The sequence below is a fragment of the Rhinatrema bivittatum genome, chromosome 6 (assembly GCF_901001135.1).
Source record: "Rhinatrema bivittatum chromosome 6, aRhiBiv1.1, whole genome shotgun sequence".
Taxonomy (NCBI): domain Eukaryota; kingdom Metazoa; phylum Chordata; class Amphibia; order Gymnophiona; family Rhinatrematidae; genus Rhinatrema; species Rhinatrema bivittatum.
Window position 1 is genome coordinate 207375536 of NC_042620.1, and position 576716 is coordinate 207952251.

Consider the following 576716-nt stretch of genomic DNA (forward strand, 5'->3'; position numbering starts at 1 on the left):
CTCTTCTGATACATGAAGATCAATCAGGATTTGTCCCTGGCTGCTTGGCTTCAGACAATGTGCGGAGTACTTGAACTAACTTGGCGAGCGAAACAGGAGGGTACCCCCTTGGTCCTTTTAGCGGTAGATGCTGAAAAGGCCTTTGATAGGGTACATTGGCCCTATCTCTTCAAGGTCCTTGGTAAACTCAATATGGGAAATAATTATATTAGATGGGTTCAACGCCTATATGAGAATCCTAGGGGGTGTCTAAAGATTAATGGGGAATATACTTCACCATTCCCTGTGAAGCGAGGCTCCCTTCAGGGATGTCTTCTATCACGTCTCCTCTTTGCATTATCCCTTGAACCCTTTGCGTCATCAATAAGATCTAATCTCCTGATCAGAGGGTTGCAGGTGGGGCCCTTCATTTATAAACTTTCCATGTTCTCAGATGACCTCCTCTTCACGGTGACTGACCTGGGTCCCTCACTTCAGACCTTGTTGCAGGAGATTTGGGCTTTTAGCAAAGTCTCTGGCTTCAAAGTAAATGAGGAAAAGTCAGAACTCTTAAATATCTCTATGCTACCTGAATACTTTGAGGCGATAAGACCTACCCTACCATTTCGTGCTGCCAAAGACTGGGTAAAATATCTGGGGAAAGATTGGACTACGATCCCCTCTTTCTTGCTATCCAAAAAGACCTTGACCGTTGGGACCGTGGGGACTTTTCTTGGTTTGGTAGGATAGCTATAGTTAAAATGAATATTCTATCCTGCCTCTGCTATTTTTTTCAGACCTTATCAGTGCAAGTCCCCAAAGCCCTCTTATCGTTGTGGCAACGAAAGCTATTTAGGTTCATCTGGAAGCGCAGGCCCCCCAGGGTAGCTCGCTTAACTCTGTATCAAGATAAGACTAAAGGGGTCTTCAGGTGCCAAATTTAGCATGCTACTTTGGTGCCTCGCAGCTTAGCGTGCTTATTCATTGGCATTCCTGGGGTGTCTCAAAACCTTGGGTCAGAATAATCTCCTCAGGCACTGGGGGCCCACACCTACATATTAGAGCCTGGCAAAGTGGGAAGCTGAACAATGCAGGTTTATCCCCTTACTCTCGACTGGTCTTAAATTTGTGGGGTAAATGGCGCTCCTAGCTAACTGGCGATAAAAGTGCCTTCTACGTAACATTTATTTATTTATTTATTTATTTATTTATTGGTTTTTATATACCGCCGCTTATCAAGATATCACGTCGGTGTACAGAGAACATATTAACATACGCCTAAGCGTTATACATAGAACAAGGTAGTAAAAGTTAACTATAGGCCTAAGCATTATACATCAAACAAATTAATAATGGTAAAACTATTATAAAACAACTCAATGTGGAGGAGGCAAACAAGGGTAAATTTAGTTAAATATGCATAGTAAAGTGTAACTAATAGAAAAACAACTTAGGATATTACTTAAGAATAGCTTAAATATTAACATTGTTGGAAATAACTTAGTAAGACGGGGAAGGTTGGGGGAGTGGGAAGGTAGGAGAAAGGGTAAAAAGTTGGGAGAGAGAAGCTGTAACAGACGTTACATGTTAGGGGAGGGAAAGTATCATTGGGGTGGGTGGCAAGGATATAATGGGAAAGTGGATACCTATGTGAACCTCTAGGGCTATAAGGAGATGAAAAGAGAGGGTGAGAGGTAGGATTAAGAGTGAAAGGAATGGCAAATGGAATCTTTGGGGGAGAGGATTAGAATCATGTGTAAGCTTGAGTGAATAACCATGTCTTGAGTTTTTGTTTAAATAACTTGGTGGACAGTTTTAGACACAACTCAGAGGGCATGGAGTTCCATAACATGGGGCCAGCAAGGGACAGGGCGTGGGCTTTAGTGGAGGAGTAAATAAATGTTTTTGGGGAGGGGGTTTGTAGGGTGGCTAAGTATTGATTTCTAGTTGGTCTGTTAGATATATGGAATTGTAATGTGTTAGAGAACCAGTTCATTTCAGGATTGTGGAGAGCTTTGTGGATGAGTGATAAAGCCTTGTATTGTATGCGAGAGTGAATAGGGAGCCAGTGTAACCCCTTAAGGATAGGGGTGATGTGCTCTTTTGAGGTAGTATTGGTGAGGATACGAGCAGCAGTATTTTGCAAAATTTGTAGAGGGTATAGGGAGCTTTTGGGTAGGCCCAATAGCAGAGCGTTACAATAGTCTATTTTTGAAAAGACCATGGCTTGTAACACAGTACGGAAATCAGAAAAGTGCAATAATGGTTTGAGTTTTTTAAGTGTGTAGATCTTGAAAAAACTTTCTTTGAGAGTTGCATTAATAAATTTTTTCAGTGACATTTGGTCATCAAGTAGGACTCCTAGGTCCCGGACTTGGGAGGAGAATTGTGTGCTTGGCGGAATAGATGGTGTTGTGGGCATAGTATGTAATGGTGTAGGAGGTGATATAACCATGAGTTCCGTTTTTGTGGTGTTAAGGGCAAGTTGGATGCAGCTTAAGAGGTTGTTAATAGAAGTGAGAGTAGCTTGCCAGATTTCCAGAGCTTTGGGTATAGATTCGGTAATAGGAATAAGGATTTGTACATCGTCGGCGTACAAATAGTGAGGTAGCTTAAGGCTAGAGAGGAGCTGGCAGAGGGGTAGTAGGTAGATATTAAATAAAGTGGATGTGAGTGAAGAGCCTTGAGGGACTCCTTGTGAGAGGGGAATTTCCTGAGATTCGTAGTTGCCAATTTTGACTTTACATCCTTTTTATTTGATAGTTCCTTCCCTCCATGTGTGGACCCAGGGATGATACGACGCTGGCATGAGAGAGATTTATACAAGTGGGAGAAATTATGGGATGGTCAGAAATTGATCCCTTTCACTGACTTACAACACCTATATCATTTATCTAGCAAGGATTTATTCGCATATATATAACCAGATCCTCCATTTCTTTTCCACAGCATAAATAGGAACGGAACTAAAGCGGGGTAAATCCCTTTTTAAAAACTATTGATCCCATGCAGATAAGATTACTAAACCCATCTCCAAAATTATGGCTCTCATTAAGGGGGCACCATGGGGGAAAATGTCCTTCCAAATAGCTTGGGAACAAGACATTGGAGAGCAAATTGAGGACAGTGATTGGGAACATTCTTTCACCATTACCAGCAGAATTTCTGCTTCCTCAGCGATAAAAGAATACAGTTTTAAAATACTGTATAGATGGTACTTTACTCCCATGCACTTGAGCAGGATGCAAGGGGGCAGTACCAACCTTTGCTGGAAAGGGTGTGGGACCATAGGAACCTACTTTCATCAGTGGTGGGAATGTCCGAGCATTGTGCACTTATGGGAAGCAGTTCTTGACTTTATTTACTTAATTATTCATCTTAGGGTCCCTAGGGATCCTAGAATCTGCTTACTTAATATGTTCCCTGATCAGGGTCCATCCTTCCCTCAACATTGGGCTCAACAAGTAATTTCCTCTGCCAGATGCGAAAAAGCTTTATGGTGGCGTAGACCGGAAGTCCCCTCCATTAGCGCTGTACAGTCTAGATTAGACAGGGTGTATTATATGAACAGATTCACAGCCCTTTGTAATGATAAATTAGCTTCTCATGAAAAGATTTGGATGCCCTACTCACACTGGAAATCGGGATAACATTATATTTTTTGGCAGTAGCCCTACTCATTTGACGAGAGTATTCTCAGTTCTGAGCCAATGGCCACTACTTTATCCTCAGCATCCTTCTTGCTTTTTTTTATTTGGTATATTCCTTTTTGTGTTTTATTTGGGGCATTCTTCTAGCATTCCAACAGTTTTGCCATTCTCCAACCCTTATGCGCTTTCTAGGATTAAGTGGGAATTTGCCCTGGTTATGTTGTTTTATGCTCAAGATCTTTATATACTCCCTATAATCTCCTTTATTGTAATCATAGTTTTACGATGCACTTTGCAGAATAACCAAGGGGGGTAAGGGGAGGAATAAAGTGATTAAAACTCACGCAGAATTTGATACTTTGACTTTTGTTATCATTATTTATTTATTTAACATCTTTTCTATACTGTCGTTAAGTTATATACCATCACAACGGTTTACATACAGGCACATAAATTAAAGTTGGTAAATGTGTCGGGTAGTACATTCTAACAAGTGCCACGAGGCTAGATGCTGTTACTTTACTTTGCTACAGTTGGGCAATTATCGTAGCCTGAAATTTTGTATTTTTTCTGTGCTGAACAATAAAACTTAAATTATAAAAAAAAAAATATTGGGTTTGAAGGTCACCAGCTTCCAGTTGTGACAGAAATTCGTGGCTTGGGTATTCTTTTAGACTCAACTTAGTTTTAAACCTCAAATAGGTCAGTTGGCAATGGTGTTTTATAAATTAAAACTCCTTCGTCCATTAAAATATTATCTACCTACCAAAATGTTTTGGACAGTACTTCAGTCCCTCGTTTAGGGACATTTAGGCTAATGTTGTACATTATGGATAGGTTTGCCGCAAAAATTACTTAAAGTATTGCAGCTAATACAAAATGCTGCTGCTAGAGTACTGTTGGGAATTGTCTTGACATGAACACATTACTCCAGCTTTAAAATAATTTCACTGGTTGCCTGTGAAGAGAAGATCTAAGTTTTGGTTGCTAGTGATTATCCACAAAATGCTGAATTCAAATGAGGGGTGTTCGTTGAAAAGAAGTTTGAGTGGTATAAGCCAGGAAGATGTCTTCAAGTTGACTTAGGGAATGGCCTCTGCTATTACTGGCATCAGTAGCATGGGATCGTCTTAGTGTTTGGGTACTTGCTAGGTTCTTGTGGCCTGGTTTGGCCTCTGTTGGAAACAGGATGCTGGGTTTGATGGACCCTTGGTCTGACCCAGCATGGCAATTTCTTATGTTCATTCATCAGGAGAGAATTTATTAAAAGTTCTGAACTCACAATGCCAAGTCCAGCGTTTTCTCTTTTGCCGCACTGACTATATGGAATTTGTTGCCGGAGTAGTTGAGAAAAGAAAACAATAGCAAGGAATTCAGGCATCAAATTAAGGCAGAAGTGTTTTGTGACTAGTTTTAATCAACCATGCGCTGCTGAGCAACTGTTGGCTTTCCCCTTTGTTCTAGTTTAAAAGCTGCTCTATCTCCTTTTTAAAGGTTAGCACCAGGAACCTGGTTTCATCCTGGTTAAGATGGAGCCCATCCTTTCGGAAAAGATTCCCCCTTCCTCAAAAAGTTCCCCAGTTCCTTACAAAACTGAATCCTCATTGCCCATTTATTTCATCCATGCATTGAGACTCCAGAGCTCTGCCTGCCTCTGGGGACCTGCGCGTGGAACAGGGAACATTTCAGAGAATGCTACCCTGGAGGTTATGGATTTCAGCTTTCTACCTAAGAGCCTAAATTTGGCTTCCAGAACCTCCCTCCCACATGTTCCTATGTCGTCGGTGCCCACATATATCATGACAGCTGACGCCTTCCCTCTATACTATTCTGGATAGAGGGAATCTAGAGACAACTGTTCATGTTCTAATCTTTAGCAGACAATTACTGTAATGTATTATATCAGGGTAATACTTATACCTTCCAAAAGCAGCTTCAAATAATGCAGAATACATTGCTTAATTGTTGTTGCATAGAAGGACATTCTATCATGTAATCCCTTTATTGTGTGAGCTACATTGGCTTCCCATTGCTTTTTTTTCAAGTTCAAGATACTGACTTTTGTTTATTGTTGCTTTTATAGAGATGTTCCTAAATACTGATAGATCTCCTGTACGGCCTCTGTATTCCTTGCAGATGGACTTAGTTTCTCTTCCTGCTCCATTTAGGTTAGAATTTACTTAATACATATAATTTAGTTACTAAGCAGGGGTGTAGTGTCCATAATGCACAGGCCCCACAAACTTTAAGACACCATCACCTCTTCACCAATCCTTGCCATCTGGTTTCCTCTGTGCTGCCCCCATTTTTCTCTTTCCCCATCCGGCACCTGTATGCACTTCAGCTGAAATACAGGAGTCTGCTATTAGAACGCTGTGGCCCTGTGCATTTCTAACAGCAGATGTTTGAACCATGCAGGGCTCCGTAGATACAGAGCCCCATAGTTCAGAGGATGTTTCACCATGGGCTACATGAAGGAGGAGGCATCCATATTTAAACTGCAGCTGAGCAACTTGGAGGAGCTGTTTGGGACAGAGGGAGAGAAGGGACAGTGTAGGGGAAGAATGGGATTTTGGGACTCAGGGAAAGCAGGTACTGGGGTGGAGAGCAGGGGAAGAAGAGGAGCATGGGGAGAGCAGGGACTTGTGTGTTGGGGGCAGGGTTAAGATCTGGAACTCTGACAGAGTGGGAGAGAATGGTGCAGAGCCTGGGTTGGGGTGCAGGGGGGCGGGGACTTGGCAATTGGGTAGTTACTAGTGGGAGGTGTTAGATTGGTTGGGGGGAGTATGAGTGAGGGGGTAAGAGAAAAGGACTGAAGAGTGCAGAAGGATTGAAAGGTGGTGTGAATGACCTAGAGGTCTGGGGAGAGGGTGAAAGGCAGTCGAAAAGGATTGGGGGGCTGTAGAGGGATGTGAGGAAATGGATGGTCTGTAAAAGATGGTGGGAATGGGGCTGGGGACATGGTGAAAGCGGAGTAATAGAAAGCCATTAGGAGGTAAGAGACAGAAGAATGGACTGAAGGCCAGGGAAGGAATGCTAGGGAAGGAGCAGGGGCTGATGAGGGAATGAGAGCACAGATTAGGACACAGTGAATTCAGAGGGTGGTGGAAATGGAGGACTAAGGAATAGGTGAAAGACAAAGGGGAATAGGATGCAGGAAAAGAAAGACTGGGAATGGGAGAGCTAGAGGGGTGTTGGGGAAGGAGATAGAAAACTGGTAGATAGGTGAGAAACGAAAAGAGGGAGATGGAGACCCGGAGGATTAGAGAAGGGAGAAGAGGGGTAAAATTTAATTATGAATGGATAGAAAGGAAAGAAGAGAGAAAGAGAAAAATAAGAAAGGGGAGGATTTTGCTTGAGAAAGATGTAGGGAAGGAAGGGAAGAAGACAGGAGAGAAGAAAAGGAAAATGGAATGGAAAAGGCAGCGAGGGAAGACCCGGACCAACAATCACAAAAATAAAATGCCCAAACAAAGGCAGAAAATATTTTTAGAGTGGAATATGTCAGGTTTAGGAATGTGCATTTCATCTTTGCATTTTGCTCATTTTAGGGGGAAATACATGTTTCTTTTTCTCTGGTGTTGCACTGCATGTAGAGCTGGGCTTCTTGGGGTTTCCATTTGTTTTTGTTTGCATTTTTCAATTTTTAATTTGTGGGCCCTTATTTTGTATTAGGTTAAAGGTCAGTTTGTATTCTGTATGTGTGATTGAAGGATTCTGATGGAATGTAGTGTCTGGCTTTTCTATTTTTCCAGTAGATGGTATACTGGTGTTCTAGGGCTGATAGTAATATTTGCAGTGCTGCTTCTTCCCAGGAACAGTTGCTGCTGTTTGAATTCTGGGAGTCTGTTATGGTTTTGACATATTTTCTACATAATTTCTGAATGTCTTTTTTGAACGGTTTTGTGTTACTTCAAAAGGTTCTGATAGTGAAAAGTGTTTGTGTGGCTGTTAGTGAAGTGACAATAGAATTTGAATTTTTTTTTTTTGTATGGTGAGTTGGTACAGGTCTCTCTCTTGGAGAATGTATCCCTTTTGGGTACCTTCATAGGGGCAGCAGGGGTGGAATCTCATCCTATCCCATCCCTTGCCTCAGGCAACAGATTACCTTAAGTCGTTCCTGAATGCCAGCATCAGTTATTGATAAAGCTCTGCTCCTGCTCTGGGGTGCCAACACTGTGAACTACCTCCTGCAGCCTGACATCATCATCAAAGGCCAGCTCAGTATTGCATATGTTAGCATGTCAAAAGAGACATTTTGAGCCTGGCCTTTATTGATGATGTCAGGCTGGGGAGGCAGCTCAGAGAGTTGGTCAAATGGCAGCAGCAAATTTTCTGATTCACCATCAACTTCAGCAGTCATCCTAAGCCCCTGGTTTCAAGGATTGTCTTTTGTGGAAAGCCTGTAGAGCTCAGAAGGGAGAACAATTATGTGTAATGTGCTCAGCAGTTGAAATGTAAGGGGGATATAAATTGCTGATCTTTACTTACTCACTGTTAGGAAATTAACCTCTACTGGTGCTATACAAGATCCACTGCTGTGTTCCATTATGAACTGGGAAGAAAGAAGCATGTGCCTAAAAAGGTTGAGCAGCCTGGTATCAGATTGCTTCCTTTGCTACTGTTTTAACAAATGCAGGCACATGAAGTTGGCATGTGTTTTTCTGCCTGCACTATCTATTAGGGATGTGCATTAGTTTTGAATGAATGCACAATCATTAACGAATAAAACCCCCACCCTCCTGATCCCCCCCCCAAGACTTGCCAAAAGCCTCTGGTGGTCCAGCGGGGGTCCTGGAGCGATCTCCTGCACTCGGGCCGTCGGCTGCCGGTATTCAAAATGGCGCTGATAGCCTTTGCCCTTACTATGTCATTGGGGCTACCGGTGCCATTGGTCGGCCCCTGTCACATGGTAGGAGCACAAGATGGCGTCGGCCGTCCATTGCTCCTACCATGTGACAGGGGCCGACCAATGGCACCAGTAGCCCCTGTGACATAGTAAGGGCAAAGGCTATCGGCGCCATTTTGAATATCAGCAGCCGAAGGCCCGCATGCAGATCGCTCCAGGACCCCCGCTGGACCACCAGGGACTTTTGGCAAGTCTTGGGGGGTCAGGAGGGTGGAGGGTTGTAGCTAATTAAATTTAAAGGGTTGGGATGGGGCTTTTTCAACTTTAATGGGAAACGAATACCATATGTAACTAATGGGCGAATCAGGTTCCCCCGAAAACGGATGCAACGGATTTGGTTCCCGATGAATACTGAATCGGTCGAATCCGTCCCTTCTGCACATCCCTATCTATCCCAGAACAAAGAAATCCAGTCTGTATGGGTTAATCTCCTCAAAACTGGTGATACAATACAGAAGACAGATCTTACTCCAATTCTGCAGGACATCATTGACTCTGTTCAACCAATGGGAGATCTCTTACTATTCCAGCACCAATAAGAATTTTACTTCCTGCTTTTTTTTCTTCTGCTGTCACATGGTGCTTTTTCTCAGGAGTTAAAAGTTTGGCGCTAGAAAACAAAATGTGCTGAGCTGTTTTGCAGCAAGAGAGATACAAAGTGAGTGAAGCCATTTGCAGAGATAGAGAAACCATTGAGACTAGAAGCAAGCTGAGAGAAAGCAAAATTTGATTCCCTAAAACAACTCCCCACCATGAGTGAACCTGAATACAAACACACATTTCTCCATTACAGACACTGGGAATCTGTGCATACGACTTCATGTTACCTCCTTCCTAGGTTCCTATTCCTGCAGAATTCTGAGGGGTGGAGGTGGTGTGACAAAAAATGATTCTGGTGGATGATTCTGATCAAATAACAAATCTAGATTTTGCACTGCCTCAGAAATGACAATAAAGATGCAATTTTCTACAGAAAATCAGCGTGACAAGCAATTCCTTTCTAATAGATAAAACTTATTTGTTCATTTTTCAGGGCATACAAATAAAAAAAACTGCCAACAGGTACAGTAACTTTCAAACTGGCACACATTGGCATGTGTGCGCCGGTCTGTGCCTAGGGACGCAGCAATTTTATTACTTGCGTGCACACAGGCATGCATGTTATAAAATAGCCCGGAAGCGTGCCTATGTGCACCCAGTTTTAAGTGGGAGTGTGCCCAGCCATATAAATTCCACTTCTACCGCGTAAATCAGAATTTTAAAAGGAGAGTACACCCATGCCATTGCCAGTTTCACCAGTTTGTCCAGTTAAGAGCTAGGTCTTCCAAACCCCCCTAATTTAATAGCCTACATTCCCCCCAGTTAGACCAGACCCTTAAAACCCTGCAGATATGGCTTTTTTTTTTCCAACTTATACCTCCTCCTCCATATCAGATTTAAACTTACATAGCACTAAACCTGGGTGCGCAACCAGGCGCTTAAGTATTTGCATGCACATCTTGGCCACGCCTTGAAACACCCATGCTCTGTCCAGACTCAGACTATGCCCCTTTTTCAAAATAAGTGAGATGTGTACACTGTGGAAGATACATATGCAACTCGGTGGCTTTTAAAATTTGCTCGGAACATGTCAACCTGATATATATGTGCACATCTCCCAATTTTGATGTGCACCATGCTTTTAAAATTCATCTTTAAATGCATAGTGATCTGCATTTCTGAAAGCTTCAATTAGTGAGTCTCCATGTTCTTGTATTTTGTGTGTTTCCAGAATTTTCCACATATGGATGTTCTGTATAACCTAAATCAGGGATGGCCAACTCTGGTCCTTGAGAGCCACAACAGGCCAGGTTCTCAGGATATCCACAATGAATGTGATGAACTAGATCTGCATACACTGCCATTATTATATGGAAATAATCTTATGCATTTTCATTGTGGATATCCTGAAAACCTGGCCTGTTTGTGGCTCTTAAGGACTGGAGTTGGCCATCCCTGACATATATGATGATCTTCCCATGAGCTCTAAAACTGGTTTAGAAGTAAAAGAGGAAGTTCAGTAAGAAATTTTTGGAGTGGCATAGCATAGTGGATAGAGCAACAGGCTTGAAACCAGCAAAGCCTGGGGTTCATATCCTGCTTACTACTCCTTCTGTCCTTGGCCTTCAGCCTTTGTTGCTTCAGGTACAAACTTAAGGTATATTTACTATGCTGCATTTAACATGTGAAAAACAGTGTTTATCACACAAAATAAGTTTTATTTTCTGTGGCACTTTCCTCTATTTCTACCTTTCTGGCATTACATCACTGACCTCTAAGAAACATAGTGTGAGTGTTTGTGTGTGTGAATTTGTTTGGTGAACACGGGCTGGTATGAATATATTTTTTTCAGAGGGTGTGCATGAGTAGTATAAGTTTCAGAGGGGTTATGAAAGAAAAAGACAAGAAACACTTGTTTTGGAAAGATTGCTTCATTGTATTCTTTTTTTTTATTAGTTGTATGAAGTCCAGTTGTTTTCCTGAACTATGTTATTGTACATTTGTAAGTCTCCTCAATAAAAGTATTTAAAAAAAATATCATACGATATATACAGGGCCAGTAACTTTAAAATGAGTGCGTCTGCATCCATCTACGTGTGATGATGCAGCCAACACTTTTTCCAAACCCTCCATCTCCCCCCGCTTTGAAGCCTTTCCACCCCCCTAGACTCGTATCCACCCGGCCACACCTGGTAGTCTAAGTGGTTCCCTAGTAGCGTAGTGGCTTCCTGGTAGTCTAAGTGGTTCCCTAGTAGCGTAGTGGCTTCCTGGTAGTCTAAGTGGTTCCCTAGTAGCATAGTGGCTTCCTGGTAGTCTAAGTGGTTCCCTAGTAGCGTAGTGGCTTCCTGGTAGTCTAAGTGGTTCCCTAGTAGCGTAGTGGCTTCCTGGTAGTCTAAGTGGTTCCCTAGTAGCGTAGTGGCTTCCTGGTAGTCTAAGTGGTTCCCTAGTAGCGTAGTGGCTTCCTGGTAGTCTAAGTGGTTCCCTAGTAGCGTAGTGGCTTCCTGGTAGTCTAAGTGGTTCCCTAGTAGCGTAGTGGCTTCCTGGTAGTCTAAGTGGTTCCCTAGTAGCGTAGTGGCTTCCTGGTAGTCTAAGTGGTTCCCTAGTAGCGTAGTGGCTTCCTGGTAGTCTAGTGGGGCACAGAGTGCCCCTTAGGCATCAAGCTGGCCTCCATTTCCCAAACTGGTGCTGGCTCGCTTTTGCCACTATCACATGATGGGGAAATAACTACAGTATCTGAATGTAAATTGCCTTGCACCACTATTGAAAAGAAATGAGTTAAATAAAATAGACAACTTTATCCAGCTAAATGCCTTAGAATATTGACCCCCGTGGTGTTTTATTTATTTAACAAATTTACAGCCCATACTCTCCAAAGTTCTGGTGGAGTACAGTTAAATATACATAGTCATACAATACAACTTAATATAAATGACATAAGAGTGCAAACAATTTTCTGGAGTGGCAAAAACTATCAAAAGGCTTCTTCTCACATTCTAACTTTATGGTCCTACTCTAAATCTCCCCAAATTGCTCTTAAGTTCATACTTTGCTTTCAGCCTCCATTTTAACAAACAGCAACAGTTTTATAAAAGATTTGTGAAAATGCAACACACTTCACTGAGGGTAAGAACTAATGCAATCTTCAGCAGGTCTTTGTGTCTGTGTCCATAACAGCATAAAAGTGCACGTTGTACCATACATCATTTCCCTATGAAAATATAAACCCTCCTGAATTAATCAAATGGTCATACATAGAGAGGGCAATTTTTCAATGGGATTTCAGTGGGTAAAGGAAGGTTTATCCTTTGAAAATTGATGCTCCCTCACCCCAATGGGGAAAACAGAGTGTACTAGGGGATAGGCTGTCAGAAGTACACATGGAAATTTCATTTTCAAATCCCTGTGCTTTGTTTTCTCAGTGGGCAGTTAGCATCTGCAAACTCTAAAGGGCCACCAATTTTCAAAGGGAATTTTTAGGGAGGGGGGAGAGTTTCCCTTTGAAAATTGGGTTGCATGCCCATGGGTATAAATTACCTGCAGGACTGCAAGCTCTGCAGGGAGGCTGTGAAAACTGCTCATCTTCCATGTACAGAAAAATGGCGATGCCTGAGGTGGGGTTAGGGCAGTTTAGAAAAAGTGTTGAAAGTTTATTGTCAAACCTCTGCACCTGCTTTCCCACATATCTCACACTTGCAAAATACATGGGGTAAAGATTCCCCGCAGGACTGGCCTGTGAGGAGGCTGAATATTGGCCTCCCCTAAACCAAAGTTAGCAGGGTACTCATTCAGCTCACACGCTTCCATTTTCTGCAGCTCTAAGCCTTCACCAATCTAAAGGAGGTAACTTTTCACCACACTTGAAATCATAGTTGGTATTAAGTGCATTTTTATTCTGTTGTGGACTATAAACTTCACTCAGTTCTGAAATGACAGGGTGAAAATGGAACTCCATAACAAATTTTCAAACACTGGACAATATTAAAACATTTTAGCACATTTTGGTATTTTGACATCAAACTGATTTAATATGACAATTTTCAGGCTGCAGGTTCTAATGGTAATCTAACTCTATATATATCTTAAATATTGAATGGTGCCAGGTAACCCCTCTCATAGTGATAAGAAGTCTTATGAGTAGCCTTTGACTGTGAGAACCAAAAGGTTAAGTGAAAAACGATATCTCATGGGGACATTAATATATTATTGAATGGATTAAATTAAAATAAAGGGGGAAAAACAACTGCATTCAAAAGTATTTTAGTTAATTAGCTTTCTTTTTACCACCGCTTTCATATTTGATCTGTGTTTATGTATAAGACTCTTCCAGAAATAATGAGCCTATACTGAAGGTAGTGATGGCAACTGATTTATGCTTCATGTCAATTTTAAAAATAAATATTCATTCTGGTGACTTTTATAAAGCTCAGAGTAAACTGAAGCTGATAATCTTGCTGAGATTATAATGTTTGATAGGGCAATAATAAATTAGATTTATATTAACTGTATTTTGCTTCCCTTATTTACTCAGGCATATTGTTTACACTGGTAAGAATAGAAACAGTTCTGGAGCAGCACTTTGTCGCCTATTATTACTACTCTTCATGTTTTGGAAGATACATTGATGCTAAAGACCATTTTCTGGATCTTCTCTTCATTCCTTAAAATGTTGGCTTTCATAGTGCATATCTTGTCCTGTTGCTCTTTGATCTGCTGTTCCAGCCCTGCCAGCTCCTGTTTCAAGGGTTCTACAGCGCTCTCTGTGATGCTATGGAGACAAATCAGAGCCAATTCAAAAAAAATGCACAGCAATGTTTAGAAGTAATCCAGTTTAGCTTTCAGTTTTTATGTTCTTTCTTTGATATTTATATAATCATTCAATCATGTATTTGAGACAGAGACACACAGAAAGTTACATATCAAAATGGAAGGAAAGGAAGTGCTGTTTTGGAAATGTGATATAATTATATCCCTTGGTTTCCCATTATTTTGTAGCTGTGATAAGGGCTGCAAAACAGGCTCTTGATTCAGAATTGGCCATTTTCAGCAAAATCATGGAAAAGCAAGACTGGGTACATTAAGAAGGTAAATAAAATGTCATCATATGACCTCATGATAAATTTTTATTACATACATTTCTTAAATTTATAAAATATTATACAAAAATTATACAAAACTTTAAAAAGTCATGAACTAGATATGCAATGCCTATCTCAAATAACAAAAGTTACATCCAGAACAAAAGAGTCACAAGGTGCACAATATTCACTGTAACCATTTAAAAAATGGTTACAGCAGATCTCCTCCTCCACCATGGTGACTCAAACGAGAGAGCTTGGAGTGATTCTAGACAACCGTCTGAACTTAAAGAAATTTGTCAATAACACAACCAAGGACTGTTTCCACAAATTACAAATTCTAAAAAAACTTAAACCACTCCTCCACTTCCACGACTTTAGGACGGTCCTCCAGGCTACCCTATTTTCTAAGATAGACTACTGTAATGCCCTCCTGCTGGGACTCCCTGCTTCTACCACCAAACTCCTTCAGATGCTTTAGAATGCTGCCTCCAGAATCCTGACAAACTCCAACTGAGGAGATCACATCACGCCCATTCTCAGGAATCTCCACTGGCTCCCTATAAGCTTCAGAATCCTGCATAAGTCCCTCACCATTATTCACAAGACCATACACAATCAGCACTCACTCGACCTACATATCCCGTTACGTCTACACACTTCCAAAAGACCTATAAGAGAGGCCTATATAGGAACCCGCCACGCCCCCACTTCCAAATCCACCCTTCATATATCCACCAGGGAACGCGCCTTCTCCACAGCGGGGCCATCCATCTGGAATACCATGCCTCCAGACCTCAGACAGCAACCCTGCCTGTTGACCTTTAGAAAAAAACTCAAGACCTGGCTGTTCCATCAAGCCTTTTCATAACCTGATACGCTCTTCCCCCCCCCCCCCCCCCCAAGCCCCTGGGACTGGAAAGTCATAACCCTATCCATTTTGATAATCCTCCTCCAGAACTGCCACGGCTCTGCTCCGTGGTCACCCTTGATTTCTTGTATAGAAGTTCTATTCTATTTATTTATATATTTATTTTTGTATTATTGTACAGAGTGCGCTATATGTGATCCTTGGCACATACAGTACTTTACTTGTTAAGCTTATAATGGTTTAAACTTCTGCTGTCTGCTCTCTCAGTTTCCCAAGTTACCATAACACCTTGTTTTTTGTAACTTTTTCTTATCTTTACCGCTAATGTTATAATACCCCGGTTCCTTGTGAACCGATATGATATTTTCATGAATGTCGGTATATAAAAGAGTTAAATTAAATAAATAAATCAACAATTCACAGACCGTATCATTCATCCATTAGTCATACCCACACATTCACAACAGTCATTCATAAAATCCTCCTTGTTTTCCCCTCCCTGTTGATTGTAATTTCTGCCTTTAGTTACAATGTGAACCGGTATGATGTTTGCATACTAATACCGGTATATAAAAGTTTTCAAATAAATAAATAAATAAATAAAATAAACCGAATAAAATATCCCTACAAATCAACCATCCCAATTGTTCCATAAATAACCCTACTACCAAATGGTTCTAAATATTTTCTTTGTATTGATTTTCAGATTCGTTGACATAAGGATTCTTCTGAAATAGCTCGGACACGTGAAACAAGGAATCACTGCTTGATGCCCAAGGATAAATAGCTTGAATGGGTGAAATAAGGAATCGTTGCTTGAAAATCATTGGATTTTGAATGAAGCTGGAATAAGGAATAGTTATAAACTGTGAAATGTTTTGTGTGATAGTATTCCCTGAAGAAGCTCACACGGGTGTTGGGAAAGATGGGAAGGTTGGGAAATTGTTAGGAAAGTTGGGATATTAGGGAAAGTTGGGAAATTCTGTGGTAAAGTTTGGGCTAAAGTGAGTGGCATTTGGGTGGTTGATTTGTAGGGATATTTTATTCAGTTTATTTTATGAATGATGGTTGTGAATGTGTAAGTATGTATGATTGATGGATGAATGATACAGTGTGTGAATTGTTGATTTAGATATTCTTAGATAATTTTTGTAATGTTTACAGTGAATATTGTGCACCTTGTGACTATATTGTTCTGGATATAACTTTTATTATTTGAGATATGCATTGTATGTTCATGACTTTTTAAAGTTTTGCATAATTTTTTTATACATTTAAGAAATTTATGTAATAAAAATTTGTGATGAGGTCATATGATGACATTTTATTTACCTCTGTGGTTGGGATATACTTTCCATATTTTCACCTGATTAGGTTACACTAAGAAGGAATAAAACTACCAGCTCACACTGTAATCTTTAACAATACTTATATTACTCATTCAATTTTTATGTCATATAAATAAGTATTGTTAAAGATTACAGTGTGAGCTAGTAGTTGTTTTATTGCCAAAGAAATAAAGTGATTCATGTTTAAATATTAGAAAACTGAAAATAGTTGTTGATGTTGCCCTGTAAAGGGTGTTTCATTGGATATATTTATAGACGGTCTAATTTGCGGTGAGGGATTTAGGTTTGTGAGTTACACTAAGCATGAGAGGTGGGTGACTGACTGGGTACGTGCACATTGACTGCTCTCATTGTCTCTTAATCTGCCATCTCCAGTCTATCCCCCAACCCTGTGTAGCAGCCCCCAACCCCCTATCTTTAATTCCTTTCACTACATCCTACCACTCAGCAGCACTCAGTCCTCTCTCTCTGGCTCCCTTACCCCTCAGCCCAGCAATATGCAAGTCCCTTCTCTCTGATTCCCTCCACCCTATTCCCCCCACTCAGCAGCACCCAACCCCTTCTCTCTAGTTCTTTTAACCCTGCCCAGAAACACCTAGTCCCTTTCATTCTCTCTTCCCCCAGTAGCATTCAGCATCCTCTTTCACGTTCCCTCCCCACTTTCTCCTGCTCAGCAGTAACCAGCAATCTTCCTCCTACTCCTTGTCCACTTTGTCTGGAACACTCTCCTCTGTTCAGCAGCTCCCTCTCTTTCTTGCCTACACTACCCTTCCCAGGTCCTCCATTATTTCACTCTAAATAAATAAACAGACATACACATTTACATTATGCTACTCATGAGTAATGGAAACTCCTCCGGTGCATTATTTTCTCAAGTTAGACTTGGAAATACCTCTCTTCCAATGCAAATCTGGTCTAAATCTATCCAACATTTTCTATTCAATTTATACACATACACATTTTACACATTCAATTTATACACATACACATTTTACACATTCAATTTATACACATACACATTTTCTATTCAATTTATACACATACACAATCTTTTATTTATGGCAACAGAGCGAGATGGAACCCAACTTTCATTAATATGGATTTTTACATTTGGTGATAGGAGGCTGTGACTTGCTCACCCTGATCTAGAATTTTAACAAACTACGGGGGCCATTATCAAAGTGATATATAGCGTTTTTGCATGCAAAAACCACCTTTAATGCATGCGAAAATGCCATTAACGTGTGCGAAAGCACCATAACATTTGGTGCGATGCAAATGAGAAAAAGGGGAGGATATTGGAGTGGGAATTTTGGCCAAGTGGGCTGGGCTCACAGTTTTGCAAAGCCGTATTGCATGGTTTTAAGCTCCTGTAGAGCCAGCCTAGCTATCAGGGCCCTCCTACCACTAAGAGAGAGAGAGAGAGAGAGAGACAGAGAGAACCTAGCCATAATGCCCTCACACTAGATAAGTATTTATATCTCTATGGGAGGCCCACCTAGTCACTCGAGGTGAGGTTTAGGTATTAGTGTAGGGGTTAGGGGCCACTTTGACATTCAAATTGAGACGTACAAACAGAACAGTGCTCTCTTGTGAAGATTTGATGACCTTCGGAGTGAGGAAACTCACCCAAAGATGAGATTTGTGCAATGTTCTCTCAACCTAGCTTGATGGACTCTTTCCAGGAATGCCTCCAATTATCCAGCTAAATTTTATCCAGCTAAGTACTTACAGGGTCATTCATCAAAATGCATTCTGGCATTAACGCATGCAATATTTATCATAAAGCGCAAATGCAAATTTTTCAAACTTATTCAAAGGGGTGGGATCAATTAAAATGAAGGGCATTATCACACCGTGTGATAGCGTAACACATGCTTTTAACGCCGGAAATAACTACACCTTTTTTCCTGGCATTAAGCTGTGCAATATGCCCAAAACAGCCAAAATGGAATTTGCGATAAATATTGTACATTGCGTTTTGAGAGGGAGGAGGGAAGGAGGGGGGTAGAGAGAGAGCGCACCTCTGGGGTGGCACACATAATAGTCAACTATTTATACTGCTATGGAAGGGCCAGCTAGTAACTTGAGGTGAGGTTTTGGTGGTGGTATAGGGTGTTGGGGCTTGTTTACATGCAGAGTGAGACGTACGAACAGCACAGTAGACCTCAGTGAAGATTTGACATCATTTGGAGTGAGGAAAGTCGCACAAAGATGAGATTCCTACAATGTTCTCTCGCCCTAGCTTGATAGACTCTCTACCAGAGTACTACCAAGCTAGGGCGAGAGAATATTGACGTAATCTCATCTTAGTCTGACCTTCCTTCACTTTATACCTATAGACCCATATGAAAAAGTGTTTCAAAATATGAAGGTATGGAGTTTGAAGTTTAGACAGCTGATTTTGGCTTCTGTCCCTTGGATTGTGCTGACTATATGGCCCAGGTATGTGGTTTACCTTCTTCTTCCTTTATTCTAAAATTTTATATTAGGCTATTTAATTTAAACAATACAAGAAAAGAAAATTCTTGAAAAGAAAAACACAGAGAATAGTTGTAAGGTGGTAAACCCAATCAAATTTTACATGAAAAGAAAAAAAAGAAAAAAAATCAACCAGCTGCATGTTCCCTCTGAGGCCGCTCCGATTTCGGAGCGGCCTCGGAGGGAACTTTTCTTCGCCCTCCCCCCCACCTTCCCCTCCCCCTCCCTTCCCCTACCTAACCCCCCCCTTAACTTTGCGCGCGTCACCGGCAGCCCCGCTCCGTCCTCCGGTCCCAGGGGCTGGTCCGGAGGCCTCGACCACGCCCCTGGGCCGGCGCCACACCCCCAGGCCCACCCCCGAAATGCTGCATCGTTTCGGGAATGCCCCCGGACACGCCCCCTCCCGCCCCTTTTCGAAAGCCCCGGGACTTACGTGCGTCCCGGGGCTTTACGTGCGCCGGCGCGCGGGCCTTTTAAAATCCGCCCCTGAGGTTTCAGTTCCATCTCCGAGAAACCCAGTAATTCCACTCAAAGTTCCATTTCTAGCAGCCAGAGTCTGGGTAAGAATGATGGAGTTGAATCAGTGGGTGATGACATCATCATAGACAAAGGCAGAAGTGTGCAATCCCCATAGCTGAGTGAAACCTTGCCTGGGGGCGAGACCAAGTCACCATGGACAGCCACACGGCTTCAAACCTGGTTGTTTCTTTGATCACAAAACTGTTCATTGGGCTGAAGAGTTGAGGTTTCAAGCTTGGAGGTTTATTCCATGGATTTTCCCTTATAATTGCCCATGAAGCAAAGAAGAAAAAAGCACAGAATTAAAGTCCAAATAAAAAAAATACTACAGGATCCTTAGAGATGTGACTTACACCTCCCTTTAGGTCAACATCTTGATCCCTTATCACTTATCTTTTGCTTTAGCACACTGATGCCATCAGAGTTACTTTGCATAATTGATAAGAGATAATCAATGTCAAGCACAAAGAACTAAAACAGCAAATGCACTTTATAATTAGAAGCAGGGCAGGCCTGAAATGCTTTATTATATGCTCATTTTCACTTTATTCATTCTTATGTACAATCTCCATTCCAATTCTGAATAGAAAATAATTGTATTTGTTGTCATGACAAAATAACCATTCATCTTTGCCTTGTTTCCAGCATTAAAATGAACATAATATGTGCAATGCTGGATCAGACCAAAAGTCTATCAAGTCCAGTATTTGTCTCAGCCAGTACCTGGCAGAATCCTAGAGAAGATCCATTCCTTGTAGCTCATTCCCATGGATAAACAGCAGCTTTCCTAAATCCATCTGTGTTAGATTCTCCAGTCTAGCCAGTAGGTAGGAGTTGGGGGCTGAGGTAGGGGAATCCAGACTTTCTGGATTAAGGACTGGAGGCTGGGTCTGGAACCAGAACTTAGAGCATATAATGGAGCCCGCATCAGAATGTGTAGTTGGAGATACCTGTTCCGGAGACAGTTTTTCCAAGGGTGATGATTCAGATGAACTGAACCAAATTATGGTGAACCTGGAAGATGTAGTAGGCCAGATTGACAAACTGAAGAGTAGTAAATCACCTGGAACAAATGGTATACACCCAGGGTTGTAAAAGAACTCAAAAATGAAATTTCAGACCTATTAGTAAAAATTTGTAACCTATTATTAAAATCGTCCATTGTACCTGAAGACTGGAGGGTGGACAATGTAACACTGGTATTTAACAAGGGCTTCAAGAGAGATCTGGGAAACTATAGACTGCTGAGTCTGAGTTCAGTGTTGGGAAAAAATCATGGAAATTGTTAAAGAATAAAATCACAGAACATTTAGATAGACATGGTTTAATGAAACACAGCATGGATTTACTCAAGGGACGTCTTGCCTCACAAATCTCCTACATTTTTATGAAGGGGTGAATAAAGGTAAACAATGAAGTGCCTCAGGGATCTGTACTAGGATCGGTGCTTTTTAATATATTTATAAATGATCTGGAAAAGGGCACGATGAGTGAAGTGCTTAGATTTGCGAATGTCACATAATTATGCAGAGTAGTTAAACCTCACGTGGATTGTGATAAATTGCAGGAGGTCCTTGTGATACTGGAAGATTGGGCTTCCAAATGGCAGATGAAATTTAATGTGGACAAGTGCAAGGTGGTGCATATAAGGAAAAATAAACCTTGCTGTGGTTACACGATGTTAGGTTCCATATCAGAAATTACTACCCAGGAAAGAGATCTAGGCGTCATAGTGGATAATAGATTGAAATCATTGGCTCAGTGTGCTGTGGCAGTCAAAAAAGTGAACAGAATGTTAGGAATAATTAGGAAGGGAATGATGAATAAAATGGTGAATGTCATAATGCCTCTGTATCGCTCCATGGTGAAACTGCACTTTGAATACTGTGTGTAGTTCTGGACACCACGTCTCAAAAAATATATAGTTGCACTAGAGAAAGTACAGATAAAGGTGACCAAAATGATAAAGGGGATGGAATGGCTGCCCTATGAGGAAAGGCTAAACAGGTTAGAGCTGTTCAGCTTGGAAAAGAGATGGCTGAGGGGGGAATTGATAGAGATCTACAAAATCATGAAAGGACTTGAATGGGTAAGCGTGAATCGGTTATTTACTCTTTCGGATAATACAAGGACTAAGGGACACTCCATGAAGTCAGCAAGTAGCTCATTCAAAACAAATCGGAGACATTCTTTTTACTCCGCAAAATTAAGTTCTGGAATTCATTGCCAGAGGATGTGGTTACACAGTTAGTATAACTGGGTTTAACAAAGGTTTGGATAAGTTCCTAAAGCCGAAGTCCATAAACTGCTATTAATCAATAAAGATTAGTAGATTGGGATCTATTAATTTAATGTTTGGGTACTTGCCAGGTACTTGTGACTTGGTTGGCCACTTTTGGACACAGGATACTGAGCTTGATGGACCCTTGGTCTGACCCAGTATGGCATATCTTATGTTCTCTTATACTACTTATGTACAAGCTTGGAACAGAAGCTCACTGAAGGTTACTACACTCCTTTCTTCTCGTACCCTTGTCACATTGTTTTCATTAGATTAACAATTCCTCTCACACAAGAGCATAAATGAAATGAATGACCATCATAAATGATTGTGTAATTCAGCTTTTAAACTGTTCAAAAGTAACAAATAATATTTGTCCATTTTTACAACAGCCATTAATTCAAGATGCTTGACACGGATTTTGTAATAAAGTTTTATAGTCACTCAATACGATCGTGTTTTGCCAAGGGACTACGTTGGGAGGCACCAACAAAGATATTTCACATCTATGAAGATGAGGTTCTAATTAGAAGAGAGGCAAATACAGAAACAGCTAGAAATGCTTAAAATGATAGAAATTACATACTATTTCTTAAAACCTTTTAAAGGATTCTTGGCAACTGTTTCATATCTATAGAAGAGAATAGTGCTTGGGTCAATCAAGGAGATCAACCCATAATATCAGAATCTAAAAAGTGCTCTTTAAGGTACATACCAACAGGATTGTTCAGGTAACAAATGCAACAGCATTCTCATACAGCAGCATTTCACTGACTATACTGGGACATAATGAAAAATTACTACTTACCTGATAATTTCCTTTTCTTTAGTGAAGACAGATTAATCCACACCAGTGGGTTATGCACCTCTACCAGCAGATGGAGATGAAGCAAAGCTGACATCATGGTATATATATATATACACATCAGCCAACCAGTATTCTCTGCAAAAGCCAACTTTGTACAGACTAATAATATTTGATTCTATCAACAGACAACTATCAAACAGTCAGATAACAGGAACACTGAGCTCTGACAAAGATTGTAACATCACTAATCTAGGGGCTGAAAACTGGCACCAGTCATCCCCAGAAACTCAGCCACTCAGGAAAATTGGACCACAGACCAGCAGCCAAAGTTGGGAAGATGGATCAACCTGTTTTCGCTAAAGAAAAGGAAATTATCAAGTAAGTAGTAATTTCTTAGCATTCAGACAGTTTAATACACACCAGTGGGATGTACTAAAGCTACTCCCAAATAGGGTGGGAGGCTGCCCTTGGTCCAATCCACACCGCAAGCTCAAAGGCTACGTCCTGCTGGGTCTGCACATCCAGGCAGCAATACCTGGAAAAGTATATAATGGAGGATCACATCACAGCTCGGCAAAATTCGAAGGGAGACAGCAATCAAAGGTCCGCCCATGACACTGTTCTAGCCCTAATGGAATGAGCCCTAACTCGTCTAGGTAACGGCTGCTCAGTATTCACATCTGCAACTGTGATAACGTCCTTAATCCAGCGGACTATAGTAGCCCACAACACCAACTCACCCTGTTTGCTGTCACCGTGGAGAACAAACAGGCGGTCAGTGTCCTTGAGAAGTTTAAAAACCTCGACTACCTCATCAGATGCCTCTTGACATCCAAAGTTCGTAACAGAGAATATTCATTCATCTTTTTCTCTCTCTCTCTCCCTGTCCAACATTGGGAGAGAACTGAACAATCCAAGCAAAAGTCCAAGACCACTTTTGGCAAAAAAGACAGAACAGACCAAAGCTGGACTGCCACTGGAGACACTGACAGGAATAGTCCCTGGCCGAAGAGCTGGCAGCACAAAACTCCACGCGCAGAACAAATTGCCATGATAACACTGTCCTCAAATTCTGAAATCTCAAGGAGAGGCAACATAGTAGCTGAAAAGTGAAACTTGCCCAAGCGTTCTAGAACTAGATTGAGGTTCCATAAGAGCACCGGCAACCGTAAGAGAGAACAAAGATGCTTCACGTCCTTCAAAAACTGGACCACATCCGAATGGGCTGACAAGGGTCTACCATTCACCTGACTCTAGAACCGGGCAAGATCTGCCACCTGCACCTTCAAGGAATTAAGGGCCAAGCCCATAAGGGTCCCATCCTCTAAGAATTGCAAAATGAGCGGAATCTTTATCGAATGAGGAGACACACCTTGTTCCTCATACCAAGCCTCAAACACACTCCAAACTCTAATGTAAGCTAAAGAAGTGGAAAACGTCCATGCTTGAAACAAGATGGAAAACACAGTAGTGGAAAAGCCTCGCTTCAGCAACTGAGCCCTTTCAAGTCCATACTGAAAGACAAAATCAAGCCAGATCTTTGTGAAGAACAGGTCCCTGAAGTAGCAGGTCCCTGTGGATTGTAAACTGGAAGGAGAGTTCATGAGGAACCTCCACAATTGTGTATACCACAGCTTCCTGGGCCAACCTGGAGCCACCAGAAGCACCAATCCTGTGTGTTTTTTGATCTTTTGAATCACTCTGCCCAACATGGGCCATGGGGAAAAGGCATACAGAAGCTTGGTTTCCGGCCACTCCTGCCTTCACATTGTGCAATATTGCCAGAAGTCTAAAAACAGTAGACCTCAGAGGGCCACTATGAGCTGGCATGCCTCGTCTGACATCTCCCAGTCTCTTGATCGAGACTCTGCCTGCTGAGAAAATCAACTCTTACGTTGCCTTTTCCCGGCATGTGGAAGGCAGAGATCTCCTGAAGATATACCTTCGCCCAGTCCCTGTGCTATGTCCTGTGATACTTGCTGGTCTTTAGCACTTCTTTGCAATTGACATAAATCACTGTCGTTGTACAGTCTGACCTTACTCAGTCCACTTGACCCTGCAAGCAGTTGACAAACTGCAAGCATGCCAGCCGATCAGCATGCGCTTCCAGACAATTGATGCCCCAGAGAGTCCTCTGCACTTCAGAGCAAACAGAATGTTAGGGATTATTAGGAAGGGAATGGTGAATAAAACAGAGAATGTCAGAATGCCTTTGTATTGCTTCATGGTGAGACTGCACCTTGAATACTGTGTGCAATTCTGTCCCTGTATCTCAAAAAAGAAGTAGTTGCACTGGAGAAGGTACAGAGAAAGGCGATCAAAATGATAAAGGGGATGGAATGGCTCCCTTATGAGGAAAGGCTAAAGAGGTTAGGGCTGTTCAGCATGAAGGGACAGCTGAGGGAGGATATAATAGAGGTCTATAAAATCATCAGAGGACTAGAACAGGTAAATGTGAATCAGTTATTTACTCTTTCAGATAATAGAAGGACTATAGAGCACTCCATGAAGTTATCAAGTAGCACATTTAAACAAATCAGCGAAAATTATTTTTCACTCAATGCACAATTAAGCTCTGGAATTCATTGCTAGAGGATGTGTTGGGGCAGTTAGTGTAGGTGGGTTTACAAAAGGTTTGGATAAGTTCCTAGAGGAGAAATCAAACTGTTATTAATCAAGTTGACTTAGTAAATAGCCACTGCTATTAATGGCATTAATAGCATGGGATATATTTAATGTTTGGGTATATACCAAGGTACTTGTAAACTGGATTGGCCACTATTGGAAACAGTATGGCAACTCCTTATGTCTTATGAAGAGATGCAGAATTAATTTTCTTTTGTGAATTAATAAAAGTTAATAAATATCCAGCCAGAGCTAGGCCTGCGTCTATTCTTTGGCCATTCTGACTGCACATAGTGCCACATATGGTGTCAGTTCAGGGATCTCTGAACCAAGCTTACACAGCCAGAAACCTATGCCAAACAAAAGAACCTTTTTTCTTCTTTTTCCTGTTTCATGGGGCCCAGAGACAGCGGCTGCCTGGGAGAGGGATTTAAAAAGGCTAAGAATTATAGCTCTTGGGTATTATTACTTATGTTTTCTTGTTTTGTGATCTCACTGTTGCTGAGCAAAGATGATTCTTTGTATTCTGATAAAAATGCAATAAATATAAAGTTATAAAAAAAAAAAGAATAGCAGCTCTACTCGCAAAGAGGGAATTAACAATAAGTCAGTGCCGAACAGGTAGGGTTTAGTTTTCAAGTAAAAAAAGAAAAGAAAGGGCAAGACTTCTTGTGCAGATGCTTGTGAGCAGCACAGAAACTTTCATAGATCCACTAGGCAACCTGGACCAATAAGCCAACATGGAGTGGGTGATAGAAACAAGTCCTGGCAGAAGGCCAGCAGCAGCTCCAGAAAGTCATTCAAAATCTATATGAACAGTTCACCAGCTACAAGCTGCCACACTTAGGTGAATCCACCACCTCCTGTCCTGTTTAAAATGAATACTAAATATACACAAGAAGAGGACCTATTCAGCAATTAAATTCATTTATTCATATATTTCATTAACCTGTCTAAATTGTCTAAATTGTTCAGAGTAGTTAAATCACAAGCGGATTGTGATAAATTGCAGGAAGACCTTGTGAGACTGGAAAATTGGGCATCCAAATGATAGATGAAATTTAATGTGGATAAGTACAAGGGGATGCATATAGGGAAAAATAACCCTTGCTGTAGTTACACAATGTTGGGTTCCATATTATGTGCTACAACTCAAGAAAGAGATCTAGGTGTCATAGTGGATAACACATTGAAATCGTCGGTGCAGTGAGCTGTGGCAGTCAAAAAAGCAAACAGAATGTTGGGAATTATTAGGAAAGGAATGGTTAATAAAATGTCATAATGCCTCTATATCGCTCCATGGTGAGACCGCACCTTGAATACTGTGTACAATTCTGGTCGCCGCATCTCAAAAAAGATATAATTGCGATGGAGAAGGTACAGAGAAGGGCTACCAAAATGATAAGGGGAATGGAACAGCTCCCCTATGAGGAAAGACTAAAGAGGTTAGGACTTTTCAGCTTGGAGAAGAGACGGCTGAGGGGGGATATGATAGAGATGTTTAAAATCATGAGAGGTCTAGAATGGGTAGATGTGAATCGGTTATTTACTCTTTCGGATAGTAGAAAGACTAGGGGGGCACTCCATGAAGTTAGCATGGGGCACATTTAAAACTAATCGGAGAAAGTTCTTTTTTACTCAACGCACAATTAAACTCTGGAATTTGTTACCAGAGGATGTGGTCAGTGCAGTTAGTATAGCTGTGTTTAAAAAAGGATTGGATAAGTTCTTGGAGGAGAAGTCCATTACCTGCTATTAAGTTCACTTAGAGAATAGCCACTGCCATTAGCAATGGTAGCATGGAATAGACTTAGTTTTTGGGTACTTGCCAGGTTCTTATGGCCTGGATTGGGCACTGTTGGAAACAGGATGCTGGGCTTGATGGACCCTTGGTCTGACCCAGTATGGCATTTTCTTATGTTCTTATGTAACATTAAAATCTATCTAACACACTCATCCATCACACATACACTCACATATAAAATCAATTTTCATCAATAAACATGAAATACACAATGTATATAATGATGTAATTATACGGTGCAAATTCTCATTACAGTTTTTTCAATATTTAATAATTTATATAAAGTGCTAATAATCTATAATGTGCAGGTATTGTAAAACAACCTGATGTAAGTCCAGAAAGTCCAACAAAGATCTTCGTTTCGCCAAATTTATCTCAAAGGCTTCATCAGGGATGGACTTAAACATCGAAAAATAAACAAACACCTATTCCCCAATGCTATTCTCTTAATTCTTTTCACAAGGTGTCTTTATTAGTATCATCAATTCTTGAAGAGCCTTCAGACAAAAATGCTTATAGGATCATTCACGATTGTTCATATTATATCCCAACCGGGACTTCATCATCTTCAAAGATCTTCAGAGCTCTCCAGCAATTTTCTCACACGACCAGTCCGAATTATTCATATCACAACCAACAAAAAATTCACCATCTTAAACAGAATTCTTCAGGGGAACAATTATACATTCAATTTATAATGTCTCATAACATCTTATTTCCCGGAAAGGATTCGTCCTCCTTTTTTTGAAACGCTGCTGGCCAGCTCTGCAGACTGCAGCACTAAGAACATGGAGATCATGGCTCTCCCTCTCAAGATGGACACAGCGTCGATGTCAGCAGTAGCTCGCAACCCCAGCCGGAGGTGAGAAGGCTATAAAATTTCGGCGGTTCAGGAGCGCAGTCACTCGTGGCAAAATCGCTACACCGTCGCCATTTTGTGAGAAATGCTGCCAGCCAGCTCTGCTGACCACGGCACCAACAACGCAGTGATCTCGGCTCTCCCTCTCAAAAAGAACCCAGCCTCGGTCTCAGCGGCAGCTCGCCACCCCGGCAGGAGGTAAGGCGGCGAAAATTTGCAGCTGAAAGCGTTACGTCTTTTCTGTGTTCGGGAGAAGGGCCGCAGAGCTCTACCCATGCTCTTCTGGCTCCCTGCTCGTCATCGCCGGAAGTCATGATGTTTTAATAATTTGTATAACTGTCGCTGGGAAATGGACTGATACTATCTAGCCCACCCAAGAGCTTTGAAATGATGACTTTTAGTTGTCACTAACCTGAGCTGGCTTTAAAACAATAGCCTTGAAGTAAATCCATTGATTCATTTAGTCACCTAGAAGCCAAACTGTACTTTTCATTAGACCTTTTCTCAATCTTGGGGCACCTCTTTCACCTGTCAGTGTTGTTGATCTCATTAAATAACTGCTGTAGGCGATCTACATTATATTTGAGACATCTCTTACCTCACTAGATACCAGTCCTCAAGGACTACCAACAGACTAGGATTTCAGGATATCCCTAATAAATATGCATGAGACTGATTTGCATACAATGAGGCAGATGCATGCAAATCTCTCTCATGCATGTTCATTAGGGCTATCCTGAAAATCCAAGCTGTTGTCGTCCCTTGAGGGCTGAGAGTGAATATCACTGTCTTAGTTTATGTAGCTTGCTGCCTTCCAGCAGTCATCTGTCCTTACCTTTGCTCCAAGAGTAGAGCTTCCTCATGCTGGCGGTTTTCACGACGCCAAGTCTGCAGCTCATTTTGCATAGCATCCATATCTTCCTGAATGTAGTTCATGATCTTCCCCAGGGGGAGAGCACTGCGGCACAGCGTCTGGACTGAGGTGCGCAACTTCTCAATATCCTTTGACACCAGATCTTTTTCCTTTTTCCTTGTTGCATCTGACAACTGTGGTTTTCCCTAGTTTCCAATGAAAAGAAAATTAAGAAAATTTGTGACACAGTGAACAGTACACCTTTATGTAACCTCATTTCCACACTATTGTATGGTAGTCTTAGCGTAATGCTCTGGATTTGGCAGGTTATAGTTGGATATTTCTGTGATAATGCTCTAGATTTGGTATACTACTCTCTGATATTACTGAGGTATTCTAATGGTAATACTCTGGATTTGAAATATTGCAGTTTGGAATTACTGTATTAATGTTATAAACTACTGGATAGTTTACCAAAATATTAACAGTGCCCAATCTATAGTAATTATTGTAAGAATATAACTGACACACCAAAAGAAAACTGCACTTTTACATCCTTCTCCATAGATAAACAGACACACTCCTCCCCTCTCCTTTCTACTATTCAATTCAGGAAATCATGCCCATCCGATATACTTAGTGATCAGCTTTCCAAGGATCTCTTGAATCTAGACCTTTCCAATCCTGACTCAGCTCTATCCTCCTGGCATAAGGTCACGGAATCAGTTGCTAATAAATGGTGCCCAATAGTCTCCAAAATATTCAATCCTACAAAGAAAGGAAATCAACCTTGGTTCACCCCTAAATTAAAACAGATGAAACAGGAGCTACGTCACAAGGAGAATTTATGGCGTAAAACCCCTAATTCAGCTACTCTGTCATCGTACAAAGGCTTTCTACATCATTACAGGACTTCTATTCTACTAACAAAAAGGGAATTCTATGCCAACAAAATACATCATCTCCAGTATGATGCACAGGCTCTGTTCTCATACGTTTCTCAAATCACGAAATCAATCCCTCCACCTATTCCAGATGAACAAGCTCTATCCAAGGCTAATGAACTTGCCTCATTTTTTCAACAGAAGATCCTGAATACACTCGCCCTTCTTCCTCCAAATACTAAACCTCTCACTTCAGACGAAAATCCTCACTCATTCTTGAGAGCCAAGCTCGACAGCTTCGATTCAACATTCACCAAAGAAATTGAATCTCTACTAAAAAGACAGAAACCATCTAGCCATCCCGCAGATAATATCCCATCGAGACTCTTGCTTCTCATTCCAAACACGATCTCAGGTCCTTTGACAAGTATTATAAATTGCTTTCTAACTCAAGGGAGTTATCCAGACAGTTTTAAAAACCGCAGCAATCAAACCCCTCCTTAAGAAACATAATCTAGACCCCAATGAACCAGCCAACTTCAGACCCATCTCCAATCTCCAATCTCCTTCCTAGCCAAACTAACGGAGAAGCTGGTAAACACCCGACTATCTGAGTACATTGAAGATCGTCATTTAGGAGGAATAGGTTTGTTTGCCCACTGGAACTTGCAACTTGACTCTTGCCACAGAAGGAAAGAGTTAGGTGGAATTCCTAAGGAATGTAGTGCAATCTAGATAGAATGCAAGTGCACTATTACTGTGCAAGAAGTGGAAAAAAACCCTCTCTCTCTGGTGAGAGACGTGTTGGGAAAAATGGGCAGAGTATATTCTGAGTAAGGTGAGATGCAACGTCTACCTTAAGAAAAACCACTCGGTCACGGAGGAATGCAGGGTCGGATAAGTATGTAACAATGTATGTAACTCACTGACCCTGTTGGCAGAAATTACATTTATGAGGGAAAAAATTTCCCACGTCAAACTGTGAAATGAGAGCAATGGAAAGGCTCGAACGGAGAACGTATGAGACTTATAAGGATAAGATATAGGTTCCGTTCCGTGATTAGTGAAAATAGAAGCGGCTTGATCAGTGGATAATCCATGGTAAGCTGACTCAGAAGGGGTTTACCGTTAATCAGGTATCCCCACTCCCAAACGATACACCAATTGGAACAGAGGTGTACCTATGTGGAGGATGTCTGGGGAGCAGAATCCGAGGGAGCAAGAGAAAAGAGTGGTGTAGAAAAAAGAAAAAGGGTAATACCCTTTTGTATGTGTCATGTGGTAAATCATGCCATTTTAAATGGTGGGATTTATGTGTGGAAGGTTTTGTGACACTACCAGTACCTGAGAACATCAGTAAGTCTACGATATGTGACTGACTGGTGAGAAGGCGAATTGGTTACTGGTGTGATAGATAGAGAAGCATGGGAAGCATACTGGTCTCGGCCAGGACATGGGTCTGAGGAACAGTGAACCCCGTCCGGTTCAGCATTAGAAGAGTGCTGGCTATGAAAGGCAGCGGAAGAGACACATTTAAGAGGCCCTTGATGGAAGAAAGGCGTCTATGGGAACGCATTGGAAACATGTGTAGGGACTAGAATCTGTGCACCGTATGGTTCGATTCGGACGCAGAGGGCAAGTTCGGTTGACCTCAGCGCTAGAAGATTTTTCTCGCCACACATGTAGTCTGAGACCATTCGAGAGGATGGAACCTACATGGAGAAGGTCTGTTAGTGCGTTTGATAAATCTCTTAGATAAGTGGCCCGAAGTTGCATAGAGTGAGCAAGGGCCAAGGGTAGAGCTGCGAGCTTCCTTGCAGAGCAGCTAAGATGTTGTGCGTGCTTGTGTGTTGGAAAGCACATTGTCCCTATGCTGTCTGTCTGTATGCACAAAGATTTGTTGCAGAGGCAGTATTGGAAGGCATAAGGGTATAACTCATGGCTACAAGCTCCAGGAAGTTTATGTGAAACTGCGCCTGGAGCAGAATAGACGCATATTGGGTTGAGAAGATTTTAGGTCAAACTTACAACCCTGAGGAAATGCGAGCATGAGCGGGATCAGACTAGGTTTTGGTTCTAGATCTGCGATACAGATGAGGGACGAAAGCGGTTGAACAGCTTAGACCCACTGATAATGGAATTTCACTGAATCTAACCCATAGCAGTTTTGGATCTATGAGGAAAGTGCATAGTGAAAAAACCCCATAGCCCGAGAATGAAGAATTGAGGGGCTGAGGTTATGGAAAAATGCGCGCAGGGACATGTAAGAATTTATTAGAATGTCTGCACGTCTGCTGGACAGGAAGGTCATTGTGACTGTGGTGTCCAGAAGTGTTGTATAAGGGATTTATGGCAGTGACAGTAATCCCAGTTAGTAAATGTATAGTGAGTCATGAAGAAGTTAGAGCTCGTTGCGTGGACTGACTGTGGTTATGCAGCTGTCCATGCAAGGAAAAGCATGAATGATGTTGCATTCTGCAGAGAAGCAGCATTCAACAATAGTGATTCAATGAATACCCCAGTTGCCGAAGCTGGTGCAACCGGCAGAGCTTGGGATTGTAATATTGTTGACTCACCATGAAGCACATAGAAAGATTAGAGGTAATGTACTTACTGCGATATGGAAGCATGGTAACGAGAGATACCATTTTACCTGTGCCTTCTGAAGAAAGCTGGTATTTCTGAGGTCCAGGATGGGCGGAGAGTAACTACTTTCTGATAAAAGAAAGAATAGTATAATTAAAACTCCCCAACTTCCCCCTTCCCCCCTCTGTGCTTTGTAGCATCTGGGGGAGTGTACCGGAAAACTTGGTACAAGGTGGGGTGGTTGCTCTGATATCCGGTCAGTTGGGATACCAGGAGGTGTCCAACTGGAGGGGCTTATGTAATGTGGATATCATGTAACCTCCCACGGGAGTGTGAGCAGTAAAGTCTTACCTGCATTTCTGTGTGCTGTACAAGGAGACATCGAGACCTGTCGTCAGGCTTCGAGGTGGACTTGCACTTGAGGCAGCATTTGCTGGATCTCGTGTTTAGCAGATCAGCGAATGCACCTGGAACTTTGGTTCTGAAGCAGGAACCAGAAGCCAGAGCATTAATCAGTACAGAGCCTCGTTGCTGAAGAAGGGAGGATGCCCTGATGCAATCCCAAAGAAATGATAGAGAGGCTCTCTTGGTATTGTGGCTGACATAGCGATATTTGAAACTAATACGGTTCTTGGAAGGTACATGACCTAGAACTTTTCCAACCATGTGGCCTGAATTAGAGAACACATCTCAATAGGAATGCTGCAGAAGTGGGTACATACCATCCAACGTGGATCGCCGAAGGACGAGCCGGTGAAGATTGCTGGCTCCGTGGATTCCAGGAGTCATCGAGGGAAGTAGACGCCCGTCTCAACTCTGATGCCTGGTATGGTGGCGCAGGTATAGAGGAGACAGGCTGAGCGTGGCTGGCGCAACCATGGTAGTATTTTGTGGAGGGCCACAATCCCCCATCGATGTCAGTGGGGCACGCCTCGGGAACAGGGGAGTTGATTAACGAGCTCATGAACCCAGCCCTCATTGCAGCGGCTCGATGTCTCGTGACGCCAGTGCAGAATTCTTCAGAACTCGTTCCAGTGTTTCTGGAGCACCAAGGACTGCTAAAACTGTGCGGAAAATTGCCGATGGCAGTGGTGATGTTGCTCGGCCCGACCATTGTCCAGCATCGAGAAGGATAGCACTGATGTGCTGGATGGCGTCGGTGACGTACGGTCACTGTGTCGGTGACAATGCATGCTACAGTGCTCGGCCTGGTCTTTCCCCAGCGCCGAGATGGATGCCCTCGCCATCTTGGATGGCGACTGATGACGGACTGTCAGCATGCCTACACTGCTCCTGGCACTATGTAGTGTCGTAGGCTAATACGGGGCTTTAATAAGAACCCAAAGCATGGAGCACTGTGTTTAGGCGAGGGTATTACGTGGCGGTGCTATGTCGGTATTGACAGTGTTGATGGCGGCCAAAGCGGCCTCAAGAGTATCGTCAAAAATATATAGGAAAAAATGTTGATGACTCAGCCAGAGCAATGATGACAGTGACGGAGCATCACGACGTGGCATCAAATAATCGAAAAACCATCATTGGTATTAGAAAAATGATACCGTCATCGACGGAGTCTATGACCGCATCGACAGGAACGTTGAAGACATAGATGGAAACGACGTGGGCGTCGAGGGCATCGATGTATGGAGGCAGGCGCCAACGGCATCGGTGGCATGGCCACGGGCATCGATGGTATCGATTAGATCAACTCAGGCACCAATGGCATCCATGCCATAGACATGGGCATCAATGGCACTGACATGGGCACCGATAGAATCGATGTTGGCATGGACTCCATCGATGGAATTGACATTGGCATTGATGGAATCCACTTTGGCATCGATGCCACCCATGGAATTGGCATTGGTATCAATGCCCATTGATGGAATTGACCTGCATGGATGCCTATAGATGGAATCGACCTGGGCATTGATGGAAACGACCTGGGCATCAATGCCCATTGATGGAAACGACCTGGGCATTGATGGGAAACGACCTGGGCATCGATGCCCATCGATGGAAACGACCTGGGCATTGATGGAAACGACCTGGGCATCGATGCCCATCAATGGAAACGACCTGGGCATCGATGGCTTCGATGGAAACAACCTGGGCATCGATGCCCATCGATGGAATTGACTTGGCATCGATGGCCATCGATGCCCATTGATGGAATAGATCTGGCATCGATGCCCATCGATGGAAAGGACCTGGGCATTGATGGAAAGGACCTGGGCATCGATGGCATCCATAAAATAAAGGATGGCATCGATGGAAATGACTGGCATCGAGGGAAGTGCCCCAGGCGATGGTGGCATCAACCTGGGCATGTATGGCACAGACGAGACAAGGTGTACGTTGATGGCATCCATCTGGGCAATGATGGCACCGATGAAACCAAAGGAAAAATCAGTGCCATGGATGAAAAACATGGATTGCACTGATAGAAATGATGCAAGGATGATGGCATCAAAGTACCGCAGGGGGAGGGGTACCAATGGCATCTAAGAATCCAGGACGGTCTGAATGGGGTTCCGACGATAGCGAAGGGGGCATTGACTGCGCGAGGGTACCGAGGAATCGAAGAACCTGAATCAACAAGGGCCCTGGAGGCAACTGAAACCATGGAAGTCCCTGTCCCACTAGTGCTAATAACCAGGCAGAGTGTCACAGAGGGACACTCGCAGGCTACATGTGGCTAACTGAAAAGTTAGGGAAAGGGAAGGCCACAGTCGGTTGGCAGGCCAGGGAGGTGACAGGAACCCACCGAAAAAACAGAGCATAGTACTCACCGAGCGTCGAATAAACATACACGAAGGGAGACCTGTGCAGGGTAAAGTGTTTGTGAAGTAAAAGTTTAAGTATTTCTGTGAGGAAAAAGTGTTAGAATTTCTCACAGAGCTCCTAACCGCTATGCTTACTGCAGAGCGGAAAAAAGAAGGCTGAGGAAGTCAACTGTGGCTCACAGGGATAATTGCAGGCTGAGCATGCTCAGTGCACTCAGTGTGCCAGAGTCAGTCAAAGCTTTGTAGAAACTTTGACAGAAAAGTTTTCCGTACAGGGCTCCATCCTGTGATGTCACCCATATGTGAGGACTACCATCCTGCTTGTCCTGTGAGAACACTTGATTCTATATGGGAGGCAATAGACAATCTTGGGACTTTAATATCTTTGCAGCTTAATCCAGTTGTGGATAGAATTAATGCTATTGAAACTTCTGTTAATCTTCTGGCAAAATCTAATGATTCCCTTCAAAAAGGAATTGAAGAAGTTAAACAGGAGGTGCATGTTTTGAGGCCCTCTCAGGACTTACTCATGAAAGAAAATCGGTTTTTGCATAATTAACTTGAAAATCTAGAGAAAGATATATGAAGGAACAATCTCCGCTTCATAAATTTTCCAAAGGTTCTACATATATCTGCAAAGGATATGTTTAAGAAATATCTTATGTAAATTTTGAAGGTTCCTGAGACGGCGATACCACCATCATCTAAATCATACTATTTATCTCCCTTCAAAAAGCAAGAGCACCATGCAAGCCTTTAAGTTATGGATACCATAATTCCGAATATGGATGTATCTCAATTGCTAGAAACATCAGATAGTACCCTTGCAGAAGCCGCTACGATGGTGGCCACATTTGCCTTTGAACTTGATGTGACTGGGTTTTGAGATTATTCTTTAGGCACCGTTCCAATCTTTTTCCTCATTTTAAAATTAGGGTATATCCTGATGTTTCTAGACAAACACAAAAGAGGTGCAACAGTTTCTACTGATGTGATCCAGAGTTATTCAGATTGGAGCTTTTCTGTCTTGAAGTTTCCCCTGTAAATGTCTGTTAAAATATATGGGTCATTCCTATGTCTTTTTCACGCCTCCACAATTAGCCTCTTTTCTTATTGATAAACTGGTCTTGCAGTCTGGGGAAATTGAGCAAGCTCAACCTGTTCCTCCATGAAGGATGAGTACCCCTTAAAAATATATAATTTGCTGTAACAGTACTGCTTTTTCCTTTTCTTTATTCTCCCTTTTGGGTTTTTTCCCCCTTGTAATTGTGACAATAGATCCGTTTGTGGACTTGTGGAATTGAAGAAAGATTGTATTTCTTTTTTTGTTTCTTTTTTTCCTATTTATTCTTTTTCTTCTTTCCTTTTCTGCTCAAGATTGTTTCTTTAAAATGTATTGGAAATTTGCATAAATAAATAATTTAAAAAAAATTGTGTCAAGGTACACACATATAGTACGCTTGCCCAAACTAGATGTCCAGGTACACACATGCTCAAAGGAATGCTCAAGTTAGGTACCCAAGGTGTGCATCCAGAAACAAGGATGCCCAATTTTGGACGCACAGTTGGCAACAAATGCGCATTAGGGATGCACAGGTATGCGCCGATGGCATAAGGTGAAAAACGTGCAAAATCACCCTTGTGGCCTACCACACGCCAAAAAGGGAGAAACCTGGGAGGGGGCCTAGTCAAAAGGCTGCTCAACCCGCTGTGCCTGAAATACATCCATATCTCACAGAATTCCCCAGAGACGCGAGCGGGAAGGCCGAACGCTGAGGAAACAGACCCAGTAGGAAAACTCTTCTCTTTTTTCTCCTGCATTTTATTTTTTTTTATAAAGTAAAAACTTTTACCTGAGCTCAGCCCTCCCTGGCTGAGAGCAGGAATGAGTTCTGGCTACAGGGGGGAAGGGCGAAAGCCTTCACTGGCGAGTTTCTCTTGGCCTGCAACCTCTAATTGAATTTTAAGTCCACACCACCCAAAGCTACCGAACTGAAGGCACTCTACTGATGGAGGGACAGAACGGTATCACCTCAGGAGGCAAGCAGTGCTATACAGACATCTAAACTTTGTGATGTCTCCTTTTGTACTTCTTCCTTCTTTTCTTAATTTAGATTGTTTTAGGAGCTGATATAATTGGACAATAACAGCATAAAATTTGATGTCAATACTTTTAGGAAGTATTCTCAGTACTAAATTTCATTACAGAGAGCCTCTTTAACAATATACTATGCATCCACGTGGGGTCTCCTCAGTCTTTTATCATAGAGTTCAAAAGAATAATAAAATAAAATTATGAAAAAATCCACATGTTGGAAACCCAACTCAGTGGGGTGGTGGGTGGGTTTTGTAGGGATTGACATCCTGCTGTCCTCACAGAGCAACTGTTACAGGTTAGCAATTCTGTTTTCTCCGAGGACAAGCAGGATGGCAGTCTTTACACATTTATTTATTTTATATACCGATATTTGATCTGAGATATCACATTGGTTTACATTCAGGTACTGTAGGTATTTCTCTATCCCCAGAGGGCTTACAATCTAAGTTTTGTACCTGAGGCAATGGAGGGTAAAGTGACTTACCAAAGGTCACAAAGGGCAACAGCGGGACTCGAACCCTGGTCTCCTGGTTCGTAGCCCACTGCTCTAACCACTAGGCTATTCCTCCACATGGTGAACCACTAACTACAAGTTTCCCTCCAACATAAAAAGGGATCAACAAAACACAAACAAGTACCAATGGGCACAATAATAACCCGTTTTGTTGTGAATAGGTAGGGGGCAGCCTGAACAAAAACAATGAGCCCTGGGCAGGAAAAGAATTGGGTTCTACACCCCAAAGAAGTTCCAAAGGACAGATTGGCCAAACCTGCTATTACAACAGCCATCCCTATCAAAACAATAATGCAATGTGAATGTGCAGAGAGAACTCCATGTTAGAGCTTTTCAGATCTCCTCCATGGGAACTGCTCGCAAGTGGACCACTGTCGTTGCCATGGCTCAAAGAATGAGCCTTGACATGGCCCCCAAGATGCAGTCTCGCCTGGGTATAACAGAAGGAAATGCAGTCTACCAACCAATTAGAAAGTGTCTGCTTGGCAACGGCAATCCCCAATTTATTCCTATCAAAAGAAACAAAAAGTTGGGTGGACTGTCTATGGCCTTCTGTTTGTTCCAGATAGAAGGCAAAGTTTCTTTTGCAGTCCAAACTGTGCAGGACTTGTTCTCCTGGGTGTGAATGGGGTCTGGAAAAAATGTTAGGAGGATGATGGACTTGTTAAGATGGAAGTCAGACACCACTTTATTCAGGACCTTAAGGTGCATACGTAAGACCATGCTGTCTTATTAAGTGTAAGGTGGATAAGTTACTAAGGCCTGGAGCTCACTGACCCTGATGCTGAAGTGACCGTCATCACAAATATGACCTACCAGGTCAGGTACTTCAGATAACAGGAGTGCAACGGCTCAAAGGGCACTTTCATCAGCTGAGTAACACCACGTTGAAGTCCAAGACACAGCGGGAGGCCTTAGGAAAGGCTTCAACTGAAACATGTTTTGCATGAAATGTACAACTACAGGATGGGCGTGCCATCTACACCACAGTGATATGCGCCATTCGCTCTCAGATGACCTCTAATAGAGTTGGTTTTCAAACCAGCTTCTGAAAGGTATAGAAGGTAGTCAAGCAGTTTTAGTGGGGAGCAGGAGAAAGGATCTAGGGCCTTCTGCTCACACCACACAGAAAACATTCTTTACTTCTGTCCATAGGAATTTCTAGTAGAAGGCCTTCTGGAATCCGCTAGAACCAGAGACACATCCTCTGAGAAACTGAGTGGTTGCAGTATCAACCTCTCAACATCCAGGCTGTGAGCAACAGGGCTGGAGGTTGGGATGGCACAATCGACCTTGATCCTGGGTGATGAGATCTGGGGAAGTCCCCAGCCTGATTGATTTCCTGATGGACATATCTCAGAGAAGTAGAAACCAGATCTGTCTCGCCAATGTGGGGCTATGAGGATCATAGTCCCTATTTCCTCGCAAAGTTTCAAGAGAGTCTTCACTACCAATGGAGCTGGAAGATCGGCATACAGGAAACCCTTGACCCAATGGCAGGAGAAGGCATCTGAGGCTGATTTGTCGTTTGTCCTGTACAGGGAGCAGAACTGAGGAACCTTCCTTTTCCAAGGCGCTGTAAAGAGATCCACATTTGGGCTTCACCAGAGGCAGAAGATCCAATTTGCAACTCCTTGGTCCAGAGACCATTCATAGGGTCTGAAGATGTAACTCAATCTGTACACTATTACATTCTCTGTTCCAGCCAGATACAGGGCCCTGAGCACCATCCCATGGGAGAGGGCCCAAGACCAGAACTGGACCGCTTTCTGACACAGGAGGAGATCCCATAACCCTCTGCTTGTTGACATACCATATTGCCACTTGGTTGTTGGCATGTATCAGAATAATTTTGTTGGACAGCTCATCTCTGAAAGCACAAAGTGCATACCTGATCGCCTGGAGTTCCAGGAAATTGATTTGGCAGAGATGTTCGTGAGCAGACCATAGACCCTGGGTGCTGAGTCCATCTACTGAGCTTCCCAGCCCAAGCTGGACACATCTGTGGTTAGGACAATTTGGGTGGGAGGACTTTGGAAGAACACCTCCTTCTCCAGATTTGAAATTTCCGGTCACCAGGTCAAAGAGTCCTGGTGGGACAGTGTGGCTTGGATGTGATCCTGGAGGTCCTGAGCGGCTTGTTGCCACTGCGCCCTCAAGGTCTATAGGGCCTTTCACATGTGCAAACATGCCAAGGGAGTGATATAAACTGTAGCGGCCTTATAGCCAACAATCTGAACATGTGCCATGTTGATGTCTGCTGGCTCTGTTGAATCCTCGCCCGCGATGATCATCAGATAGATGGCCCACTGCTGGGGTAGGAAGGCCTCGCCTAGGCTGTTACTAGCAGGACTCCAATGAAGTCCAATTGTGGTGATGGGCTGAGATGGCACTTGGGATAGTTGTCAAACTCTAGTGTCTCCAGTACCCGGATAGTCAAGTGCATGGACTTGTCAGTCCCCGCCCACAAAGTGCTCTTGATCAGCCAATTGTCCAGATATGGGAAAACATGAACTCCCAGTTTGTGAAGGTGTGCCATCACCATGGCTAGGCATTTTGTGAAGACATGTGGGGCTGACACGAGTCCAAATGGCAGTATGCGATACTATTAGTGCTGCGTTCGCACCATGAATCTGCTTCCGGTGGCCTGAGATCTCAGTGTGAGTGTAGGCATCTTTTAGATTCAGGGAACATAGCCCATCCCCTTTTGGCAAGAAGGGGATCAGGGTGCCCAAGGAAACCATCTTGAACTTTTCTCTTTTAAAGAATTTGTTCAAGGCCCTTAGATCTAGGATAGGACAGAGACCTCGTGTTTTCTTTGGTATCAGGAAGTATTGAGAGTAAAATCCCCATCCTCTTTGCCCTGGTGGAATGGGCTTGGCTGCCCTGGCCATTAAGAGAGAGGTGACCTCTGCTATTAGTGCCTCCTGATGTGCTGCCGAGACCCAGAATGGGTTCAAGGGGCAATTTGGCAGGGTACCCAATATGTTTAATTTGTACCCTTCATGAACAATGCGACAGAACCCACTGACTTACACTTGACTAAGTTGCTGGTGGGGGGTTTCAGGGCCCTCTGATGCCTGAGATGGCTACGAGGAGCCTGGTGTTGCCGACAGGAGCAAGGCAGAGGAGAGTAGTACTTCTTCGGACAGAAGGACTTCCTGGCCCCAAACCTTGACGGCTTCCTAGCTTAGGAGGACAGGTCCTGAGTGCCAGTGAAGAGCTACTAGAGTGTTGCATGGTGGTCACGGATCTGGAACATAGTGTCCTTCACTTTATCCCCAAACAGGTTCTCTCCTGTACATGGCCCATCAGTAAATCACTTCTATACCTCCAGTCTGAGATCCGAGGCCCGCAGCCTTGCAAGCCTGCGGGTGCCGATTCCCGCTACAGAGAACCACGATGCTATTTCAAAAACATCACAGGTTTACCAGGCCTCATGTTTTCCGCACTCCAGACCCTTATGAACTAGTGGACTGGAGGGTGTCTTGCTGCTGCTAAGGCAGTTGCTTGTCAACATCCTGCACCTGCTTCCGGATGTAGCTCATGTATAGCTGGTAGGCAGCTATACAGGCAATAAGCATAGCAGCCTGGAATACATTCCTCCTAAGAGCATCCAGCTCTCTGATCCTTTTCCGGGGAGCTAAAGAATGGGTCCGAGAGTGCTTGGTCTTCTTGAGAGTGGATTCGACGACCACAGATTGGTGGGGCAGCTTGTCAAATCCCAAAGTGTTTTGGACTAGATAAATCACATCCACCTTTCTGTTAATGGGAGGAAATCTTAGGAGATATTCCCACATCCTCATCAGTAACCCCACAATGATCTCATGCACTGGGATTGCCACAATCTCCTTGGGAGGCTCCATGTACTGGAGGATCTCTAGCATTTTGTACCTGGTATGCTCTTCAGTCATCAACTGAAAAGGGATGACCTCCACCATCACCTGAACAAAACCTGCGAAGGATAGGTCCTCCAGCAGAGACTTCCTTTGATCTTCGAGAGGAGATGGTTCTGAGGGGAGACAATCTGAAGTGTCATCGGAAGCCATGGAAGGGTCTTAGGTACTCTCATCTCCGCCGTCATTAACTGGTGACAGGGCCCTAGCTGCTCAGCCCCTGGCCAGCAGTGTAAGCATCGGTTTGACTAACCGGTGCTGCCTCTGGTATGGGGAGGGGGCACTTCCTCCACTGAGGAACCAGAGACGACAACTAGATTGGCTGGTGGTGGGAACGGTGCCTCTCAGGGTGTCAGTGCTGCCCCAGGAACTGACACCGGGTACAAGATCGTTAACACGTCGATAAGCGTGTGCAGGGATTCAAGCAGCAGTTCAAGGAGTGACTATGCTAGTGTCGGTGCTGTCAGTGCTCTGATGCCAAGGCTGCTCAGCCCCTAGCCAGCAGTGTAAGCATAGGTTTGACTAGCCATTTTGGCCTGGGTCCCGGTGCTGCCTCCGGTATGGGGAGGGGGCGCTTCCTCCACTGAGGAACCAGAGATGACAACTGGATTGGCTGGTGGTGGGACCGGTGCCTCGCAGGGTGTTAGTGCTGCCCCAGGAACTGGCACCGGGCACAAGATCGTTAACACGTCAATAAGCGTGTGCAGGGATTCAAACAGCAGATCAAGGAGTGACTATGCTGGTGTCGGTGCTGTCAGTGCTCTGATGCCAAGGCTGTGCATCGCCTTCTCCACGGCCAGCTGCACACACCTCTCCAATTCCTCCTTGAAAATTGCTGATGTCAGGATACGCTGGGACCTAGGTGGGGTAATCAGATGCTCTTCGGAACTGAGAGGAGGATTGATGGCAGGCATCGGGACCGGTAAAGACTGTGGCATGCCCCTGGCATCAATGGAGAACTGGCTCTCCTCACCACAAGGTCGCTTCGGGGGCATTACAACAGAAGCTGATGCATTGATAGGAACCAATGCCAATGCTTCTTTGGTATCCCTCAATGGTGGGATTGTTCCTTCCCCGCCAGTATCGATGGCTTGGTGTCCATTGGTGCAGCTCCAAAGTCCCTCGATGCCAATGCCTCTGATGCCGATGGATGTGTTCTACAGCCTGAAGAGGTACTTGATCTTGTCGAGCTGGATCTTACATCCCTTCGAGGTCATTCTGGCACACTTGTTGCAACCCTGATGTTGCGCAATGCCCCATGGCAGAGGGCACCATCTATCATGGGGGACATCACTTAAAACCAAAAGTGGACAAGCCTTTGCGAAACAAAAGGCATGCAAAATTGAAATCAATGGTGGTGGCCATTGATGGCCGGTGGGCACTAAGTATACCACTTCCCTAGGGGATTGACAATGAAAATAAACGTATCCTAAAATGCCGAAAAACCTATCTAGAACGCAAACGGGAGAATTGAGGGGTGGGGGGGACACTCCATATTGACTGCGTGAGGAAACTCGAGAGCGAGAAGCACAAAACAGCACTTGAAAAAGCACTCTGTATTGATCCATGGTGAGGCCACACCTTGAGTATCGTGTGTAATTCTGGTCAATGCAACTCATTAAAAAAAAAATAGCAAACTTACTATGTAGAAGAGTGCCACATTTTAGACTCCTACCAATTTGGTTTCAGGAAATCCTTATGGTTTCCTTTCTTGACACCTTAAGAAGAGCTGCTGCACATATCTTGTGTATTGAACACTCTGGACCATGACATTCTATTGTTTCATTTGAAGAAATGTGAAATTGCTGGCAATGTTCTAATCTGGTTTACACTTTTAAATTGAAACTGTCGACTTATGACGGATTCTTCTATCAAATTATTTCAAAATACCATCATATTACACCGAAGATAGATAAAATAAAAATATCCTAGGCTAGAGCTATCTTCGGTGTAATATGATGGTATTTTGAAATAATCTAATCTGGTTTACAACATATTTATCCGAGCCACATTTCGCAAGTTAGAATTGGGAATAAAAGTTCTGTAAGGATTGTGAACCCTTGTTGCTGTGAGGAGGTTGTGGTTTTTGATGGGGGTTTTTTTTTTTACCTCACAACTAAGAATTCTCTCAGGAGAGGAGAGCTCCGCATGCGATTAGTCGCGTGGAAAAAAACGGACTGAGGAGCCTCAAGCAGACGCAGGAAGATACAAGAGGGAGCACCTCACTGAAAGACTTTGGAGATTTTAGAGAGCTCTGCCACCTAGTGGCACGGAGGACATATCCAGACAACATGGCTAATTCAGCTGCTTATCTACGTGAAAATTGCAAGATGGTAGATGTAGTGTATTTGGATTCTCAGAAGGCATTTAACAATGTCTCTCAAGAGATACTCCTGAGAAAAGTAAAAAGTCATGGCCTAGGCCTGGTTAAAAGATAAGAAACAAAGAGTAGGGCTTAATGGTCAGTTTTCTCAAAAGAGGAAGGTAAACAGTGGAATGTCTCAGGGATCTATACTAGTACCATTGCTTTTTAAAATATTTATACATGATCTGGAAAAAGGGACGAGTGAGATCATCGAATTTGCAGATGACAAAGTTATTCTAAATTAAAAAATCACAAGCAGATTGTGAGGGATTGCAGGCAGATTTTTTGAGACTGGGCATCCAAATGGCAGTTGAAATTTAGTATGGACAAGTGCAAATTGATGCACTAAGGGATGTTGGGTTCTATATTGGGAGTAACCATCCAGGAAATGGATCTAGGTATCATGATGGACAATACTTTGAAACAGCAAACAATGCTATGAATTATTAGGAAAGGAATAGAGAGTAAAACGGAAAATGTTATAAAACCTCTGAATCCCTTCATGGTAAGACTGCACAAAGAGTACTATGTACATTTCTGGTTGCTGCATCTCAAAAAAGACATAGCTGAACTGGAAAAGTTACAGAGAATAGTGACCAAAATGATAAAGGGGATGGATCAGTTCAACTATGAGGAAAGGCAGGAGAAGTTAGGTCTGTTCAACTTAGAGAAGAGACCACTGAGGAGGGATCTACTGAACAGGTCTTCAGTGGACTTGCCAGCACAACTCTGAAAGACCTGTTTAATAGATCCCTAGAAACGGGAATGGTGCCGCGTGACTGTCCCGCTTCACAAGAATTGTAGCAGACAGGAGGCTGGAAACAACAGGCTGGTTAGCCTCACCTCAGTGGTGGGAAAATTAAAACAAATTAGAGTAAATATTTTTTCACTCAACACACAATTAAGCTCTGGAATTCACTGCTGTAGGACATGGTTAAAGCAGTTAGAGTAGTTGAGTTTAAGAATGGTTTGGACAATTTCTTACAGAAATGTCTATAAACTCTTATTTATCAGGTAGACTTGGGGAAAGCCACTACTTATCTCTGGGTGTTATCATCATGGGATCTATCTACTATTGGGGATCCTACCAGGTACTTGTGACCTGGATTAGCCATTGTTGGAAACAGGATACTGGGCATGATGGATCCTCAATTTGACCCAGTATGGTAATTCTTATGTTCTTATTGTCCCAACTCCTTTCACTCCTCACTGGCCCAACCCCAGTACACTCTGCCCATGCCAGCCAATCCTCAGTACTCTCTGGCCCCACCATTACCCGTCTGACCTCAGCACACTCTGCTCCCCTCCTCAGCCTGAACCCAGCACCCTCTGCCAATCCAGATTGAGCCCAGCACACTCTGCCACCCTCCCCAGATCAATCCCAGCACACTCTGCTCATCCTCCCCAGCTCAATGCCAGTACATTCTGCCCTCCAGCCTGACCTTTGCACACTCTGCCCCAGCAACCTGAACCCTGTCATCTCTATCCATCTCCCTAGCTTAATTCCCATTAGCAAATATAAAATACACAAAGGAAAAGAAAACACCCTTGCCCTACCCACTTAAACAAAGATGCCTCAGGACTCCTTCCTCCCCTCAGCCTCCTCCCACCCCAGCCTGTACTCCACCATGATAGGGATCTTTCAGGGGGTAACAGCGATCCCCAGTAGCCCCTGTCTAGTTGCTCCAACACTGCCAAATGGACATGTGTCAATCGAAGGTCGGTGCCATTATGTTATGGTAAAGTGTAAGTCTGTTTTGAAAATTAGCAGGACTGTGCATATCTTTCTGCGGTATAGATGTACACATTTATGCCTGCTAGAGAGCGGGTGTAAATATCCATGCAAAGATTTATATGTATACATTCGATATTCAGGAACGACTCTTTGAGGTACATGTAAAAATACAAGAAAAATTGCTTCTGCATGCACTTTTACGCATACAACTGCCCAGGGTAATTTTCAAAAAGCCTATTAACACATGCTTTACATGTTAAACCTTTTGTAAATTCACCCCATAAGGTTCTATTTTGCCATACTGAATGAAATTGGATATTATAAAGAAATTGCTATTAAGCAATCAGTCCTCCCACCACTGAATACATATCCATTAACAGATGTACAATCCATTACCTTCTCAGCAGCCTTGGTTGATTGCTCCTGTGTCTCATATTCCTTCTTGGTTTCTAAAATCCTCTTCACAAGCCCACCTGTTGAGAGGAAAATAGTTAAATAAGATATAGGACTCAAACCATGATGTCATATGGGCTGATTTTAATATTGAATATGGTCTGGTATATAGAAATGGTGGCTAGTAAAAGATCAATCTAAAGCTTAGTTCATATCTGTAAAGGGGCAAAACCAAAAAAGTAATATTTTATTTAGGCGAGCTTACTCCAGATTTATAAAGGAGGCAACTCCACAAAGGTAATATTTTACTTAGTTGATAAGTTAATTTTACAAGCTTTATGCATCCTCAATTAAATTTAAAAAGCTGCAACAGTGGTGTGCTGCTCAATATATCTAATGTACTCATCACAAGTAGCATTCACAGCCTCTGGGAGGGGGTGGGGATAGAGTCATAATCATGCAATATCAGCTCCTGGTGTCTAGATTTAGGGCTCATGAATGTAGGGTTCACGAAGGAGCCCTAGTGCATGATCATGAGCTGATTACTGTTTTTGAAAAGACTAGACCAAAATAAGTTGAGAGGGTATAAAATATAGGAGAAAAAATATCCCTGGATAGTTGCAAATAAATTCTCATTGTGCCAGTTTCCAACATTGAATCTGTTTGAGCTGGAAGCTGAAAGCGGCAGGAGGAAATTACCAGATCCACAAAAAAGTAGTAATATTCATCTTGTATCAACTCAACAATGTGGAGGAAATTTTCAAACTTGTCCACAATGGACTAAATCCACAGGTACTTTTAACCTCACCAATTTTCAAAGGAAAGGTGTGCACATACTTTTACTTTGAAACTTGCTGCAGATACAAAGTACTCACTGGCATTTACATCTGCTTTTTCTATGAATACATTTTCATGAAAAGTAATCGACTTATCTAGATTTAGTAATTAGTTGATGCTTTTTGACTGGTAGTTCAAAGTGAATTATATTCAGGTATAGGAAGTATATATGCAGGCTATTTCACTCCCCTGACCTGCATATGTGCCCAGGAATAATACATGGAGGAAAATATTCAGTTGATTAACATGAATAGAACAATTTGTATCCATGTAAATGGCTTTAAAAATTGACCTTCAGAAAGCAAAATCATTAAAAAAATTATTTGTGTTGCCCCTTTTAATTTCTGAACCTTTGGAAGTAGCCAAGTTAGCAGGAGATCATATGAAAACACAATAATTATTTATAACAGAAACCTCTTTTACATTTTTTGGAGGCATCAAACCTGGAGTTTCACCAAAAGAATTTTTGTAGAGAAGAACTCCACCTCATGTCATCATATGCTAATCCTTTTCAATTTTAACAAAATGTGATAGAGCTTTTTTTTTAAGTGTCAACAAAATGTTCAAAATATTTTAAGACAGATGCCCCCAATGTCAGTCATAGTGATACTTAATTTCTCTCAGAGACTGTCAGGGCCAGTGCTAGCTTTTTTGCTGCCCTGTGCAAAATATTACTTGCATACAGCCATTCCACCCCCCCCCCCCCCATCCTTTACAGACACACACAATTAAATCTGGTTTGCATTTCTGCCAACTGAGAATCCTTTTGAATGTCTGTCAAGATCAGTCCCCAAATCAGTTCCTCTGAGTCTCCCAGCAAAAGGAGGTTTTTGTTATATTTGATAGTATTTCAGGATTTGTGTGTGCATTAGATGTCAGTCCTTTCATATACTGTTTCACTGTGGTCTGTAATTAGCATTTATGAGTTACTTCTTACTACATCAGTTTACTTTCCATTTCCTGATTCTTTGGGATGCTGAATCTTGTAGCTCTATTCCTACTTTTGGAGAATAATATTCTTAGTTCTGATTTGCTTATGTTTCCTAGTTTCATTTTGTTTCTTATTTGTTTATTTATTTAAAAATGCTTCTAGTCTGTTTATCCATATGACTTGTTTTCTTGCTGTTTGGTTTAAAATTTATTGATTACTTTCCAGCAGTTTTGATATTTCTTTTAAAAGTTCTTGGGAAGTTTCCTCAGAGACACAGTTTTTACATTAAACTCGTTATTATCATTAATGGTCAAATATGGCATGTGCCACGCTGTACAAAAAAGAACACTTATTGCCTTCCCAACATGGCCATGTTTCAAATGCTAAGTCCTTCCTCAGGGGATGAGCAAGTACATTGAGAAGTCAGCTCTTATTTCATATCTTTATTCTGTGCGTGTGATGATAAGAAGAAGTTAAACGTGACGTGTTTAATGATAATGGGTTTAATGTAAAAACTTTTCATTATTCATTTATAACATTCACAAAACATTTTTGAGATTAGAGCACTTTAATTTCATACATAATTCACAGAAGGAGGTTGGCGGTTCACGATTATACAAATAACCTTCAATACATTACCATGGGGTAGTGGAGATGTATGAAACTAAAAACCTCTTCCCCCAAAATTAACTCGTTTAAAGATAATGTGTATCACAGGGGTTGGCAATTAATTTTCCCATGGGGCCGCATGAGAAATTGGGATGGTTTTAGAGGGCCGGATTAATATAATTAACTCAGTTCTCAATAGCCCTACTTATGAAAAGACAGCAGTTTACCACCAATGTATGTCCTCTGAGAAAACACAACAAATAAGACCGATACAAACGCTTACATGCTAGCAAAATATCTCATCTCGGTAACAGACACAGAACCGACCTAACATACTCCCAGGATCTGTAGTAATGCACATAAACTAATCCGCACACAGTTACACCTGTATTATGGAATACACTCAAACAGGAGCAACCCTATCTATGAAAAGGCAACACTACAAATATTACATCAGACCCTAAACACCAATACACCTCTTATTAGGAAAACAGAACTAACAAGCAGCTATAGATCCCCAAACAGAAATAATTGTAAAACTATACTAATAAGCAGAATAAATGTTTCTAAACAGCTATGAACAGAATAACATCCAACAATTAAAAACTCATAAAAACTATTAAACATTCTCCAAACACCAATAAAATATTTCAAAAAAGCAGACATCACACAATTAAAATGGCAGTCAAGAAAAATAAACTTAAAGCCACCTTTACTTACCCCCTCCAGCAGCTCTCCTACTCCCCTTCCCTGCAGGCCATGGCACACACCAGAAGCAGCAGTAGAAGCTAAGCTCTATACTTATGGTCCTCTTCCTTAGTGCCCATGTCTCTCACACACACACCATACCGGTCATGCCCCCATGACCAGTTTCTGTCTCTCACACACCAATCATCTCCCAAACAGTCTTTGGCACACACACACCAGTCACCTTCCTGAACAGTTTCTCTCATGCCATACACACACACACACACACACACACACACACACAGGCTTCCCACTCCCGTGTTCTACTTGCATATATGGTCTTCTCACTCTCATAATCACTTTCTCTGTCTCTCTCTCTCACACACACACACACTCACTCACCAGTCTCTCACTCCCATGCTTGTTCTCTCCACATGCACAGGCTTCTCATTCCCAAAATCACTTTCTTTCTCTCTCTCACACACACACACACCAGTCTCTCACTCCCATGTTCTCTTTCAGATATACCGGCTTCTCCCTCCCATGATGTGTCTCACACACACCCGGGTTTCTCACTCCCATGCTCACTCTCTTCACATGCACAGGCTTCTCATTCCCATAATCACTTTTTCTCTCTCTCTCTCACACACACACACACACCAGTCACCTGATCTCACTCATGCATACACACACACACAGGCTTCCCACTCCCAAGTTCTCTTTCAGATATACAGGCTTCTCCCTCCCATGCTGTGTCTCACACACACCCAGGTTTCTCACTCTCATGCTCACTCTCTTCACATGCACAGGCTTCTCATTCCCATAATCACTTTCTCTCTGTTACACACACACCAGTCTCTCTCATTTCCATGCTCACTCTCCACGTGCACAGGCTTCTCATTCCCTGAATCACATTCTCTCACATTCACACACACCAGTCTTTTTCTCTCACACACACAGTCACCTTACCAAGCAGTCTCTCTCTCTCATGCATGCACACTCACCCAGGTTTCTCACTCCCACAACTCCAGGCTTCTTATGCTCATGCTTTCCCACATACCCAGACTTCTCACTTCCATGCTTTTTCTCTCACACACACACACACATCAGTCACCTCCCTGACTAATGCCTCACACTCTCACATACACATCAGTCATCTCCCTGAGCAATCACTTTCATTGTCTCTCACATACACACACACATCAGCTCTCTGACCACTCAATCACAAACAGGCTGGCTGGCTGCTTCTCACTCTCTCTTACTCACTTCCTCTTCCCCCTACATATGTCACGGAGTTTTTTGCCGGTCTGCGGCGCGCGCTCCCGGTCTCTCCCGCTGCCGTTGCCGCTGGGCTGTCAGCACGTTCAAGCCCAGTGGGAACGGCAGCGGTGTTGGAAGAAGCTGTGGCACCCGCGGCTGGCCTTTTCTTCTTCCCGCGCCTGCCCCCCTCCCGTGACCCGAAACAGGAAGTGATACACGGAGCGGTGCGCGGGAAGGAGAAAGAGCCGTGCCGCGTCGGCTGCAGCATCGGCCCCCGAGCAATTGAACCAGCCGGCAATCGAGAAAGGAGTCAGCAGCATGAGCCCCCGCAGGCCAAGAAAGAAGAATCCCTTCGGCCGCGGGAGACTCATGCTGCTGACTCTTCTCGATTGCCGGCTGGTTCAATTGCTCGGGGGCCGATGCTGCAGCAGACGCGGCACGGCTCTTTCTCCTTCCCGCGCACCGCTCCGTGTATCACTTCCTGTTTTAGGTCACGGGAGGGGGGGGCAGGCGCGGGAAGAAGAAAAGGCCAGCTGCGGGTGCCACAGCTTCTTCCAACACCGCTGCCGTTTCCACTGGGCTTGAACATGCTGACAGCCCAGCGGCAATGGCAGCGGGAAAGACCGGGAGCGCGCGCCGCGGACCGGCAAAAAACTCCGTGACATATGTAGGAAAGAAACTCGAGCGAAGGCACGCTGCCCGATTGGCCGGTGCTGGGCAAGGCTTGCCCAGCACTGGCCAATCGGACAGCGTGCCTTCGCTCGAGTCACTCCCTCCTCCCCCCCCCCCCCCCCGGACGCTGTAAAAAAAAAAAACCAGTTCATTCTCCGCTCCCTCGCTCCCCGATTGGCCGGCCAATCGGGGAGCGAGGGAGCGGAGAATGAACTGCTGCCTTCCCTCTGCAAGGGAAGGCAGCAGTGCCTCATTCCCCGTCTGCTCTCAGCAGTGGGCGGGCCAGATTCAGACCGTAGGCGGGCCGGATTCAGCCCGCGGGCCGCCCCTTGCCCAGGTCTGGTGTATCATGTTAAGTAGGATGAGTTGATTTTTCAAACACTTTCAAATAAGCAAGGTGAAGATTGTTTAAGTCTACTGGATGAGCAGATAGATTAGGTGATCTGTTATTTGTTCACTGCATAAGGGTATCATCTATTTCTGGTTTAGTTGGCTTGCTATTTCTGTCTGTGGAAGAAAAAAGGATTCTAAGTGAGAAATTCAGATCATATGTCATTAGATGTTTAAACTAGAGGACGGAGGTGACAGAAGGAAGCCAATGAAACTGGAATGTTGCCTCTGACAAATAAAAAGACAAGAAATGTGAGGAGAAATTAACAAAATAAAACATCTCTACAGTCCACTCTTGAGCAAAAGAACAGAAAAGGTGCCCAGGAAGATCAGTACACTGAGGGAGAAAAGCTGGAAAGTTATGAGCAGCAATGCTCATAATTTGGGCAATAAGGTTCCAGTGAGCCCCATGAATGGGATAAGGCCATATCCTGATGAAGAAGGATAAAGATGACAAAAAAGGGGAAGGAGTTGTTTTTTTATGTCAATAACAATATCCAAATAACTGAAATGCGAGGGACATGAAGAAAGGAAGAAGCGCTTGGACTGTCTTAAAAAACAGACTATGGTACTTCCATTTACTTTTGTGTGGTCTACAAGCCTTCAACTGTGACAGAAGAACTGGATAAAGATTTGGCTGAAGACATCCAAAAGGTGATAAGGAAGGGAGAGATGTTGCTCACTGGAAACTTTAATCTACTGGATACAGATCAGAGTATCCCTGCTGCAGAATCTGTTGAGAGATTGTGGATGTCCTTCAAGGGACTTTGCTCAAACAAATGGTGATGGAACCTATTAGAGGAGGTGGGAGGGGGGCAGCAATACTGGACCTAGTACTCATAAAAGGAAATAATATCTTTAATGTCCAAGTAGATGCCCATTTGAGCACAACTGTATAGTTTGAGCAAAACTGTATAGTTTGATATAGCAGACAAGACAGAAAAAAGAAACACGAAGATCAAAGTTCTGGATTTCAAAAATACAGATTGTGGTAAAATGAGGGCATACTTTGAGGAGGTGCAAGAAGGCTGTGTTTTGAATGATTTGAAGGGCAAAGAGAGTGTTTTGTGGTAGACCAGTGAAGAGTGAATTACAATAATCCATGGAGGAAAAAATGAATAATTGAAGAATGGTAGAGGACTACAGAGGTCACAGTGAGCGATCCAGGCTTTGAACTCCACAGCCCCAGCTTCCAGAGGCCCAGCACCCCTTGCAGCAGAAGAGGACCGGAAGGTTCATCTGCGTATCCTACCCAGCATCTCCCAGGAGAGAACTTCAGAGGTCCAGCGAGTGATCCAAGCTTTGAACTCCACAACCCCAGCTTCCAGAAGCTCCATACCCCTTCCAGCAGAAGAGGAAGGGAAGCGCACGTCTCAAATTTCCTTACTATATCTTATCTGTTTAAATTTATTTTTATATATTTTGATTTTACATGATAATTGGATTTGGTAGGAGTAATTTGCTACAGATTTTATTCAAAACAAGAGTCAATAAGGTAGGTAACTAAGAAAATACAGGTAGATTAATTGTAGGGTTTGAGGGTCATTGCCAGACACATATAATAAATCCATAGTCTAAAAGTACTTTAGGTTAGCTTTAAATTCCTGCTCCCTTAGAAATTTTAAATTGATAACAAATCAACAAAATTATGATGCAGAAAGTAGACCAGCAGCGAGAGGGAGGCTTTCCAGGATTTTGCACTGAGTGCCACATGTATGAATTCTCCCAGCTGGCGAGAGGTTGTATGTGTGCATTAAGTGAAAAGAGCTCCAAGAATGAGTCTGATCTCTGGAGGCTAGAGTGGCAGACCTGGAGGAGATAAGGGAGACAGAGAGGTATATAGAGGAGACCTTTAGGGACATAGTAGAGAAGTCCCACCTCCAATCTGGTAGTGCCTGTGCTGCCTTGGAGGAGAAAGGTCTCCTGGAGGAAGAGTATCAGCTTCATGAGGCAGGAAGCAATCCTGAAATTAGGACCTGCCCTCAAGGTGATGTAGTATCCTCTCGTACCAAGGTCTCCAGGTGTATGTGACCAGGAGGGAAGGGTTAGAACAGCAGTTAAAGCTGGTGATTCAATTATTAGGAAGGTTGATAGCTGGGTGTCTGGTGGACATGAGGATAGCTTGGCAACTTTCCTGCCTGGTGTGAAGGTGGCAGAACTCATGCATTACATAGAATTTTAGATAGTGCTGGGGAGGAGCCTGCTGTCTTGGTATATGGGGATAACAATGACATAGGAAAGCGCAGGAGGGAGGTTCTGGAACCCAAATTTAGGGTTTTAGGAAGAAATCTGAAATCAAGAGCATATAGGATTGCATTCTCAGAAATGCTCCTGTTCCAAGTGCAGGACACCAGAGGCAGGCAGAGCTCCAGTCTCAATGCATGAATGAAATGTTGGTACAGGTTTAGGTTTATTAAGCACTGTGCTTCAGTTTGGGGATGATGTCACGCTGCCCGGATATTTAAAGCCTACGATGTTTGCTAGCCTTTGAGTTAGCAAGGGGGTAATCTTACGGATGGGATTCGCTCTCCGTACCCAGCTACTCTGCCTCCAATCTCCATTGGACTCTTAACACTAACAGGGTACTCGCTCCTCAAGGGCCCATGTTCCCTGACTCACTGCCTGCTCCTACCTTCTCTTCTGCCTGGAAGGATTCACTATCTTCAACACCAGTGAGTACTACCATCTTCACCTCAGAGCTGTTCCCTGGAACCAGGTACTTGCTCCTCGAGGCCTGCCTCCGTTCCAGCCCTAGTGCCATCTCCTATGTGGAACTGCTGTGTGAGTACATTACCTTCAAGCCTCTCAGCTCTCAGGGATCAGGTACTCGCTCCTCAAGGGCCTGCTCTCCCTAACCTGGGGTTCTCCATACTGGGGCTTTGTGCATATTCCACTGTACTCATTATTCTCAGTTCTTTCCACTACAGCACTGCTACCGGAGGAGTCGCTGTTCCAGCGCCTGAAGGATACTAGCCCAGCTGGGCTACTTCAACTGCTCACTACTGCCATCTCTGGTGGCTTCATCACATTGTCTAATAAAAGATCAATATCTGTGTTTGTGTGTCCTAAGCTGAGCCTGACCTGTGGCCCCTCCCAGGACTTCCCCCCATGGGCGTGGTCAGCTGCCACAGTGTCCAAGGGTCCACCCAAACCTCACTACCGTATTTCCACGCATATAACCCGCGGGTAATGTGCGTTTTTACCTACCCCGCATGCCCCCCGCGGGGTATAAACGTGGGCGGGTTATCCAGAAAAAATTTTACAACCAATAAAGTTTCCCGACTCTGAATAGGCTGCAGCTGAGAGGAGTCCGTCCTATCCCTGCGCCCGGCCGCTTCCTGATTGGTCGCGTGTTAAATCTAGGCCGCAGGCGGGTGGGCGCTTGTTCCAGGCGGCGGCGGCGGGGGCGGGTGGACGCGCGTTAGTTCGAGACGGCCGGCGGGTGGTCGCGTGTTAAATCTAGGCCGGGTCGCACAGGCGCGCATTCATTCACTGCCGGTGGGGGCAGCCCCCACCGGCAGTGAATGAATGCGCGCCGAAAGCAGCTTGTTCCAGGCGGCGGTGGCGGGTGGGCGCGCGTTAGTTCGAGGCGGGTGGTCGCGTGTTAAATCTAGGCCGGGTCGCTCAAGGCAATCTAGGCCGGGTCGCTCAAGGCAGTCACATGCCGTGACGTCACGGCATGTGACTGCCTTGAGCATCGAATCGCAGGGGTCGCATTCATTCACTGCCGGTGGGGGCTGGGGCAGCCCCCACCGGCAGTGAATGAATTCATTCATCCAGGCGGAGGAGCCGGCTGCTTTCAGCTGCCGCTGCCGGCTGCTTTCGGCGCTCAAGGCAGTAGCGGCGAAAGCAGCCGGCTCCTCCGCCTGGATGAATGAATGCGACCCCTGCGATTCGATGCTCAAGGCAGTCACATGCCGTGACGTCACGGCATGTGACTGCCTTGAGCGACCCGGCCTAGATTGCCTTGAGCGACCCGGCCTAGATTTAACACGCGACCACCCGCCTCGAACTAACGCGCGTCCACCCGCCACCGCCGCCTGGAACAAGCTGCTTTCGGCGCGCATTCATTCACTGCCGGTGGGGGCTGCCCCCACCGGCAGTGAATGAATGCGCGCCTGTGCGACCCGGCCTAGATTTAACACGCGACCACCCGCCGGCCGTCTCGAACTAACGCGCGTCCACCCGCCCCCGCCGCCGCCGCCTGGAACAAGCGCCCACCCGCCCGCGGCCTAGATTTAACACGCGACCACCCGGCTCCCGCCGCCCGCCTGGACCCACGCGGCCCTCCGACAGGTATTTAAAAATTTATTTTTTTTTTGAATTGCGGGTTATATGAGGAGGCGGGGTATATTAAAACTTTTTTTCATAAATCTTGAAAACCTGCGGGTTATGTGTGTGGGCGGGTTATATACGTGGGCGGGTTATTGTCGTGGAAATACGGTAATTATAACAGATTGCTAACTCCATGGATCCGGCACAGCTCAATGCCTTGCATGCCGTCCCTGGCCTGGCCCTGCGCATTGCTAAACAACAAGACGCTTTGGAGAAACTCACTTCAGCATTTCATCAGCTACAAGCACAGAAGACGCAAGGCGCTACTTCCAGTAATGAATGTCAGTTACCTGAAGTAACTATAAAAACTATGGTACCTCTGGCTGCTCCAGTTCGTTTCTCTGGAGAGATTCAAAGAACTAGAGGTTTCCTAAACCAATGCTGCATGCATTTCGCATTGCAGCCTGCACACTTCCCCACAGCCTACGCCAAGACTACTTATGTTCTATCTTACCTTGATGGAAGGGCCTTGTCTTGGGCTTCAACGCTGTGGGAACTTAAGGATCCAATCCTGCAGGATATCGATGGATTTCTAGAATTATTTAAATCCGTTTTTGATGATCCTGCTCGAGTGACTGTTGCTGGTTCTGACCTGGTGGACCTGAAGCAAGGCAATTGACCGCTGGCTGATTTTGCAATAGAGTTCAAGACTTTTGCTACAGAATTATGCTGGGAACCTAGATGCCTGAAAACTCTCTTCTTCATAGAGGTCTTATTACTGCTTGAAGGACGAACTTGCCGCTCGTGAGACACCTGACTCGCTGGATGAACTAGTGGCTTTGGCTACTAGAATTGACCACGGCTTCGTGATAAGGTGAAAGAACTCAAGCCTACCAAAGGACCGGTTCGGAAGGTGACTCGTGCTAAACTTGCACTTCGGATGGTTCCAGCAGTACCTGTTGCAAGTGGAGAAGAACCGATGCAACTTGATCGCAGTCATTTGACTTCAAAAGAGAGAAGACTTCGGAAGAGGCATGGCTTATGTATGTACTGTGGACAAGCTGGTCACGATGTCCCAACATGCCCTATTCGTCCGGGAAACATACGGGCCTAAGTCCTGCAGGAGGACTGTTCTTAGGCCTTACCTCGCCTTCTCCTCCGCTCTCTTTACCAGTCTCCCTGACTTGCGGACCGTCTACAATCCAAACTCTTGCCCTTGTGGATTCGGGGGCAGGAGGCAACTTTATATTTCGATGCCTAGTGGAACATTTGAGAATTCCCCTCATTACTTTAGAAGCTCCACTACTCTTGTCATTCATCCCCAGTAGCCCCTGTCTAGTTGCTCCAACACTGCCAAATGGACATGTGTCAATCGAAGGTCGGTGCCATTATGTTATGGTAAAGTGTAAGTCTGTTTTGAAAATTAGCAGGACTGTGCATATCTTTCTGCGGTATAGATGTACACATTTATGCCTGCTAGAGAGCGGGTGTAAATATCCATGCAAAGATTTATATGTATACATTCGATATTCAGGAATGACTCTTTGAGGTACATGTAAAAATACAAGAAAAATTGCTTCTGCATGCACTTTTATGCCCAGTGATGTGACCTGTTGCACCAAACCAGTGACTCCTCGCACCGGAGCCCTCCATACGGAGACAATCCCCTTCTTTGTGTTAGAGAAGGCCATGCACCCTATCGTTCTGGGGTTACCCTGGTTGCAGTTGCATCAGCCTCAATTCGACAGGTCCTCCTTGGAACTCTCCCGCTGGGGCCCAGGTTGTCATGGCAGTTGCCTCAAGGAAGCTTTTCCTGTTCCCTGCACGCCTACAACTCCAGTGATGGCAGTACTGCCGCCACAATACGCATCATTCAGTGATGTGTTTTCCAAAGAAGCTGCTGACATCCTCCCTCCACACAGATCTTATGACTGTGCCATTCGGCTGAAACCAAACGCTGAACCTCCGAAAGGATGTGTCTATCCATTCTCTGCAATAGAGAATAAGGCTATGTCCGAGTACATCGAGGAGAATTTACAGAAAGGTTTCATTAGACCTTCAAAGTCACCAGCCGGTGCAGGATTCTTCTTTGTGGGGAAGAAGGACGGAGCCTTAAGTCCTTGTATCGACTATCGAGGTCTGAACGAGATTATGATTAAAGACCATTACCCCCTGCCTTTAATCTCAGAGCTGTTTGACCAGCTTCAGGAGGCCAAGATATTTTCGAAACTTGACCTGAAGGGGGCCCACAACTTAGTCCGGATTCGCAGTGGTGATGAGTGGAAAACGGCTTTCAACACTTGAGACGGTCATTTTGAGTACTTAGTAATGCCCTTCGGCCTGTGCAACGCACCCGCTGTGTTCCAGAACATGATGAATGACATTCTGTGGGATTTGTTGTAAAAGAATGTCGTAGTGTACCTAGATGACATGCTGATATTTTCTCAGACTCTGTCTACTCATCTAGAAGACGTCAAGCAAGTGCTACTAAGACTCCGAGAACACCGACTCTACGCCAAGCTATCCAAGTGCGAATTCCATAAAGACTCCATGCCTTTTCTTGGTTACATTGTGTCTAAAGATGGCTTTCAGATGGATCCCCAAAAATTAGAAAGTATCAAGAATTGGTCCCAACCTACCAGCCTGAAGGCCCTGAGATGATTTTTGGGGTTCACCAATCACTATGGAAGTTTTATAAAGAACTATTCTTCTTTAATGGTACCCTTGACTGCTATGACCCGGAAAGGGGCCAATGCTTCTAAATGGTCTGCGGAGGCCATTTCCGCGTTCGAAGATTTAAAGACTGCCTTTTCCACGGAACCATGTCTACGTCATCCGGACCCCAACAAGCCATTCATCGTAGAGGTCGATGCCTCTGACGTCGGTGTGGGGGCTGTTCTGAGCCAGACTGGAGATTCCAAGTCCTTACGTCCCTGCTCTTTCTTCTCACGACGTTTCTCTCCGGCAGAGAAGAATTATGGGATCGGTGACAAAGAGCTCCTGGCTATTAAGTTGGCATTCGAGGAATGGCGCCTTGGCTCTAAGGCGCTCAACATCAAATTACCGTGTTTACGGACCATAAGAATCTAGAGTATCTCCGCCATCCGCAACGTCTTAACCATAGACAAGCTAGATGGTCCTTATTTTTCAACCGCTTTGACTTCGTGCTCAAATATCACTCCGGAGACAACAATACCAGAGCTGATGCCCTATCACGCTCCTTTCTCTCGGAGGATATTCCGGAAGAGCCGCAGCACATAATCGACACGAAGAAAGTCGTCTTAGCGTGTACTCATTCTGTGCCCGCTGGTAAGACCATCGTTCCAAAGCATCTCAAAAAGAAAGTGCTCTATTGGGCGCAAGATTCCAAGCTGGCTGGCCATCCTGGTCAATGCCGTACTCTGCTTAAGCTACAGAAGTATTATTGGTGGCCAACTATTAAGGAAGATACACTCTCCTATGTGGCATCTTGGGCCAACTGCGCCAAGCACAAACCTACTTCTGGCCAACCGTGGGGATTGCTGCAACCATTTCCAGCTCCGGAACAGCCCTGGATGCATATTGCTACTGATTTTGTAGTTGATCTACCCCTTTCTGGAGGTATGAATACCATCTGGGTCACAGTCAACCGCTTCAGCAAGATGGCCCACTTCGTGGCACTGCCTGGCTTACCCTCAGCCTCGGAACTTGCAAAGCTCTTCATAGTCCATATCTTTCGCCTCCACGGCTTACCGAAGCACATAGTCTCGGATCGAGGATCACAGTTCACGGCAAGGTTCTGGAAGACCCTGTGCAAACTCTTCGACATCTCTCTAGATTATACATCTGCCTATCATCCTCAATCTAATGGCCAAACAGAACGGATGAATAGGACCCTGAAACAGTTCATTCGGGCCTATGTGAGTTGCCGTCAGAATAACTGGGCCGAACTGTTACCATAGGCTGAATTCGCCATTAATTCTCATCCAGCAACATCAACTGGATCAACACCATTTGAAGTGGTATATGGACGTTCACCATCACTGCCACTTCCACTGAAGCTCTCAGTGACATTCCCAGCAGCTCAATCCATTGCTGAAGAAATCCATCAATTATGGACTCAGACGAAAGCAATGCTACTCAAAGCGAGTGATCAAGCCAAAAGGTTTTATGACACTCATCATTCCAAAGCACCTGTCTTTCAATCTGGTGACAAAGTCCGGCTATCCACTAAGCACCTTAGACTGAAGTTACCCTCCTCTCGATTTGCTCCTTGCTACATTGGACCATTTCCAATCCTCCGACATCTTGGCAATGTTACCTACAGTCTGAAGTTACCACCTGGATTGAACATCCATAACACTTTTCATGTTTCACTTCTGAAACCACTCATAATCAGTGAATTCTCTTCCAAATCTCAGGAACCATCTCCTATCAATGCAGAAGATGACCTAGAATATAAGGTCGAAGCCATTCTTGATGTCCGCAAACGAGGCAAAACCTGGGAATACCTTCTACCTTGGGAAGGTTTTGGCCCCGAAGAAAATTCTTGGGAGCCTCTGGCTAATATCCTTGACAAAGAGATGCTCCATCAGGTTCATCTCTTGCATCCTTGGAAACCAAAACCTGGTACCCGCAAAGGAGATCGCCCTTTATAGGGGGGTACTGTTGCAAGCGTCCCTTCCCGACGGCTTCACTCCGCCTACCTTTCTTTCTTTGCACCTTCTGTTGCTGTGGATGGACGCCTGTCTGCCGCGGCGTCTGCCTGCCGTCCTCTCCGGCGTCCCCGGACCAGCTTGGACGCTGCCTACCACCATGCTCCACTGGTACCTTAGGGCACGTGCCGTGCTGCCCTCACTCTTATTTCCTACTTGGCGCGAACCACAGGGGCATCCCCCTGTGATGACATCATGCTGCCCGGATATTTACAGCCTACGATGTTTGCTAGCCTTTGAGTTAGCAAGGGGGTAATCTTAGGGATGGGATTCGCTCTCCGTACCCAGCTACTCTGCCTCCAATCTCCATTGGACTCTTAACGCTAACAGGGTACCCCGCTCCTCGGAGGCCTCACTTGCTTTTCAGGTCGCTATCAGGAAACCGGTACTCGCTCCTTGAGGGCCCATGTTCCCTGACTCACTGCCTGCTCCTACCTTCTCTTCTGCCTGGAAGGATTCGCTATCTTCAACACCAGTGAGTACTACCATCTTCACCTCAGAGCTGTTCCCGGGAACCAGGTACTCGCTCCTCGAGGACCTGCCTCTGTTCCAGCCCTAGTGCCATCTCCTACGTGGAACCGCTGTGCGAGTACATTACCTTCAAGCCTCTCAGCTCTCAGGGATCAGGTACTCGCTCCTCGAGGGCCTGCTCTCCCTATCATGGGGTTCTCCATACTGGGGCTTTGTGCATATTCCACTGTACTCATTATTCTCAGTTCTTTCCACTATAGCACTGCTACCGGAGGAGTCACTGTTCCAGCGCCTGAGGGATACTAGTCCAGCTCGGCTACTTCAACTGCTCACTATTTCCACCTCTGGTGGCTTCATCACATTGTCTAATAAAAGATCAATCTCTGTGTTTGTGTGTCCTAAGCTGAGCCTGACCTATGGCCCCTCTCGGGACTTCCCCCCATGGGCGTGGTCAGCTGCCACATTGTCCAAGGGTCCACCTAAACTGCACTAATTATAACAGTCATCTGTGTAGATTTTGTACATGAGGCCCAGAGTTGAGAGAAGATGACAGAGGGGAGCTAGATAGATGTTAGAGTGCAGCACAGACAGCAGAATGTTGTGGAACACCAGTGGTTATAGGGTATCAAGAAGGTGAGGAGGAGGTTATTTAGACTTGTTGATATCAGTCGGAAAGGTGGGAAGAGAACCATGAAAACACTGAGCTGGTTATACCGGCATCTGAAAGATGAGTTAGGAGAATGCTATGATTTATGGTGTCAAAAGCCTAACTGATGTCTAGTAGAATTAGCATGTAACATGTACTTGTGTCAAATCTTCTTAGAATAGTAACAGCCTTGAATAGGAGTAATATTTCTGTGTTATGATACTGGCGAAAGTCAAATTGATATTGATCAATATCAAGAAAGTCTGTTAATTGGTTTAAGACATATGCTTCGATCACTTTTGTGAGAAAAGGGAGAGAAGAAATAGGATGAAAATTAGCTGGATCATTGAAGTCAGAAACACTGTGCCTGAGTAAGGGACAGACAATTGCTTTTTTGAGGCATGGGTTAATGTAGCCTGAAGAGAAGGGAAAGGTTAACAATTATAGTTGCAGGATCCAGAATTATGTGTCTGGAGGTCTTTAGCAGAGCAGCTGTACAAGTATTTAATGGGGAAGATGAAGAGTTTAATTTGTTTATGTTGAACTTCCATTGTGGAAATTGGTTTAAACTCAGAAAAACAGGTGATTTTGTTGCTATTTGATGGTGGTGTATATGTTGTAAATGTACAACAGATGTTAGCAATCTTGTCTGTGAGGAATAAAGTGAAGGTTTCACATGACTTAAATGAAGAATCTGCAAATTATGGGGTAGTATTGTGCGAGGGGGACTTAGTTAAAGTATGTACAAATTGAAAGAGTTTGAGGGCTTTGCATGGCTTCTTTAATGCAGTTAGAAAAATAGGTATTTTTAGCTAAATTGGTGGCAGTTCTATAATGATCGAGAGGATTACAATACATTATTTTGATTTGGGGAAGTTGGGTTTTGCCTCCATTTTATTTATGCTCTTCAAAAGATTTGTTTTTTTAATTGTGAGAGATTACATATACCATCTGGCTCTTGTTATGCGCTTACAAGTGTAAAGTTCCAATGGGAGCTAGTTGATCTGTAACAGATTGAATTGAGTCGTGCCAGCTGAGGACCATGTTGTCCAGTGAATCATCTGAAAATTAGGACATTAATATATTTAATTGTTCTTTGAAACTGATTGGGGTTGATGTGGGGGCCTTTGAAGATAGTTGGATGTGTGTGAGGGAAAATATAGTGGCAGTTATTAAGTAATGATCAGACCAGGCTACCCTTTCAATGCATAAATTTGGATCTGATAGTATAAAAGAAGAGAGATTTAGAAAGACTAAGTCTAGGGTATTTCCCTAGATGCAAATGATTTGATGCCACCTCCAAGTTGCAAGTAGGTCAAGGAATGTTATGCATGTAGGAGATTGATGGTTGACATTTACATGTAAACTGAAGTTGCCTAATTGAGAGTTTTCAAGGGGTCATTGGGGGCATTATTTATTTATTTATATATATACACACACCGATATTCGTGGGAACATTAGTTAGACATTTGAGAAATGGGAGCTATTATGTTGTAACAAACCAGGGGGACAGTATGTGAAACCTATATTTAAATGTTTGGAAGACATAATTAGTATTTCAAAGGAGGGAGGGGTCGATGTAGGAACATGACTGAGTTTAATTTCTTGCTTGAAAAAAATGAGAAGACCTTCTCGTGTTCTTGGTTGCTGACATGGGTGAGAGAAATATGTATATCCATCGGGACAACACTGGTTAAGCAGAGGAACATCACTGGATGTGCATCAGCTTTCTGTGATGCAGAAACAGTCAATATTAGAACTGGAAAGTAAGTCAAATATAATGGGAGCTTTTTTGATATGGATTGAGCATTGATCAGCATAACAGTAAGAGCTATGGAGATAGGAATCAGTTTCTGGTTAAGTAAAGGAATATTGTTAAGTGCTGACTTCAAGGGTGGAAGCAGTCATCTACTAGGTAGGCCTCCATAACAACCACGGCCCATGATAACTGGGATGTCCATCATTTAGGTGATCATGGTGTAGTAGGTAGAACAGATGAGGAGAGGAAGTGAGGTAAGCTTGGTTAAACTCCGTGGTACTCAGGCATGCATAAAGGGATGCACAAAGGAGTTGGCTCCTTTGTTGCATTCCTTCATGCGCGTGATGATGGCGCGCCATTTCAAGTGCATGGCACCTCTGGCATCCTGTGTGAGTTGTTAAAGACAGCTGCTCCCCCAGATGACGTCATGAGAGGTGGGGATGGGGGGAGCGAGACTCAACGGCAGAGAGGGAACAATGCCAAAATCCGGGGAAAGTGAGTCAGGCAGTAAAGCAGCAACTCTGGTGGCCCAGAAAGGATGACAGGGCAATCCAAGATAGGCAGGTATTCAAGCAGTTTCCTCCGGTGTCTTGTGTCAGTTGAGAAAGACAGTGGTGCCCCTGGATGATGTAATGAGGGGAAAAGGACTCCAGTAGCACAGCATGAACAATGCTAGGAACCAGGGAAAGTGAGTCATGCAATAAAACAGCAACTCTGGTGGCCCAGAAGGGGCCACCGAGATGGGGGTGTCGAGAAAGATTTTATCTTCTGCATATAACAGTGGGTGTTATAATTGGGAAAGAAAAGCATCCTGTTGTCCCTCTACAGTTGAGACATCAGAAGAATAAAGACTACTATAATAATTTTGAAATTGCTGCAAAATTTCAGTATCTTGTTTATCAGTGGAAGCTGAATTTACTTTGATAGCATAGATCCATAACTTATTTTTCCACACAGCAAGTACTTGACTAAAAGCCTACCTGACTACTTAGTTTCTGAATAGTATCTGGTTTTTTTCATAGAAATGCTTTTCCCAGCCCTATGGCTCAGCAATGCATTAAACAGATATTTAAACTTATTGAGCTGTAAAAGGGTTCTGAGGAACCACTTTGGTTATGTTTAGATTCCAGCATAGTAATCTCCCTCTCCACCTGTGCAATCTCTGCATTATGTTACTTATTACAATGTGAAGAATGACCTATAATGGCTCCCCGCAGAATAGACTTAAATGAGTCCCAAATCACAAATTTAGACAAATAGTCTGATTCATTAAATTCAAAATATTCACGAATTTGACCAACAAGCTGACCTGAAAAGGTCTGATTCTCTAATAACACTGAACTGAATCTCCATCCAGGAGATTGTTGTGGAGATGGCAACAGAAAGAGGGAGATAGATATAGCTCCATGATCCAAAATCAAAATGGGAAAAATCTTGGCTTTACAAATCTGAGGCATTAATGATTTAGATGTTAATAAATAGTCAATCCAAGAATAGTAATGGTGAGATAATGAGAAGGAAGTAGTCTTTCCCAGTGGGATGCAAAATACACCAAGCATCTACCGATCCAAGTTCCACCTGGATATCTGTTAGTGTTTTTGTCTAAGCTGGCTTGTATTTGGACTGCCTATCTAAAGTCAAGTCTAATGATTGATTAACCCCCCCACCCCCACCCCCACTAGGATAAGAGAAACATCTCCACGGTCTAGCAGCATACTAGCTACCGACCAAAATAATTCAGGAGAATCTGTGTTAGGGGCATAACTGTTACAAAATAGAAGCCGATGGCTACCAACTGCGGTCTCTGTCAGGAGCCATTGGCCCTCCAAATCTGAGATAAAATTTGAGAACCCAGAGATTTCTTAAAAAGGATGACAAACCTATTTTTCTTCTTACAAGCAGATTTGCCCACCCAGTCCTTTTTCAATTTTAATGTTTCTTTGCTATTCAAGTGAGTTTCTTGGAGCATAACTACATCCACCCCTAGGTGTTTAACATATCCCAGAACTTTCTTATGTTTAATGGGGGGATTAAAACTATTAATACTAAGTCCCTTTAGGGAATTCCCTGATTTCCCTGTTCCCCACTGGAAAGATCCGAAAAAGTATTGTAAAAAAAGTCGAGTTATAAAAACACCAAACTCAGGTATCATGGGGATAGCTCCATGAAGATGAAAGACTTCAGAGGCTCCCAAGATTCTGCATTGAGGCACCTGCATTCTCTTGTAATGAAAACACAAAACAAAAAGCTTCACAGGTCAAGAAAAAATGCAGTACAAAGAAAGACCTGTAGTATAGCCACAGCATATAATCATGTGGGCTCCAGAGAAAGCACATCGGATGACAGCGCCCAAACCATCTCCTTTGACAATATTTATTGCATAACCTTCCTAATTAAAAAAGAAAAAAAAATTATATGGTCCCAGACAGCAACTCTGTGTCCAATGCCAATAGACTAAGTAGATTACATATATTCACATAAAAGAAAAGAAAACAAAAATCAGTCTCATCAATCTGAAACTGCTCCTAAAGAACTTGATCATAAAAGTCAAAATCCTTCAGTTCTCTGGAAAAAAGCTGAAGAAACTCAGGCGTTAAAATAGAGATCTATCTGACACAGTCTTTTAAAGAAGGCAATAATTGCACTAATTATATGAAGTAAAGCAATCAGGTCAATGCCACTGAGTCAGAAATATATCTTGAGCCACTTAGCTCAAGTCATGGCTCTTTGTCAGCCACTAAGAAGGCTGCCAATACCTTGGAATCATCATAGAATTTTGTATGGTTGTTAAAAGTGATCCTCATTTGGGCTGGATATAAGAAGCCGTATTTTGCTCCCAAGTCCCTCAGCTGCGGAAGTGCCAAAAATTGCTTTCACTGTTAGGCTGTAGCCTTGACCAGATCCAGGACAAAAAAAATAACTTTTTTCATTCATACTAAAGTGATGCTTTGACTCTGGCTACATTTAGAATCACCAACGTTTGAGGATATCGCAACATTTTTGCCACCACAGGTCATTAAAACTTGGCATTCAGAACAGATCGAGAAGGTACCATGTGAGCCCTTTCGATTTTGAAAGGTCTATCGAACTTCAGCTGCAAAACATTTGATATCATAGCCTCCAGAAACTGTATCAAATTACTGCCCTCTGATCCTTCAGCAATGCCCAGTATCCAGATATTACTCCTGTGGTTACGACTGGCTAAATCCTCTACAGCGTTTTAAAAGGAAGCAATGGCCCTAGAATGATGATGCACTTGCTCAGGTAGTCCTTCTAGTGCTGCAAGTTTCAACTCACAGCTTTCAAAGTGTTAACTGATCAATCAACTGCTCTACATCTGCTTTTATAACTCAAGTAGTACTGAAGTGGGCTTCTATAAGTTTACGTATACTTTGCAATTCAGCTAGTACCAAATTAGTCAAGGAAGGCCTTTCTTTGGTAGGCCTGGTCTTCTCAGGTGTTGAGGATCTGTTTGATCGTTTAGCCCTGGAAGCAACAGCAAAACTTTACTCAATCTTGGATCCTTTGCTGGATGACATCATTGGAGATTGATGCTATAGAAAGACCCACTTCAAAAATTCCAAAGGAAGGATTTAGGAGCTGATTACGAGAAAATTATGCTGCCATTCTGTGTGAGCTCACCAGCACCCTCTATCAAGTAATTCTTCAGTAGAGGTATGATCAAAACTCAATTCAGCCATAGATCAAACCATTTTAAATAGTCTTACGACTTAAGGGTGTATTATAGAGAAGATGCTGAAGTAGGAGAAAATTAAAAAGCACCAATATATTTAAGAATGATCTGGAAAAGGGAATGATGAGTGAGGTGATCAAATTTGCAGATGACACAAAATTATTAATGTTGTTAGTTCACAAGCCGATTGTGAAGAGGATCTTGTGAGACTGGGTAATTGGGCTTCTAAATGGCAGATTAAATTTAATGTGGACAAGGTGCAAAATGATGCATACAGGGAAGAGTAATGCAAACTACAGGTTCATAAAGATGGCTTCTATATTAGGCATCTCCACCCAGGAAAAGGATGTTTGGAGTCACTGTGGATAATATTTTGAAATCCTTGGCTCAGTGTGTGACAGCGGTCAGAAAAGCAAATAAAATATTAAGTATTATTAGGAAAGGAATAGAAAATAAAATTCAGGATATCATAATGCTGCTGCATTGATCCAATATGCGACTGCACCTAGAGTACTGTGTACAGTTCTGGTCTCCACATCTCAAAAATGTTTATGGAACTAGAAAAGATGCAGAGAAGAATCACAAAAATGATATACAGCAATCGTTTTAGTCACTTTAAGGAAAGGCTAAACAGGTTAGGGTTCTTTATCTTGGAGAAGACATGATAGAGACGAGCTATGATAGAGGTCTATAAAATCTTGAGTAAGATGGAATGGATAAATAGGGAACAATTATTTACTCTTTCAAAAAGTACTAAGAATAGGGGGACACTCTATGAAGCTAATAAGTAACACCTGTAAAACAAATCAGAGAAAGTATTTTTTCACCCAGTGCATAATTAACTATGGAATCTATTGCTGGAGGATGTGGTGAAAGCAGTTAGTGTAGCTGAGTTTAAAATGGAGTTAGAAAAGTTTCTGATGGAAAAGTCCATAAACCATTATTTGGCATGTTGATTTGGGGAAGCCACTGCTTATCCCTGGTTATAAGCAAGAGAATCGGATCCTGCTGGGTACTTGTGACCTGGAATGGCCAATGTTGAAGGTAGGATGATAAGCTTGATGGACCTTTGGTCTAACCCAGAATGACATTTCTTTTTTTTTTTTTTTTTATTTATAAGTTTTCACAAGAATATCTTGAAAAACAATGCATAACAATGCATAACCAAGAAAATCACAAAAGTTAGGAAATAAAAAAAATTAAATCCTAAATATTAATTGTTACATGCTTCTTAAGTCCATAAATATGGGGGACCAATAACAATCCTCCATGGTATAACAAATTCAGGGGCAGTTTTAAAAAAGCCTTCACGTACTTTTGTAGGCGCATCAGGCGCAAACAAAAGTACGCTGGATTTTAGTAGATACGCGCGTAGCCGCACGTATCTGCTAAAATCCTGGATCGGCGCACGCAAGGCTGCCGATTTCGGCAGCCTTGCCGGAGGGAGAAGTAAATCCCCGCGTGCCAGCGGGCCGCTAGCACGCCAAGACGCGACCCGGGGGCGGTTCCGGAGGGCGCAGCCACGCCCCCGGACCGCCCCAGGCCGAAACCACGCCCCCGGGCCCGCTCCCGAAACGCCGCGTCCCGCCCCGAAAACGCCGTGCCGATCGGCCCCGCCCCCGACACGCCCCCCCTCGAAAAAACCCCAGGACTTACGCGAGTCCCGGGGCTCTGCGCGCGCCAGCAGGCCTATGTAAAATAGGTGCACCGGCGCGCAAGGCCCTGCTCGCGTAAATCCAGGCGGATTTACGCGAGCAGGGCTCTTAAAATCCGCCCCACAATTCTTACTACCAGGAAAAGACTAGTTCATGGGGAAGCTCATAACTTATAAGAGGACTAGTTGCTAATGTATGTGCTCAGCATGTTAAAACAGGTGAGGAACAAGGCTGCATTCCTAGTTTATTAGATAGAAAAGTTGACAATTGAAAGGGCTGATAGAAAATATATGAAGCTCCTGACATTTTAACCACACATTTGCATGGGAATTTGAGCAAGAAAAAAAGCTCCCAGTTCCAGGACCCTAGGTTTCATTAAAAGAAATTGACACCTTCTCGTCTGCGTAGACCTGGCCAAATCAGGAAACATTTGAACTCTATTTTTTTAGAAAGGGCTCCATATGATATTTTAAATATTTCTTAATAACCCATTCTTTGTCCGACTCAAGTAGAAAAGAAACAATTAATATGGCTGGTGTAACCACATTTTCTTCAGAAGTTTCTAATATTGTTGTAATATCCAGTTTGGATGTTTCTATTGGAGAGAGAACTTGCATCTCATCCTTATCAGGATGAACTTTTCTTGAAAGGTGGGATGTAATATACACTTGAAATTAAGGGAAGAGTCTGTTCAGAAACCTTAAGTATTTCTATTAAATACCTTTTCCACATGTGTTTAGGAAGAACATACAGTAATTTAGGAAAATTAATACACCGAAGAATTCTTCCCCTTATTTGGTTTTCCATATTTTCTAATTTAAATTGAAGAACCCAGTTTTCCTTTTTCAATGCTTATTGTAAAGCTAAAGAGCTTTCAGATCTTATTTTAAATTATTCCAAAAGTTTCTTGTTCTCCCTAGACTCTTTCTCCACATTATTCAATCGATAGTCCAAATTTTTAACACTCTCAAAGAGAGGATTTATTTGAGCAATAATATTTGTATTCAAAGTTTGAATTGCTTCCCAAATAACCTCCAGGCTGAACGTAACTGGTCTTACCAGCTCCACAGGGTGAAATTTTGGAATCTCAGTCCGACCTCCTCGAACCTGTTGCAAGGCAGCACTACCAGCAACTTCCCCTGCTTCCTCGAAGATCCTCTGCGACGCTGAGGCGTCCTCCTGCAATCCCCCAGGCTCATGACTCAATCGGTCGCCGCCCACATCCTTAGTTAGCTCCCGGTCTTGTTGCTAGGACTGGGTTAGCAGGGGCAGTCCATTCCTCTGGGGACAGAGATGCCAATAGCTCAGGGAGGTCAGGCTCGGCTTCCCTCTGACTCTCCTCCAGCAAGCTGACTCCCAGAGCTAAAGCTCCCCTTTGGACGTGAGCGTCCATCGGGCCGGGCCAGTTGGAGGGGCTGAAGGGAAAGCAGATGAGCCAACTCACTCTCTTGCCCTCCGTTTTCGGGCAGAATGCGGCATCCAGAAGGAAAAAAACCACCGAAGGTAAAAGAGATGCTCACTGCCAGAACACTAGTGCGCCATCTTGGACCCCCAAGTATGACATTTCTTATGCTTCATAGGGTACAATAGAGAAATTCCTTAATAAGACATTAGAAGAGTGGGAGGAGGTAGGTGAAGTGGAAGAATAGTAGGTTAAACTAAAATGAGCAATAGCATGGACGACATAAAAACATAAGAACACAAGAAGTGCCATGCTAGGTCAGTCCAAAGTCCATTGAGCCTAGAATCCTGTCTCCAACAGTAGTCAGTCCAGGTACCGAGTACCCAGCAGATCCCCAAAAGCTGATCTATTTCTTCTTTCTCACTCCCAGGGATAAGTGCTGACTTTCCAAAGTCTTCCTGGCTAACAACTATTTATGGACTTTTACTTTAGGAATCTGTCCAATCCTTTTTTGAACCCCACTGTGTTAGTTGCCTTGACTGCATATTTCTGGCATCAGATTCCATAGCTTTATAGTATGCTGAGTGAAAAAATACTTCCTACCATTTGCTTTAAATCTGATGGTTGCTAATTTCATGGAGTGTCCCCTAATCCTAGTGTTATTTGAAAGGGTAAATAACTGTTTTCTATTCCACCTATGATTTTATAAATCCCAATCATGTTCCCTCTCAGTTGTTTCTCTTCCAAGCTAAAGAGCCCTAATTTGTTTAATCTTTCACCATAAGGGAGCTTTTTCAACCCCTTTATATTTTTATTGCCTTTGAATCAGGAGAGTAAACCAGTATTGTTTTCAAAAGAAGTGGCTGAAAAAGTAAGGAAAAAAGATAACATTTGAAAACTATAAAGAATCACAAAAAGAAGAACATAAGAACTTGCCATGCTGGGTCAGACCAAGGGTCCATCAAGCCCAGCATCCTGTTTCCAACAGATGCCAAACCAGGCCACAAGAACCTGGCAATTACCCAAACACTAAGAAGATCCCATGCTACTGATGCAATTAATAGCAGTGGCTATTCCCTAAGTCATCTTGATTAATAGCAGTTAATGGACTTCTCCTCCAAGAACTTATCCAAACCTTTTTTGAACCCAGCTACACTAATTGCACTAACTACATCCCCTGACAACAAATTCCAGAGCTTTATTGTGCGTTGAGTGAAAAAGAATTTTCTACAATTAGTCTTAAATGTACTACTTGCTACCTTCATGGAATGCCCCCTAGTCCTTCTATTATTCGAAAGTGTAAATAACCGAGTCACATCTACTCGTTCAAGACCTCTCATGATCTTAAAGACCTCTATCATATCCCCCCTCAGCCGTCTCTTCTCCAAGCTGAACAGCCCTAACCTCTTCAGCCTTTCCTCATAGGGGAGCTGTTCCATCCCCTTTATCATTTTGGTTGCCCTTCTCTGTACCTTCTCCATCGCAACTATATCTTTTTTGAGATGCAGCGACCAGAATTGTACCAGAAAAGAACACAGGAAAAAATATTTGATAAAACTGAAAAATGTGGGATGAGGAAGAAAAGATAGAAAAAGAAGTAAAACAAGGCAACAAGACTTTCTTCAGGAATGGAAGGAAGGCCAGAGATGGTATGGTAAGATGGGCAGGAGAAGAGGAACAATGTGTTAGAGGGATGAAGAAAAAGCAGACATACTAAATAAATATTTTTGTTTAGTTTTCACTGAAGAAGGACTACTGACAGTTGCAAAGGGTAATTAATGGAGTAGTATAGATATAATACCATTTGCACAAGCGAGTGTTTGTGCAATTTGCAAAAATGAAAGAGGAAAAAGGCATAGGGCTGAATGGAATGTACCCTATGATACTAAGACAGTAACTTTAAAACATGCATATTGGCGCACGAGTGAATATACGCTGGACTTTTAAATCATGCACACATTTACACACATATGATTTAATATATGCCTACTGCGTGTAAATGGGCTCCTAATTTTAAGCATATCTTCCTTACGACTTTGTCAACTTCAACAAGCACAGGGAAGCGGATTTTAAAACATGCTCGCATGAAAGACATTCCCAGTTTTACCCATTAGTCCACCAGTTTGCCCAGTCTGTCTCAAGGTCATCCAGACCCCTCTGGTTTGTCTGCACTCCCCCAAATTGTCCCAGATTCCTTACCCAGTTGATTTAGGCCTAAACAGAGGTTTATAAAGACTTACACTTCATCAGGAACAGAAGTAAACATATGAGGCTAACAGCCTGCCATGCGCTGCGGCAGCTGGTTTTAAAATATGGTGTTACATGCTTTACTATTGGCCCTTTCCTTGAATACCTATGTCCTGCCCCTTTTCTACCCTTTTTTTTTTGGCTTGAGCACACGCATATACATGCATAATTTGCAGCTTTTAAAATACACATTGCTCACTCGTGGCTCAGATTTTTTTTTAACAAGAGCAATGCTTTCAAAATTCACCCCAAAGGGAGGTATTGTGTGGTTAGCTGAAGGCCTTTGTCAATAGGTCTTTGGAAATGGCTGTGGCTCCACGGGACTGGAGAATGGCAGATGTGCTTCCTCTTCATAAAACTTGGAACAGAGGAGAGGTTTGAAATTACAGTTTGCTTAGCCTTACCTCAGTAGTGAGAAAATTGATGGAGACCAGTGAAGGACAGGATAGTGGACTATATACAATCTAGTAGATTGCAGGATCCAAGGCAGCATGGTTTTGCCAGAGGCACATCATGTCAAACTAATCTCAATGATTTCTTCAATTGGGTGACTAAAGAATTCAATCAAGGACACAACCTGGATGTGGTTTACTTGGATTTCAGCAAGGCTTTTCATAATGTACTATATTTGAGGCTCATTAATAAACAGAACAGCCTGGGGGTGGGTCCCAAGGTGGTGCACTGGATTAGAAATTGGTCGTGATTTGGATAACAGAGGGTAGTGATAAATGGAACTCGATCTGAAGAAAAAAAGATGATTAGTGGAGAACTTCAGGAATTGGTCCTGTGGCTAGTTCTGTTCAATATCTTTGTGAGCAATACTGCAAAGGAGTTAGAGCAAAAGGTTTGCCTTTTTGTGGAGGACACATATCTAACCCTGGGGACAGATGGAAAAGATGCTGGGCATTGTGGATAGGGGGCAAAGGGAAGGAGATGCAGGACTTTGTAATGGGTGAGAGAAGAATGAATGGTAGATGGTGAGTAGGGCGAGAGAGGGGAAACCTGTCCCAGAGCTGCTGCTGAAAGGCAGGTTTGTAAGTGTGTGTGTGTGTGCGCGTGTGTGGTAGTGGTGGTGGTGTTGGTGGGGGGCTTACAAAATTGAAGTTTGCCTAAGGTGTCTTAATACCTTTGCCCTGACCTCTGGAACATTGGGTCTAGGCTATCATAAGTGGAATGTCCAAGAAACCTTTTTGTCAATATGTGATAGAATTATGAGAGCTAGTATGACTCACTGTAGCTAGTTCCATGTTCCATTGACATGCTAGCCATTAAAGTACTTAAGGATGACATTTGTATGGAGCCATGCTTATAGGATCTGAGTTATGATTTTCCAAACATCATAAATTATAACATGGTACATGGCCAGACAGGAAATATTAAGGACCTGATTCACTAACTTTTTCCTCCTAGACAAAGAATGGAAAAAAATCGCTAGTAAATTAAACACAAGTCTAGTGGAAGACAGAGACCTGTGAATGACCATTCTATGGTGCTTCAGACTTTCATTCTGAGCTTCATCCATCCTCATTCATGTGTTTCTGTGTATTGCAGAGTTTGTTCCAGATTAGGGCCAAAACATGGAGGGGATCATAAAGTGGAAAATATAAAATAATCGCCACTCCTTTCTTCCTTCCACAATACTCCCTCCCCAACATTATGACTTCATTGTTGTCCTAGTTAACCAGATGTATAACACACCCCCTTCTGAAATAAAAAATACACACTTACCATGCTTCTCATTTCCATCCAATTCTATTGAAGGCTCCTGCAATAAAATATATACAAGCTTTAAATCATTCACAATTCACAGCATTCCTAAAGAGCTCAGTCATTTATATTTCAGAAGGAGATTACCCAAAGTCACAAAACATATACTGCATTAAATGCTAAAGGAATCAGATTTTTCAAAAAAACTCAGCCCTCATGTTTGTATCTGTGGATCTCAGAAGGACTTCTTTTCCAGTCATACCTAGGGAACAGGGAGATAAATGAGAGGACAAGTTTCTAAAAAATGCGAGTTCCCGTTCAAATTCCCATAAGTGAATATTTCCTCCAGAGAAACAAGAGGGTGTAATGTGCACAGTGATGAAAGCATCACTTTAAGAAACATTGCTAGGACTGATAAAATGGGAGTTTTAAGGGGTCTGGCATTTGTTCAGAATGACTTCATTAGCAAAATATATATATACTGGAGATAGAAAGAGACAGCAGTAGCTCAAAAGAAGCTGAGTCAACAAGATGACTAATCTCAATATCTCTGTCCCTTCTATTTGCATATCTCCATTGCCACTCTACAGTTTCAGTCATTCTAGTGTCGCATATTGTGAACCTAAAAATTTCACAGTTTCATTAAAAAAACCAAAAAAACCCATGGTTTCCCCTACAAGAAATAAGAGTGATAGAAGCTCAGCAAGTAAATGGATTGTTTTGAAAACTGATAAAGAAGTGTACTGCCTTTTCCCTCATCTTTTGGTTTCTATAGAATGATAGAGCTTTGCATTTCTTTTTGTTTGTTGTGGTAGTTCATGCACTTATATATTTTATGCACCTAGGGGGTAATTTCAAAGATTTACACAAGGTTTGTGCACATAAATTTGGCATATACTCTTGTAAGTAGCCTTTGTTTGTGGTAGGTGACATTTCAGAAAGGCGGGAATACGTGCATACTTGCAATGATCCAGTGCATACCTATGTGCTGTAAAAACAGGGCGGTTTGAGGGCAGGAATAAGCCAGTCAGCCTCCTCACTCTGTATTTCACAGTTTTTGAGTGCTTTACTTAGAACAAATCAATGTATGACTTTTCCTGCTAATAGCACCAATAACAAACCATGACAAAATTTTAACACATTGCTCATTTTCCATCAGTTTTGGATACAATTGACTACACACACAATTACCAATCAGGCCACCTGCTGGGAGCAAGACCAGATTCAGAAACTGCAAAGGCTTTCATTCAATCAATACGCAGATGGTCGGCAATGCCACAGATCTTATAACTAGTCATAGCTAGGTTTTATGGCTCCTGCTACGGTGCCTATATTTTGTCACAGTCAGGCATTCATGACCACTTTGAGCATGGCCAGATTAGTGAGGAATGGTTTCTAGTTATGTATGCAGCTCAGAAACCCACTAGTCTCTCTCTGTTCATTCGGTTTCAAACAGGTTTTGTAGCTCTGCACAAGGAGATCTACTGCTTCACCAAGACACAAAAACAGTACATTCCACCTTCACCTCTCTAAAACTCTTCTTCTCTGCTTTCTTCCCATTGGTGATAGAGGTTATCCCTTTAAAATTTGGCTTATGAACCCCCTGAGAATGCAGTAGAACGATGCTACAATGAGGCCCAGAGGCAAACCTGGGCTATCACAAAGAGGAATTTTGATGTACTAAAAAGCTGCTTTAGGTACATGAACAAATTAAAGAATTGTCTGCTATATAACCCTACTATGGCATGTCAACTTTTCTTAGCTTACTTCTAAGATTCACAGCCTGCGGCTAAGACTTGCGAGCCATGGCACTTAACCCCAATGCCAGTCAGTCTCAGGGTGGGTGGAATCCACTGGAGTCAGTCTCCCATGCTACCTTGTCTCTACCTCTCAGCCCAGATATGGTCCGGCCTCAGTGTGGCAGGAATGCCCCTGGATCCAGCATCCCAAGTTGCCATGCCCCGGCCTTCCCATAGGCGCGCACATTATATGCCAGCATGGATTTATCCAAGGGAATTCTTGCCTCACAAATCTACACTTTTTTGAAGGGATTAATAAATATGTGGATAAATGTAAACCGGTTGATGTAGTGTATTTGGATTTTTAGAAGGTGTTTGACAAAATCCCTTATGAGAGGCTTCTAAGAAAACTAAAAAGTCATGGGATGGGAGGCGATGTCCTTTGTGGATTGCAAACTGGTTGAAAACAGGAAACAGAGAGCAGGATTAAATGGTCAGGTAAACAGTGGAATGCTTCAGGGATCTGTACTTGGAATGGTGCTTTTCAATATATTTGTAAATGATCTTGAAAGGGATATGACGAGTAAGGTGAACAAATTTGCAGATGACACAAAATTATTCAGAGTAGTTACATCAAAGGCAGATTGTGATAAATTGTAGGAGGACCTTGAGAGATTGAAAGTCTGGGCATACAAATGGCAGAGGAAATTTCATTGATGGGGTCTGCGAAACAAATGGGATACTTTCCACGAATGATACATTTCCTAAACGTTTCATTCTTTTAGCTCTCAAAGACTTCTATGGCTCATTAAAGTTAATGAAGCCAAAGGATTCTATGGGAGGTCATGTGGAAGCCTCCTTAGTAACCAGCCCTTGTTTCTGACTCCTGTGTGATCTTATAGCCTTGTCAGGATGTGTTGGCAAGGAGACCAGAATGTCAGTATATTAGAGTGAAGCATTTTTCCAATTTATCCTAATGCTACTTTGTAGATCAAGTGATGTTGATCTTGGGTACTCAGCATGTGCAAGGAGAGGATACAGGACAATGCATTTCTTCTTGGACACTGCCTGGAAAAGTTGGTGCTTCTGGTTGAGCTCTAACACTAGAAACATTTAGAGGTAGATATTCAAAAGACTTTTAGTTGGATAACTGAAAAGTTATCCATGTAAATGGTTATTGTGGCAATTTCAGCCAGTTATCCAGGTAAATTACAGCCGGATGAGTTTTATCCGGCAATAATTTACCAGGCTATAAAAAGGGCTTTCTGGGGACATTTTGGGGAGGGATTCTGTTATCCGACTAACTTAGTTGAATATCCAGCTAAGTTAGCCAAATAACTTTAGACCTGCTCAGAAACAGGCCTAAATTTATCTGGCCTGTGGCTGGACAACTCACTACTTAGAGAGGAATATCTAGTAAGAAAAGGGAAGTGATAACCCCTTGTACAGGTCCTTGGTGGAGCCTCAACTGGAATACTGTGTTCAGTTCTGGAGACTGTATCTCAAAGGAGTCAGAGACAGGATGGAGGCAGTCCAGAGAAGGGTGACCAAAATAGTGGGTGGTCTCCATCGAATGACTTATGAGGAGAGGTTGAAGAACCTGAATATGTATACCCTGGAGGAGAGGAGGAGCAGGGGTGATATGATACAGACCTTCAGATACTTGAATGGTTTTAATGATCCATGGTTGTCAACAAACCTTTTCCATTGGAAACAATTTAGTAGAACTAGGGTTCACGATTTGAAACTCCAGGGAGCAAGACTTAGAACCAATGTCAGGAAATATTTCTTCACTGAGAGGGTGGTGGATGCCTCTGGAAGGAAGTGGTGAAGACTAAAACTGTGAAGGATTTCAAAGGGGCATGGGATAAACACTGTAGATCCCTATAGGCTAGAGGATGAGAATAAATAAAAAGCTTAACTGGAATGGAGTGGCAGTTATTTATTTATTTAAAGACTTTTATATACCGGTATTAGTGGGGGACATCATACCGGTTTCCATTCGAACATTTAAGCTTGGAAAATACATATTAACAGGGAGTTGACAACTGGGAGGGGGATAACAAGATGCAGTATGGAAATATAGATTAAAAAACAACACAACTAGAAAACCTTAACATAAGGCACGTAATAATCACATTGTGAGGGGCTTTAGGGCTGAAAGGAGGGGAAAACTATTCTGGATATGCTCTTTTAGATCTATTCTGGATAAGTTCGTGTAAATAACCAGGTTTTTAGATACTTTTTAAATTTAATTGTGGCATGGTTCAAGACGCAGGTTGGGCGGCAGGGAGTTCCAGAGGGCAGGTCCTGCAATTGAGAAGGCACGGCCGCATGTGGCAGAAAGATGGGCTATTTTCAGTGAGGGTACAAGTAGGGTGCCTTTGTTTTGCAGTTCTGGTGGGTCGGGTGGAGTGGGGAGCGTTAAAAGGAATGTCTAACCATTTGGAATTGTGGGCATGAATAGATCTGTGTACTATGGTCCATGTCTTGTAGTGAATGCGGGAGGGGATGGGGAGCCAATGAAGGTCTCTAAGGATAGGGGTGATACGTTCACGTTACGGGTGTTTTGCTGTGGTGTTTTTGTAGCATTTGTAGAGGTGTTATTGTAGAGTAGGGGAGCCCTAGGAAGAGTGCATTACAGTAGTCCAGTTTGGGAAGTATGGTGGCTTGGATCACTGTACGAAAGTCTTGGTTTGTATAGTGGTGGTCTGAGCTTTTGAGTACATTAAGTTTGAAAAGCCTGTTTTGAGAATGGAGTTTACGTAGGTTTTCATGTTTAGTTGATGATCAAGGAGAACTCCTAGGTCCCTTACAGGTGGTTGTGCTGTGGGAGGGTTGAGTTTCGGATCAATAGTTAGGGGGTTGGGGGGGGGGGGGCCTGGGAGGAGATAACCAGGAGTTCAGTTTTATTTGTACTGAGAGCACGATGGAGGTTGGTGAGCAGGGAGTTGATGGCCGCGAGGCAGCTTTCCCAGTGCTTTAAGGCGTCAGAGATGGAGTTGTGGATGGGGATGATGATCTGGACATCATCAGCATAGAGATAGAATTTTAGTTTAAGATCGGTGAGAAGTTGGCAGAGTGGGGTGATGTAGACATTAAAGAGGGTGGATGAAAGTGATGAACCTTGTGGGACTCCTTGATGCAAGGCATGGGGGGTGGATGTGGTGTTGCCAATTTTAACGGAGAACTTCCTGTTTGATAGGAAGGATTTGAACCAGGCGAGTGCTAGACCTGTGATGCCAATGTTTTCTAAACGGGTCAGGAGGTGTGGTGGCTGATGGTGTCAAAGGCTGCTGAGATATCGAGAAGGGCGAGGAGGTAGCTGAGTTACTACCCTTAACAGAAACATGGGGGTAACCTGCATGGAACAGCAGTTACTACCTTGGGAAGCTTGCTGGGCAGACTAGATGGACCATTTTGGTCTTTTTCTGCCGTCATTACTATACTTACCAGATTATACGTATAAGTAGCGCATCATAGCAAAAAAAACCCCAAAAACCTCAGTCACAGGCCTCCTGGCCTGATGCCCACCCCCCTACCATCATATCTCTAACCTCCCTCTCCCCCGCTGACTCAAAAAAATATGCTCCAATATAAAGAACAAGCTAAAGTTAAAAACAGTGCCGCTGGTCCGGGCCTCCACCCCAATCACTCCCTGCTAAAAAATCACTACTTCACCCTTCTTGCTTCTTCCAAACAGCCATACACTCCCTTCCCATGCAGACACCCTCCAATCCTCTCATTACTTTGAACATCTATCCCCTCCTGCTGCCAGGATTGCTCTATGCGATCCCAGTCGCTTCCAGCATTACTTAGGTAATAATGTAAGAATTATACTGTGCAATCACATGATTTGCACACTTGGTAGCACTGGGCTTGGCTAGGTCCCAAATACCACCATAGGGGCCTGACAAGCACATACTCCACCTTCCATACTTCAAACACCAGAGGGGCCTGACTGCTCTGTGCATATCCTTCTGCCTACTAGCCCCAAAATACAACCAGAGGGGCCTAACATCACATATTCCTTTTTGCCTACCATGCCTGATTATTATGCACACACACCTTTTGCCTGCTAGGTCCCAATCACCACCACAGGGCCTGATTGCTCTGCACACACACTTTTTATCTGCCATGTCCCATACACCACCCCAGAGTCCTGACCACTCTGCGCACATGCCTTGTGTCTGTTAAGTCCATAACACCACTACAGGGGTCTGAAAATACACACTCCTTTTGTCTACCATGCCCCAAACACTACCACAGGGGCCTGACTACTCCTGGGGGGATTCTGCGCAAAAAATTTAAAAATTCTGCGCACACATTTTCTAAATCTGCACATTTATTTTTCAAAATAACACAATATTTTTTGCAAATTCTTCTGCATTTCAGTGCAATCCAGACCCTGGCAACTTGACACTGCTGGCAGATGAGCCAAGCTGGCAGGGGACTGCTGTAGTTGTTGCTAACCTCTCCACCTGAGAATCCATACCAGGGCCTCTTCACTGCATGGGCTCTGATGCAACTGCACCTCCACCTCCGTGGCGTGGAAGTGGCTTCTCTAATGGTTGCATCATGCACTGCCATATGGGAGACTTGGGATGAATCCCCAACATGCTCATTGTCTCTCTTACATGATATCAGACATATGGTTTCTCTCACATGCCATCTGTCACACACATGTTCTGTCTCCCCCTCACATACACGTTCTCTCACACACACATTACACCTCCCCCTCCCCCACACACACAAGCCCAGACACGACTCCCAGAGTAAGACACCTACCCACTGGCTAATAACAAACCACAAGGGCTCAAACAGTCTCAGTGCAAGGCCCTTTTCTTTAGCCCATCTTTCCATTCCTCTTCACTCCCCCTTCTTTTCTCTCTTTCTCTTGCCCCACCTTGCACTCTGTTCTCCTCCCTTCGCCCTTTCCCCTCCCCCCCTTCTTTCTCTCTTATCTCTTTCCCCCTTCTCCTCCCCTCTGTTCCCCTCTCTTCTTCTCTCTCTCTGCCTTCTTCTTCCTCCCTCTTGTCCATCCTCCACCTCTTCTCCTTGCCCCTTTCTTTCTACCATATCCCCTCCCCCCTGTGTCCCTCTTCTCTCTCTCCCTCTTCTCCTTCGTTTCCCTCTTCTCCGTCCCCTCTTTCTCTTCTTCCATTCCCCCCTCCCCTTTCTCTCTATTTGCAATTGTTTTTAGTTTTAAGCACGGTACAGTTTGCTAACCTCAAGCCGCCGTGCCGTGCTACAATGCCCCCTCTCTCTCTCCGTGCGCCACCTGACTTCGCTGTCCCGGATTGGCCGCTGTCCGTGCGCTGCATTCTTCTGGGATTTTTTTCCTTTTCTGGGGCAGGAGGAAATCGCGAGGCAACGGTGCGAGGAAGGGCAGCAGGGAGGAAATCTGTGCGGCAGGGAGGAAATCTGCGGGGAACTGCGACGAGGGAAGAAATCTGCGAGGTGAGGGAGGAAAGCTGAACAAATTCTGCATTCTGCAGTAGCGCAGAATTCCCCCAGGAGTAGGTCTGACTACTTTGCATACACTCCTTTTGCCTGCTAGGCCCCAAATACCATTACAAGGGCCTGACAATACACACTCATTCTTCCTGCTATGCCCCAAACACCACAACAGGGGCCTGACTGATATGCACATACTCCTTATGCCTGATAGGCCCCAGATACTACCAGAGAGGCCTGACTACTCTGCGCACACTTCTTTTGCCTGCTAGGCCCCAAATACCAACACAGGAGCCTGACCTATCTGTGCATACTCCTCCTGTCTGCTAGACCCCTATACCACACAGGGGCCTGACCTCTCTGCACACACTCCTTTGGCCTGTCATGCTCCAAAAACCTCCCCAGGAGCCTAACAACACACACTCCTTTGCCTGCCATGCATCGAACACCACCACTGTGGCCTGATTTTTATGCACACATTCCTTCTGCATGCTCGGCCTCAAATACCACAAACAGTGTCCTGATAACTCTGCACACACTTCTTCCGTCTGTTAGCCCCAAAATATCACCACAGAAGTCTAAGAGCACACACTCTTTTTGCCTGCATGCACCAAACATCACCATAGAAGTATGACTACTATGCACACATTCTTTCCACCTGCTAGGCCTCAAATACCACCACAGGATCTTTGCTGCTACAATTCCACCTTCCTGTCCATGGTTATTATGATTGAGCATGAGAATTTAGAAGTTTCAGTGTTTCTTTGTTTTCTTGGTCCTACTGGGGTGTTTGTTTTTTTCCCGGAAAAAAAAAAGTTATTTTGGAAATACAAGTTTATCCTTTTTCTCCACCTGTTATATTGTTCTTCATTTTAATCCAAGGCTAGTTCTGACAACCCTGTTTGTTGGTTAGACTAGGGTGTTCTGTCTCCAAATGTTGAGATTACTTACCTGATAATCTCCTTTTCCTTAGTGTAGACAGATGGACTCAGAACAAATGGGTATAGTGTGCTCGTGCTAGCAGTTGGAGACGGATCTGACGTCAGCACGGGTACATATAACCCCCACAGGAAGTGAAGCAACTCAGTAATCTTTCCTTGCAAAAGCTGTTATGGATATATGTGTACTGACCGATCGATGAATTAGTGAAACAGGATTCCCCTGACCGATTGATAGTAGCTGGAGACCGCCAGCGTTCCCAACCGGAAGGCGTCGACACCTGGTAGAGTGGACGCTCTTATGTAGGAAAATGACATGGCTTACCTTGAATCGGTGAATACCCCCGTATACCGGCAGCCGGGCGGGATGCTGAGTCCATCTGTCTACACTAAGGAAAAGGAGATTATCAGGTAAGTAATCTCAACATTTCCTAGCGTGTAGCCAGATGAACTCAGAACAAGTGGGATGTACAAAAGCTACTCCGAACTGGGTTGGAGGCTGCCTGAGAACCGCTGTAGGACTGCCCTCGCAAATGCTGTGTCCTCCCTGGCCTGGACATCCAGACGGTAAAATCTGGAAAAGGTATGGAGGGGAGGACATGTCGCCGCCTTACATATCTCCGCGGGCGACAGCATCCTAGATTCTGCCCAAGAGGCCGCCTGCGCTCTGGTAGAATGAGCCTTGACCTGCAGAGGCGGTGACTTCCTGGCCTCTACGTAGGCCGCTCTGATAACTTCTTTGATCCAGTGGGCGATGGTGGGCCATGAGGCTGCTGCTCCTTGTTTCTTCCCGCTGTGAAGGACGAACAGATTGTCCGTCTTTCGTACTGCTTCTGTCATTTCAGGTATCTGGGCAGTAATCTGCCGATGTCGAGATGGCGTAGCAAACGCCCTTCTCTGATTTCTTCAAACCCGCCTTGGTAGGCAAGGATATGGTTTGGTTGAGGGGTGAAATTGTGAGACTACTTTAGTAGAAAGGAGGGAACCGTGCGAAGATGGAATAAGCCTCAGGAGTGATTCTGAAAAAGGGATCACGGCAGGGGACAGCGCTTGTAGCTCTGAGATGCGGCGTGCTGAACACACTGCCAGCAGAACACCATCTTCAAAGTAGCGAACGGAGAGACAGGCCCCGAAGGGGTCTGAAGGTGGATCCCGCGAGGAAATCCAAAACAAGGTTGAGGTTCCACAGGGGCACTGGCCCACTTCAGTGGCGGACGAATGTGCTTGACTCCTTTCAGGAAGCGAGAAAACATCTGGGTGCGTGGCAATGGTCTTGCCATCCCTCCTGGGGACCGTAGCAAGACAGCGCAGCCACCTGAACCTTGATGGAGCTTAGGGAGAGACCCTTCTGAAGCCCATCCTGCAGGAAATCCAGAACAATAGGGATAGTAGTCGCATGTGGATTGGTGCCGTGAGTGTCGCACCAGGCTTCAAATACTCTCCAGATCCTTATGTAGGTGAGGGATGTGGAAAACTTGCACGCTTGGAGGAGTGTATCTATCACCGGCTCCGAGTAACCTCTTTTCTTCAGTCTAGCCCTCTCAATGGCCAGACCGTAAGAGAGAATTGAGCTGGATCCTCGTGGAGGATGGGACCTTGACGCAGCAGGTCCCTGAGCGGAGGCAGGGGAAGAGGCTCTCCTGTCAGTAGTCTTCTCATGTCCGTGTACCAGGGTCTTCTTGGCCAGTCTGGTGCCACTAGAAGAACTAGGCCCCTGTGCCTCTGAATCTTGTGTATAAGGGCGCCCAGCAGGGGCCACGGAGGAAAGGCGTATAGCAGGGCCCCTGGAGGCCATGGCTGAACCAGGGCGTCGATCCCGTGAGAGAACGGATCTCGCTTGCGGCTGAAGTATCTGGGTACTTGAGCATTGGACCTGTCCGCTAGTAGGTCCATGTCCGGAGTCCCCCCACTGATCCACGATCATCTGGAAGGCTGTGGGGGACAGCTGCCAATTCTCCCGGATTTAGGCTTTCCCGGCTGAGGAAGTCTGCCGTGGTGTTGTCCCTTCCGGCAATGTGGACGGCGGAGATGTCCTGGAGATTCGCCTCTGCCCCAAGCCATCAGCGGGGCTATCTCTAGGGATACCTGTTGGCTTCTGGTTCCGCCCTGTCGGGTGATGTATGCCACCGTGGTGGCGTTGTCGGATATCACTCTGACTGCTCTGTTTCCGCAGTCTGGGAGCAAATTGCAGGCAGGCTAACCGGACTGCCCGTGCCTCTAGGCGGCTGATGTTCCGCTCCACCGCCCCTGGGCGGTGAGCTCTTTGCAGTGTGCTCCCCATCCGCTCAGGCTGGCATCTGTGGTGAGCAGAGTCCATGTGGGGGAGGACATCTTCGACCCCTTGCTCATGTGGTCAGACTGCAACCACCACCGTAGCTGGGTCCACACTCTGGCTGGTAGAGGTAGATGCACGGAGTATAATTCCGGAAGCGTGGGCTCCATCGAGAGACAAGGGAGCGTTGTAGTGGTCTCATATGGGCCCGCGCCCAGGGTACCACTTCCAAGGTGGATGCCATGAGACCGAGAACCTGCAGATAATCCCAAGCTATGGGCCGGCTGGCTCCCATCAAGGACCGTAGACAAGTCTGGAGTTTTAATCTTCTCTTGGTGGGTGAGACTGTCTTTGTCTGCCTGGGTGTCGAACTGGACTCCCCAGGTATTCCAGGGATTGGGAAGGCTGTAGGCAACTCTTTGCTCAGGTTGACTACCCATCCCAGGCTTTCCAGAAGGGCGATCACTCTGTTGGTTGCCCGATGGCTCTCCTCTCGGGATTTCGCCCTGATCAAGCCAATCGTCTAGGTAGGGATGGACAAGGATTCCTTCCGTCTGAGCGCCGCTGCTACCACTACGATCCACCTTGGTGAAGGTCCGCGGCGCCGTGGCTAATCCGAAGGGCAAAGCCCGGAATTGGAAGTGTCCATCCCAGAACCTTGAAGCAGAGGTAACGCTGATGATCCTGATGGATCGGGATATGCAGGTAGGCTTCTGACAAGTCTAAGGCCGTGAGGAACTCCCGTGGCTGTACTGCGGTCTTGACTGAGCGCAGAGTTTCCATGCGAAACCTCGGGACCCTTAAGTATTGATTGACTGACTTAAGGTCCAATACGAGCCGGAAAGTGCCCTCTTTCTTGAGTTACCATGAAATAAATGGAATAGTGCCCAGAATCCATTTCCCATGCAGGTACTTGGATTATGGCTTTCAAGGACAGGAGCCTCGCCAGGGTCACTTCTAATGCCGCCTTCTTGTGGCTTGGACACGGAGACTCCACAAACCTGTCCGGAGGGGTGTGGATGGAAGTCCAGATAATAGCCCTCTCGGATGATGACGAGGACCCACTGGTCCGACGTAATCTCGACCCATCTGGGGTAGAAGAGGGGTTAAACCTGCCCCCTATGGCTCCGTCCCCCCGGATGGATCGGCTGATTCTCATTGTGAGGCACGGCCGGGACCTGAACCCGGGCCGGCTCCCTCTTGCGCTGTTTGGTCCGAAAGGACTGGTTACTGGCCTGAGGAGGTGGTGCCTGGTAGCGACTCCTATAGGAGTGAAGCGTTGGGAGCTTCTACCTCTGGAGGGCCTCGGAAAGGTGCGCTGGTTCCTCTTGGACTTGTCTTCCAGCAGTCGAGGTACTGGGAGAGGCGCCCCGTGTACTGGCCAGTTTTCTCTAGAGTCGCTGCCGAACAGGAGAGAACCCTTGAACGGCATTCTAGTGAGACGTGTCTTAGAAGGAGCATCGGCTGACCAATTCCGAATCCAGAGCTGCCTCCTGGCTGCTACTGAGGATGAGACCCCATTAGCTGTCGTACGGACTAGGTCGGATGCAGCATCCGTAAGGAACGAGAGGCTGACTCCATGTCCGCTGCCGGAGCATTGTTCCGGATCTGTGACAAACAGGAACGCGTCACCACTGTGCAGCAGGTTGCGATTCACAGAGACAGAAGCTGCCACCTCAAAGGTTTGTTTCAGGATGGCGTCCAGGTGTCGGTCATGAGCCTCCTTGAGGGCCGCCCCCCCCTCCACTGGAATGGTAGTGCGCTTGACCACAGCGCTAATCAAGGCGTCCACCTTAGGGCACGCCAGCATATCCTTGATTGTCGGTCCAGGGGGTTACATGCCGGACAGGGCCCGACCCCCTTTGAACAAGGCCTCCGGCGGCATTCCACTCCAAATCTATCAGCTGTTGCGGCTGCTTGCAGGAAGGGGAAATGGCGGGCTGTGGGACGAAGACCTTCCAGCAGGGGGTTCTGCCGTAGAATGCCTCAATGGTGCTGGAGCCTGGAATAGCCAACTCCGTCAGGGCACTGATGGACCCAGGTCGGAGAGATCTTCCTTGGGAAAAGAACCGCCTCATAGTTCGATATGGCTCTATCCCGAGGGGAAGTTCCCCCTCCTCGGGGGGTTCGGACTCGTCCTCCGAGACATCAGGGTCCACATGAGCCGGACTGCCCGGATGCTGGTGCTCACGATAAGTGCGAGAAGGTCCCGAGGGGCCGGAGTCAGCCGGAGCAGCAGCAGGTCCAGGACGGGAAGCCGACTGCATCTGTACAAAGGCGTGGATCCCCTTAAATAAGTCCACCCAGGAAATGAAGCGGTCCTCCAGCCGTCGGGGGTACCAGGTCCCCCGGGATTCCTGGCTGTTCAAGACGGCCCGCTAGATCCGGGGTGGCCCCTGGGGAACATGTCGGTAAACCTCGGTTGAGACTGGTCCTGGCCTGAGGCTCCCACGGCCTCCTCACATTGGGCACAAAGGGGAGTCTGGCTCCTCGCTCTTGCGTAGCTCTAAGCTGGCAAGCTGAGCACAGGCCCAGAGCTTTCACGCCGGAATCAGGAGGTGCCGCCTCTAGAGACGCCGGGGCATTTAAGTGTTCCATGGCGCCGGCGCTTATGCTGCTCAGCAATATGCGCTCAAGAATAATATGCGCCCAAGAACGATATGCGCTCAATAATATGCGCTCAGCAATATATGCTAAATAATAAACAATATGTGCTCAATATTATGCGTTCAGCAATAGACGCTAAATAATAAACAATATGCGCTCAATATTATGCGTTCAGCAATAGACGCTAAATAATAAACATATGCGCTTAATATTATGCGTTCAGCAATAGACGCTAAATAATAGACAACATGAGCTCAATATTATGCGTTCAGCCATATACGCTAAATAATAAACAGTATGCGCTCAATAATGTGCGTTCAGCAATATGCGCTAAATAATAAACAGCATGCGCTCAATAATATGCGCTCAGCAATATGCGTTCATCAATATGCAATATGCGCTGAATAACATACGCTTAGCAATATATATGCTGCGTTGTGCGCCTTTCGTGTGCGCCTATCTATGGGCGCTCAATACCTGAACCAGGCAGACAAAATGGCGACCTCCACGGCGTGCCGCATGCAGGCAACGCCGCCGATCCTCGTACCTCGGAGACCCAAAAGTAAGAGATGTATGCCTACCTGATCCTCGGCGCTTCCTCCCGGCTGTAACCCGGGCAGTCTCCGGCTGCGGGGGGAGAGGGAAAAATACCTTCAACCGCCACGCTCGAGGAATTGCACCTGCTGCCTCTAAGCCACCGAACTCGTCTCGCTCGGGGCTAAGTCCACGCCGGGACTGAGGCGCCTCTCAGACAGGCCCGAGCCCTTCTCACTCGGGGGCTAGATCCCTGCTGCGATTCGGCCACCGGACCGAGGCCTAAACCTCCGAGGGGACCACGGAAATCACCTCGGGAAACTCGACTGGGGGAGGGACCCGAGGGTATCACCACAGGAGTGCGGGGCTCGTCGTCTGAGAAATTTGAAAGTAGAAGTAAAAAAGTAGGAAAGTAGAAAGTAGCATTGGAAAACACGCTCAGCGAGCGTGCAGGCTCTCCAAACTGTTTTGGAGATGGAAATTACTGAGTTGCTTCACTTCTGTGGGAGTATATGTACCCGTGCTGACGTCAGATCCGTCTCCAACTGCTAGCACGAGCACACTATACCCACTTGTTCTGAGTCCATCTAGCTACACGCTAGGAAAACAAAATTGGAAAAAAAATACCAAAAATGTAAGTTTCTCCTCCCTTTCTTCCTGTTGTATGGTTCTTCGTTTTGTTTCTACCCCTACGCTGTGCTAGCCTGATTCTTCACTCTATTCGTTCCTTGTGCTGAGGTGTTTTGTCCACAAAAAGCCTTGGTCAGAAAAAAGAAATAGAGGTAGAACAGAAAACATGCAGATTAGAGACCATTCCATGTTCGGAATATGACAAAAGCTCCAGAAGGAAGAGGGAACTAGAAGCAACACATGAAAATCAAGAAAGGGAAGAGACTGTTGTTCTGGTATAGGATTGTTGGGTTTGTGGCATATTGTGGACTCTTGGTCGAAGTGGCGATGACTCCTCCCACGGGGAGGGGCCCCGTGGGGAACCACAACGATTGGCTAGACTCAGTAAGCAGACGCTGAGGAGAGAAAAGATAGGACCCCCGAGGAGTGGGTGTCCTTAGGTTAGGTAATTGAACCCCGAAGGGCAGATAGAAGCGAGAGGCCCCAGAGGAGCAGGTACCCAGAGCTTCTGTAGGAGCGAGATACCCTGGAGGGTAGTGAGGAATCCAAGCAAGCAGCTTAGAAGCGGACAGAGTAGCAAAACCATCCTTGCTAACTCGTTGTATTGGAGCGGAAGCAGAGGTTTAAATACCCGGAGGTACTGACATCATGTGGTGGGGACGCCCCCGATGTTCCCGCCATGACGTATTCATAAGCGTAGGTGGCGTGCACGTGCCTAGGAGGCCTCAGAGATGCCGAGGGTTTTGGCAATCAGCACCGGAGGCAGCCATCCTTCCCAGGGAGGAGGAAAAGGTAGAAGAGAGGTGAGGCAGAGCAGTCGCAGCCGGCTGCGACCGACAGACGCAACAGTAGCCCCCTTCAAAGCGCCCCCTCCAGGACTCTTCCTGGTGGTCTGGGGTTTTCGAGGGTGTGCGAGATGAAATTTTCCTCTGGCCCATAGCCCTCCCAGGAGATGAGGTAATCCCACGTCTTGCTTCTCTTATGGACATCCAAGATGTCAGCTAAACGGCATATTCATGTTGTCCTCCTTGTCCAGATTAGTGGGTTCTGAGGTCTTCTTGGAGAACTCCGAGAGCATCAAGGGTTTTAACAGAGAGACATGAAACGTGTTGTGTATTCTCATAGATGGAGGTAGTTTCAAACTGTACGTCAGATTTCCCAAGCGCCGAAGGATTGCAAAAGGTCCTACATAGCGAGGTGCAAAGCGTGGCAGAAGGTAGTTAAGACAGAGGAACTTGTACTCTCAGCCAGACTTTGTCTCCAAGCTGAAACTGAGGGTGTCTCTCAATGGTAAGCATTGTCGATCTTTTTTGCTTTCTGTCCTGCTTTGAGGAGCAGATCCTTCATTTGCTTCCAAAGCTGAGATAACTCTGCTGCAGTAGCCTGTGCAGCAGGAGACGCCACTGATAAGGGAATTGGCAGAGGAGGAAGCGGTTGTCGTCCATAGACGAGTTGGAAGGGAGAAGACCCCGTAGATGTAGCAGGATGCGAATTGATAGTAAATTCTGCCCAAGGCAGCAGTTCTGCCCAATCACTCTGTCTTGAGTTAATGTAGGACAGTAGAAACTGTTTAAGCATTCTGTTCATTCTTTCAGTCTGACCATTAGACTGAGGGTGGTAAGCAGAGGTAAAGTCCAAGGAGATGTCAAATTTTTGACATAAGGCTCTCCAGAATTTGGCAGTGAATTGTACTCGGACAGAATATGCTTAGGCATTCCTTGAAGGTGGAAGATATGTTTGATGAAGAGTCTCGCTAAACTCCACAGCAGAAGGTAATCCAGGTAAAGCTACAAAATGTGCCATCTTGGAGAAGCGATCAACGGTGACCCAAATTGTATTGTTCCCATTGGAGAGGGGTAAGTCTACCACAAAATCAGTTGCTATATGTGTCCAGGGTTCATCCGGCGCTGGCAAGGGTTGTAGCAGACCCCCAAGGACGTCCGGCTGGCGGCTTTTGCTTGGAGCAGACAGTGCAGGAACCCACATAAGCTTGTACATCGTTTTTCATTGTTGGCCACCAATAATACCGCTGTAACATAGCCAAAGTGCGACTCTGTTCAGGATGGCCGGCCAGGCAGGAATCGTGTGCCCACTTCACAACAGTTTCTTCCTTTGATTTCTAGCCACAACCGTCTTCCCAGCAGGTACAACATAAGTGGCTGCAAGGACCACTCTTCCGGGGTCAATGATTATGATGGGGTTCTTCAGGCACATCCTGAGGGGAGAGAGAAGAGGTGATATTTCAACTTAAGCTCTCTGTAAGAGAGAGCTTTGGGGGACATTCTGCCACAAGTAGCACAATTTGCCATATTTTGGTCCTGGCCAGTCAACATAAACAAAAGTTGTTGTAGGTTGGAACTTGATCTTAAAAATCAGCTCTTTTACATAATTTGAAGGCGGGTCTTACTCAGTCTTGAACTTTCGTAGAAATTTTCTGAATACAAAGGGAAAATGAAAACAATTTTTTTTTAAAAAAAGGAGAACTTGCAGGAAAAAATGAAAAAACAATGAATACTGAAGAAAATAAAAGGGACATATGCAGCAAACTTGACAAAAAAATACACTGAGGGTTTTAAGGTGGAGATGCACAGCATTAGAGAGGTGCTATTTACCCGGATGCATCCCTGACAGCCATAGCCAGCCTGGATGCCTCCACCCCTGCTGGCCTACAGCCAGGTTCAGGCCACCCCTTCTGCTAGACTCAGTTGATCATCTTACCACCTCTACCTGCTGGTCCCCAATTGGCTTCAATTCACCTTTCCTTGGCTGGCCCATAGCCAGGCTTCAGTCCACATTCCCCTGCTGGAACTCAGCAGTTCAACACTGCTCTTGACTCTGCTGACCCAGCTGCCATGTGCCTGCACCTCTCCCAGCTGTGGACCCTCAGACCACTTCTGCACCTCTTACTCTCCAAGCCATGCTAGTTCCCAAGCCCTGCCAGTTCTCAGGAGCCCAGTTCACCTTCTGGCTCATTGTTTCCAGCCCATGCTCCTTCTACTGGCAGAGCTGATCATATCCTCCAAGGGTATTGTCCACTGCATCAGAAATCCTCTTCAGCAGAAGAACATGGTTTGGCCAGCTAAAGGAGGTACTGCCACCCCTGAAAAGAAGGGTAGTCTGCACAAATAAGGAGTGATGTGTACAACAACTCTATGTAATTTGCATCTGGCACTATGTAAATAAATACACACTCACAGAAAAAATGTCTCTGGTATTATTATATTCTTTTGGGAGACTGCCTCATTGTATCTACATTTCTGCTTTTTCAGTCCCTCCACTTCGGGGTCTGTGGGCTGTATCTTTACACCCTTACAAGGAGAAAAGCCATGGGTTTTCCACAAGACTGGGATGTCTGGTTTATTCCAGTTGTGACATCAAGAAGGATTCACAAGGTGCCATTGGGGGAAAAAGGCCAGGGCTGTGGTGATTTTGAGGTGGACTGGCAAGACATGACCTCTCTGCATGAAAGGGCACAGATCTTCCTGTAAGTGCTGGCACAGATAGAAAAAAGTTTCCTTCATGAATGTGAATTTGTACATAACTTGCTCCTCAGACAGATTAAAAAAGTGTGCTCATGGCCTACATATCCTCTCCAAGGGGGGCCTTCTCCTCCTCGTCTGTTGTCTCTCCTTCTTTAAATGCTGCTCCTGCAGTATCCACATATTTATGGCACTAATTGCTGTGCTTCTCACCACCATGTTATACCAGACCAACTTCCAGTCACACCAGATAGACATTCTCCTTTGTAGAATGACACACATTGAAAGGCAACCAAACAAAACAAAACAGTAGATATACTGAGAGACTAACTGAATAAACAGAGAAGAAGGCTATGTCAAAGAAACTACAAATAAATGACCAAAACACTTACCATACAAGCACTGCATACACTCTCCAAGAACTCCCATTAATTTGCAATCTCCACCAATCACCACATCTCGAAAAACATGTAACTGATTTTTGCACATTAAATATCTGGTATAAAAACATCCATGCATACTTAATGTACACACGTACTTTGTTTATAAAATCTGGAAGTGTGCACATACTTGCAAACTGTGCCCTGGCAAGTCAAAAATACGGCCATTTAGTTTGCACTTTCTGTTGAGTGTGAACATGTATATACTTTTTCACAAGATTTCTAAAATAGCATATCTATGCAGATATGCTAATTTTACTTGCATAACTACATGTAATGCTCTGAAAATTACCTCCTAAATGAAGTCGATTATAGAAATGCACAGTTTCAATATTGTTTTGACTTTTACACTTGCACATATCTCGTGCTAGTTAAGTTTAAGAAGTGACATGCTCCTTTGAAGTGCATCATTTCTGAAAAGGGGGAATTGCAGGGACATCTCTCAGACCTAGATCTTGGAACTGTTTTCTCTTTGCACCCACCAACATGGAGTCAAAGCAAAAGATTCTGGAATACTTGACAATGTCCCTAACAAAGATTTACTAATCTGTCTACACTGTATAACTGTCAGGCACAGCATCTGCTAATCTCATCTTTAAGTCTTCTATAAACAACCCAGTCTATTACTTATCTATAAGATTTTCCTACCAGCCATGTGTTAAATGTCTATCTGACCAGAATTGGAACTAGCTTATTTGATGACAAAGCTATGATTTGAGCCAATCACATTGTTAATTTTATAGGCCATTAATTTGCATTAATGAAGCTGAATAATACAAAAGTGCGGTCTTTAAAAGAGGAGATCAAAGGACCAAATCCTCTTGCTGTGATTGACCACCCTGCTGGACAGAAGAAAACTGCTTTCTTCCTACTACACAAAGTACTACTGATCATTTCTGTATTCCTGATCCATGCCCTGCTCGATGACTTTGGTCTCCTATAAGCCTTGAAGCAAATAATCAAGAATTAAGTCACCTGCTTTTCTGATGCTCTCAGAGAAGACACTCCTAACTGCTTTATACAAAAGTCTGAAAGATAATTTTAATCTATCACAGGGATTAGTGAACCTGTAATATCTGAACTGTGCAAGACTAATTAAGTAATTTTATATGCATATTTAGCTGGTATGAACACATGAATATATATGTTCTGTTCAAGTAATTGCTATATTAATCTATGTTTAATGTACAAAATCCCTAATTAAAAATTCTAATTTTAGATAAACAATGTATCATTGCTCTAATATAAGAATTCTGATTGATAATAGTTTGAGTCATCAATACATTCATACGCTGTATTTACTCTACAATCCTGTGAACATGGGTGTTAGCAGAACCAGGTCCTTCCTGGATGGGGCACTTTGGTTTCTTATTACCATCAGATATGAACTAGTTGTAAACCATCCCAGCCCTGACTCAGTTCAGAGAATCAGAATGACATCAGGCTGTTCTCCCATTTCAATGTAGATGTTTTGTCCTTCTGAGCCCTTATTTTTGAAGGGCTCCTCTCTGTTGAGTATACCTGTCTAGTGACCTCTGATGGTGTTTCCACTGTAACTCATAAACAGGAGAATTTTCAAAACAGCATGGCTCATTCCACAGATATTTGAAAATGCAGCAAGCATTCAATGCAACCTGACATACCTGCCCATGTGCTCCCTTCCTAGGGCACAGAAATCATTAGGTACTTAGTTAGATGGACATAAACTGGAAACTGTCAGTAAAGTAACCTGGATATAATATGAAATGACCTGAAGTTTGCCAATTAAAGTAATAAACTACAGGGGAAGCGAGCCAGATGCTTAGGTGTGTAAGGAGAGTTATTGCCAGGGAAAAAAAGAAGTAATATTGCCTTTATATTTGTCACTAGTGAGATCCCTCCTTAAGTACTGTGCTCAGTTCTGGAGACAATACCTTTGCGAAGACTTTGATAGGATAGAAACAATTCAGAGAAGGGCTATCAAAATAGTACAAGGTCTATAATATAAACCCTACTCAGAGAGGCTTAAGGAATTCAAAATGTACTCTTAGAGGCTACAAAGAACAGGAAGGAAAGGGAGATGATGATGTCACTGTCAGACAGATGTGATATGTTAGCTGAGCCCAGTACTGATAATTAGGGGAAGATAAACAAAATTTCCTAAAATAGGAAAGATTTTACTGGAAATTATCCATTCTTTATTAATCTGCAGGGGCAGATTGGCCTATTGAGGCTTTGGGCATGCTCCGGTGGGCTGGTTCAGCAAATTATGTGGTTAGTGTTGGTAACAGCAGCCCCCATGCCTGTGAGGCTGCTGTTACTAACACTGTGCCCCCAGTCGCGTTTCCCTCACAAGAGTTCCCATCAGGTTGCTGCTACTGGTCCTGCATTTTATGGAGGTGGGGAAGAGAGAGTATGTCCAGTGTATGTGACTAAGCATGTGTGACACTGTGTGAGAAAATGTGGGTGGGACTGAGCGTTTGTGTGTCAGCATGTGAAAAGTGTGTGTGTGAGATTGAGCTTATTTGTGTGTCAGTGAGCATGTAAAAAGTGTGTGAGACTGGGCATTTGTGTCCGTGAGTGTCTGACAAAGTGTTTAAGACTGAGCATTTGTGTCAGTGAGTGTCTGAGAAAGCGTGTTTGAGACTGAGAGTTTGTATGTCTGAGTGTCTGAAAAAGTGTGCGAGACTGAGCAATTTGTGTATGTCAGCATGTAAGAAAGCATCAATAACTGAGCCTGTGTGACAGTGCTGTGAGAATGAGTCAATGAGTGATTGTGACTGAGTGTGCCTGAACATGTGTATGTCAGTGAATTTGTATGTGTTAAATGTGTGTATATGAAAGCAAGAGGAGAAAGTCTGTGCACATTCCTCACTCCTGATCATCTCTGGGCTTTTGGAATCAAAAGAAAATGTTCTGAGACATTTTATTTATTGAAGAATAGGGGATTTGTTATCTTTATTACTCATAATTGTTAGGGATTGTGTCTGCTGTTTTGAAATATTTATTTGTGTTTGGGAAATGTTTTAAATATTTTATATGAAATTTTAATTATCAAATATTCTATTTCTCAACTGTTTGAAATATGTGTAGTGGGTCCTCCATTCTCTGTGCTTTAGCTTTAACTAGGAGTGCTAGAGTTCCGGGTGGAGTCCAGATGGGGAGGAAGAATAATCAATAGGTCTTAGAAGCGTAACTGCACTGTAAGTGCATAAATGGACTTTTGAAAATTGCTACGTTAGTATGTTACATTTACATGTTTAACTCCTTCGAAAATTACCTTCTAAGTGAGCATATGAACAACAGCACAACAGCAGAATATATGTCTTTATCTGAGCCACTGGTTGTCAGTGTGGTTGACTCATCACTTGACAACTTGTCAAGTGATGGGTCTATATCAAAATCCATATGAGATGAGGGAGATCCAAGATGGCCTCCTGAACGGTCGCGCTTTCAGACGCTCCCGGATTTTTCCTGTTTTCACTTTAAAGTAAAAGCTTTTCCTACTAAGATGCCACATAAGAGGAAAGGTAAAGTGCGGGTTTACCCACCTGAACCCGCACTGCCAAGCGGACAGCGTGTCATCTTGCAGTATGCGACGACCACCTTACCTCAAACAGGAGCACTGAGCCCCGCTGGCGGGATCGGAGCGGGGAGTAACGTCCCCGCCTGGGGATGTATCATTGACTCCGCCGGAGCCACGGAACCAGCCGAGAGCTATCCCTCCAAGCCCCGACGTGCAGTCTGAGTCGCCTGCGGATGACGTCGCCGGATCGTCTCAGACGGGTGGGAGCATTGCCGAGGTAATGGAGCAAGGACCTCTCTTTCCCCCTCCCGCGACGTTAAGGGAGTCGATACAAGCTGGAGGGCTTGCTGAGGACTCCCCTCGAAGTACATCAGGAGAAGAAGGAGAAAGGGGAGCGGTAGGAGGCCAGAGAAGTTCCCTACAGGTAATAAGACCGGCTGTGATAACTATTGAGTCCCTATGGGATCTAATAGTCGGCATGAACAGAGTGAATAAATGAATTCACTCGTGAAACGGATGAGAACTCACAAAAAATTTCTGCTTTGGAAAATCAAGTTAAGTTAAAAATGAAGAGCAAACTAAAGACATAATACAAGTTCAAAATGATCTAAAACATTTACAGAACTAAATGTGGTGGTCAAGGAAAGAACAAGCAGTTTCTATGCGGAGACTGGAGACTATGGAGAACTATTTAAGGCACCTTAATATAAGAGTCTTAATTTCCCAAAGGTAGTAGGAGAGCTACCACTAATTACATTTAAACGATACTTGAAGGAAATTTTAAAGATTCCGGAAGAACAGATACCATCAGTTAAAAAAATTCTGTTTTTGAAACAAAGGCAAAGTCCAATCCAGATATCTCCAATCGGGGATATGGGAAATTTTGAGAATTTGTCTGAATATTTAGAGAGTACTGGCTTAGAAGTATTAGAAAGAGCGGTCTTGTTTGTCTCATTATACTCTGAATATGACAAAACTTTGATAATGAAACATTACTTCAAAGAAATAAATGTTCCCTATTTAGGAGCTCTCATACGTATATTCCCTGACTTATCCAGAGTAACCCAGTTACGCAGGAAAGATTTCCTGAAAATGCGCCCAGAAGTTCGTACTCTGGGAGCAGAATTTCTTTTAAGATATCCAGCAAGATGTGTAATTAAAATACTCTGGGAATGTATATGTATTTTTATAATCCTGATCATTTGAGGGAATTCTTAGATGCCAAAAGGCTCGTGCCGTAAGTTATCCGTGCATTAAAAGATAGGTAGGTGCAGGAGTGCAGTGCTTTGTTAATTTTTCCTAAATTTTCTCCCGTGTATTGTTTCTATCTCCCTCCCAATATTTCTTTGGAAAAAGCGGAAAGAAAATATATATATATATTTCTTGTTTAATGATGTAAGGAGAAAATATATTTCCTATATGTAATCTTATGCAGAATTACCATGCAAAGTTTATAGTTTATAAGGTTGTTAAAATTCAATAAACATATAATAAAAAAATAAAAATAAAAAAAAATCCATATGAGATAAGACTGAAGGACTTTAATATGTATATCATGGAGGGAGAGGACAGACAGGAGAGATATGATTCAGACCTTTAAATTCCTGAAAGGCATTAATGATACACAAGAATAAAACCTTATCCAATGGAACGAAATCTGTAGAACTAAGGTTTTGATATGAAAGTTTGAGGGGATAGGAACAGTGTTAGGAAATATTTCTCCAAGGGTGGGGATGTATGGATGCCTTCCCAGAAGAGGTGATGAAGTTCAAAAGGGTGTGGGATAAACACAGAGGATTCACAGTAGCTAAACGATACAAATGAAAAAAAGAGGTAACCTGCATGAAGAAGCAGTTATTTCCCAGTTATTTCCCTAAAAGAAAGGTGGTGGAAGGTTTTCTAGAAGAAATCAGGATGTCTTCCAGTTGAGGAGAGAGGTTCAGGTTTTGAAATAATGTCCTTTCAATCTTCACGCTGTGAGGTTTAGGGAGGAGTGGAGTGGGTGCAGAAGAGTACCCTTGTCCTAAGTTAGGAGGCGAGGGCTGTTTCCTAGTGGAATTGGAGTCTCCACTGAGAGGCGGAGGAGGTATGCATACCATGGTTGTCTTGGCCACGCTGGAGCTATGAGGATGAGATCTGGCGAATCCCTCATGCATTTCTGCACTGTGCGTGAGATAAAAGGTATTGGTGGAAAGGCGTATAATAGGCCCTCCGACCAGTTTATGAGAAACGCGTCCTGTGTTAGTCGATGAAGAGATGGGAACAGAGAGCAGAATGCTTGAAGTTTGCGGTTCTGCTCTGTGGCGAAAAGATCGATACGAGGCCAGCCCCAGGTTCGGAAGAGTTGTAGGGCTACCATCTGTTGTAGTTCCCATTCGTGGGGATGAAAAAATTCTGCTTAGCTTGTCTGCCCTGTTGTTGTCTATACCTGGGAGGTAAGTGGCCTGAAGTATCATGGAATTGCTGGTTGCCCATTCTAGGATGGGTACTGCTTCCTTGCATAGAGTCCAAGAACCGGACCCTTCTTCTTTGTTTATATAGAACATTTTTCCCCTGAGATTGAGCTGAAAAGCTCTGAGAGCGTTCCGAATTGCTCTGAGTTCCAAGAGGTTTATTTGTTGCATACTCTCTCAAGTGGACCAGAGGCCTTGAGTTTGAAGGTGAGACAGGTGGGCTCCCCATCCCTTCGTGAAGGCATGCGTGGTGAGTATGACTTGATGCATCGGTGGACATAGTGGAGCACCTACTGTAAGGGGTGTTTCCGATAGCCACTAGTCTATATTTCGCTTCATACTGTTTGTAATGGAGACAGGAGCAGAGAGGCAGTCAGAGAACCATTTCCATTGAGCTTTCAGTCCCCACTGAAGGCGCCTCATGTGTAGTCGTGTGTGTGGGCCCACACAGATAGTTGCAGCTATGTGCCCAAGAAGTTTCAACACCTGATGAACAGGGGCTGTGGTTAAACGCTTTAGTGTTTGAGCTAGATTTCTGAGTGTTGTAGCTCTTGGTTCGGGAAGGAATGCTCTGTCCTTTAACGTGTCAATGTGGGCTCCAATGAACTGCAACGCTTGCGTGGGGTGGAGATTCGATTTTTGTAATTGATTAGTAGACCCAATGTGTCCAAACATTGAATGGTTGTGAGTAGATTTGTCTGGAGAATAGAGGGGCTGGGTGCTACTAGAAGCCAATCGTCTAGATAGAGAAAAACCTGAATACTCTGGTGACGTAGGTGAGCCACCGCTACCACTAGACACTTCGTGAATACTCTGGGAGCTGAGGAGAGGCCAAATGGAAGTACCCTGTATTGAAAGTGGCGATTCATTGCTGTGAAGCAAAGTTACTGCCATGAAGCTTTGTATATTGGTATGTGTGAATAAGCATCCTTTAGATCTATGGAACACATCCAATCTTTGGGTTGTATGAAGGGTAGTATGGTTTTTAGTGATGTCATCTTGAACTTCTCCGTCGTAAGGTGTTTGTTGAATTCCCGGATATCCAAGATAGGACGGAACCCCCCTGATTTCTTTGGAATGAGGAAATATTGGGAATAATATCCTGTGTGATGATGAGACACAGGTAGCTCGATTATGCACTATTGTTTTAGGAGGTTGCTGATTTCCAGGTGCATTTGTTAGGCATGGATGTGCTGTTCCCTGTTGGGTACTAAATGTGGAACAACAGGAAGGGTGTTGAAATTTAAGGAATAACTCTCCTGTATGATTTTCAAAACTCAGAGGTCGGTTGTGATGTTCTGCCATGCAGGCAAGAATTGTAGGAGCCTGCCCCCAACTGTTGCTGGTAGCGGTGGTGTGTGATGTTCTAAAAACTTTGTGAAGGTTTAGGTGGATTCTGCTCCTGCGGAGGTCTAGTCTTGGTGTTCTCTGATGTTGTCTAGAAGCTGGAGCTTGTGATGTTTGGGGGCGAGATGATGAGTAATAAGACGGTCTAGAGAGAGGATAAGGCTGGAAAGGGCGGCATTGAAATTGTGGTTTCCTGTAACCAGAATAGTAGCTCCTACCGTAGGAAAAGGGTGATGAAGTTGTGAGAGACTGGACCGCCAGTTTCTGCTCTTTTAACTGAGCAACAGTGTCCTTGAAATGATCCCCAAACAAGTTATCAGGATGGCAAGGAAGATTAGCCAATTTCTCATGCACATCCTCTCGTATTGTGCAGGCTCAGAGCCATGCCATTTGCCCTACTGCAATGGTGTTTGCCGTTGACTTGGCTGAGGTCTCAAACCTTCGTAGATCATGTGAATCAAATGTTGCAATCCCTTTTCTATATGATGAAATTCATCAGGGAGAGGCTGGTCAGGTGAACTGTCTTGGATCTTGGGTTTTAGGTCCTGTAGATATTGAAACAAATATTGCGTGATCGCAAATTGATGTTGTTGATCTTTGCATTCATCATGCCTGACTGATAGGCATGTTTTGCAAAGTCATCAAGATATTTGGCATCGCGACCCGGTGGGGTGTTAGAATGCAGCCTGGACTTGCGTGCTTTCTGCATTGCAGACTCTACAACTACGGATGCGTGAGGTAGTTGAACGTGCGTATAAAATGGAGATTGTCGCATCCTATATTTAAGTTCCGACTTCCTAGACGGTGGGGGTCCAGCCAGTGGAGTCTCCCATGCTCTTTTCATCAAGGTGTCCAGTACTTCATGAGAAGGAAGAACCACCGGTTCTGCCGGAGTGTTGAAAACTTTCAGTAGACCCAGAACATCCGCTCTAGGATCAGGCAGTTTTCTCATCTCAATATTAAGAGTTTGACCCACTCTTTCTAAGAACTTTGAATAGATCAAGTCCTCAAGAGTGATACTGGTTCCGGTTGGTCCTCCGGAGGGTCGGACGGATAACCAGTGGAAGAGCCAGGAGACGAGGATATTGGAGAGGCCACTTGTGAAGAAAGAGCTGGTGATGTTGGAACAGGACCTGGAACGGGACTGCGAGCAGGGGACAGTGGTGCTTCAGGAACAGGTTCTGGTGCAGGCTGGTCTTGATCAGCAACTGAAGATACAAATTTTGCTAGAATCAGAGATATCTGCGACATCGCCTGTGATGCTAAAGCCCCCTGAGATGGTGCAGGCGGTGTAACAGTTGATGGTTGAGGATGGCGGTGCCTCGCAGACTTATCACTGGTGAAAGATTCCCTGCGTGGTTTTTGATCAATGGTTCCTCTTGCTCAGACGAAGATGATGTAGGAGAAGGGGAAGAAAGAGGATCCTCATCCACAATGATGAGGGGAGAAGGTTCCCTGCGTTTCTTATGTCAGGATATGTGCTTTTTTTTCTATTTTTGAGTCTTCTGAGTCGGTGATTGATGAAATGAGTCGGAAGTGCGTCGATGTGTCGGTGTGGAATGGGAATGCCTCGATCCAGAAGCATGGGCTTTCTTATGGGCACTGGCTACGCCAGGTGCGCCGGTGGTGCTTCGAGGCGCTGGTGCTGGTTGACTCGCTGACGAAGGTCTACTCAGCGGGTTTTCTCGAGCTCGTGGTGCGTCTCCTGCTCCATGCTTCAATGATGACTTTTTTGTTGATGCAATCGACGCCAAAGCACCTTCTGAATCCGCTCGTGGCTGGCTCAACTCCATCGATGCACGAGGGGGCTCCGGACAAGATCTTGTGGGCTCCTCCGAGGGGGCATAGGAGTCCGACGCAGCCCTCCTCAGGTCTTCAATTTTTGCGGCTCTTTGACGTTGTGCCCTGGGGGACATCCATCCGCAGGCAGCACACATCGATTGCTCATGCTGGGGCCCCAGACATAAGTAACAAGATTCATGTCTGTCTGTGACAGACATGATCTTTCCACAACTGCAGAATTTAAATCCTGGACGAGGCATTTCATTGATAATTCGATGAAATACTTCAAGAAGTTAGTCCTAACTACTTTACTAGGCTTGTTTTTGGCTTTTTTTCAGTAATTACATTTTCCTGTGAGGAAATCAGTCGAGGAGACTGAGAGCTCCGCGGCTGTTAGGCTTGCGGAAAAAAACAGACTGAGGAGACTCTACACAGGGGAGGGGGAGGTGCCAAGCAGGCACAAACTACAGCAAGACTTAAGTCTTTACTTTGACAGCTCTGCCACCTACAGGACGGGAGGGCCATCCCAGACAGCATGGCTAATTTATCCTGCTTATCTACGTGAAAATAAAGCAAACAAAATTTTGCTGGGCAAACTGGATGGACCATTTGGGTCTTTTTCTGCTGTCATTTATTGTGTTAACCAGACTTGTGAGTGGCATGGGACCAACCAGCTGAATGGATGGAAGGGGGACTGGAGTTCAGTTTGCTCATTCCTGGTCTAGGTTGTGCTCTACTTCTTATTTACTTAGGGAAATATGTGGAATTTACGTTAGAGATATTTTGGCTCCAGGTCACATGATGGACCTTTCAAGGGTTGGCTTGCCATGATTTTGGAAGCTGTTGAACATGTGCTGAACAGAAAGTACACAAGGGTGTCAGTTATATAATCTGTGGGGCCTATTTTGAAAAAAATCCCCTGGGTGGATATTTTCCTACAGTCCGCCTCTGTTAATCTGATCAGATATAATCAAGAGGATATTTTTTCATACACTCTCCTCTCCCTTCCCAAAAAAGGGGTTCAGATCTCTGTTGGGATTTTGTTGTAGCTCTTCAGATTTTGCTGAAGATTCAGATACTGAATACTGAATACACTGGAAGTTACCAAAATATAAATTGCATGGGACAAATGGCAGATATTTCATTAAACTTCTGGAGCTGGCATGGCATGCAGTTTTACATAGTGCTTTATCAAAGAAGGGACAATTGAAAAAGGCTAAAAACTCAATTCCAGTGGGTTCCTCAAATGGCATGCTATCACCATTCACTAACCATTTCCATTTCCGGCATTTCAGGTATCTGAGGTGCTGCCTCCATCACCACAAACTGGTCATCATCATCATCTGTGCCATCATCCTTCCTTTTGTCTATGATCACATTACCGCTGCTAACCCTGAAAAGAAGATACATATACAATACTTACAGCAAGTTAATAAATATATGGCAGGAAGTCAGAGTGCATTCAGAGCCCTTACCTTCATTATTTAAGTGTTAAAACAGTGGTATGCTCAAGCCCTTTGGAGGAAGGTAGAACATTTTTGTGTTGCAAACACATGATATTATAGACTGCCCCTTAAAGGAAACCTCTATTCCACATCATTGAGAGAACAGGAGGAGAAATGAAATCTAAAAAGGTATGTAGCATAGCAGCACCTCAAAGCCCTCAAGAGAAGCATTTCCATCATCTTGCTCTGCCACTCCCATGTATTATTTTTTTTTAAGAAGCAGGTTCTTCACCCCCCCCCATTCTTCAAACTGAATTCAGGTCATTTCTCTATTCAAACACATTATTGAAACACATGTACTTTTAAAATCAGGTTCAAGGTAGTTGTTTTACCTTCCCCTTCCCAGAGTAGGCTTCTCTCTTCAGTAATGATGGGAAAGAGATTCGGGATAGCATATTTGAACCATTGACTTTCCACAAGCTTTTTTCTCTGAGTTACTAATAAGAAGGGTAATTATGCTTTCCTAAACAGTGTTCTACAATTTTTCCAAATTATAGGGTATGCAAACTATACTGCCAAACTCCAATGGAGTTCTAGGTCATTAAGGACTGCCAAATATGATTTGGTGAGTTCCCAAAGTGCATCTTGCCCTTTTAGGCTTTTCACAATAAACAGGAATGGTAGCTGAATTCCACTGATTACATTGGGCAGACAATTACTCTTTATTTAATACTATCTTGTAAATTATTGCTTAAATACCCTGGCAAACCTATTGGGGTACATAAGCAATAGTGGGTATACTGGTGCAAACTCCAAGGGTCCTTTTACCTGTGGGATTTGCAACAATAATGAAAGTACAACTATGCTGGTATTTACTATATGCTTTGATTATTGCCTAAGGAAAACATTATGCACAGAGATTTGCACCCGATTTGCATATTGTTCCATTTTCTACTTTCCCCTGGGAATGCCTTCACAGCATGTGGGTAAACGTATATGCACATACTTTTTTTTACCTGCATATAGGATGAGCAATAATCAAAGAGACCATTTTTGCGGGTAAATCACTATTTCACCCATGGAAATGCCTTTGATTATTCCCCTCATTATGACTGGAATAAGTTATCTATTTGAGCATATTCATATAGTCATGGAATAAAGAGTATTATAACTTGCAAAGAAGCCTTTTTCTTTTTTTCCCAAACCTATACAGCGCCTTGAAGTCAGCACTGCATTTGAGGAAACAAAGGTACCTGATTGTCAGGGGCAATCTTCAATGTCTGTAATAAGACAGGGCTTTCATTTCTTTACCTTTCTGGAGGCACCTCAGCAGTCCCCTGATGTTTCACGCGGGGTGGAGCTGGCCTGGCACTGCTGGGCCTTGGTATTCTCCTAATGCATCAAAAAAGAAACAAAAGGCTAATTCATTGATGAAAACAGCAGCAGGGGGAAATTAATTAAAACAAAAGTCAGAGCTTAAAAAAAAAAGAGAAAAATTACTTCAAAGTGCTCTTACTATACCTGCCATTTTTTCCCGTCCTGGTTAATTATTAACAGAACTCTAAATAATCTGTCATCTAAATAATATCTCAAGCTTAGTGTCTCCAAATAGGTCTGTTTAACATATACCATGGAAGGAAAAAGTCAACTGTTAAACAATGATACAAAGAGTATGAACTCAATCTCTCAAATTTACAGCTTATACTCTTCATAATGGGCCAGATTTTAAATCTTACGCGCGGGGGGTACATTTGTGCATGCTACTCGGCGCGCACAAATGTACACCCGATTTTATAACATGCGTGGCTACCGCGCACATGTTATAAAATCCAGGGTCGGCGCACGCAAGGGGTGCACACTTGTGCACCTTGCGCGCGCCGAGCCCGAGGGAAGCCCCGATGGCTTTCCCCGTTCCCTCCAAGGCCGCTCCGAAATCGGAGCGGCCTTGGAGGGAACTTTTCTTTCGGTCCCCCCCTCCACCTTCCCCTCCCTTAAGAACTTAAGAACAGAAGAAATTGCCATGATGGGTCAGACCAAGGGTCCATCAAGCCCAGGATCCTGTTTCCAACAGAGGCCAAAACCAGGTCACAAGAACCTGGCAATTACCCAAACACTAAGAAGATCCCATGCTACTGATGCAATTAATAGCAGTGGCTATTCCCTAAGAAAAATTGATTAATATCCATTAATGGACTTCTCCTCCAAGAACTTATCTAAACCTTTTTTGAACCCAGCTACACTAACTGCACTAACCACATCTTCTGGCAACAAATTCCAAAGCTTTATTGTGCGTTGAGTGAAAAAGAATTTTCTCCGATTAGTCTTAAATGTGCTACTTGCTAACTTCATGGAATGCCCCCTAGTCCTTCTATTATTCGAAAGTGAAAATAAACCGAGTCAACATCTACTCGTTCAAGACCTCTCATGATTTTAAAGACCTCTATCATATCCCCCCTCAGCCGTCTCTTCTCCAAGCTGAACAGCCCTAACCTCTTCAGCCTTTCCTCATAGGGAAGCTGTTCCATCCCCTTTATCATTTTGGTTGCCCTTCTTTGTATCTTCTCCATCACAACTATATCTTTTTTGAGATGCGGCGACCAGAATTGTACACAATATTCAAGGTGTGGTCTCACCATGGAGCGATATAGAGGCATTATGACATTTTCCGTTCTATTAACCATTCCCCTTCTTAATAATTCCTAACATTCTATTTGCTTTTTTGACTGCTGCAGCACACTGAGCCGACAATTTTAAAGTATTATCCACTATGATGCCTAGATCTTTTTCCTGGGTGGTAGCTCCTAATATGGAACCTAACATCGTGTAACTAAAGCAATGGTTATTTTTCCCTATATGCAAAACCTTGCACTTGTCCACATTAAATTTCATCTGCCATTTGGATGCCCAATCTTCAAGTCTTGCAAGGTCCTCCTGTAATGTATCACAGTTTGCTTGTGATTTAACTACTCTTCCCCTCCCCCTTCCCCTACCCTATCCCTATCTAACCCACCACCCAGCCCCTACCTAAATCCCCCTCCCTACCTTATTTTATTTTTTACGCCTGCCTCTTGCAGGTGTATCTTGCCGGCACGCGAACCTCCGGCACAGCCATGCCAGAGGACTTGGGACCGCCCCCGGATCAGCGCCACGCCCCCAGCCCTGCCCTGCCCCTTTTTCAAAGCCCCGTGACATACGCGCGTCCTGGGGCTTGCGCGTGCCGCCGAACCTATGAAAAATAGGCTCGGCCCGTGCATGGGTAGATTTTCGGGGATTATGCGCGTATATTACGTGCGTAACCCTTTGAAAATCTACCCCAATACTTGTATTCCACCAAAGAAAGCTTCTTTCTGGAGCTTGTAAAGTTTAATACATACAGGCAACGTATTAAAGTTCAACTTGAAAGTTATTTCTAATCAAACTGATGGCACTTCAGACAATTATTACACCTAAAAAGAAATTGTTCCACTAAGATCTCCTAGGATTGTTGAGACAGCATGATGGATAAGTTTTCAGATTTTAATGCCTTTACTTATTTAGTTGTATTTATATGATGTCTTTCTGCATAAAATCAAGGCACCTTACATAATAACTATAAATAACAATAACTCAATAAACAATAATTCATAAATCCGCAATAATCATTCATTTTGTATCCTACCATGATGCTTTTTTCTCTTGTTACTGTCATCAGAGGATTAAAGAATGACAAGGTTGCCCTCCATTTGCCTCTTACTTGTGTTAGTAATGGATCCATTAGCATTAAATATTAGAAATAATACCTTTATAACAGAAGAGGTGCAAAGCACAAAATTGTTCATTTTGCAGATGATATATTTTATACTATAATTTACTTATTTGATTTGTTCCATCCCATTTCTGATAACAATGAAAGGAGGAAAAGGTCTCATGACCCTAATTAAAAAAAACTCTGCACATACCTTGTTAACTCTAATTCAGTCTCTGGATGTATTATACAGACTCAGTACTCATCTAATAAATTTTTCATCCAGACCAAAATCTTGCATGGACTCTCATAAAAAGGACCACTCAATATAATCGAACTCCAAAGATCTAGATTCTTTAATTCTTCAATTAAGATTATGAAAAAGATCTCAAATTTGCCTTACATCCCAGTGACTGGGAAAGTTGCACAGTTAACTTTACCCAGTTACTCAGCAGCACGAGTACTGCCAGGTACTAGTGTCCTGGAATGGCCACTGTTGGAAACAGGATACTGGGCTTGACGGACCATTGGTCTGACCCAGTATGGCACATTTTATGTTCTTATGTTCTAAGTCAATTCACCCTCAATTGCCTCAGATAAAACTTAAATTATAAACTCTCTGGGGAAGTGAAATATCTAATCTGCCTGAATTGTAACCTGAACTTGGGTTTTGAAAAGAGAGTAATTAAATCCAAAAGACAAAGTGGCCAATATTTAAAAGCTTTGGCTGGTTAACTTGTTACCTAGACAAAACTTGAGATTTGAAAATTTCCCCCTAATCCATGGCTAAATTTTATGCAGGTATTCATTACCTGTGCAAAATTTAACCAGATAAAAAGAGGCAGTAATGGAGGCATACTGGGATCATGGTTAAATTTTAGCCAGTGAGCACTGATATTCAACACTACCCAACTTGATATAGATATGTCTAGTCAGAAAAATAACTGTCCTGTATCTGGTTATTTTCATTGGCAGTTTATCCAGATACATGCTGCTGAGTATCTGAGTAAAGTTAACTGGGTAACTTTCCCAGTCACTGGCCTGCTAAATACATACCTCAGAAGGCAAATGATGTAAGGCAAATTTGCGATCTTTTTCATAATCTTAATTGAATAACTAAAGAATCTAGATCTTTAGAGTTCGATTATATTGAGTGGTGCTTTTTATGAGAGTCTATGCAAGATTTTGGTCTGCATGAAAAATGTATTAGATGAGTGCTGAGTCTAACACATCCAGAGACTGAATTAGAGTTAACAAGGTGTGTGTAGAGTTTTTTGAATTAGGTTCATGAGACCTTTTTCTCTATCTACTGTTATCAGAAGTGGGACAGAACAAATTAAGGGGCAGATTTTCAAAGGGATACGCGTGTAACCCCCGAAAAGCTGCCCCTTCCACCCCCTGTGCACGCCAGCCCTGGGACACGCGTAAGTCCCGGGGCGGTGTGTCGTGGCCGGCGCGTCATCGGGGGGGCGGGGGCTTGGAAGCGGTCTCCGGACCAGCCCCCAAATTGGAACATGGCGCGCCGGCGCGCACAGGTGTAACTTTTGAAATAAAGGTAGGGGGGGGGGGGGAATTAGGGCTGGGGGACGGGTTAGTTAGGGGAAGGAAAGGGAAGGTGGGGGGCGCCGGAAAGAAAGTTCCCTCCGAGGCCGCTCCAATTTCGGAGTGGCCTCGGAGGGAACGGAGGCAGGCTGGGCAGCTCAGTGCGCGCAGGCTGCCGATTTTGCGCAGCTTTGCGCGCTCCGACCCCGGATTTTAAAAGATACGCGTGGCTACGCACGTATCTTTTAAAATTCGGCGTACTTTTTGAAAATTTGCCCCTAAATCAGTAAATTATAGAATAAAGTATATCATCTGAAAATAAACAATTTTGTGCTTTTTACCTCTTCCCTTATCAAAGAATTATTTCTAATATTTAATGCTAATGGATCCATTACTAACACAAATAGGAGGCAAATGGAGGGCATCCTTGTCATCTTTTCAACCTCTGATGACAGTGACAGGAGAAAAGGGTATCATGGCAGGATACAAAATTAATGATTATTGGGGATTTATGAATTATTGTCTTATTGTTATTTATATTTATTGTGTAAGTTGCCTTGATTTTATGCAGAAAGTCACCATATAAATACAGCTAAATAAGTAAATGCATTAAAATCTCAAATCTTATCCATCATGCTGTCTCAACAATCCCAGGAGTTCTTATTGGAACAATTAGTGATATATTTCATGAAGCTTATCCCAGGGATCAGTAGTGGATTTGCTCAAGTCTACCTTAATAAAGATGTAATGTTTTGGCCGGTCGCGGGATGTCCCCTGACTGGCCACACACATCCCCAGCTTCGTGACCCGCACACTGTGCCAACGTGGCCGAAACGCTGCCCTGCTGTACCTGCCCTGGGATCTCCTCTTAAAGGTCCCACAGCAGGAAACCCTTCAGCTAGTGCTCACTGATGAAATCACGTGGCTGGTTGTTTTAAACCTCAGCCGTGTTATGAATTGGTGACTCAGCAACACGTCCTCCTGCTCCTGTAGTGCATGATTACTATTTGTTGTCTGATTCTTACCTTGCATGTTTTCCCTGCCGTGCCTTTGCTGTCTCTTTGTCTAGTCTCTTTGTACCTTGCCTATCTTGCTTTATTTGTTCCTGCTGTGTCTTAGTTCCTTTGTCTTTGTCTGCCTGACTCTTGGTTTTGACCCAGGCCTTGGACCCTGGACAAGGTTTCTGGATTTCTGCCTGCTCTGACCTCTGCCTGGACCTCGACACTGCCTGATCTCTGTGTGCCCCAATCTCTGTTTGGACCTCATTGCTTGATCACTGCCTGCCCTGACCTCGGCCTTACAGGTCTGTCATCTAAGCCCTGTTGGACCCTGGAACCTAAGAGCTCAGCCTGCAGGGAATGAGGCTGGAATAGGTGAACATCCATATCCAGTCTTTTAAAAAGCAATTCCACCTACTGTTGGCATGGGCCTAGTGGGTTTGTCTGTTAGGCTGCATCAAAACCACACCACAGCCCAAGAGCTCAGGTCAGTGACAAATGGTTTATGGACTTTACTTCCAAGAACTTGTCTAAACCTTTTTTGAACCCAGTTACACTAACAGCTTTCACCACATTCTCTGGCATCAAATTCCAGAGTTTATTACACATTGAATAAAAAAATATTTTCTCCAGTTTGTCTTAAATCTATCACCTAGTAACATCATTGAATGTCCCCTGGTCTTTGTATTTTTTGAAAGAGTAAACAACCAATTTGCGTTTACCAGTTCCACTCCACTCATTATTTTATAGACCTCTATATATCTTCCCTCAGCCACCTCTTCTCCAAACTGAATAGTTCTAACCTCTTTAGCCTTTCCTATAGGGGAATCGTTCCATCCCCTTTATTCTTTTGGTCACCCTCTCTGTACCTTTTCTAATTCTGTTATTCTTTTTTGAGACTTGGTGACCAGAACTGCACACAATACTCAAGGTGCAATCGCACCACGGAGTGATACAGAAGCATATTAATTATCTGTTTTATTCTCCATTCCTTTCCTAATCATTCCTAGCATTCTATTTGCTTTCTTGGCTGCTGCCACACACTGAGCATATGATTTCACCATATTATTCATGATTACGCCTTGATCCATTTCCTGGGTGATGACTCTCACTGTGGAACCTTGCATTGTGCAGCTATAATTTGAGCTACTCTTCCCTAAGTGCATCACTTTGCAGTTGTCCACATTAAATCTCATCTGCCATTTGGATGCCTAGCCTCCCAGTCTTGGAAGATCCTCTTGCAATTTCTCACAATCTTCTTGTTATTTAAACTTTGAATAATTTTGGATCATCAGCAAATTTGATCATCTCATTTGTTAAGAACATAAGAACATGAGAACATAAGAAATTGCCATGCTGGGTCAGACCAAGGGTCCATCAAGCCCAGCATCCTGTTTCCAACAGAGGCCAAACCAGGCCACAAGAACCCGGCAATCACCCAAACACTAAGAAGATCCCATGCTACTGATGCAATTAATAGCAGTGGCTATTCCCTAAGTAAACTTGATTAATAGCCGTTAATGGACTTCTCCTCCAAGAACTTATCCAAACCTTTTTTGAACCCAGCTACACTAATTGCACTAACCACATCCATCTCTAGGTTATTTATGAATAGGTTAAAAAAGCAGTGATACTAGTACAGATCCCTGCGGCACTCCACTATTCACCTTTCTGCATTGAGAACATTTACCATTTAGCCCTATTCTCTGAGGTCAATATTCAGTAAACCGGGCAGCAGCGACGTTATCCGGGTAAATTTACTTGGATAACTTATGCCAAATATTCAGCAGGAGGTAACCTTCACTGAAAATCCAAGGCTAAAGTTACCTGGGTAACTTAACCCTTAGCTGGCTTACTGAATATTGTTCTTTGGGTTGGTTTTTTTTTTAAATAAAGTCTCCAGCGAACAGCCCTTCTCTCTCTTGATGCCCCCCACTCCCTCTTGATGCCCCAAATTAAAATGAAAATACCCTGCTAGCAGCCCTGATCCCTCCCCTCCAATTCTATTTTTAAACTGATCCTCCATCCCATTCTCCCCAACCCTCAAAAGCCTACTTAAGCCAGGGGGAGAAGGAGAGGTTCTGTCCTTCTCCCGCTGGCTTTGGTATTAAATGCCGGTATGGCAGAAAGCTGTAACTGCATTTAATATGTATTTATTCACTTCACAGGCTTTTGGATCACTGAGAGGAAAAAAATCACCTTGCTGATGGCTGAAGAGAATCAGTAAGAACTTCTTTGGGAAATTTTAGAACTTTTGGGGAGAATTAACTATTGGGGTATATTCTTTATTGTGTTTTTGTGTCTGTATTAAATAGCTAGTCAGAAGCAGGCAAAAGCCAGGAGTTTGTGTGTTTGTATTAAATAGCTAGTCAGAAGCAGGCAAAAGCCAGGAGTTTGAGTGTTTGTATTAATAGCTAGTCAGAAGCAGGCAAAAGCCAGGAGTTTGAGTGTTGTATTAAATAGCTAGTCAGAAGCAGGCAAAAGCCAGGAGTTTGAGTGTTTGTATTAAATTGCTAGTCAGATGCAGACAAAAACCAGGAGTTTGTGTGTTTATATTTCCTTCCCTCCCACCCCTCGCCCACTCTCCCCTATTTCATCCTTTGATTTATAGGCAGGAGACACTTTCAATTATAAAAAAATTAATCAACCTTTAACTTAAACTCAGGATTGCTTGGGCTTTATCAAGAGTTAATCATCTAATTTTAGGTCATCTACCAGATAAATGGTGGAATGCACTAATACATTTAAAGGACTCTAACTGTATGCTTTCCAACTCCCCAAAGCAACTTAAACTTAACTAGAACTGAACAAAATTAAGATGAAGGTAGCAGTCCAGCAGCAAGAGGAGGTCTTACAGTATTTTCAGTCTTTTGCATTAAGTGTCACATGTATGATTGTTTACCCACCAATGAGAGGTTGTATGTGTGCACCCAGTGCAAGAGCTCCTATCTCTCAGAGAATGAGTCCAATCTTTAGAGGCTAGAGTGGCAGACCTGAAGAAGTGGAGGCACAGAAAAAGGTATATAGATGAGACCTTCAGGGACACAGTAGCCTCGTCCCAACTCTAGTCTGACTGCTCTGGTGCTGCCTTGGAAGAGGAAAGTCTCCTGGTCGGACAGCAATCAACCTGGTGCAGCAGGAAACTGATCTTGTGGCAAGGACCTGCTCTCTTGGTGATGCATTGTCCTCTCGCACCGAGGATGTACTTCCAGGGCTACTGCCCAGGAGGGAAGGGTTAGGTCGGCCGACATAGTTGGTGATTTGATTATTAGGAATGTAGATAACTGGGTGGCCGGTGGGCATGAAGATTGCCTGGTAGCATGCCTACCTGGTGCGAAGGTGGTGGACCTCATACAATCAGCTAGACAGGATTTTTAGACAGTGCTGGTGAGGAGCTGGCTGTTGTGGTACATGTGGGCAACAAAGACATAGGGAAATGTGTGGGGGGGGGGGGGGGGGGGGGGGGGGGTGTCCTAGAAGCCAAATTTAGACTAAGTAGAAAAGCTGAAATCCAGAACTTCGAGGGTAGCATTCTCTGAAACGCTCTCTGTTCCATGCACAGAACCCAGAGACAGGCAGAGCTCCCGAGTCTCAATGCGAAGATGAGACAATGGTGCAAGGAAGAGGAATTCAGTTTTGTAAGGAACTGGGGAACCTTTTGGGTAAGGGGGAGTCTTTTCCGAAGGGATGGGCTCCATCGTAACAAGGTTGGAACCAAGGTGCTGGTGCTAACCTTTAAAAATGAGATAGAGCAGCTTTTAAACTAGAACAAAGGGGAATCCAAGAGTCGCTTAGCAGCAACATGGCTCGTAGAGCGGTATCTTCAAAGGATACTTATGAGCATAGATTAGAGTTAGGGCATTCTAACAGAGGTTCCAATAAGAAAAGTAGTACATGTGCCTATAAGTAAAGAATCACCTGAGCTAAAAGATTTCAAATTATACCTGTTAACTGAAAATCAGAATGTTAATACAAACAAAAAACGCACTTTGAAATGTTTGTATGCTAATGTCACAAGTCTAAAAGTAAGATGGAAGAGTTAGATTATATAGCAGTGAATGATGGCATATACTTAATTGGCATCACAGAGACATGGTGGGAAGGAGGATAATATAATGGGATAGTGCTTTACCAGGGTACAAATTATATCGCAATGATAGAGAGAAGCAACTTGGTGGCGGAGATGGCGCTTTATGTCCGGGATGGCATACAGTCGAACAGGATAAGATCCTGCAAGAGGACTAAGGGGCGGATTTTAAACCCCCTGCTCGCGTAAATCCGGCCGGATTTACGCGAGCAGGGCCCTCCCGCGCCGGTGCGCCTATTTTGCATAGGCCGCCAGCTCGCCGCAGAGCCCCGGGACTCGCGTAAGTCACGGGGTTTCTGAAAAGGGGCATGTCGGGGGGCGGTCGCCGAGTGACGCCGCGTTTGGGGGGCGGGCGCACGGGGCCATGGCGCCGGCCCGGGGGCGTTCCGGGGCGTGGCTGCGCCCTCCGGAACAGCCAACCTGGTCTCTCTCACCCCCACCCCGGGAACTCGCGGCAGCAGCAGCCTCCTCCCAACGCTAACCTCTTCATTTTCAGCCTCGCGAGGAGGCGGAGTCCCCATCGGCCGCGGTTGAAGCTCTTCATTTTCCTCCGAGCCCGCGCTGCAGTCTTCTTTTCTTCGGGCCGATGCCGAGCGCACTAGCGTGGCCTCTTCTTGCCGCGCACGCACCCGATACTCTCCACTTCCTCTTCCGGGCCGCGGGGGGGGCGGGAAGAAGAGAGCACGCCGGTGCCGGTGCCGCTGACTCCAGCTGTCCTGCCGCGTTCCGCCCGGGCTGACAGCATTTTAAGCCCGGGCGGAGGAGGAATCGGGGAGCACGCTGGGTCAGCGGGAAGTGTGGCGACTGTCTGCGAGCCAGATGCAGCCCCTCAAAAGAGCCATATCTGGCTCGCGAGCCATGGGTTCCCGACCCCTGCTCTAGGGCAAGGGTAGCTAATGGTGGTCCTCAAGAGCCACAAACTGGCCAAGTTTTCAGGATATCCTCAATGAATATGCATGAGATAGATATGCATACAGTGGAGGCAGGACAGCAAATCTATTACATGCATATTTATTGTGAATATTCTGAAAGTCTAGTCTGTTTGTGGCTCTAGAGAATAGGAGTTGTTCACCCTTGCTCTAAAGTATGCATATTTATATGCTTAAGTCTGCCCTCATATGTTTTAGAAGACCATTTATATTGTAAGGTCTATTCCCATATGCTTTAGAAGACCACTGACCATTTAATAGCCACCCTCTGAACCGATTTTTGAAGGTGAGGTTTCCAGTACTGTACAACACTATTCCAAATGAGGTCTCATCAGGGACCTATACAGGGATATAATCACCTCCCTTTTTCTGCTGATTATTCTTCTCCTGAAGCAGCCAAGCATTTTTCTGGTTTTTCCTGTCACCCTATCCACCTGTTTGGCCACCCCCAGATCCCTCTCTTCTTTCATGCTGAAAAGAATTTCACCCCTATACTATACCTCTTCCTTGGGGTTTTGCAGCCTATATCCATAACTTTGCATTTCTTAGCATTAAATCTCGGCTGTCAGACCTTAGACCATTCCCTCTACATGTTTTCCACACCTTCCTTACTATCTAACCTGTCTCAGATTTTGGTATCATCAGTAAAAAGACAATCCTTCCACAATGTTGCTCATGAAAATATTGAAAAGAATGAGTCCAAGGACTTATCCCTAAAATGGTATCTGGTTCTTCTTTACTTTTAAAAAATATAAGAGGTATGAAAACCACTTAACTCTGACCCATTCAGAATTATTTTAAATTGTTCTGAATTATTCTTTAGATTTAAAAATGATTACTGCACAGCTCTTCTTAAATAAACTGCAGTAATACATTTTAAACTTTTTTTTTCTCTATTCTAAGGAAGAGTATTTTTTTAAACACCTGCAATTGTTGAATCTGGAAAACTAGCCAGTGCTATGCTATCTCTGATTAATGTCCTAAAATTGGCAGAGTTCCCAGAAATTTTTTTCTTTCAACCTGCATAAAATAAATAATTCATTATATTCTTCTAAACTTAAGAATAAATACATTTACTTTATTTTAGTATTGTATGTAAATATTAGAAGCCTGCAAATTAGGAGATTGCACCCATCCTATATTATGTCATTGTTGACGACCTTATAAGTCAGCTAATTTGAATATAGTGCCCCCATTGTTATCCCATTACCCCCCCACCCCGTCTCTCCTTCCCCTTGCCTTAGCTTTGTTTTCATCCCTTATTCACGCAGCATAGTATTTTTTCCCTCCTCCACCCCTCTTTTTTAGACCCCACCTCTATTGATATCAAAATTGTTGTTTTTAATGCTCTTCAAATGTAAAATTTCATTGTTATTTATTGTCTCCTCTGAATGTATATTTTGCAATATTATAGTTATAGTGCTTATCGGATGCTTCCCTTCTCTGTACCTTCTCCTTCAGGTACTGTTCCTATATTTTTTCCTCTTGTCTTTCTTTCCCTTCCTTTGCTCGTTTTTCTCTCATCTCAGCTTCTCCCCTCCCCACCCTGGTTTTTTGTATTTTCCTCCTTTCAGTTATATTGTAAACTGGCATGATGTGCCTCACGAATGCCGGTATAAAAAAGCTAATAAATAAATAAATTAATGTCTTAGTATATAGAATTAAATGTCTTCTTGTCAGTTAAAGACTGATGAGCTATGATCAAGGCACACAGATGTCTTGCTGTAGATTTGAGGGAAGATTAAAGAATTTCTCCTTTATAGTTACATGTTCTTGTATATTTAGCTTGACTAATACTTGTAGCGATCAGAGGTTCTAGGTTAGTATTCTAATTTATAAGCCATAATCTGTAACCTAGACTGAGGGTATAAATAGAGTGTCCAGTCACTCAGGGCTGTTATGCTGATTTCAGTGTAACATGCCGGAGGCCTGGCTCTTCTAACTTGTATATTGGTAAGCGATTATTTGATTGATATCTCTCTTTTCGTACAATGACTTGATCTGCTTTAGATTAATTGATCTGGCTTAAATGACTTGATCTGACAATTTGATGTGATTTGATCAACTAAATCTATCAACTGAAATTAATTGTATACTTTTCTCATGTAAAATAAAAATTATATATTTTTTTGAGAACATCTCTCTCTATGAGTATTAAAGTAGCTCTGATTTCATAAATAATTAACTAAGCTCATCATCCTTAGTGGCACTGATGTGTTCATTTCTGTGACATGGTATTTTTAATCTTAGGAGATTAACATTTAATGGACAGTCCATTAATGCAGTCTTTCCCCTTAAGAATGTCTATCACAACTAGTAAAGTACCTCTCCTCAGAGTGAACTCCATTTACCACTACCCTTTGTCACCTTCCACTCAACCAGTTTCTAACCCAGTCAAGTCACTTTAGGAACCATACCAAGAGCTCAATTTATTTATGTCACCTATGTGGAACTGTGTCAAAGGCCCTTACTAAAATGCAAGTATACAATATCTAGTGCTCTCCCCTGATCAACTCTTTGGTCACAAATCAAAGAAACTGATAAGATTCGACTGACAAGATTTACCTCTAGTAAAACCATGCTGCCTCGGATGCTGCAATCCACTGGATTCCAGAAACTGCACTATCCTCTGTTTTAGCAGCAATTCCATTAATTTGCTCAACGCAGAGTTCAGATTAAACAGTCTGTAGTTCCTAGCCTCTTACTTCCACTTTTGTGGAAGTGGAAGCACATCCATCCACCTCTGGTCTTCTGGAACTACTCAAGACTCTAAAGAAGCATTGAAAAAGGTCTGCCATTAGAGTTGCCAGAGGTTTCTCGAAGTTCCTTTAATACCCTCTGATGTATCCCAATCCAGCCCTCATTGTGTTATCTAATTTGAGATCCATATTCAGAGGCATTTAGCCAGGTAACTCAAGAAATTATCTGGCTAAATGAATACTAGGGTACTTAGGAGGTGTTACATTAGCTGGATAAGTAAAGCAAAATTATTACCTTGTAATAGGTGTTATCCTAGGACAGCAGGATGTAGTCCTCACATATGGGTGACATCATCAGATGGAGCCCTGATACGGAAAACTTCTGTCAAAAGTTTCTAGAAACTTTTGACTGGCACACTGAGCCTACTGAGCATGCCCAGCATGCCATGATATTCTCAGCCACAGGAGTCTCCCTTTAGTCTCGTTTGTAGCAGTAAGCGTGAGCTAAAAAAATAAAATAATAAAACGTATCCGACCCAACTTCGCGGGGTGGCGGGTCCCATATGTGAGGACTACATCCTGCTGTCCTGGGATAACACCTATTACAAGGTAAGCAATTTTGCTTTATCCCAGGACAAGCAGGATGATAGTCCTCACATATGGGTGATTAGCAAGCTACAAGCTGAGTCATTTTTGCATTATACCAACAGCATACAACTTGTGCAACAAGCACAACTGGTGTACTGCTGGAAAAAATGAGGCAGCCTAAAATCACAGCAGGATGGATGTAGGAGTTGGTATTATACTGGAAATAAGTTCTTTAAGATGGATTGTCCAAAGGCTGAATCTTGTCGTCCTTCTTTGTCCAAACAATAATGAGCTGCAAAGGTGTGAAGGTAACTCCATGTTGCAGCTTTATATATGTCAAGAATGAGCATTGAACGATAGTGTGCTACTGATGTACACATAGCCCTTACTGAGTGAGCTTTTACTCGCCCCTGGAGAGGAACATTTGCTTTTTCATAACAGAATTGGATACAGTCTGCTAGCCAGTAGGAGAGAGTCTGTTTTCCTACCGCAACTCCTGGTTTATTTTTGTCAAAAGAAACAAAGAGTTGGGTGGACTTCCTATGGACTGCCGTGCGGTTCTGGTAAAGCTAGCGCACGTTTACAGTCTAAGGTGTGTAAGACTCTCTCTCCCTGGTGAGAGTGAGGTCTTGGAAAGAAAGTAGGTAAGACTATTGATTGATTGATGTGAAAATCCGTTACTACTTTTGGTAGGAATTTGGGGTGAGTGTGAAGGACTACTCTGTCATGTAGGAACCTTGTGTAGGGTGAGTATGTGATGAGAGCTTGCAACTCACTGACCCTCCTAGCCGATGTAATGGCTACTAAGAAAAATACTTTCCATGTAAGAAATTTTTCATCTCGTAAGTGTAGAGGCTCGAACGGTGACCGCATGAGTCTCATCAGTACTAAATTCAGGTCCCATTCAGTGACCGGTGGTCGAATGGGAGGCTTAAGGTGAAGTAAGCCTCTCATAAACCTACTTACTAGGGGTTGCGCTGTTATTGACGCATCCCCTATTCCCTTGTGGTATACCGCTATGGCACTTAGGTATACCCTTACAGAGGATGTCTGGAGACCAGAATCCGAAAGGTGGCATAGGTAATCTAGTAAAGAAGGAGTGGGGCAAGAGAAAGGGTCAAACCCTTTTTGTGTGCACCACTTGGTAAATCTAGTCCACTTAAAGTGGTAAGCTTTATGTGTGGAAGGCTTTCGTGAAGCTACGAGAACTTTAGAGACTTGTGTTGAAAGATTAAGTGGTTGCAGAATTAAGCTTTCAACATCCAAGCTGTCAGGGCAAGAGTTGTCAAGTTGGGATGACGCAACTTGCCCTGATTCTGAGTTACGAGAGTGGGCGCTGTGCCCAGGCGAATCGGCTCTCTGATCGAGAGGTCGAGGAGTATGGGAAACCATACTTGTCGAGGCCAGTACGGGGCTATGAGGATCTAATTCTCAGTGGAGCACAGGACTTGGTGAGAAAGGTAACGGTGGTGGGGCCGCTTGGCAATAGTGATCATAATATGATCAAATTTGATTTAATGACTGGAAGAGGAACAGTGTGCAAATCCAAGGCTCTCGTGCTAAACTTTCATAAGGGAAACTTTGATAAAATGAGAAAAATTGTTAGAAAAAAAACTGAAAGGAGCAGCTACAAAAGTAAAAAATGTCCAAGAGGCATGGTCATTGTTAAAAAATACCATTGTAGAAGCACAGTCTAGATGTATTCCACACATTAAGAAAGGTGGAAAGAAGGCAAAACGATTACCGGCACGGTTAAAAGGGGAGGTGAAAGAAGCTATTTTAGCCAAAAGATCTTCATTCAAAAATTGGAAGAAGGATCCAACAGAAGAAAATAGAATAACGCATAAACATAGGCAAGTTAAATGTAAGACATTGATAAGACAGGCTAAGAGAGAATTTGAAAAGAAGTTGGCTGTAGAGGCAAAAGCTCACAGTAAAAACTTTAAATATATCCGAAGCAGAAAGCCTGTGAGGGAGTAAGTTGGACCGTTAGATGATCAAGGGGTTAAAGGGGCACTTACAAAAGATAAGGCCATCGCGGAAAGATTAAATGATTTCTTTGCTTCGGTGTTTACTGAAGAGGATGTTGGGGAGGTACCCGTAATGGAGAAGGTTTTCATGGGTAATGATTCAGATGGACTGAATCAAATCACGGTGAACCTAGAAGATGTGGTAGGCCTGATTGACAAACTGAAGAGTAGTAAATCACCTGGACCGGATGGTATACACCCCAGAGTTCTGAAGGAATTAAAAATGAAATTTCAGACCTATTAGTAAAAATTTGTAACTTATCATTAAATCATCCATTGTACCTGAAGACTGGAGGATAGCAAATGTAACCCCAATATTTAAAAAGGGCTCTAGGGGCGATCCGGGAAACTACAGACCGGTTAGCCTGACTTCAGTGCCAGGAAAAATAGTGGTAAGTGTTCTAAACATCAAATCACAGAACATATAGAAAGACATGGTTTAATGGAACAAAGTCAGCATGGCTTTACCCAGGAACAAGTCTTGCCTCACAAATCTGCTTCACTTTTTTGAAGGAGTTAATAAACATGTTGGATAAGGTGAACGCGTAGATGTAGTATACTTGGATTTTCAGAAGGCGTTTGACAAAGTTCTTCATGAAAGGCTTCTAGGAAAAGTAAAAGTCATGGGATAGGTGGCGATGTCCTTTCGTGGATTGCAAACTGGCTAAAAGACAGGAAACAGAGAGTAGGATTAAATGGGCAATTTTCTCAGTGAAGGGACGTGGACAGTGAGTGCCTCAGGGATCTGTATTGGGACCCTTACTTTTCAATATATTTATAAATGATCTGGAAAGAAATACGACAAGTGAGATAATCAAATTTGCAGATGACACAAAATTGTCAGAGTAGTTAAATCACAAGCAGATTGTGATATATTGCAGGAAGACCTTGTGAGACTGGAAATTGGGCATCCAAATGGCAGATGAAATTAATGTGGATAAGTGCAAGGTGATACATATAGGGAAAAATAACCCATGCTATAATTACACAATGTTGGGTTCCATATTAGGTGCTACAACCCAAGAAAGAGATCTAGGCGTCATAGTGGATAACACATTGAAATTTGAAATTTTTTACTCAACGCACAATTAAACTCTGGAATTTGTTGCCAGAGGATGTGGTTAGTGCAGATACTATAGCTGTGTTTAAAAAAGGATTGGATAAGTTCTTGGAGGAGAAATCCATTACCTGCTATTAAGTGTACTTACAGAATAGCCACTGCCATTAGTAATGGTAACATGGAATAGACTTAGTTTTTGGGTACTTGCCAGGTTCTTATGGCGTGGATTGGCCACTGTTGGAAACAGGATGCTGGGCTTGATGGACCCTTGGTCTGACCCAGTATGGCATTTTCTTATGTTCTTATCATTGTTCCTCTGTCCTGTTGTAGCTTCACGAGAGTTTTGGCTATATGCGGAATTGGAGGATACGCATATAGAAGACCTGTGGTTCCAGGGGCGAGCAAAGGCATCCCTGGGGAATGCTTGTCTATGGCCGTGGAGGGAGCAGAACCTTTCCACTTTGTGGTTCAGTTTGGATGCATAGAGGTTTATGGTTGGGTGACCCCAGCGTTGAAAGATTTTGCTCGCTACACGTGGATCCAGAAACCATTCGTGGGGGTGGAAATGTCGACTGAGATCGTCCACTAGGACATTTTGTATGCCTGCCAGATAAGTTGCTCGGAGATGCATGGAGTGCTCTAGAGCCCAAGCCCAAATCTGCACCGCTTCCTGGCAGAGCAGATAAGAGCCTGTGCCTCCCTGTTTGTTTATGTACCACATTGCTACTGTGTTGTCCGTCTGTATCAGCACAGTCTTGTTTGAGAGGCAGTCTTTGAAGGCATAAAGGGCATATCACATCGCTCGAAGTTCTAAGAAGTTTATTTGACACTTCATTTCGAGCGTAGTCCATGTCCCTTGTGTTTGAAGGTTGTTGACGTGAGCTCCCCATCCCAAGCTGGAGGCATCTGTGGTCAAGATGACTTGTGAAGTTGACTGTTGGAATGGGAGACCAGCTTTCAAGGCTGTTTGATTTGTCCATCAGTGGAGCGATAGGCGTAATTGGTGGGTGATTTGAACTGTGTACGACAGTGGTTGGAAAGCTTGTAGCCATTGAGATTTTAAAGTCCATTGAGTTCTTCTCATGGCTAACTTCGCCATAGGGGTAACATGTACTGTCGAGGCCATGTGTCCTAGTAGCACTAGAAGTTGATGGGCAGATGCGAACTGGTATTGGGTTATAGAGTTCGCCAAACGTGCTAGATTGTTGGCATGGTTGTTTGGAAGAAAAGCTTTTGCCACTGTGGTGTCGAGGTCTGCTCCGATGAATGTGAGGAGCTGAGACGGCTTGATGTGGGATTTTTGATAGTTGATTAGAAATACTAGGGAGTGTAATAGTATTATCGTGTTTTTCAAGGCAGACAGAGCTCCCTGCCTGGATGGGCTTCTGATTAGCCAATCGTCTAGATATTGAAAAACATGAATGCTGTTTTTTCTCAGATGTGCAGCAGCCACTGCTAGACATTTTGTGAATACTCGAGGAGCAGAGGCTAATCCGAATGGTAGGACTCAATACTGGTAATGATTTCTTCCCACAACGAATCGTAGATACTAGCAATGTTGTGTGGAAATTGGTATGTGTGCATAAGCGTCTTGAAGATCTAGAGAACAGAGCCAATCTCCCCTTTGAAGCATCGGGAAATGTTTCTTTTTGAAGAAATTTGTTGAGATTGCGGAGGTCTAAGATAGGGCGAAGGCCACCTGTTTTCTTTGGGATTAGGAAATAGCGGGAATAGAACCCCTTGCCTTATTGAGACTGGGGAACTGGTTCGATAGCCCTGGCAGTCAACAAAGTAGAGTTCTATTTGAAGTTGAGATGTGATGACCTTGCTTGTCCAAAGTGGAATGGGTGGAGAAAGCGGGGGTATTGTTTGGAATTTAGACGGTATCCCCAATTTAGTATGGCTAACACCCATTGGTCTTTTGTGATGAGACTCCATTGGTGTTTGAATTGATGGAGTCGACCTCCTACTGGTAAGTGGGGTATAGGATTGATGGAAAGGCTTCTGTTCTCTTGATTGATTTCAAAAATCCGCTGCTGGTCCAGTTTGTGGTGGTGGCTGGGGTTTTGGCTGTTTTGGTTGGCGTGCACGTCCCCTTTGTGGTGGACGGTATGAACGCGCTGAAGAAGCAGGTGGGTAATATCTTCTAGGCCTATAGAAGGGTCTCCTGGTTTCCGTTCTGGTCGATTTTCTTATTGAGGATGGCTGATCCGATGGTAGTCTAGAGAGTTGGCGGAGTGTCTCATGGTGATCTTTCAACTGAGAGAAGGTAGCCTGAATTTTTTCTCCGAAGAGATTCTCTCCAGTACAAGGAAGATCTGCCAGTCTCTCTTGGTCTTCTTGTCTGAGGTCCGAGGCCTTAAGCCAAGCTCACCTCCTTGCATTAATTCCCGATGCTGATAGGCAGGCAGATGTCTCAAATGAGTCATAAGCTATGTTCCTCGTGTTTCAAATGAGTCATAAGCTTTGTACCTCGTGTTTGCCAGATTCAAGCCCTTTTGCAATTAGTGTATTTAAAGCCAGTTGTTGTTGCTGAGGGAGATCATCAGCAATATCTTGAACTTGCTTCCACAAGTTTCTTTGGTACTGTGTCAAATAAAGCTGGCACGCTGCAATACGAGATACCAGCATGGACCCCTGAAAAACCTTTCTCCCTAAGGTACCTAAGAACTTCTGTTCTTTTCCTGGTGGGTAGAAGAGTGTGGCTTCTGTTTCCTGGCATTTTTTCTGGGCCGATTTGACGACCACAGAGTGATGAGGCAATTGGGCTTTTGGAAACCTGGGGTATGTTGCACCAGGTATGTGGCATCTGTTCTTCTATTTACAGCTTGTACCGAGCAAGGATGCTCCCATAACCTATGATGGAGGTCCAACAGAACTTCATGGATAGGTATTGCCATTACCTCCTTTGGTGCATCAATGAATTGTAGGACTTCTAGAGCCTTGTGTCTTGTGTCCTCCTCCGTCAGTAATTCGAAAGGAATTGTGTCTGCCATTTCCTTAATGAAGTTTGTGAATGACAAGTCTTCAGGAGGGGACTTCCTCCTCTCTTCTGGTGGAGAAGGTTCAGAGTGTAGTTCTTCTGAATCAGTATCAGTATCCACGTCCTAGCAAGGAGTATACCGAGGATGGTAAGGTGATTCAGGATCAACTGGTTGTTGTTGTAGATTATGTTTTGTTTTAGAAGCAGATTTAGAAGGAATCTGCTTTGGCAGTATAGGAGGTAATAAAGGCATTGATGGGTCTCGATGGCATCAATGGTAACTGATGCTGGGTATCACTCGATGGACCGGGACGCATTGGCATCAAGGGATCCTTTACTGGCATCGATGGCTTTGCCGGTATTCGATGATGATGAAGGCCCGATGGCCCCGGGACAGAATCCGAGTCCCTGTCATCATCCTCCAATGAACCCGGAATCAGAATGGAAGGAATCATCGGTGGATGTGTAGGCATGGATGGAGTCGATGGTTGCACTAGAGGCGCCGGTGTCATCAGTGCCAGTGGAAGAAAAATACCAATCAAGGCGTCGATTTTGTTCAGCAAAGGCTGAAAAATTGACAGATCTGATGTTGATGCCGGATTCAGTGTCGGTACCGATGGTGATATGGAAGGAGGCTGAAAAGCCTCGACGATGGCCTGCTGGACCATGGAAGTCACCTCTTCCCTGGAAACTGGGACTGGGTCCACTGTCACAGGAGAAGGTAAGACTGGCGCTACTGGCACTTCCACGACTGAGCGTGGTGGCACAGTCTCTAACACCGATCCCGGTGGAGAGCGCCTCGGTTCCTCGGGTACAGAAAGGCGTGTTGGTTCCAGTATCCGGACTCGCTTGGGCATCGTACAGGATAACATAAATCCCTCACACTCATACACAAAGCCATTCATAACCAAAATATGCAATGGTTCCCCAAACATTTCATATTCCATAAGCCTAGCCGACCAATTAGAACTCAACGCCAGGCGAAACTCCTTACACCTTCACCCAAACTAACAAAGCATGTCTCCACTAGGGAGCGCTCATTTATCATAGCTGGAACTACCCTTTGGAATCAAATGCCCGTCAAACTACGCCAGGAACCCTGCCACAAGAAATTCAAGCAAAACCTCAAAACCTGGCTGTTCAAAGAAGCATACCCTTGACTGATTTTGCTCTTCCAAATTTACGGACAACATCCCTCTCGACCCACCCCTGGCTCATAACTTCTCACTAACCTGTTCTCCTGCATCCTTCATGCCCATTCAAACTTCCTATCTCTAACCTCCCTCCTTTTGCACCTCCGCTACAGGCAATACCCAGGTTAGACCTTAAATAATGATTTTTGTTATGATTATCTAATGTTTCGTTATGCTTAATACGGTTACCTCTTTTAAACACAGTTACCAGGTATTTTCAAACTTCTCTGTATATTTAACACATATTTCAAACTTTGTTATTGTACGTTTTTTGTTTCATTGTAAAGCATACTGCTGCATTATGTTCCACTGTAAACCGAGGTGATGTTCCTTACGTGCCGCGGTATATAAAAACCTTTAAATAAATAAATAAATAAATAAATAAATAAATAAATCGGCTCGATGTCCTTTGATGCCGGTGCCGTTCCAGCCGATGGATCAGTGGTGGAATGGTGTCGATGGCGTCTTTTTTCTCGATGTTCCTTAGATGCCGAGGAAGACGCTACGGAGGACACTGATGGGGTCTGTGACGGACGGTCACCGGTCCTCTTTTCTCCTCGATGTTTTGCAACAGAGGGCGATATTCTTCTTGGAGACAACGTTGACGATGACAATGGGGTGATTTTCTTAAACAACTCCTCCATCTTGTCCAATTGGGGATGCCTGCCCTTTGGTGTCAACTTGGCACAAGTTGAACAAGCCCGGACATCGTGGCCTGATCCCAGGCACAAAACACAAACATTGTGCGGGTCGGTAATCGACATAGTTCGGTTACAATCTGGACATTTTTTGAATCCGGAGGCCATGTTAGAAAGTTAGGCCGAGTGACGGTCAAAGACCAGCGGATACCGAGTGAGGGTGACCGGAATCGACCGAAAATTACTCAAAAAATTTACTCACCGATACTATGTTGAAGGGAGACCCGATGACAATTTTTTTGTGACTGAAAATATTTTCTTTCCCTTGAGGAAAAAGTGAGGGAAAATTCCCAGAGCTCCTAATACACTATGGGGTAGATTTTCAAACCGCGCGATTTGGCGTACTTTTGCTGGCGCATCAGGCGCCAGCAAAAGTACGCGGGATTTTAGTAGATACGCGCGTAGCCGCGCGTATCCGCTAAAATCCTGGATCGGCGCGCGCAAGGCTATCAATTCCGTAAAGCCGGCACGCGCCGAGCCGCGCAGCCTACCCCCGTTCCCTCCGAGGCCGCTCCGAAATCGGAGCGGCCTCGGAGGGAACTTTCTTTTGCCCTCCCCTCACCTTCCCCTCCCTTCCCCTACCTAACCCACCCGCCCGGCCCTGTCTAAACCCCCCCCTTACCTTTGTCAGGGGATTTACGCCTCCCGGAGGGAGACGTAAATCCCCGCGCGCCAGCGGGCCGCTAGCGCGCCGGGACGCAACCTGGGGGCGGGTACGGAGGGCGCGGCCACACCCCCGGACCGCCCGGGCCGTAGCCACGCCCCCGGGCCCGCCCCCGGGCCCGCTCCCGACACGCCCCGAAAACGCCGCGCGGTTCGGGCCCGCCCCCGACACGCCCCCCTCAGAAAACCCCGGGACTTGCGCGAGTCCCGGGGCTCTGCGCGCGCCGGTAGGCCTATGTAAAATAGGCTCACCGGCGCGCAGGGCCCTGCTCGCCTAAATCCGCCCGGATTTGGGCGGATTTAGGCGAGCAGGGCTCTTAAAATCCGCCCCTATGCTTACAGCAAGGCGGAAAAATAGAGACTGAAGGGAGACCCCTGTGGCTGAGAATATCATGGCATGCTGGGCATGCTCAGTAGGCTCAGTGTGCCAGCCAAAAATTTCTAGAAACTTTTGACAGAAGTTTTCCGTATCAGGGCTCCATCTGAAGATGTCACCCATATGTGAGGACTATCATCCTGCTTGTCCTGGGATAATCCTGGTATTTCCCATATTCAGAGTTAGCTGGATAACTTATCTGGCTAAGTCTGATTGCACCAGTTTCCCTAAAGTTAGCTGGCTAATTTTAAGATATCTGGCTATATTCAATAGTGTGGCTAAACTATATACTTCCAAAGCTAGCTGGACAAATTTATACGGTTAACTTTGTTATCCAGACAGTGATTGAATATGGACCTCTCTAAGCTTAGTTAGCTCCTCAAGAACTTGCTTTTCTGAAAATTGATTGAGGTTTACCTCACTTCCAATCTTATTTGCATTCATATTATGTAGCCATGTTCCTGGCCCTTCCACAGTGAACACCATGCAAAAATAACCGTAAAGCAATTTTGCATTTTTCTCATCAGGCTTTACATATTCCTCCCCTTTATCTCTGAGTCTCAAAATGTCACTTTTCCACTTCCTTCTTTCACTAGCATATCTGTATTGCTATCTTTTTTTCTGTTTGAATCTTGGCATTCCTGACTACATTCCCAGTTTCTCTTAGCTATAGCAGATATTGTCACTTGTTTTTCCTCTTACTGCAATCCTTTATAGTTTATGAACATTAACCTTTTTTTCTTTCTTTTTTAGCTACTTTTTAGAAATCCATAGCAGCCTCTTTTTCCTATTTCCTTTATTTACTTTCTTAACAAAAACGTTAGTTACCCTTATATCATCTCCTTCTACTTTTGCACACTGCTCTTCTACTTCCCCTAGATTTTCCCATCCAGCTAATGACTTCTAGAGATACTATCCTATTTTAACAAAGTTAGTTTTCCTGAAGTCAAAGATGGAAAATCAAGCAGAGGTGAAAGTGAAACTAGACCATGAGATGACAGCTGGACCTGGATTACTACAGCTAGTAGACCCTATAACACAAATCTGATTTCCCTCAAGCTGAAGAACCAGTATACAGCCCTGGAAGTGGAGGAAGAGACACCATCCCGGGATAAGGAGGAATCTAAATATTCATACCCCAAAGCTGTCGGCTCAACAACTACTGCACCTAGGAGGCAGAGGGTTGTAGTGGAGGGTGACTTATTTTTGAGGAGCATGGAGTTATCCATCTACCAATCAGACATGTTGGCCCAGGAAATGTGTTGTCTGCTGGGTATCAAAATTCAAAGCATTACAGAGAGATTGTTAAAAATCCTATCTGATGCTGCTCATTCATGTTGGCACGAATGATATTGCTACATTTCATAAAGAACATATCAAAGTGACTTCATGACTCTGGGAGAGAGAATAAAGCAGATAGGTGTACAGGTGGCATCCTCCTCCATCTTTCCAGTCAAGGATAAAGGCCCAGGCTTTGGTCTGATTCTGGGCACATAGTGTTAGATTGTAAAGAATGGAGGGCGTGGTGCGGGCATTCTATACAAAATTGTATATTTATTTATTTATTTATTTTATTTATTGTTTTTGTTATACCGAGTTTCATGATAGGCATCACATCAACCCGGTTTACAAATAACAAGGAGTGTAAAGCATAACGTAACGTAAAAAACAATATTTTCAATAAGAACCTTGAACTTTAAATACAGTGAATCAGAAAAAGGGAGAGGGAAAGTTACAAAAAACAAGGAAAATAAACTTGGGATGGAAGGGGAGAAATTGAACAGCACAATATTTACATTTCAGCCTATTGATACATTAAAATAGCAAGTGAAAAAATAAGACTATGAAACGGTACATAGGTAATCAAATGAATAAATATGACAGTTGTGAATGGTAATAGTATGATAAATATTCAGCAGGAATTAGTGAGAGAGGGTTTGAGGTTGGTTGATTCGTGTTTACATTCCATTATTGCATACGAGTTAGTGCTAGTGAGAGGAGGTTTTATTCAAGGCTTGGAAATGCTTTTTTGAAAAGCCAAGTTTTTAGTCTTTTCCTAAATGTTAAAGAGCATAGGGATTCTTAACATAGTGCATAGTGATCGGGAAAGGATAGAGCAGTGGCATACCTAAAATATTTGGCACCCAGTGCATATACTCCCTTTGGCGGCCCCCGCCCCCAGCGATCTCTGGTTCACTCCCTCCTTGTCTTCTCTGGATCCCCTCCATTCATGGCTTCTCTCACTTCAAAACTAGTAAAGCCATACTAATAATGTTTTCAACAAACTGATGAATACAATAACATCCAATAATTAACAGCTCATACAAAATTTTACAAATAGCAATAAAATATTTAAAAAGGCAGACACAGACACCCAATAATTAAACTAATAAGGATGGAAATATTCCTCACTCTCCATTCCTGGGAACTTTTGATTCCAGTCATGCTGAGCTTGTCGTGGATTAGTGGGGCAGCACAAACTTTCTTCACACACACACACACACACATACACACACAAACCCAGGCAGGCTCCCATTCATACATAAAACCCAGGCAAGGCTCCCGCTCACACATATTACATATACATGAGAAGACAAAAGCCAAAACTAAGGGAAATGATGACCGCGATTGAGAGCCCTGCCCTCCCACCCGACATCACCAACAGTGCCGGAGCGCTAAAGGGAGCGACACATCTCAAAAAAGGAGAAAAAACCCACCCACCACAAAGCGCCCTGCAACACCTCAAAGAAAGAAAAAGAAATAAGAAGGCAGGAGTCAAAACTAAGGGAAGAGATGACTGCGAACGGGAGGCCTGTGATTGAGAGCCCCGCCCTCCCATCCGACGTCACCACCAACAGCGCCGGAGCGCTTTAGGGAGCAACACCACCAGGCGTCACGCGCAGAAGAGGCGCGACAAAGGGGCACCCTTTGTGCACCCCTTCGTGCAAAGCGCAGTGCCAGCAATAATCAAACTCTTGAAAACTCCTGAACGACCAACTAAATGGCAAACCATCAACCCCCCAAAGACTGCAAGATCAACAGAAATGACCCAAACGTAGACAACAACTGGAACGACAGAGGAACGAAAACAAAAACAAAACACAAGTATCAACACTCAACCATTACGCACAACAATAAATCTCTCAGCAGCTACTTAACACTTTCTTTCCTACTCTTTAATGCACAATCCATAATTAAGAAAATACCAATCGTCAATGACCTTCTCCAAGATGAAAAACCAGATTTCATAGCAAACACAGAAACATGGGCAAAAAACACAGAACAGTACTAATCAACCAAAACAATAACTCTACTTACAGAACATTTTCAATACCCAGACCTAAAAAGAAAGGCGGAAGCCTTATACTAAACATCAAAAAAAAACCTACCGATGAAATTACTCCCAACAAGCAATTGCTCCCCACTGGAAATTGCACTATTTGATTCTCCACATCTACAAATTTGTCTGGTTTACTGCCTCCCTAACACTCTCGATCGGAACTGCTCACCACTTATTGAATTCTTCCTGACCAGAATATCAATCAACAAACCCATAATTATTTTAGGTGACTTCAACTTACACAGACACTGCCCCCTACTCTCCCACTTGCACCTCAATCATCGACACGCTCTCATCACTGGGACTCGGTCAAATCATCAATGGCCCAACACACAAAGCAGGTCACACACTAGACCTAGTCTTCATCAACACTAACATATGGTCTAACCACCAAACTAAGATAACAAATATACCATGGTCAGACCACTCTATCATCTACGCAAACTTATATTCAAATTGTAAACTTACAACAAGAAAAAGCACAACTAAATCCTTCTCATAATGTCCACCTTTTTGCATCAAAACTCTTCAAGCAAATCTACAAACCGAACTAACAAACATAGACCAATCAAACACAGAAAACGCAACATCATCCTGGATTACCATAACTAGAACTGTAGCAGACAAGATAAACCCCATGATAAAGAAAACAATAAAAGAACCAAAAAATCAGAACCTTCGATACAACAACAACATCAGAGCAGCCAAACGGAAACTCAGAAAAAAAGAGAAATCATGGAGAAACAACAAAACAACCACACTACTCAACACATACAGAGCACAACTAGTAGAATACAAAAAACTCATCCATAAAACAAAAAAAGACTTTTACACTAACAAAATAAACAAATACCAACATAACCCTAAGATGCACTTCAACATATTTATTTATTTATTTAGAAACTTTTATATACCGGTATTTGTGGGGACATCATACCGGTTCACATAGTAACTGAAAGATTGGAAAATACATTGCAACAGGGGAATGTAACTGGGCGGGCCTAACAAAATCATCTTATGATGATCAGTCACAATCAACACCAAAGATCTTTAGAAACGACTTCGCAGATTTCTTTAATGAAAAAATCAAAATCCTCATAAAGAACAACCTAAAAAATGACTCAAGACCAGAAAATACAGAACATTCAAACAAAAAGCTGGCCCAACTTTGAGACAGCATCTTCTCTGGAAATCCAAATGATCATTGAAAAAATGAACCCAGCCAAACACCCTATTGACGCCATACCCATTACAATGATAAAAAATTTTGAACCATCAATAACTAAGACGATAACTGACTTCGTAAACCTTTCCCTCACGGAAGGAAGCTACCCAGAATGCCTAAAATCTGCAATCATCAAACCCATCATGAAAAAGAATAATCTTGATCCAGAAAACCCACTGAACTACCGACCCATATCAAACCTACCATTCATTGCCAAAATCATTGAGAAAGTTGTCCACACACGGCTCAGTGACCACCTGGAAGAAAACAACATCCTGCTACCCATGCAATTTGGCTTCAGAAAGCAAATGAACACGGAGACTCTACTACTAGCAATGAACGACTTTGTACTCAAAGGTTTCGAAAACGGCCACAGCTACCTTCTAGTCCTACTCGACCTATCAGCAGCCTTTGATACAGTAAACCACTCTATCATGATTGACCGTCTATCTGAAATTGGGGCAAAGGAAACAACCCTACAATGGTTCTCTTCATACCTATCACAAAGAACCTACCAAGTGCTGCTCAAAAATACCCTCTCAAAGAAAATTAATCTAAACACTGGAGGTCCCCAAGGATCCGATCTTTCAGCGACACTCTTCAACATCTATCTGCTTCCAATATACCACTTCCTATCAAATCTTAATTTGACCCACTTCATGTATGCTGATGATATTCAAATATTAATCCCAATACAAAAATCACTAGAAGAAACATACAAATTAACAACCACTTACCTAAGCAGAATAAAGGAAATACTAACCAACTTAAAACTTATCCTTAACTTCAACAAGACTGAAATAATCATATTAGACAGAAAGAACAACTCTCTTCAACTTCCACCACTCAACCTAATGAACCAAAATACGATTATATCTCCAGTCAATCATGCCCGCAATCTTGAAATAATAATTGACAAGGAACTTTCTTTCAAAAACCACATCACAACAAAAATCAAAGACGGATATCATAAACTACTAACACTTCGTCAATTAAAAACTTTCCTTTCCACCAACGACTTCAGATCAGTCCTTCAATTACTCATTTTCTCTAACCTGGACTACTGTAACTCACTCCTTTTCAACTTACCTCTAAACACTATCCATCCACTCCAAATCCTACAAAACGCAGCCGCAAGAATCCTCACTGGATCTAAACAACATAGAAACATAGAAATGACGGCAGAAGAAGACCAAATGGCCCATCCAGTCTGCCCAGCAAGCTTCACACATTTTTTTTCTCTCATACTTATCTGTTTCTCTTAGCTCTTGGTTCTATTTCCCTTCCACCCCCACCACATGACCACATCACTCCAACACTTATCTCACTACACTGGCTACCAATAAAATTCAGGATTGAATACAAAATACTATCCATACTACATAAAATCATATATGAAAAACAAGAAAACTGGCTAAGTTCCTCCATAAAACTACATACCCCAAACAGAAACCTCAGATCAGCAAATAAAGGACTTCTAAAGAAACCACCTACTCGTTCCAAACAACTCACCTCAACTCAAAAAAGAGCAATCTCTCTAGGAAGCCTGAAAATCCCTCCCAACTGAACTCAGAACTCAAGAAAACCTAAAAACTTTCAAAAAAGATCTAAAAACATGGATGTTCACCAAAGCATACTAACTCACCCAATGAACAAAACAATGCCAACCCCCTCCGGTCTAACCATAAGAAAATTGAAACTCAACACAAGTATATATTATAACAAAGAATTGAAACGTGAAAAAACTGAACAGCAAATAACTTGTATATGATGTCTCTATGTTAACAATCATTCGAACCTTTTTGAAAACCTTGTTAACCTCCTTAACCTTGTAAACCATCATATCGTTGTAACCGTTATGATGGCGAAACCGAATGACGGTCTATAAAACTCGATAAACAAATAAATATACAACCCAAGCAGGCTCCCATTCACACACACTAAAGTTAAGTGTAAAACATTGATATGACAGGCGAAGAGAGAATTTGAAATTAAGGTGGCCATAGGGGCAAAAACTCATAATAAAAACTTTTTAAAATATATCCGAAGCAAGAAAACAGTGAGGGAGTCGGTTGGACCATTAGATGACCAAGGGGTTAAAGGGGCTCTTAGGAAAGATAAGGCCATTGCAGAAATACTAGATGAATTCTTTGCTTCCGTGTTTACTAATGAGGATGTTGGGGAGATACCAGTTCCGGAGATGGTTTTCAGGGATGATGAGTCAGACGAACTGAACGAAATCCCTGTGAACCTGGAAGATGTGGTAGGCCAGATTGACAAACTAAAGAGTAACAAATCACCTGGACCGGATGGTATGCATCCTAGGGTACTGAAGGAACTCAAAAATGAAATTTCTGATCTATTAGTTACAATTTGTAACCTTTCATTAAAATCATCCATTGTACCTGAAGACTGGAGGGTGGCCAATGTAACCCCAATATTAAAAAAAGGCTCCAGGGGCGATCCGGGTAACTATAGACCAGTGAGCCTAACTTCAGTGCCGGGAAAAATAGCGGAAACTATTCTCAAGATCAAAATCGTAGAGTATATAGAAAGACATGGTTTAATGGAACCATTATGTTCTTAGTCAACATGGATTTACCCAAGGGAAGTCTTGCCTAAGAAATCTGCTTCATTTTTTTGAAGGGGTTAATAAACATATGGATAAAGGTGAACTGGTAGATGTAGTGTATTTGGATTTTCAGAAGGCGTTTGACAAAGTCCCTCATGAGAGGCTTCTACAAAAACTAAAAAGTCATGGGATAGGAGGAGATGTCCTTTCGTGGATTACAAACTGGTTAAGGAAACAGAGAGTAGGATTAAATGGTCAATTTTCTCAGTGGAAAAGGGTAAACAGTGGAATGTCTCAGGGATCTGTACTTGGACCGGTGTTTTTCAATATATATATATATATATATATATATATATATATATATATATATATATATATATATATAAATGATTTGAAAAGGAATATGACAAGTGAGGTTATTAAATTTGCGGTTGATACAAAATTATTCAGAGTATTTAAATCACAAGAGGACCTTGCAAGACTGGAAGACTGAGCATCCAAATAGCAGATGAAATTTAATGTGGACAAGTGCAAGGTGTTACATATAGGGAAAAATAACCCTTGCTGTAGTTACACGATGTTAGGTTCCATATTAGGAGCTACCACCCAGGAAAAAGATCTAGACATCAAAGTGGATAATACTTTAAAATTGTCGGCTCAGTGTGCTGCAGCAGTCAAAAAAGTAAACAGAATGTTAGGAATTATTAGGAAGGGAATGGTTAATAAAACGAAAAATGTAATAATGCCTCTATATCACTCCATCGTGAGACTGCACCTTGAATACTGTGTACAATTCTGGTCGCCACATCTCAAAAAAGATATAGTTGCGATGGAGAAGGTACAGAGAAGGGCAACCAAAATGATAAACGGGATGGAACAGCTCCCCTATGAGGAAATACTGAAGCGGTTAGGGATGTTCAGCTTGGAGAAGAGACGGCTAAGGGGGGATATGATAGAGGTCTTTAAGATCATGAAAGGTCTTGAACGAGTAGATGTGACTCAGTTATTTACACTTTCAAATAATAGAAGGACTAGGGGGCATTTCATGAAATTAGCAAGTAGCACATTTAAGACTAATCATAGAAAATTCTTTTTCACTCAACGCACAATAAAGCTCTGGAATTTGTTGCCAGAGGATGTGGTTAGTGCAGTTAGTGTAGCTGAGTTCACAAAAGGTTTGGATAAGTTATTGGAGGAGAAGTCCATTAACGGCTATTAATCAAGTTTACTTTGGGAATAGCCACTGCTATTAATTGCATCAGTAGCATGGGATCTTCTTAGTGTTTGGGTAATTGCCAGGTTCTTGTGACCTGGTTTGGCCTCTGTTGGAAACAGGATGCTGGGCTTGATGGACCCCTTGGTCTGACCCAGCATGGCAATTTCTTATGTTCTTATGTTCTTAGGGGGAGAGAGGTGGGATGTTGGTGGGCAGTAACTGCCAGCATTCAAAACAGCAACAGCCCTACTTAGGAAAAGGCAATACTGCAAATATTACATTGGGCCCTAAAATACCAATACATTCCTATTAGGAAAACAGAATAAACCAGTCTGCTATAGATACCTATTCAGAAACTACATGCTAGCACAATACCTCACTTTGGTCACACAAGCAGAACACACTCCCACCCCCTTCACCAAACACAGAATAAAGAGACCCCAAAGCACAAATAGAAACATGCAGACAAAAATTGAACTAGAAACCGCTACAAGCTAGACTATATTCAGTGCAACAATAGAAAAAAAGCTGAAGCATCATTTCTCATAAAACAGCAAACAAAATCAAGAAATATAAAACAATCATAATAGTAAAGCCATACTAATAAAAACAATAAATATTTTAAAACAGGTGACAAATAGAACATCCAATAATGAAAAATCATATAACATTTTTTAAAAATTTCCTGAACACCAATAAAATATTTCAAAACAGCAGACACATCAAATAATACCTAAGACAGTACTAAGAGGATATGACTCAGGATCAGCCTACCTCTTAGTTTTATTGGATCTATCAGAAGCATTCGACACAATAGATCATAACATCATGATAACTAGATTAAAATAACTTGGCATAAAAAGTATTGTCTTACAATGGCTTACATCATATTTAACTGATCACTCCTTCAAAGTTATAATTGAAAGTTGTACATCAGAAGCATTACAATTAGAAACAGGATTACCTCAAGGGTCAGCACCATCTTCCATGCTATTTAACATTTACATGAGGCCATTATGTCATTTCCTATCAGGCCTAAGTATTAAATACTTCATCTATGCAGATGACATTCAATTCTTGGTAACGATAAATACATCAATAGAAGTTGCATTAAAAACCTTAGAAATCTATTTCTCAAGCATGAAACAATTGATCCAACAAATGAAACTAGTTTTAAACTCGGAAAAAACTGAAATAATCCTTTTAAATAGGAAAACAACACAAGTATCACCATCATCTACAGTACAGCTAAACAATCAAAAATAGAATTATCAGAATTTGGATGAGATTTAGGTATTACTATTGATAGTTCTCTGTCAATGAAAAAACACATTAATCAAAAAATAAAGAATGGCTACCATAAGTTAAATATACTAAAACGACTAAAACCACTTTTACACAAAACGACTTCAGAACAATTCTACAGACACTGATTTTTAGTGAATTTGATTACTGCAATTCACTTTTACTTGGCGTACCATATTCAACAATACAACCACTTCAAATCTTGCAGAATGCCTCAGCCAGAGTTCTTACAGGTCGTAAGAAAACAGAACATATCACATCAACTCTACAAACCCTGCATTGGCTTACAGTCAAATTTCGTGCACAATATAAAACATTAACAATTATACATAATTCTAATTACAATAATAATGTAGAGAATGGCTAAATGCATCGCTGCATCTATACACCCCAAGCAGAAACTTAAGATCAGCAAATACAGGTCTTTTACCGGTCCCCTCTATACAAGGTGCACGGTTGAGCAAAGTTAGAAATAGAGCTATTTCAGTGGCCATTCCTAAGCTCTGGAACACCATGTCAATGAAACTCAGATTAGAATCAGACACCAAGGGGCAGATTTTCAAGGATTTATGCGCATGGGGGGGTTACGCGTGCTGGGCCTATTTTCAAAAGGCCCGGCGGCGTGCGTAAAGCCCCGGGACACGCATATGTCCCGGGGCTTTTCGGAATGGGCAGGCAGGGGGCGGGACGGGGTGGGACAATTGGTCCGTGGGCATGGCTGGGCGGTACGGGAGCAGTCCGGGAGGCGTGGCTGAGGACTCTGGCACAGGAGGATCGCGCGCCGGCAGTTGGCCGCAGGCGTAACTTCCAAAACAAAGGTACGGGGGATTTCTTTAGGGCTGGGGGTAGGACAGGGAGGGGAAGGTGGGGGGGGGGGGGGGAGGGAACGGGGAAAGCCAGCGGGGCTCCCCGAGTGCTCGGCGCACGCATGTTATAAAATCGGGCGTACATTTATGCGTGTCGGGTTGCGTGCACAAATGTATGCCCGCGTGTATGTTTTAAAATCTGACCCCAAGTATTTTAAAAAAGACCTAAAATCATGGTTATTTGGAATTGCATTTCAGCTCCCACACACAGGATAATAGTCAAAGATCGATGGGAACGCAGTTTATGAACTCTTGGTTAATTTATTGTTTTTTTTGAGGTAGACATATTTTGGTTTTAATCTATGATTTAATTATCTGTTATGTATTTTGTTTTTTAACTTTATTGTAAATCGCCAAGTTTGTATCTCAGATTGACAGTATATAAATAAATATATTATTATTATTATTATTATTATTATTATTAATAATTAAAACTAATAAGGATTAAAAAAATCACCCAGTCTCCATACCTGAGAACTTTTTATTTCCAGATGCCCTGAGATTGTTATAGATTAGTGAGAAAGAGGGAGTGGGAATTGGGGGCAAGGAGGAGGTGTGTTATTGCACACAGACTTTCTCTGTCACTCACAAATATATTCTCTCTCTCCCACACACACATACATACATTCACTGGCTCACTGTCACACTCATATGCTGCCACACAAAGAGGGGCAAATCTTTAAACTTAAGCAAGGGTGCAGATTTGTTCACGCAACCTGGCGCGAACAAATCTACGCCTAATTTTATAACATGCGCGCTGCTGCGCGCATGTTATAAAATCCAGGGTCAGCATGTGCAGGGGGGTGCACAATTGTGCAACCTGCGCGCGCCGAGCCAAGCAGCCTGCCTCAGTTCCCTCCGAGGCCGCTCCGAAATCGGAGCGGCCTTAGAGGGAACTTTTTTTTTTGTCCCCCCCACCTTTCCCTTCCTTCCCCTATCTAACCCACCCCTCAGCCCTAACTAAATCCCCCCCTACCTTATTTCGTGGAGTTAATCCTGCCTCTGGCAAGGAGGGGGTGTGTTATTGCATACAGGCATAACTTGCGCGCACTGCTAGCTCCTTGCCCCGGCACAGGCCACTGTGCCGGAGCACTCGGCCCCGCCCCGGACCGCTGTCACACCTCTGGCCCAGCCCACGGACCGTCGCCACACCTCTGGCCCAGCCCACGGACCGTCGCCACGCCCCCAGCCATGCCCCCGGCCAGCCCCTTATTCAAAGCTCCGGGACTTGCGCGCGCCGCTGAGCCTATGCAAGATAGGCTTGGCACATGCAGGGGGAGGCAGGGGGAGGTTTTCGGGGGTTGCCCCACTGGTTCTCTCTGTCGCACACACACACGTACTCTCTCTCAGTCACACACACACTCACATGCGCTCAATCACACACTCACAGACATATGCTCTCACACACACCACACATATGCTCTCAGTCACACATATACATGCTCTCTCCATACATGCTTTCAGTTATATACACACACACAAGCTCTCTCCACATATATTTTCAATGGCACAGACACACGTTCTTTCACTCACTCACTCCATCCCCCCTCCCTCCCTGTCTCCCCAGGAAAATGCTAGGAAAGCAAGGAAACAAACAAACCTTAAGTAATATGGAGCAACTTGCTCTCTAAAGAGAACCATACCAGTGTCAGAAAATCCAGAGTTGCATTACTGCTATTTACTTTTATGTTTTTCTTTACTAGGGTTATTAATATTAACTACAATAATGCATGACTGAAAACTGCACTATCTTTAGGTGGGCAATTGTCTTCGTATCTGGTCTGATGTGGTAACTGAGCATTAGACAAGAGACAGGTACAGACCTTTGTGTGATGTGAGATGCAAGCTCATCCGATAGATCGCCAGCCTCAGAACCCAAGGGTTTTTCAATTTCTCCCTCTATTCAGATTAGAAAAAAAGAAAGAAGCAGTGTTTCAGATACTCCATCATAAGCCAGACGAAAAATGAGGTTCTGAATTGCAATGTAATATGTGACAATTTTAATCTCTGGTAATTAATTTTGTATTTATACACTGCCTTTCATGACTCATCAGCCAAACTGAGGCAATTTTCAATCCATGTATTTTGGGGGCAATTGTCAAAAAGATGTTCTGCAAGTAAATAGGTATTTATCCAAGGAGAAGGCCCCTTTGAAATTTGAGCCCTCTGTGGGGAAAATGACATGCACTGTTAACAGCACGGGATGGGGGACAGGTTAGGGAGGGACAGAAAAAATAACAGCAGCTTCAACCTGCATACTGTGCACCTGCAAAATAGGGTAAATATATCCCATGACACTGGGCCACTGCAGGCCCGGGACTTTGAAAATTGCCCTTGTACTGTGGGGAGACTGAAAATTGCCCTTGGGAGAAAGTCTGTAGATACTTTATTCAAAATTATGTATTTGTTCATTCTTATATTCCACCACTTCTACATTGTATACAACTTTGAAAGCATTAGTATGTCCATACTTTCATTTTGAAACTAGCTTTTTCTTAAGGAAAATAATGTGTAGAGTTGAAAAAGCAAAATTGCTTACTTGTAATAGAAGTTCTCCATAGACTGCAAGACAAATCAGCTACACAAGTAACTGATGTGAACTGACAGTGCTGAGATGGAAAATCTCTCTCAAAGCTCAGAAAAACTGAAAAGGTTTTCCTGAGCATGTGTAGGTGTTGTGCTGCTGCATAAAGTCTCCTCAGTATTTATAACAAGTTAATTTTCATCTCCAAGAGGAAGTGGGTGGAATTGTGTGGCTGATTTGTCCTGCTGTCTATGGAGAACACCTGTTAAAGGTTAGTACCTTTACCTTCTCCATGGACAAGCAGGACAACAATCAGTCACACGAGTGGGGATTCCCAAGCTGAGGGTTGCATGAAAATTTTTGTTGTGCTCTTACATCAGTAGTAAAAAAATATGTAACCCACAGGATTGAAGAGTTTGGTGGGAAAACTGAAGGAATTACACAAACCTTTAAGTACTGCTTGACCAAAACTGCTGTCTTGATGTGACACATTTTCTAGGCAATAAACAGCACTGAAAGTATGGATAGAAGTCCAGGTGGCAACCTTGGAAATATTTTTTCAGGGAAGCAGAGCAAAGATAGGCTAAAGGGGCTGCAGTGCTTTGATTTTGAAGTTGCTGTCTTGAATGAGTATAGCAATATGAGATACAATCAAAAATCCAAGTCTAAAGAGTTCTTTATGGAACTTAAAACCCGCGTTTGACAGGGCTGAAGAGGAACTGCTATGAGGACTTCCTATAGGACTTTGTTCTTTCCAAACAGAACAGTAAAGTTCTTCTGCAATCCATTCACTTTATTTGTGTGTGGTCACAGAATAAGTACTGGCAACACTATGGATTGATTTAAGTGAAATTGAGAGACCCATTTTGGTTAAAATTTAAGATGAATTTTCAAAACTATTCTGTTTTACAAAAACTGGGTGTATACAGAATATACACAAGTCCTTGCAACTCATTTACTTTTCAAGCAGAAGTCACACTTATCAAAAACAAATGTTTCAAAGAAAGGATTTTTACATCTTCTTTGCTAAAGGCTCAAAAGGATTTCATGAGCTGAACTAGAACTATGTTTAGATTCCAAGGAGGAGGAACTTTAATTTGAGGTTTTAGATACATTAGGCATTCTACCGGTATAATCATGCAACTGGAGTACAGTAATGGTTATAGCAGTTGGCTGAAAACTAGGGAAGCAAGGGTTCAAATCCTGTCAATGCACTTTGTCACCTTGGACAAGTCATTTCACCCTTTATTGCCTCAGGTACACACTTAGAGCCCTATTTACTGGGACAGTAACTTTAAAACAAGTGCGTGGACACCCATATACCGTATTTTTCGCTCCATAAGACGCACTTTTTTTCCCCCAAAGGTGGGGGGAAAATGTATGTGCGTCTTATGGAGCGAATATAAAAAAGAAACCAAACAAAAATCTAACAAACACCCCCCCCCCCCGACTCCCCCAAGACCTGCCGACTTAATTTCCTACAACCCCCCCCAAGACCTGACAAATTAATTTCCTGCAACCCCCCACCCTCCTGACCCCCCCAAGACCTGCCAAACGTCCCTGGTGGTCCAGCGGGGGTCCGGGAATGATCTCCTGGGCGTGGGCCGTCGGCTGCCAGTAAACAAAATGGCGCCGACGGCCCTATGCCCTCACTATGTCACTGAGACCGACCGCTGCTATTGGTCGGTCTCAGTGACATAGTGAGGGCATAGGGCCGTCGGCGCCATTTTGTTTACTGGCAGCCAACGGCCCTATGCCCTCACTATGTCACTGAGACCGATCGCTGCTATTGGTCGGTCTCAGTGACATAGTGAGGGCATAGGGCCGTCGGCTGCCAGCAAACAAAATGGCGCCGACGGCCCTATGCCCTCACTATGTCACTGAGACCGACCGCTGCTATTGGTCGGTCTCAGTGACATAGTGAGGGCATAGGGCCGTCGGCGCCATTTTGTTTACTGGCAGCCGACGGCTCACGCCCAGGAGATCGTTCCCGGACCGCTCCTGGACCCCCGCTGGACCACCAGGGACGTTTGGCAGGTCTTGGGGGGGTCAGGAGGGTGGGGGGTTGCAGGAAATTAATTCGGCAGGTCTTGGGGGGGGCCAGGAGGGTGGGGGGTTGCAGGAAATTAATTCGGCAGGTCTTGGGGGGGTCAGGGGGGTGGAGGTTGTTAATTTAAAGGGTTGGGATAGGGGGGGGGGGTTTGGGGGTTCCCACAGAAAGAAAAATTTTCTGATCTGGGGAGTGGACCGAAATGGCCCTCCCTAGACCCGAAAACAAAATGGGGAGAAAAAAAAAAACTATGCACTCCCCTAATTTGCTCCATAAGACGCCCAGACGCAGAGCCGGTTTAGCACAATTTTTTTTTTTTTTAAATTTTCCCCCTCTGAATCCTAGGTGCGTCTTATGGTCAGGTGCGTCTTATGGAGCGAAAAATACGGTATATCCGCCTGTGAGTGCACATCAGCAGGAATTTTAAATCGTCTGCGCAAGTGTGTGAGTATGATTTAAAAAACACCTATAGGTGAATTTTAAAAGGCCTACGTGTGCCAAAGCCAGGAGGTACATGAGTATCTCGGGCCAGCGCGAGCTGCATGGATTTTAAGCTCGCGAGTAAGCACATATCTTCTGGTATGCGCACAAATCAAAAAGTTTAAAAAAGGGGCAGGGTTTGGGCTGGGCGGAGCATGGGAGTTCCGGGAAGTTACCTTGAAATATGCGCACAAGTATTTACGGGCACAAGCATGCACCAAGGTCCCCTACCGCAGAGTTTGCCAACTGGTGTGCTGTGGCTAAAGTGCTGGTGTGCCGCAGCTGCAGTCTCATTTCCTGTTTCCCTACTGGCCTGCAGAATGTCCTCCTGCCAGCAGGGGGCATTGGAGAGTAGTGCTTATCGGCAGCCGCTCCTGCTTCCCATCTGCTGGCTCTCTTGTGCATCAGAAACTGCGCGGGGCTCTGTCGGCTTGTGAGACTTGCTGGCCCATGCAGTTCAGATTGCAGAGGAAGGCTGGAAAAGGAGGAAAAAGCAGCACTTGGTAAGACTTTTGCTGATCAGGGATTGGGGGTGGAGTGGGGAAAGAGATAGATGATTGTGTCATAGGGTGTGGAGGGAGAGGGAAGGGATGGTGATGATAGATGGGGAACAGGGAAGTTGATGATACAGGAGATGGGAGAGAAGGGTGACAGGAGAGGGAAGATGATGATTCAAGGGGATGGGGAGGAAAAGTAGAAGGAGAAGGAAGGTGACAATGATGCCAGGGAGTGAGGCTGAGGGAAGGTGATGCTAGGGTGTGGGGGAAACGAAAGGTTGATGATGATGATGCCAGGAAGTGAGGGAGAGGGCAAGTGATACCAGGGTTTAAGGGAAAGGGAACAGAAGGTGATTGGCATGGGGCATGGAGGGAGAGGGCAGAGAAAGTGATGATGCCAGGGTGAGGAAAAGGGGAAGGTGAAGATGATGCCAGGGGGTGAGGAAAAGGGGAAGGTGAAGATGATGCCAAGGGGTGAGGGAGAGGAATGGAGGCAGAGGGAAGGAGATGATGGCTGGGAGTGATGAGAAGAGGTTGAGGGAAAGTGCTGATGATCAGGGGTAAAGGGAGGGAAGGTGATGATGATTTGAAGGGGTGGGGAAAGGTGCTGATATCGCATGGGGGTGGGGGGAAAGGGATGGAGGGAGAGGGAAGATGATAATGATGATGCTGGAGGTGAGAAGGAAGGAAAGAGAAGATGATGTCAAAGGATGGGGGAAGGGGGTAGAAGGAAAGGGAAGGTAGTGATGATGATGTCAGGGGTGAGGAAATGGAGAGAGGCAATAATGCAAAGGGGGCAGGAGAGTGGTGGAAGGAAAGGAAAGGTGATGATGATGCAAGGGTGGGGAAAGAGGTGGTAGGAGAGGGAAATGATGATGGTGGTGGTGGGAGAGGGAAGGTGATGATACCAGGGAGTGATGTAGAGGGGCTGTAGGAAATGGAAGGTGGTGATGATGATGCTGCTGCTAGGGATGAGGTGGAGAGAGAAGTTAATGTTGATGCCAGGGAGTGAAGGAGAGGGAAGTGATGACAATAAGAGGGAGGGGAAGAGATGGTGGGAGAGGGAAGGTGATGATGATGATGCCAGGGGAGTGGGGGGCAGGGAAGGAAAGAAAATGATATTGCCAGTGGACAGGCATAATTATGATGCTGGGGGAAAAGGGAAGGGAGAAAGTGATGATGCCAAGGGGTAGGGGGGAGGTGGAAGATAAGAGAAGAAAAAGTAATGATGGGGAAATGGGTGATGTGCCACAACGAAGTGACCCCTGTGCCAGTTGTACCATGAAGTAAAAAAGATGAGAATCACTACCCTACTGCATAACTTTACTTCTGGATGGAAAATCAGTGGAGTTTTCAGTGTCGGGGGTATACAGATAAAAGGAAGGCTAAATAACAGGGGGGGGGGAGGGGGGGTTAGGAAGTCTGATCCGTTAACTGGGCAAACTGGGAAAAAGGGCTATTGTGTCGGTGTTGTTTTTAAAATCCCCCCCCCCCCCCAACTTAGGCAGTATTTGGGTGTACATGCGCGTATCCATATAAAAATGTGCACACAAGTATGCTTGTACAGCCGATTTTATAACGTGCCTATATAAGCGAGTATGTTATAAAATGGCCGAATTCATTGACGTGAGCTTGCATATGCACGTACATTACGCCTGCATGGCTGTTTGAAAGTTAGTGTCTTAGCATGCATTTATGTACTCCTAATTTTAAGTGGTTCTATGAGAAAACGTTATTCATGTATCTTCTTTAGGATTTTATTGGCTTTAACACGTGCAGCTAAGCTGATTTTAAAACATGCTCGTGTGAAGAAAATAACCAGTTTGTCCAATTAGTCTATCAGTTTGTCCAGTCTATCGATTGGTCATTAAGACCCTCCTGGTTCTTCAGCCTGCATTTCTCCCAGTTTACCCAGACCCCTCACCAATTGTTTTAGGCCTAAATCAAGTTTTCTTCAGACTTATACCTCATCAAGAGAAAAAGTACCGTATTTTTCACTCCATAAGACGCACTTTTTTCCCCCCAAAAGTGGGGGGAAAATGTATGTGCGTCTTATGAAGTAAAAAAAGAGAAAAATCGCTAAGAAACAAAGCAGATTGAGAGAGCTCAGGGAGAATGGGATCCGCCCCCTATGACATCACCACGTTCAGCGTGAGAGCCGGTAAACGATGCCAGTCCACCAGGCGTCGTGCGCCGGGCGTCGCTCGCCGAAGGGGCGTGACAAAGGGGCTTTCCCCTTTGTGCTCCCCTTCGTGCTAACCTTTGTGATTCCTGTAAAATAATTTTATTTATGTTTTCTTTGTTAATTAACCTTTATTAATGTTGTTTAGCTTTTTCCTTTGTTAACAATTGTTTTTTCGTTATAGATGTTCAATGTATTAGACTAAGGAATCATATTTCCTGCTTATTCTGTTTCATTGTAAACCGGTTTGATTTGCATTTTATGCAAGAAATTCGGTATATAAAAATTAAAAATAAATAAATAAATAAATAATAACAAATCACGCAGGATTTTTATCAGGTTGCATACTTTCTCTCTGTCCTGGGGGCAATCAATTGCACACACAACCCTATAAGGGCACCAAGGGGAGATGAGGTTACCTACCTCAACTGCAAGGGCCTCCACTCCTTCAATATGCAGGTGGTCTGCGATGCAAAGAGCCTCATCCTGGATGCTGTACCCAAGTTTCCTGGATCCACTCCCAATGCCTACATCCTCTCACAGTCAGGAATTCATGACTACTTTCAGGAAGGACGCATCACAGGGGGCTGGTTACTAAGTAGGAAACAATCTATTGATAACCCCATATCACAACCAGACTCCTCAGTGGGTGTCCCACGTCTCTTGGTGTCCAGTCTGCCCTGGTGTAGAGCTCCAAACCAGCATAATCCCCTAATGTCCAGTCCAACCTCAAAGCCTATCTAACTGTTCTTCTGCGCTTTCTCCCATACAGGAGAAAGAGTCTATCCCCTCAAAACCTGGCTCAGAATCCCTGTGGCCACCTCACAGAATGCAGCGGAGGTACGATACAACAGGACTCAATGGATGACCAGATCAGCCATTGAGAGAACCTTCGACCTACTCAAAACACGCTTCCCACTGTCTGGACAGATCTGGGGTATGCCTCCTCTTCAAGCTACCTAAGATCTGTCAGATCCTCCTAGCCTCTGTATGCTACATAACTTGGCCAAAACCAGTCGCATGCCTCTTCCAGAGGGACAGTCTGAGAATACATATAAGAACATATATATGAAGAGGAAGATGAGGAGGAGGAGGAACAAAAGCTCAGTCAGGAGGAATTGCAGATTATAAATTGCCACAGTCAAAGACAGGCTATAGAGGAAAGGAACACGCTGATACAAAGATATTTTTGTTGGTGATGACAGTGCTTTTATTTACAGTGGTTAAGCTTAGAGCATAAATAAATAAATCTAATGCCTTTTTCAGCCTCTTTTAGTTGTTGCTGGGTTTTGCAGGAGCTTGGAGCTGGGCTTCTCTTGACCCCCCTCCTTCTCCTCAGTGCAGGTCCTCAGAGGGTGCTGGACCAGGCTCCTGAGGAAGCTGGCTGCAGGAGGGACTGCTAGGTCTGGACAGCGTAGCTGGTGGTGGCTATGGCTGGCAAGGGGCCAATCTTAGAAGCAGCTCCCTCTGCTGATGAAGCTCCTCTCAGTTGCCATGCATTTCCTGCTGTAGAGCTTCTGCCTCCTCCTGCATAGCCACCTAGAAGCTGTGGAACTCTGGCCACTGGGCCCCCATCTCCTGCACGAGATGAGTATTCAGGGAGATCAGGAGGCACTCACCTGGCCTGGCCTCCATCTCTGCCTGGTCCCCACTTTCCTCTTCTGTAAATGCTTTCATATCAGCTTGCTGTTCTTCCTCCTCCAGTTCCTCCTCCATCTCCCCATGTGACTCATCCACCTGTTCCCCCATGTAGTGCCATCCTGATCCACCTTCTCCTCAGATGAAGAAGTGTCAGGAAGCTAGCGTATGCAGCACCAAGGCTGTTGTAGCCTGCTTGGCCCTGGCTGTTCCTCCTGGCAGCCCACTGCACAGTGGCATAGCTAGAATTGATTTTTTGGGTGGGCACAAGGTTAACATGGGTGGGCTGTAGGCATGCAGGTCTACTAGTTGTTTTTTACTGATAAATAATGCCATATACTGCACCCTAGAATGGCTTTCTAAGTAATTTGCAACAGCCATTATGCATCATGTATGAAACTTTAAAATAATTTCTAACACTTACCAGCATTAAAAATTCCTTATTAATCAGAATTTATTTTATATTTATTGCAGTTTATAAATGCACAAGTATAGAAAACAACAGATCCAATCATGTAATAAAACAAAAATTAATGTATTCTTTCATGAACCATCTTTGCAGAAAACCAGAAATCTTCATAAATACAATAAAATATAATTAATCATCAGAACAGGTGCAGCACAGAGCTAGGGCAATTCACATTACAACTAACATGAAAAAAAATTCAAATTCTGCTGTCACCTCAGCAAAAAATAACCCTCCACTGCTATTTTGTGAAGTAACACAAACTCTTGCAAAGAAAGAGGCATCTAGAATCTTGCCATACAGTCACAGCACTGACTCTCAGGATTCAAATAATAGCAACCTTATGAAAAAGCAGCAATGCAAATACTACACCAGGCCCTAGAACATTAATACATCACCTACGGGAATAACAGAACAAGCTGGACTACTACTACAGAGAAACTATACACTAGCAGAAATACTGCATTTCTGTCACACACAGGCAAAACTGAGACCGACCCTTACCTAATATAGAAATAAGAGACTATAAATTAGAAACAGAAACATGCAGATAAAACCAAAATAGAAAGCCTGAGAAACTAAAATTTCTGAACAGTGGAATACTTAAGAAAGAGCAAAATACAAAAATATAAGAAATACACATTCCCAAAGATGACATATTTAAATTGCTCGTAATAATAAGGCTAAAGTACCACAGATTATCAACAAAACAAATCACAGTGAATTATGTTATTTTGTATCATTAAGTAGACCTCAGAAATAGGTGTAGATGTGAATGCTATTCAGCATAAGATTTACATTAGTAGTATAATCATGGGTCAGAAATGAATTTTATATGCTTAGTGAGTCCAAAGTGAAAAGAATTCAAAGTTGATGTAGCATGACATTTCTCATTGTATTCATTGTTGCAGAATTTCTTAATGCATCATAGTAATGACAACATTCAATTTCTTAAGATAATGTAGGAATGTGAGGAAACGCATTACTTCCATGTTGGTGAAAATGCCACAAAAATCATCTCACATACATTCGGCTCCTTGATGAAGGCAGACGCCGAAACACGGTCCGTGTCGGGCTAGTACACCTCGAGCCTTGTAACATCTTTAACTCTCAGGCGTTTCTTTACATGCAAAAAAAGCTAAGTAGCTACATTATCTTAAGAAATTGAATGCTGTCAATACTATGATGAGTTAAGAAATTCTGCAACAATGAATACAATGGGAAATGTCATGCTACATCAACTTTGAATTCTTTTCACTTTGGACTCACTAAGCATATAAAATTCTTTTCTGACCCATGATTATACTACTGGTGTAAAACGTTATGCAGAATAGCATTCACATCTACGCCTAAGTATGAGGTCTACTTAATGATACAAACATAATTCACGGTGATTTGTTGTACTTTAGCCTTCTTAATATTATGATTTTATACATGGCTACTACCTGTCCATAAATTTTGAGAGAACGGTTGTGTTGCTTATATTTAAATTGCTAACATCTCAAAATAATTTTTTTTTTTTTTTACCTTTATTGTCTGATCTTTGTATTTTTCTGATCAGTTGGTCTCTTTTTCCCATTTTTTCCCTTGTCGCTCATTTCCTAATTCCTTTTCAGTGCCTTTTTTCTATTACTGTCTTCTTCCCTTCCACACACACACACATACACGCTTTCTCTCACAGACTCCCCCTCATACACTCATGCTCTCACTCTCATATGCTCTCCCCCCCCACAAGCTCACATTCTCTGCAGACACACATACAAGCTCTCACTTTCTCACCCCTCCCCAGGCTTATATTCTTATGCACACACAGACGCACATCCAGGCACCCATTCTCACCCACACACATAAACCCAGACTCCCATTCTCACCCACAAACCCATGCTCCCAGTCTCACCCACTCACCCATGCTCCCAGTCTCACCCACTCATGCCCCCAGTCTCACCCATTCATGCCCCCATTTAAGGTCCCATTCTCACCCACACATACACACATTCAAGCACCCATTCTTACCCACATATTCAAGCTTCCATTCTCACCCACCCACACAAACCCAGACTCCCATTCTCACCCACACACAAACCCAAGCTCCCATTCTCACCCATATATACACACATTCAAGCTCCCAGTCTCACCCACAAACCCAGGCTCCCATTCTCACCCATACATACACACATTCAAACTCCCATTCACTCACATATTCAAGCTTTCATTCTCACAAACACACACACCCAGACTCCCATTCTCATCCACACATACACATTCAAGCACGTGCACAGCTTCCACTTCCTCCCCCCAAAGCAGGAAGATCAGCTGGCTTCTCCTGCTGCCACCGGCCTCCTGCTATCTTCGGGGTCGGGCCGTACGGCCCGCCGATCTTCCTGCTTGGGGGGGGAGGAAGCGGAAGTTGTGCACTGCGCTTTCGCTCCCCCCCTCCAAACAGGAAGTTCTGCGGGCCGTATGGCCCGAAGATAGCAGGAGGCCGGGGGCAGCAGGAGAGGCCAGCTGATCTTCCTGCTTTGGGGGGAGGAAGCGGAAGCTGTGCGCGCACTTCCGCTTCCCCCCCCAAACAGGAAGATTGGTTGGCCATATGGCCGCAGCAGCGCTTCCTCATGTTTGCAGTGATGGCACGCGAGGCGTGGGTTCTCTTGTTCGCTGTCGCGGGGATGGGATCCCGCGACAGCCTTGCAGTTCAGGTGCCAGTTGGGTGGGCCTGGGTCTAAGTTGGGTGGGCAGATGTCCACCCGTGGCTACGCCACTGCAACAGGGAAAATAATACCAGTTTTGGTTGCACATCATAGATGTGTATGTATCTTTGGCGTTTCCATGTGCACAAGCAGTTCAGAACCGTAAGGCCTCTTTTAGCACCTCAAATACTAGAGTGAAAATATCTTACATCTTTCTATTTCAAACTACTGAGGGTAACAACTATCTCCATACACTCTTTTCAAGCATGGCTTCTTGCCTCTAGATGTGGAGCCGTGCAAGTTCATCTCTCATATTAAAGTCATAGGGTCCAATTACCCAGGCCGGGAGTAGAGAGGAAAATGGATATCACTAGGTCATGTGGCCATACAGATATATAAGAAACAGAGGGCCAAATATTTTAGCATGCTAGATACAGCATACATATCCACTGATCTTATAGTGTAGTGGCAGTGACTGCAGACCTGGGGCTCTGTAGCCAAGTTGTAAATCATCCTCTTTTATGTGGGTATTTGTGCTGTCTCTCCTGATTCAAGAAGGACCTGCTCTAGGCACACAGCTTATACACCATGTACAAAGCTATCTCTTGATAAACAGTAAGACAACGTATCTTACAGATAGTGCTTACCCTGCTGCTACTGTTGCTGGGAGGTGTCCAGCTCCACCACCCACTACTGTGGACTCCGTTATGGTGGACAACACCAGCTGCTCTGTCACTGTGAAGGAAACTTGGCTGTCCATCCCCTCTGCGCGCAACCTGGCTTGCTTCTTCTTCACAGCACGCTGTAGGTCATGCCACTTTTGGCACAATTCCCCCACACTTCAGCTGTTTTTGAAAACTGCATTGAGCTTAAAACACATTTTTTTTACCAGATTTGCTCTTTATGATAAGAGCCCACTCTTTTGGATGCGTCCCCATAGAGAATGCTATAATTTCTCATGACTTCCTTTACCAGTATATCTACTTCCCTTGGAAGAAAGTTGGGATTGCACATGTGTGCAACATGCTCCTGAGAAATGGTGGCAAGAAAAAACTAGTCCCTGTCCCAGCTTTTATCTCCACTCAAAGACACATAGTTTGCCTATTCTTCCATGCACACAACACTCATGTGTGCTAATTATTACACGCACCTGAGCGTAATCAGCATGTAAAGGTCACGTGCATAACTAATTAAAATACAACACAAAATAACGAGTGTATACAGCTACATCGAAATGTATAAAGACTGTTAATATGTATCACCAGTAGTATACATGTTTATTGTTAAAAGAGGTTCACTGAAGACATGTTTTATGTGATTATGAGTTTTTATATGTAGAGTGGGAGATATTTAGTATGTATGGATAAATGGTGTGAGTGGTTGGAATGAGATTTTACTGAGGGTGGTATGCGGTGAATTATGTAGATTATAAGCTTTTGTAAAGTTTTGTAAGCAATTTATGTTGTAATTAAAATTGTAATTGGAATATGTAAAAGCTTTCTCTTTGCATTTTTGTATATTCAAATATGAGACTGCATAATTTTATCCTTCATTGAATTTATGATACTCTATGTCGAGGTGGATTGATGTCCTTCCAATATCAATGCATCGCCAATGTCCAGTTCAGCTCCCAGGTCCCTTGGTGTTGATGTCCATGTCTTCAGTGCAAATGGGCTGGATTAATGGTGCCTGAAGTGCTTCTCCATGAGCTCTAACCCAGAGCAGCACCCCTTAGGGGTCAAAGTCATGCACTGACAATGTAAATGCGATGTACGCAGAAACAAGACACATCTATCATCGATATCCATGAAAGACGTGACTCTGTCACATAAAGTTTACTAGTGGCATCTTTTGAAGCCACTAGTAGATTTATACATGGCCAGATGAAAAATTAACTAAGTAAAATCACGACAGATATGTGGATAGTGTATGAGATATTAGTACAGTTAATACCAACTGTCGATACCACTTTTTGTCAGTGAGGTGCTAAAATGTGCAGCGGCAGTGCGATACAGTCTTTTAAAGAAATAAGCAGGAAACTGCACCATCCTCAAAGCACCACCTCTTTCTCTTTTGCCTGTGAGGCAGCTGACCCACAAAGAGGTCTAGGTGGGAAAAGAGTTGGGTTCTACAAAGAGAAAACCATAGAAGACTGAGATACAAAATCCTGATGTGTAACAGAAGCGCCTAAGGCAGAGGAGTGATGCGAGTGCCAGCAAGAAACATACTCCGCAACACAAAAAGCATTACAAACAGGTTTTGGATCAGTAAACCCTGACAACGACAGTTGATCTAGAAACTCCTGGATACAGGAAAAAGTCTAGAGATGTAAACACGAAGACCGCACAGTTTTCTTCAGTGTTCCAAGACATCCGAAAAACCAACTAGGGCCTGAGAACTCCCCAGAAATAAACCGTGGTTTACTGACATCCGAAGGACAGAATGTCTCTGCAGAAATGTGCCCATGTTGGGCTAATAGGCATAATGGACAGAAAACCTAAGCAACACTTGGAAGAATAATCAGCAAGAACGACAGGGTTTCTGACAGACTCTATGTGCCAAAGCACCAAACATAGCTGACTAGCAGGACAACATCAAGAGTTTCAGGAGATGAAAGGAAATCCCTGAATAGGATCATTAGCCCAAACCTCCGAGTAGGGAAATACATTAGGCCTGAAGCTCAGGGGCAGGGCTATCCATCCTATCTACAGGATAGTTCAGATGAGCAGGAAGACCCTTTGAGCTGAAGGCAGAGCTTGGTGAAAATATAGGGAAAAAGGTAAAGGAAATAAAACAGCTGCAGCTCTAGAAAAAATCACTTACAAAAACTGAGAGAGCAAAGCTAAATACTGTGACACATACAGCTCCTGCGACCACAGGGTTCTGCGGAAAAACAAGAGACTGAGGGACTCTGCCTAGGGGGGCAGGGTGATGACTGCAGCTGCATATGCTCTATGTTTAAAAGTTCTATCTAGATTCTTTGAGATCAAAGTTCCGTGCCGGGCTCCATCCGATGATGTTACTCATATGTGCGGATTACCATCCTGCTTGTCCTCGGTGAATCTCTTTTCTTTAAGATGCTGTAAATATATTCAAGGTAGAAGCCTCTGGGAGGCTGTGTATTTAGGAGGATGAACAGCAATTTGTGGGCAGGCGCTGAGCTCAATAATTGAGAACAGAGGCTGTGTGCTCCTAAGAATTTTTTCAGGCCCTTCCTAATAACTTTAAGTCTCTGAAAATATGACAAACGGTGGCTGTATTGCCATCTTTTATGATAACAGATATTTGGTAAAACTTTTACTCTTCTGCTATTCGCCCCCTAGAAGTCAATATTGATGATTAATATTGATCCTACAGTGATGAGTGTTGTTTCGTATCTAAATCTGAACTCCTCAGCTGCAGTAATAAGATATTCTTTTCTTACCTATCTGTGGTCTTGAAGTTGACTTTTCCATTTTCTCTTCTGAAACATTTGTGTCTGCTTTTCTATGAGATTCCTTTCCACCTGGAAAAATAGTTTACAATAAAGTAAGTAGCAAGCATATATTTCAATAAATTTTGGAATCAATGCAATTTTTAAAAATAGGACTACAAGTTCATTCTGCAGCTCATTAGCAACATAATCCCTCAAGATCAGTTTTTTGGAGGTGCAGGTTTATGCGAAACTTAGTTTTGTACTCTGTTCTCACATTGCCAAGCAATAGGGATGTACAGTCCCAAAATTCTCATTTCAGTTCATTTTTTGTTTTCAGAGGGTTTATGTGTTCATTTTTTTTATTCACAATTTTTTTTTCATTTGTTTGCCAAACTGAAAAATAAACATTAAACCCCCCCCCCCCCCCCCAAACAAATAAAAAAAATGAACAGATAAAAAATAAATGAACTAGGTCTCCCATGGCTTTCAACCACCTTCCTGCCCTTCCACATTAAACTGGGGCCCGGACCCCCATATACTCCCTTCCAGGGTCTTTGAAAAAGACAAAAGGGCAGGAATGAAGCCTATTCACTCCTTCCTTGTGTCCAAAACTTTAAATATGACACTGTACAACTAGAGGAAGGCGCCAAAATGATGTTTCTTTGGTGCCATTCCCTAGTGCAGCCAGCACCATTTTGTTGTACAACAATACATTTATAAGGCTGTATAACAAATTGACGCTAGCCACACTGGTGGAAAGGCATTGAATTTATGTCACTTTGATGCCATCCTCCAGGGAGACAGTGCTGTTTTTAAATTTAAAGATCAGTGGCAGAAGTGAGTGTACTTTGCTGCTACCATTTAGGATTTTTCAAGGACACAGGCAAGGGGTAAATGGAGGCTGCCTGCCCCTGGTACATTTGAATGCAGAAGTGGGAGGACCCTGGGGTCTCAGGGCCCCAGGATGGAACGTGAAGAGGCCTTGGGAGGCCAAATCGAGCAAGCCCAGGCTCCGGGTTTAAATTATACAAGGCAGGATGGTGGTGAGGGTCAAGGGAGGCCCATTTAAAAGCAAATGTGAAACTTTTTAGGAGGTTTTTTTTTGTTTTTTTTTATAGAAGGCCATGACTGGCTCACTCCATTTGGAATGAACCAAAAATGGCCTCATCCATTATATTTTTTGCATTAAACAAATGCATAGCCTTACCAATAAATCACATTTTAATGCATAAAGCAGCAAAATCTTTGTTGGCCTTAGAAGAGTATCTTTTATTTATTTATTTTATTTATTTAAAAGAATTTATATATCGCAAATTAAACAGGATCTGTCTGACTAAGCGGTTTACAAAATAAAACATACATAATAAAAATACAGAAATTAAAACAAATATAATATATCAAATAGACAAATACATCCAAAATGTTAAAAAACTGTTAAAAAACTACTTCTAAAAAAATCAAAATTCATGACAACAGGTTCAGTAAACTGTAAGGGTTGTTAGGTGATGTTGTATGCAGCAGCAAAGAGATATTAATTAATTAATTAATTAATTATTATTTTTTTATATACCGACATTCATCTCAATTGAGATATCACACCGGTTTACATTCAGGTACTGTAGGAATTTCTCTATCCCCAGAGGGCTTACAATCTAAGTTTTTTAAGATATGTTTTTAAAGCCTTTTTAAATTCTTTTGCATTTGCCAATAAACTGATTTCTTCTGGGATGGTATTCCAGAGGGTTAGTCCTGCGACAGAAAAAGCATGTTTTCTTGTAAATTCTAAATGTGCAAGTTTTATAGATGGTATTTCCAGCATGCATTTATCCATTAATCTTAATTGTCTTGTTGGTTTGTAAATTCTGAGAAGTGAGCAGAGCTATAATGAATTTGTATTGTATAGGAGATTGTGTATAATGCTAAGAATTTTGTATGTAATGCGGTAAGATATAGGAAGCCAGTGTAAATGTTGTAGGACCGGAGTGATATGCTCTCTGAGTGGTATATTGTACAGTAAATGAGTAGTAGAGTTTTGGACTAATTGTAGTGGGTGTGTAGTAGATTTTGGCAGACCAAGATATAAAGCGTTACAGTAGTCCAAACTTGTTAAGATGAGAGATTGTGTCACTGAACAAAAGTCAGAAGGTAGAAAAAGTGGTTTTAATTTTCTTAATATGTGAAGCTTATAAAATGATTTCTTTACTACAGCTGATATGTTGTTTGTCATAGATAATCTAGCATCAATGATAGTGCCCAAGATTTTTGCTTTATGTTTTATTTCAGTTTCTTGTCCATCAAGTGTAAAGGTAGTTGGTGGTTGAAACTTTGAATCTGGCACTACTGATAAGAATAACAGTTCAGTTTTTTGACATCAGAAGTGTGAAGATAAGACTTCTAAGACTAAAAGGTGACAAGTAATATAATTCTTAGCATATTATAAAGCACCAAAGAACATTTAGCTAATCGATAACCTAACTAAAATGCTCTCTTACTTATTTTCCTCAAATAGTGTTGGTAGACAGACCAAAAAAAATGGACAATTCTACTGCATGCAGCTGGGTGAAACATCCCTTTATGGTCAAAATTAAAAGGTTTACAGATGTTAGGTAATATATTAACTGGTGGTTATAAACAGTTCTCTTATATTAAAAAATGCTATTGCAGACAAGTATGAGTAGACAGAAACTTCTATTCCCTAATCATTTTCTGCGGTCTTCTTCTTGAAACTTAACACTTATATACGAAGCAGTATCTAACAAAATACACGCTACATTATATAACAAATTGTTTCTTGGTTCTATTCATGTACTGTACAGTACAAAAATATGTATATTAAGCCATTTTCCACTGCATATACATATGTGATGCAACTCTAGTGCTCTTAGAGAAATGGGTAGGCCACATGTCAAAGATATTTAAGTGGGTAGAAAGTGTTTTACACACATAAATTGGCTGTCTGAAAACCATCCTACTTCAGTGAGGCTAAAAGTACATGTTGTAGCCGCATTTAGAGGAGGAAATCCTATGCACATATTTAGATGAGGGGAGGAAAAGAACATGCTTAGATTCCATGTTCAAATCAATCCATGAGTGATTTTAAATGAAAAAGAAAGGCTACACAAAAAGCCGGTACAAATGTCTTTTGAGTTTTCAATACAAAAGTACACATGTGGGTAAAACATACCCATGGACTTTGACTCAATGTGAACAGTTTGAAAACTGACCCCCAGAAGGATCTTAGGCACAAAGTGATGGAGATATTTTATTGTTTTACTTTATCTGGATCTACAGTCACAGGGAGAGACATTTTCAAAACCAATTTCTGCAGGTTAAATGCTTATTACACAGGTAAATTTACTTTTTTTTTAACATTGCCCACCATAAATATGGGTAAACTTATATGCGTTGTTTACATTCTTTGGAGGTTGAGGTTTCAGCTGTAACAGAGTACCTGCTGGTACTCCTCGATATATCGGCTAGTTTGATAATAATAAGATACTAGATAATCATAAGATTCATCTATCCAGGCTGAAATTCCTCAGTTACTCTGGCACAGTATAATATTGGTTAACCTCATTTTTAATTGGTAGATTTCAGCAAATCAAACTGGGAAACACTTGCTCCAGCTGGTACACAATGAATAGCAAAGTACCACAGGGATCAGCCCGCTCAGCAATACTCTTCAACATTTACCTTGCTCCATATTGCAAACTTCTCACTTGTGTCGGTTGTAAAACTATTATGTTTACGCTGATGATATACAATTCCTGGTTCAAAAGCTGACTTTCTGGTCCGACACCTTTAAACTGGTGTCTCTCTGTCTAAAATCTGTAAACCACATTGGCTATTTCATAATAAGCTACAACTGAATGTTGGAAAAGGAGAAATTACTACTTACCTAATAATTTCCTTTCCTCTAAAGCCAATCCCCACAAATGGGTTTTGCACCTCTACCAACAGATGGAGAAAGAGTAAAAGCTGACATCACGGATATAAAGCCCTGCCCCATCTTCAGCCCACCAGTATTCTATGGAAAAGCCAAACTGTGGCAAACTGATTATACTTGAAAATGATTAATAACAATCAACCAATCTTGCTTCCAACCAATAGGGAACACTAAGCTCGGACAAAAGAATTAACCTTCACTAAACTGAGGGGCTAGTTAAGCCACTTAACAGTCTTCAAACGAATAGCAGTAACAACACTCTTCAAGGTCCATATCTAAAGGATGAACCAAAGGCAAAAATCGGTAGCTTGAGGGTGGGTCGGGGATTGGTCTGCCTTCCTTAGAGGAAAGGAAATTATCAGTAAGTAGTAATTTCTCCTTTCTCTGCACTCAGGCAGGCCAATACCCATAAATTGAATGTACCAAAGCTACACCTGAACAGGGAGGGAGGCTACCCGTGGTCCAGTCAACACCTCCCATGCGAACACAGCGCCTTCCTGAGCCTGAACATCCAAGTGGAAATGCTTGGAAAAAGTGCGTTATGACCACCAAGTTGCCATTTGCAAATCTCGACAGGAGACAATAATTAAATTTCAGTCCACAATACCACCTGAGCCCTCATGGAATGCGGTCTAATCTGCTATGGCAAAGGTATCTCGGCATCCACATAGGTGGACATGATGACTTCCTTAACCCAATGGATTATAGTTGCCCGTGTCACCAGCTGACCCTGTTTACCTCCAACGTACAGCACAAACAAACGATCAGACTTCCGGATTGATTTAGTAAAGTCCAAGTATCACAGCAAATGATTCTTGTCATCCAAGGTATGCAAGAGTCGATACTCACTCGCATTTCTGTACCTGTCCAATGTGGGCAGGAAAATGGATTAATTTAAATGAAACTCCAAGACCACTTTTGGCAAAAAAGAAAACACAGTCTGAAGCTGTACTGCTCTCACAGTCATATGCAGACAAAGCTCCTGGCAAGAAAGAGCCTGCAGCTTGGAAACCCAACGTGCAGAACAGATTGCCACTAGAAAAAACTGTCTTCAAGGTAAGTAGCCGCAAGAAAAGACCACATAGCGGCCGAAAAGTCAGACCTGCCAAGAAATTCAGGACCTGATTAAGGTCCCACAGAGCAGGGGCCGTTCTGTAATGAGGTAGGGTGAGGCGGCAGCTTCAAGTGGCAGAATTTTTGAGGAGGAAAAAAATGCCTCTCAGAAAGCCGCTGTGGCATTCGCCTCACCTTGCCTGCCTCTGCCTCAGCTCAAGCTGGCAGTGACCAAAGAAGGGAGAGAGGTTTGGGGCTCAGGACAGCGGTGGCCAAAGAACGGAGAGGCTCAGCTCAGGATCGCCACTGGAGGAACGGAGAAAGGCCTGGGGCCGGCAGTGGCCAAAGGACTGGAGGAAGACCTCATGTACGAGAGAGGCAGCTTGTTTGTGTGTGTGTGTGTGTGTGTGTGTGTGTGTGTGTGTGTGCGCATGTTGTTTTTGTGAGAGGCAGCTTGTGTGTTTGAGAAGCAGCTTGTGGGTATTTGCGCGTGTATATGCTTTTGTGTATGCACGCATGTGTGTGATTGTATGCGTGTGAGTTTGAGAGGTAGTTTGCTTGTGTGTGTGTGTGTGTGAGCTGGGTAAGAGACAGCGTGTGTGTGTGAGTGAGACACAGCTTGTGTGTATGTGTGCGTGTGTGAGGCAGCTTGCTTGTATGTGTGAGTGGCAGCTTGTGTGTGTGTGCGTAAGAGAGATTGCGAGCCTGGGGGAGGGTGCTTGGGGGGGGGGGAGAATGTGTGTGAGGGTGCTTTCATTTGGGTGCCAGAGAGCGGGAGCCTATGGGGGAGTAGGGGGGTGGTGGTGTGCCAGGAGGGGCATGGGGGCGGGCGGGAAGTGTGGGAGAACACCATCTCATCCCTCACCTCAGGCAGATTGCTTTGAGCCGCCCCTGCCACAGAGGCACCAGCAGTTGCAAGGGAGGATGAAGATGTTTAACTTCTTTCAAAAACCGACACACATCGGGATGGGAAGACAGAGGCTCACTATTGACTCACCCCTATAACAAGCAAGGGCTACCACTTGCACCTTCAAGATGTTAAGGGCCAAACCTTTACGCAATCCTTCCTGTACAAATTCCAATATTAATGGAATATCCACTTTGAGGCTAAGAAGCTCACTCTCAAAGGCCTCAAGGACTCTCTAAACTCTCACATAGGCTAGAGATGTAGAAAATTTCCTGGTCCTAAGCAAAGTGGAAATCACTGCAGCAGATTAATCACGTACAACAACCTCAAGGGCCAAACTGTAAGACACAATCGACCCGGGAACTGCCCACCAGAAGTCTCTGCAGATCGGCATACCACGGCTTCCAGGGCCAATCTGGAGCAACAAAAAGCACGGTGTCAGTCTGACTTGCTATCTTCTGAATGATCCTGTCTATCAGAGGCCAGGGTGGGAAAGCATACAGCAGGCTGCTGCATGGCCACGCCTGTATGGGATCATCGATGCCCAGCACTTTCAGATCCAGCCTGCAACTGAAAAACCGCTGAACATTCGCGTTATCGGAAGTCGCCAGCAAGTCTAGGAACATGTGGTACCAGCGCTTCATTATGAGCTGAAAGACTTCGTCCACTAACTCCCAATCTACTGGGTCCAAGCTCTTCCTGCTGAGAAAGTCGGTCCTTACATTGTTCTTTCCAGAAATGTGGGAGGTAGATATGTTTAGCAGATGTTGCTCCACCCATACCATGAGTAAATCCATCTCCTTCGACACCTGTTTACTTCTGGTGCTGTCCTGATGATTGATATAGGCCATCTTGTCATATTGTCTGACATTATCCGGACCGACCGAGCCTCTAGAGCAGTGGTCCCCAAACCTGTCCTGGAGGGCCACCAGCCAGTCGGGTTTTTGGGATATCCTCAATGAATATGCATGAGAGAAAATTTGCATGTTATGGAGGCAGTGCACGCAAATTTTCTCTCATGCATATTCATTGAGGATATCCCAAAAACCCGACTGGCTGGTGGCCCTCCAGGACAGGTTTGGGGACCACTGCTCTAGAGGAGGCTCGGCAAAATGCAAACACGCCAACCATACCACTTGTGCTTTACACCGGTTGATGCTCCACTGCCATTCCTCGGTATTCCAGCAACCTTGCACCATAAACTCCTGACAATGAGCCCCCCAATCCAGGAGGCTTGCGTCTGTCATGTGCACTAAGCCATCCGGCATCTCCAAGGAAACACCCTTCCAGAGATGATCCGCCTGAAACCACCACTGCACTTGGACGCTCACCTCCAAATGGTAAGCGAAGCCTCACCACATAGTCCTGTGACTGCGGACTCCAGCAGGAAAGCAATGTGTGTTGAAGAGGTTGATATGTGCCCTTGCCCAGGGGACATCTTCCAACGTGGCCACCATCAAACCCAGGACCTGAAGATAAGACCACATTGCCAGGTGAATAGTTCTTCTCAGGGTTTGAACTTGAACAATTAACTTCTGAATTCGACTCTCCAGCAGAAAAACTCTGCCTTGTTTCATATAGAAACGAACACAGAGATACTCCTACGTCTGAGATGGCTGTAAGTTGCTCTTGGCCAAATTCACCACCCAGCCTAGATCTTGCAGCAAGGAGATTACCTTGCGAGATGCCAGTCAACTTTCTTCCACGCTCTTGGCTCGAATCAACTAGTTGTCCAGATATGGGTAAACTAGAGATGCCATCCTCGCACCGGATCAGTGTCTAGCCCGGACGGAGCTGCTCAACCCAATTTCACAGACGCCGGAGGGACGATCTGTGCGGCAACCCGAGCCTCAGAGACCAGAGACTTAGAAAACGTTTTCTACCTTACCTGGTCTTGGCGTTTCCTGGTTTCGTGCTGGGCGGTCTCCGGCTGCAGGGGGAGAGGGAACTACCTTCACTGCCGCGCTCGGTATTGCACCTGCTGCCTCTAAGCCACCCAAGGGGCTAAGTCCACGCCAGGAGCCGGCTACCGGACCGAGGCTTACCTCTGAGGGATCTCGGAAATCACCTCAGGAATTCTCGACTGGGGGAGGGACCCTTAAGTATCACCGCAGGAGAGCGGGGCTCGTCTTGTAGGTAAGATTTCTTTCTTCTTTGGTTTGTAATTTTTTCCTTACACTGTGCAAGTGTGTGTAGAGTCCCTATCTGCTTAGGAGATGGAGAAATACTGAAGAGCTAAGCTTCCTGTCTCCCATCTGCTACAGGAGTACACTATACCCATTGGTCCTGAGTCCATCTGCTACACGCTAGGAAATCCCAGTTTTTCCAAATAATCCATTGCTTTGCCCAAGTCATCCAGATCCCTATGGTTCCTCATCCTACACACCGCCCCAGTTGACCCGGCCTCTTCACCCTGTCATATAAACCCTAAAACATGAGATCTACAGACTTACTCCTCATCAGGAGTAGCAGTAAAGTTACTCTGCTAACAAGCCATGTCACACTGCGGCCTCTGGTTTTAAAATTTGGAGTTACGTGTGAACAGTTGGCCCCACCACCTTAATTTTTGCTCGCATACATGCATATATGCATGTAAACTGCAGCTTTTAAAATCCACGTTGCTCCACACCCGGCCCACATATTTGCGTATATGGGCATTTTTCGTGAGCAATGCTTTTAAAATTGACCCTCAGTGTACATAATAAAGGCCTTATTTTGAATTTAAAGAAAAAAGTAATGCTATCTTGTCTAGAGTGTTTTGGGGAGGTGGGGGGCACAAAATTAATAGTGGGGGAGAGACCGCCAAATTACTAGCTTGCCCTGGGCACCAATATGTCTCAGGATTTGAAACTCGAGGGAGGAAGACTTAGAACCAATGTCAGGAAGTTACTTCTTCACGGAGAGGGTGGTAGATGCCTGGAATGCCCTTCCAGAGGAATTGGTGACGACTAAAACTGTGAAGGATTTCAAAGGGGCATGGGATAAACACTGTGGATCCATAAAGGCTAGTGGATGGGAATGAAGAGAAGAGCCATGGGGGTGGATTGCTGGAATGGTAGCTACTACCTGGTGATACCTACCCTTACTCAATAAGCCTTCACATGGTTAATGCAACTCCAACATTACTCTCTGCTTCAACAGCAAGGGGAAATGTGGAAAAGAGGATTTGCATTCAAACAACAACCAACAAGGACTGAATTACACAGTCTGGGTAAACAAATAAGTGTGGGGTTAGCTTGCTTATTGCGGCGGTTACTACCCTAAATCAATTAATCCTGATACTTCACTTTGAATGTGTATACAGCGTTGCTCTCTGCTTCAACAGCAGGGGGAAAAGAGGATTTACATTCAGACCACATCCAACAAGGCATTCATCTGTGCAGTCTGGGTAAACAAGCATCGGGGTAACTTGCGGTTACTACCCTTAACCATTAAGCCTTATGATTATCCTTTGATGCAACTCCAACATTACTCTCTGCATCAATGGCAGGGGGTGGCTGGAAATTTGAATCGAACACTTACCAACAAGGGCCCTGAACCTGGTGGAAGGTGAAACAGATAAGTATGGGAAAATAAGTGTGGGAGCTTGCTGGGCAGACTGGATGGGCCGTTTGTTCTTTTTTTGCCATCATTTCTTTTTCTATGGTAATTTTCAAACAGCCAGCTTAATGTACATTGCACAAGAAGACTTTACCGAGTAACTTCAAAATGAAGTTCAAGTATATACACATATATTCATTACATAAAGTTATACATCTTCAGATGGCATAACTTATGTATGTACACTTACATGCATACTTTTTAAAATAAAACATTATGGAGTGAATTTTTAAAGACTTACGCACATAAAAATTAGCAAATACATGTGTAAACAGCATCTACTCACGTACATGCAATTTTATAAACATATGTGCATATTTTTATTTATTTACAAGTTTTGTATACCGTCATTCCAAATGAAGAACACAACAGTTCTCAAAATAAAATATACATAATATACAAATAAAATCACTACATTAAGCAAAACATTCTAAAATAACCTTATCAAAATAAAATAACATTAAGGAGATCAAATAAGCATTCTTTACAGAACTCTTTTGATGATGTCATGTATGTTCTTCAATAGCTTTCTCATTTAAGATCATAAGCATTTTTAAACAGCCAAGTTTTAAGTTCACATTTTTGCTTTCACGCACACATATATGCGCATGAAAAGAGGGCAGTCTAGTGGTGTTCTGAAGCAGGCCAATATTTATGTGCATAAGTTGCTATTTTAAAAAAGCATGTAAATTTGCCAATTTGTGTAAACTTATTTCTGCTAATTATCTTGCATAAGTGTTATTGGGCCCAATATTCAAAGCGCGTATAGCACTATTTAGCCGGATAAGTGGGACTTATGTAGCTAGGAAGCAGCTGCTGAATATGCACCTATGTTCAGCAGCTGCCGCTTAGCCATATAAGTCCTTTGTATGGATAAAATTTACACGTACAAAAATTAGGCATGAACTGGGCAGATCGGGTGCAGAGGGAGTTAGCCGTATAAATTTATATCTAAGTTTAGATACTCCATAGAGCAGGTCTAAACTTAGCTGGGTAGACTTATCCTGCGAAGGTCCTTCTCCAGGTTTAGATAAGTTCCTAGAGGAAAAATCCATAAACTGCTATTAATCAATAAGAAATAGTAGCTTGAGATCTATTTAATGTTTGGGTACTTGCCAGATACTTGTGACTTGGATTGGCCACTGTTGGTTACAGGATGCTGAACTTGATGAACCCTTGTTCTGACAAAGTATGGCACATTTTATGTTCTTATGTAGTGCGCACATATACGCGTATATTCAGCAGCTTTGTCGTGCTGCTGAATATACATTGTAACTTAGCTGAATTAGTTCTAACTGGCTATATTACTTACATGGCCATTTGAATATCTACCCCATAGTGTATTTTGTGTATTATTGGTCAGGCATGAACTGGGGGAGCTCAGGCTGAAGAACTAGGAAGGTCTCGAACTGGAGAAGGACTGAGCAAACTGGTGGAGCAATTGGTAAAATTTCACTTACATGCAGATGTTTTAATATATAATTACATGGCAAATACTGAATTATGTAATTTCCACATTATTTTCACATGCAAAATATGTACTAGTATATTTTTAAAATAGGTAGGAAAAGTACGTGTGTTAATGCACTGAAATACTTGTTTTCAATGCATTGCATGTTTTGCACATAGCATACATACTGCCCCGTATGTTACAGGATAAAGATATGTGTAATTTGTGATGTGTACAGATTATAAAATAATATGTTACAACTACCAGGTCCATATACGTGCGTATATGCTGCTGCATACAGTTGTTTGATAGTCAACCTCTATGTGCATAAGTGCTGACTCCACCTCTACTCCAGCCCCCAGAACACCTCTCCTCAATACATGTAGTCAAGATACACATGTATTTTTCCAAGCATTGAGCCTGGGTCAATTTTTAAATTGCCATAATATGGATTAGCATAGGAAATCTAACCCTTTTTTATGGATCGGAATGGTTTCCAAGCACACACAAACGTGTTTCTGTGGGGCTGCCTTCACTAACACTCTTCCCCTCTTGCTTGTCCCCAAGATGTGGGTTTTTTCATTGGGGGTAAAGACAGACCTTCTTGGACCAGGTGGTGATGTGAATTTCCCTTTATGTATTGTATTACAGTCATTCTCTTTCTCTTGATCGCTGTGATTTTGTGCTGAAGGGACAGACAGAACACAGATTGGATGTTCAAATAAAGCTTTACTGATTTTTCAACTTAAATAAATGTCCAATCAATGGGTACTGTCCTTTGTACCATCTGTGCTTTCACTGGGGAAGTTACACTTGGAGATTTGCACATTCTTCCTCTGAGTAGCTGCCCATTACCTCAAACCCTGGGGATGTCACTTATCACTCCTGTGATGAGTGGATAAGTTGCCCCAAACAGGAAGGGAACTCTCATGTATGAAGGGATCACCAAATCATAGAAAAATCCTACTTTAGGTCCAAATGTCCAGATCTTTCTTCTCCCCAACCTGCGTTCTGAGGATGGCGATGCAATTGTGGGTCTCCAAGATATTTTCCTTCTTGCCTAATTTCTGATGAATGTGACCTCTCTGGGGGAGAAATCTGAATATGAAAAGAAACTGGCTTTCATAGCTCCAATTCCCAGTGATGAGAGGTGGATACAAACCTCCTCACAACCAAAAAGGAGGAAATAAAAAACACTAAAAAGTCCAAAAATCTCCTCTGAAATGAATGCTGTAACTTCTGCCTCTCCACAGGAGGTGATGAGACTCACAGGTCTTCAGCCCCTGCCCTCTGGATTTGGTGCTTGTCCCTCAACAAAGGGTCCAGGGTTTCAACCCAGTCAAAAAAACTTCTGAATCATCAAAAGTTCAATAAATTCTCTCTTCCAAAGTGAGGCAGATTGTCTAAGGCAGGGAGTACACTGATAAGAAATCTCCTCTGAAAGAGGTTAGTGGGCCTAACTCAGCTAAGGAGAAAACAAAAGACCACACTGAGAAGCCACTACCCCCCCCCCCCCACACACACACACACACAAAGTAGACTAAAGAGTTATCACTCACAGCCAACCTCAAGGGGAGGTGATGCACAGGAATGGTATTCCCTGCTAAGCTATAACCTATAAGGGCAGGGAGCTAGGGCTATTTAGTGGGCAACCAAGTAGTCCCCACAAAAGCATAACAGAGAGAGAGAAAGAGAAGGAGAGAAAAAATGAACATGCAGCTTCTAGTGGCCTCTAAATAGAGAGCAGCCATGCAGCAGACACTCAAGTGTTAAATACAGACATGGAAAGTAACTGTCAAACATTCAAAACAAAGAATCATCTTCTTTGCTTTTTATTTAATCAGAGGTCCCAAACTTATCATGCTTTATGTATTTTTTGTTTTGAAAATACTGTTACAACTTCTTGACGATTACTTATCTTAGCAAGAGTTCATGTTTTAATAGCCACTGTGTTCTTGGCATGTCTCTCCAGCCCTGGTCCTGCTGTCTCCATTCTATGCTCTACTGTTCTGGTCCTACTGCCTCCATGCTGCACTCTCTAGTCCTGGTCCTGCTGCCTCAATGTTGCCTTTTTCGGTCCTAGTCCTGCTGCCTCCAAGATGTGCTCTCTGGTTCTGGTCCTGCTGCATGCTACTTGAACACCATTTTCATAGCCCTTAGGCTGTCCCATTTGAGTCACTCTTTCAACATGACTATCTGTGCCTTCTATTGCTATTTCATTGTTGTGCTGGCATCAGCTCTAACATTAGAGTTGTACTGTAGCTATTGGGTTGTCATTTCCACTTTCTAGATTCTTTACAGTGAACATGATTTTGCAAAAGGATAACATCATAATACTATATATATAACATGTTGCCATTTGTAACAATGTATGTACATGTCTCCGCTAAATGTGCTGGTCATTTCAGTTACAATGTCATATGGTAGTTGATATCTTGTCCTTGTGGAATGTGATTACCAAAGATATTGAATTGCTTTGATTCTGGTGGCTACATGGACCATTTTGGTCTTTTTCTGCAGTCATTACTATGTTACTATTTTCTTCACTAGGAGGGTGGTGGATGCCTGGAATGCCCTTCCGGAAGAAGTGGTGAAGACTAAAACTGTGAAGGATTTCAAAGGGGCATGTGATAAACACTGTGGATCCCTAAAGGCTAGAGGATGGGAATAAATACAAAAGCTTGGGGGTAACCTGCATAGAGTGGCAGTTAATACCCTTAACAGAAATGTGGGGGTAACCTGCATGGAGCGGCAGTTATTACCTTGGGAAGCTTGCTGGGCAGATTAGATGGACCATTATGGTCTTTTTCTGCCGTCATTAATATGTTACAAATGTTTTTTTATAAAGTGGTTACATACTTTGAAACATCACTTTCTGATTGTGTCTTTTCATTGTGTATTTTTTGTCTTAAAGGTTCTCTGGGTTAAAGGTTTGAGACCCACATGACCTTGCATGCTAGAGTGCTATTTGCCATTCCAACTAGGCACATTTCTCACAAGCAAGAACTGAATGCTCACTGTATGCTCCCATGGAAGACACAAAAGCAAAACAGGAAACTCCTTACCGTGGAGCTTCAAAAGTAGCTCATGTTGCCTTCTCCATAGAGCATACTCTCTCTTCCATTGTGAAGATATATCACCTCTAACCAAACAATGGATCTTCTCTCTGGATCTACCACCAAATGCTGTCATCACATATGTCTTTAGTCAGAAGCCTACTTGAAAGGTATATAAAATACTAGGTCTTGTTCATCTCTAGGGAGCAGAAATGTGAAGCTGCAGGTTCCAGGCCCAGAGAGTAGATAATATAGATGTAATTCTTGTGTAGTGTTAGATGAAGTGACACTAATCAACCCACAAGAGATTACTTGGGGCCTCTTGTGTCCTCATTCCACTTAAAAGGCACTAAATAAAAAAATCTTTTTTAGGTATAAAAGATGTCATTACCTGCAGCGTGCTAGATCACTGTGTTATCACAGAAAGTGGCCTCTATGTAAAGCTCATAGAGGCTGCTGTGTGACAACTGAGAAGGAGTCATGGAAATGTGGAGGACAGAGATTCACCACTGCCCAAGAGCAAACAGTGATAAGGCCTGCTGTTGCCTGAGACCAGACAGACTTGAACAGATTGGCTCCTACCCTGCACTACCTTGGGTTGTTGATCCGTACATACCTATTAGCTAAGACTGATCTCTGTGTGAAATGCATATTCATTACGCTGGGTAGTGGACAAGTGGTACGGCTACAGTTAGCAGCAGAAAATGCCCCTATAATCAGCAGGATAAAACTGCCATCTAATCTATGTACCCAAAACTTATGCGGCTACATAAAATAGATTATCTGTAGGCCTAACCTACCAGTGTGTAAATATGGCAGAGTAATACTCAAAAGTGATCTGGCCTTGTGTGGCAGGCTCACTGTCTAGTTAGCATATCTTCCACAGATAAGTAGGCCTCAGTCTAAAAAAACAAAACATCAAATAAGGGTACTGGCAGACCTCCTGCCATCACCCCCCGCCCCCAGGTATCATTAACCCACTGGCCCTCACCCGTCCCCTAACCCATTTATCTTATGAACATGAAATACCTGCATGACAGCGCCATTTGCCCTCCCCCTTCTCTCCATTCCTGCATTCCCAAAATAAGTTGACATCATCTAAATGCCCCCCCAAAACATAGAAACATAATAGTCATTTAGAGTGCTCTCTTTACAGTTGGCCATCTAAATGGCAATTGATGATGAACCTCAGGATATATCATGTTGTCATATAGAGAAAGGGGTGTATAGTCCACCCACATAGCATGTACACAGCTGATTCTGATGCAAACAAGACTCACAAGCTTTCAATGTGTTCCAAAGCACCACCATCCCACACACAATAGTAGCAGGGACGTGTGTTCAGTTCAGCTACATTGCAACACATTGAAAGCTGTATTGACAGGTGTGCGATTCCCACACTGTATGTTTGCATTGGACAGAAGAAGCTAGGGCTATTTGGCTTCGAAGACAGATACTGGGAGCTAGGTGTGGTTTACTTTGGCAGCACAGCTGTAAGGCCACTAATAAGCTCCCTGGCCACTACATTTTCCAGGCAGCTGGCACTTTGCCTCATAAGTATTGTAAGAATGTGATCAGTGTAACAGACTTCAGAGCTGTGAAAATGAAACTTAAAGTGGACTGATTTCCTGGAAACTGCAGCAAGTACAGCTGTCCCTAGTAATGAGGCACGTACACACATGCAAGATTTATTAATTGGACATGGAATAAGGGGCGGGTACACGCAGACACCTGTTGATTGGCTGAAGGTAACCCTTTATAACGCTTTGCACTAGCAGTGTAGGGCTGAGTAGGTTTGGGCTTGCATCCTTTGCTTGTAATGCCTGCTGCTCCTAAAGAAAAGACGCATTTCTTTATAATAAACTTCTCACTGTTTTGACTTTTAAGGCTGGTCTTTATTGGTCTTCATAGCCAGGGGTTTAAACAGTATGGAGGTCTCTGCCTGTGTGCCACAGTGGGAAAACTACATTGTGGGAGTTATCAAGATGTGCTAATTTACTGCCAACTATAGGCAGATATCAGCTCATCCAGTAAAGTGACATTGAATATTTGAGCTCTTACGCTGCCAATGTTCTCATCCACCCTTTCGGCTGAATAAATAAATAGTGTAAGGGCAAGATGGAATGTTAGATAAAAATGCATGGTGGAGAGATAAAATGGCTGCCTACTGAGAGCACGGAAAACGCTCGGCTCTTACCTCGTCTTTTTTTTTTCCTGTTGAAATTTTGCCTATTGTTGTTGGAGAATGCCTCATACGAAACGTAAGGCAAAGCTGAAAAGCTTGCCTGTCAATTTAACATTAGAACCTTCTCAAAGAAGTATTGCCGAGTGTTTCGGCTTTCCTCCTGCTACACCCACTGAGAGGACCGCTGACGGGTTGGGACAGGAGCAGATCTCTCCAGTCCAGGTCGATGAAATATCATTAAGTCCAGGGGCACCGGAGACGCCATCGCCACCTGGAACTGGTCTGGAGAGACCGGGGGATTTATCGGAGGAATTCCCGGGAGCTGTTTTCGAGCCAGAAGATCAGCGGGAGACGATGGAAGAGTCGGACCTCCATGCAGAGAAGGGAGTTGACCAGCGGGGCAAAATGGCGGATCCCAAGCAAAGATCGGCTGTGAACGCTGTGAAAATCCCCTTCGAAACCAGCACACCAACTGCTGAGGAAGCAGGCTCGAAAATTCAGCATGACCGGGGAGTAAAGCCTAAGGTCAGTAAAAACATAATTATTAAACCTGCGACAATTACTTTGGACACTATATGGAACGTGATAGTGAAATTGGATGCTTCTATAACCTCACTAACAGAAGCTGTGGTGGAGACAAATAAATCCTTGAAAGGCAATACTGAAAAAGTGATAGAACAAGAAAAGAAAATAATAAGTATGGAAGAGAGACTGATTAAAGCTGAGAAAATCCAACAGTATCAGATTCAAACAGAAGGAGAGACATTGAAAAAAATTGAAAATCTAGAGAATATTGTACGTGCAAACAACTTAAGAGTACTTAACTTTCCTGTATTGGATCAATTATCACCAGTAGAATTATTTAAAAAATATATGATCCATACTCTCAAAATACCATCAACATGTCTTCCTGTTGTTGTTAAGGCATACTATCTTCGGGGAAAAAAGATTTTAGGAGCAATCAAGAAAAGATAGAAGAACAAAACCCTACAGATTTGGCTCCGATGAATATCTCTGAAATATTGCAAAGCTCTACGGAGTTAGAAGTAAAAAAAAGAGAAACCCTCTTGATAACTTTTGCATTTACTTCTGAAAGAGATACAGTAATGCAATTCTTTTTTCGATCGAGATTATCTACATTCTATGGACAAAAAGTATGGGTATACCCGGACCTTGCAAGGAACACGCAAATGCGGAGAAGGAAATTTATTGCTCTTAGACAGGATTTGTTATTGTCTCTCCCCTATGTTTCCTATAATTTATGGGGATAGGTTAATTTCTGTTTTTGTAGTGAAAGTTTACCGCTTGTAAAGTATTATTACTTTTTTCTGTAATCCCATATTTCTTAAAGCAAGAAAATTCTTGTTAATTTGTTTAAATATGCAATAAAAATAAAATTAAAAAAAAAAAAGATAAAAATGCATGAGGCCATTATCTCCTTACCTATACATTAGCATATCTGTTGCATCCATCCTAAAGAGTGTAAGTACAAAATTGCTGGTAGCTAAAGTCAGAGTGTGCTAATTGGGTGCACATACAGTGCATGCTCTGATGTTTGCATTGGTGTGGTAAGGAAAAAGTAAGTCTTACATGACCCCCAGGCACAGATATCAACAGAAGCTTACATAACACATTAGATACACAGAATCATACAGATATACACATTTGGTAGGACATTGTTTACAGATTTCCTCCTGCACTTTGGTTACTACCAAGGCCCCAAATAGCTGCTCCTGATCTATTCATCATCAACCATCAATAATGTCAGTGCCAAGACTTGTCCCTACCTGCTAATGAGGTAGTCAGTCATTACTAATCAAAGAAGTTTGTCACCAGGCAGCCAGACAGACATCTATTGGAAGCATATATGCTCACCTCCAGGCCTCAGGTGACAAAAATAGCAAGTCTTTCCACAAAACATTACTGAAAGTGCAGAAGACAGCATGCCTACCACATGATACCTCAAGGAGCAGTTAGGCTATACATTTTGCGCAGAATCAGGCTTCAGAAAGAGGCTTGTTGTTGGCTCATGCTTTCATACTATAAACAGAGCTGATGATTCAGAGTCTATCAGCACACCTGCCTTGGTCTCAGGATCCACAGTGTCTAGAATGCACTACCACCACAGGAAACACATCCTATAGGACAGCAACTCTGCTATGTTGGCCACAAGTCATGGCAGTCATGTGAGAAAGCAAGGTCTCAAATCTGAAAAGACCTGGAATGTCATGCCTCTGCTTGGAAGATGACTAATCTGTTAGCATGTCTCTCCTGGAGTCCTCAGCCTATGTGCTTTAAGGCTGGTCACACCTAGGATAAGGATTAAATGGATACTAGCTATCAGTACAAACAAACTACTCTGCAGATTTTGTATGCACCTACATAAAAAGCAGGACAATATAACTTGCACTCAGCTGGACAGCCAAAGGTCATTACTGTGTCCTGACATATCAAGACTTCCCAATGGCTCCCTATGATATGTCAGGGTAGGTTAATAGCTTCTAACCCAGCTTTGGCTCAGGTTCTATGAAGTGAACCTTTTCTGTCACTTGTAACTGTTGTTATTGTCATCACAAAATAAACTACGATCTAGACCAGTGGTTCTCAACTTTTTTTCTTTCAGGACACACCTGACAGATTGTCATATGCGTGACAAACTGAACACATGATAGTCACAGGGCTAAATGTAAATAGGAATCACCCTGAGCCCCCGACAATGGGTATAGAAGAGAACTAGGATATTCCCCGTTCAATTTACCATACAAAAAATATATTTCTGGTGTCATCTCAGTAACAGAAACATAAACACTCTTTCCTATCACGCACAATAGTCCTTCTTATGAAAAAATAGTAGTTTACCACCAATATATATCCTATTGGGAAAACACAACAAATAATATTGATACAAATGCCTACATGCTAGTAAAATACCTCACCTTGGTCACACACATAGAATAGTCCTTCACCAAGTACAGAAAGACCACAAATTAAAAATATGAAAACAGAAACTGGAATGAAAACCTAAAAAAGGCCGTTCTGTATTCAGTGCAAAACTAAAGAAATGGAAACAGAAATATAGTACCTAACAGACTCCCAAAATCTGCAATAATGTACAAAACTAATGCGCAAAAAGTTACATCTGCATTATGGACCTCATGCAAACAGTAACAATCCTACCTATGTAAAGGCAACACTACAAATATTTAACCAGGCCCTAAAAACCAATACACCTCCTATTAGCTAAGCTGCTATAAATCCCTACACAGAGACTTCAAGCTTGCAGAATACCCTTAGCTGGGTCATACACACAGAACTCAGACAGACACTCACCAAATACAGAATAAAGTGACCATCAATTAATATTTTTGTTTTTCCATTGTTGCACTGCATAAACTCAGTCTGGCTTCTTGCTTTTTCCAGTTCAGTTTTTGTCTCCACATTTCTTTTTATACATTTCTTAAGTAATATAAAATAATAATTCTAAAACTAGAATAATAAATATAATGTTTCAAAACAACTGATAGAATAACATCCAATCATTAAAAACTTACAAAATTATTAAAATTTTTCTAAATACCAATAAAATATTTCAAACAGCAGATACATCACATAATACCCAATAATTAAAACACCAGTCAATCAAGAAAGATAAACTTAAAAAGCCACCTTTACTTACCCTCTCCAGCAACTCTCCTACTTCTTCCCCTTGTAGGCCAATAGCACAAACCAGAAGCAGCAAGGGCTGCTGAAGCTCTGTCCTCACGCTCTTCTTCCTTAGCGCCCATGACTAGTCTGTCACACACACACACACACACAGACTTTCTGTCTCTCACACACCAGTCACCTCCCTTTTCCAATCTCTCTCTCTCTCACACACACACACCATTCACCTCCTTGACCAATCTCTCTTTCTTGCACACACAGACACCAGTCACCACCGTGACCACTCTCTGTCTCACACACACCAGTCATCTCCCTGACCAGTCTCTTGCTCACACATTTTCTCTCTCTTACTTACATGCACAGTCTCAAATACATTTTCTCACACACTTATACACATGCTGACTCACTCACTCACCCCCACCCCCAGCACACATGGCAGCTACAGCACAAGGCAGCCGGAGTGCTGTTATTAAAGCAGAGTCGTGAAAGGCTGGGAAATGTAGTAGGAGTCACTTCCCCTTAGCCACAGTGGTAAGGAGGCATAACTCAGCTGTTTGCCTGTGCTGCAATCATTGAGGCGCAGAGCAGGTAGCTGAGAATGCAGCCACCGGGATTTCCTGCCGTGCTGCTGTTTGGGAAATACGTCGATTAGTTGCCCCAGGCATTGGGCAGGATCCAACTAGGGGTATTAGTGCTGAAATAGCAGGGGGAGCACACTGAGAATAAAAATTGAGATATATTGAAGATTCTCTGAGAAGGGAAGGAGCTTGGTCAGCTCCCAATTACACTGGGGTCACGGCTCCCTGTGGCTTTCTGTAAACAGCCTGTAATACTACTCCCTTTCCTTGCTTAACATCCCTCATCTCAAATATCCAGGTCTACTTAGAAATTTGTCCTTTCACTAAGTGGACAGTTATAGGCTGATAATTAGTAAAGCAATGGTCTGCCAAATTCATCCTGCAGAGCAAGAGCATCCATAATTGAGATTACCTGTAACAGTGATTAGATCACTGAAATGTGTGAAGTGCCTTTAATGTACACCTTCCATGCAATCAGCAAGAGCCAAGCACTGATTTCATCTGAGAAGCAGTTTTCCACTTCATTCATCAGCAACCTGAGGCAGCTAATCGACAGATTTCCCAAAAAGAAGCGCAGCAGGAAATCTCTGCAGCCACATTCTCAGCTCACTGAGAAGGCAAACAGCTAAGTGCTACCTTCTTACCGCTGCGGGGCCAGGGAGGAGCCTTGGGACACAATTTCAGCAGTGGCAGCGACAGCATGCATGGCCCTTTCTTCTTCCCACGTGCCCAGTAAACATCACTTCCTCTTCCTGTCCACAGGGGCAGGAAGAAGAAAAGGCCATGCTTGCTGTTGCCGGCTTCCACAAACACTGTTGCCATTCCCCTCGGGGTTTGAATGTGTTGATAGCATGGGCAGGAATGGCAGCAGCGTTCACTGAAGAATTCTATGCATCTCGCTGGGGTGAGGAGAGGGAGGGAAGAGCAATGGGAGACCAGGATGTGCGCGACACACCTGCTGGTACTTGGCGACACACCGGTTGAGAACCACTGATCTAGACATTGCTCAAGCAATACCTCATTACCACATGTTCTTCCAGCATTCCCAGCAAATTGGTACGGAAATTAAAGATGCGCTCCCTGTACTGCCTCCGTGGCTTCCTGCATGGTAAGCTCAGTCATAGGCCAGCATAGTCCACCGGCAGGACTTGCAAGTCAGGCTCCAGTGCGGGTAATTCCCTAGGAGGTGTCTGAACCTCCCTTGCCTGTTGTTGTTGAGCAGCCTGAAGCAACCAGAATCCCATTACTGGTACACTTCCCCCTAACATTGCAACTTTATGAAGAAAGGGCAGGTTAAGAAAAGGTATTTTTATTGGCACACCAGGGCTGTGTAGGTGTGTCTCTCCAAGACCTCTTTTTATCATGCGTGATATTATCTGCGATAAAAACTTTTTTTTCCAGACTACAGCAAATCAATAGGTGTTGTTAATTCTGATGTAACACCATTGTTATTATGCGTTATTTTTTCTCAAAATGCGGTAGGAGTGCCTAATTTGCATAATTTTCTAGCTTTGCATACTCATTATCATATTTACATACTAACACGCTGTGTGAAAAGCATCACAAGTCTATCGCGCATTAGACCCCATTTATTGTGCGATGAGGCCCTAAAGTTGCTTGATGAATGAACTTATAAGATAGAAAAATACTGCGATAATCATAAAGTTGCGGTAAAGGACTCTGCCACTACATGACTCCCGAGATATTTTCCCCCCGTTAAAATACAATGGGGAAAAATACCTCAGTAGTAAATGTCCTCAAAGAATGCGTGATGGCGGATCCTATCGTTTAAAGGGGCTGCTCTGCCTCATGCACCCTCTTACCAAAACTCATTTAAAAACCCCGGGAGTTTGCATAGAGGTCGCAGTTCAAATTTTTCTTTTAAGTTTTAAGTTAGCACTAATCCCGAACCTTTTGTCACTGATATTTAAAAGTGTGTGGTGTTGGGAGATATATAACATGAAGTATTTGAAATACCTTACGTTATCCTTCATTTACAGTGTGGTAAACGGTCTAATGTAACTTAGTGAATGAGCCCCTACATTTGTAGCTGAAGGAATGGAGGATGAGGTGACTAGCCCAAGGTCACAAGGAGTGTCATTGGGATTTGAACTCTGGCTTCCCTGGTTCGTAGCCTGCTACTCCAACTACTAGGCTACTCCTCCACTATGTCCACCATTTCCTCCAATTTAGATAGCTAGGTGGCTGGTGAATATGGGGATCACTTGGTAATTTCTCTGCCTGGTATGAAGGTGGCGGATCTCAAGCGTCACCTAGAGAGGATTAAAAGTTGAGCTGGCGCACGCGCCCGGCAGCTGGAAAATGGCAGCATTCTTGCGATGTTGTGTGTCGTGCACGGGAACATCCCGTGAACCGCCAACTGTAGTAGTACCTTTTCTCCAAAGCCCCCTTCCCTGTATTCTGGGCTTAGGTATTCTGGGGACCTCCTATAGAAGTCTCCTAAGCATTCTCCTCAGGCCCAAAGTTTTTCCAGGTGATTAAATACTGAATTTGATTCTGGATTTTCCAGGAACCCAAGATTTCTTTGACTTCAATCTGGGTACCCACGTCCATTGAAACTACAGTGGGCTAGAGGGGCGGTCTGGCTGGCAACGAGAGGATTGCAGGTTTTAGCAGAGATACATGGAAAACATCATGGATCTGCAGAGACAAAGATAACTTTATTTTGTAGACCACTGGACCCAGTTGCCACTCGATGAGGAATGGGTCCATGAATCTTGGCACAAATTTCTGTGAGGACATGTTTAAGCATAGGTTCTTAGTGCTGAGCCATACCAAGTCCCCTGGTTGAAGTTGGGATGCTGGGTGACGTTTCTTGACTGTCTGCTTCTTGAAACACTCCGCTGCTTGCTCCAGGAGGTGGTGCATCTTCTGCCAGAGATCCTGGAGTTCATGCCCCATTAAGTTGCCTGCAGGACAAGTGATGGAAACAAACAGGCTTAGGTGTACAAGGATGATGCCTGAATATTATATAAAAGGCAATGACCCAGTGGAGCTGCTCATGTGATTATTGTGACAGAACTTGGCCCATGAGAATAGAGATGCCCAGTTATTCTGCCACTGGTTCACATATGCTCATAGAAAGACATTTAAATTCTGATTTATACACTCGGTTTGCCAGTTCTTCTGAGAGTGGTAAACTGAAGTGAAATCCAAGGTAATTCCAAACTTCTCTCAAGATTTTCCAGAAGTGGGCCGTGAACTGTACTCCCTGGTCCGAAAGGATGTGAAGGGTGAGTCCATGCAAACGGAAGATGTGTTGGAAAAAGAGTTTGACCAGTTCAAGTGCTGAAGGAAGGACCAGGAGGGGTGTGAAAGTGCCATCTTTGAAAATCAATCCACCACCTTTCATATGGTGGTGTTGAGAGGGGAATATCAGTGACAAAATCAGTGGCCAAGTGGATCCAGGGTTCCTTGGGGCCTGTCAGCGGCAGTAACAATCCCCAAGGTTCAGTTCAGACACTCTAATTCATGGCACATGTGGGGCAGGACTCCATGTATCACTTCACGTCAGTCTTCATCTGGGGCCACCAGTAGTAAGAGTGAGAGAGCATCAGCTTGTCAGTTTTTCTCTGCAGGGCGATAATGCAGCTCAAAGTCACACCAACTGAAGAACAACCACCAGCAGGCTTGCCAGGGATTCAGTCTCTTTGTTTGCCCCAGATGTTCCAGGTTTTTGTGATCCATGCAGAAAGTTACTGGGTGTCTGGCCCTTTCCAACAAGTGTCACCATTCCTCTAATGCTAGCTTAACCGCTAGTATCTCACGATCTCTGATGGCATAATTTTTCTCTGCAGGAGAAATTTTTTTTTTGAGAAATAGGAACAGTTCATGAGTGTACCATTGTGTTTGTGCTGCAGGAGGATAGTGCCTATTCCAAGGGTAGAAGTGTTACGCCTGTCAGTTGCAGACGGCTGTGACCTCTCATGCTCACCTCTTTTTTCCCCGCTCCATCAAGTCTGGGAAGAATGGCGGTCTCTGCCAATCCCCACGGACCTCTCCAGTGTTCTCAGCACAGCGTGGGTGCTGCCGACCATCTTGGACCCAGAATTACCTAGGCGCACGCGCAAGGGCCTCCTTTGAAGACGTCATGCAGGAACCTCGGGGGCGTCCCCTCCCGATGACGTCAACCTGCTTCAGTTTTTAACCCGACCGGCTCTTGCCTTCTTTGAGTTAGCAAGGAGTTCCGTCTTGCTGAATTCTCCACACTCAAGGACTTTCTGTTCCTGACTTGTCTTGGCATTTGGACGCTCTGAGTACCCACTCCTCGGGGACTCCCCTGCGTCCTTGGCTAACCGCTCCTCGGAAGGCCTTCCTGTCTGACTGCTTCTAAACCTGCTTCTCAGGTCTCTCTCTCCAGGAATCATCTACTGTGAGTCCCTCTTCTGTCTTCTATGACTCGAACTGTATTGCGGATTCCACGCGGTGTACCCTGACCATCGGGCCACTACCGTCTTCTTCAGTAGAAGCCATTCAGCTTTCCTACTCTACAGAATATCTACAGTACAACTACAGGAGCCATCTCCAGTTTCCAGCATCTCTACTAGCTCTTCAACTTCTACTGTACATATTTCCTCGGCATACCTCACTCCACAGGACACTACCGGATCTGTATTACTGAAGTTGCCTGCACTCATCAGAGGAGATCCCCAGCGTACCCCGCTCCGCAGGCCACTACCGGATCTTCTCAGCTGTGGTTCTCTCTGGGTAATTTCCTTTACTCAGAACTGTAGTATTTCATCTATTATTCTGTGGACATTACTTTTCCTTCCTCACAATAAAGTCTCTACTTCTAGATGTGTCCCACACCACTGAGACTGCACCTGCCTCCAGTAAGAAAGGCTTGGAGGGGTCCAGATGGTGCAGACAGGGGTCATGAATGAAGTCCTCTTTAAGGCATTTAAACACCTGAATATCATTGGTGGTCCAGTTCTTGGTATCTGAGCCCTTTCTGGTAAGATCTGAAGTGGGGCAGCTAAAGTAGAATAATCATGAATGAATTGCCTGTATAATTCATGAATCCCAGGAAATGATGCAGCGCCTTGAGACCCAAGGGTTAGGGCCATTCCAGGATGGCCTTCAACTTTTCTGGGTAAATGCGTAGGCCTTGGCAGAGATGATAAACCCCAAGAATGGGGGTTCCTCTTATTCAAAGGTACACTTCTCTCGCTTCACGTAGAGATGATGCTCGCGGAGTCTCTGGAGGACTTGTTTCACATGATTTTTATGTTCCTTTAAGCACTTAGAAAAGACTAGAATATCATCCAGATATACAACCACATGGGAGTAGGGAGGTCCCGAAAGATCTTATTGACCATAAACTGAAATTCTGTGGGGGGGCACTGCATAGCCTAAAGAGTATCACTACGTATTCGTAGTATCCGTCTCAGATATTAAAGGCGGTCTTCCATTCATCATCCTGTCAGATCCTAATCAGGTTGCATGCTCCCCGTATGTCCAGATGGGTGACTGTCTGCGCCTCTAGAAGGCAGTCGAAGAGCTCGGAGATCAAGGGAAAGTTTCTTCTTGGTAATAGCACTGAGACCACGATAGTCAATGCACTGATGTAGCAACATGTCCCTTTTTCCCATGAAAAAGAATCCAGCCCCAGCTGGTGACGAAGAGGGACAGATAAAGCCTCTGTCCACATTTTCTTTAATATATTTAGACATAGCCTCTGTCTCCGGGCGAAGAGCAGATATACCCTACCATGGGAGATGCCTTGCCAAGGACTAAGTGAAAGACATAGTCGTTGGAGCAATGAGGTGGCTGGATCTCCACCTGTGGTTTACTAAACGTATCTGCATATTCTGTGTACTGTGGTGGCAGACGCTATAGCTCTGGAGTAAGTGTCTGGGCAAGGACACTTGGAATTTTCTCCAATTTGTTTTAAATGTGCTACTTGCTAAATTCATGGAGTGTCCTCTAGTCCTTCTATTATATGGAGGCACAAATAACCAATTCACATGTACCCTTTTCTAGATCTCTCATGTTTTTATAGACCTCTATCATATCCCTCCTTAGCCATCCCTTCTCCAACCTCTTTAGCCTTTCCACATAGGGGAGCTGTTTCATCCCCTTTATCATTTTGGTCGCCCTTCTGTGTACCTTTTCCAGTGCAACTGTATCTTTTTTGAGATGTGGCAACCATTCCGGAGCTTAATTGTACGTTGCATGAAAAATAATTTGTCTCTAATTTGTTTTGAATGTACTACATTCTAACTTCTTGGAGTGCCCCTTAGTCCTTGTAGGTTTTGTTTTTTTTTTTATAACTTTTATTTTTTGAACGGGCACCAGCAACTATATTTTACAGAAATCAAATACCGTATTTTTCGCTCCATAAGATGCACTTTTTTTCCCCCAAAAGTGGGGGGAAAATGTATGTGCGTCTTATGAAGCGAATATAAAAAAAAAAACAAACAAAAATCTAACCCCCCCCCCCCCCCCCGACTCCCCCAAGACCTGCCGACTTAGTTTACCGCAACCCCCCACCCTGCCAAACCTCCTGACCCCCCCAAGACCTGCCAAACGTCCCTGGCAGCGGTCGGTCCCAGTGACATAGTGAGGGCAAAGGGCCGTCGGCGCCATTTTGATTACTGGCAGCCGACGGCCCACGCTCAGGAGATCGTTCCCGGACCGCTCCTGGACCCCCGCTGGACCACCAGGGACGTTTGGCAGGTCTTGGGGGGGGGTCAGGAGGGTGGGGGGTTGCGGTAAATTAAGTCGGCAGGTCTTGGGGGGGGTCAGGAGGGTGGGGGGTTGCGGTAAATTAAGTCGGCAGGTCTTGGGGGGGTCAGGAGGGTGGGGGGTAGTGGTAAATTAAGTCGGTAGGTCTTGGGGGGGTCAGGAGGGTGGGGGGTTGTGGTAAATTAAGTCGGCAGGTCAGGAGGGTGGGGGGGTTGTTAATTTAAAGGGTTGGGATGGGGTTTTTTTTGGTGGGGGGGAGGGGTTCCCAGAGAAAGAAAAGTTTTCTGATCTGGGGAGTGGACCGAAATGGCCCTCCCCAGACCCGAAAACAAAATGGGGAGGAAAAAAAAAAGCTATGCACTCCCCTAATTTGCTCCATAAGACGCCCAGACGCAGAGCCGGTTTAGCACAATTTTTTTTTTTTAATTTTACCCCTCTGAATCCTAGGTGCGTCTTATGGTCAGGTGCGTCTTATGGAGCGAAAAATACGGTATATAATAGAGTACAATCTTTGTGTCTCATCCACAGTTTTTGAAAGAGTAAATAACCGATTTACATTTATTTACCCATTTTATTCCACTCATGCTTTTATAAACCTCTATCATATCTCCCTTCAGCTATCTCTTCTCCAAGCTGAATAAACCCAATCTCTTTAGCCTTTCCTCATGGGGGAACCATTCCATTCCCTTGTATCATTTTGGTTATCTGTCTCTGTCCTTTTCCAATGCAACTATATCTTTTTTGAGATGTAGTCACCAGAACTGCAAACAGTACTCTAAGTGCAACTTTATCATGGAGCAATACAGAGGCATTATGACATTCATTGTTTTATTCTCCATTCCTTTCCTAAATATTCTTGTTTTCTTTTTTGACTGCCGCCACACACTAAACCGAGGATTTCAAAGTATTGTCCACTATGATGCCCAAGTCCTTTTCCTAGTTGGTAGTTCCTAATATGGAACCTAACATCATGTAACTACAGTGTCGGTTACTTTTCTGTATGTGCATAACTTTGCACTTGTCCACATTAAATTTCATCTACCATTTAATGCCCAATTTTCTAGTCCCACAAGATCATCCTGCAATTTTTCACATTAAGTTTGTGATTTAAAAACGTGGACTAGTTTTGTATTGTCTGCAAATTTGATTACTTCACTTGTTCCCTTTTTCAGATCATTTATAAAGCACCAGCCCCAGTACAGATCTCCGAGCCATTCCAAAGTTTACCCTTCTCCACCGAAAAAACTGACCATTTAGTCCTACTATTTGATTCCTATCTTTTAACCAGTTTGCAATCCTCAACGGGCATTGCCCCCTAACCCATTACTTTTTAATTTTCTCAGGAGTCTCATGGGACACCTTTGTCAAATGCTCTCTGAAAATCCAGAGTCACTAAATCAACTGGTCATTTTATCCATACTTTTATTCATGCCTTCAATACACTGTAGTAGATTGGTGAGGCAAGACTTCCTTTGGTTAAATCCATGTTGACTTTGTGCCATAAAACTATGTCTATTTTATATGTTCAGTAATTTTGTTGTTTAAAATAGTTTCAATCATTTTTCCCAGCACTTGTCATCAGGCTCAACGGTCTGTAGTTTCCTGGATAATTCCTGGAACAATTTTTAAAAACTATTGTTACATTGGCAACCTTCCAATCTTCAGTACCGTAGCTGATTTTAATGGTAATTTACCGATTACTAATAGTAGTTCTGCAATTTCATTTTTCAGTTCTTTCAGCACTCTGGGATGTATACCATCTAGTCCAAGCAATTTACTACTCTTTGATTTGTCAATTTGCCCTAGGGCATCTTCCAAAAGATGGTCTTGTCCTCCTTTAGCACCCCTTTTACCCATCGATCATTTAATGGTCCAACTGACTCCCTCGCAAGTTTTTTATTTAGAATATACCTGACGAAGTTAATATTATAAGTTTTTGCTTTTACAGCAAGTTTCTTTTCCAATTTTGTCGTTGCCTTCCTTATCAATGTTTTCTATCTAACTTGCCAGTGCTTATGCTGTTTCATTTTTCCTTCATTTAGATCCTTTTTCCAATTTTTGCAAGATGTTCTTTTGGCTAGAGTAGCCTAACCATAATTGCAGTCATTTAGCTTTCCTGCCACCATGTCGGGGGATGCTGTGTGTGAAGGAATGTGGCAGGGAAGTGCAGGGGCACAGGAGCTGGAGAGAGAGTTGGATCAAAAGGGAATAGAAGGGTGCAAGACATCTAGGGGATTCAAAAGAGATCTGGAGGAGTGGATGTATGTCAAGGAAAGCCGGAGGTGATCATCGGGGTGAGGTGTTTAAAAGAGAGCCAGAGGTGGTATTGCGGTGGATAGAGGTAGAGATAGAGGATGTAGATGAGAGAGACAGAGATCGTAAAAGAGGGGAGTGGGACAGAGAACCCGAGGTGATTATGTGGTGTTAGAAGGGTGAGAGATAGAAGTGATAACTGGGAGGGAGGAAAGGTATAAGAGAGAGAAAGAAAGAAAATGACAGTGAAGAGTGATAGGGATGGGTTTGTGAAAGCCAGAAAGGGTGATGGGAGAAAGTGTGTGAGAAAGCTAGAGAAGGATATTGAAGGAATGCATGAATAGGAGTGTGGAAGAGTAGCCTAATGGTTAGAGCAGCGGACTACAAACCAGTAGCCCAGGGTTCAAGTCCCACTGTTGCTCCTTGTGACCTTGGGCAAGTTGCTTTACCCTCCATTGCCTCAGGTACAAACTTAGATTATGAGCCTTCTGGGGATAGGGAAATACCCACAGTACCTGAATGTAATCCACTTTGAAGTGCTGCAAAAAGCGGAATATAAAATCTAAATGTAAACAATAAAATAGGCGTGAAAGTCAATCAGAGGTGATTTGGAGACCATACAAGGGGATTATTACAGTTGAGTCATTCAGACATTAAGCAGGGTATGGAACAACATGACAGGAATTGAGTGAAATGAAATTGTTGAGAGAGGATGGTGGAGGGGAATGATGAGAGGTGGCTATTCAAGGAGAAGGGAGCCAAAGGGCAGGATATTGATGGGGAATGACTCAGTGAGAGGGAGATGGAGGACTGAGAAAGCAAGTGTTGGAAGAGGAAGAACCGTGAACAAGTGTCCGGGATTCACCCAGCAGAAATCTAGTAATCTCATATTCTCTTCCATTAATAGAAGAGCAGGGCTTCTCACATGTGTGAGCTGCCTCTACCAACTTCAGATGACAAAATGAGGAGCTCACAGGTTAAAAACTGCTTCTCTTATCTTATTGCAGCACTTTGAGGCCCCCCTGCTAGCCATGGAGGGCGCCATTCCTGATTCCTGCATAGGACTCAACTGGCACTCAAGCTGCCTCTGCCTCCTGGTGAGAGGAAGATAAGGGTGAGGATCTTGCAAAATTTGGTTTGGTATATCAGAAGAATTCAGCAAACTCTAAAGTGTGCTATGGAATAAAAAAGGTTGAGAAGCACTGTTTTAGGGAAGTGAAATGAAGAAAAAAAAAACATTGTTGTTATCAGGCAGTAACTTCTTTCAGGCATTACTGTTGAAGGCTGCAGTCATATCCACAAACTAAACAAAGTAATTATTGAAAAGTGATGTTTTAACATATAACGTTATGGAATTAATCTTTTTTAATTTGCTTACCTAGAGTCTGTGCAGATGTTCGCTTCTTAGATTGCATATCTAAAGTGCTAGCTGATTTTCCTTCTGTAACACTATCAGTAGCTGCAATACTTTTAGTTTCCTTTCTTCCTGATGTAAAACAATTTACAATCATGTAAGTGTTACATATAAATTGGAATGGTTAATAAGAATCAACCATGGTTGTGCTAATTAAAGAGAAGGTACTTACTAGCTGCCTTTGGCCTCAACTGCTGTACTGAACCTTGGATATACAAACAAAGGTTAGAAATGAACAGTGTTGACTAGGGGTGGAGCATTACTTCCCATGTATTTATGGAAAGACTTGTCCATATGAAAAAGTAGCCTAAGTGGTACATTGGGCAGGCAGGTCTGAGAAACCAGAGAAAACAATTAGGCCTTTAACACTTAATTATTGTACTATTATAACAGATCAAGCTTGTGCTAAATGGTGACATCCTGATTTATTTTTATTTTCACACTTTCAGACAAACTATGATATGATCAGCATGCATGTGTGCAAGATAGCCATATCCCCAAAAAGGAGCATACACAAACACTGGAGGAAGAAGTACTTTTTAAAATTATTATACCACCACCATTCATCCATCTTTCGCTTGCCTTTATACAGTTTCCTTTTCAAAGCCTTCATACAGTTTAGATGCTGGAAAAGTGCCACCAAGCAAGCCACTTCAGAATTTGACTCTTGTTTAAGTAACAATCTCCAAAGAACAAGACATTTATCAGAAATTAATGTCCTCTTTGGAGAATCTGATGATTCAAACCAAGGTAAAAGGACTTAACTTACACATAAAAACATAAGAACATAAGAAAATGCCATACTGGGTCAGACCAAGGGTCCATCAAGCCCAGCATCCTGTTTCCAACAGTGGCCAATCCAGGCCATAAGAACCTGGCAAGTACCCAAAAACTAAGTCTATTCCATGTAACCATTGCTAATGGCAGTGGCTATTCTCTAAGTGAACTTAATAGCAGGTAATAGACTTCTCCATTACCTGCTCACACAAGGTCACATTAGCACAAGGTGTTAATTCCCAGTAAGGGGGAATTTTAAATTACCTGCGGGACTGCAAGCACATTTTCAAAGGGAAATTCCATGGATCTAATATATGTGAAGACCTTCCTTTCCCTAATCCCCTCCATACCATCTCTGCCCAGTTTTGGATATGGATAAAAGTTCCCATGCTGAGAGCAATTTTCAATGAGGCATTTCCCATAGGTAAACAGATGTTTAACCATAGATAAAGCTTTGAAAATTGTCCTCTAAATGCCCTGTGCAGAAGGGACTACTGTAATTGTGAAATAAAAAGCATTTTAGAGGTTTTAAAGCAAAGACATTCCAGGCCCATTAGTTGGTACAACTTAAAACCTTAACAGCACAATTTTCAAAGGCAGTTACCTAGTTAAATAATTTAACTAGGTAACTGCCAACAGAGAAATGTTGGCCATACAATGTATGGCCAACAGAGAAATCACTGTGGGCACAGATTTAGCCAGACAAAATCACTGTGGGCACAGATTTAGCCAGACAAAAAGGGGCAGAATCATGGACAGATTTCAAATTTAGCGATTAGTATGATTTTAAGGACTAACTGGCTAAATTTGGCTAGAAAACTCTTACGTGATACAATAGGCCAAAATCTGTTCGCTCACCACTTTACCCAGCCCTCTTTCTGCAATCCTCCTCCCACACTTGCTAAATAAATAAGATCCACGATCCCCTTCCCCACTCAACATTGAAAGAAAAGGGTACTCCTCCCCCCACCGGCTCCTATCCTCTTCCCCACCTGATACCTAAAGAAAAGGGCTTCCCCCACAGGTCACAATCCTCCTCCCTACCCAATACTTAAAGAAAAGTGCCCACCTTTCACCACCACTCATGTATAAAATATTGAGCCCATTCCACCACCAGACCTGATCCTCACTCCTTCCATTTGAAATATGTTTACCTTCTCCCTCCTGAGCCCCACCCCCAAAAATGACCCCAATCCAAGCAACTTTCTTTTATATTCTAATAGCTTGGCATCAAGTGTTGCTCTGATAAAAGTGTTTCTTAGCATTCATGCATGGGAGCTCCCATTAAGATTTGGTTTCTATTTAGTATAGCAGCAGCGAGCTACTTTCAAAGACAGGTGGGCAGGACTGAGAGTCTGGGAAGCGACTGTCTTCAGACACCACCTGTTAAAGGTAAGCAACTTTGCTTTCTCTGAAGTCAAGCAGTTCAGCCAGTCATACATATGGGACTCCTTATCTGAGAGATGACTTCAAAGAAAAAGAAACAGGATACAAGACAATATTTGCCAATAGGCATACAATTTGCTGTTTGGGGTGGAGATCCTCCTTTGCATTTTGTCCCTTTAAAAAATAAAGAACCTGAAACCATAAAAATAGGTGCTTGGTGGATGAAGCTTGGTTCTATTTCTCCAAATTTCCATAGGTAACAGGCAGTCCAAATATAGCATTCCAAGGGGAGGCTGTGTCCAAATAATAATGAGATTGGAATAAAGAAACTGATCTTCATGTTGCAGTCTTGTAAATTTCAATAGAGATAGACTTTAGATACGCCATTGGTGTCCCCAAAGTCCTTACATTATGGACCATAGTATGCCCTTTCAAGGTCAGACCTACCTGGGTATAAAATGCAATCTCTATCCAATTGGAGATGGTATATTTGACATTTTTTTCAGTTTATTGAGGTCAGAAGAAATAGAAAGCTGCATGCAATTTCTAGGGCTTTAATCTATTCCAGATAGACAGCAAACATTCTTCAAGTCCAGAGAGATGACCATTTCATCTTAATGGGCATGTGGCTTAGGGAAAAATTTAGCAGAACAATTGACAGGAACTTGAGACGTACGTGGAACATAACCCTATTTTGATAACTATAGTATAAAGTAGCTTGGAATTAACCAATTCTGTAGGCTGGAGTGGCTGTACCAAAAATGTGACTTTTCAAGTTAGGTACTTGAGCTAAATAAAGTCAATATGCAGCTGCTATCCAGCTGCTCAAGTTAGCCAGATACGTTTATCTGGCTAACTTTAGGACAGCAAATAGCAGCCCTAGATTTATCCCACTCTTGGATAAAAGTAAATAGCATTTATCCAGCTAAGACCTAGATTTTTCATTCCACCAACCCCACCCAAACCCAGCCCTAACCCCTCCCCTTGCCCTGGTTTTAATTTTAACGTCGCGATGCGGTCGTTATCAAGTGCGTTAGGGCAGTATCGCATGTTTTAAGGCCCTAACGCATGCAATAATGGCCCATCACGTTTTGAAAAATGACCCTGTCAGTTAACTGGACAAGTGTCCCTACACCAGAATACCCCATTCCTGCCCTTCACTTAGCTGGCTAATGTTTCAGCCAGATAGAAAGTTAGCTAGCTAAGAGATAGCCACTGACTGTGCCCAGATATTCAAACCATTTAGCTAGCTAAGCCCAAACTTAGTCAAATAAGTGGCACAAATACTGGGTCTGTAAGCTTAAAGGAGGCTTTCATCTGCTGGGTTAAAACCTGTGCCCATGACACAAACAGAGACTTCATTTGAAGTAAGCTTCCTAAAAATCTGCCAGCTAGAGGCTATATAGCAGGGGTGGCCAACTCCAGTCCTCAAGAGCCACAAACTGGCCTGGTTTTCAGGATATCCATAATGAATATGCATGAGATAGATTTGCATACAATGGTGGCACTGCATGCAGATCTATCTCATGCATAATGTGAATATCCTGAAAACCTGGCCTCGTTGTGGATCTCGAGAACCGGATTTGACAATCTCTGCTATATAGAAATGTGGTTTCCTTCTACATTAGGTGAATCCTAATTAAGTTGATTTTGAGATCAGACAGAGATGAACAAGGTAATCAAGCAATTTTTGTGTGGGGCAGAAGGAGGCATCAAGGATCTGTAAGAACAATGCTCAAAGAAACCTTTTTAACAGATTCTGGAATACTTGACCATCGTTATGCTGCATAAAGTGAGGCATGGCATCAGCTAGTCTGATCTACGTCTTCTACAACTAACCCACTATTAGAGACCTCATCCTAATCAATAAAATGTCTTTCCCAGCCAAGTGTTACGAATCCATCTGACCACAAGTTGAATTTTCCTAAAAGAAGAAAGGGTGAGAATGCAAATTTGTTGCCCATCTATTTGCATGGATAAACTGAGGAATGCAAACATGGGTCTTTAAAAGGTTTAGAAAAACGACAATGAACACCTTTAGATCCTAATTATAGCTCCTCAGCTTCATTCTGCTGGTCAGCCCTGCATCTCTCCAAGACCTTGCATTGATTATATTAAAGATTCCTGGATTCTTGTTATTTGCAGCTAAGACTGACCACATTCTTGCATTTCTAAGATTTAAGATTAGGCCATTTAATCTCATTGATGCTGAGAAAAGGATTTCTAATCTTTGCAAAGTGCAAATTTAAATTATTTTGAATTGCTAAAGCCGTAATCATTTTTATAAAGCGCAAGAACATATAGTGAGACCATCACTAAATATATAATGTTCAATAGAAATTCTAATAACCATTGTGCTTAACTTTTATAGACATAATGAAAGCCATTAAACCTGGACAAATGAGGAGTTTTATTCTGATAAACTTGGGTATATTCTGAAGCTTGAACAGCTCAGAAAATATGTTGAAACTTATCTACCAATCTTATCCTCATATCAGAAAGCAAACTCCCTCAATTTGAAGCCATAAGACCAAGTGGATGCCTTTCTAAGAACATAAGATATGGCAAACTGAGACACATCAAAGGTCCTTCGAGCCCAGCATCCTTATTCTGAAAGTAGCCAATGCAGATCACAAATGCCTTGCAGTATCGCAAAGGGTAGATCCATTCCTTGTTGCTTACTCTTATGGATAAGAGGTGGCTTTCCCAAATTCACCTAGGTAACAATTGTTTATTTATTTATTAGATTTATACCTTGCTATTCTGTTTGCCAATCATAATGGTTTACAAATATAAACAATTAAAAATCATCTAACATTATTATTGCGAGTAAAATAATAAATAAAAAAAACAGCATAAAGTAAGAAATACAGGATAATACGGTTATATAATAATACAATTATGTAGGAATCTGTCCAAACCTCTTTGAAACTTAACTATGCTAGATGCCTTGACCACATCCTCCAGCCAAAAATTCAGCAGCTTGATTATATATTAAGTGAAAAAATACTTTCCTCATTTTATTTTAAAACTGCTGCAAGTTTCATGGAGTGTCTCCTAGTCTTAGTACTGTTTGACAGGGTAAATAACCATCTCCTATTTACTTGTTCCACCCATTCAGGATTTTACAAAATGTTATCATATACCCTCTTAGTAGTCTCTTCTTAAAGTCAAACAGCTTAATCTGTTTAGCCTTTCTTCATACAGGAGTTATTTCAGCCCTTTTGCAATTTTTGTTGCTGATCTTTGTACCAGACGGGCAACCAGAACTACACAGAATACTTAAGGTATGGTTGCATCATGAATTGATGCAGAGATACTATAATATTGTCTGTTTTATTCTTCCTTCCTTTCTGAATAATTGCTAAAATTATAACATAGAAACATAGAAATGACGGCAGAAGAAGACCAAATGGCCCATCCAGTCTGCCCAACAAGCTTTCATACTTATTTTTCTCATACTTATCTGTTACTCTGCTGAGGTCAGGGCCCTTATTGGTAACTTTTTGGTTTTAATTTCCTTCCACCCCCGCCAATTGATGTAGAGAGCAGTGCTGGAGCTGCATCAATGTGAAGTATCAAGCCTAAATATTTAGGGGTAGTAACCGCTGCAGTAAGCAAGCTACTCCCACACTTATTTGTTTGCCCAGCCTGTGCAATTTAGCCCTTGTTGGTTGATTGAATATGAATCTTCTTTTCTTCATTTCCCCCTGCCATTGAAGCAGATCTGCTTGGATATGCATTGAAAGTGAAGTATCAGGCTAATTTGGTTTGGGATAGTAACTGCCGTAACAAGCAAGCTACTCCCACGCTTATTTGTGAATGCAGATCCTTTTTCCCACATTTCCTCTTGCCATTGAAGCATAGAGCATTGTTGGAGTCGCATTAACCATGTGTATGTTTATTGAATAAGGGTAGTAGCCGTCATTCACGTAAGCCACCCCCATGCTTCTTGTCTTCATTTCATTCACATCCTCTAGACTTTATGGATCCAGTGTTTATCCCACGCCCTTTTGAAATCCTTCACAGTTTTGGTCCTCACCACAGTTTTGGTCCTCACCACAGGCATCCACCATACTCTCCATGAAGAAATACTTTCTGACACTGGTTCTGAGTCTTCCTCCCTGGAGTTTTAAATCATGACCCCTGGTTCTGCTGATTTTTTTACAACGGAAAATGTTTGTTGTTGACTTTGGATCATTAAAACCTTTCAAGTATCCGAAAGACTGTATCATATCACCCCTGTTCCTCCTTTCCTCCAGAGTATACATATTTAGATTCTTCAATCTGTCCTCACAAGTCATTCGATGAAGACCCTCCACCTTTTTGGTTGCCCTTCTCTGGACCGCCTCCATCCTGTCTCTGTCCCTTCTGAGATACGGTCTCCAGAACTGAATACAGTACTCCAAGTGAGGCCTCCCCAAGGACCTGTACAAGGGGATAATCATTTCCCTTTTCTTACTCGTTATTCCTCTCTCTATGCAGCCTAGCATTCTTCTGGCTTTAGCTATCACCTTGTCGCATTGTTTCGCCGACTTCAGATCGTTAGACACTATCACCCCAAGGTCTCTCTCCTGCTCAGTGCACATCAGCCCTTCTCCCCCCATTGAATACAATTCTTTCGGATTTCCACACCCCATATGCATGACTCTGCACTTCATGCCATTGAATCTCAGCTTCCATATCTTCGACCAGTCTTCCAGCTTCCTTATATCCCGTCTCATTCTCTCCACTCCTTCCGGCGTGTCCACTCTGTTGCAGATCTTAGTATCATCCGCAAATAGACAAACCTTACCTTCTATCCCATCTGCGATGTCGCTCACGAAGATATTGAACAGGACCAGTCCCAACACCAACCCTTGCAGCACTCCGCTCATCACCGCTCTCTCTTCTGAGTAAGTTCCATTTACCATCACACAATGTGTTCTGTCCTTCAACCAGTTTGCTATCCATGCCACCACCTCGGCACTCACTCCCAAGCTTCTCGTTTTATTCACAAGCCTCCTGTGCGGGACCATATCAAAAGCTTTGCTAAAATCCAAGTAGATGACATCAAGTGCTCTTCCTCGATCCAATACCTTAGTCACCCAATCAAAAGGTCTATCAGATTCGTCTGACAGGACCTTCCCTTGATGAAACCATGCTGCCTCTGGTCCAGCAATTCTGCTGCTTGTAAATAGATCACTATTCTTTCCTTCAACAGCGACTCTAATACTTTTCCCACCACCGAGGTGAGGCTAACCGGCCTGTAGTTACCAGCCTCCTCTCTGCTTCCACTCTTGTGAAGAGGGACTACCGTCGCTCTTCTCCAATCACTCGGCACCACTCCCGTTTCCAGGGATCTATTGAACAGGTCATGCAGCGGAGCCGCCAATACATCTGAGTTACCTCAGTACCCTGGGATGAACTTCATCAGGCCCCATGGCTTTGTCCACTTTCAGTTTTCCCTACTCTTCCCATACATTCTCTTCTGTAAATGGAGTTTCATCCATTCCACTTCCCCTCTAGTTTCTTGTTAACTAGCGATGGTCCTTCTCCAGGGTCTTCTTTAGTGAACACCAAACTGAAGTATTCGTTTAATATTTCTGCCATTTCTTTATCTGACTCCACCCATTGATTCTTTTCACCTTTCAATTTCACTATACCACTTTGGACTTTTCTCCTTTCACTGATGTATCTGAAAAAAGTTTTGTCACCTCGCTTTACCTCTTTGGCAATCCTTTCTTCCGCTTGACTTTTCGCTTTGATTACTTTCTTCGTCTTCCTCAGTTTTATCAAATATTCTTCCTTGTGATCCTCCCTTTGGGATCTTTTATATTTCTTAAATGCTGTTCTTTTATCTTTTATTTTATCAGTCACCTCCTTTGTGAACCAGATAGGTTTCATTCTTTTCTTGCTTTTTTTTTTTTTTACTTTTCTTACATGTATATTAGTCACTTCAGTTACTGCTCCTTTTAGTTTGGACCACTGTTCCACATCTCTCGATTTGTCCCATTTTTCTAGTTCTTCCTCCAGGTACTTCCCCATTTCAACAAAGTCCGTGTTTTTGAAACACAAAACCCTGGTCTCCAAACTGAACAGCTCTAACTTCTTTAGCCTTTCCTCAAAGGGCAGCCATTCCATGCCCCTTATTATTTTGGTCGCCTGTCTCTGCACTTTCTCCAGTGCAGCTATATCCTTTTTGAAATGCGGTTACCAGAACTGCACACAGTATTCAAGGTGCGGTCTCACCATGGAACGATACAGAGGGATTATGACATTCTCCATTTTATTTTGAATTTCCTTCTTAATTCCATTCTGTTTACTTTTTTGATTACCACAGCACACTGGCCAATGATTTCAATATATTATCCACTATGATGCCTAGATCTCTTTCCTGGGTAGTAACTCCTAAGATAGAACCTAACATTATGTAACTATAGCAAGGGTTATTTTTCCCTATATGCATCATTTTGCACATGTCCATGTTAAATTTCATCTGCCATTTGGAAGTCCAATCTTCCAATCTCACAAGGTCCTCCAGCAATCCATCACAATCCGCTTGAGAATTAACTACTCTGCATAATTTTGTGTCATCCGCAAATTTGATCATCTCACTCATTATACCCCTTTCCAGATCATTTATAAATATATCAGAAACACTGGTCCAAGTTCAGATCCCTGAGGCACTCCACTATTTACCTTTTTCCACTGTGAAAAACTATTTAATCCTACTCTCTGTTTCCTGTCTTTTAACCAACTTGCAATCCACAAAGGACAGTGCCTCCTTTAGCTTTCTTAGAAGCCTCTCATGCGGGACTTTGTCAAACGCCTTCCGAAAATCCAAATACATCATATCTACTGGTTCACCTTTGTCCACGTTTATTCACCCCTTCAAAAAAAAGTAGATTTGTGAGGCAAGTCTTCCATTGGGTAAATCAATGCTAGCTGTGTCCCATCAAACCATGTCTATCTAAATGTTTTGTGATTTTATTCTTCATAACAGTTTTCACAGTACTGTTATGACACTGCTTGCAGGCCTAGCCACAAGCAGCATCTCACCTCCACAGCCAGGCCGCTGCCGTCTCCATGCGGCCTGGAGGCCACCACCGATGCTGTTCCTTCCCGGCACGGTTTGGAAGCCACTGCTGATGCTGCCACTCTCACGGCAAGCAGAGCCACCGTCGCTGGACCTTCACGCGGCAGGGAGCCACCGCTGACTTGCTCTTCCTCTGTGGCATGGAGCCGCCGACATCAGGCCCTCGCTTCGCAGCCTAGTGCCACCCCTGCTTGATCTTCGTGGCGTGGACGCCGCCACCACTGTCCCAGGTCCTGCCCTTCCTCCAGGCGCGCGGCCGCACTTCTCACCGGTATTAAAAGGGCCCATGGCGGGAAAAGCTCCGCAGCCCCACCTGATGACGTTTCCAGGGTGTCTTCTCTTCAGCCCTATAAAAAGGGCTCCTCGTCAGTCCCTCGTCACCTTCGCAAGGGACCAGTAAACTCCTGGATTCTCCATTCCAGCTCAATGATCCAGGAGGCATCTGAGGTCCACCGCTTCTTCAAGGTCCTTCGTTCTTTGTGGGAGCTCCTTTGTCTTCGTCCGTGGTTCCTGGTCCTTCATCTCCATCTTCATCCGTGGTTCCTGGTCTCTCGTCAGATCCCTTGTCTTCATCCAGACATCCGGTGTCCAGATGTCCCGGTGTCCTGATCTGACATCCTCATCTCCAGCTCTTTGTCCAGCTTCCAGGTTCCTCTTCTCATCCTTCCTGGCGTGCCTCTGTTGTGGTCCGTGACCAACCCATGGGTGGCTGTGTAGGGTGCTTCGTGGCACATGGCCTACCTTCACGCCTGCAGCACAAGACTCCTGAAGGCTCCTGTTTAATGCAGTAGCCCACTGATGAATCCGAGTTCCAAGTCTTGAATCCTGTTCCCGGTCTTCGGAGCACCTTGTGCCTGCTTCTGTCTATGACCTAGTCTCAAGCCAGAGCCTTCTCCGCTTCAGCGTGGTCCGCGACCAGCCATGGGCAGCTGTGTAGTGCATGCCTCAACGCAGGCTTCTCCTGAATCTTTGACATGTCTCCGGATCCAAGCTTTCACTTCCTTGCTGGAGTCTGCTTCACTCTCGGCATGGTCCGCGACCAGTACTATTACCTGTATCCTGAGTCCTTGCCTAAGCCTCTAAGAATCCTGAATCCTCGTCCACATCTCTGAGAATCCTGAATCCTTGTCTTCGTCTCTGAGTATCCTGAGTCCTCATCCAAGACTCCCAAGTACCCATGTCTTGGTTCCAGTACCATCGCCTGTCCTCGACCTCTGTCCATCCTGTCGCGCCTGCCGTTCCCAGATGGTGGGTCCGAAAGGGCTATCGAGTGGCCGGAGGGCTACCCCAGAGATCAGCATTGCGTTGTTGGGTCTCTTCTGGTGCGTTCGGGTTCGGCAGAGGTCAGGACCCCTGGTCTTCAGCCTGTCCACCCACGCTTGGACATGACTTGCCTGCCTCAGCACTTCTTCGGAGCTCCTCTGGGGTCGTGCCATGGCCTAAGAGCACACCAATCTCCCTGGAATTGGAACCGCTTTCCTAGCGCTTCCCAACAAATACTTCTAATACAGTTCCCAGCATTATGAGCTTATAGTTAGGATTATTTTTCCCTTTCGGTAACACTTTGCACTTGTTCACATTAAATTTAATCTGCCATATAATGCCCAGCCTCCAGTCTCACAAAGTCCTTCAGCAGTTCCTCACAATCTGTTGTTTTATCAATTTTGAATAATTGCAAGGCCAGTTTTCGGAGTGGGCAACCTGTATGGCAGCACAGAGCGCAATGCACTTGGAGGCACTGTTGCCCCCTCCCCTCCTGATACTTTCTCTATGATGTTTGCAAGCAGGAGACTCAATAACATTGTGCAGGAGGAAGGAAGCTTTTCTCTGCAGTAGTACGTGAAGGCTCAGCATGCAGAGAAGAGGAGGAAGAGAAGCAAGAAAAAGAGGGGGATGCTGTTGGGCAGAAAAGAGGAGACAGAGAGAAGATGATGCTAGGTGGGAAAACAGGGGGATGCTAGGTACCATGGGCAGGGGGGAAAAGAAGGGAAGAAGGAATACTGGTGTTGAGCAGAAAGTGAGGTAAGTATGTGTATGTGGTGGGGAGGGAGATGGCTATACTGTGCTGCAGCCACTGTTACTGCTGCCAAAGGGTGAGAATGCAAATTTCAGTTTTTGCATATGGTACCAGCCTATAGCCAGTCCTGATTTTGTATCATCTGCAAATTTGATCACTTTATTCGTTGCTCCTTTTTCAAGATCATTTATGGGTAAACTGTACAGTGGAAATTATTTAAAAAAACAACAATATAAGCATAGACCAAGTTTATGAATTCTGAACCTGAATTATTTACTCTATTTTTGCCACCGGAAAGGTTAAGTTTCCAAGGTATTTCTGTGAGTAAAACAGTGCTTTACCCATAAAAATATTTTATTATAAAACTGCCCATGCAATATGCTGGAAAACCTATATGCACATGTCCTGCACATAAGTTTACTTACACTGAATGGAGGTGGTGTTGTAAATAGAGTTGAAGAGGTATTTGAACTTACACACATACTTTTGGATTTTCAAAAGTATGTATGTAAATCTCCTTGAACTGTTTTTGCATAGAAGGTAGTTTTGGTGGGGTAATTTTCAAAGTGAACATACACATATGTTTGCTTACAAATTTGGTATACCTTTTCAAAGGGGTTACATGTGGAAAATTAGCATATACATGCACAACTAGCCTGTAATCATGTACATGCTATTTTATAAACATCAAAAGTATCTGTGTATTTTTTGTTTCACATGCACATTCAATGGTACAAAAAAGGGGAAGTCTAAGGGCATTCCAGCGTGGGGTCAAGAGGTATGTGTGGAAGTTGCTATTTTATAAGCGATATTCGCATATAATTTATCTAACTTATTTGCATAATTTTACACTCTCTAAATAGCACAACTGATCTCGGACTTATCCGTTTTCTGCAATTTTTAGGTGGGCGATCTGAGTGAATTGGTAAGGTTTCAGAATGAACTGCTAGAGGGTCTTATTGAACTGGAGACGGACTTGGGGAACTGGCTGAGGTTTCAGCTAACTGGTGATTTCAAAAACATGAGCAAGAAAGTATTTATATGCAAATACATTATAAAACACCTGGTTTTATGTGTATGTTATTTTTTTTTTATGCACCTAAAATATACGCACACGTTTATAAAATTGTTAAGAAAAGTAAAAGCTTTCATTGCAATGGAAATATATGAGCATTCTGAAACATACGCGTGTACTTTTGGAGCATAAAAGTGTTTGGTATTTTATAAGTTGCACAGCTCCTGCTACACAATTTATAAAATATTAAGAAAAATCTCCACACAACCATTTAAATGCACCCATGCAGTAATACAAATAGATTTGAAAGTTATCTTCTATGCGCATACATCCAACATTATTATGCGGACTATATAAAATTACCTGGCTCTGTGTCATGTCAGGCTGTGACCTGAGTCATGTTTAGCACAGCCTCAGTGAATTACAATTAAAGTGACAGTCTCAATTTGAAAATGGGGAAATTTATCACAAATTCTAGTAATTGCACCACCCAAATAATAGTCTAAACTGATTTGTCTGTTCCCACAGCTGAGATCTGATCTTGATTAGTCAATCATCCAGTTGGAAGGGAGGGATCAAAGGAAAACACACAGTTTGTGACAACAGCAAGGCATCTGAAGATCCATATTCAGCAAGCTAGCAAGAGGATAAGTTACACTGCCAAAATTAGCTGGAAAACTTGTCACAGATATTTAGCGAGAAAAGTCTCCTACTGAATATAATCATCTAAAGTTATTCAGATAACTTTACCTAGATAACTTTGACCATTCTACTGAATACATGCAGCTAAAGGTATCTGTGTAACTTTAAACTTACACACCCAGGTGAGTGCTAAGAACCGGTTGTACAGTCCCAATAAGCTTAAAAACGATTGTAAGTCCAAAGGTAATATTTATTCAAAACGGCAACTCCACTGTATATACAAGATCATGCTTTTAGCAAAAGGGTCCCCCGACACGGACCCGTATTTCGCCAGGGGCTGCATCGGGGGGGACGCACAAGGAGATTCAAAACAATCTGTAAATAAGATAAAGAATACAGGACTGTCACTAAATGATGCTGTCAGTGCCATATATACAAACAAACAGAGTGTTCACTTACCAAGTTGAAGAGTATACACACGTAACAGGGAGCGCATTTAATTGTCATTCAACATGGAGTTTTAAACACGTAAAAGGCGCCAAAACCTTCACAGACCAATCAGCTGAGCCACACAACCCACCAATCGGAGCAACGTATTGCCTTCCAATGAGCTGTCAGAGAAAATGCACCCATTCAATCTCTTTATTGAGACCTACGGGGGTGACAGTGTTTAGTCGGTAAATCCAACGCTGTTCACATCGAATTTTCTCTGACAGCTCATTGGAAGGCAATACGTTGCTCCGATTGGTGGGTTGTGTGGCTCAGCTGATTGGTCTGTGAAGGTTTTGGCGCCTTTTACGTGTTTAAAACTCCATGTTGAATGACAATTAAATGCGCTCCCTGTTACGTGTGTATACTCTTCAACTTGGTAAGTGAACACTCTGTTTGTTTGTATATATGGCACTGACAGCATCATTTAGTGACAGTCCTGTATTCTTTATCTTATTTACAGATTGTTTTGAATCTCCTTGTGCGTCCCCCCCGATGCAGCCCCTGGCGAAATACGGGTCCGTGTCGGGGGACCCTTTTGCTAAAAGCATGATCTTGTATATACAGTGGAGTTGCCGTTTTGAATAAATATTACCTTTGGACTTACAATCGTTTTTAAGCTTATTGGGACTGTACAACCGGTTCTTAGCACTCACCTGGGTGTGGAATTATATTTAGAGTGCTTTGTTGTGCTTGGTGGTTTATTAACTTTAAACTTAACCAGTTATTAAGCTGAATAAGCTAAAAAAGAAAAAAAAACACTTTGGAGGCCAGTAAGCCTTGATCCTCCATCCTCCCTTGCATCAGATCCCTCATACCCAGTCAATTGCAATCAGCCACCAAAATAATTAAAAGAAGTCATGGGCCTTATTTTTTTAAATTTGTAGATCGCCTATCAAAATTCCTAAATAGTTTCCATAAAAATATTCATAAAATCTTTAAAACATAAGACAAATGTCAAAACATTAAAAACAATAACATAAAACACTGGAACATAAACATGTCAGAACATTAAAAAGAGTGACATGGAACATTAATACATAAAACGCATTATCCTTTATAATTGCCTTTTTAGCACAGCATATTAAAATAATCTATTAAAATCCTATAAAACTAGCAAAAATTCATATACAACCGCATCCGCCTAACCACCATCCTTACAAATCAAAGGCCTGCTGAAGTAGGCAAGTCTTCGCCGTCTTTCTGAACTTTAGCAATGAGCTCTCCTCTTTTAAGTCTTATGACAATGTGCTCCATAATATAAAACCTTGCACCTAAAAAAGGTGCTCACAAGAATCATCCAAGTGGATTACTCTGAATGATGAAACATCAAGTAAATTCTTTGAAGCTGATCTTAAGTTCCATGTGGGTTGGTACAATTTAAGGGCAGCATTAAAAGTAGGGGGAGAAAATCCATTAAAATCTTTAAAAACGAGCATAAGAATTTTAATTTCATCTGCTTTGACAGCTCAGGGACCACCCCCCCCCCCCCAACCACCACCACTCAGATAATACTCGAACAGCAACATTAGTAGTATATGTTACTAGAATTGCTTTCAGATCAACACATGATGCTTCCAGGAGTACTGTTAGATACTGCATCACCTCCTGATGTATCATTAGGGTTTGGGGGAATTCCTCGTGGGTTGGAAGGGTGCAGGTAGGAGTTGCCAGTCTAGCAGGAGAGTGGAGTGGTGGGTAGGAGTCAGGTTTTGAATATCACTGAAGGGGGAGGGGTGACTTGGGTTTGTAAGATCTGTAATTTCTTTAAATTATTTTTTTTGATGGGGTGTACTGCCCTCAGCCCTTGATACTTTTAGCTTGAGCACATAGACAGTCAGTTAAATCGTATTCCCAACTTCAAATACCAGAGAAAACTCAGTCCTTGAATACCAAATATAATTTATTAGAATGATGAACAGTTCAACACTCATGGAATAAGAGGGCATCAACAGTAGCTACACAGATAGAAGAATCTGTCACAGCTGTGATAAGTTCTCTTTAGAAGCTCAGTAGTCTGAAGAAAACATCTAGAGCTGAGATAAAGCTGTAGAATGTAAATGATGAAAAGCAATGCTTCTGCAGAGCTTGAGATAAGTTTCAGGAGCAGGTGCTAGCCTGCAGAGAGCCCAGTTCCAACTGAATGAAATTACAGGAGAAAAACTGTCCCTGGAATTCCTAGTGACAAGGGACCAATAGGAAGAGGAGAAAGGCATAAAGAGAGAGACAAGTCAAACAGGAAAGATCCAATAAAGAGCTCAGAATCATTCAAAAGATTAACCATGAAGGAGAGCTCTACAACATGCACAGAACCCAAACTGTGCAATATCAATGAGATCACCCAGGATGATAGCATAACAAGGATATATATATATATATATATTTAAATATACTGCGAAGGTAGAACACTCCCCATTTGGACTCATAGCTATCACTATTTCAAGCAATCAGAAAACTATCAAAAACATGTAATGGAGCACTGTCTTGGTAACTTGTCTGATGAACGTCTTCATTGTTCATTGCTTTACTGTTTTGATTTCTTTAGCATAAGCCTCTCTGTACATAATGTAGTGAGGGGCGGACAGGGGCTACTTATCTGGGTAACTTATTGGATGACAGCCAATTTTCATCCTTATCTGGTTTAGTTAACCAGATACAATTAGGACAGCTATTTGGCAATCCTCTAGTTAGCCAGACAAATTTATGGACTCCTATTACTAAATAGCATCTCGTATTGGAATGTTAACACAGCGGTATTAAATGGTTGTCTGCAGGAATAACCCCTAATGATGCAAGATATGTATTTTATGCTGAATTATTAATTACACTGATGCAGGAATATTGTATGCTCTGAATATGAGAGAAATGGCTGAAAAAAATCCTATCATAGTAAGAATGCTGAACATTGGGGGTTGATACTTATTCGGATAACTTAATCAGGGACATTCAGCGGCATGGCCATGCCAATCAATACACTTCAATAACTTTAAAGTTAGCCAGACAAGTATATGTGGCTAACTTTAGACCTGCTCAATAACAGGGCTAACTTAGACCTAGAATCATCAAATTGCTATAAATATGGAACAGTAGCATCTGTGATAAAAAAAAGGGGGCATGGTTAGGAATATCATATTTACCACATCGCATACCAAAGTTGCGCTACTCGCAATATGTTATCACATTGCGTGTCATTATACATGTTGCGTGTTAATATATTTGTTTATATATATACAGGTTTCCTGCAGCTGCCTCTTTGAGGGTGTGTCAGGAGTGGGCCAGAGGAGGTGAGTTGTTGGATAGTGGTTAGAGTAGGAGTTTAGCTAACAATTTCTGAGTGCAGAGCCTTGTCTTCTGTTGTCATCTGTTTCCTTTTACCTTTGTTTCTTGTATTTATTTGTGTGTGAAAGTTTTTTGCTATTCTGTCAAGTTTGTCTGTCTGTGTACTGAAGGGGAAGAGATGGTGGTGGAGTTGGTGAGAAACTAGAGAGGATGGAGCGTGAGAGTCATGGGGAAGAGAGGTTAGATGTGGGGAGGAGGGAGGAGGTGGGCAGGAGTGATGGGAGGAGGAGGAGGAGATGGGACAGGGACAGGAGTAGACATAGGGAGGAAGGAAGAGATAGGAGTCAGGAGGGGAAAGAGGATAGGAAGACGAATGTGGCGGGAGGGAAACAGCAGGCTAGGGATAGACAGAGAGGGCAAGGAGGAGGGAAGATTGCAGGACAGATGCAGAAGGGGGGAGGAAGGGAGGGGAGCAGGGAGTGGGAGCGAGAGTGAGGTTAGTGACATGTCTCCGAAATTGGCAATCCAATCATCCGGCAGCCAGGCAGCAGGGCGGCCTCATCTAAGGGCCTTAAATTTTAGTGTCGAGGACAAGATGCTGATCACCGGGGTCCTCGAGAACTACTGTCTGCTCTTTGGGAAATATGCCACAAAGTCAACCAGGGCAGCAAAAGGACAGATATGGTACACCATTGCCAAGGCCATATCCTGGCACGGTGGAATAAGGAGGACTGGAGAGCAAGTGGCACATCACTATCATGATTATAAAGGCCCAGCTCAAGACCAAGGTGGCAAGCAGGAACAAGTATCACCGACAGATGGGAGAAGGAGCTCCTTGCCCCAGCGTCCTGACCGCCATGGAGCAGTGCCCGATTGAAAGGCTGGGACTGGACATATTTGAGGGGATGAAAGAGGCCCTGGACACCAAGTGAGTTGGAGTCAGAAAGTTCATCTCACCTGCAAATGGCTATTCTGTTCCAGATGTAAACATATTTTGGCATAATATGCTCACATTAATAGACTGATGGACTGATGCAAAGTGCACATCTTAAGTCAAACATTACATGAACAATTGTACACTTCTTAGCATTTATACTTAGGTCTTCTTTGTTTCTACAGCTCTCACCCAGGAAACTGCTGGTCCCAGTGGTGAAGCCCCCATGACCAGCAGCGCAGCCCCAGGGACTAGTAGTGTAGCAGCAGCTTGTACTACAACCCTCCAATTGGATGCGCAGAAACAGTGAAGTGAGGAAGAGAAGGAGAAGCAGCTCCAGAAACAGCCACCAGAAGAGCACCAGCTGCATGCATCCCTTGGCTCATCCTTGCAACTGGACATGAACCTTACTTTCTCCAGCCTGATGCCATGGGACCAAGCTTCCCAGCCCCACCTTGCTCCAGCATGCCCATTCCCCAGCCAGATATTACAGACTCCCAGTCTGATCAGGCCACCAGCCTGGACAAACAAGTGAATCAGAGAAAGCATTTTTTCATTCAGTGTACAATCAAGCTATGGAATCTGTTGCCAGAGGATGTTGTCAAGGCAACAAACACAGCAGGGTTTAAAAGATGTTTCGAAACATTTCTGGAGGAAAAAAATCCATAAAACGTTATTAGCCAGATAGACTAAAAAAAGCAATAGTGATTCAACAAATTTGCTTATCGCAAACAGTGTTCTCCATAGACAGCAGGATGAAATAGCCACAACGTGTGGGTGACATCATACAATGGCACCAAATGGACCCTTCTCTCCAATCTCATATAGCTTTCGTTCTATTGAGCATGTGTGGGAATTCCCACATGGGTATTGCCCTGTGAAGTCCCTCAGTCGATTATAGAGCTAAGTCTAAGTAAGTAGTTGACTCTCCATGGAGTGAGTAGGTATTTAGCATGGCTAATTCACCCTCCTATCTATGGAAAACACCATTTGCTGAGTCCCAAGCTGACAGCTGCAGTAGAGCATTTACTGAATAAGCAACACAAACCCCTTTGTGAAGAATGGACTACTGGTAAACTGGTTGTGCAAAACTGCTTATCCAAATACTGTCACTTTTTGATAAATTGTCTAGAAAATATTGAGACATGAAGGTGTACACGGACAACCAAGTTGCAGCTTTGCAGATATCTTCAATAAGTACAACTGTCAGATGAGTCACTAACTGGCCGATGTAATACTGTGTGCTCAGGCTAATGCACATGTTAACTCATGGTTGGACAGGCATCCATAACTCCTGATGCAATAAGAGGATTAGAGTGTCCAAAACGCGCATCCATACCAGCATGTAGCTAATAGCGCTCATCACATGTAAATGCCATGTTTATGAGGCTACAGAAAATACTGCTTTTCTGTGGTTCTTCCAACTTAATATCATCACAATATTAAGTCAGAGGAACCACAGAAAGCAGAAACATGGGAAAAATAAAAATCTTGATGGCGGTCAAGTTCGGAAAACAGACATTCAATTTCCGAGCATCCATTTTCCTAACCTGTGGCTGTGCACGAGTTAGGAAAATGGACACTCGTAAAATTGAGTGTTCATTTTCCTAACCCATGCACAGTCACTTCTCCTGGGCGCCTTAGAGATGCACAATTTCCCCTAATGCCTCCTTTTTAACACAGCAGCTCATTGCCATACTGCACTGTGCACCCACGAGAGATGAATGGGTATACGTTATGACAGCGGGCACTCAATCATCAGCGCCCATTTTTCACGTGCACATATTGCATCGGCCTGTAAATCTGCCACGGCTCTCACTTGATGAGCCTTGATACAATCTGTGATCTGAAAACTTGCTAGGACATAACAGGGGACAATACAGTCTGCCAGCCAACTGGACAATGCTCATTTAGCTGCCTTTATGCCATCAGTTCAGATCGTAAATATCTGTGAAGCCTGACGATGCAGCTGAGTTCTTTTCCTGTTGTAAGAAAAAACTCTTTTGCAGTCTAACGAATGAAGAACATTTTCATCTTCATGTTATGTGGTTTCAGAAAGAAAGTAGGTAAGACAATGGCTTAATATGAAAAGCCGATACCACCTTTGGTAAAAAACTTTGGGTGCATGCGGAGCACCACTCTATTGTAAAAAGACAGCATTACAAGGGGGGCAATGAACCTGTGATGTAATTTGATTAAGAATAATACCTTCCACATGAACAACCAAAGGTTCAAAAAGAAGCTTCTTTAGCTGTGCCTAAACCACATTCAGGTCCCATGGGACAGAAAGTTTGACAACTAGAGGTTTAGTTTGTTATAAGCCTTTCATGAATGTGGATACCAATGGATAAGTTGAGATTGGTCTACTTTCAATTTAGAAGTGGTAGGTTTTTGTAGCACTGAGATGAACTCTCACTGATGAAGTATTGAGACCTGAAGAAGATTGAAAGTAAATATTTAAGTAGGTCTTTTGGTCTGCATGTGAATGGGTCCAAGGAAGTCTGTAGCCACCAAGATAAGAACCTTTTCCATTTTATTCTGTAAACTCTTCTAAAGATGTTTTTTGGACAAACACTGCCTATATTCTCAACCTCTTTAGGCAAGGCAAAGTGTGTGATCAATGAAGCGCTTAATATCCATATCAGGGTCAGGAAGGCAAAGTTCAGATGATATAGACGACATTCCTTTTGAGTTAGCAATGATGAATCTGCCACAAGATGAATCAGAAGGTACTGGACAGCTATACAAGATATGCAAACCAAACTTATCTGGGTCACCCTGGACCAATAAGAATCAGTTAAGCCTGATCATTGAGAACTTTTTGCATTGCCTTGCCGATCAAAGGACTAGTTGGTAGAGTACATGAAGTCTGCACTCCAGTTGAGCAGAAAAGCATCCTGAGGATCTGAGTTCACTGGTAGAATAGAACAAAATCTTACCACCTTTCTGTTTTCCTCTAACATGAAGAGGTCGATTGCTATAAGACCCGATAGACTGAACAGCCTGTTGGCAGGTGATTGTTTTAGGAACCACGCCTGTGGGTGAAAGATTCTGCTGAGGCATTCTGCTAATATGCTGGAAATTCCTAGAAAATAGGTTGCTTGCAGAATAACTTGATGTCGGCATGTACATTCTCATATTTTTGGGGGCCATGACCCCAGACATCTTATTTGTTCATGTACCTGGCTGTCAATTTGAATGAGAACACTTTTCCCTTGGAGGAGATGTGTGAAAGTTATCAAAGCAAATCTGATTGCTCGAAGCTCCAGAAGATTAATCTGAAATTGTCTTTCTATTAACAATCAAGCCCTTTGAGTTTGATAGGAATTGTATGGGATCCCCATCCATTCATGGAAGTGTCCATCGCCAAAGCTAATTGATGAAGAAGCAGCCGGAGTGGCTAAAGAAGCCACAGTGTAAGATGAAGAACTGTAGCCACCAGCAAAGCTACTGTTTCATGCCTTGCAAGACATTCACTGAGTTTATCAAGGGCTGAATTAGTTGGTCTCATTGAGAGTGGGTCAATGAAACTATATGAACTGCTGCTGCCATGTGATCCATGACGACTAGAATGTCTCTGGCTGATATATGATCTGCATTCAGCAGTCAAAGTACAAGTGTTCTGAGTGTGTTCAACCAATATGATGGAAGGTTCTTTCTTGTAGGGAATCTATCCATGCTCCTATGAATTTAATTCTCTGGGTGGAAACTAAAATTGTTTTTTTGAAGTCCACAGGAAACCTAATGACTATAGAAGTTGAATAGATGTCTGTAAGTCGCTGACACTAGCCAGTTGTTTAGGTACAGAAAGATCTTGATGTCCTGATAACAAAAGGTGTGACACTACTAATACTTGGTACAAGTAATGAGATCACATAGCATAGATAAAGCCAGTGGGAGGGATGAATGAGCAAAGGCATTCTTCAAATCCAAGGCATATAGCCATTCTCCCTTCTGGATAAAGGGAAGAATTGTATGACGGGAATACATTTTTAATTTCTCTTTCAGAGCAGATTCTTGTTCAATTTTCTTAAACCCAGGATGGGTATCAATCTCCCAGTTTTCTTGTGGATAAGGAAGTATCGGGAGTAGAACTCCTGGTCATGCTGCTGGAATGGAACAGGTTCTACCTCTCATTGACTAAGAATAGACTCCATTTCCAGGCGGCGTTGTGCTGAATGAGATGAATCAATATTGAAGGCTAAGCAATGTGGAAGCATGGAAAGTTGGGAAAAGCATAAGCAGAATCAAGACTCCACAATTTTGGGTATCCAGCAGTCTTTGGTAAATAACTTGCACCAATTCCTCCAGGTAGGGTTGAATCCTACCCACTATCAGGGAGGTGTTATTGTTTGTAAGGTTTTGGGTGGACCCTTGGACACTGTGGCTGCTGACCACGCCCATGGGGGGAAAGTCCCATGAGGGGCCACAGGTCAGGCTCAGCTTAGGACACACAACATAGATAGATCTTTTATTAACAGTATTGAGGAGCCACCAGAGGTGGCAGTAGTGAGCAGAGATGAAGCCCAGCTGGGCTTGTAGTCCCTCAGGGCTCTGGAACAGTGATCCCACAATGGCTGTGCTTTAGTGAAGAGAAACTGAGATAGTGAGTACAATGAAGTATATGCAGGGTTCTGGAATAAAGCCTCATTGGTTGGGTACTCACACAGCGGTTTCTCTCGGTAGGAATCACAGGAGCTGGAGTAGAGGCAGACCCTCGAGGAGCGAGTATCTGGTTCCAGGGAACAGCTCTGAGAGAAGTAGATAGTAACTCACTGATGGTGTTGGCAGTGGTATCTTCTAGGCAAAAGTGAAGTCCAGGCAGCGAGTCTGGGAACATGGGCCCTCGAGGAGCGAGTACCGGTTTCAGACAGCGACCTGAAAGAGAAGAGAGAGGCCCTTGAGGAGCGGGTACCCCAAATAGAGTAAGTCCAATAATGGAGAGGCAGAGTAGCTAAGTACGGAGAGCGAATCCCATCCGTAAGGAGTTCACCAGTACGAATACCTGACCCTTGCTAACTTGATTAGCTAGCAGTAGCGTAGGCCTTTTGTATCCGGGATGCATGATGTCATCACAGGGGGATGCCCCTGAGGATCGCGCCAAAGAAAGTATTTGAAGCAGGGCCGTGTGGCGCGCACGCCCTAAGGCAACTGGACAGCATGGTGGGAGGCAGCGCCCAAGCCGAACCGGGGACGCCGGAGAGGACAGCAGGCAGACGCTGTGGCAGCCAAATGTCCGTCAACCGCGGGAGGAGTCGCCAGAGAGGTAAGGATGGCGGAGTGGAGACATCGGGCAGCGACAGTCGTAACAGGAGGATGGCTGTTGGATATGTAAGATGGTCAAAAATTTAGCCCAGGCTTTGAGTAGGCCTGTTCCACCTTTGGTTTATGGAGTTCTCACTCCTGACTTCAGGCTGTAAGCTGTTGCTGTTGTAGAAGCCGATGTAGAATTCGGTACCTTTGAAACTGCCGGAAGGGGCATCTTTGAAAATATGGCTTTTTAAAAGCATAATATGGCCAGCATAAAGTAGGCTGTTGCTCTAAGCTGGATGAGAGAGACTGGACTACCATAAGTTCCTCTGACTTGAGCAACTGTTTCCTCAATTCATCTCTGAAGAGATGGTCTCTCAGGTAGGGGACATCCACTAGCTTATCATGGACATCATCCCATTAGAGGCTGACCTGTACCCAAGCCATTCGACATGCTTCTATGGAGGCTGAGGAAGAACAGGCGGTCGTGTCAAAAACACTATTGAGCAAATCAGATGGCCTATGCACTCTTCCATGTCAAAAAATGACAGCAGATACGTCAAGGCATATATCAACTTACAGAAGAAAAGGCTTCAGCTTTTGCAAGCAGTCATGTAAGTACCGAACTATGTAGAATTGGTGAGCAGATATTTGTGCATTAAGCATGAAGCTCTGGAGTACTTTCTTACCAAAATTATCCAGTAACCTGTTTGCTGTTTGAAAAACATCTTGTTTTCTTTGTTGTTTTCAGAGCCATTCCTAAATCCCTGATTTTTGCACTCTGTACTTAAGGTCCAATTTCCATGCTACTGGCGCACAGGAAATTGGGTTCTCCCACATTCTTGTTTGTAACTCCTGTAGAATATTATGAATTGGAATAACTGCTGGTTCTGGAAGGGTCTCTAGAATCTGAAGACTAAAAACCTTCACTCGAGGATCCTTGTCTCTGTGAACATTGACTCAGAGTGCTTTTTCCCAGCTTGTCCAGAAATGTGGAATAAGAGAGTTCTTCCAGCAGAGGCAAGTGTTCTGGAGGCTCAAGTAGAAGATCAGATGAAATTCCTATCAATCCCTTTTCAGGTCCGAGGGGGGAGGGAACACTAACCCAGAACCTCAATGATGAATTTGCAGACTGAGAATATGACCTTAGTCAACTCAGAGGGTGTACTCAAACTAGCTGATCTACAATGCAAGTGAATTTCTGGGCCTAGACCTACCTCATGGGGGATCTAATAGAGTGTCCACTCTTGTTGGGGAAGCTGGGACTTCTCCTTGTAGGAGTAAATCTGGTATCTGCACCATTCCTCTGTTCTAGCATATCCCTGCGTAACCCAGCCTTTATGGTAAAGCCATTACAAGTAAATAATCCCCCTCTGTCAGTAGCATATGTTAACATTCGTGCAGTTCGAGGAAAGGTTGAGATTTTACTGCAGTTATTACTGGATTTACATTTAGATATCTTACTTCTCACTGAGAGCTGGTACTCAGATTCGGATTTCCCATTGCTGCATTTAATATGACCTATGGGTAATTCCTTCCTGCATAAAACTAGGGAAGGACCCACGGTGGGAAAGACCTGAAGGTGCCTCAACGATTACATCACTCCTCTGGCCTATAAAAAGCCTCTGCAGACGGTCCACCAGTGCCTCGGCAACAGGTCTCCCTATGTCCTTATAGTGTGAGTTGCTTCAGCATACCTTGTCTTCGTTCTCAAGTTCCTGCATTCTGTGTCTTCAGTTCCAGTTCCTTGTCTTCGTCTTCAGTCCCTCTGTCTTCAGTTCTCCATCTCTCCTCATCCGTCTGCCTGTTCTGCTCCTTGCCTTCCTGCCCTGCCTATCCAGTGGGAGAACTGAGAGGAGAGGATCACCTTGCTGGTGGCTGAAAGGAATCAGTAAATTTTTGCTTGGGAAATGTTCTTTTCTAAAAGAATTGGGGCGAAGTTAACTATTTGGGAATATTATTTAGTGTGTTTGTTCTTTGAATAATCAGTAAGACAGTGAATAAACAGAAGTTGGTGTGTTTATTTTTAATAGTCTGTAAGGCATTTAATAAGCAGAAGTTAGAGTGTTTGCATATTAAAAACAAAACAAAAAACAAAAGGTAGCCAGAAGCTAGAAATAAGCTAGGAGCAGTGTATACCTAAGTAAAAAGGTTGAAAAGTTCAGTTCAGTTACTCACCTTGGAAAGGTGTTAAGGTAGTGTGATTTGGTTTGATTAAGTACCAGCATGTGTTAATCAAGAGAGCAGTAAGTCACTCTAGCTGACTAACTGAAGTTAGACTGTTTGTATTTCCCAACCCACCCACCCCTCCACCCCTAGCCCATCCTATAATTTCACACACAAAAAAACAAAAAAAACCAACCTTATTCACATATAGTGAATTCACTAATACATTTAAAGGACATTAATTAGACAAATTCCTACTCCCATAGCAACCTAAAACTTAACTAGGAACTGAACAAATTTGAGATGAAGGCAGCAGTCCAGCAGCAAGAGGGGGGCTTCCCAGTCTTTTGCATCGAGTGTCACATGTATGATTTTTTACCCGTCAGTGAGAAATTGTACATGTGCATGCGATGCAAAGAGCGCCTATCTCTCAGAGAACGAGTCCAAATTCTGGAGGCTAGAGTGGCAGACCTGGAGGAGCTGAGGCAGATACAGAGGTATATAGATGAGACTTTCAGGGACATAGTAGCCAAGTCCCAACTTCACACTGGTAGCCCTAGTGCTGCCTTGGAGGAAGAAGGTCTCATGATCGGAGAGCATCAACCTGGTACAGCAGGAAAGGATTGCGTAGCAAGGACCTGCTCTCCATTGTCCTTTCGCACCAAGGATGTGTCTCCAAGGATTACTGCCCAAGGGGGAAGGGTTAGGTCGGCCGACATAGTTGGTGATTCGATTATTAGGAATGTAGACAGCTGGGTGGCTGTTGGGCGTGAGAATTGCCTGGTAACATGCCTACCTGGTGCGAAGGTGGTGGACCTCAACTGTCACAAGATAGGCTTTTAGACAGTGCTGAAGGAGTACCTGAAGACTGGAGGATGGCTAATGTAACCCCAATATTTTAAAAGGGCTCCAGGGGCGATCCGGGAAACTACAGACCAATTAGCCTGACTTCAGTGCCAAGAAAAAATAGTGGAAAGTGTTCTAAATATCAAAATCACAGAACATATAGAAAGACATGGTTTAATGGAACAAAGTCAGCATGGCTTTACCCAAGGCAAGTCTTGCCTCACAAATCTGCTTCACTTTTTTGAAGGAGTTAATAAACATGTAGATAAAGGTGAATCGATAGATGTGGTTTATTTGGATTTTCAGAAGGCGTTTGACAAAGTTCCTCATGAGAAGCTTCTAGGAAAATAAAAAGTCATGGGATAGGTGGCAATGTCCTTTCGTAGATTACAAACTGGCTAAAAGACAGGAAATAGAGAGTAGGATTAAATGGACAATTTTCTCAGTGGGAGTGGACAGTGGAGTGCCTCAGGGATCTGTATTGGGACCCTTACTTTTCAATATATTTATAAATGATCTGGAAAGAAATACGACGAGTGAGGTAATCAGATTTGCAAATGATACAAAATTGTTCAGCGTAGTTATATCACAAGCAGATTGTGATAAATTGCAGGAAGACCTTGTGAGACTGGAAAACTGGGCATCCAAATGTCAGATGAAACTTAATGTGGATAAGTGCAAGCTCATGCATATATGGAAAAATAACCCATGCTTTGGTTACACAATGTTAGGTTCCATATTAGGAGCTACCACCCAAGAAAGAGATCTAGCATCATAGTAGATAACACATTGAAATCGTCGGTTCAGTATGCTGCGGCAGTCAAAAAAGCAAACAGAATGTTGGGAATTATTAGAAAGGGAATACTGAATAAAACGGAAAATGTCATAATGTCTCTGTATCGCTCCATGGTGAGACCGCACCTCGAATACTGTGTACAATTCTGGTCACATCTCAAAAAAGATATAGTTGCGATGGAGAAGGTACAGAGAAGGGCGACCAAAATGATAAAGGGGATGGAACAGCTCCCCTATGAGGAAAGACTAAAGAGGTTAGGACTTTTCAGCTTGGAGAAGAGACGGCTGAGGAGGGATATGATAGAGGTGTTTAAAATCATGAGAGGTCTAGAACTGGTAGATGTGAATCGATTATTTACTTTTTCGGATAATAGAAAGACTAGGGGCCACTCCATGAAGTTAGCATGTGACACATTTAAAACTAATTGGAGAAAGTTCTTTTTCATTCAACGCACAATTAAACCCTGGAATTTGTTGCCAGAGGATGTGGTTAGTGCAGTTAGTGTAGCTGTGTTTAAAAAAGGATTGGATAAGTTCTTGGAGGAGTAGTCCATTACCTACTATTAATTAAGTTGACTTAGAAAATAGCCACTTATATTACTAGCAACTGTAACATGGAATAGACTTAGTTTTGGGGTACTTGTCAGGTTCTTATGGCCTGGATCGGCCACTGTTAGAAACAGGATGCTGGGCTTGATGGACCCTTGGTCTGACCCAGTATGGCATGTTCTTATCCCACCTTTCCCTTAGGATGGATACCTGGTATTGACCTTAGCTTGCCTCCTGGACTTTCCTGAATGCCACCTACCACTGACCACTGCCTGCCTCCTGGACTTTCCTGAACACCTTTTCTCACTGACCACTGCCTGCTTCCTGGACATTCCTGAACACCACCTGCCTGTGACCCTAGCCTGCTCCCGGTTTTCACCTGTACCACATCTACTCCGGCCCAGTGATCTCAACAAACCTTCCGACCATCAACAGAGGTCCCCACCTAAGACCTGCCAGCCTCGGCACCCAAAGGCTTAACCTGAGGGCAATGTGGGCTGTTAAAGGTGAAGCTCCAATTTGGCCTCTTCCTCGTCCAACTCCACCTTGGTCCACAGGTCCATGAGTTCATCAGGTAGTGAGACTCTGGTTATTAAATTATAGTCCTGGATGTTAGCTTTAATTTATTATCCTGAGGTTTTTTAAGTGGGGATTTATCCTTATTAGCAGATTTTTTTGTCTTTGCTGGCACTGAGATCAGACAGAATTTTAATTATAGGAGATCTGAATCTCTCATACTGAAAGTAAACAGAAAGGGATTTTTAAGGATTTTCAAATGGTTCTTTCTGCCTTGAACATGTCAGCCCTAGTACATGATCCTACTCATAAAGCTGGTCACATTTTAGACCAAATTTTGATATCTAATCTTGACAAAAACTTTGCTGTAGGTAAATGATTTAACAGTAAACGTAGTACCCTGGTCAGACCAAAATTTAATTTTATTTTCATTAAGTTTAAATTCTTCCATATTAGGTGCTACCACCCAAGAAAGAGATCTAGGTGTCATAGTGGATAACACATTGAAATTGTCGGTTCAGTGTGCTGCGGCAGTCAAAAAAGCAAATAGAATGTTGGGAATTATTAGAAAGGGAATGGTGAATAAAACGGAAAATGTCATAATGCCTCTGTATCGTTCCATGGTGAGACCGCACCTTGAATACTGGTCGCCGCATCTCAAAAAAGATATAGTTGCGATGGAGAAGGTACAGAGAAGGGCGACCAAAATGATAAAGGGAATGGAACAGCTCCCCTATGAGGAAAGAGGTTAGGACTTTTCAGCTTGGAGAAGAGACGGCTGAGGGGGGATATGATAGATGTGTTTAAAATCATGAGAGGACTAGAACGGGTAGATGTAAATCGGTTATTTACTCTTTCAGATAGTAGAAAGACTAGGGGGCACTCCATGAAGTTAGCATGTGGCACATTTAAAACTAATTGGAGAAAGTTCTTTTTCACTCAACGCACAATTAAACTCTGGAATTTGTTGCCAGAGGATGTGGTTAGTGCAGTTAGTATAGCTGTGTTTAAAAAAGGATTGGATAAGTTCTTGGAGGAGAAGTCCATTACCTGCTATTAATTAAGTTGACTTAGAAAATAGCCACTGCTATTACTAGCAACAGTAACATGGAATAGACTTACTTTTTGGGTACTTGCAAGGTTCTTATGGCCTGGATTGGCCACTGTTGGAAACAGGATGCTGGGCTTGATGGACCCGTGGTCTGACCCAGTATGGCATGTTCTTATGTTCTTATAATGAAAGCAGAACGTATTGAAAACCTTTAAGCTTGGCGTGGTCAAATAGACATGGAGGAATTTAAAACGTCATGGCTTAGTGTAAGGGAAAATATCTTTCATGTTTCTTTAAATTCCTTAACTGATATACTGCTTTCAACCCTATCATTAGTTACTAATAGAATTGTGCCTGAAAAAATATCTCTAATCAATTGTAAGCATGGGAGGGTCCCCTGGTTTCATCAAGATAAAAAAAAAAGAGAGATGCGGGTAGCAGAACATCAGTGGCACAAGAACCCAGATCTAGCTAATTTGACTCTGCATCGTGAAAAAAGGAAGGAATCCAGGAATCTGTACCTAATGATTCAAAAAGATTATTTTAGTATTAGATTGTAGTCAGCAATAAATTGCCACCATCAATTATTTACTGAAGTAAATAAATTGCTACAGTCCTCTAAGCAGGAAGTTGCATTAAAGGCTGGCTTTCACGAGATTTTGCAGATTACTATGTGCAGAAATCCGAACAAAGAACATCATCAGTAGACATATATATGGAAGATTTAGTTGTTGCTAAAGTTAGTACCTTTTGGGAGACGTTTGAACACATCTCAAGAATAGAGATTAATAGTCATCTAGCCAGAGTTAAATCCTCAGCCTTTGCATTGGACCCATGTACAACAAGTATCCTGGGTACCATTGGGGACCTCTTCATATAGGTAGTCTCAAAGTCTATTAATTTGTCATTTAAGGAAGACACAGCTCCAAATAGTTTAAAAAGATTAGTTATCCATTCACTCAAAAAAATAAAAAAAAAAGGGAAACTTCCCGTAGATGCCTTGACTAGTTATAGGCCAATTTCAAATCTTATTGCAATGGGAAAATGTTTAGAGAGAGCGGCTATGGAACAATTAAATGATTTTTTAATTGTTCATAAAATTCTGCACTCTGACCAATCTGGATTTAGATCCCAGCAGAGTACTGAAACTTTGTTAATCCCAGTAAACGACTATGTGCTAAAAAAGCAAAATTGCTTACCTTGTAATAGGTGTTATCCCAGGACAGCAGGATGTAGTCCTTACATATGGGTGACGTCACTGACGGAGCCCTATCACGGAAAACTTTGTCAAAGTTTCTAGAAACTTTTGACTGGCACACTGAGCCCACTGAGCATGTCCAGCATGCCATGATCCCTCGAGCCACAGGGGTCTCCCTTCAGTCTCGTGAATAGCAATAAGCGTTAGCAAAAATAAAATAATAAAATGTATCGGACCCAACTCCACGGGGTGGCGGGTGGGTTTCTTGAGGACTACATCCTGCGATCCTGGGATAACCCCTATTACAAGGTAAGCAATTTTGCTTTATCCCAGGACAAGCAGGATGCTAGTCCTCACATATGGGTGATTAGCAAGCTATAGGCCGAGTCATTTTGTAGTGGACCAACACTGAAGTACTGTTGGAAATATTGAGGCAGCCTAAATCACAGCAGGTTGGATGTAGAAGGAGTTGGGATTATGGTGGAAACAAGTTCTTTAAGACAGATTGTCCGTAGGCCGAATCTTGTCGTCCTTCTTTATCCAAGCAGTAAAAAGCTGCAAAAATGGGAAGAGAACTCCAAGTTGCAGCTTTATATATGTCAAGAATTGGCACTGAACAATAGTGTGCTACTGAGGTTGACATTCCACTTACTGAATGCGCCTTTACTCGTCCTTGGAGAGGAAGGCCTGCTTTTTCATGGCAGAACTCTGTACAATCTGCTAGCCAGTTGGAGAGAGTTTGTTTGCCCACTGGATTACCCGGTTTGTTTGGTTCAAAAGAAAAAAAGAGTTGAGTGCATTTCCTGTGGACTGCAGTGCAGTCTAAATAATATGCAAGCACACGTTTACAGTCCAAGGTATGTAAAGCCCTCTCATCTTGGTGAGAATGAGGTCTTGGGAAGAATATGGGCAAAACTATGGATTGATTTAAATGGAATTCCGTAACTACCTTGGGAAGGAATTTTGGATGTGTACGGAGTACCACCCGGTCATGAAGGAATTTTGTATAGGGTGAGTATGTGACAAGTGCTTGTAACTCACTAACCCTTCTAGCAGATGTAATGGCTATTAGGAAGATAGTCTTCCATGTGAGAAATTTAAAATTGCAGGAATTCATGGGTTCAAAAGGAGAACTCATGAGCCTTGTTAGCACCAAATTAAGGTCCCATTCTGTGACTGGTGGCCGTATTGGTGGTTAAGGTGAATTAAACCTCTCATAAATCTACTGACAAGAGGTTGCACGGATACTGGTGCATCTCCTATTGTATGATGGTAAGCTGAGATTGCACTTAAGTGTACTCTTACAGATGAGGTCTGGAGACCAGAGTCTGAAAGGTGCCATAGATAGTCTAGTAAGGACGATGTGGGGCAGGAAAAAGAGTCGATGTCTTTTTGCATACACCACAAAGTGAATCTTTTCCACTTCGAAAAATAGTTCTTTCTTGTGGAAGGTTTACATGAAGCTATAAGCACTTGAGAGACATTAGTTGAAAGATTGAGTGGTTGTAAAATCAAGCTTTCAACATCCAGGCTGTCAGAGATAGGGATTGAAGGTTGGGATGGCACAACCTGCCCTGATTCTGAGTTATGAGAGTGGGAGCTATACCCAGGCGAACTGGCTCTGTGATCGAGTGGTCGAGAAGTATGGGAAACCACATTTGTTGAGGCCAATGTGGGGCTATGAGTATCATGGACCCCTTGTCCTGTTGTAGCTTCACTAGAGTTTTGGCTATTAGTGGTATCGGGGGATACGCGTATAGAAGACCTGAGTTCCAAGAGCGAGCAAAGGTGTCCTTGGCTGGCTGGTGTTTCTGTTTGTGTAGAGAGCAGAACCTGTCTACTTTGTGGTTCAGGTCTGATGCAAAGAGGTCTATTGTTGGTTGTCCCCAACATTGAAATATCCTGGTCGCTACTAAGGGATCCAGGGACCATTCGTGAGGTTGGAACTGATGACTGAGGTGAACTGCAATTACGTTGTGAATGCCGCTAGATAAGTGGCCCGGAGAACCATGGAATATGTCAGGGCCCAGTCCCAAATCTGTGCGGCTTCTTGACAAAGGAGATACGAGCCCGTACCTCCCTGTTTGTTCAGGTACCACATGGCGACTGTATTGTCCATTTGAATCAGAACAGTCTTGTGTGAAAGGCAGTCCTTGAACGCATGTAGAACATAACATATAGCTTGAAGTTCCAGGAAATTGATTTGAAATGTTGCTTCGAGTTTTGCCCAAGGACCCTGTGTTTGGAGATTGTCTATGTGAGCTCCCCAACTTAAGGTGGATGCATCTGTAGTTAGAGTTATCTGTGGGACTGGTTGTTTACCCACCAAAGGAGAGATGAATGTAACTGGTGGGTTATTTGAATTGAAGATGACAGTGGTTGAATTGCTTGTATCCATTGTGATCTCAATGTCCATTGGGATATTCTCATGGCTAATCTGGCCAGAGGGGTAGCATGAACTGTAGAGGCCATGTGACCTAGAAGAGTTAGAAATTGATGAGCTATTGCTTGTTTTTGCAAGAGAAGCCAGAGCTCCCTGTTGAGATTGACTTCTGGTGAGTCAGTCGTCTAGGTAGGGGAAAACATGTACACTTTTCTTGTGTAATTGTGCCGCTACCACTGCTAGGCATTTTGTGAATACTCTGGGTGCTGAGGCAAGTCCGAATGGTAGAACCCTGTATTGGAAATGCTGTTGACCCACCAGGAAACGCAGATACTTGCGATAAGGAGGGAATATTGGAATGTGAGTGTAAGCGTCTTGTAGATCCAGAGAACAGAGCCAGTCTCCTGTCCGAAGACGGGGAAGCATGGTGCCTAAAGAGACCATCCTGAATTTTTATTTCCGTAGAAATGTGTTGAGATTTCTGAGGTCTAGGATCGGACATAGGCCCTCCTGTTTTCTTTGGAATGAGGAAATAACGGGAGTAGAATCCTCTGCCCTGCTGAGGCCGGGGTACCGGTTCCACAGGTCTGGCTCTCAGAAGGGTGGATAATTCTGCTTGTAGAAGAGTGATGTGATTTTTGTTTATCCAAAGAGACTTTGGAGGAGAGTCTTTTGGAATTGATAGGAAATTGAGTTATAACCTCGTGATATTATGAAGTGTATCCATTGGTCTGTTGTTATCTGTAACCAATGGTTGTAATAGAAGGAGACTCGACCTCCTACTGGTATGTTTGGGTTGGGATTGTGGAGATGGCTGCTGTTCTCTGGCATTGTCTCAAAAACCTGCAGCTGGTCCTGTTTGCTCTGGTGGTTGAGGACTAGCAGGTCTAGGTTGCCTGGGCTAAGATCATTTTATTCTTTCCTATTTCTTCCTCTTCACCAAGTTTTGCTACCCTTGTTAATTGTAACTGTACCTTCGGTCACCTCAGCTCTAGTTTGATGTATTTAATGCACTCCCGTTTCATGTAAACCAGCAAGATATGTTCTCATGATTGCCGGTATATAAAAACCTTAAATAAATAAATAAATAAATAAATAAATCTTTGTTGTGGTCGGGAAGATCTGCCCCTAGGTGTCGGTGGGTAATACCTTCTCGGCCTGTAGTATGGTTTTCTGGTATCCTTTCTTGGTTGATGACGGGACGCTGAAGAAGAGTCTTGTGGGACAGCAGATAACTGACGCAGTGTCTCTGTATGCTCTTTAAGTTGGGCTACTGCGTCCTGAACCTTTGATCCAAAAAGGCTGTCGCCCACACAAGTTAAGTCTACCAATTTATCTTGTACCTCAGGCCTGAGATCATAGGCGTTCAACCAGGCCCAACGGTGTGCACTGATCCCCAAAGCTGCAACCCTTGAAGAAGGTTCAAAGCTTTCGTATGCAGCACAAACCTCATGTTTTCCAGCTTCTAGTCCTTTATGGACAATTGCATTAGCCGCATCCTGGTATTGCTGAGGTAGGGAATCAGTGAGCTACTGCATTTGTTTCCAGAGATTTCGCTGGTATTAAGTCATGTAGAGTTGGTAAGACGCTATCCTGGAGTTAAGCATTGATCCTTGGAAGACTTTTCTTCCTAGAGAGTCTAGGAATCGATGATCCTTCCCTGGTGGTGTAGACAAATGAGGTTGTACACTCTTTTAGATTTTTTCTGAGCTGACTCGACCACTACTGATTGGTGTGGTAGTTGTGCCCTTTGATAACCAGGGATATGCTGTATTAGATATGTGGTGTTCATTCTCCTATTGGCTGGCGGGACTGAACATGGATGTTCCCACAATCTATGTTGTAATTCCACCAGGACCTCGTGGATAGAAATGGCTAGGACTTCCTTGGGCGGATCCACAAATTGAAGAACTTCTAATGTTTGCTGCCTTATATCCTCCTCAGACACTAATTTAAAAGGGATTGTGTCTGCCATATCTTTTATGAAGGTGGTGAAGGATAAGTCTTCTGGTGAAGACTTTTTTTTCCTTCAGGAGGAGATGGTTCAGACATAAAACTTTCCAATGATGAATCTGTGTTTCTATCCTCCCAGGAGTCATATGGTGCATGTTTGGAAGGAGAAGTAGGAGAAGACCTCAGTGGTATTGATGGAACCACTGGTCTGAAGAGTCCTGAAGGTCCTGGTTGAGGTTCATCGAGTGGGAACTGACCAAAAGTATCTCCTATACCTGCTGGCTTAGTAGGGATAGGCTGTGATGGCAAAGCACTGATGAGTGCATCGAGTTTTTCCATAAGCGGTTGAAAAATTGAAGCATCCGGTTGTATTGGAGTTCCCGGTATAGGTACTGGCACCGGAAACGGCATTGGGGATGGTAATGGTATCGGCATCGGTGCTGGTTAAATCACAAGCAGATTGTGATAAATTGCAGGAAGATCTTGTGAGACTGTAAAATTGAGCATCAAAATGGCAGATGAAATTTAATGTGGATAAGTGCAAGGTGATGCTGTTATGGCCGCCGGCCGTGGCAAGCCGCGACCGGGGCCAACTGTCATGGCTGCCGGCCGCGGCCAGGACCAGGTACTCACCCGCGGCATCGGGTGGGCCTGGAGGCTCCTGCAGGAGCAGGGAACCTCCTCCGGTGTACTTCCCACATCCTTGGCCGCTGCCCAGGCCGGCCGAGGAGCTCAGCGGGGCTGAGCTGACTCCTCCCCTTCCTGGCTGCCTTAGAGCCGTGCGCGCAGCTGAAGATAAGATTTAAAGGGGCCACGACAGGAAATGGTCGTGGCTCCCTTCTGAGACTCCTCCCTCATTTTAGGTATTTAAGGCAAGGTCTGCTTCTCAGACCTTGCCTTGGAATTGTGGCTTCTGGTTCCAGATTCTGCGCTGGTGTTCCCGGTCTCCATTCCTGGTCTTCGTCCCGCTTTTGTTCTCCTTCCTTGTTGGTCTGATTCTTGGCTTCTGACCCCTGTAATGGCTGTCGTTCTTCATTTGGCTTGACCTTGGACTGGCTGCGGATCTTTCTCCTGGCTTTGACCTCGGAACGGCTTTCGATTACTCTTTGACTCCTGGACTGACTCGACCTGCTGGAGGCACCAGCCGTCTGGAATCAACGACCTGCAGGAGACGCCTGCATCCAGACCAATCTTCAGTCCTGAGGGAGTCTCCTAAGACCCAGCGGCCGGGTTCCTACAGGCCCCTCCTGTATCTGATGAATTGAACTTTATAGACGCTGGTCCACCTATCCCACTGTATATATGTTTTGAATTGTACTTTATTTTAGCTAATCGTGTTTGCAATTGTAGTCCATCTGTTTCACTGTAAGTTCATTTTCTACCTGTTCCAATGTATCCGCCCCAGAGGCGACAGTTCAGTTCTCTGTAAACCGGTGCGATATGTATGCTATACAGGAACAGCGATATATAAAAACTAAAAATAAATAAATAAATAAATAAGGGCGAAGTCTTGTACTCAGCTGGCGAACTTTCAAGCCTTGCCCTCCGACGGTAGGGACCAGAGAGGGTTAACTCCCTCTTTGGCAGTGCTAACCTTACCTCGGAACAGGGGTCCACCTCCGGACTCGTAAGAGATGCATATAGGGAAAAATAACCCATGCTACAGTTACACAATGTTAGGTTCCATATTAGGTGCTACAACCCAAGAAAGAGATCTAGGCGTCATAGTGGATAACACATTGAAATCGTCGGTTCAGTGTGCTGCGGCAGTCAAAAAAGCAAACAGAATGTTGGGAATTATTAGAAAAGGAATGGTGAATAAAACGGAAAATGTCATAATGCCTCTGTATCGCTCCATGGTGAGACCGCACCTTGAATATTGTGTACAATTCTGGTCGCCGAATCTCAAAAAAGATATAATTGCGATGGAGAAGGTACAGAGAAGGGCGACCAAAATGATAAGGGGAATGGAACAGCTCCCCTATGAGGAAAGACTAAAGAGGTTAGGACTTTTCAGCTTGGAGAAGAGACGGCTGAGGGGGGATATGATATAGGTGTTAACATCATGAGAGGTCTAGAATGGGTAGATGTGAATCGTTTATTTACTCTTTCGGATAATAGAAAGACTAGGGGGCACTCCATGAAGTTAGCGTGTGGCACATTTAAAACTAATCGGAGAAAGTTCTTTTTCACTCAACACACAATTAAACTCTGGAATTTGTTGCCAGAGGATGTGGTTAGTGCAGTTAGTATAGCTGGGTTTAAAAAAGGATTGGATAAGTTCTTGGAGGAGAACTCCATTACCTGCTATTAATTAAGTTGACTTAGAAAATAGCCACTGCTATTACTAGCAACGGTAACATAGAATAGACTTAGTTTTTGGGTACTTGCCAGGTTCTTTTGGCCTGGATTGGCCACTGTTGGAAACAGGATGCTGGGCTTGATGGACCCTTGATCTGATCCAGTATGGCATGTTCTTATGTTCTTATGTAAGAGCCGTATAGATAGTCTCTCCCTCCCCCTTGTGGTTGCAGGTAGGAAATGCAATAATTGTGGTATTACCGCAAAGTGAAAAAAGTTAATGCACTTTGCAATAATATCTATACGAAGCGCTAAGATAACATACATTTTGATAAATAGGCTATTACCATAAAACACGCCCCTCTTCCTATCGCATGTGATATTTTGATGAATCTAGCCCCAAGAGACTTAAAAGGCACATGTGGCAATTCCTGCAAAAGCTCTATGAGCTTAGAGATAAGGGTCTGTTTGACACTGTTGGATGACATCATCCATGTGTCATGGCTAATTCAGCCCTGTTTGTCGATGGAGAATTGGGAGTGAATAACCAGAAAATTTTATATTGGGACCCGCGCTGTCATTGTCAGAAACAGGATGCTGCTGTACTGTTTTTCTTGAATATTGTATATCATAAATCATGAAAATCAATAAAGAAAAAAAAAAAAGAAATAGGATGCTGGGCTTGATGGACCTTAGTCTGACCTCTTCCTGCTATGTGACTGGGTCACTACGCAACATGTAATTCATGTCCCTGCATTCCTATAACATATCATAAAAAGAACACTGACCAGGAGTCCTGCAGACACATACATGCAGAAAAATTGTAGCCTGAGCTTCAGATATACACACATACACGCAGAAGATTTACAGAGAAACAATTTACAAAGAAGTTCCATTCATGCAAGAAGATTACAGACCATTACAGAAGAACTCACTAGAGAAACCACAGGGCAATGCACATACACTAGAAAAAGAAAAACAATAAAAGCCTCCTACAAAGTCACAGCACCAACGAATTCCTGCTATCAGTAAATCAAACTCAAAAATAATTTATTATAAAAAGAAAATATTTCTCTCTGAAGTATATTTTCCCTAAAAAAATCTAAAACAGAAATTGCAGGTAATTAAGTACAGTAGTATTAACTGTTCCTCATTAAAGAAGTTGTGATAAAACTTATTTATTTAGCTCAATGGTAAAATACACAAAGAAGGTAAACCAGGTATTACATGGATAACCAAAAAATCAAATACCCGTATATACTATTAAAGCATTTATTACAAAACCAAGCTAAAAAATTTTTTAAACATATTGTTGGGCACATAGAAGAATTGTGATACAGGTATGTGCAGAAATGTATTTATGGAACTCGTGATCATATTAAGATTTTTGTATTTATGCAATATATGTATGTTTATGTCTTTAAATGTGATATTATGTTTATATGTAGATATATATTGATTCTTTCTAAATATGTGATTGTTTAGGACATATTTGTATTAAGCAATTTGTATTTAAACATTTTTTAGATTAGTTTTGTAATAAATGTTTTAATAATATATACAGGTATTTGATTTATGTAACTCACACTTTTTCATTAGCAGTTCAAGGCAAGTTACATTCAGGTATTGGGGTTATTTTGCTATCCCCAGAGGGCTTACATTCTAAGGGAATAATTTTCAAAAGAATTTATGGGATTAGAAGTAGCATTTATTGTAGAAATTTTCAAAAGCCCATTTATGTGCTTGAGTACTTACACACATAAAACCTATTGACAATTGAATAGTATATATCATACCAATTTTTAAAGCCCATTGACACAAATAAAACTCATTTTTAAGTTTGTAAAACCTTTTGAAATTTACCCCCTTAGTTTTTATCTGAGACAACAGAGAGTGATGTGACTTGCCCAAAGTCACAAGGATGGGATTTGAACCCTGGTTTCCTGACTCTCAGCCTACTGCTCCAACCACTAGGCTACTCTTCCACTCTGCTCTTCTGCATTTAGTGATTGTTACAATAAATTACTGATGGGATGTTTAACCTATATAAATAAAATCTGATTTAAAGTAAACTACGCCTGTGCTTTTTAAATTTTAATCTTCTTTCATCCCGTGGTTGTGTACATGTATTGCATCTTATTTTAAGTTATTGTAGCTTTCCTTTCTCCGTTTCCTAAGATATTTACCTTGTCCCTTTCCTTCTTTTTCTCTGTATGCTTTATATTGTACCCTGCTCTGAACATAGGGAGGGCGGGAAATAAATCACTTTTAAATAAATAAATAAATAAATAAATAAATAAATAAATGCATACATACATAATAACCGATTCATATTTGATAAATACCTCCTTGCATGCAACAATAATACAGCAGTATGATAGGCAGCGAAATAGGGTGAGTCACCGAGGCCATAGTCCTACCAAGCTTTTGCCTCACATAGCATCAGCAACTAGGGATCTTGAGGAGGGCAAGGGTGGAGGTTGGTTTGTTTGTCCCTTCGCCCTATCCACTGCCCTTTAACAGTACAGTGACTGGTTATGAAGAAAATGATTCCAGTAAAGTAGTATTATTATTATGGTGACTGGCTCTAGACAAAGATCCGTATTTATTTGGTGCATTTAACTAGGGCACCTAAAAAGACATAAGGATAGCATTTGACACACATGATACAGCACTATACTACCTAATTATCCTTTGAAAATTATTCCTTAGTTTGTATCTGAGGCAATGGAGGGTGATGTGACTTGCCCAAATTCACAAGAAGGATCAGTGGGATTTGAACCCTGGTTTCCCTGGCTCTCAGTCCATTGCTCTAACCATTAGGCTACTCTTCCACTCTATAAGGACAAATCCTGGGATCTCATATTACATGAAAGCAGAGTTGCTTACCTGTAACAGGCGTTCTCCCAGGACAGCAGGATCTTAGTCTTCACAGATGGGTGACATCATCAGATGGAACACGAACACTAACCCATCTGTGAGGACTACCATCCTGCTTGACCTGGGAGAAAGCAGAGTTGCTTACCTGTAACAGGTGTTCTCCCAGGACAGCAGGATGTTAGTCCTCACGAAGCCTACCCGCCACTTTGACAAAACACTTTTGTCAAAGTTTCTAGAACTTTGACTGGCACACTGGCACACTGAGCATGCCCAGCATGCCACCAACCCCGTGGCCACTTGGGGTCTCCCCCTTCAGTCTCGCTTTATAGCAGAAAAGTACGAGTGAAAAATAAAACAACAAAACGTAGGCGAACCCAACTCCGCGGGGTGGCGGGTAGGCTTCGTGAGGACTACCATCCTGCTGTCCTGGGAGAACACCTGTTACAGGTAAGCAACTCTGCTTTCTCCCAGGTCAAGCAGGATGGTAGTCCTCACAGATGGGTGAATAGCAAACTTCTCCCGGAAAACCCTGAACCAACAGACACCCAATAATGTGCCACAAGCACAACAACAGGGGTGCTGTTGGCAATAATGGGGCAGCCTGATCACCACACTGGGCCCTAGGTAGGAAGAGTTGGGTTCTTACACTGGAAACAAATTACGGAGGACAGACTGACCAAAGACGCTATCCTGTTGACCATCCTTGTCCAGGCAGTAATGGGCTGCAAAGATGTGGAGGGAGCTCTACGTCGCAGCACTGCAGATTTCGGCAATAGGGACTGCTCAGAAGTGTGCTATTGATGTTGCCATGGCCCTCACAGAGTGTTCTTTCACTTGTCCTTCGAGCGGAAGGCCTACTTGCTGGTAGCAGAAAGCAACACAGTCCGCCAACCTGTTAGACAGGGTCTGCTTGCCCACCGCAACTCTAAGTCTATTTTTGTCAAAGGAGACAAAGAATTGGGGAGACTGCCTGTGGGCTGCGGTGTGGTCTAAATAAAAGGCGAGAGCACGCTTGCAGTCCAAGGTATGCAGATCCCGCTCACCTGGATGAGCGTGTGGTCTCGGAAAAAAGGTGGGCAACACGATGGACTGATTTAGGTGGAAGTCAGTCACTACCTTCGGCAGGAACTTAGGGTGAGTGCATAGCACTACCCTGTCGTGGAAGAACCTCGTGTAAGGTGGATAGGTCACCAAGGCCTGCAGCTCACTGACTCTGTGAGCAGAAGTAACCACCACTAGGAAGATAACCTTCCAGGTAAGGTGTTTGAACTCGCAGGAGCGCAGGGGCTCAAACAGAGGCCACATGAGTCATGCCAGCACTATGTTAAGGTCCCAGGCCACAACAGGGGGACATAGTGGAGGTTTCAGTTGTATTAAGCCTCTCATGAAGCACCCCAATAAGGGTTGCACCGATACTGGAGTGTCGCCCACTCCGGGTGGTAGGTGCTGATGGCACTCAGATGTACTCAGATTGAGGTACTCTGTAGACCAGACTCTGAGAGGCACCAGAGGTAGTCCAAAAGCCTAGGAGTGAGGCAAGAGAAAGGATCAAGACCCTCCTGCATGCACCAGGACGAGAACCTCCTCTACTTTGCTTGGTATGACTTCCACGTGGAAGGCTTCTGCAAAGCTACGAGAACTTGCAAGACATTATCAGAAAGGTTGAGGGATCATAGAATTAGCCTATCAACATCCACGCTGTTAGGGTCAGAGTCCAAAGGTTCAGGTGGCGTAGCCTGCCCTGATCCTGCGTGGTTGGACGAGCTGCCCAGGCGAATGGGCTCCTGGACAGAGAGGTCGCGGAGAATGGGAAACCAGACCTGAAGCAGCCAATGCGGAGCTATAAGGATCATGGAGCCTCGGTCCTGCTGTAGCTTCACGATAGTCTTGCCTATTAGCAGAATCGGAGGGTACGCATAAAGGAGGCCCCCACTCTAGGAGCAGGTGAAAGCATCCATGGCTGGTCTCATTCGGTTCCGCGTGCAGGGAGCAGAATCGGTCTACCTTGTGGTTCTGTGAGGACGCAAAGAGATCTACGATTGGCTGACCCCACCGGTGGAAGATCCTGTCCGCTACACAGGGGTTCAGGAACCACTCGTGGGGCTGAAATATCCAGCTGAGTCGGTCTGCTACTACATTCTCTGTGCCTGCCAGGTAGATGGCCCATAGGAGCATGGAACGCGACAGGGCCCAGGCCCAAATCTGCTTGGAAGAGGAGATAAGAGCCTGTGCCCCCCTGTTTGTTCATGTACCACATGGCTACCTAGTTGTCTGTCTGGATCAAGATGACCTTGTTGGACAGGAGTTCCAGGAGGTTTATCTTGCAGGCTGCCTTGGCTCTTAACCATACCCCTTTGTGTTTGTAGGCCGTTGTCATGGGCTCCCCAGCCTAGGCTGGAGGCATCTGTGGTTAAAGTCATGGTCACCTGAGCAGCCAGGGGCTGAAAGGGAAGCCCCTTGCTCAAGTTGGATTCCTGCACCCACTAGGTGAGGGAGAGTTGAAGTGGGTTGGTTATTTGGACCATTGCCAAGAGTTTCTGAGTGGCTTGGTGCCACTGAGACCGCAGGATCCACTGTGAGACTCTCATGGCTAGGCAGGCCATTGGGGGTGACATGCACTGATGATGCCATGTGACCTAGCAACTTCAAGAGGTGGGCAGAGGCCATCCACCGGCAATGGATGGATCCAGCCAGCTCAGCCGGGGTAGCTATGCGTTCGTTGGCAAGGAAAGTCTTGATCACCGTGGTGTCCAGGTATGCTCCGATGAAGGTCAGGCACTGGGACGAAGTCAGCTGGGATTTTGGGTAGTTCACGAGGAAACCCAGTGACTGGAGGAGGCTTAACATCACGTTGAGGGTCTGATGAGTTCCCTCTTTCGGGGGGAATGTGATGTACTGTTAATGTGATGCACTTGCTGTACTGTTAACCGACTTGATATCTTTTGAGGAAGGTCGGTATATAAAAAAGTATAAATAAATAAATAAATTATATTCAGACAGCAACCAATAAGGACTGAATTACATAGTCTGGGTAAACAAATAAGCATGGGTGTAGCTTGCTTGTTACAGCGGTTACTACCCTGAATCAATTAAGCCTGATACTTCACTTTCAATGCATATCCAGCGTAGCTCTCTGCTTCAACAGCAGGGGAGAATGAAGAAAAGTGAATTTATATTCAGGCAACAACCAACAAGGATTGAATTGCACAGGCTGGGTAAACAAATAAGTGTGGGAGTAGCTTGCTTATTGAGGCAGTTACTACCCTTAACCAATTAAGCTAGATACTTCACTTAGATGCAGTTCCAGCACTGCTCTCTACATTAATGGCGGGGGTGGAAGGGAATTGGAACCAAAAGGTTACTAAGGGCCAAGAGTAACAGATAAGTATGAGAAAAAAAACAAGTGTGAAAGTTTGCTGGGCAGACTGGATGGGCCGTTTGGTCTTCTTCTGCTGTCATTTCTATGTTTCTATGTTTCTCTTGATGAGCCAATCGTCCAGATACAGGAACACATGCACTTCGTTCTGGCGCAAATGTGCTCCCACTACCACCAGGCACTTTGTGGAGACCTGGGGCGTGGAGGCTAGCCTGAAAAGGAGACCCCTGTACTGTAAGTGACAGTGGCCCACTACAAAGCACAGATATTTGCGATGAGGTAGAAAAATCGCAATGTGTGCGTAAGCGTCCTGTAGATCCAGAGAACAGAGTCATTCCCCTTGATTCAGAAGCGGAAGTAGGGTGCCCAAGGACACCATTCTGAACTGTTCCTTGTGAAGGAACCTGTTTAAGGCTCAAAGATCGAGGATGGGATGGTTGAGAAAATACCAGGAGTAGAACTCTCTTCCCCGCTGAGCCAAGGGAACTAGTCCCATGGCTCTGGACTGTAGCAGGGCCAAGAGTTCTAACTTGAGGGTTGTTGCGTGTTCCACAAGGCTCCACGCCAGGGAGGGTGAGGAGTCTGGAGGAACAGTGAGGAGAATTAGGTGGTAGCCATGTGCTACGATGGACAGTACCCATCGGTCAGTGGTAATTGGGAACCAATTGTTGACAAAGTGGTAGAAACGACCTCCCACAGGTGGGTCAGACGGTAAGGGCAAGAGGGACTGGTTTCTGCTCTCTGGATGCCAGTCAAAAGCCAGCTGCAGGACCAGGCTGGGGGGCTGGCTGAGCTCTAAGTGCTCTTTGTTGGTGAGGGTGGCCTCTTTGGGAGGACCAAGCTGTACGAGCACAGGAGGCCGGAGGGTATCTCCGTTGCTTATAAAACTGCTTCCTAATATCCCTACATAGACCTCTACGGGTCGCTGAAGAGGGATCGGAGGTGGTAGTTGATAGCTGACGCAGTGTCTCATAGATGTCTTTGAGTTGGGCCACTGTGTCTCAGATTTTGTCCCCAAACATGTTGTCTCCTGTACAGGGGAAGTTGGCCATTATTTCTTGGACCTTCGGATGAAGGTTGGAGGCTTTTAGCCAGGCCCAGCATCTGGCACTAATGCCTGCCGCTGAGACCCTTGAAACTGTTTCAAAAATGTCATAGGCTGCTCTCACTGCATGTTTTCCAGCCTCCAGTCCTTTTTGGAGGATGTATTATAGGCCCTCCTGAAACTGCTGTGGCAGGGTCTCCGTGAACTCCTGCACTTGTTTCCATAGGTTCTTGTTATACTGGTTCATGTATAACTGGTATACTGCTATGCGAGTGATAAGCATGGAATCCTGAAAAACCCTTCGACCTAGGGCATCTAAGGCTCTCTGGTCTTTTCCTGGAGGGACAGAGGAGTGAGGGTGGGTCCTCTTGGCCTTTTTCTGGGCTGATTCAACCACCACCGACTGATGTGGCAACTGGCTCTTCTGAAAGCCTAAGGCCTGTTGTACTAGGTAGGTGGCATCCATCTTCCTATTGACTGGAGGCACAGTACATTGGATGTTCCCAGAGATGGTGAAGGAGGTCCAAAAGAACCTTATGCACTGGGACAGCCATCACCTTCTTTGGAGTGTCCACAAACTGTAGGACCTCCAACATCTTGTGGCGGGCATCCTCTTTTGTTGAAAGTTGGAAAGGAATGGTTTCTGTCATCTCCCGGACAAAACTTGTGAAGGAGAGATCTTCTGGAGGTAAGCATCATCTCTCTTCTGTGGGGGAAGGCTCTGACAGAAGGTCCTTGGAGGCCTCCGAGGAATGCTCAGAGGAGGCGTCTCTCCATGGGTCATAAAGGGCCTCCTCCTCATCAGTAAACTGCCTGTGTGAAGGAGGAAGGCTAAAACCCAGATATGGGGTGTGGGCACCAATGGTTGGTGAAGTGGAACCAACAATGGTGGTGCCAGTACTGAGGGCACCGGGACCTGCGATGGACATCGGGGCACCGGGAGGCCCAATGGCCCGGGGAATTGATCCGGCATCGGCGGTTCCATCCGTGGAGATGGGCGAGGAGCCGCATCTTCCTCCTCCGAGGGCAAGGGTGGAGGTTGGTTTGTTTGTCCCTTCGCCCTATCCACTGCCCTTTAACAGTACAGTGACTGGTTATGAAGAAAATGATTGAGATGGGAGGAGGCGCCGGTAGTTGGCAGGGTACCGAGGGGCCCGCCGGCATGGACTGAGTCAGCAAGGCACTGAGCAGCATTTCCAGCCTTTCCAGTAGAGGTGCCAACATAGAGGGTCCCGGTTCTGATGCCGGTATGGGGGCCGGCGTTGGTGGCAGCTGAAGACCCCGAAGGGCATTAAGCACTGCCTATTGGACCATGGAGTCCAATTCCTCTTGGAATGAGAGTGCGGACAAAACCAACCCTGGAGTAGGAGGCAGGCTGGGCGTCCTCGGAGGCTTGGTGACTGGCATCGATATTGGTGGGGAATGCCCTGGGCTCCCGGGTCCAGAGGAGGATGGGGCCTCTTCGGAGGGGGTTCGGCCAAGGCCAATGCCACTCCAGTGTCGGTGCCGGTGTCAATGCTTCCCACGGTGCTCATCCCGGTCCTTCTCCGGTGCAGAGGATGACGATGCCGAAGTCTTTGACTGACTCAATGCTGGTGAGGGGCGGCCTCCCACTCCTCAATCTTCTCGGCGAGGCTTTGATGGGGAAGGTCCCGAGTCAGTTTGATCCCCACGACTCGATGCACACTGAACCGGAGTCCATGGAGCATATTGTTTGGAACCAAACAAGTTCTCCATCTTGTCCAGGCGAGCGCACCGGCCTTTGGGCGTCATCTCAGCATAGCTGGGACACTGACAGACATCATGGGAAGGCCCAAGACACAGGATGCAGACATCATGGGGTCTGTGATTGACATAGTCCGCAGACACTCCGGGCACTTCCAAAAACCGGTCGCCATTATAAAAAGGAGGTGGTGTGCAGTCGGTGGTCGTCGGTCACTGGGAGGTAGACAGCCAGGAACCAACCGCAAGAGCACGAAACAGACTTACCGGACGCCGGAGGAATCAATGCGCGATGGGGGGCCCCGGAGTGGGAAAAAATTGAAGAAAACTTCATTGTTCTGTGAGGAAAGTGTGAGGAAACAAATTCTCAAAGAACTCCACTAACCACGAGGCAACCGCTCCATGAAAAAAAGAGAGACCGAAGAGGGACCCCTTGTGGCCACAGGGTTGGTGGCATGCTGAGCATACTCAGTGTGCCATCAAAGTTTTAGAAACTTTGACAAAAGTGATCCATGAAAGGACTCCATCTGATGATGTCACCCATTCGTGAGGACTACCATCCTGCTTGTCCTGGGAGAATTAGCTTTACAGAACATGATCCCCATGTGATCATGGTGATGCATTACCATGACTGTGGGAAAAATTATCCCCTAATGCAGCACCATAATGACTAGTCCTATTATAAATGAACCCCATTATGATCATTAAATTGACTCTCTCTGAGGTATAGAATTCCTCTGATACAACACTGCAGTTACTGGTTGTGGGCAGAAAAAGATCCTCATGATTTAGAATTACAAAATAGTATCTTAGAAATACTCTACACAAGTACATCTAGTTCTCTATTGTCAATTCCTGCATCACATTTAAAAGAAAATAATCCTCAGTAAGAATGAAATGAGCTTGGTGCTTACATTTATGATGTTTAGAATTAAACTATGTTAAAGGAGGAGAAAGTGGGTGATGTGAACTGGTATGCTATAATGCTGGTTATACCCTCTTCTTTGTTTGTAGATTCTGCTGTTTTGGTTCCTAAAAAGAAAGGGCAGGTTCATGTCTTTTCCTCCAAAATGATCTACCTCCCAGCCAGCAGACAATTTCCAGTTTCCTGGCCTAGATTTCTGCTGAATGAGTGGACTGTGGTATTCCTGGTGCAGTTCAATATGAGGAAGTGCTGGAGTTGCCTAGGAAAAAGACTTCTTTGAGTTCCCCAGGCCTTAGGCTGCCATTGAGTCAGAGAAAAAGCGTTCCCTGCAATGCTTGAGCGGCTCAGTTTGATGATGTCATCAGAGCCGTTATGAAAGAGGGAGCCAGAGAAGGGTCAGTTTATGAGCAGCTCTATTCCTTACCAATGGCTGTGGTTTCTAGAGGAAATTCTTTGTATGTTCAACAACTTGCTTCATCAGATGGTAGTCTTGAAGCGGCTGCGGAAGATTCCCCTGCTTTGGGAATATCTGGAGGCGTCACAGCAGCAGTAACTCTAGATTCTCTCTGGGACCTATTGTTGGATTTGGTGCATCTTTATAGGACTCTTCCTTTAAAATAAACAGGCTTACCAAGCAAGTTGAGTCTCTGGTTCAGAAGCATAAGGAACTTGTGCAGAAACAGATAGAGAAAATAAAAACTTGAAGGCTGAAGTTAAAGAGATCCAAGCTGTACAAGCCACTTTAATGCAGAAGCAAGGAACTCTTCCCAGATGTGTGAAATTTTGGAAAATCATCAGAGACATTTAAATTTATGCTTGCTGAACTTCTCCAAGGTGAACTACCACACAAGATTCTTAAAAAATAATTATTGGACGTTTTGTGTATACCAATTGATTCAGATCCTTCTTTAAATAAAATTTATTTTCTTCAATCAGCCTCATGTGCAAGGGATCAGCAAAATCAGGGTGCTCAAACTTCTGTGAATATGTACATTTGACTTCTTTTCTAGAAAATTACATCTCTATTTTGTTGACGTCATGTGTTTCAGATCAGGATTTAAGTTCTATTGTGAAGTTCTATTAAGAATATAAAAACTAGTTGCTTTGGTTAAATTGTTAGAATTTATCCTGATCAAGTAAGGGTGACTCAAAGGGAAAGAATTTTCTAGCTCTTCATGAAGAAGTTTGTGCTTTAGGGGCCTCTTAATTTACAATATTCCTGTAAATGTGTGATAAAATATAATGCAGATTTTTGCTTTGTAATTTTGATTCAAATGAATAAATCTAACATTTTAAAAAAGATTTAAACTATGCTCATTTTACCCTCTTAAATATTATTATTAGGGACATTTACAAAAGAAGACACATAATCCACACAGGATTAACATATGATTCCAGGCCACTAAATATATGCATGCCATTCATAAATTTAAATTCTCATACCACTATTTGGAGGAACCTGTAGTCCTGCTTTTGATAGAACTGGTATTTCAAATCCCTGCATGCAGTAGGTCAAAATGAGAATGTAATCAGCCTGTCACTGATGATCTGGGGTCAAGTGGTAACCTATGTGAGCCCTAGATTATACGCAGTGTTGTATGGATCTTTTGGTAGGATCTACTAGAATGAAAGTGCAATTTTATGGCTCACAGTCAAAATCTTCATAAAAGTATAACAGCCTCTGCCAATAAACTTGTGCACTAGTAAATCTTACTGCAGGATTTCCAATTCTTGCTGCTCTTGGTGGTCTAAAAGTCATCCCCTATCCCTGGGTCGGTGGATGCTGAGTGTCTGAAACTGGAGTAGGATACACCAGCAGCAAATGCTCCTGCAGCTCCAGCTGAACTGTTCGACTTGAACTTTGCAGTTAGAAGGAAACTTCTGTTTTTGTCTGTCTCTGGGAGAGACAATGAAGCCAAGATACCTACCTGCCAGCCACTCCACTCTCCTCTCCAGCTTCTGCCATAATTGGGTCTGTCAGGGATTGTTGGGGTATGCATGTGTACTGGCGAGCACATGCACACCCCACCAGCCACCAACAGACAGATAACATCTAGCACCAAGAGAATTAGATAACCAAAAAATGGTGCCAACTCTACTTCAAACACAGCTTTAATAAATATGTATTTAAAGAAAAATGTTGAAAAACAATTTTTTCCAGGAAAGAAAACATACCTCTGCCTTAAAAAATAATAGGTCCCAAGAAGCTTATACCTAAAATTTTAAAATAAATAACTAGATAAATATTGTTATACAAAGTAATAGCACTTAAAGGGGGAAAAAACTGGCTTTATGTTTGCTGGGTCTCCTCCCCGCTTTCCCTTTTCATTTAAATTGGAAGGATGCATAAGTTAATAGCACAGTTGAAATGGGGCATTTCCTTTAATTGTAAGGATGCAGTCAGTAAGAACCACAATTCTGTCCAGTGCATCCACCACAGCATCAGCCAACGTAACTTTTTTTCCCCTCATTACAGCGCTCCAGATATCTCTTCCAAAGAAACATGAAACTGTACAATATGCTCACTCTAGTCCTGTGATGCAGAGAATGATGAGAGACATCACTGCATATCCTGATATTATGGGAGTATCATGCACAAACTCTCGAAGAATAGATGAGTCTAACTATCAAAACAAAAAGAAAACAACAGGATACCCTGCACTTACCATCTATTCCAAGTGGCTGCTGCCTTTGTAGTTTTGAGGCAGATGGTCTAGATATCTTCAAAGAGATATGACTCTATAAAGAAGAATTGAAGACTCAAGAATTTGATTAAGCACATTTACTTCTCGGTGTACACACACATTCAAGAGACATTATAGCTAAGCATTTTAAGTATTCAATTTTCTACAAATTACAGGGCTATTGTCTACTTTTCAAAAAGTTAGAAACGCAAAGCGAATAACTGTCCCCTAAGAACTATGTACTTAATTTTCAAAAGGAAGATAGGCACGTACTTCCCTTTGAAAACTTGCACAGGTTAAATAACTCATGTACTTTGACACCTGATTTTTGTGCAGGCAAAATTTCTATGGAATCTATTGTGTGCAGATTTGAAAATGCAAGGGTCAATACTCATCAGTTATCCAGCTAAATGCCAACTCAATGAATATTGGGGCATTTATCCAACTACTTTATCAATGGTAGTAGCTTATTCTTCCAATGTTGCTGCTATAGCAACATTGAATGCAGTCAAGATTGCATTGCGAGCCCCATAATCCTGGTACAAGGAAGGATCTGTTGAGTTAACAGATAGGTGGCACACTTAGGCCTGGGTGAGTGGGAGTTAGGTTTCGGGTGGATGGGAGAGTGAAGGAGAGCAGCAGGGTTTTCTGGCAATATATCAGGAACCAGGGAGGGGGGATGAGGGAGGAGGAGAAGGCACCTAGTAGACTCCATTCCATTTATTAAATAAATGCTTCGAAAGGGGATTTGGGGGGGGGGGGGGGGGGGGCAGTGCTTGGCATGGAAGAGCAGATTTTGAATATATTACCTTAAGGTTAGGAAATTGGGTCGTAGGCTAACATGGATCTTTTTTTTTTTTTTTTTTTTTTTTTAATCTTTGTTACTTAACCAGCTATATACTTTTGAATCCAGCCAGTTAAGGTAAAAGTTATCCAGCTATCCATAGCCAGATAACTATAAACCTAACCAGTGATAGTCAAAAGATGGTAGGTCAAGTTTAATGTTATAGGAAAATTGGTTCTTACCTGCTAATTTTCGTTCCTGTAATACCGCAGATCAGTCCAGACCAGTGGGTTATGCACTCCCACCAGCAGATGGAGTAAGAGAGCAAAGCTTCGAAGCACTGTTATCCCAAGTGTGCCACCTGCAGCTCATCAGTATTTATCGATACCCAAGCAAAATATAATTGACAAAAAAAATCTAATTCCCGAAACAAGGGCGAACAGGAAAAAACTCCCTCAAGGGTCCGAAACAAACGACCCCAATACCTGAAAATCAGGTTTGAACCACGGTTCATAACAAAAACCAAAATATTATAGAATCACTCTGATTGATTCCCTATGTACAGCAGCTAACCATTAGGTAAATCAGTCTTTTGGCAGTAGCACCCGGACAGGATCTTGGACTGATCTGTGGTATTACAGGAATGAAAATTAATAGGTAAGAACCAATTTTCCTTTCCTGTATATAACCAGATCAATCCAGACCAGTGGGATGTACCAAAGCCACATTACACCGGGCAAGAACCCGAAAGACTCGCTCGCAAGACGCTCTCCCCAAAAAGCGCTTGGTCTGGATCCCTAACATCCAGATGATAATGCCTTGTGAAGGTATGCAGGGAAGACCACACTGAGGCTCTACAAATTCCCTCAGATGACAACTGACACTCTGCCCAAGAAGCCGCTTGCGCTCTCGTCGAATAAGCCTTCAAACCAGTGGGGACAGGGCGACCCTTCCTGATGTAGGCCAAGCAAATTGTTTCCTTCAGCCAGCGAGCCAAGGATGCCTTTTCACCCTTCTTCGGACCTCCAAAGAGCATAAAAAGGTGATCCGATTTTTGAAAAGAGTTAGTGACCTTCAAGAGATAAAGATCTCTTCCCATAGTGGGGTCACGAGCCCAATCAGGGAATCCGGGTAACTCCACGGACTGATTAACATGAAAGGCAGAAACCACTTTCAGCAAAAAGGAAGGGACCGTGTGCAGGGACACCCTATTAGCCGAGATGCGAAGGAAGGGATCCTAAGGAAGAGCCTGCAATTCTGAAATATGCCTCGTGGAACAGATGGCCACCAAGAACACCATCTTCGAGGTGAAGTCCTTTAAGGAAGCGTGTCCCAGAGGCTCAAAAGGGGGATCACGAAGCTCCCTCAACACCAGATTGAGATTCCACTCTAGGCATAACTTACGAAGAGGACAAAGGTGCTTCACCTCTTTCAGGAAACGGACAATGTCCGAATGGCTGGCTAGAGGTCTGCCACCTACTCGCCCTAGGAAACATCCCAGGGCCGAAACCTGAACATGCAGGAAACTATAAGCCAAACCTTTAGATAATCCCTGCTGCAAAAACCCCAAGACCTGAGGATTGGTTACCAACAACGCACTACTCCCTGCTGGTCACACCAAACTTCAAACACCTTCCACACTCGAGCGTATGCCATAGATGTCGAGGGCCATCTGCACTGAAAGCAGGGTGGAAATCACCTGTTCTGAATAACCTTTCATCCGTAACCGCCGCCTCTCAAACACCAGGCTGTGAGAGAGAAGTGATCCTCCTGATCCGAAAAAATGGGCCCTTGTAGCAGGAGGTTCGGCATATGAGCTAAGTGTAGCAGGCCATCTGTCGCCAATCGTACCAGGTTTGCAAACCACAGCCGCCGTGGCCACTTTGGTACCACCAAAATTACCAAACTGGGATGGGTCCTCTATGCGCCGGAGAACGCGCCCGATCAGGGGCCATGGAGGAAAGGCATACAGGAGGATTCTGGTTGGCCACTTGCAGACTATGGTGTCTACTCCTACTGCCCCGATTTCCTTCTTTCGGCTGAAGAACCGGTCCACCTTGGCATTGACAAAGGTCGCCATGAGGTCCAGTTGGGGAACTCCCCATCGGGCACAAATGTGATTCCAATCCTCCCGGGATAGTTCCCACTCCCCGTGATCCAGCTGTTGATGACTGAGGGAGTCCACCTGCATATTGTCCATGCCTGCCACATAAAAAGCTGCGATGCCTTCCAGATGAAGCTCGGCCCAAGCGAAGAGGAGGTGTGCTTCCAGTGCCACAGCCAGACTCCTAGTTCCTCCATGGTGGACTCCTGGTTCCACCGTGGTGGCGTTATTCGAGAAGACTCGAACCATTCTCCCCTGCACCAGACACTGGAATGCCAACAACGGTTTGCGGACCAACCTTATCTCTAGGCGATTGATAGACCACAATCGTTCGGGTAAGGACCAGGTTCCCTGCGCTGCATGACCGAAGCACACTGCTCCCCAGCCTTGAAGGCTTGCATCCGTTGTCACGATCACCCAATCTGGGACTTCGAGGGGCATCCCCTTCTGAAACTTGTCTTCCGACAGCCATCATTGCAGGCTGGACCTGATTCGCTGCGACAAAGGAAGGGGCAACAGGTATTGCTCCGACACTGGGTCCCACCACGACAGAGATATCTCTGCAACGGTCTCAGGTGAGCAAAGGCTCAAGACACCAATTCCAATGTCGAAGCCATGAACCCCAGAACTTGAAGGTAATCCCACACTCTGGGAATTGGAAGCTGCACTTGTAGCTGTAATTTGTACATCGTGTCGTTTGTGAGAAACACCCTGCCCTGGAGGGTGTCGAAACAAGCTCCCAAATACTCCAGACACTGTGACAGAGTTAGATGATTTCTCGCTTCGTCGATTACGAAGCCTAGGGACTGGAGACAATGGATCACATGAAGAACCGTCCACTCACCTTCCTCTTCCGACTTGGCTCGAATCAGCCAATCGTCGAGGTAAGGATGGACCATTATCCCTTCCTTCCGGAGGGTCGCCACCTCCACGACCATCACCTTGGTAAAGGTGCGCGGGGCGGTCGCCAGTCCGAACGGCAGCACCAGGAACTGAAAATGCTGACCCAGGATCTTGAATCAAAGGAATCTCTGGTGAGCGCTGCGAATCAGGATGTGTAGATAAGCTTCGGTGAGATCCAAGGAGGTGAGGAATTCTCCCTTTAGAACCGCTACGATGACTGTTCGAAGTGTTTCCATTTGAAAACGGGGCACCTTCAAGCAGCGATTCACCTTCTGTAGGTCCAGGATGGGTCGGAAAGTGCTCTCCTTTTTGGGAAGCACGAAATAAATGAAGTACCGTCCCCTCCCACGTTCCTCGGACGGCACGGGGATGATCGCCTTCAGGGCCAGCAGACTTTATAAAGTGTCTTCTACCGCGGCTCGCTTTTGCAGGAAACGCATCGCAATTCCACAAAGGTAGGCATGAGAGGCTGAGAACATTCTAAGGCGTAACCTTCTTTTATCACCTCCAACACCCAGCGATCAGAGGTGATTCTGGCCCATTCCTCATAAAATTGGGACAACCTGCCCCTGATCATCCCGTCCGAGGAGTGGGCAGGCCTGATTTCATTGGGCAGGCTTCACAGTTCCAGTTCCCTGACCGAAACCACGTCTAGCAGGACGACTGGAGCCGCGAAAGGACTGTGTACGGGAAGAGGTCTGTCTGGAACCACAGAAACATAGAAATGACGGCAGAAGAAGACCAAATGGCACATCCAGTCTGCCCAGCAAGCTTCGCACTTTTTTTTTTCTCATACTTATCGGTTTCTCTTGACTCTTAGTAACCTTTTGGTTCTATTTCCCTTCCACCCCCACCATTAATGTAGAGAGCAGTGTTGGAACTGCATGTAAGTGAAAAATCTAGCTTAATTAGTGAAGGGTAGTAACCACCGCAATAAGCAAGCTACACCCATGCTTATTTGTTTACCCAGACTATGTAATTCAGCCCTTGTTGGTTGAGATCTGTATATAGATCCACTTTTCTTCATTCCCCCTACCGTTGAAGCAGAGAGCTCTGCTGGAAATGCGTGAAGTATCAGTCGTGCTGCCCTGCTGTTGAAGCAGAGAGCTATGCTGGATATTTATTTATTTATTTCTTTTGTATACCGACATTCGATCGAGATATCACATCGGTTTCCAGGTAACAAGTTGAATAGGGCGAGATCTGCCCTATTTTACATTTAACAAGATAACAATTAATTAAACTATTGAAGTAATAACATTGTAACATATGAATACAAATGAATGTGAGTATAATTTGGAGCATATATCCTACCGTGTTTCCCCGATAGTAAGACACCCCTGATAGTAAGACGTAGTGGGAATTTTAGGGGGGTCGGCTAATGTAAGACATCCCCCGAAAGTAAGACGTAGTAAAAAAATTATTTTTAAATACCTGTCGGAGGGCCGCGTGGGTCCAGGCGGCTGGCGGCGGGAGCCGGGTGGTCGCGTGTTACCGTAAATCTAGGCTGCGGGCAGGTGGGCGCTTGTTCCAGGCGGCGGCGGCGGCGGCGGGGGGGGGCGGGTGGACGCGCGTTAAATCTAGGCCGCAGGCGGGTGGGCGCTTGTTCCAGGCGGCGGGTGGACGCGCGTTAGTTCGAGACGGCCGGCGGGCGGCGGGTGGTCGCGTGTTAAATCTAGGCCGCGGGCGGGTGGGCGCTTGTTCCAGGCGGCGGCGGCGGCGGGGGGGGGGGGGGGGGCGGGTGGACGCGCGTTAGTTCGAGACGGCCGGCGGGCGGCGGGTGGTCGCGTGTTAAATCTAGGCCGGGTCACACAGGCGCGCATTCATTCACTGCCGGTGGGGCAGTGAATGAATGCGACCCCTGCGATTCGATGCTCAAGGCAGTCACATGCCGTGACGTCACGGCATGTGACTGCCTTGAGCATCGAATCGCAGGGGTCGCACAGGCGCACATTCATTCACTGCCGGTGGGGCCGGCCTAGATTTAACACGCGACCACCCGCCGCCCGCCGTCTCGAACTAACACGCGTCCCCCCGCCCCCCCCCGCCGCCGCCGCCGCCTGGAACAAGCGCCCACCCGCCCGCGGCCTAGATTTAACACGCGACCACCCGCCGCCCGCCGGCCGTCTCGAACTAACGCGCGTCCACCCGCCGCCTGGAACAAGCGCCCACCCGCCCGCGGCCTAGATTTAACGCGCGTCCACCCGCCCGCCCCCGCCGCCGCCGCCTGGAACAAGCGCCCACCCGCCCGCGGCCTAGATTTACGGTAACACGCGACCACCCGGCTCCCGCCGCCAGCCGCCTGGACCCACGCGGCCCTCCGACAGGTATTTAAAAAATTCGACTGTTTTTCCAATATAAGACATACCCTGAAAGTAAGACATAGTGGGACTTTTGGGGGTAAAAAGAAAGTAAGACGCTGTCTTATATTCGGGGAAACACGGTATATACAATATATACAGTATGACTTGGTTACGATTAGATCTGGTGTCAGGGGCTATGGTGTGAGAGGGAGGGAGTGGGAATGGGGTAGGGGTGGGTTGGGGTGGTGAAAGGGGGGGGCGAATGGGAATAGGGGGGGAAAAGGAGGGGGTGGTAGTGAGGGGGGTGTTATGCGTTAGTGCATGTTAGGGTCAAGTGTGAAGGTTTTCAAGAACATGCATTTGAGGAGGTTGGGAGTCCGGAGGGAAGGCTTTCAAGAACAGCCATGTTTTTAGCTGTTTTTTAAAGACTTGTGGTGAGGGTTCGTTTCTGAGATGTGTGGGGAGGGAGTTCCATAAGGTAGGGCCAGCTATTGTGATGGCTCGTTTGCGTGTTGTATTGAGGTGAGCGTTTTTGAGATTTGGGATGGAGAGGAGACCTGTGTTGGAGGATCTGAGATTCCTTTGTGTGGAGTATGGTTGGATAGTGTTTAGCCAGTCCATTTTGTTATTGTTTATTTTTTTGTGTATAAGGGTGAGGGTTTTATACTGGATTCTTTGTGTGATGGGCAGCCAGTGGAGGTCTTTGAGAGTGGGTGTGATGTGGGAGGATTTTCTGTGGTTAGTGATAATTCTGGCGGCGGTATTTTGTAGGACTTGGAGGGGTTTGATATGGATTTCTGGTAGTCCAATGAGGAGGGAGTTGCAGTAGTCGAGTTTTGAGAAAATAATTGATTGAAGTACTGTTCGGAAATCGTGCGGTTGAAGTATCGGTCTTTCTCCCCTGCCATTGAAGCAGAGAGCTATGCTGGATATGCATCGAAAGTGAAGTATCAGGCTTATTTGGTTTGGGGTAATAACCGCCGTAACAAGCAAGCTACTCCCCGCTTTTTTGTGAATGCAAATCCTTTTTTCCACATTTCCTCTTGCCGTTGAAGCTTAGAGCAATGTTGGAGTCGCATTAACCGTGTGTATGTTTATTGAATAAGGGTATTATCTCCAGGTGGTAGCCGTCATTCCCGCGAGCCACCCACTCTTCATTCACGTCCTCTAGACTTTATGGATCCACAGTGTTTATCCCACCAGAGGGTGGAACACTCCTCCCTGACCTGTTTTTTTAGAAATCCCGAAAACAGGATCGAGGACCGAATGATTTCCAGTAGGGCTTTCTATCTTCCGGCAGTTTATTGCCCTTGGAATTCCCCAGAGATTTCAACAGCTGATCCAAATCCTCTCCAAACAGCAACTTCCCTCGAAAAGGCAGACTGCACAGTTGTTGAAATCTTCCAGCGAGGGTCTCACCCCCTCACCAATTCCTCAAGCACCTGGAGAATAAGGGGGCGCAATTCCTCCCTCTTAAACAGCTGGACTATGTGGGGGTCGTCCCCCTCCGCACTAGGTTCTACCGGATCCTGATCGTCGTCGCCCGTTATTTACATCTGGAGGGACCTCATCCTGATCTGCAGTGGTGTCCATCGGGGCGGAGTGGAGTTGTTCCCCTGATGGTTGACTGCACCTGCTAAATCCTCCAGAGCCAAAGTTGCCCGGGATGGACGACCGTCAGTTTGCAGATGGGGATGCTTGGGAACTCCCACGCTCCCATCCTGGGCTCTGCGCTTTGCGAGCCAGAAATGCTTCATGCATGAGCAGCACAAATTCCGATGAAAATCCTCCCTGGTCCCATCTCGTCACTGCTAGAATCAGTGTCCGTGTCTCTTGATTCCTCCGGTCTCGGAGTCCGTGCAGTGGGGGACAGCGGGGGAGGGTCATCCAGGGAGACCTTTTCCACAGGGTGCGTAGTGGGGGTTGGGCTCCTTCTGTTAGACCCAGCCACCGATCCTGACCTGCGTGCAGACGTTTTAGGTTTGGTCCTCTTGTCTGAGAGCCCCTTCCCCACCCAGTGCACAGTCCGTGCACAGTGACAGGGGGTCTAAATAAGCTGACCATACCCCGCAAGCATTACAGGGTTCCACCAGAGAAGTTTCTGCCATGTTCCTCCTGCAATAAGGGGCATATATCTCCCCCCCCCCCCCAGAAGAACACAGGTGCTGCCACCCAGCCCAGGTGACCCCCACCAAAAACACCGTTAAAATGGGCCCCAGAAACGCTGGGGAGCCGCGTTGGAAGTTGAAAAAGAAAAAACAAAATGGCCACCGTGGTAAAAATAGCTCCGGAGCCGGCAGTAAAAATGAGGCAGGGAGCCTAAAAACGTCCTCGGAGGTTCTTAACAGAGCTGAAACACTCTCCCCTCCCCCTCTTCAGAAGTCTGCCTGGTTCTGCACCACCGGGCAGACTGATTTACCCCAGGAGCCGCAGTGAACAGGGAACTTGGAGCTGGTTTTTTTTTTTTGGTTTTTTTTTTACACACTTTAACTTCTAGTAACAGAAAAAAAATAATAAAGCCTAAGCTAAGAATAATAGAAAAAAATCCCCAAAGGGGCTACTTCCCTGTACTGCAGACACTGAGGGGGAGTTTTCAGGTCGCTGAGGGAGAAAGTCCCCTAGCTATCAGGGGACCCGGAACCACACGGGCTAGCACCCCCGGCTCTACCTGAGGGATGGCCCAAGGCACTGAACCTAGCACCTCAGGGAGCAAGAAAAATCCGTCTCACACAGAGCTGCAGGTATACACGACCACCATCTGCTGGAGTCAGAGAAATACTGATGAGCTGCAGGTGGCACATTTGGGATACCAATGCCTCGGAGCTTTGCTCTCTGACCCATCTACTTATGGGCGTGCATTACCCACTGGCCTGGGCTGATCTGGGTATGTACAGGAACTACCATATATATTTGTGTATAAGTCGATCTCATGGATAAGTCAAGGGCATTTTTTTAGGCCACAAAATTAAGAAAACTGCTTTGACTCATGGATAAGTCTAGAGTAAAACCTAGAGGGTTTACGACTATCCCCAGTGGTTCACTCCTTCTCTCACTCTCCTCTGGCTATCCCAGGTGGTTCACTCCTTTACTTCCTCCTCCATGGCTATCTACAGGTCAATGCTAGTTTTCTCCTCCTCCTCCCCATAATTATTCTGACAACTATCCCCGGTTCTTCCTTCTTTCCCCTTCCTCCCCCATGTCAAAAACCAAAGCCAGTCTCAACCCATCAAAGCCCACCACCCTCCCTCCTTCCCTCCCTCCCCATGTCAAAAAACAAAACAAGCCCCGACCCATCAAAGCCCAGCACCCTCCCTCATAGCTGCCCTCCCTCCCTCAATGGATGGCCCCTACCATGTGACAGCAGCTGGCCAATGGTACCAGTAGCCCTTGTCACATGGTAAGGAAATCAAGCCTCTGGAGCCATTTTGATTGCTGAGAGCCGAGGGCCCGGAAGCAGGAGATCAAACCCGGGTCCTCCACTGGACCACCAAGGACTTCGGTGAGTCAGGGAGGGGGGTTCAGGAGGGAGGGATTGAACATGGAGGGCAGCCATGGAGGAAGGGAGGGATTTACTGGCAGCCGATGGCCCAGGAGCGGGAGATTGATCCCGGGCCCCCTGCTGGACCACCACAGACTTTTGGTGAGTTCTGGTGGGGATCGTGAGGGTGGGGAGCTGTCCACAACACACGTATAGTACGCATGTATAAGTCGAGTCAGCTAATTTATGCTGAGTTTTTGGCATAAATTTCTCAACTTATACATGAGTATATACGGTAGTTAAAGTGCAAAGTATATAAGGACTGTGAAATTAAGGAAGAGAATTAATTCAATGAAACATGTATCTTGCAGCATATCCAGGACAAGTAATCCAATTAACTCTGGCAGAATAACTTGTCTGCTTGCCACCTTAAAGGTGAATTGTATAAGAGATGGATGTGCCAAAATTGGGAGATGTGCACACATGTAGGACAAGCGTGTGTCCATCCACTTTTAAAAGGTGACTATATGCTCGTGCATCTCCCAAAGCATGAATATCTCACTCTGATTCAAAAAGGGGCATGGAATGGGCATGGTTTGGGTAGGGTGTGGGCATTCCAGGGTGGGGCCAGGAGATGTGCATGCAAATACCTACGCACCTGGCGCACATTAGGTTCAGTGCTGCATAACTTTACTTCTACTATAGAGAAGATGTAAGTGTAAAAAAAGAAAGTTGGTGAGATGTTGTATGTGTGCATCCAGTGCAAAGACCTCTGGATGCCAGTGTGGCAGAGGTGAAGTAGCTGAGGCAGATTGAAAGGTATATAGAGGAGACCTTTAGGGACATAGTAGAGCGGTCAACTCCACTCAAGCAGCTCTTGTGCTGCTTTGGAGGAGCAAAGTTACCTGGCAGGAGACCATCACCTTTTGTGGCAAGAAGTGATTGTGTAGCTAAGACCTGCCCTCCAAATGATGCCGTACCCTCTGTGTCTCCAGGGTCATGTGCCCAGGAGGGAAGGGTTAGGATGGATGTTATAGAGGGTGATTAGATATTTAGAAAGTTAAACAGCTGGGTGAATAATGGGCATAAGGATCACTTGGCAATTTGCCTGCCTGGTGCGAAGGTAGTGGATCTCACGCACAACATAGATAAGATTTTAGAGACTGCTGGGGAGGAGCAGACTGTCATGGTACATGTGGATACCAAAGACATAGGAAAGAGAGGGAGGAAGGTTCTGGAGGCTAAATTTAGACTTTTAAGTAGGAAACTGAAATCCAGAACCTCCAGGGTTTCATTCTCAGAAATGTTTCCCGTTCCATGCACAGGACCCAGAGGTAGGCTGAGCTCCAGAGGATCAATGAATGAATGAGAGAATAGTACAGGGAAGAGGGTTTTAGATTCATTAGGAACTGGGGAACATTCTTGTTGTGGGGTCTGCTAATATTTGTATTTGCCTGTGAACTGTATTACTGAATTAAAGAAAATAATAACACTCCCTATGTCTTTTTTGTGAAATAATGAAAAACAATATTTTCTGTATAATATATGTGCAAATCAAAACTAGCGCTTTTGAGAACACTAGTGAAAATACAGCAAATTATAATATATACACAACAGGTGTTTATTAGGTCACCTGAGACAAAATGATAAAACACATTATACACAACATATCAGCACAATACGCAAAAGTAATTTCCCCAACTAGCATTTCACTGTCCTCCTGGCCAAGATGGTGAGATAGACAGTGAAATGCTAAGAGAAATTAGGGAAGCTAACCAAATTGGTAGTGCACTAATAAAAGGAGATTGACTGGGTAAGTGAAACATTGGGACATGCTAGAGAGATAAAGTTCCTGGATGGAATAAAAGATAGTTTTATGAAGCAATTGGTTCAGGAACCGATGACAACGAGACCAATTTTAGATCTAATTCTCAGTAGAGCACAGGGTTTGGTGAGAGAAATAACAGTGGTGGGTCCGCTTGGCAATAGTGTTCAAAAATTGATCAAATTTAAACTAATGACTGGAAGGAGGACAGTAAGTAAAACCACAGCTCTAGCACTTAACTTTCAAAAGGGAAAATGAGAAAAATAGTTAAAAAAAAACAAACTGAAAGGTGCAACTACAAGGAAAAAGTGTGCAACAGGCGTGGATATTATTAAAAAATACCATCCTAGAAGCACAATACAGATGTATACCATGCATTAAGAAAGTTGGAAGGAAAATAAAACGATTGCTAGCATGGCTAAAAAGTGAGATGAAAGAGGCTATTTTAGCCAAAAGATCTTCATTCAAAAATTGGAAGAAGGATCCATAAGAAGAAAATAGGATAAAGCATAAGAATTGGCAAGTTAAATGTAAGACATTGATAAGACAGGCTAAGAGAGAATTTGAAAAGAATTTGGCCATAAAGGCAACAACTCACATTAAAAAACTTTTTAAAATATAACCGAAGCAGAAAGCTTGCGAGGGAGTCGGTTGGACCATTAGATTATTGAGGAGTTAAAGGGCACTTAGAGAAGATAAGGCCATCTTGGAAAGATTAAACGATTTCTTTGCTTCGGTATTTACTGAAGAGGATTTTGAGGAGATACCCGTTCCAGAGACAGTTTTCAAGGGTGATGATTCAGATGAACTGAACCAAATTACGGTGAAAGTGGAAGATGTGGTAGGCCAGATTGACAAACTGAAGAGTAGTAAATTCACCCAAGGTTTCTGAAAGAACTGAAAAATGAAATTTCAAACCTATTTCAATTAATTTATATCATATCGTTAAAATCATCCGTTGTACCTGAAGATTGTAAGATGGTCAATGTAACCCCAATATTTAAAAAGGGCTACAGGGGTGATCTGGGAAACTAGACTGGTGAGCCTGACTTCAGTGCCAGGAAAAATCATGGAAACTGTTATAAAGAATAAAATCACAAAACATTTAGATAGCCATGGTTTAATGGGACACAGCCAGCATGGATTTACCCAAGGGAAGTCTTGCCTCAAAAATCTCCTACATTTTTTGAAGGGGTGAATAAACATGAGGATAAAGGTGAACCAGTAGATGTGGTATATTTGGATTTTCAGAAGGCGTTCAACAAAGTCCAGCATGAGAGGCTTCTAAAAAAATTAAAAAGTTATGGGATAGAAGGCAATGTCCTTTTGTGGATTGCAAGCTAGTTAAAAGACGGGAAACAGAGAGTAGGATTAAATGGTCTGTTTTCACAGTGGAAAAAGGTAAACAGTGGAGTGCCTCAGGGATCTGTACTTGGACTGGTGCTTCTTAATATATCTATAAATGATCTGGAAAGGGGTATGACGAGTGAGGTGATCAAATTTGCAGATTACTCAAAATTATGCAGAGTAGTTAAATCTCAAACAAACTGTGATAAATTGCAGGAGGAACTTGAGTGACTGAAAGATTGGGCTAACAAATGGCAGATGAAATTTAATGTGGACAAGTGCAAAGTGATGCATATAGGGAAAAATAACCCTTGCTGTAGTTACACAATGTTAGGGTCTATCTTTTTTTTTTGTAATTTATTTTTATTAAAGATTTTTCAATAACATTCAACAATCATTTGAACACTTTACTGGTACAAAAAACCCCACCTTCCACCCCTTCCCTTCCCCCCCCCCCTCCCCTCCCAATCCCCTGAAAAGTAATTGCAGTCTCTTTCATCATTTGGCCATAAGGGTTGGCAGGTGAATCACTATGAGGGTCGCGGAATGTCTCTGCCATCAAAGCGCTGACCTCACACTCCTCGTTAGGGTCTATCTTAAGAGTTACAACTCAGGAAAAAGATCTAGGTGTCATAATGGATAATACATTGAAATTGTTGGCTCAGTGTGCTGTGGCGATCAAAAAAGTAAATAGAATGTTAGGAATTATTAGGAAGGGAATTGCAAATAAAACAATGGATGTCATAATGCCTCTGTATCACTCCATCGTGAGACTGCATCTTGAATATTGTGTGCAATTCTGGTCACTGCATCTCAAAAACGCTATAGTTGCACTGCAGAAAGTGCAGAGAAGAGCAAACAAAATGATAAAGGGCATGGAACAGCTGCCCTATGAGGAAAGCTAAGGATGTTAGGGCTGTTCAGTTTGGAGAAGAGATGACTGGGGGGAGTGGGGGATATGACAGAGATCTACAAAATCATGAAATATCTTGAACAAGTTATTGTAAATTGGTTATTTACTCTCTCAGATAATAGAAGGATTAGGGGGCACTCCATGAAGTTAGTAAGTAGCTCATTTAAAACAAACTGAAGGAGTCACGTGATGTGGTGGGCTCGGTAGGCAGCACGCAGACCGACCTCCAGCCACCACTCTCCTAATTCTGCAATTCGTATCGAGCCCCCCCGACAAACCACGTCAAGTTCAACCTGACCTAGAACTGATTCTATGCTGAACGGAAGAGTCGATTCCTTGCATGATGTCTCAAGGACTAAAAAAAGACAAAGCTAAGGCCCCGGATCTCAAAATAGCCGCTGCTCTCACAGTCCCGCCTGCGGATCCTGGGGAAGACTCCCTGGAGGAGAAGATCTCTCAAGCAGTGGTAACTGCTTTGGATGTGAGACTGCACCAGATCTCTGAGCAAATTGCAGAGGTGAGAGCTTCCCTGGGAGAGTATGTCACCAGGATTGAACAGGTGGAGGGGCAAATGGCACTGGTGGAGGATGATGTGGGGGCTTTGGAGCGTCAAGTGGAAAAGCTGGAAAAGGCCACCAAAAAGCAGAGATGACAAAATTGATGATTTGGAAAACCGATCAAGGCGTAACACTCTCCGGTTCGTTGAGGGGTTCATGCACTTATTTGTAGGGTGGTGGCCAAGCATGACTACCATCAATGTGATTCCCTGTCCCTTTACAAGGGACTGTTATATGTCTCAGTTAAGAAGTTTGGGGACATTCCCCAGTGAGGATAACTCTGTTTTTGACTCTACGTTTTTTGCTTTGGTGCTTGAAGGGGAGGGTGGGTTGGGGGAGGGGGGTTTTGATGCTGAAAATTCAGTTCTGATTCGACTTTTAGTAGTTGATAAGTCTATTTGGTTCAGTTCGAAAGGTATCTATAATTGTATTATTGGGAAAGAGCAATGAGACATTTATTTGGAATTTCTACCTTTGGAGATGTCCTTTTGGGTTGGTCCATCTCTTTCAGATTTCATGCTTTCTTTTTTTAAACCATGACCCTTGAGCTAGTTACCTGGAATGTGGCCGACTTAGGGACCCCAGTGAAATGGGAAAAGGTATTGTCCCGGTTAAATAAACTTTACTCCAAGGTAGTATTCCTTCAGGAAACTCGCTTCAATCCTGCGGAAACGCTCAAATTAAGAAAAAAAATGGGTTGCTCAGATATTTTCTGCCCCAGGAACTTCAAAAAAGTCATGGTGTAGACATTCTTATCCACAAAGCAATAGCTTTTCAAATACTTAAAACTGTGGCTGACCCAGGCGGGAGGTATATTATTCTCCTGGGGAAACTGATGGGATTAGAGGTAATCTTGGTATCAGTTTATATTCCCAATGCATATGATCACTCCTTTTTATTTAGGTTACTTTCTCAAATTTCCCTGGTTGGGGGGACCCCCCCCCCCCCGAGTGTTTTGGTGGGAGGGTGAGATCTCAATTGCATTATCGATCCTGCTTTGGACAGGCAACCCTCTTGGGGGGGACATCCTTTAAGTGAAACAAAGGGCCCCGCTTCCTATGCAATCAGCTAAAATTGCTGGACCTTTGGAGGACCCTGCACCTGGGAGAACGGGAATTCACCCATATGGCTCGGAGCCACCCCACTCGGTCCAGGATAGATTATACATTGGCCTCAGAGTACTTATTGCCCTGGTTCTCTACAGAAACTATCAAAGATTTAACTATTTCTGATCATTGTCCCATCGTGGGAACTCTGTTGATGGGGGAACCGCAGGGGAAAGGTCAGTGGAAATTGCCCATTAGTTTATCCACAGACCCAGAATTTCCCTTTTACAACATAAATGGCGTGAATAAGTGGAATTTAATGGCCAACACTTAGACTAATCCTTGCTATTCTGGGAAACAGAGAAGGAAGTCCTCCGGGGCGATATTATTAGCTATGTCAGTTACAAGAGAAAAAAGATGCATGCAGAGATCATTCAGTTAGCAAAGCAATTGAGAGCCTTGAAGCACAAACTGATGTTAGGTGGTACAAATTCTGTTCTGGAACAGTTCAAGGCTAATCAGGTGGCACTCAATACTCTTCTCCACAATAGAACAGTAGACGCCTTGCACCAGATGGAATATCAGCTGTTTCATTTTGGCAATAAATTGGGTCGTATGTTGGCCCAGCTGTTAAAGAGCCAGGAACCATCTAAATGTATTCCTTCTCTTAAAAATGCATAGAGCATGGTAAAAACCTCAATGGACATTGCCAAGTATTTTCTAAGTACTGTCAAGACTTGAACTCTGCGGAGCTACGGAACTACGTGGATTTGCAGTCCATACCTAATTTTTTGGAACAATTGCAATACCCTGTGCTCGCTGCAGACATTATTTATAAATTGAACCAGGATATAATGGTGGGAGAGGTTTTGGAGGCCATCAAAACTCTGCCTGCAAAATAAACGACAAAGAATCCCACCCCGTCCCATCAAAACAAGGAGTACCACAGGGCTCTTCTCTGTCCCCTACCCTGTTTAACATATACCTACTTCCTTTATGCCAGCTGCTCAATAGCCTCAACCTCACACATTTTATATACGCAGACGATGTGCAAATCATAATCCCCATCTCGGACCCCATCTCCTCAACTCTAAATTTCTGGAACGACTGCCTACATGCCATCAACCAGCTTCTCACGAATCTCAACCTGGTCCTAAATACGTCCAAAACGGAACTCCTGGTTATCTCCCCTAGCGATAACCACCCCTTCACTAATAACACAATAACCCCACTAGCAAGCCATGTCAGAGACCTTGGGGCCACCCTTGACTCCAGAATGAATTTCAAAAAATTCATTAACGCTACAACTAAAGAATGTTTCTTCAAGCTACAGGTCCTGAAGCATCTAAGACCGCTCTTACACTTCCAGGATTTCCGTTCTGTGCTTCAAGCAATACTGTTTTCAAAGATTGACTATTGCAACGCTCTTCTACTCGGTCTCCCCGCCTCTTCGACCAAACCTCTACAGATGCTGCAAAACGCAGCAGCCAGGATCCTTACAAACACACGGCGCAAGGACCACATCACACCTATCCTAAAAATCTTACATTGGCTTCCTATTCAACAGAGAATACTGTTCAAAGCTCTCACTATCATCCACAAATCGGTCTACCAACAATCCTCTCTCCAACTCACCTTCCCTCTGGAACTACATACATCTTCAAGACCAATAAGAACTGCCTACAAAAGTAAGCTCATGGCCCCTCCCAACAAATCATCAGTTCACAACTCCATCCACAAGCGAGCATTTTCAACAGCAGGTCCCCTACATTGGAATTCGCTTCCTCAAGACTTACGCCAGGAACAATGCCATTTAACCTTCAGAAAAAAACTTAAAACCTGGCTGTTCACACAAGCCTATCGTTGAAGGATTCCATATTAACCAACTCTCTCTCACCCTCCAACCCACCCTTCTCCCTCCCCGCACTCCCAACCTTTTTCCCTTCTCCACTCACAACCTCAACCCACCCTTTTCCCTCACCCCCGCCACTCCTCCCATTTGACATACCATGTATATTCCAGCTGTATATATTCCATATATATATATTTCCATGTATATTTCCGCTGATTATAATCCATGTTTCTGTATTATTAATTTATTGTTTTATGTTAATTTATAGTTTGTAATTTTGTTAACTTATTGTTCAATTACTTAATTCTGTCCTATCTTCCGACATCCATGTTTTTACTCTCCCTGTTTTAATGTAACTTCTCTTTTCCACTTTACGTTAATTGGTTTTCCCCTTGTTCTAATGTAAACCGGTACGATAAGACCTGGTCTTGAGTGTCGGTATAGTAAAAGAAGTTAAATAAATAAATTAAATAAATGATGCCAGGCCCGGACGGTCTTACTGCTCTTTTTTTTATAAACATTGTTACAAGACATCCCAGACGTTTTGCAATCTGTGAATGAGGTCATGTGTGCCAAGGGACGTTTGCCTGTTACCATGAGTGCAGCTACTATAGTCATTTTACCCAAATCAGGGAAAGATTCCCAACTGCCCTCGTCGTATCGGCCTATTTCTCTCCTTAACCTAGATATCAAGATTTATGCTAAAATTCTGGCTAATCAGTTAAAATCGGTAACGCCTCTGGTGATTTCCCTGACCAAATAGGCTTTGTCCATGGAAGTAGATCTACAATCAGTATCTATAAAGTCCAGGCGGTCTTGGAGGGCTGTATTTACAATGCTGTTGCCGAATCTCTCTTAGTAAGCTGTTATGCAGAAAAGGCCTTTGGCCCTTTCTGCATGGTGTGCTCTACAAATTTGGGCTCCTGAGTAAAATCTATCAGTATAGCACTTTATTGTACTCCAATCCTACTGCAAAGGTTTTAGTTAATGGCCTTTTGTCTGAGGAATTGGGCAGAGGGACGAGAGAGGGCTGCCCCATCTCCACTGTTATTTATTCTGACTGTGGAACCCCTAAGTACAAAGCTAAGGCATGCTCATGAGGTTATGGGTTTGTTTGTGGGGCCATTGCAGTATAAGACTCTTTTGTTTGCTGATGACATTTTACTGTTTCTCTCCATCGCCAGATGAGCACTCCCAGCTGTGTTACAATATTTCTTGAATATCAAGCAGTCTCGGAGTTTAAGTTAAATCTTGATAAGACGGAGGCGTTAGACTTATTCGGCATGCTTAAGCACAAGTGGCCTAATTTTCCTGTAAAATGGGATGGAGATACCATCAAATACCTAGGAATGCATATTCATAGGAATCCAATGGAGTGATATCAAATCAACATCCCCAGCTTATCAAGAAAATGCGACAAAAATTAGAGAGTTGGCACTCTCTTCCTTGCAGGGCCATATAGCCGTAATAAAAATGATTATGGCCCCGAAACTATTATATCTCTTTCTTATGCTATCTCTGTTTTTACAATTGAAAGATCAAAAGTGCTTACAACGGGCCATAGAGTTATTCTTATGGAAGGGTAAGAGGGCTCATCTGTCTTATGCTATCTTGTGTGCCCCGAGAGGGCAGGGGGGTCTTGGTGTGCCTGATTTTTAAATGTACTCTTAGGCAGAAAATTTAAGATTTCTCGGGAATTGGCTGTACAATACCTCCGAATATACCGACCATAATTTGATATCTGCCTTATGTACCCCTCTTTGACCCTAGGTTTATTCTGCACACTACCACACGGGAGCTCCAGGATGCTCACTTGCAGCATGGACTAGTGAAAGTTCTACGGCAAGTGTGGGCAACAATAGGTAACCTTTTGCAACTGCCAGTTCATGTTTCTCGCTATTTCCTTTTCGGGGGACCCCTAGCTTTCCTTCTTCTGCACTGCCTAGACATAATTTTCTTGTTTCTGCTCATTGGCTTCTAAAAGAGTTTGTGGACCCCACATCGGTCAATTTTTATTCTTTTACACATTGTCAGGAGAACTTAGGATTTCACCCTACTCATTTCTTGTTATATGGTCAGTTACGGGCTTTTTATAAGCAGCTCACAAGGGGGGTGGATGGAGCAATCGATAGTTCTTCTTATACTGGTCCACTCAAGTTATTTTTGGCTAAACAAGGATCTCTTTCCAGTCTATATACTTTTTGCCAAAGTGCTAAATTATACTGTATTTATGCCAGGGGTGGATTGTGGGAAAATATTAGCCCGGGGGATTTTTCTTCATACTGGCCCATGGGTGCCCAATTACACACACAATATAATTTATATATATAATTTACATATAGACGCACACACACAGAGACCTTAAAATTAATAAGCATAAAGAAATTTCCCAGTCCCACGCTTCATACCTGCGAACCGTGCAGTTCTACAATTAGGCAGGGCCTGAGGCCAGCAATGGAACAAAACCCTAAAGTGGCACCAGCAAAAAGTGTCTCCGACTGGCCGGCTCCCTCAACCCTCAAACATCCACATTCCCAGAGGAGTGGCAGATAGTGTCAGTGATAATATTTCTAGGAATCTGGCAACCCAGCTACACTCTCAGGAACCCTACCACCTATCTCCCATTTCCCCAGCATCTGTGCACCGGGGAAGTGGGAGAGGGATATGTGTGTGGAGCCCTAGGTGATCCTTACAGCCTTGTTCCCTCTCCCCCTGCCCTTCCCATACACAATTAAAAATTATGTATTAATAACAGCGCTTACATGAAAAAGGACATCAAAGTAGAGTCTTCTGAGGAAAAACATCACTTACAAAAACGTGTAAATATTTACATGCAGCCAAAAAATGCTTCAAAAAAGACATTTGGAATTCATATGGCATTAGGCCTACTGTAATACACTTTGGGTGTGGGCTTGATCCTTAGAGAGCCGTAAGTAAATTGAATTACAATATAATAAACCTCCGATACCAAAACAGCACTAATTGTCAGCCTTCAAACAGCAACAGTGTTGCCATCCTATGAAAAAGGCAATACAGCAATTATTACACCAGGCCCTAAAACACCAATACACCTGCTATTAGGAAACAGAACAAGCCAGCTGCTATAGATCCCTACACACTAGCAGACTGCACACAGATCTTCACCAAATACAGAATAAAAAGAGACCATAAAGCATAAATAGAAACCCAGACAAAAACTGAAAAGGAAACTGCAACAAGACAGACACTGTATGTAGTGCAATAATGGAAAAACTGAAACATTACCATTCCTCACAAAAACATTAAACAATAAAATCAAGAAATATAAAACAATCATAACAGTAAAACCATACTAATAAAAAGAATATTTTTAAAACAGGTGACAAACAGAATATCTAATAATTAAACATTTTTAAAAATTTCCCAAACACCAAGAAAATATTTCAAACTGCAGACCCGTCAAATAACTGCAGACCCGTCTGAAGATTAAATATATTCCTCACTCTCCATACCTGGGATCTTTAGGTTTCAGTCACCCTGAGATTATCATGGTCTTGTGGGGGGAAAGAGACCCACAAACTATCTCCTCTCTCTCATAGGCACACACTCTAACATAGACATGCTCTCACACATGCTCCTTTCCTCTCACTCTTTCATGCATTTCCCCCCTCTCTCTCCTACTCACATGTATGCTCTCTCTCTCTCAAGCACTCCCTCCCCTCTCCTACTCACACCCATGCGCTCTCTCTCTTTCATGAACTCCCTCCCCTCCTACTTATACACATGCTCTCTCTCAAGCACTATCACCCTCTCTCTCCTACTCACAAATATGGCATGCTCTCATGCACTCCCTTCTCTCTTAGTCACACAAACACACACACAGGCTACCTCACTCATACACACACTCACACCAGGGTCTCTCTCTCACCTTCCTTCCGCTACCAGCTGGATGGGATTTATTTCTTTGGCTACCAGCCCTCTCTTTCTCTATCTCCTTCCTTACTTTGGCTGTGATGGCCCCACCAGGCCTCCCCTCTCTTCTTTCACTGCTACTGCTGTGTGCCCCCAGTAATGCGAGGCCTAATTCTGTCTTCCCTACTCACCTATGCACTCTTTTCCTTTCCCACCCCCCCTCACCCCCACACTCATCCAATGTTCTTCCTCTTCCTAGGTTGTCTGTCTGCTGGGAGGAGGAGAGAGCACCGCGGACACATGGATCTTTTTTTTCTCTCCCCCCACTCACCCAACCCTCTCATTCACTCCTTTCACCTCGCTTCCTTACTTTCCTCTCTCATTGGGTCGTGTTCCCTTCCCTTGGGTCTTCTTTCACTGGCAGGGCCTGTCTGTCCTGCCAGTGGCTCTTCTCCGGGCTGGGCCTAGTGCTTTTCTTTTGCTGGCGGAGCCTGGCCTCCCCATCACTGACTCTTCTTTGGAGTGCCCCGACACTAGAGGCGCTCAAGTGCTGGTGGGGAGGCCAGGTCCCGCCTGCCAAACAAGCAATGGGGCTGCTCCGAAGTTGGGACCTGTCCTCCCCGCCAGCGCTGAGCGCCTCTGGTGTGGGATGTACTCTTTCTGCCCCAGCTACATGCACATGAATAATGCCTCACTTCCTGCACGGGTACTTTTGGGGGGGGGGGGGGGGGTTTGCTGCTGTGCACAGGGCCGGTGCAAGGGTATTAGGCACCCTTTCCCTACCTCCCCATACATAATTTTAAATTATACATGTATAACATATTTTACATGAAAAGTGACATTGTGAGGTAAAATTAATATACACGTTGTTTTGATAATTTCATGCACTGTTGTGATGCCAATAAGAAAACTTTGCATTTTGGAATTCATATGGCATCATACCTATTGTGATATATTTCGGCATGGTCCTCTCGTATCAACACAGTACTATCTGCCAACGCTCAAAGAATAACAACCCTATCTATGAAAAAGAATACCACACATAGACCACCACCTTCGACACGAGCGACGTTGACGCCGCAGCTACCAGGGAGCCCCGAAGTGTTAGCTCCTGGAGTGCAGCCTGAGGGGGCGGTGTCGCCGAAAGAGCCCGTGCGAACCCCTGTGGAAAACGGGGAAACCTCTCCGGGTGAGAACGCTATAGGAAGGAGAGAAGAACAGATGTCCACCAGAGGAGTGGTTTTGGGAAAGGATTCCCTTTCCACCACCCTGAGTGAGGTAATGGCGGAGAAACCACAAGTAGTCACTTTAGACTGCTTGTGGAATATATCATCGGCTATGGCAAAGGCTGTAACGGACTGTTCCTTAAAAATTAATTCAGTAGCCAGTCAGCTAGATGTTTTGAACAATAACCTTGTTGGTCATAAAACCGAAGTCTCAGGGAAAATAATAGAACTGGAAACTGGACTGAAACAAGTCAAAGAAGTACAAACTGTATTAATACAAGATTCTGGGATGATTAAGAGGAAAATGGAGAAAATTGAGAATACACAGACATTTAAATCTGAGAATTATTAATTTTCCAAGGGTTGTTGGAGAGTTACCTAGGATAACCGTGAATCGGTATCTATATGATGTTTTGGAAATTCCCGTGGATAAGACTCCACACCCCTGGAGAAAGCGTATTTCTTGCCTATTCGAAAAAAAACAGTCGATACCACCTACTCAGAATATGCTAGAGAATCTGACTGAGTTCTTAGAATCATCCTCTTATGAAGTTGCTGAAAGATCAACCTTACTGATTTCTTTTTTTAATGAAAACGATATGGGAATATTAATGAGAGCTTATTTTAAAAAGCTTAATATACCCTTTATGGGAATGTGTTTGCGTATATTCCCTGATTTGACGAAAGAGACTCAGCAAAAAAGAAAAAGCTTTCTAGCTTTAAGACAGGAGGTTATAGATTTGGGAGCCTCCTTCATACTTAGGTTCCCATGTAAATGTGTCCTTAAGTATAGAAGTGAGAGTTATGTATTTTTTCAATTAGAGCAGTTGAAGGCCTTTGTTGATGCGAAGAAGCTGGAACACCAAATGAGTGGTGGCTTAAATAGTCCAAATATAAATACCTGAAGTTGTTTGCCTTTACAATTCATAGAATGAGGTTTTTCCTTCATTTTCTCCCTATTTTTGCAGTACACCACCCCACACCTAGATAGTGGTCTAATGGTTGTATTGATCAAGGAATATTTTAGTAAAAGAACCTGTTTCCTTTGCAATTTCTTTAATCTTGTGTTAAATACAACATGTTTCTGTAACAAAGACTATCTTTGTAAATGTTTGATTAAAACTCAATAAAGAATAAATTAAAAAAAAAAAAAAAGAATACCACAAATATTAAACCAGAATCTAAAATATCAATACACCTCCTATAAGGAAAACAGAACAGGCCAAGCTACTACAGATCCCTACAGAGAAACCACATGTAAAAAGAATGCTTCATCTCAGTCTTTGCATGCAGAACACAAACCCTCACCAAATACAGAATAAAGCCACATAAAGTATAAATAGAAATGTGCAGACAAAAATAAATATTAAATTAAAAAAAAAAAAAAAAAAAAGAAATGTGCAGACAAAAACTGAACTATAAAACGCATCACGCCAGACTCTATACAGTACAACAATGGAAAAACAAAAATTCCACCATTCCTCATGAAACAATCAATAAAATCAAGATATATAAATCATTAATCATAATTATAAAATCATACTAATAAAATAATTTCAAAACAGCTGATGAATAGAATATCCAATAAAGACTCATGCAAATTTTGAAAGCTTTACCAAACACCAATAAAATATTTCAAACAGCAGACACATCACATACTACCCAATAATTAAAATGGTAGTCAAGCAAGAAAAATAAACTTAAAAAGCCACCTTTACTTATCCTCTCCAGCACTTCTCCTACTCCTTTCCCTTGCAGGCCACACCAGAAGCAGCAGTAGCTGCTGAAGCTGTCTTCACGGTCCTCTTCCTTAGGGACAACAATCACACACACACACACCAGTCACACCCTCAGGACCAGTTTCTGTCTCTCACACACCAATCATCTCCCCAACCAGTCTCTATCTCACACACACACACACACACACACTCACCAGTCATCTCCCTGATCAGTCTTTCTCACACATACACACGTCTCCTCTCTGGCCAGTCTCTCTCAATCACACAATGCTCTCGCTCTCTCTTACTTACACACAAGCTCTCAATCACACACATGTTCTATCTCACTTACAAACAAACTCAATCAGACACATGCCCTCTCTCTCAGAGCCACAAGCCAGCCAAAAACATGCTCCATCTCTCTCTCGCACACACACATTGACACACACAAGCACCCTCCCTGCCTCACATATACACCAAACACATACAGAAGCACCCTCCCTGTCTCACATACATGAAGCACCCTCCCTATCTCACATACACATTACACTCTCACAGAAGCACCTTCCCTGTCTCACATACAGAAGCACCATTCCTTTCTCACATATACACACACACAGAAGCACCATTCCTTTCTCACATACACACACACAGAAGCACGATTCCTTTCTCACATACACACACACAGATCTCAAGTACATATACATACAAAGGCCCCCAGCTGAACAGCTCATCTCCGGCAGCAGCTGGCTGCGCCGATCTTCTTTTCTTCGGCCCCACCAGCCTGGTCTCCGGTGGCAGCTGGCTGCGCCAATCTTCATTTCTTTGGCCCCGCCGGCCTGATTTCCAGCGGTGGCTGGCTGTACCAATCTTCATTTCTTCGGCTCCCGCCAGCCTGGTCTCCAGCGGCAGCTGGCAGCGATGGTCTTCATTTCTTTGGCCCCTGCCGGCCTGGTCTCCGGCGGCGGCTGGCAGCAACAGTCTTCTTTTCTTTGGCCCCACCGGCTGCGAGTAGCATGTGACACACTGATTGAGAATCACTGGCCTAGGTCCTGCAGCTGCCACCAGTGTCGGGAATCGGGACAAACTTTTTTCACAATTGTGAGCAGGCCCGATGGAAGCAGTAGGTGGCTGCTTGGTCGCCCCTAAACCTGTGGCACCCTAGGCAATCGCCTAGTGCTTCCACCAGCCCTAGCTGTGCAGCTATCCTGCTCGTGCTGCAGGGCTCGTCACTGTGAAACAGCCACGCAGCACCCTCAATGTGAGCAGGAGCAGAGGAGGCCATGTGATCAGCTAGACTGGCCCACCAGGGCAAGCTAAACCCCTGATAGGACAATCCGCCCCTGATTCATGCTAATCTGCTTGTAAAGTGGCAAGCTGACCTCCATGAGGAAACTGATGTTCTCATGCTTTGTGAATGTTATATTTATATACCAAAGATAACTTAACAACATGAATCTTAGGGAAATGCAAGTAAGGAATTTTCACTGAATACTATACTCGCCTGCACGTGCTTACAAGATAGGCCTAGTTCCATCCAGTGTTTGCTTAAAATGTGGAAATTCACATGCAACTTTAATGCATTGCTTGTAGAGCTGCGAGCCCATTCAGGGATTCTGGGAATCCATCTGTAGCCAGCAGACCTCTGTCCCCTTTGGTATAGATATCCAATGGTCCTGCTCCTTTTGTATACTAAACAACGATAACAGAGATGAGTGTATAAAATTCAGAAAATATTTTGGTTTTCTTCAAGGTATGCTTGATTGCAAAAAAATGCCTTCTACTTAACTGGTTAGAGCCCACCCCTCCTAAGGGGGGAATGTGGAGATCCTTAATGACAGAACTGTATCAACTAGAGTATGTATCTCTATATGATCACTTTTCCCGTAAGAAGAAACACTTTTTCAAGGATATTTGGTTCCGCTTTTACAAATCTTTGCTGGTGACTATCCAGAAGCTCTTTCCATTGGTCATCTAAAACTGATTGCCAGCTTGGTCTTTCTTTTGTTAGAACATTTACCTGAATCATTTTCATTTATGTTAACTGGTTACCTGTTCCAGCACCTGGGGGGCTGGGGAATGGGGTATCTTTGGGGGAAAAACTTGGTGAGGGATGCTGCTCTATTGTTCACTTATACATTTCATGTTTCCTATGTTGCTAGATGCAGTGTTCCTCAACAAAAATATATTGAAAAAAAAAAACCACATAGTTAAGCTCTGAAATTCATTGCCATAGGATATGGTTACAGCAGTTAGTGTAACTGGGTTTTAAAAGGGTTTGGATTTGTTCCTAGAGGAAAAATCTATAAACTGCTATTAATTAATAAGCAACAGAAGCTTGAGATTTATTCAGTGTTTGGGTACTTGCCAGGTACTTGCAACTTGGATTGGCCATTGTTGGAAACAGGATACTGGGCTTGATGGACCCTTGGTCTTACCCAGTATGGCATATCTCGTGCAAGGAGGCCACAATCTCTTGACCCCTTTAAGAAACCTAGAGACATCAGAATGTGCTGCTATAGACCTGCCACCCAGTCTCCTGAGGAAGCAAGGAATAGCTGCTACCTGGACTTTAATTGAATTCAAGGCTAGACCTTTCTTCAGCCCTTCTTGGAGAAAAGCTAAGATGTATGGAATTGCAGCCTGCCAGGGGGACTCTGATCTGGCTACACAAAAAGACTCAAACAGGTGTCACATGCGAAGGTAGGCCAACAATGTTGATGACTTTCGTGCCTGCAGAAGTGTAGAGATCACTGAAAAGGAATATCCCTTCCTGTAAAAGTTCTTCCACTCAAGAGCCAAGCTGTAAGATAAAATGAAGATGGATTGTCCATGATCAGCAGTCCCTGAGATAGCAGACCAGGAGTCTGTACAAAATGGAAAGGACGGTCCACCTGAAGATGCATCAGATCTGCATAGCAGGATTTGCGTGGCCAGTCTGGTGCAATCAAGATGACCCAACTGCCTTCCACCTCTACCTTTCGAAGTACCATTCTGATGATGTGCCACAGGGGAAAAACATAAAGAAGTTCCCCCATGGGCCAAGGCTGTACCAGTGCATCGATCCCCATGGAGCCTTTCTCCCTTCATTAAAATGACACACTTTCATGTTCCTATGGGTTGCCATTGCCACGTGTGGAAGACCCCATCAGTGGGCAACCCCATTGAAAAGCCTCTGAGCTCAGTTTCCACTCCCCCAGATCCAGAAGAGTTTGGCTGAGAAAGTCTGCTTGCACATTCTCTTGTCTGGTGATGTGGACCACCGATAGCGACAGGAGATTTTATTCTGTTCATTGGAAAAGCAGAGTCATCTTCTGCAACACCTCCCGGCTCCTGTTTCCCCCCTTTTGAATCATATATGCTACTGCAGTCACATTGTCCAAAACACTGGGACAGCTTTGTCCCGGAAAATCATGAGGAAATGCAGTAGAGCCAAGCGAATGGCCCTGATTTCCAACCTGTTGATGGACCAAGAGGAGTCCACCGGCCTTGGACCACCTGGTGCTTACAATGAACTCATCAACCAACCAGACTGGCATCCATCATCACCAGACCCAGGAAGGTGTAACAAAGGAGACATTCTTTAACAGATGTGAAACAATCAGCAACCAGCGAAGAGACACTCGAACCAATGGAGACAAGAGGAGTCTCACCCTGTACACAACATACACCAGGGACAAGCTGCCTGTGGAGGTGGCTTAGCCTGGTACAAGGGCAATCCTACAGGCATTCTGCTAGAAGTATTTGCATGTGAGCAGGTCACCGGTGACCTAAAGTGTACTTAGTCACATGTCAGATAGACCTTTGATTACTTTTTTATACTTCTACAGCGTCAGTTACATTGCAGATTGGTGAAAACAATGCCCAGAGTACATCACATTATATAAAAGGGTATTGAAGTTTGATTTTATGGTACATACTTCCTTATCCACCTCTGCTTTGCTGTCTTTCACAGATTCTGATGACTTTTTGGCAGATATTTCCTCAGCTCCTTTGAACTGTAAAAAAGGAGAGTAGCTATTATTATACATCTGTAGCTATGGAAGTTCTTAAATACCTTATGTTTTCTATACAGAAAACTTGCAACTCTCTCCTTGAAAAATTCAATATCGGCACTTGGAAAGCTCAAAGAAATAACATAGTCACATTCTTGGCTTCTGGTTTAAGTTCACATTGCCAGAATTGAAACTGGTATCCATGTAAAAAACAGGCATACTTTCTGTGCATGGAACATTGCACACATACTTTTGAACATAAACATATAAGTTTGGGAGTGGATATATGGATATTTTCTAAACTGTATGACTGGGGCCACATGGATTATAAAGCAGAGTTGCTTACCTGTAACACGCGTTCTCCCAGGACAGCAGGATGTAGTCCTCACATATGGGTGATATCATCAGGCGGAGCCCAGCATGGAACACTTTTGTCTGACTGGCACACTGAGCACACTGAGCACGCCCAGCATGTCATGATCCTTGTGTCCACAGGGGTCTTCCTTCAGTCTTGTTTGTAGCAAAAAGCACAAGCGAAAAATAAAATAATAAACGTAAGTGGACCCAACTCCGCGGGGTGAGAGGGGGGTTTCGTGAGGACTACATCCTGCTGTCCTGGGAGAACGCCTGTTACAGGTAAGCAACTCTGCTTTCTCCCAGGACAAGCAGGATGGTAGTCCTCACATATGGGTGATTAGCAAGCTACAGGCTGACTCATATTACAACAGGCCAATAGCAGACAACTCGTGCAGCAGGCACAATAATTGGGATGCTATTAGCAATGATGAGGCAGTCTGAAATCACAGCAGGTGGTTGTGGAAGGAGTTGGGGATGATACTGGAACAAAGCTTTCCAAGACAGATTGGCCAAAGGCAGAGTCTTGACGGTCTTCCTTATCTAAGCAGTAGAGGGCTGCGAATGTGTGAAGAGAGCTCCATGTCGCAGCCTAATTGATGTCGGCAATTAGTACTGAATGATAGTGTGCTACCGATGTTGCCATGGCCCTTACAAAATGTGCCTGCACTCACCCCTGGAGAGGAAGGCCTACTTTCTCAAGGCAGAATTTGATACAGTCTGCTAGCTAGTTGGAGAGAGTTTGTTTGCCCACTGGAACTCGCAGCTTGTCTTTGTCAAAGAAGCAAAGAGTTGGGTGGATTTCCTATGGCGCGCAGTGCGGTCTAGATAGAATGCAAGTGTACTTTTACAGTGCAAGGTGTGCCACACCCTGTCACCCTGGTGAGAGTGAGGCCTTGGGAAAGAATGGGCAGACTATAGACTAAGTAAGGTGAGAGGCTGTGTCCACCTTAAGAAGAAATTTAGGGTGTGTACGGAGGACCAGTCGATCAGGGAGGAACCTAGTGTCCGGTGAAAATGCAACAAGGGCTTGTAACTCACTGACCGACCCTTTTAGCAGAAGTTATGGCTACGAGGAAAAGAATTTTCCATGATAGAATTTTAATGTTATAGGAAAGCAAAGACTCGAACGGGGAATGTATCAGCCTTGTAAGCACTACATTTAGGCCCCATTCCGTAATCGGTGATCGTAGAGGAGGCTTAATTTGTAGAAAACCTATGATAAGCTGACTCATAAAGGGGTTGAGCCGTTAATAGGGCATCTCCTACTCCATGGCGGAACGCTGAGATGGAACTGAGGTGTACCCGTGCGGAGGATGTCTGGGGACCAGAATCCAAAAGGTATCCTAAATAGCCTAATAGAGATGGAGTGGGGCAGGAAAAAGGGGCCAATACCTTTTTGTGCACGCCATTTGGTAAATCTTGCCCATTTCGAATGGTAAGATTTACATGTGGAAGGTTTTCGTGAAACTACAAGTACCTGAGAATATCAGTGAGTCTGTGTTATGAGATTGACCTGTGGGCAGGTAAATTGGTTCCTGGAGTGATAGGTTGAGAAGTATGGGGAGGCAAACTTGTCGAGGCCAGTATGGGGTTATGAGAATCATTGAAGACTTGTCCTGCTTTAGCTTCATGAGAGTTTTGGCTATGAGCGGTATCGGAAGAGACGCATGTAGGTGGCTTTGTTACAGGGGTGAGCAAAGGTATCCATGGCTAACGCATTTCGATGCCTGTGTAGGGAGCAGAATCTGTCCACTTTGTGGTTCAATTTGGACGCAAAGAGGTCGATGGTTGGTTGACCTCAGCGCTAGAAGATTTTGCTCGCTACACATGGATTCACAGACCACTCGTGAGGATGGAGACATCGATTGAGATGGTCTGCTAGTACGTTCGGTATGCCTGTTAGAAAAGTGGCCTGGAGATGCATGGAGTGTTCAAAGGCCCAGGCCCAGAACTGCGCGGCTTCCTGGCAGAGCAGATAAGAGCCTGTGCGTCCCTGTTTGTTCGAATACCACATTGTCACTATATTGTCTGTCTGCATCCACAAAGTTTTGTGTGAGAGGCAGTGTTTGAAGGCATAAAGGGCATAACGCATGGCTCGAAGCTCCAGGAAGTTGATCTGAGACTTTTCATGGAGCGGAGTTGAAGCATTTTGGGTTTGGAAGGTGTTAATACGAGCTCTCCAACCCAAATTGGATGAGACTGTGGCCAAGATCATCTGAGGATTTGGTTACTGGATCGGTGATATAGATCAGGGACGAAAGCAGTTGAATGGCTTAGAGCTCTGAAATTTTAAAATCCACTGAACATAAGAACATAAGAAATTGCCATGCTGGGTCAGACCAAGGGTCCATCAAGCCCAGCATCCTGTTTCCAACAGAGGCCAAACAGGCCACAAGAACCTGGCAATTACCCAAACACTAAGAAGATCCCATGCCACTGATGCAATTAATAGTAGTGGATATTCCCTAAGTAAATTTGATTAATAGCCGTTAATGGACTTCTCCTTCAAGAACTTATCCAAACCTTTTTTGAACCCAGCTACACTAACTGCACTAACCACATCCTCTGGCAACAAAATCCAGAACTTTATTGTGCGTTGAGTGAAAAAGAATTTTCTCCGATTAGTCTTAAATGTGCTACTTGCTAACTTCTTGGAATGCCCCCTAGTCCTTTTATTATTCAAAAGTGTAAATAACCGATTCACATCTACTCGTTCAAGACCTCTCATGATCTTAAAGACCTCTATCATATCCCCCCTCAACCGTCTCTTCTCCAAGCTGAACAGCCCTAACGTCTTCAGCCTTTCCTCATAGGGGAGCTGTTCCATCCCCTTTATCATTTTGGTTACCCTTCTCTGTACCTTCTCCATCGCAACTATATCTTTTTTGAGATGCAGCGACCAGAATTGTACACAGTATTCCAGGTGCGGTCTCACCATGGAGCGATATAGAGGCATTATGACATTTTCCGTTCTATTAACCATTCCCTTCCTAATAATTCCTAACATTCTGTTTACTTTTTAGACTGCTGCAGCACACTGAGCCGACGATTTTAAAGTATTATCCACTATGATGCCTAGCTCTTTTTCCTGGGAGGTAGCTTCTAATATGGAACCTAACATCGTGTAACTACAGCAAGGGTTATTTTTCGCTATATGCAACATCTTGCACTTGTCCACATTAAATTTCATCTGCCATGAGTTTTTCTCATGGCTAGTCTGGTCATAGGAGTGACGTGGATCAGCAATGGAAGAATTAATGGACCGAGGCTATGTTGTGCGCAGAGATGTGGACAATTTGAGAGGATGTCTGTGCGGTTGTTGGGCAGGAAGGCCGTTGCGACTGTAGTGCCCAGATCTGCTCCCTTTGGGATTTATGGTAGTTGATCAGAAATCTCAGCCAAATTTAGTAGATTTATAGTGAGTCTTAGAGAATTTAGAGCTCCTTGTTTGGATTGACTCCTTATAGGCAGTCGTCCAGGTAAGGAAATGTGTGAATGCTGTTGTTCTTTGTAGATGAGCGGCAGTCACTACTAGACATTTGGTGAAATTCACAAGTTGTCGAAGCTAGTTTGAATGGTAGAACTTGGTATTGAAAATGTTGACGACTCACTATGAAGCGTATAGAAAGTCCAGGGAATAGAGGCAACCCCCTTTATGTAGTAAGGAAGCATGGTGCCGAGAGACACCATTCTGAACTTTTCTTTCTGAAGAAATTTGTTGAGATTTCTGAGGTCCAGGAATCTCAACAAAGATTCTCCTGTTTTCTTTGAAATAGCGGGATTAAAATCCTCTGCCTTGTTGCGTCCGGGGAACAGTATCCCGAGCCCTGGTCCTCAGTGGGATGGACTGTTCTGTTCTCTGGCAAGGTTGAAAAATCCAGGAGCCTGCCCGACTGGTGGAGCTGGTGTGATCTGGATATCAGTTGGTCTCACGCGGGAGCATGAGTGGTAAAAGGTCCTTCTAGCATCCCTCTTTGCTGTGCAAGAAACGTAGAGAGCTGTCACAGGGTTTCACGGTGGTCTTGCAATTGAGCCACTGCCTGCTGGACCTTGTGAATGAAGAGATTATCTGAGGTGCATGACAGATCAGCTAGTTTATCTTGGATTTCGGGCCAAAAATAGGGGCCGTAAGCCAGGTTACCATCTAGTACGGAGTCCTGTTGCTGGCAACGGGAGGACGTTTCGAAGCAATCACATGCTGCTCGAATTTCATGTGGATGGCAGAGAGGTTCCCTTGGTGTTGTGTCAAACATAGCTGGTAAATAGCAATATGTGACACCAATATGGTTCTTGGAAGATGTTACAACCTAGACCCTCCCGAAAATGTCTGGTCCTTTTTAGTGACCAGGTCGTAAAGGATGGTTTCAGACATGTCCTTTACTTAGGTCTCGATGGGATCGGTGCCAAAGCGGGATTAGATTGCCCATCGCCCTTCGCGGATCCCAGGATAGGTATAGGGGTCCGTGGAGGCTCGGAAGGACGAGTCGGCGTCGATCACTTAGGCTGTCGTTGGTAGGTGCCACAATGAGGCGGTGCCACAGTGGTGCGAATATCGATGGCTCCAGTTTTAGTAGATTCCGGAAGGCATCGAGGACAGCCTAACGGATGAGGAAGTCCAGCTCCTCCCTGGAAGCTGGTATAGGTAGTCAGCTACAGGGGGAGACAGGCTAGGCATTACTGGCACTTCTACATGAATCTGTGGTGGCTCAGTACCCGGCACTGGTGTCGGTGGGGAATACCTCGGTGCCTCGGGTGCAGAGGAGCATGGAGCATGGATACTGCAACTAGCTCAATGGACATTGATGCTGGTGCGGTATCAGTGCCTGCAGTGAACGTGGAACCACGTTGGTGCTGGCGATGATGTTTCCCTTGGTGCTTGGCCCGGTCATTCTCCAGCAACGAGGAAGCTGCCACCAATTTCCGAGATTGGCGTCGGCGATGGACAGTTACCGTGGCAGTAACGATGTTTCCCTCGGTGCTCGGCCCAGTCATTCTCCAGCATCAAGGAAGATGCCATCAATGTTATGGATGGCGTCGGTGATGGATGGTAACCGTGCCGGTGACGATGATTCCCACGGTGCTTGGCCCGGTCATTCTCCAGGACAGAGGAAGATGCCCTCGCTGTCCCAGATGGTATTGGTGACGGATGGCCACCGTGCCTCTACTGCTCCTGGCATTGTTTCTCGCCCAAGGATTACATGGGGCTCTGATTGAGAACCAGAATTACGAAGCATTTTCTTTAGTCGAGGGCATCGATGGAGGTATCGACAGCGGCGTCGATAGTATCGACGGAATCGATGGCAGCATCAATGGAAGCACCAATGGTGTGGACAGAAGCATCGATGGGGGCATCGACGGTGACCGCAACAGGAACCGTGGACATCCCAATCCCTCTAGTCCCGATGAACCCGGTGAAAGATCGCAGCAAGGACACTTGCGGCATCGTGAGGCGGACCAAGGGTGATAAGACATAGGGAGAAAAGAGGGCCGCAATTCGGTTGGTACCCCAGGGGAACCGATAGTGAGGTGACAGGAACTGACCGGAGAACAGGGCATAGCACTCATTGAGCATCGATGAAATGTACACGAAGGGAGACCCATGTAGGGAAATTATTTGTGAAGTAAAATTTCAAGTGTTTCCGTGAGGAAAAGTTGTGAGAAAAATCTCACAGAGCTCCTAAACGCGAGGCAAACTGTAGCTCGAAAAAAAAAGACTGAAGGGAGACCCCTGTGGACACAGGGATCATGGCATGCTAAGTGTGCTAGTCAAAGTTTCTAGAAACTTTGACTAGTTTCTAGAAACTTTGACAAAAGTGTTCAGTAATAGGGCTCCACCTGATGATGTCACCCATATGTGAAGACTACCATCCTGCTTGTCCTGGGAGAATATGTGTATAGATTTACGCTCACTCACTCATGCATGTATGTATCAACTTACACACACTATGGACAATTACCCTCATATAAAGTCAGCAAGAAATAAAGTTACTGCTGTAGACTACTGGATATTGTATTTAAAGAGGAGAGATTCAGAATAGGATATCATTAGTAGACCTGAAGCCTGAGAAGGCATCAACCCTAATGTCACAGAAACATTAGGCCCACCAAATGTTTTGGCCATTGAGGTCAAGCAATGGGGCCATCTGATGCCACCCACCAACGGGCCGATACAGTAAGTCTGTGGGAGCGCGGGCGAACACCCTGGCCACTCGCCGGTGCGCGCGATGCAGTATTTAAATTAGGCCCGGCGGTAGATCCGGGCAAAAGGAGGCGCTAGGGACACTAGCCCGCCCCTAGCTCCTCTTTTTTGACAGGAGCGGCGGCTGTCAGCGGGTTTGACAGCCGACGCTCAATTTTGCCAGCGTCGGTTCTCGAGCCCGCTGACAGCCACGGGCTTGGAAACCGGACGCCGGCAAAATTGAGCGTCCGGTTTTTGGCCCGACAGCCGCGGGCCGAATTCAAATGTATTTATTTTTATTTTTTTTACCTTTCTTTACTCTTCGGGACCTCTGACTTAATATCACCATGATATTAAGTCGGAGGGTGCACAGAAAAGCAGTTTTTACTGCTTTTCTGTGCACTTTCCCGGTGCCGGAAGAAATTAGCGCCGACCTTTGGGTCGGCGCTAATTTCTGAAAGTAAAATGTGCGGCTTGGCTGCACATTTTACTTTCTGTATCCCGCTCACATAACTAATAGGGCCATCAACATGCATTTGCATGTTTAGGGCGCTATAGGTGCCGAGGGTTGGACGCGCGTTTTCCTCCCCTTACTGAATAAGGGGTAAGGGAAAACCGCGTCCAAGACCAGGCTAACAGTGCGCTCCGTGGGAGCGCACTGTACTGTATCGGCCTGCAAGTGAGGCTTCCTTTTCTGAATCTATTCAGCTTCTACTCAGTGCAGGGGAGGTCAAAATTGAGTTTCGTTGTTGAGACCAAAATGTCAGTCCCTAACCACTCAGTATCAGGACAAAGTTCTCCAGAACCAGTTCAATCAAGATGCAACTGCTGTCAAGGTACTAGGTGGAAACAGCTGCACATGTTGCAGGTACCAAGTGAGAGCCTCAAGGAACTTCCTGTCCATTTCTCCCACTTACTGCTGAGGCCAACACCTGATTGGGTTCAGTAGAAAAGGAGACATCCATTTGAGTAGCCAGAGGGGAAATACTGATGGCCAATGACTGGATACTTGGAGTCTATCATAGCTGGGTCCCTAGATGGGAGAATCAGCTCTTTTCCTGATGTAGCTTTGGAGAGGATCAGAAAGTGGCCCAGTCTCTTAGTTCTCAGGCCTAAATATCAGACACCAGCAGCAATGCTTTGGATATTTTTTTGATGCTGAGTGTCATGATTCCTATAACTGAGCTCAACTGAGGAACATATCTAAGATATTCAGTGGTGAGAATGGAAACATTCCCAAATCCTGGGCCTATCTTTTTATCTCGTTGCTGAGATGAGCAAAGACTATGCATCCACCAGCATCATGCATCACCAGCAGATAGTACAGCTCCTGTGTCGTTCAGCTCAAAGCAACCAGTGCCAAAGTCAATTGATCAGATGTTTTCTATAGGAAAGATATTCTGGAATCTTAATTGCTGGCATTTCATAGCTATTAATTTACTGCCTCAAGAATAATTATAGGTGGGATCTACTGCTGATTGGGGGCTGGTTCCAGAGACTGGAGAAGGGCTGGAATATAGATGAAAAACTCAGGCAACAGAACCAGATTTATAAATTGGGTGCTGAGGATGCCAGCCATTAACCAATCTCTGGCAGGATAGAATCTCAGAGCAGAAGCCAGGTATGATTAAGGAACTGGGGTAGGATGAGGATTTGAACTTGATCAAGGTATGATTCAGAAATTGTAGCTGAAGCTCAGAAACTGAAACAAGGCAGGGTTTCAGGAACTGAAGATGAAGAGGTTCACTTCACCCAGGGCTTGATAGCCTTCTGGTTTGTGCCAATTGCACTTAGATGAATTCTAACAGAGTTTGTCTTCAATCCAGCTTCCGAGAGTAGTAGTCAAGACATTTTTGTGGGGACCAGGAGAAAGGATCTAGGGTCTTCTGCTCACACCATATGGAAAACCTCTTCCACTTCAGTCTGTAGGACTTTCTAGCGGAAGGCTTTCTGGAAGCCACTAGGACAGAAGAGACATCTTCCAAGAGATCAAGAGATTATAGTATCTACCTCTCAACATCCAGCCTGTGAGTGACAGAGCCTGGATGTTGGCATGGCACAACCAGCCTCGATCCTGAGTGATGAGATCAGGGGAAGTCTCCAGCCTGATCAGTTTCCAGATGGACTCTCCCTAAGGAGTGGAAACCAAACCTGTCTCAGACAATGAAGGGCTATAAGGATCATAGTCCCTTTGCCCTCATGAAGCTTCAAGAGAATCTTCGCTACCAGTGGAGCTGGAGGATACGCGTACAGGAGATCCTTGCCCCAATAATGGTGAAGGCGTCTGAGACTGGTTTGCCACGTGTCCTGTACAGGGAGCATAACTGAAGAACCTTCCTGTTCCAAGGCGCTACAAAGAGATCCTCATCCAGGCTTTCCCAGAGGCGGAAGATCCGATTCGTGACCTCTTGATCCAGAGACCAATTGTGGAGCCAGAAGGCTCGACTCAGTCTATCCTCAATTACATTCTCCGTTCCAACGAGGTACATGGCCCTAAGCCCCATCCAGTGAAAGGGAACCCACGACCAGATCTGGACCATTTCCTGCCATGATCTCATACCTCCCGGCTTGTTGACATACCAATTTTGTTGGACAGCTGATCGCTGAAAGCCCACAGCACATACCTGATCACCCAGAGCTTCAGGAAACTGATCTGACAAAGATGTTCCTGGGCGGCCATAGGCCCTGGGTACTGAGTTCATCTAAATGAGCTCCCCACCCCAGGGACAATATGGGTGGGAGGAGTTGGGAAGAAGCCTCCCTTTCCAGATTTGAAATTTCTCACCAGAGACTAGGCGTGACTCAGACGCAATCCTGGAGATCTTGAGTGGCTTGCCATTGGGTTTTTTGCATGTGTTAATGTGCCAAGGAAATGACATGTACTGTCATGGCCATGTAGCTCAACAGCCACAATATGTGCCAGGCTGTCGCCTGCTAGCTCTGTTAAATCCCTACCTCAATGGCCATCAGGTTCATGGCCTATTGCCGGGGGAGGAAGGCCTTGGCCTGAGCCATGTCTAGCAGGGCTCCAATGAAATCCAATTGTGCTTACGGGCTGAGATGGGACATGGGGTAATTGACAGCAAATCCTAGTGACTCCAGCACCCAGATGGTCGAGCGCATGGACTCATCAGCCCCCACCAGAGAGATTCTCTTGATCAGCCAATCATCCAAGGACAGGAAAACGGAACTCTTTGTCTGCAAAAGTGCGCAACTATCCCAGCTAGGCATTTTATAGACACATGAGGCTGACACAAGCTCAAACGGCAGAACATGATACTGGAAGTGCTGTTTTCCCATGACAAATCAGAGATACTTCCTGTGACTTGGGAAGATCTTGATATGAATGTAAGCTTCCTTTACATCTAGGGAGCATAGCAGGTCCCCTTTTTGCAAGAAGGGGATCAGAGTGCCCAAGTGTTGCAGTCATTTTTGTTACTTTTGCTGAGGATGTATTTAGAGGTTAGGCTGTATGGATTCAGAATTCTCACCCAGACAGACTTGTTTGAAGGCCACAGGCCAACCTCTCAGTGAACTCCTATTTACTGTTTTGCACTATGAAATGTTTATGAACAGGCAAGAGTCTGTTTATTTTAGTTATTCCATTAGGTCTATGATGAGAAAGCAAGCAAAATACTAAAGCCTGAGAAAGAATGAAGGCCACAAAGCTGTGCCTGAAATTTGAAAAGAACTTAGAAGGAGGGAACATCCCTGCTTTCCCAAGCATTGTAGTGTAGAAGGGAAAACAACAGCGAGAGAGAGAGGGAGAGCACTCTCTGGACGTGCTAGCAGAGGCTGATCCTTGGGAAACATGTAAGCTTTTTATATATATGTAGCAATTGTCATTATCTACCATTACTTCTATATGATCTGATTTTATTTGTTCTATCCTCCTATTGCTCAAATAAACTTACTTTCCTAAGTACCTGGAACAATGATGTACTGAATCAAAGTTTGTGCAGGGAATAAGCTCCTGGGTTCAAGCCCCCCGGTATAATCCCAGTAATTGTGTGTGTTTATATTGGTAGTCCTGTGTGCATGCAGTCGATAAGCTCCTCAGGTAACCCCCAGTGAGATTAGCCCCCAGGTCAGAGCCCCTGGGCAGAATGCCAGTGTGCACAGTCTGAACCCGGAACACCAGGGAAAACATCTTGAACTTTTTTTTTTTATACATTTTTTCAAGAACCTTAGGTCTAGGATGGGACTAAATCCCTGTTGTTTTCTTTGTTATCAGGAAGTACTAGGACTAAAATCCCCACCCTCTCTGCCCTGGTAGAACAGGTTTGACAACTCTGGCCATTAGAAGGGAGGAGAGCTCTGCTACTGGCACTTCCTGATGTGCTACAGGGACCCACAATGGGCTCGGGGGCAATCTTGTGGGGTATCCAATAGGATCAATTTGTACCCCTCATGTACAATGGAAAGCACCATTGCTCCAAGATTACACTGAGCCACCGGTTCGCTAAGAACCAAAGCCTTCTCCCAGCTTGAAGGTCCATCGTCCCAGGTACGGACAACTTGGCTTTATCCCCTTCGATCCAGTCAAAACCCCATTTCAGGAGTTGACTGATGTGCCATCTGGGGCTTGGGACTCTCTGTGTTGCCTGGGATAGCCAAGAGAGCCCTAGTGTTGCTAACAGGAATGAGGTGGCAGAGGGTACTACCTCTTCGGGTGGAAGGACGACGTCCTAGGTCCAAACCTCGACAACCTCCTAGCTGAGGATGGTGGTTCCTGGGTGCCAGTAGAGAACTGATGTAAGGTCGCATGGTAGTCCCGGATTTGGGCCACCACATCCTTTATTTTCAAAAAAACTCTCTCTCATGTACAGCACAACAGCTGGAGCTAGAGGATATACATACAGGACACCCTTGCCCCAATAATGGCGAAGGCGCCTGAGGCTGGTTTGCCACGCATCCTGAACAGGGAGCATAATTGAAGAACCTTCCTGTTCCAAAGCGCTGCAAAGAGTTCCTCATCCAGGCTTTCCCAGAGGCGGAAGATCCGATTCGTGACCCCTTGATCCAGAGACCAATTGTGGAGTCAGAAGGCTCGACTCAGTCTGTCCTCAATTACATTCTCCATTCCATTGAGGTACATGGCCCTAAGCCTCATTCCAAATTTCCCTCATTTAAGAATGGTGGAGGCTACTATGTTTTTTGGGACTTTCAATGCTGCAGCAATTTTTTTGTAGCCTTCCCCAGAACTGTGCCTTGACAAAATCCTGTCCCAGAGGTCTAGACAATTCCTTTGACTTCATGGCTTTGATTTTGCTCTAACATGCACTGTCAGCTGTGGGACATTATATAGATAGGTATGTGCCTTTCCAAATCATGTCCAATCAATTAAATTTACCACAGGTGGACTCCAATCAAGTTGAAGAAACATCTCAAGGATGATCAATGGAAACAGGATGCACGTGAGCTCAATTATGAGTGTCATAGCAAAGGTCTGAATAGTTATATAAATGTGATTTTTCAGTTTAGTTTTTAAATTTGCACAAATTTCTAAAAACCTGATTTTGCTTCATCATTATGAAGTACTATGTGTAGACTGAGGAGGGGAAAATGCCTATGGAGAAATTACTACATATCTGATAATTTCCTTTCCTCAAATAAAGACAGGCCAATCCCCACAAGTGAGTTATCCACCTCTACAAGCAGATGGAGACAAAGTAAAAGCTGACATAATGACATTAGCCCACCAGTATTCTCTGGAAAAGCCAAAGTATGGACAAACATTATACTTGAAAATGATTATTAACAATCAACCATTCATGCCTCCATCCAATAAAGAACACTGAGTGCAGACAAAAGAATTAACGCTCATTAAACTGAAGGACCGATTAAGACACTTACCAGTCCTCCAACGAATAGCAACATCCGTACTTAAATCAGCAGCTGAAGGCTGGTCGGGGATTGGCCTGCCTTCATTAGAGGAAAGGAAATTATTAGGTAAGTAGTAATTGCTCCTTTCTCTGCACTCATGCAGGCCAATCTCCACAAGCGGGATGTATCAAAAGCTACTCCTGAACAGGGCAGGAGGCTACCCTCAATCCAGATAATCCTGCACACGTGAAGGCCCTTCAGAGCCCAAACATCCAAGCAGTAAAGCCTGAGCAGGTATGCAAGGAAGACTACCTTGCTGCTCAGGAAAACTCGGCCAGAGCACAAAACCAAGGCTCTGTCCACAATACCGCCTGAGCTCTAGTAGAATATGTTCTAAGTCACTTAGAGAAAGGAATCTTGGCATCCACAGAGGTGACCATGATGACCTCATTTATCCAAAGGGTTATAGTAGCTCGCATTGCCGGTTCACTTTGTTTATCTCCACCTTGGAGCAGGAACAATCTAGCGGACCTCTTGTCTGGCTTAGTAGCCTCCAAACATCACCTCAGATGCCGGTCGACATCCAAAGCATGCAAGAGACAATATTCACTCTCATCTCTATTCCTGTCCAGAATGGGCAGGAAAAATGGACCAATGCAAACAAAATTCTGACTTTTGACAAAAGAGTGTACAGTCTGCAGCTGCACTGTTCCCAGAGTCACACAAAGAAAAAACTGCTTCAAGGGCAATAGCTTCAAGGAGAGGCTACATATGGTCAGAAGGCAGGATCCGCCAAGAAACCAGAACTAGATTAAGGATCCACAAGGGCACTGGTAGCCACCAGGAGGGACGAAGATTCTTTATGCCCTTCAAGAACTGAGACACATTGGACGGGAAAACCAAGGCCCTCCAGTGACTCGCCTCGTAGAAGAGGCGAGAGCTGCCACTTGAAACTTCCAAAATTAATAGAATTTTCACTTTGAGAGACTGAAAACCTCACTCCTTACACCAGGCCTTGAAAACATTCCAAACTCTAACATAAGTCAAAGTCACAAAAAATGTTCAGCCAAGAGAAAGGTGGAATCACTGGCACAAAACCCACACAGATCGGCAAGTATAATGGGCCCATGCCACAATAGGTCCATCCAGGGCAGCCGCCTGAGAGGACTGCCCACCACCAGCCTCCGCAGACCGACATACCACAGCTTTCAGGCCAATCGGGAGTCACCAGAAGCAGTTTTGGTTTGGCTTGCGAACTTTCGCACGGCCCAATTTAATAATGGTTATTATGGCAGGAAGGCATATAGACCCTCCTCCCCTACAGCTCTGCTGGAACAAAAACGGCAATACGCAGAGCTTTCATATCCCGTTTGTGACTGAAGAACTGTGGAACTTCACATTTTCTTAAGTTGCTAGCAAATCCAGAAATGGGTGATCCCAGCGTACCACCATGAGTGGAAAGGCCTCGGCTGACAACTTCCACTCTCCAGTGTCCAAGCCCCAACCACCTTTCTGGCTATGTGGGAGGCGAATAAGTCCAGAAAATGTTGCTCTGTCCATACTATGAGCGCATCCATTTGCTCTGACACCTGAGGGCTCTTGGTTCCGGCTGATGAAGGATGTAAACCACCGTAGATACATTGGTCGATATGATCCTGCCATCCATGCCTCTAGAACAGGGGTGGGCAATTCCGGTCCTCAAGGGCTGCAAACCAGTCAGGTTTTCAGGATATCCCTAATGAATATGCATGAAAACGATTTACATGCGACTGAGGCAGAGTGCATGCAAATCTCTCTCGTGCATATTCATTAGGGATATCCTGAAAACCCAACCGGTTTGCGGCCCTCGAGGACTGGAATTGCCCATCCCTGCTCTAGAAGCTTGGGTTGGATGGTAGTTTACATCCTTCATCAAGCCGGAACCAAGAGCCCTCAGGTGTCAGAGCTAATGGAGACGCTCATGGTATGGGCACAGCAACATCTTCTGGACTTATTTGCCTCCAATCGATTGATTCTCATCGGTGCTCCAGCGACCTTGTACTACCATTCTAGTGTCTCTAAGGAAACTCCCTTCCTGAGAAGAGCCGCTCGCAACCACCATTGCAAGTGAGTGCTCACCTCTATTGGAAACACATGCTGACACGGCCACATGTGCACCCTTGCCCTGGAAAAAACTTCCAATGTGGTTGCCATCAAACCTAGGACCTGTAGATAAGGTCACACTGTCAGGCTCATAGACGGGAGCAATCAACTTCTGACTGTGACTCCCTGGCCGAAACACTCAGCCCTGCTATGTATCAACATGGACGCCAAGATACTTTAGTGATTGAGGTGGCTATAAGCTGCTCTTGGCCAGTTCACCACCCAGCCTAGCTCTTGCAGAAATGAGACCACCTCGCGAGAAGCCAAGTGTTCATGCTTTAGGCCCAAATTAACCTTCATCCAAATACGGGTAAACAAAGATCCTGTCCTTACCGAAGGGCGCCTCTACCGCCACCATGACCTCAGCGAAGATCCTGGGCACAGTAGCCAATCGGAAGGCAGGGCCTGAAACTGATAATGACAACCTAGAACGCAAAGCGCAGGAACTAGTGATGTTCCTGTAGAATGGGAATATGTCGAAATGCCTCCGTCAAATCTAGAAATGGAAGACGTCTCTTGATTACACTGCCATTATTACGGAGTGCTGAGCTTCCATATGGAAATGAGTCACCTGCAAATGATGAATGACTTCCTAGAGATCTAGGAGGGGCAAAAGGATCACTCCTTGTTCGTTTGTTTTTTGTGTTTTTACAAAATGGAATAGTGACACATATATTCTAGCGATTATGGCTTTCAAGTCTAACAACCTCTTTTAAGGAAGTCTCCACAGCCACCTATAGGGAATTACAAGGAGAGACAACAAGGCATCCAGAGGAATGCAAAGAAACTCTAAAGCATAGCCTTCTCTTAAGATTTCCAGAACCCATGGGTTCAACATGATTCGGACCCAGCTCTGAAAAAAGTGAACCAGACAAGGTTGCTCCATTCCCAGAGCCCGCATTCTTATGAGGCTCCTGGATTGAAAGGACTGAGACTTATAAAAAGATTGAGACCTCTGATTAGTAGGTCCCCTATAGGAACGACAACGCTGTAGTCTCTAGCATGGCCTCTTGCCCAAAGGATGCGATGCCGGCTTCTTATCCTCTGCCAAATGAGGGCCCTGGGATTCCCCTCATCTATGAACCATGTTCTCTAACTCACTTCGAAATAAAAGAGAACCCCTAAAGGGTAAACTTGTGAGACTGGACTTAAAAATTTTGACTGCCAACCAATTTCACAACCAAGGCTGAAGCCTAGCCACTCTCCCAGAAGCCACCCCTCTGGCAGCAAAGTGAACAAAGTCACAGCCCGCATTAACTAAAAAGGTGGCTTCCTATTTCCATCACTGCTCCACTATTCGACCCACTCCCTCAGGCTCCTGAAAGAGGAGTAGACTAGTCTAAACCCCCAGGAAGCAACAAGAGGCAATGTGCAAAAGCATTGCCATGTTTGCAAGGCCTGCTTAAGGATAGCATCAATTCTCCTATCCTGAGCATCCATTAGAGCAGCCGCTCCTTCTATCAGAATGGTGATCTGCTTAGAAACAGAACAAACCAGCACTTCCACATTTGGAAAACATAATTGTTCTCTCGCTACCGGTTCCAAGGGATACAGACCCGCCAAAGCGTGTCCCCCTTTAAGGTTTGCTTCTGGAGCATTCCATACAAAGGCAATCAACTCTTGAATTGCATCCAGGAGGGGAAAGAAACATGATGCTTGTGTAGGGTGACAAAAACGGGATCCGTCTTTTGTACACCCGTAGAGTTACCCCCAGCCACACCAAGCGACTTCAGATTCTGAGATAACCGACTCGGTAATTCAACGCTATGAAAGAAATGGAATAGAATTCAATGTGGCTCTAAATCCGGAGGAATTTCACCCTCATCCTGAGGGGAGAAACCCAAATCCTCGTCAGAATCCTCCATATCCTCCTGCATATCATCAGAGATCCCTATACCGCAGTGTTTGCATGTGGTGACAAAGTGGGATCCTCGAGTACACAACCCTGCTTAGAAGGTATCACTGTCTCAGCTGGGCATCTGTTACGGGTTCAGGCTTTGCACACTGGTATTCTGCCCAGGGGCTCTGAACTGGGGAGGGCTAATCTCACTGATGTCTACGCTGGGGGTTACCTGAAGGGCTTAGAACATAAGAACATAAGAAATGCCATACTGGGTCAGACCAAGGGTCCATCAAGCCCAGTATCCTGTTTCCAACAGTGGCAATCCAGGTCACAAGTACCTGAGACAAGTACCCAAACATTAGACAGATCACAAGCTACTATTGCTTATTGATTACCGTAATAGTAGTTTATGGATTTATCCTCAAGGAACTTATCCAAACCTATTTTAGACCCATTTACACTAAATGATGTAACCACATCCTCTGGCAATGAATTTCAGATCTTAATTATGTGCTGAATGAAAAATAATTTTCTTCTATTTGTTTTAAATGAGCTACTTGCTAACTTCATGGAGTGCCCCCTGGCCCTTCTATTATCTGAGAGAGCAAATATCCGATTTACATTAACTTGTTCAAGTCCTTTCATGATTTTGTAGACATCACTCGGGAACTTACGCAATATAAACACACAAAATTACTGGGATTACACCTAGGGGCTTATTCCCTACACAGATAGCCACATACAATTACTGGGATTATACCTAGGGACTTGAACCCAGGAGCTAATGTCCAACACAAAGAGCCACACACAAACTATGATTCAGTACATCACGGTTCCAGGTATTTAGGAAAGTGAGTTTATTTGAACAGTAGGACGACAGAACAAAAAAAATCAGATTACATGGTAGTAGTAACGGTAGATATTAACAAGTTCTTTTTCACTCAACGCACAATTAAACTCTGGAATCTGTTGCCAGACGATGTGGTTAGTGCAGTTAGTACAGCTGTGTTTAAAAAAGGATTGGATAAGTTCTTGGAGGAGAAGTCCATTACCTGCTATTAATTAAGTTGGCTTAGATAATAACCACCGCTATTACTAGCAATGGTAACATGGAATAGACTTAGTTTTTGGGTACTTGCCAGATTCTTATGGCCTGGATTGGCCACTGTTGGAAACAGGATGCTGGGCTTGATGGACCCTTGGTCTGACCCAGTATGGCATGTTCTTATGTTCTTAATTGCTACATAGATATAAAAAGCTTACATTTAACACTCCCCAAGAACTATGGACTTTGTCCTCCTCCAACCTCTATACAAGGACTAGTCTCTTCTAACCATCTAACAAGCACTAGCCATGTTACCGTGTTGGTTTTATGTTTCCTAACCTCCTGCTCTCTTAGGCCTTTTCTTTCCAGCTGCTTATGCCTCCAAGTTTACCATCCATGTTGAATGTAACTTTGATTCTTCTGTTTATTTACTTGTTTATAAAAGTTTTCTGTTACAGTCCCCCTGTTCGATGTAAACCGATCTGATATGGTATTTAACCATGAAGGTCGGTATAGAAAAATACTAAATAAAAAAAAAATTAAATAAAATATTTTCAAAGGATCAGCCTTTACTATCTCGTCCAGGACTCTCTCCTCTCTCTCTCTCTCCTTATACACTACAAAATGCTTGAGGAAGCAGTGGCATTTCCTCCCTCGAGTTCTTATCAAATTTCAGGCTCAGCTGTGTGACCTTCACTTTCTCTCTCAGGCTTTAGTATAAGTTAATTGCTAGCTTTCTCATCACAGACTTAGTTGAATAATTAAATTGACTCTTGCCTGTTCGTAAATATTTCATCATAGCATGCTGGGCATGCTCAGTGGCCTCACAGTGCCAGACAAAGGTTTCTAGAAACTTTGACAGAAGTTTTCCCGCAATAGGGCTCCGTCAGTGACGTCACCCATATGTGAGGACTAGCATCCTGCTTGTCCTGGGATAATAATTAAATTGACTCTTGCCTGTTCGTAAATATTTCACTGTGCAAGACAGTAAATAGGAGTTCACTCAGAGGTTGGCCTGTGGCCTTCAAACTAGTCTGTGTCTGGGTGAAAACTCTGAATCCATACGGCCTAACCACTATATACATCCTCAACAAAACTAACAAAAATTGACTCCAACAGCGCCTCTGCAGAAATGTCTATAGTCCCTGGAGAATCCTACTCAGGAAAAGCAGGATGGGCCCATACCAGGCCACATAAGCTCCAATCTGACGTCCTTGGATTGAGCATCCTCAAAGGCACAGACAACTGCAAGGGAGGCCGAAGAAGCTTCACCCCTTCAAGAACTGGGCAGCTTCTGGATGAGCCGACAAGGATCGTCTATTCACCTGGCTCTGGAAATAGGCAATAGCCGCCACCTGTATCTTCAAGGAATTAAGGGTCAAGCCTAGAATCAACCCAATCTGCAAGAAGTCCAAAATGAGTGTGTTCTTAACCGAACAAAGATGATCCCCTCGTTCCTCGCACCAAGCTTAAAACATTCGCCAAACCAGAACATAGGCGGTTGAGAACTTCCAAACTCGAAGCAAGGTGGAAATCACCACAGTGGAATATCCACATTTCATCAACCAAGCCTTTTCAAGGGTCATACTCTAAAACAAAATCGAGTCAGATCCTCATGAAGAACAGGCCCCTGTCACAACAGATCTCTTTGGAAAGGAAAACGGAGAGGAGAGCCGGACAAGAGTCTCCACAGATCTTAATACCATGACCGTTTGGGTCAGTCGGGAGCCACCAGAAGCACCATCACCATGTGTCTCTCAATCCTCCAAATCAACTTGCCCAACAAGGGCTACAGAGAGAAGGCATACAAAAGCTTGCTCTTTGGCCACTCCTGTACTAGAACATTGATGCCTAGAGACTTTGGATCTCGTCTATGACTGAAGTAATGAGGAGCCTTTGCATTGTGTGACGTCGCTAGCAAGTCTAGATACGGTAGGCCCCTGTGGCCTTCGATGAGCTGGAACACTTCGCCGACAATTCTCATTCTCCTGGATCCAGATTCTGTCTGCTCAGAAAATCGGCTCTCACATTGTCTTTTCCTGCAAGGTGGGGACAGAGATCTCCTAGAGATGTATCTCCACCCATACCATGAGCTGGTCTATTTCCTGCGCCACTTGTTAACTCTTGGTACCTTCCTGGCAATTGATGTATTGTTTGAATTTTATATTATTTTACACTATCGTTACATGTTTGAATTAATAACCTGTCCTTTCTCTTCTCTCTCTGCCAAGTTCTAATCTCCCTGTTATTTGTAACTGCCTTTTTCCGCACCATTGTTTTAGTTTTGTTTACGATGCACACTTGTTTTAATGTGAACCAGCATGATGGGACTGCGTTCTCGAATGCCGGTATATAAAAACCCTAAATAAATAAATAAATAAATGTAAGCCACTGTCGTCGCATTATCTGACATCACTCAGACCGCTTGACCCTGCAAGCAGTCAGCAAACCACAAGCATGCCAACTGAACAGCACGCCCTTCCAGACAACTGATGCTCCAGAGCAAGTCCTCTGCATTTTAGCACCATCAACTCCTGACAGTGAGCCCCCCCTCAACCCTGGAGGCTTGTATATCCATCATGAGCACCAGCCAGTCCAGAGCTTGCAAGGAAACTCCCTTCCTTAGATGATCTGCCTGCAATACCATTTTAGTTGGATGCCAATCTGCACCAGTAACTGAAGCCGTATTGGGTAGTCCTGAGACTTAGACTCCACAGGGCAAGCAGTATGTGCTGAAGAGGACACATATGCACCCTTGCCCATGGAACCACCTCTAGGTTGGCCGCCATCAAACCATGCACCTGCAGGTAAAACTACTGTCAGGCGAATTGCTTCTATCAATAGTGGCACCTGAGCCATCAGCTTCTGAATGCACATCTCCAGCAGAAACACCCTGCCTTGCTTTGTGTCAAAACAAAAACCGAGATACTCCAGCATCTAGGACGGTTGTAAATTGCTCTTAACTAAGTTCACCACCCAACCTAGCTCCTGCAGCAAGGAGACTACCTTGTGCGAGGCTTGAAGACTCTCTTCCAAGCTTTTGGCCTGAATTAGCCAGTGGTCCAGGTACAGGTGGACCAGAATGCTATCCTCTCTCAACACTGTCACTACCACCACCTTGACCTTGGGTGCGGTGGCCAAGTGAAAGGGGAGAGCTCGAAACTGATAATGTTGCTCCAAAATGGTGAACCACAGAAACCATTGATGCTCCAGATGAATGGGTATATGTAGATACACCTCTAACAAATCCAGAGACGTAAGGAACTCCCCCGAATGTACTGCCATTATCACAGAGCGTACAGTTTCCATGCAGAAACAAGTCACTCGCAAACGACGACTGACTCCCTTCAAGTCCAGGAAGGGCCGAAAAGAACCCTCCTTCATGGGCACAATGAAATAAATGGAGGGCTGGGCCGGTACAGTGCCATTAGGCACTGTCTCGGGGAAGTGTGTGCCGGGCAGAGTTTACTTCTAGTCCGGAGAGCAGTAAGTATTGAAATAAAAAAACTGGGGAAAGCTAGGATAGGCTTAAGGGTTGGGAAGGAGAGGGGAAGAGGGAGGAAGGATAGGGTTAGGGAAGTTCCCTCCCAGTCCGCTCTTTTATTTATTTATAATCATGTCATCGCACGTATTTTTTTAGAATTCCCACCATGTGCGGAGGACACCTGCCCGTACATGCACGTGCAGACATTAAAATCCAGTGCGCATGTGCACATGGGACCCTTATTTTATAACATGCGCAAGCCGAGAACCACGCACATATGGACACATGCATGGACCTTTTTGAAATCGACCCCTTAGGCTTCTTTGCTAATGGGACCATTGAAACAGGATATCCAGAGGCAGCACATTCAACAACACAAGTGTTGAACAATTGTGCGTCCAACAGCGCATCTGTACCTGGCAAGCCCAGATGGGAGGCCCAAAAATTAGGATGCTCAGGGTGCTGTGGCGGTTAAAAAAGCAAAGAGAATGTTAGGAATTATTAGGAAGGGAAAGGTGAATAAAATGATGGAGGTCATAATGCCTCTGTTTCGCTCCACGGTGATACTGCACCTTGAATACTGTGTGCAGTTCTGGTCGCTGCATCTCAAAAAAGATATAATTGTGATGGAGAAGGTACAGAGAAGGGTGACCAAAATGATATGAGGCACGGAACTGCTGCCCTTTGAGGAAGGCTGAAGAGGTTAGGGCTGTTCAGCTTGGAGAAGAGACAGCTGAGGGGGGATATGATAGAGGTCTACAAAATCATGAAAGGACTTGAACAAGTTAATGTAAATTGGTTATTTACTCTCTCAGATAACAGAAGGGGGCACTCCATCAAGTTAGCAAGTAGCTAATTTAAAACAAATCGGAGAAAATTCTTTTTCACTCACCACATATTTTCGCTCTGGAATTCATTGCCAGAGGATGTGCTTAAAGGCAGTTAGTGTAACTGGGTTTAAAAAAGGTTTGGATAAGTTCTTTTAATCAACAGGGAATAACCATTGTTTTTGCCAGCATTAGTACCTTGGGATCTATTTAATGTTTGGGAACTTGCCAGGTACTTGTGACTTGGATTGGCCACTGTTGGAAACAGGATGCTGGGCTTGCTGGACCCTTGGTCTGACTTAGTATGGCATACTTAGGTTCTTATGTTCTTATATATACACAGGTGTGTGTGTATATATATATATATATATATATAAATATTCACACTCTCCATTGAAAGCTCATATTACGCATGCCCAAACCTTGGACGTCCAACCATGCAGTCCTAACGGATGCTGAACCTGGACACACACGCACAAACCGAAGTCAGGCAGTGCTTTCACCAGCGACCTGTGCAGAAGAAAGATGTCAAACGCCATTGCAGCCTATCACGTGGCATCCCAGAGAAGCCTGAGAGGAGCCTAGCCCAAAGGGCTGCTCAACCCACCAAAACTCCCATAACGCCCCAAGACCCCCACGGAGATGGGAATGTATGGTGGATTGGCATGCCAAGGTTCGGAAACCAGAAACAGAAGAATCCCTAAATCTCTCTCTTCTTACTCTTTTTTTTTTTTTTTTAAACTCTTTTCCTGAGCCGAGTACAGAGTTGGTCTCCAACAGCGGGAGGAGAGGGCTAATGCCTTCACCACTGCACTCTGTTTCCTGCACCCGCTAGCCTCTTAGCTGATTCTCTCCTGACATTAAGCCCATGATGGAAACCGGCTACCAGACCAAGGCATTTGACTGAGAGAAGGATCACTAGATATCACCTCAGGAGAACTCAACTAAGAGAGGGACCATAAAGTATCACTTCAGGAGAAGTAGTGAGTGATTAATCCTTCTCTTTCTTTTTTTTTAAACAAGCAATCTCCAGCAGGGAGATGCAAGTCCACCATCTGCTAGAGGCAGCGAATACTGGCGGGCTGATGTCACAGCAGGAGTATATATACCGTGACGTCAGGTTTGCTCTGTCACCATCTGCTGGTAGAGGTACATAATCCACTGGTGATGGATTAACCTGTCTGAATGCTGAGAAACTCTGGGTTTCTTGAAATCACTTGTCTTATCAGACTTCACTGAAAAAATTACTGACAAAATCAAGAGAAAATAACTACTTTAAAAAAAACAGATAATCAGGAAAAAAAAGATGCTGACGGAGAGGCCTGCCAAAGGCCACAGGAAAAAATGGAACGAGGCTGAAACAATGGAAAATATAAAAACTTAAAAGATAATGCAAAAGACTACCTTGTCAAAGGATTAAAAAAAATCTTAAGATATGTAAAAAGAAAACACGGAAAAGAAATAAAATGTACTTTTACAACAAAGGAAAAGCATTACAGAATCAGACAGAAAACTAAGAACTGAGGCATGTACATGCTTACAAATTTGTAGGAACTGCTGTGCATGCTCCTTAGAACTTAAGTATATTCCTAGATAGCTCTAGAAATCGCATTCCATTCAACACTATGAGGATAGCATCACCCATTTGTGATACTATGGTGAACCTCTTCTTTTCGTACTTATCTGATTAACTTAACCAAATAAGTACAAATATCGCTACTTATCTGGTTAATTTGGCAAGATAAGTAGTGCCACCCACTTCCTACCCACTCGATATCCAGCTAACTACTTACCTGGATAAGTCACTTATCCAGCTAAGTGGCGGCTGCTGAATGTAACCAGATAATCGCTCCTTTATCTGGATAAGTATTGCTGAATATCGGCCTCCTTGTGACTAGGTGATATTATTTAATTATTCCTTACCTTTCTCTCTGCTTTCTCTAGTTCTTTAGGTTTTTCTTGTTCTTTTCCCTTGTCTCTTGAGCGCTCCATGTCTTTGCCATGTTCTCTTCGTTTCTCTCTCTCTAGATCCCTTTCTCTCTCATGGTCTCTCTCATGGTCTTTGTCTTTCTCTCTTCCTTTTTCTCTGTCCCTTTTTCTTTCTCTTACTTTTCCTCCATCAGTCTTCTTTTCCCGTTCCTGCCCCTTTTCTCCTCTCTCTTTGTCTGGCCTAGATGACCTGTTACGATTTCCCTCTTTGTCAAGTTTTTCTCCATCTTGAAGCATGTCTTTATCACTGTCTTTCTCACTTTCACGAAACTTTTCTTTTTCCTTTCCTGTTTTTCTTTCTTCTTTCAATTGCTCCCGGTCTTTCAGGTCTCTGCTGCTGCTTCTGTCCCTTATTTCAGAATCCTTCCTATCCTGAAACAAGAAAAAATACATTAAAATTACTTAAGAGAATGCAAGACAGTTCACACTTTCAGAAGAGGAGATAGTGCTTGGACATTCTTATGACTGGATTATAGTATAAAACCTGAAGAAAGTCTCTATCAGTGTTTTCAATAATTCTCCCAGACAGAATGATCCTTGCAATCATAGATCATATAACTTTAAATAAGAAGGAAAAGACTTCTTACACCTCAACTGCGTTTAACACACACTACAAGGTTAAAATTGCAATCAGTCAGAAATTAGAATTTTTTTGTGAAATTCTTATCGCTCACAAAGAAAATTTGTGAAAACAAACTATCTTAAATATTCCGCTTGCCCAATCAAATCAGACATGGCCAGTGTTTCATCTATCAGCTTCTTCAAGGACTGATTTAAACATTATGCAACATAAAAATACATTTTATAAATAAATTCAAATTAAATTTAGTTTATTATAAAATATATTTTATATCGCGGAATGTTTAAATCAGTCCCTGAGACAGCCGACAGATGAAACACTGGCCATGTTGGATTTGATTGAGCAAGTGGTATATTTAAGACAAATTTTCTTTCTGAACATGTTAAGATTTTCACAAATAAGTTCAAATTTGTAAGGATGTTTTTCTCACTGATGATTACAGTTTTCACTTTGTAGCATGCATAAGACAGAATTGAGGTGTCAGAAGTATTTTCTTCCTTATTTAAAATTATATGTTTCATGATAACAATGATCACTCTGTCAGGGAGAATTATTGAAAATACTGGTCTTTTTCTTCATATTTTGTTCTGCACATTGCACTGCAGTTTACTGCATCTTTTTTTTTTTGCTTTGAATCTATATTATGCCTTTTATTCAAACAAGAACATGACACTTTAAAATCGTAGCAAGCAATGCATGTGCAGCAGCAGACTCTAGAGTATAGCACAGAAGCCTGAAATGCAAGACAGTTTCTAAAGGCAAAGAAAGAAAAAACAGTATTGCTACCTTAATACTCAATCACAGTTGAGTAAGACACACAAAGGGGCCTATTTACTAAAGGGCATTACTTCCTTAACTGTGTTAAATGTGGTTACCATATGCTAAGTCAGCATTAATGCTGATGCAAAATTTCCTGGCTTACCTAAAGGAGTATGTAAATGAGATTTGCTGTATGCAAATACATGTAAAACAGATAATTAATATTCATATGATAAAAGGAAGAACATAAGCTGTCAGTCTCTATGCACATGATTACCAAGGTACTTGATTCTCTCTATAGCAATTTAGAGTGCTGTATGTAGCACAGCTCTGGTGAGAGATTCACCACACCGGCATTATTTTGTTAGCTGTAGTATTATCATAATTTGTTTAGTACATACCAGATATATGCAGCACTGTACAGAAATGCACAGTAGGCAGTCCCTACTTCTTGGAGCTTACAATCTAGTCATCACAGACAAGGCACACAATTAAAAATAGGAAGTTTTAGGTATGGCAATGGGGTCCGGTTTGAGGTGATCTATAGTATGTGGGATTAAACTGAGGAGGGGCAACTTTTGAGAGACTATCATCAGAGGATTGAGTTACATATGCAGAATGAGTTGGAGTTTCAGGTATTAAAGGTAACCTTGAAAAGATGAGTTCTCTGAGAAATAACATAGTGGTTAAAGTGGCTAACATAGTGGGGTTCAAAAGAGAGTTGGAAAAGCTCCTGAAGAAAAAGTCCATAAACAGTTATCCCTGGGAGTGAGCTAACAAGGAATAAACTATTCGGGATCTGCTGGATATTTGTGACCCAGATTGGCTACTGTTGGAGACAAGATCCTGGACTTGAACTTTGGTCTGACGCAGCATGGGTCTTCTTATATTCTTACACAGATCACTGCAAATGGTATTAAGCCACACAATTTCAGGTGAATTTTCAAAGGAGTTACACGTGCAAATGTAACATTATCAAAGCAATATTCAACCACCACTTATACAATTAAATCCTATGGACAAGATATTGTAGCAATTTTCAAAAAACCACTTACATGGGTAAAGTGTATTTACATGTGTAAAACCCAGTTTTTAGCATGAAAATGCTTTTGAAATTCAGGCTCTTTGTGTTTAGTCCATGGATTAATACAAAACCTTTACTACATCTCAAGACTTTGCACCCTGGATATTTCTATTTCTGACCAGAATAATTTAATACAAAAATTCACAAACAACTGCTGAAACTGAAATTGTCACGCTGGGAGGTAGTGAACCCTTGTGCCGTTGTTAAGTTTGTGTTGCCTATCTTGTACGAGCACAAGACAGGCCTTAACAGGCGGCAGCTGATGCACCCCTGGAGTAGGTCTTCACCTAGTCAACCACCTCCGCCTCAGGTTCTGGCAGCCAGTAGGCCTTTCCTGTCATGATCCAAAGTGGTGACAGAGGCTAGACAGCTGGCTGAGCTGAGCAAGAACAGAGTCTAGTCCGAGGGCAAGACAAGAAACACAGGAACAAGCACCAGAGAAGACAAGGACAATGGAGAGAGGAACAAGGAACCGCAGGACTCAAAAGGACGACACCAGAAACAAAAGCAGGAACACCAGGGAACATGTTGGGGAAACTGGCAGTGCAAATAAAGCAGAAGACCTGTTGCGAAGGCACTGGGGAGTAGTTCTGAGCCTCCGTTTATACAAAGCAGGATGTGATGTTATCTGAGCATCACAGGAAGTCCTGCCAGCAGGACCTACAAAAGGGCTCAAAAACTGCAGAAAATTCAGCCATGTTCCTTGCTACAGCATAATGCCAGAGGCTACGTCAGAGGCACTTCAGACCAAAAGTGAAGGATATTACAGTACTCCCTGCCTTGAGTCCTCTCCCCAAGCCCCTAGGCTTGGGTTTGTGGGGAGTTGATGAAACTTCTTGATCAAGAGAGGGGCTTGGACACTGCCCGATGGTTCCCAGGAGTTCTCCTTTGGCCCATATCCCTTCCAGGAAATCAAATAATAAAGTTCACCCTGCAGTAGGGTTGCCAACTGGATCCAGATTTTCAGGACAGATTGATTTAGTCCTGATCTTACTCCCCTGCATGCAGGTACTTATAGTCTTGCTTTTCTTAGGGAATACAATAGGGAAATCAGAATAAGTCCCAACATACAATGGGATAAAACCAGAACTGGATCAACCTGTCCTACATTTACATTTATTAGGTTTATAGACCGCCTAACACAGAATGGTCTAGGCAGTTAACAATGAAACATGCATAAAATAATTGACAATAAAAAGAAAACATAACATTACATTAAAAAGCATAAAAGAATAGCAAATTAAAATACAGAAAATCTGGAGCCAGCTGGCAACCCTACCCTGCAGATATTTGTTGTCCAGAATTTCTTGAACTTCAAATTCTGGGTTGGGATCAGAGGAGACTGTTGTGGGTGCTGGTGGTCACCTGTGTTTCCATTTAACCATGGGCTTTAACAGTGAAACATGAAACGCATTGTGGATGTATAAAGTAGCAGGCAGCTTCAGTTGGTATGGGACAGGTCCCATCCACTTCACTATAAGGTATGGGCCAATAAAGTGAGGGACAAATTTAGCAGAAGGAAGCTTCAGTCGAAGGTTTTGTGTACTTAGCCACACCAAGGTCCTAGGTGAAATAAGGGATGCAGGGTACCTTTTTTGTCAGCCTTTTTGTAGGCTTCAGCAGCTTTAATACAAAGTTGATGGGTATTCTCCCAAAGTTCCAGAACATTAGCTACTCCTTGATTGGCTGCCAGTGCCAATATAGTCACAGATACAGGAAGGACACCTTAGGGTATCTGCCGTGGGCCACGAAGAAAGGCAATGTTCCTTAAGATTCACGAGTGTGGTTGTTATAACAAAATTCTGCCCCAAGTAACAATGGGGCCCAGTCATTTTGTTCAGAGAAGTAAGCTTGAAGGTAGGCTTTCAGAGTTTGATCAGTTCTTTACTTCAACTCATTAGTTTGGGGGTGATAGGCTGAAGACAAGTTGAGAGACACATCAAGTATTTTGCAGATTCCTCAAAAAATCTGAGATGAATTGAACCCCTTGGTCATTTACAATGTGCTATGGTAAGGCATGCAAGCAAAAGATTTATTTAAAGAAGTGATGTGCCAGGTTGGAGACTGACCACAAAGCTAGTAGAGGGATAAAATGTGCCATTCTGAAAAAGTGGTCTACAGCAACTGTGTGTCTTTCCAATATGGGAAGGCTGGTAATGAAATCAGTGGAGATGTGGGTCCAAGGCTTGCTGTGGACTGGTAGAGGTTGGAGAAGACACGAAGGGCACTGGTGAAAGAATTTGTTGCATGAATCCATATATGCTTGTATATCTTGAGGTATCCGGGGCCATTAGTATTGGCGTGCAATCAAATCCATTCTTTTCCAGAATCCCTGATGTGCACCCAGCCTGGAATCATGACCCCACTTTTTCTAAGGCATGTGGATACTAGTGTCTTGTTCACCGGAACAGTGAAGGAGGTCGCCGAAATAATCTTAGCCTGGTCTAGAATGAACTATGACTCAGTGGCGGTATCAGACAGATCGAACAAGCAGAATAGGGAAACTGCACTGGTAATCTTCTCAGCAGGATAGAAGATATGTGGAAGTTAAATATATTGAAAAATGATGACCATTGAACCTGTTGAAAATTGAGCCTCTTGGCTTTTTGGAAATAAAGGTTCTTGTGATCCATCATAATAGTGAAGGGATATTTTGCTCCCTCCAAGAGATGTTGCCATTCTTTGAGAGTAAGCTTGATAGCCAGAAGTTCCCAATCCGAAATGGTGTAAGTTCCTTTCTGCTATAAATAACTTCCTGGGAAAGAATGAACAGGGATGCAGTTTGCCATCTGCAGCTGTCTGGGAGAGAACCACCCCTGCTCCAATGGAGGAGGCATCCACCTCGAGATAAAAGGGTTGGTCTGGATCTTAAGTCTCTCAAAGGCTCGGATGGTGTCTTCAAACCAGTCTTTTGAGGTGGCCCCTTTGCTGGTGACAGCTGTCAGGGGCACCATGAGCAAAACAATAATGAGGAATAAACTGACTGTAATAGTTTGATAATCCTAAGAAGCTTTGTAAAGCCTTGTGTCTCATTGGACAGGGCCATTCTCTGATGACTGCTAGTTTGGTGGGATCTATCTTCAGACCTGGAGCAGAGATAATGTTACCCTAAAAGGGTAGTTCAGATTGCTCAAAGGAGCACTTCTCTAGCTTTGCATATATTTGTTTTTATAGAGTTGTTGCAGGACTGTTCGCACTTGGGAACAAAGTTAAGAACATAAGTACATGCCACACTGGGTCAGACCAAGGGTCCATCAAGCCCAGCATCCTGTATCCAACAGTGGCCAATCCAGGCCATAAGAACCTGACAAGTACCCAAAAACTAAGTCTTCCATGTTACCGTTGCTAGTAATAGCAGTGGTTATTATCTAAGTCAACTTAATTAATACCAGGTAATGAACTTTTCCTCCAAGAACTTATCCAATCCTTTTTTAAACACATCTTCTGGCAACAAATTCCAGAGTTTAATTGTGCGTTGAGTGAAAAAGAACTTTCTCCGATTAGTTTTAAATGTGCCACATACTAACTTCATGGAGTGCCCCCTAATCTTTCTATTATCCGAAAGAGTAAAAAACCGATTCACATCTACCCGTTCTAGATCTCTCATGATTTTAAACACCTCTATCATATCCCCCCTCAGCCGTCTCTTCTCCAAGCTGAAAAGTCCTAACCTCTTTAGTCTTTCCTCATAGGGGAGCTGTTCCATTCCCTTTATCATTTTGGTCGCCCTTCTCTGTATCTTCTCCTTCGCAATTATATCTTTTTTGAGATGTGGTGACCAGAATTGTACACAGTATTCAAGGTGCAGTCTCACCATGGAGCGATACAGAGGCATTATGACATTTTCCGTTTTATTCATCATGCCCTTTCTAATAATTCCCAACATTCTGTTTGCTTTTTTGACTGCCGCAGCACACTGAACCAACGTTTTCAATCTGTTATCCACTATGACGCCTAGATCTCTTTCTTGGATAGTAGCACCTAATATGGAGCCTAACATTGTGTAACTATAGCATGGGTTATTTTTCCCTATATGCATCACCTTGCACTTGTCCACATTAAATTTCATCTGCCATTTTGATGCCCAATTTTCCAGCCTCACAAGGTCTTCCTGCAATTTATCACAATCTGCTTGTGATTTAACTACTCTGAACAATTTTGTATCATCTGCAAATTTTATTACCTCACTTGTCGTATTTCTTTCCAGATCATTTATAAATATATTGAAAAGTAAGGGTCCCAATTCAGATCCCTGAGGCACTCCACTGCCCACACCCTTCCACTGAGAAAATTGTCCATTTAATCCTACTCTCTCTGTTTCCTGTCTTTTAGCCAGTTTGTAATCCACGAAAGGACATCATCACCTGACCCCTTAACTTTTTACTTTTCCTAGAAGCCTCTCATGAGGAACTTTGTCAAATGCCTTCTGAAAATCCAAGTACACATCTACATGTTCACCTTTATCCACATGTTTATTAACTCCTTCAAAAACGTGAAACAGATTTGTGAGGCAAGACTTGCCTTGGGTAAAGCCATGCTGACTTTGTTCCATTAAACCATGTCTTTCTATATGTTCTGTGATTTTGATGTTTAGAATACTTTCCACTATTTTTCCTGGCACTGAAAGTCAGGCTAACCGGTCTGTAGTTTCCCGGATCACCCCTAGAGCCCTTTTTAAAGTTGTGTGAGACTCTAGGAAAAGATTAGAATATTGTCCAGATATACTAGAATGCATTTCTGCAAGAGGTCTATGAAAATATCATTTATGAAGTTTTGATATAAGGCAGGAGCATTGGTCAATCCAAAGGCATAGCAAAATATTCATAATGTCCGTCTCTAGTATTAAACTCATAGAAACATAGAAATGACGGCAGAAGAAAACCAAACGGCCCATCCAGTCTGCCCAGCAAGTTTCGCACTTTTTGTTTTCTCATACTTATCTGTTACTCTTGGCTCTTAGTAACCTTTTGGTTCTATTTCCCTTCCACCCCCACTATTAATGTAGAGAGCAGTGTTGGAACTGCATCTAAGTGAAATATCTAGCTTAATTAGTTAGGGGTAGTAACCGCCATAATAAGCATGCTACCTACACCCATACTTATTTGTTTACCCAGACTATGTAATTCAGTCCTTGTTGGTTGTTGTCTGTATATAGATCCACTTTTCTTCATTCCCCCTGTCGATGAAGCAGAAAGTTATGCTGGATATGCATTGAAAGTGAAGTATCAAACTTTCTCCCCCGCCGTTGAAGCAGAGGGCTATGCTGGATATGCGTGAAGTATCAGTCTTTCTCCCCTGCCGTTGAAGCAGAGAGCTATGCTGGATATGCGTGAAGTATCAGTCTTTCTCCCCTGCCATTGAAGCAGAGAGCTATGTTGGATATGCATTGAATAGTGAAGTATCAGGCTTATTTGGTTTGGGGTAGTAACCGCCGTAACAAGCAAGCTAATCCCCGCTTTTTTGTGAATGCAAATTCTTTTTTCCACATTTCCTCTTGCCGTTGAAGCTTAGAGCAATGTTAGAGTCTTAGAGCAATGTTGGAGTCGCATTAACCCAAAAGGCTGGGAGAACGAGAGATGTAGATCAACAGTGGACCAATCTAAAAGGAGCAATTACCAAGGCAACTAATCTATATGTTAGAAAGGTAAAGCAAAAGAAAAATGAAACCTATCTGGTTCTCAAAGGAGGTGGCTGACAAAATAAAGGCTAAAAGAACAGCGTTCAAGAAATATAAAAGATCCCAAAGGGAGGAGCACAAAGAAGAATATCTGGTAGAACTGAGGGAGACGAAGAAATTAATCAAGACGGCAAAAGGTCAAGCGGAAGAGAGGATTGCCAAGGAGGTAAAGAGAGGTGACAAAACATTTTTCAGATACATCAGTGAAAAGAGAAAAGTTCAAAGTGGTATAGTGAAATTGAAAGGTGGAAAGGGTCAATGTGTGGAGAGAGACGAAGAAATGGCAGAAATATTAAACGAATACTTCAGTTCTGTGTTCACTAAAGAGGACCCTGGAGAAGGACCATCGCTAGTTAACAAGAAACTGGAGGGGAGTGGAGTAGATGTAACTCCATTTACAGTAGAAAATGTATGGGAAGAGCTGGAGAAACTGAAAGTGGACAAAGCCATGGGGCCTGATGAAGTTCATCCCAGGATACTGAGGGAGCTCAGAGATGTGCTGGCGGGTCCGCTGTGTGACCTGTTCAATAGATCCCTAGCAACGGGAGTGGTGCTGAGTGATTGGAGAAGAGCGGTGGTAGTCCCGCTTCACAAGAGTGGGAACAGAGAAGAGGCTGGTAACTACAGACCAGTTAGCCTCATTTCAGTGGTGGGAAAAGTAATGGAGTCACTGTTGAAAGAGAGAATAATGAACTATCTACAGTAGGGAGAATTGCTGGACCAGAGGCAGCATGGATTCACCAGGGGAAGATCCTGTCAGACAAATCTGATTGACTTTTTTGACTGGGTAACCAAGGAATTGGATCAAGGAAGAGCACTCAATGTCATCTACTTGGATTTCAGCAAAGCTTTTGATACAGTCTTGCACAGGAGACTGGTGAATAAAATGAGAAGCTTGGGAGTGAGTGCCGAGCTGGTGGCCTGGATTGCAAACTGGTTGACGGACAGAAGACAATTTGTGATGGTAAATGGAACTCTCTCTGAAGAGAGCGTGGTTTTAAGCGGTGTACCGCAAGGATCGGTGTTGGGACTGGTCCTGTTCAATATCTTTGTGAGCGACATTGCGGACGGGATAGAAGGTAAGGTTTGTTTTTTTTGCGGATGACACTAAGATCTGCAACAGAGTGGACACATCGAAAGGAGTGGAAAGAATGAGACGGGATTTAAGGAAGCTGGAAGAGTGGTCGAAGATATGGCAGCTGAAATTCAATGCCAAGAAGTGCAGAGTCATGCATATGGGGAGTGGAAATCTGAATGAACTGTATTCGATAGGGAGAGAAAGGCTGATGTGCACGGAGCAGGAGAGAGACCTTGGGGTGATAGTGCCTAACGATCTGAAGTTGGTAAAACAATGTGACAAGGCGATAGCTAAAGCCAGAAGAATGCTGGGTTGCATAGAGAGAGGAATATCGAATAAGAAAAGGGAAGTAATTATCCCCTTGTACAGGTCCTTGGTGAGGCCTCACCTGGAGTGCTGTGTTCAGATCTGGAGACCATATCTCCAAAGAGACAGAGACAAGATGGAGGCGGTCCAGAGAAGGGCCAAAAAGTGGATGTCTTCATCAAATGACTTATGAGGAGAGATTGAAGAATCTAAATATGTACACCCTGAAGGAAAGGAGGAGCAGAGGTGATATGATACAGACTTTCAGATACTTGAAAAGTTTTAATGATCCAAAGACAACGACAGACCTTTTCCGTCAGAAAAAAATCAGCAGAACCAGGGGTCACGATTTGAAGCTCCAGGGAGGAAGACTCAGAACCAATGTCAGGAAGTATTTCTTCACGGAGAGGGTGGTGGATGCTTGGAATGCCCTTCCGGAGGAAGTGGTGAAGACCAGAACTGTGAAGAACTTCAAAGGGGTGTGGGATAAACACCGTGGATCCATAAAATCTAGAGCACATGAATGAAGAGTGGGTGGCTCGCGGAGTCGTTTGGCCTTCATTCCACTTTAATGCATGGAATACATCTGGACTGGGCTTCCTGGATAGTATTTTTAAACAATGACCACTACGCTTGATGTAGCTCTTAACCTTTGTAGCTGCATCTTTCAGGCTTTTTTTTAATTTTTATTTATTTATTTATTTATACTATTTTTCTCATTTTATCAGTCTCCTTTTTGAAAGTTTAATGCTAGAGCTTTAGATTTACTTAATGTCTCCCAGTCATTAAATCAATTTTTTTTTTTCATTAATACTTTATTGGATTTTTATCAATTCAACATTAATAAAACATAGGTATTCAGGATTAGACCAATTTAATAAGAAACATAATTCCATAGGAAATTTGACAAAGTCAACAACCTGAACTAGTCCACATTATATTTGGGGAGCATTATAACAAGCAAATATTTCTTCCATATATTTTACATCTTGAGAGACAAATTATAATTATTTTTCATCAAACCTCAGCAATTCTCTAGTTTACCCTGGTGTCTGCTCTTTATCTCTAAGAAAGGTTTCCAAATGATTGGGGTCATAAAAAACAAATTTATTTCCCTGCATTGTAATACAACATTTACAGGGAAATTTGAGGAAAAATAGTCCTCCTAAAGCTAATACCCTCTCCTTTAACACCAAGAAATGTTTTCTTCTCATTTGAGTGCTTCTCGCTACATCTGGAAATATCTGGATTTTTTTCCCACAGTACAAATAATCTTTATTTTTAAAGTACTGTTGCAACACCACATTCTTATCTGTTTCATTATTAAAGGTAACTAAAAGAGTAGCCCTTGTAGGGATGTCATCTATTGATGCCTCCGAAAATGATGTCAAATTTGGGCTATTGCCTTGTATTATGTCTAGTCCTTCTTCAGGCCCTAAACTAACTTTAGATCTAGGTATATAAAAATTTTTTGACAATACCATTTCTTTATATGAGATAATTTGTAACACTTCATTCATGTATTTCCGAAGTAATTCAGTGGCTGATATAAGTCTGGTGATGGGGAAATTTAAAAATCTGAGATTCTTAGATCTCAAGGCATTCTCCATACCTTCAAGCTGTCTAGACATCACCAGACTATCCTTAATAAAGGATGTGCTTGCAACTTGTAAATTCACCACTTGTGTATTAACCACAGTATAATTACTTTCAATACTATTTAAACGATTAGAATGTCTTGAAGAGCATTTTTTGTTTCTGTATTAAAAGACACAAATTGTGACATCGCCTGAGCTAATAATCTCTCCATACTTTTCACTGATTTCCAGACATCTATCAACGTCACATTTTTTAAGTCAGGCAAATCAACATTTAAACCTTCCAAATTTTCTAAGGGAGTAGCTGCTGCCACTGGCCTTTCCATATCTCCAGTAGCAGCTGCTAAATCCTTATTTTGAGAATTGTCATTAATTAGAGATAATGCACTCAAGTTACTTAAATCTCTCACAATATTACTAGAGTCTTGACTTTGATGTGATGAATGGTGGCCGGGACTCTGTATTGAGCCTGATGAGAAAGATACTTCCGGGTTAGGAGTAGAAAAATCAGAGTTTGTCCTTCTTACTATATGAGAGTCCATAGGGCCTCTTACCACCGAGGTTGCAGGAATTGAAGGAAAAACTTTTATTTTTCTTTTCCTTCCCATGTATAACTTGGAATAAGTTAAGGATGATAAAAATCACCGCAAGGAGCGCGCCCCTTTGGCAGCGCGCCAGCGGCTGCGCGCCGCAGACCCCTGGTTATATCCAGTTTCACTCACGGTCAGGTGGTTTCTCAGGGGGGCGTGTCTCAACTTGTTCCGAAGAAAAAGTTCAGCGATGTTTTTTCTCAGGCTCACGGCAGTCCCACTGGCCGATTCCCTCCAGCGGGGGGGAACTCTCTCCAGGTAACATAGAAACATAGAAACATAGAAATGACGGCAGAAGAAGACCAAATGGCCCATCTAGTCTGCCCAGCAAGCTTCACACATTTTTTTCTCTCATACTTATCTTTTTCTCTTAACTCTTGGTTCTATTTCCCTTCCACCCCCACCATTAATGTAGAGAGCAGTGATGGAGCTGCATCCAAGTGAAATACCTAGCTTGATTAGTTAGGGGTAGTAGGGGTAGTAACCGCTGCAATAAGCAAGCTACACCCATGTTTATTCCCTTTACCCAGACTATGTCATACAGCCCCTATTGGTTGTTTTTCTTCTCTCCTGCCGTTGAAGCGGAGAGCCATGCTGGTTATGCATTGAAAGTGAAGTATCAGGCCCTTTTGGTTTAGGGTAGTAACCGCCGTAACAAGCCAGCTACTCCCTGCTTTGTGAGTGCGAATCTTTTTTTTTTTTTTTCTTCTCCCCTGCAGTTGAAGCTATTCTGGATATGCGTGAAGCCTCAGCTTTTCTTATTCCCCTGCTGTTGAAGCAGAGAGCTATGCTGGAAATGCTTGATGTATCAGCCTTTCTCCCATGCCATGAAGCAGAGAGCCATGCTGGATATGCATCGAAAGCGAAGTATCAGGCACATTTGGTTTGGGGTAGTAACCGCTGTAATAAGCCAGCTACTCCCCGCTTTGTGAGTGCGAACCCTCTTTTCTTCTCCCCTGCCGTTGAAGCAGAGAACTATGCTGTATATGCTTGGAAAGTGAAGTATTAGGCTTATTTGGTTTGGGGTAGTAACCGCCGTAACAAGCCAGCTACTCCCCTCTTTGTGATTGCAAATCCTTTTTTCCACATTTCCTCTTGCCGTTGAAGCTTAGAGCGATGTTGGAGTCACAGTAAGCATCTGTATGTTTATTTAATAAGGGTATTGTCTCCGGGCAGTAGCCATCGTTCTGGTGAGCCACCCACTCCCTTAGAGCCACCCACTCCCTTAGAGCCAGCCGCAGGCCCCTGGTTATATCCGGTTTCACTCACGGTCAGGTGGTTTCTCAGGGGGGCGTGTCTCAACTTGTTCTGAAGAAAAAGTTCGGCGATGTTTTTTCTCAGGCTCACGGCAGTCCCACTGGCCGATTCCCTCCGGCGGGGGGGAACTCTCTCCAGGTACACTCCCCCCATTAAATCAATTTTGATAGCATTATGATCACTGTTGCCAAGCAGCCCCACCACTGTTATATCACATACCAAATCCTGCATTCCACTAAGAAATAGGTCTAAAATGGCTTCCCCACTCGGCGGTTCCTGGACCAACTGCTCCATGTGACAGTCATTTACTTAATCTAGAAACTTTACTTCTCTAGCATGTCCTGATATGATATTTATCCAGTCAATATTGGGGTAGTTGATATTTCCCATTCTTACTATTCTGCCAAATTTATTAGCTTCTCTAATCTCTGTTAGCATTTCATTATCAGTCTGTTCATTTTTCCAGGTGGACAATAGTATACCCTCATCACTACATCCATGACACATGGAATTTCTACCCATAAGGATTCTACTGTGTATTTAGTCTCCTGCAGAATCGGTATCTTGTTGGACTCTATGCCATCCCTAATATAAAACGCCACCTCTCCCCACCAAGTTGATCCACCCTATTATTATGATGTAATTTGTATCCTGATATAGCATTGTTTTATTGGTTATCTTCTTTCCACCAGGTTTCTGAGATGCCAATTATATCTACCTTTGGTTTTTGTTGGAATTAACAATCTGCTCATCTCCTTAAGGGTTTTTTTGAAATCAGTTAACTACGATGATTCTTTACTTATAGGCACATGGGCTACTGTTCCTTCGGGATGCCCTAAGTCCTCTGTTATTTTAGTATCCTCACTTCAAACTATGCGCTGCTGAGCAACTATTGGCTTTCCCCCATGATCTACTTCAAAAGTTGCTTTATCTCCTTTTTGAAGTAATTGCCTAGCTGCAACTGGCCTGCAATGTCCTCCTTTCATAACTATTACAAGACCTATACTGGCAAAACCCCCATCTCAGTTCCTGCTTCCTCTCTGCCCTTTGTCTGCTGACTGGCTTTAAAGTCCTGGGCCCTACCTCCACAGTACATACCAGGAACCCATGCAGTACTGACTCCGTAGGACTGTTGTCATCTGTGAGAACATTTTACACATCTGAGGTCAACATTGACAGTAGCTAAGGGACAGTAAAGATGATGGGAAAATGCCTACAAGCATTGTGAGGAACAGCTGGTTATTATTATAAGCTGTTGATAGCTTGCTGATGCATTTTTTTCCTGTCCATAGATTGACTGATAAAATCTAAACTTAGAAAGCTCCATATCTTTCTTCTATAGATCTTTTTCTTACTGCATGGTTATTTTCTCAATGGTAATATGGTCTATTATGAAAACTATGGCAATTATGAGTCATAGAACTGATGTGTGTGTGATAAGCAAAAAATACACCCAAATAAAAGGAATGACATGATATAATGTAAATATAAAAAACTTTATTTATTTTGGGGGGGTTTTTTTAATAAAAAGGTAAAATAGTAAAACATGATAAATATGCTGTCCCCATCCCACACATACAGGAGGTCCAAAATGTTCACCCCAAACAAACCTCCCAGCCCCTCCCAAAAAACACAAACATAAAAGTCACAGCAGAAAAACATAGAAATCAAAATATTAACAGTAGTGCTCAATGGACCATTTCATCAGTTCAAGATGCCACTGAGGTCCCTCACCTCCATGGTAAGGGCAGTTGAGGCTCCCCCTCAGCTGCTTCAATAGGGAGGGGAGATTCTGGTGAGGGTCCTCATTGGGACAGCCATATTCTGGCAGAACCCCAGGAGCAGGTGGGGCTGCAGGGCCCAGCTGGGGAGCAGGTGTACTGTGTGCAGATGTGAATGCAGCACTACTGTCCTGCTCCTCCTCTTTTTCATTCTCCTCCTGCTCCTGTGTGAGGGTGTCACCCCTGTGAAGTTGTTACTGCAAGAGGGAAATAAACAAAGACAACTGTGAGACAACTGAATATTCTGTAGCATACATGAGAATCATTGTGTATACTACAGCAGAGACCCCGCCCTTTGTAAGCATACACAATAAAGCCATATGGCTTCCACCTTGTTTTCCCAAGGTATCCTAAGTGTGCTAGTTGATTAGGCGCCTACCATTGATCTGGCTTTTAGAAAACCCATGACGACTATCAAAGCCCCTGTATCTCTGTAAATGCTTGATACTAGTATATGTGTACAGGATCTTTTCCATGAGCATGCTAACTCTTTAACAGGCCGATACAGTACAGTGTGCTCTGTTATTTATTTATTTAAAAACATTTCATCCCTCAATTGGATGCACGTTTTCAACGCGATAGCGTTACCCCTCATTCAGTAAGGGGCCGAAAACACGCGTCCAACCTCCCAAACCTAATAGCGCCCGCAACATGCAAATGCATGTTGATGGCCCTATTAGGTATTCCTGTGCAATTCAGAAAACAAAATGTGCAGCCAAGCCACACATTTTGCTTTCAGAATTTAGTGCCTACCCAAAGGTAGGCGCTAATTTCTTCAGGCACTGGGAAAGTGCATAGAAAAGCAATAAAAACTGCTTTTCTGTGCACCCTCCGACTTAATATCATGGCGATATTAAGTCGGAGGTCCAGAAAGTTTCCAAAAGTAAAAAAAAAAAATTTGAAGTCGGCCCGCAGCTGTCGGGTTGAAAACCGGATGCTCAATTTTGCCGGCGTCCGGTTTCCGAGCCCGTGGCTGTCAGCGGGCTCGAGAACAGACGCCGTGAAAATTGAGCGTCGGCTGTCAAACCCGCTGACAGCCGCCGCTCTGGTCCAAAAGGAAGCGCTAGGGACGCGCTAGTGTCCCTAGTGCCTCCTTTTGCCTGTTTTTACCGCCAGGCCTAATTTGAATAGTGAATCACGCGCACAGGAGAGCGGACTTTACTGTATTGGCCCATAAATATAGGAGTACTAGTGGCCTCTCCTGCTGCATACAGGTAATGACTGTATGTTGTCTACAGGTATCACTCAAAGATATACGGTTGTAGCCATAATCAATACAGCCTGGGCTTGCTGTGAGATGCTACAAACCAAAACAGAAGGGATAACGGAAAGTACAACAGTACGAGCATATCTTTTTAGAAAAAAGAGGCATTATCAGTAGCATCCCTCCTTACAATGACAAAGAAGGCAACAGATAGCAAATGTATAAGATCAGAAGCCTAATGAAAGCAAAGGAGCCAGTTTGAGAAATTTTGTCTGCTGTATTATGGAACCCACCAATGCTGGGCTGGTTGAAACAATGTAGCATGAATCAGTAAAACTGGGGATCAGACCTCAGAGTATAAAGTGCCCATCCACTGCAAGCTCTCTCTAACCCTTTAACCTGGAACCCCTCCAGCGCATCCTTCTTCTTCATCTTATAGATAGATATTAACTTATTTCATCCTTGGTTAAAATTTATGCCCTTACCAAGGGCAGCATATATGGTGATCTGCAGGGTGTCAAAATGCTTATTGTTTTGTTGTTTGGTCTTAGATGTTTACATGTGTTTAGGAGTAGCAATTTACTGGGCCCTAAGTAGGCATGTCTTTATTTACATGTAGCTACTGCATAGATTTCTGAAGTTCCTTGGCTAAAGGGACATGTTTTATTTTTAATAAGCAAAGTGGAAAGTGTGTTGCCAATGATTCAATGGTCTATGGGTCTAAAGCTCCTCTGAATAAATATTTGGAAATTATGAATTATATACTTTGACATTATTTATTGGTTCTGATGTGACTCAACAGACCATTGAATCATTGGCAACACACTTTCTACTTTGTTTATCATTTGGTGTGCTGTGCATCTTTTCACATTCCTTGTGGTTATTTCCAATAAGAACATATGCAATACTGACTTAAAAATTTCTTTTAGTTGAGAACAAGGAATGCATTACTGTTCCTGCACAATGTAATCAGCTGTGTATGAACTCAAAGTGGTAATGTCCCAAATCATTTGCATAACCTTTCAAAGTAGTATCAATAAATATAGTTATTGCTTGGGAGATACAAACAGACTGATTCAAAATGAGTTATACTTACCACCAGGAAGCTCAAGATCTCAGTGTGCCTCCTAAAGGTGGGGCTCCTTCCTGCACAGCACTCTAAATCATGCCTTCAGAGCCTCCATGTGGTGCTTGGTAAAGTTGTGGCTGGTTGAAACAATGTAGCATGAATCAGTAAAACTGGGGATCAGACCTAGACAGAGTATAAATTGCTCATCCACTGCAAGCTCTCTCTAACCCTTTAACCTGGAACCCCTCCAGCGCATCCTTCTTCATCTTATAGATAGATAGATAGATATTAACCTATTTCATCCTTGGTTAAAATTGATGGCCTTACCAAGGGCAGCATATATAGAGATGTATGTGCCCACAGTCCAGCATCACATCAGAGGTCCAGGCAGTAAGAATGTGAAAAGCTACATGAGGAACACATGCCACTTCCCCTTTACCTGACCTTCATGCCTCCCTTGACCTTCTTGTAAAACCTGCACACTGTGGATATCTGCAGGGAAGTCCAAGTCAATAGGCGTCCTATGATACTGTGCATACTGAAAAGTGATGCTGAGCTATTCCCTCATTACCCATACAATCTGTCATGACAGACACCCACATAAGGGTCTTAAAGTGTAGGCTATTTCAGATGCATGGCTTCATCAATCCTATTATATATTTAGCTTTCTGCCATAACTCCTAGCATAACAGACACTCCCAAACTCAGCTGTAAATAACCCATCGTGAAGTGTTGGTATATTTAATAAATCCTGTACTACTTCTAACCTACCAGTGCCACCCAGCCTTCAAAGTCAAGAATGAAGGTTTGTACCCCAGAATAAAAATCATCCTTACCGATTGAATTTCCGCCTAATGCTGGACCAGATATTTGTCCTGGCTTTAAAGCTCCCTTTCTGGTTGCCTGGGGAGGAACAAAATTTCTTCATTAGCCAGGACTAGCCTAGCCAACAATTTTCTCTTTCTGGGAAAAATTCAGCAGCCCATGCTGCCATGTTGAATATTATCACAGCTGCTAGAGGGCACTCTCAGCCATGGGGACATTTCATGTATTTTATTTTTTTTTAATTAACTGACTAAATGTTATATAAATGACTATATTTAAAGTTTAGACCCAAAAAATAAACCGGAAGCCGATCCAAGATGGCTGTGTAGCAAACAGAAGAAACAAGGTCGGTATATGAAAAACTTTATTCTGACAAGATTTGAGCCAGACTCTGGCCAAGTTTTGCTCTTTTCTGAAGAGCTGCCTCAGGGGCTACTAAAATTAAATCCAAATTAAAACACACATATATAAGAAAAAAATCAAACATACATAAGTGTGTAAACATTAAAGTCAACTGAAAATATAAAAAAATAATTAAACAATTAAAATAATGCACAGGTAAACAATAACTCACAAAAACATTTATGTGTGTGAAGACATCATAATGGCGCATACCAGGAATAAACGATAAAAATCAAACAAAAAGGCGAAGGGATTTCTAAGCAGATACAAAGATCATAAGTGTCTATATGGAGCCATGTTATTTAAATACAATGAGATGAACAGTGGTGTGTGAATATCGAAATTGTTAAAAGTACAACGGAGCATATCAGCAGAATAGATAAATTAATTAAATAATTATAAAGTAAAAATAACAATTAAAAAAGTAAAATAGAGTGGACACTAAGTTTCAAAAGAAATAAAAGGAAAATTAATTTATTTTTTTTAAAAGTAAGAATCAAAAATTAAAAAGAAAAGGGACCGCTTACTACATGTCAGCCGGATAGAAACTGGGAAGTTGAATTCCTTTTCTGTTACTCTATATAATCAAAGCTTTTATATTCAGTTTGAATCCTTTAAATAATGAGATAGATTAAAAACATTAAGCAATAAAAAATCATAAAAACAAGTGATTGAAATGCTAGTCAACAAATGGAGGATTAAAGGGCATATACGAATTTCTGGGTAAGTATACTGATCTACCAGCGTTTTCTTAAGTGAAGAATAAAATTAAAGTAGCGCAAGTAGTGTCATCTCAAAAACTTCTGTTATTCGTGAATATATATAAATATTTGCGCACTTTATTGTGTCAAAACGCGTTGGGGCAACCCCGCATACCTAAGTATTGCAGCTGTGCGTGTAATCCGGACCATTAAATTAATCTTGGCTGAGAAATTTTAAATCATAAGAATCTTTTGAGACTCAGACTTTTATTAACCTTGTCTATGCCGGACACCATACAAAGAACTGAAACCAAAACACAATCCCAATTTGAATAAAGTGCCAACCTAATGGTCTTTGTCAGCTTCTGTGATTACCAGCAGAGACAGTTCGAACACGGGTGAGAGGAAAAATTACATACCTAAAGTCTTACTTTCTTCCTTTACTATCTGATCCTATCGTTTGTGCAAAGGTGAGTCTAAGTCAACAAAGTCCGTACATTGCAGAATCTACTCTACCAGCTAATCTTTTTGTCTTGCAGCACATCACTAAACTTATTTTAATTCATCCCTTACTGTGCTGCACCAGACCAAACGGAAAGATAGCAATCAGCACAGAAAAACCTTTGAGTGAAACTTTAAAAGAAGCTTGTGCTTTCCTGCTAAATTAAAAATCCGTGATTAAAAGCCCTCTAGTTCAATCATTAACTCTGTTCTATTCATTATTTCTTGGTGCTACACCAGACTGTATAGATGAAAAATAGTTGAGCAACATACAGGAATCCTTTTAAACAAATCACTAACATAACCTGCCAACTCACTACTTATTCAAAAAATTATGGGCTGGATTTTAAGAGGTACGCGCGGGCGTACATTTGTGCGCGCAACCCGGCATGCACAAATGTACGCCCGATTTTATAACATGCGCGCGCATGTTATAAAATCCAGGGTCTGCGCGCGCAAGGGGGTGCACAATTGTGCAACTTGTGTGCGCCGAGCCACGCAGCCTTCCTCTGTTCCCTCTGAGGCCGCTGCCTCGGAGGGAACTTTCCTTCCGCCTTCCCCACCTTCTCCTACCTAACCCACCCCCCAAGCCCTACCTAAAACCCCCCCTTACCTTTATCTTATAAGTTGCGCCTGCCTCCGGGCAGGCATAGGTTGCGCAAACCGGCCAAAGTGATCTAAGAAAGCAAGAGAAGTGGCCAAAGGATTGGTAGCTAGAATTGAATGTCAAGAAGGGAAGAGTCATGTATTTGGGTGTGATGCCGAGCAGTCAGAACTAGTCAAAGAATAGACTCTCCTTGCTGGACTCTAGCAACATTCTTGTCAAGTAACTTTATTCTTAAGCAACAATAAACAAAACAATAACTAGTTTGAGCAGTTGAGCAAAAACAATCATAACTTCTGAGAGTACGGTTGGGGTTTAAATCCCCAGCTGGAGCTGATGTCATCTCCCAGTGCCTTCAGCCTTTTTCCAGCAAGGAGCTCTTGAGTACTGGTGCAAACACCTAAAGAGACCGGTGAAGAAAGCATGGTGCCGGCATCCCTGCTGCAATGACGGTGGCATTGCTGGAAACTCCTGGAGGTGAGTGTAGCTGGTCACAGAGCCACGCCGTGGTCGGCCAAAGGTAACACAGGTGTTAAATTTCCTGTTGTAATCGGAGATGTGCTAGGTAGTTTCCCCATTAGCACGCCCCCTTGCATTGCAGGGTAATAGCTAATAGAACTTACTACTCTGCAATTAGCATGAAACGTGCTAAACTTGCCGCAAGTTTTATAGCGCAGATTTTTCTGATGCTATAACCCCTATTATATACCAGGGTTAGTAACAGTAACGATGGAGAAAAAGGCCACATAATCCATCCAGCCTGCCCGGCAAGTTTTTATGGTAGTAACTGCCGCTCCGTGTAGGTTACCCCCAAACCTTATTTTAAGGGTAGCAATATTTACAAACAAAACCAAGCAACTGTCAAACCCATAACAAAATTGCTGCTAGCAATAGTTTTACGGGATGAGCAGCCTCCTTGATAATTCAGACAATGCTGCTTGAACTTGCTTTGCTTTTGGACAGCGTGGCTGTCTTCTGAATCCATTTCCTCTGCCATCACAGCAAAGAGCGACATTGCAGTTGAATCACAAGCATCAAGGCTAATTGCTTTCTGTTAAAGGTAGTAACTGCCGCTCTGTGCAGGTTTACCCCTCATGCTCCCTTTTCTTCATTTCCGAAAAACCCACACTAAAATAGTTTAAATTTGCAGTAAGGTCAGTGCAGCTTATTACATCGGCTCCATGGGAAACTGGCTTTTAAAAATTGCCCTTAATGAAAAACTATAACTCTATGCTGCTTAACACCAACGGGTATCTTTCCAGTTACAAGATAAAAATCAGTCTAGAACATGACTGCATGTCCACAAAGACCATGTACAACTAATCCTGAAAGGACGAGCTGCCCAAGAAAGAAGACAGCAGACTGGTTTAAGAGCAGGAGGCTGAATGGTCCTTCAGGGCAGCCACTTTGGAGAGTGGATACCTCAATCATGTCCAAGCAACTGAATATAGCTGAGGTATTCCCCACTCCAAATGAAGTTACTAAGTGATACATTTAAGACAAATAGTAGGAAATATTTTTTTACTCAATTCATAAATAAACTCTGGAATGCATTGCTAAAGGATATGGTGAAAGCTGCTAATGTAGCTGGGTTTAAAAACAGTTCAGATAAGTTCCTATAAGAAAAGTCCATAAACCATTATTAAGGTGGACTTGGGTAAAACCATTGCTTATCCCTGGGATAAGCAGCATGGAATCTATCGACCTTTCGGGATCCTACCAGGTACCTATGAACTGGATTGGCCACCGCTGGAAACAGGATACTGGGTTTGATAACCTTTGATCTGACCCAGAATGGCCAATCTTATGTTCTTATGTGTTGATGGTTCATATCAAGACTTCAGCACCTTTGTTCAAGGCTCAAAGTCCATATGCTTCAACTCATGATTTGAGCGTTTGGAGCCCTTCGAGTGATTCAAGCAGGAGAAAGCAGGAGTGTTGACCATACCAGACCCAACCCTGTGACCTAGTACTCAGAGTGTTTGAGAGCTGCTGCATCTGGGATGGGCAACCAGAATGACTTGCAGCCAATCCAAAGGCCTTTTCAAAGAGCCTTTGAGACCAATGCACATTTGGACACAGACTTAAAGGAGAATTTTCAAAGGGGTTCTGCATGTAAAAATAGCATATACCCATGTCAGTAGCATGTACTTCCAGTTTTGTGTGTACATTTTACTAGGAAGAAAGAGGGGCAATCTAGAGCATTCCAGGATAGAGATTAGAAGTATGCACAGTAGTTGATATTTCATAAAAGATATACACATATACATTACCAAACTTATTCATACACTTTTTCACTCACTAATTGATATACACAAGCATCTCTTGTCTGTAGCTTTTTTGTGGGAGGACTAGGTGAACTGGTGGAGGTATAGGGAAACATGAGTAAATTATTTTCAGAATAGTACACAAATAAGTATTTTCACTCAGTGTCACGATTATTTTGTGTGTAAAATACGAGGGTAAGTCAGTAAGTCACAAATCTCTCTACTAAGGTAATAAAACATACATCTGTAATGTTGTCATATTCCATAGATGGCAGCACCTTAGAAGTGCTTATGTACATAAATAGTGTGCAGGGACTGTGTACACAAGGAAAATGGCTACCATGTTGGCAGATTGTACGGTCGAAGAACAACATGCTGTTGTCCGATTTTTATGGGCTAAGGGCTTAGTAGCAAAAGACATTCATAAAGAAATGTATCCAGAATATGGAGAGAAAGGTCTCTCGCGTAAAGCAATTTATAACTGGATCAATAAATTTGCACAAGGACGTGCCAACGTGAACGACGAAACCAGACCTGGTCGACCTGTAGAGATTGCGACAGAGGCAACTGTGAAGCAGGTTGAAGAGATGGTTTGCGCTAACCGGAGGGTAACAAATGACGAAGTTGCCAAAGAAATTGGGTGTTCTCACGGATTAGCATATTCCTTAGTGCACGATGCATTGAACTTTCGCAAAGTTCAATGCATCGCTGACCGAAGACAATAAGAACAACCGGATGGGTGTCTGTTTGGAAAATCTCTGCCGTTATGCAAACGAAGGTGAATCAATGATGGCATGTATTGTTACTGGTGACAAGTCGTGGGTGCACCACTATCAACCAGAAGCGAAACGCGATTCCATGCAGTGGAAGCATCCACCATCACTGACACCGAGAAAGTTCAAGCTTGTGCCTTCTGCAGGAAAGGTGATGTTGACTGTGTTTTGGGACCGAGATGGGATACTCTTAACCAGTTTTCAGCGCGTGGTGAATCTGTTAATTCGGCTTCCTACTGTGCTACTCTATTAAAGCTTAAAGGAGCTATTCGTAGAAAACGCCCAGATCTGGAAAAAAGAGGAGTGCTGATTCTTCACGATAATGCCAGACCACACACTTTGAATGAGACTCGTCAGACAATTGCGAACCTGCACTGGGAAGTTCTTGAACATCCACCATACAGTCCGGATTTGGCACCCAGCGATTTTCACTTGTTTGGCAAACTGAAAAGCCATATCGTTGGTAAACATTTCACCAGCGATGAAGAAGTGGAACAAGAGGTGAAGCTCTGGTTACGATGCCAGCCAAAAGACTTTTATGCAGACGGTTTTGACGGACTTTTCAAACGCTGGGACAAATGTATAAATGTTCGCAGCGATTACGTTGAAAAGTAGTTGGTTTTTCCAGAAAAACTGTTTGTGACTATCTTCTATATATTTCACAGTAAATAATTCATCTTTTGCATTTAAATACATTTCATGAATATTAATCCCATGTATGTTTGTGACTTACTTACTGACTTACCCTCGTATATGCGTGTATGTTTATAAGTGGATAAACAAAGTATATGTTTTCTTGCATTGGAAATATATACACATACTTAAACACAAGTGTACTTTCAAAGCAGAAATATGTGGTATTTTATAAACTTAAGCTCCTGTTGCAGTTTATAAAATGCTAGCATTAATATTTGCCCATCCACTTAACACGAGGAATTGTTTTAATGCAGATAGATTTCAAAGCTAGGCTCTCAGGCCTATATTTACTAAGCTGTGATAAAGGTATACCACACGTAAAACAGTGTATACTGTGGAGATATTGCACATTATTCCCCAAAAATCCACACTTACTGAAATTAACTGCTTTGCATGCATTTCTATACATAAACTATACTAATACATGCAAAGCAGCTAATGCACAGGTAATCCTATGCAAATACAAAGCAGATTTGCTTACCTATAACAGGTATTCTCCAAGGTCAATAGGATATCAGTCCTCACACGAGTGAGATCATCGGATGGAACCCGGCACAGAAAACTTATGTCAAAGTTTCTAGAACTTTGACTGAGCCTCTTTAGGCATGCTCACGCATGACCTATACCTCATGACCACACGCAGTCCCCTCAGTCTTATATCATAGAATTCATAATAATAATAAAATACTGAAAAAAGCCACATCTTGGAAACCCAACTCCGCATCAATAGCATGGAATAGACTTAGTTTTTGGGTACTTGCCAGGTTCCTATGTCCTGGATTGGCCACTGTTGGAAACAGGATGCTGGGCTTGATGGACCTTGGTCTGACTCAGTATGTTCTTATGTTCTTAGGGTGGCAGGCAGGTTTTGTGAGGACCGACAGCCTGCTGTCCTTGGAGAACACCTATTACAGGTAAGCAACTCTGTTTTCTCTGAGGACAAGCAGGATGGCAGGCCTCACACATGGGTGTATCCTTAGCTATAGACTGCCCTCCCCCCCCCCCCAACATAAAAGGGGACCAACAAAACACAAACAAGTGCCAACGGATACAACAATAACCCATATTATTGGCAACAGGGTGGAGGGGGGGGGGGGGGGGAAGACAGCTTGAACAAGGGCCCTAGACGAGAACAGAGTTGGGTTCTACACCTCAAACAAGTTCCCAAGGACAGCTTGGCCAAATCTACTATAACATCAGCCATCTCTATCCAAACAATAATGTGATGTGAATGTGTGGAGAGAATGCCACATCACAGCTCTACAAACCTTTTCATGAGGGAAATGCTCGCAAGTGGGCCACCGACACTGCCATGGCTCAAACAGATTCAGCTGTGACATGACCCCCAAGATACTGTCCTGTCTGGGCATAATAGAAGGAGATGCAGTCTGCTATGTTACGTCTCTCACCTCTGATCCAAAAGAGATTCTGGCATAGTGTTAGTGTTCATGGTAGTTGTGGGTGGATCCTTGGGCCGGGGCAGATGACCACGCCCCCGGGGGAAGATCCCAAGAGGGACCACCGGTTAGGCTCAGAGTATGGAGACAGACACACACTAGTTCTTTTATTAAACAGTATATGGAACCACCAGAGGTAGCAGTAGTGAGCTGGAAGTGCCCGGCTGGGCTGTAGTCCCTCAGATACTGGAACAGCGACCCTGGATAACTGAGCTGTAGAGAAACTGAATACACTGAGTAGGCAGGGTATGCAGAGTTCAGGAACAGAACCTTGATGGTAACACTCACACAATAGTCTTTTAGAAGCAGCCCAGGAGCTGGAATGAAGTAGGCCCCCAAGGAGCGAGTACCTGGTTCCAGGGAACGCTCTGAGAGAGAGATGGTAACTCACTGGTGTTGTAGGCAGCGATGACTTCCTGGCAGAAGTGGTATTCAGTAGCAAGTCCAGGAACGTGGACCCTCGAGGAGCGAGTACCGGTTCCAGACTGCGATCTGAAAAGCAAAAGAGAAAGCGAGGCCCCCGAGGAGCAGGTACCCCTGGTAAAGTCCGAGGAGGCAGAGTAGCAAGGTATGCGGAGAGCGAATCCCATCCGCAGCAATACCTGGAGGAAGCTAGGTAAACCAATCCTTTGCTAACTCGAGTAGTTAGCGAATTCAGAGACCTTAAATATCCGGTGAGGATGACATTACCTCAGGGGGATGCCCCTGAGGTTCACGCCTCTGCTAGTACTTGAGTCGGGGCCGCGTCACACGCGCACACCCTTAGGCTACTGGGAAACATGGCGGAGTGCAGTGTCTAGCCGGTCCGGGGACGCCGGAGGGGAACGGCAAGATAACGCCACAGCAGCCAAACTTCCAACAGGCAAAGAGGGAGTCGCCAAAGAGGTAAGGTGGGCGTAGTGGAGACATCGGGCAGCGACGGTTTCAACACATAGCCTTTTGAAGCATGCTGCTCCAAGGACCCGAGATAGAACTTCTTCCAACTCTGGATTGCCTTTATAGGTCCCCTAGCTGGGACTTCCTGTGGTGCTAGCTGATATCACTTCCTCCAGGAATATATAAAGAAATATCTTGTAACCAGTCAACACCTCATCTACGGGTCTCCTGGTGCCCTTGTGTTCCAGTGCATGTTGCTATCTTTGTCTTGCTCCTGCCTTATACCTTGTTCTGTGTTCCTTGTCATGGTTCCTTGCCTTCTCACTTGCTCCTCAGTGCTCTGTTCGTTGTCGAGTTCATTGCTCGTCTGCTCTTGTTCCAGTTCCTGCTTGTCCTGTTGGTCCTGTCTGTTCTATTTGTCTCGGATTGACTTCCTGGATCCTAACCTTGTCCTCCGTCGTTCTGCTGTATGCTATCTGCCCTGACCTCTGGCTTTTTACCAGTTCTGCTGCCTGCCTTGACCCACGCTTCACTGGACTCTCTCTCTTGGACTGCCCTGGGGACCCATCGAAGTCCTACCAGCCTCTGGAACCCAAGGACTCAACCTGCAGGGAACGGGATGCTATATGCGAAGTTCCAGTCAGTCCCGCCAAATGGTTTCTCTACCAGCTGATAGGGTGGGCCTAGTAGGCTTGCTCACTAGGCAGCGTCAACCATCTTTCAGCACTAGAGGTCCACCTTCCCCCAACAGGCGTTGCATGCTATCCAATTAAAAAGTGTCTGCTTGGCAACAGTGATACCCAACTTACTTCTATCAAAAAGACACAAAATGTTGGGTGGACTGAGGTCCCTTGATGCCAATGGGTCGGTTCTTCTTCGGCCTCAAGAAGCACTCCATCTTATCAAACATGATCTTATGGCCCTTCGGGGTCATCTTGGTGCACTTGCCCGGATATCATGTGATGACCCAAGGAAGAGGAAAAGTTTATTCAGATCCCCATGATAGATATGGTCCTCATATACCTGAGGCATCGCATAAAACCAGAAGTGAATATGTCTTTGCAAAACAAAATGGATGCGATAACAAAATCAATGGCAGCAGTCATTGAGGGGTGGCAGGAACTGAGCGAACTGCTACCTCAGGGAATCAACAACAAAAATAAACTGACATTGACAGTTTTGAAAATACTGTCAGAAATAGAAATCTCAGAATAATAAATTTCCCTCAAGTGCCAATAATCTCCCCTAGGGACATGTTTAAAAAATATCTGATTGAAATTTTACAAGTCCCTGAAAATGCTATACCACCCATCTCCAAAATCTATTACCTACCTCTCTGTTCAGAAGGGAGACTGAGAGAGCACAAAGGGGAAATATGGAAGTTTTGCAACCTGTTGAGGAGACTTCAGTGGATATTAGTGCACTGCTGGAAACATCTAATATTGAAATGGCAGTCCCTACAACACCAACTGTAACTCTGGTTCTTGAGCCGGACAGAGACTGGCTATTGAGACTGTTCTTCCGACATAGAACAGAAACTTTTATGCAGTTAAAAGTAAAAATTTTCCCGGATGTGTCTAAATTAACCCAGGCAAAGCGTAAACAATTTTTGTTATTGAAATCACAAGTTCAGCAGGTTGGGGGGGGGGGAGGGGAGTCTTTTTTTAAAATTTCCCTGCAAATGCCTGGTGAAATACCAAGGCAATTCCTTTTTTTTTTTTTTATTCCCCACAGCTGACACAGTTTTTAGTTGGTAAAACTATACTGCCTAACTCTCCTGATACCCTTAATGCTTTAACTATAAGCCAATAGTTCCAATATATACTTTGGCTAATGCTCACCTACTGTTACAGCTTCTTTATTGTTATATTGTTATATATTTACCCTTGAGTTGTATACTTGAATCTCTCCCAGATTGAGGACTTAAAAAGTATTGAGTATTTTTAGTTATTCTTTCTTTTCTTTTTTCTTTTCTCAATATGTAATGAGTAAGATATTGTGTAATACCAATATTAAGATTGCAATCAAGATTAATCTTGTCTGTATTTTGTTAAAATGCATAAATTTAAAAAAACAAATAAATAAATAAACTTACACAAACTTCAAGAAACCTATGTAGGATAGTAACAGGAGAACCGGGGGGACTCCGCATCAACCGTGCGAAGAACGTAAAAAGGAATCTCAAGAAAAAACCCACAAACTGTGCAAACTTTGAGGCTCAGCCGTCCATGAGACATGAGACTCCGCGGAAGAGACTGAGGGGACTCCACGTGGACACGTGCTATAGTGTATATGTGAGCACGCTCAATGAGACTCAGTCAAAGTTCTAGGAACTTGGACATAAGTTTTCCATGCTGGGCTCTATCTGACCCATGGGTGAGGACTGCCAGTCTGCTTGTCCTCAGAGAATAATATGGCAAGCAAATGCCCCCCCCCCCTAGTTCAAATCTCCCTCCATGCATCCAACCCCCCACTCCAGACACCCCCCTTTCCGTAGAATAGAATCCCTGGTGTCTAGTGGTCCCCGAACTCCCTCCCACTCCCCCTTACAAAGAAGATAGACACTGGTGGTCTAGGAGTGTCCTTGAACACTCTCTCCCCCGGAAGACATCTCTGGTAGTTCAGTGAGAGCCCGGGGTACCCCTTAGCTTCAGGTCTGTCAAAAGTCATTTTCCAAAGTGATACCAAACAGTTTTTGCCCCATCACATGATGGGTTTTGGAGGCTCCCATAACACCAGAGTCTATTTTCTATTTAAGCGGGTGGGAGGATTCTATTCTATGAAAGTGGGATCCGGTGGGGGAGGGGAGGTGAGATGCCTGTGGGGGTCTGATTTAGGGGGATTATTTTATTCAAAGAGGAGGATTTTTGGAAAGGGGTGGGGCGTCATCGCGCAACATTAAAAGGAGGGGTTTTTTTGTTTTTTTAATGCGGGGCCACTTCGACGGATCATGGGAGGTGGTCTGCCAAGAACCCGGGAGTGGCATTTTACGCTTTGGGAAGGGGTCATTTTTGTGCCATGTGGCCTTTTAGCACCATGGCAGCCCTGGGAGAAGTGGGCTGCCATTGGGCGCTTTTTTACATTCCGCAGCAATAATTTTTATTGCAGGTTTTTTCCACATACAAATATCACCACAAAACCGCTACTATATTTTCCCAGAGAGGGGCAAAATATTGTGGGAATGCCCCCCTGTGGCATTCCACCTCTCCCACAGTAAAATATTTCAGATTGAAAAATTATCCCCTTAGTGAGGTAGTCATGCCTGGTCCTGCTGAACAAAAACTATTCTGGGTTGCTTCCATGTGTAGAAGCCATAGCAGATAGTGCTATGATAGAAATCATTTTGACGATCATTAGTGGACATATTGTGAATGCATTTGGGGGCACTAATTGAAGTCTCCAAGCCTACTGGCCTGCTTCGCTAATAACTCAGAGAAGAAAAAAATCAATGAAGCAAAGTTGAAAGATTCAATCTTTTGCAGAAAAGACAATGTCAAAAAGAGTAAAAAATGAACAAAGCAAGCATAGGTTAGTGAATCTGAAGTTACAAACCTGGCATCATGTAGAAAAATAAGAACATTTCACTTTGCTAAATTGCCTGAGGGATACTATGGAAGAAAAATAAACTCTTGATTTAAAAGCAAGCAAAAATTACTCAAAACAGGAAAATAACTTATCCACATACTTGGCAGGGAGAGTAGACAAAGGAATAACTGATTATCAGCTGGTCTAATGCTGTGTGAAAGTGGAAACATACTTTTGATAGCACATGGAACAAAGATTAAATGATCCACAAATGGGACTCAATATTTCTGCTTGCTATCAGAAGAAAAGCTGTGTTGCTGTACCCAAGGTGAGCCTGACAAAAATACTCACTTAAATTTTCATGCAGCAAAATTCATAAAGAAGGAAATTTTTTAAACTATTTACCTGAGTAAATAGAGATTTGTCCACGCTATTTGAAAATTGTTCCTATAATCTATATAAATAAAGATGTAAATGTTCGTTTGTTCAAAATCTTAAATCTCCGAAAGTTCTTCACCGATTGCTTTGAAAATTTGACACAACGTTGCATTCGAATACGCACGTTTTTATATACCTATATTATATAGATGTCACACCTGTGGCAGGTAAAAACATGCTTTTTTGGAAAAACATCGCCATCTTTTGGATGTACAAGCAACACACGCTAGCTACAATATAAATGGGCTCTCACCCACGGCCCACAAATGCGCAGTAGAGAGCAGCTCTACCGCGCATGTGCGGACCATTGAGCTCTGCGCTACGTGCTGGGTGTCACAGAGGGGAGGAGGAAAGGGCAGACGAGTCGCTGCTCCGAGAAACGGCTCAGCCCGTTCCTCCCCCGCTCGGGAAGGGGGGAGGGAGTAGGGACTGCCGGACAGTTACACACAGGAGAAGGAAACGGTAGAAGAGTCGCCGAGCCAGTCCGTCCACCGCCGGGCAAGGGAGGGAGGGAGTTGGGACGGCCGGAGCAGAGCAAATGCAGTAGAAAGCAGCTGTGAAGAGATCACAAGCAGCTGCAGCAGCCAAAGCGCAAAGAGCTGAACAGAGAACAGCTCGCCCTCCTCCCCGCCCCCGAGTCCCGCAGATAAGGAGAAGCCAAGTAAATATCCCGTAACTGCGGAGGGAGGGGGGGAGGGGGAAGACAGTGCTGTCAGCCCGCCCATGGGTCTCAGCTGCCACGGGAAGAGTTTACATGGGCATCGCTCCACCCCTTCTCCCAGCAAAGCACCGTGACGAAAGTGAAAGCCAGAGCCCTGCTCCCTCCTCCCTCTCAAGCCCCCGATCGGATTTCTTAAAGGCACAGGTCTGCCAGAAAAAGCAAAGTAAGCTAGGCAACGTGTCCCAAATCTGTTGCAGTGCCTGCCGCCTGCCCTTTGCAGGGGGGGGGGGGCAGAGTGTTTTCCTCTCTCTATCAGACACAACTGGCGTGGGAACTTTGCAAGCTCTTGCGAGTGCAGAGCAAAGACTTAGGTGGGGAGGGGACAAACATCCTGCCCGTTTTAAATGTGTGAGAGAGAAGTGTGGTAATGTGCGCTGAAGGCGAGTGTGAGTGCCAGAGAGGGAGACTACGTGAGGGATTGTGTATGTGTGTGAGAGGGATTGGTTGGGTGTGCATGTGTGAGGGACAGAGAGAGTGTGAATGTGCAAGAGAGAGAGAGAGAGAGGAAGCCTATGTAGGGGGCTGAATGAGAGAGAGATTCTCTACCCCCCCAGCTCTCCACTTATAGGTTACAGTGGAAGGGGTTCAGTGTAGAGGAGAATGGGAGAGCAAAGGAGTTGGGGCCTGTAAGGATAGAGTGAAAGGGATCTGAACCTGTCCCTCCGCTACCGGGAAAGGGGGGAGGGAGTTGGTATGGCAGGGCCATTACGCCTCGCGAGATCCCCCTCGGCCACCGCTGCAGCTCCTACCACCGCTGCCGCCTCTGGCCCTTCTGGTGATGGGGGAGGCGGAATGGAGCGGAGCAAAGATGTAGGAGGAGAGGGGACAAAAAGCCCGTTAAAACGGACGAGATTAACGGCTTGGACTAAATATTTTACGATTCCATTTCAATGTTTCCAATTGCATTGTTAAATTGAATTTTCATAGATTTCGATTTATTTTCATTTTGATTTAATTATTTCATGTGACACTGCGTTGGAATTGAGCTGTGTCATTTACCATACCGTTCATTTAGTGAGTATAGTTTGTGTTTTTTCTTTTTTCATTCTTTTTCATTTCTAGAATTAGGCGGTTTACATCTAGACACGGATTGCTTCTCACACGGACAATTATATGATGCGTGTTCTAGAGTCGGCAAACCAGACAATCTCTATATCTGCACAGACAATGGAACAACAAAAAATATTGTATACCCACAAGCATTGTGAAATTAACCATATTCGAAACGTGTGCTCTCTCTTTTCTTTCTTTTCCATTTAACCAGACTGAGCCACAGCAACGCGTGGCCGGGTACAGCTAGTAAGCAATACTATTCATAGCACTTAACTCACAAGAGTTAAATTTCTTTTCATTAGAAAGCTGTCTGCTTGCAGAACTCACCACTTTCTCATCAGAATTTTTCTTCTCTTGCATCTTGGACTCTCTGTTCTCTTTATCCTGAGGTTTGAAAGGTGGCTTTCCTTTCATCTCTGTTTTCTCCCCAGCAAGGACCCTCTTTACAGCATCATCACTTGATAGCTGCAAGAAGTAATGTTGGCAAAGGGAAAGAATGGATAGAGGAATTAAACCAAATTGAGAACAGTCAATTCCAGGGATGCACAATGGAAAATTAGCAAGACAAGCATCCTAGTTTTCTACATTTTAATAAATTTGAAAATAAACAGATTAATATTAGATGTAGCCTTCTTAGGCTCGTTTTGTGCCTGTTTGGAAATCAGAACTTTCTTTGGCAATGCTACATATTAGAATTGTGTCCTGTCTGGTCAGTGTATCTTTAGATTTATTTAAAAGCAGACAAGAGATTTTATGCACAAGGCAGTTTTCAAAAGTTCATAATTAGTAAGGCAGAGTTGCTTACCTATAACAGGTGTTCTCCCAGGGTGATTAGCAAGCTACAGGCTGACTCATATTACAACAGGCCAACAGCAGACAACTTGTGCAACAGGCACAATAATTGGGGTGCTATTGGCAATGATGAGGCAGCCTGAAATCACAGCAGGTGGTTGTGGAAGGAGTTGGGGATTATACTGGAACAAAGCTCTGCAAGACAGATTAGCCAAAGACAGATTCTTGACGGACTTCCTTATCTAAGCGGTAGAGGGCTGGAATGTGTGAAGAGAGCTCCATGTTGCCATGGCCCTTACAAAATATGCCTGCACTCACCCCTGGAAAGGAAGGCCTCCTTACTCATAGCAGAATTGGATACAGTCTGCTAGCTGGTTGGAGAGAGTTTGTTTGCCCACTGGAACTCGTAGCTTGTCTCTGTCAAAGAAGCAAAGAGTTGGGTGGATTTCGTATGGAGTGCAGTGCGGTCTAGGTAGAATGCAAGTGCATGCTTTCAGTCCAAGGTGCAACACCTTCTCGCCCTGGTGAGAGTGAGGCCTTGGGAAAGAGTGGGCAGACTATAGACTGAGTAAGGTGAGAGGCTGTGTCCACCTTAAGAAGAAATTTAGGGTGAGAACGGAGGACCAGTCGGTCATGGAGGAACCTAGTATGCAACAAGGGCTTGTAACTCACTGACCCTTTTAGCAGAGATGATTGCTATGAGGAAAAGAATTTTCCATGTTAGAAATTTAATGTTATAGGAATGCAAAGGCTCGAACTGGGAACGCCTGAGCCTTAAAAGACTACATTTAGGCCCAAATCCATAACCGGTGATCGTAGATGAGACTTAAGTTGTAAAAAACCCATGATAAGCTGACTCATAAGGGGTTGAGCCGTTAAGAGGGCATCCCCTACTCCCTGGTAGTACGCTGAGATGGAACTGAGGTGTACCTGTGCGGAGGATGTCTGGGACCAGAACCCGAAAGGTATCCTAGATAGCCCAATAGAGATGGAGTGGGGCAGGAAAAAAAGGGCCAATACCTTTTTGTGCACATCATTTGGTAAACCTTGCCCATTTCGAATAGTAAGATTTACGTGTGGAAGGTTTTCATGAAGCTACAAGTACCTGAGAACATCAGTGAGTCCATGTTATGAGATTGGCCTGTGGGCAGGTGAATTGATTCCTGGAGTGATAGGTTGAGAAGTATGGGGAAGCATACTTATTGAGGCCAGTACTGGGTTATGAGAGTCACTAAAAACCTGTACTGCTGTAGCTTCACAAGAGTTTTGGTTATAAGCGGTATCGGAAGAGACGCCTATAGGAGGCCTTTGTTGCAGGGGTGAGCAATGGCACCCATGGCTAACGCATTTGTATGGTTGTGAAGGGAGCAGAATCTGTCCACTCTGTGGTTTGATTCGGCACAAGAGGTCGATGGTCGGTTGACCTCAGCGTTTGAAGATTTTGCTCACTACACATGGATTCAGAGACCACTCGTGGGGATCGAGACATCGATTGAGATGGTCTGTTAGTATGTTCGGTATGCCTGTTAGATAAGTGGCCCGGAGATGCATGGAGTGTGCGAGGGCCCAGGCCCAGAACTACGCGGCTTCCTGGCAGAACAGATAAGAGCCTGTGTGAGTACCATATTGCTACTCTGTTGTCTGTCTGAATCCACAAAGTTTTGTGTGAGAGGCAGTGTTGGAAGGCATAAAGGGATTAACGCATGGCTCGAAGCTCCAGGAAGTTGATCTGAGACTTGTTATGGAGCGGAGTCGACGCATTTTGGATTTGGAGAGTATTGATATAAGTTCTCCAACCCAAGTTGGATGCGACCATGGCCAAGATCATCTGAGGATTTGGTACGGGATCGATGATATGGAGCAGGTACGAAAGCGGTGGAACAGCTTAATGTCACTGAAATTTTAAAATCCACTGAGTTCTTCTCATGGCTAGTCTGGCCATAGGAGTGACTTGGATCGTGGAATCATGTGGCCCAGCAATGAAAAATTTGATGGGCTGAGGCTATGTTGCATGCGCGCAGAGATGTGGACAATTTGATAGGATGTCTGTGCGGTTGTTGGGCAGGATGGCCGTTGCGACTGTAGTGTCCAGATCTGCTCTAGATTTATAGTGAGTCTTAGAGAATTTAGAGCTCCTTGTTTGGACTGACTCCTTATTAGGCAGTCGTCCAGGAAAGGAAACGTGTGAATGTTGTGGTTCTTTGTAGATGAAAGGCAGTCACTGCTAGGTATTTGGGGAAAAACACAAGTTGCCAAAGCTAGTTCGAATGGTATTGAAAATGTTATTGACTCACTATGAAGCATATAGAAAGTCCAGGGAATAGAGGCAACCCCCTTGTTGTAGTAAGGGAAGCACGGTGCCGAGAGACACCATTCTGAACTTTTGTTTCTGAAGAAATTGAGAATTCTGAGGTCCAGGAAGGGGGGAGGTCGCCTATTTTCTTTGAAAGTAGGAAATAGTGGGATTAAAAACCTCTGCCTTGTTGTGTCTGGGGAACGGTATTCCGAGCCCTGGTCCTCAGTGGGGTGGACCGTTCTGTTCTCTGGCAAGGTAGAAAAATTGTTTATGAACCACATTGCTACTGTGTTGTCTGTTTGTATCAGCACAGTCTTGTGTGAGAGGCAGTCTTTGAAGGCATAAAGGGCATAGCATATCGCTCGAAGTTCTATAAAGTTGATCTGACACTGTTTTTTGAGCGGAGTCCACATACCTTGTGTTTGGAGATTGTTGACGTGAGCTCCCCAACCAAAGGTGGATGCATCCGTGGTCAAGGTTACTTGAGGAGGCGATTGCTGGAACGGTAGGCCAGTCTGTAATGCAGGCTGTTTCGTCCACCAGCGAAGTGAGAGACGCAAGTGGTTAGTGACTCGTATGAGGGACGACAGTGGCTAAACCGCTTGGATCCACTGAGATTTCAAAGTCTATTGAGTCGTTCTGGCTAATTTCACCATGGGGTAACATGGACTGTAGATGCCATGTGGCCCAGTAGTGTAAGAAATTGATGGGCAGAGGCTACCTTGCAGATGCTCAGAGAGTTTACAAGTTTCGTAAAGATATACGCACAGTCACTTGGAAGAAAAGCCTTTGCAACTGTGGTGTTGAGGTCTGCTCCGATGAAGGTGAGGAGCTGAGACGGAGTCATATGTAATTTTTGATAATTGATTAGGAATCCCAGGGAATGCAACAGGGACATGGTGCTTCGCAAGGCAGCAAGAGCTCCTTGCCTGGATGAACTCCTGATGAGCCAATCGTCTAGGTAGGGAAAAACATGAATACTGTTTTTTATGAGATGCGCAGCAGTCACTGCCAAGCTTTTTGTGAATACCTGAGGTGCTGAGGCTAGTCCGAATGGTAGAACTCTGTATTGGAAATGTCTTTGCCCCACTTTGAATCGTAGATAATTTCGATGTTGTGAGGAACTGGGGATGTGAGCGTAGGCTTCTTGAAGGTCCAGAGAACAGAGCCAATCTCCTTTCTGTAATAAGGGAAAAATGGTCCCGAGGGAGACCATCCTGAATTTTTCTTTTTGAAGAAATTTGTTGAGATTGCGGAGGTCTAGGATGGGGCGGAGACCGCCTGTTTTCTTTGGAATTAGGAAATAGCGGGAGTAGAACCCTCTGCCTTATTGAGACCGGGGAATGGTTTTGACAGCTCTGGTAGTCAGCAGGGTGGAGAGTTCTAACTTTAGTTGAGATATTATGACGCTGTGTGACCAGAGTGGAGTGGGTGGGGAATCCGGAGGTATCGTTTGAAATTTTAGATGGTATCCCCGGTTCAGGATGGCTAACACCCACTGATCTGTGGTGATGAGGCTCCAATTGTGTATGAAATAATGGATCTGACCTCCTACAGGCAAGTCTGGTCTGGGATTGTTGGAGAGGCTTCTGCTCCCTGGGAATTTTTCAAAACCCAGATGCTGGTCCTGTTTGCGGGGCTGGTTGAGTCCTGGCCTGTTTGGTCTGACGTGGATGTCCTCGTTGAGGTGGTCTTGAGGACCGCGCACCAGATCCGGGTGGGTAGTACCTAGCTTCCTAGTATCCCTTCTTGCGGGCTTTCTGACTGAGGATGAATGCTCAGCTGGTAACTTTGAGAGCTGACATAGTGTCTCATGGTGATCTTTTAGTTGTGAGACAGCATCCTGAATTTTTTCACCGAAGAGATTATCTCCAGTGCATGGAAGATCTGCTAGTCTTTCTTGTACTTCTGATCGAAGATCTGAAGCCTTTAACCAAGCCCATCTTCTTCAGCTGATTCCAGCAGCTGACATGTGTGCAGACGTTTCAAAGGAATCATATGCTGCCCGGACCTTGTGTTTGCCTGACTCAAGGCCTTTTTGAATGAGGGCATTGAGTGGTTCCTAATGTTGCTGTGGAAGATTGTCTGCTATGTCCTGTACTTGCTTCCACAAGGTTCTCTGATATTAGGTCATATATAATTGATATGCTGCAATACAGGAAACCAGCATGGAACCCTGGAAGACTTTTCTGCCTAGTCCTTTAAGAAATTTTTGCTCTTTGCCTGGGGGGTAGAAGAGCGAGGATTTTGTTTCCTTGCTTTCTTTTGTGTTGATTCTACCACAACTGATTGGTGTGGTAGTTGTGGTTTCTAAAAACCCGGTGTGTGTTGTACCAGCTATGTGGCATCCGTTCTTCTGTTGACAGGTGGTACAGTGCAGGAATGCTCCCACAGGCGGTGCTGCAGATCTAAAAGCACTTCATGGATTGGTAAAGCCATGACTTCCTTGGGGGTATCCACGAATTGGAGGACCTCCAGAGTTTTATGCATGGCGTCCTCTTCTGTGACCAGGTCAAATGGTATTGTGTCTGACATTTCTTTAATGAAATTTGCAAAAGAAAGGTCCTCTAGTGGGGACTTTTTTCTGGTGAAGGTTCAGATATAAGGTCTTCTGTATCTGTGTCCGTGTCCACATCTTCTCATGGACTATAATGGGGTTGGAAGTGAGACCCAGGTGGAGAAAGAGTGTCCTGTGGAAGAGAATGCTGTGGTATCGAAGTTTTCCTTGGTTTTTCAAGAAAATGCTTTGCATCGATGGAGGTAAAGAGGGCATTGACGACACCGATGGGAATCGACACTTGCTATCACCCGATGGACCGGGAAAACACATGGAAGGCATCAACGGACCAGGAAGAGGCATCGAAGGCATCGATGGAAGTCTTGGTCACTGGGGTTTTTTCAGACCCGATGGACCAGGTAAAGGGTCCGAGTCCCCATCGTCTTCTTCCAATGAGCCTGGAATGGGTATAGTTGGAGTCATCGGTTCAGTCGCTGGTATAGCCGAAGTCATCGGAGGATCCATCGTTGGCATCGGTGCAGGTTGCATTGGGAAGGCACCAATTACGGCATCGAGTTTGCTGAGTAGAGGGTGCAAACACTGATGGCTCTGATGCTGGTGCAGGCTGTAATTTTTGAAAAGCCTCAATGACTGCTTGCTGTATCATAGTAGTCATTTCTTCCCTGGAAACTGGGACCGGGTCCACTGTCACAGGAGAAGGCTTGATGGGCGCTAGTGGCTCATCCACATGTGTATGTGGTGGCTCAGTCTCCAACACCAATCCCGGTGGACAGCACCTCGGTGCCTCGGGTACAGAGGGGCATGGGGGTTCATGTACCCGGACCCGCTTCGCTATCGGCTTGATGGCTATTGATGACAATGTGGTAACCGTATCTCCAGATGAAATGGAGTCGGATCGATGATGCAGTTTCTCTCGATGCTCTTTACCTGACATCGAAGAAGAAGCCACTGATGCCCCCGATGGAGTCTGAGACGGTTGTGTCACCGGTTTTCTTCTTTCCCCAGTGCTTTCAGTGGAAGAAGGAAGTGTCTTCGGCGACGATTGTGAGGAAGTCGATGGAGTGACTTTTTTTGAAGAGATCTTTCATTTTGTCCAGCCGGGCACGCCTGCCCTTCGGAGTCATTTAAACGCAGGTCGAACACGGCGGACATCGTGATTGGATCCGAGGCAAAGTACACAGATCTCATGTGGGTCTGTTATTGACATCGTTCGGGGGCAATTTGGACAATTCTTGAATCCCGTGGCCATGATTGAAAATAAGGCCAGGAAATGGTCGGTGGCCTGCGGGTACCGACGTGAGGTAGCAGGAACAGACTGAAAAAATGCCCGAAATGGTACTCACCAAATACAGTGTCGAAGGGAAACCCTTGTAGAGAATTTTTTGAAAGAAAAAACTTTAATTTCCCATGAGGAAAAATTTGTGAGAGAACTCAGAGCTCACTGAACGTGAGGTTAACAGCAACGCGGAAAAAAAGAGACTGAAGGGAGACCCCTGTGGCTGCAGGGATCATGGCATGCTGGGCATGCTCAGTGGGCTCAGTGTGCCAGTCAAACGTTTCTAGAAACTTTGACAGAAAGTTTTCCGTGATAGGCTCATCCAGTGACGTCACCCATATGTGAGGACTACCATTCTGCTTGTCCTGGGATAAGCAAGTTTATTCAGTGCCATCAAATGATGTCATCTGCATGTCATGGCTAATTCAGCACTGCTTATCCATGGGAAAAAAGTTATCATTTGAAGACTCAAATCTGAGGTTTCACGTAAACAGTGAGATATTCTATTTATCTAATATGGGAAATCCCAAGTCTAATTGGACAGAAGAGAAAGGAGGAATATGAAATATGTGAATATTTCTAAACAGCTTTTATGTGTTATTTACATGTGTTAATTAAAATAAATATTTAGAAGGCTATAGAACAGCCTTTACCATATTATTTTACATTTTTACATATTACCAGTATTACTTTATTTGATAGTTGAATGTTTACTAAAGCAGGGGGAATAAGTACTTCCCTAGTCGCTATCATGACAATACAGGAGGACCCTAGATATTAGAAACACTTCATACCTTGCTGAGACAGCACTTTCCAATTGCTTGGAGCAGTTCATTTGTTTTCTCAGGTTCATGTCCTGCTACAATACGAGCTGGCTTCACGGACAGTGGTTCTTCTGTCACCATCACGACCACATCTATTGCCTTTTGCAAGAAGCTGATTTTTGCATCTTTATCCTATTAAGAAATTTGATTGAGAAACCAAACAAGGAGAATAATTTTAAACTATGCGTACAATCACTCCTAAGTCAAGGTGTCTAAAGTTACACTTGTATTTTAGAAACTGAGAGGTGGCAGTCACATAGTTTTTAAAATATGCACATCTCCTCCATCAATCTTGTGTATATGTTCAAAAGTACACACATAGTTATTGTATGGCATAAAAAGTGCATGCATACTTTACTTATATGGCAAAAACTATGCGCATACTTTCTGCATTTATTGTTTCTACGTCTGCAGGTGCAGAGACATTGGCAATATGTCAGCCAGGGCCCAAAATCCTAGCTTCATGGATGGGGACATGAACCAGCTCACTCTTAGCCCTCAAAGTGCCCTGAACATTTTCTTGCTCCCAGCAACTCCTTATAAAATACCCGAGGAAAGGAAAATTGGTTACCTGCTAATTTTCGTTCCTGTAATACCACAGATCAGTCCAGACAAGCGGGTTTTATTCATCCCTACCAGCAGATGGAAGTAGAGAACAAAACGTTGGGCACTGCTACATATACGAGAGTGCCACCTGCAGTCCTTCAGTATTAATCGATACCCAAGCCAAGATAAGAAAAATAAAGAGCGAACGAGACTCCCAACATGGATACCCCTGACCAACTAGATAGCCATGCAGAAAATGCTAAACCTAGAAATTGAAGCCAAAAAATGGCAAATCTGCTTTACAAATAAATACAGCAGTAGACCAAGTAGTCTTTCGGCAGAGATCCTCAGGGCGGGCCTCTGGACTGATCTGTGGTATTACAGGAACGAAAATTAGCAGGTAAGAACCAATTTTCCTTTCTTGAACATACCCAGATCAATCCAGACAAGCGGGATGTACCATAGCCCTCTTACACTGGGCGGGAACCCGAAAGACCGGCTCGAAAAACACTCTCTCCAAAAGGGGGCCGCCTCCCGGGCCCACACATCCAAATGTAATGCTTGGTAAAAGTGTACAATGAAGACCACACCGCGGCTCTACAGATCTCCTGGGGAGACATCAGCTGACACTCAGCCCAGGATGGCGCCTGAGCTCGAGTCGAATGTGCTCTAAGACCCACTGGAACCGCTATTCCTTTTGATACATAAGCTGCAGAGATAGTCTCTTTCAACCAACGAGACAAAGAAGCCTTAGATGTCTTTTCGCCCTTTTTTGCTTCTCCCAAACAGGACGAACAAATGATCAGAACAACGAAAAGCATTAGTGACTTTCAAGTAACGTAATACCATCCGTTTCACATCCAAAAGGTGAAGTTCTCATCCCATCCCAATCTGGAAACCTAGGCAACTCCACTGATTGGTTTACATAAAAAACCAACACCACCTTAGGAAGAAACGAAGGTACCATACGCAAGGACACCGTATCGGATGATATCCGGAGAAACTGATCACGAAACAAAAGCACCTGCAATTCCAAAATTCTTCTAGCCAAATAGATAGCTACCAACAAGACAGTCTTCAGAATCAGGATCTTCAAAGATACCCAATTCAGAGGCTCGAACGGCTCCTCGCAAAGGACCCGTAGCACGAGATTAAGATTCCATTCTGGACAAATGCGACGCAGAGGTGGACGGAGATGTTTGACTCCTCGTAGAAAACGCACCACATCCGGATGGGATGCCAAGGCCTTCCCCCGAACTCTCCCTCTGAGACAACCCAAAGCGGAAACCTGGACCAAAAGGGAACTATGGGCTAATGCTTTGGATAAACCCACCTGCAAAAAAGACAAAATATGGGACACAGACACCTGAAGAGGGTCCAATCCCTGTTGTCCACACCAGGTCTCAGCAGACAGCAGACACCTTCCATACCCTGGAACAGACTAAAGAGGTAGCAGGGCATCTCACTTGGAACAGTGTGGTAATTACTGGTTCTGAATACCCCCTCACGCGCAATTGCCTCCTCTCATAAGCCAGGCAGCGAGACAAAAGCGATCCTCCTGTTCGGAAATATAGGACCATGACGCAGGAGATCCGGTAAATGGGTCAGGCGTAGTGGTCCGTCCACTGCCAGCCGCACCAGATCCGCGAACTGCGAACGGCGAGGCCATTCCGGAGCCACCAGAATCACTGACCTTTTGTGGCCCTCTACACGCCTGAGTACCTTTGCTATCAGCAGCTTCGGATGAAAGACATACAGGAGGACGCCGGTCAGCCACAGACATACGAGGACATCGAACCCCACCACCCCGGACTCTCTCCAGCGGCTGAAGAACCTTTGCGTCTTGGTATTGAGACTCATTGCCATGAGATCGAACGGCGGGCTTCCCCGCCGTTCGCAGAGAAGCTCCCAGGCCCTCTGAGAAAATTCCCACTTTCCCAGATCCAACTGCTGCCAGCTGAGGTAATCCGCCTGGACGTTGTCGACTCCTGCGACATGGGAGGCAGAGATTCCTTCGAGATGAAGCTCTGCCCACGTGAACTGCAGCTGAGCCTCCTGCACTACCATGGGACTCTTGGTTCCCCCCTGGCAGTTGATGTAAGCCACTGTGGTCGAATTGTCCGAGAAAACTTGCACCATCCGATCGCGGACCAAAGGTAGAAACTGCTCCAGAGATCGGCGCACTGCTCTCGTCTCCAGGCGATTGATGGATCATGTCTGTTCAGACATCGACCAAAGGCCCTGAGCATACCTGCCCAGACAAACTGTCCCCCAGTCCCAAAGACTTCCATCCCATGGTGACCATCACCCACTCTGGGACCTCGAGAGGCATCCCTTTCTCCAGATTGTTCCGCAGCATCCACCAGGCCAGGCTGGCCCTGGCTGACTCCATCAGAGCTAGGGGCAGGAAATATTGTTGCGACAGAGGATTCCAACGGGACAACAAGGCTTTCTGCAGAGCCCTCAAATGGGCAAACGCACAGGGCACCAGTTCCAATGTGGATACCATCGAGCCCAGGACCTGTAAGTAATCCCAGACCTTCGGCACCTGTAGACAAAGCAGATGCGCTATCTGCCCCTGAATTTTGTTCACCCTGTCGTCTGTAAGAAACACTCTGCTCCGCTGGGTGTTGAAACGAGCTTCCAAGTATTCGAGGGAATGGGAGGGGAACCAGATGGCTCTTCTGCCCGTTGATAATCCAGCCTAGAGATTCGAGGAGTGACCGAACTCTGTCCACGGACCACACACATTCCTCTAGTGACTTCGCCAGTATCAGCCAATTGTCCTAGTACAGGTGCACCAACAATCCCTCCTGTCGCAGCGCCGCCGCCACTACCACCATCACCTTTGTAAAGATCCGTGGGGCGGTGGCAAGCCCAAAAGACAGCACTTGAAATTGATAGTGCTGTCCCAGAACCATGAATCTGAGAAACTTCTGGTGCTCCTGATGGATGGGGATATGCAGATAAACCTCACTGAGATCCAGAGACGCCAAAAACTCTCCTCCCCGTACCGCCACAATTATGGTGCACAATGTCTCCATCCGAAAACTTGGTACCTTCAAACTCTGGTTGACTTTCTTCAGGTCTAGGAGAGGTCAGAACGTGCCTTCCTTCTTGGGCACCTCGAAACAGGCAAGAGCTGCCCCCTGTACCTTCAAGGAATTAAGGACCAAGCCCTTAAACAACCCATCAAGCAAAAAATCCAAACTGAGTGGGATTTTAACCAAACGACGATGAACCCCTCTCGTTCCACACACCAAGCCTCAAACACTCACCACACCCGAACATAGACTAAGGAAGTGGAGAACGTTCGTGCGTGAAGTAAGGTAGAAATCACAGCAGTGGACAGACTATCCATGTTCATCAACAGAGCGCTCTCAAGGGCCATACTGTAAGACAAAAATCAAGTTGGATCTTCAAGAAGAAAAGGTCCCTGCTGTAGCAGATCGCTATGGACTGGTAATCTGAGAGGAGAGTCCATCATAAATCTCCACAGATCTGCATACCACAGCATCCTGGGCCAATCTGGTGCCACCAGAAGCACCAACCCCATGGCTCTCTTGAGCCTCCAAATAATTCTGCCCAACATGGGCCACGGAAAAAAGGAATATAGAAGCTTACCTTCCGGCCACTCCTGCACAAGGGCATCAATGCCCAAAAACGTCAGATCGCTGCTACACCTGAAGAAGTGAGGAACCTTCGCATTGTGTGAAGTCACCAGCAAGTCTGGCAGGAGGCCCAAGTGGCTCACTATGAGCTTCATGGACAATTCCCATTCTCCTGGAACCAGACTGTCTGCTGAGATAGTAGGCTCGGACATTGTCTTTTCCTGCAATGTGTGAGGCTGAGATCTCCTGAAGATGTACTTCTGCCCATTGCATGAGTTGGGCTATTTCCTGCAACACTTGCGGGTTCTTGGTTCTTCCATAACAATTGATGTAAGCCACCATCATCTCATTGCCCAAAATCATTTGGAACGCTCAACTCTGCAAGCGGTCGACGAATCGAAAGCATGCCAACCAAATTGCACGGGCTTCCAGCCAATTGCTGCTCCAAAGATACTCCTCTGTACGCCAGCACCCTTGTGCTATCAACTCCTGACGCTGAGCCCCCCCCCCCCCCCAACCCTGGAGGCTCGCATCCATCATGAGTACTAGCCAGTCCAGTGTTCATAGATGATCCGCTTGTAACCACCACTGCAGTTGGATGCAGATCTCCACCGGTAACTGAAGCCGAATTGAGTAATCTTGAGACAGTGGGCTCCAACATGCAAGCAGTGTGCGCTGAAGACGCATATGTGCTCTTGCCCACGGAACCACCTCTAGGGTGGCTGCCAACCTGAGCATCTAAAGATAAGACCACACTTTCAGGTATACTGTATCTGTCAATAGTCGCACCTGCACCATCAGTTTCTGATTGTGCAGCTCCAGCAGGAATACCCTGCCTCACTCATGTCAAAAACGAACACCAAGATACTCCAGTGTCTGGGATGGCTGCAGATTGCTCTTGTGCAGAAAGAAATTGTCTCTGATCCGGAGGATTCTCATTCATAATAAATTTATTATTCTTATAAAACAGCAACTCCACTGTGTCATACAAGTTAGTTTTAGGGGTCCCCCAACACGGACCAGTGTTTCGCCGACAGGCTGCGTCAGAAGGGACAACACTTTCAATGCACCACTTAAGTGGCTGTCACCAACTGAAGTGAGCACCCAACAGACACCCAAAATTTAGGTTCAGTCCACCTGAGTGTCCACCTGAACCCTCAACCTGGGCAGGCAAGCACGGACCAACGTCAGACGGTATTTTGCGGTAGATTTACCTGTAAAAAAAAAAGCACGCAACCCCTGCTACAGCCTACCACACAGCATCTGAACGAAACCTGAGAGCAGGGCTTAGCCAAAAGGCTGCTCAACCCGCCAAGCTGCAACGACTCCCCAGGCTTCCTCGGAGGCGGGAATGGACATTGGATCGGCATGCCGAGGCTCAGAGACCAGAAGGGAAAGGGAATCCCTCACTTTTTTTTTTTTTTTTTTTTTAATATTTACTCTTGACTTCAACCCAGCCTATCCTGGCCCTCTCCCCTCCCCCTGGCTGTGGGGGAAGAGGGCAAAGGACTTTATCTCTCTGCTCGGCTTCCTGCACCCGCTAGCCTCTCAGCTGTTTCTCTCTCTATAGCTAAATCCCCACCGGAAAACCAGCTACCGGACCAAGGCACTCTACTGAGGGAGGGATCCTCAGATATCACCTCAGGAAACCGCGAATGAGGGAAAGACCATAATTATCATCACAGGAAAGCGGGGCATATATTAATTTCCTTCTTCTTTTCTCCTTTTAAAATGTATTTATTTTTAAGTAATCCCCAGTAGGGAGATGCACATCTACCATCTGCTGGAGACGGAGAATACTGGCATGCTGATGACAGTACAGGAGTATATATACTGTGATGTCAGCTTTGCTCCATCTCCATCTTCTAGTAGAGGTGCATAACCCACTGGTGTGGATTAATCTGTTTGAATGCTAAGAACATGTCAGCGAACTTATTTAATATTTACCTTGCCCCCACTTTGCAAAATATTTTTCTGTCTCAGCGTAAATTATCGAATTTACACCAACATAAAATTTTTTATCCCTTACTCTTCTTCTTAGTCCAATACTTTCAATTTTGTGTCCCTTTGCCTAGAATGTGCAAACAGATGGCTTTTTCATAACAAGCTTTTACTAAACAAAGAACATCAGATTTATTATTTTGAGTAGATTCCCTCTAGAGTATTCCATTTGACTTTCAGTTTAAATTGTCTGCATTCCAGAATGCCAACAGGTTTGTAATCATTGATCAAAATTTGTCTTTTGAACCGCAGATAAAGGAAGTGATTAAAACATTATTTTTATTTTTTTTTTTTTTTTAAATTATACATGGTAAAGTTGCAGCCACTCCTTGAACCCAAGGAATTCCATATTTTACTCCAGGCTTTAATACTCAATGGAATGGACTATGGAAATACACTTTATGTAGGGCTTCCTGCCTCTGCAGCGTGGGCATTTCAACTTGTGCAGAATGCTGCTACTTGTATCCTTACTGGGATTCACATGCATGAGCATAACATCAATCCTTCAATAAGTTTCATTGGCTCCCCATTAAATGGTGGATGCTCTATAAGCTTATCATTACCATCTTCAAGCCTAATCCATCATGATATTGAATGCTGGGTAAGCTCAGTGCTAAAAATGTATACATCCACTTGTTCACCAAAATCTGAGGAGAAAAACAGACTTACTCATTGGAACATTACCAGGGATAGAGCATTTTCCTCAATCTTTTGGAATTTGCTGCCTATTGCTATTCAGATGATGACTTGTGAAAAGGCTTTTAAGAAGTCCCTGAAAACCCGTCTATTTCAAGAGGCCTTTGCAGGCCTAAATAATAATTGAGCCCTTTTGCTTAATGAACAGTGAGGCTGTTTTTTGTTTGTCTGTCTTTGATAAGGACAGTTTGTTTCTTGTATTATCTATGTTTTATGATTATGATTATGTATGTTTTTATCATGTTAGCCGCTTCAAAACTTAGTCATGGATGCAGGCTATAAATTTTAATAAACTGAAATTTGGTCTCCATCATTCCGCCTGGGGGTGTTTGGTTTGGTTTTTGCCATGACCTTGAGACACCAGATTTGGATACTGATTAAAAGCCAGTTTATAGTTGGTTAAAGGACAATTTTTGAAAGAGGGTAACATCTGCTTCCTAGACATAGGAATTCATTTGGGGTTTAGTCACAGTTTTGGTTATTTTATAAGAGGGGATTGAAACTACAAGAAGAGAGAGAAATTATTCACTTTGGTTGTGGGGGGGGGGGGGGTGTCAGTTGTGAGTTTGTTCTGTACCCTTCAGCTCAGGAGACAAAACTCACAAATCTGGTGTACAGAAACGGTCAGGAATTTCTCACAAAGCAGAACAAAATTTGGGCAAATTCCAATAAAGAATTCCTTGATACACTGATCACTACCTTTTGTTCTGCTTTCCAGCATTATTGATCGGCTTCCACTTTGCTTTTTAGGAATTTCTCACAATCCACTAATCTGGGGGCTCATCCACTCTTAACTGCACTGAAATTTTGAGACGTTTGAAATTTTGAGATGTAACATCATCTTATGCTATTTCTATGGTTTTTTTTTTACTTGTTTCATTGTAAACCGATGTGATGTGCAAACTAACTTTGGTATAGAAAAACTATAAATAAATACATAAATAATATGGTTACCCTGGTAAAACAAATTGTCCACTGTACACATGCTTTTTGATAAAAGGGAATTATACATCTGTTTTATTGGAATAATTTATTTTTATCCTAGATAACTATTTGCACACCTTTCATGATTCAAAATCAAATATTAAGATTCTTTCCATTTGAAATCTTTCTTTGGGTTCTGATATTTATTTCTTCTTGATGTCTTAGTGATTTGTTTGATTCCTTGTTTTTTCATTCAGGATATTCTCTGTATGTACTGAAAGAAAAAAAAGCCTTCCCTACATTGATAAGTTTCTTGTGTTTTTCTTTTCCTTCATTTATTAAAACTTTTGAAGTGCTAGAATTTATGTCAAAGGTGAAAAAGTATGTCAAGGGTCTGTGCCTGCATCCCCCCTTAGTCTTGGGCTCAATTTACAAGAAATCATATATATTACAAGAACTCAGCTCAATCTACATGAGATAAAATTTAGAAAATGTTACCATAACAAACTAACCCATTGGTGCGTAAATTAAAATATTTTGATCTATTTAATCTAATTTTAATAGCAGTATCCTCAGACTCCAGCTGAATTGCTTCAGCCATAAGAATTAGCACCTGTGATATTCTAGTTGTGCTTGAAATTGAAAGAAAAACTAAAATGGAATCTTGCTTGATGTATGACTAATTGTCTCTGTGAATGTTCAAGTACTAATCTGATTGAAGTTTTGCTGGTTTTTAAGTATGTGTGTATGTGAATTTACATGAACTGTAATATTTATTTAAAAGATTTCTTACCCATCCTTCTGTAGTTCAGAGTGGGGTAAAAAAGCAAGTTTGCTTGCCTTCTTGATTTGTGTGTACCAATTCAATGTATCTTAATGTTATGTAAAAGAACCATTTCTAAAATCATGCTCTCAGCGACACTTGCAGTACCCCCAGAAGGTCCCTTCTATGTGCTATGAGTGATCGTGTAGTAGAAATTCCTTAGTCAATACCCCTGGACCTCAAGGAGGGACTGAGATAATAAAATTTATTAGAAGCATTTTTTCAATGGAAAAATACCAGTACAATATAGTGTGAGGCCCAGGAGGCATTGCCGAGTCTGGAATCGGTCTCACGCTAGATAAAGAGAGACATGTATTTTTTTGTAGCTTTAGAGATCACAGGGAGGGTTGTAAATGTATGTCTTCAACATTAGGTTGGAATTCCCAGGCCAGTTAAGAATGCTAATGTTTGCAAATGTTTTCATCTTGTAATCTTAAATCAAAGAAGTGTTTATAGTAACATCCTGGAAGGAAAGTGTATTTAAGTGAGGTCAATTGGATATCTAATCAAGTCGGACTCTGCAAATTTAAGAGCCAGCTTCCTTATGTGCATAAGAATAAAGACTTAACTGTGAGGAAGATATTGTCTCCGCTGCTTGCTGTGTCCTGGGTATAATTTTTTTTTTTTTTTTTTTTTTTTTATTACAAACCGTTGATGTTCCACTCAGATAGGGAAATGTAGATAAGCCTCCGACAAATCCAGAGACGTAAGAAACTCCTCTGACTGCACTGCCTTTATGACTGACCACAAGGTTTCCATGTGAAAGTGAGCCATTCACAAATTCCGACTGACTGAGGTCTAGAATGGGATGAAAGAAACCCTCCTTTTTGGGTTCAACAATATTAATGGAACAGCAGCCTGTATTTTCTTGTGATGTAGGAACAGGCACCACAGCCTTCAAAGCCAGCATCCTGTTCAACGTAACCTCTACTGCTGCCTTTTTCTGCAGGACGTTGCAGGGAATTATAAAGATATCCCGAGGAATGTAAAAAGACTCTAGAGCAAAGCCATCCTGTATCACCTATAGGACCCATTGGTACAATGTGATCTGGACCCACCTCTGATAAGAGAGACAGATGGTCCCCGGAGGCATTTCTCTATCTTCCAGGGAGTAAGGATTGCCCTCGTCATCCAAGGCAGTGGGATCCCCACCAGTGGAATCTGCAGCAGGCCGGGGCATACTCAGATGCATATCCAAGGCAGCAGACTTGCAGGATTCCACAGACTGCGATCCTGAACTTCCAGGGTTGGCCTGTTCTGCAGCCCTTGAAAAAAATTCCACCCAAGAAGAAGGGCGAAAGGATCCATAACAAAACCAGGGGGCGTTGGAGAGGCACCCACCTAGGAGTCCTCTCCTGCTGAAATTCCAGTTAGCGGAGCCTCAAAACCAAATAAGACTTCTGACAGATCCCCCTCCAGTCCCATTCCTGCTGGGAAGGAGCAGGCTCAACCAAATCTGCGGGAGACAACTCTCCCTGAACCTGGAGGCAGTGGTGACAAGATTAGAGGGGACACCCTGCTGTGATGCCCAAATATGGCAAGCAGTTCAAGTCACAAGGCACTTAGGATTCTTTGCTACCAGTGCCATGGATAAGACATCCACTAGCAGCACGCTTACAAACAAGTGTCAGACAATTCTGCATCCAACTGTGCATCCTGTACAAGACAAAGCCTGGACAGGATGCCCAAAAAATAGGACGCCCCATAAGCACGTAGTCGCTCATGATGAAAAGCTTAGGCACTAGGATCAGAGGAACACACGAACTACAGATGCCCAAAATTTTTACACCCAATCCGCGTGGTCCAGACAGACACACAACCTGGATGTGTAGGCACTAACTGGTCCTTATTTCGCAGCAGACCTATGTAGAAGGAGGCACACAAATACAACCGTGGCCAACCACATGGCATCTCAGAGAAGCTTGAAAGCGGGGCCTAGTGAAAAGGTTACTCAACCCGCCAAAACTGCTGCCAACCCCTCATAGAGGTAGGAACGAACATCAGATCGACACACCAAGGCTCGTAGACCAGACCAGAAGAGAGGGAGGAGAAATTCCTAAAATTATCCCTCTCGTTTATGTATTATTTTTTTTATATCCCCTTACCTGAGCTCAGTCCATCTCGGCCAAGTACAGAGTCGGTCTCCGGCTGCAAGGGGCGGGGGAGAGGGCTAATGCCTTCACCTCTGTGCTCAGTACCCACTAGCCTCTCAGCTGATTCTCTCCTGGCAGTTAAGCCCACAAGAGAAAACTGGTTACCAAACCGAGGCACTCGACAGAGGGAGGGCTCATGAGATATCACCTCAGGAGAAGCAGTGTATGATTAAACTCCTCCTTTTCTTCTTTTTATTTATTTATTTTTTTAAAACAAGCAAACCACATTATGAAGATGCATGTCCACCATCTGCTGGAGACAGAGAATACTGGTAGGCTGATGTCAGTGCAGGGGTATATATACCGTGTCATCAGCTTTGTTCCATCTCCATCTGCTAGTAGAGGGGCAAAACCCACTGGTCGTGGATTAACCTGTCTGAATGCTGAGAAACTGGGGTATCTTAGACTTATGCAACCCAAGCCCTGGATCTTTTCCTTGCAGGGGTCATCTGTCCAGCCTTCTATCCTGGGCATTCTTCAGTGCCGCTCCTCCCTCCTCTGGGATCGTAGTGCGTTTTGAGACTGCACAGATCTACGTTTCCCCAAAGTGGATGCTATGAAGTTCCTTAGCTGTGGGTTCCAGCGGGTATAGGGCTTCTAGAGCCCTCCCCCCTTTGAAAGTGGCCTCTGGAGCATTCCATTCCAGGTCAATCAGTTCCTTAATGGGCTCCAACATAGGGAAATAGTATGAGGTCTTACAGAGGTACACCAGCATGGGATTCTTCTTTGGTTCCGCTGTGGACTCCTTGCCTTCATAATCTGGGACTCTAGGGTTGGTAATTCGTCCTTGTGGAAGAATCGGAGCATGGTCTGGTATGGCTCCATCCCTGGGGGAATTTCTCCTTCTTCCAGAGAATCAGTTTCATCCTCTGAGTTATCTGGATCCCCATCAGAGAGGCTCTTGGTTAGGAGAGGCATATCTCGAGAAGACCGGGAGGTGCCGGGAAGGACATGTGCTTCCGGCTGGGTTTGAGTCAGATGAGCAGCCGGGGCTGGTTGTGCCCTGACAAAGGTTTGTAGCCCTTTGAAAAATTCCACCCAGGAGAAGGTTCCTGGATCCATGTTGATCCCAGAAGTGGCTGCAGTGATAGCCCCGGAGGAATTTTCCTGCGGGGGTGCCGAGTTGGAAATACTTAGGTCCAGGATGCCATCATCCGTGGTACCGGATCCCTCTCCTGGCTGTAGAGGGTCTTGATTTGGTTCTCTCTGGTTCTGTTCGCACTGTTGGCACAGGAGGGATTCCAATTCAGGCTGCGCGGCCCTTAAGTGGCAGGCTGGGCAAAGGAAGGGTCCCTTGGCTTGCTTGGATGGCGGCGACATTATTTGTGCGCCTGTAGGGCTTAGGAACTCGCCCATGAGTGGAGTTATGCACGCGGATGCGCTTAGTTGTGAGCATCGGATGCACAGAAGTTATGCGCACAAAGCGTGTACAAGTTGTGCGTGCGGGCAATGGAGTTTGTGAGCGCGGCACAGTTATACTCCCAGTTGTACGCGTCGCTGTGCACACAACCCAGATGTGTACTTCACTATGCGCTCAAACCATAGTTAAGCGCTTAAGTTAGGCGCTTCAGGCCTCCGGCCTGCCCCGCGCATACAGTTGGTCAGAGGGGGAAAATGGCGCAGACGACCCCGAAGGCAAGATGACAACCCCCCCCCCAGAGGGTATCCACATGTGTAGACCCTCGCACCGAATCGGGGCCTGCCCCAAGGGAGGGCTGCTCAACCCGATTTAAACCTCGTCTGAGGAAGGACGGTATGGCTGTTTGAGCCTTGGAGACCAGAGACTTAGAAGTAAAGGTTTCTACCTTACCTGGTCTTGGCGCTTACCGGTCGCATGCCGGGTGGTCTTCAGCTACAGGGAAGAGGGGGGAATACCTTCACCGCTGCGCTCGAATATGCACCCGCTGCCTTTCAGCCACCCTGGGGGCTAAGTCAACACCGGGAATCGGCCAGCAGACTAAGGCTCACCTCTGAGGGATATCAAAAATCACCTCAGGAAAGTCTCGACTGGGGGAGGAACAGTTAGGTTTCACCGCAGGAGAAGCAGGGCTCTCTTCTTAAAGGTAAATTTTCTTTCTTGTAAATGTTACACTATTCTCGTTTGGGATAGTGTCCGCATCTGCTATGGAGACTGAGAAATACTGAAGATCTAAGCATGCTGCACGGGTATATGTAGGCTGACATCAGCTTTGAAATCTGACTCCGTCTCCCATCTGCTATCAGGAGAGCACAATACCCATTGGTCCTCAGTCCATCTGGCTATACGCTACGAAATATACATTTTTCAACACCGCAAGCAGTAAATTTAAGTGTCACAATACTAAGTAGAAGGAACCACAGAGGACCGTATTTTTAAATTTCTCATAAGCCCTTGACTCGCGGAGTTTACACCACCTCCAGGGCTAGAGTTAAATTTGACACATTAAAATGTGTGCATAGGGGGCTGAGTGATTTTCTGCATGGAGGGTAATAGCGCCCATCACATGTAAATTCCATGCAGATGAGGCTATTAGCTATCAACTATGCATTTGTTTGGGCATGTGTTTTAGACGTGCTCATCTAGCACATCCAAAACACGTCTAACCGCCTGTAAACCTGTGCACTAGACTAGGGGATCATGAGTGGGAATTCCTGCACATGCTTAGTAGAAGATAAACCTCTGCTAGCTATTAGAGAGGTCCTTTCGGTGCACTAGATGACATCACCCACGTTATGGCTAAGTCAGTCCTTACTGATGGAAAAATCTGGCTAACTTTAGCCAGATAACTTGGCCTTTATGCTTTTTTTTTTCTCTCCTCTTCCCCTCCCTCCAAGCACCCTTCCCTCTATGTTTCCCCTTGCCTCCCCCACCCCAATCCTCTTCCTTCCTTCTCTAGGCACTATCTTCCTTGCATATCCAGTTTCTTCCCCTATCCTTCGGTCTCTCTTTCTTGCTACCATCAATATGAATCTCATCTTTTCTCAGGCAGCAGCATTTATTCTCAGTTTGCACTAGGCAACATGGCAACTGGAGTTTTCCAGTCCTGCCAAAATGTATGGCTACGAGGAAGAGTAACAAGTAATAAATACATTTTCAAACTGTACAGTAATAACACTGTATATGCATGCCCAGGAAGAGCTCTGAATGAAAATTCCACCCATTTAAAAAAATTTAAATTTTTAATTCTCTTAGAACAGAGTAAAAATGAGAAAACTTCCAATACCTACCTTAACATTATCTGATTTCATTTCAGTTTCTGTGTACAGTCCTTTCATAAAGCCAGTTGATCGAATTACCTTTAAAGCAAAAGTTGAACAAGTCACTGTCTAAAAAAGAGAAACATGTTATTATATTATATACCAGTGAAAATATCTGCTGGTATTCCAAAGTTTACATTTGGCTAAAGAAGCTCTCATCCAGATTTGAATTATATCCTGCATTACTAATTTTTTTTTAATCCATATATGTAATACACTTTGTGCTGATGGCATCTGCCTATCAGGGCCAGTGGTGATGATCATCCTACCAAGAGCCATGCACAAAGATTTAGTACTATATAAACAAAAATTATCTTAAATATAATATGTAAACATCATCATCCTACCAAGTACGCAAAAGAAAGTTAAATAAAGAAAAGAAAAAGGCATAGGGTTCAGGAAAAATTTAAAAAGGAAAGTAAAAACTATTCTGCTTCCAGGTTTCAGTGGAATCATTCCTCCAGACAGTCATCATGACCATCCATGCTTAACAGAGTGCTATACAAAAGCCCAATTGTCTACATCAGTTGATTTACTCTGAGGCTTCGAATAGACAGATCTAAAGTCTCAGTGCCCTTTGGAAAACCATCTGCTTCTTCTGAGCTCTGTATCTGGGCTTTCTCCCGATGCCTAGGCTATGTAACAGTGGAAAGCATGATAGGACACCTAGGAATGCAGTTTAGATATTTTATCCCAAAGCCTTATTGGATGCCACCTGGTTGTGACTTGATTAGAATACTCTGACTCTGCAATAATCACTTCTGTAACAAGCCATGATGTTTTAAGTGACTGTGTTTTCTGATGGGCTTATCTAATACACTTATCAGTGCATGTGGGGTGTCTACAAAATTTCAGATCATATTATAGCAGTATGCCCCTTTATTAATTACTGTGGTGACTTTCATATACTTGACATTAACAGCAGAGTCTGGCTTCAATCTGTCACTTCTGAAATATGAGGGTGGAGTCTTAGTCTTATAATAGAGATTAACTCAACTTGGGCCTGAAGTCAAAAAAATTAGTTTTAGACTTCAGAGGTCTTGACCTTAAAATTGGTGCAGTCCCAGACAGCCTTTCAGCAATGTTTTCTGAGTCAATCTGAAGAGTCCTGTGGCCCTGTATACTTGTCAGAGGAACACTGTTCCAGAGGAATATTCTGATCTCCCATCTAGACCTTCTTTGCCAGAGGCTAGGAATAGATCTTGATAAAACTAACAAATTTAAAACAAATCATAAAAAGTACTTTTTCACTCGGCACACACTCAAGCTGTGTTGACTAGAATAGCAGTGTTTAAAAGAGATTTAGACAAGTTCTTGAAGGAAATGTCCAGGTAGACTAAAGAAAGCTAGCGCTATCCCTTGGAGTGAGTAACAAGAAATAAGCCTATTTTGGGAATATATATCATGTATTTGGGACCTGGACTGGCCACTGTCAGAGATAGGATACTGGGCTCAATGGACCTGGGTCTGACTCAGGATGACATTTATTTTCCTATGTTTTCCACCTGGACTATTGTATTTATTGCCTGATGTACACCATCTAGGGCCATATAACACATAACTTGAGAAAAGCAAGAAAAAATAATGTCCAAGCTGTTCATTGTTAAGATATCCATCTAAGGATGCATCATGTGAAATTTCTTGAAGCTTAGTTAATGATACAGAGTTAAGTGCTACACACAGATAGCAAGGCCTCTTTTGGGATCTATAAAGGTACATCCAAAAGAACAAACATTAGAAATGTACAGGAAAATTTATAAACTTCAAGTTATTCTCTGAGAGTTTTTCAACATCTCAATTTTACTGTTATAAAAAAAAGAACAATTTTTTTTTTTGTGTAAATATTTTTATTGGAATACAGTAGGTAAAAAAACATCTGAAAACATACAGAGTTCTAAGAGTGCGACAACAACATCAAGAAGAGCCATAGTGCAATGGAACACAAACATATGATTCTGATCTGGAAGTCAGCTATGAAACACAGGACCCCAGTTAGGTAATCGCACAAGGAAACCAAACTGTAAACCGATTTTTTAACAGTAATAAACTACAGAGATACCCTCCCCCCCCCCCCTTTTCCCCCCCGGGCAGAGCACTGGTGTATAATCTAAGAAACAGAACAGTGTCAGCAGAGGCTGCGAAGAGCCATATACTTAACTAATATAGTTAGTGTGACGTGTAGAAGTCAAAAACAGGGGTCAGAATACAAAGGTAATAATACACATCAGGTTATTACTCCAGATTCCTCCACCGGCAAACGTTTCACATAGTCCTTCCATAATAATTGGATTTGTAGGTATTTCTCACTAGAACTGTGTTTGGCAGTTAAGAGTTCCATATGCATGAGGTTGTGAAATTTAGTTTTCCACACTGGAATGTAAACAGGCGTTTGCTGAGTCCATTGCGCCAAAACCGCAGCCCGTGCAATAAGAATAATCTTTTGGAATAAGCCCTGTTGAAGGCCAGTGAGTTCGGAGTCCGCCATCTCCGTCATGCCAAGGAGCCAAAGTCGAGGATCTAGAGGAAGAGCGAGTTGCCACATCGAATGAACTAAAGACTGCAGGTACCCCCAGAAAACCTGTAAAGTTGGGCATGACCAAAAACAATGATAGAAATCAGGGTGTGAGGCGGCACATCTAGTACAGTGTACATCTGACGTAAGTCCCATATAATAAGCATGACATTGAGAGTAGAAAGCTTGGTGTAGAAACTTGTACGTCTGGTCCCGTAGCGTGACATTCGCCACAGTTCGAGGGATAAGGGTAAAGCATGCCTGAAGGTCCCGCGATGAGACGGCCTGTGGCAAAACCTTATTCCATTTTGCAGTAACGCCCTCCAAGGTTGGTGCTAAAGTCAGTATCGCCAGTGCAGAGTAATATTGTGAGGCAGACATTCGTTTCCCGTCATCACCAATCAAAAAATCACGGACCTTGTGGCCCTGAAAAAAGGTCGGATTTGCCTTTTGCTCCTCCATCATAAAATGCCTAAGTTGTAAGTATCCATACAGATCAGAATGAGGGACAGAAAAACGGTCCATGAGGTCTTGAAAACTGCACATCCGATAGCGATCTGCTTCCGACTCCAGAAGTTGGTACATGCACTGTAAACCTTTAATTGACCACAACTTGAAGATCATTTGCGACATTCCGGGCTGGAATTTTTGACAGCCACGAATGGGTAAGCAAGTGGTCGCTCCCGGGGATAGTTTAAATTGCCGACACAGCCGCTTCCATACTTGACGCAGAGGCCGTACCACCACACTGGTAGTTATTAATTTTGGAAGGGAGGAGTCTGATAGATGTAGAGTAGCCCCAGGAGCATGTGGAGAGAGCCAAGCTGTGTAGTGGTCCATAGGAGAATAAAAAGCCGTGCCACAGACCCAGTCCCTTACATGACGTAATAAACATGCTTGATTATATCGCTCCAAATCCGGGCAATTGAGGCCTCCCTGTCCTTTGGGTTGCATTAGAGACTTTAAGGGAATACGGGCCTTTTTACCATTCCATAGATATTGCTGTAGTCCTTTGTTAACATCTCGTACGTCCTGTTTCCTAAGCCATAGCGGCAACATATTAAAAAGATACAGCCATTTTGAGATTTCCATCATCTTCAATAGCAAAATTTTTCCAGATAGTGACAAGGGTAGGTCCCTCCACGCCGTGAGATGTGTAAGCAATTTCTGCTTCAGAGGGGTGACATTTAACCCATATAGCTTACTAGGTAAGGCAGGGATGTGGATACCCAGATACTTTAGAGAGGTGCCCACCCACTTCAAGGGGAAGGCACCTGGCCAGGCCGAGTGTAAAGTACCCAGTATATCCAAAGCCTCTGATTTTTCCACGTTGATTTTTAACCCGGAAAAAGTCCCAAACACAGCCTGTAAATGTAGGACGTGTGGTAAGGAGGCAGCAGGGTTACAAAGAAAAACCAACATATCGTCAGCAAAGGCCGCTACTTTGAAATTCCCATTCTTGTAATGGAGACCATGAATAATAGAGGATTCAGCCAATTTCCTTAACAGGGGGTCAAGGGTAAGAATATAGAGAATCGGGGATAGCGGGCATCCCTGCCGTACCCCACGTGCAATACCGAAGGCTTCCGATATAGTGTCATTAGCTACAATATGAGACATTGGTTGATGATATAGAATAGAAATGGCCTGTATAATCTTATTGGGAAACCCAAACCGCCGCAGGACAGAAAACATATAATCCCAGGAGACTCTATCAAAGGCCTTTTCTGAGTCAAACCCTACCGCCATGGATTCAAGACCAAGGGAATGCGATGTTTCTATGGCAGAGAGTAGGCGAATAACATGGGCCCCTGCATTTCGGCCCCCCACAAAACCTGCTTGGTACTGTGAAATAATAGAAGGCAAGACAGAATTCATTCTTTGTGCCAAAATCCTTGCATATAATTTCAAGTCGCAATTTAACAAAGATATGGGGCGATAAGAGGAGGCTAAAGTGGAATCCTTCCCTGGTTTGGGCAAAACAGTAATAAATGCTTTGTTAAACGAAGGGGGAAATTGGTTAATATCACAAGCATGGTTGAAAAAGGCTGCTAAAGGCCCCGCCAACGAAGCACTCAGAATTTTATAATATTCTAAGGTAAACCCATCCGGGCCCGGGGACTTATGGTTTTTGCCTGTTTTAATAACACCCCGTATCTCCCCTTCAGTAATGGGTCTACAAAGAAAATCCCTCTTGTCCTCTGGGACCTGAGGCAATCTTATATCTTGAAAGAATGCCTCTTCTTCTGCCGAACCCCCTGGTCTGTCCTCACTGTAAAGTCTTTCATAAAAATCACGCAAAACTGTACAGATCTCTTTAGTAGAGGTAACATGATGGCCAAGGTGGGTTTTTAGGCCCCCAATAAAGGTTTTACGGCGTTTTATGGCTACCATCCGTGCTAGTAATTTACTAGATTTATTCCCGTACTGAAAAAAAAAATGATCAGAGGCTTTAAGTGACTTTTGCGCCCGGAGATGAAGGTGGGAATTTAAGGCAGTGAGGCAAGCGTTATAGGCATCTTTATGCACCTGGGACGGAGAGTTAGCTAACACCCTCTGGGCTGTGTGGAGCTGGGAATCAAGCTGCAAAATGAGTGCATTTAATTTTTTCCTCTGTGCAATAGAATAGGCTATAACCTCCCCTCTTAACACTACCTTGCTCGTTTCCCAGTATAGAGTGGGTTCTACTACATGCTGCACATTATTCTGAGCATACTCATCCCACTTTTTCCGGAGATACAAGTGAAAATCATTATCTGCATGTAAAGATCCAGGGAAGCGCCACGTCCTCTGTCCTGTCCTGGGAGCAGCTAGCCAGAGGTCCACCCACACTGGAGCATGATCGGCTATCACAATAGATTCAATATCTGCTGTGTCCACCTTGTCCAACAAGGGTTTAGACAGTAAAATGTAATCTATTCTTGACAATGTATAGTGCGCCCGAGAGATATGTGTATAAACTTTATTATCTGGATTTAAGAGGTGCCAAACATCGAACAGCCCCAGACGTTTACAGAATTGGCGAACCCCAGAGTCCGCGGAGTCCTTGAAGCTTTTTGGGATGTGAGATTTATCCACGCTAGCCTGGAAAACACTATTAAAGTCTCCCACCAAAAGGAGTTCGCCCTGAGAGCTAGTTAGTAAGATATTAGTTACCTTAGTAACAAAGGCTGGGTCCGGAGTGTTGGGAGCATATAGAGTGCCAATAGTTACTGTTTTCCCTGCTAGTGTTCCTATAACTATTAAAAAACGTCCCTCCGGGTCCTTAATTTCCAGGAGGAGTGTAAAGGGGATATTCTTATTGATAAGTACTGCGACGCCTCCCTTCTTCCCCTTAGCCTCCGAGAAATAGCAAGCAGCAGCCCAGTCCCTGCAAAGTTTCTTACTTTCAAGGGCAGTTAAGTGTGTTTCTTGTAAGCAGGCGATACCAACCTTTAAACGCTTTAAATGTTGGAAAACTTTCTTTCTTTTAATAGGAGTACCCAACCCATTAACATTCCATGAAATTATCCTGCATTTACTACCCATAACGGCCAAGGTATAGTGTGAGCCATAACACAGGATGAAAAAAAAACGGAAGAGCAAGCTCCCAGCCTAACTCACCCTCCCTAGTAGATAGCTGTGTCCAGCCAACAAAGGTGTTCATCACACAGAGAAATACCAGTAAGAAAGGAAAATGAAAATTCAAAAGCATACATAATCCCAATAACACCAGTGCCCTCCCCCCCACCCCCATCCCCGGTCCCATAACCCCAACAACTAGTAACCCGTCCAGACACATAAGCCTGGTAGTGGAGTCAATCATGAGTGCTCGGACCTTCCAGAACTCTCCCTCCCCCTCCATTTTAACTATATAGCCTACCATGCGGTATTAATACTTAAGGGCTGGAATTCAGGGAGTCCAAGAACTTCATAGCCTCTGCCACTGTTTCATACGATTGCCATTTGCCTTCATAATTAACGCGAAGCTTAGCTGGAAACTGCATGATAAACCGTAAGTTCTTGTCAATTAACTTTCCGCAAACAGGGGCAAAGGCTCTCCGCATTGCAGCCACTCTCGCCGAGTAGTCCGGTGCAAGCCGAACGTTTGCTCCCTGGAATTGCACAGTACCACATTTCCTAGCTGCTTGCATCAGTAGTTGCTTGTGATGGAAGTTGAGTATTTTCATAATGACCACTCGCGGCCGTGACTGGTCTTGACCCTTGGCTCCCATACGATGGGCCCTCTCGATTTCTAGACAGCCCTCCAATTCCGGCAGGCCCAAAGCCTCTGGCAGCCATTTTATAAGAGAAGGCCTAAGCAGGTGTTCCTCTACGCTTTCCGGTATTCCTAGGCATCGGATATTGGACCTGTGGGCCCTATTCTCAAGGTCATCGGTCTTAGCAATCTGCTCTTGTAGCATTTTATCAAGAGTAGCCACCTGCCCACGCAGGCCCGTGACTTCGTCTTCCAAGGAGGACGTGCGGTCCTCGATTTGAGTGAGCCGTGGCGCATAATCCGTGATCACCTCCCTCAGGGCCCCAATCTGGTCTGAAATGCCCGTCAATTTGCAGTCCAAAGCCGCTAAGAACAATCTTTTAGAACCTAGATATTTACTGTCTGCAGCATGAAAACATTTATTTAAAGCATCCATTCTAATCTCGGTTTGCTTTATCCATTCTGAATAAGCATTTTGGACTGGTCTCCTTAGCTGAATTAAAAACTGAGAAGTTTGATCTGACAAGAGATATTCTACCTTGGCTATGGCTTCCAGAATATCGAATATGATAGGATGGGTCTCTTGCAAAGAACTCACCAGTGAAGACTGAGCTATTGAAGTAGACATGGCTACCAAAGAAACTGGATATACTTCTAAACTGCAACCAAAGGCAGTTTACATCAAGCAATAATCAAGGTGGAAAACTATTCCTGGCCTGTAGCAGAGAGGGCACTGATGGGAAGTAAGCAGAATATACCTTTTTGGAAAAATATTCCTCTAACAAGCATCCAGTGTCAAAGGACTCTTTGGAATACCTCAGAAAACATCAGCTGAAAGGATTTCTGGGGCTACACCAACCTCAAGGCCAAGGACTAAAACTCGAGTTTTTTTGGCTTCAGAATGAAGTTCATTCAACTCATATGACCACATATTTTAGAGGTGACATATTTAAGCTAAGTTCTGGTTTTATTATCAAGTACATGGAAAGTACCAGGGTAATAAACAAAGGGGCATTCTGCTATAATATGACCTAGAATTTGTAGACACCCTTTATGCACAGCCAAGTGTATAAGCCCATCTGAAGATTCTTCTTCCTATAAGGAAGCAATTGAGGCAGCGCTAGGACATTCCATCAAGTTCACAGCCAAGTGGCCTCTAAGAGGGCTTTGGAATAAAATCTTGCAATTTGTACTCCTCAACATCCCATTATGCTAAGGGAATATTGAGAACAGATTTTGCTGGTATCTGAAGAGGATCAGCAAATACTGCTTGCTGGATAATATTGGGAGAAGTGAAAATTGCAGAGTATATCAATCTTTAGTGTGTGTGCTTTGATTAAAAGCTAGGACTGGTAAGTGATTTATTTTAGTATGTGTGTGTGTGTGTGTGTGTGTGTGTGTGTGTGTATTTGGGCTTTGAATTAAAGCAAAAAGCAGGCTAGGAATAATGAGGCTTTTTTTTTTAGTGCGTTTGTGAGCTAGTGTAAATATATTTTGTAAGTATCAGAACTGTGAGTTTATAAAGGTCACTTGAAGTAAAAAAAGATGAGAATTCTAGGTCCTGGGCAATTAGTCATTAGTTTTGGGCCCACCCATCCCCAGGCTCTCTCTCTTTTAAATAGATATCCTCCCCCATGCCAAGTTAAAAAAGGATAATCTTCTAAATGGGAGTCAATTAGTGAGTCTGAATGTCATACAATTAACCCCGATTTTAGGGATAATTTTTGTCTTGTTGCTGGTCATTCACAATCTAACAAGAGTCACCTAGTTATCAATTTTTAAAACCTTTGACTTTAAAAGACACCAAATAATTTAAAATCCCTTAAGTTAAGTGATATACCTACTCTGTAATCAGATTTTAAAACTTTAGCAACTTAATAAAACTGAGATGCAGACAGAAGTCCAGCAGTGAGTTAGGGGGCTATCCAGTCTTTTGCACAGAGTGCCACATTATGACTATCTACCTGTTGGTGGGGTGTTTATGTGTGCATCCGGGGCAAAGAGCTCCTGGCTCTCAATAAGTCCAATCAATGGAGACGAGAGTAGCAGACCTGGAGGAGCTGAGACAGTTAAAGAGGTTTATAGAGGAGACATTCAGGGACATAGTAGAATGGTCCCGACTCTTGTGCTGTTTTGGAGGAGCAAGATCACCTGACATTCCACCATCACCTTGATGTGGCAGGAAATGATTCTGTAGCTAAAGCATGCCCTCCAGGTAATGCCTTATCCTCTCACATTCAGGATGTCTTCAGGGCTCAGGAGGGAATGGTTAGAATGGCTGTTATAGTGGGTGATTCGATCATTAGAAATGTAGATAGCTGGGTGGCTGGTGAGCATGAGGATTATTTGGCAACTTGCCTGCTTGATGCGAAGGTAGAGACCTCATACGTCACCTAGATAAGATTTTAGAGTGTGCTGGGGAGGAGCAAACTGTCATTGTACATATGGGAACCAATGACATAGGAAAGTGGACGGAGGTTCGGGAGACTAAAATATAGGCTCTTAGCTAGTAAACAAATTCAGAACCTCCAAGTTGCATTCTCAGAAATGCTCCCTGCTCCACATAGAGGACCCCAGAGGCAGGTGGAGCTCCAGAGTTTTAATGTGTGGATGAGACAATGGTGCAGGGATGAGGGTTTTAGATTTGTTAGGAACTTAGGAACATTCTAGGGAAGGGGGAGAAGTAGTCTATTCCGACAGGATGAGCGCTGCCATAGCCAGAGTTGAAATATGCTGCTGGCACTAACCTTTAAAAAGGAGCTAGCCAGAAGTACCTCTATGCGCTCAGCCGAGAGGCTGTAAGAAGCTGAGTTCCCACTAGTCCTACTGCTTTTGCAAATTATAAATCGCCACAACACAATGTCTCTCTAAAGACCCTGGACAAAGCACAATATCAGCACTGTGGGCAGACAGAAGTTCAAAAATGAGAAAAAAAAATAAGAACAAATCCAGAGCATGATAATATGACGAAATCATCAAATCAACTACTGATGTGGCCAGTAGTAAGGACTAGACATTAATCTGTTGAAAACTTGTATGTACAAAATTATTAACAGGCTAGACACACGGTTCTGGATAGCAGTGAAAAAAAAAAATTGCCCAGCTGGTAGAAATAGTTCAAGAAAATTCATCCCATCTCAATAAGGTGGAGACTCAAGTCTCAGACCTGGAGGGCACACTTACTGCTATAAGCACTAAGTTAGAAAAGTTGGAATAAATGATCACTCACTGCTACAACTATTAAACTGGATGACCTAGAAAATTACTCTAGATGAAACAATATAAGAATTATAGGTCTCCCTGAAAAATCTGACGGTAAAGACGCTGTTGCTTTTACATCATGGTGGTTGCTTATTCTACTTATAAAAATGGAGTTTTGAAGGTGGACTGAGCACACCAATCTATGGCACTCACTCCTGCAAAGGGGGAAAAACCTGTGCACTGCTAATAAGGCTGCATAATCCAGCTCACTCTACAAGAAACAAAATCATGACTTCTCACTAGAAGTATAAAAACAAATGCAGGCGTTCAGTGCTGTTAAGTGAGCGTTACAAAATACTAGTGTTAAATACGCCATGATATATCCAGCAAAATAGCAACTGTTAATAATAAAACGACACTCTGCTCCACAGTCAAAGAAGCTGAAAGATTAATGGAAACTATAAGCAGGATGCACCCTTATTAGGCCCATTATAAATACAAATTAAGAAATGCTGTGGTGGGTATTGGTAATTCCTGGAGGGAGCAGCTCAGTAAGACAATATCTTGAAGGAGAAAGTCATTGATTTCCAAAAAGGGTCGGGTGTCCTAATATGGGGTTGGGAGAATTTTGAGGGTTTCTTTTGATCTGCTTGATATTTCCAATACCATTTAAAGATTTTTCTCTTTCAGCGCTATATTCTTTTAGAGTCTACTAACCTCACTGTGGACCGTTCTTTTCTACAATATCAGCAGCATGGAATTCAGTTCCATGCATGCTGGGGAACTTCTCTTCATAACTTCCTACAGCTGATTCCTTTTTCCTCAAGCTTCAGATTAAGCCATTCTAGAGTTTTTGTAATCGTCAACAGAGTTCAGATTTGCTGTTTCATCTGGACAAAACTGTTCATTGCACTTTTGAGCTCTTTAAATTCCATGCGTGTGGCTAAATTATATAAACCTCTGCTGGTATCGATGACAGTTAAGCTGTACTGTGTTATTTCTCATGCAAATGCTGAATGTTTTATCTGCGTGCCTATGCCTCAACACTGGAAGAGATTGTTTAATTGGCAGTTTTCATTCAGCCTGGGTTTGTGGTGTTTATACAGAACAGCATTTAACTATTGCTGCTTCAGAAATCCAATTCATTGATATGTTTAGGGCACATCTCAACTATGAACAGAAAGACAGCAGTTGGAGTGGCTTGGAGATCCTTTCCTTTACTAGGAAGCACGCTGTTTGGGTCCACCGAAGGCTTTTGTGGTTAGATGTTACAACACATGGATGCCAGAGACTATTTAAAGGGAAGGGAGAGGAAGACTTAGGGTTTCAGCTGATTACAGATTCTTCTCTACTGCCTGGGATAAGGCTATAATTGAGGGTTATTCTCTATCCTAGATTTTGTTTGGGATTTGGGTGAGTGGGTAATGGCATGCCTTATCACTGTGTACATTCTTGCTTTTCAGGTATGAGTAGAAAGATATTAATATTATTGTTGTCCCTATAGTAAGTATGGTTTTCTTTCCAAATCAATCTTATACATATAGAAATGATGTAAATCAGATTAGAATAATCATTATCCTTCTAGTGGTAACTGCCACAAGTCACTATTGCTAACAATTAAATGTGTATCCCTTAATACGAGAGGGATATCATCCCCAATTAAAAGAAAGCTCATTTTAAAGTTTGCCCATTAGAATGGAGTCTATATATCACTTTTACAGGAAACATTTAACTAGCCTAAAACATAAAAAATTAAAAAAAAGAGGGCGGGGAGCATATATTCTTCATATAACTTGTGGAGCAGAGGGGTCTGCATACTGGTAGATAAAAATCTTCCCTCGACTGTGCAAGATGCAAAGGGAAGGTATGTTACCTTTATACTTGGAAAAATTTTCATTGGTTAATGTGTATGGTCCTAACCAGGACCAGGCTGACTTTTACAAGACCTTGATTGACACTATTATTGCCTTTAGCTTTCAGCAATTATGTATTGCAGATGACTAGAATGTTAGCATGAACTCTTTACTGGATACAAGTAGATCCTCCAAACCTAAGAATTATGCACAACACAATCCACACAACAAAGATCTGACATCTGCTTTTCATTTAATTGATGTATGGAGACTTTCACATACTCAAGAAAGGGATTATACTTATTATTCCACCAGATACAACACTTATAGAAGGCTGGACTACTTTCTTTACACCCCTAATTTTGTTGCTAAAATTGTAGAAAATAGGATCCTCTCTAGTACACTCTCAGATTACAACCCGGTTGAAATTATTATTTATCCTGATACTTACAAATCCCCACCTTTATATGTGATTGAATACATCTTTGTTAGATGTCAAGAAATTTCCTAGTCTGGTATGAGAGTCTATTTCAGAGTTCAATCTGGTAACCCTGAAACAAACAATTCACCAGCAGTACTCTGGGAGAACTTTAAAGCGTACTTCAGGGGTAGGATCATTAACGATGCAAGTTTTCTTACAAAACAGCATAGGAAAAAGAAATAAAATCAAAGAGTTGGACGTTCTAATAAAACATATAAGCTGTTGGAAGCTCAATGCAGAGAGCTGTATACATTGAAGGTGCAAAATTTGAGAAAGCCCTTAAACTTGCACAAACTTAAGAGCAGGTTTTGGATAGAGCAGTTAAAGCCATATAAGTCCACATTGTTTCCATTAGGAAGCCAACTAATACTTGAACTATAGACCCTAATGAGATAGAACATCTTTTTATAAATATACTTCTGAGCTGGTACTCCGATCCTACTTCTGCTAGGCTGGAGGATATTCAGCCTAGCAGACTTTTTGACTCAGTTGGATTTACCTGCCTTGATGGAGACACAGGGGCTACCAACTTCTCCCGATATTTCCCTGATAGAAATTCAAAGAGATGCCTGGGTGCTGCTGGGAGAAAAGTGCCCAGGACCTGATGGCTATCATATTGAATTTTTTAAAGAAATTCCTGCCAGAAATTGCTCCATTTTTGCTTTCACTTTTTAACTCTGTTGAGCTAGCAGGAACAGCCTTAGGTGATCCTAAAGCCAGGAAAGGGAATGACGATTGTAGTTCCCATCTCGCTGCTGAATTCAGACTTAAAGTTTTGGCTAAAGTTTTGCAGCTTAGGTTGGAATCACTTCTACCTCTGTTAGTATACAAAAGGACAAACAAGATTTGTAAAGAGGTGCACTTCCACATCCAATACTAGAAGATTATTTAACATTTTACATATGACTATATATAGTGGACTCACAGGACTGATCATTTCCTTAGATGCAGAAAAAGTTTTTGATAGTCTCTCCTGACCTTCACCTGTTTATAGTGCTATGTAATGCTGGTCTATCTGACTGGTTTAGAACGTGGATTGAAGCTATGTTAAACCTTGTGCATGTCTTTTAATTATCAGTATTCTTTCTCCATTTATTCCCATAGTCCACATCAGGGATGTCCTTTTTCCCCTTTGTTGCTCAATCTTGTTATAGAATCATTGGCTACGAGGAAAGTATTGATATGTGTTGATAGCTTGCTTTAAATTCTATACAAAAGTTCTCTACAATACAAAAATAAAAAGTAAGAATTGTGACACAAAGGAGGAACAATACCCAGAATTGCATTTGGAAGTATTTACTAGGTGCCTTGAATGCTCAAGCGCATCAGTCACTTAAAGAAGCAGCAGCTCACACTGTGTCCACTTTATGTGCACATACGTGACTTACGTTACTCATGTACGTAGAGAATGTATTGATTGGCATGAGAAGGTCAATTACATAAACACTGATCACTCGATCTCTCTGTTCAAACCGAGCGGTGAAATAGTTTGGAGGCAGTAAATCCATTTCTGTTCCTGCTGCTTCATTTTTTTTTTAAACTGTCACCTTCTCTCCAATGTGCTGGTACAATTTCCAAAACTGTCCATTTAATATCTTCGAATTCATGGTGAAATTCTAGAAAATGAGACATAAGAGGAGCTTCTTCTTTTCCAGTTTTGAGACAACTTCTGTGTTCTATAAGACAAGTTCTAAGTGTGTGCTTGATCATAATCAAAGCTCAAGGTGCACGGACAGATAATTACGTACACAACAAAGGTAGATTTGTACAAAACGTTCAATGGCAAATGTATCTCTTGACCTGTAGGTGATAAAATACTACCTGCACATAGACTCAATGGACAAAAAGTTATGGCAACTTGCAGATTCTGCAACAGGTGCACAAGAAACGTGATAACTAGAGTGCACAATATGATCTTTATTATTGTGACCTCTAGAAAAAGCAAACCTCAGAGTTGATTCAAATATAGGATGCATTTTCTATAAAATATACCCAGTGTTTTCGAATGGCTTGACAAATAGACGCTGATGCAGTTGAGTGCCGCAAGACAAAAAAGTCTGCCAGCAAACCCTCACTAAGATGTTTTAAGAAAAGATAATCACGGTTACTGTACAAGGCTCTTCAGTATGCTGATTTGACGCATGATACAGGCTAGCCTCTAATGAGAAAACATTCTGCCATCTGCTTTGCCTGCGTCTTAAAATCGACCCAGTCAGAACATAGGGGAGTAGTCTTAAAATCTATCCTACAGGAGATTCTTTTTAAAGTTTGTTGGATGAAAGCTGTCAAATCGTAGAAGGGTTATTACATTCAATGGGCTTGCGGTGAATTCTAGTTTGTAAAGAATTTTGTTGTTTGAAAATGAGAATGCCTAAATAAGCAATTTGTTCATGATGAAAACTGATAGTAAATGTCAGGCATGTGTCTAAAGAATTAAGCCATTTGTGGAATTCCATTAAAATTTATACTGAGCCATCCCACACAAAAAGTATGTCATCAATATAGTGTTTCCAACATATTAAATGTTGACTCCAAACGCTATGATAGATATATGTGGACTTGAAAGCTGCCACAAAGATACTGGCAACATCTGGCACCATGGCTGTCCCCATAGCTGTTGCTCAGATTTGTAGGAAATATTTGTCTTCAAAAGAAAAATAATTCTTACTCAAGGCCAGATGTTGCCAATATCTTTGTGGCAGCTTTCGAGTCCTCATATATCTATCATAGAATTTGGAGGCAACATTTAATATGTTGGAAACAAATGGCTCAATTCTTTAGACACGCCTGAAAAAAACTCAAGCAGCAGGAACAGAAATGGATTTATTGCCTCCAAATTGTTTCACCATTCAGTTTGAACAGAGAGATTGAGTAGTCAGTGTTCATGTAATTGACCTTCTCATGACAATCACTACATCCTCTAAGTACGTGACATAAGTCACATGTGTGTGCACATAAAACGGACACAGTGTGAGCTTCTTCTTAAGTGACTGTCGTACTCTCAGTGTCTAGTAAGTACTTCCAAATGTAATTCTTTATTGTGTCACAATTCTTACCTTTATTTTTGTATTGCAGAGAACTTCTGCATAGAATTTAAAGCAATCTATCAGCACATACCCATACTTTCCTCATCAGCTAAGAATGAATCGGGAGCCCCTGAGGCAGCCATTGTGAAATGTGATATGTCGGGCTTGGTGATTCTGTTAAAGGGGACATATTCTCTTTTATAAGCATTTGTAAAATTCTAAAAAACAAAAAAAACAAAATTAAAAAACCCCCCACTATCTCAGGACCCATGATTATAAGTGACCTTCAGCAGTGAAATTACAGAATGAAAAAAAGGTTCAGCATCCATGGGTGGTATGATGGTCCAAATTTAAACATTAAAAAGTATTCTAATTTAAAATTTCACAGCTCTATTTGCAATGTTTTTTCCTCTTATTCATAATTGCTTCATTTGCACTTTGTTTGAACTTTTCTAGTGTTATGGTTATAAAATAGTACATGATAGATTTTGGTACTCAGGGGTATAAATAATCAGAGACTTTAAAGGATTTGTTCTTTAAAAACTATGAGTCTTAATAAAATTTAAAAGGATCTACAAAATGAACATACTTGCCAATTCTTATAAACACACCTCATCGATCATTATTCAACTCGATCTCTGTTTCCCCCGGATTACATCAGTTATTGCCAAAATGTTTTAAATTAGTTATGTAAATTAAGATGATAACCATTATCAGTTATATTTACAGTCAGACCATGTTTTTGTTTCACTTTATTGCCAAAATGTATTAAGTTGTTGTATCTGTAAACCGGAATGAAGGCAGCTAGCTAAATTTCGGTATATAAAAACTATTAAATAAAAATAAATAAATCTCCTGGACTGACCTAATAAATATGTTGAAGATGAATATTCTTCCTAAATTATTATACCTATTCCAATCTGTTATCCCAAACAGAATATTTGACACAGTCACAGTATAATGTCCAAATTTATATGGCACACAAAGAGCCCAATATATAGCAAAAACGAAAAAATCTAAATATAAATGTAAAAAAAAAAAAAAAAAAAGGGGGGGGGAAGTAATTGATTTTTTCATTTTTTCACTTTTTGATGTTATTTAAAAATTTGGAAAACCATTTAAAAAAAAAAGTATGGATCAATGATTAAATGAAATGCTGTCAGTTTATTGATGGAACATAGTTTATGTTCTAAGAGACGAAAAAGAGTGATTTGATGGTCCTATATAAGTTTATAATATACTTGTTCTAAAAAATCTTTATTATTTGGTAATACGTGTTCAAATTTATATGGCAGCATAGATAAGCACGGATAAGGATTAATCAAGTTTTGGCTCCCTAACAGGCAAGGAGGCATGGAGCTTCCTAATCTTAAGATCTATTATTGGGCAGTTTGTCTGCTCTGTTTGAAATCCTGGTTTGGGCACCAGAAGGCACCCTCACTTCAGATAAAATGCTTGCAGGCAGACTGTAGGGTAAATACCAGTGATCCTAAACAGGATGTGCCTCATGAAATTTTTAGGCCAATTGCTATGCACACAGACTGAGTAAAAAGTGCAGGCCTAAAGCAATGCAGACATGGAGTTTTGCAGCCATGTGATGATTTTGGCAACTTTATGAGAAACACTTTTTCACACAGAGGAGAAGAGACTGTTTGTTTCTTCATATCAGAGAGTTGTCATCACCTCCCAAATGAGAGGAGAAGCTTGGACCAGAACTGAGAACATGTCCTTGGTAAAATTTTGTATCCAGCCTGAAACCAGCTATGAAATGGGTATTGTTCTAACATCTGTTTTGCTAGTGGACTCTAATGAGTGTATGAGAACATTCCTATGCATCAGTACCCAGACAACAACATTTGTATCCTACCAATTATGTGTCTATAGTAGGTGGCAATATCCAATCCGGATCATTACTGGAATCTTATGGAAGGAATATTCAAGAAGGACTCAGAGAGTTACCTAAACTTGGGCATCCAATATTATCTGAACAAGCATTATCCTGGGTACATTATCCAAAAAAGCCTTTGCTAAGGACTTTTCCCTGTGGCTTCACCAAGCTCTGCCAAGAGAACTTTATTAACAGAACTGCTGCAGTAAATTTGCAAGCTAAACAGTTTCAAGTACTCAGTATAGTCTGCTCTGTAACCAAGAGGCAGCTGTTCTTGCTAACACTCCTTGAAAGACTTTTGGCAAATTAGTATACATTATCCTTTTCAGCCGTCATACCTCACAGAGAAGTCAGAGATTTTTTGGGTTCTCTCTGTCATACATCACAAGGGGCTTCGCTGGATTAACTCTGTGTCAAGGCAGACCCCTGAACTTGTGCAATACTACAAAGGATGAGAACATTGCCTTAATTGTTTTTCAGTTGGGCTAATTTAATTTAACAATTGTGTAATTCTTAAATGCAAAGTTGAGCTAAAAAATAATGTTTCATTTTCTGCTTATCTTACATGATAGTGCTTGCATTGTAAAAACTAAAACTGTAACAACCAAAATCAAAGAAACAAAAGAAATAATTGTACTATATTAAACCTTGTTTAACTATATGCTACTAATAAATTAATTGACCTCACAAAAAAAAGTCCTTATCTGCTCCCTAAAACTAATGAATTTGTATCATATGTTTATTAGTTAAATTTGATAATCTATTGTAAGGTTATCCACACCAGATCTTCCTACAAGACAAAGCTGACTTGCAGGCCGATACAGTAAAGTGCGGCCGCGGTTACCCTGCTTCTAACCCGCTTTCTACTCACAATTTGGCCGCGTTAGCCCAACCAGCGATTCACTATCCCTTTTAACCCATCCTTACCGCTTCTTTAAATCAACAGGTACCCCTTTCTGCCCGCGGCATGTATATGAGATGTAAACGATCAGATTAGCTATTCCCCTCCATTCAGTAACGCGCGCCCCGACTATCGCCTTTTTAACCTGCAGTTTAGCTGCGCGTTTAACCTGCTAATTTACTGCCTACCCCTACCCCTGCGTTAGAGGCAGGGGTAAGGGTAGACGGCAAACTTTCCCCCAAAAGAAAACCTAAAATCCCCTCCTCCCGAAGCGACTGGACATGTAAAATATGTAAAACCTAAAATCCCCTCCTCCTGAAGCGACTCGACATGTAAAATATGTGAATAAGTGTAACCAACGTACTTTTTGTTTCTTTTTCAGCCCTTTCAGCCTTCTCTGCCGTCCTCCGGAGGGGGCAGCCGGCGGCGAAAGCGGCTTCCAGCGGCCCCCGCCGGCAAAAACGGACGAGCGCATGCCCGCAGTGCACAGGCGCTCAAGCCAATGAAAGCACATGGACGGGCGTGCGTGACGTACGCCGTGATGTCACGCACGCGCGTTCATGTACTTTCATTGGCTTGAGCGCCCGTCAATTTGGGCGCTCGAGTGAAGCGTACGTCGAGCAAAGCATACGCCATGACGTCATGCGCTTCGCTGGCTAGAGCGCCCAAACTGACGGGCGCTCAAGCCAATGAAAGTACATGAATGCGCATGCGTGACGTCACGGCGTACGTCACGCACGCCCGTCCATGTGCTTTCATTGGCTTGAGCACCCGTGCACTACGGGCGTGCATTCGTCCGTCTTCGTAGGCGGGGGCCGCTGGAAGCCGTTTTCACCGCCGGCTGCCCCCTCCGGAGGACGGCAGAGAAGGCTGAAAAAGAAACAAAAAGTAAGTTGGTCACGAGGAGTGGCAATGGGATTAGAACCCTGGTGTCCCTGGTTCGTAGATATTGCTCTAACCACTAGGTTAGTATTTGGTAAAATGAAGACTACATCAATGAAATGCTTATTTCGGTGTTATATATATGTGTGTGTGTGTATGTGTGTATATATATATATATATATATATATATATATATATATATATATATATAATACAAACATACAAACTTTATATAAAAGTATTTGTATCACAAACAATTTTTATTGGTATTCAAATAGCTAATACATAAAAAACAAGTTATGCTTAACATCCTTTAAATGTGCGGTTATCAAAAAAACCCTCAATCTCCTTTACATTTTTTTTAATTAGTTAAAAAGCAGTTAATCACTCATATCAACATACATACTCACTCATACTACCAACTCATCCATGAAAAAACTATTTAAATATTCCATAAGTGACAGAGAAACAACTCTTTTCATAGTTTTCTTTAATTATACAATATTTAAGCACATTCATTAAACTCTCCTCATTCATGTATTAATTTCTTACACATTACTTGAATGACATATCCTCAACGATCTACCTGAGTCCCTATTGCCAATAACATAGTTAAATAACATTAGATCCTATTTGTAATCATTGATTTGTAGTCCCCTGTTCAAGTGATATCTTGAATATTGTTAAATCCCAATATTACTGGAGGAAGTGACGTCTTCCTTCATGAACACAGCCTGATCTCTTTGCTCTCCAGTTATACTGGTACAAAATCTCGCCTATAGCTACCACTGAGCTAATTCTCATTAACCACGCGCTAGATAAAGCTTAGCAGCAGCGACAGCTGATATCGGTGAAGAAGAAAGTTGCGGATCTCCGGAAATATTCTTACACGAAAACCGGAGAGGACATTGGAGACCAGTGAGCTAAAATGATGGCGGAGGACACTCTTGAAAATATAGGGGAGGCAGAACTGATCTGGGCGAACAGGGGACAGACTTCCCGACTCGCAACGAACTGCGTGGTTGGTTTATCGAACTGAGGCAGGACATAAAAAATTATAAATCCAAGGTTTCTGCGTTGATTGCTGAAATGAGAGAAGAAACGGCAGAGATAGGCAGACAGCTAGATGAGGCAGAGATCCACCCAGATACCCAAGGAGAACAATGGCACACAATGCAGACAGCCCATGAAAGCTTGCAAGACACTTACCAGACTCTTGCAGATAAACTAGAGGACATCGAAAACAGGAGCAGCTGTTGCAATATATGGATAAGAGGTGTACCCGAGACTGAGGAGTACAGCGACAGCATTACCGTTGTGGAAAAGATCTCTAAAATTTCTGTTGGAAGCAGATGACAACAACTCGATGAGCACTCATGGCCCCATTAAAGTAGAATGAGCTCACAGAACTCTGGGCCCAAAAATGGCAAATAAGGCCCGGGACATCGTAGTCTGCTATCATTCTTTCTACCAAAAAGAGAAAATTTGCAACGCGGCCAGGAAACAACGCACATGGCAGTGGGAGAGGCATACCATAGCCATCTTTGCCGATCTTGCTGCAGCCACATTGAAAAGGCGACAAGACTTTAAATGCATCACCGCCAAACTGCTAGCAGCAGACATTCGCTACCGGTGGCTCTTTCCAGGAGGACTGGCTTTTACGTTGAAAGGTACTTCACAAAGGGTTAAAAACGTTGAAGAAAAGCCGCCGAGATTCTGCGGGAGGCAGGGATGCAAATTGACATTCCACAGCAGGAGCATAAAACTACACTCCCCGTTCAGTCTGGTCAGTACGAGGGCAGGCCTTGCTGGCAGAGAGCCCTGAAAGGTAGGTGACGGCTGCAACGAAACTCAACAGGAGATGCAAAGGGAGTGATCCTGCTTGATTAAGGCAGCCCTGCCTGCACAATCACCTCAACTGTATAGATTCATTTTCCATCGTACAGTTTGGGAAGCGTGACCCTCTATCATGGACTTTTCACTTTGAAAGCTATCCTTTTTTATCAAGTGTTACTTGTTTTTCTTTTTCATTGATGGGCGAGACAATTGTTTTTCAATAGCTGATCCCGGTCACTGGTGTTCTGAACAATGACAATGACTTCCTACGAACTTGACTGGGAACAGCACTTGGAGTCCCAGGGAAGGGTAACGTGGGGGGGAGGAGGTTGGGGAGAACAGTAAAATGCAAAGGAGGGTATGGGTATTGTCTACATTGTTGAAGTGGGTTTGTGTTTCTTGGGTATGTGCTCTCTATGCTGCTCGCTGGTTATTTCTAAACATGCTAGTTATGGGTCTTGGGGATGCTGGGCTTGCGTCAGTGGAAGTCACCAAAACGTATCCAATTTCAGGGCAAATTGGGAAGATGGGAGTTTTTTGCATTGTCAGGGAAAGGGGAGTGATTTATTCGCATGGCGACATTTACATTTTTATCTCTCAATGTAAAAGGTCTCAATACGCCCCGAAAGCATCACCTACATTTTAAGGAACTAGACCGTTTACATGCAGATGTAGTGCTCCTCCAGGAGACACTTTTAAGGAAGCGGTATCAAAAATTGATGACCTCTGACAAATTTCCCTATCAATTTTGGGCGGCAGCTACTCTGGTGCACAAGTATGTGGGGGTGGGGATTATGATGCATAAGATTTTTATTTTGAACTGAAGAAGACTGTTCAAGATTCTGAGGGAAGATACCTGCTAGTGAAAATCTCTGTGGGGGAGGAATTGGTCACACTGCTCTCGGTTTATAGTCCTACAACCCATAAGGAGGCGTTTTATCTCTCTCTAAACTCCACTTTAGATACTACAATGGAGGGTCAATCAATTATTGGTGGAGACTTTAACCTCACCCTTAATCCTAGACTAGACAACTCCAATGGCCAAAGCGCTGACTCCAAACTGGCTAGAAAAGCATTGCAGGCTATTATACACAGTCAAGGATTGATAGATATCTGGAGATCCAGGTTTCCCACCGCCAGGAGCTATAAGTTTTATTCCCGTCCACACGAGAGTTACTCCCATATCGATTATGTTCTTGGCAAGTAAGCACTTGATGCCCAGAATTAAAGATCTGGATATCGAACCTATACTTTGGTCCGATCACGCCCCAATATGGTTTACAGTGCAATTCCAAGAGTACGATAGGGGCATTTAGATTGTCATAACAGAGCCAAGCACATCTCTGCCTAGGATAACTTCTGCTTTAGAGGATTTTAGTCTGGTATCCGGTTTCCGTGTTAACTGGGAAAAGTCCGAAATTCTCAACATTAGTACGGACCCTTCAGAATCATTCTCTCTTAAATCCCAGTTTCGCTTTAAGTGGGCCTCACAGAAAATAAAATATCTAGGGGTCTGAGTGCCACGCAAGATCTCTTTCAGCTAAATTATATCTCCCTATGGGGCAAGATATCCCAGGATTTGGAAGAGTGGAACCACTATAGCATAGCCTGGTTGGGCAGGATTGCTGCAATTAAGATGACAGTCTTGCCAAAATTGTTGTATCTATTCCAAACACTGCCTATACCAATTTCCAGGAAATGGTTAGCCCAGAAGCAAAAGAGAATTATGACCTTTATTTGGGGTGGTAAACGACCCGGCATAGCACGATGATTAATGTTTCAATCCTGCTATCAGGGGGGCCTTGGTGTTCCTAATCTTGAATGGTATTTTCTGGCAGCTCAATTTAAACAAATAGTGGACTGTCACAAGCAGACATCCACTAAAATATGGGTCCAGTTTAGCCAACACCTTTTGGGTGAAGTCCTGCTTACCAGCTTATTATGGCAACTTAAGAAGACCTGGCGTACAATACCCAAGGATATCCTGCCTCCCTCAATGGTGCATCTGCTGGAGGTTGGAATATCAAGAGTCCCCTATTACTGGGTTCACGGGAATACCATCTGAGCACTTATCTACACGCGAACGGTAACTTCACCCTGGGGTACGGTTCCAAGGCTTTTAGGGCTTGGGATTCCAAGGGCATTTTATTATGGGCCCACGTGTGGGGACAACATGATTTAACCTCCTTTCAAGATCTGAAATTAAAATATGACTTTTCCAATGCCGATATTTACCCATTCTTGCAATTAAAACATTTTGCAAGAGCAGCTATGTTAGCGGGTCATCTACAACAAGGAAGATCGGACTTTGAGACTCTGTGTGTGAAAGCTGATCAATCTGTTAAATTATTATCGGTAATATATAACATGCTAGGTCGGCAGTTTATCAAGCCCACTCATTTATTAGCATGGGAAAAGTATCTCGAGATCACTTACACCACCAAGGATTGGGGAGATATCTTTAAAGGTCTGGGAAAGGGATTAATAGCCTCATCAATTCTGGTCGACGCATCTCAAAAAAGATATAATTGCGATGGAGAAGGTACAGAGAAGGGCTACCAAAATGATAAGGGGAATGGAACAACTCCCCTATGAGGAAAGACTAAAGAGGTTAGGACTTTTCAGCTTGGAGAAGAGACGACTGAGGGGGGATATGATAGAGATGTTTAAAATCATGAGAGGTCTAAAACGGGTAGATGTGAATCGGTTATTTACTCTTTCGGATAGTAGAAAGACTAGGGGGCACTCCATGAAGTTAGCATGGGGCACATTTAAAACTAATCGGAGAAAGTTATTTTTTACTCAACGCACAATTAAACTCTGGAATTTGTTGCCAGAGGATATGGTTAGTGCAGTTAGTATAGCTGTGTTTAAAAAAGGATTGGATAAGTTCTTGGAGAAGAAGTCCATTACCTTCTTTTAAGTTCACTTAGAGAATAGCCACTGCCATTAGCAATGGTAACATGGAATAGACTTAGTTTTTGGGTACTTGCCAGGTTCTTATGGCCTGGATTGGCCACTGTTGGAAACAGGATGCTGGGCTTGATGGACCCTTGGTCTGACCCAGTATGGCATTTTCTTATGTTCTTAATAATTTTAGCGAATTTTCTATCATTGGCATTACTGTCCAATGCGACTTCATAAAATGAACCCATTTCTGCTCAGTGCTGGAAAGGATGTCAATCGGTGGGAAATTATTTTCATATGTGGTGGTCCTGCCCAAACATAAGACAGTTATGGGCAACTATAGACCAATGGGTTGGTCAGATGATACCCGTTGCTACTTCTATACTCCCGCAGCATACTCTACTAGGAGTTCCTCTCATCTCGCCATTGGCCCCTGAAAGTAGGTTGCTCAGCTATATCTTTACGGCCACCAGATTAGTATTAGCGGGGAAATGGAAAACGCCCTTTGCTAGCTGAAGTACAGCATAAACTAGGGGACATATATTTACTCGCAGAGATTACAGCTCATAAGCGGAAATCCATAGTGAAATTTCACAGTATCTGGAAGGCTTATTGTCTCTGGAAGGATCAGAATAATAAGTCTGGAGCAGGTTTTTCTTCTTAATCGTAGCTCCATAGAAACCCTACCTACTTTATATATCTTACAGTCTGTGACGAATACCCCTTTTGAGAGTCTATAAAGCAGGGGATAGGGAGGGGGGAGGGGGAGGAGGGTGTTCAATTCATTCCATATAAAATCCAAGACAAGATTTGGAAAGTGATAGACTGGGTTTTATTGTTTATTGCTTATGGTTTCATGGTGTTAAAGCATCCTAGAGAGATACATGACTTTGTTCACATTTCTTGTTGATACCATTGGATCCATGCTGTGATTCATCACTTATTATGTTATGTCTTTAATAAAACAGTTAATAAAAAAAATCCCAATATTATTGAATCCCATTGAATATTACTAGATCTCAATGTTATTGAATCCCAACAAGGCACTTGTTTCACCAAGCGGCTTTTTCAGGGGAAATTTAAATCGCTGAATTTGACTGTTGAATTGACGGTCAACTTGTGGTCCATTTTCACCTTCCCTTCAGCTTGAGATATGTCTATCTATCTATACCTCAAGCTGATGGGAAGGTGAAAATGGACCACAAGTTGACAGTTGGATCCAGATTACCAGTCACTAGACCCTATGCTCTGACTTGGATTTCCTTCAAGCTAAAGAACTGGAATGTAGCCCTGCTACCAGAGGAGGAGAAGCCATCCCAGGAAGAAGAGGAACTCATTAAGCCCAAAGCTGCAAGCTCAATAACTACTTCACTTAGGAAGCTAAGGATAGGTTACTGACTTCTGAGGGGCAGAAAGGCATTTGTCTACACACCAGATATGTTATGTTGGGAAGTGTGCTGTCTGCCTCCAAGATCTTAAGCCATATAGAGAGATTGCTGAGTCATCAAGCTTTCTGAATACTTTTTATTTGCTCATTAATGTTGGCACAAATGATAGTTAGGTACCACAGACAGGCTGATGCTATACCATGAGCTCAGGCTAGCACACTAGTTAACCTGCAGTTAGATGTGTGTTTTGGATGCACGTCCATAAAATCTTATGCAATAAGTGGATCAGCGTGTAATAATAGCACTCATCTCACACACATTCATTTTGATGAGGCTATTACCCATTTATATAAAAAATAAATGTGTGCCCAACGGGCACATTTGTACTCTCAAAAATTTAACATGTGCCCCAGAGCAGGCATTAAGCCTTGAGGAGCCCTTAAAGTTAACAGTAAAACAGAAAATACTGCTTTTCTGTAGTTCCTCTGACTTAATATTGTGGCGATATTAAGTCAGAGGAATCGAAAACAGGAGTAAGATAAAAATTTTAAAAGTCTTGCTGGCTGTGCACAGGATATGCTATAGCGGTTCTCAATTAACGAGCATCCATTTTCCTAATCTGTGGCTGTGCACAGATTAGGAAAATTGACACTTGTAAAATTGAGCGTCTGTTTTACTAACCCGTGCACAGCCACATCTCCTGGGCACCCGATGCCGAGGAGGTTTTAGGGACGCACAGTTTCCCCTAGCACCTACTTCATCACGTGCCCGGGAGACGTGGATGGGCACGAGTTAGGAAAGCAAGAGCTCAATTAGGAGCTCCTGTTTTTCATGCACCAATATTGCATCAGCCTGAGAGTGTATCAAAAATGACTTCCTGGCTCTGGGAGAGAGGATGAAGCATATAGGTACCCAGGTGGTATTCTACTTAGTCTTCCCAGTCAAAGATAAAGTCCCTAGCTGGGAAGCTCGCATTGTGGAGTTGACGAATGGCTGCATAGATGGTGTTGATGAGGGCATTTCAGCTTCCTAATGCACAGGATGAGAATTCAGAGACTGCTGAGCAGAGGGGAGGGGGGGGTGTCTACCTATTGAAGAAGCTGTGCCATGTCTTCCAAAACAGATTGGCAGACTTACTGAGGAGGGCTTTAAATTTTTACAATCTGGGTTATGTGGACAAAGCTCAAAAATAAGTAAAAGTAATCAGATAAGTAAATCATTAAATGCTTTTAGAGAAATGAAAACAGGGCAACATCTGAAATGCTCTGTACATGAACGACAGAACATAAGAATTGTCATGATGGATCAAACCAAGGTCCATTGAGTCCAGCATCCTGTCTCCAACAGTGGCTAATCCAGGTCGCAAGTACCTTGCAGATCCCATAACTTAGATCTGAGTCCTGTTAACTTGCTCCCAAGGGGGCTAATGTAATAAGTAGCACTAATAATAGTGCAGGTTTTTACTCCTGTTTTAGCGCTCATTTTTCTGGTGTAAGTTAATTCTGGTATGTAATGAGTTTTAACCCCTAAAACATGCGTGCTAAAGCAGGAGTAAAAACCAGTGCTAAGATTAGCTCAAGTGCATGCAAATCCCACGTAAAAGAAGGTATTAGCTATTCCTCAGCAGTGCAGGGAGGTGTGTTAAAGGGAAGACAGTTTAAAGCACATTTTCTTGAAGCTGGAAATTTATCTCCTGGGTCAGAGCAGGAATAAAACTTAAATCACTTTCTGGTTAGCATATTATACTATTGCTGTACCCAGTGTGGTAGTGTCTAGCTGCTTCTATCATACTGGGCACAGCAATAGAATAACTTTGGTCAACAGAAATGTTTCGGCCACCCCAGAACCAGCAGTTTAATTTCTGGTGTCCCTAGTGGGGGCATCTACAGTTGAAAAATACACTAGCACTGTATGTCCAACTTTCATACTGTAGATGTTTACCTGATTTCACTTTATCAATTTGGGGTATTGTGTGTAGATTGAAGAGGGAAAAAAATGCATATTAAACATTTTAGAATAAGGTTGTAATGTAACAAAATGTGGAAAAAGTGAAAGGGTCTGAATACTTTCTGAATGTTTAGAGAAGGAGAAGAGGCATCAAAGATGACCCCAGCTTATGGACTGATGGAACTGCAGGTTGAGAATGCTGTCAACAGAAAGTCTTGTGTTTATAGTTAAGGATTCTGATTGTAAGAGTTTATGAAATGCAAATTTAGGGGATTATTTTTTATGTATTTAGGGTTTTTGTGGGGTACCAAAAATAGGTGTTGGTGTTTCATAGTGCAAATTAAAATCTTTGGTGCATTTTTAGGTTCGATACAATTTAATAAGGCATCAGTTGTACACATGTGTTGAACTGTGTGTGTGACTAAGGGGAGGGTGGTGGGGTATGTGTATGTGGCTGAAAGGGAGTGAAAGTAAGGGGGGTGGATGGCAAGGTGGCTGTGTGGCTGGAAGATGTGTGCAGCTTCAGGGCTGGAGGGAGGGGCAATGCATGGCTGAAAAGGGTGACAGGGTGTATATGTGTGTGTGGCTGAAGGGGATAGTAGGCTGTGTGTGAGTGTGTGTATGGATGGATGATATGTATATAGCATGTGGCTATGGGAGTGTATGTATTCTCCCTCTACACCCTGCTTGTACTTCTGATGCTCCTCTTTCAATCAGCAGTGTTTGGGCTCCCTGCCAGCCCACCACTCCAGTGTTTCTCATCTTGGGCCCATTGCTCCCATATTCCTCCTCTTCGGCTGGCAGGGCTTGGGAACCCTGCTGACCCACTGATCTTAATGTTCCTCTGTATGAGGCCTGGGCTCCTCTGCCTACTCTGATGATGATCCGCTGCTGGTTACAGCTGGTTGATGTAATCGGAGCATCATAAGAGAGGCGTATTTTCGAATATTTTTCTCTACCAAGGGTGTTTTTTTTTGGAATATTTTGGGTTTAACACAAATCCAGAAGCCCTAGTTATAATTCAGAATACATTGGTACCATTTCTTTCTTTGTGGCGCCACTCTAGCTGAGTATAACAGTAGAAGAGGACTGGAAGGCTCATCTGCATATTGTTTCCAGCATCCTCTGGGAGAGGACTCCAGAGGTCACAGCGAGCGATCCAGGCCTCGAACTCCACAGCCCCTAAAGGCGTGTGAATCTCAAACCTCTTAATCCAGTGGTAGCATTAAGAGAAGATCATCTTGCTGGTGGCTGAAGAGGATTGGAAAGTATAGCTTTGGGAAATCTTAAGGACTTTAAAAAAGTTTGGAGAGAGGTGAAATAGTGGGGTATATTCTTTAGAGTTATTTTGTGTCTGAGATAATAAGCAAGCCAGAGGGAGTTAATTCTAGTGTCTGTCTTTCCCTCCTACCCACCCCTAGCTCATCCTTTGATTTATAGGCAAGAGATGCTTTCTCATTAAAAATTATTCAGGCTCTTATCTAAATCATACTATTGCACCAGTCCTTATTGAGAGTTTAATCATCCCCTTGTAGGTTACTACCAGATCAATTAGTGAATACACTTATAAATTTAAAGGACTCTAATTGTACACATTCCAACTCCCATAACAATCTAAACTTACCTTGGAACTCAACAAAATTAAGATGAAGGAAGTAGTCCAGCAGCAAGACAGTCTTTTGCATCGAGTGTCAGATGTATGATTTTTTTTTTTACCTGCCGGTGTGAGTTGGTATGTGTGTACCTGGGGTAAAGAGCTCCTGGCTCTCAGAGAACGAGTCCTATCTCTGGAGGCTAGAGTGGCAGATGTGGAGGAGCTGAGGCAGACAGAGAGGTACATTGATGAGACCTTCAGGGATATAGTAGCCAAGTCCCAAATCCAGTTTGGCAGCCCTGATGCTGCTTTGGATCAGAAAGGTCTCCTGATTGGAGAGCATCACCTGGTATAGCAGAAAGGGATCCTGTAGCAAGGCCCTGCTCTCCAGGAGATGTATTGTCCCTTTGCACCAAGGACAAGTCTCCCAGGGCTACTGCCCAGGAGGGAAGGGTTAGGTTGGCCATTATAGTTGGTGATTCAATTATTAGAAATATATATATCTGTGTGGATGTGAGGACCACATGGTAACTTGCCAGCCTGGTGCAAAGATGGTGGGTCTCAAGCATCGCCTAGATAGGATTTTAAAAAGTGCTGGGGATGAGCTGGCTGTCATGGTACATGTGGATACAAACAACATAGAAAAATGTGGGAGGGAGGTTCTGGAAGCCAAAGTTAGGATTTTAGGTAGCAAGCTGAAATCCAGAACCTCCAGGGTTCATTCTCTGAAATGCTTCCTGTTTCACTTGCAAAGCTCCTGAGTCTCAATGCATGAATGAGATGATGGTGCAGGGAAGAGGATTCAGTTTTGTAAGGAACTGGCCAACCTTTTGGGGAAGGGGGAGACTTTTCCAGAAGGATGGGCTCCACCTTAACCAGAGTGGAACCAGGTTGCTGGCACTTTTAAAAAGGAGATAGAACAGCTTTTAAACTAGAACAAGGGGGAAAGCTGACAGTCATTCAGCAGTGCATGGTTCTGAGGAAGGTATCTTCGAAGGATACTAATGAAATAGGAGAATTAGGGCATCCCAAAAGAGAGGTTTCAATAAAAGCAAAAGAAGTCCATGTGCCTATAAGTAAAGAATCACCTGAGCTAAAGGATTCCAAATTATCCCTAACAACTGAAAAGCAGGTTGTTTAATACAACCCCCCCACACACACACACACTTTGAAATGTCTGTATGCCAGAAGTCGAAGAAGTAAGATCGGAGAGTTAGTGTATAGCAGTGAAAGATGAGATAGACATAACTGGTATCTCGGAGACCTCGTGGAAGGAAGATAACCAATTGGACAGTGCTATATCAAGGTACAGAGTATATTGCAATGATAGGGAGGATCAGCTTGGTGGGGGTGTGGCACTTTGTCTGGGAAGCCATAGAGTCCAACAGGATAAAGATCATACAAGAGACTAAATGCACAGTAGAATCTATATGAGTAGAAATACCATGTGTGTTGGCTAAGAGTATAGTGATAGGAGTGTACTGTGGTCCACCTGGCCAAAATGATGAGATGAACAATGAAATGCTAAGAGATGTCAGGGAAGCTAATTTGGCAGTATAGAAATGGGAGATTTCAATTACCCCGAATGGATTTTGAAAGTAGATAAAGGTTTTTATTCATTTATGAGGCAACTCCACTGATTCAAATCCCAAGCACTGCTTAACGGCGTCCCCCGACACGGTCCCGTGTTTCGCCTAGGGCTGCATCGGGAGGGTAACGCCAACTGGGTTTCTCAATAGAAAGGCTAAAACAAATTAAACAAAACGTCAGGATGCTATATAGGACTTACGCCGAGTAAAAATACAAACAATGATCATTCACAATAACTCTTACCTGACAGCTTACCTGACAGCTTACCTGACAATCACAGATAGCCTTTTTAGACATTACAGTCTTAGTTCACAATGCCCAATTTCTGACCACTATCCATCGTAAAGACACAGACAGAAACACACTTTTGGAGTTTCACAGCTGTCATCCTAGCCCCTTAAGAAGTAACATCCCCACGGGTCAATTTTTCAGACTTCGTAGGTTATGTTCCACCCGTGAAGAGTTTCTCCTTCAGGCAGAAATCATGTCAGCGCGGTTTCTGACCCGTGGATATCCTAAGCGGGTAGTCAGGCGAGCCATGAAACGGGCCTTATTTACTAACCGTGATTTGCTGTTTCTCCCACATTCTAGCTCTGATACCCCAGTTACAAACTGTATTTTGCCATTCTCTACACTTAGTCGTCAAGTCACAATCATGATCCGCAAACACTGGCGTGCACTTTCCATGCAGTTGGCATTCCCTGGCCCCCTACGGTTCACGTACCGGCGGGGAAAAAATTTACGCGACAAACTTGTTCATGCAGACTTAGTGCAGCAACGGTATCCACCCACCATATTCGGACACCACCCCTGTGGTCATTGTACAGTCTGTTCATACACACAATCTACCACTTCATTCATTCATCCAACATCTCATAGAGTTTTTCCACTTCGCTCCTATTCTGACTGCACCACCTCAGGAGTCATCTACATGATCATTTGTCCGTGCCCTCTAATATACGTAGGCAAAACCACGAGAATGGTTAAAACACGCATCATAGAGCATTGCTCTAACATCCGGCACGCAAGAGAGAACGAACCCTTGGTAGAACATTGGGTAAACAAATCTCATAACCTCGCCGACCTCAAGTTCAGTGTCATTGAAGTGTTCCCACGTCCTGCTCGAGGGGGGTGTTATGCAGAACAGTTAGGACGCATTGAACAGCGGTGGATATTTACCCTAGATTCAGTAACCCCCAAGGGACTCAATCGGGAGATAGAATGGTTTCTGTTTACATAAGATCTCTCACAGTCAGTACTGGTCACATACTATGCTGCTAGGGCACCTCACAGGAACGGGAACCAATGAACGGGGATAATTTTCCCACGTCATTGGTTCACCTGTGATTTTGGCGCCACTGCTATTCTTCAAATATCTGACAGCGTCTAGGGTTAGTGCGCTCCCTGTCAGAATTCAGAAAACCAAGCTGTCAGGTAAGAGTTATTGTGAATGATCATTGTTTGTATTTTTACTCGGCGTAAGTCCTATATAGCATCCTGACGTTTTGTTTAATTTGTTTTAGCCTTTCTATTGAGAAACCCAGTTGGCGTTACCCTCCCGATGCAGCCCTAGGCGAAACACGGGACCGTGTCGGGGGACGCCGTTAAGCAGTGCTTGGGATTTGAATCAGTGGAGTTGCCTCATAAATGAATAAAAACCTTTATCTACTTTCAAAATCCATTCGGAGTCTTTTGTCAGGATTGACCCTCCTCCTGCACTTTTTGTTTGATGTGAGATTATTTCAAAGTGCAGTCTGCTCTGATATACTTTTGGTTCTGGACTACCTAGATTTCAATTACCCCAATATTGACTGGGTAAATGTAACAGGACATGCTAGAGACGTAAAGTTCCTGGATGGCATAAACAACTGCTTCATGGAGCAATGGGATCAGGAACTGACGAGAGGGGGCTATTTTAGATCTAATTTTTAGTGTAACACAGGATTTGGTGAGAATTAACTGTGGTGGGGCACTTGGCAATAGTGATCATAACATGATCAAATTTGAACTGACGACTGGCAGGGGGACATATTTAAATCTAAAGCTATAATACTAAATTTTCAAAAGGGTAACTTTGATAAAATGAGGAAAATAGAAAAAAACTGAAAGGTGCAGCTGCAAAGGATAAAAGTGTACAGCAGCCGTGGACATTGTTTAAAAATACCCTCTTAGAATTGCAGTCCAGATGGATTCCATGCATTAACAAAGGTGGAAGCAAGGCCAAACAGTTACCGGCATGGTTAAAAGGTGAGGTGAAAGACTATTTTAGCCAAAAAAAAAAAAATCTTTAAAATATTGGAAGAAAGATCCATCTGAAGAAAACAGAAAAATGCATAAGCATTGTCAAGTTAAGTGTAAAGCATTGATAAGACAGGGTAAAAGAGAATTTGAAAAGAAGTTTGCCATAGAGGCAAAAACTCATAATAAAACCTTTTAAAAATATATCCAAAGAAGGAAACCAGCAAGGGAGTTGGTTGGATCGTTAGATAACAGAGGGATTAAAGGGGCTCTTAGGGAAGATGAGGCCATTGCTGAAAGACTAAATTAATTCTTTGCCTCTGTGTTTACTAAGGAGCATGTTGGGGAGATTCCGGTTCTGGAGATTGGTTTTCAAGGGTGATGAGTCAGATGAAATGAACCAAATCAGGTGAACCTGTAAGATGTAGTAGTAGGCCAGATTGAAAAACTAAAGAGTAGCAAATCACCTAGATGGATGGTATACAACCCAGGGTTCTGAAGGAATCAAAAATTAAATTTCAGGTCTGTTAAATTTTTGTTACCTATCATTAAAGTCATAAATTGTACCTGAAAACTAGAGGATGGCCTATGTAACTCCAATATTTAAAAAGGGCTCCAGGTGTGATCCAGGAAACTATAGACGGTGAGCCTGACTTCAGTACCAGAAAAAATAGTGGAAACTATTTTAAAGATCAAAATCTCATTGCATATAGAAAGACATAATTTAATGGAACACTGTTGGCATGGATTTACTCAAGGGAAGCCTTACCTAACAAATCTTCATTTTTTGAAGGGTTTAATAAATATGTGGATAAAGGTAAACTGGTAGATGTAGTGTATTTGGATTTTCAGATGGCGTTTGACAAAGTCCCTCATGAGAGACTTCTAAGAAAACTAAAAAGTCATGGGATAGGCGATGTCCTTTTGTGGATTTCAAACTGGTTAAAAGACAGGAAACAGAGAGTAGGATTAAATGGTCAATTTTTTCAATGGAAAAAGTTAAAACAGTGGAGTGCCTTAAGGGTCTGTTTTTGGACCGGTGCTTTTAATATATTTATAAATGATCTGGAAAGGGATACGACGAGTGAGATAACCAAATTTGCAGATGATACAAAATTATTCAGAGTAAACATGTGGATTGTGATAAATTGCAGGACCATATTGCGAGACTAGAAGAATGGGTATCCAAATAGCAAATGAAATTTAATGTGTGCAAGCTGATGTGAATTGGGAAAAAGAACCCATACTGTAGTTACACGATATTAGGTCCCATATTAGGAGCTACCAACCAGGAAAAAGATCTCGGCATCATAGTGGATAATACATTGAAATTGCCAGCTCAGTGTGCTGCGACAGCCAAAAAAACAAACAAAATGTTAGGAATTATTAGGAAGGGAATGGTGAATAAAACAGAAAATGTCATAATGCCTCTGTATCACTCCATGGTGAGACCACACCTTGAGTTATATACAATTCTGGTTGCACTGGAGAAGGTATAGAGAAGGGTAACCAAAATGATAAAGGGATAGAACAGCTCCTCTATGAGGAACAGCTAAAGAGATTAGGGCTATTCAGCTTGGAGAAGAGACGGCTGAGGAGGGATATGATAGAGGTCTTTAAAATCATGAGAGGTCTAGAACAGGTAAATGTGAATCAGTTATTTACTCTTTTGGATAATAGAGGACTAGAGGGCACTTCATGAAGTTAAAGGACCCAAAAAACAAAGTGGAAGCCGATCCAGTTGGCTGTGTAACAGTGACGACAATAGGAATCGGATGATAAAAACAAGCCCTTTATTAAAAATGCCCGACTCTGGCCGAGTTTCACTCTCTTACATGGAGCTGCCTCAAGGGCAACTGAAAATAGATATATATAAGCATTAGAAATAAATCCAATTAAATGATTAAAAAATAAAAAACAAATTACATATACAGGTGTACAAACTCAAAACATACTATAAAACAAAACATATATGTATGTCAGATATCAAGATAGTGATGCCTCAGGCAATTTAAATTGGCTATATGAACATTAGAAGTAAAAACAATTAAATAATTAATTAAAAAATTAAAACAAATTACATATATAGATGTACAAACTCATAACATACAATAAAACAAAACATATATGTATGTCAAACATCAAAATGGTGAAGAGAATAGAAACAGAGTGAACAAAATTCCAAAGTTCAGTAAGTCAATAAAATAAGTGCTGGAGAGGCTAACTTTGTGTTACTTAACTAAAAACAGGGAGTCAATGATTATGGTGGACAAACCAACCAAAAAAGATTTTTTGTAAATGACATTGAACATGATCCTTACTTGATTGTAACAGGACTTAGGAATGTCACTGCGATATCACCTTAATCATTGACTCCCTGTTTTTAGTACTGACCAATGATTAAATATAAGGCGGAGTGTGAAAGTGAAACTATGCTATACAATGAAGCCTAGTATGCATATTCACTTTAAAGGTTCTTGGTGAAGGAAATATTAATTTGGACACTTTTGGCATTCTTTGCGACTGTGGGTGAATATTTACCATTGGTTCTATTCAGAATTATCATCAATTTAAGGTCTGTGGTTTTAGTATTGTTTACAAATACCATAGAAGAGAGTATAGCACTATAAAGGTTCATGGATCCAAGTTTTAAAGGATTCAATAAATCAAGCTTGAGAGATTGATGAAAACAACATATCCTTCATTTATTAAATAATTTTCTTGCGGAGAAATCTTTAGGTCCCCCGACACGGACTGTGTTTCGCCACAAGGGACCTGCGGAGCTGCCATACTTTTTCGTTGCATCGACTAAAAATTGTATGTTCCTTCGGAAACCCTCCCTTAAGGAGACGCTGCTGTTAATATTTGCAAGTTGTTTCAAATTCCCTCCATAGGGCTCTACACTTTCATTACTCTTGACGTTCAACATATTCAAGACACACATTTCACCATTTACCATTGGGCTTTGTCCCTTCCGAACTAGAAAGCCTGTGAAGGTATCAGTTGGACTGTTAAATAATCAAGAGGTTAAAGAGACACTTAGGGAAGATAAGGACATCACGCAAAGACTAAGGAGTTGATTTTCAAACCTGTGTGCGGGCGTGCATGTGCGCACGCTACCCGACGCGCACACATGTACGCCCGATTTTATAACATGCATGAGCAGGCGCGTGCATGTTATAAAATCAGGAGTCAGCAAACGCAAGGGGATGCACAATTGTGCACCTTGCGCGCGCCGAGCCATACTACCTTCCCCCGTGCCCTCCCAGGCCGCTCTGAAATCGGAGCGGCCTCGGAGGGAACTTCCTTACCCCCCCACCCCATCTTCCCTTCCCCTACCTCCCCCGCTCTTTCCCCCCTACCTTTTTCTTCATTTTTCTTTTAAAAACTTACTTCAGCCCTGGGGCTGAAGTAAGTTGCATGCGCCAGCCAACTGCCGGCGCACGATCCCCTGCACAGCGGCAAATGGCCGCTGTGCCGGGAGCCTCTGACACCACCCTACCCCCCAGACCGCCCCGCCCCCTCCCCTTTTTGCAAGCCCCGGGACTTACATGCGCCACGCGGCTTTATGCACATCACCGGGCCTTTTGAAAATAGACCTGGCGCACGCAACCTTTTGAAAATCTGCCCCTAAATTAATTCTTTGCTTTGGTGTTTACTAATGAGGTTGTTGAGAAGATATCCATTCTAGAAACAGTTTTCAAGGTGATGATTCAGATGAACCGACCCAAATCTCAGTGAACCTGGAAGATGTAGTAGGGCAAACCAACAAAGTGAAGAGTACCAAATCCTATGGATAGGCTGGTATATACCCCAGAGTTCTGAAAGAACTAAGAAATGAAACTTCCAATTTATTACTAGTAAGGTATAACTTATCATTAAAATCGTCCATTGTTCCTGAAGACCGGAGAGTGGCCAATGTAACCCTGATATTTAAAAAGGGCTCCAGGAGTGATCCAGGAAACTATACCGGTGAGCCCGTCTTCAGTGCCGAGAAAAATCGTGGAAACTATTCTAACGAACAAAATCACAGAATACGTAGATAGACATGGTTTAATGAGACACAGCCAGCATGGATTTACTCAAGGGAAGTCTTGCCTTACAAGTCTGCTACATTTTTTAAAGGGTTAATAAACATGTGGATGAAGGTGAGCCAGTAGATTTAGTGTATTTGGATTTTCAGAAGGCATTTGACAAAGTCCCATATGAGAGACTTCTAAGAAAATTAAGTCATGGGATAGGAGGTAATGACTTTTTGTGTACTGCAAACTGGTTAAATGACAGGAAAGAGTAGGATTAAATGGTCAACTTTCTCAGTGGAGAAAGGTAAAAAGTGGAGTGCATCAGACCAGTACTATATTTATAAATGAACTAGAAAGGAGAACAAGTGAAGCGATCAAATTTGCAGATGACACAAAATTATTCAGAGTTGTTAAATCACAGCAGATTGTGATAAATTTCAGGAAGTCTTGCAAAACTGGAAGACTGGGCATTCAAATGGCAAATGAAATTTAATGTGGACAAGTGCAAAATGATGCACAGAGGGAAAAATAACCCTTTCTGTAGTAACACGATGTTAGGTTTCATAATAGGCATTACTACCCAGGAAAAAGATCTAGGCATTATAATGGATAATACATTGAAATCATCGGCTCAGTGTGCTGCAACAGTGAGATAAGCAAACAGAAGGTTAGGGATTATTAGGAAAGGAATGGTGAAAATAATGGAGAATGTCATAATATCTCTGTACTGCTCCATGGCGAGACCACATCTTGAGTACTATGTGCAATTCTGGTTGCTGCATCTCAAAAAAATATGGCTGCATTTGAAAAGGTACAGAAAAGGACAACCAAAATGAAAAAGGAAAAGTTATGAGGAAAGGCTAAAGAGATTAGGGCTATTCAGCTTGGAGGGCTGAGGGGGGATATGATAGAGGTCTATAAAATCATGAGACGACTACAACAGGTAAATGTGAATTGGTTATTTACTCTTTCAGATAACAGAAGGCCAAGGGCATCATAATGAAGTTAGCAATTAGCACATTTAAAACAAATTGTAGAAAACTTCTCCTCACTCAGTGTACAGTTAAGCTCTAGAATTCATTGCCAGAGGATGTGGTTAAGCAGTCAGTAAAACTGGGTTTAAAAAAAGGTTTGGACAAGTTCTTGGAGAAGAAGTCCATAAACTGCTATTAATCAAGTTGTCTTAGGGAATAGCCACTACTTATTACCTGGATTAGTAGCATGGGATTTATTTATTGCTTGTGATCTATTGTTTGGGTACTTGCCAGGTACTTGTGACTTGGATTGGCTACTGTTGGAAACAGGATGCTGGGTTTGATGGACCCTCGGTCTGACCCAGTATGGCATTTCTTATGTTACGTCAGACCGAGGGTCCATCAAGCCCAGCATCCTGTTTCCAATAGTAGCCAATCCAAGACATAAGTACCCAAACATTAGACAGATCACAAGCTACTGTTGCTTATTAATTACCGTAATAGCAGTTTATGGATTTAACCTCTAGGAACTTATCCAAACCTTTTTTAAGCCCAGTATCAGTAACTGCTGAAACCCTGTACGGCTGCTCTCCTGTGATTGAGGCCGCAACCAATACAATTATCTCAGTAAGCAGGTACTCCTGCCCTACAAGCATTGATCATATATCGTACATTTATACTCCCTATGAAGTCCGAAACCCAGTTGGCGCTCACTGAAAAACGCCTCACGCGCGGCATGAGCTGGGGACAGGGGGTGATAAAGCAGCTAGTGCGAGAGTTCCAGCGGCCAAAACTCACTGCCTAGCAACCGGGGCGGGAGGAGACGCATAAATAGAGCAGCCCGGGCCTAGCTAAGAACGTCTGCTCCGTCCCTGATTTCTTTACGCCCAGCGGCTCACTCATTTATGAAACCCGGCGACTGTTACTTCTGAGCGCCAAAGGGTCCGGATATTCTCTTCCCTGCGGTGGCTCTGCTCTATGATCCCTTCTCCCCAGCGACTCTCTCTCTCACCTCAGAGATGATATCGTGCAGATAGCGGAAGGGCGGCTTCCCCAATAACTTGTCGGTAAGCGGGGGCTTCCGTAGCACCTTGCCCAGAGATTCCTGGGTGCGACGTACCACCGAGCTGTCCATACCAGCTCCCCAAATCCTCTCCCACGAGACTTTATCCCTCCCCCCTGACCCAGTGTGCACGACTCGAGCACCCACAATGCAACAACTGCAGCAAGGAGGATGCGCATATTCGTCACTGCTATCCTAGCAACGAAGACAACACGGAAGCCGACACCACGCCCAGCATCAGAATCCCCGCCCACTCGTGCCTTGGCCGCTAAGCGGTAAATACGATTCCCTTTAAGATCCATTATAACCACACCTCCGCCCACGCTCCAGCCTATCCGCCGCAGAAGTACGGCCCCTGCCTTCGTTAGCGCCGCCACGCTTAACCACGCCTTCATGTTATCCCTATCCCGACTTTATAAACATGCCCCCCCCCCCCCCCCCACCTCAGCTGATAACAAAATAGCGAGTTTTCCTTAAGAAACATTTAAAAGTTGATTTTTGTCTCCTTAGTTACCCTTGTTTGTGATTCGGTTTGGTTAAAGCTAACTTTTAGGGGCAGGAGCAGGACCAGCCCTAGGCTAACTGGCGCCCTATGCGAAAACTGAAATTGGTGCCCTCCTCTCTCCCAAATAAAGCCACAAGTAGTATTTAAATACTTACAAGCGGTTAAGCCTGTCAAAACGGGCTACATTAAAAAAATGTTTTCGGTTCCTTTTCGGACACGGCACTCTTCTACGCTTCTCCCTCACTCCCCCTTCCCCTCACTCATTCGCCTCTGTCACTCATCCTCCTCCCCATCGGTCACGCACCCCTCTCCTTCTTCCACTCAAACTCCCTTCCCTTCCCTCCCCTGCCCTCACTCAAACTCCCTTCCCTCAAGCTTTCTCACCCTCTTTCTCCCACTGTCTACCTCCCCTCTCATTGAAACCCCCTTCCCTCCTCAGTCATTGCTATGTGACTGGAGAATGTCACTCTTCTACACTTCTCCCTCACTCCCCCTTCTCCTCACTCATTCACATCGGCCACTCATCATCCCCTTCCTGCACTCCCCAGTTTTTCCTGCAAGCCTGTTCAAACGGAGGAGATTCTGTCAGTCAGAGCCTCTCTCTTCTCTTCTCCACCACTTCTTACCCTTCCCCCTTACTCATATTCTCTTCCCTTTGCCTTCTCTATCCCCTCTCATCTTCCCTTTCCTTCCCCTCTCACCTCATCCACAACCCCTTCCCCTCTCCCTCAGCCCTCCTCCACTCCCTCTTTTTCTCTTCTCCATAACATCTTACCCTTCCCACTTACTCAACTCATATCCTCCGTCCCCTCTCACCTCATCCACAACCCCTTCCCTCTCCCTCAGCTCTCCTCCACTCCCTCTTTTTCTCTTCTCCACTACTTCTTACCCTTCCCACTTACTCACTCGTATCCTCTTCCGTTTGCCTTCCATCCCCTCTCATCTTCCCTGTCCTTCCCCTCTCATCTCATGCACGACCCCTTCCCTGTCCCTCAGCCCTCCTCCACTCCCTGGTGTTCCTGCAAGGCCATTCACACGACAGAGCAGCTGAAGCTTCCAGCCAGAGGTGAGAGGCGGCCCATAGGGTTGGCGAGGCTTCCGACGAAGCCTGTTGCCATTTGATTCTCTCTCTGCATTCGTCTCTCCCCTCCAGTGTTCACACGCCTTCCCCCCCCCCCCCCCGATACTCTCCGCACGCTGAACTCGCACCAGAACCCTGACTGACGTGCCACAAATGCCGCATTGGTTCGCGTCTTCATGGAGAGAGATGCACGGAACGTCGCTTAGAGCTCTCTGTTTCACGTATGCACGGTGGAGCTGCTATCTACTGTGCATTTGCGGCACGTCAGTCTGGGCTTGTTTATCTGTATTGATTTGAAACATTTTCCAAATAAATATCTCAAACTTAAAATAAAGTACAATGAAATAAATAATGACACCCCATCCCCCAACACACACACACACACACACACACACACCAGAAATAAAACAGCAAAGAGTCAGAGGCACGAACATGCTACCTGTCCACCACTACCACTATCAAACATCACCCTGCTCCCCCCAACACATACACTTAGGCTCTGCAGCCAACGTAATACACCCAACAAAAGCAACACCCATGCTCTTCTCTCCCCTCATACTCTTCTTTTTCTTGCTGCCCCCAGTTCCTTCCTTTCTCTCCTCTGCCACCAGCCCCCTTCCCCTCTACCCAGCCCTTTCCTCCTTTAGCCCCCCACCTCTCTCCCCATCCATCTTTTCTCCATTCAACCTCTCCTCTCTCACCCCAACACTATGCTCCATTCTCTCCCCTCATCCCCATTCTCTCCCCACCTCCCCCTTCTGCCTCCCTTCCCCTGATCCCATCCTCTTACTTTCTCTCCCCCCCCCCCCCCCCCCCCATCTTGTTCTCCCTCCCACCCCACCCCCAAGCCAAAATGGCATTTCCACAGATCAAGCCCACCTCCACAACAGGGCCCCCTACCTTTAAACTGGCCATAAAAGACTCAAGAAGTCATCATAAGGGCCTTCTTATGTAATAAATAAAACTCTGGCCAGTTTCCACCACCCAATAAAAGTACCATTAAAGTTTTTGATAACATCATTCAACCAGTTCTTCTATATGGGAGTTAAATCTGGAGTGTTTACATGATAGGACAGAATCCCAATATATTCCCTATGCTTCCAGTTCTTTAACACTCACTCCATAGCCACAGAAATATCCCAAACAGGTTCAGAGCATAGCTAAGACCTTCTACTTTACAGCTCAACATACAAAAAAGTATTCATATTCTGGTGTCACCTCTGTAACACGAAAAATTTCTCCACTACTAGACACTCTGAGGCAGATTTTATAAATCTGCGCACACGCGTACTTTTGTTCGCGCACCAGGCTGCCCAAAATCGGCAGCCTGCGCGCACCGAGCCGCACAGCCTGCCTCCGTTCCCTCCCTTCCCCTACCTAACCCACCCCCCAGGCCCTATCTAAACCTCCCCCCTACCTTTGTCGGCAAAGTTACGCCTGCTGGAAGCAGACATAACTTTGCGCGCGCCGGGCCAGCTGCTGCGCTCCGAGTTCCGGTCTGGGGGCTGGTCTGGAGGCCGCGGCCATGCCCCCGGTACGCCCCCGGGCCGAAACCATGCCCGCAGCGCCGCCCCTGAAACACCGCGTCACGCCCCCCGACACGCCCCTCCATGCAAGCCCCGGGACTTACGCGCGTCCCGGGGCTTGCGCACGCCGCCGAGCCTATGCAAAATAGGCTTGGCGCACGCAGGGGGGGTTTGGGGTAGGTTTTCGGGGGGTACGCGCGTACCCCTTTGAAAATCTACCCCTCTGTGTTGCAACACTAAAGATCCTGAAAAAAACCCATGCTTAGCACCTATGTAGAAAACCTTCCACACCACAGCAGCTTTAACACCCAAGACTCAACAACCCTACCTATGAAAAGGCAGCACTGGAACACCTACACACTTTCTACTAGTAAAACAGAACACATCAGGCTGCTCTAGAACCCTACACAAAACTTACAGGCTAGCAGAATGCCTAGCCTCAGTTACATATGCAAAACATAGATCCTCACCAATATAGAATACACACCATAAAAAAGAAATAGAAATATGCAGACAAAAACTGAAATGGAAACCACAAGAGATTCTGTATACAGTGCAACAGAAAAACAGAAACATCTACATTCCTCATAAAACATAATAAAACAATATAATCAAGAAATATAAAATATCATAATCGTAAAACCATACTATTGAAAGAATATTTCCTAGCGTATAGACAGATGGACTCAGGACCACTGGGCTATGCTCCCCTGCCAGCAGATGGAGACGGAGCAAGCTGACGTCACAGTATATATTGCAGTGACCTTAGCCTGCCAGTATTCTCCATTTCCAGCAGATGGTGGACGATCATCTCCCTATGGGGATTGCTTCAGATTTTGGAAGGAGAATTTTTAATTAAGAAAGAAAAGCCCCACACTCCTGATGTGATACCAGATGGTCCCTCCCCCAGAAGAGAATTCCTGAGGTGATTTCCGTGGTAGCTGGACCAAGTCCCGGCAAGGACTTAGCTGATTGCACAGCTTAAAGGCTGCAGGTGGCCGAACGCTGTGGTGACGGCAGATGCCCTCTCCCCTCGCAGCCAGAGACCAACTGTTCTCAGCTGCTAAGGATTGAGCTCGGGTAAGGTTAAAAAAAAAAAAAAAGAAGAGAGAAGACAAAGAATATTTTCACCTCAAGAAACAGAGACAGTTAGAGGGGTTTGAAGGACTTCCTCCGATCTCCTTGCGCCATTCCAACATTCGTTCCCGCTCCCGTGGGGGTTAGGGGAACTGGGCAGCCTGGCTTGTTGAGCAGCCCTGGTGGGCCAGGCCCCGCTGTTAGGCTTTTTGCCTGTGCACCACATGGTATGTCGCAGTGGCATTATCGCGCGCTTTTGTGCGTGCTTTACTGCCCTCTACAGGACGTCAGTGTGCGCAGTGCATCAGCTCTACACACGCGTTGTTTGCTCAGTTTTGGGTGCACCTTTTGCACACAAAGGGCCAGATTTTCAAAGGGGTATGTGCGTAGCCCCCGAAAACCTGGCCCAAACTCCCCCTGCGCGCGTCGAGCCTATGTTGAGTAGGCTCGGCGGCACAGGCAAGCCCCGGGACACTCGTAAGTCCCGGGGCTTTCCTGGGAGGGCGTTCCGGGGGGCATGTCGCAGCCGGCGCATCATCGGGGGCGTTCTGGGGGTGTGTGTCGGGGAGGCGTGTTGCGGCTGGCGCGTCATTGGGGGGTGTTCTGGGGGCGTGGCCACGGCCTCAGGACCAGCCCCCGGACCGGACCCTGACGCGCCGGCAGCCGGCCCAACGCGTGCAAGTTACGCCTGGTTCGAGCAGGCATATCTTGTACAACAAAGGTAGGGGGGGTTAGATAGGGCCGGGGGGGTGGGTTAGGTAGGGGAAGGTGGGGGGAGGCCAAAGGAAAGTTCCCTCTGAGGCTGCTCCGATTTCGGAGCATCCTCGGAGGGAACGGAGGCAGGTTGCGCGGCTCGGAGCGCGCAGGCTGCCGATTTTGGGCAGCCTTGCGCACGCCGACCCCGGATTTTAAAGGATACGCGCGTATTTATTGAAATCACACGTACTCTTGTTCGCTCCTGATGCGCGAACAACAGTACGCGTGTGTGCACATTTATAAAATCTACCCCACAAAGTTTTACGTTTGGTGGTACATTCAAACTTTGGCGCACAAGTTGTGTATGTGTTTTGCTTAATTATGAGGCACCTAACTATTGTGCGCATAAATTGTTTAAGCACGAGCCATTTGGATGTATATTCACTGTCGCCTATGTACTAATGGTGCTGGTGGACAAGAAATCTAAGCGCCTTTCTCTGTGTGTTGCCTGCATTTTCGGGCTTCTCAGCCTGGCCTGTCCTCTAACATGTGTAAGTGTTGTTTGAACGCTGAGGGAGAGTTGTCTTCCTCATATTTCACTAAGTCTGGATCCTCCTATCCTGATGGTGGTTTGGTTTCAGCTCTGTCTGGAGGTATGCCAAACTTTGGTACTTCCTTGACTGGCTCCTCCGCTGGCGATGACAGTTCCATCGGCCCCGCTCCAGTTCCTTCTGGGTTTGTCAACTTGGATCCTCCGCCGGTGGCCCCTCCCTCTTCCAGTCCTATGGTTAAGCGCCAGGGCACACCTCAGTTCACTGCAGGTATTCCCAACAGGAACCCGGGTGGCACTGATGATGAGGAAGATCCTGATTCCCTGGAAGATGAGGAAATTCATCCGGGACTGGAACCGTATCAGACCATGTTACGGTTCTTTCATAGAGATAAACTGCCGGCCTTGATTTCCCAGACCTTAAAGTTGCTGGGTGTTCCTGGTACGGATTCCATGTTGGAGCTGAAGGAGAATCCCATTTTGGTTTCCTTGTGTAAAGCCTCTTGTTTTTTCCCTGTTATGGACACCATTCAGGAATTGATGATCTTGAATGGGATAATCCAAAGGCAAATTTCAAAGGGGGTCAGACATTGGAAGGCCTGTAACCCTGGATCTAGCTGTGAGAGAGCGTTTGCATTTTCCCAAAGTGGATGCGCTGGTCTGTGCCGTCTCTAAGTGGACAACTATCTCCGTGGAGAGAGGAGCAGTCTTGAAGGATGTGCATGATAGGAGTATTGAGGCTATCCTTAAGCAAGCCCTTGAGGCAGTGGCGATGCTTCCTGTTGCATCCTTGTGGCACGATCTTGCCTGCTGCTCTCTCAGGAAGTTGATGATTCTGGATTGAATTCCAGAGTGGTTATGGAACCCGCTGCCGCCTTTTTAGTAGATGCGGGTTGCGTTTTGGCCCATAGCTCAGCCAGAGGAGTGGCTTCAATGGTAGCAGCCAGGCATCAACTAAGGTTGTGAAATTGGTCAGATGACACAGCCTCCAAAGCTAATCTTACGAAAATGCCTTTTAAAGGCTCACTCTTGTTTGGAAGCAAGTTGGAGAAACTGGCCAGTAAGTGGGGCAAATCTCCATTTCCTCGGTTGCTGGAGGATAAGAAGCAATTGCAGCACCCCTTTGGTATGAGGGGTCGTCACCGGGATTCCAAGCAGTTTTGTCCCTACAGAGGATTGAATTTTCAGAGAACTCAGCCTTTCGGTCCCAGACAGCCAAGAGAGAAGCGGGCTCAGGTGGTGGATCTTCCCGAGCTTCCCAATGGAGGTTTGCCGATCCACCTTCGGGAACAAGAGATAGGGGGACACCTCTCTCTTTTATCAGAGGTGGGTCAAGATCCCATCGAATCAGTGGGTCCTGGAGGTGATATGGGATGGATATGCACTGGAATTTCGCAGTATTCCTCGGGACGTGTTCATGATGTCTCCTTGCCAGTCCCCACAGAGGAAGCAGGTAGTGGAGTCCATGCTTCTAAGCCTCCTCAGGCTGAGGGCTGAGGGCTGTGGTTCCTATGCCTACGTCTCAAGAAAGTATGGGGCGATATTCCATTTATTTTGTTGTGCCCAAGAAGGAGGGTTCTTTCATCCCATCCTGGATCTCAAAAGTGTCAACCATCATTTGAGTGACTCATTTTCGCATGGAAACTTTACACTCTGTGATAATGGCCGTGCAGTCGGGAGAATTTCTGACCTCCCTGGATCTGTCTGAGGCCTATCTTCATATTCTCATCCATTTGAAACACCAACGTTTTCTGCGTTTTGTGGTGTTGGGGCACCATTATCAGTTTCTGGCGCTGCCTTTTGGCCTAGCCACCGCCCCAGAACATTTTCCAAGGTTATGGTGGTAGTAGTGGTGGCATTGAGAAAAGAAGGTATCCTGCTGCACCCAAACTTGGATGACTGGCTGATTCAAGCCAAGTCTCAGGAAGAGCGCCATCTGATGATCCACAAGGTGATCTCCTTGTTGCAGGAGTTCGGTTGAGTGGTGAACTTGGCCAAGAGCAGTCTTCAGCCATCTCAGTCATTGGAGTCTCTAGGTGTTCGGTTTGACAAGAGGCAGGACAAAGTTTTCCTGCCGGAAGTTCAGATTAAGAAATTGATGTCGCAGGTGCATCAGTTGGTGAACACTATTCGCCTGGCAACATGGTCCTATCTACAGGTCCTCGGTTTGATGGCAGCAACCATGAAAGTGGTACCATGGGCGAGGGCGCATATGCATCCTCTTCAGCACTCACTGCTGTCTCGTTGGAACTCAAAGTCCCAGGAATAATCTGTTCGGCTCCACTTGCCAATGGAAATCTGCTCTCGCCTCCAGTGGTGTTTGCAGGAAGCTCATCTAAGAAAGGGAGTCTCCTTGTCCTCCCCAGTCTGGTTGGTACTCACAACAGATGTGAGTTTCTAGGGTTGGGGAGCTCACTGTCAAGAGCTGATGGCCAAGGACGTTGGAATGCCAAAGAGTCCCTCTGGAACATCAATCACCTGGAAGCCCAATTGGTCTAGTTGGCATGCTTGTTGTTCAGCCACAGGCTGCAGGGTCAAGCAGTCCGCATGATGTCGGACAACACGACGACAGTGGCCTACATCAATCACCAGAGAGGAACTAAGAGCCAGCAAGTGTCGTAGGAAATAGACCAACTTATGTAATGGATGGAAGGATAGCTACAGATGATATCGGCCTCTCATATTGCAGGAAAAGACAACATAAGAGCAGACTTTCTCAGCAGGGAGTGTCTGGACCCAGGAGAATGGGTGTTGTCAGCTGAGACATTTCAACTGATAATGGCTTGCTGGGGCCTTCTATTCCTAGACCTGCTGGCAACTCTTTGCAATGTGAAATTTCCTCACTTCTTTAGTCGCAAGAAAGATCCGTGGTCCCTGGGCATAGATGCTCTCGTACAGGTCTGGCTGGAAGACAGGTTGCTTTATGCTTTCCTCCGTGGCCCTTGTTAGGCAGGATGATTCGCAAGATCGAAGGCCACAAGGGGCTGGTACTCCTGGTGGCAGTGATGCTGTGCTGCAGGTACTAGACAAGACCCAGTGTTGGGTGTTCAAAATAAAAGTTTACTGTGATTTTCTTCAGAATAAATGAAGTTCAATCACTCCAAAAGTACTGGTCCCATGTACATCTTTGTCTACTGTGTTACAGGGGAGTTTCTTTCACTGAACTGTTATCTATTTTCTGTGAATTTGTCCTCAGTACCAGATCCTGGGATAGAGCTTATTCCTTAGAGAGGCTAAGATATCCCAATTGGGCAGGGAAATCCCTAAGGGTAGTAAGGATTTCCATAGTTACTACAGCTTACCTGAGGTCCACACATGTCCATCATTCCTTGTCCATGTCCTGTGTCCCAAAAGGTAGAGACCCAGATGGGGTCTCCAATAGATGTTGCCTTTGCTCCTCGGACTCCTCTATCTTCTGAGATCCTCCCATGTTTGCATACTCTCGATGTACTAACATTAAACAAAGGATAGTCCGGGCGGTTGACAAGATCCCCTCCTATCCACAACGGGCTGGACAAACAGCATGTGGCAATTGTTCAGTCTGTTCTCAAGCACACATTGGTTCCCAGTGGCAAGACCCTCAAACTGGTCTTCAGATTCCAATCAAACATCAAGTTAACTGTAACACTGAATTTGTGATCTATGCTCTCCAATGTTCTTGCAATAGAATCTATGTGGGACGCACCAGATGTAAGATCCGAATCCGTCTGACTGAACATCGTAGCAGGATTAACACCAAAGATATTAAAGCACCATTAGTCCAACACTGCATCTCATGTTCTCATACATTTGCAGATTTTAAGTGGGTCATTCTCGAACATATCCTCTCGAATTGGAGAGGGGGAGATCGTTCGATCCTACTAAATTATAAGGAAAATCGATGGATCTTCAAATTACAATCTGTTGAACCACAAGGGTTGAACGAGAAGGTCGAGTGGTTCTCCTTGATCTGAATCAGATATCATAAAGGCAGGTTTCCCTGTCTTTCGAAAAGTTCAACTTTTTCAATATGGCCGCCACAATTACGTCATTAACCATAATTGGTATTAGTGATCAGGAGGTTTCCTTGTTTTTCAAAATAGCCGTCGCAGTTACGTCAACAACCATTTTTGGTATTAGCAATTCAGGAGGTTCCCCTGTTACGTCAATCACCTTTTTAGGGCTTTACCATATTTGGAAAAATATACGTCATTTCCTCCGACCGCTCTAAGTTGATGGAATCTCTTTAAATTCGGCGTCTTTTTGACGCTTGAGCTGTCAGTAATCAAGTCAGCACGCTGGCAGGTCACACTAATACAGTGCACGTAAGTACAGCTATCCAGGAACGTTTATTTCTCTCAACGCTCAAAATTGAGGTTATTCCGTGACAATGATTAAATGATTTTTTACTTTTTATTTATCACAGCGCATAAGCATCCGCTGCTTTTGATTTAAGTACTGACCGGACATCATGGAGTAAGTTTAACTTCCATTACCGATCGTCATTATACACTGTTTTAGCCTCTTGGCATTCAAAGAACTCTTATGCTGTATTGTTTTCCACGCAGATTCATGTAGACGGCTCGTTTTTACCTGGAGATCCCTGAGGAAGGAGTATAAGACTCCGAAACACTATAGTGTCGGAGGAAAACTTCAGGACTGTTCAAGCCAGCTCTCTCTACGTGGCATTCAAGATAAGTGCACACACTAGTTACCTAAATTGTACAGTGATTGTGCCCCAGCCTTTTATAGCACCGGATGGTGCATAACAAAATACACTTGCAACCTATGATTATACCTGCCTAAAGTATTACAGGCTTTATCTAATAAGCCACAAGTACATTGAAGCCATTTATGATGGTTGCAGTATATATCTATTAAGAGCTCTCTTCCAGCTGAATATTTTATTTTGATGTGTTCTGCTTTTCAGCTGTATCAGTGGGTCATATTGATTTTCTCCAAACAAGCGGCAGATGTGTTATCACCTCACAGGGTCTTTGTGCAATCAATTTGAAACCCAACTCAGAGTCTCCCAAGGGAAGGGTATACCCCCTCTTGGCAGCAGAGACTAAGGCTATGGCGGCCTATATACAAGAAAACCTCCAAAAGGGGTTCATTAGACCTTCAAAATACCCAGCTGGCGCGGGATTTTTCTTCGTTGGGAAAAAAGATGGCACACTTCGCCCTTGTATTGATTATAGAGGTCTCAATGAAATCACCATCAAGGATCGTTATCCTCTACCGTTGATATCGGAATTATTCGACAGGCTTCAGGGGGCTAAGATCTTCTCCAAATTAGATCTCAAGGGGGCCTACAACCTGGTTCACATCCGTTCCAGAGATGAATGGAAAACAGCCTTTAACACCCACGACGGACACTTCGAGTATCTCGTCATGCCCTTCGGCTTGAGCAACGCACCAGCGGTGTTTCAAAATATGATCAATGACGTCCTACGTGACCTTTTGTATCAGTGTGTAGTGGTGTACCTAGATGACTTCCTGATCTTCTCTCAAGATCTGCAGACGCATCAAGAGGATGTGAAAAAGATACTAAGGAAGTTACGAGAGAATCATCTGTACACGAAACATGAGAAGTGTGAGTTCCACAAAAAATCCGTATCTTTCCTGGGTTATATCGTTTCCAAGGAGGGTTTTCAGATGGATCCTCAAAAGATGAAAAGCATTCAAGATTGGCCCCAACCCACGGGCTTGAAGGCACTACGCCGCTTCCTGGGCTTCATGAACTACTACTATTCATTTATTAAAAACTACTCTTCCTGACGGTTCCACTCACGGCCATGACCAAGAAAGGGGCCAACCCTTACAAATCGTCTACTGAGGCCATGGCCGCATTTCAGACCCTCAAAGAAGCCTTCCCAAAGAAACCATGTCTTCGCCATCCAGACCCGCTTCGCCCATTCATCATCAAAGTCGACGCCTCTGACTTCACCTTGGGAGCAGTCTTAAGTCAGTACAGCAACTCAAATGTTCTCCACCCCTGTTCATTTTCTCGAGACGTTTTTCTCCTGCTGAAAAAAATTATGGAATTGGGGACAAAGAATTACTCGCTATTAAACTGGCTTTCGAAGAGTGGCGCCCCTGGCTGGAAGGCGCGCAACATCAGATTCTGGTATACACTGATCACAAAAACTTGGAGTATCTTTGACATGCAAGCGGCTTAACCATCGACAGGCCAGATGGTCACTGTTTTTTTTTAACAGATTTGATTTCATACTCAAATATCGTCAAGGAGACAAAAATGTCCGAGCGGATGCTCTTTCATGCTCATTTTCTCCGGAAGATGTGCCCGACGAACCTTAACACATCATCGACCCTGAGAGGGTAGTCCTTGCGGCCACACATGCAGTTCCTCCTGGGAAGACGATAGTGGCTCAGAATCTGAGGAAGAAATTACTAAAATGGGCACGACTCCCACTTGGCCAGCCATCCTGGGCAGAGCCGTACACTTGCCATGCTCCAACATTTCTATTGGTGGCCTACAATGAAGGATGATGTACAAGCCTATGTGTGTCTTCCTGTGCAACCTGTGCAAGACAGAAGCCTCTTGTCTGATGTCCCTGGGGCCTTTTACAACCTCTGTCAGTTCCTGAAGAACCCTGGATGCACATTGCGACTGACTTTGTAGTAGATTTGCCACTTTCCAGTGGAAACAATACTATTTGGGTCACCGTCGATCGCTTCTCTAAAATGGCACACTTTGTGGCTCTGCCAGGCTTACTGTCTGCCGCAGAACAAGCGAAGCTTTTTGTCAAGCACATTTTTCTCCTCCATGGGATGCCCAAACACATCTTGTCCGACAGAGGTGTCCAATTCACCGCAAAATTCTGGAGAGCGCTTTGTCAGAAATTTGATATTTCACTGGATTTAACCGCCGCTTATCACCCACAGTCCAATGGGCAAACTGAAAGAATGAACAAAATGCTTAAACAATTCTTGCGGTCTTATGTGAACACAAGACAGAGCGACTGGGCAGAGTTGCTACCCTGGGCAGAGTTTGTCATAAACTCCCATCCTGCCACAGCTACAGGATCCACTCCTTTCCAAGTCATTTACGATCGTCAACCACTACATCCTCTGCCGCTACCTCTGTCTGTGGCCTCACCAGCAGCTCAATCCACTGCAGCGGAATTACAACAGCTCTGGAGACAAACCAAGGAACTGCTCCTTAAAGCAGGCCAAAGAGCCAAGGAGAGGCACCTCAATTTCAACCTGGGGACAAGGTCTGGTTGAGTACCAAATTTCACCACCTCACGCTACCTTCGGCACACTTTGCACCTCGCTATGTCGGACCCTTTGCCATCCTCCGACGATTGGGGAATTTGAAATACAGCCTGAAACTACCTCCCATCCATGAAAATACACAATGCCTTTCACGTGGCACTGCTAAAGCTGCTTGTACTCTCTGAGTTTTCCAGTAAGACTCCTGAACCAGCAAATCTGGATGCTGAAGAGGACATTGAATACAAGGTTGATGACATCCTGGATGTTCACAAGAAAGGCAAGACTTGGGAGTATCTTATCTCCTGGGAGGGATACAGACCTGAGGAGAATTCATGGGAACCGTTTGTCAACATCATCGACAAGGACATGATCCGTCGTTTCCATCAGACGCATCCTTGGAAACCCAAACCCCCTGGAAGGAGGCCTGGAGGGGTCCCTTTGAAGGGGGGTACTGTTGCGCCTGGTCTCAGATGGCTGCGCCCTCTCTGTCTTACCTCTTTTTTCTCTCTCTCCTCTCCTCTGGGAAAGACGGCTGCCTCCACTTCACTTTGCCGACCTCCCCGGCGTCCCTGGACCAGCATGGGCAATTGCATTCACCAGGTTCTCTGAAGTCTCCTAGGGCGCACATCGCCCTTCCTTTTGAATAAGTCATGGCGGGAACCTCGGGGGCGTCCCCACCGCGTGCGCCACTACCTCCGGGTACTTAGCCTCCGATTTCCAACATTGTTACAAGTTAGCAAGGATTCCGGTCCAGCTAATTTCGACCACTTCTGAGTTGCTCGCTCACAGTTCCTACTCCTACAACCCTGCGGGTTTACGCTGTTTCTAGGACGCTCCGGGTACCCGCTCCTCGGGGGCCCTTCTGCTCCTATCTATCCTCCAGGGTTTCTTGCTCAGCAAAGGGCTCTCAAGACACCTGCTCCTCGGGGGTCTTGTTTCTTCTCCTTTGCTCCAGGTACCCTGCTTAGAAAGGACGCCCAGGTACTCGCTCCTTGAGGGCCTCGACCGTTCCTGTCTCTCCTGGGTTACCGCACCTCAAGGACCACGGTGCCGGCATTTGACCTGCCTCACTACCTGTTCTCCTACGGAAGCAATATCCTCGGCAGCAGTTACCAGCCTTATGAGTACCTCATTCTTCAGTCTTTCTACATTGTCTCACCACAGACCAGACCCTAGGCATACTCCGCTCCACGGACCACTACCGGGTCTGTCATCGCTGGCTTCACCACCTGTGACTGGGTTCTCGGGTTATCCTGCTCCGCGGAACACTATTGGACCCTTCACTTTCCAGCATCGGGTGAGAACTACTCTGCACTTATGTCGCCAGTACCAGGACTGAACATTACCGTCGGAGACTACTCTGTGGCTGAGGAGAGCTGTCTGCTCATCTGGCATTGCCCTATTGCTGTACAATAAAGCTTCCTTCTTCCTTGTGTTGCTTACTGAGAGTCTAGCCTATTGCTGTGGTTCCCCATGGGAGGAATCATCGACTCAGCAACCAGGGGTCCACAACCATGCCACAAACACAACCAAACACTGACTTTCCTAATTTTCTTCTTCTGGCCACAACTTCTCATTTCTGATTTCTAGATAACACCAAGGCTTTTTCTTCTCTTCCAGCCTGCAGAGATCTCCCCTGCAGTCACTGCTGATTCCTGGTCCCTTGACCTAATTCTATGAGGACAATGCAGAATTCTGTGCAGGAGGGGAATTCTGCACAAATTCTGTGCAACAGAGCAATGTAGAATTCCACCAAGAGTAAAAACTGCCTGCCCAATATGCGAGTAAACTTAGACATATACTGCCTGTTCACATGTAAGTTTACCTGGACTATGCAGAAGCATCCCAGGGGCAAAGCTGGGGAGATGTTTGGACTTTAGCACATATTTATTAAAAAATATGCACATAAATTTTCACAAAATATTTCCAAACACATAATAGCAGGTGTAATTTTGTGTAGGTAAATGTGGTAGGTTAACTTTCAAAGCACACTTATGCATGGAAGTCCGCTTTGAGAACTGCTATAACAAACACATATTTCGCCACATAATTTAGGTGGGCTGTTATAAAATTATCTCCAGAACAGCCAAACTTGCCCTATAAGTGCTTTCTATTTTTCTGCTTGCTTTTTGATCAGTTGTTCAACTCTATTGAAACAATTTCAGCTAGTTTTCTAACATCCACACGCCTTTCTTTAATCCTGATTCTTACTCAGCATCTTTCACATTAGCTACTGTTTACCCAATTCTAAGAAGTTAGGAAAGTTTATTTTCCTATTTCATAAGACAGTCAAAGGGAAATGTGAAATCTTTTAACATTTTTTTTTTTATAGTAAAGCACTGGAAATTCCTGATATCGTTAAACCCTTTTGCTGAATTGGCAGCTGCAATACAATCTTATTTCCTCATAAATTAATTTTGCATGCTTTGCCTAAAGACCATGAAATTCTGAATCCTTCCAATAAAGCTTTGAAATGTCAGTATTCTCACTGGAGTACTATGAGGTTGTCCTTGTTGGGGAAGTGGCAGATTAGAAGAGGTGATTTCCAAACAAAAGTTCAACCTTGGTTATTAAGCCACAGAGTAAAGTTTGCAAGCCTTTCAAAAATTAATAATTGTCAGAAAAGCTGCTAAAGTTTCAAAGTCCTGAAATGGAAGTATTGTATGCAGCTGCATATAAACCTGCCTGTAGAACAGACATTAGATTACCTGCTGGCACTCTGAAATGGCTTCTTCTTTTATGTCATTGCATAAAGCCCCTCTTGGATTTCTTCTTCTTTTCTCCTTGATGTCCTTAAGATTTGCTAAGGGGGGAAAGCTACTAGTGATACCTCAGGATGGCAGTCATTGGCTCAGTATGCGTGCTGTACTGGAGGAGCTCCACCAGAGAAAGCACAAAATAGAGGTTGTCATACCAGAAATCAACATCTTGATGAAACCTTCACAGGATTACACAGTGAGAACATACCCAGTGCCTTACTCAAAAGAACATTTGGAATTGCAGTTCAAAAGAATGAGTTTTAATATTTTTGCTAAAGAATCTTTCCTGCAGAAAATTCTCACACGGTATGAGCAGTTTTCAAATATCACCAAAATCATGCTCTCTGCTTGTAAGCACTTTTGCTTGAGAAGGAGTTGATCCAGACTCTGAAAGAAAGTAAATTTGATGCAGTCTTAGTTGATCCTGTCTTTCCCTGTGGAGAGATTGTGGCTGAGTATCTGTCCCTTCCTTCTGTTTATTTCATACGTGGTATCCCATGTGCATTGGAGAATGAGGCTTCTCAGTGTCCGAACCCTTCTTCCTATGTGCCAAGAATATTTACATCTTACACAGACCACATGACATTTCCTCAGCGCATGAATAACCTGTTGATGAACCAGCTGAATGCCTTGATCTGTCATTTTCTCTATTCATCATTTGCACATTTGGCCTCTGAGTTTCTCCAGACAGATGTGACAATCATCAGGCTCTTCAACCGTGGCTCTCTCTGGCTCTTGAGATATGACTTTGTGTTTGAGTATCCCCGGCCGGTGATGCCCAACATGGTCTTCATTGGAGGCATCAACTGCGCTCATAGGAAGGCTTTATCTCAGGTTTGTGCTTTCTTAACTTACAATAGATTATTGTACTTAACAATTCTGTTTAATAAGTGATAATGAAACCTTTTACTAACAGGGAGATTTACTATATTGCAATATTTTACTGTGGGAGGGGATTCCTGTGATATTTGGCCTCTCCCTGGCAAAATATCGTTGCTATTTTCCTGTGATATTTTTTATTGTGTGAAAACCAGCAATAAAAAATATCAAGAGGAAATGGGGGAAAATGGGCAATGGCGGCAACTTTTGCCAGGGGCACAATCTTGTCAAAGGGCCATATGGCCCAAAAATAAGCCCCCTTATCACTGTTCAAAAATTCCCTCACGGAAAGAAAGTGGGCACGTAAAATAGCTAGCAGTAAACCTACTCGTTCAAGGGAAATTCTAAGAGAGATGCATGTGCATAAAATCCCAGATGCCTATGCAAGTAGCGCTTATTCATGCTAGAGCTATTTTATAAACATCGCACATCCAAGCGTAAGTACTGATGTGCAAACATCTTTGCTCATGTAAAAAAAAAAAAAGGGGCGGGTCACAGGCATTCTGGGGTAATTTACGCACGAGTTGCGATTTTATAACCTGTGAACACAGCGCCCATATGGCTGTTACATGTAAATGATTACGTCTGCTATTTATCAGGTAATTAGTCGGAATAAAACTCTGTAGCCCAACACTGACAGGATGAGGGATCTGGGTAAACTGAGGGGAGTGCAGGCTGAAAAACCAGAGGGGTTTTAATGACCTAGAGATAGATTGGGCAACCTGGTGGACTAATTGATAAAACTGGTAATTTCCTTCAAGTGTGCATGTTATAAAATGTGCACATTTGTATGTGTAAAAGATGACAAATCCTAAGGAAAATACCCAAATAACAGTTCCTCTGCATAAAATTGGTAACACACATATGTGCGCTAGGCATATTTTATATAATGTGTGTGCACTTGCACGGACGATATAAAATTCAAGCGCATGCGTGCTTCTGCCCACATACGTGCATAAATGTGCATACGCGTGCTTGTTTTAAAATTACCATCATAATGCTGATGACGTTTTCATGTAAGTGGTTTATAAAATAGTGATTTACACATGTACGTGCAAACCATGCCCCCGACATGCCTCTTTCTTTCTGCGTGCATTTTCTTGTGAAGGTGAATATATGCGCATATGTGAGCGATTTAGAAAATATGGATTACATGCGAATGCTTTAATGCATGTATATGTTAATATCTACACACAGAGGGCCTGATTTTAAAAAGCATTTACTCAAGTAAAACTGGGTTTTACTCAAATAAATGCACTTTACTCAAGTAAGTGGGCTTTAGAAAACTGCTACAATAGTATGTTACATTTATGCTTGAAAATCCTTTGAAAATTACCTCCATACTGTTTTGAAAATTTACTCCTAAATAAGTGGGAGGAGGTAAAATATTCTAGTCTTCCTGCACTGCATTGGGGAACTTTTTAGGTGTTCTAGGCTGGGGGTTTTCACAAATATTTTTCTTTAAGTCAGGGGAGGAGAAATGGAATTGGCCCCACTTACACTGCTAAATCTTTAAGACAAGGGGGGAGGTTATTTGATTTTCTTATTAACCAATATTTAGCAAACTGGTGAAGGGCAAAGTTACCTGGATAACTTTACCCTAATAACTTAAGTGGAGTATATTCAGTGGAATTTATTTAGCTAAATTTTACCTGGATATCTTGGCTGTTTTCTGGGTGTGATTTTTGAATTTTTTAAAAACTGGCTGTGGCACTAATTTTGAAACAGACTTTACCTGCCATCTCTTTTAAAAACTTAGAAAATCCTTTAAGACTTGAATTTGAATTTGAAATGACTTCTGTCTAATTTACCTAGACATTCCTGTAAAAGTATTTCTATAAAAGAAATATTCTTGGGGCAATTTTCAAAACTGTTTTCAAACAAAGTCCATGGATACTTTTAATTGTGGGCTTTGTACCGCCTTTCAAAGGGAGTGTAGGAGCATACTTTCCATTTGAAAATTATTCTAGGAAAAATATCCACAAACAATTGTACCTGCTTTTTCTGCAGGTACTTTTTCCAAGGAAAACAATATGTCATCCATAGCAGCACGGGGTTACGCATCCCTCAGATCCCGGTGGGCACTGCCATGGCCTGCCCATGCCCTGTCCCTCCACTTTTTCGTCTAAGTTTCTTCACGTACCGGGAGATACGTGCGTGGCTGCGGGACTATGAAGATCTGTGCAGCATGTGAGAGGCCCAGCCTGGATTTCACGCGCACAGGGCTTTTAAAATTAGCCCTATAGGTTTGAAAATAATAAGTTACATACACTGTTGCATTCCCCACCCTATTTCTTGTCCCTAGAAACACTAAGCTCAATATGGGTAATATGCATGCATTGTGGAAGAATGCGTGTACAATTTTGAAAACATAGCACAGTTTAAAGGTCCACGGATACTTTTGTATCCACAAATCTTCAAGCTAATTTTCAAAGAGAAACCACATGCATAAAAATTAGTGTATATGCATGTGACTGGGCTACGCTAGTCACTAAAATTTTATGTGATTTTTTCTATTCAAAGGGAATGACAGTAACTTTTAAACAGGCGCACATTTGGCGTGTGCTCATTGGCTCATGCCCAGGGATGCAAGCATTTTATAACAAATGTGAGTATATATGCAAATATTATATAATAGCTTTATCGCTGCGCGCAATTTTAAGTGGATGCGTGCCTATGAACGCAAATACCACTTCTACCATGTAAAAGTGGGGAGATTTTAAAAGACATGCGTACCAACACCTTACTAGTTTTATCAGTTCGTTCCTAGTTCACCAGGAAAAGAATAGGACTTCCAAACCCCTCTAGTTTAATAGCCTCCCTTCTCCCCTGTTAGCTCCGACACTCAAAACCCTGCCCGATCTGTCTCTTTGTCTTTATTTTATTACTTGCACGTCATCCATAGCAGAAGTAAAGTTACGCAGCAGGGGACTCTGGAGTGCGCCTGGGTGCGTAAGTATTTACACGCAGATCTCAATGCGAAATCCTGGAACGCCCATGCCTCGCCCATACCACGTCCATGCCTTGCCCCTTTTTTGGAACTTTTTTGTTTGCGTGCGTAGCAGAAAGTACGCATGTATGCAGGTGGCTTTTAAAATATGCTCAGCGCACACCAGCTTGACTTGTGCATGTATCTTCCAGTTGTGGTGTGCGCCAGGCTTTTAAAATTTACCTTAATAATTTTGCTTCCTCCCATTGCTATAGCCCCACATTTTGGAAGGACAGGCTTTTTGAGGTTATATAGTATGCTGGAGCATGCCCAGTGCTTTAGTGGGTTGGAGAGAGGGCATATGATAGACAAAGAGATAGGAGTCACAACTAGAGATTTCTCCAGGACCACAAAGCAAGAGGGTTTATAGAGCAGCTAGAGATTAGCCCTAGATTTTAGGCGAGAAAGTGAGGAGCTGAAACTTTCCAAGGGCTTCAATAGAGAGAGGACTGAAGAGCAGATATTTCCACAAGATCTCAAAGCAAGGTTGTTGAAGAGCTGGTGATTTCCCCTGGATCTCACAGAAGGCAATTCAAGAATTTTGGTGAAGAGATTTTTGAGGAAGAATTTTGTGAGATTTTTAACTTTTGACTAATGAGTGAATGAATGAAGGACATATCCCTGGTATCTCAAAGGGTTGGGACAAAGATCTTTTGACCCATTTGACCAGTTAACAGATTTGGTGAAGAGAAGGATATAGAGTTTTGAGCCAATAACTCAAGAGACTTGTATTTTTGAGAGTTTGAATTACAGTTGAAGAGTTTAATTTTTTTGAACCTAGTTTATATATTTTGCTTGGAGATAATTTTTCTTCTTTCAGCCCATTTCATGCCAGAACTGGAGTTATACTCTAGTTATCGCACTCTTACTGGTGAGGATATTTTCAATCAAGATGAAGGTGCAAGAGCAAGAAGGGAAGTGAATAGAAAAAGGATGGACAGAGAAACCATTTGCTTTTTATTTATAACTGGATATTTCTTGATTCTTATTTTTTACATCTTGACTTGGATCCTCTTCTTTAAGTTACAAAAGACTCTTTTATTTGAACACCAACTATAGACTCCAATGTTTTCTTTCAATATTACCCTTGTGGACTTACTAGGGAATGAATGGACCCTTTTGTGATTTCTGGTTTCTCCCTGAGGTAATAATTTTAGCTTCCCTAATTTTTATTTTTTTTTTAGTTTTAAACTTCAAGTTTATTGAGCAACTTAGTCCCATTCAAACAAGACCAGTGATACATTGCAGGTCTCATAACAGAGCGTTACTGCTCCAAGAAACAACAAGAAGTAAATATGATCAACTGACGCACCAAAGAGAATACATATCATTCTAATGAGATGACATATACATTGCTCATAATATTCCACATTTTCCTTTCATCCCCCAGCCCACCAATCCCTTCCCCTCTTTACCCATAATATTCACAAAACAGAGCATAGTGAGTGATAAGAATGGCAGTTTTTGTCTTGCAGTCTGAATCACAAAAAAACACACTGACACTGATTACAGCTTATGTGAACGTATGAAAAGCCATATTCTCTGTATCATATATGCACAAAATAATTCTTATGACATCTGACAAATAAACAAAACACAGAGGGGTAGATTTTCAAAGGGATACGTGCGTACCCCCCGAAAACCTACCCCAAACCCCACCCCCCTGCGCGCGCCGAGCCTATTTTGCATAGGCTCGGCGACGCGCGCAAGTCCCGGGGCTTGCATGGAGGGGCGTGACGCGGCGTGTCCGGAGTGACGCGGCATTTTGGGGGCGTAGTTCTGGCCTGGGGGCGTTCCGGGGGCGTGACAGCGGTCCCTGGACCAGCCCCCGGACCAGAATATGGAGCGCGGCAGCCGGCCCGGCACGTGCAAAGTTACGCCTGCTTCCAGCAGGCGTAACTTTCGGGATAGAGGTAGGGGGGAGGTTTATATAGGGCTGGGGGGGGTGGGTTAGGTAGGGGAAGGGAGGGAAAGGTGGGGGGAGGGCGAAGGAAAGTTCCCTCCAAGGCCGCTCCGATTTCGGAGCGGCCTTGGAGGGAACGGAGGCAGGCTGCACAGCTCGGCACGCGCAGGCTGCCGATTTTGGGCAGCCTTGCGCACGCTGACCCCGGATTTTAATGGCTACATGCGTATCTATTGAAATCCCGCGTACTCTTGTTCGCACCTGGTGCGCAAACAAAAGTACGCATGTGCGCAGATTTATAAAATCTGCCTCTGAATATAAGAATTTATAATATAATCTATTAGATACCAAAGATTATATGTATATGAAAAGCAGTAGCAAAAGATATTTACAGTGACACTTCCCTCACATGTTCCCAGGTGCAAGACAGTATTATGAACAAACAGGAACTCAGTACTGAAAATTGAATCTCAGGTCTTCGGGTGGCTAATGGTGCTTTTCTTACCGAATCTGATCTTCATCCTGATCCTCTCAGCATTTTTGCTATATTTTGAGCTTCCTGCCCAACTATTCTGTGTGAAGCTGCAGCTGTTCTATTCCTAACCTGCTTCTAAAATAATCTTAGTTATTCAGGAAATTACCTTGTAGCTAGTCTGTGAGTTCTAGTTCTGCTTGTCCCACCTTTTGTGTACATTTGTCTTCACATTCACTAATTGCTAGAACAATTTCTACACACTACAGAGTTGGATAAAAAGAGACATATGTCACCCAATAATAGAACAGTCAACATTCCAGCTCTAATCTAAGCAATCACTCTACCCCAACCTCGCACTCAATGGAGTAAAGAAACAAATCACAGGATTCCAAAACTTTTGCAACATCTCAAACTGTCCCTGAACTTGGGTTGGAATGCCATCTAATTTAACCGCAATCACAAAAATATAGAGACTCCCTGGCTGAGGGACATCCACAAAATTACAAATGTATGGGACCATGGCATTAATGTTCATGGGTTCCTCTTCCCTGTGGGGACAGTCTCTGGCAAAATGGCCACAGTTGAAACATGGGGGCCCCGCTGAGGTTTCCCCTTAAGGTATAAAGTCTCAGAGATGTGCTGGTAGGTCCACTGAGTGACCTGTTCAATATATCCCTGGAAAAGGGAGTGGTGCAGAGTGACTGGAGAAGAGCAGTGGTGGTCCCGCTTCACAAGAGTGGGAGCACAAAGGAGGCTGGAAATTATAGGCCAGTTAGCCTCACTTTGGTGGTGGGAAAATTAATGGAGACTCTGCTGAAAGAAGGATAATGAACTACCAACAATCTGATGGGTTGCTCAATCTGAGACAGCATGGATTCACCAAGTGAAGGTCCTGTCAGATGAATCTGATTGATTTCTTTGATTGGGTAAGTAGAGAATTGGATCAGGGAAGAACGCTTGATGTGGTTTACTTGGATTTTAGTAAAGCCTTTGATATGGTCCTGCATAGAAGACTCATGAACAAAATGAGAAGCTTGGGAATGAGCACCAAGGTGGTGGCGTGGATTACAAACTGGTTGTCGGTTAGAAGGCAGCATGTGATGGTAAATGAAACCTACTCTGAAGAGAGAATGGTGTTAAGTGGAGTGCTGCAGGGATCGGTGTTGGGACCAGTTCTGTTCAACATCTTTGTGAGTGACATTGCGGAAGGGATAGAAGGAAAGTTTGTCTTTTTGCGGATGATACTAAGATCTGCAACAGAGTGGACACACCAGAAGGAGTGGAGAGAATGAGACATGATTTAAGGAAGCTTGAAGAGTGGTCGAAGATATGGCAACTGGGATTTAATGCCAAGAAGTGTAGATTCATGGATCTGGGATGAGGTAATCTGAAAGAACTGTATGTGATGGGGGGAGGGGGGGGGAAGCACTGCTGTGCACTAAACAGGAGAGAGACCTTGGGGTGATAGTGTCTAGTGATCTAAAGATGGTGAAGCAAAGTAACAAAAACATAGATACCATGGATACCCTAGAAGAAACAACATTCCCCCTACGGCTTAATTTAATTTATTTTTTGATCATGATCGGCTAATGTGTACTTTTGTAAGAAATAGTATGTTGTTCCAAGGTTACATTGTTATGGTTTTACTTTATTTTATTCTTCATACATCGTTTTGTTTTAATGTTTTATTGTATCGCCCATCTGAGTTCTTTGTAAACCGGCATGATGTGCTGCACGAATGTCGGTAAATAAAAGTTAATAAATAAATAAATAAAATAAATAAATAAACAAGGCGATAGCTAAAGCTAGAAGAATGCTGTGCTGCATAGAGAGAGGCATATCTAGTAAGAAAAAGGAAGTGATAATCCCTTTGTATAGGTTCTTGGTGAAGCCTCACCTGGAGTACTGTGTTCAGTTCTGGAGATCGTATCTCAAAAGGGACAGAGACAGGATGGAGGCGGTCCAGAGAAGGGCGATCAAAATGGTGGGAGGTCGCCATCAAATGACTTATGAGGAGAGGTTGAAGGACCTAAATAGGTATACCCTGGAGAAGAGGAGGAACAGAGGAGATATGATACAGACCTTCAGATTCTTGAAATGTTTTAATGATGCACGATCAACAACAAACCTTTTCTGCTGGAAAAAAAACCAATAGAACTAGGGATCACGAAATGAAACTCCGGGGAGGATGACTCAGAATGTCAGGAAATATTTCTTCATGGAGAGGGTGGTGGACGCCTGGAATGCCCTTCCGGAGAAGATGGTTAAGACAAAAAATGGTGCAAGATTTCAAAAGGCATGGGATAAACACTGTGGATTCCTAAAGACAGGGGGAGGGGAATGAAGTAAGAGGCATAGGGGTAACTTGCTGGTGTGGTGGATGCTACTCTTACAAATAAACCTTCATACTGTTGATGCAACTCCATCATTGCTTGCTGCTTCAACGGCAGGAGGAAAAGAGGAATCGGATTCAGACAACAACCAACAAGGACATTGAACTGTACAGTCTGGGAAAACAAATAAGCATGGGGGTAACTTGCTTGATTTGGCGGTAACTACCCTTAACCAAAAAACCTGATACTACACTTCTGATGCAACTCCAATATTACTCTCTGCTTCAACTGCAGGGTGTGAAAGGAAATTGAACTCAAACAGTAACCAACAAGAGCCCTGACCTTGGTGGTCTGAGTAACTGATAAATATGGGAAATTAATAACTATGGGAGCTTGCTGAGCAAACTGGATGGGCCATTAGGTCCTTCTCTGCCGTCACTTCTATGTTTTCGGAAGAGGCAGAGAGCGATGGTTTGAGTATTGTCTTCTGGTGGTGTTAATGGATCATCTTCCACTGCCCTCCTAAACCCCTCTCCCATGCTGTTTTTAAAAGCCAGGATATGCACATGCAAGAGCTCATACATACTCAAACAGGAGCATGAAATGGAGTCTCTTCTTCACTTCAAACTGCTGGACTCTCCCCCAGCTGAGATACCCTTTCTTGGAGGGGTCATCTGTCTGGCATATGACAGCGCCTGACCAAGCTGTATAACAGAGTTGACCAGTGCTGCTGACCTGACTTTCTCAATTGGATGATCCAATTTCTAGGCAGAACTGCTCTGCTGAAGGTTTAAGATCTGCTCTTATACACACACACACCCCTGGCCTGTATTGTCTTAGGTCAGTTTTGATTATGGAGAGAAGTTGTTATTCCTTCAGAAGGGCTTAGTTATACAGCTGTGCTGGCAGACCAGATAACTCAGTCATGCATTGCTATTTTGGCCAAAGTTCATCATCTCTCTATCTCAGCTGAAATACAGGTCAAGCATCCATTTTGTGAAGTCAGAATTCATATTTTGCTACATACAGTAGTGAAATTTCAGATATCCTCCTACACTGCTACCTAGTCACCAAACTTGCTTGATCTCTGCCTCCTTCGACATCTGCTTAGACACTAACCTTGCTAGTTCTCTGCCAACCCTGACCTTTGCCTGTTCTTGAGGCTGTTTGAATTCCACCATTCAGGACTTCAGACTGCCGTGGTCCTGTGTGACTTCTAGTTCCTTGCACCCACCAGAGAAGTCCTAGTGGCTGCCAGAATCTGTGGGCTCAACCCAAGGGGGAGGGGGCCAGGCAGACAGAAGACCTTGTCTTGCAGTGTGTCAGCTGCTCCTACTAGGGCCTAGTCCATGTTCACAGGCCCCAGGCTGTATCAATCTAGCAGCGGCCCAAGAGCTCACATTCACCAGAGCATGACACTTAGGGCCTCATTTTCTAAAGTATCACAGGCTTGTGATACTTTAGGTAATGAGGGGCGGGGCGGTCCTGCGCTAGCCGGCAGTGATCGCATCGCTGTGGTGCGATCGCTGCCAGTTTTGCACCCAATAGAGCCACCATAGAAGGTGTAGCTATTGGCGCAAACTCGGACGCAAAAAGGCCCTTACCTTTTCACCGTCTGCTGCGTCTTCGCGGAGTCGGCCCCGGTGATGCCCCGACTCCTCCTCTTCTGGGGCTGACTCTGCCCCCATCCTGGTATCATACACGATAAGGGACCTTTTGCATGCGAAATGTCCCTTATCGCGTGTGAGCCACTTGGGAAATGACCCCCTTAGTGACCTATGCAGTGTCATCTCCTGTAACCCTCTGTGACTTTTATCTGTCTACTGTTCCTTTACTTTGTTTTTAACCTACTATGGATGTTTTATTGTACCCCTTCTTGAACTATGGAAGGGCAGGTAAGAAATGTTTGAAATAAATAAATACCTTCTTGGCTAACATACTCTAAACCAGTGGTTTGCAAGCCTGTCCCTTAAGGACCCCCAGCCAATTGAGTTTTCGGTATATACACATTGAATATACATGGATTATATCAGAATGTAATAGAAACAGAACATTCAAATATATCTCATGCACATTCATTGCTGATATCCTGAAGACCAGAGTGGTTGGGTCATCCTCAGGGATTGGATTGAGAACCAATGAAGCAGACTATTCTCTGTAGCCGCATTATAAATATGTAATTATTTTTTCAGTGTTAAGTAAAGATTTCTATTTTCTTTTTAATTTCATTTCCCCATTAATTCTTATGGATTTGGAGCATATATGTGCTTTTGAAGGGATTCAGAAGAGGCTATTTGGTTATTGAAGTATTGGCAAGCATCTTTTTTTACTATATATTGCAATCACAGTTTGAATATGCTCAGGACGTTTTTTCTGCCCAACTCCAAATTTTGCTGACTTGCCATATATACCATAAGGGATAGTGAGGCTGAAAATGTATTATTTATTGTGTTCAGAGCAAGGGCCAGCTAAGGGGTGTGTTATGGATGTCTGTGACTTTTCTGATACACAGTCTCTGAACTACATAGTTTTAAACTTAGGCTATGGTTATTTTTATTCATTGCTGTCAAAGGAAAATTTTCTAAGTCCTGAATCTGGGAGACTCAAGCTCGTAATTGGTGAAATAATGTTTAATATGTTTAACTCCTTTGATATTTTTCTGTGGCTATATCAAAAAACAAGAATGGCATTCCTAACAGAAGTTCCAGTACCAAGCGAATATTCTGTACAATGTATGGAGAAAGAGAAGAAAATCTTTCTCCTTGCTCATTGTATCAGAAAAACTGTGTATTTATTGAATTATGATTATGTTTTGAAAACTATTTTCTTTAACTGGTATATTTTTAGATTACTGATGTATTGTTTTAATTGTATTTTTTATGTATTTGAATACTCTGTAAACCGATTTGGGTTGAACCTTGGTTTAAGTAAAGCCATATATATATTTATAATGTAGCATAATATAACATTAAGCTGCTGATTATCAGTACTAGTTACCTAAGCCGCACTGAGCCTACTCCAATTTTAGCGCAGGTTTTTCAGTGCTAATCTTACTCAGGCATGTAATATGGGTTTTAGTTCCTAAAAAACTATGCTACAAAAGCTGCGGTATGCTTATGTGTGCATGCAAAAAGAGGGTATTAGCTACAACAGGGCAATGTAGTGAACTGCATTAGCAGGGAGATATTTTAGCACTTGTTTAATGCAGGAAATATAACACCTGGGTCAGGGCAGAAGTAAAGTCACATTTCTGGTGGCCATTTTAGTCCATTGTGTGATATGTGTAGGTTCTTCTCTCGGCTTTTCTGTGGCAAACATGGATTCCGTATTTTTTGTTTTTGTTTTTGCGTTTTGGTAATTTTGCAGGTGAACCAAAGATAGAGTGGCAGAGCTTTAGAGAAAAAAAAGAAAGAGGGAAGAGAGAGAAAGAAGACACTTTATTGCCAAAGAAGAAAGGAGGAGCAGGCTATCCTGGCTCAAACTGTTCACAGAAGGGCACGTAAGAGGCATATATGTTACTTGAGGACATCTCTTCTGGGGAGACAGATTCGGTGCAGACATATAGACTGAGCTCCAGGGCAATTCTCTCTCTCTATGAAGAAATCAGAGATGGTACTGAACCTCTAACCGATCGTGGACAATCCATTCCAGGTCATGGTCAAGCTTTTCAGTACTTTGCATTTTCTTGCCACTGGCTCTTTACTGAATGAAGTGGCTGTAGTAGCCGGTATGGACCAGTCAATGTTTTCAAGGCATTTCTGCCCGGTACTGAAAGCCATTATTTATTTATTTATTTTATTTATTTAAGGTTTTTATATACCGGCAATCATGAGAACATATCTTGCTGGTTTACATGAAACGGGAGTGCATTAAATACAACAAACTAGAACTGTGGTGATCGAAGGAAACACTTACAATTAACAAGGGTCGCAGAACTTGGAGAAGGAAGAGATAGGAAAGAATAAATGGTTAGGCAATATACAAATTAAATAAAATACTATGTACAAATGGCATGGTTAATGGCTGAATGTTTTAAGGAGTCCTTGGATTGTGACCTTGGATTGTGTCATTAGATTGTGTCTGGGAAAGCTTGCTTGAATAACCAAGTCTTAAGTCTTTTCCTAAAAGTTAGGAGGCAGGGTTAACAGGTCAGGGAATACATCAACTATCCACAGCATCTTCATTGATGTGACTCCATTTTATCACAGGCCTTTCATCCTTGGGCTAGAGTTTCCCCACATCAGTGTGGAAATCCCTGGTCCAAGGAGACAAGGCCGATGATGCCCATGACAGGCCCTGTATCCTTGGGTCAGGGATTTCCACACCATAGTGGTTAGCCCAAGGTGGAACAGCCTGTGATGCCCATGACAGTCCTTGGCCTAAGGAGGCACAGGCTATGATGCCTGTAACTTGCCAACAACAACAAAAAAAAAACCCAACACAAGAAACATTTTCAGATTGTTTATTTCAATTCAAAAGTAATTGCAGGGGTAAAAATGTAAAATTGACTTCAAAGCAATTGCATAAAATAAAGGCTGCATATTTACCTAGAGTCTAGTAACATTTGAAGAGCCACTCTGACAGCCTTGGAAATAGATCACAGAATGCAAGGAAGCATAGGCAGCGAAAGTCCATAAATGCAATCAACATATACATAAGCTGGAGAAACATTTGGAAGACCCATGCAAAAGTGGACACATCTGAAGGAAGAGCAAAGCAGTAGCGATGAGCGAGCAGGGGGTGGAATCACATTTCTACAAACTGCAGTGATAAGCAGTGATGATGTGCCCACCTGCAAAAAGAAGTGAAAGAAAAATAAAAGTAAGAAATGCAAATCAGAAGCCTAGAGATGTACTGTCCAGTGCTCAAGGATAGTGCTTTGGAATGTCGGAGTGTAACTACTCAAAGGAAGAGAAGAGAGAAACATTGGTGGTGGGTAGAGCCATAGCAGAGATGAGGGGGAGAAGCATATATGTAGAGATGAGGTGTCCAAGTTGAAGAAGCATCTGCGCTACCTGCAAAAAAGAAGAAAGTAAAGAAACAAAAGTGAGAAAATGCAAATCTGAAATCCACTGGCCTGATCTCTCTCTCACCATACCACCACCAAGTCCCGATGTTAGAAAAATGATCCATGACTCCTTTCTCCAACCCCTTCTCCTCAGAGAAGGTAGGTTTACCTGCTTTCTGCTAAATGTGGTCTTTCTACCACTTACTCACACAAATCTTAACCTCAGTAGAAACATTTTTTGCTTTATATAGGTACAGTTTTTGTAGGACCTTCATGACCTCAGTTTGCAAATAGTCACAAACTGGAAAGACCTCTGATCCAACTTTATTATTTTTATTTTCCAAATTCACTAGGAGTAACAACTTTTTATAAGAATTTTTATCTATTTACTTAAAAAGTTATGAAAGTCCCCAGGGCAAAATAGATCATTTCCTATTGTTTCACGAAGAAATGAGAGCATAGTGATATCAAACACTTAACTTAAATGTCCAGTCCGTACATCACCCCGACATGGCCATGTTTCAATTGATCTCTGCTTCAGGGGGTCTTCACATCCAGGTTAACCTTGCTCTCTGTCACTGCCTTTGCATTCCTAGCGTCCAGATCTATCCCCGATAATTTAACCTATAACTTTGAGAGTATATAAAAGAAACTTACAAAATGGCGTCAAACTCGTTTTCATTTGTGACGTCAACCAGGACGTCAAACCCTTGGGTGTTTAAATCAGAGTATACCAGCTGATGACCTCATTAAGTCCTTTAGGCGCAATCACATCCAAAGTGAAAATCCAAAACTGTTCTCTTGTTTAATAGGTTTAATCCATCTCCTCCGCGAGATGAAACATTGACTTTTTCCAGAATGAACCATCTTAAGTCACAGAATTGATGATTTTTCTCAATACAATGAAATGCTAAAGGCGCAGACAACTTCTGGGTCTTAATGCAACTTTTATGTTCTACCAATCTTGTACGAATTTTACACTTGGTACGACCCACATACAGCATATTGCAGGGATACTGTATGATATAAATATCATTGGAAGAATTACAATCAGTGTTGTGATTCAAAAAAATCTTGCAGTTCAAACCCGGCACCTGCCAGACTGAACCTTTTATACACAGACCGCACATCTCACAAGCGCCACAAGGCAACGTGCCTAAATGACATCTTTGTTGAGTATCCTTGGTTAAAGGTGGAACAGCTCGGACAACTTTATCACGAAGATTACGCTGTCTTGCAAATGAAATCTGTGGAGTAGTCTGTAGGACCTGATGTGAAGACACAATTTCCCAATGTTTACATAGAATGTTAACAACATCTTGTGCTTTATTACTAAAATGTAATACAAACACTGACCGCTCAAAATCCCTGGTGGATTTATAACCAAGATGAAGCCTACGATTGGCAAATAACGCACGTTTAAATGCCTTTTTAATGACCGAATGGGGGTAACCACGTTCACTGAATCGCCTCCACATTACTTTGGATTGAACTTTGAAACCATCCACCAAAGAACGTAGTCTTAGAAGGAGGAACTGACTAATGGGTAAGCTGTCTTTCAGATGTCTAGGGTGACAACTTGAATACTTGAGAAACTGATTCTGATCCGTCTTCTTTCTATGTAAGGTGGTAGATAACCGATCTCCATTTTTTGTGATGACAATGTCCAAAAATGCTAAAGAAAAAGCACTAAATTGAACTGAAAATTTTAAATGGGGACTTTGTTCGTTTAACCATGTCACAAAGTTATTGAGCTCAGCACAAGAGCCCACCCAAATGAAGAAGATGTCATCAATATATCAGCACCAAAATTTAATGTTTCTGAATCACAACGAAGGATAAATCACATTCACCTCGAAATCAGCAACAAATAAATTCGCTATATCTGGGGCTACTGTGGCCCCCATTGCTACCCCTTTTACTTGTAGGTAAAAATTATCTTCAAACATAAAGACGTTTTTGAATAGGACCAGCTCCAAAAGAGATTTAAGAAAGCCCGTAGGTACCCTATGTGGACGTTCACGTAATTTAATAATCTTTAACATAAGATCAAAAGCCTCTTGCTGAGCAATATTAGTATACAGTGACTCCACATCTAGAGTAACTAGAATACAGTTTTGAGGTAAAGCTTCCACATTCTCAATAAGGGCCAACATTTGAGTAGTGTCCTGAATGAATGACTCAGTTTGTGCTACAAATGGTTTTAAAAAATAGTCCAAAAAATTCAATAAGGGTTCTAAAATAGAGCCTCTACTAGCCACGATCTGTCATCCAGGAGGGGCTTGCAAATCCTCATTTCTTCGTGAAACAATAGGAAATGATCTGTTTTGCCCCGGGGACTTTCATAACTTTTTAAGTAAATAGATAAAAATTCTTATAAAAAGTTGTTACTCCTAGTGAGTTTGGAAAATAAAAATAATAAAGTTGGACCAGAGGTCTTTCCAGTTTGTGACTATTTGCAAACTGAGGTCATGAAGGTCCTACAAACTGTACCTATATAAAGCAAAAGATTTTTATACTGAGGTTAAGATTTGTGTGATTATTTGTTAGTTTCCTCAGATTTCTGAGGTATTCTGGGCTATTTTGTTTGATTTGTCTTTCTACCACTGCCAGAAAAGGTGCTAGCCTACAGTTACTTGGCATTGATTTAATCCTTTCACTTTCAAAGAAGGGACCAATCTCTAATCAGAACTAGGTGACCAATTCACATTCAAAAGTTCTGGAGTAGTGAGAGGGAAATGGGGCTGGCAGGATACATTTTTTTTTTACATCTCAACTTGGTGTGTGTGTGTGTGTGTGGAGGGGGGGTGACTGGGGCTGCAATGTGTGGAGGGTCCCTGTAGAGGAGATTGTCAGCCAGAACTCATTTTCAGGGCTAGCATGTTTAGATTTAGCTGAAATTAGGCTTAATTTGGCTAGCAAAGTAGGTGCTCAGACTTTTTTTTTGTATTATTAACATCTGTGTATTTCAGACCAAATGGTCCTGCAGGCATTATCTCGCATCTTATTCTTTATTTCTGTCTTACTGTAGAAATGTAGTGACTGAAACCGTATTCTACTGTAAGCTCTTCCAGGGAGCACATCTGTAGTCATTTACTTAGGTTCCACTATAAATGTAACAGTCCACGGTGAAAATAAGTTTTCTCTCGCTCTTTCTGGGAACTATAACATTTAGTTCAGGGAAAATAATTCCCACAGATGGCCCTTCAAATGGGTTTATTTAAATAAAGCAAACACTGGGAGGGAAAAACATAAAAAATGATGATAGAAAAAACCTCAAAAAGCTTAGCTCTGTGTGAGCTCTGATTAGATATCATCTTGAGCATTTTGGAAAGGTGGGTCTAAATCTAATTAAGTAATTATATAAAAAAAAAAAGTGGTGGTTACCTCACTGCCTAGGGCCAAGCTAAACCCGTTGGCCCTTCAAAACAACAGTATAAACATTTACAGAGTGTTGAATCTCTTCTGATATTATTACTTTTCAGTTTGTCTTCCCAGTGTCCTCTCCATGTCATGGTCCAGCAGGCTGGCAGAGAGCCCCCACATCCCCGCAGCAGCGGACTGGTGAACTTCTGCCTAGCCAGCCCCCTCCCTCCTGCAGGTTGAGCCCATGGGTTCTGGGTGCTAGTAGGTCTTGTCTCTGGCTAAACATCATGGCTAGACTGGGAGCGTTTGTGCAGGTTGGGAGCTGGTCACAGTTATTGGCTGAGAGCTGGTCACATGTACTGGCTGATAGCTGGATACAGGCACCTACTGAAAGAATGGATACAGGTGCTGGCTGGTACTGGAGGCACAGGCTGGTACTGGCAGAGCAGGACTAGAGACGAGCTGAGTACTGTGGCAGTGTAGGACTGGAGACAAGGGTTGGATGTCTAGACAGTGCAGGACTGGAGACAAGAGCTGAGAACTGTGGCAGTGCAGGACAAGGACATTACAGGATAGAGAACACAGAAGGCCCGGAGACCACAAGGCAGGAAGCCCAGAAGCCACTATGAGGAAGGCCCGGAGGCTGCTAGACAAGACAGGAGGCCCAGAGGCCAAAAGGATAAGCAAAGCAGAAAGCCTGGAGGCCACAGGGCTAGCAAGGCAGAAGGCAACGCAAGGCCTGGGTAGGTCAGGTCAGAGAGTCAAAGTGACTCAGTGAAGAGGCATCGAGGAACTGGCCAGGCTGGGTTAAGGAGGGCTGAGGCTTAGGCATGATGTAATCAGTGAGGAGATAATTGGCAAGGAAATGAACAAGATTTGCTGAGGGCCCCTGGTGGAGGGAAGACTGTGCAGCAGGTTGAACCATGGCATGGGAAGACTCATCGCAGGCAAAACTGTAACACTCCACCAGTCTCCTTTAACTTTCTCTTCCTGATCCATCCTTTAGAATTAATCTCTTTCGGTGGAAAGAGTGATTCAAGAAGCCTGCTAAATAAAATAACTGAATCATAGACATGTAGCAGTTATCTTTGATCTGGTCAGAAATCTCCTAAAAATGTATTAGGACTCTTAAGATAATCATTTAAAACAAACAGTAAATATATGAAGCAAATCTCCTGAAGTATAAACTAGTTATCTCTAAAATATTTATTACCAAAATTATCTTTTCCTTAGTAAGTATAGCAGGGGTGGCCAGCTCTAGAAACATACATACATGACCAAAGAAAAGGACAGCATGACCTAACTAATCTGCCCAACTAATTTAGCTTTACAATTCATATCACTCCCTCAGAGATCCCCTGTATTTATCCCATGCTTTCTTGAATTCAGATACAGCTTTTATCTCCATCACCTCCACTTGGAGGCTGTTCCATGTGTCCGTTCCATGTGTCCATTACTTTCTCTGTAAAGAAATATTTCCTATGATTACTCTGAGTCTATACTCATTTATTTATTTATAAAATGTATGACCTGCTTTCCAGTTTTCAATAAAATCTTTCAAAGCAATGATGACGTTTATAATCAAAAACAGCAACAAAATCATACAGACAAAATAAAATAAAATGACATGACATTAAAACATCACCCCTTGTTCTACAGCCTTCATTCCATTGCAAGAGACTCACCTCCTGGTAAAGACAAAAACAGTGAAAGATTTCAAAAGGGCATGGGATAAACACTGTGGATCTCTAAAGGCTAAAGGATGGAAATGAAGAATAGGGTGCATGGGGATAACATGCTGGCGTGGAAGATACTACCTTTAACCATTAAGCCTTCATACTGTTGATGGAACTCCATTCATTGCTCTCTGCTTCATTGGCAGGGGGAAAAGAGGAAAAAGGGAATTAGATTCAGACAGAAACCAATAAGGACACTGAATTTTATGGGCTGGGAAAATAAACAAGCATGGGGGTAACTTGCTGATGCTGTCGTTACTACCCTTAACTATTAAGCCTGATACTTTTGATGCAACTCCAACACTGCTCTCAGCTTCGACAGCAAGAGGTAACGGGGAATTGGACTCAAACAGCAACCAACAGTCTGGGGGTGACCTGTATGGTGCGGCAGAAACTACCATAAGCTTGCTGGGTAGACTGGATGGAACATTTGGTCCTTTTCTGACGTCATTTCTATGTTTCTATATATGACGCCTTGGAGGTATTTAGATGTTTCTATTATATCTCACCTTTCCTCTGGGGGGGATGTTTAGATCTTTCAGTCTATACCTATTTGCTTTAGAACAAAGATTACTGACAATCTTAGTAGCCACTCTCTGGATCGACTCCAACCAGTTTATATACTTTTGAAGTTATGGTCTCCAGAATTGTACACAATATTCCAAATGAGGGACCTATACAAAGGTCCATGTTTTTGCTGACCATTCTTCTCCTTATGCAGCCAATCATCTTTTTGGCATTTGCCAAATTTCACCCCAACACTACACCTCTTCCTTGGATTTATACATCCTAAATGCACAACTCTGCATTTTTAGCATTAAATCTTAGCTGCCAAGAGTGACTCTGCATATAATAGCAAGGCAAGAGAGCTCTTCCAAACAGCACTTCAGGACACTGAATCTGGTCCGTCAACATAGTTGCAGAGCAAGACAGAGAACAGTGTCTCCAACATCTTCTCATTGGTGAGTAGAATCTGCTGAGCCACTGCCCTGAGCTCTTCCCCCCCCCCCCCCCAAAGGATTTTAAAAGCCAGTGTATACTTATTCAGAGGCCAATGCATACTAATTTAGTGGCATGAGTCCAGTTTTTATTTATTTATTTATTTATTTATTTATTTTACGCCTTTTCTATACTGTCGTTTGGTGGGGACCGTCACAACAGTTTACATTAAGGCACATAAAAGTAATGATACCACAATTTGTCCGTTTACATAGGTGCCATAAGGTTCGGTAACATAGTTTGTTATCAGTTCATTGTTAAATGTGATTAATCATGTCCATGTCTTTCCTTCTCAGTTTTAATTACAGAGCTAATTTTACAAATGTAACTTATCCATTAGTAATGGTGTGCTATATCTTAAAAACTACACACTTAGGGGCAGATTTTCAAACCGTGCGATTTGGCGTACTTTTGCTGGCGCAGCAGGCGCAAGCAAAAGTACGCGGGATTTTAGCAGATACGCGCGTAGCCGCGCGTATCCGCTAAAATCCTGGATCGGCGCGCGCAAGCCTATCAATTCCGTATAGCCGGCGCGCGCCGAGCCGCGCAGCCTACCCCCGTTCCCTCCGAGGCCGATCCGAAATCAGAGCAGCCTCGGAGGGAACTTTCTTTTGCCCTCCCCTCACCTTCCCCTATCTAACCCATCCGCCCGGCCCTGTCTAAACCCCCCCCCCCTTACCTTTGTCGGGGGATTTACGCCTCCCGGAGGGAGACGTAAATCCCCGCACGCCAGCGGGCCGCTTGCGCGCCGGGACGCAACCTGGGGGCGGGTACGGAGGGTGCGGCCACGCCCCGGGCCGTAACCACGCCCCCGGGCCCGCCCCCAAAACACCGCGCCGACCGGGCCCGCCCCCGACACGCCCCCCTCGCCAAACCCCGGGACTTACACGAGTCCCGGGGCTCTGCGCGCGCCGGTAGGCCTATGTAAAATAGGCGGACCGGCGAGCAGGGCTCTTAAAATCCGCCCCTTAGTGAATTTCTGCAGTGTGATTGGTTGTTTAATTGTTCGTGCTTTGCCCATGCTTATGCTTTATCCTATTTTCTTCTGATGGATCCTACTTACAGTTTTTTAAGGAACATCTTTTTGCTAAAATAGCCTTTTTCACCTCACGTTTTAGCCATGCATCTGGACTGCATGTCTAAGATGGTATTATTTAACAATGTCCACGCCAGTTGCACACTCTTAACCTTTGTAGCTGCACTTTTTTTTTTTTTTTTAAACTATTTTTCTCATTTTATCAAAGTTTCCCTTTTGAAAGTTTAGTGCTAGAGCTGTGGATTTACTTACTGTTCTCCTTTCAGTCATTAGTTCAAATTTGATCATATTATGATCACTATTGCCAAACGGCCCCCACCACTGTTACCTCTCTCACCAAATCCTGCGCTCCACTGAGAATTAGATCTAAAATTGCTGCCTCTCTCATTGGTTCCTGAACCAATTCCTCCATACATATTCATTGAGGATATCCTCAAAGAATATGTATGAGATAGATATGCATGCACTACCTTCATTGTTGGCAGATGTAGCTTATGAATATTTATTATAGATATTCTGAAAACCAGACTTGTTTGTGGTTTCTAAAGACTAGTGTGGGACACCCCTAATCTATAGATTTGTTATTGTAGGTATGAGGAAAAGAAGTCAATATTTGGGGGGCTTTATGCACACTTTTACTGTTTCCTTAGTACTTCACATATTCTCCTTTTCCTTTCAGAGGATTACATTATTTTTAGGTGTCTTTTTCCAAATAAAAAAGTAGCTAAAAGTGTCTCAAGCTCCTGTTGCCAGGAAGAGCTTGAATAATTGCTCTCTTTCTTCCTGGCCTTCCTGCTGCTTGAAATTAAAGGAATTTGTAATACTTCCTGTGTAGCAAGAGGAATAAGTCCAAGAATCAAAAATTGAAATGGAATTTGGAAGGCCAACACCACCAGCTATTGGATGGCCTTCGCGTTCTTCTTTGGTGCTTAGAAGTCTTAGTCTAATCCTTTTGTTTCTTTACAAGGCTTTGTAAGGCTGAGACAGCTACCAAAGCCTTTTTGGTTAACTGAGTTAAAGAAGTAATTGCTTCAGCTAGTTAACTGAAAAGCCGTCAACCTCCAAAAATCCTTTGGGCACATTCAACAAGAACAAAGAATCTGATTTGATGGAGTCTACCACACTTACCTGGAGGATATTTTCAAGGCAGTTACCTGGTTTTCTTTGTACATATATGTGCTATGGGGAACACAGCCTTGAGGCTGCTGTTCTCAGGTTGTCCCTAACTTCTTCTCTACCAGATTAAGGATAATTTTTAACTAACCTGATAATTTCTTTTCCTTGAATCCTGCTACACAAGCCCAGGGACCCTCCCTGTTTTGTTTTTTTTCTGGTAGGAAGATTCTTTTAGGTGTTCCATGTTATTTTTTGTCAGTTTTTTATCCTCTCATGGCTTTGACATAATAATACTGGCTTTTGCTGGAGCTGCACCATGGCAACTACCAAAACTGAAGTCACAGGAAAAGGTGTGTCCTCTTTCTGCATCTGCTAATATTAGAAAGCTCTTCAGAAATAAGCTGAACATTTTACTAGTAGTTCTGTAACATTAATATGTACAATGTTTACTAATAAAGTAGTTCAGAAGCACTATTAGGGAGCATTTTATTTGAGGAGTTTCTATGGAAGATGCAACTTCATTTCTAATTTGGTCTGAAAAATAAAGATTACTTCTGTATTTCTGCCCTGAGCATGGACTATACAGTTGTTTCAGCCTCAAGATTTCCATTATGCTGTCACTTTTAAAATGAATTGATTAAATGCTTCATGTCTTTCTTTTGTAGGACTTTGAAAACCTGGTTAATAGCTCTGGAGAAAATGGGATTGTGGTCTTCTCCTTGGGCTCAATAGTCTCTGAGATCCCACTCAAGAAAGCCATGGACATTGCCAGTGTACTGGGAAGTATACCACAGACGGTAGGAAAAATGCTTTCCCATTTCCTCCACACAGTTATTTAATGGAACAACAAAAAACAGAAGTGTAATATGCATTGTGCATACTACCATCAAATAAGCAGAAGCTAACTTGTCTGATATTGCTTATAAAATTGGAGTGATTCAGGCTAGCAAAAAGGCATATTAGTAGGTCTCAGCATTGGAATAGCATGGGATGCTGCAAGTCAGGATGCAGGTACATTGACACAACTGTGTGCAAGTCTTGGGAAGAGAACAGCATGTGAAACTATATGTGAAGTTCATTGGCAGAGCTGTGGGGGGAAGCCTCAGTACTGGAACAATAGGGGGTGCTGCATGTCAGGTTTAATAGCAAAATAATAGGTTTAACTTGGTCCTCAGGCAATACATATAGGAACACAATCTGTGATTTTTTACTCTCTCAAGCAATAGCTGACCACTGTTGCCTTAAAGTGTTGCCACTATTTTGGAATGAGCAGTAGTTCTATAGTTAGACAACTGAAAGCAATACATATTTTGCTTGAAATAATGCTGTTTTTTATGCCCTGAAAGGTTTTATGGAGGTATACTGGACAGGCTCCACCTAACCTTGCCAAAAACACCAAGCTCATGAAATGGCTGCCACAGAATGACTTACTCGGTATGTCTATACTGTCATTATGATGTGAGAATAGGAATAAAGGCATGGACACTTGACTTGTGACAGGTTCCAGTTCTTACTTGGATCCTGTATTGATCATGATCTACCGGCAGAACTGAATGTGGGCTCTGAGCATCACTGTTTGCCTCATTATCTCCCTAATAGGTTTGTGACGTGCATTCTCTCTAACTGGTGCCTATCAATTCTTTTCAATAGCAATGAGTTGGGTGGCTTCAAAAAGTACATTGAGAAACACCAAAACATAGATAAAAGTAGGCATGGGAGTCATACCATGTTGTGCCTGGTTATTGCTTACTGCTGTGCAGCCTCATAAGAGTTCCAGTCTAATGAGAATGTGTTCATGCTAAGAAATGACAGATTATGATCTTACTGCATTGAGCCCAAATGTGGAAGGGACCTCTATACTGTGACAATATATGGATATAATGTTATTTCCTTGGCTGCCTGGTACAATTTTATGGGGGAATAAATATCTGTTCAATCATATACATAACAGAGAGTTTTATTTTTAAATTTAAAGTGAAAGAGCGGGCGCTGAACAGTCAGCGCCCGCTCTCTTAACGTGCACATGGTGCCCCAAAAGGGGGGATGCCATGCAATATTTAAATTAGGGGGTCGCGTTAAGAAGGAGGCGCTGCCTTACCACCTCCTTCCTAGCGCGATCTGCCGCAGCTGCCAGTTATGAAGACCGACGCCAGTAAACTCTGGCTCGAGTTTATCGGCAGCCGTTTTCATTACTGGCAGACGGCCGGTTATGAAAACAGACGCCGAGTTTACCGGCGTCGGTCTTCATAATTCAACGGTCTGCCAAGTTTGTTTTTTACTTTAAAAAAAGAAGTACAGAAAAGCAGTTTTTTCTGCTTTTCTGTACTTCTTTTACCTTTGCTCAGCTATTAATGCCTGCTCCAGGCAGGCGTTAATATTTGAACAATAAATGTGCGTCTGAGACGCACATTTATCTTTTTGCATTGGGAGTGAATGAGTAATAGGCTCATTCACAAGCATTTGCATGTGATGAGCGCTATCTCATTCACTCCGCATTGGAAGCACGTTAAATAGGCGCTAATCCCCCTATTGCATTAGGGGGTGGATTACGCCTATTTAGCCCGCGTCCGACTGCGGATTAACAGTGAACTCGGCTGAACGCCCTGTATTGCATCGGCCTGGTCTGACCCAGTATGGCAAATTCTTATGTTTTTATTTAAAATTCATGAATCCTGTAAATTGTTCCTTTAAATTTTGTGATATTGTAGTACTGAAGACTTTGTCTGAGGACATCAGTGACCTCTTTAGCTTATCTAGTCAATGCTTCATTATGAGAGGGTTACTTACCACCATTGTTAAAAGGAGCATCGATTAAACCACTGTTAAAAAAAAAAAAAAAAAAATCTTGATCACTCAAACTGTGGTAATTTTCATCCAATTTCTTCAAACTCATTTGTGGCAAAAGTAATTGAGGCTTCAGTACTAAAGTAGTTCCATGATTTTTTGGAAACTTATAATATTCTGGACCCGTACCAATTTGGGTTTTGCCCAAAATATAGTATGGATGTCACTGGTTTCCAGCCTTGATACTTTTCTCCGGGGATTTAATACTGGCACTGCCTATATATTGCTAGTGCTTGATGTCTCATCTACTTTTGACATTCTAGGTCATAGTGTTTTATTGTTTTGATTATGCAAAATTGGTATTACAAGGACAATTTTTGCATGGTTCTGCTCTTATCTCTCTGACCAACTGAAAAAAGACCTTTAAGACCGAATTGAAAGCTATCGTATGAAATTCTTTTTTTAAGCTCCACATGCTCCAGAGATTTAAGCCATAGCTGGATCAAAATGATTTTGCACAGTGATCGTAACAAGCTTTAACTACTATAATGCAATATATTTAGGTCTTCCCACATATATGTTGCAATGCTGCTTCAAGCAGGCTCTTACCTGGCAGCACAACCCAGAGGCTGCTGCTGCCAACGCTGACCGCTGCCTTCTCCCTGTGGCCTGGAGGCTGCCGCCATCACTGCTGCCTTTTGCAGCCCGAGCGCTGCCCCCATCCACTCTTCGCGGCCTGAAGACTGCTGCCGAATCAGCCACTCTTGCGGCCTGGAGGCTGCTGCCATTGTTGCTGCCGCCATCTGCAGCAGTCAGGCCGCCGCTGTTACCGCCGACGACCTTCTCACGGTCCGGAGGCAGTCGCCAATGCTCCTCTTCTGCAGCCCGGAGGCCGCCGCTGACCAGGTCCTCTTCCATGGCCTGGAGGCTGCCCCAGAGCTCCTCTTCTAGCAGCAGGAAGCTTCCATCATCTTTTTTGTTCACGGCAGAGAGCCACCAACGTCAGGGCCTTCCCTCGCGGCACGGATGCCACCGCTCCCCAAGGTCCTGCCTACTTCCTAGGCATGCAGCCATGCCTCACTTCACTATTTAAAGGGCTCACGGTGGGCAGTCCTTCCTGGCTCCTACTGATGATGTTCCTGAGGCGTTTCCTCTTCAGCCCTATAAAGAGGGCCTTCTGTCAGTCTGTCTTTGCCTTCGTATGGAGCTAGTTTGCTCCTGGATACTCTGTTCCAGCTCTTCAATCCAGGAGACCTATGTGATCCTTCCTCGCTTCTTCAAGGCACTCCCTTCTTTGTGGGCATTCCCTTGTCTTCATCTGTGGTTCCTGATCCTTCGTCTTCATCTTCGTTCCATGTCCTGGGTCTCTTGTCTGTTCCTGTGTCCTCGTCTGTCCTGTCTTCAGATGTTCTGATATTCCATGCTCCGTGTTTCAGATGTCCCTGATGTCCAGATGTCCTAGATGTCCAGACACTCTGATGTCCAGAGTGCAAGCATCCAGAAGACCCTTTTTTTTAATGTTCCAAATTCCGCTGTCCTATGTTCCAGTCCTGACCCTGATGTATCTGCTAGTTCCCAGCTCCGGGTTCAAGTCTTGCCTCGCCCGTCAGACCTCGCCTCCAGCCGACCTTCCTGGGAGTAAATCCATATCGATCCGGTGTCAGTTTCCGGTGACTGGAGTCCTCTTCTGGATTGATCCTTCTCTGAGCGCTGCCTGGATTCCTTCTTCATCCTGAGCCGCAGTCCTGTGCATGTCCCATTCTCCGCCTGGTCCATGACCAGCCTCTTCAGGTTGTGTAGGGCGTGCAGTGGGACAGGGTGGTCCGTGACCAGCCCACAAGGAGCTGTGTAGGGAGCCCTGAGGGGCAGTGCCAGCCTAAGTCTCCAAGTATCCTTGTCTCATCCAAGTATCCTCATCTCATCTTAGTTCCAAGCATCCTCGTCTCATCTGACTTCCAAGTTCCAAGAGTCCTCGTCTTATCCAAGTTCCAAGTATCCTCGTCTTGTTCAAGTCTCCTCGAGTTCCTGTCTTGTTCCAAGTTCCAGTACCATCACCTGTCCTTGACCTCTGTCCATCCTGCTGCATCTGCCATTCCCATGCAGCAGGTCTGAAAGGGCTATCAAGTGACTGGAGGGCTACCCCAGAGACCAGCATTGCGTTGCTGGGTCTCTCCTGGTGTGTTCAGGTTTGGCAGAGGTCAGGGCTCCGGTGGTCAGCCTGTCTGCCCATGCTTGGGCACGTCTTGCCTGCCTCTGCGCTTCCACGGAGTTCCTCTGCAGTCGCGCCATGGTCCAAGGGCACACAATCTCCCTGGAATCAGGACCGCTCCCTAGCACTCCCACAACAGATTGCGAAGGCCATGTGTCTGGTGAGTGTGTTCCTGTGATGGGCCCACATCTTGTTCTAGAGTTCCTGATTCAAGAATTTTTGTTTCTGAATTTTTGTGTCCTGAACCTTCTGAGTATCCTTCGACCTGCTGGAGGTGCCAGCTTTGTTGAAAATTTTTTTTTTTTTTACCATCTGCAGGAGGCACTAGCATCTGCTCGTCACCAAGAACTTTTCCCTGGGAAGCTTCCTTATGGCCTGGGTATATTTTTGTTTACTACTGCTTCCACTTCGACAAGATGTATACCTTTTTCCCCAGGTATATTTTTTCTCACGACCTGCAGGGGGGCGCTTGCACCCGTGCTCACTAGCCTCTTCTAAGCTGCCAAGTTCCTGGTTCTTCTTGTATCCATCTCATCAAGATTTTGTATTTTCCCTGGGTACATTTTTTCACAACCAGCAGGAGGCGCCTGCACCCAGGAGTGATCTTCGTACCTCGAAATCTTGTGTCTTTTCCATCAGCTCCGCTGTCTTCCTAGAGTATCAACTCTTCATGGTTCCCAAGCGGGAAACTACGTTCCTACGATCAATCAGTGTCTTCACTTGTAGGAGTAATTACTCTGCTTGGTTCCCAGATCAACAGCCTGTTTAGGCCTTTTGTTCTAGATGACCTGCAGGAGGCACCTGCAACCCAATTGTTTTCATCTTTGACTGGGGTCTGGAATACTTCTTTCTTTCTCCTCGAGTTGAACCAGCAAGTCAATCCTGCTTATTACACTCTGCACTTCAAGATCCAACCAATTTCCACGTCTCAGCCTGGCTTACCATCTAGTATTTCAAGTCCAACGACATCTCCTTGGGTCCTTACACCTCCAACATTCCTGAATGCAACGTTGAACCTCACCTACTGGCGACAGTTGTGACCTCTTTGCCAGTTGCCTTCGGGTTCATCGAAAGTCTCTTCAGCCTTCCAAGTTGTCTGCTTAAGCGAGTCTCTCAGAGTACATCTAGTCCTGGAATTGTTCTCAGTATGACTCAGATGGAATTCCATTCCATCTGCCATCCTGCTAGCCCTATTCTACTGGGCCATCCTGTCAAGTCCCTAGCTTACTAATGACACTTGACAACATTTCCATCAGTCAAGAAAATCTTTAGTGCTAACTTAACTGAGAGACTTTGACTTCCACTCTCACCTAAGGGCTTGCCCCTTTAAGGAAACTCAAGGAGATCTATGCCGGCAAGAATCCCTGTCCTGCTCCAGGTATCATCTCCTCCACCTCTAGCATGAGAGAGCCAAACCTATAGCTATTACGATATGAAAACAAACATCTGTTAACAGGGCTCCATCTAGTATTTACTACTGTACGGAATTCCACTTCATCACCACCAGGAAGTGGCCACCTTACATTATCTGCCACCCTTGGAATAAGAACATACCATACTGAATCAGACCAAGGGTCCATCAAGCCCAGCATCCTTTTTCCAACAGTGGCCAATCCAGGCCATAAGAACCTGGCAAGTACCCAAAAACTAAGTCTATTCCATGTTACCGTTGCTAGTAATAGCAGTGGCTATTTTCTAGGTAATGGACTTCTCCTCCAAGAACTTACCCAATCCTTTTTTAAACACAGCTATACTAATTGCACTAACCACATCCTCTGGCAACAAATTCCAGAGTTTAATTGTGCGTTGAGTGAAAAAGAATTTTCTTCGATTATAGTTTTAAATGTGCCACACGCAAACTTCATGGAGTGCCCCCTAGTCTTTCTAATATCCGAAAGAGTAAATAACAGATTCACATCTACCCGTTCTAGACCTCTCATGATTTTAAACACCTCTATCATATCCCCCCCTCAGCCATCTCTTCTCCAAGCTGAAAAGTCCTAACCTCTTTAGTCTTTCCTCATAGGGGAGCTGATCCATTCCCCTTATCATTTTGGTAGCCCTTCTCTGTACCTTCTCCATCGCAATTATATCTTTTTTGAGATTCGGCGACCAGAATTGTACACAGTATTCAAGGTGCAGTCTCAGCATGGAGCGATACAGAGGCATTATGACATTTTCTGTTTTATTCACCATTCCCTTTCTAACAATTTCCAACATTCTGTTTGCTTTTTTAACTGCCGCAGCACACTGAACTGATGATTTCAATATGTTATCCACTATGACGCCTAGATCTCTTTCTTGGGTTGTAGCACCTAATATGGAACCTAACATTGTGTAACTATAGCATGGGTTATTTTTCCCTATATACATCACCTTGCACTTATCCATATTAAATTTCATCTGCCACTTTGATGCCCAATTTCCCAGTCTCACAAGGTCTTCCTGCAATTTATCACAATCTGCTTGTGATTTAACTACTTTGAACAATTTTGTATCATCTGCAAATTTGATCTCACTAGTCATATTTCTTTCCAGATCATTTATAAATATATTGAAAAGTAAGGGTCCCAATACAGATCCCTGAGGCACTCCACTGCGAAAATTGTCCATTTAATCCTACTCTGTTTCCAGTCTTTTAGCCAGTTTGTAATCCACAAAAGGACATCGCCACCTATCCCATGACTTTTTACTTTTCCTAGAAGCCTCTCATGAGGAACTTTGTCAAATGCCTTCTGAAAATCCAAGTACACTACATCTACCGGTTCACCTTTATCCACATGTTTATTAACTCCTTCAAAAAAGTGAAGCAGATTTGTGAGGCAAGACTTGCCTTGGGTAAAGCCATGCTTCCTTTGTTGCATTAAACCTTGTCTTTCTATATGTTCTAAGATTTTGATGTTTAGAACACTTTCCACTATTTTTCCTGGCACTGAGTCAGGCTAACTGGTCTGTAGTTTCCCGGATAGCCCCTGGAGCCCTTTTTAAATATTGGGGTTACATTATCTATCCTCCAGTCTTCAGATACAATGAATGATTTTAATGATAGGTTACAAATTTTTACTAATAGAGCTGAAATTTCATTTTTTAGTTTTTTCAGAACTCTGGGGTGTATACCATCCGGTCCAGGTGATTTACTACTCTTCAGTTTGTCAATCAGGTCTACCACATCTTCTAGGTTCACCATGATTTGGTTCAGTCCATCTGAATCATTACCCATGAAAATCTTCTCCAGTACGGGTACCTCTCCAACATCCTCTTCAGTAAACACCGAAGCAAAGAAATTATTTAATCTTTCCGCGATGGCTTTATCTTCTCTAAGTGCCCCTTTAACTCCTCGATCATCTAACGGTCCAACTGACTCCCTCACAGGCTTTCTGCTTCAGATATATTTTTAAAAGTTTTTACTGTGAGTTTTTGCCTCTATGGCCAACTTCTTTTCAAATTCTCTTTTAGCCTGTCTTATCAATGTCTTACATTTAATTTGCCAACGTTTATGCATTATCCTATTTTCTTCTGTTGGATCCTTCTTCCAATTTTTGAATGAAGATCTTTTGGCTAAAATAGCTTTTCACCTCCCCTTTTAACCATGCCAGTAATCGTTTTATCTTCTTTCCACTTTTCTTAATGTGTGGAATACATCTGGATTGTGCTTCTAGGATGGTATTTTTCAACAATGACCACGCCTCTTGCACACTTTTTACTTTTGTAGCTGCTCCTTTCAGTTTTTTTCTAACAATTTTTCTCATTTTATCAAAGTTTCCCTTTTGAAAGTTTAGCACGAGAGCCTTGGATTTGCTTACTGTCCCCCTTCCAGTCATTAAATCAAATTTGATCATATTATGATCACTATTGCCAAACAGCCCCACCACCGTTACCTCTCCTACCAAACCCTGTTCTCCACTGAGAATTAGATCTAAAATTGCTCCCTCTCTCGTCGGTTCCTGAACCAATTGCTCCATAAAGCTATCATTTATTCCATCTAGGAACTTTATCTCTCTAGCATGTCCCGATGATACATTTACCCAGTCAACATTGGGGTAATTGAAGTCTTTCATTATTACTGCACTACCAATTTGGTTAGCTTCCCTAATTTCTCTTAGCATTTCACTGTCAGTCTCACCATTTTGGCTACCTTAAGAGAGTCATAGTTACTCCCGCCGTTTACCCGCTCTTCATTGAATTTCTTCACTTCGTCTCACCATCTTGACCAGGTGGACAGTAGTATACTCCTATCACTATATTCTTCCGACACACATGGGATTTCTACCCATAAAGATTCAATTGTGCATTTAGTCTCATGCAGGATGTTTATTCTGTTGGACTCTATGCTTGTTCCAACAACCTATTTCCTGAAAGACTGTCTAGTCATCCAGGCATTGGAGTTCCTTAGATCTGGCTCTTGAGTCATCGGCTAGTGTCTAATATTGTTTGTTCATCTAGGCTCAAAACACGGATTTGGATATTGTTGAAGTGTTTTCCATCTTTTAGCATTCCTGAGGCTATTCCTTAACACATTCAAGTCTGCTATCTGGACCCCTTGACTTGGCTTGTTCCATCATTGAATTACTAGGGTACTAGCCATCTTTAAATCCTTTGATTGGACTTCTCCTCTGTACTCCGATACCTTAGTATCCAACTACAGGTTTAGTCTTGGAGGACTCAGAAAGTGAATCTTCGACAATTACCCTGCCTTCCAAGACGCTACGGAAGTCTCAAGCTTTTACCACCTTTCTTCATAAAGTACCTGAGATGCAGTCTTGCTGTCCTGCAACCTTGTACAAAGTCCATCTGCGCCTTCAGAAGTCTGTGTACGTCTTGTTTGAATCTCAGATCTCCTCCGCTTCATGTTTTCTGCCTTGAATTCTTCATCGCCTCAGTCCACCACCAAGAAGTACCAGCTTCAGTTCTTTGACCCCTCTCAGTTGCAGAAAAAGACCTGGTGAGGAGGTCTTCTGAGGAGGGGATGCTGTTGCGATGCCGCTTATGGCCATCCCTGATGTAGTTTGTTTTTTTTTGTCTTTCATATATGTGATTTTATTTGTATCTTTTTTTTAAAAACTCTTTATTCAAGAGACATAAAACCAGCAATACAACACGTACAACACGTATGCATGAGAGCAATTGAGTTAAAAAAAAACAAAGAATATATAGAGATCAACAAATATATGCCCAAAAGACATCTTAACAAGATTTTATATTCCACCCCAGAATCCAACAATACACACATTATTCATCTAAGACATGCACCCACCAGTGTTTCCATACCCACTCACACCCATACATTTAATTGCTCAGTTCAAACACACCAGCAAAATCAACTATCAAAATAACTATGATTGGGGGGGGGGGGGGGGAGGGGGGTCATGTGATGTGCTGAAGCGAGTAAACATTTCTGTCTGGTGGTCAGTAGCACCTGATGCTAAATCCTTTATCATCCTTTTTACACTCAAATGATGTCTCAGGATATGTCCTCAAAGTCTTGCCTGCTATGTGGGTTGAGAAGTCTAGCACAGTGTAGAAATCTAGATCGAAGCTGACATAGTAAAAGAACTAGGCCTCAGACGATAATTGGTATGCTTTTGCGACACCAGCGGATATCCTGGGGCAGCTTCAAACCCTTAGTTCTACTATTAACCATGAACTGGCAGTGGTGGCAGAGAAGGTGGCCGAATTAGTGGCCTTCATACAGGACAACTCCTCTCAGACTGAGGCTATAGAAATGTGTGTCAAGGTCCTCGATGTCTCCCTGACAGAAGCCAGAAGAAAAGTTGCACTTGCGATCAATAATGAAGCAGCATTTATAAATATGATGTTGGCGTTTCACATGAATATTTTTCGTTTGGAGATTTAAGTGAATTCTTTCCTTATTGATTAGGTGATAAGGTTTAAGTACCTAAGACAAGTCTTTAAAAGAAAAAAGTTTTTCAAAAAAATTGGTAAAACCTAGAGATAAGGTGAAGATCACATTTTTTAACAAAAATGAATTAAATAAAATATTGAACAAAATTTCAAAAAATAGTATAAAATAAAGTGAGTGGGAGGGAGGTAAGTTAATGATTAAATCGTGACATGAGAGGAAAGGCCGTGGAGGCATGCATCTAAATATATGAAACTTACCACATCCCACTTCAAATTATTTTTTAATTATTTGCAAATCACGTTGTTAGTTCACAAGAACAAAAAATAAGGTGAGATTATTACAATTTTTGGGATATACAGATTGAATAAATTTTGGTCTCATCTTTAGCAGAGATTGATAGGATCTTTAGTATTCTGTGGCATACAGCCTCATTATAGAAAACAGAGCACAGCAAGACAATCTTTACTACTTTGGGTGGGCATACATTAAAGCTCCACCTGTCTTGTCCAAACAGCAAAAGCAACTTTTCAGAAGGCCAAAGGTGTGTTCTATGAAGCAGCGGGTAGCACTTAAGGCCTCGTTGTATCTCGTCTCTGCCAGCATGTTTGGCATGTGTATGGGGGTGAGAAGCCAGGGCCTGCAATCATACCTAGTCTTCTGTAGCAATAACAGAAGGCATGAATGTTTGCATTTTTACTGACAGATGTGACCGGCTAACCTCAAATCCAGTAAGACTGTATAAGGTAGCCTGTACCTTTGCTGAGCTGTGAAACCTGATTAACATTGCTTGAGCACATTTAACAATTGTTGTTGGCTGCTAGATGTGCAGGCAAGCTGTAGGCAAAAGGAGCTGATCTGTTCATTACCTCAGCATCTGATGTAACAATTGGAAGTATTGCATGAAAGGTCCTCGCAACCCAGCAAAGGATACTGGTGTGTAGCTGCCTCCCAACCTTAAAGACATACGTAAGAGGAGAAAAACCTGTGCTACAGCACTCTGCCGGTGATTTTCCATTGCTGCACTCCAGTCTGTCCTGCATTGAAACCCATTAGTGAGCCCACACACAGGGAATATAGCAGACCTGCAACATGCACTGTAGATTGCTCATAGTACAGGTGTGTGATACTGTACAGAAAGTGTAGGTGACAATGTTCCTGATGTCTCAGTAACGGTCCACACATGAAGGTGCTGGGTCGGCAGCGTGCGCAGTGCACGGTTCGGATGCACATGACACATTGTAACAGCTCCCAAGGGGAAGATAGGAACGGGGCCTTTTAGGTAATATGTGCTATGTATATAGTGGATTCTGACTTTAGGTCCTATGCCTTGTTTGCCTGCACTAATTTGGCAAGCCTCTGAAACATGGATGGAAAAAGACATGCCCTTGGCCAATGACCTGCATATAGAACCGCAGAAGCCAGATATTATGCCATTGATCGTGTCCTCCCCTAAAGCCCTCCCCACTCCATTTGGGTGGCATTAGCCACATACCCATAAGCATTGATGGAAATGAGAAAGAAAAGGGTGTTTTTCCTATGAGCCAAACATCACCATACAGGCCAGCCTCAAAATTGTCAAAGAGGCCCGATTGCCTAAGTATAAAGAAATCGTGCATAGCTCCAGGGTACCTGGCCACCATGTCCAGGATGTGCATTCGAGCATCACAGACCACTTGTACGTTGATGGAGTAGAAGAGCTTTCTGTTGCGGTAAGTCTCCTCCCTCTGTTGGGGTGGAACGATGGACATGTGAGTCGATAGCTCCGATGATATTGGGAAAGCGTGCTAAGGCATAGAAACCTCTCTTCAAGTCCTGCCTGTCATGAGGACATTTTATGTATCAATTAATGCGGTCAGTTATAGCTGCAATGACTTGATCGCAACAGCGTGAGAATGTGGTTTGGGACATTCTCCCCCACCACCCCTACTGTGGTTTGAAAGGAGCAGCTTGCCATGAAATGGAGGGCAGCCAATGGTTTGATGAGGCCAGGGTCAGCACGGGACCTTGCCGTGACTGGATCCAGATCCCCTCTGATGTCTTCAATTAATTCCAGGATTGCCCGAGAGCTGAGACGAGACCTGCTAACCATAAAGTCCTTAGGCATGCCCAGCAAGGATGTTCATGGAGGAAAGATATGGTCCCTGTATCTCCTGGCTCATGGCCGGGTGCGTGCCCATTGCTGGGCAGGGCCCTGAGCCTGTGGCAGCGGACCCTCTGCTGCGCTGCAGGAACTTTCCTCGGGCGTCTTGGAAGTGGCCTTGGGTCCTGTTCAGGTTGTTCATCTTCCACTTGTCGTCGCATGTGGCGAGGCTGGCAAGGCATGAAGAATGCACTTAAAAGTATACTTGCCACTCACCAAAAGCTGTTAGAAAGCTTGACCTGCTAAAAATAGCCAATTTTATTGGTCCAGGAATGCTTGGTAGGTGTATGTGCATTGATTGCAGTGTTTATCGTGCACAATACGCACCGCAATAATACCACAGACCGCAATACCGCCCGCGATCAGACCGTACCACCCAGAAAAAAGGTGTAGCTATTAGATACGTTACTGACCTGCGATAATGTGATATGTATTGCGCAGCGCGGTACCACCCCTACTTTACATCTACCCCACCCAACTCTTCCCACTTGATTACATTTATTTGCATATGCATTTTGCAATAGGCCATTAGTGTGACCATTACAGCATTATTGCATGCAATGACACCGTAATGTGTGTGATAACGGCCTATCATGTTTTTATGAATGACCATGTTTGCTTCATTGAAGTAATTCCATATGCAGTTCATTAGCATACATTAAAATGAAAAATATCCTAAATTAGTTCACTTTTTTACTTTCCACTTAGAACTTTTTTTTGTGCACTAAACTCATTATATGGGAAGAAATTATAGCACATAAAACGTGCTAAATCTGAAGGAAAACAGTGCACTAAAGCCTGCATACTTTATTACAATTTGCCTATGTAAGAGCATATTTCTGTGCTTATGATAATTACTTAATTGCATGTTTGGGAGAGAAAATCCTTGTCAAAGGTGGGATCAAAACTCAGGATTTGAATATCATGTGATTTTACAATTATTTAACCGTACTATGTTTGTTTTTTTTTGACTCCTAGCTCATCCTAAGACACGTGCATTCATTACTCATGCAGGATCCCATGGTATCTATGAAGGGATATGCAATGCAGTTCCCATGGTAATGCTGCCACTCTTTGGAGATCAGATGGATAACGCAAAGCGCATTGAGTCTCGTGGTGCTGGTGTGATGCTGGACATTGTACAAATGACAACTCTGGACCTGAGCAATGCCTTGAATGCTGTCATTAATGAGCCAAAGTTAGTACAACATGGGACTGTTTGAAGTGCAATATACAACTTTACACAGCAGAGTGCGGTTAGCTTTGTGAATAACCTTATTCTGGTTCTAATGAAATATACAACTTTACACAGCAGAGTGCAATTAGCTTTGTGAGTACCCTTATTCTGGCTCTAGTATAGCAATATTAAGGACAATTTTACCAGGGTAAATTGTCTATCTGAAAATTACCTTCATTCAATCTGGCTAAAAGTGTGCATGGGATTCCACAGCATGTATACTTTTAGTCAGGTTACAGGGAAGCATTCCCAGAGGTATGTATAGGGTGGATTGAAAAATAACAAGCACAGATTGGAGTTTCAAATCTACACATACATTGTTTTCTTTTGTACCCATGGGAAAGTTTTTTGAAAATTATATACAAGGTCCATGGAAGCTATGTACTTACGAGGGCTGTTTGAAAATTGCTCCAATTATCTTCTAAACATTTGAGGACATGATTTTAGAACTTGAACTGAAATCCCTAGATTAGAGATAAAGAAGGCAATTTTCAAAGTGTTACGTAGGGGTTTGTGTATGTAAAATTAGTATATACACACACAAAGGTAGCATGCATATGCTATTTTGCAAACCTTGTGAGTATGCATGTATTCACATGATTGTGCTTAACAGAAAGCACTTACTGAATGTATGTGTGTTTTAAATACATGCATAATTCTGTATTTTATGAATGAAATATGCATGAGCATCAGCAACTATGAGCAGATGCTTTTAAACCTATTTTAAGAAAGCATTTGAGAGTCCCTCATGAGAGACTCCTGAGAAAATTAAAGTCATGGGATAGAAACATGGAAACATAGAAAATTATGGCAGAAAAGAATCAAATGGTCCATCCAGTCTGCCCAGCAAGTTTACAGTAGCATCTGCTGCGCCATACAAGTCACCCCCTTACTTCGTTTCCTAAACTATCAAAGTCAGGGCCCTTGTTGGTTGCTGTCTGAGACAATTCCCTGTTATCTCTTGCTGTTGAAGCAGAGAGCAATGTTGGAGCTGCATCCAAAGTATCAGGCATGTTGGTTAAGGGCAGAAACCACCACACCAGCAAGTTAAGCCCCATGCTTGTTTTCCCAGACCGTAAAATCCAATGTCCTTTTTGGTTGCTATCTGAATCTAATTCCCCTTTTCCTCTTGCCGTACAAGCAGAGAGCAATAATGGAGTTGGACCAACAGTACGAAGGCTTATTGGTTAAAGGTAATAACCGCCACACCAGCAAGTTACCCCCATGCACTCTTTTTTTCATTTCCATCCTCTAGCCTTTAGGGATCCACAGTGTTTTCCCATGCCCTTTTGATATCTTTCACCGTTTTTGTCTTCACCACCTCCTCTGGAAGGGCATTCCAGGCATCCACCACCCTCCTCCGTGAAGAAATATTTCCTGATGTTGGTTCTAAGTAATCCTCCCTGGAGTTTCATTACGTGATCCCTAGTTCTACTGATTTCTTTCCAATGGAAAACGTTTGTCAATTGTGTATCATTAAAACCTTTCATGTATCTGAAGGTGTGTATCATATCTCCCCCGCACCTCCTCTCCTCCAGGGTATACATATTTAGGTTCTTCAACCTCTCCTCATAAGTCATTTAACGGAGACCCCCACCTTTTTTGTTGCCCTTCTCTGGACTGCCTCCATCCTGGCTCTATCCCTTTTGAGATACGGTTTCCAGAACTGAACACAATACTCCAGGTGAGGCCTCACCTAGGACCTGTACAAGGGGACTATTACTTCCTTTTTCTTATTGGTTACTCCTCTCTCTATACATCCCAGCATTCTTCTGGCTTTAGCTATCGCCTTGACACATTGCTTCACTGTCTTCAGATCGCTAGACACTATCACCCCAAGGTCCCTCTCTTGCTTCGTGCACAACAGCCCTTCACCTCCCATCAGATACAGCTCTTTTGGATTACCGCACTCCAGATGCATGACTTACCACTTCTTGGCATTGAATCCCAGCTGCCATATCTTTGACCTCTGTTCAAGCTTCCTTAAATGACATCGCATTTTCTCTACTGCTTCTGGCATGTCCATTGTGTTGCAGATCTTAGTATCATCCGCAAAAAGACAAGCTTGACCTTCTATCCCTTTCACAATGTCACTCACAAAGATATTGAACAAGGCTGGGCTCAACACCGATCCTTGTGGCACTTCGCTTAAACACTGCTCTCTCTTCAGAGTAAGTTCCATTTACCATTACACGCAGTCTTCTATCCATCAACAAGTTTGTAGTCTAGGCCACCACCTTGGCGCTCACTCCTACGTTTCTCATTTTATTCACAAGCCTCCTGTGCCGGACCGTATCAATAGCTTTACTGAAATCCAAGTAGATCACATCGAGCGCTCTTCCTCGATCCAATTCCTTAGTCACCCAATCAAAAAAGTCAATCAGATTTTTCTGACAGGACCTTCCTCTGGTGAATCCAACAATTCTTCTGACTGTAGATAGTTCAATATTCTTTCCTTCAGCAGCATCTCCATTACTTTTCCCACTACTGAGGTGAGGCTAACCAGCCTGTAGTTTCCAGCCTCCTCTCTGCTCCCACTTTTGTGAAGCGGGACCACTACCACTCTTCTCCAATCACTCGGCATCACGCCCGTTTCCAGAAACCTGTTGGGCAGCAGACCCGCCAGCACCTCACTGAGCTTCCTCAGTATCCTGAGATGAACCTCATCAGGCTCCATGGCTTTGCATACTTTGTTGCCCTAGCTCTTCCCATACATTCTCTTCTGTAAACAGAGTTTTGTCTACTCCACCCCCCTCCATTTTCTTGTTAACTAGCAACGGTCATTCTCCAGGGTCTTCTTTTGTGAACACCAATCTGACATTTGTCTAATATTTCTGCCATTTCTTTGTCTCTTTCTACACATTGATCCTTTTCACCTTTTATTTTCATTATACTACTTTGGACTTTTCTCCTTTCTCTGATGTTTCTGAAAAATGTTTTGTCACCTTGCTTTACCTCTTTGGCAATCCTTTCTTCTGCTTGACTTTTTGCTTTCTTGATTACTTTCTTCATGTCCCTTAGTTTCACCAGATATTCTTCCTCGTGTTCCTCTTTTTGGGAACACATTTCTTGAATGCTGTTCTTTTTTATGTTATTTTATCAGCCACCTCCTTTGAGAACCAGATAGAAAAGTAAACAAAAAGCAAGAGAAATAAGAAACCTAACATATAGATTAGTTGCCTTTGTAATTGCTCCTTTTAGTTTGGCCCATTGTTGTTCCACCTCTCTCATTTTCTCCCAGTCTTCTAGGTCTCCATCCAGGTACTTCCCCATTTCAACAATGAAATGCAAAACTCGGGTGTTTGTGTGACTTCTTTGATCCTATTTGCGATATCAAATCATACCATTTGATGATTACTGGTGTTGAGGTGGGAACCCACCCAGACATTAGAGACGTTATCCCCGTTAGTGAGCACTAAATCAAGTGGAGTAACAAGATCTCTAGAGGATGCACCCAAGGCCAATCTGGCCGCTGAATTCTGTAGTAGTTGTAAAGCTCCGACACAATATTTTGGGAGGCCAACATACAGGGAATTACAATAGTCAACAGTAGTTAAAACAAATGCTTGAATAACTGTTTGCAAATCAGATTAATAAATCAAAAACTTTAAGTGGCTAAGTAATTTTATCCTAAAATATCCAGAAGATAAAATGGCTCATAACTGTTGATCATATTTTAAACCTGAATCGAAATAAAACACAAAATTTCAAACATTTTCTGTAAATGACACTGCACTTCCGTTAATGTTGTCCTCAGTCAGTCTAGTTGGTCTTGGGCCCTTGAAAATTCAAACCACCTCTGGTTTTTCAGCGTTCAAAATCAATGAATTTTTCAAACCACCATTCTTGTACCAAGGTTAAAGAAGATGATATTTCAGATAAAACTGTTTCCAAGTCAGTAGTAACTGGAAAATATAGTTACACATCATCAACATATATTTTAAACTGTACTTTAAAAATTTCCAGTAAAGTACAAAGCGGGTGAATATAAATACTGAAAAGGGTTGGAGATAAAATTGAACCATGGGAAGCTCCTACCTTAAGAGAACCATTCTGAAAAAACATTTCCTATTGTAACCTGCTGTTTTCTTTCAGACAGGAAAAAGTTAAACCACTGATGAACTTTTCCTTCTAGTCCTATTTCAGAGAGCATTGCTAACTAAATCAGGTGATTTATTGAGTCAGAAGCAGAGTTTATATCCAGTTAAGCTGCAATCACTGAACCCCTTACATCCATTACTTTAAGCATGTAATCATTTACAAAATTAAATGATTATATGCTTAAAGTAATGGATGCAGGAGTCAAGTGGTTAGTCTATAAGGTGCCACTCCACTCCTGTCATAGAAACTAATAAAGTTTCAGTACTGTGCTGCAATGGAAATCCACTCTGATTATGACGTAAAACTTTGTGCTCTTTTCAAAAAAATCATTCAAATGCACTGCAACAGCCTTCTCTAGGAGTTTACCCAATGAAATTAAACTTGAAATTGGCCAGTAACTAGTTAAGGTATCAGCAGACAGTTTTCCCTTCTTTTTAACAAGATGAATTACTGATCTAATAAAATATCAGGGACAATATTCCTTTTTTGAGGGATAAACTAATCAGCATCACAGCCACATCAATAAATTAATCTCCTAATGCAGCTTACGATTCCCGTTGAGCAAGGGTGCAAAGCACAACAGGAGGATTTTCACCTATTCACTTTCAATCTCTATTCTGGAAATATTTTCAAACACTTCCCAGCAAGTCCTTGCTCTTACAGAAACTGCATCTTCCATTCACAGATCTGTCACCAAAGTCCTTTGCTCTGATTTCTGTAAACAATAATCCACAAACATTTAAGGGGAAACAACTTTCGACATGGCTTCTTGGCTTGATGGCTGTAGCAACTTATTTACCTCTGCAAATAATTGACGAGAGTGGTTTAAAGATAAATGGAGCTTGGTACTGAAATACATATTTTGACTTTTAAAAAACATAGTTCTATATTCCAACCTCACTGTTTGAAAAAGATTTAATGTATCTGAATTTGGTCTCTTCCATCATCTTCATTCATTTGTCTGCATGGATCTTTTTTTCATCCTAAATGTCTGGTTAAACCAGGGAACCCTCCCATGCCTACACTTTAATTCAATAGTGTTTACTGGAGCAATTCTATTGCTAATTGAAGACAATGGATTTGCTAGGGAATTCACAGAGACATAAGACATTTAGCACTAAGCCATTGTATCCTATATTCTTCAAGATCCATAGGACTGCTCCGTAACTTAAGAATTCTATTGCAGTGTGGATTATTACAAAATTCTAAACAAATTGTGAAAGAAATTAAACACTGATCAGACCATGGCATTGTTTGTTGCACTTTGGTTTTGTTACATCTGTCTGCTTTATATCAGCATCATTTTAGACTGCTAGTTAGATTCTTCTGTGCAATCTATCCTCACAGCACAGTAATCTATTGAGTCATTCACATCCCCTTACCACAAACCCTCCCCTGAACTCCAACTGATCCATAACATCATGTTGCCACCCCCAGTTCTCACTGCCTTTCACTATACCTGCTCACACATTGTCCTCTTTTCTCAGAAGACCCCAGCAAAGAGGAGGAAAAACAATTAATCCTTCAAACCTCACTTGGCAAAGCAGCAGCAGTCATCAGATGCTGATATAAAGCAGACAGGAATAGCATAGAGATAGCATAGAGGTAGAGCCCTGTTGCTGGGCCCTATGGAAGAATGATATTCGGATGGATGGTATAATTCCTTTGTGTTTGAGTTGGAAATCAGAGCCATTAGCAGTGCTCAAAGTGGTAGGGGATTCCAGTAGATAACAAGAGTAAGCAATGAATTGGCTAGTGGCTGTCATTCGAAAGCTGCATCTCTTACATGGCTGTGAATAACACCAACTTTCTGAATTTGCCACCATAGTCCTTTAGGGAGGACAGTGGTTATGATATGAGTACCTGACATAAAGCAGCAGAGCAAGTGCAAACTGCAGCCCTGGGCAGAGATGCAATGCCTAAATGAGCAATAGTTACTAGATGAGGCACCTTACACATTGGTTGATAATGATTAAATCTGACAGATTAGAGTTAAATACCCTTACCTCTGGCTGCATCCTGCTAGATGAGCAGTCATTGCAGCCCTTCCCCTTCCTTGTGCCTTCTTCTTGAGGTCATCAATCTATTGAGAGAGATATGGAATTAGATGGCAAATGTAGCATAAGGGCCAAACATTACAGCAATTTCCCTTGGCTGTCACCTAATCAAACACCCTCCAGGTGTGGCAATTTTCTGGCCTTTCAGCCATGTATGAATGCTGTGTGCTTCACCCCAGCTTTTGGAAATAAGACTGCATTCTTGAGCTAAGCTCTTCCCTTGGAAACCTCTTAAATACAGCCACCATCTTTGAGTAAGGCTTTATGTCATAGTGACAGTAGACTTTAGAACAGATGACTGGCTCTGCAGTTTGTGGAGCTGCAGTTCTGCCACTGCTGTGCCTCTCACCCAGCTGTTTGGCAGAGTGTGCCTGTATGGCAGAAAGCTTCTTAACCAAGTGACCTTTTCCCCTGCTTCTGTTTACTACAGCATGTTGAGTAGAAGAGCCTTCGAGTTACTTTCTTAGCTTGACATCAACATCCACCTTTCCCTAATCTGAAGAGTAGCTTCTGCACCTAGTTCTCTCTAAGCATTTACCCCACAAGTGTGATCTGTTTCACTACTGTAGGTCCTCTGGAGGGCCTTCCAAGCAGTCTGCATTGTGCACATGTTCCTGTGTACCCTAATGGTGAGGGGCAAGTCCCAAGCCATGAAGCAGGGCTGCCAAGCAGGGAGTGCTTTTATGCTGATGTGGTCATCCAAGCGGAACAAGAAACCGTGACCACACAAAAGTTCATGCATCCAGTTTACCAAAATTACACATATACAAAGTCTGCTTAGATGGACAATCACCTGCCCAATTCACGGTATATAAAAACTTTAAAATAAATAAAATAAATAATTTTGGGGGCTGGAGATAACGCAACTTAAAATCTGTGTGACTTGCACTACGCAGGTTTTAAAATAATACCATACATTTCCCCTTTACTTATGTATTTGCTGACTATTGAAAACGGAGGTCAAAATGTTTTAACTCACCAAACAGGATTCAGTTGTGCTTTATAATAACAATTCAAAAATGTATGCAAAAACCTGTGGGTTCAAGTAGTTTAGCTTCTTATATCTCCACATAAAACTGTGAAACAACTGGGATTAAATTAAAACTGAGAATTAGGGAGATAAAATCACCTGCTCAAGACTGTACAGATTTAATGACAGACAAGGGATTAGAAACCATAAAAAAAGAACTCTCCAGGCTCTCAGTTCCTGCCTTGTGATATTAAAGCAAGCTCTGCCAAGTTGGTATCATTCTAAATTCACTAGAAAATCTGTAATATTAAAAGTATTGTGGCCCAGGAATCAATACCCCACAATTATAACTATTATCAGCAGCCTGATTTTCTCTTTTCTCTTCTTGTGTGCTATTTTGCTTAGGTACAAGGAGAACATTGAGCGCCTCTCAGACCTGCACCTGGACAGACCCGTCCACCCTCTTGACCTTGCAGTCCACTGGATCGAGTTTGTGATGAAGCATAAGGGGGCCCCTCACCTGCGACCAGCTGCGCACAAGCTCAACTGGTTCCAGTACCACTCCTTGGATGTTGTAGCCTTCTTGCTGATTACCTTGCTGAGCGGGCTCGTTATCATCCTGAAGTGCTGTTCCTTCTGCTGCAGGAAGTGCTGCAGCCTGACGAGGAGACCGAACAAAAAATAGAAGTTGCAGTAGCAGCAGTGAGTTGGAGCCCTCAAATCCTTCAGTCTACACATTAAGCCCACTGCACTCTAGAAAGTAGTTAATGGCGAGATGGACACAAGCCTCCACTGTATGGCAGCTGTATACATTCCAGCTGTTCTTCAAATTTAACTGGCACATCACAGATGCTATAGATAACTCAGAGTTTCTTACCACAGAGACGGGAAAGATCCGGACTCCCCATACAGTGGAAGCTTTATTTCAATTTCTGTACTGAGTAAAATAAATCCCTGTGCTGAATAACATTACTTATGACAAAAATATGTTTTCTAGTGATTCCCATGGCATCCTCAGCTCATTGATTAAATTATGTTTTCCTGGGCTCTGTTACTGATTATTTTGTACTATTTAAAGTCAGTAGTCTATTTAAAATCTCTGCCACATGAAACATCCTGAGAAAGCTAAAATAATAGGTTGGAAGTCTGACGCAATGATGTGCCAGAAACTTAGGTAAGGAGACAATGAGGAAAGGAACATTAAAAACCTAAAAACCAAACAACTTAATTGTATTCTCAATCATCACCAATTCCAACTGCCCCACCACCATATTCGATCTTTGCTGGAGAATTCCCAGATTCACTCACCAGATGTTTCCTTTTTAGGAGGTGCTCAATTGACTTGGATCCACAAAAATATAGGCATTTCTTGCATACATTTGGAAGAAAATTTAACAAAGATGCAGCAACAGAAAGCGCCAAAGGGCACATTTTAAGAAATATCTTACGTTCCTTTGTGGGCTTGAGTAGGACATTTCTGTATTTTGAATTGGTTAGTATAATTGTTTAGTTTGAAATGGGATATTTCCTGGATTGCAAATGGCTAAAGTTTCATGGTAAGTTTGGTTTGCAAGATTTTCCAGTATTTACCTATTTCCAAATGCATAGGTCATTACTTTTGTTGAACCATCGTAATACATTTGTGACACATGCTCCCTTCATTTGGTGAATGCAGATTTGGGCAGTGGTCTGAGGAGCCACTATGGGAGAAGTGAGATGTTCCCACCACATGGTCCCCTGGCCAGAATAACAGTCTCTCTCCTTTTCTCTCCTTTATTTCACTTGAAAGCTGTTTAGTGCATTGCTTCCTTTTTTTTTTATTTTCTAAAAAGTTATTACTTAAAGATGCTGAATTCTAAATATTTTGAACAGATTCCATAGAAGTTCACTGTAAGAGTGTCCCTTCCACTCGCTCTCCCTACTCCCCTGGCCACTTTGCCCTTTCAGGCCCTAACTCCTTCACATGCCAGTATCTCTCCCCTCCTTCTTTAGGCTCAACCCCTTCCACTCTATTCTCCATTCCCAGAGTTTGACCCCTTTCTCAGTATTGCCCCTCACAAAGACTCCCTCTGTCCCACTCTTTCTCACACACACACACACACACAGGCTCCTTCTCTCTAGTGCACATAAACACACCCTAATATAGGCTCTTTCTCTCTCTTGCAGACATACACACACATCCCCTCATACAAGGGTACCTCTCTCTTGCACACACACATCCCCTCATACAAGGGTCCCATTCTCAAAAAACTGAGAGAACATCTTTAAACTAGAATTTCGAATCATATTGCTTAAACTTTGTAGCCAAATTGATTTAAACTTTTGTCTGTGCTAGAATAAAAGTGTTGCTCCTGAAATACGATCTCCTTTTTCTGAAAGAATCACCATTTTGTGGTTGCACACTTTGTGACCCCAAAGCCCTTTTAACCCTGGTATGAGCCCCCAAGGATACCAACACACTTTCATTCCTAATTGCTTTTTTGACAATTTCAATCCATTGCTGGTTCTCAGAAGAATTACCCTGTTATAAAAATAAACCAAAGATCAATGCTAAATCTGGAAGTCAGGCAGATTGATATCTCCCTCCTCCTTATGTAATGGTAAAAATCTTCAAGCTGATTCTCGATTGCTTATTTAACCAAAATTTCAATGATTATCTTATTAATAACCTGAAAGAAAAGGGGAAGTATCTTTAGCAGCACCTTAAAACAGAGATATAAAACTCAAGGAAGCTGGTTCATCCTAATACCATTAGCTCTGCCTAACATACTGATATACCCTCTTTCATCCTCATCCCATGATCCTTCATTCTACAGCCTCTTTCCTTTGAAATGAAGACCATTGACCATTTTAGTAGCTACCCTGTGGACTGACTCAGACTGGTTTGTATCATTTTGAAGGTACATTCTCCAAAATTGTACACTATTCCAAATGAGGTCTCATCAGGGCCCTTTAAAGGGCAGTATCACTCCCTTTTTCTGCTGACCATTCTTCTCCCTATGCACCCAAGCATCTTTCTGGCTTTTGCTCTCACCTTACCTGTTTGGGCATCTTATAATAAGCAGATAGGAACACCTCCAGATCACACTCTTCTTTCGAGCTTAGAAGAATTTAACCCCTGTACTGTACCTCTTCTTTAGGTTTTTGCAGCCTAAATGCATAACTTTGTATTTCTTAGCCTTAAATCTCAGCTACCAGACCCTAGACCATTCCTTGAACTTCGCTAGATCCCTTATGTTTAATGGGACACAGCCAGCATGGATTTACCTAAAGACGTCATGCCTCACAAATCTGCTACAACAAACATGTGGGTAAAGGTAAATCAGTAGATGTAGTGTATTTGGATTTTCAGAAGGTGTTTGACAATGTCCTCTATGAGATGCTTCTAAGAAAATTAAAATGTCATGAGATTTGAAGATATGTCCTTTTGTGGATTGCAAACTGGTTAAAAGACAGGAAACAGAGTAGGATTAAATGGTCAGTTTTCTCAGTAGAAAGAGATAAACAGTGGAGTGCCTCAGGGATCTGTACCCGGTGCTTTTTAATATATTTATAAATGATTTGGAAAGGGGACAATGAGAGAGGTAATCAAATTTGCAGATGACAAAATTATTCAGAGTAATTAAATCACAAATGGATAGTGATAAATTGCAGGAGGACTTTATGAGACTGGAAGATTGGGTGTCCAGTGGCAGATGAAATTTATCATGGACAAGTGCAAGGTGAGGCATAGCGGGAAAAATAACTCATGCTGTAGTTACATGGTCATGCTATGCAGCTTCCCCCACCAGCAAAGATCTTCAGCAAGTTCCATTTCCAGCAGCACAATTTACCTCCTCCCTGATCACCTGATGCCTCAGCCCCAGGCCTACATAACCCAGCCTATCCAGTCCCTCAAATCTTTGACCTGGCCAGCCTTGTCTCATTGTAGTTTGCCTTGTGGCCTGCCCAGGCCCCCTGCCTTGCTCTATAGCCTACCTTGGCTTCCTGCTTTTCTCTGTGGCCTATTTTGGCCTCTGTTGCCTATCTTGACTCCCTGACCTGCTCTGTAGCCTTCCAGGCTTCTTTGCCTTTCTCTGCAGAAAGGTCTCTTGCATTGCCCAGTAGCTTTTTGGGTCTACCTATCCTGCCATTGCAACCTCCAGGTCTACTAAGGTTACCTTGCCCAATCTCGTGCCCTGTTGGACTCTCTTGTTTCCTGTTATCTGTCTAGACCTGTCCTTGTCTTGTCCAATCCTTGTTCAGTCCTGTCCTTGTCTGGTACTGTTCTTGTCCAGTCCTTGCCTTCAACCAGTCTGTACCTAGTCCCACTCCCAATCTGTAACTAGTGCCAACCTTTCATGCACCAAGAGCCATGGAATCAGAATGCACAGTACAATAGAGCCTCATGTTTTTGAGGAAGGGAGGACCCTATCCTGTTCCCACCTCTCTCTTTCTCTGTTCTTCAGCTATTCCCCACCAATCTCTCTCTCTTAAGACTCCTACCAGTCTTTCTCAGTCTGCAATGAGCAGTATGGGAGTGAGCTCTTAGTGCTGTGACGTAGTTGAAGCAGCCTTGTAGGTGAACCTACGAGGCCTATGCTGACAGCTGGCAAATGTATCCTGAAGCAGGAGCAGGCTGGAGCTTCACCTATACCAGCTGCCTCCCCTGCAGACTGAGCCCTTGGGTTGTGGTGGCTGGCAGGACTTAGGTGGGTCTTTAGGGCAGAGGCAAGCAAAAGTAAGAATCCAAGGTCACACCAGGATCAGGACAGACTGAAGATACTGGAGATAGGCCAAAGTCAGAGCAGGTAGCAAGCAAACGTGGTCAGGTCTAAAGCAAAATGTCCAGTCCAGGCAGCAGGCAAGCATGGTCAGGTCAAAGCAATCTATGAGATTTAGCCAGGAATAAATTAAGACACACGAAGAGGCACTGGAGGAGACAAAGAGAACACGAAGCTCGACAAGAGTGGACGAGGCAAGGCTGGAACCAGGAACATCAGAAATAGGAGTAGCATTTACTGCACAATTCAGGAGATCTGTTGCTGAGGTGTCTGATGCTTCTCTAAAGATGCCTTATAAGGGGGAGGCCCGGTGATATCAGAGGGCACTTTGGCTATCTTCCTACCTTGGGTCTTTTAAGAAAGTGCATGTTAGGCATGCACACACCTAGGGGGAGTCGGGGTAGCAGCAGTATGGTGGTGTCCTGGACAGTGGTCCGCAGTGGTACATATCTGGGGCTGTCCTGCAAGCCATGGAACATGACACACTGTCCCTCACTCAGTCACCACCAGTCTTTTCCACCATCCTGTTTCCCATAAGTATTTCTCAATCCTCCACCCTGTCCCCACTAGTCTCTCTCTCTCTGTTTCCCATCCTGCCCCTACTGTCTCTCGATCTCGCCACCTTGTATCCAACTAGCCTCTCCACCTTCTTACCCTGTCCTCATGAGAATTTTTTCTACAGCCTGGGAATAGCATCCCCTAACCCCAATAACAATTGCAGGTGCTCAGTGGCCCCAACATATCTCCTGCCCAGCACCCATATTCCCCCTTTCAGCCTCGCCTTTTTCACCTGCTCCACCCCTCACCTTCCTCCCCTATGCCCAGCACAAGTACTGCCCTGCCTCTTTTTCTTTCTTGCCTCTACCCCCACCCCTTCTCTCTATCTTTCTCCTACACCCTCAGCCCTTCTGGATCTCAGAAACATCCTTTCTAGCATCCCTTTGTATGTGCCTCTTTCTCTCTCTCAAACCCTCTCCCCCTTCCTAATCACACCTCTGGTTCCACCCCCATCATACTTCGGGTTCTTATTCTCTCCCTCCCACCATTACTTCTGTTACTTTTCTTCTGCCCCTTCATTACCTATGGCTTTCCGACACCATCCTCGCCTCCCCTACCCCCTTGTTGCTTCCGGTTCTGTCACTCTCCCACCCCCTTCACTACTTTTCTCTTATATGCAGCCTCATCAGCATCTCAGCCCCACCCCCATCCTGACATAATTCTGGTTCCTTCATCCTTTTGCCCCATCACCACCTCTGGTTTACTTTCACATACACCTTCCCACGCCGGCCTTTTCGTGCCCCCTACTGCCTTTTCCCCAGTTCTTTCAAACCTCTTCTACCCTTATTCTTGACTGTCGTGTCCTGTTGACTCCCCCCCATTTCACATGCAGTCCCCTCTCTCAGACCTTTCTCCCTCTACCCTAGCCCTGGTCCCTCACATCTGCTGCAGAATATGTGGCAGCATGGACTTTGGGGGAGGAATAAGGGTCCAGACAGTTCAATTTACTATCAGGGAGACAGGAAAGATGACATTTACCTCCTTCTCAACTCCCTGTAGCATTCAACTCCTTGTGTTGATCCCCCAGCAATCAGCCTCCTCACTTCTTCCCAGCATTTACCTCCATATTCACTCTTTTACATGTTGCTCCCCCTAGAGGCATTCAACTCCTCTTGCACCCCTCAAGCATTCACATCCCTCACTCCCCCATTCTCATATTCCCCCTCCTCCTTCAAGCATCATAATCAATCTGGTCTTAGAGGAAATCTGGGTGACTCCGTCCTCCCCTCTGCCATTAGCTGAATCCAAAGTCCTGAGAGCACAGTGATCTGCTGGGCATTTTTCTCTCCACCCTCTGCCCTCCAGACAACAGAACAGAGAAAAGCCCTCTATTCTAGGCAGGAGGTGGACAGAATGGGGAGGGCTGCAGCAGGGAGCTGACTGGCTTTTCTTTGCTGTCCTATCTGCTTCAGCCTCACCTCCTGTCCTCCAATACTGCTGGTTGCAGACAGGAGGAGAGGGGCAGAGCAGGGATGAGCAGAGCCTCTTCTCCTTATGCCAGCCCTTTCCTCTTGTTTTCCTCTGCAGTCAGAAAGGCTCTATAGGGATATGAGAGCAAGAGCTATATTTTGCACATGAGAAAGCCACAGGTTGGCCACCCCTAAAATAAATGTTTTGGAAGTTAAGCACAGAGTCCATCTGATTACCTGAAATTGCATCAAAAGGTTAACTGGATGAGTAGCAGCACAAACAAAGACAAAACATATTTGTGGAGACAGCGCACTAATCCTAGGGGCTCAAGGAGAATCAGTCAGAGCAGGAGCCACTTGTTCCCTTGTGACTAAAGAGCTGAGGTGGGGAAGGACATGAAAGGAGGAGGTACATGCCCTGACCATCTGATACTTGTTCAACGCTGCTTTCTCCTCTGTGCAATCCATACATGCTGGAGCCCAGCAAGCATCTCTTTCTCGCTCCCCCAAGACCACAAAAGCAAGCATTCTCCCCTTTTCACCCTCTCAAGACCCCAGCAAGTGCACTCCCCTCTTTTCCCTCCCTCCAGCAAGCACTCCCCTCTTTCCCTCTCCACAAGATCTGAGCAAGTACTTTCCCAGTCTCAAGCTCATAGATACCTGTTTATTTGCTCACTGCTCCTTATACCATCTGTCCCATGAGGAGTGGTAACATCCTCCCTCCCCAAATGTTCAGGGTGCTGTGAGCTTGCTTTGGGCAGAACTGAAGACTCTAGCAGGCTGACCGGGGCCTGAAGACAATGAAGAGTGTGGAGAGGAAGCCCATGTGTGCTGGTAGCTGAGGCTGCCTCCTCTGATGCTGGCAAAATGAGTCTAGAGGGGAAGGGGGAGGCAAACAAGTTGTGCTGGCTCATGATTCCGCCTCTTGTCCTACATGGATTGAAGTGGTAGTCATGACTGATGACATCATCGCAGGGCGATGGTCCTGAAAATATTATCTACTCAAGAACAGAGTCATTATCAAACTGCTTGCTAAAATAAAAACTAAGATTAAAACTAAAATGTCAATTTCACAAATTTTAGGATTACCTACAACTTTTTTGATTTTCAAGCTTTTAGGTAATTCTCCTTGAATAGCAGGTTTATTTGATCAGGCTAACAACTGGGGAAATTTAGGGTCTTATTTAAAAAAGACCTTCCTTATTCTCTGATTATGGATAAAACATTCTTTGGGATTAAATCAAAAAGACTGCATTGATATGAAAGTTTCTTTTTCATTGTTGCAGGTCTCACAGAATAATCTGAGAGCTCCAATAATCAGTGATGACAATGGAAAAGAACACAAATGTACAAAGTCAGCTGAGTTTTCTTTTCTTCCCTTCTCTAATACAGAATGGTCTGTGTTGCTTTCCTAAATGGGCACAAAAGATGATTTAACGCTTGCTCTGAATTTCTGGTCTAGTCAATATTTTAAGTATTGAAAAGTGCAAGGCAGTCAACTAGGAAAACTAAAGAGGATCCATTCCCTTTAGAGTACACCAGTGTTTCTGAACTCCAATCCTGAAGACAGAACCCTCTACCCACTGCCTCCTTTCCCCAAACAAGTCTGGAATTTAGGGTAACCAAAATCTGAAAGTTAACCTGGCTATTACATAAAATATATGCAAATGTTTCCTATGAATATTTCTTGTGGCTTGTTACCACAACCTAGAGCAACAGTTACAAAAAGTTTCAAATTATTGTAATTTATCTGCAGTAGATAAGATGGTAAGCAGTGCTGTGATTCACATATGTATAGCCATGACCTACGCAGGTAATTTAGTGTAACTCTGTGGCATCTCTCTAGAATCAGCAACATGGAGAGTAACTGATAAAGGGAGGAGACATTACATTAACACTGTGTTACATTGTGTAAATGTTATTTTTTTTATTTGATTTATATTTTGCCTTTCAGCACTTCAAAGCAGATAATATTCAGGTACTGTAGGTAATTCCCTGTCCCCAGAGGGCTTACAATCTAAAAGATCCATCAAGCCACAAAAGGGCTATATTGCATGTTAAACAGAGCATATTGCGCAATATACACTGTTTATTGCGTAATATAGTCCTATCGCAGCAATAGTGTGCGATATATGCAATAATTTGCATGGCCCTGTCCAGATTCCCTCCCCTATTACAATAAGCTGCTCTATATGAGATTTGCATTAATTGATTTTGCAAATCCATGCAAAGGATTTCATTAATAGGCAATATGATGTTAATAACTTATTGCGGCTGACTTAGAAAGTGGTGAGCTGTGATAAGTTAACACCTCCTACTTGGGAAATGGTAATCTAATGTGGGAGGCCTCAGGATCCTGAGACAATTACATTAGAATTAAAAGGGCCATACCGTTTAAAAAAAAATAAAATAAAATAAAAAACCCGCACCAAAAAATTAAAAGTTGAACGAGGGACAAAGCTGATCCCCTGCTCACCCTGGGGCTGCCACTTCAGGTGGCCCCAACCACCAAAATTAGGGGCTGGGGGAGGGGAAGGTACTAGGGGTTCCCTACACCCCCATGATTTGGTTTGACCATTGGTGTGGGGGGTGGGAAGGAGGGGGGACTATGTCAGCCCTTATTTCTATGGAAAAGGGAGTTGGGGTGACTAATACAGACAGAGTTAAGGGAGCTCATAGTCATGCAGCTATTATATTACATTTTTTAATTTTGGTGGTCAGGGCCACTCAGCGTTTTTCTTTATCGGGCACATTTTCTTTTTAGCCATTGCCTTAGAGGGCCGATGCCAGTCCTGTGAGACTGGGGCTGCTGTTGCGCCCAAAGGGTCGATGCCACATTATTTTGCCCCACGGTGTTTTGCCGTAAGAGAAAACAAACAGCTGAAGAGCTGCAATGTTATTTCAGGGGAGGAGCTCACCATTGCAGTGACACCTCCTCTCCCCCACGATAGAGAGACCCTTCCTGCAAAAAAAAAAACCCAAAACAAAACACTGCTGCTTAGCTGTTCTAGGCCTAAGTTTGTACCTGAGGCAATGGAAGGTGAACTGACTTTCTCAAGGACACAAGGAGCGGTGGTGAGATTTGAATCCTGGCTTCCCTGGTGGAGAAATTTAAGATGACACAATTATCTAACTCCAAAATCTGAAATAGACAAGTGGGCAGAAGGATTTCCCTGTTTTAGACAAAATGCAAAATGGAAACAAGCACTAAGAGTTGGTAAACCTGATTAGAACCAAACAAAGGCAACATGATAAAATTAGCACAAATGTACCTGGTTTACTTCAAGAAAATCTCATGAAGTGTTGCTGTTTTTTCTTTTTGCTTCTAATCATTGTGGACCATTTATACTTGTAAAAATTGTTTTTATGGTTAGAGTTAACTGTGATACCTTAGTTCTATTGGACATTTTCGCTGGTAAGTCTTCCGAAAAATGACTGGATCCCCTGTAATATGAATGAATTTCCCACAGTATGACTGAACTATTGCACATTCTTGTTTCTCATTTGAAACAGTGATTTTCCAGGAAAAAACATAGGATACATATATTCATAACCACCAACTTTTGCATTATCTACCTGAAGACATTGTTATATTTTTATTTTCACTGTGACAGAGTAGGAATTTTTCTTCTTTTTTTTTAATTTTTTTAAAATAAATTATTCTCCTGATATAGGCAATTTGCCAAAACATGTCCATACTGGTAGTTTTTATATTTTACACAATTTTTTGTTTGAAAATATTATTTTATGTCATATTCGTTTTTTTAAGATGTGTTTATAATTTGGGATTTTTGTTTCATGTGATGATACATTTTTTTAGATCTGTACTCAAATTAAATTTTCTATTACACTACTCATTGTTTATACTTACTGGCTTTCGTTACATTCATCTACTGAACAGCCATCCAATTTAGTAGGCATCTACTGCTCTCCAGTTAGGAACCATGCTTTTAGTTCTGCTCGTTAACGTCCTTTATTGTGTTCCCCCATCTCTCTTCTCTTTTCCATCTGTGAAAACTGCAATATTTATAGTTTGCTTCCCCGTCAGTGCAACTTCCCTCTGAAATGTGCTAATTTTAAAAATCAAAACCCCTTTTATTTTTGAACAACTTGATATACTGTGTAGTAGAAATAGTATTAGAAGCTCAGGATGCATTCTTTCCTGGGCTGAAGTTAGCAGGCTAATATTAAACAAGGACTATGCTAACCATCTGATAACATCAGCCACAGAAACATATCCAGAACTTCCTATTCCATTTTCTTTTTGCAGAAAGTGTATGCATAAAAAATGAATTTTATAAACAGTAATCTAGACAGGAAGGAGTTGGAAATTACAGAACAGCACCAACTAGGTGGTCTCTATTTACACAATGATTTCTGTCATAAGAGAGATTTCAACAAATACATGGGGTCAGTTCTTTAACACTACTAGTTTTTTGTTTAATTAAAAACAGTTGTATTGCCTTCTTGGCCAGTATTTTCTCTTTTCAGAATAATGTGGACAACACAACATTTCAAAGGCAAAGAGGATAGGTTTAGAAACCAAGTGTTACAAAGTGGAAAAGAACTGTAAAAAGCCAAGACTTATGAGTTTGTGAAAGATCAATTATCAAAAAAAAAAAAAAAAAAAGTCAATCCACACTTGTGCTCAGTTTTAAACATAAAAACCATGGGGAATGATCACAGGATAATTAAAAACAAGCCTAAAGAACTTCCAAATGAAAATCTTATCCTTATCTTGTACTAAAAAAAAGTGGTTTTCACCACCACTGTTTATACAAAATTAAATTCTTCTATCTGCAAAAGCTTAAAAAAGTTTGTTTTAAATTTTATAAGTAGAAAGTTGTTTGCCAGCAATATCTCTGACACTTTAAAAATACAAATTATTACTTGCTTGCTTTGTAATTTTCCCATCTGTGGCAGGCTTGTCAAGGGTTTCAGTCTTATTAGTGGTTTGAATTTTAAGCCAATGCTGCTTTGTTACAATTCAGTCCAATATGCAGCAGCTTAGATGGCAAAGTTCTCCTGATCAGCAGAAGGGCTGAAGGCAGCAGCTCGGAGGACTTCCAGTGAGTTAACCAGGATGAGACACCCTGTCAGATGCCGCCAGCGCTTGGTGATGGGGTTCTTCATCCGATCCAGTCCTAAGTGCAGCTCCTGGATCACGTCGCGGTAACTGTCACCAATCTGTTGGCTCCAGGTCAGCAGGAAGTCGTAGGCAGGCTTCCACATGGCCTGTCAACCCCCATCAAGAAAGTGGGAGGAAAGGAGAGGAAAGTTAGGGTATGAGTGAGTAACCAGGTTCTAGTCTTCTGTGCAACTGTCATCAGCAGAAAACAGAACTATAGTAGCTTTGTCATATTTAACCATCAAATGAACTAGCAGTAACATTTTGGGCATCTGAATTATTCTTTCCTCAGTAGATGAATAGAGGAGTTTACTCTGCTGCCAGTACTCCCTCGCTTCAGCCTAAACAGTTGAAGAGGCCACTCAGGAGCCTATGTTCCAGACCACCCCCTGTCTCCCAGGCATTTTGGGGCTATCTGCCCTTCTTTCGACATTCCTGATCCTCTGTCATTTCTACAGATGGCAGCAGCTCTGCTCTGTTTCTAGAAAAAGGAGGGCAAGGCAATGGGGGATGCTTACTTTCAATCACCATCCCTGCCCTTCCTCTGCTGCTGATATTCCTAATGAGGTAGGATAGGAAGGAAAATGGCATTGAAAGGCAAGAGAAAAGGGAGATGGAGGCTGGGATAGGGGATACAGTGGGCTTGGAGGAAAAACGGGGGTGCCAGATTTAGAAAGATATGAGAGATAGGGACAGAGGGCTGGGTTGGAGTGAGGAACGGACAGCAGGCAGAATCTAGAAGGAAGATGAGGAAAAGTGGAAAAAACAGAGATGGGAGGGGATGAGGGGGAAAAAAGTGACAGTGTTGGAAGAGAAATGGGGGAAGGGAGACGTGGTAGATAACAGAATAAAATGAGGACAGATAAATAAGGTAAAAAATTGGGGCGAGACTAAGTTTGTGATAGGAAGAGAAGAGGCAGAGAAAAAAAAAGAAAACCAAACATGGAAGAGAACAGTCAGAAGGAAGGAAAGGAGGAGAATGTTCTGGAACAGGTAAGCTCCTCCCCCTGTCATCAACTGCTCAGTACTAGGGTAACTGGATGGCTCTAAATCATCAGGGACAGGCAGAGTTAATCCTAGATTTGTCCCATTGCATCTGTGGTTTTAAAGAAGTTTGAACTGCAAGTCCATAGATGCCATGGGGCAAAGCCAGGGTTGACTTGGCTTGCTTCTGAGCTCTTGATCCCTTATTAACTAGTATTCATAACTAGTATTCATAACTATTGCTAAAGTATAAAGAAAAATGATGGAACTGTATTTTGAATGTCAAAATGGATTTATTTGATTTATATGAGTACGCTGAATAAATAGGCATTTTATTCTCACACAGGATAAATGGTGTATTCAATCTAATTATTCATGGACAGTGAAGTTACCAAAATATTCTAGTATTCCAGTTGTTAGATATGTAGAATTTATAGAGAGCATATACTTTCACACTGTTATGATTTACAGCAGCATATCATTATGGACAGCTCCAGCCCTTAGAAACTGGTTTACCACATGCTACCTTTTTATTTCCCCCTTACCCATAAACAACAAACCAAAATATTTTCTAATAATCTATGTTACTAATCTCCACCTGTTATTGTATTATTGCCCAAATAGTAGCTTCCCTGATTCACTTATTTGGGCAGTGATGGAGTTGCCAGCATATATTACCGACACTGTTTATTTTTCTGCTACCCACATTCATATTACTATACATTTGCCTAGATTATATGCACTGATGGGCATTATCTGTTTCTAGGATCTCTTAATATAAAATAATAGAAAGTAGCAATTAAAAAGCAAAGGGATATCATGCTCATTAACATGACTCACCAAAATAAAACATTTATTAAGAAGTCAAATTTATAATTCTGCAAAACTGTGCTGAAAGATAAGGCAGTTAGCAAAAGCATTTTTATATTCCATGTGTCACAGAAATGTTTAAACTGCTAGAGTCACAGTAACAAAAAGCTGCAGGAGGTAAAATAACTTTTTTTGCTGTAATTAAAAGCAGTACATCCGTTTTGATGTGAGAGTCTTCTTTTAGGCCACAGAAGCATTAAGAGATGCATTTTTTGGACTTGTACTGCCATCTCCTGGAAAATAATTACCATTTTTTGAGTATTAGGTAATCATGGGTTTTCAAACTATTAATTGCAAAATAAGCTCATTTTTTCAATCGCAAATCAATTTCATTCTAATCCTGTAATTTTTTTTTGTTATTGAACAGCATGAATAAAAAGAAACAAATTATATGGAGAACATGCATCCCAATACTTTCAAAACTTTTTAAAATTGTTTTTAACAACTATGAAAGAATCCCATAAAAATATTTTACATTTCAAACATACCACATATTCTGAAATAGCCAGTATAGCAGATTGCTGCACAAAACATCAGATTTGTGATTGAGGATTATAGAATGGCCAATCCTTAAATGAAATAATCACAAGCCTGATATAAGAAAAACTATTCAGTCAGAATATATTCAGGTCACAAAATATGTACTATAGCTAAACATAGGCAAAGATATCTTTCATTATATGGAGCACACTTGCTAGACTACCCTGCAAGTCAAGTAATCAATTTCTTTATGTGAATCAATGCACAAAAATCTATAGCTTACTTCTATAATTATGAAACATATTGTAATGAAAATTGCTGTCCAATTCAAAAAGGCAAAATTAGATTTAGAGGCTGATGTACTTACCCGTTTTGTGTAGAATTTTGCTACAGATGTAAATATAGTACCTGAATGTAATCCGCTTTGGATGTACACTTTGAAGTGTCAAAAAAAGCGGAATATAAAAATCTAAATAAATAAATAAATGGGTTCGAAACAAAGGAGTCATTTTGGAACCAGGCGCAGATGGAACAAGAGCAATTGGGGATTGCTCTTGCCCACACAACACCCGCAGGTCTATTAGATAGGCTATGGCAGGGGACTTAATTTAAATTTTTCAATGATTCTGGAGGCAAGGAAGGCAGGCTTCTCCAGTGCTTTAACTGACTTTTTTTGCTCCATGAGAGGCAAAGGGGTGCCGTGGAGAAGACACTAAAGACATCATTGACTTTTAATAACACTTGGTGAGATGAGCAGATGGGGAATGTCTCACATGCTATCAGGCCCCTTTAAATCTACATAGTGGGTCATGTGACCCACAGCTTTCAGGGCCTAGTCAGAAAAAAACCCACATCTCTAGAACTAAAGTTTTTTGGTTTTTTTTTTGCAAAAATGTGCCATGAAGCCTTTTTTGTGTGCCCTTTTTCCCAAAATGGCACATTAATAAGCTACTTGGTATAATTTTCATCACTGCAGCTCATCAATGAACCATTTGAATAAACTTTTGCATATAGGGAACTATATGCAAAGTTTACTACTATGAAGAATATTTCTGCAAAATATTTTTGTTAAAGCCATTTTCCTGAAAATGTTTGAGCAAAATACCCACAATTTTGCATTTTTGTGGGTATTTTGAGAAATCTTTTACATAAAAAACCTTTTCATGGAAACATTTTGCAAGTTAATATATCAATACCACAAAACCAGATTTAAAATACACATATTACACAAAATCTTTGGTAAATATGCCATCTGAATAAAACTGGAAAAGCATGTTTGCTTACCCTTCCCCTTTCACTTATTCAGCTCAGCTCCCTTTTCCTCCCCACCCCCCCTTCTCAGAAATAGGGAGGGAAGGGAAGAGGAATGCATGAGGCAGATGGAAAGGGAAGGGATAGAGAGGGGAAGCAAGGGAGTGAGATGTTCCCACTTTTCCTCCCTTCCCTTTCATTGCCTGCCTCCCTCATATCTCCTGTGGCCTGTGACATCTCCGTGGTCTTCAGTCCGTGGGAGGTGATACCCATGCAGGCCGATCTTCACCAGGCTGCCATGGTCCTTTTCAGCCCACAGGGGTTGGTCCCTCGCAGGCAGGTCTTCATTGTGCCGCTGCAGTTCGGCTCATGTGCCCGCAGGGGGTGGGATCCCCATTGTCACGTCATCACCACATTGCTGCATTTATTTAGAGCTTTTTTTATACCGACATTCATGATCCCAATCATATCATATCGGTTTACAAGAAACAATGGTGCAATAACATTAACATCAACCTGAACAATAGGCAAAAAGTGTTAAAAGTTACAATAAAACAGGGGCACTCTAACTGGGAGGAGGAAGAGCCAAAGGCATGGGTAACTCAGAGATAAATAATATCTGGTAATATACTCAGGATTAACAATAATCTGAACTCAGGGCTGAATACTATCAAATATATAAATAAGATCATATACTCAGGACTGTAATAATATTGTATATTCATGACTAATTAGTATCAGGTCTTAGAACTCGGAACTAACTAATATGGAGTCAGAGGCCATGTCAGGGCTGGAGTACATTGACTGGAGGACCATGAGGTTATTGTGGTTGGGGAGGTCATAGCTCAGGGAAGGCTTGTAGAAATAGCCACGTTTTGAGTTTCTTTCTGAATGACAGAATGCAAGGTTCTTGTCTAAGGTCAGGGGGGGAACATGGCGTTCCAGATGGTTGGTGCCGCTGTCGAGAAGGCTCGATCTTTGGTGGATGAGAGGTGAGTGGATTTGGCTGGGGGTGGGGGGGGGGGTTGTGTAGCAAGCCCTTGTAGGCTTCTCTAATGGGTCTAGAAGAGGAGTGCAGCGTGAGTGGGTAGTGTATATCGATGGGTGTTCTGTTGTATATAGCTTTATGGATGATGGTGAGACACTTGTGTAGAATTCTAAAGTTTACAGGGAGCCAGTGCAGATTTTTCAGGATGGGTGTGATGTGGTCTCTTCTGTTGGAGTTTGTTAAAATTCTGGTGGCCGAATTTTGTAGCATCTGAAGCGGTTTGGTGGTAGAGGCGGGAAGGCCCAGCAGAATCGAATTACAGTAGTCTAATTTGGAGAATATAATGGCCTGGAGTACCGATCTGAAGTCTTGAAAGTATAGGAGCGGTTCGAGTCTTTTTAGAACCTGAAGTTTGAAGAAGCAGTCTTTGGTTGTGTTGGTGATGAACTTTTTTAAATTTAACTGGTTATCAATTATAACTCCGAGGTCTCTTGCTTGGCTGGCCAAGGTGTTGGTGTGGAGTGAATGTGGGTTATCGTTGTAGTTGAGAGATATAAAGAGCATTTCTGTCTTAGACTTGTTAAGAACAAGGTTTAAGGTAGTAAAGGAGGTTGTTGATATCTTGGAGACATTTGTCTCAGAACTTCAATGTTTTTGTGAGGGATTCGGTTATTGGGATCAGGATTTGGACATCGTCGGCGTAGAGATAGTATTTGAGTTTAAAATTCGTAAGCAGCTGGCAAAGGGGAAGAAGGTATAGGTTGAATAGTGTAGGAGACAGAGAGGAGCCCTGTGGAACACTTCTTGTGGTGTTGATGAGCGGAGATTCCTTATTGTTGATCTTTACTTTGTAGCCTCTGTTCGTGAGAAAGGAGTCGAACCATTTGAAGGCCATACCTTTTATCCCAATGTCTGAAAGTCGTTTAAGGAGAGTGGAGTGATTCACCGTGTCGAATGCTGCCGAGGAGTATTAGAAGGAAGGAGTGATGAGATGATTTGTGAGGGAGATGAGGAGGGATTCGGTGCTTAGTGCTTTGCGAAATCCGTATTGTGATGAGTGGAGAATATTGTTATCTTCCAGGTATTCTGATAATTGGGTGTTGACTATTTTTTATGTGATCTTTGCCAGAAAAGGAAGGTTGGAGATGGGGAGGAAGTTGTTGGGTTCTCTGGGGTCTAGATTTGCTTTCTTGAGAAGGGGTTTGAGGGTGGCTATTTTTAGGACGTGCAGGAATATTCCTTGAGATAGTGAGCAATTTACGATTTCCGCTAGGTACTTGGAGATGGAGTCTGGCACCGATAGAAGAAGCTTGGTTGGGATTTGGTCGAGTGGGTGGTAAGAGGGTTTCATTTTCTTTATTAGAGATTCAATTTCCAGAGTAGAGGTGAGTTCAAAAGATTCCAGTGAGGGTCCGAAATTTGAGTGGGGGGGGGGGGGGGGGGGGGAGAAGCTGGAGATGCGAGCGGAGGCAGAATTGGAAGGCAGGAGTGTTAGTAATTTAGAAATTTTGTTGTGGAAAAAAGTTGCCAGTTCGTTTGCCTTTGCTTGTGCCTGTTCGTCTGGGATGCATGGGGTAGAGGTTTTTGTGAGCTCTGATACGTAGGAGAATAGAGTCTTAGGGTCAAAGACAAGGTCATGTATTCTGTGACCGTAGAAATCTTTTTTCGCTCGGAGGGTAGCGTTTCTGTATAAGTGTAAGATTGATTTGTATGCGTTTAATGTGCTTGGGCATGGGGTCTTACGCCATTTGTTTTCTTTTTGTCTGAGGTTTCGTTTAAGTTCTCTGAGTTCATCGGAGAACCAAGGTTGTTTCCTATTAGGCATCTGCTTGATTTTTCTGGCTGCCCGGGGGCATACTTTGTTCACTATTGATTCTGTGATGCTAAGCCATGAGCGGAGTGCCGAGTTGGGGGTCAGAGACTTCTAGTTTGTGGAGTTCCTTTGTTAGATGCTCGCTGAGGACCTCTGGGGAGCAGGATCTCCTGTAGTGTATTGTAGACTGAGTGGGTTGTGCTTTGGGGTTTTCCTTGCTTGAGAGGGTGGTGGTGATCAGCGAGTGGTCAGACCATGGGACTGGTGTGCATTCCAGGGGGGTAGAGGGTGAAAAACTGGAGTTGATGAAGACAAGGTCGAAAATATGCCCTGCTTTATGGGTGGGCTTGTTGATGATTTGTGTGAAGCCCATGGCCTTGAGAGAGGTGAGGAATGCTTTGCAGTTAGTAGAGAGCGGGATTGAATCGACATGGAGGTTGAAGTCCCCTAAAATCAAGGCGGGGGCATCTAGGTTGATATGTTTGGCTATGATTTCAATTATGGGGGGAGGCATCTGTGTCCAGGAGACCAGGTGGAACGTAGATAAGGAGGATTTGTAGATGGTCGGATTTAAACAGGCCTAATTCTAATTTAGAGGCTGACTTAATTGGTTGAAGGGTTAGCCTAAGTTCCTTTTTGGCCACTAGGAGCAGGCCGCCGCCTCTTTTTTTCTGTCTGGGAAGAGAAAAGACATCGTAGTGATGTATAAGTAGTTGGTTTATCAGGGCTGTATCTGTTGATTTAAGCCAGGTTTCTGTTATGGCGCAGATGTCTGGGTTTGCGTCGAGGAGATAATCATTTAGGATGTGTGATTTTTTTTTGTGATCGATTGAGCGTTAAATAGAGATACTGAGAGTAGTGCAAGACCCAGTAGTTGGGTGAGAGGCGAGATCATGATGGGGATAAGGGATCTAGTAGTGCGTGTCCGGGGTAATGTGAGAGATATTTCCCTGGTAAGGGCACTGTGGTGGAGGATGGGAATCGGGTAGCCTTGTGTCATGTTCCCCTTGTGTTCAGGCTGGACTGGTTTTTGGTTGAATGTCTGTTTATTGGAGCGAAGGTATTAGGGTGGGAATTCTGGGGAGTTGACGTTGGCAGTGTGAAGAGCGGTGTGTCCTGGTGGTCTGGGAGAGGCTACGAGAGGATTAAGCATCCTTATTCTGCGAGTGGTTGGATGAATGAGAGGCGTCCTTCTGCTGGGAAGGAAGGGTGAATGGAATTATGAGAGCGCGCCCGTCTGCTGAGTGAGGGAGGTGAGTGATGGGAGGGTGACCGTCTGTAGAAGTTATATGTCGGTCTGTTGAGTGAGTCCGTTGAGTGTCCGTCTGCAGTGTGGGTCCGTTGGGTGTCCGTCTGCAGTGTGGGTCCGATGGGTGCTGGTCTGATGAGTGAGTTCGTTGAGTGTCAGTCTGTAGAGTGAGTTTGCTGAGCGTTGATCTGCCGAGTGAGGAACATGGATGAATGAAGGCAGAGTGTTTGATGAAGAGGTGCTAGGTGTTGTTCCGGTGCGCACGAAGGGGGGCAGGCCCCTTTGTCGTGCTCCTTTGGCGCGCGATGCCTACTGCCGTCGAGCCCTTTAAAGGGCTCCGGGCGCCTGGCTGACGTTGGCCCCGGGCGCCTTGCTGACATCAGGTTTTGGGGGGGGGGGGAGGGGGGGCGGGCTTACTGTGCTGTTTTTTTCTTTTTTCGCAGCTCCTTTCCGGATCGGGGGATCCGGGGCGATGTAGCTTCTCTCCCTTCCTCAGGTCCACCTCCCCTGACCCCGACGGGTCAGCGCCGAGAGAGCAGGGAGGGCCGACCTGGGTGGCGGCGAGCGGGGAGCAAAAGGGCGCGTTTCCCGCCGTCGAGTCATTTCTGCTCAAGTGCCTGTGATGTGTCGATGTCTGAGTGTGTTGGGGGCTTTGAGTGGATCAATGACTTCAGGAGCATTTATGGCTTCGCTGTAAGAATAGTGGACCCTTGTGCTGTGGCGTGATTGATGCAGCCTAGTAGGCAAACCTATTAGGCACTCGCCAACTGCTGGTGAACATATCCTGGGCTGAGACAAGAGTGGCGTTTCACCTATACCAGTCCTGTTCCCTGCGGGTTGAGCCTTTGGGTTCCAGAGGCCAGCAGGACTTAAGTGAGGGACCCTACAGGGCATATAGGATAAGAGAGTCTGGGGCTGGGCCAAGGTAAGGTCATGCAGCAATCAGACAATTACCAGTGGCAAAGCAGAAGTCAAGGAGATTGGCAAGTAAGATGTAGGCAAAGTCCGTATCTAAGGTCAGTAGTCTGTAGGCAGAAGAGTAACCTGTATCTGTAGCAGAGTTCAGTACTGTAGACAGGCCGGAGACACGACAGGCCAGAGAAACTGGACAAGGCAGGACGGGCTGTATGAGATAAGGCAAACCAGAGGAGACAAGGCAGGCTGGACAAGGCAAGGCTCAGGAATCAAGGCAGGATCAGGAATACAGGAGCAACACATACTGCAAATAAGCAAGACAACCTGCTACTGAGGCAAGGAAGGGGGCGTGGCTGGGGGTCTTTATACCCCAGCTGCATGATGTCATTAGAGCATGCCAACAGGCTGTTTCCCCGCCACAGGGACTACACAAAAGGCAGTGCACAGCTTGTGTGCATACGCACCTAGGGAAGCCAGAGGAATGGGGGTGCTGGTGGCATTCTTACTGCTTCAGAGGCAGTCAGCATGGCGGCATTCTTGCTGCTTCGTAGGCGATCTGCAACTTGGGGTGAGTGCTGCCAGTTATGAGATGACCCCACAACTGGCAATTGTCACAGTACCCTCTCCCCACCACCACCAAAGTCCATCCTGATGCTTCTAGGCTTCGGTTTCTGGGGGAACTGTCATTGAAGGTCCTTTACCATCTGGGGAGCTTGAAGATTGAATGCACATTCCCACGAGTTTTCCTCAGGATTGAAGTTTTTCCAAGAAATGAGGTATTCCAGGTGATTACGATATCTCCGAGAGTCTAGAATTTCTTCACTTCGAATTCCGTGTTAGATATTGCATCTGTTGGACTTAAAAAAATGGCGTGAAGGCCATGATAAAACCAAGGGTTTTGAAAGAGATATATGAAATAAATATGGATTTTAGGAATAAGTGGGAGCTTTAGCTGATAAGCAACTGCCCCTATCTTTTGCAAGATGGGAAATGGCCCAATGAACCAAGGGGCGAACTTGGTCACAGGCATCTTAAAATGTAAATTTTGGGTGCTCAGCCACACCAGATATCCTGGCTTAAATTTTGGTGTCGATCAGCATCTCGTCAGCTTGTTTTTTTAAACCAACCAACAGCTTCGAACAGTTGATGTGTTCTGCACCATAAATCCTTGAGATTGTGACTCATAGTATTATCTGCCGGGCAGAAAACAGAGAGGTACTGGAAGTGGTACTTGAGAATGGCAACCAAAGATTATCTGGAAGGGGGAGGATACTGTAAAACTCCCCACATGGTTGTAACAGAACTCTGCCCATGGGAGGAGAGAAGACCAATTGACTTGGTACTCATTGATGTATGCCCTTAGGAAACTTTTGAGGATTTGATTGACCCTTTCAGTTTGCCCATGCTCTGTGGATGATATGCCGAAATGAAGTACAGGGTGATGCCAAACTTCTTACAAAGACCTTACAAAGTGAACTGGATGCCCCAGTCTGAAATAATATGAACAGAAATTCTGTGGAAATGGAAGATATGTTGCACAAAGCGGTGAGCCAACTCACAGGCAGACCATAGTGAGCCATCTTGGATAAGTGATCCACCACTACCCATATAGTGTTTGGCCATTTGAGAAAGGAAAGTCAGTGGCCAAGTGGGTCCAGGGTTCCTCAGCGGCTGGCAATGGCTGTAACAGCTCCCAAGGTTGAGCCTGAGAACTCTTAAGCATTGCACAGATGGGATAGGATTTTACATATTTCATGTCCTGCTTCACTTGAGGCTCCCAATAGTGGTGACTGATTAGCTTTAGGGTTCTGGTAACTCCAAGATGAGCTGCTATATTGGAGTCATGAGCCCATTTAGAAGCTTTTTCCCCCTGAGATTTTTGGCATGATAGTTTTTCCGGGAGGTATAGGTATGGCAGCAGTGGCCATAGTTCTTGCTAGATCTTTGATCTGGCAAGGAACCCCTGGGATATCTTCCATCTCAAATCATCGGGAGAGAGCATCTGCTCATTGATTCTTCTCTTCAGAGCAGTAGCATACCTCAAAATCGACGTGGTTGAAGAATAATGGCCACTGGGCTTGGCGAGGATTCAACCATTGCGCCTATGGCAGGTACTCCAGATTTTTGTGATCTATATAAATGGTGACTAGATGTCTGGCTTTTTCTAAGAGGTGGCACCATTCCTCTGATGCCAGTTTAACTACCAGGAGTCCACGGTCCACAATTTATAACTTTTCTCTGCTAGGGTGAATTTTTTAGAAAAATAAGAGCATGGAAAAAGGCCCATGTTCATCATGTTGAGTGAGGACAGCTCCTACTTTTGTAGGTCTGGATGGTAAAGGCAGAACTCCTGAAGGAATCCTTGATTACGATGCCTCTTACAGCCAATGCCTGGTGTCAGTGCCCTTTTTCGTGAGGGTGGTGAGAAGAACCATCAGTAAGAGTAGCCAGGTATGAACTGTTTGTTGTAATTGGCCAGTCCAGAAAGCATTGCAGGGCCTTAAGTCCCACAGGCTGAAGTCAGTCCACAATGGTTTTCCGCTTCTCTGGGCCCATACAAAACCCATTCCAGGAGATGATGTAACTCAGAAATGACAACTCCAGTTGTTCAAAGGTGCATTTTTCTAATTTGGCATATAGTTGATGCTTTCACAGACTCTGCAGGACTTGATTTACATGATACTGGTGTTGTGCCAGGGATTGAGAAAATAAGGATATCATCTAAGTACACTACCACATTCAAGTACTGAATAATCTTTAAGTTATTTATTTTATCCCCATACAGTTCTTTTACTCCCCACTGTTCCTCTTTTTTCTCTCTCCCAGTTACTCTACCCCTGGTTTTTTGTAACTGCTTCCCCCCTTGCACTAGTTTAGTTCTACTGTTCAATGCACCCCTTGTTTCCATGTAAACCGGCATGATGTGACCTGTTCATGAATGCCGGTATATAAAAAAATCAAAATAAATAAAATAAATAAATAAATCTCATTGACCATATGCTGGAAGACCGCAGGGGCATTACATAGGTCAAATGCATCATTAAATACTCATAATGGCCATTCTCTGGTGTTAAAGGACATTTTCCATTCATTGCCCTTACAAATCCGTATAAGAATGTAAGCTCCATGCAGATCTAGCCTTATAAAGATTTGTGCCCCTCGGAAATGGTCAAACAATTCCATGATTAATGGCTAAGAATAGTGGTTCTCCAACATTATTGCACTGAGGCCCCTATAATCAATGCAGGGTCTAAGAAGCATCCTTTTTCCCCCCACAAAAAAAAAAGCCTGCACCTTCAGGAGAAGATAAGGGCTGAATAAAGCCACTTTCTAAATTTTCCTGGATAGTTATGGCCTGCATTTCTGGTTCTGACAATGGGTAGACCCAACCTCTAGGGGGCATCTTCCCAGACAGGACATCAATCAGAAGTCATAAGAGCAATGAGACGGCAGTGTTTTGGCCTGCTATTTACTGAACACGTCCAAGAAGTCTGCATACTGGGGCGGTATACCAGGTAAGCTAGACGCTGTAGCCCAAGCTACGGTGACTAATGGCAGGGCAGGAGCCAAGCAGTTCTGCATGCAAATAGGGCTCCAACAGGCAATTTGTAGGGTGTTCCAGTCTATGACTGGCTGGTGAAAACAGAGCCAGGATAGCCCGAGAACAGAACTGACTGCCTTAGGCAGCACATAGAAGATGATACATTCACTGTGGAGAAGGCCTGTCTGCATTAGAAAAGGAGCAGTGACCAATGTTATGTGACCAGGCAGAGGATCTCTGTAGACAGACGAGATGGTGAGGGCACTTGCCAAGTTGGATGTTGCTGGGCCAAGATCAGGACAAGTAGCTATCAATTACCAGTGGCAAAGCAGAGGTTGAGGCAGGCAGCAAGCAAGACGTAGGCAAAGTTCATAGCTATGGTCAGTGGCAGGCGGCAGACAGGAGAGTAGTCTGTGACTATAGCAGAAGTCAGTACTGAAGTCAGGCTGGAGATAGGATAGGCTAGAGGAACTGAACAAGGAGCTGAATGAGGTAAGGCAAACTGGAGGAGACAAGGAAAACTAGATGAGGCAAATCAGGTTTAGCAAAGCTCAGGAACCAAGGCAGGATCAGATCGTGGAGGTGATTTACATTCTCAGCTTAATTACTGCAAGCAAAAATGGATATTTAAACTGTCATCGTATAGCCCTCTAGGAATGAATGATTCAGTTGATTGGTTAACTTCAATCTGATGTCATATTTTTTTTTTAATTTTCCTATTGGTGAATGACTTAGTCTGTTGAGGATTCTGTGATTGGCTGATGGTAACATCCTATGACAGGGTTTAAAATTGGCCCGGGAGATCACGTGATGTGCTGAGCCGTGAGGACGTGCAGACCTCAGGCTCTCAGGCCCACCCCACCCATCGCGGCCCATCGCAGCGCGAAAATTGCTTTTCGGTTCTTCTTGAGCCGTACCCGATCTTAATTGCATGTCCTCCATTCGCACCTGGTGCAAGAACTCGCCGGTAATGACCACCAAGGGCGGGAGGAGAGAGAAGGACAAACCACGGGCTCCCGAAGCTAAAATGGCGGACAACAGCGCGGGTGAGTCGGCCCCGGACCCCCCGGCCCTAACGCTTATGGACATTAAAGCCGCTATTAAAGAGGCTCTTGATGAAAAATGGTCCTTGCTCCACGCGGAGCTGGGGGAGGTCCGGGACTCTATTTCGGCTCTGCAGCCCCGTCTTGATCAGCTGGAGGCGCGGGTGTCGGGGGTGGAAGATGGCGCCGGGGCAGTGTCGAGTAACGTGGCAAGCCACGCTAAATTAATCACGGCGCTCACACAGAAGGTGGAGGACTTGGAGAACCGTGCCCGTCGGGACAATTTGAGATTTATGGGCTTTGCCGAAGATATTGCTGATGCAACGCTTTGCTCCTTACTTGAGGCCTGGTTACCGGAGGCCCTAGAGCTGCCTGCGCTCAGCGGGAAATTGGTGGTAGAGAGAGCCCACAGACTAGGTTCCCGTCCAGCTGCTCCGGGCCGGCCACGTTTAATTATCGCTAAAATCTTAAACTCAGCCCACAAAGCTGAGATCTGGCGGGCGTCTCGTAACAAATCGCAGCTTACCTACCAAGGACACACCATCCGGATTTTCCAGGACTTCTCCTCCGCAGTCTCTGAGGCCCGGCGGCGTTTCTCGCCTCTCTGCACCGCGCTTCACAACCGAGGGGTTAAGTTTTCCCTCCTGTACCCAGCTCGCCTGCGGTTGTGGCATGCCAACGCTGTACACACCTTTGACTCCCCGGATCAAGCACAGCAATTTGTTGACAAGCTGCCCTGAGTGAGCCCGGAGCAGGCCGTGTGTAATCCAGCACACCCATGAAGTGGTGGCGCTTTTATTGTCAGTACCCGAGGAGTTTTTTTTTTTTTTATTATTCTTTTTATCAAACGGATCTTCCACTGTAGCAGGCTTGGCCGGCAGTATGTTTGCGCGTATTCTTGGGATCTTGATTCCCTGTACTTCCCCAGTTTGCTACGCGCTGTTTGTACCATATCACTATGCCACGGGAGTGGCCACGAATTCAGTGGAACAGACATTATCAGGACCGATTCTGTCTTGTTGCAGCGGGTCCATTGACTTTGGGCCCAGGGCGGTCCACTTCGGGACTGGTTTTTTTTTTTATTTACCTGCGTTTTTTTTTTTATTAACACTCCCCTGGCGTAGAGGCCACGCAGGTCACTGGGAGCCCCAGTCACACGGGCTGGTTTTCCTTGCTAGGCCCTGTTGTGTTTTTTTTTCTTTCTCTAACTCTTAGTTACAATGCACCAGACTACTGGCTGTGGTCTTACAAGACTGGAGTTACAAGTTAACTGGTTATAGACCTGTTAGTATGCGTACGGTTGACGCAGAGTTTGCTTTTACTGTATGTTGTTTGCAATTAAGAGTTGTTCATTTCCATTGGGGGGGGGACCTGTACACATCTATACGGATCTCTAGCCTTCTCCATGAAGGCATGGGTGGCGGGAAAACGGGTATTGGGAATGGGGACACCTCAGGTGTCCGGGGGGGGGAAGGGTAGGGGGGAGGAAGGGAGGAGGGGGTGGGGATGGGTTGCAGTGGGGAGGGGGGTTTGGAAGGGGAGGGACGGGGGCGATCAGGTAACAATGTGGGGGTGTTGTGTGTCTACATTTTTTTTTGTATTAACTCAAAGAGGTCTCTGCTCTTGAGAGCCCAGTTGCAGTATGGGAGGGCCTCGGCTGGGAGGGCCCTCTCTGTTTTCATCATATCACACTTTATGGTTCCTATTACTGTAGTTGTCTGCCATGAGTAACCCCACAAAGTTTATCTCTTGGAATGTGTGCGGTCTTCACTCGCCCGTCAAACGCACGAAAGTACTCTCCTTACTCAAAAGACAATCTGCAGGGGTGGCTTTCTTACAAGAGACCCACTTAACGGATGATGAACATGCCAAGCTTCGTAGGACCTGGGTGGGAGAGGTACAGTATGCCTCGGCATCCACCAAATCAGCGGGGGTAGCTATCTTATTCCACAAACAACTCCCCATCACCGTCCGCACGGAAATTAAGGACCCCCTACGGCGTTACATCATCTTGGTCACTGACCTGTTTAACTGCACAGTGGTATTATGCAATGTCTATGCACCCAATACCTATGACCCACGGTTTTACAGGGGTTTGTTTACGCATCTCATGCCTTATCTATCTGACATCTTAATTGTCGGAGGGGACTTTAACACAGTTCGAGACCCTCAGGTGGATGCCTCCCGGAGCCGGGGCTGGGATTCGGGTGTCGGGAGGGGTCCCGCATTGTTGGAATCTCAATTACAACTCCTTGATGTCTGGAGGACGTTGCACCCGATGGAGCGTGACTTTACGCATCTCTCGAGGGCACATGGTTCCTTTGCTAGACTTGACTATTTCTTAATGAGTACACACGCTTTCCATTATATACAGGATGCGGGCATTGAGAGCATAGCTGTTTCGGACCACGCCCCGGTGTGGATGTAGGCGAGGTTTCAGCCCCCCGCCGCATCACAACGACACTGGCGCTATCCCTATTATCTAGCCCGGGATGAGAAGTTCAAGGAATTTCTCACACTTAAGTGGAAAGACTATGTAGCCAATAATCAAATTCATGCAACTCAACCCATTTTATTTTGGAATACCGCTAAAGCGGTTTTACGCGGTGAAATTATATCTTATACTGCCCAGCGTCGGAGGGTTCTGGACCGCCGCATTCTCGACCTGAGCGAGCAGACGCGGCGGGCCAGGGTCTCTTGGATCCGTTCCCACTTGGCGGCGGACAAGGTTCTATATCTGGCTAACCAGCACGCTCTCAATGCTCTGCTACATCAACGTGCGAAGAAAAGTTATCTATATTATCAATACAACTTATATCAGTACAGTAATAAGGCAGGAAAGCTGATGTCCAATCTCATAAAATCCACTAGGCGCAGCCGCTATGTTCCGGCGCTCCGCACGTCATCTGGGATGGTGGTTCGGGATACTCCCACCATTTTAAAGTGTTTTCGAGATTTTTACTCCTCGCTGTATTCCTCTGAAGGGGGGGACCCGGGTGCTTGTCAGAAGTTTTGCGAGGGCTTGTCCCTTCCCCAGCTGACCTTTGCACAGAGGGAGATGCTTAATGCTTCTATTTCCCAGATAGAAGTTTCCGCGGCCATCCACAGTTCCAAGACTTTTAAGACCCCGGGCCCCGACGGTTTCTCAGCGGAATTCTTTAAATTATTGCGGGAGTCTGTGTCCCAACCTTTAGCGCTGGCATTTACAGAGTTGGTAGATCAGGGCTTCTTCCCTGCCCATGATAACTTGGCCCATATTGTCTTGATACCCAAGCCTGGAGGGGACCCCTTACTAACTACCTCGTACCGCCCCATCTCTCTGTTAAATTACGACCATAAATTACTGGCTAGGATCTTGGCGGAGAGATTGGCTACCTGCATGTCTTCTTTGGTTGGCGAAAATCAGGCGGGTTTTGTACGCCAAAGATATGCATTGTCTAACATCCGTAAGATCCTAGCGGCTATGACTCTGAGCCAGCGCCTGTCCTGCCCTTATCTCGCCATCAGTTTCGACGCTGAAAAAGCATTTGATAGGGTGGAATGGGGGTATTTGTTTTATGTTTTGCAACGCATGGGTTTCGAGGGTTTCTTCTTGCGGGCTATTCAGCTTCTATATACAGCCCCTCGTGCCCGCATAGTGGCCAATGGCTCGCAATCAGCAGAGTTCGTGGTGGAGCGGGGTACCAGACAGGGATGTCCGCTTTCTCCTCTCCTCTTCTTGCTACAATTGGAGCCCCTGCTACACACGATCGACGACACGCCGGAGGTCCGGGGTCTTTATATGGAATCTGGGGTATTTAAATATGTGGCTTTTGCAGACGATTTACTTATTTTCATCACTCATCCCCGCACCTCCCTGCCGCCACTATTACAGTTATTAAGGACCTTCGGGACCTTTTCTGGTTTTCGGCTTAACCAAGCCAAGTCTTCTGCCTTGGCCTATCCGCCTACTTTGAGAGACACATGGGGAGATGGGTTTCCGCTCCAATGGGCGGGGGATACGATTCGTTATTTGGGGGTGTACCTTCCCTCGAACCCTGATTTAGTCTACCATGCTAATGTCCCCCGACTCCTTCGTCTCACTCAAACCACGCTTACCACTTGGAGGTCTCTTCCTCTCTCAATAACGGGACGGGTTGCACTGTTTAAAATGGTATTGCTCCCCAAGTGGCTTTACTTATTGCAGAACCTCCCTTTATTTTTGCTTAAACGGGACCTTGTCCGTATGGAGGGAGTCCTGCGCCGTTTCCTGTGGAGGGGTGGACGGTCTAGGCTCCCCCTCAGGTGGCTACAAAATGCTTGGGGGGGGGGGGGCGCTGGGGGTACCTGACCTTGCCCATTATAATCTCGCCTGTAACATGCGGATTCTACGCAATTGGTTACAGGGCACCTCCCATTCTGTTCCCCTGTCCTTAGATCGGACCCTGCTATACCCACTGGCTCCTTCTTACGTGTTGCAGGCGAGAGCCTGTTGTCTCCCCTTTGTTATAAAGCACTCGGCGACTACCCGGCCACTCCGACAGTCTTGGAGCCGCCTCACTCGGCTTCTGAAGCTTCCCCACATTTGTGCCTACTTCCTGCCCTTTAGGGGCAATGTTGAGTTTCAGCCGGGTTCCCAGTCTTCCATGTTCCGGATATGGGAAGCCAAGGGGGTGACCTATTTAGGCCACTTGTGGACAACTGAGGGGGAGTTAATGCAGTTTCAGGATTTTCAACTTCTTTATGATCTGGGCCCCTCCCATGTGTTTCCCTTTTTACAAGCCCATCACTATCTTAAGTCCTTACCTCTGGCTACAAGGGAAATAGCAACATATAAGTCTCTCAATGATATATTTCATTTTGGGGTGGCAGCCCCACCCTCCCTGTCACGCTACTACAGGGCCCTTCAACAACGGGCACAGGTAGATGTCTGCACTACCCTGATTGCGCGCTGGCACGCAGATGGTGAGTTTCAACTCACGGGTTTTATTTTACGTGTTTGTTTTCGGCGCCTGGCCAGGATCTCTACTAACATGTATTATAGGGAGATGCAATACAAGTTTTTAACTCGGGCCTACATCTCTCCCCAGAGAGCCCATCAACTGACCATAGCTTCCACACCGTTTTGTATCCGCTGCTCCGGAGTGGTGGGCACCCTGTCTCATGGGTTTTGGACGTGTCCTGGAATACGAGGGTTTTGGCGCCGGATCGCGGACTATCTAGCAGATCTGATAGATGTGGCATTGCCTATATCCCCTCTGTGGTTTTTGTTCGGTTGCATCTCCCCTATTAGGGTCAGAGATCCTGGCTATCGCCTGTTGCTACAAAAGGCGAGCTTGGTGGGGAAGAAAACGATTCTACTGTCATGGCGATCTCCAGCAGCTCCCTCTTTTTGGACTTGGCGCAATCAACTTCATGCCATGATGACCATGGAGAGCTTGGAGGCCCGAGGTTCCCCTGGCCGTCGACGTCGCTTTGCTAGTATTTGGGGTCCGTATCTTCAACAATTACCACACCGAGCAAGGAGCATGGTGCTGAATGATTGATCACCCCTCAGCAGAGGGCCGTACAAATGAGGCCTTCTTATACGACTTCCCCTTAATATTATTGTTACTGTATAAGCCCTCGGGGGGGACAGGGGAGGGGGGGGAGGGGTGAGAGTTTTTTGTGTACGGGGGGGGGGGGGGGGAAACAGTTGCACCTTGTTGGGTTCTTTGCGGAGGGAGATCTGAGTCTACTCTCTCCTGTATTGTACTGTTTTTTTTTTCCATAAAACCCAATAAAAACGTTTAAACATAAAATTGGCCCGGGAAAAATAAAATGGAGGATCGCATTTGGGAAATGCTGTAGCGGATTTGAAATGAGCAGGACTATTTGAGCAACTCCTGGAGCGTATGTATGGTGTTTTGTTTTTTTTCAGATTACTTGGTTTGTTTTATACAAAAGTTAGTAATTGGTTCGTTTCCATCACAGAAAAGCCAAAGATATAGTGACTGCCCCTGACGAAGCAGCTGAAACACGAGCCGTGTCGGGCAGCAGACTGCACCACTTCTCCAGCGTCTATTCGCTAAGCCTCCAGCATGATACAATAAGTGGTTTTTTTTGCTAGATACAGCGTTTAATCGCTCAGCAAATAAATAAGAATAATGTTTGTCAAGGAACAAAGAAAATGAAAGTGAACTGTGCTTGTTAAATCTAAAGAGAAGAATACCAGTGCTTGTTAATCCAAGAAAAAGAAAAAAGAAAAATTTTTTACTAAACTCGTGAGATTTAGAGACCAATGATTATAAAATGGAAGTATGGTAACTTAATATACCAGAGAAATCGTGGGGTCCATTAAGCAGGAACCATTTCTCAGAGATATGTGAGAGTTTATTATATCATAACTCTCTTTTACCATATATGAAGTCTCTTACTCCCCCAAAACATTTAAAAATTTAAACAAATTTTCACATCAAAGTTTCCATATATATGGTGTTATTTTGGATACAGAACCTACGAGGCCTACATAGACAGCTGGTGAATGTGCCCTGAAGCGGGATAGATGGAGCATCGCCTATACCAGCCGCATCCCCTGCAGGTTGACTGCTTGAGTTCTGGCAGCTGGCAGGACTTAAGTGGGTCCCTAGGGTGATAGAGAGAACAAGAGTCTAGAGACACGCTGGGGTCAGGACAGGCAGCAGTCTGACGAGATTGGAACAGGTCAATGTTCAGGGCTGATGGCAGGCAAGCACAAACAGGGTAGAATGCAAGAGGTCAGGGTCCAGGTGGCAGGCAATTGTAGTCAGGTCTAAAGCAAGAAGCCAGATCCAGGTGATCAGGCCAAGGATGGAAGAAGACACTGGATGAGACAGCTAGGCAGGCAAGGCTGGCGAGGAAGACTGGGCAAGGCAAAGCTGGGCGAGGCAGGAACAATCAGGAACGCAGGAGCAAGTGAGAGCCAGGGCATCATGGTGGTGAGTGATGCCAGTTGCGGGCGGTCCTGCGACTGGCGAACGTAACACCAACTTGACAAAGCATGTTTAATAGAGACCTGGAATCATCTGCTAATTAGAAAACATATAAATCAATCCAGGCAACTGAAATATACCTAGGCTCTGTAATTGCATCAGCATAGTACTGAATACCATGGACAGATCTACCACCACCAAAATACATTTTATACCCATCTCAAAACCATGTCTAAAGATAGCAAGACTTGAAAATAACAATGTAATGAGCATGTCATTATCTAGGAATGCCAGAAACCATTTTTTGCACAATACTTTCAGGAAACAAGGCAGTAATTTGTGAAATCCATAAAAATGAGCTTCTAATTCTTTAAGGTCTGGTAAAACTACTGCAGATTTCATCTGGGATGAATTTAGAATTTTAGATATGCTTATAATTAGTCTAGTAGATTCTACTTTGATGTGTGACGATAAGTTAAGCAACAAATTGATGATTATTAAGATGGTAACTTTCAAACCGGCGCACAGGTGCACTTTGGCATGCATGTTATAAAATATAGTCTCTCTGCGCGTACATGTGCTCCTAATTTTAAGTGGGTGTGCACATCCCACTTCTAATGAGTAAACCAGGGGATTTTAAAAGAGCATCTGCCCACGCAATTGTTATTTTCACCAATTCATCCACCAGTTCACCCAATTAACAGCTAGGTCATCCAAACCCCTCTAGTTTAATAGCCTTCACTTCCCCCCCATTTACCCCAGACTCTTAAAGCAACTCGGTTATGGCTAGTTTTTATTTATTTATTTAACTTGCACCTCCTCCAGAGCAGAAGTAAACTTACATGGCAGGGATTCTGGGAGCACGCTAAGGCGCGTAGGTATTTACGTGTACATCTTTGCCATGCCCAGCCCAGCCCATGACCACATACTGCTCCTTTTTGAAAACTTTTGAGATGTGAACACAGCAGGAGATACTTGTGTATCTGGGTGGCTTTTAAAATTCAGTCGGCGCACACCAGCCAGACTTGTACGTGCATCCCCTAATTGACACGTGCGCCGGGCTTTTAAAATTCTCTTTTATGGTCACAAATTTGAGGAGATTAGATAAATCTTTTCAGAAATAAAGCACCACCACTGAGCTTTTAATTCTAGTGTCTTCACAACTGCAGTGTCCATAGCCTTTTATGGCAATTATCTTAAAAGAAACAAAAAATGCGTTGAGATTTGTTCATTCAGTTAGATCATATTTTGATCATATATTCTCGAGATGATTAAAGAAGGCTGTGTTATGCCATTACAACAAAAACATTAATAGTGATTTGAGGGAGCGTCATCTGCCCTGATTTTTCAAAGAAGCAATTGTTAAAAAATCTAAGTTGGATCCTATTTTAGATAATTATAGGCCAATTTTAAAAATGCTCTTCTTGGGGAAATTAGGAAAGTGGTTATTACTTAATTGTAGGATTTTGTTCAGGAGGTGGGGGAACCAGATAGCCAGCAATCAGGGTTTAGGAAATCCCAAAGTAGATGTTGGCAGCTAATTTTTATGATTTACTATTGGGCCTAGATAGAAATGAGGATTCACTATTGGTGCTGCTTGATCTCAGTATAGCATTTGACACTGTGGATCATACCAAACTGATAAAAGCATCTTGCAGATATAGGGAGTCAGGGTTAATCCTTGCAATGGCTTCATTCCTTTTTGCAAGAAAGAATGCAGTGCATTACTGTGAGAGGAAATATCAGATGTATTACCACATTTTCACTGATGGCATTCAGTTACACATCACCTTGGAATCCAGACACAAGGAAGAAGTATCAAATTAAAATCTTTTGTTTAGTTAGTACGACTAGGTGGATGCATCAACAAAAACAGACGGAATCCATAAAAAGTGGGGTATTTTAGTTTATAAAGTCATTCACGAGCGACCTTACCCCAAAATTTCTACTGCGGATATTGCCTTTTGCTGAAGGATCAGGTAACTAGCTTGGGGGTGATCACTGATTCTGGCCTAACCTTGGAACCTCACCCATCACTGTTAACTAGAAAGGATTTGTTTCTTCTAAGACAATTGCATACAGTAATAAGAGTATAACTTTTTTGGAGCCAGTCCTATTTAGAGGTCAGTTCAAAGCCTTGTCTATGACCTTTAAATGTTTTTATGGACTAGTCTCAGATTATCTGACTAATCAATTGACCAAATATATTTCTTGGAATGCTCTCTGCTCTGTTAACGAGTACCTTCTTTGTATTCCATTTTAAAAAGTGATCAGGTTGTCATCAACTCGGAACCAGTCCTTCTCTTGTACTGCTCCATAATTGTGGAATAGACTTCCTAATGAAGTTCTCCAGGCTGAAAAACACTTATGACATTTAGACACCTTTTAAAAATGTGGTTAATCAATAGGGTTAATGCTGTTTACAGCTGTCTAAAAAATGTGATTATATATTTAGTTGTGATTATTACCTTGGAGGAATCACAGAGAAATATGCTGCAAATCTTTCATTTTACCTTTAGCTTTTAAATTGAAAAGTTGACTATATTGCTTTTATATTATGTATTGTACTATTACTTTATGCTGGGGTGATGTATAAATGTTTATCTTTAATTTTATTGTTAAATAGATTTTGATCTGTAATTTCATATGTTGTGTGTTGGCCATGAAAAAATAAGGAAGTAATCTGTCTTGAATTTCCTGTGAAGATGGAATAGAAATTGGAATGAATAAATAAATAGATATGATTGTGTGATAAGCAAGTCCAGAGAAAATATCATTTATAAGACTGATAGGATCAGACACTACCAACAATAAAACACACAGCACAGATAAATAGAGCCTTCCTGGTTATCTGTATCTCGCTAACTTAGCTGCCTGCTCACTGTGAAGGAAGCCAGCAACTCATTTTTTTTTTGTTTAGGCATGAGGTTTAATTTTAGTAGAACAACTATCAGTGGAAGTTTTAATACTCAAAATAATAAATCCAGACGGTGCCAGACAATCGTATGATTAATACTAAATTATAAAAAAGTCTAGCTAGAAAATGCAAGTATGTATTTTGAACTGGGGAAACCTCATAAAGTGCCAATATAAAGATGCCTCCTATGGCTACTTAATCCAACTCCAATGTAAAGGTTGTTGGAAAAAGGTTATAATCATTGGAAAACCCCAGCAGTCCAGTGTAACTTAAGTGGTATACAGCAAAATGATGCTATACCACTTCAAAACTCACAGTTCTGTCGCAAAGATGCTGAATTGAATGCTTCATGCAATAAGTCTTTTAATCCCGACACTGCAATGTTTCGAGTGGGTTCTCTTCATCAGGGAATGACTTTTAAGCATGGATGATATCCATATGTCTAGGCTGTGAGAATTCACCAATAGAGTGTTGTGCTTACGTCAATGCCATAGCAGCGATAAGAGTACATCCCACATCGCGCATTCTGAGTGAAGAAGCTCTTTTGACCCAGAAAAATAGTATTGCCACAATTTCAGTGTAAGCACAACACTCTATTGGTGAATTCTCACAGCCTAGACATATGGATATCATCCATGCTTAAAAGTCATTCCCTGATGAAGAGAACCCACTCGAAACATTGCAGTGTCGGGATTAAAAGACTTATTGCATGAAGCATTCAATTCAGCATCTTTGCGACAGAACTGTGAGTTTTGAAGTGGTATAGCATCATTTTGCTGTATACCACTTAAGTTACACTGGACTGCTGGGGTTTTCCAATGATTATAACCTTTTTCCAACAACCTTTACATTGGAGTTGGATTAAGTAGCCATAGGAGGCATCTTTATATTGGCACTTTATGAGGTTTCCCCAGTTCAAAATACATACTTGCATTTTCTAGCTAGACTTTTTTATAATTTAGTGGAAGTTTTAAAGCATTTAAATGTAATAGTTTTTGTTTTTTTTAAAGGTTTAGTATTTTCACAAGGTAGAAAAGGAGTGCTGTGATTACCTACCAGAAATAAAATTGTCTAGAAGAAAACCAAGAAAATAGCTGGGCAGAGAAGACTAAAATATTTACTGACACATGCTTTAGATACTACTGGAGGTCTCATCATTGAGGAGGAAGGGCCTTTAACAGGCATGAAACCATGATTTTACGAATATTTGTCAGAAGGTATCACCTCTACTCAACAGCTGGTTTTTTTTAAACTAATTTTACTATTTTCACTAAATTCTAGAAAGCATTTTTCTATTTAGTGTTCATGTACTTCATAAAATTACCTAAAGTATTATATTTATTAAGCAATAAACAATAATAAAATATTTGGAATACCTATAACATTTTATAAGAGGAGCAACACTGCAGGCTATGTGGTCATTGCATGAGATGTCTATTTCTCAGATGCACTGAATGTACCAGAGAACATGAATTAATAATCATCTTTACACCCTCATGCTCCATCATGATATCCCTTACATACATGAACCAGTAGTACAGTTAGCTTTGCACTGTAGGCAAATCTGAAATGTAAATGCATTACAAAGTAAGCTTGCATTGCATTAGGCTTGAGATAGCACAGGCTGTTAGGTAAACAAAAGAATACTCTTAAGAATATTACTTAGGAATTCTTTCAAAATATTAACAGTTAACTTACAGATCCAGTACATAACCCTGCCATTTTTTGTGTTGAAATATGCCAGACATCCTGTAACTAGGAAACTGAAGTTCTACATTAACCCCAAACCAGAAGTAGTTTTTTCTTTACACTTTCCGGCAATGTGTTGCTTCCCTGCTCTGGGTGGCCCTCATCTGTGAATTCAAATATAGCCTCTCTGCCAAGTCTACTCACTAATGTGCCAGTTGTGATAGTATTCTTTCACTGATGCAGACATCTTGAAGAGGATCAGAATCCATTCATTCAATGAACTGACTATTTGCAAGCAAAGGTAGATTTGACGACATGACCTATAAGTGAAAAGCTTTTTTTTTTTTATCTGTGCTCTTTCTTTTCAGCAAACAAAAAAAAAAAACCCAACAACTCACTCTTCCTCTGATGTGGGAACAAAATGAAAAGATGCACATCGAGTAATAACATGACAATGCCTCTGTTACAAAAGCTTGCTCTTTTTGGAAGTCTCATAAACAGGCCCATGAATTTCTGCGCATTGCTTTCTTCTCATCCCATTCCACCAACCACCTTTCAGCAGCCCAGCTTGCAGTTATTACACGCTAATTTTACCTCGTTATCCACAACTCCGTTCTTATCCTTGTGGGGAGCTTCATAGGCCTCTATCTGTTGCTTGGAGATCTTGGCTAGTTTCTCAGCCAGTTCCCTCCAGCGCTGAGCTATTTCCACTGCTGTGGTGAGAAGAACAAAGTCCAGCAGGAGCTGGACCACCAGCCCCTGTGAGTCCATCTTTAACAAGGCCTAAGAAAGGAGACAGAAAGTACACAGAGGGTTCAGGTCAGGCTCAAGCAACACACTTTTTCACAGAGGCAGGACAAGGACAGCGGCATCCTTCTGACAGAATTCAACAGACTTCTGGTGAAACATATATAGCAATCATTTGTTTGACAGAGAATAAGCATAGGGAAGCTAATTTTCAAAGGCTTTCCTGCAGTCAAAACAGAGCATTGCCTTAAAAAAAAAATGGCTTGTTAAAAAATTGCCTGCCCAATATGAGGGTAAACTTACACACGAAAGCCTGTATGTGCATATATCTACCTGCTGCATCTTCAAAAGTATGAGTGTAAATTTTCCCAAAATATCTAAGCACACATAAGCAGGTGTAATTGTATGCAGGTAGTTTTCATAAGATCATTTTCAAAGGGAAATTGTTTACATACTTTCCTTTTGAGAACTGGTATAAATTATGTGCATACCCGATTTAAAATTTATGCAGACTATTACAAAACCACTTGTAAGAGGATAATTTGGAAAGCCATGTCCACAAATAAAACACCATTTTACTCAGAATTTTTTTTTTTTTAAATTGCCCTCTCTACATGCCACTATACACAATTTTGCCTGCAGTGGGAAGAGGTATTCCCAAGGGCAGGGTTGAGGAGGAGCTTACACTTATTTTATTTATTTGACAGTGGACACGCCGGAAGGAGTAGAGAGAATGAGTAGGGATTTAAGGATGCTGGAAGACTGGTCGAAGATATGGCAGTTGAGATTCAATGCCAAGAAGTGCAGAGTCATGCATATGGGGTGTGGAAATCCGAATGAACTGTATTCGATATGGGGGGGGGGGGGGAAGGCTGATGTGCACGGAGCAGGAGAGGGACCTTGGGGTGATAGTCTCTAATGATCTGAAGTCGGTGAAACAATGTGACAAGGCGATAGCTAAAGCCAGAAGAATGCTAGGCTGCATAGAGAGGTGACACCAGAATTTGAAAATATCTGTAAGGGAAACCATATCTCAAAAAGGATAGAAACAGGATAGAAGCAATCCAGAGGAAGGTGCCCAAAATGGTGTGGGGACTGCAATGACATACTTATGAGACTGGAAGACCTAAATATGTATACCCTGAAGGAGAGGAAAAACAAGGGAGATATGATAGAGACAAATATCTTAAAGGTATAAATGATACACAAGAATCAAACCTTTACCAATGGAAAGGAACCTGCAGAACTACAGGTTAGGTAGGAGGAATAGCCTAGTGGTTAGAGCAGTGGACTATGAACCAGGAGACCAAGGTTCAAGTCCCGCTGTCACTCCTTGTGACCTTGGGCAAGTCACTTTACCCTCCATTGCCTCAGGTACAAAACTTAGATTGTAAGCCCTCTGGGGATAGAGCAATACCTACAGTACCTGAATGTAAACCGGTGTGATATCTCAATTGAGATGAATGTTGGTATATAAAAATAATAAATAAATAGATTATGATTTGAAATTCCAAGGGGGTAGGACTGAGGAAAAATGTCAGGATATATTTCTTCATGGAAAGGGTGGTGGATGCATGGAGGTGGTGAAGACAAGAATGGTAGTGGAATTCAGAAGAGTATGGATAAACACAGAGGATCCCTAATGACTAGAAGATAGAAATGAAAAAAAGCGATAACATATTGCAAACTTTAGATGTAATATTTCTGAATGGGGGTAATCTGCACGCAGCAGCAATTACTACCCTTAACAGAAGGCATAATGGGGTTGGGTAACCTGCATGGAGTGGTAGTCACCACCCAAGCATCTTGCTGGGCAGACTGGGTGGATCATTTGGGTCTTTATTTGCCATCATTTACTATATTACTATGAATAAATCCATACATTTTTATATATTTTGTACATTTTTGCCAGAAGTGTCTTAGTTTTTAAGAGTTTATTGGCTCTCTCTTTTGCTCTGTATAGTTAGTTATTTTGTGATAGTTTTATGCTTTTCTCTGATTTTGCAATACAATGGTCCACTCCTCTCACCCTCTCCCAATTTAGCTGACAGTGCTTGTCAACAAAAAACGGAGTCCTTTTCCCACCACTTGATGTTTTAAAACAAAGTATGAATGCACTCTTATAAATGTCACCATTTAATAATCAGAAAACCATAACAGTCATCCTTCCTGATGCATTACTATTTCACATATGCTCTCAATGAGATAAAAGGATTATTTCTAGGACCCTTCTCACCAAAAGATCCTGGTGCAGTACATTCACCAATTCATAAAACCCACCTTCCCCAGGTTCAGGCTCAGCCAGAACCTGCTATGAGCCATCAGTTCCAGATGCACTAGCATTCATGGTTCTCAACCTGGTCACTGCTTCTCCTACCAACACTTTCCCCCTATCCAATCTGATTTTCAATATATCCAGAAGGAATATGCATGAGACACATTTGTATACAAAAGAGACAATGCAGACAAATATCTCTCATGCATGTTCATTGAAGATATGAAAAAAAAGACTGGCCAAATTAATCTCAAGCACAGGGGTGAGAACTACTGTATTAATTTGTAAACTACAATCAAAGTCAAGATAAAAATTAAATTGTATGTGAAAAGCTAATTTATATGTTGGAAATTCTATAGAATGCCCTTCTGAACAAACATGAATAATTCTTTATTTCAAAGGATATCAATTTAAAATTTGAGACTATTATGCTAAGTAGAAATGAAGGGACAGCTCAGTGTGCACCACATGGGGACTGGGTACTCACCATCATTAACTCTTTTTGGAAAGATTTGCAATCCATGTTCTCCATATTATTACAATCTTCCTTTAACTTCTCCAGGACAGAGGCCACTCGCTCTGGCTCACTATCCAATTGTGACCGACAAAAGTGAGTCAGCGGCAAGTTCACATAGCCCAAAGCATCAGCAAATGATCTCCAATTGCCAATGTTTTCCATCAGCAAGGTCCTTACTGAGGCATAGATGTAAGTCAGGAACTTGCAAGGCCTCAGAATCTGCTCAAGAAGAATACCAGTGGTTAGATCAGGCCCAGAGAAGAAGCTTGGCTTGATTTTCCCTACAATCAGCACATTTTTGTTGTGCACAAGGCCTATTTTGCCTTGATAGTAGCCAATGTACCATTCCTTAATCCACAGCTGGCCTTTCAATTTGATCTTCTCTTCACTCAACAATGCAATTGTATCCCCTTTTTTATACTCCAGCAAGTAATGGTTCTTGCTTTGTCGTACAACTGTCTTCAGAAGTTTCCCATACTTAAGGTTCACTACAGAACGATCATGAAATGTTGGGTATTTGCAGGTAATAGTTAGAGGAGATAGAATGATCTTCCCCACTTCATTCTTCTTGAGGAACCTTCTCTGACCAGTGGACTTCAGGCTAGTTTTGGAAGGAGGCTGTGGAGTTTGCACACAGAACTGAGTTAGGATGCCTTCATCATCACCCTTGATTTGTATCCTCAGTGTAAAATCTGAGAGCTCATTAGGGGTGAGACAGTTTATGGGAAAGATTAGGCAACTGACCTTACCCAGTTTCATCTGGAATCCACGCACTATTTTGGTTTGCTCATTTGCTCTGACTTCATAGTTAATCATGTTGGAGTACATACAAATTTTCAGATCCTGCGGTCTAGCCAGCACAAATTGGTGCTTACCCCACAGTTGCAAAGCTACTGGTACTGCCCCATGAACCTGTGATGCAACCTCATTAACAAGCAATGTTTTTGGAGCACAGTCATGTCCAAAGATAGCCACCACAGTTTTAAAAGAAGGGTGGATGTGTTTTGGGCCATAGACCCCCATAGTGATTTTTTTGCTGATATAATCCCACACAGTTGAAGGATACACAATGTTTTGTCCTTGTGCTACTATTGCCACATACATGCAAGGCTCCAGGTTATCAAGTTGAACTTGTATTTTATCTCTATAGCAATAAGTCTGTAGCACTGGGGAATAGGTACCTTCTTTTGTGTCACTTCGCAGGCACTTTATCCCTACTTTGTTCTTATTCGTGATCTCATTCTTTACTTCTGCTGATATTTTCATCTCCAAGGTAATGCAAGTCTTTACATTCATGTTGCTCAGTTTAATCTCTAGCACTGGGCTAATGGTGCTAGACCGGTCACCATTGAGTTCCAGAGGAGCATCCAAAACAGCTTTCATTGAAATTTGCTGCATTTCACCATGAGCCACATGACCCTCTGGCACATACATGCTGATGTTGGTGTCTGGAAGTTGGACAGTTCCTCCAGAACTGTCCAGTTTACACAAAATGTTAGTTTCTACAGGTTGGGTTTGACCCCAGCCAGGGCTCTGCCCAAGTAAATCCAAGTCATGGCAAGACCTGGTCAGTTTCCTGTGGTTCAGCCATGCTGTTCTGAAGTCTTCTCTGCTCAGGAACTGCTCAGGGGTAGGAGATTGTAATCCAGAGAAAAACCCCAATGATGTTGCATTCTCCGATTTTGCTTGAAGCACTGAGAGCTCAGACAAGCTGTAGGAACGTTTGTTTCTAAAAAATGGATTGTCTTGTTTAATAGCTTGCTCAGATTTCAGTTTGGCACATGAACATTCCTCAAAAAGGTTGTTGCCTATGCTGTTGGTGTTAGCAGAACATAACTCTGTGTATGAAGGAGCTGCTGAGTCAAATAAATCAATATGGGTCTTAGGGATGTGCTCAATATCAAGTAGAGGTACGGTTGGTGGATTACCATTCAGAAATGGGTTTGTCTGTACATCAGTCAAGAATGGGTTGTTATGATATGTTTTGGTAGCATTTTTCTTTACCACATTTGTCCATTCTCCAAGTAAATCCAATTCCTTGACAAAATTGTCTTGGCTATCAATCAGGTTGTCTATCATGCCACTGTCACTCAGAGAAGAGTATCTATAATTCAGAGGCTGAACATAGGCAGATGGTATGTAGCCCATCTCAGTGGTATTATGTGCATACCACCAGTCCCCTCCAGATGTGTCCAGAACATAGAGGTGATCCCCTTTAGAGAACTTTAAAGTGGTGAAATTTGTTGGGCAATAGTCTTTGATGGCTATAACTTCCTTCACATTTCCAAGGGACGTACAATTGTCAACTAGCAAGGAACTAGGTGAAGGCACTGCAAAATAAACAGACAAAAGAAAAGCCTTTGTAAGTAAGGTATACTTCAGGCACGGTAATTTATCATTAACCAGTTTAGACAAAGAATTACAATTACTGAGAACAGTGAAACAATATGTTCCTGCAAAGAGCCCAGGAAAGCTACATAAATACATACTTATATATCATTCACTATAGGAAAATTATAGCAAGAGGAAAAAAGAATAGATCTATAGCTGTTTTAGCTCTCAACAGTTTATGCAAATGATATTTAATCCTCCTAATTTGGGAAAGAGGGATGGGATAAGCAGTCAGATAGTAGACCAGATTTTCTAAGTCTGGAGGCCTGAATTTCAAGCTAATCCAGGGTCCAGGAGAAGAAAGCCATTACCTAGGTCATTACCTGTTTTCTTGGCTTACACTTTTAAACACAAAATAGGACACAATAAAACCCCAGAAAAGACAAGGAACAAAATTACAGATATCAGCACACATTGTAAATAAAGGGTAATCATCTCTGGGCCTGCCAGTCAGTGAAGTAGCTCCGTTGCACTTAGGAAGAGAGAAGCATGAGCAACTCCCTCCTCCTACTCCTACTTGGGAACCTCCACAGCCAGTTTCCCCAACTTGAAGGGACATCAAATTGGTCTCCTTCATCCCGCCAGAACATATTTCCAAGCCGGTCAGTAGAAACACTGGTCCAGCCAAAATGGTGGGTTTGCTACCAAGGGAATAACGTCAAAGGGGAGACTGCCCATTTGAGAAGCTGCAAAGGATCATTGCTTTCCCTTAACTGACTAAGCCAGGCCTTCCTTTGCTCTTCATCTCTCATGCCTATGCATAGATCTGTCTCTTTACTCACTTTACTATAACCAACGCCACAGCTCTGAACCACCATCACGCCAATCCTCAACTACATTAGTCCCAAGTGCTTTCACTTTATAAAACACTAAAATGTGTTTCTACAAAACTGCCCTACCTGTGGGGATTGGGAAGAAGAAAACCTACACCCCAAAACGAGCCCACACCAGATACTTCATGCCTATCACCTTGTAGATAATCAACACTAGTCTTGTCCCCCTCCCTTCCCCCCCCCACGCCAATCCCCATCTTCAATATTTCCAAACCTCTCTCCATTGCTTGGATTACTCAATGCATGGTTAGTAAACAAAGATTCCCTCAATTCCAACCTAACAGAATAATTTATGACTCGTTGATATCTGGATAGGGGAAGGTAACATTCTCATCCTCTCGGCTCTGCTCACTAGTTGCCAAATCCATCACAAACCATGAGTTGTGGGGGGAGGGGGACAGGCTGTAGCTATCTTCCACCAAATTCCTGGCCCTCAACCTGGTCACAGACAAGTAGACAGGCAACTCAAGACTGTCTTCTAAAATTCCAAGGATATGATGCTCTTAAACTAGACATAATCAACCATCCCCAGACAGTCAATCTGACTCCTTTCTTCAATTCTCCATTCCTGCATTAGTTTGCTACTTCAACCCATAAACTTTTCATGTTAGGAGACTTCAACTTCCATGCAGAAATACCAACAAAAAGGCAATGCAAACTGCTTCCAGTGAATCACTGATGACCTGGGTCTCTCCCAGCCAATCAAGGTATTTAGCCACCAGGGAGGTTACTACTGAGGTTTCTTATTCAATAATTGATGGTGAAAAGAACAATTAATTACACTGTGATAATGTGGATGAATTTATTGCTCTATGAGTACAGGAAATGAACTTTCCAACATTGCCAACCAGTTCATTTTTGGGTTTCAGTAAAGTTTGCAATTTAGAAGTGGAAAAATCTTTATTAATGATGAGAATTAGCACTTTTGTGTAACATCTGATACCCTTGAGGCTAATAATTACATTTGAATTAAGACTGTCCAAGCATCTGAAACTGTAATTAGCACTGGTTTATTGATAGGCCTTTTATTTTAAAGTGAGCAAGGATATGTCATTTATTGAAATAAAACCTTCTTTAGACCTGGGAGTTATTACTTGTTATCCGCTGGGTTCTAATCTTGGGTAAGGCTATGGAAAACGTGGTACACAATAAAGTTTGGAACTTTCTGGAAAAAAAATTTTTAGAATATCATTTTAGGTTGTCATTTTATGCAGGGCACAGAACAGAATCGGTACTAATGGCCTTATTAATGAGATCAGAGATCAAGAGGCTGGAGGTAATGATGCATTCATAATTTTATATAAATGACAACAGCTTTTGATCAAGTTGATCATCAACTGCTTTTAATGTACCTTGCAGAACTAGGCTTTGAAGGCATTGCTCTAGCATGATTCCTATCTTTACTGACAAATCAATCATATCAAGTAAGCTGAGGGACTGAAGTATCTCCTTGTAAATATTTACATTACAGAGTACAAGAGTTAATTTTGACTCTACTATTATTTCATTTCTATTTAGCCCCAGTTGTGTTGCAAATTCAAAGCCTGGGATTTAGCCATTATCTCTGCGCTGATGATACAGATTGTGGCGCATGGTAAAATAGGAAATATGACAGGATTTGAATTTTTTAATTATTTTTTTCAATTGCATGGCCCAATAGCTTTATTCCCACAAATTAAAAATTAATTCAGACACATCATAAGCACTCTAAATTAGCAGATGGGTCTTGTGCTCAAGTGCACAATCCAGTTCACATGAATGCTTTAGCAACACACAGCTTCGGATTCCTCAGGGGCGTGCCATATCAAAAATGCCTGCTCCGCCCGGAATGAGAAATTACTACTTACCTGATAATTTCCTTTTTTTTTTTTTTTTTAGGACAGTCAGATGAATCTAGAACAAGTGGGTTATACACCTCTACCAGCAGATGGAGACGGAGCAAACTGACGTCACAGTATATAAATCCCTGCAGTGACATCAACCTGCCAGTATTCTCTTCAAAAGCAACTGCAGAGAAACTAGCAAAACTTGATTAAAAACAGATAACCATTTCAATACTCAGTTAACAGGCAACACTAAGCTCAGACAAGACTGTATTAACACAAGATTAGGGACTGGACGAACATTAACCAGTAATCCCTGTAACCCGAAGCTACGCAGAACCATAATACAATCATTTGGCAGATAAAGGAGGGAAGTTGGATTCATCTGACTATCCTAAAGAAAAGGAAATTATCAGGTAAGTAGTAATTTCTCATTTCTTAGCATCCAGTCAGATGACTCCAGAACAGGAGAATGCAGCCAAGCTACTCCCCAATAAAGTGGGAGGCTGCCTGCGGTCCAGTCAAAACCACATGTGCAAAGGCTGCATCCTCCTGGGCTTGCACATCCAGATGATAATACCTGAAAAAGTGTGAAAAGAGGACCACATCTCAGCTCGGCAAATGTCGACAGGATACAATTTAACCTCCGCCCATGACACTGCCTGAGACCCAGTGGAATAAGCCCTGACCTGACTAGGTAACGGCTTCCCTGCATCAACATATGCAGCCATGACTACCTCCTTAATCCAGCGAGCAATTGTAGCCCATGAGGCCGGCTCTCCCTGCCTTTTACCGCTGTGAAGGACAAACAGGCAATCCGTCTTCCGTAAAGGCTTAGTAACCTCCAGATTCCTAACAATACATTTCTTGACAGCCAAGGGTCGCAACAGACTATACTCTTCTATATCTCTATCTCTGTCCAGAGAAGGCAGGGAGATAGATGGATTCAAGTGAAACTCAATGACCATCTTTGGTAAAAAAAAAAAAAAAAAGGAACAGTACACAGCTGTACCGCCCTTGGAGTCACCTGGAAGAATGGCTCCTGGCAAGACAAAGCCTGCAGTTCGGAAACCCTACGCGAGAACAAATTGCCACAAGAAACACAGTTTTCAAGGTCAGTAACTGCAAGATCAGGTTACACATCAATCTAAACGTAGGGCCCGCTAAAACTCACGGCGAAGATAAAGGCTCCTGAGAGAGAGAGAGAGAGAGAGAGAGAGAGAGAGAGAGAGAGAGAGAGAGAGAGAGAGAGAGAGAGAGAGAGAGAGAGATGTGAGAGCAGAAGAGTGTGAGAGAGAGCACAGGGGGTAAGACAGCGGGGGGGGGGGGGGGGGAGATGCTTGAGTGTGGGTTTCAGAGAGAGGGAGCCTATATGAGGAGATTGTGAAGGAGTGTGTATGTGTGTGAGAGATTGGGAGCTCGTGTGTATGAAAAAGGGATAGTGTGTATGTGAGGGTGCTAGCCTGTGTGAAGGGATTGTGTATGTGTGAGACAGAGCCTCTGTGAAGGGGTGCATGAGAGAGACATAGGTAGCCTGTGTGAGGATGTATGTGTGAAAGAGCAAGGGAGCTTGTGTGGGTGTGTATGCAAGAGAGAGGACCCTGTATGAAGGGATGTGTGTGTGCGTGCACGCAAGAGAGTGAGGGAGCCTGTTTTAGGGTGTATGTATGTGTATTAGAGAGAGGGAGCATGTGTGAAAGACTGAGCCTGTGTGAGGGGCAGTACTGAGAACGGGGTCAAACTCTGGGACTGGCAATAGAGTGGAAGTGGTTGAACCTAGAGGTGGCGGGGAGAGATACTGGCAGGTGGAGGAGTTGGGGCCTGAGAGGGAAAAGTGGCCAGGGGAGTAGGGAGAGTGAGTGGGACACTCTTACAGTGAACTTCTAGGGAAATTCTGCTCAAAGTATTTAAAATTCAGCATCTTTAAGTAATAACTTTTTTCTGTATTAATTTAAAATGTAATTACTTAAAGACTCAGACCACCTCTCAAATTAATCAAACATCAAAGCATAAAGAGATGTGAAAAGGATCACAATCCAATCACTAAAGTCTAAAGAACAATTTTTTGAAAGCAAATGACAATATCATAAAAATCGCTCTCAAATTTTAATCTGCAGCCTCTCGCCACGCAATGGGCCGCAAGCTGTGTTCAGCCTTCAGAGCGGTATGATATATTCAATCATTTATTGTCATTTTGCTAGATTTATTTCCAATCTTTATTCCCAAAACCTATTTTAATAAACATATTACTTAAACTACCAAAAAGGTTTTTTCGAAATTTCTCATGAAAGAGCAATAAAGTTCCCACATTTAAACTACCCAAAAGTTATTAAAATTCCCACAACAAAAATGTTGAAGAGAGAATACTTAGCCCAATTGATGAAACATTTAAACTGAGCCAAAAAAAGGCTTATAGAACATAATTCAAAGCTTTCCGGACATGATTCATGTTTCGACTGATGTCACAATCTTCCTCAGGGGATTTATTATGTAATTTCCTTAAAGGCCAATGCAAATGCATGAGTTGATAAATATTTTGAATGTGTTGGAGGAGACTGTTTTGTCGTCCGGGTGAGTTTTCTCTTTTTCTCTGTCTTTGCTAAGCCTTCTGCTGTGCATTTGCACGAGTATTTATCATAAGGAGGAAAACAGTGGACTAACAATAGAGTATAGCGGATGAAAGATTGGAACACCGCGGTGTCAGGCAAAATTCAAGATAAGTGGTTTATAAGTGATTTGAAAATTCTTGCACTTTTTATAAGGGTTTTTTAAGTTGGTGATACACAATGCATGATTGAAGCAATTTTAAAAAATATAAAAAAATATTGGGAAAGAGTAAATGAGGGCTGCAACCCTTTGTGCTCTTGCCCACAAAGGGTTGCAGCCCTTTGTGGGCAAGAGCACATTATTTTCTGATACGATTTCCCTAAGAATGTATTATTGAAATGACTTTAGTGTAAAAGATTAGGTTCCTCATAAGTGTTGATTCATTTTGTATAGTTATGCATATTCATGCCTTCAAAGAAAATATAGCAAATTGGTGAGGCAAGACTTCCCTTGACTAAATCCATTTTGACTTTGTCTTATTAAACTATTTCTATCTATATGTTCAGTAATTTTGTTCTTTAGAATACTTTCAATCGTTTTTCCTGGCACCAATGTTGGGCCCACCAGTCTAGTTTCACAGATCACCCCAGAACCCTTTTTAAAAAATGGTATTGAATTGGCCACTCTCCAATCTTTAAGTACTGTAGCTGATTTTAATGATAGTTTACAGAGGTAAACTTCAAAGAGGAATTGGAAGTCAGTCCTGGGTATTTGGTGCTCTGATGGAACTACGATTAAACTGACTCCGTATCTTCCCCCTCTGAATCCCTAGTGGAATACTCCCTGAGGGAAAGAGAACTAATTGTAACATTGAATGGACTCGTTGCCACTCGAGAGGAAACTTGGACATCCTGGGGACTGCCCTGAACCCTAATGTGCAGGAAAATTTCTTCCAGCCTCCCTCTCTGGTTCTCAGAAGGTAAGGAGGTGAAGAAATTCCTCACCTTCTCAGAAAGCTGGGTTGCAATCTGCAGAGAGAGCTCTCTTTGCTGGAGAAAGCAGGATACATCATCCTCTGATACCAAGATAGGTTCTTCCTCACAAGATACTGCAGCGCTTCACTTAGTGAAGCAGGCACTGGGGCACAGAATATACTTAGCATCAATGCACTATTGGCACCAATACTGCTTCTTTTTGCTACAAGGCTCTGCTTTCCTGCATGGAAGGTTTGAGTGATCCATACAAGTGAAACAGATGGCATCTTGGCCTATTTATTTTATTTAAGGTTTTTCTATACCGATATTTGTTGTTGGACATCATATCAGTTTACAGTCAACATGGAGTCAGCAACATAGCTTTACAGTGTAACCCATATAACAGCTTTTACAGAGTAACTATAATAACAGTTTAACTGTTTAACAAAAACAGCTAAGCAGAATGTATTTGATTCGTGCAGCAGTAACAGGTTTATAATTTGACCAATGGGAGTTGCTAAATAATATAATAATAATGTACATATATATCTAAAATGACTGGCATAAATAATGTCATAATATCATTGGGAGCGTGGATTGGACCGTTTTCAGTAGGATAAATTAGGGTAAGGTGGAGTTTAGTATTCTCCGTGAAGAGAGCTACTGTGTGGTGAGGTGTTAAGGTATGTGAAGGGGGTGTAGGTTATTGAGAGGGCAGAGAGTAGGGGTGTTATAGGATGCAGGGTAGTGTAATAGGATGCAGTGTGGTGTCCTTGAGATCATGAGTATGCTTGTGTGAAGAGCCAAGGCTTTAGATTTTGTTTAAATTTGTTCAGGCAGTGTTCTTGGCGCATGTCAGCGGGCATAGAATTCCAGAGTATGGGGCCGGCAATGGATAGGGCACGTTCCCTGGTGGCACTGTAGTGGGTGAGTCTGGGTGAGGGAATGTTTAAGGTTGCTTGGTAGCGTGAACGGGTGGGTCTGTTTGTGTTGTGGAAGGAGAAGGTGCTATGGGGCCAGTTTATATGTGTGTTGTGTAGGGATTTGTGTATTATTGTGAGGGTTTTGTACTGTATGCGCTGTTGGATAGGTAACCAGTGTAGTTCTTTGAGGATTGGGGTTATGTGTTCGTTCCTACGAGTGTTGGTGAGGATGCGTGCAACTGCGTTCTGCAGCAATTGGAGGGGGAGGAGAAGGTGTTTTTTGGAAGGCCAAGGAGTAGCGAGTTGCAGTAGTCTATTTTTGTGAATATTGTGGACTGAAGTATTGTCCGGAAATCGCTGAAATGTAATAGTGGTTGCAGTTTTTTTTAGGGTTTGCAGTTTGAAGTAGCATCCCTTGAGGGTGGTGTTAATTTTTTGTGGTCGAGTTGATAGTCTATGATGATTCTTAGATTCCTTGCATGTTGAGATGTAAGAATTGAATTTAGGGGAGTATTGTGTTGATTAGAGATGAAATGGTTGTGTGGAGGAGTTATTATTAAGGTTTCTGTTTTTGCGGTGATGCGTGCAAGGTTGAGACTTGAGAGGAAGTTGCTGATGGCTGCAAGAGAGGCTTCCCATGTTTTTATGGCTTTAGGTAGTGAGTCTGTGATTGGGATGACGATTTGTACGTCATCTGTGTATATGTAGTGTTTGAGGCAGAAGTCTGAGAGGAGGTTGCAGAGGGGCAGGAGGTAAATGTTGAACAAGGTTGAGGAAAGAGAGGAGCCTTGGGGGGACTCCTTGTAGTAGATTGAAAATAGATCCTGCGCCAGGATGATCCATGCAGAGGGAACAGACTACCTCAGTCTATATCAGTAGATTCCATGCTACTGTAACTGAAAGTGCTCTTGATGGCACCAGGTCCAAAGTATTCAGAAGGAAAGAGGCTGACTGGCACCATGGAGGTCCTCCTCACCATGAAATACAATGCTATCTGTGCCAAATAACTCCTCATCAAGGAGACTGAAGATATTCTTCTTGGCTCCTAATCAGGGTCAGCCCAGCAAATCTCTATGCCAATAGTGCTGACTTCTTCAGTGCCAAGGGAGATAGTCCTGGAGGGGATCCCTTGTGCCACTTAGGCTCTCTTCCTTATACCTTTTCTAGTGCCTTAGGATTCCACATCAAACTCAGACCCTGACCTGTGACAGATCCAGAAACTAGCACAAACAGGGAAAAAAATCTCAGTTGATTTGTGAAAAGAAGGGGAGGCCAACTCCCAGTACCTGTATATAATATGCTTTGAAGTGTCTGAAAGTGGAATATAAATAAAATATCTAAATATCTACATGATCTCGGATGCTTTTTATAGCACTGGGAGTTCACCAAGGCTACACTCCATGATACAGAGTGTCTACCCTCATGATTAGGCTTTGGGGGCCTTGCCTGAGGCAGACTTTAGCAGGTCCTCCTTCTTCCACGCATGGATCTGAAGCACCCATGAAGATATCCTTCTGCATTTAGAGAAATTCAGAGCATTTAGTCTAGGCCCAAGCAGCAGAAGTGCATGGAGGGGGTGTCTGTGATGGACATCCTGTAACCACACCATGGAGTTCTTTACCCTTGACTTCTTCATATCTTTTCTTCTTTCTAACTTCTTTTCATTTTTGGTTGTTATGCCTGTTGGTCGCAGACGGCTGCAACCGCGAGTACTCACAGCTTGTTCTGCTTTCCTGCCCTCTCCGGGGGGGGGGGTTCCTTGCTGCACAGGCCTCTGCATTGCCGCGTTCCGCGGGCCTCCTCATGGAGGCATGAACACCATTACTTCCGGCTCTGATGTCGGGTCCTCCTAGGCGCACATGTCACAAGTCCCACCTTTGAAGCCACTTCGGCGGGAACCTCGAAGGCGTCCTCTGTTGATGATGTCATCAGACTCCGGTATTTAAGCTCCTGCTTCACCCCTAGCAAGCCGACTTGGCAACAAGTTCCGTACGAGTCCTACACCTGCATTGTTCCTGAGAAGCCGCTCCTGCTTGTATCGTGGACCCTATCTGGCACCCGCTCCTCGGGGGTCAGTGTGCGCGCTATGGGGACATATTCCCTGGCCTACCCTGCTCCTCGGGCTGGCCCCGCGCCTCTTGGGTTCCATCTGGCTTCCTGCTTTACCTCGGCTCTCCTTGGAAACTACTGCAGCGACCTGTGAGTTCTCAGCCGGCCTTCCCCGCTCCTCGGGGTTGCGCCGTATCCTTCAAAGACTGTTTGCACCTTCCTGCTCCTGGGGCCGTGCTCACCTACTCCCCTGAGCTTCCCCGCTCCTTGGGGCTTGCTCCTTGTGATTCTACAATTGACAGCTGTCCCGCTCCACAGGCCTGTTTTGCCATTACTCAGCCAGCTACCTTCCGATCTCCAGGTACCTGAGTACATGAGCTACTGGACTTCGGCTCTCCGCCCCTGGGGGGGGGGGTTCGCCTACTTTCTCCCTCTACACCCACTGTGCTGTGGCTCCGCCCCTTGGGCTGCACCATCAGAGAATATCCTGCTTGGCTGTTCGGGTGCCCATCCTCCCGTGATCTCTTCAGCCTCTTCAAGTGCAATCTACAGACTGCTACCCTACGGGGGTCATCTCCTGGTCTCTGGGGCTCTCCCCTCAACTGTGCACAGAGCTTTCCTACACTCCAACACCTCGCCTCCTGACGGTGTGGACCTGTGGGGATCCTCCCCACAGGCTGTATCAACTTGCACTTCGGGCCAAGGGTACACATACACACTAATCATAACATTGATAGTTTAAAAGTTCTGTTTGAGGGGCTATTGAAGCAGCGCGAGTCAAAATTGCAAATCTGAGTCAAAAGATAAAATGTACAAAGATTTTAAGACAGAGAATGGGAATTCATCCGTGTGGCATCCTGGACATAGAAAGACAGAGGGGACCATGAGGCAGTTACCACGCATGGGAACTCCCATGCATGCTTAACAGCTGGGTCTGTGTTGGCCCTGTCTGATGTTATCCACTTCTTATGGCTGATTTAATCCTGCTTATTGACAGAGTTAAATCTGCGCCTTGAATCAAAACAGCACCAAAAGCTATTAAGAACATGAACAAAGAGACTCATAAAATAGGTTGTGAGGGATATTTTTTTTCTGAAATTAAGGTAGCTCGTCACTAGAGGGAGCTCCAGATCTCACTATGGGGCAAGCTTATTGAAGTTGTAATATTAAAAGAATCTGGTTTGCAAAGCCAAGTGAAAGTAATTATGAAATTAAGAAAGGAGCAAAGTAAAGAACACAGATGGAAAAGAATCAAAGAAATCAGAGCTAGAAAGCTGAGAGAAGAGCAAAGCCCTGAAAGCAGACAGCAAGATCGAGGCCCAACTAGAAAAAACTAATGGAACCTGAGAGTTAATAAGCTAGTAGAGAATCTCCATATACCAGTCAGCTACTAGGCATATAACCAGCTGGTCAGCAAAGGTTTTTCTTCCTACATCAATTTATGTAAGTTTCCATTTAACTCTTGTATATGTGACTGTAATGTCTTGATGGCTTAGGCCAATGAACTGGGAAGTGATCTATATAAAAGGCACTTTAAGTGAAAATAAAGGAAGAACTATGACTGCATGAAACACCTCACCTCTGGAAAAGAAAGAGAATTCAAGTCCGTATCCCAAATGCTTAATGAGGAACACAGTGTCAACATGGATTCACAAATGAAGAAAAATAGTTTGATAGAAAGATACCAGTAAAGCAGCTGACCACAACTTTTGACAGATAAGCACACAACTGATACCACAAACAAATACACGCCAGAGTACTAGCTGAAAACCAGTTCCTGCTGGAGCCCACTGGTAAGACAGCAAAACTGCTTACTTATAACAGGTATTCTCCATAAATAGTAGTTCAATCACATAAATGGATCACATGCTTGGCACTGAATGGACAGACATTCCAAGAACTTTCTGGAAAAATGTGAAGGACTTTCAGTGCTTATGTGCAGTTCTCACACAGCTGCAGCTCCATTACTCCGCTCAGTTTTAAATAGCAGCTTTGATTAAAAGGACAATTCCTTCAAAGGGGACGTAAGAGAAAATGTGTGAATGGTGAATTATCGCCTTCATAAGGCATCTGTTATAGGTAAGCAACGTAGCTTATCCTGAAGACGTGCGGGTTCATCAAGACCAAGTCTCACAAGTTGGATACCCTAGCTAAAATAAGTCTTACACAAAAAGTGTGGGGTGGGCATATCATAGCTCTGCCATGCCCCTGTAAGGAGGATATACACACCATCTTCCTATATCTATTGGGATGAAATGAAACCAAAAACTGGCTGACTTTATGGGTTTAAATCAACTATGTTTTTTATTTTTCCTACTGCTATTGACTCTGCTGAGGGAGATTGGAAGGGAAGAGTAGCAAGCCTCTTTTACTGTTATGGTCCCTGGGGTGTGGAAAGTGTTAAGTTCTGCTCAGTATAATTGTTTTAAATTTCTATTGACAATTTAAAGCTATATCCCAAAAGATTTATTCATATAATTTGTTGCAAATATATTAAAGCATCAAAACATAATATAGAACAATTCCTCCAATCACAATTATATCAATATTTCAAACAACCCAAAGCCACTCAAAATATGAATAATCATAGAAACAAAAAAAGATATTAACAAAATAATAATGAATGACAATTTGACAAGAAAATAAATATTAACAGTAACAATAACTGGACACTAATGGAAATTAAAACATATAAACATACATATAAACACAGGAGAACATACAAAAACTATCAAAAAAACAAGATGCAAACAATGAAAAAGTTAAGTTATAAAACAAAGAGAAAAAATAAAGAAAAAAGGGGAAAGAAAACAAAATTTAATCACCACTGGTAAGAATCCAAAAAGACTACAGAATGATCAAAATTTAACAGATACTGTAAAATGTAAAACAAATCAAACAAAGTTATAGTAGTTACTAGTGAACCAATTTATCAATCTTCATAAAGATTAGATATATTTTGCCATATTCAGCTTCTTCAGGGGATATCCTTAAAGTTGTCCATAAATCACATATTAGATTTGGAAAATAAATAAATGTCCTCCATCAGCATCTTCATTCAAATATGAGATTCAATCACCAATGTTTGCCAAATCAGAAAACCAGCAAGAAACAGGAACAGAGAAGCTGTGAGACTGCAGTCAGAAAAACATGCCAGCAAGACCAAAAGGGGACCAGGAGAAGAGAGTAGCAAGCATGAGGGAGCTGAAACCAGTGGTACCTAAATCATGGTAGCAGAGCTTAAAGCCAGAAAATGCTGTCTTCAAAAGTCTTTTATCTGTCATCTCCCTAACTATCCTTTTGGCTCTGTCGCCTTCATTGAAGAAAAAAAAATTGGCTCTAATGCAATTATGGTTGAAGGGAAGATTAACTAAAAGGGATGTGCAGGGGCAAAAAATGTGTTTTCTTTTTCAGTTATTTTTCAGGAGGGTTTTCCCACACGAATTTCGTTTTGTTTAATGTTTAATTCATTTCTTTTGTTTAAAAAAAAAATCATCAAAATAAATGGAAACAAGACCACTGGTCCCCACCACCCATCCCCTCCCACCCGGAAAAATACCAGGGCTAGGATCTCCCCTAGCACCCATTTATATGATCTGGTAGGGGTGTGCATTCGTTTCCTATGTATTGGTAATCCGCAACGTATAGGGCCATATTCGTTGTATTCATGGGGAAGCGAAACGTATCGCGATTCCCCACGAATAAAACAAATCTTCGCCGAATTATTCGGCCGTCTAAAGGAGCGAATTTAAACAAACCCCCCACCCTCATGACCCCCCCCCCCAAGACTTACCAAAACTCCCTGGTGGTCCAGCGGGGGGTCCGGGAACCATCTCCTGCACTCACGCCCTCGGCTGCTGGTATTCAAAATGGCGTCGATAGCCTTTGACCTTACTATGTCACAGGGGCTACCGGTGCCATTAGTCGGCCCCTGTCACATGGTAGGAGCACCATTGCTCCTACCATGTGACAGGGGTCCGACCAATGGCACCGGTAGCCCCTGTGACATAGTAAGGTCAAAGGCTAATCGGCGCTATTTTGAATACCAGCAGCCGAGGGCGTGAGTGCAGGAGATGGCTCCCGGACCCCCCGCTGGACCACCAGGGAGTTTGGTAAGTCTTGGGGGGGGGGGGGTCAGGAGGGTGGGGGGTTGTAGTTCATTCCATTTTAGCCGGGAAACGAATAAAATTAACGCAATGAACGTATCGGGGGCCCCCCTTGCCGAATGCAATGTACCTGCCCCCCCCCGACAAATACAAATCCCGAATGCAATGTATGGCGTCCCTGTGCACATCCCTATGATCTGGTGGGGATCCGCTAGCTAGGCCTAGCCCAGGCCGAAGACTTGGCCTCATGCAGGCCTAGGCACGGTAGGTCGCTGTGATCTCAACTAGGCAATACTCAAGGCCAAGATGTGTTGGCCTGGTCCCAACGTCAGGGGTTTAGGCCTCAGCCGAGTCCTGACTTCCTGGGCCTTGGCACTAGGCCAGATCCCAGGCTCAAAGCCTGGGGCCTGGCACAGAGGCCAGGGCCTGACACCTGAGCCTTGGCCTAAACCCAGGTCCAACGCCAGTGCCCGGCCAGGTCCCAATGCCTGGGACTCTGCCTAGACCAGAACCCGAGCCCAGGCTAGGCCCAAAGCCCAAGTGTCGAGATGGGGATCTGATGCTGCAGCATCAGATCCCCGACGGATCAAGTTGGGGTTGGGAAATTTCCTGACCCCAGGAAAATTTTTTGGGGGCCTGGGCCTTTGCTCAGGTCTTGGCCTCAGCGTCAACCCGGGTCGAAGAAGAGACCCTGGTGTCACACTCAAGCGTAGGCTGCACCCCAACATGGCCAATGCGGTGACCTGGTTCGGGCATAGACCGTGGCCCCTGCTTCGGAGCTCAGCCTATTTCCTAGGTGAGGCCCCTGCTATAGGTCTAGGTGTAGGCCTGAGAGGAGATCCTTTTTAACCGAATACAATGAATAGGATTAGTTTAATTCGGAGGCCTCAATTTATTTTGGGCCCTCCCAAAAGAAATGAATTTGCCTTAACTGTGTTTTTCAAATTTGGTTAAAATGAACGCTCAACACTATTAAACAAGTGTCCACTTTTTTCCCTTAGAACAGAGAATGCAGTCTGATCTCTTGCTGCCCCCTTGCCCTACAAAGCCAAATAGAACTATTTTGTAAAAAACTATCTGTAAGTGAATGTATTTCTTTTTAAGTGCAGTGATGAACTAGCTGAGGGAAAAAACACACAAATTTAACTTAATAAAGCATCAACAACTTGCACAGGAGCTGTTGCAGCCTATTAGATGGTTTCCACCTAAAAAGTGGCAAAGATTTACATTTCTCACTGTGAAAACACTGATAACACACATTTTTAGTAACTGTCCAAAAACTAATGCCTTAAAATTACACCTAAATTGGAATTTATAAATCCCTAGGATCAAAGCCCTACTTATAGGTCTCCTTTTGAAGCTATAAAGAAAAAGCATGATACCTGTAACTGCAAACTTCTCTTAATCATCCACAAGAACTAGTTGGAATTGTTAAAATATAAATAAATCCCTCCCCCCCAAAAAAAAGTTCCATTTCTGTTCTTAAGCTCTATTGCAAAACATTTTGAAACTTCTGTCAAAACAAGGTAGGTAAACTTCATTTCTTAAACAAGGCGGAGCCTAAACTATTTAGTTCAAAGCAAGGAGTTATTGCCATAGTCTGGGACATTTTCCTGATATGCCTTCTACTAAGGTGGCAGAGGTTATGAGTAAATTAAAGTAATCTTTTTCCTCTCTTCAACCATGCCATTTTTGTGTTCTTCATGGTTTGTAACTTGCTTGAAGCTGTAGCTAGAATTGTGAACCTTTCTTTAATGGAAGGCTTAATGCTCAGTTCCATTTAGCAAGCACTGGTTATATTTTATATTCTTGATCTCTTATAGTGCCTTTAATATTTTCAGTACTTTGGATTCTCCTCAGTAATGGCTCTAAAGAAAACAGAACTAAGACAGGGGAAATGGGATATTCCTGTTGGGTTTCCTGTTTCAGATTAAATTCCTGACTTCATACCATTAATCAGAAGCACTGCCTTGGGGTTTGACCCTAACAAGAGAGGGTTCTCAGAGAACAATAATCTTTACAGGGACTGAAGCCTCAAAGCTGCTGTTCTGCTCATCAGCCCCTAATTACCTTCCACTACAGGAATATAAAGGATACTCTTTTAACCAGAGGTTACTATCCCAGAAAAAAATCCAGTAAAACTCTCTGAATTCTCTCTAGAAGAGAAGGGGTTGGATCTAAAACAGTAATTCTATGCCACAACACTGATGTGACTAAATGAATTATTATTAGGACTTGCCCCCTTAAAAGAAAGATTGGATAAAAGCCACTACCATCTCTGCAACCTTCCTTTAACTTTGTCTAGGATTTCCTCCCACTTCTGTTTGATAATGGCATCATTCTCTAGATAGACTCAGCATTTTAAAACAGACTGTATTCCATTCTAGCCCACCTGGTATCCCAGGAGGCTGTATATTTTTCCAATCTCCCAATTAGAGTATTTCACTTCTCTCAGTTGAAATGAGGTGAGGACACTTTTTCAAAAGTATTTTGACACTCTTGTTAGAACCATCACCTCACTCTCCTTGTAACATCATCAGCATACATTAACACCTTCAAAGACTCACACCCTGGAAAAGGCCTACCAGATTCCAGAAAGATAGTTCCTCAATTACAAAGTAAATGTTCAATGGATAGGGAATCCAACATCTCTGATAAAGAGCAGCCTTGCCAAATCTCTCTCTTTACAGGAGAGGGGGGGGGGGGGTTAAACCTCCATTTACTTTAATCAGATTGTATATGTTTGAATATAATAATCTGATACAAGAGACAAAGCTGGGCCCAAAACCAAAAGCATTCAGACTTTAAGATGATAAGTATGATCAACACGATCAAAAGCCTTCTCTTGATCTAAGGAAATAAGACCAAAATCCAAATTTAAAAGTTTGGATACAGCTACAATATCTCACATTAGGAATAAATTAAATTATCAAAAATGTATCTGATAGGTATGCAATAGGTTTGATTAGGGTGCACCACTGAACCAATAACTTTCTTTAGCCTTTTAAGAACATAAGGACATGCCATACTGAGTCAGACCAAGGGTCCCATCAAGCCCAGCATCCTGTCTCCAACAGTGGCCAATCCAGGCCATAAGAACCTGGCAAGTACCCAAAAACCAAGACTATCCCATGCTACTGTTGCTAGTAATAGCAGTGGCTATTTTCTAAGTCAATTTAATTAATAGCAGGTAATGGACTTCTCCTCCAAGAACTTATCCAATCCTTTTTTAAACCCAGCTACACTAACTGCACTAACCACATCCGCTGGCAACAAATTCCAGAGCTTAATTGTGCATTGAGTGAAAACACTTTCTCCGATTAGTTTTAAATGTGCCACTTGCTAACATCATGGAGTGCCCCCTAGTCTATTATCCAAAAGAGTAAATAACCGATTCACATTTACTTGTTCTAGACCTCTCATGATTTTAAACACCTCTATCATATTCCTCCTCATCAGTCTCTTCTCCAAGCTAAAAACTCTTTAGTCTTTCCTCATAGGGGAGCTGTTCCATCCCCTTTATCATTTTGGTCGCCTTTCTCTGTACCTTCTCCATCGTAACTATATTTTTTTGAGATGCGTCTACCAGAATTGTACACAGTATTCAAGGTGCAGTCTCACCATGGAGCGATACAGAGGCATTATGACATTTTCCGTTTTATTCACATTCCCTTTCTAATAATTCCCAACATTGTTTGCTTTTTTGATGCCGCAGCACACTGAACCAACGATGTCAATGTGTTATCCTCTAGATCTCTTTCTTGGGTGCTAGCTCCTAATATGGAACCTAACATTGTGTAACTATTGCATGGGTTATTTTTCCCTATATGCATCCCCTTGCACTTATCCACATTAAATATCATCTGTCATTTCGATGCCCAATTTTCCAGTCTCACAAGGGCTTCTTGTAATTTATCACAATTTGCTTGTGATTTAACTACTCTGAACAATTTTGTATCATCTGCAAATTTGATTACCTCACTCGTCGTATTTCTATCCAGATCATTTATAAATATATTGAAAAGTATGGGTCCCAATACAGATCCCTGAGGCACTCCACTGCCCACTCCCTTCCACTGAGAAAATTGTCCATTTAATCCTGCTCTCTGTTCCCTGTCTTTTAGCCAGTTTGCAATCCACAAAAGGACATCGCCACCTATCCCATGACTTTTTACTTTTCCTAGAAGCCTCTCATGAGGAACTTTGTCAAACGCCTTCTGAAAATCCAAATACAGTACATCTACCAGTTCACCTTTATCCACATGTTTATTAACTCCTTCAAAAAGGTGAAGCAGATTTGTGAGGCAAGACTTGCCTTGCCTAAAGCCATGCTGACTTTGTTCCATTAAACCATGTCTTTCTATATGTTCTGTGATTTTGATGTTTAGAACACTTTCCACTATTTTTCCTGGCACTGAAGTCAGGCTAACTGGTCTGTAGTTTCCCGGATCGCCCCTGGAGCCCTTTTTAAATATTGGGGTTACATTAGCCACCCTCCAGTCTTCAGGTACAATGGATGATTTTAATGATAGGTTGCCACATTTTTACTAATAGGTCTGAAATTTCATTTTTTAGTTCCTTCAGAACCCTGGGGTGTATATTATCCAGTCCAAGTGATTTACTACTCTTCAGTTGGTCAATCAGGCCAAGCACATCTTCTAGGTTCACCGAGATTTGGTTCAGTCCATCTGAATCATTACCCATGAAAACCTTCTCTGGTACTTGTACCTCCCCAACATCCTCTTCAGTAAACACCAAAGAAAAGAAATCATTGAATCTTTCCACGATGGCCTTATCTTCTCTAAGTGCCCCTTTAACCCCTTGATCTCTAATGGTCCAACTGACTCCCTCACAGGCTTTCTGCTTCAGATATATTTAAAAATGTTTTTACTGTGAGTTTTTGCTTCTACGGCCAACTTCTTTTCAAATTCTCTCTTAGCCTGTCTTATCAATGTCTTACATTTAACTTGCCAACGCTTATGCATTATCCTATTTTCTTCTGTTGGATCCTTCTTCCAATTTTTGAATGAAGATCTTTTGGCTAAAATAGCTTTTCACCTCCTCTTTTAACCTTGCCGGTAATCGTTTTGCCTTCTTTCCACCTTTCTTAATGTGTGAAATACATCTGGACTGTGCTTCTAGGATGGTATTTATTTATTTTTAAACAATGACCACACCTCTTGCACACTTTTTATCTTTGTAGCTGCTCCTTTCAGTTTTTTTCTATTTTTCTCATTTTATCAAAGTTTCCCTTTTGAAAGTTTAGCACGAGAGCCGTGGATTTGCTTACTGTCCCTCTTCCAGTCATTAATTCAAATTTGATCATATTATGATCACTATTGCCAAACGGCACCACCACTGTTACCTCTCACCAAATCCTGTGCTCCACTGAGAATTAGATCTAAAATTGCTCCCTCTCTTGTCGGTTCCTGAACCAATTGCTCCATAAAACTGTCATTTATTCCATCCAGGGCTTTGGAAAAGATTTTATAATCAGAGTAGAGAAGAAACATCGGTCTCCATTTCTTAATGTTACTAAGGTCTCCTTTCTTGGGAAATAATGTGATAACAGCCCTTCTGCAACTTAAGAGGCAATTCTTTCTCCACGATGCTTTCCTCAAACACACAAAAAAGGCCCTGTCCCAGCACTCACTAAAAGTGCTTATAAAACTCTGCTAGCAGTCCATCAGTGCCTGCCTGGTGCTTTATTGTTGGTCAGTTCTTGAATGGCAACTGATAGCTCAGTGAGGGTGAGGAAAGTCTTCAAGTCCCTCTGCCTCTTCTGATACAATCTTCGGGAGATCCTGAAGGAACTGCCAAGTCTCAGAGGAGTTTACAGCCTCCGCTGCACACAGGTCTGAGTAGAACAATTCTTGTCCCATTGGCATTTTCAAAATGCGTAATGATCTTTTATTCAGCAACTTCCTTTTCCAGCCCAAAAAAGAATTGAGTAGGAGCATCCATTTCATTTAGTGCCTGAAAAGGTGCACCCTGCACCTTGCTATCTAACAGATTTATTAATATCTTCTTACACTTCAAATTCTCATAAAACCTAACATTATACTTATTTTCAAGAGATTTTTTAATTCCATCTATTTTTCCCTCCAAGTCCTTCATGCTTTGATTTAGGCTCATTGTCACCTGCTCTGTATATTGTTGACAAAACAATCTAATTTGAGTTTTGCCAACATCCCACCATTGCCTTAAAGATAAGAATGTTTCTTTTGTCTCTGACTATTCATTCCAAAAGAATGTAAGGCATTCTACAAAATGCAAATTTTGTAGCAGACGTGTTTTAAAGTGCCAGTAGCAAATTTGATAGCATATGGAGGGTAAATTAACATGACAGACAATCATGCTATGGTCAGTAAACCCAGCTGGAACAATTTTAAAGCTAGACAAATATAATTGATTTCTCAAAATGTAAAATCTGTCAAACTTTGCTAAGGATAAGTGGCTGGTGCTGTTGCTCAGTCATGTGTATTGTTTAGACTTTGGATTATAATTCCTCCATATATCAATAAGATCATTAACTTTTATAATAGACACTAACTCTTTAGCAGACCTAGGGTGAGTTTCCAAATGATTCCGATCATTAATTTCATCAATAGTACAATTAACATCGCCCCCAAGAATAAAAAAATTGTCAGACATGCAGATTTGTTTTTTTTTTTTTATGAGTGCTCAACCTTTGAAAAAACAGAACCCTTTCTTTTCCAGCAACAAGTGCATAGACATTCATTATAAAAATCTGATGACTGAATTTTGCTTGAACCTTCAGTAATCTTTAATAAATTTGTTAATTACAACTGACTCAGCTTTCAAATTCTCAAAGAATATGTCAGCAACACTGTACTTATGCATGAGTCATGAATGAGACATTTCTCTTTTCCAGTCTTTCTGCCAAGCTACTTAATTTTCTTCATTAGTATATATTTGTTGAAATATTTTATTCTGTACCAACTATTCAAAAACAGTGGCTCATTTGTTAATGCTCCCACATCCATTAACATTCAGGGTTGCACAGGTTAGTTTACTGCTCATTGTATATGAATGTAATGAAGCGCTGCACAAAGCATCCCAAAAAAAAAAATGCAAAGGACAGGAAATAAAGTTATTTGTATACTAATCCATCATTGTTACTATTTAAAGATTTATGAACTTGGCTTATTTTTTTTAATTTATATCACTTTTGCTTACAAAACGGACACTGATGTTTTGCTCAAACTGTGCTGAACAGAAAACAGGAATAAAATCAGATCTGGTAAAGTCATTTTTACATCCACATGATGTTTCCCCTTGGTTTCAATGACAAAAGTTTTAATGCTCTCTAATAAATAAGCCCCTTCAATGTGCTGCCCAGCAGGTAGATAGCAGCTCTGGCAATGGATGGCATCCTCGTCACTTTCCAAGCTACAGCAGGATCTGAGATAATAGTCTATTGTGTCTGAGGAGGCAGCAGCAGCTCAGGAGTTTTAAACCCACCATCCATGTTTTCAGGGGTGTTACTCTGAGGTGCTTGCCTCCTCAACAGGATCCCCTGATTTCTCTAACTGCACAATTTTCTCTGTATCAGTACTGGCAGGTTGGGGTATTATATATTCTTCTTTACCTCAGAGGCTTGAGACACTTCTGACTTCAGAGGTCATTTTATTTTTTCTTAACAGCCTGTGCTACCAGCCCCTCTGCCACATCTTCCGGCAAAGACACAGCAGCACTTTCAGTATTCTCCACCTCCATTACACTTTCTGCTTCAGAACCAGCTCCAGACTCATTCCCTGACCCAAGTTCACTGCCTTCAGCCTCAACCTCAGATTCACTATCTGAAGCAGCTTCATTCTCAGCTTCCAACCTCTGTTCTAGCTTCCTTCTGTCTTTTCTTGTCTGGACATTGTTTCACTAAATGAGTCACACTTCCACAGTGAAAATACTTCATATCTTCCGTGCTAGCAAACACAATGTAATCAGAGTCCCTAATTATATATTGCAAAGAAACATTCAAAATATTATCATCACTATGCAAAATTAAAGAATTGCCTTATAAAAGACGGAACATGTTTTACTTTCTCTGTTTTAAAGCCCGAAGTAACCTTTTTAATAGGCCATGTTAGCTTCCCATACCTAGCCAAGTCTTTTGCTAACTGTTCATTACTCAAAATCGTGGCACATTTAAAACAACAACTCTAACTGAAGGAGATGCCAGAGGCATAACAGGAACAAAAGTTTCTTCTAAAACAATACCCTTGGAATGACTTGGTTTGCTAATTCATATCTATTTACAAAATCAGCAGCTTTATTCATTCTAGAAGCATACCTTATGTTCTTGCAATCAACAACCTCGCCGACTGCCAACACAGAATTCTCCACAGAAGCACTTTCTGGAGGCAGGAATCTATCACCATGACGACGAGTTAAAACTTTGCCACTCTCACTAGATGGAGGTTTTCCCTGCTGAACTGGCCATTCTGGCCAGGTCTGCTGACCAAAGTCAGTTTAGCCAACTACTTCTAGTTACCAAACAACCAAATCAAATAAACCACAAAGAGAAAAAAGAAAAGAAGCACAAATCCCAGTTTGTAGCCAAACTGAGCACACCTCTCCACACAAGCACTCTCACAGCGCTCCCACAATCCCGAGAGAGAGAGAGACAGATACTGGGAGCCTGCTTCACCATACTAGAGGAAGCCAGGGCCCAGAAGGGTTTAGGAGGTCCTGGGAAGCAGGCAGGAAGCCAGCTATGTTTGAGTTTGTTTGTATCCAGCACTGCAAGGTGAGCAGTTTTCTTCCTGGTTTGTTATGTACTGTAAAATACATTTGCACCTAAAGAAATGGCCAGAGTCTGCCTCCTTCTTCCTCTTGGCCGTTTCCTAAGCCACGACTGGTCCATGTTGCCACATATGGTGGTAAGAGTAGTAGTATCTTTTTGCTTAAGTGGGAAGCACAGACAGAAGCCCACATCTGCAGTTGAGAAAAAAAAAAAACTGACAATCTTCATTTACTTGGGCCTCACAATTCCACTCACCTATAGCCTAAGGCCACGGGGGCTAAGCCCTGCCTGCGTAGTCAGGGTTCAAGCAGCAAGTAAGGGCCAGGCAGGCAGCAGGATTTTTTTTTGTTTTGTTTTTTCCCCCTCTCCTTCCTCCGGAGAGATACATAGTTTGGAGGTAACTGGAAAAGCAGGGAAGATGGAGCAAGTGATCCAGATTCTCACTACAGAGCAGCAGCAACTGCAGACTGCCCTACAAACAACGACTGACCAGCAGCATTTGGGCATGGAGGGAGAGAGTTTTGGGGCCAGTTTTACATTTAAAGTGAGATGTTCAAACAGCACAGTAGACGTCGGTGAAGATTTGACGTCATTTGGAGTAAGTAAAAATCACACAAAGATGAGATTTCTACAATGTTCTCTCACCCTAGCTTGATGGACTCTCTACCAGGGTACTATCAAGCTAGGGCGAAAGAACACTGAAGTAATCTCATCTTAGTTCGACTTTCACATCAAACCTTCACTGAGGTCTACTGTGTTCATATGTCTCACTCTGCATGTAAAAATGGCCCCAAAACCCTAGACTACCAAAACCTTACCTCGAGTTACTAGCTGGTCCTCCTATAGTGATATAAACAGTTGACCAATATGAAAGCCTTATAAAAAAAAAAAAAAAGTCTCCCCCCCCCCACCCCCCCAAAAAAAAAAGTAAGGAAATGCCTGTCTGGGCACTTCACTACTTGCAAAGTAGAAGTATCACAGGGTGCGAAAACTTTAATGCATGTTGCGATAAACTACCTATGCGAAGAGCTAAGATAATTGTAGAATTACCACATCACGCAATCTTAGCCATGCCCCTTTTCCTTAATGCAGGTGTTATCCATGCAAAAATTATCACATGAAATGGTGCCCCCTCCCATGCAGCAGTAGCAACTTCAGCACAGCACTCCCTTCTTGGGTAGTCACAATATCATTAGCACAAATTCCTCCTCTCTCTCTCTTTCCCTGTCCAGCATCTCCCTCGCTCTCTTCACTCCCAACCCTGACCTCTACTTTTTTTCTCTCTGCCCATATGATGTGGATGAGCATCGTGGGAGAGGCACTGACATGACAGCACTCCCTTATGGATGGCACCTTGTGCAACTGCACAAGTCGCACACCCCAAAAGCCAGCCATGTTTGAGATGCACATCTCTTTAAAGTTGAGTCTTCGATTCTCTGATATGTCTTAGCTGTGATACATTGAACATGCATTATCTGTCATTATTACCCCAATGTGTCTATTCTCTGTCTTGATTTTCCTGTTTTTTTAAATTTTTTTTGCAGTTTGCTCTGGGCTCTCCTAAAATAGTAGGTTTGGTATAATAAAAATAATGTCCTATTAATACAAACACAGTGGATTTCCAAGGATTTCCTATTCGCCAGATTTACTATTCATCAATGAAGATTCTGATCCCCATATTATATGTTCTAGAGGAATGCTATACATCAATTAATGTTGATAGAATTGAAGATTGAAAAACTAAGCCTTCCCAAAACAAATCAGAAACAGTTGGACATTTGGCTGCCATATACTGACACCGATTTTGAACATTTATTAGTCTATACCTGGTTCTCATATTTGCGACATTCATAATTGCAAAGTGGACGGGTGGGATAGGGTTGGGAGGAGGGGTGTGAATTCTATGTGCATATGCCCTGGATACTCATGAACCTATAAACCCAGGTGTGTTTTGTTAATACGCTTTATTGTTCACCAAACAGATTAAGCATTAAAATATTGTCCTATTATAATTTTTCTTTGGAAGTTTTTTCTTCCTTTTTTCTGATTTCCTCCCTGTATAAGGAGAGAGGGAGATTATTGTCATTGCATCTTCAAGATATTTCTTGGATATTTAAATCAAATTTCTATAAATAAAACATTAAAAACTGGGTTATTTATTGGTGTTCTTGTACAGTGTTCTTTATAAGGAAGTCTGCCTTCAATACTACTGGCCCTAATGACACCTGGAAGCTATCAATCATCTCTACTGAATTGGGACTTCCTATTTCTTAATGGAATTCCATAACCGCTGAACATAAGCGAGAGACATGACGTTAACTGAGGTCCTGAATCCAGCATGGCATCTAGCTGAAGTTCTCTCACTGCCCTTGAGAGCTGGATCTGCATCATGAGATATAGGTTTGAGCCTTCAGCAGCAACCAAGAGTTAGAAGGGATTTCTATGTCCTGTCCCAGTGCAAACCCTTCATTTAGGATTGGGACAGAATAATTTCCAAGTAATGCTCCCTTTGCTTGCTTGGTCTATGCAAGAGCTCAGTTGGTATCAGACATAGTCCTCTGCAGTAGGATTCTCATTTGGCTGACAGACATCACCATCAATTATCTTGAAGTTCTTACATTGGTGAGGCAGGAGTGGCTCCATGACTTCCATGTAAATTATGACCTCCCTATGCCAGTGCTCTTCAAAGTGTCCATCAATCCTGATGCATTACATGATAAATGACTAAGTCCTCTGAGGGTAAAGTTGGGCTAATTCATCATAAGAACATATGAAATGCCATGCTGGGTCAGATCAAGCTCAGTATCCTGTCTCCAGCAGTGCCCAGTCCGAGTCACAAGTACCCAGCAGATATCAAAACGTACATCTATTTCTAGATAGTCACTCCCAGAGATAGCAATGGGGTTTTTTTTGGACAATTTGGCTAATATTGTTTTATGGACTTTTCTTTCAGGAACTTGTCCAAATCTCTTTCAAACTCTCCTATACTATTTGGGTTTAAAAGAAGTCGGTAACCAAATCCACTGCTTGATTGTGTTTTGGATGAAAAAATATTTTCTACAATTTGTTTTAAATCTGCTGATCATTAGGTTTATGGAGTATCCCCCTTGTTTTAGCATTACTTGAAAGGGTTTTTTATTTACATGTTCCCACCTCACTAATGATTTTATAAACTTCTATTGTGTCTCTTTCCCAGGGGTGCCATTTCATTCTCTTTATTTTTGTTGCTCTTCTATGTACCTATTCTAGTTCTGCTATATCTTTTTTTTTCTTTTTGAAGGAGTGATCAGAATTGCAAACAAAACTCAATATCAGTCGCATCATCTATCTATGCATAAGCAATATGATATTTTCTGTTTTATTCTCCATTCCTTTTCAGATCATTCCTAATATTCTATTTACTTTTTTGACTGCTGCACACCTAGTGTCTACAAGGCCTCTAAGGTCCTTTTTCCTGGGTGGTGACTCCTAATATGGAACACACCACGTGTACCAGTAAAATGGAATTATTTTTCTCTATGTGCATCACTTTGAGCTTTTCCAAATTAAATTTCATCTGCCATTCAGTTGCCCAGTCTCCTAACCTTGGAAGGTCCTTCTGCAGTTCCTTGCAATCAACTGGTACATAGGAATAGAGAAATGTGATTAAAATACCATATGACCTATTTAGTCTGCACATCCACATCAACTAATTCAGCTTTACAATCCCTACCACTCCCTCAGAGATCCCCTGTGTTTCTCCCATGCTTTCTTGAATTCAGATACTGTTCTAATCTCTACCACCTCCCCAGTGAGGTTATTCCATGCATTCACTACCCTCTCTGTAATTAAATATTTACATAGATTACTTCTGAGTCTATCCCTTTCACAGTCATCCCATGAACCCTCATTCTACAGCTTCCTACTATGCATGGAAACCTAAGAGGTATTTATTATATCTCCTCTATCTTGCCTTTCCTCTAGGATATACATGTTCAGATCTTTGAGTCTGTCCCTATATGCTTTAATATGAAGACCACTGATCATTTTAGTAGCCACTTTTTGGACAGACTCCAACACGTTTATATCCATTTGAAGGTATGGTCTCCAGAAATGTACACAGTATTCCAAATGAAGTCTTTCCAGGGACCTATATAAGGGTAATACCACCTCCCTTTTTCTGCTGCCATTTCCTTCCCTATGCAGACAGACATCTTTCTGGCTTTTGCCACCTGTTTGGCCATCTTAAGATCATCAGATACAATCAACCCGTACTTAGAATTTCACCCCCTATACTATCTCTCTCCCTTTGGGTTTTGCAGCCTAAATGCATAATTCCTCATTGTTTTAGCATTATTTGCCAAACCTTTGACCAAGCCGTTATCTTTGCTAGATCTAGCCACATGTTTTCTACACCTTCCAAGCAATCTACCCTGTTGCTGATTTTGTTGTTCATTGGTAAAAAGACAAATCTTTCGCAATATCGCTCACAATGTTGAAATGAACTGATCCACAGACCAATCTCTAGGTTCACCTCCTCAGAGTGAACTCCATTTACTCATATCCTCCCACTCAACCAGCTTCTAAATCATTCACTCTAAGCTCCATACCAAGGAGCTCAATTTATTTATAAACATCCTATACAGAACATAGGAAAGGCCTTACTGAAATCCAAGTACACTATATCTAGCATTCTCTCCTGACCCAACTCTCTGGTCACCCAATCAAAGAAAATGATCAGATTCATCTGACAAGGCCTAGCTCTGGTAAAACCATGCTGCCTCGGATCTTGCAATCCATTGAATTCCAGAAACTGCACTATCCTCTATTTTAGCAGCAATTTCATTAATTTGCTCACTATATGAGATCAGAATAGATAGCCTGTAGTTCCCAGCTTCCTCCTTATTTTCAACTTTTGTGAACAGGAATCACATCTGCCCATCTTTAGTCCTCCTGAGTCTAAAGAAAGGATGAAAAGGTCAGCCAGCAGAGTTGCCAGAACTTCTCCAAGCTACCTTATTATCCTTGCATGTATCCCATCCAGACTCATCACTTTATCGACTTTAAATTTAATTAGCTCCTCACAAACACATTTTTCTGAAAAATGATTGAGGTTTACCTCACTTCCAATCTTATGTGTGTTCATTTTATGTGGTCCTGCTACAGAACCATCCAGAGCAAACCCCAAACATATTTTGCTTTTTATTTATTTAAAACTTCTATATTTTGCCTAATTCAACAGTGGTTTTTCTAACTGGATTACATCTTGTTGAACATACATAAAAAGACAAATAAAAACAAATACATTTCAGACAAATACTAGACAAACAATATAAAATCCTTGCCAATTTAATAGAACCACTAAGACTGACTATACCCTAGAACAGCTACGTGCACGTTTTCATGCATCTGTTTTAGGCTCTATAACTGGGAAAAAAAAAAAAGGAAAAAAAATCTTTGTAAAAATTGATTGTCTGTAATAAGTACAGATAAGAATTAGACATTTTGTCAAATTATTTCAAAGTTTTGATGTCAATAGTGGTTTCTTTACTGTTAGTATCATATGACTTACAATAAAGGCACTCAAGAGTTTTGGTTTGTTGATAGTAAATGTTTTTCAAGTGAACATGCAATTAGAATAAAATCCTTAAAAACAAAAGTCAAAACACTGAAACTGCCAGGATTGGTTAACACTCTTGAACAGCTAGGTGCCTGAAAATATTCAATTATGTTTTAGGCTGTATAACTGAAAAAACTTTAGAATTACTTGCAATACCAATTAAAATATTTCTTTCACATTTTAACAGCTTTTTTGTAGATATTTGATGATTTTTTCACATCAAAGTACAGTTTCACTAGAACCGTCACAGGCATATTGTTATACAATTGAGAATTGTAAAGGCTTGCACAGTGTACATGATTGTAGCAGGTTGCAGTTCCATGACTTTTCATCATATGTGACTGCCAGCATTTTACATATCCACAATGTAATTCAAGATGGGCCTGCAATTACTGTATGATATACGGTACACATATACCTAACTTTATCTAATGAGACCTGTAAGACCGCTACATCACTCTTTATAATATAATTTTGTGTAACATGCTTGCATATATCATTGTTTATTCTGTTGCACACATTGCTCCAACTTCAATATCACTCAGACAACTGCAATTATCTCACATAAAGACCTAATTACAGCCTTTGCCAAACAAAGGCTAAAACCTTTAACGGCAATCACAGTAATCAAGGCAGATACAGAGAGAGAGGACAGAAGGGTAGGCTGTGATGATTGAGATGACAGATTTGAAAACATTTTATATTGTAACATGCTTGCACATCTAAATACAGTATTAGTATACCTGCCTCTGTTCTACTGTACACATTCTCCCGAGAAAGTAAACTCAGGAACTTGCATGTGACAACTAAGATTATTATATGACCACCTTCAATTTCTGAAAATTTTATCCCCCACCTTATTCAGTTTTTTGCTCCACATATGGTCATACTCTAGAACAGCTGGTGGCATGTGCACCAGTGAATCTTTTCCTTTTTCTGCTCATCTGATTCATCTTCTGAGGCACTTTGACTTTTATCTGCACTCTAATTCTATTTCTATTTCTGGCTGAACCTGTACCAAATCTCTGAAAATAGAGCAAACTTATCAACTCTCAGTTTCTCAGCAGAAAGTTAGACACACCCAGAAATTCTTTTGTGTGAAAGACCCCCCCCCCCCCCCAGAAGATAAGTGGCCCAAAAACGCAAAGACCTTCATAAAAAAGTAATCTGTATAGGTAGGAGAGAATCTAAGCTATGAGATACCATAGGCAAACAGTAGATGTCAGCATGATACAGCAAATAGTACAGAACAAGCTCATGTGCATGAAAATGGGCACTCGGCCATTAAGTGGCTCAAAATGACTAAAAAATACAATCATTTTAAAAAGTGATCTGTATAGGTAGCAGAAAATCTAAGTCATGAGACACAACAAGCTGACACCAAATGTCAGCATAATACAGTACATTTATTTACTAATTTTTTACTATACCGATATTCAAGACAAGTCTTATCGTACAGGTTTACATCAAACAAGGGAAAAAAACCATCTAGACATGCGGAGCAAAAAAGTTACATATAAGAGGGGCGAGGAACTCGGAACAGATCGGAAATGTAAACTTATTTTAACATAGAGCTGGTATGAAAGTGAGAGTAACTTAAGTTGAAATAAATTTAGCGTTAAAAAAGATTAACATCAAGTACATAGCTCAGTACAAGCTAAGACATGCATGAAAACATGTTCTTGGCAGTTCTACAGTGTTTCAGTATTTGGAGAAAAACTGAATGGGATGGGTGGAGGGAAAATTATCAGAAATTGAAGGTCTGCATAAATAATTAGAAGTCATGAAGTTTCAACCCCCTGAGATAGTTTTTACCGACTGCAAGCATTTATATTTTGTGAATGCACAGAAATGTGCACTCTGTGGTTCTAGTTTAAGGCAAGTTAAAAGGCTAAAGATAAACTTCCCATAATGGAAATGGCCTCTACTACAGTTCTTATCCTGATCTTTGACATTTTGTACTAATCATACTAACATTTTTTTTTAAACTTGCATCCCAATTACGTGTTTTAAAATTGGCAGCAGTACTAAATATTACATCTTAATTCCAAATGCCTAGTACTAACTTCAGATGTTAAGAAAACCAAGAAAATGAAAATATCTGAAAATAATGTTACTGTTTAGCAAGATAAAGTGGAGATAATGCTGACTTGCCCAAGGTCACAAGGAGTGTCAGCTGGAGGATGTGGGATATGAACCGAAGATGAACACATTATCAAATGAGTTAAATGAGAAAGTCTGCTTGCTTATATCAATGTAGTACTGAGTTCTTGTAGTCACATTGGTCCTGGCGAATAGGAGGAGATACCTTTGAACAAACCAACAAAATATGGGCCTGATTTTCAAAAGCATTTACATACTTAAAACTGGGTTTTACATGTAAGTAAGTGGGCTTTTGAAAATTGCTACAATATATGTAGGGTCCTTCATTTTCAGTTTAAACTGATTTTTACCCATAAATTCCAGGCTTTTTCCAGTAGTGACAATCAGTTTAAACCAATTTTTGGCCTAATTTTAGGCTTATAAAAACAGCAGCTCCAGAGGTGCAGATGTAGTTGGGCCAAAGCCCCTGTAGTATTTCAAGTCCTGCCTCCCCCTCTCCCCAGGAAGCCAAGCTGCCTGGTGCTGCCAATACAGCATTTGAAGTTGGCCATGCCTTCCAGAAGCACTTCCCAGCAGGCTCCCCGTCCCCACACAAAAGCAGAAGAGCAGTGCTACAGAGTGCAGGAACCTCAGTAAGCATGCTGCTAAAGAAGAGAAGAGCCACCATTAGTAAAAATGAATGCTGTTGCATGGAAGGGGGGGGGGGGGGAAGGGACATGCTAGGCAAGAGATAGGAGTAGAGATAGGGATGCTGCTCAATAGGAGTAGAGATAATAGGAGTAGAGATATAATCTGCTCAATATCATTTTATTGTCCTGGCTTCTGGTCACCAAACAATCTCAGATATTTACCAAGAAAAATAATGAGTCACATTTTTCTACAGATTCTCTCTCAATTTTGTTCATCATAATAAACCCTGATAAATTTCCAGAAAAAATTAAAATAATAAAAAATGAAAATGAAGGTCCCTAAATATATGTCATTGAATCGTCAATGTTTTACCCACATTAACTGCTCTTAGTGTGAGTAAATGGCTTTTGAAAAATCGCTGGGATAGCATGTTGCATTTAACAATGTAACTCCTTTGAAAATTCACCTAAACATGTTTTAGTAAGACAAGCTTTCCAAGTCACAAAAGTTCCTCCTTAGGATGTGTTGACTTGTATTCCTTTTTAGCTTGATGTTCCATTTTTCTCAACCTGTACATATTCTTCCCCTTCACTTCAATCTCACAATGCTACTTTTGCACTGCCTCCTACAACTAACATATGCTTCCCTGTTTTACCACATTTTTTCTTCCATTTAAATCATCATCACATTCCTGACTACCTTCTCAGCTTCTCTAACATTTTTCAGATATTGTCACCTGACTTCCTCTTTCTGTGATCCATTGTATTTTATGAATGCTAATCTTTTTTCCCTTACCTTTCACATAAGAACAAAAGATATGCCACACTGAGTCAGACTAAGGGTCCATCAAGCCCAGCATCCTGTTTGCAACAGTGGCCAAACCATGTCACAAGTACCTGGCAAGTACCCAAACATTAAATAGATCTCAAGCTACTATTCCTTATTGATTAATAGCAGTTTATGGATTTTTCCTCTAGGAACATAACCAAACCTTTTTTAAACCCAGCTACACTAACTGCCATAAACACATCCTCTGGCAATGAATTCCAGAGCTTAACTATACGCTGAGTGAAAAAGAATTTCCTTCAGCTTGCTTTAAATGAGCTACTTGCTAACTTCATGGAGTGCCCCCTAATACTTCCATTATCCGAATGAGTAAATAACAGATTCACATTTACCCATTCTAGACCTCTCTTGATTTTATAGACCTCTATCATATCATCCTCAGGCATTTCTTCTCCAGGCTGAACAGCCCTAGGCTCTTTAGCCTTTCCTCACAGGGGAGCAATTCCACCCCCTTTATCATTATGGTCACCCTTCTTTGTACCTTGTCCAGTGCAACTATATCTTTCTTGAGCTGTGGCGACCAGAATTGTACACAGTATTCAAGGTACGGTCTTCACCATGGAGTGATAAAGAGGCATTATGACATTTTCCATTTTATTCACCATTTCCTTCTTAATAATTCGTAACACTGTTTGCTTTTTTGACTGCCGCAGCACACGGAGCTGACTATTTCAATGTACTATCCACTATGACCCCTAGATCTTTTTCCTGGGTGGTAACTCCTAATATGGAACCTAATATCATGTAACTACAGCAAGGGGTTGGTTTTTTTCCCCTATATGCAATCACCTTGCACTTGTCCACAATAAATTTCATCTGCCATCTGGATGCCCAATCTTCCAGTCTTGCAAGGTCCTCCTGCAATTTATCACAATCTGCTTGTGATTTAACTACTCTGAATAGTTTTGTATCATCTGCAAATTTGATTACCTCACTTGTCATGTTCTTATCCAGATCATTTATAAATATATTGAAAAGCACTGGTCGAAGTACAGAACCCTGAAGCACTACAATTTTTACCCTTTTCCACTGAGAAAATTGACCATTTAATCCTACTCTGTTTCCTGTCTTTTAACCAGTTAGTAATTCACGAAAAGACATCGTCTCCTACCCCATGACTGTTTAGTTTTCTTAGAAGCCTCTCATGGGGGACTTTGTAAAATGTCTTCTGAAAATCCAAATACACATCTACAGGTTCACCTTTATTCACAAGTTTTTTAACCCCTTCAAAAAAATGAAGCAGACTGGTTAGGCAAGATTTCCCTTGGGTAAATCCATACTGAATGTGTTCCATTAAACCATGTCTTTCTATTTGTACTGTGATTTTGATCTTTAGAATAGTTTCCACTATTTTTCCCAGCACTGAAGTCAGGCTCACCAGTATATAGTTTTCTGGATCATCCCTGGAATCCTTTTTAAATACTGGGGTTACATTGGCTACTCTCCAGGCTTCAGGTACTATGAAATGATTTTAATGATAGGTTACAACTTTAACTAATAGAATTGAAATTTCGTTTTATAGTTCCTGCAGAACCCTGGCATGCATACCATTCAGTCCAGGTGATTTGCTACTCTTTATTTTGTCAATCTGGCCTACTACGTCTTCCATATTCATCGTTATTTTGATCAACTTATCTGACTCCACCCTTGAAAACCATCTCCAGAACTGGAATCTCACCAACATCCTCATTAGTAAACACAGAAGCAAAGAATTAATTTAGTCTTTCTGCAATTACTTTATCTTCCTTAAGAGCCCCTTTAACCCCTTGGATATCTAACGGTCCAACCCACTTTTAGGCTTTTGGAATTGGCAGACAGACATTTCAAAGTAAGTTATTGTTTGTATTAACAACCTGCTTTTCAGTTGATAGGGATAATTTGGAATCCTTTAACAAAGGTGATTATTTATAGGCATATGGACTACTTTAGCTTTTAGTGGAACCTCTCTGAAGGGATGCCTTAACTCTGTTTCATTAGTATCCGAGCCATACACTGCTGAATGACTGTCAGCTTTCCCCCATATTCTAGTTTAAAAGCTGCTCTATCTCCTTTTTAAAAGTTAGCGCCAGCAGCGGGTTTCACTCTGGTTAAGGAGGAGCCTGTCCTTTTGGAAAAATCTCCTCCTTTCCCAAAAGGTTGTCCAGTTCCTTACAAAAATGAATCCCTCTTCCCTACACCATCATCTCATCCATGCATTGAGACTGCAGAGCTGGAACAGGGAGCCGGGCTGAGAGCTCTCATTAGAGCAGGAATCAGAGTAGGAATCCAAGCCCTGGGCTGGCAACCCGGAGAGCTTCCAGGCAGCATCCTGCACAGGTCCAGAGCCCGCCTACGTGCCTAAGCCCCTGATGCAGCCCTATTGAAAGAGGGTGAAACTCGGCTGGAGTCGGGCCTATTGCATATTCTGATTCTACATAATAAATTTTCAAATTTTGGACATTAGGCTGCTTATTGCGTATTTCTGCTCTCACGGCTTTATTAAGCAGCCTTCCTTGCTGTTTTGTCAGCATTTCAGAGAATGCCACTCTGGATGTTCTGGATTTCAGCTTTCTACCTAAAATCCTAAATTTGGCTTCCAGAACCTCCTTCCCACATTTTCCTATGTCGTTGGTTCCCACACGTACCACAACAGCCGGCTCCTCCCCAGCACTGTCTAAAATCCTACCTAGGTGACGCATGGGGTCCACCACCTTGGCACCAGGCCGTCTTCACGTCCAGTCTCCTATCTACATTTCTAATAATCAAATCACCAACTATGACAGCCGACCTAACCCTTCACCCCTAGGAAGTAGCCCTGAGAGACTTGTCCTCAGTGTGAGAAAACAATGCATCACCTGGAGAGCAGGTCCTTGCTACAGGATCATTTCCCTACTATACCATTGTGATGCTCTCCAACCAGGAGACCTTTCTGATCCAAGGCAGCCCTGAGGCTGCCAGACTGGATTTGGGACTTGGCTACTATGTCCCTGAAGGTCTCATCAATGTACCTGTCTGTCTGCCTGCCTCAGCTCCTTCAGGTCTGCCACTCTAGCTTCCTGAGATCAGACTCACTCTCTGAGAGCCAGGAGCTCTTTGCACAGGGTGCACAAATACAACCTCTTACCAGCAGGCAAAAAAAAAATAAATATATATTTATTTATTTATTTAAGATTACTTCTATACCGCACCCTTCACAGTTCGGGGCAGTTTACAATAAGACATACATAGGATTCATACTGAAAACATACAAATAAAATAAAACAAAACAATACAATTAAAACAAATGTTGAGAAGAAAAAAGATTAAAGAATAAAAGCAAACAAAAGAGGGAAATCGTCGTAAGAAAATCATAGCGAGAAAAATTAGGGTTAGCATAAATCAGCGAATGTGACACTCAATGCAAAAGACTGGAAGGCCCCCCTCCTGCTGCTGGACTGCTGCCTTCATCTTAATTTTGTTTTCCTAGTTAAGTTCAGGTTGCTAAGGGAGTTGGAATTAGAGTCCTTTAAATTTATAGGTGCATTCACTAATTAATCTGGTTGTGACCTACAAGGGGATGATTAAACTCTCAATAAGAGTTAGTGTAATAGTATGATTTAGATAAGAGCCTGATTGATTTTTAATGAGACAGTGTCTCTTGCCTATAAATCAAGGGATGAGCTAGGGAGGGAGAGAGACTAGAATAACTCCCTCTGGCTTGCTTATTATCTCAGACACACACAAATTCTAAAAAAATATACCCCACTATGTCACCTCTTTCTAAATTTTTTTTAAGTCCTAAGATTTCCCAAAGCTATACTTACCTATGGTCTTCAAACACCGGCAAGTTGATCTTCTCTCAATGGATTGAGAGGTTTGAGTAACGGCTTGCGCTTCAAGTCCTCTTCTACTGCGAAGGGTGTGGGGCCTCTGGAAACTGGGGCTGTGAAGTTCGAAGCCTGACTCGCTCGCTGTGACCTCTGGAGTCCTCTCCTGGAGGATGCTGGGAACAGTATGCAGATGAGCCTTCCGGTCCTCTTCTTCAGTTACTTCTTTAGAAAACCATAGCAGTCTCTTTCTCCTCTTTCCTCTATTTACTTTCCTAACAAAAATGGTTTGCTGCCCTTACAATATTTCCTTTTAGATTTGCCTACTGCTCTTCTACTTTCCCTAGATTTTCTCATCCAGCTAATGACTTTTGAGGTAGCCCCCCCATTTTAACAAAATTAGTTTTCATGAAGTCTAGGACCCTCGCCTTTGAATGAAACTTCATCTTTTGCGCTCTAATACTGAACCACACCATCCAGTGATCACTGGAGCTCAGATGATTGTCCACTACAACATCAGAAATACTCTCTCACTGGTGAGCACTAGATCTAGTATTGCCTCCTCCTGTATGGGTGGTGTTATCAGTTTACGGAACAGTTCTCCCTGCAGAGAATCTGGGATTTCCCTGCTTCTAGAGGACACTGCAGCCAGGTTGTCCCAATTAACATCTAGCACATTGAAATCCCCTCGTAATAGCACTTCTCCTTTCATGGCAATTATGTGACTATCCTCTATTAAATCTCTGTTCTTCATTTCTTCTGTCTGTGATGGAGGTTCATAAATTACATCAATATAAACAGATGTTCCAGTCCATCTTTTTTAAATTAACCCACAATGCCTCCTCCTTAACTTTTAAGTCCTGCAGGACTGTTGCTTTAATATTATTTATATATAGGGCCATGACTCCTCACTTTCTTCCTGAATAGATTGTATAACTATATCCCAGTCATGGGTTTTTGTGCACCACATCTACATAACAGCTACTAACATCCAAGACAGCTTTTTCCATGACTGCCTATAGATATAGGATTTTATTTCCCTTACAATTAGCATTAGTGTACCTAGCTTTCCATATTTTATCTTTGTTTTCATTTCTATATGAGTATAAGTGGGGTGATCAGCAAAACTGATCACCCCACTTATTGCTCCTTTTTCCAGGTCACTTATGAATATGTTAAACAGTACAAGTCCCAGTACAGATCCCTGTGGCATTTGGAAAACTGACCATATAGACCATTTCTTGTCTTAACTTTTTACCAAGCCACAAACTGATACTTCCTCCTATCCCATGATTTTTTAATTTCCTGAGGAATCTCTCATGGGGGGCTGTCAAAAGCCTTCTGTAAATCCAAAATACATTGTATCGATGGCTCATCTTTATCTACATTTCTTTACACTTTCAAAAATATTGAATAGATTTGTAAGGCAAGACTTCCCTTTGTAAAACCATGTTCACTCTTCCCCATTAAGCCATGCCTATCCATGTGGCCAATAATTTTATTTTTAAGAATAGCTTCTATCACTTTGCCTAGCATCAGTGTCAAGCTCGCCGCTCTATAGTTGTCGGATCATCCCTGAAGTCCTTTTTAAAAATCAGTCCAGTCTTCAGATAGTGTGGCTGTTTTTTAAATGATAGATTACAGATTACTAGTAATAGGTTTGCAATTTCATGTTTGAGTTCTTTGAGCACTCTGGGGTGGATACCATCTGGTACTAGTGATTTGTTACTCTTTAGTTTGACAATTCGCTCTATTACATCCTTCATTAATCACAGAGATTTGTTTTTAGTTGCTCATAATCATTCCCATCAAAGAATGTTTCTGCTGTGGGTATCTGCCCAACATCCTCCTCATTAAAGATAAAGGCAAAGAATTCATTCAGTTTTGCAGTTATTTTCTTGTCCTCTCTGAGCATCCGTTTACACCCTCAGTTAGTAGCCCATCTGATTCCCTCAAGTTTTTTGCTTAAAAAGTACTTGAAAAAGGTTTTATTACTAGTTTTTACCTCTCTGACAAGCTTCTCAAATTCTCTCTTGCTCTGTCTTATTACTGATGTACATCTAACTTGCCATCACTTATACTCTTACTTGCGGTGGGTGAATACAAACACCGGTGATTATTTACCCAAGAACCAGTTCTCACAGCTTCTTAGATCAAGCAAGTGATTGCTGCAAACTAACAATTATAAACTTAGATTTACAGTAAATTCTAATCTTACGCTACAAACAGAATTCATTTAAGCCTTCTCTAGTTCCCAGCAAACAAACACCAAATAAATCACGAAGTGCTGCACTTGAAGTTCAACGAGGAGTGGATCCCACTCGAAACTCTGTTTGGATATTGTCCCTTATCTTTGAAGGATTGCTTTAGCCACATATTTAATAATTTTTTTAATTAAATTTCTTAATTCAGGATTCTCTCTAACTTGGACCTTAGTGAGATTGCTATTTATCAATTTCAGTCCCAGGATTACTACTGAATTACATTTCAGTGCTATAACCACTAGGCCACTCAGTTTTTCATCATATCAAAGCATTTTCTATTATTGCTCTGGATGACCTGTCATTTGTCAAGGTCAATAGTTCTCAACCCCATCTCAGATATTCATAATTAATATGCATGAGATAAGATTTGCATGCAGTGTGGATATCCTGAAAATCTGGCTAGCTAACGGGCCGATACAGTAGAAACGCGGGAGAGCCGGCGCACGCACAGACCACTCTCTCCTGTGCGCGCGATACTGTATCTTAATTTATTTAAATTAGGCCTGGTGGTAAAAAGAGGCACTAGGGGCATTAGCGCATCCCTAGTGCCTCTTTTCTGGCGGAAGCGGCGGTTGTCAGCAGGTTTGACAGCAGACGCTCAATTTTGCCGGCATCTGTTCTCGAGCCCGCTGACAGCCATGGGCTCAGAAACCGGACGCCGGCAAAACTGAGCATCCGGTTTTCGACCCGACAGCCGCAGGCCCATTTTAATTGGTTTTTTTTTTTAATTTTTTACTTTTTTAAACTTTCGGGACCTCCGACTTAATATCGCCATGATATTTAATCGGAGGGTGCACAGAAAAGCAGTTTTTACTGCTTTTCTGTGCACTTTCCCGGTGCCCGGAGAAATTAGCGCCTACCTTTGGGTAGGCACTAATTTCTGAAAGCAAAATGTGCAGCTTGGTTGCACATTTTGCTTTCTGAATCGTGCGGGAATACCTAATAGGGCCATCAACATGCATTTGCATGTTGCGGGCGCTATTAGGTTCGGGGGGGGAGGGGGGGTTGGACGCGCTATTACCCCTTACTGAATAAGGGGGTAAAGCTAGTGCATCCAAATGCCGGCTAACAGTGTGCTCCATCGCAGCACACTGTACTGTATTAGCCCATAAGTGTGTCCCAAGGACTGGGTTAAGATCCCCTGATCTAGACTATGCATCAGAAAAAAAAAAAGTTATATACATTCTTGCTAATTAATTAGATGCTTTGAGAATTTTTGACTTGAAGTTTAAGAGGAGCAGCTATAGACTGAGGGGAATTAGTAGTACTCATGCCTTTTAGCTCCTATTTCAAAGGAACAGAAAGCAGGAACAGACTACTATAACTAGGGACCTTCATTTTCAGTTATTGTATTTCTCTCAGGAGTTTATCAATGTTTATTACAACAAGAACAAAAAATATTTACCCCCCAAAAATATATTTTTCCCCCCACTGATTTGTCCCATTTTTGTTATTGTTGTAATAAACACGGATAAGTTTCTAAGAGAAAAAAAACAAACAAACCTGAAACAAAAGTCTCTACCTATAACTTATCTATCACAAAACATGACAAACCATGGTGTAAGGGAACAAGTGCTTCTGTGACCTATCCTGAAAATCAGAGACTGTGTGCAAGTACAGGTGCTGTCTTAACTCCACATCTGAAGGAAGAACCCTCGCCCTCCATGCTGAGAGGAAATGAAGAGACTGCTCACCTTTGACATCATTAAAGTTGGGCTCTGAGCATCCATTGCACACGTCAATCAGGGTCCCCTCAGACCGGCAGCGTGGGAGTCCATTGCAGGTAGTGGTCCGGATTCTCTGAGCTGCCATCCTTGCCTGAAGCTATTAGCACTTCATGGTTTACTGGAACCGCAGCAGCGATCACTGGATCCCCAACTCAGGAGCAGGAATGCTCAGTTGACAAGAGTTACCATCAAACTATGGCTCCCAAATGAAAGATCTCTGTTAAACAGGGGGGGAAAGAAAAAAAAAAAAAAGCATCCTGTTAGGGTGAAAAACAACAAAATCTCAAAATCAGAAAAGTTAAAATACCTATGCCACCTTCTATTTTAGGCCCTGGTGGTACTGCCCTAGAGCAAGGTTCTCAACCTTTTTTCCATCATGACACACCTGACAGATGACGCTCACGTGCGTGACATATTGCACACTACATTTAACAGCTATCCTAAAAAAAACCCAAAAAAAAATAAAAACCCTAGATTTTTATTGTTGAAAATGATGCAGGAGAGAGAACATTCTTTAATGTCAATAACTACTTATAAAATATCATTTTTTTTCACAAAAAAAACAAACCCCAAGCTAGGAGGAAGTTATTTCTTCAAATGAGCGCACATGTTTTGCAAAAGGGAGTGCAATTCCAATTGCGCTTTCCATGCAAATGTATCAAATTTCAAGGTCAAAATTATATATATATTGATCCATCTCAATTGAGATGCTTTCTAGACTCTCACACCTAAGGTTCTCCATTTGTCTAGCAGGCATTAATTAAGAAAGTGTGTAGTATTCTCTCCAACAGCCCTGATCTCATATTGATCTATATAGGTATGCTTGAATTCAAAGGCTTCCTCCCCCTTTTTTCCTTTACTTTAAATACAAATGCAGTTTATGATGGTCGATGTTTGAATTTTTGTATACATTTTCATATGCATTGTATGATTTTCACAACAAGTGGATGCTTGTATGTAAGTGTGAAAATTTGATAAATAAAAAATTATTAAAAAAAAAAAAAAAAGAGACGACCATAAATTATAAACAAGCATATAGAGAAAAACAAACTCCAAAGTGGGGAGGGAGGGGGAGGTGCTTCTGGATGGCAGGGCAGGATACAGCATGCCTGCAACATTTCTGGCTTGGATCGGTGGTGGCAGTGAATTCAAGGGGTGAGGGAGAAGCAGGAACAGAGAGTGGTGAGGAGGAATTTTAAATACCAGGCTTCCGACTCTGCACTCTCCTCCAGCAGTAAAGAACATGTGGCTGTTACAGGCAGCATAGGCTTGCTGTGTCAAATTTTTGGTGACACCCCAGTGTGGGTTGAGAACCACTGCTCTAGAGGAAGTGGTACATTGATCCAAAGAGTCAGAGTCTGTTTGCGCTGTAATGAGCGAAGCAGCATGGCGAGGAAGCAGCTGCACACACAAGTGCTGAGATACAGAGACAGACTTCCAGAGACAAGCAGTGGAGGGTGTGAACTCCTGGGAGAAATTACCACCTCACTTACCAGAGATTCCCAGTCGCAGAGGACCTGGAACAGTAAGTAACCAGGGGATATCCCTAACACACACATTAAGCAAATCTGACTCCTAATATAATTTCTTCTAAGAGAGGGGAAGAGGGGCAGCTCAAAGCAACCTGCTGCTGCCTGAGGCAAGGGGCACGATTTAGATCAAATCAATGAGACGACCAAGTATGTGGTGGGGGGGTGGAACCATGGAGTCTGACTCGTGTGGTTATTTGAAATACTGGGGAAACAGGAGTGGCAGATTAAGTATCAGTGACAATATTTCTAGAAAACTGGCAACCCTGCCACATGCTTCCTACCTTTCCCCAGCATCTACCCCACGGAGACTGGGAATTCGGGAAATGAGTGAATGGTGGGACTCTGTGTGTGTGGCATGCTCTCTCAGGTCAGGTGAAAAAAAAAAAAAAAAAGCATTAGATACCCTAGGCGAATCTTACAGCCTTGCACCACATTGCCTCCACCTCCAACTGGCTGGCCCTGCTCACTCACAATTAATAAGTACACATTTATTTTAGAATTTATTTAAATATTTATATCCTGCTCTATAAACATCTCTAGGTGGTTCTTATTAACTGCTTCCTTGATCTAAAAGGGAGATTTTACAAGGGGGGGGGGGACGGGACACATTCACAGTACAGTCTTTTGAGGTAAAAATATCATTTACAACATATTATATTTATGCACTATTGTGGTGCTAAAGAGAAAACCCTGCAAAAAAGACACTTTGAACCCATATGGTAATAGGCTTATTGTAAGAAGTGTTTGATATGGGCTTGGCCCTCAAAAAGTCACGAGTAAAAAGAATAACCATTACAATATAGTAAATCTCCCATACCAAAACAGAAATAACTGCAACAACCCTACCTATTAAAAAGCAACACTGCAAATATTACACCAGACCCTAACACACCAATGCATTTCCTATTAAGTGAACAGAAAAAGTCAGGCTGCTTTACATCTCTATACAGAAACTATAAGATAGCAGAATATTTCACCTCATCACACATGCGGAACACAGAAAGACCCTCGCCAAATACAAAATAAAGAGATCATAAAGTATCAATAGAAATGTGCAGAGAAAAACTGAACAACCACCCTGACTGTATGTAGTGCAAAAACCGATATTTCAAAACAGCTGATGAACAAGCCAATAATTATTATACTCAATTTTTTTTAAATTCCTTCAAAACCAATAAAACATTTTAAACAGCAGATGGAGGAAGTAGCACCTAATAATTATACCTAATAAAGGATAAAAAAATTCTCTGCTCTGCATCCATGGGAACTTTTGATTTCTAAATGGTCTAAGCCTGGGAAGAGGAGGAGGTTGTTACACTCAAACTTCCTCCTCTCTTTTTCTCTCTCATAAATACACACATGCTCAATCACAGGAACATGCACACTCTCTTTCACACAAACATGTTCAGTCACAGATGCATGCTCTGTCTTTTTCTCTCTCACACACACACACACACACACAATACCTCTTTTGTACAAATGCTCAATTACAGGAAAATGCGCTCACATACTCAATCACAGGAACATGCTGCCTCTCATACATGCACACAATCACAGTAATATGCTCTCACACACACATTCATGCACAGAAACATGCTCTCTCTCTCTCCTGTACATACTTAATCACAGGAACATGCTCTCTCGTATGCATATACACACAGTCACAGAAGCATTTTTTCTCGCACATAGGAACATGCTCTCTTGCGCACAAGCTCAGTCACAGGAATAAGTTCTCTTACGCGCACTTGCACACACAATGCTTACTCACAAGAATATGCTTTTGCATGCTAATTCACATAAATAACGCTTTCTTACACACACAGTCACAAGAACATGCTCACACACAATCACAGGAACATACTCTCACGCACATGCGCTCAGTCACAGGAACATGCTCTCATGTGCATATGCGTGCAGTCACAGGAGCATGTTCTCTCTCATGCCCATGTTCAGTTATAGGAACATGCTCTCTTGCGTGCTCAGTCATAGGAACATGCTGTCACACACACATGCTCAGTCACAGAAACATGCTCTCACTTGCATGTTCAATCACAAGAGCATGCTCTCTCTTACACCCTACTTCTCTCTCACATACACATTCTCCCTTGCAAGTACATGCTCTCACACACACTGGCTCTCTCTCACCCATCCTAGCAAACATTCCCTCACACAAATGCTTTCAGGCACATACACACCACTTACAGAGGCTCTTGCACACACATGCGCTCTCTCTCCTTCAGAGCGACACACATTCAGGTCTTTCCTCTCCTTCCAGGCCTTACTTGGCCTCTGAATCTTCTCAGGCTTGCAGCGAGATGGGTCGCGCTGCAGCCCCACCAGGTCTCAAGGTTTTTACAGGCCATAAGTTGATGTTTTCTTGGACTGCAGAGGATCCTCTTCCTGCCCATGGGGCTTGGAATCTCCACAGAAAGTTCATCTTTCAGCGCAGCCACCACTTGATGTCAAAATTTAAGGGCAATGCCAACAGCAGGATCTTTGCCCATGGGGCCTAAGATTCCTGCAGGCAGTTCATCTTCCGGACCTCCGGACATCATAATTTAGCACTGGCACTACTGCTAAGATCTTTTTCTTGTCTACAGGACCTGGGAACCCCGAGGAAAATCATTATTTAAGCGGTGAGACAGCCACTGTAGGGGTGTATCCTGGGGCAAATGTTGCTGCCCCAAAATTTTGTCGCCCGAGTTGGCCACTTCAACCTGCCTCATGATGGAGCCACCCCTGAGAGGAAAAAAGCCCAGAGTGGAGAAGAGAGAGAGATTCAAAGTTTCTCAATGAAAGGCAAGCATAGGCACCACACCTTCAAAATCCTTGTGTCTTTATGTTGAATGTTTTTACCCATGATCCAAAACATGAGCTGATTGACCACAAGATAACAGAACATTAAGACCATTCAAGGCATTCTCCCTGACCTCTGGCTACAGACACAATGTAAAGCATCTGATTTATTCATTTATTTGAATGTCATCCTCTGCCTTTAACTGTTCCTTTAAATTTTGACCTGATAAAGGGAGTGAAACTCTTGAAAACTAGTCAAGAAATAGATTATATTGGTCCAGGAAAAAAAAAAAAAAAGCACCACCTTATTTTTTTTTCCATGCTTTTAGTACAGAAAATGTATTAGTGGTTAATCACTGCTAGAGCCAGGATTAGAAGAGAAGCACAAGGAGATAAAGGGTCTTGTCCAGCATCAGAGTTGGAGTAAGGCCAGGCTTCACTATAGATTAAAACTGAGAAACATTCTGCGAAGGGGAATTCCTTAGGGAAGATGGTCATGTGGGGGTGACAGCAGGGTCAGTATTAGGTTGGGAATATAAATAGTGCTCAGTGAGTCACTGTGAGAGAAATGACTTGGAAGGAGCCTGGGGGATGCAGCAACGGGGAGGCACTCTGCCTCGGAGATCCACTGATCTGTAGGAGAGGGGAGTCATTTTCCGTAAGAGGCATGAGGTTAGATCCAGCCCTTAAACAACAGGGAGAGGGTTTGTTCCTGTGAAGTCAGCCACGTGTGAATACATTTAGTGAGCAAAAGGAAGATTCTCTGAAAAATCTTTTTGAAGATCTGAAGAGTCCAGTGTTTGAAACAGACTTAGACAGCATAAGAAACCGTTATCCGTATGCGAGTTTGTAGTTCAGAGAACTGTTTCTTGTTTTTGGCATTTTTACCTGCTGAACTTTTGATTCTTTTAAATAAAAAGGTATTTTTCTGTTTGGAACCTAACACTTGGTATGGGCTGTTATTTATGGCCCTTGAAGAAGTTTTAAGGCTGTCCCCCATCATGGAATATGTGTCTACAACCCTGCAACAAATGGATCTGTGCTCAGCAGGACTTGGAAGCGTGAGCTCCTTGAAAGTATTACATTGGTGTAGCCTGGCCTCTGTGATTAAAAAAAACAAAACAAACAAAAAAAAAAGAGCCCTAGGAGCTGTGTTCTTGCCCATTCCATTCAAACAATCAGAAAGAAAAATACACTACTGTGAAGGAATGTGTGTGCCCCACCAAGAGACTCAGACAGGAGCAGGAAACCTAATACACAGACTCAACTGAATCTTGGGAAGTGCTGTGCAGGTGGTCTGGCACAGCTTTCCTGGGAAAAGTGAATCATGGAATCACTTCCTAGTGCTCCTTTGAAATCCTTAAATTAATAAACCTTAGAAAAGGCAGAGGCAATGAAGGGGAGAGGAAGGATGCTAGAGGAGCATTTTTGTTAAAACCAGGGGTTAAGGTAAACTCAGCCCAAGACTGGAATTTTGTTATAATTTCAACTGTTTGCTTCAGGCTGGTCTGGGTTTGCTCATGAAAACTTCTCTCTAGACTAGAAAGCCAGAGTTGTTGTTGAAGGTTCTCTTGGCAAGCAGCCAGAACTGTTCCTATTTAAATCTTCTCTGTGCCTGGGAGCCAGAATAGTTTCTGTTCAAAGCTTTATTGCTAAACAAATGAGGCAAGGGAGGCCAAACACCATATTCAAGTTAATAGAATAGCGGAGACCAGTGTAAACAAAGGAGAAAATTGCTCCAAAAGGTGGTAAACACACAAAATGAATATATAAAAGAACAATAAAATGAACTAAATTAAAAAGTAAAAAATGTCACAAAATGTTGGGAAACAAAAAAAAAAAAAAAATCAATTACAAGGAAGATGTGAAAAAAATCAGCAATATTTATTTATTTATTTATTTCGGATTTTTATATACCGGCATTCAAGACAGCAGTCACATCATGCTGGTTCACATAAAACGAGAGTGCATAATAAACATAAACTAGAACATTGGTGCGGAAAAGGCAGTTACATGTAACAGGGTAGCTATAACTGTCTATGTCCAAAAACATATTTATTATATTACAAACTCAAAAGGGCAAACATAATAAAACATTTATAAGACTCCACATGGCTATATTTTGGCTCATCACCTGCTTCAGATGTACAGACATTTAACACCTATGAAAAACAGTCCTGCCAATAGTACCTACAACAAAAACACATCAACACTAATAACCAATGACATAAAAGCAAACACATGCAAGAAAATAAAAAAAAAAAAATTCTGGAAATGTTTGTAGTAGTAATAAACAAAATTTTATACCTTGTAAATACCTTAATGATGTGGAAGAGGAGGAGCAGTCTATCCCTTAGGTGAGGAATCTTTCAGTCCTATAGCAAACGTATTACAAAAACTATGCATTCTGAAACACGAGAAGAGGGGGGGGGGGGGGGGGAGGAAGGATGTCTGATAAAAAAAAGAAAAAAAAAAACAAAAGAAGAAAACAGATACCTTGTGAAGATCATCAGCTCTTTCAAAAACAACTCTTACTGCAGGGAGGGGCAGAGAATACAATCAACCTGTATTTTTATAATTGGGTATTAGATTCACCATATTTGACAAGCAAATTGGTCTTCTGGATTATATTAATCCAATGATTCCAGGCTGTCCTGAAGCTAGTTTTGGTCTCCCATGTTTATGTTTTTGTATTGTTTGTGCATTTTACTTTCTGAATGTTTTAGCTGTAACTTGCCTTGACTGAATTTGGAGAGGCGAGTAAGAAATCAATAAATCAAATCAAATTTAAAAAAAAAATTTAACCTGGAGGAGAGGAGGTGCAGGTGAGGCAGCTGAAAGGTATTAGTGCACGAACATCAAACTTTTTTCCTTTGGAAAGGAAACTGTAGAACTAGAGATCATGAAATGAAACTCCGGGGGGGGGGGGGGGGGGGGGGTGGGGGGGGACGACTACTCCGAACAAATATCTGAAAATATTTCTTTACAGGGAGGAAGGTGGATGCCAGAAAAGCCCTCCCAGAAGAGGTGGTGAGGAAGAAAACAGTAAATGAATTCAAAAGGACATGGGATAAACACTGAGGATCCCTAGAGGCTAGAGGTTGGAAATGAAGAAAGGTGTGCATAGAGGTAACCTGCACAGAGCAGCACTCACTACCCTTCACAGAAAGCATAGGGGTAACCTGCACGGAGCAGCATTCACTACCCTTAACAGAAAGCATGGGGGGTAACCTGCACGGAGCGGCAGTCACTACCCTTAACAGAAAGCATGGGGGGTAACCTGCACGGAGCAGCAGTCACTACCCTTAACAGAAAGCATGGGGGGTAACCTGCACAGAGCAGCAGTTACTACCTTGAGCTATGCCGCTGAATATCCTCATGGAAGTAGTTACTTGGCTGGGTAAGTTATATCCGGCTAAATTAGAACTGCTCTATGGTAGGTCTAACTTATCCAGTTAACTTTACTGGCTAAGAGCGAATATTGCTGCTTCTTTGGTTCAGTTAGTCAGATAAGTAGCACGGCCCCCAATCTGCCCACTGCCTTGCCAGCTAATCAAATAGCCGGATAAGTGAACTTAGCCAGCTATCTAGCAGCCACTGAGTATAACCGGATAAATCCTACTACATGGCTATCTAGCACGAAACACACTTTGAATATGCTGGCTTAAGAACTCATGGTTACCAATTTTTTTCAATGCTGTTAGAATGTTTTCTTTACTTACAGTAAATCATGAAATATCATAACTATCATTTTTAAAGCACTACTAGACATATGCAGCACTGTACAGATACACATAAGGCAGAGCCCCTATGCTAAGAAGTCTATAATCTAGTGAAAACATACATGATAAACAAGAATCTTTAAGAAGTATTTAACAGAGAAGAACTTAGGATGTTAAAGTAGTTTTGAAACAGTGAGTTTTTAAACTGGATTTTAATAAGGCCAGAAAGGGAGCAAGATACATGAACTCTTGTGCGAGTGTGTGTGTGTAGGTGTGTATTTGTTTGCCCATTTCCTATTTTTTTTTTGTTTAGAGTGTTAAAAGGGCAGGGTGAGTGTGTGTGTGCATGCTAGGGATGGTGAATGGCAGAGAAGTGAGCGGGCATGATGTGAATAAGGACATGGAGGAGGAAAGCAAGTGGACCCAGAAGTAGCAAGAGAAGAAGCATAGAGTCAGGAAGCATGGGAGGAGGGAGGTGCTGAGGGGAAAGCAGGATAATGAGGAGAGAGAGCAGAGGAAGAGCCCTCAGTGGAGGAGCAGGGGGAAGGGATGGGAAGAAAGGAGCGGAAGTGGAAGTGAGTGACTACCCAGGAGTTGGCAACCCATCCAAGTGCAGCGGCATAGAGGGCAGGCAGCGGCTACATATCTACAAGCTTTCCCATAAGGAAAAGTGAACATTTGCCAACTATGAAGAGCTCTTTGGACAGCAGGCAGCTAAAATATCAAAGGCTGCAAAGATCCAGATCTGGAACAGAATAGCTATGAAAACTGCTAGTCAAGGTGGAGGAAGATTTAGAGATCCGAAGGCCAGCCTGACCAGAATCTTGAAATATCAGAGAGAGACCAGAGGGAGCGCACCACGTCCCATCACCCTTACGCCAATGGAGCAGAGCTTAACAGACTGACTGGGTCCTGATGTTTTCAAGGAACTGGAACAGGATCTTCACCCTGCTGATGATGATGAAGTCACAGGCAAGTCTTTTGGATGGGTCTGGGGAGGGAATGGAATCAGACATTTATGACAAGGGTCCGTTTTCAGTTTACATTGATTTTCACCCCTAAATTCCTGGATTTTTCCAAAAGTGATAATTGGTTTAAACCTATTTTCACCCTAGTTTTTAGACTTTATTAAAGAGCAGCTCCAAAGCTGCAGTGTCTCAAGGCCTCCAGCAACTGCTGGAACCCAGTGTGGGCCAAAGCACCTGCAGCATTTCAAGTCCCACCCCGTTCCAGCGAAAGTGCTCAACTGCTCCTCCCCGAAACTGCTGCCTGCTGCTACCAATGCAGCATTTGAAGTTGGCCAAGCCCACCAGAAGCACTTCCCGGCTTGCAACCCGAGCCCGCACAAAAGCAGAAGTGCAGTGCCGCAGAATGTGGGAGCCTTAGTAAGCAAGCTGCTGCTGAAGAGAAGCCTGGAGCCACCACTGGCAAGGATGAATATTCTGTTGCAATGGCTGGGGGGAGGGAGGAGAAGCGGGAGATTCTCAGAGGTGTGGGGAGAGAAAGGGACATGCTAGGGGATGGGAGCAGAAATAGCGATGCTGCTGAGAGGGAAAATCTGCTTAACATTTTTATTTGAGTTTTTTTTATACCGAGGTATAGCTAGTAGCCTTCACTCCGGTTTACAAGTACAACAACCTATTACAATTAACAGTAAAAACTGGAAAACAGAGAAACTAACTTATTACAGGCAACTTTAAGTGTCTTAAACTTAAGTTTAAGTGTCTTGAGTTTCTGTCCACCAAAATAAACTATTTGCCCAAAAAATGAGTCACATTTTTCCATTAAGTTTTTCCTGCTTTTATTCTTATTATAATAGACCCTGATAAATTCCCAGGAAAATTTAGAAAAAAAAAAATAAAAACTGAAAATTGTCTCTAATGAGAACTAATAAGATTTTCCCCTTTTGTTATAGAAAAGTGAGAATCGTATGACATGTGACGTCTAATAGTGTAGGCCACTTCACTTTTTTTTGTTTCATTTCACAGTACTCAACACTCACAAGGAGACGCAGGAAGAACGGACAGGAAATGATCAGGAAGAGACAGAGGCTGAAGAACACAAGCATATTATAGAAGAGCCAGATGTTGGGGAACTGTCCTCTCTCTATGCTGCCTCTGGATCTCCTCTAGGATCCAGATATACTTCCTATTGTGATAGCAACAAGCACACCATGCCACGTGCAGCAGGAGCCATCACAGCCAGTGGGAAGAACAGAAGAGGCCGCAGCACAAATTTCAACAGCTGACACAGTGCACACCATGTCACCAGGGCCCTCACCAGCTTCACAAAGTCCTTGCCTGGAACCACAAAACTCCACACAACAGCCAGATGTCAGTATGGCCAGATCAGAGGAAGAAATCCACGTGCAAGGCAGCACAATATACCATGGCCTATGGAACATATAAGCAAGGGATGCAACAGATGCTTGAGGCCCAGCTACAGCAGAGTCAATATTCTCACAGGGTCTTAACAATCTGAAAGCCTCTGTAAATAATCTCAGTACCACCATCCTACAGTTATTCCAGCTGGCAGCCTCAACCAAGTCCAGCAACCTCCTTGACTACCACACCATACAGTAGTTCTGGCTTTGGGGATATAGCCAGGACAAAGAAGCCTCTAGGCAAGAGGACTAGACAAGGCGGCAACATATAAATAATTCACAGGAGAGATGCTCTTCTATAGAGTTTCCTGTATAAAGCCAAGATAGCAGCTGGGCCTATCCTAGCTGAAGAGTCCCTGTGCTGGGGGTATCTGGATATCTATTCCTGACATCGTATCAACAGCATCCGAAAGAAGGGTGCGGTGTGCCGCTGTCAGGACGTTGTTGGACCTGGCCAAATATGCTGACTGTAGTTCTACTGGCAGAGAAGCTGACAGTGTTACTAAGGAGGATGTGGGGGGACATACCAGTTCCGGAGATGGTTTTCCAGGGAGATGAATCAGATGAACTGAACCAAATCGCTGTGAACCTGGAAGATGTAGTAGGCCAGATTGACAAACTAAAGAGTAGCAAATCACCTGGACCGGATGGTATGCATCCTAGGGTACTGAAGGCACTCAAAAATGAAATTTCTGATCTATTAGTTAAAATTTGTAACCTATCATTAAAATCATCCATTGTACCTGAAGACTAGAGGGTGGCCAATGTAACCCCAATATTTAAAAAGGGCTCCAGGGGCGATCCAAGAAACTATAGACCAGTGAGCCTGACTTCAATGCTGGGAAAAATAGTGGAAACTATTCTAAAGATCAAAATCGTAGAGCATATAGAAAGACATGATTTAATGGAACACAATCAACATGATGTATTTACCCAAGGGAGGTCTTGCCTAACAAATCTGCTTCATTTTTTTAAAGGGGTTAATAAGCATGTGAATAAAGGTGAACCGGTAGATGTAGTGTATTTGGATTTTCAGAAGGAGTTTGACAAAGTCCCTTATGAGAGGCTTCTAAGAAAAACTAAAAAGTCATGGGGATAGGAGGCGATGTCCTTTTGTGGATTACAGACTGGTAAAAAGACAGGAAACAGATAGTAGGATTAAATGGTCAATTTTCTCAGTGGAAAAGGGTAAACAGTGGAGTGCCTCAGGGATCTGTACTTGGACTGGTGTTTTCAATATATTTATAAATCATCTGGAAAGAAATAAGAAGGGTGAGGTTATCACATTTGCGGATGATACAAATTATTCAGAGTAGCTAAATCACAAGCGGATTGTGATACACTGCAGGAGGACCTTGCGAGACTGGAAGACTGGACATCCAAATGGCAGATGAAATTTAATGTGGACAAATGCAAGGTGTTGCATATAAGGAAAAATAATCCTTGCTGTAGTTACATGATGTTAGGTTCCATATTAGGAGCTACCACCCAGGAAAAAGATCTAGGCATCATAGTGGATAATACTTTGAAATCGTTGGCTCAGTGTGCTGCAGCAGTCAAAAAAGCAAACAATGTTAGGAATTATTAGGAAGGGAATGGTTAATAAAATGGAAAATGTCATAATGCCTCTAACACTCCATGGTAAGACCGCACCTTGATACTGTGTACAATTCTGGTTGCCGCATCTCAAAAAAGATATAGTTGCGATGAAGGAGGTACAGAGAAAGGCAACCAAAATGATAAAGGGGGATGGAACAGCTCCCCTATGAGGAAAGGCTGAAGAGGTTAGTGCTGTTCAGCTTGGAGAAGAGACAGCTGAGGGGGTATATGATAGAGGTCTTTAAAATTATGAGAGGTCTTGAACAAGTAGATGTGAATCAGTTATTTACTCTTTTGGATAATAGGACTAGGGGGCATTCCTTGAAGTTAGCTAGTAGCACATTTAAGACTAATCGGAGAAAATTCTTTCACTCAATGCACAATTAAGTTCTGGAATTTGTTGCAAGAGGATGTGGTTAGTGCAGTTAGTGTAGCTGGGTTTACAAAACGTTTGGATAAGTTCTTGCAGGAAAAGTCCATTAACTATTAATCAAGTTGACTTAGGGAATGGCCTCTGCTATTACTGGCATCAGTAGCATGGGATCTTCTTGGTGTTTGGGTACTTGCCAGGTTCTTGTGGCCTGGTTTGGCCACTGTTAGAAACAGGATGCTGGGGGCTTGATGGACCCTTGGTCTGACCCAGCATGGCAATCTCTTATGTTTTTTATGTGTTACATATGAAGGACAGTACAGCTGTGTGTGCAGTGGACAATAGCTGTCACAAATTATCCTTCTGAGTACACAGGTCTCCATGAAGTTGGTGATAGTGACGTGCTCTGTACTACATTTCCATCTGTCCTGTCCCCAATCTCCTGTCAGGTCTCTGGCCTCTGGGTCTTTGATAGCCCTCACCTTCTCAAAGTGCCTTAACATATACATCTGCCTACACAGCCACTGGAACTTGTCTGCCTGTACAACACCTCTAGACTGTAAGTAGCTGGACCATATTGGGCTTAGATACACTAGCCTATGAACTAGTATCATAATCTGGTCATGGGCTAGTCCTCTATTATATGGGGTTGCTACTTCTGCTTAATGTGCTTTGTCTGTGTGTTCACCTGTATGCTCACAGATAAGTTAACATGCATGATTTGCATTATCTCACAAGACAAGTGTGAGCATGCAGAGAACAGCATGGTGTCAGTCCAGCATCAGTACTTCCAGGTTGGGCACTACAGAAAGTTGGGAGGGCCGGAGTGTAATAGGGGTCTTTTTGATTTATTTGGGTGATGGCCATACTCAGCCTGGCTCAGAAAGTGAAGGAAAATGTTATAATAAAATGCTTCAGAAAACTATGCTTTGAGAACTATGTAGAAATGTTATGCTAATTTGTGTGTGAGAATTGTCAGGCGAGAATCTGGGGACAGTGGTTGGTGCCAAGGGCGTGTTATGGTGTGAAATTAAACAACTGACAGATGTACTGGGCAGAGAGGTTACAACTGGTAAGAATACTAAGACGGAGGGGATATCACTCTTGCCTTAAACAGCTACAAATTCTAGTTTCACACAGTTGCTAGGTTTTGGGTTTTTTTTAGTATAACAGTAAAGATTAGATCATACAGACTTCATACTTTTGGAAGTGGCGGAGTAGACTGATTCCTTGGGTTGACATCAATCACAAATATAAACTTACAAGTATAAGTAATTGTGGCAGTATAATTCCAGAATAAAAGCTGTGCTCCCAAAATAAAACAAAAAGGATAAGCTGTCCTTTTTTTGTTTATGCATTCTCTTTAGTAGTTGTATTATCTGCAATTAACTGTTCTGTATTATCTGATTTTATTTATTCTCTGTTCTATCATCTTATTGCTCAAATAAACCTATCAAAGTATCGCGGGCATAATTTCACTGTGCCTTGTCTGAATCCAAAACACAGGGCCCAAATGACTCACTTATATCCTCATCCCCTCCCCCACACCAGAGTTCGTGTCTGGCCATCAAGTCCATTTTACAGCCTAGCCCAACATATCTCCCTTAAAATGAAGGGAATGAGAGCAAGAAACATAGCCCTTATGCATGGCATTTGGGATCAGATCTTCTATTGATTATGGGCTAGGAATGAGGTTCTACATAAAGATCCTTGCTTCAGAGATGCTTCTCTAGCAGCAGCTTCCTTGGTGGAGACTGTCTTATCCTGCCTGCTAGAGAATGCTTTGTTTTATGGCTCTTAAAAATAGGAGCCCTTGCATATATCTAAGTGGGGGGAAGTATTTATTTAGAAAATGTATAACTGCTTGATCAACAGCTCTCAGCAGTGTACAATTTTAGATTTATGCAAGCAATCACACAAAAATACACAATATAAAACAATTAGACAAGACTTGTAATCACTCACTTAACTGTAGTATTACTGTATATTTGATTTTAGAATTTAAACCTTGTAGTCACAGACACAAGCCTCAAAGGGTCAGATGCAGTTTTCAAATGTGTTAGGCTCTGAATAAATAGGCTTTTAGCTTCTTCCAAAAATGTAATAAGGAAGATTCATTTTCAAAATCCCTGAAAATGCATTCCTGAGACTCTCCTAATCTAACCAATTTAACAGATGGAATGCAGAAGATTTTGGGATGCTGACTGCAGAACATGACTTGGTCAATAGATTTTCAAGACAGCATTAAAACTTAATGGAGCGAGGCTATCAGTGGCCTTAAGGATCAGCATTAACACACTGAACTTAATATGGCACTCAACAGATAACATATAGAGTTCTCTCCAAAACTTGAATTATATGTTCTCTGACAGAGGTTCCAGATAGATAGCCACATTCTGTACCAACTGGAGGGACCTTTAGAGAGGTTTGTCACAGACCCAATAATTAGAAATTACAGAAAATCAATAGGTGCCATTTAGTGCCTGAACTACAGCTCTGAGGTCATCCTCACTCAGAACAGGTTTTAAATTTTGTAGTTACCTAATTTTCCAAGCGCCACTCTTGCCCATTTTTTTCATGCGAAGGTGAAACATAAGCACAGACTCAAAAGTAATACATAAATTCATACATTTCTTATGTGAATGCTTGTATTTGCTTTTGTTAGGTAGTTAAAAAAAAAAACAAAAAAAAAAACCCATTGCTAGCATTCTGTGGTGGTTTAGGCACATATTAGTCATATCTTTTTGAGGGATGAGGTGATGCATTTGCTGGAAGGGAAATGCAGAGTGAGAAATCACAGTTTCACAGTCTTTGCCTGAACATAGTTACATTCTGAGAACTGGCTTATTCACACCTGAACTATTCAGCTATTCTAAAATATACATTTAAAGCATCGGACCAGGTAGATGTGCAGCTCTCAGCTTGCTTGTATTTGGGCTCAATTATGCTTGCCTCCTGTCCTCCTCCAGTTTTATTCTTGGGTCTCTTTTCTGTTCTAATGTATTTTTTTTATTTTGTGTATGTACCACTTTGGAATGAAAGATGTGCCCCCTTTTATGGCTACACCCCACATCTTTCAGTACTTTCCACTCTTCAGCTTTCCATGTTATAAAGAATAAAATCACAAAACATTTAGATAGACATGGTTTAATGCAACACAGCCAGCATGGATTTACCCAGAGAAAATCTTGCCTCATAAATCTCCTACATTTTTATGAAAGGGTGAATAAACATGTGGACAAAGGTGAACTGGAAGATGTGGTATTTGGATTTTCAGAAGGCGTTTGACAAATTCCCACATGAGAGATTTCTAAGAAAACTAAAAACTCATGGGATAGGAGGAGATGTCCATTCCTGGATTACAAACTGGTTAAAAGGCAGGAAACAGAGAGTAGGATTAAATGTTCTGTTTTCATAGTGGAAAAACATAGAAATGATGGCAGAAGACGACTAAACGGCCCATCCAGTCTGCCCAGCATGTTTTGCTCTTTTTTTTTTCTCTCATACTTATCTGTTACTCTTGGCTCTTAGTAACGGTTTGGTTCTATTTCTCTTCAACCCCCACCATTAATGTAGAGAGCAGTGTTGGAACTGCATCTAAGTGAAATATCTAGCTTAATTAGTTAGGGGTAGTAACCGCTACACCCATGTTTATTTGTTTACCCAGACAATATAATTCAGTCCTTGCTGGTTGTTGTCTGTATATGGATCCACTTTTCTTCATTCCCCCTGTCGTTGAAGCAGAGTGTTATGCTGGATATGCATTGAAAGTGAAGTATCAGGCTTATTTGGTTTGGGGTAGTAACAGCCGTAACAAGCAAGCTACTCCCCGCTTTTTTGTGAGTGCAAATCCTTTTTTTGCATTCTCTTGCCGTTGAAGCTTAGAGCAATGTTGGAGTCGCATTAACCGTGTGTATGTTTATTGAATAAGGGTATTATCTCCAGGTAGTAGCCGTCATTCCCACGAGCCACCCACTCTTCATTCACGTCCTCTAGCCATTATGGATCCACAGTGTTTATCCCACGCCCCTTTGAAGTCCTTCACAGTTCTGGTCTTCACCACTTCCTCCAGAAGGGCATTCCAGGCATCCACCACCCTTCTCCGTGAAGAAATACTTCCTGACATTGGTTCTGAGTCTTCCTCCCTGGAGCTTCAAATCGTGACCCCTGGTTCTGCTGATTTTTTTCCTACAGAAAAGGTTTGTCGGTCTTTGGATCATTAAAACCTTTCAAGTATCTGAAAGTCTGCATCATATCACCTCTGCTCCTCCTTTCCTCCAGGGTGTACATATTTAGATTCTTCAATCTCTCCTCATAAGTTATTCAGTGAAGACCATCCATCTTTTTGGTCGCCCTTCTCTGGACCGCCTCCATCTTGTCTCTGTCTCTTCAGAGATACGGTCTCCAGAACTGAACACAGTACTCCAGGTGAGGCCTCACCAAGGACCTGTACAAGGGGATAATTACTTCCCTTTTCTACTCAATATTCCTCTCTCTATGCAGCCCAGCATTCTTCTGGCTTTAGCCATCACCTTGTCACATTGTTTCGCCGACTTCAGATCATTAGACACTATCACCCCAAGGTCTTTCTCCTGCTCCGTGCACATCAGCCTTTCTCCCCCCATCGAATACAGTTCATTCGGATTTCCACTCCCCATATGCATGACTCTGCACTTCTTGATATTGAATTTCAGCTGCTATATATCTTCAACCACTCTTCCAACCTCCTTAAATCACGACTCATTCTCTCTACTCCTTCCGGTGTGTCCACTCTGTTGCAGATCTTAGTGTCTTCCACAAAAAGACAAACCTTATCTTCTATCCCCGTCTGCAATGTCACTCACAAAGATATTGAACAGGACCGGTCCCAACCACGATCCTTGCGGTACACCGCTTAAAACCGCTCTCTCTTCAGAGAGAGTTCCATTTACCATCACACACTGTCTTCTGTCCGTCAACCAGTTTGCAATCCAGGCCACCACCTCGACACTCACTCCTAAGCTTCTTATTTTATTCACCAGTCTCTTGTGCGGGACTGTATCAAAAGCTTTGCTGAAATCCAAGTAGATGACATTGAGTGCTCTTCCTTGATCCAATTCCATGGTTACCCAGTCAAAAAAGTCAATCAGATTTGTCTGACAGGATCTTCCCCTGGTGAATCCATGCTGCCTCTGGTCCAGCAATTCTCCCGACTGTAGATAGTTCACTATTCTCTCTTTCAACAGTGACTCCAATACTTTTCCCACCACCGAAGTGAGGCTAACTGGTTTGTACTTACCAGCCCTCTTCTCTGTTCCCACTCATGTGAAGCGGGTCCACCACCGCTCTTCTCCAATCACTCGGCACCACTCCCGTTTCTAGGGATCTATTGAACAGGTCACACAGTGGACCCGCCAGCACATCTCTGAGCTCCCTCAGTATCCTGGAATGAACTTCATCAGGCCCCATGGCTTTGTCCACTTTCAGTTTCTCCAGCTCTTCCCATACATTTTCTACTGTAAATGGAGTTACATCTACTCCACTCCCCTCCAGTTTCTTGTTAACTAGCGACAGTCCTTCTCCAGGGTCCTCTTTAGTGAACACAGAACTGAAGTATTCGTTTAATATTTCTGCCATTTCTTCGTCTCTCTCCACACATTGATCCTTTCCACCTTTCAATTTCACTATACCACTTTGAACTTTTCTCTTTTCACTGATGTATCTGAAAAATGTTGTCACCTCTCTTTACCTCCTTGGCAATCCTCTCTTCCACTTTTTGCTGTCTTGATTAAATTTCTTCATTTCCCACAGTTCTACCAGGTATTCTTCTTTGTGCTCCTCCCTTTGGGATCTCTTATATTTCTTGAACGCTGTTCTTTTAGCTTTTATTTTGTCAGCCACCTCCTTTGAGAACCAGATAGGTTTCATTTTTCTTTTGCTTTTCTTTACTTTTCTAACACACACACACACATATATATATACACATACATATATATACATATATATATATATATATATATATATATATATATATATATAGAAAGGTAAACAGTGGAGTGCCTCAGGGATCTGTACTTGGATCAGTGCTTTTTAAATATATTTATAAATGATCTGGAAAGGGGTACAATGAGTGAGGTGATCAAATTTGCAGATGACACAAAATTATACAGAGTAGTTAAATCTGAAGTGGATTGTGATAACTTGCAGGAGAACATTGTGAGACTGGAAGGTTGGGCTTCCAAATGGCAGATGAAATTTAACATGGACAAATGCAAAGTGATGTATATAGGGAAAAATAACCTTTGCTGCAGTTACACAATGTTAGGTTCTATCTTAGGAGTTACCACCCAGGAAAGAGATCTAAGCGTCAAGGTGGATAATACATTGAAATAGTTGGCTCAGTGTGCTGTGACGATCAAAAAAGCAAACAATGTTAGGCATTATTAGGAAGGGAATGGTTAATATAACGGAGGATGTCATAATGTCTCTGTAACACTCCATGGTGAGACCTCATCTTGAATACTGTGTGCAATTCTGGTCACCTCATCTCAAAAAAGATATATTTGCACTAGAGAAAATGCAGAGAAGGGCGGTTAAAATAAGGGGCATGGATTAGCTGCCCTATGTGGAAAATCTAAGGAAGTTAGGACTATTCAGTTTGGAGAAGAAATGACTGAGGGGGGATATGATAGAGGTCTAGAAAATCATGAATGGATTTGAAAAAAAATTAATGTAAATCAGATATTTACTCTCTTAGATAACAGAAGGACTAGGGGGCACTCCATGAAGATAGCAAGTAGCTCATTTAAAACAAATCAAAGAAAATTATTTCACTCAGCATATAGTTAAAGCTTTGGAATTCATTGCCAGAGGATGTGGTTATAGTAGTTAGTGTAACTGGGTTTAAAAAAGGTTTGGATAAGTTCCTAGAGGAAAAATCCATAAACTGCTATTAATTAATAAGCAATAGTAGCTTGTGGTCTATCTAATATTTGGGTGTTTGCCACGTACTTGTGACTTGGACTGGCCACTGCTGGAGGTGGGATGCTGGGCTTGATGGACCCTTGGTCTGACCCAGTATAGCAATTCTTATGTTCATTTGTAAGTGAAATTCCTGCACGAAATTGATGATGATCAACACATAAGTGTCTCAGTTTACTTAGCTGTTCCTTCATGAATGTATAAACATGAGCTTTCAAAACTTTAAAATGTACTTATAAACTAAGCAAAGTGGTATGTGAACATTTCATGATATCTGTTTTCTTCCTTTCAAACTGAAGTTTTCACGTGTTTTATAATGTTCTGTGTAATAAGTGCATCATTAAACATTAGGCAGCTTTTCCCCCCATTGAAACTAGGCAAGAAATGGAATCAACACTAACCAAGGGCAAGGAAATTTTCAACATTTTCAATGCTATTTCCCTATAGGAAATAATTTTAAAAGGTATCTAAGTGATTGGGGCATATGAAAAATATGAGATGAGAATAGCACGGTGCTCCTCTATCAGTGTTACAAATTTGAAAGAAATTAGTTATTTGGGGGTAGAATGAAGAAAAACAGAAACATTATGATCTTAAAAGCAAGGCCAGTGCAAAGCTATTAGACACCCTAAGCTAAACTTCATCTATGCATCCCCCCAACCTCAGGAGAATTCCTCTTAAGAACATAAGCAGCAGCAACTGGATCAGACCAAGAGTCCATGAAGCCCAGCATCCTGTTTCGAACAGTGAGTGGTCAATCCAGGTTACAAGTACCTGGCAAGTACCGAAAACATAGATCCCATACTTCCAATGCCAGTAATAGCAGTAGCTATTCCCTAAGTCAAATTGATTAATAGCAGTTAATGAACTTCTCCAAGAACTTATCCTTTTCTAAACCCAGCTACACTAACTTCCCTTAACCATATTCTCTGGCAACAAATTCCAGAGCTTAATTGTTAAGAGAAAAAAAGGTTTTTTTCTTATTAGTTTTAAATGTGCTACTTGCTAACTTCATGGAGTGTCACCTAGTACTTCTATTATTTGAAGGAGTAAATAACCGATTCACATTTACCCATGCTAGACCTTTCATAATTTTATAGACTTCTATCATATTCCTCCACAGCCATCTCTTCTCCAAGTTGAACAGCCCTAACCTCTTTAGCCTTTCCTCATAGGGGAGCCATTCCATCCCTTTATCATTTTGGTCACCCTTCTCTGTACCTTCTCCAGTGCAACTATATATATTTTTTTTTAGATGTATCGACCAGAATTGGACACAGTACTAAAGGTGCGGTCTTCACCATGGAGTGATACAGAGGCATTAAGAAATGTTCTGTTTTATTCACCATTCCCTTCCTAATAATTCCTAACACTGTTTGCTTTTTTTGACTGCTGCAGCATTCTGAGCCGATGATTTCAATGTGTTATCCACTATGACGCCTAGATCTCTTTCTTGGGTGGTAGCTCCTAATACAGAACCTAACATTATATAACTATAGCATGGGTTATTTTTCCCAATATGCATCACCTTGCACCTGTCCACATTAAATTTCATCTGCCATTTGTATGCCCAATCTTCCAGTCTCGCAAGGTCCTCCTGCAATTTATCAAAATTGTGATTTAACTACTTTGAATAATTTTGCATCATTGCAATTACCATCTCACTCATCGTATTCCTTTCCAGATCATTTATAAATATATTAAAAAGCACCAGTCCAAGTATAGATCCCTGAGACACTCCATTGTTTACTCTTTTCCACTGAGAAAAAGGACCATTTAATCCTACTCTGTTTCCTGTCTTTAAACCAGTTTGTAATCCATGAAAGGACCTCACCTCCTATCCAATAATTTATTAGTTTTCTTACAATCCTCTCATGAGGGACTTTCTCAAATGCCTTCTGAAAATCCAAATACACTATATCTACCGGGTCACCTTTATCCACATTTATTAACCCCTTCAAAAAAATGAAACAGATTTTGTGAGGCAAGACCTCCCCTTGGATAAATCCATGCTGATTGTGTTCCTTTAAACCATGTCTTTCTATATGCTCTGTGATTTTGATCTTTAGAATATATTTTTTCCTGGTACTGAAGTCAGGTTTGCTGGTCTATAGTTTCCCAGATCACCTCTGAACCCCTTTTTAAATTTTGGGGTTACATTGGCCACCCTCCAATCTTCAGGAATAATGGATGACTTCAATGATAAATTTTGTAATTATCTAATAGATCTGAAATTTCGTTCCTTCAGAACCCTAGGGTGCATACCATCTGGTCTAGGTGATTTGCTACTCTTTAGTTTGTCAATCTTATTTACTACATCTTCCAGGTTCACAATAATTTGGTTCAGTTCATCTTGACTCATCACCCTTGAAAACTATCTCCCCAACATCCTCATAAGTAAACACAGAAGCAAAGTATTAATGTATTAATTTAGTCTTCCTGCAATGGCCTTATATTCCCTAACAGCCCCTTTAACCCCTCCGTCATTTAATGGTCCAACAGACTCCCTCACAGGTTTCTTAATTCAGATATATTTAAAAACATTTTTATTATGAGTTTTTGCCTCTACAGCCAACTTCATTTCAAATTCTCTTTGCCTGCTTTATCAATGTTTTTCACTTAACTTGACAGTGCTTATGCTTTTTCCTATTTTCTTCAGATTCTTCTTCCAATTTTTGAAGGATTATTTATTTATTTATTTTTGAGCTAAAACAGCCTCTTTCACCTCACCTTTTAACCATGCCAGTAATCATTTGCCTTCCTTCCACCTTTCTCAATACGAGGAATACATTTGGACTGCACTTCTAAGATGGGATTTTTAAACAACTTCCATGCCTGTTGTACACTTTTAACCTTTGCAGATGCACCTTTCAGAGTTTTTTTTATATTTTCCGCATTTTATCAAAGTTTCCCTTTTGAAAATGTAGTGGTAGAGCTGTAGTATTACATATTGTCCCCCTTCTAGTCATTAGATCACCATCGCCAAATGGCCCCACCACCGCTACCCTCTTTCACCAAATCCTGTGACCCACTAAGAATTAGATCCAAGAAAAGTTCCCTCTCTCGTCAGTTCCTGTACCAATTGCTCCATGAAGTAGTTGTTTATTCCATCCGGGAACTTTACATCTCTAGCATGTCCTGATGTTACTCCAATGCTTGCCACCACAGGTGAGGTCCTGAGAACACAGCCAGCTGTTTATGCTACTTTTGAGCCTGGAAATGAAGGCAGGCTACAGCGCTACTGAAGGTCACTGCCTTGGTAGAAAGCTGGCAGAGCAAGGGAGGTAGAGGAAGTAGCACAGAGCACATTGGCAGGATTCTGCCACTACAGCAAGGCTTGCTCCCTTATTGATGCAAGCCCAGTTCAGTCCTGCCACTGCCGCATCCCTGTTATACAATCACTGTATAAAAAATCCAATGTATATTGAAACCAACACTCGAATTAACCTCCTTCTCCCTCTAAGTAACCAACTAAATATGGCCCCTAGCGACCTTGGGCAAGTCCCTTTACCCTCCACTGCCTCAGGCACAAAACTTAGATTGTAAGCCCTCTGGGGATAGGGAATCACTTACAGTACCTGAATGTAAACAGATGTGATACCTCTGATTGAATGTCGGTATATAAAAATTATAAATAAATAAAAATTATAAAGACATAAGATAAACCTTTGATGAAAAATATAAGTTACTATGCAGCGCTTGATCCATTTCAGAAGCTGGTGTGAATGAGGAGTGATCACCATGGAGACCTGGTTCAATGAGTCCTACAACTGGGAGATGTTATACCAGTTCAAGATGAATAGGGAAAGCAGAAAAGGTGGCTGGGTAGCATTTTATGCATTAAAGCAAATGAAATGTAGAGAATATGGGGAAAGGAGGGGATGCTAAGGGTCACCTTAGAAAGAAGGTATGGCACTTTAATCTATACAGGAGTAAAAGGCAGACTTCCAGCACCAGCAGAACTAGATAGAATGAATCAATGGCATGCACAGGATGGCAATGAAACGAAAGATCTTATTGGTGTGAGATTTTAATCTGATGGATGTGGACTGGGACATTTTATCTGAAGAATCAAAAGCACAGAGATCCTGGATTCCCTTCAAAGAATACTCATCTGGCAAATGATTAATAGAACCCAGAAAGGTCTTGGCTAGGGATGGGGCGGTTTGACATTTTTTACTTGTATTCTCATTTATATTTGTATTCACAACCTGCTTATTAGCAAATGGTACAGGCAGCGTAGTCATTCACATCTGTGCTCTCTGTGCCCACATCCACCTGAGCTACTTCAGCCTTAACCACAAATTCTTTACTGGGATATTCTAATTTCCCTGTTTTGAAAAGTGATGGTCTCCTAAGAGGTGATCTTACTCCTCCAAAACAGCACAAAAGGTGCTTGACTAGAGTTGGGGCCACTCTACTATGTCCCTGAGGCTCTCCTCTATATACCTTTGTCTTGTCTCAGCTCCTCCAATCTAGTTTCCAGAGACTGGACATGTTCTCTGACAGCCAGGAGCTATTTGCACTGGAATCACACATACAAACTCTCACCAAAAGATAAATCATCATACATGTGGCACTCTGTGCATACGACTGGAGAGGCCCCCTCTCACTCCTGAAATTATATCTGCATCTTAATTTTGTTGAGTTTCTCAAGTTTTAAAAGCTGATTAATGAGTGGATATGTCTCAATGTAAGGGTTTTAAATGCATTTTTAAAATCTAAGGGCTGAATTTAAAAAAAAAAAAAAAAAAAAAAGTTTTTTTGCATTAAAAGGCCCATGTATGCCCATATCTGCTGAGGTAAGGAGTTCCAAAGAGGTGGACCTTCCACAGAAAAGACACAATCATGAGTCAATACAAGGTACACCAGCTTTGGAGAAGAAACATTCAAAAGACCCTTGGTTGATGGAACAAAGTGGGTACGAAGTTTATAAATTCACAGCAAAGCATGGATTCCAAGCAAAGCATTAATCCAAGAAGAAGAAAAATTATATAGTAGAGCCAATAAAGGGATAACACGGGTGTCATAAGATCATGCACATATGCACCAGTCAGACTCAGGACATGGATGTTACGATAGGCAGCTCATGGGCAGCCTTGCGAGCTGCCTCACTCACCCCTGCAGGCACTGCCATGACCCAGCTTCCAGGCATCCTTCCCTAGGTATATGTGTGCCCTACAGCTGATTTCTTAAAAGGCCCGAGTGGGAAAGTCTCAGTGGTGCTTCCTGATGATATCAAGCAGCCTCCACATATAAGGGCTCCTCAGACTGCTAGTCTTTGCCTCAGCAATGGGACTTCTTCATCCTTGCGGTAGCTGTGCTTCTTCTGTGTTCCTGGATCCTGCTTCGTCTTGCAGCCCCAGTCTTTCCTCATCTTCCAGTCCAGCCTTGTCTAGTCTTTCAGTTCCAGCCTCATCCAGTCTTGTCCTCCAGCCCAGCCTGCCTTCCTCCTTCTCAGCATCCGTGTCTCATGTGTATCCATGTCTCCCCTCGGCCTACTCTTCCGGATCTTAATCTCTTGCCTGAACCTGACTACAATTTCTTGCCACCTAGTTAGAGTCTAAAAAGGTTTCTCCAGAGGTTGACAAGGGTGATTGGTCAATAAACAGGCTGAAATCACCTAGTATGATTGTTGACTTTAAGGTTACAAAAAAAAAAAAAATTCAACTCCCGTGGAAAAGCATTAAAAGACAACAAACCTGGAGAACAATACACCAGGCAAATCTTAACCAGAGTGCAATAAAATTACTCATTACAATGTTCTGGTCTTCCCACCTGCCAAGGCAGAAAAAGATGGCTTACAACATTATTTGGAGTCTTAGCATTTATCAGCAGTGGTATTGCATTAATAGAGGATGGCATCCTCATCATGGGTTATGGCAACCCCCAATGAGGAAGCAAAACATGGCCATGACAACAAGCTCTTGGCCCTAATGAATCAATGTAGGCAGATGAAGTTAAGGCTTAGTGTAAAGAAATTCCACAATTCAAGGTCAAGAAAGTCTGATTCTATGGGACTGAAAGCGGACCCGGATAAAGTTATAGTCATATAGGATATGCCATGCCTTACCGATGTAAAATCTGTGCAGTGTTTCATTGGGTTTGTGACTTACCTAGCAACATTTATGCCATATCTATCAGAAATACATGAGCCCTTGAGAAGACTTCTGGAAAAGGATGCTGTTGGGCACCAACTTTCAAAGCATGAACAGGCAGCGCAGGAAATAAACTGCTTGGTTGTAGATGCACATTGTGCTGAAGTATTATGATGTCACCAAGCCTGTGCGATACAGAATGATGCTAGCAGAAATGAGCTTGTCTGATGCAAGAGGTCAGCCTATGGTCTTTGCTTCTAAGGTACTTAACCATAGCTCAGCAGAACTGTGTGTAAATCAAAAAGGAATATTTAAGAATTATGTTCGCCTGCCAACTTTTCATCATAGCCTCTATGGCCATGACATAATTACAGCAAAAACTGACCATAAGCTGCTGATAGTAATCTTCAAGAAGCCCACATCGTGTGCTCCCAAGCTTCATCAGAGCATGGTTTTCACACTGCAGCATTACAATTTCGATGTTGTTTATAAGCCAGACCCGGAGATATACATCACTGACACATTTAGTGAGTTTGCTTACTATAAATGTCCATAGACAGTAGAATGAAATAATCCTACAGCACAGAATGGACTCCTTTCTCTAGCTCAGTAAAGTTTTACTACTGAGCATGCGTGGGAGTTCCCCTGCACATGTAGCTTTGTGAGTCCCTCAGTTAGCTCTAGCTAAGTAGTTGATTCTCCAGGAAGGGGGTGGGTATTAAGCATGGCTAATTAATCCTGTTGTCTACAGAAAATCCCATTTATGAGCAAACTTCCTTTCTCCATCAACAAGCAGGGCTAAATTAGCCATAAGTGGGGAGTCTCAACCTGAGGATTGTGTGGCAGAGCACTTACTGAATAAGCAACCCAGCTCCCCCCAGAGAGTGGACTACTGGCTGAAGAGGCTGTACAAAACTGATTTTCCAAAATTACTGGCACTTCTGGATAGATTGTCCAGACAGTAGTGGGATGTTCCTTTGTACATCGTTTAAACCTTTTGCAACTAGCAATTAAGAATTTTTTATAAAAATATAGATAAAGATCTGCTTCAAGATAAGAGAATCTTGATCCAGACAGACAATCAAGGGGGTACAGGTTCTGGACTCTGTCAGGAAGCTTAAAATACATGGGAATGGATTCTCATTTACGGGGCCTCGCTTCAAACAATCTTTCTTCCCGGAATATCAACGTTTGTGGACCTCCTCAGCAGGGTCTTCCAACTGCATGAGTGGTCCCTGGACCAAGGATTGGCAAATAGCTGTTCAATATGTGGGGTCATCTGTCAGTCACATCGGAAAGCAACAGAGAAATTGAAAACTTTTGCTCTATTCTTTGAAGCAAATTCGGATGTGTTAAGGTGAGATGCAGATCTACTCTATGCTTTTTCTCCACTTCCATTAGTGGTGAGGACAGTTCAGAAGGTGCTCAAGGATCAGGCATGACTCAACCTTATTGCCCCAGCACGTCTCAGATAGGTGTGATTCTTTTATTTCTCAGGTTGTCTGTCTGCCATCCAATCCCTCTGGGAACTGATCCAGTGCTCCTGACATAGGAGGGGGAAGGTCATCTTTCACCCAAACCTCTCCTCCCTCAACTTGATTGTATGGATGTTGAGTGCTTGGTAGTGTCTTTGCTATCATTACCTAAAGAGACTGAGGACATCATAATCTTGGTTAGGAAGCCAACTTAGAAGCTTTGGAAAACTTTCTTCCTAAAGTTATCTAGTAACCTGGGATCCTTACGTAGGGGCATAGATTTTCTCCACTATGTCATCTTAGTCCAATTTAGAATAAACAACCACTGACTTGGGGGGGGGGGGGGGGGGCAGCTGTACCACTCAAACTGGGTATCTACTACACTCTATATTTGAGATTGAGCTTCCTGGCTACTGGAGGGCAGTAAACTAGATTGTCCAACATTCTTGTTTGCAGGTCCCGCAGATTATGATGTACTAGAATAGCTGCCAGCTCAGAAGAGGTTTCCAAAATCTGAAGTAGATCAAAGACCTTAGTACAAAGGTGTTTGTCCCTCTGGACATTGACTCCAATGGTCTTACCCAGCTTGTTGAGAAATCTGGAGTATGAGGTCTTCTGGTGTGGACAAATGCTCTGGCATATCAGATAAAGGGTCAGATGGAATCCCTGTAGACCCTCCCCCCCCCCTCCTTCTCCAAATCGAAAGGCAGAGGGATGCTAACCCTGGACCCCAATGAAGAATATGACAATCAAGGTGAAGACCTTGGTCATCCCAGAGAGGAACATTCGTGGGGAAGGTCAGAGTCGGTCATGCTCTGTGCTTTATCCTCAATGCTGGCTAGATTCCTCCAGAGAGAGGGTGGATTGCCTAACTAGCATATGCTTTCTTCCTCTACCAGAATTACTTATAGGACTTCCTATGGTGTAGAAGAGTGTAGGACTCCCTGTGGGAATAAATCTAATGTCTTATACAGGCGAGGTCCTCCTTATCACTGGCCATCACAGAAGTAAAGAAACTCTTCACCAGTTCTGAGATATGGTCTATAGTTGTTAGGGGCCGAGTTAGTTGTCACTATTCCCCACCCCACACTTTCTGCCTTCTCTTACTGAAAGTTTTTAGTAGGCAACTTGACCAGAGGTGCCTACCCAATTTCCTGATATGCCTTAGTCCAAACATGGAATGCTCACTTACCATCTGCTGGAGGCAGAGGCATTTTCAGTCATGGGACACATCACGGCTTGACCGGGACAGGAAAAAGCTTGCACTCTGCTCTGCCTGTGGCATTGCTGGCAGGGAGTTATTTAAAGTTTTGCTGTAAGTGCAGCAAATTTGAGGAAAGCCATGGTGGGACTGATTCAGAGGCCCTGAAGTATTCTTTACCTGTGGGGCAGGCTTTACAGCTATCTCCTGAGATAGCCCAGTTTCTAGAGCCAGGATCATTAGCCATTTTGGGGCTGAAAGAGTTAAGGAATAATTTAGCTTGCTTCACTCAATCCTGAGAGTCATGCTCCCGGGAAGGGGGGCAGGTCTGTTGCAGCTACAGCCTTCAGACGCATAATAGCTTCCAGCTTCCATCTTCCTCCTCAGCCTGGGCCTTGGTGTCTAGGGAATTAAGTGCTTACAACAAGTTTTTCGATGGGACAGAATTCAGTCATAGGATCCAGTTCAGTTCTTCTGGTTCCTTCTGGAAGGCAAGGCAGGAAAAGGTCCGAAGAAGAAGTAAATATAGAGGAGAAAGAGAAATTCTTTGGGACAGAGGATATCCTGGAGGAGTTTATAGCCTTGCCAGGATGAATTGGAATAAGGCTTCCCCAGAGCACGAAGATGATTGGATATAGTGTGCCTCTTCCATAACAAAGTAACCTCAATTTCTCAATCTCTGCACTCTTTAAATTTTGCTGAGGAAAAGGAGGCGGTGGTGGCTTCAGTTCTGTAGAGAATCCTATTATGGTCAGTATTAGGAAGCCTTCTACGTCCTTTCCCCTCCACCAGACAGTCAAAGATTTAATTGATCTGGAATGGGTGTTTCGAGAAGCAAAATTTTAAAGGGAGGGTGTTCACTAGCCAAACTATATCATTTGGAGAGATAGAGATAGAGAGATAGAGAGAGATAGAGAGAGAGAGATATAGAGAGAGAGATATAGAGAGAGAGATATAGAGAGAGAGATATAGAGAGAGAGATATAGAGAGAGAGATATAGAGAGAGAGATATACTTCTGAAGAGTGGATGCGTTAGCCTGTTCTATAACTAAGAAAACTACAATCCCAGTTGAAGGAGGAGCCACCCTGAAGGATGTTCAAGACAGGATGATTGAATCCGTCTTGAAGCGAGCCTTTGAGGCTGTTAGCATGGTGCTGCAGATGGCTGCTTGCAGCTATATAGTGACAAGATTGGGTTTGCATTTGGCATAGCGTACACCAGAAGAGGTAGTAGAGGACTCCTCTCAGTTGAAACTGGGAACAGCATATTTGGTGGATCTCTGCTTTGATTTGGTGCAGGCTGCTGCAAGAGGGATGGCATCCACTGCAGCAGCTAGGAGATTGCACTGGCTACAGAAATGGTCAGTAGATTGGATCTTTATGGCTAATCTTAAGTTGCCCTTTAAAAAGGACAACTATTATTCAGAGAGGGTCTTCAGAAAATGGTCAAAGGCTTGGGGTGTTTCCAAGGTGCATAGGTTTCTGGAGGATAGGCCTAAGGATGAGTCTTGTTCTCTTCCACCCAGAATAAGTTTTGAAATTCCAGGTGGTCAAGCAAGGTAGAACCTCAGATACCCAGAGATCCTGTTTAATTGACAATTATCAGTCCCTTCAGATATCCAAGAAAGGAGATAAGGATGTATCTTCAGGGTCCAGTTCCTGTTCCAGTGGCACAATGAGCATTTGAGGATTCAACCTCCAGTACTGGAGATAGGCAGCCATTTGTCAGATTGTTACTGGAGGTGGGTCTAAATTACTTTGGTTCAGTGGGTCTTGGAAATCATTTGAGATGGCTATGCCCTGGAATTTTCCCATCTAGTTTCCAAAACATCTATGAACATAAGAACATGCCATACTGGATCAGACCAAGGGTCCATCAAGCCCAGCATCCTGTTTCCAACAGTGGCCAATCCAGGTCATAAGAACCTGGCAAGTTCCCAAAAACTAAGTCTATTCCATGCTACTTTTGCTAGTAATAGCAGTGGCTATTTTCTAAGTCAACTCAATTAATAGCAGGTAATGGACTTCCCCTCCAAGAACTTATCCAATCCTTTTTTAAACACAGCTATACTAACTGCACTAACCACATCCTCTGGCAACAAATTCCAGAGTTTAATTGTGCGTTGAGTGAAAAAGAACTTTCTCCGATTAGTTTTAAATGTGCCACATGCTAACTTCATGGAGTGCCCCCTAGTCTTTCTATTATCTGAAAGACTAAATAACCAATTCATATCTACCCGTTCTAGACCTCTCATGATTTTAAAAACCTCTAACATGTTCCCCCTCAGCTGTCTCGTCTCCAAGCTGAAAAGTCTTTCCTCATAGAGGAGCTGTTCCATTACCCTTATCATTTTGGTCCCCTTCTCTGTACCTTCTCCATCGCAATTATATCTTTTTTGAGATGCGGCAACCAGAATTGTACACAGTATTCAAGGTGCGGTCTTCACCATGGAGCAATATAGAGACATTATGACATTTTCCATTTTATTCACCATTCCCTTTCTAATAATTCCCACATTCTGTTTGCATTTTTGACTGCCGCAGCATACTGAACCAACGATTTCAATGTATTATCCACTATGACTCCTAGATCTCTTTCTTGGGAGGTAGCACCTAATATGGAACCTAACATTCTGAAACTATAGCATGGGTTATTTTTCCCTATATACATCACCTTGCACTTACCCACATTAAATTTCATCTGCCATTTGGATGCCCAATTTTCCAGTCTCACAAGGACTTCCTGCAATTTATCACAATCTGCTTGTGATTTAAGCACTCTGAACAATTTTGTATCATCTGCAAATTTGATTACCTCACTAGTCGTATTTCTTTCCAGATCATTTATAAATATATTGAAAAGTGTCCCAATACAGATCCCTGAGGCACTCCACTGCCCACTCCCTTCCACTGAGAAAATTGTCCATTTAATCCTACTCTCTGTTTCCTATCTTTTAGCCAGTTTGCAATCCACGATATGGTGTCCCGCTGTCACTCTGTCAGGAAGCCTACAGGCAACACTCAGTTGGCTCTGCAGATTAAAAGCTGTAGTACTGATTGCCAGAAAGCAATGGGACCAGCATTCCATTTATTTTATGATTCTTGAAACAGAGGGATCTTTCCATCCCATCCAACATCTGAAGCAGTTGAACAAATTCTTGTGCATAACATTTCAGGATGCAAACCTTGAAGTCTAATTATGGCAGTAAAGAGGGAGAGTTTCTGACTTCTCTGGACATTACTGAGGCTTATTTACACATCCTGATAAGAAGGGCTCATCAGTTTTTTCTGTGTTTGCAGTGCCAGGAGAGCATTTTCAGTTTCAGGCCTTTCCTTTCAGTTTGGCTTTTGACCCATGGACTTTCTTGAAAGTGATGGTGTTGGTGGCAGTACTATGCAAGGAGGTGATTTTGTTACCCTTATCAAGATGTCTGGCTGATAAGAGCAAAGTCAGCACAAGAAAGTTCAGTGGCAAAGCATAAGGAGGTTCAGTTGTTGCAGGAACTAAGTTGGTTAATTTCACCAACAGCAATTTGCAACTATCGCAGGTACCTGGGAATTCTGCTCTATATGAAGGTAGGCCATGTTCATCTGATAAGAGTAGAGGAGTTAAAATTGAAGCATCAGATTTAATCTTGCTCTGAAACTAGTGCCAAACAGTATGGAGTTATTTTCAGTTTATTGGCTCCAAGGCAGCAGCTCTGGATTTAGTTCCTTAGGCAAGAGCACACACGAGGTCACTTCAGAGAGCTTTACTGTTCAGATGGAAATCCGCAGTCTCAAGATTACACCAGGAGAGTGCCCAATCTGGAAACAGAATAAGTTTGCACTGGTGGCTAAATTACAGCAATCTTGATGATAGGAGTGGCCTGGGTGACTATAAATGACAGACCCTAGTCTATTGGGTTGGGGAGCGCATTGTCAAGATCACGTAGCACAAGGTCAGTGGTATGTCGAGGAAGCAAGGTGGTCCATTAATCATTTGGAGACCAGAGCGATTCAGTTGGCACTTTATTTTGTGTCGCTGGCCAGGATAATGTCTGACAATGCCACAGAGGAGGCATATGTGAACTATCAAGGAGGAATAAGAAATCCTCAGATGTCCCTGGAGATAGATTTGTTTCTTTCTTGGAAAGAAAAGAATTTGAAGCTAATTTTGGCTATTCACATAGCAAGGGTGGAGACTGTTCAAGCTGACTCGGCTGAAATATCATTGACCGTGCAGCATGGCCAAGTGGGGAGTCAATTTAGTGACTTTTCAAAATGCCAAAGTTGATTTTTCAGCAGGAAAAAAAAGGAAGGGGCTCAGCAAATCTCAATGATCTGATTCAGAGGTGGCCGATGAAGGCAGTTCTCCATGTGTTTCCTCCATGGCCTTTGACAGGAAGAGTGATTTAAAAGATCTCAGGGCACCTGGGCCTGGTAATTCTGGTCACTCTGCAGTTCTCATGAGGGATGCTGTTGAACTTTCTGACTTAAACAGATTTGCTCTCTCAGGGGTCAATTCTGCACAACGATCCAGCTCAGTTTTGTCTTACAGCCTAATCCTTGAGAAGCCTTATTTAGTTAAGATGAGGTAAGGTTTGTCTTTTTGCGGATGACACTAAGATCTGCAACAGAGTGGACACGCCGGAAGGAGTGGAGAGAATGAGACGGGATCTAAGGAAACTGGAAGAGTGGTCGAAGATATGGCAGCTGAGATTCAATACCAAGAAGTGCAAAGTCATGCATATGGGGAGTGGAAATCCGAATGAACTGTACTCGATGGGGGGGGAAAGGCTGATGTGCACGGAGCAGGAGAGGGACCTTGGGGGTGATAGTGTCTAATGATGTGAAGACAGCGAAACAATGCGACAAGGCGATAGCAAAAGCCAGAAGAATGCTGGGCTGCATAGAGAGAGGAATATCAAGTAAGAAAAGGGAAGTGATTATTCCCTTGTACAGGTCCTTGGTGAGGCCTCACCTGGAGTACTGTGTTCAGTTCTGGAGACCGTATCTACAAAAGACAAAGACAAGATGGAAGCGGTACAGAGAAGGGCGACCAGGAAGGTGGAGGATCTTCATAGGATGACGTACGAGGAGAGATTGAAGAATCTAAATATGTACACCCTGGAGGAGAGGAGGAGCAGAGGTGATATGATACAGACTTTCAGATACTTGAAAGGTTTTAATGATCCAAAAACAACGACAAACCTCTTCCGTAGGAAAATAATCAGCAGAACCAGGGGTCACGATTTGAGGCTCCAGGGAGGAAGATTCAGAACCAATGTCAGGAAGTATTTCTTCACGGAGAGGGTGGTGGATGCCTGGAATGCCCTTCCGGAGGAAGTGGTGAAGACCAGAACTGTGAAAGACTTCAAAGGGGCGTGGGATAAACACTGCGGATCCATAAAGTCAAGAGGCCACCAATGAAGAGTGGGTGACTCGCCAGAATAATGGCTATTGACACAATACCCTTATTAAATAAACATACACATGCTTACTGTGACTCCTACATCGCTCTAAGCTTCAACAGCAAGAGGTAATGGAAAAAAGGATTTGCACTCATAAAGAGGGGAGTAGCTGGCTTGTTACGGCGGTTACTACCCCAAACCAAATATGCCTGATACTTCACTTTCAATGCATATACAGCATAGCTCTCTGCTTCAATGACAGGGGAGAAGAATAACTGATACTTCACACATCCAGCAGAGCTCTCTGCTACAACGGCAAAGGAGAAGAAAAAGGGTTCGCACTCAAAACGCGGGGAGTAGCTGGCTTGTTACGGCAGTTACTACCCCAAACCAAATGTGCCTGATACTTCACTTTCCATGCATATCCAGCATGGTTCTCTGCTGCATCGGCATGGGAGAAAGACTGATACATCACGCATTTCCAGCATAGCTCTCTGCTTCAACGGCAGGGGGAAAAAAAAAAAAAACTGATGCTTCACGCATATCCTGCATAGCTTCAACGACAGGGGTGAAGAAAAAAAAAGGATTCGCAATCACAAAGCGAGGAGTAGCTGGCTTGTTACGGCGGTTACTACCCCAACCAAATGTGCCTGATACTTCACTTTCAATGCATATCCAGCATGGCTCTCTGCTTCTACAGCAGAGGAGAAGAAAAAAAAAACCCAACAAGAGCTGTACAACATAGTCTAGGTAAAACAAATAAGCATGGGTGTAGCTTGCTTATCGCGGCGGTTACTGCCCCTACTACCCCTAACTAATCAAGCTAGATATTTCACTTGCATGCAGCTCCATCACTGCTCTCTACATTAATGGTGGGGGTGGAAGGGGAATAGAACAAGGAGCTAAGAGTAACAGATAAGAATGAGAGAAAAAATGTGTGAGGCTTGCTGGGCAGACTGGATGGGCCATTCGGTCTTCTTCTGCCGTCATTTCTATGTTTCTATGTGGTACTCTTAGGCAGTGGTGGCTACTCTTATGTACTAGAAAGTCTTCTACCTCCTTGGCATATGTTCACGTTTGGAGAGTTTTTGAGCAATGGTGTGCCAGCAGACAATTAAATCCTAACAAGGCGGCAGTATCTGTGGTTCTGGAGCTTTTGCAGGAAGGTTTGGCCAAAGGCTTAGCCTTTAATTCCTTAAAGGTTCAGGTAGAAGCTATTTTGTTCTACAGGGGTCATGTTTGTGGCAAAGCCTTGTCCTCTCATCTGGATGTTTCCCATTCTTTGAAGGGAGTTAAGCACATTAGGCCACCATTTCAGATGCTGGTATCTTTCTGGGTATTCTCTCTTATCATCAAGGTTTGAGCCTATTAAGGAGATATGGCTGAAGCTGCTCACCTTAAAGAGGGCCTTTTTGGTGGCTATATGTTATGCAAAGAAGGTGTCAGAGTTTCAGGTTCTTTCTTACAGGGATGTCCTTTATGAAGATTACAAAGGATTTGGTCAAGATTCGTACAATGCCTTTCTTTCTTCCTAGTAGTGGTTACAATCTTTCATGTCAATCAACTGGTCTAATTGCCTGCATTTAAAAGGTATTTGTGTGTTTTATATACCGTCACCCCATGTGAAAATCATTAGTTCATGACTGTGTACAGGTTAGACACTCATAAATAAATGATGAAAACAGAGGTAGACATACGTACAGGCTGTAACCTAGGGAAATATTTAGAAACAATGTGTGGGTAAGGATACAGTAAAGTACAAGTCACTTCCACTTAAAAGTCTGGATATGTGAAGAGTTCTCTGAATATCTTAAGGAAAATTCCTTTAGGAAGTCAGATCATCTGTTTGTTCTGTACAACAGAGTCTGGAAAGGTGAAGCAGCCTCTAAAGCTTCAGCAGCATGTTCGATTAAGGAGGTCAATTCAGGGGCATGTGTGTGTGAATGGTGGTAGAGTCTTACCTAAACAGATTCATGCTCACTCCACAAGGGCTCAAGCAACCTCATGGGTGGAGCTGCATTTGGTTTCTCCCTTGGAGATCTCTAAGGCATTAATTTGGTCTTTTCTTGCATTCTCTAAACATTATTACTTAGATGTGATTAGTACGGAAGGGGGTCTTGTTTGCCTTTGAAGTATTGAAAGTGGGTTTGCAGGATCCAACCCTAGTGAGGCATAGCTTGGGTACATCCCATTTGTGTGAATTGGTCTGACTGGATGAGGAGGAAGATGAAATTTGGTTTTACCTGATAATTTTCCTTGAGCCCAGGACCCACCCTATGCTGCCAAACTTCATCTCTTTCAGTTGCAGAATACAGTGAAAAAGAATTATACCATTTATTCAGCTGAGCAGGTAGGTGCTCTGCAAATTCTATTTCTTGTTATTGCTCTGTTTCCTATTTATTAAGGTCTTCTTTTGAAAGCCCTTAGGTCTGATGGATTTTAAAAATGTATGATAGTTGTTTGTTCAAAGTTAGCTTGTTACATATAATGCTGGCAGGCTGAGGTCAGCATAGATGCACAGAATGGGCAACATTAGTGACCTGCTATTCTTTGTCTCTTTCTACTGGTCAGTGGGCATAACCCATTCTTCTGGACTAGTCTGACTGTACTCAAGGAAAGGAACTGATCAGACAAGAACTAATTTCATCTTTTCAATTTATTTTTTTGTATAGCACTGTAAAGTGCTATTGAGGGGCTGCCAAGGCAAAACGAGAGAGAAGGTACACATCTGAGCAGTAGCATGGACAAACAGACTGAGAAAGTTATGAGGCAGCATGAGTGTGGAAACTCCTGCTCATGCTCAGTAGTAATGCTTTACTAATCTAGAGAGATGGGTCTGTTCAGTTTTGTCGGATAATGTCACCCATGTGTCATGGCTAATTTAGCCCTGGTTGTCCACAGAGAACAGTCTAATGCAGGGTGTCAACCTCTCAGGGTTACTTGGGACAAAAGGAATAGATAGCCATTGAACAAATCAATCAAGGCATTAAAGTCTATGGTTCTGAATGGATGGCCATAAATGAAGGAAGTACCATAAAGAAATGCTCAACAGCAATTTTTCTACCTGTATTAAATGTGTAGGAACAGCTGAAGGAAACTATGTTGTCACATGACAACGCTGACTTGACAAACTGTCAACCTGACCATATTCAGCTTTCTGGAAAGTGTACTTGTTGATAGCTGATCATTATTCACATTTCTGGGAAACTGAACTACTCCCAGCCATGTCTGTAGAAGTCATGATCAAGGGTTGCAAAATACAGTTTGCATTTTATGGTCAACCAGATCAAGTGATTTTGGATCATGGGCCTCAATCTGTATGCATAAAATTTAAACTGTTTTCTACTGACTGGGAATTTGAGTATGTCACTGAATCACTACAGCACCTACAAGCTAATGGCAAAGCTGAATCAGCTATGAAGTTAGGGAAAAACCTATGCAGGGAGGCAAAAACTCATGGAAAGCTATACTGCAATGGAGAAACACATGAATGGAAGGCATGTACAGCAGTCCAGCACAGCATCTGATGTCAAGAAACAATGTAATGTTTCGCTGATTGTGGTAGGCACACAGAGGTTGACTTTCACTCACCCCCAGAATGCCACCTTGCTACCTCCTTCACCACTGAGGACATGGCTTCCCATAGGCATGCATCTGAAGCTTAGAAGACGACTTTGCAGCAGGAAAGCTCCCCACAGCACAGACAGATTGTAAGGGAAATACCAGATGTTCTACCACTATATGCAATCAAATATGAATTCTACAGTCTATGTAGACTATGTGTCCTTAAAGGGAACAGACTTTAAAAGATGGACACTGACATGTATGTTCCAGCAAAGAGATACCGTTTCAGCAAAGAAAAAACAAGATAAGAACTTTGACCCACACAAAAATGCTACCCAGCTTATCAGACCCACTTGTTGAGTATAAATTCCTTTCTAAATAAAAAGATCCCTAGAACAACCAGGGCAGAAACTCAAAAACAACTTAATCCCCCAGAGCAGAACACACAGCCTGTCCAAAGACAGTTCAGACAGGAGCAGTGACTTCACGATAGAAGGAGGAGCATCTGAAGGGAAAGAAATTGCTGATGTGGCAAGACAGCGCTGGTCAAGATATGACCAGACAGTCCAGAATCACCATGCGGCAGGAGCAATGACTCCCCTATGGAAAAAGGGGGAGGTCAGCGATCTGAAATGCAGTGGCGACACCATTTGCCTTCTGCATGACTATGCATGAACTTTTTGCACATTCATCAGCTGTTAGGGCAATCGAGAAAAAGGGGAACACCTGACAACAGAGGCATCAACCCTGCCCCTCCCTGTGTCGAGGAGGTAGAGGACCACGAGTATCCGGGAAGACTGGAGAGAAGAAAGCCCTGCCTGCTATCTGGCCACGGCCATGAAGCCAGAGATGGCCCCGAGTTGAGACACCTCCTCAGCCTAGCCAGTACCAGGACCAAGGAAGCAAGCTCTTTCCCTCAAGACAGTTCCCAAGATCTCCAGCCAGAGATTGCTCTAGAGATAAACAGAAGGGAGTCTCCCAAAGTTGAGAGGGACTAGCCAGCTAGTTACCTTTATTAATACTCTATGTAGGCTAAGGTTTATGGCACATTTCAATCAACTAATGATGTAGATCTTTATTTAGTATACATCGATAATAAGTAGCAAGGATTTCAGACACATGTGCTGTTTATTTTCTTCTAAATGCTAATCCTGCAAAGTCTGACAAATAAAAAATATTTCTGTGGATAAACCACGTGGTCTTTTCTGAACTATTTGGATTGTATAAGTATAGGAGGTAGTAGAGAGGAACTGTCTGTAGCACTGCTGGCCCTGAAAGGTGTGGGGGAGGAGGAAACGAGGTGCACACTAGCAGACAGGTTCCCAAAACCCCTAATATTGCATACAGGGATGACATCCACCATGACTCCACTATTTAAGCTCCATCTGGTAAACAAGCCAATGCCTTAGCAACAGGTCTTCCCACATCAGTTTGGTGTTTGTTGCTATTCTCAAGATCCTGCCCTGCCTTTGTTCCTTTTCCTTCTTCCCTTTTCTTCCAGTTCCTGCCTTGTCTTGCTCCCCTCTGACTGACCTTTCATACAGACTTGGACTTCTGCCTGAATACCATTTTCTGCCTGTCTGCCATCTACCATGACCATATGCCTGGATACTGACTCTGCCTGACCACTCACTTGCTTTGACATTCTGCTTGGATATTGAAACTCATCTGACCACTGCTTGCCCTGACCACTAGAACACCTATCTGGAAGTCTTCTAAGTTCTGCTGGCCTTGGAACCCAAAAGCTCAACCTGTAGGGAAAGGGGCTGGTATAGGTGAAGCCACTGAACTCTTGACCCTACAGACTTAAGCCAGGAGCATCTCTCATTCTTTGTCTGCCTATGTCTGTGAATCCCATCATTTGGGGCTGCCTTAGCTCCAGAAACATAACCCAAGCATTGACTGGACATGGATCAATATCATCCAGGGAGGAACCCATGTGCTTCCAAAAGTGTCTGCAACCTGTGCTACCATCGCCTTTTCCTCGTCCCCGTACAACCTGGGCTCCCACAAGCTTACACTGACTACATGGATGTCTTCAATAAAAAACAAAGCTACCTCCTCACAAGACCTAGAATTGCCCCCACTGACCTCTCTCTCATCAAGGTACCTCTTTGTGGAAGAGGTCTACTCTCTCTCTGTCCCAAAGATGCATACACTATCTTAATATATAAAAGAGAACCTCGAATGAGGATTCATTAGACCCTCCACATTTCTGGCAGGGACTGAATTTTTCTTTTGGTAGGCAAAAAAATATGGGGTCCCTATGACCCTGCATTGACTACTGTGGCCTCGATGCTATTAAGAGGAAAGGAAGGTAAGAACATAAGAAGTTGCCATAACTGGATCAGACCATAAGTCCATCAAGCCCAACATCCTGTTCCAACAGTGGCCAATCCAGGTTACAAGTACCTAGTAAATACAGAAACATTACGTAGATCCCATGCTACTAACGCCAGTAATACCAGTGGCTATTCCTTAAGTCAACTTTATTAATAGCAGTTTATGGACTTCTCCAGGAACATATCCAAACCTTTTTTAAATTTGGCTACTCTTAACTGCCCTAAGCGCATCCTCTGGCAATGAATTCCAGAGCTTAATTGTACATAGAGTGAAATAAATTCTCCACTTTGTTTTAAATGTGTACTTGCTAGTTTCATTGTGTTCCCCTGGTCCTTCTATTATCTGAAAGAGTAAAGTAACCGATTCACATTTACCCGTTATAGTCCTCTCATGATTTTATTGACCTCTATCATATCCCCCTGTCTCTTCTCCAAGCTGAATAGCCCTAACCTCTTCAGCTTTTCCTCATCAGTGAGCAATACTGTAAATTTCCCTGGAGATTTTGCTTCCTAAATACATTACTCTGCATTTTCTTAGTATTAAATCTTACCTTCCACACTTTAAACCATTGTTCGAGCTTTGCTAGATCCCTCGTGTTTTCCACTCCTTCCTGCTGTCCACCCTGTTACAGATTTTGGTATAAGCAGCAAAAAGACACCATTCCCAACATCCCTTTTATTATGTCGCTCTCAAAAAGGTTGACAAGAACCAGTCCAAGGACCTATCCCCGAGTCACACCACTAGTAACAACCCCCTTCTCAGAGAAAACTCAGTTTACCACTACCCTTTGCCACCTCCCACTCAGCCAGTTTCTAACCCAGTCAGTCACTCTAGGATCCATATCCAGGGCGCACAATTTGTTTATAAATCTTCTATGCAGAACTGTGTCAAAGGCCTTGCTGAAATCTAAGTACTTCTAGTGCTCTTGCTTGATCAAACTCTCTGGTCACCAATCAAAGAAATTGATCAGATCTGTCAGACAAGATTTACTTTTGGTAAAATCATGCTGCCTCGAATCTTGCAAGCCATTGGATTACAAAAAATTACACTATCTACTCTGTTAGCAGTGATTCCATTAGTTTACTCACCACAGAGGTCAGACTAACTGGCCTGTGGTTCCCCAGCCTCCTCATTTCCACTTTTAGGAACAAGAACCACATCCACCCTTTTCCAGTCCTTCAGATCCACTCTAGACTAAGAAAGCACTGAAAATGTCAGCCAGCGGAGCGGCCAGAACATCTCTAAGTTCCCATAGTACCCTCAGATGTATCCCATCCAGTCCCTTTGCCTTATCTACTTTGTTTACTTAGCTCCTCATGAACACAATGTTCTGAAAAACTGATTCAGGTATACCTCACTTCTAATCTTATTTGTGTTTGTTTTATGTGGTCCTGGATCCAGGCCCTTCCACAGTAAACACCAAACAGAGGAGGTCGTCACATGATGTGGTGAGCCCGGTCACAGCTAAGAGGCTGAGCTCCAGCCACTATCCTGGTTAAATCTCTCACCATCAAGCTCCCACGGGACTCTACCACACCATCATCGCTGTCGCAGTGCACTTGTGCGAGCAGTATTTAACTTTTATGGCAACCCGAACGGCGTGAAAAGAAAGACAAACTCAAGGCTCCAGAAGCCAAGATGACCGCCGCAGTACCTGAGGATGATCATCAATCGGATGAAACCTTGGAGGAAAAAATCTCAGGTGGTGGTATCAGCGCTGGACATCCGTTTGCATCATTTATCGGAGCAAATCGTAGATGTCCATGCCTCACTTACAGAAATCAATTCCCGAATCGAACATGTATTTGTCTCGTAGAAGAAGATACTGGAGCCCTGGAAAGGAAGGTTGCAGATCTGGAAAAGGCGGTGAAACTCAGTGAAGACAAGATTGATGACTTAAAAAATTGTTCCCGCCGCAACAATTTGAAATTTGTGGGGTTCCCAGAGGCACTCGTTGAGGCAGAGCTTCCTCACCTTCTTGAGGCATGATTACTAGGCCTAGTCCCTTCGCTTGCTTCTCCGTCGGGTGGCCGGCTGGAGCGCGCCCATCGCATAGGTAGAAAACCTGAAGGGGAGCAGAGGCATTGCCCTGGGTCATTATACTCGATTTTTACACTTTGCCCACAAATTTTGGTTTTGCAGCACTACTGCAAACAATGGGAGTTTTGCTACAAAAATACTAGTGTTCCAAGATTTTTCCCCAAGCATTAGTGCCAAACGCAAGGAATTTACAAGTGTCTGTTCGGATCTTGTTAAAAAAAAAAAAAAAAAAAAAGATTTTCTTTTGTATCCGGCACAGCTCCGCATTTCATATCATGGCTCCACAAAATTTTTTACATCTGCTGCCAAAGCCAAATCATATGTACAAGGCCTAAGGGATCCTAACTTGGTAGAAGAGTCCTGAACTATCATTTGGAACACATGTGATGGTGAATGTTATCAGGTTTATTGAAACATAACCCATAACTGCTCTTTTTATGGACACTGGCTGAAATCGGGTATAAATGCCTAGACATTTTCTTTTTATATGCTGAGCAGAAGCAATACAGTGGGCACCCAGTGAATTTCAACTGAATACTGGCCCAGGTTCTTTTATTTTTCTTCTTGATACTTTTCAATTCTCAGCCATATTCTACTGTCCTATCAAGTCATTATAGTGGACGTGAATTAATATCTGTTAGTTTTGGGTTTTCCTTTGTTTATCTAAGAGATGGTGGCGGGGTGGTGGCCGAGCACATTAAGTATACCTGTGACTTCTATCTCTACAGTGGGAGAAAAATACTGTGCGGGGATAGTTATGAGATACCCTGAATTCCAGCTTATTGTTATGCGTGTGTGTGTGGAATGTGTTTCTATTGCAAATAACTGGAACTGGGGAAGAGGGGAGTACAGAGAATCTCAGCAACAGATGGAATTCTGGTATATATAAGTGTAGCCTAACTATCACATCATTACCTACAGGCTTAGTGTGGATTTTACTCTATGTAAATTGCCATCTTTTCAACAGAGCCATTTTAGCTTTTTCTTATGGGTATAGAAATTATTACATGGAATGTGCGGGGTTGGGGTACTTCGGTTAAGAGAGAAAAGGTGTTAGCCCATCTTAATAAACTTCAACACAAAAGGTGGCATTTCTTCAAGAGACTCACATGTCTTCTGAGGAAGAGACAAAATTAAAAAAAAATGGGTTTCGCAGCTCTAATATGCCTCAGGAATACCAAAAAGTAGAGTTGTAGCTATTCTTATGCGTAAATCTGTAGCTTTCAAGGCCCATGAAATGGTGAAGGACAGCCAAGGGCGATTTTGTTCTAGTAAAAGGGGATTTGACGGGCTCCACTGTGCTCCTGGCCTCGGTATATGCTCCTAACTCTTATGATCACTCCTTCTTTAGCAATCTCCTTGCACAATTTACCAAAATGGGGGATTACCCTATTTTGGGGGGGCGACCTAAATTTTGTGGGTAGACCCATTACAAGAAAGGGCCAAATTTTTATGTAAGCACCTGCAATTGATAGATTTGTGGAGAACCCTAAACCCTGGGAAGCGTGAATTCATGCATATAGCACGTGCACACCCCGTCAAGATCCCGCATAGATTATTTATTAGTATCTGAGATATTATTTCCTTGCCTTCTCAAAGGCTTCCACTGGGTCTTTGGTGATCTCAGACCACTGCCCAGTTTTTGGGGGGAATTTGGTTCCCGTGACCCACAATTACAGGGTCAATGGGAGAATTCCCAGCAGACCTAATGACCCCAGCCTTTCCTCAATATTTAAGAAGAAATGGAATGATTTCATGAGGTTCAATGCACAACATTCCACTCAACCTGTGTAACTGTTGGAAACAGCAAAACTGTTCTCAGAGGAGATATTATTAGTTATGCCAGTCATAAGAGAAGGCTGGGCGGATGAGGACATTCTTTCCCTCGATAAACAAATGAAGGCTCTCAAACGTAGAATTAACATTAATGGAGAAGATGGACCTAGTTCCCCAATATAAGGCAACACAGGTGGCTCTCAACGATCTCTTGCATGAAGAGCTTGCACAGCATTAAGGTATAGACAATTTACCTTCTTCAATTTGGGAACAAGGCGGGATGCCTCTTGGCACGCCTTTTAAAAGCACCCTCGAATTCATAGCTAATTTCAGTCTACAAAGGTGACAAAATCCACATCTAGATCGCACAAATATTTTCTGATTACCACACCTTGTATTCTGGGGAACAGGTGGATGAGACGCCATTGATGAGTTTTTGTATTTGCCTATCACTCCCAACTCTAACTGAAATGCAACGGTTAGACTTAAAATCGTCCTATGGGGTTCAGGAGGTTTTGGTGGCCATTGGCTCGTTGAAAGATATTAAGGCTCCCAGGGCCCGACAGCATGACAGGGGTCTTTATAAAGGATATGGCCCCTTTACCTCCAATCCCTGTTTGAATCTATGGCTAGCCTAGGTGAGATGCCTGTTATTTTGAGATCTGCCACAATTGTGGTTCTCCCAAAAACCAGGACGAGATCCCTTACTAGCTTCCTCATACCGACCAATTTCCTTACTGAACCTGGATATTAATTTATATACTAAGATTCTAGCAAATAGACTTCAGCCTATCATGCCCATGCTCATATCTTCAGATCAAGTGGGCTTTGTGGCTGGAGAAGATCTGCGGTAAATTTACATAAAGTTCAAGCAGCCTTAGAGTCCAGTACAATTCTCTCTCTCTCACAGATCCTCTGCTAGTTACCTGTGACGCAGAAAAAAGCCTTTGATAGGGTTGCATGGCCCTTTCTAAAAAAAAGGTGCTTTCCAAAATGGGTTTTAATGGGAAAATATTTGATTATATTACTCTTCTCTATTCTAATCCCACGGCGAGGGTACTGATTAATGGCTTACTTTCTGAAGAGTTTCAATTGGAAAGGGGAACTCGGCAAGGTTGCCCACTCTCTCCATTGTTATTCATCATGACGGTGGAGCCTCTCATTAGGAAATTACATGAAGCCTCAGTTACAGGGATCCCCGTGGGGACGCAAACATATAAAAACACTTGTTTGTGGACGATATCCTTCTCCTCCTAATTAATGCACGTACAGCACTACCTGAGGCGTTAAAAATTTTTTCTACTTACCAATCTCTTTCTGGGTTCAAGTTAAATCTAGATAAAACTGAAGCCCTTGACTTAACAGGGTTGCTGCACAATAATTGGCCATTTTTCCCCAGAGAAGTGGGCGGACTCTACCATTAAATATCTAAGGGTTTATATACACCCTAACCCGGAGAAATGGTATGCTTTAAAATATCCCTCCAGCTATAGACAAAGCTATTCGCACATTAACGAGTTGGCAAGCTTTACCCCTCTCTCTTCAGGGCCGAATAGCAGTAATAAAAATGGTCATTGCCCCCAAATTGATTTATTCACTTTCCATGATTCCATGCCTCCTTTTGCTTAAAGATAAATGCACTTTGCAAAAAGCGGTACAGAGGTTTGTTTGGGGAGGTAAAAAGCCCCGATTAGCTTATGCTACTCTGGCCACTCCATGGGTTCAGGGGGGTTTTGGTCTCCCCGACTTTATGGTCTATTCTAGAGCTGCCAATCTTCATTTTCTGGGGGACTGGATCCTCTGTACATCACAACATACAGATGCTCACTTAGTTCATGCTATGTGTGTGCCACTGGAACCGAGCTATGTTCTACATTCCCCTCCCCGTGATTTAGTGGGACCCCAGTTAAGATTTGGTATAGTGAGAACCAGTCGGGAGAATTTGGGCTTATACCCGCAAACTACTGCATTTGCCTGTGCAGGTGTCTCCACATTACCCTATGCGATGATCTTTTAGAGACCCCTGTCACATCCCTAGACTTCATAATTTCACTACTTCCACTACTTGGCCACTCAAGGACTTTTTAGACTCTACAAAAGGAAACTTTTATTCCTTTGTACAGTGCCAGGATAAACTGGGGATGCAACCCCAGCATTTCTTACTGTATGGATCTCTCTGAGCAAATTACTGTGATTTGATGATGGGGAATGTGGGCCCTATTGACTGTTCTCAATACTCAGATTTGATTGCTAGTTTTAATGCCAAGACTGCTAGCTTGTCTAATATGTATTCATATTATTGTATTGTACAGACTTATCAGGTGTTCCCCTCCCTGCTTCCTAAATGGTCAAGAGACTGTGCCGAAGACCTGACTGTTAAAATGCTCAAAGATGCCTACGCCTCTATCCCGAAGATGACAAAATGTCAGTCTTCGCAAAACTTCAACAACGTATATTTCATAGAACTGTCTTCTCACCAGCCAGAGCAAAGAAAATGGGTCTTATATCAATGGATGATTGTCTCAAGTGTGCCCAACCGCAGGCCTCACTGATCCACTGTCTTTGGCTCTGCTCCAACATACAAGAGTTTTGGGAAGATATTCGTCACTCTCTCTCCTCACTTCTAGGCTCTGAAGTACAGTGGTCGAACTCCTTTTGTATTCTGAATAATGAAGTGGGAGAGACTAGCCTAAACATTGACAATGTACTCTTTTTGTCCAATGTTTGCTTTATCGCCAAAAAATGTGTCTTGCTCCACTGGATAGAGCCTGTGTCCCCAAGATGGCAACACTGGCTTACCTGTAAGACTGAGTTATATCAATTGGAATATGGCTCCATGTATTCACACTTCACTCCTAATAAGAAATGTCTCTTCAGGGATATATGGTTGGTGTTCTACAATTCACTACAGGCTTCTATTAAGGCACTTGCACCACTTGATGCTTAAAGAGTTTGCTGGACGACTGTATGACCCTCATGTTGAGCATAATGATATATCTGTAACTGGCAACATTCATTCTCTCTCTCTCTTTTTTTTCATGAATGTTTGTTCATAATTGTGTCTCTTCCTACCATTGCAATCCCTTAAATTCTAAGTCTTCAGGTTTTAAATAGTACAATCTGGCTCCCTATTGCTTGAGATTCTCTGTACTGGGGTGGGAGGGGAAGGTGTGGCAAGTTGGGAGTAAAATGTAAAACTCTGAGGTAATTGATATACAATCTATATTGTTTATGGAATGTTTTCCTTATTCCTGCCTCAATAAAAGGATATTTTAAAAAAAAACCAAACACACCAAACAAATATCTGTTAAGCAATTTTGCTTTTCTCATCATCAGCCTATACATATTCCTACCCTTCAAGTCTCACAATGATACTTTTGCACTTCCTTCTATCATTAACATATCTTTCCCAGTTTTTCTTAATTTTTCCATATATTGTCACCTGTCTCTCGTTCTGCGATCTCCTGTAGTATATTTATTTTAGAGGCTTTTCTATACCGCTATTAGTGGGTACATCATATCTGTTTACATACAAACTGCAGATAGAAATTACATAAAAAAGGAAAGGGGGGATGGGATAACTGTGACTAAAAACTAGAGAAATAACTAAAGGATGGCGAAGGAAGGAAAAAAAAAAAAACTGCTAACTTTTTCTCCCTTACCTTTTCAGTTACTTTAGAAAACCATAGTCTCTCTTTCTCTTCCCTTTATTTACATTCTTAGCAAAAAGATTAATTGCCCTAACATCTCCTTTTAGTTTTGCCCACTGCCCTTATACTTCCCCTATATTTGCCCATCCAGCTAATGACTCGAGAGGTACTCTCCCATTCTGAGAAAGTTAGGTTTTCCTGAAGTGTAAAGACCCTTGTCTTAGAATGAACCTTCATCTCTTGCGCCCTAATATTGAACCACACCATCCGGTGGTCACTGGTTCCCAGGTGATAATTCACTACATCAGAAATACCGTTCCCATTGGTGAGCACCAAGTCCAGTATCACCCCCTCCTGTGTGGGGGGTTCTGTTACCAGTTGATAGAACAGTTCTCTTTGCAGAGATTCCAGAATCTCTCTGCTTCTAGAATATAGATTTTGTGCCCCTTTCAGCCCCTGCCTATCGCTCCTGAACTCTCACAGCGCTCTTTTCAAAATATCTTTCATCTGCACAAAAGCCTAACTTATCAGTGACTAAGTTCAATTTACATCTAGATTCTGGAGGAACTACTGAGGAAAAATCCAGTGGGCAAACAGAACAAATTAACCCGAACCTGAAGCATTCCTTTGGGACTACATTGAGAGGCAGGACGACTGGGCCTCCCTGCTGCCTTGGGCAGAATTCTGCCACAGTTACCATGCATGCAAATCAGCCAGGTCATCTCCATTTGCCATCATTTACTGGCAGCACCGGAAGACTATTCTCCCAGTATGGCTAACCACGCCATGACTGATGGTATAAACTGCTCAAAACTTTGGTAAACTCTGGCAAAGAACTTACCAGCTCCTCAAACTAGGGTGTGGGGCAATGCTTTTTATCACTCCACGGTTTTAAGTCAGGAGATAAAATCTGACTTAGCACCAAGACCCTAAAGGCTCCCTCATCGACGTCCTCTCCTTGTTTTGTTGGACCCTTCTCTATACACCACCAATTGGGATCTGTCACCTACCATCGACAGCTACCCCTTACGGACACACAATGCATTTCACATGTCACTCTTGAAACTAGTGGTACTAATTTGGAAACTACAGCAAATTCCCATGCCTGTGAACAAAGCTACAGACCTGGACACTGAATAAGAGGTCCAGGAAATACTGGACACCATAAGGATAAGGAGTAGGCTACATTTACTGATTTTTTGGAAGGGCTTTGGCCCATAAGAGAGGGCATGGGAACCTGCCAAAAATGTTCAGGCTCCTCAACTCACCAGCCTCTTTCCCCATAAGCCCAAGTTGAGAGACTTGGAGGAGGGAGCTTAAAATGGGGGTACGAAAAATACTTGGCCAACTGCGTTAACCGTATTGCAGTTGGCACTCACTCTCCTCCGGAACGCCGCCATGGACTTGGCCTCCCACAGGCACGTACACGAGTCAAGACGTTCAGAAGGCAGCTATGCAGTGGGAAACCTCCCCGTGGCACTGATGAATGAATTCACCTCGACCTGGCTATTTAAGTTCCAGCTGTTCAACAAGCTGATGCCTCAGCAACAGGTCCTCCTGCCTCATCTGGTGTTCATTGCTATTTTCCGGATTCTGCCTTGCCTTTGTTCCTGCCTTGTCTTGCTCCCTTCTGACTGACCTCTTGTTATGGACTTCGACCACTGCCTTGTTACAGACTGTTACCTGCCTTGACCCTCTGCCTGAATACTGACTGCCTAACCACCGCCTGCTTTGACATCGACCTCGTCTGACCAATAAAACACCTATCTAGCTGGGACCTTCTCCTAAGTCCTGCTGGCCTCGGAAACAAAAGACTCAACCCAAGGAGAAAGGGGCTAGTATAGGTGAAGCTTTTTTCACAGTCCCAGCCACTCATATCTGGTGGAGGTTGAAGGAACTCTATAATCACTGAATCATGTAAATCTGCAAGTGCAGGACCAATGGAAGCACTAAGCAAACTAGGCAGTTGCCTAGGGTGCCACAGGTTTGGGGGTGGCCGCCTACTGCTTGCGCTGACCTGCAGCCATTGGGCTTCCTTCTTCCCTGGCCCCACTGTACCAGAAGAAAAAAAAAAATCCATAGTATCCAGAAACAGGAGGCAGCCCTCCCGGCTGAAAAGCATTGGAACTGTGGCAAGCCAGGCCCATGTGACTGAAGAGAGAACCATCAGCAGCAGGTCAAGCTGCATGACTGAAGAGAAACAGCAGTGGCATGTCAGGTCTCGTGGCCAAAGGGGAGAAGGGACTGGGACGTATGGCCAAAGAGGAGCATGGGCCCAGCTGAAAGAGGAGCCAAGTCCTCGCCGCAATGAAGAGAAGAGACCTCCTGATGGTGTGAGAACTGAAAAAGAAAGCTGCTTCTGCCGCCTTCGTATTCTGGGGAGAGAAAAAAAAAAAGTGTGCATATATGAGCATATGAGAGTTCATGTATCAGTGTGTGTGTGTGAGCATGTAGCAGAGAGAAAGAGCATGTGTATGTGTGTGTGATCATGTGGGAGAGAGCATGTGTGATGTGGAGAGAGCATATGCTTGTAATCATGTGGGGGACAGCGCTTTGTGTGATCATGTGGGGTTAGAGAGGGATCATGTGTGTGCAATGAGAGAGCATGTGTGGGGGAGAGTATGTGTGTGGGACAGCGTGGAGAAGAGAGCATGTGGGAAATGGGGGGGTGTAAAAGAGCATGTGGGGGAAAGAAAGTGCATATATGAACAAATGTGAGTAAGAGTGTATGTATTGGAGAGTATGTAAGAGAGCGGAGACATTTTGTGCACTGTCACCACTGTCAGCTGTTTAGAAATATTTTATAAGTATGATTTTACAATTATGATTAATGATTTATATTTCTTGATGTTATTGTTTGATGTTTTATGAGGAATGGTGATTTTTGGTTTTCTGTTGCATCATATACAGAATCTGGATTGTTGTGATTTACAGCTCAGTTTTTGTCTACACATTTCTTCTTATACTTTATGGTGTCTTTATTCTGTATTTGGTGAGGGTCTGTTTGTGGTTTGCAGGTGTGACTGAGGTGAGGTGTTCTGCCAGCATGTAGTTTCTGTGTAGGGATCTGTAGCAGCTTGGCTTGTTCTGTTTTTCTGATAGGTGTATTGGTGTCTTTTAGCCTGCTGTAATATTTGCAGTGTGCCTTTTCATAGGTAGGGTTGTCACTGACTGAGTGCTGGCAGTTAGTGCTGTTTTGGTATGAGAGAGCCAAGCCCACACCCAACATTTTACAATAGCTTTAAACCATATGGGTTCCAAGTCTCTTTTTTTGCAGTTTTGTGGTTGGCACCACAGCAGTGCATGTAATTATCACAATAACATTTATATTATATTTTTACCTCAAGAGTGTTCTTTTTCCAAGTAAAATCTATTTTTATAAATACATAATTTTAAACTGTCGGTGGGGAAGTCAATTTGGGAGGGCGGGGATGCCAGGCTGTAAGGCGCCCTAGGTGAACCTAATACCCTTGCACTGGCCCTTTGTGAGTGACTGAGCAAAAAGCTTCAAAAGGCTGCTACAGACAGCACATGCACGGCTCAAATGAAGGGCCAAGCAATTGCACCTGCACTAAGTACATACCCAAGCAGAAAGAGTAGATGGGAACCCTGAACAAGCAAGGCACACCTGTTGGAAGTTTATGGACAAGCACGACAGCCAGGAAAGTAACACCAGACAGAGATGAGCAGCTGCATGCATAGAAAACTCCTGTTTAGACACACAGACCCTCCTAAGAGATTTGATCTTTAATATCTTTTACAACAGAAAGCTGTGCAAATACCAAAGAAAAGGGTAGTATTACAGATGTTAACTTACAGGTTAATACCATCTTGTGGCTGTTTGATAGATTTCGCTGCTGTTTTTTTTTTTAGTCTCCGTTACTATAACCTTGCATGTTGCTTGCTAGGTAATAAAGGGAATAAAGCACGCACCCGTTCACTAGCAGCTTTCAGTTGTTTTTATAGACACACACACGAAGGGTGTCCTGAATTCCTAACCTGGTATCAAATTTTCTTGACAACAAATCAGTGCTTAACCAAGTTGCCAGGGAGCCCATACTGCTACTAGTAACTCAAAGCTCCCATTTTGTTTCTTTTCAGGTTGCTTAAAGGAGGAAGCACACAGAGAGGGAGGCACCCAGGTACCCCTACAGAAAAAGACATATAGCCACTCAACACCCAGACAGAAATTTAAGACACAGACGCAGATGCCCTTCACACAAAGACATAGACAACGATACCCAAACATAAGAAGACCACAGCATACCTACAGATCACAGCACATCAAACAGAGAGCAGATATACACAGACACAATCATCATGCCCAGAGAGAACAAGGCTCACAGAGAGTCACACCAAAACTGAAATACAGAGGCCAGACATCCTGGACAAATGGTAAGGAGTGGAACATTTTCCAAAAAACCTGGATGCCTGCCAACATTTTTAGGAGCTGGAAAAAACTGCCATCTCACCCTGCCAACTTTTTTTTTTTTTTTTTTTTTTAACCATTTTCACTAATTGTTCCTATTTTCCTCTTTTTTCCACATTTGCTCATTTATTTTGTCTTTTTTTGTTTTAATTTCTTTTTTTTTAAGACTTTTTACATTTATCCTCCCTCTCAACTTCTCTCCCCCATCTCATCTCTCTCTCTGGCATCTCCACCCATTCCCTTCCCCTACTTCACCCCCTCTTCCCCAGTGGGCAGGAGCTGTGACCTCTTTTCTTGTAAAGAGGTCAGACAACACAGGAACTCCTCCCAGACTGGGATCTAAGGGTGCCAAGTCTTCCTAAGTTGTGAAATATTGCAGCAGTTCACTCTAACCAGACTATGTCTGACTACTTCCATAACAAGATTCACAAAATTAGTCTTCAGTTCTCAACCAGGTCACCTCTATCTCCTTCTTCCCCACTTTTTTCCTCTAACTTTCCCTTGGCCTCTCTACACCTCACTCTCTACTCCTATTCTGAATTCACAGTGAAGGAAACTATTTTCTCTCCTCTCATAAGCTAACTACTTATTCCTCTGACCTCCAATCCTACCCAGTTCCTTAGCTCCATCTTTACTGCAGTCATTCCTTCAATCTGTCACATCCTCAATCTAATCACTTTACTATTCCTGCTATCTTCAAAACATGCTGTGATCACACATCTCAAAAAAAAAAAAAAAGTGTGCCTAGCCCCTACCTGTCCTGCCAATTATTGTCCCATCTTCTCCTTCCCTTTTGCTTCCAAGCTACTTGAACATACTTTTCACCACCACTGTCTTGACTTTCTTTCATCTCAAGCCATTCTTGATGCACTCCAGTCTGGTTTTTGCTCTTTACATTCCAGAGAAACAGCCCCTTATCAAAGTCTCCAATGCCCTGTTATTGGCTAAAACCAAAGGCCTTTACTCAGTCCTATCCTCCTTGACCTATCTGCTGCTTTTAAACACTTGATCACTACCTACTCTGTCCTTACTTGGATATCAGAACTGTCCTGTCTTGCTTCTCTTCTTACCTCTCCCATTGCACTTTTAGTGTCTTCTGGCGGATTCTCCTTTACCGTCATTCTGCTACCAATTGGTGTGCCTCAAGCCTGGGCCCTGGTCTCTTCTTTCTGTATACTAAATTTCCTTGGTCCTCTGATTTTCTCTCATGGCTTTCAATATCATCTTTATGTTGATGATTCCCCGATTTACCTCCCTACATAAGAAATTAAAATCAGGAATCCGGTACCAGATCTCAGCCTGTTTATCCAACATTGTAGGACATCCCAGCAGCAGTCATCTGAAAATCAACAAGGCCAAGACAGAGCTAATCTTCCCCCCTCCAAGCCCACTTCCCTTCTCCTCCCAGTCCCTTCAGCCAATAACCTTGAAGTCATCTTTGACTCCTCTCTCTCCTTATCTCCACATATCCAAAATATTCCATTATTTTCTCTATATCATCAATATTCATCCCTTCCTTTCTGAACATACTACCATAACCCTTATTCACACTCTCATCACCTCCTGCTTAGACTATTGCAACTTGCTCCTCACAGGTCTCCCAGCGAGTCATCTCTCTCCACTACAATCTATTTAAAATTCAGCTGCATGATATATCTTTCACCAATGTCACTACACCTATATGACCCCCCTCTTCTCAAGTCACTACTACATTGGCTCCCTATCTATTCCCATGTACAGTTCAAGCTCCTCTTACTTACCTACAAGAACCTTCATTCTGCAGCTCCTCACTATCCCAACTCTCATCTCTTTACACCTCTTCCCATGCACTCTGCTCATCAGGTAAGTCACTCCTATCTATGCCCTTCTCCTCTACTGCCAACTCCGTGCTTTTCACCTGAATGCACCATATGCTTGGAATATGGTACAGACAGTATGGCTGATGTATTTAAATTGCAACTAAAAATCCACCTTTTTGAGGCTGCTTTTAAATCTTAATCCCTGATTGTGCCAGTAAGCAGAATTTGTAACCATTCTTTACTAAATTAAAATCCTGAAGTCTTGCCCTATATGTTTGTCTTGATTAGATTGTAAACTCTGCTAAGCAGACTGCCTACGTCTAGTAGCGCAAAAAAAGAAATGTTAAGTAGTAATTAATCTCAACGCCGACAAGACAGAGTTCCTCCTGATAACTCAAGACGGCAACCTTCCACTAAACAGCTCTCACCTTTCACAGCTCCCAGTTTTCTCCCCTCGAGTCAGAAACCTTGGGGTCGTCATGGATAATAAACTAAATTACTCGGGTTTCACCAACACCACGGTAAAAAAGAGTGCTACTACAAACTCCAAGTTCTAAAAAGGCTTCGACCCCTCCTCCATTTCCATGATTTCAGATCAGTGTTACAATCAATCATTTTCTCGAAAATCGATTATTGTAATTCACTGCTACACGGCCTTCCTGTCAACACCTTAAAGCCTCTTCAACTTTTACAAAATGCAACAGCAAGGTGTCTCACAAAATCCAACAAAAGGGACCATATAACTCTGATTCTAAAGAAGCTCCACTGGCTCCCAGTCAAATTTAGAATCCTCTACAAACTTTTATCAATCACCCACAAAGCCATTTTCAACAACACTCCACTGGACCTCAGAATTCCTCTTCAACTTCACACTTCATCCCGCTCGCTAAGATTAGCACAAAAAGGCACTCTACACGCTCCTCCCATTAAAACATCTTTAAGGAAAAGAGCTCTATCCACTGCAGGCCCCAAACAGTGGAATTTGCTTCCTCCTGAGCTCAGGCTGATTCATTGCCCTACCACGTTCAAGGAAAGACTCAAGACATGGCTGTTCGGTCAAGCATTCCCATAATTTGAGTCATCCATAGCTTCCACAGACTGTCACAGACTATCGCTACCCATGACCTAAGTTTGTTTACTCAGCCACAGTAACTTCTTCCCCCCCCCCCCCCCTCCATTAGTTAATTTCCCTCCTATTTAGCTTGATATCCCTTAAATCCAATTCGCTGTAACTGCATACATTGTTCTTTTTTCCTAGTTATGTTCTCCAAGTTGTTCACATCCTTGTTCATTGTAAGACATATTTGTCATTATTTGCTACTTGTTGTAATGTAAACCGGAATGATAAGTAACCCTGTTACTTGAACTTCGGTATAAAAAAAGTTATAAATAAAATAAATAATATTAGAAATAGTAGTAGTAGCAGCAACAGCAGTTCTCCTAAGTCCAGGTGTACTACAGCAGAAGTGGTTTCTTTTCTGGACCCATTCTCCTAGGCCTGCTGAAAGACGCATGGCTAAGCCATGATGTGCTTATGAGGTTGCCACTACGCTCCCTCCCCTCCACCAGGCCCACCCCTTTCAGGAACTTTCACATGCACCCATTTGAGTACCCTTGCCCTAGCTATGCATATCTTGGCCTGACACAAAGTACATCTGCGAGTTTTAAACTACCTCTAAGGCCAATACAAGAAAAGGTTTCTGGCTAGTTACAAAGTCCCAGTAAAAGCGATTAACATTATTTGATAGAATCATTCACATTTAACCAGTCCTCATATGAGAGCAAGGTCTGGAGTCTACAATTAATCTCAAACTATATAGCAGGGGATAGGCAACTCCAGACCTCAAGTTCCCCATGTCAATTTAATTTTTAGGACACCCATAAAGAATATGTACGAGATGCATTTGCATGCAGTGAAGGCAGTACATGTTAACGTATTCTTATGGATATTCAGAGTGGATACCTTGAAAATGTGACTGGCTACAGCACTCAAGGATCGGAGACCCCTATCCCTGCTATACCGAATGACATGGAATCTCAATAGAAAAGCTGCACCTCCAGTTTTGCAAACAGACACTCTGTGTCCACAGAAGCATCCCTACTAACAAATGCATCTCCACAGAAAATACCCCTACAAACAGGAAATAGGATCTTCCTTACTACAAAGAATATTCAGACTCTGGTGCCATCTCTCAATACCACAAACCATCTTCACTACCAGACACTCTGTGAACATCCTGCCACACGAATTCAGCGCATATATTTTAAACCACCCACACCAAAATAGCACTAAGTTCCAAAACTCAAACAGCAAAAATGCTATCTATAAAAAAGCAGCATTGTAAATACTGTAACATTCCTTAGAACAGCAATACATCTCCCACTGAAAAAAAGTTAAATAAGCTGGACTGCTAGAGATCCCTACACAACAATGCAAGCTAGGAGAATATCTCACCATGGTGTCTCTCACAGAATTTGAGACTTAATTACCACTCCAGAACTTCTGACAGTGATGTACAGCAAATAAAACACATTATATCATAAATATGTGAAGCCTTAATTAAAACATCAACATGTCACTTGAAATATACATCAAAACCAATAAATCTGATATTAATCCACTTACAAACAAACAAAAGAACTCCACCCCAAACAACCGAGACAGACGCTCACCAAATACAGAATTGGCTACAAACTAGAAATATAAATATGCAGACAAAAACTGAGCTGGAAGCTCCAAGAAGCCAGACTCTGGTGTTGCACTGCATGCAGAGAAGTAGAAATGTATTTCTTCCTGTATTCTGCAAAATACAAAATATATCAGAGATGCATATTTCCTAAAACTAAAAGAGAAAAACAGACTTCCCATAAAAGAATAAACAGTAAAAAGTTTGTATCATGTTGGGGCAAATGGGAAAAAACTATAATCAACAAAATATTCTGTATTGCAATCTGATCAGGGCCAATCCTGAACAGAACCACAACTTGGAAATTGCACTGGTTATTGTCTTTTCTGTATCATGTTTTATTTTACTTATTAGAAATACTATATTTTTTTCTCCTATTTTAACCACTTTGAAGGTAATTTTCAAGTTATTCCCATTGGTAAGAGTATGTTTATCCACAGAATTGGCTTGTTATTAACTACCTACTTGATAAACCTATGCACCTACATCCTGTATGCAGGTAAGTTTATCCAAACTCAGAGGAGATTTTCCCAGGGGATGGGATTGTGGAGGGGTTTGTGTAAGTGCAGATTTTTGCATTCAAATATTATGCATGAAGATTTTCAGAAAAAAAAAAAAAATTCTACACACAACTGGTGTAATTATGTGTTGGTAACTTTGGAAATATAATTGTCTAAGCAAATTTACATGTTTAATTTGAAAACTGGTATAACATGCGTATATTTGCCAATTTTCTCATGTGATCTGTTATAAAATTATTCCCTTTATATGCTATTTTGGCAACACATGTACAAACTGTTATGCCAATAAAGTTTCTTGAATCTTTAAGGACTACATATGGTTTGCTAATTTGGGGAGGAACCTAATCTGACATTTGTGCAGGCTTTTTCCAATTGTTAGGAACTGTAATTCTCTTTTGCTGAGAAGTACAGCACAGTTTGCTAATTCTATTGTTAATACAGATCGGTCTATAATTATTTTGATTAGTAGTATCCCCTTGCTTATAAATGAGTATAATTAACCCCTCTAACCATGTCTTAGGGCGAAGGCTGTGCTTGAACATTTCATTAACTATCCTAATCAGATTCATATGCTTTTCTGAACACAATCCCTGATTTCCCATAATGTTATAAGGGTGTCTAATGGTGTTTGAGATTACACTTTGCAGCAGGTTTAGTTTATCTCGTGTGTGCTTTTGATTTTTTCACCAGATCGTCAAGTCTGATCTCTTTATAGAGGTGCTGGTATTAATAATTAGTACAAACGTTACCATTCTGGATTGCTAAATTAGTTTTGGGTTTAAGTCCCTTCCACATGTCCCAGAAAGGACTGCAATCTATGGGCCTTACAAGTTCAGATAGGATTATTTATTTTTTCCCCCACATACTCACATTTTTTCAAATTTCAGAAGTTGTTTTGTAGTCACTAACAGGCCGATGCAATAAGGTATGTTCAGCCAAATGCACAGTTTTGCCTGCATTTGAACACATATTTTGTGAACATAAGCCTTATTGCTGATAAAGGAAAGAGTTTTACAGTCAAAATGTGTGTTCAAAAAATGAGAGTCCTGCTCAGTGCCCTTTGGAAATCCAATGCAAATGAGGGCATTAGGCAGTACTCCCCGATGCAGAGAGCTGCACTTGGCCTAACCTGGATTTTTATTTATTTATTTTTTTAAACATCTCCCGCATGCAAGGTCTCCCACTCCGGTAACGTGCATTAGCAGTCAGGCCACACAAGTTCAGCGGTGGGTTGGTGCTGCTTTACCTGACTGGGAGGGAGAGGAAGGAGAGAGAGAAAAGCTGCAGCTGTGGCAGTGACAGGGAGGGAGGTAGCTGTGGAGCCCGCGGGGTCTGGAGGTGCAGTCTGCAGCTGGAGTAAGTCCTCCCATTTGTATCCCTTGCAGGAATGTTCCTCCACTCCCACCCCTGAGTTAGTTTAACTCCTCATACCCACATTTTAACTCCTGATGCTTTAGCATACCATTAGCTTACTGCATGGGGAATTTTTAAAAACTGTAATCTGTACATTAAGAAACTGTGGCTTGGATTTCAGGGCACAGTTCTAATACACAGATTACTGCATCAGTCTGTAAGATAATAAAAGTAGGTCCTCTGTAAATCTTTCGTCAGGAAGTCTCTGTGCTTAAGTTTGGGGAATGTTCTCACCATTTTTCTTATACTTTTACAATGTTTTGTCAAAACAAACTTGTTTTATTTCTCCCTCCTTTGCCTCCCTGCCATTTCCCTTCCCCATCCCTCTTACCCCAACACCCTTCTTTCTTCCTCTCTTGTATATCCCCCCTCTTCCTCCCCTGCCTCTCTCAGATTCAGAAGACTTATTGGTATGATAATTTGTACGTGTTGCCAAAATATGAGCGATTTAAAATACATTTATATATATATTTAAAGGCTTTTTTATACCGATGTTCATGTAATAGTACATATCGCGTCAGTTTACATAGAACAAAAAGTTAGAAAATACATCGAACATGTGTGAAACATATAACAAGGCATACGTAATAGGAGTTATAGATATTATCGCTGTGTGTGTATTATATATATATGTGTGTGAATATAATCTGTGTGTGTGTATAATATATATTATATATTATACACACACACACAGATTATATTCACATGTAACCCCCTGCACACCTGCAATCACCTTCCCAGCCTTGGGGAGCATTGGGGTTGCTGTCCTGAGGTGGGGGAATTAAATCTCCAGGGCCGTGGAGGATAACCTTCAGGGCCAGTACCAGGCTGAGAACACTCCCCAGAAACCAGCCACTCTCCAGACTCAAGTTGTGCTCCAAAAAATAAATAATTTACTGTAGAATCCTTAGAGTCAAACATGACCACAGCTCAAGTAGATGCAGAAATTAGACAGAATTACAGGTCCAGAAAATCTCTTCTCCTTATAACTTCTTTCCCTTAAGTAACTGTTAGGTCTTACAGCAACAGTCAGCAAAATAATTACTCACAAGAATGTCCTGAACAGCTCAAGGAAAAATCTTTCTGGGACAGCATCAGGATACTCTGAACCCCAAAACAAGTTCTTTCTGGAATAGTTTGGCTTTCTGGTGCAGCTAAATCCTTGCCTCATTTAAGCTCAGTCTTTTTTTCTTTTTAAACTTCCAGGCTATATTGCACCCTCTACTACTTCTCCTCAGGTCTCTGGGGCTTTTTAGAGGAAAATCCCAGCCCATTCCTGCTGCTCCCTTCTGTAATCCTGGGAGAGGATCACAAATCCAGCAGTCTCTATCCTTAGAAATCTGGAGCAGCCCCAGACAATAGAGTCAGGGCATTTATCACTTCTGCTCAATGACAGAGCCCTTCAGGGGATTATCCCTTGTCTGTCGAGAAGGGTAGGTAACACCTTCTGACACATAGCTGACCCAGAGCTCTGAAATATTCCTACATTGTTCCAGATTAAAAACCCTTGACCCATGCACATCCAGCAGATGTTTACACAGTTTAAGCTCCTTCAGGGCTCCCATAGGGAGGAAACCATTTTACCATCAAACCTGTTAGCACTGTTAACTCCTATAAATGTCTTGTGGCATAGGTGCCACGCCCCCATACCCTCTCCCTATTATATTCCCTCCCCTAGTCTCCCTCTAATCCTTTTCCTACTCTACCCCAGCCTCTTCCTACTGTACCCTTCACCTCCTTCTCTATTATATTGTCCTGCCCCCCAAAAGGAAAACCTCTGAGTCAGGTTCAGGAAACTTTATTGGTATAACAATTTGTAATAAACAGTGTGATTAAAAATTAAGTATACATATACACAATACTTCTCTCTATCCTGACCAGTCGCCGGCCCCTCCCTCTCACCCCTTCATCTCTTATCCCAACCCCTTACCTGTTCCCTGGCTACTCCATACTGCTACTTTATCCAGTCATCAGGCTCTTTCTTCCCTAAACCCCTCCAAGCCCGTCTCAAACTCCCCAGCTCCTCTCCAACCTTCTACCAGAACCTCTCCCTACAACCACTCCCCAAGACTCACTCTTCTCTACCTCACCACTACACCTCAAACAAATTTGCTTCATTCCCACCAACATCTCCTGCTTAGCGCCCTCTCTTAAACCCTCCACCAGCTTATTTCTTCCTTCTTAAGCCCCCTCCCAGTTCCTCTCTCCTATTCCCACACTTCCAGTTACCTCTCTCTCTCTCTTACCCCCCCCAGCCATGAGTTGAAGCTCCGAGGGTCATGCTGGCCCAAAGTTTATTTTCAGGCTGATCCATGGTGTGTGTAAGGCCATGGGGCCATCAGAAAGAGGCTGCTGGCTTGGCAGTAATGCGGCTGCAGCATTTGCAGATAGAGATGTCTGCTGTGGCGGTGACTGGGCAGCAGAACCCTAGAGGCAGACCATAATTACAGCTGTGGCAATAACCATGTTGAACAGGACTGCCATGCAGCTATGAAACTGGAGCCATGGCAGCGAGTAGTACTGATTCCTGAGAAGCAGGAGATGAATGAGGCTTTTTTTTTTTTTTTTTTTTTTTTTTTTAACTACATCAGATGTTTGGAATGCAACATGTCTGTAAGGGGGCAGGAAAAGGGTGGTGGTGGGGGGGGGGGGTCATATTTACATCATTAGTGCTGACAGGGGATGCAGTGCTGGTAGCTTAGCATGCGAGTCAGCTGTAGCAGTTGCACAAAAGCG

General features: G+C 43.2%; 3 protein-coding genes and 1 long non-coding RNA gene across 7 annotated transcripts in view; 2 read left to right on the plus strand and 2 right to left on the minus strand.

Annotated features, from left to right (window-relative positions):
• Window positions 1–11889: 11889 nt before the first annotated feature.
• On the minus strand, window positions 11890–376350 carry TRAF3IP1 (TRAF3 interacting protein 1). Of its 3 annotated transcripts, XM_029606493.1 has the most exons (17): window positions 376130–376350; window positions 337650–337718; window positions 323659–323820; window positions 316310–316447; window positions 284095–284532; window positions 260395–260472; window positions 232510–232582; window positions 183443–183475; window positions 183235–183342; window positions 152467–152547; window positions 138342–138417; window positions 103736–103816; window positions 102252–102372; window positions 73818–73854; window positions 45864–45940; window positions 28586–28809; window positions 11890–13843 (listed from the first exon to the last, which is right to left on the minus strand). In XM_029606493.1, exons 1-17 carry the CDS (start codon window positions 376250–376252, stop codon window positions 13678–13680), a joined length of 2085 nt encoding a protein of 694 aa, XP_029462353.1. In that variant the 5' UTR covers window positions 376253–376350; the 3' UTR covers window positions 11890–13677. The 3 variants fall into 3 exon arrangements, with proteins under 3 accessions (XP_029462353.1, XP_029462354.1, XP_029462355.1); XM_029606494.1 differs by lacking the exon at window positions 183443–183475; XM_029606495.1 differs by lacking the exons at window positions 183235–183342; window positions 183443–183475 and having other exon boundaries at window positions 376130–376349.
• Window positions 13842–16336, plus strand: LOC115093964. Its single transcript, XR_003857455.1, has 2 exons — window positions 13842–14160; window positions 15731–16336. It is a non-coding gene; the product is annotated as an uncharacterized LOC115093964 (long non-coding RNA).
• A 15145-nt stretch (window positions 376351–391495) lies between the features above and the next one.
• On the plus strand, window positions 391496–435842 carry UGT1A1 (UDP glucuronosyltransferase family 1 member A1). Its single transcript, XM_029606497.1, is given in 6 exon segments — window positions 391496–391945; window positions 391948–392429; window positions 414101–414232; window positions 414782–414869; window positions 427410–427629; window positions 435202–435842. Coding segments are annotated over 6 exon segments (1587 nt in total). The 5' UTR covers window positions 391496–391560; the 3' UTR covers window positions 435482–435842.
• Window positions 435843–445119: 9277 nt separating this feature from the next.
• Window positions 445120–576716, minus strand: part of SH3BP4 (SH3 domain binding protein 4) — a 168693-nt gene continuing 37096 nt past the window's right edge. The window contains exons 1-5 of one of the 2 annotated variants that reach the window (XM_029606499.1): window positions 541708–541781; window positions 516197–516446; window positions 474833–477192; window positions 471918–472106; window positions 445120–446761 (exon numbers count right to left, since the gene is read on the minus strand). In XM_029606499.1, the coding sequence (XP_029462359.1) occupies window positions 446534–446761; window positions 471918–472106; window positions 474833–477192; window positions 516197–516314 (2895 nt within the window). In that variant the 5' untranslated portion in view covers window positions 516315–516446; window positions 541708–541781 and the 3' untranslated portion in view covers window positions 445120–446533. Of the gene's footprint in view, window positions 446762–471917; window positions 472107–474832; window positions 477193–516196; window positions 516447–541707; window positions 541782–576716 lie in introns of those variants that run through there. The other variant, XM_029606498.1, reaches the window with a different exon arrangement.

Bases quoted from the DNA above. Each gene is read 5' to 3' on its own strand.
- TRAF3IP1 (XM_029606493.1), bottom strand. From the start codon at position 376,252: ATGGACAGCTCGGTGGTACGTCGCACCCAGGAATCTCTGGGCAAGGTG. The intron at 316,448-323,658 runs GTATGAAGTGTT...TACTTCTTGCAG, and splicing joins GAAAGTGCTGTCTCAGCAAG to CTATCAAGTGATGATGCTGT. The intron at 73,855-102,251 runs GTTAGTGAATGG...ATTTTATTGCAG, and splicing joins AAATGCCGGAAATGGAAATG to GAGCCTTCAATAGAATTGGA.